The 487,587-nt window shown below is 36.9% G+C and overlaps 2 protein-coding genes across 4 annotated transcripts; both read right to left on the reverse strand.

The window, feature by feature from the left end:
• Positions 1-53,230: 53,230 nt before the first annotated feature.
• On the reverse strand, positions 53,231-158,776 carry LOC111558675. The gene is made up of 6 exons (XM_045050383.1): positions 158,598-158,776; positions 148,334-148,385; positions 98,475-98,596; positions 96,558-98,068; positions 83,868-83,957; positions 53,231-54,633 (listed from the first exon to the last, which is right to left on the reverse strand). Exons 1-6 carry the CDS (start codon positions 158,774-158,776, stop codon positions 54,608-54,610), a joined length of 1,980 nt encoding a protein of 659 aa, XP_044906318.1. The 3' UTR covers positions 53,231-54,607.
• Positions 158,777-221,639: 62,863 nt separating this feature from the next.
• Positions 221,640-487,369, reverse strand: CHM (CHM Rab escort protein). 3 transcript variants are annotated; one of them, XM_019824049.2, is made up of 16 exons: positions 487,274-487,369; positions 452,794-452,860; positions 428,406-428,478; positions 425,224-425,348; positions 397,738-398,125; positions 391,648-391,764; positions 391,017-391,137; positions 389,617-389,842; positions 388,666-388,698; positions 336,522-336,599; positions 320,234-320,338; positions 319,775-319,838; positions 301,685-301,781; positions 252,026-252,124; positions 246,128-246,288; positions 221,640-227,502 (listed from the first exon to the last, which is right to left on the reverse strand). In XM_019824049.2, the coding sequence occupies exons 1-16, from the start codon at positions 487,320-487,322 to the stop codon at positions 227,311-227,313; spliced, it is 1,995 nt and encodes a 664-aa protein (XP_019679608.1). In that variant the 5' UTR covers positions 487,323-487,369; the 3' UTR covers positions 221,640-227,310. The 3 variants fall into 3 exon arrangements, with proteins under 3 accessions (XP_019679608.1, XP_004000735.1, XP_044907226.1); XM_004000686.5 differs by lacking the exon at positions 388,666-388,698; XM_045051291.1 differs by lacking the exons at positions 336,522-336,599; positions 388,666-388,698.
• Positions 487,370-487,587: the final 218 nt, after the last annotated feature.

The following is a 487,587-nucleotide window of genomic DNA, read 5'->3' on the forward strand; positions in this document are numbered from 1 at the left end:
TCCACCCCCCTCCCCAAGCTAGACCAGCTCAGACCCTCCAGGATCTTATGTGCTTTATTTTAACAATGTGTTTGGAAATCCAGTTTCCAAGAATGTGATTAAAAATGAAATGAGAGAGTAACATTAGTTGCAAGTTATGTAATATATCTCAACCAAAAATACTTTCAGAAACACAATCCTCAAATGGTAACTTTATTGCCATTATCACACTATCTCACAAATCAAGTACATTATAAATCCTGAAGGAATGTCTATCTCATGTGGTGCATTTCCATGGGAATCTCTGTTTTTAAAAAGGTTGTTCAGTATAACAAATAAAAGTTTTACATTTTGTTAGTTACTTCACATGGGAAAAAAGTAACTTCCTTATTCCTCAATAGCCACTCTAAATTGCAAATGCTCATAACTCATAGGTATCATTTGTTCTACTCAGAGCAATGCTAATTTTTTTGAATATACCCTTTCCAACATGCCACAAAAGGCCTTTTTTAGAGTTACATTGACAATACTCTAAGATCTCCTTTCTCTATAAAAATATTCAGGACTTTACAGTTAGATCCATGTTTTATCTCAAAAATTTCATGGCATTTTCAGGTATTATATGGCACTATAATCGGAGAAAAGAGATTTGATATGGCACTTTTTCTTGCACTCCAACTAATAAATGCTGATGTTTTGACTAATTGATTTATTATTTTAACCTTAACTCTTTTTAAAAATCCTCAAACTTTGGACATTTGTTCAAGTTGTGACTCATCCATTTTACCCATTTTATACTAAATTTAAGGGTGAAACAATTTTGTTAGAAAGTCATTAGCACCATCTACTGTTTGTATATGGAACTATTTTTAAATATTTATAATTATTGTTCCAAAAATATTTTAAACAACTGTTGTACAATAATTGCTAAAGATTTGGAATTTACAATGATTGAGAGTGATTTTTAATTTTAATAAAACAGAATAGAAAAATTTAAATGGTAAATGAAACATAAAGTTTAGAGTCTGGGTTCATCAAAACACACACACACACACACACACACACACAGAAAACATTAATCTTCATGTAAAGGATTACATACAAATAAATTGCTAATAAAATGTAATTCTTTTCAGGGGTCCAAAAGAAAACAAAATAATCATATTAATCGAAACCACGTGTATGTAGTTTTCCGAAATGGTTTTAATATTCTAGGATTTCATGGCCCAGTAATTTTTTTTCCCTAAATTATACTAACAAATATAAGGTTGACAACTTTTAATATTACTAATTAAAACTTATTACTTATTATATTGTAAATATAATTGACTTTTATTATCATATTAAAGCATAAAAAGTGACACAATTTTAAAATTAAAAAACAGCCTATTTAGAGGAGGAGTTAAGACAGAGTAGTAGGAGGACCTTATGCTTGCTTCATCACTGGAACACAGTGAGATAATTATCAAATTATTCTTAACACCAAGGAAATAGATCTGAAGATTGAGAGAACAAACTGCATAATTAGAGAAAAAAGGCCAACCCATGGAAGTTAGGAGGTGCAGAGATGTGACTTGGTGGAGAAAAGGTGTTGCAGAAGGGAAGTAGCACTGATCACGGAGAGAAAGATAGAGAGGGATAAAACAGCACAAGGGATTGCACACACACACACACACACACACACACACACACACACACACACATGACAACACTTCACCAAAACCATTGACTGGAAAAACAAGAAGGGCTTTTTATTGCGAGATTTTACAAGAAGTGGAGTTGAAAGTCTAAAGTTTCAGAAGTCTGCTGCATTGCCAAGATTGAGCCTGGCAGGCATAGTAGTTGTCCCATGGAGAAGGAGGGTAGAGGCCCAGGAGTGGACAGTGTGCTCTGAAGATCCCCTGGGTTGTGCTGAGAAAGACAGTTCCTTTTCTTGGAGTGCATTTGGGAGAGGTAGAACTGCCTCTTGGGGAACAAAAGAGCCAGCAAATGCCATGGAGCTGGCCCATTCATTAGCATACAACCAGGAGTGTCTGCTGAGGGCAGATAACCTTGATGCCATCTTTTTGGTATGCTTTACCGTAAAATCTGAGTCCATGCATGGTTGTGTGACTGCTTTTCTGGGACAAATGCATACTAGCCACAGCATGGCATAACTCTTCCCTAGTGGAACAGCATGAGTCTGCATGGCACTGGGTCCCTAAAATTTGGAGTTTTGAAACCCAGCTGCACTGTTGAGATAAAACACAGGAACACTGCACCACCAGACCTACAGATGGCTCAGACAAAGACAGGGTGAAGGCAAGGGTATAACAGAAGCCTGGGTCACAAGAAGGGAGATTTTTCACTGTTTTGTGAGGGCTTCCTGAGCAGCAGTATGCTTGAACTCCACTCATTAGGGAAGAGAGCAGGCCTCGCCATTTTTCATCCCTCCCATCAGCACCAGCAGACTACAACGAGCAACACAGTGCACACAGTGGAGGCGTGAGTCTCGTTCACCAAGCCCCAACACCCTGAGCTGTGTAGGTGCCTTTTGTTTTTACTAGGGTGTGATTGAGAGCCAGAACAGCAGCAGGCCCCTTCCCCAGATTACTAGCACACACCCTTATGTCTACTGATAATACAGTGCTGCAAAGCTTCAGTTCTAGTGGAAATAGGTCAGGTATAGGTTTCCTAACACAAAAAACACAAAGACCTAGATTAATGCCAAGATGGAGGAATTCATCCCAAAAGAAAGAATAAGAAGAGGTCATGGCCAGGGAACACATAAAAATAGATATAAGTAATATGCCTGAACCAGAATTTAGAGCAATATTCATAAGAGTACTATCTGGGCTTGAGGGAAACATAGAAGAAAACAGTCACCCCCTTACTGAAGAGACAAAAGACCTAAAAATAAGCCAGGCTGAACTAAAATATGCTCTGGCCAAAATACAAACTGAAAAGGAGGTAATGGCCATAAGGATGAAGGAAACAGAGGAAAGAATCAGTGATATAGAAGATAAAATTGTGGAAAATAACGAGGGTGAAAAGAAGAGGGAAAGGAAAATATTGGATCACAAATGTAGAATTAGGAAACTCAGCAGCTACACAAAGCATAATAACAATCCAATCTTAGCAGTCTCAGATGAAAAGAGGGAGAGGGAGAAGGTTTATTTGAGCAAATTATAACTGGAAATTAAACCCATAATCTGGGTAAAGAAACAGACATCCAAATCCAGGACACACAGAAAACTCCCATGAAAATCAACAAAAGCCAGCTAACACCAAGACATACTGTAGTAAAATTTGCAAAATACAAAGATAAGGAAAGAATCCTGCAAACAGAAAGGAAAAAAAAAATTCCTAGCATACAAGAAAGATAAATCAATTAGGCAGCAGATCTATCCACAGAAACCTGGCAGGCCAGAAGAGAGTGGCATGATATATTCAATGTACTGAATGGGAAAACGATGCAGCCAAGATAACTTTATCCAGCAAGGCTGCCATTCAGAATAGAAGGAGAGTTAAAGAGGTAACACCTTGGTGGCTCAGTCAGTTGAGTGACCAATCCTTGGTTTTAGCTCAGGTCATGATCTTAGGGTTCATGGGTACAAGGCTTGCATCAAGCTCCACACTCTAAGTGTGGAACCTGCTTGTGATTGTTTCTTTCTGTCTCTGTGTCTTTTGCTCTAAAATAAATAAATAAACTTTAAAAAAATATATTTTAAAAAGTAGAGATAGAGTTTCCCAGACAAATGAAAACTAAAGAAGTTTGTGACCACTAAACCAGCCCTGCAAGAAATATTGAAAGGGACTCTGAGTAGGAATGAAAGACCAAAAGCAACAAAGACAAAAAGAAACAGGGAAAATCTCCAAAAACTTTGACCTTACAAGTAATACAATGGCACTAAATTACTATCTATCAATAATCACTTTTAAGATAAATGGACTAAATGCTCCTATCAAAAGACATAACATCCAAATCTATAATAGAATAAGACCCATCTATATGCTGCCTACAAAAGACTCATTTTACACTTAACGATATCTCTAGATTAAAACTGAGGGAGTGGAGAATCACCTGTCACACTAATGGATGCAAAAGATAGCCCACATAGCTATACTTACATCGGACAAACTAGATTTTAAACCAAAGACTGTAACAAGAGGTGAAAAAGTGCACTATATCTTGTTAAAATAACTTATCCAAGAAGAAGATCTAACAACTGTAAATATTTATGCCCCCAAGATGAGAGCACACAAATATTTGCATCAATTAATAACAAACATAAATAAACTCATTCATAATAATAAAATAATAGTAGGGGACTTTAACATCCCATTTATGGCAAAGGATAGATCATACAAGCAGAAAATCAAGGAAACAATGGCTTTGAATGACACACTGGACCAGACAGACATAAAACATATATTCAGAATGTTTTATACCAAAGTACCAGAATACCCACTCTTTCTGAGTGCACATGGAATGTTATCCAGGATAGATCACATACCAGGTTCACAAATCAAGCCTCAGCAAGTGCAAAAAGATTGACATCATCTCATGCATGTTTTCAGACCACAATGCTATGTAACTTGGAGTCAGTCACAAGAAAAAAATTGGAAAGATCACAAATACATGGAGATTAAAGAACATCCAAAGAATGAATGGGTTAACCAGGAAATTATATATGTATATATGCAAATGAAAACACAACAGTCCAGAAAATTTGGGGTACAGCAAAGTAGATCATAAGAGGGACATATACAGAAATTCAGGTCTATCTCAAGAAGCAAGAAAAGTCTCAAATACACAAACTAACCTTATACCTAAAGGAGTTAGTAAAGGAATAGCAAATGAAGCCTAAAGCTATCAGAAGGGAAATAATAAAGATTAGAGTACAAATAAATGGTATAGAAACAAAAATGTAGAACAAATCAAAGAAAGTAAAAGCTGGTTCTTTGAAAGAATTAATAAAATTGATTCAAAGAAACTAAAATCTGGTTCTTTGAAAGAATTAATAAATTGATAAGCCCCTTGCCAGCCTTATTAAAAATAAAAGGAAAAGGATCCAAAGAAATAAAAGCATGAATGAAAGAGGAGAGATACAAACAACACCACAGAAATACAAACAGTTATAAGAGAATATCATGAAAAAGTAGACGCCAAAAAAATGGGCAATCTGGAAAAATGGATAAATTCTTAGAAATATCCAACCACCAATACAGAAGCAGGAAGAAATAGAAAATTAGAACACACACCTAACCAGAAAAGAAATTGAATCAGTTATCAAAAATCTTCCCACCAAAAAAAAAAAAAAAAAAGCCCAGGGCCAGATGACTTCCCAAGGGAATTCTACCAAATATGTAAAGAAGAATTAATACCTATTGTCTTTAAACTGTTCAAAAAAATATAAATGGAAGGAAAACTTCCTAACACCTATGAAGTCAGCATTAGCTTGATTCCAAAATCCAGCAAAGAAGCCACTAAAAAGGAGAATTATAGGCAATATCCCTGATGAAATTCTCAACAAAATACTAACAGATTGAATCCACCTGTAATGGAAAGAATTATCATCATCAAGTCAGATTTATTCCTGGGCTACAAATGCAGTTCAATATTCACAAATCAATCATTGTGATACATAAATTAATAAAATAATGCTTGAGAACGATATGATCCTCTCAATAGATGAAAAAAAAGCATTTCACAAAATACAGCACCCATTCTTGATAAAAATCCTCAAAAAAGTAGGGATAGAGGAAGACTACTTCAACATCATAAAGGCCATATAAGAAAGAACCACAGCTAACGTCATCCTCAATGGACAAAAAAAGAGAGGTTTTCTTCTACAATCAACAACAAGACAGAAATTTCCACTCTCACAATTGTTATTTAACATACTACTGGAAGTCTTAGCCTCAGCAATCAGAAAACAAAAAGAAATAAAAGGCATACAAATTGGCAAGAAAGAATTCAACCTTTCACTATTCCCAAACAACATGATACTCTAGGTAAAAAACAAAAACAAAAACAAAAACAAAACAAAAACAAAAACATAAATGATTCCACCAAACAATTGCTAGAAGTTGTACACAAAATTCAGAAAAGTCTCAGGATATAAAGTCAATGTACAGAATTATGTTGCATTTCTATACATCAGTAATGAAGCAGCAGACACAGAAAGCAAGGAATCATTTTGATTTATAATTATGCCAAAAACCATAAGATACCCAGGGATAAATGTAACCAAAGAGGTAAAAGATCTGTACTCTGAACCTGTAGAACACTTATGAAGGAAACTGAACATGAAAGATAGAGATGGAAAAACATTCCATGCTCAAGGATTGGAAGACCAAATATTTTTCAAGTGTCTATACTACCCAATGCAATCTGCACATTAAAAAAAAAACGTTTTTAATGTTTATTTATTTTTGAGAGAGAGAGAGACAGAACACAAGCAGGGGAGGTGCAGAGAGCGAAGGAGACACAAAATCCTAAGCAGGGTCCAGACTCCAAGTTGTCAGCACAGAGTCCAACATGTGGCTCAAACCCATGAGCCATGAGATCATGACCTGAGCCAAAGTTGGATGCTTAACCAACTGAGTCACCCAGGTGTCCCAGAAATCTGCACATTTAATGCAATCCCTATCAAAATATCACCAACATTTTTCACAAAGCAAGAACAAACAACCCTAAAATTTGTATGGAACCACAAAAGACCCAAAATAGCCAAAGCAATCTTGAAAAAGAAAAACAATGTTGAAGGCATCAAAATTTTGGACTTCAAGCTACATTACAAGGCTGTTGTCATGAAAACAGGATGCTATTGGCACAAAAACAAACACATAGATCAATGAAACAGAATAGAACACCCAGAAATGAACCTACAACTATATGGTCAAACAAACAGGAAAGAATATCCAATGGAAAAAAGACAGTCTCTTCAACAAATGGAGCTGTGAAAAGTGGACAGCAATATGGAAGACAATGAAACCGGAGCACTTTATTCCTACACAATACAAAAAAATAAATTCAAATTGGATGAAAGACCTACATGTGAGAGAGGAACCATAACATTTCTAGAAAGAATACAGGTAGTAATCTCTTTGACCATGGCCATAGCAAACTTCTTACTAGATATGTCTCCTGAGGCAAGGGAAACAAAAGCAAAAGTCACCTATTGGAACTTCATCAAAGTAAAAACTTCTGCACAGAAAAGGAAACAGTCAACAAAATGAAAAGGCAGTCTATGGAATGGCAGAAGATATTTGCAAATGATACATCTGATAAAGGGTAGCATCCAAAATCTATAAAGAACTTATCAAACTGAACACCCAAAAACCAAATAATCCAGTTAAGAAATTAACAGAAGACATGAATAGACATTTTTCCAAAGAAGACATCCAGATGGATAACAAACACATGAAAAGAGGCTCAACATCACTTATCATCAGGGGAATATAAATCAAAATTAAGATGAGATACAACCTCACATTTCTCAGAATGGCTAAAAATTAACAACACAAGAAGCAACAGGTGTTGGTGAGGATTCAGAGAAAGAGGAACACTCTTACACTGTTGATGGAATGCAAACTGGTGCAGGCACTTTGGAAAACAGTATGGAGGTTCCTCAAAAGTTTAAAAATAGAATTACCCTAAAACCCAGCAATTGCACTATGAGGTATTTTCCCTACAGGATACAAAAATACTGATTTGAAAAAGCACATACAACCCGATGTTTATAGCAACATTATCAACAACAGCCAATCATGAAAAGCACTCAAAGTCCATCAGCTGATGAATGGATAAAGAAAATATATGATATATATATATATGAAAAAATATTATATTATAATATATATATATAATCTTGTCCATGATGGATGAATGGGTTAAGAAAATGTGCATGTATATAAAACGGAACATTATTCAGGCACAAAAAAAAATGACATCTTGTCATTTGCAACAACATAGATGTACCTTGAGGGAATTATGCTAAATGAAATAAGTCAGAGAAAGACAAATACCATATAATCTCACTAAAACGAAGAATCTAAAAATTAAAACACACACACACACACACACACACACACACACACACACACAAGCTCATAGATACAGAGAACAGTTGAATGACGACTGCCAGAGGTAGGAAGTGGGGGATGGGACAAATGGTGAAGGGAATACAAAGGTACAAACTTACGGTTATAAAATAAGTTCTGTGATTTAATACACAGCATATCAACTATAGATTTTAAATATAATTTATTGTCGAATTGGCTTACATACAACAGCCAGTGCTCATCCAAAGTGCCCACCTCAATGCCCATCACCCATTTTCGCCTTTCCCCCAAACCCCCAATCCACTCTCAGTTTGTTCTCTGTATTTAAGAGTCTCTTTCTTTTGCCTCCTTCCCTCTGTTTGTAATTATTTTCCCCCTCCCCTACCCCATCGTCTTCTGTTAAGTTTTTCAAGATCCACATATAAGTGAAAACATATGATATCTGTCCATTTCTGAGTGACTTATTTCATTCTGCATAATACTTTCCAGTTCCATCCACATTGCAGCAGATGGCATGATTTCATTCTTTCTCATTGCCAAGTAGTATTCTATTGTGTATATAAACTACATATTCCTTACCCATTCATCAGTTCATGGACATTTAGCCTCTTTTTGTAATTTGGCTATTGTTGAATGTACTGCTATAAACATTGGCGTACATGTGCCCCTATGCATCAGCACTCCTGTATCCCTTGGGTAAATTCCCAGTAGTGCTATTGTTGGGTCATAGAGTAGTTCTGTTTTTTATTTTTTGAGGAAACTCCACACAGTTTCTCAGAGCGGCTATACCAGTTTGCATTCCCACCAATAGTGCAAGAAGGCTCCCATTTTTCCACATTCTCACCAACATCTATAGTTTCCTGATTTATTCACTTTAGCCATTCTGACCTGTGTGAGGTGATATCTTGGTGTGGCTTTGATTTGTATTTGCCTGATGATGAGTGACTTTGAGCATCTTTTCATGTGTCTGTTGGCCATCTGGATGTCTTCTTTGGTAAAGTGTATATTCATGTCTTCTGCCCAGTTCTTCACTGGATTATTGGTTTCTTTGGGTGTTGAGTTTGGTAAGTGCTTTATAGATTTTGGATACTAGTCCTTTATGCGATATGTCATTTGCAAATATATTTTCCCATTCTGTCAGTTGTCTTTCAGTTTTGTTGATTGTTTCTTTTGCAGTGCAGAAGCTTTTTATCTTGATGAGGTCCCAATAGTTCATTTTTGCTTTTAATTCCCTTGCCTTTGGAGATGTGTTGAGGAAGAAATTGCTGTGGCTGAGGTCAAAGAGATTATTGTCTGCCTTCTCCTCTATGGATTTGAAGCTTTCGGGTCTCACATTTAGGTCTTTCATCCATTTTGAGTTTATTCTTGGGTATGGTGTAAGAAAGTGGTCTAGTTTCTTTCTTCTGCAGGTTGCTGCGCAGTTCTCCCAGCACCATTTGCTAAAGAGATTGTCTTTTTTTTCCATCGGATACTTTCTTGCTTTGTCAAAGATTAGCTGGCCATACATTTGTGGGTCCAGTTCTGGGTTCTCTATTCTATTCCATTGGTCTGTCTGTTTTTGTGTCAATACCATACTGTCTTGATGATTATAGCTTTGTAGTAGAGGCTAAGGTCTGGGAATGTGCTGCCTCCCACTTTGGTTTTCTTCATTAATATTACCTTGGCTCTTTGGGGTCTTTTGTGGTCCCATACAAATTTTAGGATCGCTTGTTCTAGCATTGAGAAGAATGCTGGTGCAATTTTCATTGGAATTGCATTGAATGTGTATATTGCTTTGGGTAGTATTGACATTTTAACAATATTTATTCTTCCAATCCATGATCATGGAATGTTTTTGCATTTCTTTATATCTTCTTCAATTTCCTTCATAGTATTTCTATAGTTTTCAGCATACAGATCTTTTACATTTTTGGTTAAGTTTTTTCTTAGGAATTTTATGGTTTTTGGTGCAATTGTAAATTGGATCAGCTTCTTTATTTCTCTTTCTTTTGTTTCATTATTGGTGTATAAAAATGCAACCAATTTCTCTACATTGATTTTGTACCCAGCGACTTTGCTGAATTCATATATCAGTTCTAAGAGTCTTTTGTTGGAGTCTGTCAGGTTTTCCATGTAGAGTATCAAGTCATCTACAAAAAGTGAAAGTTCGACTTCTTCTTTGCCAATTTTGATGCCTTTTATTTCATTTTGTTTTCTTATTGCTGATGCTAGGACTTACTATATTAAACAACAGTGGTGAGAGTGGACATCCCTGTAATGTTCCTGATCTCAGAGGAAAAGCTCTCAGTTTTTCCCCATTGTGGATGATATCAGCTGTGGGCTTTTAATATATGGCTTTTATGATGTTTAAATATGTTCCTTCTACCCAAAATTTCTTGAGGGTTTTTATTAAGAAAGAATGTTGCATTTTGTCAAATGCTTTTTCTGCATCTATTGAGAGGATCATATGGTTCTTATCCTGTCTTTTATTAATGTGATGTATCACATACACTGATTTGTGAATATTGAACCAGGCCTGAAGCCTGGGAATGAATCACATTTGATTACAGTGTATAATTCTTTTTATATGCTGTTGAATTCAGTTTGCTTGTATCTTGTTGAGAAATTTTGCTTCCGTGTTCATCAGGGATATTAGCCTGTAGTTCTCTTTTTTTTGTTGGGTTTCTATCTGGTTTGGGAATGAAGGTAATGCTGGATTCATAGAAGGAGTCTGGAAGCTTTCCTTCCATTTCTATTTTTGTAACAGCTTGGGAAGGATAGGTATTAATTATGCTTTAAATCTGGTAGAATTCCCCCAGGAAGACATCTGGTCCAGGACTCTTATTTGCTGGGAAATTGAACTGACTGAATTTCTTCACTAGTTATGGGTGTGTACACGTTTTCCATTTCTTCCTGTTTGAGTTTTGGTAGTGTGTGGGTGTTTAGGGGTTTGTCCATTTCTTCCAGGTTGTCCAGTTTGTTGGCATATAAGTTTTCATAGTATTCTCTTACAATTGCTTGTATTTCTGAGGGATTGGTTGTAATAAATCCATCTTCATTCATGATTTTATCTATTTGGGTCTTCTTTCTTTTCTTTTTGAGCAGTCTGGCTAGGGGTTTATCAATTTTGTTTATTTTTTCAAAAAACCAACTCTTAGTTTCATTGATCTGTTCTACTGTGTCTTTGGATTCTATATTGTTTATTTATGCTCTAATCTTTATTATTTCTCTTCTCTGCTGGCCTTGGGCTTTCTTTGCTGTTTGCTTCTAGTTCCTTTAGGTGTGCTGTTATATTTTGTATTGGGGATTTTTCTTGTTTCTTACATAGACCTGGACTGCAATGTATTTTCGTCTTAGGACTGCCTTTGCTGAATCCCAAAGGTTTTGAATTGTATTTTCATTTTCATTTGTTTCCATATATTTTTTAAATTTTTTAATGTTTATTTTTGACAGAGAGACAGAGCACGAGCAGGGGAGGGGCAGAGAAAGAGGGAGACACAGAATCCGAAGCAGGCTCCAGGCTCTGAGCTGTCAGCACAGAGCCCGATGCGGGGCTCGAACTCACAGATGGTGAGATCATGACCTCAGCTGAAGTCGGACGCTACACTGACTGAGCCACCCAGGCAACCCATGTTTCCATATATATTTTAATTTCTTCTTTAATTGCCTGGTTGACTCATTGAATCTTTAGTAGTATGTTCCTTAGCCTCCATGTTTTTGGAGGTTTTCCATACTTTCTCCTGTGGTTGATTTCAAGTTTCATTGCACTGTGATTTGAAAGTGTGCATGGTATGATCACAATTCTTTTATATTTGTTGAGGGCTTTTTTGTGACCCAGTATGTCATTTATCTTGGAGAATGTTCCATGTGCACTCAAGAAGAATTTGCATTCTGTTGTTTTAGGATGAAACTTCTAAATATATCTGTCAAGTCCATCTGATCCAGTGTATCATTCAGGGCCATTGTTTATTTATTGATTTTAGATGACCTGTCCATTGCTATTAGTGGGGTATTCAGGTCCCCTGCAATTACCACATTCTTTTGAATAAGATTGCTTATGTTTTGATTAATTGTTTTATATATTTGGGTGCTCCAAATTTGGTACATAAACATTTATAATTGTTAGCTCCTCTTGATGGATACACTCCATAATTGTTATATAATGCCCTTCTTCATCCTTGTTACAACCTTTAGTTTAAAATCTAGTTTGTCTGATATAGGTATGGCTACTCCAGCTTTATTTTGACCTCCAGTAGCATGATATATTGCTCTCCATCCCCTCACTTTCAACCTGAAGGTGTCCTGAGGTCTAAATGAGTCTTTTGTAGACAGCAAATAGATGAGTCCTGTTTTTTATCCATCTTTATATCCTATGTCTTTTCATTGTAGCATTTAGTCCATTTACGTTCAGTGTTATTATTGAAAGATATGGGTGTAGGGTCATTGTGTTATCTGTAGGTTTCGTGCTTGTAGTGATGTCTCTGGTCCTTTTTGGTCTTTGCAACCTTCCACTCACAGAGTCTTCATTAGGACCTCTTGTAGGGCTGGTTTAGTGGTGATAAATTCCTTCAGTTTTTGTTTGGGAAAATCTTAATCTCTCCTTCTATTCTGAATGACAGGATTGCCTGATAAAGGATTCTTGACTGCAAGTGGTTCCTATTTAGCATATTGAAAATTTCCTGCCACTCCTTTCTGGCCTGATAAGTTTCAGTAGATAGGTCTGCTACTACCCTTATGTGTCTACCCTTGTAGGTTAAGTCCTGTTTATCACTAGCTGCTTTCAGAATTCTCCATCTTTGTATTTTGCCAGTTTTACTATGATATATCATGAAGAAGATTATTTCAAGTTACATCTGAAGGGAGTTCTCTGTGTCTCCTGGATTTCAATGCCTGTTTCCTTCCCCAGTTGGGGAATTTTTCAGCTGTTATTTGTTCAAGTATACCTTCAAACCCTTTCTCTCTCTCTTCTTCTTCTGGAACTCCTATGATACAGATATTGTTCCTTTTCATTGAATCACTTAGTTCTATAATACTCCCCCGCATGATCCAGAATTTTTGTATCTCTCTTTTTCTCAGCTTTTCATAATTTTATCTTCTATTTCACCTATTCTCCTCTCTGCCTCCTCAATCCGTGCTGTCACTACCTCTACCACCTTATTTACAGAATTTTTTAATTCAACATGACTATTTTTAGTTCCTTGATCTCTGCTGCAATAGATTCTCTGCTGTCTTCTGTGTTTTTTTTCAAGTCCAGTGATTAATCTTATGACTATTATTCTAAATTCTTATTCAGTTATATTGTGTATATCTGTTTTGAGCAATTCTTTTGCTATCATTTCTCCCTGGAAATTCTTTTGTGGAGAATTCTTCCATTTCATCATTTTGGCTAGTTTTCTGTCCTTTATGTGTTTTAAAAGCTTATTATGTGCCCTGAATCTGTGAGCACTGCTATATTAAAGAAGGGTCCTACATTGTCCAGGGCCTGGACATTCAGGGCATGTTTTTTGGGCAGTGTTACTTGCTCTGTTGTTGTGGCTTGTTACTTTATCTCCCTACTGTAGTGACATTTTGGAAACTCCACCAAGTGTGCTTTGATTTGTTTGTTGATGTAGCCCTGGAAAGGTAAACAAACAAACAAAAAACAAACAGAAAACAAAAACATTCAAGGACACAAACAAAAACAAAAACAAAACAGAATCACCAGCTACAAGTACACAACAGGGTGGAGGCTTTTCGGATGGAAGAGGCCTTATCCCATACAAAGAGAGAAATGACAGGGGTGGGGAAAAAGAAAAAAAGATAAAAATTGACCAGGTGGAGAAACTATATGGCTTAATCCAGAGTGACAGTAAGGACAATAAAGAGGGAGGCAGAGAAAAAGAAAAGAAAAGAAAATTGACTAGACAGAGAAACTATATGGCTTAATACAGAGAGAGAGAAAGTAAAATAAAGAAGGAGGTATAGAACATGTATCAAGAGAATGTATTAAATATGTCTGCTTAAACAAACCAACAGCGAGAGTAACTGAGGAGAGGAGGGAAGAGATAAGAAGGAGATAAGGGAGGAATAATGTATCTATATAATAAGAATTGTCCAATAATTAAACCAGACAATGCAAAAGTGCTGGTCTGGAAGAGGGGCTGTCTGGTTCATCAGTGTCATTCCTGCTTTAGTAGATACACAGTTACCAGGTGTGGAGAGGTGTGGTTTGGTGTAGGTGGGTTCCACCTCCACTGTGGGCCGGCTATCCATTCCCTGAAGCCCCACCTTGTTGGTGATAGTGTAAGGGTTAAATTGTAGTGTAGGGCTAACGCTTAGCTTGAAAAATAACAGCTTTGTTCTGACACTGAAGGTCAAAAGATAACAGCCTTGCTTTTACTCTTGTAAATTAGGCTTTACCAATGAAGGAAACAAAAGTTCAAAGAAAAGAGCATCAAAGGCAAGGTCAAGGAGATCCACTGGTTGCAACTTAGAGGCAGAAAGTCTAAAATAAACACCTCATTAGGCAACTGTTTCTAACTCATCTGGCAACTGTTTCTAACTCATCTGGGAACTGTTTCTCTGTTCTGTTCCCAGGTAATGATTAAACGATGTGATTGGCTTTAAAAACTGTACCCCAGCTGTTCGAGGCCGCACTCTTATCAAGAGTGTTGGTCCCAATCGGTCGGCCTTGCCTCTCATTGTAACAAACTTTGTTGTGACTGCCACTGGTGCCCGTAGCATTCTGTTTCAGGAGTTGTGTGGATGCAACAATAGAGAGAAAAATGGCGACCACCCCCCACCCCCACAGCGTCCCTCCTCCACGGACCAGTATCCGAAACCACTCTGTTCAAGTTATCCTCACTGTGCTGTGGACACAAACAAGGTTGTTTGTCCCACTCCATGGGCTCCTGTGTCCTGCACTTGGCTGAGATTCAAACTCCCCCTCTCTGCACTCTGGTATTGGGGGAGTGCCACTCCTCACCTTCCAATATATGGTCTCTGGCTGGTGGGCACAGGCAGTCTTTGTCTTTTTGAGTGGATATAACCCCTCTTCTCATGGCCCTCCAAGGAAGGGATAACTTTCTCCTACTGCAGACTGCGCCCCTAACCTAGCCACCGAGTCCAGGCCTGGCTCCCCTCCCCAGTTGTGTGATCAGGGCAGGCAGCCCCAGTCCAGAGAAAGTCCCTCAGTTAGAAATTGAATCTTTCTCTATCTCAGTGTTTTTTCTCTTGTCCAGATACAGTCCTATGCTTCCCCAGCCTCTCTTTCTCTTCCCTTTGTTTCTCCCAAGAAGAGGATACCTCCCCTCCATTCGTTTTATCTCTCCCAATTCACAATCATGCATCTATGGCCTGTCAGTTTGTCCTGGTTGGCCCCTGGAATTAACTCTGTCTCTTTGCCTCCCAGACTCTTAGACTTTAAAGTCTTTTGGCTTCAACACTGCTTTGTTTGAGAGATGAGGGAACTTCAGAAACCCCTACTTCTCTACCATGTTGGCCCCTCCTCCTCCAAAAAATGAAGACCTTAAAGAAAAATGCTGTGAGACTCTTGCAGGAAAGGGAAGTACAAAGGACTAGCTTTGGGCAGGCCTTCTGCTTCAGAAAGGGTCTGGCAGCCTTAAAGGGTCCAGAAGGAAGTTAACTCAGGAAGAGCAGGCAGAGGAGTGGGTGGAGGTGGGAAAACACCATATAGATGAGCAGTTAGAGAGGAGCCAGTGAGCAGACTCAGTGTTGGTTTCTTAGCACAGACACACAAAGAGGGCCTCCTAAAGCTGAGCCCAAGCTCGCTCAACTATAGTTAATAATACTCTATTACATGCTTGAAAGTTGCTAAGAGAGTAGATCTTAAAAGTTATCATCACAGAAAAAAATATATATAACTATGTATGGTGATGGATGTTAGCTAGGCTTATTGTGGTCATTTTGCAATATATAAAAATAAAAAATTATTAGTTTGTACCAATCATTATTATAGGATGTTGTATGTCAATTATGGGTCAAGAAAAAGTTACATAAAAAGTAACAAGTAAACAAACCAATAAAAAATAACTGGTATCAGAGTCTCTTTAGCTATCAGAGATATTAATATTACAAAATAGAAAGTATATTAATAAAGTGGTTTATTAGAAAAGTGTTAGGTGATCTACCAGCAGTTAAATATATATTCAGTGATTAAAATATTCTGAGGTAAACAAGTTCATCCTTTCTTTTCATTTACCCAACTGAATTTTTTTGTTAAAAAAATGACCATATTTATGCAGTTCAAATGTGTTCCCTAAGTTGATTTTTACTAAATCATCTGACATCCCTTTTATCATATTTTCATCAGGTTCTACAATGCTATAAATTAAACTTGTAGTTTTTAGTGTCCTAGAAAAATGTGATAATATTCCAATAAGAAAGATAAACTGAATAAAGAAGAAAAACGGTTTTTATTTTTTATTTTATTTTTTTTTAGCATTTAACTGGAAACGTTTATTTTATTTTATTTTATTTTTTTATTTTTTATATATGAAATTTATTGTCAAATTGGTTTCCATACAACACCCAGTGCTCATCCCAAAAGGCGCCTTCCTCAATACCCATCACCCACCCTCTCCTCCCTCCCACCCCCCATCAACCCTCAGTTTGTTCTCAGTTTTTAACAGTCTCTTATGCTTTGGCTCTCTCCCACTCTAACCTCTTTTTTTTTCCTTCCCCTCCCCCATGGGTTCCTGTTAAGTTTCTCAGGATCCACATAAGAGTGAAACCATATGGTATCTGTCTTTCTCTGTATGGCTTATTTCACTTAGCATCACACTCTCCAGTTCCATCCACCTTGCTACAAAAGGCCCTATTTCATTTTTTCTCATTGCCACGTAGTATTCCATTGTGTATATAAACCACAATTTCTTTATCCATTCATCAGTTGATGGACATTTAGGCTCTTTCCAAAATTTGGCTATTGTTGAGAGTGCTGCTATGAACATTGGGGTACAAGTGGCCCTATGCATCAGTACTCCTGTATCCCTTGGATAAATTCCTAGCAGTGCTATTGCTGGGTCATAGGGTAGGTCTATTTTTAATTTTCTGAGGAACCTCCACACTGCTTTCCAGAGCGGCTGCACCAATTTGCATTCCCACCAACAGTGCAAGAGGGTTCCCGGAAAAACGGTTTTTAAAAAGGCATAGAATGAAAATATTTGCCAACAAGTTTAACTACCTAAATTATCTGTAAAAGATATTTTCAAATGGACTAACCTGCTTCCTATAATATACAAATATAAGTTCTAATAGTAAATAGTCTGAGCTTTGGCTTTGGTACAATTAATTATTTCTCTCTATACCATGATTAATAATCACTATGTGCAAATTTTACTTTCCGTGGACCAAATAGCAACAACATTTTAAATTATGGCGGGGGCGGGTAAGGAGTGCCTGGCTGTTTCAGTCAGTTAAGCGTTTGATTCTTGATTTTGTCCCAGATCATGATTTCACAGTTCATGATATGGAGTCCCATATTAGACTCTGTGCTGACAGTAGGAAGCCTGCTTGGTATTCTCTCTCTCTCTCTCTCTCTCTCTCTCTCTCTGCCTCCCCAACACTTGCACTCTCTCTCTTTCTCAAAAATAAATAAAAACTTAAAAAAATAAATTATGGGGGGCACCTATGTGGCTCAGTTGGTTGAGCATCTGACTTCAGCTCAGATCATGATCTCATGGTTTGTGAGTTCAAGCCCCATATGAAGCCTGATAGTGCAGAGCCTTCTTTGGATTCTCTGTCTCCCTCTCACTGTACCTCTACCCCACTAGTGCATGCTATCTCTCAAAAATAAATAAACATTAAAATTTTTGTAAATAAATAAATAAATAGAGTAGAAGAACTTGAGAGAAAGAGATCCAATGGTTTGGGAAATATAATACAGTTCCACTTGAATAACCAATTCTTTTTACTGTTCAGAGTAAATCTTAGGACAATGTTGATAGATATAAAGTTGTTGTCTAAATGATAAAGGAATACCAATTATATAAATAATCATTATTATTTAAATGTTCCTTGATTTTGGAAGAAACTTTCAGAACAAAGCCTTAAAAAGAAAACAAAAAGAATATTTTTTAAGATTAACAATCCCACAAAGATACCATTATATTTAGATAAAAATTTGCAAATGAGCACCGATTTTTAAAAATTTGTCCCCAATTTTAAATACTGGGGTTTTCAGTAGTATGGTGACACATAGAGTTTGGATGAGATTCAAAGACTCCTTGAGGCACTATCTGCCTCTTAGGAACCTTGAAAAAGAATAGAATGTTTTCTTCCTAGAAAATGAGATTTAAAAGAATAAATGGGAGTGGAGATAAAAGCATGTTTCTTTTCCCCTATGACACAACCAGACTGGCATTAAAAGAAATTCTTGATATCTTTTTGGCTAATAAATACTTCTAAAAACAAAACATATAAGAACTTGATTGAGGAATTGCTCAGCTGAAATGAGTGCAAGATAGTAAAATTATGGTCAAAGAAAGTGATAGTGGGGTCATCTTTATGGTTAGACTACTTGGGTGTATAGTATGACTTGTGAAATACTTGAAAATGATTTCTCATCCCTTAACTCTCTCCCTTCCTGGATACTTCTTGTGGTACTTAAACTTCAACCTTTAGTAAATCATTCCTTTCAATTAATTAAACTGTCCAGAAAGTCTTCTTTTTAAATACTAGTTTTATATATATACTGATCCTGAGTAAGTGATAACACCAAGTAGTTTTGCCCATAGTGAAAATACATGGCATTCTAATTAGGTACTAATGAAACAGATGGAATTAGAGCACTCAAAAATAAGAAGATAAAAACAGAAAAAAAAGATGAGGTGAAATTATGACTACAGTTTTGCCTAGGGATTGTTCTTGGTGCTAGGTAAATTTGTTTGTTGATGGATTTTTTTTTAATTAGAATGTTCTAGGCAGTGATTAAAAAAAAACTAATTTTGTCTTCACAGTGTTTCACCTTGCATTAGGTCTTTGCCAACTTATTTGGTGCAAAATTTTCCGATTAGAGTTAAAAGTTTTTCTAATTTATGTAAGTCAGAAGTAATTCAAATAGAAGGGCATTTAACATTAGTGAAAATACTTTGCAATTGACAGAGAAATCATCATTTGGCTTTCAAAGTGGGTAGTAGACAATTTTGGACCCAAGCTATACACTGTTTTCAGAGAATGCTTCAGGCCAAAACCAGGAGCCATAGAGTTGGAAAGAGCAAATGGCATTCATAAGAAAATCCAAAATGACATCTGTCAGATATGACCAGTGCTACAAAACATAAAATGTCAATTTTCATTCTAGCTGAGATAGGTTCTTTGCCAATGACTTTTAGAACACCACATGGCTCTGACAGAAGGCATTTATTTGAGTCTCGGTGGCAAAAGAGGTCTTCTTTCACATCCCACTGCTAACCCTCTCCCTCCTGCTACTTTCAAGGATCTTTTAAGTTTCCCAGCTGAAGGGATTTAAGAGGGATAACTTTATAATTTTTTATAGTTTTTATTTATTTATTTTGAGACAATGTGTGTGTGCATGGAGACAGGGCAGAGAGAGAGGGAGAGAGAGAATTCCAAGCAGGCTCTGCACCCTCATCAGCATAGAGCCTGACGTGGGACACAAAGTCATGAAATGTGAGATCATGACCTGAGGCTAAATCCAGAGTTGGATGCTTAATCAACTAAGCCACCCAGGCACCCCTATGAGGGTTAACTTTAGAACAGTGATTCCTAAACATCTACTTATTTCAAAATCATCAAGGGAGTGTCTTGTTCAGTGGCATTAAATATATTGTTGTGCAGCCATCACTACAATCAATCCCAGAAAATTTTCATCTCTCTATACTGAAATTCTATACCCATTAAACAATAACCCCCATTTCCCCTTACCTCTATTCTCTGGAAAACACTATTTTACTTTCTGTCTCTATGAATTTGACTACTCTAAGTACAGGCATATGTTGTTTTATTGTGTTTCACTTTGTTGCACTTTGAAGATATTGCATTTACAAATTGGATGCTTCTGCAACCTTGTTTTGAGCAAGTCTATCAGCACAATTTTTCCAATCACATTTGCTCATTTCATGTCTCTGTGTCACATTTTAGTAATTCTCACAATATTTCAAACATTTTCATTACTGTATGTGTTATGGTGATTTGTGATCTTTGATATTAACATTGTAATTGTTTTGGGCTCCATGAACTGCACCTATATAACACAACAAACTTAATAGATATTGTCTGTGTTCTCATGAAACGGTGCCCAATGTCACTAATCTTCAGGAAAATGTAAAAATCACAATGAAGTATCACCTGATACCTGTAAAAGTGGCTAAAATAAAAAGGACAAGAAATAACAAGTGTTAGCAAAAATGTGGAGAGAAAGGAACACTCATACACTGTAAGTGCCAATGTATACTTACACAGTCACTGTGTAAAATAGTAGGGAGATTCTTCCAAAAATTATAAGTATAAATACTATATAATCCAGTGATTCCACTATTGGGTATTTAAACAAAGAAAATAAAAACACTAATTAAAAAAGATGTATAGACCCCTGCTTTATTGCAACATTATTTACAAGAGTAAGATATGGAAGTAACCCAAGTGTTCAACAATGAACAAATGTATGAAGAAGGAATTATATATATATATATATATATATATATATATATACACGAAAATACTACACAGCCATAAAAAAGAGCAGGATTGTGCCACTAGAGACAACATAGATGGACCTCAAGGATATTATGTTAAGTGACTAAGTCAGAGTAGAAAAATTCTATATATTTCACTCATAAGTGGAATCTAAAATTTGAAAAATAAAATGAACAAAAAGAAAAAGAAAAGGCAGAATCAGACCTATAAATAGAACAAACTGATAGTTGTCAGAGGGGAGGGGATTGAGAGTAAAGGGAAAATAGGTGAAGGGGAGTGGGAGATACAGGTTTCCAGGTATGGAATAAATAAATCATGTGAATAAAAGGCACAGCATGGGGAATATGGTAAGTGATATTGTAGTAGCAATGTATGGGGACAGATAGTAGCTACACTTGTGGTGAACATAACATAAAATATAAACTTGTCAAATCACTATGTTGCACACCTGAAATTAATGTAATATTGTGTGTCAAACGTACTCAAAACAAAACAAAACAAAAATGTTGTGTATGTGCTGACTGCTCCACTGACTGGATGTTCCATCATCTTTCTTCCTCTCCTCAGACCTCCCTATTCACTGAGACACAACAATATTGAAACTAAGCCAACAAATAAACCTACATTGGCCTCTATGTTCAAGTTGAAAGGAAGAGTCACATGTCTCTCAAATTAATCTTTTATGACTTTTTTATTATTTAAAATTTTAAAGTTGTTTTTTCTTCATTTGCTTTGTTTTTGGTTTCAGGAGTAGAATATAGTAATTCATCATTTACATATAACATCCACTGGTCATCACAACAACTGCCCTCCTTAATAGACATCACCCATTTGGCCCATCACCACCCTACTCCACTCCAGAAACCTTGTTTGTTCTCAATAGTTAACAGTATCTTATGGTACACCTCCCTCTCTTTTTTTCCCTTCCTACACCTACGTTCATCTGTTTAGTTTCTAAAATTCCACATATGAGGGGCACCTGGGTAGCACAGTCAATTGAGCATCCAACTGTGCTGACAGCTCAGAGCCTGGAGTCTGCTTCTGATTCTGTGTTTCCCTCCTTCTTTGCCCCTCCCCTGCTTGTGCTTTGTCTCTGTCTCTCAAAAATGAATAAATGCAAAAAAATATTTATTTTTTAATATGAAATTTATTGTCAAATTGGTATCCATACAACACCCAGTGATCATCCCAACAGACGCCCACCTCAATACCCACCTGCCCCTCTCTCCCACCCCCCATTCAACCCTCAGTTTGTACTCAGTTTTTAACAGTCTCTTATGTTTTGACTCCCTCTCTCTCTAACCTTTTTTTTTCCTTTCCCTCCCCAATGATCTTCTGTTAAGTTTCTCAGGATCAACATAAGAGTGAAAACATATGGAATCTGTCTTTCTCTCTATGACTTATTTCACTTAGCATAACACTCTCCATCTCCATCCACGTTGCTACAAAAGGCCCTATTTCATTCTTTCTCATTGCCAAGTAGTATTCCATTGTGTATATAAACCATCCATCAGTTGATGGACATTAGGCTCTTTCCATTATCTGGCTATTGTTGAAAGTGCTGCTATAAACATTAGGGTACAATTGCTCTATGCATCAGTACTCCTGTATCCCTTGGGTAAATTCTTAGCAGTGTTATTGCTGGGTCATAGGGTAGATCTATTTTTAATTTTTTGAGGAACCTCTACACAGTTTTCCAGAGCGGCTGCACCAGTTTGCATTCCAACCAACAGTGCAAGAAGGTTCCCATTTGTCCACATCCTTGCCAGCATCTATAGTCTCCTGATTTCTCATTTTAGCCACTCTGACTGGTGTGAGGTGGTATCTCAGTGTGGTTTTGATTTGTATTTCCCTGATAAGAAGTGATGTTCAGAATCTTTTCATGTGGCTATTGGCCGTCTGGATGTCTTCTTTAGAGAAGTGTTTATTCGTGTTTTCTGCACATTTCTTCACTGGATTATTTGTTTTTTGGGTGTGGAGTTTGGTGAGTTCTTCATAGATTTTGGATACTAGCCCTTTGTCCGATATGTCATTTGCAAATATCTTTTCCCATTCCGTTGCTTACCTTTTAGTTCTGTTGATTGTTTCCTTTGCAGTGCAGAAGGCTTTTATCTTAATGAGGCCCCAAGAGTTCATGTTTGCTTTTAATTCCCTTGCCTTTGGGGATGTGTCAAGTAAGAGATTGCTACGGCTGAGGTCAGAGAGGTCTTTTCCTGCTTTCTCCTCTAGGGTTTTGATGGTTTCCTGTCTCACATTCAGGTCCTTTATCCATTTTGAGTTTATTTTTGTGAATGGTGTAAGAAAGTTGTCTAGTTTCATTCTTCTGCATGTTGCTGTCCAGTTCTCCCAGCACCATTTGTTAAAGAGACTATCATTTTTCCATTGGATATTCTTTCCTGCTTTGTCAAAGATTAGCTGGCCATACTTTTGTGGGTCTAGTTCTGGGGTTTCTATTCTATTCCATTGGTCTCTGTTTTTGTGCCAATACCATGTTGTCTTGATGATAATAGCTTTGTAGTAGAGGCTAACATCTGTTATTGTGATGTCTCCCGCTTTGTTCTTCTTCTTCAAAATTACTTTGGCTATTTGGGGTCTTTTGTGGTTCCATACAAATTTTAGGATTGCTTGTTCTAGCTTCTAGAAGAATGCTGGTGCAATTTTGATTGGGATTGCATTGAATGTGTAGAATGCTTTAGGTAGTATTGACATTTTAACAATATTTATTCTTCCAATCCATGAGCACAGAATGTTTTTCCATTTCTTTATATCTTCTTCAATTTCCTTCATAAGCTTTCTATACTATTCAGCATACAGATCTTTTACATCTTTGGTTAGGTTTATTCCTAGGTATTTTAAGATTCTTGGTGCAATTGTGAACGGGATCAGTTTCTTTATGTGTCTTTCTGTTGCTTCATTGTTAGTGTATAAGAATGCAACTGATTTCTGTACACTGATTTTGTATCCTGCAATGTTGCTGAATTCGTGTATCAGTTCTATCAGACTTTTGGTGGAGTCTATCAGGTTTTCCATGTATAATATCATGTCATCTGCAAAAAGCGAAAGCTTGACTTCATCTTTGCCAATTTTGATGCCTTGGATTTCCTTTTGTTGTCTGATTGCTGATGCTAGAACTTCCAACGCTATGTTAAGCAACAGCGGTGAGAGTGGACATCCCTGTCGTGTTCCTGATCTCAGGGGAAAGCTCTAAGTTTTTCCCCATTAAGAATGTTATTAGCTGTGGGCTTTTCATAAATGGCTTTTATGATGTTTAAGTATGTTCCTTCCATCCCGACTTTCTTGAGGGTTTTTATTAAGAAAGGGTGCTGAATTTTGTCAAATGCTTTTTTCTGCATCAACTGACAGGATCCTATGGTTCTTTTCTTGTCTTTTATTAATGTGATGTATCACATTGATTGATTTGCGAATGTTGAACCAGCCCTGCATCCCAGGAATGAATCCCACTTGATCATGGTAAATAATTCTTTTTAAATGCTGTTGGATTCGATTTGCTAGTATCTTATTGAGAATTTTTGCATCCATATTCATCGGGAATATTGACCTGTAGTTTTGATTTTTTTTTTTTTTTTTTTTTTTTTTTTTTTTTTTTTTTTTTTTTTTTTTTGCTGGGTCTCTGTCTGGTTTAGGAATCAAAGTAATTCTGAATTCATAGAATGAGTCTGGAAGTTTTTCTTCCCTTTCTGTTGTTTGGAACAGCTTGAGAAGGATAGGTATTATCTCTGCTTTAAATGTCTGGTAGATTCCCCAGGGAAGCCATCTGGTCCTGTACTCTTATTTGTTGGGAGACTTTCGATAACTGATTCAATCCCTTTGATGGTTATAGGTCTGTTCAAGTTTTCTATTTCTTCCTGTTTGAGTTTTGGAAATGTGTGGGTGCTTAGGAATTTGTCCATTTCTTCCAAGTTGTCCAGTTTGTTGGCACATAATTTTTCCTAGTATTCCCTGATAATTGCTTGTATTTCTGAGGGATTGGTTGTCATAATTCCATTTTCTTTCATGATTTTATCTATTTGGGTCATGTCCCTTTTCTTTTTGAGAAGCCTGGCTAGAGGTTTATCAATTTTGTTTTTTTTTTTCCAAAAAACCAACTCTTGGTTTCATTGATCTGCTCTACACCTTTTTTAGATTCTATATTGTTTATTTCTTCTCTGATCTTTATTATTTATCTCCTTCTACTGGGTTTGGGGTGTCTTTACTGTTCTGATTCTCTATCCTTTAGGTGTGCTGTTAGAGTTTGTATTTGGGATTTTTCTTGTTTCTTGAGATACACCTGGATCACGATATATTTTCCTCTCAGGACTGCCTTCGCTGCATCCCAAAGCGTTTAGATTGTTGTATTTTCATTTTCATTTGTTTCCATATATTTTTTTCATTTCTTCTCTAATTGCCTGGTTGACCCATTCCTTCTTTAGTAGGGTGTTCTTTAACCTCCATGCTTTTGGAGGTTTTCCAGATTTTTTCCTGCAGTGGATTTCAAGTTTCATAGCTTTGTGGTCTGAAAGTGTGCATGGTATCATCTCAATTCTTTTATACTTGTGAAGGGCTGTTTTGTGACCCAGTATGTGATCTATCTTGGAGAATGTTCCATGTGCACTCGAGAAGAAAATATATTCTTTTGCTTTGGGATGCAGAGTTTTAATGTATCTGTCAAGTCCATCTGGTCCAATGTATCATTCAGTGCCCTTGTTTCTTTATTGATCCTGTGCCTAGATCTATCCATTGTTGTAAGTGGAGTATTAAAGTCCCTTGCAATTACCACATTCATATCAATAAGGTTGTTTATGTTTGTGATTAATTGTTTTATATATTTGGGTGATCCCATATTTGGCACATAGACATTTATAATTGTTAGCTCTTACTGATGGATAGACCCTGTAATTATTATATAATGCCCTTCTTCATTTCTTGTTACCCCCTTTAGTTTAAAATCTAGTTTGTGTGATATAAGTATGGCTACTCCAGCTTTCTTCTGACTTCAACTAGCATGGTAGATAGTTCTCCATCCCCTCACTTGCAATCTGAAGGTGTCCTCAGGTCTAAAATGAGTGTCTTGTAGACAGCAAATAGTTGGGTCCTGTTTTTTTATCCATTCTGATACCCTATGTCTTTTGGTTGGAACATTTAGTCCATTTACAGTCAGGGTTATTTTTGAAAGATATCGGTTTAGAGTCATTGTGATGTCTGTAGGTTTCATGCTTGTAGTGATGTCTCTGGTACTTTGTGGTCCTTGCAACATTTCACTCACAGAATCCCCCTTAGGATCTCTCGTAGGGCTGCTTTAGTGGCGATGAATTCCTTCAGTGTTTGTTTGGGAAGACCTTTATCTCTCCTTCTATTCTGAATGACAGACTTGCTGGATAAAGGGTTCTTGGCTGCATACTTTTTCTGTTCATTACATTGAAGATTTCATGCCATTCCTTTCTGGCTTGCCAAGTTTCAGTAGATAGGTCTTACCCTACTCTTATGGGTCTCCCTTTATAGGTTAGAGCCTGTTTATCTCTAGCTGCTTTCAGAATTTTCTCTTTATCCTTGTATTTTGCCAGTTTCACTATGATATGTCATATAAAAGATCGATTCAAGTTACGTCTGAAGGGAGTTCTCTTTGCCTCTTTGATTTCAATGCCTTTTTCCTTCCCCAGATCAGAGAAGTTCTCAGCTATGATTTGTTCAAGTATACCTTCAGCCTATTTCTCTCTCTCTCTTCGTCTTCTGGCATTCCTATGGTACGGTTATTGTTCCATTTGGTTCCATCACTTAGTTCTCTAATTCTCCCCTCATATTCCTGGATTTTTTTTATCTCTCTTTTTCTCAGCTTCCTCTTTTTCCATAATTTTATCTTCTATTTCACCTATTCTTTCCTCTGCTTCTTCAATCCGTGCTATGGCTGCCTCCATTTTATTTTGCACATCATTTATAGCATTTTTTAGCTCCTCATGACTATTTTAGTCCCTTGATCTCTGTAGCAAGAGGTTCTCTGCTATCCTCTATGCTTTTTTCAAGCCCAGTGATTAATTTTATGACTATTATTCTAAATTCATGGTCTGTTTTATTGCTTAAATCATTTTTGATAAATTGGTTAGCTGTTGCTCCTTCCTGGAGTTTCTTTTGAGGAGAGTTCTTCCGTTTTGTCATTTTGGGTGGTCCCTGGGGTGGTGTCAAACTGCAGGACACTTCCCCGGTGCTGTCTAGAGTAACTTGTATTGGTGGGCTGGGCCACAGTCAGACTGGTGTGTACCTTACCTTTCCCTTTCCCAGGGTCAGGACTCACTGTGGAGTGGTATGGCCCCTGTTTGGGCTACTTGCACACTGCCATGCTTGTGGTGCTGATTTGATGGGATCTGGTGTATTAGCCAGGGTGGATCCACAAGTTGCACAGGGGTGGGAGGGGCAAGCTTAGCTAGCTTTGCCATCCGTTGTCCGCTGTGGGAGGGGCCCTGCAGCACAGGGAGGGAGGCAGACCCGTCATTTGGATGGATCCACAGAAGCACGGCTCTGGGTGTTTGCATGGGGCAAGCAAGTTTGGTGATGGGAACTGGTTCGCTTTGGGATTTCGGCCTGGGAATGGGAGAGGGAGATAGCGCTTGCCAGCGCCTTTGCTCCCCACCGAGATGAGCCCTGTCTTCCAAGGCCTAACACCTCTCCCTCCCATTTTCCTCTCGCCCTCCTGTTCTCAGAGCAGAGCTGTTGACTTATAACATTCCAGATGTTAAGTCCCGCTGCCTGTCAGAACTCACGGAATCCAGCCCCTCTGCTTTTGCAAGCTAGACTCGGGGATTCCGCCTTGCTGGGCGGGCTGCCCCTCCACCGCCCCAGCTGCCTCAAACCAGTCCATGTAGCTTGCACCGCCTCACCCTTCCTACCCTCTTCCGTGGGCCTCTTGTCTACACTTGGCTCCAGGGAATCCATTATGCTAGTCTTCTGGTGGTTTCCTGGGTTATTTAGACAGCTGTGGGTGGAATCTAAGTGATCAGCAGGTCAAGGTGAGCCCGGCATCCTCCAATGCCATCATCTTCTGGGCCACCAATCTAAAAAATTTTTTTAATTCCACGTGTGATTGAAATCGTATTTGCTTTCTCTGACTTTCTTTGCTTAGCATAATACACTCTAACTCCCTCTACCTCTTGAAAATGGCAAGATTTCATTCTCTTGATGGCTGAGTAATATTCCGTATGATGGAATGAATATATGAATTAATTATAATATATAATTATAATAATTTATAAGTATAGATATATTATATTTATTATATGGTTATTTATTATTGTATAATAAATATATAATGTATAAAGAATTACGTATATAGAATTCTTTATTCATCTGCTAATGGACATTTGGGCTCTTTTCATAATTTGGTTATTTTTGACAATACCAATATAAACATCAGGATGCATTCACTCCTTTGAATCAGCATTTTTGTATCCTGTGTATAAATACCTGGTAGTGCAATTGCTGTATTGCAGGGTAGTTCTATTTTTGACTTTTTGAGGAAATTCCACACTGTACTCCAGATTGGTTGGACCAGTTTGCATTCCCACCAACAGTGCTGGAGGGTTTCCCCTTTCTGTGGATCCTTGCCAAGGTGTGTTGTTTCCTCTGTTATTAATTTTAGCCATTTGACAGATGTGGTGAGGTATCTTATCTTAATTTTGATTTGTATTTCCCTGATTATGAGTGATGTTGAACATCTTCCCATGTGTCTGATAGTGACCTGTTTATCTTCTTTGGAAATGTGTCTATTCATGTCTTCTGGTCATTTCTTAACTGGATCATTTGTTTTATGGGTGTTGAATTTGATAAGTTCTTCATAGATTTTAGATACTGTCTCATTATTAGGTATTTATTTGCAAATATCTTCTCCTATTCCATAGGTTCCCTTTTAATTTTAATGATTGTTTCCTTCACTGTGCAAAAGTTTTTATCCTTAATTTTTTTTAATGTTTTTTTTTTTGAGAGAGAGAGAGAGAGCACAAGCAGGGGAGGGGCAGAGAGACAGGGAGACACAGAATCCTAAGCAGGCCCCAGGCTCTGAGCTGTCAGCACAGAGCCTTACGTGGGGCTGAAACTCATGAGGTGTGAGATCACGACCTGAGTCAAAGTTGGAAGCTTAACTGACTGAGCCACCCAGGAGCTTCCAAAAGCTTTTAAACTTAATGAAGTCCTAATAGTTCATGTTTGCTTTTGTTTCCTTTGCCTTCTGAAAAGTGTCTAGTAAGAAATTGTTATAGCCAAGTTTACTGTCAGTATTCTCCCTTAGGATTTTGATGGATTGCTTTCTCACATTAAAGTCTTTCATACACTTTGAATTTATTTTTGTTTATGTTGTAAGAAAGTGGTCCAGCTTCATTCTGGTGTATGTTGCTGTCTAGTTTCCCCAACACCATTTGTTGAAGAGACTGTCTTTTTTCCATTGGATATTCTTCCCTGCTTTGTCAAAGATTAGTTGATCTCACAGCTGTGCGGAAAACCATTTCCGGGTTTTCTATTATTTCCCATTGATCTATGTGTCAGTTTTTATGCAAGTACCATACTGTCTTCATGATTACAGCTTTGGAATACAACTTGAAGCCCAGAATTGTGAGGCCTCCAGCTTTTCTTTTCTTTTTCAGGATTGCTTGGCTACTCAATGTCCTTTATGGTTCCATACAAATTTTACAATAGTTTATTCTTGCTCTGAAAACTACTGGTGATATTTTCATAGGGATTGCATTGAATGTGTAGATTGCTCTGGGTAGGATAGGCATTTTAACAGTATTTATTCTTCCAATCCATGAGCATGGAATGTTTTCCCATTTCTTTATGTAATCTTCAATTTCCTTCATAAGTGTTCTACAGTTTCCAGAGTAGAAATCTTTTACCTCTTTGCTTAAGTTTATTCCTAGGTATCTTATGGGTTTTGGTGCAATTTTAAATGGGATTGATTCCTTGATTTCTCTTTCTGCTGCTGCACTATTGGTATACAGAAATGAAACAGATTTCTGTATATAAAATTTGCATCCTGCAACTTTACTGAATTCATGTTATCAATTCTAGCAATTTTGGGGGGTCTTTCACGTTTTCTACACAAAGGATCTTATCAGCTGCAAATAGGGACGTTTGATTATTCCTCAGTGACTTTGATGCTTTTTATTTATTTTTGTTGTATGATTGCTGACGCTAGGACATCTAATACTATGGTAAATCACTATAGTGAGAGTGGACATCCCTATCTTGTTTCTGACTGTAGAGGAAAAGCTCTCAGTTTTTGCCCATTGAGAATATTACCTCTGGGTCTTCCATATATGACCTTATAATGTTGTGGTATGATCCCTGTATCTTTGCTTTTTTATCAAAAATGGATGCTGGAGTTTGTCAAATGCTTTTTCTGCATCTATTGAGAGGATAATATCACCCTTTCTTTTATTAATTGGTATATCACCTTGATTTATTTGCAAATATTGAATCACCCTTGTAGCTCAGGAATACATCCCATGTGATTGTGGTGAATAATTCTTTTAATGTGCTGTTGCATTTGATTTGCTAGTACCTTGTTGAGAATATTTGCCTCCATGTTCATCAGTCATATTTGCCTATAATTCTCTTTTTTATTAGGTTCTTTGTCAGGTTTTGGAATCAAGGTAATGTTGGCCTTGAATGAGTTTGGAAGTTTTACTTCCTTTTTTTTTCTTTTGGAAAAGTTTGAGAAGAATAGTTATCACCTCTTCCTGAAATATCTGGTAGAATTCCCCCTGGGAAGCCATTTGGCCCTGGACATCTGTCTTCGGGAGATTTTTTGTTTTTTTTGTTTGTTTGTTTGTTTGTTTTTTATTTTTTTTCAACGTTTATTTATTTTTGGGACAGAGAGAGACAGAGCATGAACGGGGGAGGGGCAGAGAGAGAGGGAGACACAGAATCGGAAACAGGCTCCAGGCTCTGAGCCATCAGCCCAGAGCCCGACGCAGGGCTCGAACTCACGGACCGCGAGATCGTGACCTGGCTGAAGTCGGACCCTTAACCGACTGCGCCACCCAGGCGCCCCATGTCTTCGGGAGATTTTTGATAAGTGATTCAATTTATTTGCTAGTTATGGGCATGTTCAAATTTTCTATTCCTTCCTGTTTAAGTTGTGGTGGTTGGATGTATCTAGGAATTTATCCATTTCTCCATGATTCCCCAATTTTTGGCATAAATTTCTTCATGATATTTTCTTATAATTTTTTGTATTCCTATGGTATTTGCTGTGATCCCAACTCTGTCATTTGTGAGTTTGTTTATTTGAGTCCTTTCTCTTTTTTGATAAGTCTTCATACAGATTTATCAATTTTATTAATTCTTTAAAAGAACTAGCTCCTAGTTTCATTGACCTGTTCTATTTTTTTTCTATATACTTATTTCTATTCTAATCTTTATTATTTCCCATCTTCTTCTGGCTTTGGTCTCTTTACTATTCCTTTTCTAGCTCCTACAGGTGCAAGGTTAGGTTATTTATTTGAGATTTTTCTTGCTTCTTGAGGTAGGCCTGTATTTCTAATATATCCCTCTTAGGAGTGTTTTTGCTGCATCCCAAAGGTTTTGGACCATCGTGTTTTCATTTTCACTTGCTTCCATGTATTTTTTAATTTCTTCTTTAATTTTCTGGTTAACTCATTCATTCTTTAGTAGAATGTTCTTTAATCTCCATGTACTTGTGGTCTTTCCTAATTTTTTCTTATGGCTGCTCTTAGTTGCATAGTGTTGTTGTCAGAAAATATGCATAGTATAATCTCAATACTTTATATTTGTTGAGTCCTGATTTGTGACGTATTCTGGAAAATGTCTCATGTGCATTCAAAAAGAATACTTATTCTGCTGCTTTAGGATGACATGTTCTGAATATATCTGTTAAGTCCACATAGTCCAGTGTGTAGTTAAAGGCCATTGATACCTTGTTGATGTTCTCCTTAGGTGATCTATTACTGTAAGTGGGGTGTCAAAACCCCCTACTATTATTGTATTATTACAAATGACATTCTTTATGTTTATTATTAATTTATTTAAATATTTGGATTCTTCCTTCCAAGACAGGGGCATAAATGTTTACAATTGTTAGATCTTCTTGTTGGATATACCCCTTTATTATGATACAGTGCCCTTCTTCATACCTTGTTACATTCTTTCATATAAAATCTTACCTGTCTGTTATAAGTATGGCTTCTCTGGCTTTCTTTCAACATACATTATTGTGATAACATTTTCTCCATCCCTTCACTTTCAATCTGTAGGTATCTTTAGGTCAAAAATGAGTCTCTTGTAAGCAGAATATAAGTGAGTCTTCTTTTCAATCCATTCTCATACCCTATATCTTTTGATTGGAGCATTTAGTCATTTACCTTCTAAATGATTATTGATAGATATGAATTTACTGCCATTTATTACCTGTAAAGTTGGTGTTTATGCAGATTCTCTCTCTTCATTTCTAGTCATTGTTGTTTTGATATTTCTTTCCCACTCAAAGAGTCCCCTTGAATATTTCATGTGTGGCTGAGTCAGTGTTCACAAAATTCTCTAGTTTTTGTTTCTCTGGGAACATCTTTATCCCTCCTTCTGTTCTGAATGATAACCTTGCTGGATGAAGTATTATTGGTGAATATTTTTCCCATTGAGCACATCAAATATGTTATGCCACTCAATTTTGGCCTGCTAACAATGTGTGGATAGATATGCTGCTAACCTTATTTGTCTTACCTTGTAAGTTAGGGAATTCTTTTCCCTTCCTGCTACTAGAATTTTTTATTTATTTCTGTATTTTGCAAATTTTATTGATAGGTCTTGGTTTTGATATGTTTTTGCTTATTTTGATAGGAGTTCTCTCTTCTTCCTGGATTTGGATGTCTGATTCCTTCCCCAGGTTAGGGAAGGTTTAACTATAACTTGCTGAAACTTTCTTCCCCCTTTTCCCTCTCTTCTTCTGGGATTCCTATAATACAAATGTTATTATGCTTTATGTATTCGCTGAGTACCCTACATCTACCTTCATGATCCCATGTTTTTCTTTCCCTCTTGTTTTTAGCTTCTTTATTTTCCGTAACTTTATCTTCTATGTCACTTATTCTTTCCTCTACTTCTTCCATCCTTGTGATCATTACATTTATTTGATTTCACGTCTCGGTTATTGCATTTTTTATTTTTACCTGACTCATTTTTAGCTCTTTTATCTCTGCATTAAGGGACTCCTGGTGTCTTCTAGGATTTTCTGAAGCCCAGTCAGTACCCTTATGAATGTTGCTTTAAATTATGGTTCAAGCATATTACTTATATCTGTTTCAATTCGAGCCCTAGTTGTGATCTTTTCTTGTTCTTTCTTTTGGGATTAATTATTCCACATTACATTTTTTCTAGGTCTCTGTCTTCTTCTGTGTGTTCAGAAGGCCTTTTATGTTTCCTGTTCCTGAGAGTAATGGGTTTATTAAGAAGAGGTCATATACTGTCCAGGTGCTGATACTTCAGGAATTGTTTCTGCTGTATGTTGTGTGCACTCTCCTGTTGTGTTTTGGCTGCTTGTTCCCTAATATCAGTCCCCACAGAATTTCTCCTTGCTTGCAGTAGAGAATGATTGGGTCTTGTCCAATGTGTGGTGAGTTTTAACAAGGTCTACTTTAGTCAGCTTGTCGAAAGAGGCCAGATCCCATTTCTTTTAGAGCTGAAGCTTTCCAGCACTCTATGGTCAGTAGACTTGTTTGTGTGGGGGATTTGAACTGGTCTTCTGGGAGAAGGTCCCAGGGCATCTCTGGCTCTTAAGCACACTTACCCTAGTAAAAAAGCACCTGCAGAACACAGTAGGGCAGGGTTGGTGTAAGTGGCTCAACCTTCCACTGTGGGCGCTGTGCAGTCATTGAAGTCCCTCCTTGCTGATGGGTGGAGGATAAAAATGGTGTCAGCCAACTCTCTGGTCTCCAAAGAGGGGAGTTCATGCCCACCACTCTTCAGGAAGTCCTCACATAAAAGCAAACAACCTCCCCACCAGTGTCCCAGGAGTTTCACCCTATCTGTGCCTGAGAAGTCTGTTCAATCAGTGACCCAACATTCCAATGTTTCATTCCAGACATTGTGCCTGTTTCAATACCCCAAATTTTAGGGACCTGGCATGGCACAGACCTGCTATGGTCATCTGGGGAAGGGTTTTGTCACACTGCTCCTGGTACTGATTTGCCCCAGAAGAGCAGTTCCACGAGTGTGCAGGGGCTTGGAGTTTATGGTACAGTGCTGCCAAAAAGTGGCTTCCAGGTTAGCTGCTCTCAGCAGATGTCTCTGCCCCTATGCTAATGAATGGGGAAACACAATGGTGTCCACTGCCTATTTTGTCACCTGAGAGGCAGTGACACCTCTTCCAAATGCACTCCAAGAAGGGAACTGCACTCCCAAATGCACTCCAAGAAATGAGACCCAGGGGAACATCAAAGCACACTTTCCACTCCAGACCTCAGCCTTCCTTCTCCACAAGAACATCACTACACCAACCAGACTCCACAGAGACAATATTGTGAACTTACAAAACTTCAGTCTTTGAGTTCTGCTGCTTGTAGAAGCTCTCAATGATCAGCCCCTATTGTTTTCCTAGTCAATGATTTGGGAAAAGTGTTTTTCTTTTGTAATCCCTTGTGGACTGTTGCCTCTCTCTCTCTCATTCTCTCTGTCTTTCTCTCTCCCTCTCCCTCTCTCTTTCTCTCTCCTCTTGCTATGATTAGGGAGGGCTCCCTCCCTCCCAAACACCTGTGATTCTTTTATCTCAGAAATCATGTCTCCACACCTCCTACCTTCCACAGTGTAGCCTCTTCTTTCTCTGTAGTTATGCAGTTTGTTGTCTCAGTCCTCAGATTGATTTATTGGGTGTTCAGAATGACTTGATATTTATCTAGCTGTGTTGAAGGAAGGAGGCAAACATAGAGTTCCTCTACTATGCCATTTTAACTTTTCCTTTTAAGTTTTTATTTTAATTCCATTTAGTTAACATATAGTGTTTTTTAAAAGTCCTTACTTAAATTTATTTAGTTAACATATAGCATAATATTAGTTTCAGATGTACAATAATGTGATTCAACACTTCCATACATCACCTGGTGCTCATCAAAAGTGCACTCCTGAAGCACTATCAGCTATTTAACCCACCCCCCACCTGACTTTCTTCTGGTGACCAACAATTTGTTTTATATAGTTAAGAACCTATCTCTTGGTTTGGCTCTCTCTTTTTTCCTTTTGCTTGTTCGCTTTGTTTCTTAAATTGCATATATGAGTGAAATCATATAGAATCTGACTTTCTCTGATTGACTTATTTTGCCTAGAATAATGCTCTCTGGCTTCATCTTTGTCGTTGTAAATGGCAAGATTTCATTCTTTTTTATGGCTGAATAATATTACATTGAATTTTTCTGCCACATCTATTTGGTCTACTCATTAATCAATGGACATTTGGACTGTTTCCATAACTTGGGTATTGTAGATAATGTTGCTATACACATCGGGGTGCATATATCTTTTAGAATTAGTATTTTTGTATTCTTTGGGTAAATACTTAGTAGTATGATTGATGGATCCTAAGGTACTTCTATTTTTGTTTTTAATTTTTGAGGAATCTCCATAATGTTTTCCAAAGTCATTGCATCAGTTTGCATTCAACCAACACTGCAAGAAGGTTCTCTTTTCTCCACATCCTTGACAACACCTGTTTTTTCTTGTGTTCTTTTTTCTTTGTTTGTTTTTATTTAATTCTAGTTACTTACCATATAGTGTAATATAGAGTAGAATTTAGTGATTTATCAGTTACATATAGCACTCAGTGTCCATCACAAGTTCCCTGCATAATAACCATCACCCATTTAGCCCATCCCCCACCCATCTACCCTCAAGCATCCCTCAGTTTGTTCTCTATAGATAAAAGTCTCTTCTAATTTGCCTCTCTCTGTTTTAATCTTATTTTTTTTTCCTTTCCTCCCCCTATGTGCAACTGTTTTGTTTCTTAAATTCCACACATGAGTGAAGTTATATTTGTCACTGTGACTGACTTATTTCACTTAGCATAATATACTCTAGTTATACCCATGTCAATGCAAATAGTAAAATTTTATTCTTTTTTGATAGCTAATATTCTATTATATATAATATATAAAATATTCCATTGTATATGATATTCCATAATATATCATTTATTATACATATATGTATGCATATGTATGTATGTATACATGTGTGTATATATGTATATATGTTATATATATATGTATATACACATGTATGTATGTATATATATGTATAATATATATATATATCACTTCTTCTATATCCATTCATCTTTCAATAAATATTTGGACTATTTCCATAATTTGGTTATTGTTGATAATGCTGCTGTATATCAGGGTGCATATGTCCCTTCCAATCAGTAATTTTGTATTCTTTAGGTAAACACTTAGTTGTGCAATTGCAGGGATGTAGGATAGTTCTATTTTTAACTTTAAAAAAATTTTAATGTTTATTTACTTTTGAGAGAGAGACAGAGTGCAAGTTGGGGGTGACAGAATGTGAAGCAGGCTCCAGGCTCTGAGTTGTCAGCTCAGAGCCTGATGAGGGGCTCAAACTCAACAACCATGAGATCACGAACTGAGCCAAAGTCAGATGATTAACCAACTGAGCCACCCAGGCGCCCCTGTTTTTAACTTTTTGAGGAACCTCAATACTCTTTAGAGTGGCTGCACCAGTCTTTATTCCCACCAATAGTGAAAGAGGGTTACCCTTTCTCTGAATCCTCGCCAACATCTGTATTTTCCCGTATTGTTAATTTCAGTCATTCTCACAGATGTGAGGTGATATCTCATTGTAGGTCTGATTTGTATCCCCTTGATAATAAGTGATGTTGAGCATTTTTTCATGTGTCTGCTGGCCATCTGAATGTCTTCTTTGGGAAAGTGTCTATTCATGTGTTCTGCCCATCTCTTGACTAGATTATTTGTTTTTTGGGTTTTTTGGGTATTTTGAGTTTGGTCAGTTCTTTATAGATTTTGGATACTAGCCCTTTATCAGATATGTCATTTGCAAATATCTTCTCCAGTTCTGCAGATTACCTTTTAGTTTTGTTGATTATTTCCTTTGTTGTGCAAAGACTTTTTATCTTAGTGAAGTCCCAATAGTTCATTTTTGCTTTTCTTTCCCTTGCCTCCTGAGAAGTGTCTACTAAGTAGTTGCTATGGCTGTTGTCAAAGTGGTTGCTGACTGTGTTATCCTTTAGGATTTTGATGGATTCCTGTCTCACATTAAAGCCTTCCATACATTTTGAATGTATTTTTGTGTATGGTGCAAGAGTGGTTCAGTTTCATTCTAGTGTATGTATGTTGCTGTACTGTTTCCCCAACACCATTTGTTGAAAACACTATCTTTTTTTCCATTGAATATTCTTCCTTGCTTTGTAGAAGATTAGTTGGCCATATAATTGTGGGCCCATTTCTGGGTTTTCTATTCTGTTTCCACTGATTTGTGTGTCTGTTTCTGTGCCAGTACCATACTGTCTTAATGCCTACAGCTTTTAATATAACTTGAAGTCCAGAATTGTGATGCCTCCAGCTTTGTTTTCTTAGTCAAAATTGCTTTGCCTATTTTGGGTCCTTTGTAGTTCTATAAAAATTTTTAAGATTGTTTGTTGTAGGTCCATAAAACATGCTGTTGATATTTTGATAGGGATTGCATTAAATGTGTAGATTGCTTTGTATAGCGTAGAAATTTTAACATTTGTTCTTCCAATCCATGAGCAAGAAATTTTTTTACATTTTTTTTCTGTGATCTTCAATTTCCTTTATAAATGTTCTATAGTTTTCAGAATAGAGATATTTTACCTCTTTCCTTAGGTTTATTCCTAGGTATCTTTTGGGTTTTCTTTGTGCAATTGTAAATGGATCAATTCCTTGTTTTCTCTTTATGTTGCTTCATTATTGATATATAGAAATGCAGTCAATTTCTGTATGTTGACTTTGTATCCTATGAATTTGCTGATTTCATGCAATATTACTAGAAATTTTTGGTGGAATCCTTTGGGTTTCTAAATAGACTATCATGTCATTTGCAAATAATGAATGTTTGAATTCTTCCTTGCAAATGTAAACACATTTTATTATTTTTTCTTGAACAATTACTAAGCTAGGACTTTGAGTACTATGTTAAATAATGATGGTGAGAGTGGACATCCTTGTCTTATTCCTCACCATAGAGGAAAAGCCCTCAGTTTTTCCCCATTGTGGATGATATTAACTCTGGGTCTTTCATATATGGCCTTTGTGATTTTGAAGTATGCTCCCTCTCTCTATACTTTGTTGAGGATTTTTATCAAGAAGAGATGCTATATTTTGTCAAATGCTTTTTCTACATCTACTGAGTGGATCATATGGTTCTTATCCTTTCTTATGTTAATGTGGTATATCATGTTGGTTGAGAATATTGCACCACCCTTGCAGCCCAGGAATAAATCCCTCTGGATTATGGTGAATAATTCTTTTATATACTCATGGATTCAATTCGATATATTGTGTTGAGAAGTTTTTCATCCATGTTCATCAAAGATATTGGCCTGTAAGTGTCCTAATTTTTAGTGAGGTACTTGTCTGGTTTTGGAATATAGATAATATTGGCCTTGAAGAATGAGTTTGGAAGTTTTTCTTCCATTTCTATTTTTTGGAACAATTTGAGAAGAATAATTATTAATACTTCCTTAGTTGTCCATTAGAATTCCTCTGGGTGCCATCTGGCTCTTGACTTTTGTTTCTTGGGAGATTTTTGATTACTGATTTATTCAGTGTCTTGCTGGTGATGGGTCTTTTCAAATTTTTTTCCTGTATCACTTTTGGTAGTTTATGTTTCTAAGAATTAAACCACTTCTTTCAGATTGCCCAATTTGTGGCTTATAATTTTTCATAACATTCTCTTATTATTGTTTGTGTTTTTGTGGTGATAAATGTAATCTCCTGTCTTTCATTCATGGCATTATTCATTTGGGTCCTTTATCTTTTCTTTTCTTTTTTAATTTTTTTTAATGTTTATTTATTTCTGAGGCAGAGAGACAGAGCATGAGCGGGGGAGGTCCAGAGAGGGAGGGAGACACAGAATCAGAAGCAAGGTCCAGGCTCCAAGCTGTCAGCACAGAGCCTGACGCGGGGCTTGAACTCACAAACCATGAGATCATGACCTGAGCTGAAGTTGGTAGCTCAACCGACTGAGCTACCCAGGCGCCCCTATCTTTTTTTTTCAATAAGTATGGCTGGGGGTTTAACAATTTATTAATTCTTTCAAAGAATCAGCTCTTTATTTCATCGTTCAGTTCCACTGTTTTTTTAGTTGTTTCTTTCTGTATCATTATTTCTGCTCTAATCTTTATTATTTCTTCCATTCAGCTGGATTTGGGCTTTATTTGCTGTTCCTTTTCTATCTCCTTTAAGTGCAAGATTAACTTGTGTATTTGAGATTTTTCTTGCTTCTTGATATAGGCCTTTATTGTTTTATACTTATCTTCTAGGACTTCTTTTGCTGCATCCCAAAGGTTTGGACTGTCATGTTTTCATTTTATTTTTTATCCATGTTTTTTTTTAGACTTATTATTTAATTTATTGGTTAAATCATTCATTCTTTAGAATGTCCTTTAATCTCCATATATTTGTGACCTTTCCAAATTTTTTCTTGTGGCTGCCTTCCAGTTTCATAGTGTTGTGGTCAGAAAATATGCATGGTATGTACTCAATCTTTTTGTACTTGTTGAGGCCTGACTTGTGACCAAGTATGTGATCTATATTAGGTAATGTCCCATGTTTACTCAAAAAGAATGTGTATTCTGCTGTTTTAGGATGAAATGTTCTGAATATATCTGTTAAGTCTATCTGGTCCATTGTGTCATTCAAAACCATTGTTTCCTTGTTGGTTTTCTGCTTAAATGATCTGTCCATTGCTGTAAGTGGGATGTTGAAATCCCCCATGATTATTGTATAATTATCAATGAGTTTTTATGTTAGTTGTTAATTTATTTATGAATTTGAGTGCCTCCAAGATGGAGGTATAAATATTTGCAATTCTTAGATCTTCTTCTTGGATAGACCCTTTTATAGTGATATAGCTCCTTTCTTCATCTCTTGTTACAGTCTTTGGTTTAAGATATAGTTTGCCAAATATAAGTAATGCACCTTTGGCTTCCTTTCCACATCCATTGTCATGATAAATATTTCCCTGTCTCCTGACTTCCAATCATCAGGTGTCTTAAGGTCCAAAATCAGTATATTTTAGGCAGCATACAGATAGGTCTTAATTTTTATCCACTTAGATATCCTATGTCTTTTGTGTGGATCCTTTATCCATTTACATTCAGAGTGATTATTGATATATATGAATTTAGAGCCATTGTATTACCTGTAAAGTCAGTGTTTTTGGAGATTTTTTTCTGTTCCTTTCTAGTCTTTGTTGTTTTGGTCTTTCCCACTCAAGGAGTCCCCTTTAATATTTCTTGCAGTGTTGTTTCATGGACTCCTTTATTTTTTTGTTTTGCTGGTAAACTCTTTATCTCTTCTTCTATTCTGAATGACAACCTTGCTGGATAAAAGTGTTCTTGGCTGCATAGTTTTTCCATTCAGCACATTGAATATATCAAGCCTCTCCCTGTGTCCTGCCAAGTTTCTGTGGAGAGGTCTGAGGCAAACCTTGTTTTCCTTCTGGTTTAGGGATTTCTTTACCTTACTGCTTTAAGGATTCTTTCTTTAACTTTGTATTTTGGATATTGTAATGTGATTTGTCTTAATGTTGGCCTGGATTTGTTGATTGTGATGGGAGTTCTCTGTGCCTCTTGGATTTGGATGTCGGATTCCTTCTCCGAATAAGGAAGTTTTCAGCCAGAATTTGTTCAAATAAGCCTTCTGTCTCTTTCCTCCTCTCTTTTTCTTATGGGACTCTTATTGTATGAATGTTATTCTGATTTATGGATCCACTGAATTTCCTAATTCTACATTCTAATCCAATAATGTTCTTTCCCTCTTCTTTTAAGCTTATTTTTCATAATTTTATCTTTCTTTCTTTTGCATGTTGCTGTCTAATATTCTAACCACCATTTGTTGAAGAGACTTTTTGTCCACTGGATATTCTTCCCTGCTTTGTTGAAGATTAATTGACCATATAGGTGTGGGCTCATTTCTGGGTTTTCTATTCTGTTCTGTTGATCTATATACTTATTTGGTTGTCAGTACTATGTTGTTTTGATCAGTACAGCTTTGTAATATAACTTTTAGACCAGAATTGGTATGACTCCACCTTTGCTTTTCTTTTTCAAGATGGTCTAATTGGAGTCTTTTGTGGTTCCATAAAAATTTTAGGATTGTTTTTTGTAGCTCTGTGAAAAATGTCTTTGGTAATTTCATAAGGATTATATTAAATATGTAGATTATTTGGGTATTGTAGAAATTTTAACAATGTTTGTTCTTTCAATCCATCGTCATGGAATGTCTTTCCATTTCTTTGTGTGATCTTCATTTTTTTTTTCATCAGTGTTTTATACTTGTCAGAGTACAGGACTTTTTCCTATTTTGGTTAAGTTTATTACTATGTATTTTGGTCCAATTGTAAATAGTATTGATTAATTAACTTCTTTCTGCTGCTTCATTATTGGTGTATAGAAATGAAACAGATTTGTGTATATTGATTTTGTATCCTGCAACTTTACTGAATTTATTGATCAGTTTCAGCAGTTTTTTGATGGAGTCTCTCAAGTCCTGTATACAAAATATCATGTAATCTGCATATATTGAACATTTGATTTTTTCTTTGCCATTGGATGCCTTTTATTTATTTTTGTTGTCTAATTGCTGTGGCTAGAACTTCCAGTATTATGTTGAATAAAAGTGGTGAAAAGGGACATGCTTGTCTTTTTCCTAACCTTTGAGGAAAAGTTTTCAGATGGAAAGAAGATGTTAACTGTGGGACATTCATATATGGTCTTTGTTATGTCAAGGGATGTTCCCTCTAACTCTATTTTATTGTGAGTTTTATCATAAATGAATGCTGTACTTTGTAAAATACTTTTTCTGCATCTATCAAAAAGATCATATGGTGCTAATCTTTTCTTTTATTAATGGGTGTATCACACTGATTGATTTGCTAATGTGGAACCACCCTTGCAGCCCAGGAATAAATCTCACTTGATCATGATAAGTGATTCATTTAATATATTTTTGGATTTGGGTTGCAAGTATTTTGTTGAGAGGATTTTTCCATCTATGGTCACCAGAGGTATTGGCTTGTAGTACTCTGTTTTTGTGGTGTCTTTATCTTGTTTTAGTATCAGGGTAATGCTGACATAATAAAATGAATGTAAAAATTTCCTTCCTTTTATATATTTTGAAATAGTTTGATTATTGGGTATTAACTCTTCATTAAATATTTGGTAGAATTTTCCTGTAGAGCCATCTGGCACTGGACTTCTGTTTTTTGAGAGAATTTTTTTATTACTGATTCAATTTCTTTGCTGGTAATTTCTTCCTGTTTCAGCTGATAATTTTTACTTCTCTAGGAATTTATCCATTTCTTCCAGGTTCTCCAATTTGTTGGCTAATAGTTTTTCATAATATTTTCTTTTTTCTTTTTTTTAATTTTTCTCTTGTTTTTAGAGAGAGAAATCCTGAGTGGGGGCAAGGGGCAGAGGGGGAGAGAGAAAAAAATCCTAAGCAGTCTACATTCTCAGCAAGGAGCCCAGCATGGGGCTTGATCTCACTACCCTGGGATGATGACCTGAGCTGAAATCGAGTCAGAGTTCAACTAACTGAGCCACTTAGGTGCCCCCATAATATTTTCTTTTTTTTTAAATTTCTTAAATGTTTATTTATTTTTGAGAGAGGGATAGAGTGCAAGTAGGGAAGGGGCAGAGAGAGGGGGAGACTCAGATTCCCAAGCAGGCTCCAGGCTCTGAGCTGTTAGCACAGAGCCCAACGCAAGGCTCAAACTCACAAACTGTGAGATCATGACCTGGGCTGAAGTTGAATGCTTAAGCGACTGAGCCACCCAGGCACCCCCATAATATTTTCTTATAATTGTATTTCTGTGCTGTTGTTTATTATTTCTCCTCTCTCATTTGTGATTTCATTTATTGAGTTCTTTCTCTTTTATTCTTGATATATCTGGCTAGAGGTTTATCAGTTGTATTGATTTTTTCAAAAGACAAGCACCTGCTTTCATTGATCTGTTCTATTGTTTTTTTTTTAGCTTCTATATCATTTATTCCTGTTGTAATATTTATTATTTCTTTCCTTGCACTGGATTTTTGTTTTGCTTTTTGTTCTTTTTTTTTTTAGCTCCTTTAAGTGTAAGGTTAGGTTGTTTATTTCAGATTTTTCTTGCTTCTTGCAGCAAGCCTTTATTGCTATATATTTCCCTGTTAGAACTGTTTTGCTGCATGTCAGAGATTTTGGACCATTCCATTTTATTTTCATTTGTTTCTATGTCCTTTTTAAATTTCTTCTTTAATTTGCTCATTGACCCATCCATTGTTTAGTAGCCTGCTGTTTAACCTCCATATATTTGTAGTCTTTACAGATTTTTTTCTCATAGTTGATTTCTAGTTTCACAGTGTTGTGGTCAGAGAAGTGCATGGTGTGACTTCAATATTTTGTATTTGTTAAGGACTGTTTTATGACCTAATATATGATCTCATCTGGAGAATGTCCAATGCCCACTTGAAAAGAATGTGTATTCTGTGGTTTTAGGATGGAATTCTGAATATATCTGTTAAGTCCTACTGGTACAGTGCATCATTCAAAGCATTGTTTTCTTATTTATTTTCTGTTTAGTTGATGTGTCCATCAATGTAACTGGGGTGTTAAAGTCCCCTAACATTATTGTGTTATTATCAGTTAGTTCCTTTTTGTTTGTTATTAACTGTTTTATATATTTGGATGCTCCATGTTAGGTGCATAAATATTTACAATTTTGATATCTTCTTTTTGGATTGTCCCCTTTGTGATTATATATTATTCTTCTTTGTCCCTTGTTACAGTCTTTGTTTTAAAGTCCACTTTTATATAAGTATTGCTACTTCGACTTTCTTTGAATAACCATTTGCCTGCTAAATATTTCTCCAACCCCTAACTTTCGATCTTCAGATCTCTTTAGATCTAAAATAAGCCTCTTATATGTAGCACATGGGAGTTTTGGAGGTGGTTTTTTTATTGATTCATGGGTGTTCTTTTTTTATCGATTCTGACACTGCGTGTCTTTTGAATGGAGACTTTAGTCCATTTACATTCAAAGTTATTATTGATAGATATGTATTTATTGTCATTTCATAACGTGTTTTGTGCTTGTTTCTGGAGATTTTCTCTGATCATTTCTTGTCTTTCTCTGTTTCATGTTCAGCTAATTTTCTTTAGTGACATATTTAGATTTCTACCTTCTTATTTTTTTTGCAAATTTATTAGTGGGTTTTGATATATAGTTACCATTAAATGCATTTTCTCTTCCTTATGATTTTTTAATAACATTTTATTTTCTCTAGTTTTATTATAAGGATGGAGTATAGAATACATATAACATAAAAATATGTGTTACTCAATGGTTCATGTTATCAGTAAAGCTTCCAGTCAACAGTAGTCTATTAGTTGTTAAGTTTTAGGGAGTCAAAGTTATACATTGAGTTTTGACTATGTGGGGGGTTGATGTTATACCCCCTGTGTTTGTTCAAGGGTCAACTGGATATCCAATGTGAGGCAGACTTGTCTCAAGTCTCTTGTCATGTTTGGTATTTGAGCCTTATGATCAAATGTACTGTCCTTTATTTATATTTCAATTGACTTTCTAATACTTAGAAAGTTTCTTTTATTTTTTTTTAAGATTTTATTTAATTTCCCATTAGTTGGCATACAGTGTTAATACTAGTTTCAGGTGTACAATATGGTGATTCAACACTTCCATACAACACTTGATGCTCACTAGAAATGCATTCATGTAAGACAATTTCTAATTATTGATTCTCCATCCTTCTTATTAGTCTTTTCAGATTTTCTATTACTTCATGAGTTAGTATTGGGAAGTTGCATGTTTCTAGGATTTGTCCGTGTCTTCTAAGTTATCTAATTTGTTGGTATATAATTGTGCACAGTAGTCTGTTACGATTTTTGTATTACTGTGATATCAGTTAAAATGTCTCTTCTTTCATTTGTAATTTTATTAATTTGAATAATATTTTTGTTATTACTTTTGTTAAAGATTTGTAAATTTTATTTATCTTTTGAAAAACCAATTGTTAGTTTCATTTATCTCTTATATTGTCTTTCCAGTGTCTCTTTCATTCATTCCTGCTCTAATATTTATTATTCCTCTCCTGCTGACTTTGTTCTTTTTTTCCTAGTTTCTTGAGGTGGAAAGTTAGGTTATTTTTTTCAGTCCTCCTTTTTTCATAATGTAGGTGTCTGTCACTATAAAACTATCTCTTAAAATTATTCTGACTGAATCCCTTAAGTTTTGGTATGTTGAATTTTCATTTTCATTTGTCTCAATATATTCTTTGATCTGCTTTTTGATTTTTTCTTTGGCTCATTGGTTATTCAGGAGTATGTTGTTTAACTTCCAACTATTTGCGAATTTTTCAGCTTTCCTCTTTTTGCTCATTTCTGGTTTCGTACCATTGTGCTCAGAAAATATCTGGATATAATTTCAATATTAAATTTGTTGACTTGTTTTGTGACCTAAAATATGATTTATCCTTAAGAATGTTCCATGTGCACTTGAGAAGAATGTGTATTCTGCTGTTGCTGTATAGAATGTTCTGTATATATCTCGTAGATCCATGTGTCCTAAAGAGTAGTTCAAGTCCAATATCTCGTTACTACTTTACTGTCTTGATGATCTATCAAGTATTGGAAGTGGTGTATTGAGTTTCTCTTTTATTATTGTATTGCTGTCTATTTTCCCCTTCAGATCTGTTAATATTTGTGTAATATATTTAAGTGCTTTTATAGATATATGCATATTTACAGTTAATATATCCTCTTAATGAAGTGACCCTTTTATTATATAATGATTTCTTTGTCTCTTGTTCCAGCTTTGGAAATAAAGTTTATTTTGCATCATATAAGTATAGCAATAGCTTACCTCTGCTCTCTTAGTATCCATTTTCATGGAATATGTTTTCACATCCCTTCACTTGCAACCTATGAGCATTCCTAAATATTATGTGAATATATTCTATGCAACATAAAGTTGGGTCTTGTTTTTTAGTTTTTTTGAGTTTCATTTAATTGGAGAATTTAAACCATTTACATTTAGAGTAATTATTGATAGGTGAAGAGTTCCTATTGCCATTTTGTTCCTTTTTCTCTCACTGTTTTATAGTTCCATTGTTCCTTTATTTTACTCTTGATGCTTTCTTTTTAAATTGATGAAATGTTTTGCAGTAGCATGTTTTTTATTATTTTTTAAGCTTATTTATTTATGTTTGAGAGAGACAGAGACAAAGAGAGTAAGTAGAAGAGGAGCAGAGAGAGGGAGAGAGAGAATTCCAAGCAGGTTCTGCACTGTCAGCACAGATCCCAATGTGTAGCTAAAACTCATGAACTGTGAGATTATTACCTGATGCAAAACCAAGAGTTGGACACGTAACTGACTGAGCCACCCGGGCACCCCAACAGTGATATGCTTTTATCTTCTTCTCATCATCATTTGTGTATCTATTATTTTTTACCTTTGTGATTACTGTGAGGTTTTCATAGAATATCTTATATTTACAGCAGTCTTTTTTAGGCTGATAACAATTTAACTTCAATTGTATGGCAAAGCTATACACTTTTACATGACTTTCCCCACATTTTTATGTTGCTGATGTCACTATTTACATCTTTTTATACTCTATAACCATTGATAAAATATTGTAGCTATACCAATTTTTAATACTTTTGCCTTTTAACTTATATGATGGCATTCAAAGTAATTTACACATCACCATTGCAGTATTTGAATATTTTTAATTTGACTATATACCTACCTTTATCAGTTAATTTTATACTTTTATGTTTCCATGTTACTAATGAATATCTTTTTTTTTCAAGTTGAAGAACTCTCTTTAGCATTTTTTGTTAGGTAGGTATAATGGTGATAAGTTCCCTTAGTTTTTGGTTGCCTGGGAGTTTTTATCATTCCTTCATTTCTGAAAAACAACTTTGCTGGGTAAAGTATCCTATTTTTTTTTCCTTTGAGCACTTTGAATGTATCTTTTTTGGCCTGCCAGGTTTCTGCTGAGAAATTTTCCAATAGCTTTATTGTGTTTCTCTTGTATGTGATAAGTCCTTTTCTTTCGCTGCTTTCAAAATTTTCTTCATCTTTGATTTTTGAGATTATAATATGTATATTTTAAAATGTTTATTTATTTATTTTTAGAGTGAAAGATAGCACACATGCACAGGGGAGGGGCAGAGAGAGAGAATCCCAAGCAGGTTCCACACTGTCAGCACAGAGCCCGATGCAGGGCTTGATCCCATGAATGGTGAGATCATGACCTGATGCTGAAATCAAAAGTTGGACATTCAACCAACTGAGCCACTTGGGTGCCCCAATTATCATGTATCTTGAACACCTCTTTGGGTTGATCTGTTTAAGGATCTTTAAGCTTCTTGCACCTAGATGGTCAAATCTTCCCCTCAGATTTAGAAAGTTTCTTTAAATAGATTTTATGCCCCTTTCTCTCATTATTCTCCTTCTGAGACTTCCATAATGTTAATATTATTTTACTTAACATTATTTAGCCCCATAATTCATGTAGGCTTTCTTCACTCTGTTTATTTGTTTGTTCTTCTGTTCAGATTGGATAATATCAAGAGATCTGTCTTCACACACACAGATTCTATTTTCTTCTTGGTTGAGCTTGCTGTTGAAGCTCTTTAATTCATTAATTATTCATTTCATTCATTGTATTCTGCAACTCCAGAAATTAAATTTAATTAAAAATTAAATTTTTATTTATTTTTATGGAAATATAATTAACATATATCTTATATTAGTTTAAGGTGTACAAGACATTGTTTCAATAATTCTATGCATTACTCAATGCTAACTATGTTAAGTTTAGTCACAATCTGTCACCATATGTTATTACAATATTATTGACTTGTGTTGTAGTTTTTATCTATGACTAATTTATTTTGTAACTAGAAGTTTGTGCCTTTTAATGCCCTTTATTTCACCCATTTCCCAACACTTGCCCCCTGGAAACCACGCGGTTTCCACCCCCTGGGAAGTCCCCACGACTTTCTTACACCATACAATACACAAAAATAAGTTGAAAATGGATTAAAAGCCTAAACCTGTGGCCCGAAACCACAGAACTCTTATAAGAAAACATAAGCAGTAATCTCTTTGATATTGACCTTAACATTTCTTAGATACGTCTCCTCAGGCAAGGGAAACAAATGAAAAAAAAAATAAGTTATTGGAGATGCACCAAAATATAAAGCTTTTTCACAGTGAAGGAAACCATCAACAAAGTGAAAAGGCAGCTTACTAAAGGGGAGAAGATATTCATAAATGGTATATCTGATAAAAAGTTAATATCCAAAATATATAAAGAGCTTATACAAACCAACACGAAAAAAAAAATGGATAATCTGATTAAAATGGGCAGAGGACCTGAATAGACATTTTTCCAAAAAAAGCATAGAAATGCCCAACAGACACATGAAAAGATGCTTGACGTGACTAATCATCAGGGAAATGCAAATCAAAACCACAATGAGATATAATGTGACTCCTATCAGAATGGTTAGAATCAAAAAGACAAGAAATAGCAAGTGTTGGCAAGCATGTGGAGAAGAAGGAATCCTAGTGCACTGTTGGTAGGGCTGTAAATTGGTACAGCCACTATGAAAAACAGTATGGAGTTTCCTTTATCTGTTTTCTCTTGAATCTCACTGAACGTCCTTAAAATAATTATTTTAATTTTTTTTCAGGTAAGTCTCAGGTTTCCATTTCTTTGGGGTCAATAACTGGTAAATTATTGTGTCCCTTTGGTGGTGTCACATTTCCTTGCTTTTTTGTGTTTCTAATGGCTTTGCACTGATGTCTGAACATTTGAGTGAGCAGATACCTCTTTCAGCCTTTCAAACTCATTTTGGAAAAAGACCTCCATTTGAACATGGCTGCAGGACACTATGTAATGCACAGCCTCTGGTTCCTGAGAGGACATGGTTGTGTAGTCTTTGTGAATCTCCATCAGTTGAGGTCAACTCAATGAAGATTGCAGAGATCCTGGAGGTAGCAGTGGTGGCTAGGCCTACTGGGTCCTCAGAAGAAAAGACTACTGAGGTCGTCCTGTTTTCCTTTTTGGTCTGTGGGTTGAAGTTCTAGCTAGGAGATCCCTTTTGGCACCAGGTCTTGTGTGCTTGCATTATGAATGACTGTGGACCTGGGGTCTTGGGAATCAGGCACACGTATAACTACCACAACCCCTTGGTCCTGGAGCACAGGTACACTTGCTACATTAATGGTACCAGCATCCGATATGCAAACATGTACATATCTCCCATGGAACTGGGGCCTTGGTCTCTGGGTCTCACCAAAGTAGCTCAGTCTCAGGGGTGGGGTGTTAGGATGCAGCAATAGCAGAAACCCTGTGATGATAAGGTGAAGTGAGAACTTGGGCTCAGCGTGCAATAAGAGTATTCCCTGGGGAAAGTGGGTCAAAGTCTGACTCTAGCCCCAGGGGCCAGTCATAGAAGAGTAGCAGCTATGCCCTGGTGATGACAGATAAAAGGTGGGACTTAGAACCCCAGAGCAGCAGTAGTCCAGTCCATTGATGGTAAGTCAAAGCTATGATTTAGGACCCAGGCAGCAGTCACAGAACAACAACAGCTTAACCCAATGATGACTCATTAAAGCTGCATGTTGACAGCACTCGGGTGATGGGGTGCAAAGCAATAGCAGCGTGGTTTCAGTAATGGCAGGTTATAACCTTGACTTCATACTTAGGGTCAGGGTGCAATGCAGCAGCAGAGCAGCCTTGTTATAGTGGATCAAAGCTACAACTTGGGGCTGAAGAGCGGGACAGAATGGATGAAGGCTTTTACAAATGACATATGTGATAAAGGGTTAGTATCTAAAATATATAAAGAACTTAGCAAATTGAATACTCCCCCCAAAAAACAAATAATCCATTTAAGAAATGAGCAGAAGACATGAATAGACACCTTTCCAGAGAAGACATCCAGATAGCTAACGGACACATGAAACAATGGTCAACATCACTCATCAGCAGGGGAATACAAATCAAAACCACAATAAGATACAATTTCATACCTGTAAGAATGGTTAAAATGAGCAACTCAGGAAACAACAGATATTGGCGAGGATTGGAGAAAGGGGAAACCTCTTGCACTGTTGGCAGGAATGGAAACTGGTGCAGCCATTCTGGAAAACAGTATGGACATTCTTAAAAAAAAACTAAAAATAGAACTAGTCTACAATCCAGAAGTTGCACTACTAGGTATTTATCCAAAGAAAAAATCATTTTTCCTATCTGCAAAAATTAATGTAAAAATAAACTCTTCTTCTTTTCATCTGATTAAATGAAAATAAGTATGTTTGTGGTTTTAAATATATTTATTGATGTGATTTGGGAAAAAAGTATTTTTCCTTGATAGAATTTATCAAAGCAGGGGCACCTGGGTTGTTCAGTTGGTTAGGCATCCAACTTCAGCTCAGGTCATGATCTCATGGTTCATGAGTTTGAGCCCCGTGTCAGGCTCTGTGCTGACAGCTCTGAGCCTGGAGCCTGCTTTGGAATCTGTGACTCCTCCTCTCTCTCTGTCCCCTTTCAGGCTCATGCTGGGTCTCAGTCTCTCAAAAAATAAATAAACGTTAAAAATTTTAAGAAAAGAATTTACCAAAGCAACTTTGTGTGGTTCACAGGTTAAAGAGGATGTTGTTTTGATGTGGGGTTTTTGTTTGCATCCTGTGAACACACACTTCACTGTGTAAAGAGTGAATGGTCTGTGCTCCCTCTACTGTTGCTGGTTTTTTAAAGGAAAGTGAGTGGCTTCAAAGAAAGTTAGAATTCATTCTTAATGCTGAGGGTTTTTTTTTTAATATCAATTTGCTCTTTCATTATTAGGTTCCATGAGATTGGCATCTACTCCAAGGTGAATGCTTAGGGTGACTTTAACCACTTAAAGCTAATGGCAATTTTCTTGCTATCTTGAACCTCATTTTAAAATGCAAACAGTACATGTAGACTTTTTTTATAAATAAATGCCAATTTCAACCTAAAAAAGTGCTGATTCAAAAAGACACATGCATCCCAATGTTTATAACAGCACTATCAACAATAACCAAATTATGGAAAGAGCCAAAATGGCCATCGACTGATGAATGGATAAAGAAAATGTAGTGTATTATCCGTATACACTATGGATCCACACACACTATGGAATATCCACACACACTATGGAATATGTATATGTGTGTGTGTGTGTGTGTGTGTGTGTGTGTATACATATATATATACGGAATACTACTTGGTGATAAAAAAAAGAATGAAATATTGCCATGTTCAACAATGTAGATTGATCTACAGGGTATTAAGCTAAGTAAAATAGGTCAGTCAGAGAAAGACAAATATCACATATTTTCACTCATATGTAGAATTTGAGATAAACAACAGATGAACATAGGGGAAGGAAAAGAAAAGTAAGATAAAAACAGAGAAGGAGGCAAACTACAAGAGACTTTTAAATACAGAGAACAAACTAAGGGTTGCTGGAGGGGAGGTGGGTATGGGGGTGGGTTAAATTGGTGATGGGCATTAAGGAGGGCACTTGTTGAGATGAGTACTGGGTGTCATATGTAAGAGATGAATCACTGTGTTCTACTCCTGAAGCAAGACTATACTGTATGTTAACTAACTTGAATTAAAAAAATATTTTGAGGAAAAAGCATGTAAATTAATACTATATGAGAGCACTTAATTTTTTTAATTTATATTTGGCTATGTCTAAAGATCTTACTATGCACTTTGCACACTGGTATTTGTCCATGTTATGCTATTCTTCAAATTTATTTGAATCAATTTTTTTCTTTTCTTTGCTTATCTAATCGTTCAATGATGTTCTCTGTATATGTTTCCTCAACTGGAAAATTGGGATGATTTAATTAGACTATCTCACAGAGCACAATGAGATAGGCACCCAAAATTTGTTCCCACAGTTATAGGAAATTAATTCCAGTGCTTCTTGGTCCTTATCTGGTGCTTACTTAGCATGGTATGAAAGCCATAGAGTAAGGGCTCAGTTTCTAACCTAGAAAATAGGAACAATTACACTTAAAAACATTATTTTGAGGATTATGTAAAATAAGGCATGTAAAGTGCCTGGCATATGCTTAATCAATGTTAGTTATCATTATTGAAAGATACCGTTCAAACCTGAAAAAATCTTTCTTTTCCCAGAATCAATGCCACTCCTTTACTTCAAAATTCTAAACAGAACCATTCTTCTAGAGACAAAGCTCTCAAATTATTGCATCAACCTATCCTGTTAAGCAAAGCAAGAGTCTGTTTTTAAAAAAATCCCATATGTAAGGCAACTAGGATGGGGAGAGTAATCCATTTCATTGGCTAAAAAGTTAGAGCAGGTCTTCAGTGAATATTTTTCAAATGAACAACAAAATTTATTTTTTTTAATTGGGAAAGGAGCCAAGAGTTTGGCAAATGTGGTCCTCTGTCAAAAAAGATATGCAAATCTTATAGAAAAACATTCATAAATTTTGTGGCAAAACCCAGAATCCAAGATGGGAAGTGAATTTGAATAACTAAATTTCTTTATTTAAAAATATGATTACTATTCAATTATTATATACATAATCCATGCTCGTTATTGAAAATATAGAAAATGCAAATAACAAAAAAAAATCTCCAATAATTACTTAACCAAGAGATTACCCATGTCAGCAATTTGGTGTATGTATTTCCAGATGTTTTGTGTGTATGTGTGTGTGTATGCATGTGTGTATATGTTGCACAAATAAATAGATATTTTTGAACAAAATGGAATTATATTTTTCATGGTTCTCTGGTATTTTTCCACTTATATCTTAAAGATATTTACATGATAAAAGTTCTTTAAAGTTTATTTTTATAGAGTTCCTTTCCAGTGCAACTTTTATTTTCATGCAATGCTTCAGTCTGGAGGAGTTCTTTCATAATGCCTGCTGGGAACTTCATTCTTGTGTCAGCTACAATATCTGCAATCAGCCAATTATACTTAATAAGGGGGTCACTATAGAACTGATTTTGATCAAATGAAAAATCTAAGTATTGAAGAAATATGAGCTTCCCAAGTGCAAGCGGTCTTTCTGCTGCTCTCAGCAGTCCTGAAATAAATTTCAAAAGTAAGCATAAAGAAATAGAATTTGATTCACCCCTTCGGGGGTTATGACTTTGTTAGGAAACATCACTCTTATCAGTAGTTATGTTGAAGATGCTCATCATAATTTTCTGCTCTGTAATAAAACTTCACTTAGGAATAGCTAAAAGGATTTCCACTTCTGTGGAGCTGGGGATGGGGAGAAAGCAGAACCTTTGAAATGGTGGATGTGTTGAATGACGTCCATGTTAACTGCCCAAAGAGGACCGATGCTCTTATGAAACACTCAATTACCATACTATTTTGGGGGGTTCTGGGCATACTGACTGTGATTCTCTGAGGCCTTGGTAAAGAAACATTTTTCAAATCTGGGACTATCCTTGTTCATGAGATACTGCACATGGGTTCTCATTCAAAAGAAATCTTAAGAAGACCTGAGGCTTCTGGAATATGTTATTAACTTCCTCTGTATGTGGTGCTTTCATGGTTGCTGCACTTGAATCTGAATGTATATGATTAATTAATATTATTTTTCAAGATATTTCATGCTCTTTCAAATTAGAAAAAAGTACACTCATACTTCTTCCCTGTGTATAGAGCTGTGCTATTGAAAAAAGAAAATTCCTAGAGAATTTCTCAGTGGCAGGGCTTACCTTTATGGCTTTTGAATGATTTCTAAATTGGGGTTTACAACTACCATGTCAAAAGGAAAAGTATCTTTTTTCTTCTGCTAGTTTCCATAAAATCTACAAAATGTTTATGCTGGTTTTTTTTGGAGTCCCTGTGTCTTACTATTTTTATGGATAATGTTTCATTTTCTTTCTGAACACTAGAGTATTAATGACTTTACAAAGTATTAGACTGAATATTAATCCATGCATAACTTATTGAAAAGTTTGTTTTATTTCAACTCATAGACACAACTACCTGTCCTCATTAGTAGTGATAAGAAGAAGGAGAAAATAAACCACAATTTTCTGGGTGGTTATTAAACTGTAGACACTATACTGGGAAATTTGCATATGCTACCCAGATGTCAGTTGATATCTGTGCTTTGAGATTTCCATAATTTTGGCACAAGTCTTCTAGCACATATTGTGAGGAAGCCCAATGCTTTCCCTGTAATTTCCATGAATCTTCAGGGAATTATGGTCTAATAATCACATCTGATTTTGAGTTCCTGTTTTCACTAATCTCTCTAACAGTTTTTCTCTTTATTTCTGTTTGATACCCAGCCACTGAAGAAACTCTATTTTTTTCCCTTGATTTTATCCCAAAGTGCTTACATGAGCAATGTATAGAAGAGTATCTTTTATTAGTAATTTGGAGCAAAAGAGAGACTTTACACTGATGCAAAATGAGCAACTTGGAACTGAACTTTAGACATTATTCCTGCTCCTGCTTCCATAAGAAAATATCACAACCTGGATAGCTGAAACAACAGAAACTTATTTTCTCACAGTTCTGAAGGTTGGAAGTCCAAGATCAAGGTATGAGCAGGGTTGGTCTCTCTCTTCGGCTTCCAGATGGCTACCTTCTTTTTGTGTCCTCACATGGCCTTTTCTCTGTGTTCACATGATCCTGGCATCTCTTCCATCTTTAATAAGGACACGAGTCATATTATATTATGGTCCAACCTTATGACCTAGCTTACCTTATTTACCTCATTAAAAACCCTATCTCTACGTAGAGTGACATCGAGAGTTACAGCTTTAACATATAAATTTTGGGGAGGCACAATTCAGACTATAACATTTATAAGGCTTACTATTTTGTATCCCCAAACACATTAACATAATCTGCAAAGTGTAGGTCTACACATGCTGGAGGCTCACCCTTCAGAAGCACCTGCAGATTAGTAGATATTCTGAGCTTTTGATTTCTTTCTCCTTCTCTCTCCCCAATTTAGAAATGGATGACATAGTGGAATGAATAATGGGCACCCAAAAGTACCAGGTCCTAATTCTTGGAGCTTGTAAATCTTACCTTACTTAGAAAACTACACTTTGCAGATGTGGCTGTTTATAATTTTGAGATGGTGAAATTATCCTGGATTATCCAGGTGGGCCGTTAATGCAATTACATGTATACTTATAAGAGGGAGGCAGAGAGTTGACACACATAAAAGAAAAGGTAATATGAAGATGGAACACAGAGATTTTAAGGTTAGAGTGATACAGCCACAAGGCAAAAATACCAGCCGCTATCAGAAAATTAAAGGGGCAGGAAATTGATTCTCCTCTAGAGCTTACACAAGGAGCAAGGCCCTGCTGTCACCTTGATTTCAGTCCAATGATACTGATTTTGGACTTCAGATATTCAGAACTGCAAGAGAATAAATGTGTATTGTTTTAATCCATCAAGTTTGTGGTGATTTGTTACAAGGGTCACAAAAAACCAATACAGATGGGATAGAAATAAAGATGAATTTTCTTATGGAAATTTATTCCACCACCAGCTTCCCTTTCCCACCACATACACCTTGGGAGGCAAGAGAAGCTATATTAAGGGTGAAGTTTAATTTTTTTAACCCAGATATACATGCATTATCTTATTCAATTTTTATAAAAATCCTTTGAAGTAAGAAATATGATCCCACTTCTACTGATAATTAAGCAGACTTGGAAAGCTTAAGTAATTTCCCAGAGGGCACACAACTAATAAGTGGTAGAACCAGGATTTAAATTTAGAGGAAGAAAAAATAAATACACTTAGAATAAGAAATTTCAAGATATTAAATTAATTCACAAGGATATACAATGATAGCACCATGAACTGAAATAGAAACTGTCCTAAAGCTTAAAAAAAGAAAATCCTGGACTTTTTAGTGATTTGATGAGAGGATTGTAGACATTGCCACTAATACAGATGATATATATGAGTAGTGAATCTTCCAAACTGAAAATTGCACCAGGACGCAACAAAGGCGGTCATAAGAGGAAAGTATACATAAATCCAGACCTTCCTAAAGAAGGAAGAAAGATCTCAGATACACAACCTAACCTTAAGCCTTAAGGACCTGGAAAAAGAACAGCAAATGAAACCCAAAACCAGCAGAAGACAGGAAATAACAAAGATTAGAGCAGAAATTAATGCTATTGAAACCAAAAATAACAAAAACAAAAACAAAAACAAAACAGTAAAACAGATCAATGAAACCAGAAGCTGGTTCTTTGAAAGAATTAACAAAACTGATAAACCACTAGCCAGTTTGATTAAAAAAAAAGAAGGAAAGGACCCAAACAAATAAAATCAAGAATGAAAGAGGAGATGTCACAACCAACACAGCAGAAATAAAAACAATAATAAGAGAATATTATGAGAAATTACATGCCAATAAAATGGGTAATCTTGAAGAAATGGACAAATTTCTAGAAACATATACACTACCAAAACTGAAACAGGAAGAAATAGAACATTTGAACAGACCCATAACCAGTAAGGAAATAGAATTAGTAATAAAAAATCTTCCAAAAAACCAGAGTCCAGGGCCAGATGGCTTTCCAAGGGAATTCTACCAAACATTTAAGGAAGAGTTAATACCTATTCTCATGAAACTGCTCCAAAAAATAGAAATGGAAGGAAAACTTCCAAACACTTTTTATGAAGTCAGCATTACCTTGATTCCAAAACCAGACAGAGACCCCACTAAAAGGGAGAACTATAGACCAATTTCCTTCATGAACACGGATGCAAAAATCGTCAACAACATATTAGCCAACCGGCTCCAGCAATACAGTAAAAAAATCATTCACCACGACCAAGTAGGATTTATACCTGGGATGCAGGGCTGGTTCAATATCTGCAAAACAACGTGATTCATCACATCAATAAAAGAAAGGACAAGAACCATATGATCCTCTCAATAGATGCAGAGAAAGCCTTTGGTAAAATACAGCATCGTTTCTTGATAAAAACCCTCAAGAAACTAGGGATACCTCGAGCATACCTCGAGATCATAAAAGCCATATATGACCCAACGCTAATATCATCCTCAATGGGGAAAAACTGACAGTTTTCCCCCTAAGGTCAGGAGCAAGAAGGGATGTCCACTCTCACCACTGTTATTCAACATAGTGTTGGAAGTCTTAGCCTCTGCAATCATACAACACAAAGAAATAAAAGGCATCCCAATCAGCCAGGGGGAGGTCAAACTTTCACTCTTTGCAGATGACATGATATTCTATATGGAAAACCCAAAAGATTCCACCAAAAAAACTGATAGAATTGATTCATGAATTCAGCAAAGTGGCAGGATATAAAATCAACACACAAACATTGGTTGCATTCCTATACACCAACAATGAAGTGATAGAAAGAGAAATCAAGGAAGCGATCCCATTTACAGTTCCACCAAAAACCATAAAATACCTAGGAATAAATCTAACCAAATAGGGGAAAAATCTATACACTGACAACTATAGAAAGCTTATGAAAGAAATTAAAGAAGACACCAAAAATGGAAAAACATTCCATGCTCCTGGATAGGAAGAACAAATATTGTTAAAATGTCAATACTACCCAAAGCATATATATTCAATGCAATCCCTATCAAATTAACACCAGCATTCTTCACAGAGCTAGAACAAATAATCCTAAAATTTATATGGAACCAGAAAAGGCCCTGAATAGCCAAACCGATCTTGACAAAGAAAACCAAAGCAGGAGGCATCACAATCCCAGGTTTCAAACTATACTACAAAGCTATAATCATCAAGACAGTATGGTACTGGCACAAGAACATTCAGATCAATGGAACAGAATAGAGAATCCAGAAATGGACCCACAAACATATGGCCAACTAATCTTTGACAAAGCAGGAAAGAATATCCAATGGAATAGACAGTCTCTTCAGCAAGTGGTGCTGGGAAAACTGGGCAGCAACATGCAGAAGAATAAACTTAGACCACTTTCTTACACCATACACAAAAATAAACTCAAAATGGGTGAAAGATCTCAATGCAAGCAGGAAGCCATCAAAATCCTCGAGGAGAAAGCAGGCAAAAACCTCTTTGATCTTGGCTGCAGCAAAATCTTACTCAACACGTCTCTGAAGGCAAGGGAAACAAAAGCAAAAGTGAACTACTGGGACCTTATCAAAATAAAATGCTTCTGCACAGTCAAGGAAACAATCAGCAAAACTAAAAGGCCACCAATGGAATAGGAGAAGATATTTGCAAATGACATATCAGATAAAGGGTTAGTATCCAAAATCTATAAAGAACTTATCAAACTCAACACCCAAAAAACAAAGAATCCAGTGAAGAAATGGGCAAAAGACATGAATAGACACTTCTCCAGAGAAGGTATCCATATGGCCAACCGACACATGAAAAAATGCTCAATATACTCATCATCAGAGAAATACAAATCAAAACCACAATGAGATACCACGTCACACCTGTCAGAGTGGCTAACATTAACAACTCAGGGAACAACAGATGTTGGCAAGGATGCAGAGAAAGAGGATCTCTTTCGCATTGTTGGTGGGATTGCAAGCTGGTGCAGCCACACTGGAAAACATTATGGAGGGTCCTCAAAAACCTAAAAATAGAACTACCCTACGACCCAGAAATTGCACTACTAGGCATTTATCCAAGGGATACAGGTGTGCTGTTTTGAAGGGACACATGAACCCCATGTTTATAGCAACACTATCAACAATAGCCAAAGTGTGGAAAGAGCCCAAATGTCCATCGATGGATGAATGGATAAAGAATATGTGGCACATGCACACAATGGAGTATTACTCAGCAATCAAAAAGAATGAAATCTTGCCATTTGCAACTACGTGGATGGAACTGGAGGGTATTATGCTAAGTGAAATTACTCAGAGAAAAATCATATGACTTCACTCATATGAGGACTTTACAAGACAAAACAGATTAACATAAGGGAAGGGAAACAAAAATAATACAAAACAGGGAGGGGGACAAAACAGAAGAGACTCATAAATATGGAGAACAAACTGAGGGTTACTGGAGGGGTTGTGGGAGGGGAGATGAGCTAAATGGGTAATGGGCACTAAGGAATCTACTCCTTAAATCGTTGTTGCACTATATGCTAACTAATTGGGATGTAAATTCTAAAAAATAAAAAATAAAATTAAAAAAATAAAATAAAATAAAACTTTAAAAAAAAGAAACAAAAAACTAAAAACAAAACAAAAAATCCCCAAACATTTAGAGCATAAGTCAGGTACCTATGGACCCTATTTAATCTTAACCTTATGAGATAGCTTATTATTCTCATTTCAAATATAAGGAATCTGAGCTGCAGAAAAGTAAAATAAATGAGATTTAGAATTGAGCATGTAAGAAAAATAAAAAATAAAATATCATTTGTGCTAGTTTTTTATGCTATACAACAAATCACCACAAACGAAGTGGCTTAAAACAAGAGGCATGTATTTTATCACTGTTTCTTGAGTCAGGAATCTGGGCATAGCTTATTCTCTCAAAGCTGCAAACAAGATGTTGTCTAGGCTATGTTCTCATCAGAAAGTTTGACTGGGGAAGAATCCACTTCCAAACCCATTCATGTTTTTGGCAGAATTCATTTTCCTTAGAGCTGTGTGACTGAGATTCTTATTTTCTTAGTAGCTGAAAGAGACTGCTCTCAGCTCTTAGGGGCTGCCCTCAGGTCGTTGTCATGTGTTTCCTTCCATTTTCAGTTCACAACATGGCTGCTTGCTTCTTCAAAGCTAGCAAGAGAATTTCTCTCTTGTGGAGAGATGTGGAGTGAAGTTCCTCCTTTAAGGGCTTTTACCCTATTCAGTCAAGCACATCTTGGATAATGTCCCTTCTGATTAGCTCAGAATCAGCTGATTTGGGAACTTAATTGCACTCTCAAAATCTCCCTACCTTTGCCATATAACATCACCTAATCATAATACTGCTCACTGCCATTTTTCTGGCAACTACAACAGTGTCTGGCTCAAAGCTCAAAAAATATTTCTTGGATGAACAAATGAATGAATTAATTTAAACATAAATATCTTTGACCCTTTATCATCCCAGGAATTCTGGGATGTGCATTATTCCTCTAACAGAGCCTGGTCACATGCAAGTCAGCTTCAGTGAATATTTATTCAGCACTTACTCTTTACCAGCCACTTTAACACACTGTAGGTAATCCTCATAATACTCCTCTTTAAATCACACAATCTCTTCTGAGTCTGGTTGGTAGAAAACTGAATTTCAGGCATACTTTTGGGAGTCCTATATTCCTATAGTAGCTACTAAGAATTTATTCTTTCTCCTGTTTAATAGTAAAAGTACCTAATTTTAGCCAGGCACAGAGCCAGCCCACAGACAGTTTCTCTTGAAACACAGTTTCTCTTGAAACCATAAGACCAAGTTCAAGTCAATGGACTATGAGAAGTGATGGGCACACTTTCATCTCCATAAAGACAAGATTGCTGTCTATTAACTTTTCTTTTTCCCTTTTATTAGTGCTAGAGAATAGACATGCAAGTGAGCCAGCTTCAACACTCCATGACAAGACCCTCAGCCTGGGGTTGACAGGATAGAAAGGGTCCATGGATAGAAATCAAGGGATCCAGAAATTTGGATGGGAAATTACATCTTTGTTTGTAGAAACCTCTAACTGAAATTCAGTTTTTTCTCCCGTTACAAACATTAAGCAATAAACCACAGTAGTGTTCACAGTGTCTGTGACCCTGTCACCCATAGAAACCAAAGATATGTTCATATCACACTACATTTATACAGATATAATGAAATAACAATTTTTTCATCACTGTTCCAAAACTAAAACATTGGATACACTGATACATCTTGTTAATGATCAATAAAGGAGCATATGCATTATTATATCACACAAAAAAGAATCACTTAGAAATTAGGCTCTGACTGAAGCATTCCTTAATAGGAATGAAAAAAAATTCACAATGGTGATAATGACACAGTCTTGGAACTCAAGCAGCACATATTCTAGTGTATTGTAAGGTGGTGGGGTATGTAATTAACAACTTAATGCAAAACAGCTTATATGTTATATGATATATTATAATACATGGATAGACTTCTTTATTCTCCTTCCATCTGCATTAGTTTCCTGTGACTATTGTAACAATTCACCACAAACTTGATGGCATAAAACACATTCACTCTCTTACAGTTCTGAATATCTGAAGTCCAAAATCAGTATCACTGGGCTGAAGTCAAAGGGTCAGCAGGGGGGCGCCTGGGTGGCGCAGTTGGTTAAGCGTCCGACTTCAGCCAGGTCACGATCTCGCGGTCCGTGAGTTCGAGCCCCGCGTCAGGCTCTGGGCTGATGGCTCAGAGCCTGGAGCCTGTTTCCGATTCTGTGTCTCCCTCTCTCTCTGCCCCTCCCCCGTTCATGCTCTGTCTCTCTCTGTCCCAAAAATAAATAAACGTTGAAAAAAAAAAAGGGTCAGCAGGGCTTTGCTACCTGTGCAAGCTCTAGAGCAGAATCAAATTCCTTCTCCTTTAATTTTATGATAGCAGGTACTATTCTTTGTTTTATGGCCATATCACTCTAATCTTCAGATCCATGTGATATATACCTTTTCTGTCTCTCAGAATTTCTCTTTAGTTATCTTCTGTGTATATGTGTAAGGGTAGGCATAGGGTTACAAGTATGTTCTCTCCTAATATATTTAACATAAATAATTTCTGACACCTTAAAGTGAATCTTCTTCCCCCAAGCCCTATATAGCTTATATGACAAACTTGAATGCTTTAAATATACATAATGTAAACTATTAACTCTGACTTTATTATACTAAGAGATCTTTGTCCTACACTCTGCTCTGTAATTAATTGTGAAGGACACCACAATTAATTTCACACACAATTTTCAATCCCTCATTTTCCTCCCAGACTTTTATTAAAAAAAATAGCAAAGACAATCCCATTTCACTGCATCATACAAGGTACAATGAGGGGTAAGATTCTTAGAAGAGTTCTAAGAAGTTGAATTTCAACATTAACAAATAGAGAAAGGGAAAAATAATTTCAGACAGAGGGGACAGTGTGAGAATAGACATGCATGTGAGACATTATTGAGAAAACATAATTTTCCATGTGTTTAGAAATAGAAGAGAGGTATGGATTGGGAGTGGAGTGTGGAGGGCAACAGAGGCTTAGGAAGAACAACCAATTTAGAGGTCAGTTTAGCCTCATTTCCTTTTGTTTTTGTTTTTGTTTTTTTAATAAGGCCACTTGACAGAATAGATGATAAGAATGCTACAGATTTTTTTTTTAATCTGGATTTCAGCAAGGTATTTGATAAGGTGCTGGAAGAATCTGATCTGGGTAATAGCATTGCCCAAGAGGTTAATAACTGGAAGGACTTTACCAAAGTTTGGTGATTAATGGATTGATGTTAAACTTAGAGAATGTGTCTTGTAGTGACACACTACTAAAAGGAATGTAGATCAGATTTGCAGGTTATACAAAACTTGGAAAGGAAGCTAAAATGTATGAAAGAAGTAGGATTCATAAAGCTTTTCACAGGGTAAAAGTTTAATGAGATTAAGCAAAGTATGAGAAACTTTTCTTAATTCATTCATGTTGTAAAATATTTATTGAGTACCTACTATATATAGGACACTAAGCTAGATAGTGGGTGTTCAAAGACAAACAAGACTGTTCCTCAAAGAACTCACTGTCTCACTGGGGAAGGCAGATAAATAAATTTTGTCAGTACAGTGTGATAAGTAATATGATAGGGGTAAGATCAGAGTGCTATGGGAAGACAGAAAAGGAATTTAAATAAGAAAAGTATTCATGAGGATGTGATGTTTAGGTTGAATTTTAAAGGAGCCAAGCAGAATCTGAAGAAACAAGGATGATATTTTAGGTAGAAAAAGTCAAAGGACATTGAAGCAGTAAGACATATTTCAAGAACCCTAAGTTTAAAGAGATGACTATGGGGTGCCTGGGTGGCTCAGTCGGTTGAGTGGCTGACTTCCGCTCAGATCATGATCTCATGGTCTGTGAGTTTGAGCCCTGAGTGGGGCTGTGTGCTGACAGCTCAGAGCTTGGAGCCCACTTCAGATTCTGTCTCCCTGTCTCTCTGCCCTTCCCCTACTCGTGCTCTGTCTCTTTCTTTCTGTGAAAAATAAATAAACATTAAAAAAATTTTAAAGAGATGACTATAAGTAATGATAGTTATTAAAGAGTGGTATAGAAATAAAATTAGACTGGGAACTCACTGAAACTGAGATCACGATGTATCCATTTTGGTGTTACCAGCAAATAACATGGAGTTTGGAACACAATAGGCCCCCAAGAAATATTTTTTGAAAGACTAAATGAACGAACAATATAAGTCATATCTTGAAGGACCTTAGATGTTAAACTTGAGAGTTAGATTTTACCTTATTGGTGATAGGGAGCCAATGAGGTCCTTTAAACAGAATTATGTGCTCACATTTTTGGTTTAGAAAGTCCAATCTTGTAGCAGTGGGATCAATGTATTATAGAGGAGATAGTCTAAAGGCAGGTGGGCTACTGTTATAATCCAGAAGATAAATTAGAGGGAACTAAATCATTACAGAGGTGACAGTGAAGCCGTACTGGTAGAACCAACAATATTTTGGTAACTGATTACTTGTACAGATTCAGTGGAGAGTGGGGAGTATGGATTGGGGGAGTTTGAGGAAAGATGTAAAATTGAATAATGAGAGTAAGGATGTATGAAAAGATGCCTTGAAGTGTTCGGGGTCCAGCTCAAGTTGAAGGCCATGAAAACTGGTGGTATCAATCAGCATGATTGTTTTTTTTTTCTACAAGGTCTAACAGCTCAGTTATAGAAACAGTGTTAAAATACTTGATTACCCTAAGATTTTAGTTTGTGGGTGGCGTCAATGGAAAGGGCTGCAAGTAGAAAGGAATTAATCTCTTTTCTCCGGTCCCTTTTATAGTACAAGTCTTTGAATAAATTTTCTATACTGACTGTCTTCATTTCCTCTCTTTTAATTTTCTCTTAAACCCTCTCCAATAAAGCTTTGTACCTACTTACAGATTGAAATTGTTCTTGTCAAGGTCTTCATATTGTTAAACCCAAACCAATTTTCAGTCCTCATTTTGCCTAAAAATTAGCAGCATTTGAGTCATTTGTTTCCTCCTTCCTCCTTGAAATAGTTTCTTCACTTGACTTCCAGGGTAATGCAGTCTCCTGGTTTTCCACTGACTTCTCTACCCACTGTTATTTATTATGATGACCTCTAAATGTTGCAGATTACCAATTATTTGGATATCTTCTCTTTTCTCTATGTATTTCTTCTCTTTTCTCTATGTATTTATTTCCTTGAAGAGGCATCCAGTTAGTTGCATGGCTTTAAATATAATCTAAATCCTTATGATTCTCAAATTTATATCTGTAGTATAGACCTCTTCCTTGAACTCCAGACTTAAACATCCAGCTTATTTATTACTAAACATTTCCACTTGGATATATTATAGGGATCTTAAAATTAACATCTTAAAACAGCTCCAGATCCACCCAATACTTTACTTTTACATTTTCTCAAATTCTTGTTACTTTTAAGCAAGTCTTTCTCGTCTCAATGGTAATTCTATTCTTCCTGTTAAAGAACAAAACTTTAGTATCATTTTTGACCACTTTCTTTCACTCTCCAATTTCAAGTGTATTCTCTCTGTATCTGCCTCTCACAATCAGAGAGTATAATGGTGGTTTTCAGGAGCTGGAGGTTTGGAAAAATGAGGAGATGTTGTTCAACGAATACAAACTTTCAGTTATAAGATGAATAAGTTCTGGGGATCTATTATACAACATAGTGACTACAGCTAATAATAATGCATACTTGAAATTTGCTAAGAGAGTAATTAAGGGTTCCTACCACACACACCAAAAAAAGTAACCATATGAGTTAATGAATGTGTCAATTAACTTGATTGTGGTAATCATTTCACAATTGTATACATATATTAAATCATCACATTGTACACCTTTAAAAACACCATGTTGTGCTACCTAAATATACATAATTTTTCATCAATCATACTATAATAAAGCTGGAAAAAGTGCAATATATTTATTTAAATTTTATTTTAATAATGTTATCTTATCTTTGAAATACAAAATATTTGTGGCATTATCTTTCAAGTTTTCAAATGATTTCTATTTGGCATTTTTGTGCTAATGTTACTTTCTTTTAATATTTTCTGTTATCAGTCATCTATATCAGGTAGACATAATTTTTACATGTAATTGAAATATATAATCTTTTTATTATATGTCATTTATAATAATAATAAACCATACATATATTATTATACTGGATTTTATTTTATAGGTGTCAGATAAAAACAGTCTACTATTTATTATTATAAAAAATCATAATTAGAAAAATTCAAGTAAATTTTATGAAAAATACTGAGTGTCTTATGACTTTAGAAATTTCTGAGAATGCCCAAGAATTCCAATTTATTGACTGTGGATTGCAAATATTAATATCTGTCAGGAATTTGGAAACACTACTCCCTCATTTCCTTTAAGATATCCTCAAATGTCACCTTGCCACATTCCATATTGAACATTTCTGTTTTATTTTCTCCATAGCATTTATTTCCTGACATAATACATTATCATTTGTTTTTTGTTTGTTTCCTTTCTCTCACTAGAATGCAAGCTCTATGAGGCTGTGGATTTTATTGCTATATGCAAAGTTCTTACAGAAGAGCTTACCACACTGTAGGCACCTTTAAAATATTTACTTAATAAATTAATCAATGACAGATTATGGGATTTATACTGGAGAGAGATGGAAGTGCATCTGGAAGTGAGCTGATCAGCAGGGGCCAAGCCCAGGGAAAGTAAAGTCAGGTAGAAGCTTAGATGAGATGGCAACAAAGGAATGAGACGACTGGAAGAATAAAAGATTATGGTCAGAACATGGGATACTGGAGTTTAAAATTTCAGAGATGAAGCAATATCAGGTTACAAGATTTAAGTTATAGTTATGGAAATGGATGAATGATGAGGAGTGGTGATAAAAGTCTTTGGTGTTGAAGTTATCAAGGCTAGAGTAAGGCTGATTGGAATAATCTACCTAGGTGTTGACTTGCCCTGGATGACACCAAAAAAAGATGTGGAAAGAAGGTTGATGTCTTCAATGAATGTTAGGATTGGATTAGAAATCTGAGGATGACAGTAAGAAAAACTCTCATGTTCATTGCAGCTATGTTTACAAAATCCAAGATAGGGTAACAACCTAAATGTCTATCAATGGATGAATGGATAAAGAAAATGTGGTAGAGAAGGGGAACTAAGATGGTGCCATTGTAGGAGGATCCTGGGCTCATATTGTCCCTTAAAAACAACTAGATAACTATCAAATCACTCTGAATACCCAAGAGATCAACCTGAAGACTGACAGAACAAACTCCACAACTAGAGGAAGAGAAGGGGCCACACTGAGGAAGGTAAGAAGTGAAGAGACATAGTTTTGGGGTGAAATGGATCACCCCATTTGGAGTGGAGGGTAGGAAGCCATGGTCATGGAGACAGAAAAAGAAAATCACACATGGGGATGCACAAGCATAACACTTCCCCAAAGTCATTCACTGGGAAAATGAGTGGGGGCTGATTTTCATTCGTTTTTTACAACCAGTAGGGCTTGAAGACTGGAGTTTTAAGGGTCCACAGGTTTGGCCTGGATAGAGCCCTGGAGAGAAGGCAGGCAAACAACCTGGGGGCAGACAGCATGGAGGCACAGATCTGAGGAATACCTGGGACAAACAAGGGGGAGATTGTTCACTCTTCTTGGAGCATACCACTAACATGTGGCATTCATAGAGACACCTCTCTAGAGACAAAGGAGCTGGAAGGAGCCACTTACTTCACCTGTTCCTCAGCATAAATACAGAGGCACCTAGGAAGGGCAGCTCACCCTGACACTGGCTGCCTAGCCTGCTTGCTCCAACAAGGCTATCACTTATAATAAAAGGAGACATGGAGAATTCCCCAAACAAAAACTAAAGAAGTTTGTGACCACTGAATCAGCTCTTCAAGAAATATTAAAGGGGGCTCTTTGAGTAGAAAGGAAAGTCCAAAAGTGACAAAGACAAGAAAGGAACAAAAAAGTCTCCAGAAACAATGAAAAACAAGTAACAAAATTCCACTAAATACATACCTATCAATAATTAATCTGAATGTCAATGGACTACATGCTCCAATCAAAAAAACATAAGGTATGAGAATAGATTTTAAAAAGATCCATCTATATGCTCCCTACAAGAGACTCATTTTAGACCTTAAGACACCTGCAGACTGAAAGTCAGGGGATGGAGAAACATACATCAGGCAAATGAACAACAACAACAAAAAGCCAGAGTGGCAATACTTATATCAGACAAACTAGATTTTAAAACGAAGACTGTAACAAGAGATGAAGAAGGACACATAATAATAAAATGCAGTATCCAACAAAGAAGATTTAACAATTGTAAATATGTATGCATCCAATATGGGAGTACCCAAACATATAGAATAATAAATAACAAACATAAAGGAATTGATTGATAATAATACAAAATAGTAGGGGACTTTAGCACCCTACTTATAACAATGGACAGATTATCTAGGGAAAATCAACAAGGAAACAATGGTTGTGAATGATACACTGGACCAGATGAACTTAACAGTTATATTCAAAACATTTCACCCTAAGGTAGCAGAATACACATTCTTTTCAAGTGCACATGGGACAGATTACATACTAAGTCACAAATCAGGCCTCAAAAATACAAAAGGATTGAGATCATGCCATACATCTTTTCTGACCACAACTCTATGAAATTTGAAGTCAACCACAAGAAAAACTTTGGAAAGACCACAAATACATGAGGATTAAACATTCTACTAAAAAATGAATGAGCCAACCATGAAATCAAATAAAACATTAAAAAAATACATGGAAACAAATGAAAATGAAAACACAGTGATCCAAAACTTTTGGGATGCAGCAAAGCAGTTCTAAAAGGGATGTATATAGCAATCCAGGCCTACATCAAGAAGCAAGAAAAGTATCAAATATGCAACCTAACCTTCTACATAAAGGAGCTAGAAAATGAACAACAAACAAAGCCTAAAGCTAGCAGGAGGGAAATAATAAAGATTAGAGCAGAAATAAATGATATACAAGCTAAAAAAAAAACAATAGACAGATCAATGAAACCAAGAGTTGATTCTTTGAAAACATAAAATTGATAAACCCTTAATCAGTCTTATCAAAAAGAGAAAGTACACAAATAAATAAAATCACAAATGATAGAGGATAAATAACAACCAACATCACGGAAATACAATTATAAAAGAATATTATGAAAAGTTAAAGATCAACAAATTGAGCAATCTGGAAGAAATGGTTAAATTCTATGTACCAACATAGAAACTACAAAAACTGAAACAGGAAGAGAATTAAAACTTGATCAGACTGATACAGAAAAGAAATCGAATCACTATTCAAAAACATTCCCACACAAAGAAAGTCCAGGGCCAAATAGATTCACAGGAGAATTCTACCAAACATTGAAGGAAGAGTTAATACCTGCTCTTCTAAAACAGTTCTAAAATATAGGAATGGAAGGAAAACTTCCAAATTCTTTCTATGAGAACAACATTACCCTGCTTCCAAATACAAAGCCTTCACTAAAAAAGAGAACTACAGGCCAATATTATTGACAGACATGGATGCAAAAATTCTCAACAAAATACTAGCAAATTGAATCCAACAGTACATTAAAAGATTCATTCATCATGATCAGAGGGAGGAGTTAAGATTACAGGGAAGTATGGAGACCCTGGCTTTCCTTGTCCCTCAAACACAGCTGTATTGAAGTCAAATCACTTGGGACACCCAGGAAATCAATCTGTGGAGTGGCAGAAAGATCTCCAAAGTTGGAGGGAGACAGCTTGGCAGGTGCGAGGTGCATGGAAGTGAATTAGGGGAGAAAAAAATGGTGGTGCCATGGAAGAAAGGGAACCTTTCTGTGAAGAGACAAAAGGGAGAGAAAGAGACAGGGGTTGAGAAAGTACAGCATTGAGTTCACACAAGAGGAAATCCTCTCTGAACCATGGACTGGGGAGTGAGAAGTACAGAGTATTCCAATTTTGTGTTTGTTTGTTTGTTTGTTTGTTTTTGCAAACAGTGTTTGGAGCTCAAACTCTGAGGTTTTGAAAGTGCGTGACCTTCTCAGGAGTGAAGCTGTGGTATGAGCTTCTGGGGAGAAGGGAGCTGGCCTCAGAATGCATAGTGTGGTGTAGGGATCTCTGGGGCACACTAGGAGAGAATATTCCCCTTCCTGAAGTACTTTTGGAAGAGGGTTTATTGCCTCTCAAGGACAAAAGTCCCTCAGGTCCCAGACAAAGGCTTTTCATCAGCAGGGGATTGGGAGGGGCCAGAGGGAAAAGAACCTTTGCTGCTTTTAGAGGTGCTACACCATAGATTCCACACACTGTGCAGACATGGAATTGTTTCTCATGGACAGAGGACTTCACAAGTGTGGAAAGGCTCTACTTCATAGGAAGGGAGTGGATATTCGAGATGCCAAGGTACTTTAAGATTTTGGGTTTTCAGGACCCACATAAGAGTGAAAACATATGGTATCTACCTTTTTTGTATGACATTTCACTTAGCATAACACTCTCCAGTTCCATCCATGTTGGATCCTGAGAAACTTAACAGAAGACCATGGGGGAGAAGAAGGGAAAAAAAAAAGTTAGAGAGGGAGGGAGCCAAACATAAGATACTCTTAAAGACTGAGAATAAACTTAGAGTTGATGAGGGGTGGGAGGGAGGGGAAAGTGAGTGATGAGCATTGAGGAGGGCACCTGTTGGGTTGAGCACTGGGTGTTGTATGAAAATCAATTTGACCATAAGTTTAATATTAAAAATAAGTAAATAAATAAATAAATAAATATTTAAAAAATAAATAAATAAAGGTATTCTCCTGCCCCCCCCCCAAAAAAAAGAAAAAAAAAGACCTTGGGTTTTGAATCCAGCTATATGCCAAAGAAATAACAGAAGAGCTGTGGCATAGGGTGAACTGACTCCCCTTGTTATACTGTGAGGGCTGCCTGAACAGCAAGGGGTGTGAGATACCTGGTCTGGGTAGGAGAAATTGGGGTGGTGCCATTTTCACCCCAAAAGCAAGGTTGGGCTTCAGAGAGCAACACAGTGGCCCCAGTGGAGGTGAAACTTGCTTACACCAAAACCCACCCCTGTGTGCCTGACAGCTGCTTATTTACTGGGGTAAGACTGACTCTGAGCCAAAGCAGCATCCTCTCCTCTAAAAGACCAGCACAGCCAGCACAAGCCATGCACCAAGTGCCCTGAAAATCTTTTTTCATTGTTTCTTTCTTCTTATTTTTCTTTTTCTTTTGGAATCAGACTCATAGTATCTTGTTTGCTTTTTTTTTTTAATTTCCTTTTCTCTTTTTTTGATCAGGCTTTTTCATTCCTTTCCTTTTCTTTTATCCTTCTTTTGTTTTTTTCTTTTTTTTTTCCTTTCTTCTTCTTTTAAATCAACCTTATAGTTTTTTGATTCTCTTTGTTTTTGTTTTTGTTTTTTTTTTTGGTTGTTGTTGTTGTTCCCTTACTTTTTCTCTTTTTCTTGGTTTCAGGTCCCCCCCCCTTTTTTCCAGGTTTACTTCAACAAAAAAATCAAAACACACCTAGATAAAGGTCCAAACACTCCACCACAACAAACAAGAAGGAGGTCTGCAGAGGACGGGCCAGAGGGAAAGAGCAGCCAAAATGCAACAGCAGAGTGCACATAATATACACCAGAAAAACTTCCTGAAGTGCCAGGCCCTGGACGATGTATAACCACTTTTTAATATAGGATTACTCTCAGGTGCAGGAAACATAACAAGCTTTTAAAACACACAAAAGACAGAAACTTAGCAAAAATGACAAGATGGAAGAATTCTCCCCAAAAGAAAGTTCAAGAAGAAATCACAGCCAGGGACTTGCTCAAAACATATATAAGCAATATATCTTGAACAATAATTTAGAACAGCATTCAGAATAATAATAGCTGGATTTGAAAAAAGTATAGAATACACAGATTCCTGGAAGATGGCGGCTTAGGAGGATGCTGGGCTCACCGCGCGTCCTGCTGATCACTTAGATTCCACCTACACCTGCCTAAATAACCCAGAAACCCGCCAGAGGATTAGCAGAACGGAGTCTCCGGAACCAAGCGCAGACGAGAGGCCCACGGAAGAGGGTAGGAAGGGCGGCGAGGCGGTGCACACTCCACGGACTGGCGGGAGGGAGCCGAGGCGGAGGGGCGGCTCGCCGGCCAAGAAGAGCCCCCAAGTCTGGCTTGCAAAAGCGGAGGGGCCTGACAGACTGAGTTCCCACAAGAAGCGCCACTTAGCGTCTGGGAGGTCATAAGTTAACAGCTCTGCTCAGAAAGCGGGAAGGCTGGAGGACAAAGGGAGGGAGAGCTGCTGAGCCCCCTGACGACAAAACTCAGTTTGGTGGGGAACAAAGGCGCTCGCCAGCGCCATCTCCCCCGCCCATCCCCCAGCCAAAATCCCAAAGAGAACCAGTTCCTGCCAGGGAACTTGCTGGCTCCGCCCAAACACCCAACTCTGCACTTCTGCGGAGCCAAACCTCCGGCAGCGGATCTGACTCCCTCCTGCTGCCACAGGGCCCCTCCTGAAGTGGATCACCTAAGGAGAAGGGAGCAAAGCCTGCCCCTCCTGCCCCCGTGCACCTTGCCTACCCACCCCAGCTAATACGCCAGATCCCCAGCACCACAAGCCTGGCAGTGTGCAAGTAGCCCAGATGGGCCATGCCACCCCACAGTGAATCCTGCCCCTAGGAGAGGGGAAGAGAAGGCACACACCAGTCTGAATGTGGCCACAGCGGTGGGCTGGGAGCAGACATCAGGTCTGACTGCGGCTCCACCCACCACCTCCAGTTATACACCACAGCACAGGGGAAGTGCCCTGCAGGTCCTCACCACGCCAGGGACTATCCAAAATGAATAGAAGGAAATTTCCACAATATTATCTACAGCCACTAGAAAAAACAAAAACTAACATAATACTTAATGATGAAAGGCTGAGTTTTCTTCATCTAGAAGGAGGAACAAGACAAGGATTTCAGTTTTTTCTCTCTTCTCTTCAACATTGTACTGGAGGTTTTAGCTAGAGAAATTAGGGGGGAAAGAGAAAAGCATCCAGATTGGAAAAGAAGAGGTAAATTATCTCTATTCACAGATAATATACTTGTATACCCAGAAAATTCTGAGTAATCTATTAAAAACGATTAGTACTTATGAAGGACTTCACCAAGTTTCAAGATACAAGATCAATATTCAAAAATCAATTGTATTAGAAGGGGAGCTAAGATAGTGGCATAGTAGAAGGACTTGATGCTTGTATCATCCTTTGAACACAACTAGATAACTATCAAATCATTATGAATACCAAAAGAAATCAACCAGAGGACTGACAGAACAAACTGCGCAACTAGAGGGAGAAAAGAAGCCACTTTGAGGAAGGCAGAAAGTGTGGAGATGTGGTTTGGGGAGGAAAAGGATCACGTGTCCTGTGGAGGGGAGGGAGCCCTGGTTGTAAAGAGAGGTGAGAGAGAGTGGAGCATACAGCAATATGCACAAGGCTAACACTTCCCTAAAGCCATTGGCTTGGAAAATGAGAAGGGCTGATTTTCATGAGTTTTTCTAACCAGCAGAGATCAAAGACTGGAGCTTTAGTGGTCCTCAGGCTTGGCTAGGATAGAGACATAAGGACACTGCCCTACTCCTGAAGAAGAGGAAGGCTAGAAACTCCAGGATAGACTGCATGCTATGAGGATTCCCTAAGTTGCACAGGGAGAGTCTACTCCAGACTTTTTGGAGTGTATCTGTGAGAGGTAGCATAGCTTCTCTGGAGACAAAAAACTAGAGGGTAGGCTTTCCCTCTCTATCTTGTAGCATTGGTGCAGAGACAGTGTTTGAGGGTGGTTGACTGGGAAACTGGCACTTTAGCCTGCTTTACTCCAAATACCATGGCCCTGTGCTCTGTAAAAATTGCCCTTTTGGATCAAACATGCATCAGTTCCAGTGTGGCAAGACCTTTTCCTAGAGGACAAGCATAAGTCCCTGCCACACCAAGCCCCTGTAGGTTGGAATTTTAAAAATAAACAGACATGGCTGAGATAGAGCCCAAGATACCCTGGGCTGTTCCAAGCAGGCAAGTAACCAAGAGACAGACAGTGTAAGATGAGCGATCTGAAAAAAAGCCTGTGATACTTGAGGGAAAATTATTTGCTCCTCTGAAAGTGCTTCTCTGAGAGCACCTAGCACAAACCCTTCTCTCTAGGGACAAAGGTGCTTGCTGGTGCCATTTCCCTACCCTACACCTAAGCAGAAACCAACTTCCATAAACAGCATTGTGCCAACACTGGCTGCCCAACCTGCTTACACCAGGTCACAACCCTGAGTTTGCTGGTACTGCTTTTCTCAAGCAAGTGTGCCTTTGGCTCAGTGTAGCAGGACCTTTCCCCAGAAGACCAGCACAAGTCACCACAAGCACCACCTCTCCTGACTGTAGGGTTCTGCAAAGCTTAAGTTCTAGTAGAAGTAACATCAGGTCTCTTTGAACAAGCAGACCAGAGCATATCTAGTTAAATTTTGCCACACTCTGGCCAAAGTCAAAACACTCCTAATTTCAGGCAAGAATAAACTGCAGATTAATGACCACAGAAATAGAGCAGTCAAAACAGCAGCAGAGTGCATGCAGCACACACCAGAGACACTTCAGGGCACATTAGACCTAGGACATTATATGACCTCTTCTTCATAAAGTCATTTCTCTCAGGATCAGGAAACATAACAGGCTTTCCTAACAGAAAAAGACAGAGACCTAGACAAAACGGCAAGGCAGAGGAATCCATCCCAAAAGAAAGAACAAGATAAGGTCATGGCCAGGGATCTAACTGAAACAAATAGAAGTAATATGCCTGATCCAGTATTTAAAGCAACAACCATAAGAATACTAGCTGGGCCTGAGAAAAGCATGGAAGACATCAGGAAGACCCTTATTGCAGAGATAAAGGAACTAAAAAAAAAGATCAGACCTAAATGAAAAATTCAATAACCAACATTTGAAACCAACTGATTGTAATGACCACAAGGATGGAGGAAGAAGACGAACAGGTAAATGATATAGAGGATAGAATTATGGAAAATAGTGACACTGAACAAAAGTGGAAAGAAAAATTTTGGATCATGAGAGTAGAATTAGGAAAGTCAGTGACTGTATCAAATGTAATAACATTCGTATCATAGGAGTCCTAGAAGATGAGAAGGAAAAGAAGGCAGAAGGTCTGTTTGAGGAAATAATAGCTGAAAATTTGGGATAGGATACAGACATCCAAATGTAGGTGGCACAGAGAACTCCCATCAAAATAAATAAAAGCAGGTCAACACCAAGACATACTGTAGTTAAATTTGCAAAATATAGTGATAAAGAAAAAATCTTAAAACAGGAAGACAAAGGGGCGCCTGAGTGGCTCAGTCAGTTGAGCGTCTGACTTCAGCTCAGGTATGATCTCATGGTTCGTGAGTTCGAGCCCCATGTCAGGCTCTGGGCTGATAGCTCAGAGCCTGGAGCCTGATTCAGATTCTGTGTCTCCCTCTCTCTCTGCCCCTCTCCCGCTCACTCTCTCTCTCTCTCTCAAAAATAAACATTAAAAACATTAAAAAAAACAGGAAGACAAAGAAAGTCCCTAACTTACAAGAGAATACCCATAAGGTTAGCAGCAGGTCTTTCCACAGAAACTTGATAGGCAAGAAGGGAGTGGCACGAGTGGCAATGTGATGACTGTGAAAAAACTGCAGCCAAAAATACTCTATTCAGCAAGGCTATCACTCACAATAGAAGGAGACATAAATAATTTCCCAAACAGAAACTAAAGGAGTTCATGACTAGTTAACCAGCCCTGTAAGCATTATTAAAGGGGACTCTTTAAGTGGGAAAGAAAGACCAAAAGTGACAAAGACTAAAAAGGAACAGAGAAAAACTCCAGAAACAATGACAAAATGAGTAATAAAATAGCACTAAACAACATATCAATCAATAAGCACTTTTAATGTAAGTGGACTAAATGCTCCAATCAAAAGACATAAGATGTCAGAATGGATAAAAAAAAGACAAGACCCATGTATATGCTGCCTACAAGAGATTCATTTTAGACCTCTGCAGATTGAAAGTGAGGGGATGGAAAAACAATTATCATGCAAAAGAAAGGTGGAGTAGCAATACTTAAGTCAGACAAACTATATTTTAAACCAAAGACTGTAACAAGACATGAAGAAGAGCAGTATATCATAATAAAGGTGAGTATCAAAGATCTAACGATTGTAAATATCAATGCTCTTAACTTGGAACAACTAAAATATATGAAACAATTAATAAAAAACCTGAAGGAACTCATTGATAATAAAAATATCATAATAGGGGACTTTAACACCCCACTTACATCAATGGACAGATCATCTAAGCAGAAAATCAACAAGGAACCATGACTTTGAATGACACACTGGAACAGATGGACTTAACATATATTCAGAATATTTCATCCTAAAACAGCAGAATACACTTTCTTTTCAAGTGCACATAGGACATTCTCCAGAATAGATCACATGCTAGGTCACAAATCGGCCCCCAAAAAGTACAAAAAGTACCATGCATATTTTTCTGATCACAGTGTTGTGAAACTTGAAGTCAATCACAAGAAATATTTGGAAAGACCACAAATATATAGAAGTTAAGAAACATCTTACTAAGGAATGCATGGTTCAACAAGGAAATTAAACAAGAAATAAAAAGAAAATGGAAACAAATGAAAATGAAGACACAATGTCCCAATGCCTTTCAGATGCAGCACAAATGGTCATGAGAGTGAAATATATAGAAATAGAGGCCTACTTCAAGAAGTCAGAAAAATCTCAAATACACAACCTATCCTTACACCTAAAACAGATATAAGAAGAAAAACAAATAAAGCTTAAAGCCAGTTGAAGAAGGGAAATAAAGATTAGAGCAGAAATAAAGGATGTGGTAAAAAATCAGTAGAACAGATCACTGAAACCAGAATCTGTTATTGAAAATTTAATAAAATTGATGATCCCCTAGTCAGACTGATCAAAAAGAAAAGATAAAGGACTCAACTAGATAAAATCTCAAATGAAAGAGGAGAGAGGAGAGATCACAACCCAAATAACAGAAATATAAACAACTATAAGAGAATATTATGAAAAATTAACGCCACCAAATCAGTCTGGAATAAATGGATAAATTCCTAGAAACATTAACTACCCAAACTGAAACAGGTATAAATAGAAAACTTGAATAGACCAATAACCAGTAATTGAATCAGTATGAAAAATCTCCCAAGAAACAAAAGTCCAGGGTCAGATGGCATCACTAGTAAATTCTACCAATTATTTAAAAAAATAATATCTATTTTCAAACTATTCCAAAAATAGAAATGGAAGGAAAACTTCAAATTCTATGAGGTCTGCATTACCGTGATTCCAAAACCAAAGACTCCACTGAAAAAGAGAATTGCAAGCCAATATCCCTGATGGACATGTATGCAAAAACTCTCAAGAAAAAATTAGCAAACCAAATTCAACAATAAATTAAAAGAACCATTCACCAAGATCAAGTGGGATTTATCCCTGGGCTGCAAGGATGGTTCAATATTCACAAAACAATTAATGTGACACATCACAATAATATAACAAAGGACAAGAACCATATGATCCTTTCAATAGATGAAGAAAAATCAATTGACAAAATATAATTTCCATTCATGATAAAAGCACTCAGCAAATTAAGGATAGAGGGAACATACCTCAGGATATTTAGGCCATATATGAAAAACAAACAGCTAATATCATCCATAATGGAAAACAATTGAGAGCATTTCCTCTATGGTCAAGGACAAAACAGTGATGAGCACTCTCACCATTACTATTTAACATAGTACTGGGAAGTCCTAGCCTCAGCAATCTTATATCAAAAAGAAATAAAAGGCACCCAAATTGTCAAGGAAGAATTCAAACTTTCAGTATTTGTATATGATATGATATTCTGTATAGAAAACTAAAGATACCTCCAAAAAATTTCTAGAATTGATACATTAATTCAGTAAAGTTGCAGGATAAAAATCAATATACAGAAATCTGGTGCATTTTTATACGCCAAAAATGTAGCAGCAGAAAGAGAAATCAAGGAAACAATCCCATTAACAATTGCATGTAAAACTAAACATACCTAGGTAAACCTAACAAAAGAGTTAAAATCTGTACTGTGAAAAATATAAAACACTTCTGAAAGACATTGACAATGACAGAAAAAAAATAGGAAAACATTCCACGCTCGTGGATTGGAAGAACACATATTGTTAAAATGTCTATTATACCCAAAGCAATCTACATATTTAATGCAATCCCTATCAGAACACCAAAAACATTTTTTAACAGAGCTAGAACAAACAATCTTAAACTTTGTATGGAACCACAAAAGACCCTGACCAGCCAAAGCAATCTTGTAAAAGAAAAGCAAGGATGCCTGGATGGCTCAGTTGGTTGAGCGTCTGACTGCGGCTCAGGTCATGTTCTCACCATTTATGAGTTCAAGCCCCACATTGGGCTCTGTTCTGACAGCTCAGAGCCTGGAGCTTGCTTCAGATTCTGTGTCTCCGTCTCTCTCTGCCCCTCCCCTGTTTGTGTTCTCTCTCTCTCCCAGAAGTAAATAAACATTTAAAAAAATTAAAAAAAAAAAAAAGAAAAAGCAAAGCTGGAGGCATCACAATTTTGGACTTTAAGTTATATTAAAAAGCTGTAGTGATGAACATAGTATTGTACTGGCACAAAAATAGACACATCATCAATAGATCACAACAGAAAATCCAGAAAAAACCCCACTACTATATGGTAAACTAATCTTTGACAAAACAAGAAAGAATATCCAATGGAAAAGAGACAGCCTCTTCAAGAAATGGTGTTTGCAAAACTCAAAAGCAACATGCAAAATAATGAAACTTGACCACTTTCTTACACCATACACAAACATAAATTAAAAATGGATGAAAGACATAAATGTGAGACAGGAAACCATTAAAATCCTAGAGGAGAACATATGTAGTAACCTATTTGACATAGGCTGTAAGAACTTCTTACGAGGTATGTAAACAACTATTGGGACTTCATCAAGATTAAAAGCTTCTGCACAGCAAAGGAAGAAATCAACAAAATTAAAAGCCTTCAGGATAGGAGAATATATTTGCAAATGACATATCTGATAAAGGATTAGTATCCACAATATATAAAGAGCTTATAAAACCCAACACCCAAAAATGAATAATCCAAGTAAAAATGGTAGAAGATATCAATAGACATTTTCCCAAAGGAGACATCCAGATGGCTAACAGTCATATGAAAATATCCTCGACATCACGTATCATCGGGAAAGTACAAATCAAAACCATGATGAGATAACACCTCACACCTGTCAGAATGGCTAAAATTAATGACACAGGAAACAACAGGTGTTGGCGAGGATGCAGAGAAAGGGAAACACTCTATAACTGTTGGTGGGAATGCAAACTGGTGCAGCCACTTTGGAGAACAGTATAGAGGTTCCTCAAAAATTAAAAACAGAACTACCCTATGATCTAGCAATTGTGCTAATGGGTATTTACCCAAAGGATACAAAAATAGTGATTCAAAGGGATACATGCACCCTGATGTTTATATCAGCATTATTAATAATAACCAATTATAGAAAGAGCCTCAATGTCCATCAGCTGATCAATGCATAAAGAAGCTGTAGTATATATACACAGTGGAATAATACTTAGCCATCAAAAAGAATGAAATCTTGCCATTTTCAATGATGTGGAATGAGTTAAAGAGTATTATGCTAGGTGAAATAAGTCAGTCAGAGAAAGACAAATACCACCTGATTTCACTCATATGTGGAAGGTAAGAAATAAACAAAAAATGAACATAGGGAAAAAAAAGATAGAAAGCAAGGCAAACCATAAAACATAGTGTTACCTAAGGAGAATAAACTGAGTGCTACTAGAGGGGAGGTGGTCAGGTGGAAGGGTGAAATGGGTGATGGGTATTAAGGAGGGCACTTGTGATGTGTACTGTGAAAGTGATGAATCTCTAAATTCTACGCCTGAAACCAATAGTACACTGTATGTTAACTCACTGGAATTTAAGTAATAACATGAAAAAAATCAATTTTATTTCTGTATACTTGAAATGAAGAATGAAAGAATATAATTAAAAACTCAATTTATAATAGCATCAGAAAGAATAAAAATTTGCAATAAACTTAATAGAATATGTTAAAAAAATTACACTTTAAAAACTACAAAACATAGAAGAAAAAATTTTTAATATAATTTACTGTCAAGTTGGTTTCCATACAACACCCAGTGCTCATCCCAACAAGTGCCCTCCTCCCTGCCCATCACCCATGTTCTCCTTTCCCCCACCCCCCCATCAACCCTCAGCTTGTTCTCAGTATTTAAGAGTCTCTTATGGCTTGTCTTCCTCCCTCTCTGTAACTTTTTTTCCCCTTCCCCTCCACCATGGTCTTCTGTTAAGTTTCTCAAGATCCACATATGAGTGAAAACATATGGTATATTTCTATGACTGACTTATTTCACCTAGCATAATACCCTCCAGTTCCATCCATGTTGCTGCAAATGGCCAGATTTCATTCTTCTAATTGCCAAGTAGTATTCCATTTTATATATAAACCACATCTTCTTTATCCATTCGTCAGTTGATGGACATTTAGGCTCTTTCCACAGTTTGGCTATTGTTGAAAGTGCTGCTATAAGCATTGGGGTACATGTGCTCCTATGCATCAGCACTCCTGAATCCCTTGGGCAAATTCCTAGCAGTGTTATTGCTGGGTCATAGGGTAGTTCTATTTTTAACTTTTTGAGGAACCTCCACACTGTTTTCCAGAGTGGCTGCACCAGTTTGCATTCCCACGAGCAGTGCCAGAGGGCTCCCGTTTCTCCACATCCTTGCTAGCATCTATAGTCTCCTGATTTGTTCATTTTAGCCACTTTGACGTGAGGTGGTATCTAAGTGTGATTTTGATTTGTATTTCCCTGATGAGGAGTGATGTTGAGCATCTTTTCATGTGTCTGTGTCTGACACATGATGTCTCCTTTAGAGAAGTGTCTATTCATGTCTTCTGCCCATTTCTTCACTGGATTATTTGTTTTTCAGGTGTGGAGTTTTTTGAGCTCTTTATAGATTTTGGATACTAGCCCTTTGTCTGATATATCATTTGGAAATATCTTTTCTCATTTCGCTGGTTGCCTTTTAGTTTTTTTGATTGTTTCCTTTGCAGTGCAGAAGCTTTTTATTTTCATGAGGTCCCAAGAGTTCATTTTTGCTTTTAATTCTCTTGCCTTTGGAGATGTGTTGAGTAAGAAATTGCTGCAGCTGAGGTCAAAGAGTTTTTTCCTCCTTTCTCCTCTAGGGTTTTGATGGTTTCCTGTCTCACATTCAGGTCCTTCATCCATTTTGAGTTTATTTTTGTGTATGGTATAAGACAGTGGTCTATTTTCATTCTTCTGCATGTTATGGACTCATTCTATGAAGCTAGCATTACTTTGATTTCCAAAAAAGACAGAGACCCACCAAAAAAAGAGAACTACAGGCCAATATCCCTGATTAATATGGAAGAAAAAATTCTCAACAAGATCCTAGAGAATTAAATTCAACAGCACATGGAAAGAATTATTCACCATGATCGAGTGGGATTCATTCCTGGGCAGGGATGGTTCAATATTTACAAATCAATGTGATACATGACATTAATAAAATAAAATATAGGAACCATATGATCATGTCAATAGATGCAGAAAAATACATTTGACAAAATACAGCATCTTTTCTTGATGAAAATCCTCAAGAAAGTCAGGATAGAAGGAATATACTTAAACATCATAGAATCCATTTAAGAAAAGCCCACAGCTAATATCATCCTCAATGGGGAAAAAGTGAGAGTTTCCCCCCTAAGATCAGGAACACGACATGGATGTCCACTCTCACTGCTGTTGTTTCACACAGTGTTGGAAGTCCTAGTATCAGCAATCAGACAACAAAATGAAATGAAAAGCATCAAAATCGGCAAAGATGATGTCAAACTTTCACTTTTCACAGATGACATGATATTTTACATTGAAAAAAACCACAGACTCCACAGACTCCATCAGTCTGCTAGGACTGATACATGAATTCTGAAAAGTCGCAGGATACAAAATTAATGTACAGAAATCAGTTGCATTTTTATATGAAGCAATAGAAAGAGAAATAAAAAAAACTGATCCCATTCACAATCGCACCAAAAACCATAAAATACTTAGGAATAAACCTAACCAAAGATGTAAAAGATCTGTATGCTGAAAACTATAGAAAGTTTATAAAGGAAATTGAAGAAGATACAAAGAAATGGAAAATCATTCTGTGCTCATGGATTGGAAGAATAAATATTGTTAAAATGTCAATACTACCCAAAGCAACCTACACATTTGATGCAATCCCAATCAAAATTGCACCAGCATTCTTCTCAAAGTTAGAAAAAACCTAAAATTTCTATAGAGCCACAAATGACGCCAAATAGCCAAAGTTATATTGAAGTAGAAAACCAAAGCGGGAGGCATCACAATCCCAAACTTTAGCCCCTACTACAAAGTTGTAATCATCAACACAGTATGGTATTGGTACCAAAACAGACACATAGACCAATGGAATAGAATAGAGACCCCAGAATTAGACCCACAAATGTATGGCCGACTAATCTTTGAGAAATCAGGAAAGAGTATTCAATGGAAAAAAGACAGTCTCTTTAACAAATGGTACTGGGAGAACTGGAAAACACTGAAGAAATTTTAAAAGATCTAAATTAATGGAAATATTCTATATTTATGTATCAGAAGACATAATATTGTTGGGATGGCAATAATTCACAAATTAATCTACAGATCAACACAATCACTATCAGAATAGAAGTTGACTTATTTTAATGAATTGACAAGTTGATCCTAAAATTTTACGTGTAATTTTAATGGACCTAAAATAGGCAAAACAGTCTTTAAAAAGAACAAAGTAGGAGTACTCATGCTTCCATTTTAAAAATGTATTACAAAGCAACAGTAATTAAGACAATGTGGTAAAGCACAAGATAGGCTTATAGATCAGTGGAATAAGACTGAGATACAGAAATAAAACTACAGATCTCTGGTCAACTGATTTTTGACAAGGAGCAAATACCATTACATGGAGAAAAATAGTCTTTTCTTCACGTGGTATTGAGTCAACTGGACTGTCACATTCAAAGGATTAAATTGTTCCCTCACATCACACTATACAGAAAAAAATAACTCAAAATGCATCAAGAAATTAAATGTACGAACTTAAACTATAACATTATTAGGAAGTAACATAGTTATAAATCTTCACAATCTTGGATTTGGCAAATAATTATTAGATATGACACCCAAATTATGAACAATAATAGGAAAAGAATAAATAATCTTAACTGTAATAAAGTTAAAAAGTTTTGTATTTCAAAGGACACCATCCGAAAATAAAAAGACAATACAGAATGGTATAATATGTTTGCAAATTGTATATCTGATAAAAAACATGTATTCAGAATATATAAAGAACTTACAACTCACTAACAAAAAAATAATAAAAATATAGACTATAAAAGATATTTGTATGGATAGATATCTATCCAAGGAAGATCTACAATGGTCAAAAGCACATAAAAATATGTTCAACATTATTAGTTATTGGGGACTTACAAATAAAAATCATAAATTAATAACATTTCATACCACAAGGAAGGTTAAAATAAAAAGGTCAGATAATGAAAAGTGTTTACAAGAATGTGGATAAATAGGAATCCTCATACAATGATGGTGGGAGTGTAAAATTATGTAGTCACTTTGGAAAACAGCATGACAATTAAACATGGAGTAACCATGTTATTTAGCAATTTTTCTCCTATGCATATAATTAAGAGAAATGAAAACATGCAATGGACTAACCTTGAAAGCATTATACTAATTGAACGAATGCAGTCGCAAAGGGCCCTGTATTATATTATTGTACTCATAAAAAATGTCCAAGATAGGGAAATCTATATAGACACAAAGCACATTAGTGGTGTCTTAGGGATAAAGGAAATGGGAGAGGTAGGCAGATGATAAATATAGAGTATAGGATTACCTTTTATGGTGGTAACATTTTTCCAAAAGGGATTTTTGTGATGATTGCACATATCTGTGAGTATACTTAAAACCACTGAACCATGTTGAATGAGTGAGTTATAGCACAATAAATCTGTTTTTTTTTTAATTTTCTGGAAACTGAGAATTTAATGAGCTTCCCTGGTAGACAACATCTCACAGATGTTGTCATAACTTGCTAGATGAATTAAATGAATTTCGTATGACTCCGTTGGAAGTGTGGACTCTTGAAACCTTGTACCTGCTTCCTGATAGTCTTCATTCTATGCGCCTTTTCTCATTACTGATTTTATCGTGTGATCTTTTGCTGTAGTAAATTTTAGCTTTGAGTACTACTGTATGTTGAGTCCAGTGTATACTCCTAGAGAATGACTGTATTCAGATATTGCCTTGGGGATCCCTGATACAACAAATCCTGGCTTAAAATTTTCCAAATATTGATAGAAAATATCTAAAACCATTTGGCAATTTCTATCGAATATACTCACCTCTGTTATCAATTTGTTGTACAGACTTTTGTTCTTCAGTTCTCTTTCTTTGGCTAAATGGAGATGACAAGAAAACAGGCCTCCAAAAACCTGTAAACATTAAATAGACATAACTATTTTCCAATTCCTAATAAGATTGTAGAAAGGAAACATTATATGATTCTGCAGTGAATTAAGGTTTATGATAGTACTATTTTTATTCAAATTAATGGAGATCCTCTTCCCAATTTTCATGGAGCTTATTAAAGCAATATTGAAGATGAAGTTAAAAATATTCCACCATATGCTATTGATATAGTTACCTCACATAAAAATTCAGAATATTCTCAGTTAAGTTTTTCTAAAAACTTTTATAGCCAGTTCATGTCCTAATAAATGAAATATTGGCATAAAATTTCCTAAAAAGCACCCATTAGGATGACTACTGCACAAAAAACAGAGGCACCTGGGTGGCTCAGTCAGTTGAGTGTCCAACTCTTGATTTCAGCTGAGGTCATGATCCCAGGGTCATGGGATCAAGCTCTGTGTTGGGCTCCATGCTAAGCATGAAGTCAGCTCAAGGTTTTTTCTCTCTCTCCCTCTGCCCCTCTCACTCACTAATGCACTCTCTCTCTCTAAAACTAAATAAAATTTAAAAATTGAAAAAAAAATAAAACAATTATTGGTGAGGATGTGAAATGGTACAGATATTGGAACCTTTGTGCACTGTTAGTGGGAATGTAAAATGGTACAGCCATTATAGAAAACAGTATGACAAATCCTCAAAAAAAAATGAAAAAAATATATAATTAACATACGATCCAACAATTGTCCTTTGATTATATACCCCCCAAAATGAAAGCAGGATCTCAAAGAGATATTTACCACTCATATTTATAGTGACATTATTCACAATAGCCAAAAGATGAAAGCTACCCAACACCAACATCTATCCAGGGAGACATGAATGGATAAACAAATTCAGGTATATCCATACAATAGAATACTATTTATCCTTAAAAAGGAAGGAAATTTTGACACATGCAACAACATGGATGAATTTCAAGGACATTATGCTGACTTCAAGAAGGCAAGCAGATATACACAAATACTATATATGAAATAAATACTTATATGAGATCCTTTGTCAAAATCATAAAGAAAATAAACATATGCTTAACTACAGAGAACAAACTGATGGTTATAAGAGGTGAGGTGGGTAGGGGAATGGGCTAAATAGGTGATGGGGATTAAGAAGTGCACTTGTGATGAGCACAGGGTGTTATATGGAAGGTTGAATCACTAAATTGCACACTTCAAACTAATATTACACTATGTTAACTAACTGGAACACAAATAGAAACTTAAAAATATCATAGAGAAAGGAAGTAGAATTGTGGTTGCCAGGGACTGAGGAAAAGGGGAAGTGGTAAGTTATTGTTTAATGGGTATAAGGTTTGTTTTGCAAGATGAAAAGAGTTCTGCAGACTGGTTGCACAACAATCTGAACTTACCACTAAACTGTACATTTAAAAATGATCAAGATACTAAATTTTATTTTATGCATATTTTACCACAATTTTTTTTAAATTTTTTTAATGTTTATTTATTTTTGAGACAGAGAGAGACAGAGCATGAATGGGGGAAGGTCAGAGAGAGGGAGACACAGAATCTGAAACAGGCTCCAAGCTCTGAGCTGTCAGCACAGAGCCTGACGCGGGGCTCGAACTCACGGACCGCGAGATCATGACCTGAGCTGAAGTCGGCCGCTCAACCGACTGAGCCACCCAGGCGCCCCTTTACCACAAATTTTTAATGAGACAAAAATGGCTAACAACAGGTTATGTAGGATATGGAAATATTCTCATGTCAAATGGAATGGAGAATTCAATTCAATAATCCCAAAGTGATAGTACTTGGTGTAAAATTTTAAGGTGCAAGATAAATTCTAAATATAATTATAACAGACATAGAAGTTGAGTAAACTAGTTAATATTATTAATGAGATTTATACTGTTCCCAGGAAAAGCAGTGTGTAAAAAAGATAAAAAACTGTTTTATAAACAACTATTCATTTAAAAATATTATTTAGAATCCATAGTCAGAGGAGCAAAACGACTTAATTTTTGGCCTAGGAAATGCAGCAAAGTCATTTCTTCTGTCTCTTTACCATAGAAAGCATAGATAAGGGGAAGACACAATGCAAGCTCTGACTTTAAGAAGAGTGTATTGCTGCGGCGCCTGGGTGGCTCAGTCAGTTGGGCGTCCGACTTCGGCTCAGGCCATGATCTCACGGTCTGTGAGTTCGAGCCCCGTGTCGGGCTCTGTGCTGACAGCTCAGAGCCTGGAGCCCGTTTCAGATTCTGTGTCTCCCTCTCCCTCTGACCCTCCCCCATTCATGCTCTGTCTCTGTCTCAAAAATAAATGAACATTAGAAAAAAATTTAAAAAAAGAAGAGTGTATTGCTAATCAATATCACAGAAATATAAATAGTCATGAGAATATTATGAAGCATTGTATGCCAACAAACTGGGTAATCTCAAAGACATGGATAAATTCCTAGAAACATACAAACTACTAAAACTTAAACAGGAAGAAACAGAAAATTTGAACAGACCTGTAGGGAGCAAAGAAATGAATCAGTAATAAAAAATGTCCCAAAAAACAAAAGTCCAGGACCAGATGACTTCCAAGGGGAATTCTACCAAACATTTAGAGAAGAGTTAACATGTATTATTCTCAAACTGTTCCAAAAAATAGAAATGGAAGGTAAACTTCCAAACTCCTTCTATGAGGCCAGCATTACCTTGATCCAAATACAAAGACCTCACTTAAAAAGGCCAACATCCCTGCTGAACATGGATGCAAAAATTATCAAAAAGATACTAGCAAATTGAATCCAACCGTACATTGAAAGAATTATTCACCAGTACATTGAAAGAATTATTCACCATGATCAAGTGCAATTTATTTCTGGGCTATAGGGCTGGTTCAATATTTGCAAATCAATCAATATGACGAACCACATTAATAAAAGAAAAGATAAGAACCATATGATCCTCTCAATAGATGCAGAAAAAGCATTTGACAAAATACAGCATCCATTCTTGGGTCTTTCATATATGGCTTTTATGATGTTCAGGTATGTTCTTTCTATCAGTTTATGTTTTCCATATAGAACATCTGAAGATGGGTGAAAACAGCTAGCAAACTTTTGATTTATATATGAAAGGGCTTCACCTATGGATTGACTATACCCAAGCGCATGCTTTACATTAATAATAATCCACATATTAAATACAGTCTAAATGCAAATATTTAAAGTGTGCCAAAGACTTTTATAAAAAAAAATTAGGCTCAGGTAAAGTGTTGTTAATTGACTGGTTTCATGTGGAATATTTCCTCAGTTAGATTATAAACTTCATGAAGTCACAGATGTAGTTGAGATAACAGTAGACTAGGAGTTTCTATACTCTAGCCTAACCACTAATTACCTATGCGACATTTAGGAACGTAGTCTGCTTGCATCTCATTTTTCTCATTTTTTAAAGCAGAAATAATTCTTTACTGTAGTAGCTCTTTCTAAATAAGAAGAATGTGACATTAGGGGAGGAGTTAAGATGGTGCATAAGTAGGAGGACCCTGGTCTTTCCTTGTCCCTCAAACACAGCTGTTTTGAGGTAAGATTACTTGGAATATTGAGGAAATAGAGTTGCAGAGTGGCAGAAGGATCTCCAAAGTTACAAGGAGACAGCATGGCAGATGAGAGGTGCGTGAATGTGAATTGGGGGAGAGAAAATGGTGGAGCCGCAGAAGGGAGGAACCCTTTATGTGGAAAGACAAAAAATAGAAAAAGAGAGGGGTTGAGAAAGTGTCTCATTGAGTTAGCACAGGAGGAAAACCTCTCTGGACCATGGAATGGGGAACAAGAAGTACCGAGTATCTCAGTTCTTTTTTGCAAACAGCTTTTGGAGCTCAAACTCTGAGGTTTTGGAAGTTTGTGACTTTGTTAGGAGCAGAGCTGTTGCACATGCTCCTGGAGAGGGGAGCTGGCCCGGGACTGTATAGTGTCGTGAAGTGATCTCCAGGGTGCCCTGGGAAAGAACAGTCTCTTTCCTGAAGTACTTTTGGAATAAGGTTTATTGCCTCCCCAAAGACAAAAGACCCTGATGTTGCCATCTAAAGGTCTTTCATCAGCAGGATGGAGAGGCTCTACTCCCGAGGAGGGGAGGAGATGCACACTGTGTTGGGTCCTTTAAGACTTTGGATTTTGAATCCCAGCCTGCACCAATGAAAAAGTGCAAGAGAGTTTTGGCGAAGGGAGAGCTGATTTCTCTCACTATACTGTGAGGGCTGCCTGAATAGCAGAGGTGGAGATCTCTGGTCTGGTGATGAGAGATTGGGGTGGTGCCATTTTCCCCCTAACACCAACATGGTGGGACTTCAGAAAGGAACACATCAGCCCCCAGTGGAGGCAAGACACATGTACACCAAACCCTGCCACCTCTGTGACTGGCACCTGATTATTTACTGGGTCAAGACTGACTCTGAGATGACACAGTCTCTCCTCCAGACCAGCACAACCACCACCCCTCAGGCACCAACAGACAACTGTGTATTTTCTTTTTTACCTCCTTCTCCTTTCTTTTTTTTTTGGAAATTAAGCTCATGATTTCTGATTTGTTTTCTCTCATTCCTTTTATCTTTTCTTTTTATTTTGGATCAGGCTTTTTTACTCTTTTCTTTACCCTTCTTTTCTCCTTTCTTTTTTTTTTTTTTTTTTTTTTTTTGCTTTATTTCTCCTTGGAGTAAGCCTTATAGATTTTTTATTTTTTATTCACATTTTCTTGTTCCTTTTCCTTTTCTCTTTTTAGTATAAGGCTCCCCTCCCTTTTTGCCCCCAGGGTTACTTCAACAAGCAAATCAAAGCACACCTAGTTAAAGGTCCAAACACTCCACCAGTGCAAGCAAGGAGAAGCTCTGCAGAAGACTGACCAGTGGGAAAAAGTAGCCAAAACACAACAGCAGAGTTCACACAGCATACACCTGAAACACTTCCTGGAGTGCCAGGCCCTGGACAGTGTATGACTCCTTTTAAATATAGCAGTACTTTCAGGTGTAGGGAATATAGCAAACTTGTAAAACACTCAAAAGACAGAAACTGAGCCAAAATGACAAGAATGAAGAATTCTCCCCAAAAGAAAGGTCAAGAAGAAATTAGTCATGGTCTTGCTCAAAACAGATATAAACAATGTATCTGAACAGGAATTTAGAACATTCATAAGACTACTATCTGGGCTTCAAAAAATCATAGAAAACACCAGAAAAACCCTTGCTGCAAATATCAAAGACCTAAGAACTAGTCAGGATGAATTTAAAAATGCTATAACTGAAATGCAAAATAAACTAGATACAGTGACAGCAAGCATGGGAGAAACAGAGGAGGGAATAGGTGAAATAGAAGATAAAATTATGGAAAATAATTAATCTGAAAAAATAAGGAAAAGAAATTACTAGATAATAAAGGGTGACTTAGAGAACTAAGTTATTCTGTGACTCAAAACAATATCCATAACACAGAAGGCACAAAAGAAGAGCAAGAAACAGGGACGGGTTTATTTGAATAAATTATAGTTGAGAACTTCCCTAATTTGGGGAAGGAAACAAGCATTCGATTCGTAGAGACACAGAGAACTCCCTTCAAAATCAACTAAAACAGGTTAACACCACAACATATCTTGGTGAAACTGGCAAAATACAAAGATAAAGAGAGAATTCTGAAAGCAGCTGGGGACAAAAGGTCCTTAACCTATAAAGGTAGACACATAAATTTAGAAGCAGACCTGTCCAATGAAACTTGGCAGGCTAGAAGGGAGTGGTAGGAAATATTAAATGTGCTGAATAGGAAAAAATATGTAGCCAAGATTCCTTTATCAAGCAAGGCTGTCACTCAGAATAGAAGGAGAAATAAAGACTTTCCCAGACAAACAACAAGGAAAGGAGTTCATGACCACTAAACCAGCCCCGTAAGAAATTTTAAAGGGCACTCTCTGCATGAGAAAAAAAAAAAAAAAGGCCAAAGCAGAAAAGACTACAAAGGAGCAGAGAACATCACCAAAAACACTAACTCTACAGATAACACAATGGCGCTAAATTCATATCCTTCAATAATCACACTAATGTAAATGGACTAAGTGCTCCAATCTAAAGACACAGGGTATCACAATGGATTTAAAAAAAAAAATCCATTCATATGCTGCCTAGGAAAGACTCATTTTAGTCCTAAGGACCCTGCATATTGAAAATAAGGGGATGGAGAACCATATATCATGCTAATGGAGGTCAAAAGAAAGCTGAAGTAGCCATACTTATATCAGACAAACTAGATTTTAAACCAAAGACTGTAACAAGAAATGAAGAAGGGCATTATATCATAATTAATGGGTCTATCCATTAAGAAGATCTAACAATTATAAATATTTATGTCCCCAACTTGAAAGAACCCAAATATATAAATCAATTAATAACAAACATCAAGAAACTAATTGAGAATGATACCATAATAGTAGGAGACTTTAATACAACACTTACAACAATGGACAGATCATCTAAGCAGAAAACTAACAAGGAAGCAATGGATTTGAATGACACAATGGACCAGATGGACTTAACAGATATCTTAAGAACATTTCATCCTAAAGCAATAGAATACACATTCTTCTTGAGTGCACATGGAACATTCTCCAGAACAGATCACATATTGGGTCACAAATCAGCCCTCAACAAGTACAAAAAGATAGAGATAATAACATGCATATTTTCAGATTATAATGCTATGAAACTTGAAGTCAAGCACAAGAAAAAATTTGGAATGCCTTTAAATACATGGAGGTTAAAGAACATCCTTCTAAAGAATTAATGGGTTAACCAGGAATTTAAAGAAGAAATAAAAAAAATACATGGATGGAGATTAAAATGAAAACATGACAGCTTAAACCCTTTGGGATAGAGCAAACACAGTCCTAAGAAAAAAGTACATTGCAATTCAGGACTATCTCATGAGGCAAGAAAGGTCTCAAATGCATAACCTAGCCTTATACCTGAAGGAGCTAGAAAAGGAGCAGCAAAGAAAGCCTAAAGTCAGCATAAGAAGGGAAATAATAGGATTAAAGAAGAAATAAACAATATAGAAACAAAGAAACAAAGAAAACAATGGTAGAACAGATCAATGAAATTTCAGGATAATTTTTTTAAAGAATAAGCAAAATTGATAACCCCCTAATGAGACTTATGAAAAAGAAATGAAAGAGGACCCTAGTAGATAAAATCTGGAATGAAAGAGGAGAGTCATAACCAACACCACAGAAATACAATTATAAGAGAATACTATGAAAAATTATATGCTAGCAAACTATACAATCTGGAGGAAATGGACAAATTCCTAGACAATCACATACTACCAAAACTCAATCAAGAAGAAATTGAAAATTTGAACAGGCCCATAACCAACAAAGAAATTGAATCAGTTATCAAAAATGTCCCAGCAAATAAGAGTCTTGGGCCAAAGGCTCCCCAGGACAATTCCACCAGACATTTAAGGACAGTTAATACTTATTCTTCTGAAACTGTTCCAAAAATTGGAATGGAAAGAAACTTTCCAAACTCATTCTATGAAGCCAGCATTATTACATTGATTCCAAAACCAGACAAAGACACCATTAAAAATGAGAATTACAGGCCAATATCCCTGATGAACTTCGATACAAAAATTCTCAATAAGATACTAACAAACCAAATTCAAAAATTATTCACCATGATCAATTGGGATTTATTCCTAGGCTTCAGGGCTGGTTCAGTATTCACAAATCAATCTATGTGATACATTACACTAATAAAATAAGGCATAAGAACCATACAATCCTTTCAATAGATGCAGAAAAAGCATTTGATGAAACACAGCATCCTTTCTTGATAAAAACCCTCATGAAAGTAGGGGTAGAAAGAACATGTGTTAACATAATAAAAGGCATATATGAAAGGCCCATAGTTAATATCATCCTCAATGGGGGAAAATGAGAGCCTCCCCCCTAAGGTCAGGAACACAACAGATATGTCCACTCTCACCACTGTTGTTCAACATAGTACTAGAAATCCTAGCCTCAGCAGTCAGACAACAAAAAGAAATAAAAGGCATACAAAATGGCAAAGAAGTAGTCCAACTTATACTCTTCAAAGATGACTTGATACTCTACATGGAAAACCAAAAAGACTCCATCAAAAAGCTACTAGAACTGATACGTGAATTCAGAATAATCACAATATATAAAATAAACATACAGAAATCTATTGCATTTCTATACACCGATAGTGAAACAGTAGAAAGAGAAATGAAGGAATCGATCCCATTTACAATTGCATACAAAACCATAAGATACCTAGGAATTAACCTAACCAAATAGGTTAGGTCTGTATGCTGAAAACTACAGAAAGCTAATAAAAGGAATTGAGGAAGACAGAAAGAAATGGAAAAACATTCTGCACTCATGGATTTTAAGAACAAGTACTGTTAAGTCTATACTACCCCAAATAATCTACACATTCAGTGCAATCCTTACAAAATAACACCATCATTATTCACAGAGCTAGAACAAACAATCCTAAAATTTGTATGGAACCACAAAAGACCCCAAATAGCCAAAGTAATGTTAAAAAAGGAAACCATAGCTGGAGGCAGCATAATTCTGGACTTTAAGCCGTATTACAAAGTTGTAATCTGTAATCATCAGGACAGTATGGTACTGGCACAAAAACAGACACATAAATCAATGGAACAGAATACAGAACCCAGTAATGGACCCACAAATGTATGGCCAACTTCTTCAAAAGTCTTCAACAAAGCAGGAAAGAGTATCCAATGGAAAAAAGAGAGTCTCTTCAGCAAATGGTGCTGGGAAAACTGAACAGCAGCAACATGCAGAAGAGTGAAACTGAACCACTTTTTACACCATACACAAAAATAAACTCAAAATGGATGAAATACCTCAATGTGAGACAAGAAACCATCAAAATCCTACAGAAGAAAACAGGCAGCAACCTCTTTGACTTTGGCCACAGCACCTTCTTACTAGACATGCATCCAGAGGCAAGGGAAATAAAAACAAAATGAACTATTGGGACTTCACCAAGATAAAAAGTTTCTGCACAGCTAAGGAAACAATGAACAAAACTGAAAGGCAACCAACAGAATGGGAGAAAATATTTGTAAATGACATATCAGATAAAGAGTTAGTATCCAAAATCTATAAAGAACTTACCAAACTCAACACCAAAATAATAATAATAATAATAATAATACAATGAATTAATGGGAAGAAGACATGAATAGACACGTTTCCAAAGAAGACATCCAGATAGCTAACAGACACATGAAAAGATGCTCAACATTGCACATCATCAGGGAAATACAAATCAAAACCACACTGAGATACCACCTCACACCTGTCAGAATGGCTAAAATGTACAACTCAGAAAATAATAGATGTTAGCGAGGATGTGGAGAAAGGGGAACTCTTTTGCACTGTTGGTAGGAATGAATACTGGTGCAGCTACTCTGGAAAACAGTATGGAGGCTCCTCAAAAACTAAAAATAGAACTACCCTACGACCCAGCAATTGCACTGCTAGGTATTTATCCAAAGGATACAAAAAATGCTGATTTGAAGGGGCACATACACCCCAATGTTTATAGAAGCACTATCAATAATAGCCAAATTATGGAAAGACCCTAAATGTATATCCACTGATAAATGGATAAAGAAAATGTGTCATATATTTACAATGGAATACTACCAGTGATAAAAAAGAACAAAATCTACAATTTGTAACAATGTGGATAGAACGAGATTGTATTATGCTAAGTGAAATAAGTCAGGCAGAGAAAGGCAAATATATGATTTCACTCATATGTGGAATTTAAGAAACACAACAGATGAACATAAGGGAAAGGATGGAAAAATAAGATAAAAACAGAGTGGAGGCAAACCATAAGAGACTCTCAAATATAGAGAACACACTGTTGTTGGAGGGAGGTGTGTGGGGGGATGGGCGAAATGGGAGATGGATATTATGGAGGAAGTTTATTGGGATGATCACTGGGTGTTATATGTAAGTGATGAATCACTGTGTTTTACCCGAAATAAATACTACACTGTATGTTAGCTAACTTGAATCTAAATAAATTAAAAGTAAACAAATAAAAATTACAAAAAAGAATATGAGGTTAAACAAGAGTTGGGATATAAGTATAAGCAACATACTTAAAAACTCAGGCTCTGGAGGCAGATAAATCCAGTTTCAAAGTCCAGCACAACTCTTTTGAGCATTATAGCCTCATTTTTCTCAGTATAAAATTGGAATAATTCATGTTCTTCTAAATTATTTTAATGTTCATTTATTTTTGAGAGAGAGAGAGAGAGAGAGAGCAGAGGAGGGGCAGAGATAGAGGGAGACACAGAATCCGAAGCAGGCGCCAGGCTCTGAGCTGTCAGCACAGAGCCCAACACAAGGTTCAAACCCACAAACTGTGAGATCATGACCTGAGACGAAGTCGGACGCTTAACTGAATGAGCCACCCAGGCACCCTGGGATAGTATATATTCTTCTTAGCTGAAAGATGTCTTCATGTTTAATAGCACAGACTTTGGAGCATGGGTTCATATCTTGACTACCATGTATTATGTTACCTTGGTTAATTATATAATTTCTTTGTGCCTCAGTTTCTTCATTGGTCAACTAGAAATGATAAACGTGCCTATGTCCTAGATTGCTGTAAGGGTTTAATGAATTCACACATGTAAAACTTGTGAACTAGTATTCATTAATTGGTTCTGGTGAATTGGTACTAACAGATTAGTATGCATACAATGCTTAGAGTTTTTCCTAGCAGTGTTGTATAAAGCTTAGGTATTATGTAAAGGATGGGTTTAGATGTAATAATGCATGTGACTTGTGTAGCACAGTGCTTGACAATATTAGATGGTTGTTATTTTCATATTAATGGACTTTGGAAGGCTGAAAGGTGTTATAGAAATTTAAGGTATTGTACATTTATGTTTTTATTGTATGCTGAGCATATGGTAAGCACTTGATTGGCAAAATTTTACAAAGCACATCAATAACAGTGCAGTTGAGTTCTTTAGAAGTACTTATGCTATTTCACTGGACATTTATTAGATATTGTTTGAAAATATCAAAAGTGAAGCTGAATGTGAAATGTTAATCTTTATACCCTCCATGCTGATTTATACAACTCTTAAAGAATCACTAATATTGCCTTGTTAGAAGAGAATGATATTTGGTTAGGAGATAATTCAACTTAGTGTTACCAAATTCAAATCCAATAAAAACATTGTTTTAAGGGTTTTCCCCCTCTTCATGAAAAGTAGCATACTTCTTTCACCACCCTACCAATATGTTGCATTGTAAGAGGATCTCAGAAATTCATTTCTTACACTCCTTAATCTTTTCCAATAGAATTTCATTTCTAATTGAAACCAGATTATTTTTGTTAGGGAATATAAAGAATGAGATGAATATTTTCCTCTGACTGTTCAAATAAAATATCGCACAGTTAATCCAACTGAATTAATGGCTTGAGGATAAATGTACCTGTCTGACAATCAAGGAAACCCCTGGATAACACTTTGTGTTAGTAAATGCCCAAAAATATATAGTATATTTTTATTGGATTCAATAACCTGTTCTACTTAAAAGAATATAACATGTAAAAGTCAGTATTATATAGGATAAATTTCAAAGACTCCTGTATAAATAGCATATTAAAATAGGAAAACTTTATCATACATTAAATATATACTATTTCAAATGATCTATTTTTGAAGAGTCACTGGAATTTATTGAAGCACAAAATTTCTTGTTATATTTTCAGAGGTAAAATCTCTTTTGAATGTTTAGGGGTCAAGTTCTTAGTTTTTTTTCTCCTTTGAATTGTAGCTAAAGGACTCTGTGGAAAATGAATAATACGAAGAAAAACATTTTATGAAATGATAATAGTTCCTTTGTTTTAAGCATACCTTAATGCAATGGTTTAGGAAATGGAGAATTATAATGATGTAGTGTGAAGTAAAAGTAAATGTGACTAACAAGGTAAATGCCAACTATCTATTGAGAATTATGCAGCTTTTATAATAATTTTGAGAGAAGCAAGTTAAGCTGGATGTCTGTATAGTTAGGCTTGGATACTACTTTTCACACCAACTAATAATGGGGAAAAGTTTACGAGCAATTTCTACTGACCCATTCCAGAACAATCGGAGCAAAATTTAGCATGCTGTTTTCTAGGCACAAATAACCATATTTGCTAATAATTCTCTAATTTTTATTCTTTTATGAAGTAGATAAAGAGAGATGATTTGTCTAATTTTATTGAATATTTTAAGTAACCTCTACACCCAACATGGGGCTTCAATTTACAACCCCAAGATCAAGAGTCACATGCTCTACAGACTGAGCGAGCCAGGTGCTCCTATTTGCCTAATTTTCAAAAGTGAATGGAAATCTAGAATGAAGATGCCTTTTCTCTGAGCTTCTGATGAAATGATCTCAGGCCCAAACCCGTTAAAGCTACTGACATTTTGTAATTGTCACCATGTTATTAATTATACTTTCAAAAGTCACACATATTTAGGCTTACCCTGAGGACGATTATCCTTCTTGCGAGCACCAAGCCTTTGTGCTTCATTTTCTGAGTAAACGGGGTGTCTTTCATTGTGAAATACAATCTTGTGCTCTTGTTCACTGTCAGATGTTATGAGATACCTTTTCTTGTCTTCATCTGTTTGAAGTCTCTTATTTTCAAATATCAGACACTGTTCCTTCGCCATATCCATCATAAGTCTTTCACTTTCAAACTCATTTTTATGTCTTTTATTTTCAGAATCTGCTAGATATTTTCCAGAATTGGGGTCTATTTGATGTCTTTCAAAGCTATCCCAACGTTTTTGAGGGTCATCCCTACATTTTCCAGAGCTATGCTGAATTCTTTCAGACCTGAATTGATATCTTCCAGAGCTATCCCAACATCTACCATAGTCAAAGTTCAATTTTTGTCTTTCAGAGTCAGTCCAGCATCTTTTAGATTCAAACCTGAGGCCCATCCATAAACTTTCCAAGTCAGAGGCCCTCTGGCAATTTTCAGCCTTAATTGTGTGTTTCACTGAATCAGAGACCATCTCTGGGCTTTCAGAATCTAAGTCATTCGTATGTCTTTCTGACCAAGAATCCATCCTGCATCCCTCAGTATCAGTGCTGAACTGGAATGTTTTAGCATCCATGACACATTTCACAGCTGTTGAGGCTAGCCCATATCTTTCTGAGTCTGAGTCCATCTCACATGGTTCAGAATCAGATTCCATTATATATCTCTTAGATCTTATCTTTTCCTGGTGTTTTTCTTCCCCCATCAGACATACTGACGATGCAGAAGCTGAGTCCATTTCATCTCTATCCATGTCTGAGTCTATCACATACCTCTCAGAAGCAGAGAGCATCCAGTGTTGTTTGGTCTCCATCAACATTTTCGGAGATTCCATCAGGCTTTTTACAGAATCTGAAGCTATTTGACATTTTTCTGCCTTTAGCGGGTGTTTCACAGATGCAGAAGCCATAGGGGATTTTTCTAAGTCTGAATCCATCTCAGGTCTTTCACTGTCTGAGTTCAACCCATATTTTTCAGAGTCAGAGTCTGCCAAACATTTTTCTGAATCTGAGTCCATCCAGTGTTCAAAAGAGTCAGAGTCCATCTGGCATTGTTCAACTCCCACTAGCTGTTGCTCTGACTCCATCAGGTCTTTCATAGAACTTGAAGCCACCTGGTATTTTTCTGCTTCTTGTAGTTGTTTCACAGAGTTTGAGTCCATGAGACGTTTTTCTGAGTCTGAGTCCATTTCCCATATTATTGAATCAGAGTCTTTTGAGTGCTGTTCCAAGTCAGAGTCCAAACCAATGCCTCTATCAGAGTCAGAATCAATCACACATCTTTCAGAGCCAGATTCCAGCAAGGGGGTGTCACTTTCAATTATTTTTAGGTCTTGGAGACTTTTATAGTCCAAAGAACCCGTTGAAATTTCAGAAATTTTTGTATCAGAAGCTTCTGTTTCAGACTTTCTTCCTTCATCATGTGATATCACAATTGCTCCTTCATTACTTAAAGAAAGACAAACATGAACACCTTAAAAATATTCATCAAATGTTAAATGTTTTCTCTGTTGAAAACCTTTCTGTGTGAAAATACTATAGAGTACACATTTCTATCAGGTTGTAGAAAGTAAGAAACACCACCAACATTCTTGTGAACAAATTGGAATAGTATCAGTGTAAGCAGATTTTACACTTGCATTTACCCTTACATTAACTGTTTTCCATTACAGCTGAAAGTAATAGCCTGCCTAGGACACTCTCTTGAAATGTACTATTTTCTTGTTCCTTTCTAATCAATGAATCATTATTTTGGGACTTGAATATCATGTTAAGAATGTAGTGGAAAATAAAACAAACTTTCTATATTCTACACCAAGTTAAGGTTGTAGATCTGGTTTTTAGTGAGGCTTACCTTGGAGTGTTGAGCCTTTCTGGGGAAAAATATTCAAATTTTTCTGGTACTATTTCAATTGGAAGGGACACATCTTGAAGTGAGAATATAAGTTCACTTGATGAATTAGTTGTAGTTATTGGCTGTAAAAGCAAAATAAATCATAAACCAAGTTATAAATTCTCGGTTGCATTTACCATGAAAAATAGCACACTTAGTAATTTTGATTGAGGGGAGTATATCACTTCATTAGCTTCACTTGTGCTTGAGGGAAAGTCATAGTGAGAACCTCTTCCAAAGTAAAACTTCAGAATTAATATTTAAGTATAAGGGCAGACATGATAGATATGTTGTAAGGTGTGTTCCTAGCCTCTACCTTTCCAAGAACTAATGGCCATTCCCAAAGCTGCATTGGTACTGTTACCCAGTCCCTTGGTTGTAGGTAGCTGGAATTTTACCCAAATTGGAGTAGATTCTCTTTACTTGGGATTTAGAGTTAGAATTCGGGTGTTTTTCTGCTGTGTTTGAAGTGTGGACAGGCATTCTCAGGCACTACGAGAAAACAGTCTGTCATATTCCTAGAGAAGTAGAAAAAAGTCAAGAAGCAGAGAATGTGAAGAATAAAACAGCCATACATAAAGGAAGTTGAAACCACATATCATATGCCTCTAGACAGACGAAAACATTTTTACATGGGTTCCTGATTCCAGTTCCTCCTAAATATTTACTTTCTGTCCTTGAGTTCTCTATGGTAATGATGATTCTTGACTTAAGTTCTTATCACCCTCCTTTTGTTTTTTCTCAAGGTAGTATGAATGGGGTTCTGTTTCTCTCAACCAAAAGGAGCCTTCAGGGACATCATAGTTGCTGTTAATATTTTATTGTTAGCCTTCACATATAACATACCTTAAAAATGTGTCTTTTAGACAAATAAGGAGTCCAAGCACAGGAGAAGAGAAAGTTAAAAAAATGAACAAAATGAATTTTATCTACACAAAAGATTTACTCCATTTTCAATAAAACCCGTGCAAAAAATAGACTTATAATGTGACATTTAGGTATGATATAAGAAAAAAAAATTCCACGAGGTTTAATATACTCTATAATTGATTATAACAAAAGATTTAGAATGTCCTGTCTTAGCAGACAACTGTGAGGCTCACATGAAGTAGCGATTAAGAGAAAACACTCACTATGAAAACTGGTAAGACATAACGTGTAAAGGAAATAAAATGTTGATTTATATGGCAAACAAACATGAACAATACTGAAATTTTCACACCCTAGGAGAGGTAGATAAGAAATAAATTTCATGTGCTTCTAAACATTCGTCTAAAACATGCCAGTACTCAGAATTTCTTTTACTCCTAGTCTCAAATCATAGTAATAGCTTTTCTATTATGACTCCAATTCACTAGTTTTCATTAGTTTGAAAGTCAAGACAAAAAATTAAAGGGTGAGGAAAAATATAAGCAAACTTTATTCAACTAAACATAATATATGCTTAATAAAATAATATTTGCCTTTATGAATTTGCAACTAATATCCTTTCATGTATTGGATTTATCAGGATACCTGGCCTCCTCAGGAACTATATAGATAATGTTTCTATTCTTTCCAAAAGAACCAAAGGCAGCTACATATTCTACTACATGATAAACAAATCTAACAGAAAACACAATAAATATGGAAGTCACAGTGGTTATTTAGGATTGTCATACTTCCTGACGTTTGGGGACTTTGACTATAACAAACATTTATGTCTGCTTTTTGGAAAACTAAACCAAATATCTTCTTTAGTAAGAATACTTTCAAAGATGGTGTAGAGTATCAGAAGGGTTAAGTGTTCTTCCTGGTAATACCACTTTCCAGAGGTGACACTTTTGAAATAAATATTTTCTGCTAGCTGATTAAACTTCAACTAACATCAAAAGAGGGTAAAAGATATTTATAAATTAATTAGAACTTTGTAAAAGCTAATCTATCTTTATCTCTAAGGCTATGCTTTCCTGAGAACTGTAATTCTGAACAGTACTGATTTCTAATTGAGAGAAAAAAATGCTATGAAAACTAAACTCAATTAGATTGTTAAATAAATGTCTCCAACTAATGAATCTGTAAAAATTTCCCCCTCTTTCTAGAAAGTTGCTTCTTTCCTCTAAAGCATTAATGTACAGTTTTGGGGTGCCTAGGTGGCTCAGTCGGTTGAGCGTCTGACTTTGGCTCAGGTCATGATCTTGCGGCTTGTGGGTTCAGGCCCCACATTGGGCTCTGTGCGGACAGCTAAGAGCCTGGAGCCTGCTTCTGATTCTGTGTCTCCCTCTCTCTCTCTACCCTTCCCCCACTCACACTCTCTCTCTCAAAATAAATAAACATTAAAAAAAAGAATTAATGTACACTTTTATACTGTACACTAAACTGATTTTTAGTTAAGTCCGTAAAACTCTGTCCAAAGGTTTATATCCACATTTTCCTTTATTTATATCTATTTTTACTGCATCTTATATAGAACAAAGTTGTAATTTTATCGAATAATCTTAACAGATTACTTTAGCCATTAAGAAGAATAAATTTATTAGACCATTTCCTGATCTGATGACATCAGTGCCATGGCCACACACCTATAATATATAATTGTATTCTAGTTAGCCACTGTTCTAAAAGAAATAGACTCACTGTTATCTAGGCCTCAGAGTCTAACAGCTGACTCCCAGGCAAACTTCTAGGTGCATGGGGAATGTGAAGATAACAAAAAGGTTCGGTTAATAAGCTATATAGAAAGGTTTTGCTCCATAATGTTTTTTTTTTTAGTAAAAAGTATTTTTGTGTAATTAATGTTAATCTTAATGCAATTATATGATAAGGAAGTCATAGCATGTGATTTGAAAAATTTTGAGGATGCCAAGTCTTCAATAGGGAGTTTTAGAGCACAGTAAGAATCCCCTTTACTTTCTAAAAGAAGTAAGATCCAGGGGCACCCGAGTAGCTCATCTGACTTTGTCCCCAGCGATCTAGCAGTTCATGAGTTCAAGCTCCACACCTGGCTCACTGCTGTCAGTGCAAAGCCACTTCAGATCCTCTGTCTCCCTCTCTCTGACGCTCCCCTGCTTGCACTCTCTCAAAAATAAATGAAATATTCATTGTTAGGGCACTTGTTGGGATGAGTACTGGGTGTTGTATGTAAGCGAATTTGACAATAAATTGTATTCATAAATAAATAAATATAAAAAATTTTTAAAAATCTAAAAAAGAAATAAACGAACTAAGGTCTGTACTTATGAAACTTAACTCTTAAATGGTCCTCCTTGTGGTAAACTATCCCCATCATTGTACATGGTACATTTCCCTAGAGGTTTACTTTGGGAAAGCATCACTTGTAAGAATTCCCATTTGCTATTCAATTTCAAGGAAAGAAACCAGAATATTCAAGTATTTTAATAAGCACCCAAAGTAGAGCCCAGTTTAAGAAAACACGAGCTAGGAGGGAGGGAAGATGGCGGCGTAGGAGGACTCTGGGCTCACCGCGCGTCCTGCTGATCACTTAGATTCCACCAACACCTGACTGAATAACGCAGAAAACCGCCAGAGGATTAGCAGAACGGAGTCTCCGGAGCCAAGCGCAGACAAGAGGCCCACGGAAGAGGGTAGGAAGGGCGGCGAGGTGGTGCGCGCTCCACGGACGGGCGGGAGGGAGCCGGGGCGGAGGGGCTGCTCGCTGGCCAAGCAGAGCCCCCGAGTCTGGCTTGCAAAAGCGGAGGGGCCTGACAGACTGAGTTCCCACAAGAAGCGCCACTTAGCGTCTGGGAGGTCATAAGTTAACAGCTCTGCTCAGAAAGCGGGAAGGCTGGAGGACAAAGGGAGGGAGAGCTGCTGAGCCCCCTGACGACAGAGCTCAGTTTGGTGGGGAACAAAGGTGCTTGCCAGCGCCATCTCCCCCGCCCATCCCCCAGCCAAAATCCCAAAGAGAACCAGTTCCTGCCAGGGAACTTGCTGGCTCCGCGCAAACACCCAACTCTGCGCTTCTGCGGAGCCAAACCTCCTGCAGCGGATCTGACTCCCTCCTGCTGCCACAGGGCCCCTCCTGAAGTGGATCACCTAAGGAGAAGTGAGCTAAGCCTGCCCCTCCTGCCCCCGTGCACCTTGCCTACCCACCCCAGCTAATACGCCAGATCCCCAGCATCACAAGCCTGGCAGTGTGCAAGTAGCCCAGATGGGCCACGCCACCCCACAGTGAATCCTGCCCCTAGGAGAGGGAAAGAGAAGGCACACACCAGTCTGACTGTGGCCCCAGCGGTGGGCTGGAGGCAGACATCAGGTCTGACTGCGGCTCCGCCTACCACCTCCAGTTATACACCACAGCACAGGGGAAGTGCCCTGCAGGTCCTCACCACGCCAGGGACTATCCAAAATGACCAAGTGGAAGAATTCCCCTCAGAAGAATCTCCAGGAAATAACAACAGCTAATGAACTGATCAAAAAGGATTTAAATAATATAACAGAAAGTGAATTTAGAATAATAGTCATAAAATTAATCGCTGGGCTTGAAAACAGTATACAGGACAGCAGAGAATCTCTTGCTACACAGATCAAGGGACTAAGGAGCAGTCACGAGGAGCTGAAAAACACTTTAAACGAAATGCATAACAAAATGGAAACCACCACGGTTCAGATTGAAGAGGCAGAGGAGAGAATAGGTGAACTAGAAGATAAAGTTATGGAAAAAGAGGAAGCTGAGAGAAAGAGAGATAAAAAAATCCAGGAGTATGAGGGGAAAATTAGAGAACTAAGTGATACACTAAAAAGAAATAATATACGCATAATTGGTATCCCAGAGGAGGAAGAGAGAGGGAAAGGTGCTGAAGGGGTACTTGAAGAAATTATAGCTGAGAACTTCCGTGAACTGGGGAAGGAAAAAGGCATTGAAATCCAAGTGGCACAGAGAACTCCCTTCAGACGTAACTTGAATCGATCTTCTGCACGACATATCATAGTGAAACTGGCAAAATACAAGGATAAAGAGAAAATTCTGAAAGCAGCAAGGGGTAAAGGTGCCCTCACATATAAAGGGAGACCTATAAGACTCCTGACTGATCTCTCTTTTGAAACTTGGCAGGCCAGAAAGAATTGGCACGAGATTTTCAGGGTGCTAGACAGAAAAAATATGCAGCCGAGAATCCTTTACCCAGCAAGTCTGTCATTTAGAATAGAAGGAGAGATAAAGGTTTTCCCAAACAAACAAAAACTGAAGGAATTTGTCACCACTAAACCAGCCCTACAAGAGATCCTAAGGGGGACCCTGTGAGACAAAGTCCCAGAGACATCACTACAAGCATAAAACATACAGACATCACAATGACTCTAAACCCGTATCTTTCTATAATAACATACAGTCATCACATACATACAAAACATACAGTATCTCTAAACCTGTATCTTTCTATAATAACATACAGTCATCACATACATACAAAACATACAGTCATCACAATGACTCTAAACCCGTATCTTTCTATAATAACACTGAATGTAAATGGATTAAATGCACCAACCAAAAGACATAAGGTATCAGAATGGATAAAAAAACAAGACCCATCTATTTGCTGTCTACAAGAGACTCATTTTAGACCTGAGGACACCTTTAGATTGAGAGTGAGGGGATGGAGAACTATTTATCATGCTACTGGAAGCAAAAAGAAAGCTGGAGTAGCCATACTTATATCAGACAAACTGGACTTTAAATTAAAGACTGTAACAAGAGATGAAGAAGGACATTATATAATAGTTACAGGGTCTATTCATCAGGAAGAGCTAACAATTATAAATGTCTATGCGCCAAATACCGCCCAAATATATAAAACAATTACTCATAAACATAAGCAACCTTATTGATAAGAATGTGGTAATTGCAGGGGACTTTAACACCCCACTTACAGAAATGAATAGATCATCTAGACACATGGTCAATAAAGAAACAGGGGCCCTGAATGAGACATTGGATCAGATGGACTTGACAGATATATTTAGAACTCTGCATCCCAAAGCAACAGAATAGACTTTCTTCTCGAGTGCATATGGAACATTCTCCACGATAGATCATATACTGGGTCACAAAACAGCCCTTCATAAGTTTACAAGAATTGAAATCATACCATGCATACTTTCAGACCACAATGCTATGAAGCTTGAAATCAACCACAGAAAAAAGTCTGGAAAACCTCCAAAAGCATGGAGGTTAAAGAACACCCTACTAACGAATGAGTGGGTCAACCAGGCAATTAGAGAAGAAATTAAAAAATACATGGAAACAAACGAAAATGAAAATACAACAATCCAAACGCTTTGGGACGCAGCGAAGGCAGTCCTGAGAGGAAAATACATTGCAATCCAGGCCTATCTCAAGAAACAAGAAAAATCCCAAATACAAAACCTAACAGCACACCTAAAGGAACTAGAAGCAGAACAGCAAAGGCAGCCTAAACCCAGCAGAAGAAGAGAAATCATAAAGATCAGAGCAGAAATAAACAATATAGAATCTAAAAAAACTGTAGAGCAGATCAACGAAACCAAGAGTTGGTTTTTTGAAAAAATAAACAAAACTGACAAACCTCTAGCCAGGCTTCTCAAAAAGAAAAGGGAGATGACCCAAATAGATAAAATCATGAATGAAAATGGAATTATTACAACCAATCCCTCAGAGATACAAACAATTATCAGGGAATACTATGAAAAATTATATGCCAACAAATTGGACAACCTGGAAGAAATGGACCAATTCCTGAACACCCACCCTCTTCCAAAACTCAATCAGGAGGAAATAGAAAGCTTGAACAGACCCATAACCAGCGAAGAAATTGAATCGGTTATCAAAAATCTCCCAACAAATAAGAGTCCGGGACCAGATGCCTTCCCAGGGGAGTTCTACCAGACATTTAAAGCAGAGATAATACCTATCCTTCTCAAGCTATTCCAAGAAATTGAAAGGGAAGAAAAACTTCCAGACTCATTCTATGAAGCCAGTATTACTTTGATTCCTAAAGCAGACAGAGACACAGTAAAAAAAGAGAACTACAGGCCAATATCCTTGATGAATATGGATGCAAAAATTCTCAATAAGATACTAGCAAATCGAATTCAACGGCATACAAAAAGAATGATTCACCATGATCAAGTGGGATTCATTCCTGGGATGCACGGCTGGTTCAACATTCGCAAATCAATCAACGTGATACATCACATTAACAAAAAAAAGAGAAGAACCATATGATCCTGTCAATCGATGCAGAAAAGGCCTTTGACAAAATCCAGCACCCTTTCTTAATAAAAACCCTTGAGAAAGTCGGGATAGAAGGAACATACTTAAAGATCATCAAAGCCTTTTATGAAAAGCCCACAGCTAACATCATCCTCAACGGGGAAAAACTGAGAGCTTTTTCCCTGAGATCAGGAACACGACAGGGATGCCCACTCTCACCGCTGCTGTTTAACATAGTGCTGGAAGTTCTAGCATCAGCAATCAGACAACAAAAGGAAATCAAAGGCATCAAAATTGGCAAAGATGAAGTCAAGCTTTCGCTTTTTGCAGATGACATGATATTATACGTGGAAAATCCGATAGACTCCACCAAAAGTCTGCTAGAACTGATGCAAGAATTCAGCAAAGTTGCAGGATACAAAATCAATGTACAGAAATCAGTTGCATTCTTATACACTAACAATGACGCAACAGAAAGACAAATAAAGAAACTGATCCCATTCACAATTGCACCAAGAAGCATAAAATACCTAGGAGTAAATCTAACCAAAGATGTAAAGGATCTGTATGCTGAAAACTATAGAAAGCTTATGAAGGTAATTGAAAAAGATTTAAAGAAATGGAAAGACATTCCCTGCTCGTGGATTGGAAAAATAAATATTGTCAAAATGTCAATACTACCCAAAGCTATCTACACATTCAATGCAATCCCAATCAAAATTGCACCAGCATTCTTCTCGAAACTAGAACAAGCAATCCTAAAATTCATATGGAAACACAAAAGGCCCCGAATAGCCAAAGGAATTTTGAAGAAGAAGACCAAAGCAGGAGGCATCACAATCCCAGACTTTAGCCTCTACTACAAAGCTGTCATCATCAAGACAGCATGGTATTGGCACAAAAACAGACACATAGACCAATGGAATAGAATAGAAACCCCAGAACTAGACCCACAAACGTATGGCCAACTCATCTTTGACAAAGCAGGAAAGAACATCCAATGGAAAAAAGACAGCCTCTTTAACAAATGGTGCTGGGAGAACTGGACAGCAACATGCAGAAGGTTGAAACTAGACCACTTTCTCACACCATTCACAAAAATAAACTCAAAATGGATAAAGGACCTGAATGTGAGACAGGAAACCATCAAAACCTTAGAGGAGAAAGAAGGAAAAGACCTCTCTGACCTCAGCCGTAGCAATCTCTTACTCGACACATCCCCAAAGCAAGGGAATTAAAAGCAAAAGTGAATTACTGGGACCTTATGAAGATAAAAAGCTTCTGCATAGCAAAGGAAACAACCAACAAAACGAAAAGGCAACCAACGGAATGGGAAAAGATATTTGCAAATGACATATCGGACAAAGGGCTAGTATCCAAAATCTATAAAGAGCTCACCAAACTCCACACCCGAAAAACAAATAACCCAGTGAAGAAATGGGAAGAAAACATGAATAGACACTTCTCTAAAGAAGACATCTGGATGGCCAATAGGCACATGAAAAGATGTTCAGCGTCGCTCCTTATCAGGGAAATACAAATCAAAACCACACTCAGGTATCACCTCACGCCAGTCAGAGTGGCCAAAATGAACAAATCAGGAGACTATAGATGCTGGAGAGGATGTGGAGAAACGGGAACCCTCTTGCACTGTTGGTGGGAATGCAAATTGGTGCAGCCGCTCTGGAAAGCAGTGTGGAGGTTCCTCAGAAAATTAAAAATAGTCCTACCCTATGACCCAGCAATAGCACTGCTAGGAATTTATCCAAGGGATACAGGAGTACTGATGCATAGGGGCACTTGTACCCCAATGTTCATAGCAGCACTCTCAACAATAAACAAATTATGGAAAGAGCCTAAATGTCCATCAACTGATGAATGGATAAAGAAATTGTGGTTTATATACACAATGGAATACTACGTGGCAATGAGAAAAAATGAAATATGGCCTTTTGTAGCAACATGGATGGAACTGGAGAGTGTCCTGCTAAGTGAAATAAGCCATACAGAGAAAGACAGATACATATGGTTTCACTCTTATGTGGATCCTGAGAAACTTAACAGAAACCCATGGGGGAGGGGAAGGAAAAAAAAAGAGGTTAGAGTGGGAGAGAGCCAAAGCATAAGAGACTGTTAAAAACTGAGAACAAACTGAGGGTTGATGGGAGGTGGGAGGGAGGAGAGGGTGGGTGATGGGTATTGAAGAGGGCACCTTTTGGGATGAGCACTGGGTGTTGTATGGAAACCAATTTGACAATAAATTTCATATATAAAATAAAAAAATAAAATAAAATAAAATCACAAGGCAATGAAAAAGAAAAGAAAAAAGTATAGAAGACACCAAAGAAACCCTTGTTTCAGAGATTAAAGAATAAAGCTTGCTGAAAAAAGGCAATCACCAAAAGTTATACATTTCATGATTCCATTTATATAACATCTTTGAAATGACAAAAATATAGAAGTGCATAACACGTTGGTGGTTGTCAAGATTAAAGAGGGGGTGGAGGAAGGAGGGAAGTGGGTGTGGCTGCAGAAGGACAACATGAATGATTCTTGCCTTAATAGAAATGTTTTGAATCTTGACTGTATCAATGTCAATATCCTGCCTGTGATATTGTACTATAGTTTTGCCATATAGAGAAAGGGTAAGGATATATGGGATCTCTCTGTATGTGGATCTACAATCATCTTAAAATAAAAAGTTAATTAAAAAAAGACCTAAAATCTAGTCAGAATGAAATAAAAAATTATATAACTGAGATGCCAAACAACTGGATACAGTCACCATGAGGATTGAAGAAGCAGAGGAGAGAATAGATGACAAAGAAGATAAAATTATGGAAAATAATGAAGCTGAAAAAAAGAGGGAAAGAAAATTATTAGATAATAATAGGAGACTTAGAGAACTAATTGATTCAATGAAATGAAACAATATCCATATCATGGGAGTCCAAGAAGAATAAGAGTGGTAAAAGGGGCAGAAGGTTTATTTGAATATATATAGCTAAGAACTTCCCTAATCTGGGGAAGGAAACAGTCATCCAAGTCCAAGAGGCACAGACAAATGTCTTCAAAATAAACAAAAACAGGTCAAAACCACGACATATCATAGTGAAACTTGCAAAATAAAAGTTAAAGAGAGAATTCTGAAAAAAGCTAGGGACAAAAGTTCTTAAACTACAAGGGTAGACACATAAAGGTAGCAGCAGACCTGTCCTCTGAAACTTTGCAGGCCAGAAGGGAATGGCAGGAAATTTTCAATGTGCTTAATGGGAAAAATACTCTTCCAAGAATTCTTTATTCAGCAAAAATATCTGTATGCTGAAAACTATAGAAAGCTTATGAAAGAAATTGAAGAGGACACAAATAAATGGAAAAACATTCCATATGCATGGATTGGAAGAATAAATATTGTTTAAATGTCTATACTACCCAAAGCAATCTACATTCAATGCAATTCCTATCAAAACAACACCAGAATTCTTCACAGAGCTAGAAGAAACATTTCTAAAATTTGCATATAACCAGAAAAGACCCTGAATAGCTGAAGTAATGTTAAAAAGAAAACCAAAGCTGGAGGCATCCCAATTCCAGACTTGCATTAAAATAAATGAATAATGTACTTTAAAAATATAAAATAAAATAATCATTTACTATGATCAAGGGCGATTTATTCCTAGGCTGATCTGCAAATCAATCAATGTGATACACGTGACACACCACATTAATAAAAGAAAGAATAAGAACCATATTATTCTCTCAATACATTATTCCCAATGCAGAAAAAGCATTTGAGAAAGTGTAACATCCATTCATGATAAAAACTCTCAACAAAGGAGGCTTACAGGGAATACACCTCAACATAATAAAATCCATATATGACAAACCCACAGGTAACATCACCCTTAATGGGGGAAAACTGAGAGTATTTCTTCTACAGTCAGGAAGAAGACAGGGATATCCATTCTCACCACTGTTATTTAACATAATTCTGGAAGTCCTAGCCACAGTCATCAGACAACAAAAAGAAATAAGATATATTCAAATTTGCACAGAAGTTTCACTATTTGCAGATGACATGCTAATCTATATAGAAAACCTAAAAGACTCCACCAAAAAATTGCTAGAACTGATACACGAATTCAGTGAAGTCACAGAACAATATCAATGCACAGAAATCTGTTGCATTTCTATACACGAATAATGAAGCAGCAGAAAGAGAAATCAAGGAGTCGATCCCAGGCATAATTTCACCAAAAAAAAAAAAAAACCACAAAACATAAAATACCAAGGAATAAACCTAGACATAGAGGTAAAAGATATGTACTCCAAAAACTATAAAACACTGATGAAAGCAATTGAAGATGACACAAAAAAATGGAAAAACATTCCATGCTCATGGATATGAAGAACAAATATTGTTAAAATGTCTATAATGCCCAAATCAATCTACACATTTAATGCAATCCCTATTAAATACCAACAGCACTGTTCACAGAGCTAGAACAAATAATTATAAAATTTATATGGAACCACAAAAAAAAACCCAAATAGCCAAAGCAATCGAAAAGAAAAGCAATGTTGGAGGCATTACAATACCAGACTTCAAGTTATATTACATATGTGTATTCAAGAAGACAGTATGGTAGTGGCACAAAAATAGACACATAGATCAAAGGAACAGAATAGAAAACCTATGAATGAATGCCCAACTATATGGTCAATTAATCATCAACAAACAAAGAATGAATATCTAATGGGAAAAAGTGTTTTCAACAAAGGTTGAGAAAACTGGACAACAACATGCAAAAGGATGGAACTGTACCACTTTCTTACACCATACACAAAAATAAATTCAAAATGGATTAAAGTCCTAAATGTGAGTCGGGACACCATTACAATTCTGGAGTAGAATATAGTAAGTAACCTGTTGGACATCAACCATAGCAACTTCTTACTAGATATGTCTCCTGAGGCAAGAGAAAGAAAAGCAAAAATAATATTCCAGTGTATATATGTTTTTATTCCATATATACATACATATATATTGGGACTTCATCAAAATAAAAACTTCTAAGGGATAATAAAAATGTAGCAAAATAATAATAAAATAATAGTCAAATAAAAACAGCAAAGGAAACAATTAACAAAACTAAAAGGCAACCTTCAGAATGAGAAAAGATATTTGCAAATGCTTTATCTAATAAGGGCTAGTATCCAAAATATACAAGTAACTTATAAAACTGAACACCCAAAACAAGTAATCCTGTTTTTAAAAAAATGGGCAAAAGATATGAATAGACCTTTTTCCAGAGAAGACATATAGATGGTCACAGACACATAAAAAGATGTTCAATATTATTTATCATCAAGGAAATGCAAATCAAAGGCACAATGAGATATCATCTCATACCTGTTCAGAATAGCTAAAATTAATAACACAGGAAACAATAGATGTTGGTGAGCATGCAGAGAAAGGGAAATCCTCTTACACTAATGGTGGGAATGCAAAATGGTTCAGCCACTCTGGAAAAACAGTATGGAGTTTCCTGAAAAAGTTAAAAATATAACTATCCTACAATCCAGAAATTATGCCATAAGTATTTACCAAAGGATGGAAAAATGCTACTTCAAAGGGATACATATGCCTTGATGCTTATAGCAGCATTATTAAAATTATTCAAATTATGGAAGGAGCTCAAATGTCCAATGACTGATGAATGTATAAAGATGTATATATGTAGACACACACATATTTATTTATTTACTTATTTATTTATATTTATATTTATATTTATATTTATATTTATATTATATATATGTATGTATGTATGGAATAAAAACATACATACACTGGAATATTACTCAGCCTCGTAAAAGGATGAAGTCTTGCCATTTGCAATGATGTGGTTGGAGCTAGAGAGTATTATACTAAATAAAATAATTCAGTCAGATAAAGTCAAATGCCATATGATTTCAGTCATATGTTGCATTTAAGAAACAAACATAGAAAGAAAGAGAAGCAAACCAAGAAACAGACTCTTAACTATAAAGAGCAAACTGATGGTTACCAGAAGAGAATTGGGTGGCAGAATGGGTTAAATAGGTGATGGGGATTAAGGAGGGCAGGTAGAGATATACAGACAATTGTTGTCAATGCCTTTTTCTGTAGTTACAGGCCCCAGGAGTTTTTTGAGCAGGAGATGACACATAAGGAGTATTTCTCATGTATCAGCTTGTTACACTGTGTTTGGGCATGGGTCCATGTATAATGAAGTGGACTTTATGTGGACTTGGACTTTAGAAACTTGAACAGCACCCCCCAGAACTAGGATACAAATTAGAAATTATTGTCAGATATTAAGTAGTTGTCAATGGTATTAATGAAAAAGATAGTGATGGCTAATGTAGACCATGAGGCAGTGTAGGGGATGAAGTCTCTCATTTGGGTAAGATTATCCACCAGCCTTAGAGGAGGGTTTTAGGGAAGGTATGTATGTGTGTGTGTGAAGGCAGGGAATGGATTTCACTCCATCCATGTGTGTATGTGAAGGGAGGGAGAGTGAGAAAGTAAGGGATAAAATATAGACCCAGAATATGTCCTAAGACCACTGAGAGTCTGGGAGATGAAGAAGTCAACCGTCTGGAATATGAAATCATATTGTAAACTTTTTGATGGTGATTAAGGAGTGCACTTGTGATGAGCACCAGGAGTTGCATGAAAGTGTTGAATGACTATATTGTACGCCTGAATCTAATTTTACACTGTATGTTAACTAACTGGAATTTAGATAAAAAATTTTGAAAAATTAAGTTGTACACCTTAAATATATTTTTAATTGTCAATTATATCTCAATAAAGCTGGGAGGGTGGGGAATAAGCCAAGCTTCTCCTGCAAGTGGTCTCCTATTGAAGGTGTCTTGTTTGATGTAGGGTGTTATAGGTTCAATTGTGTCCCCAAAATATATGCTGAAGTCCCAACCCTTAGTACCTCAGAGTATGACCTTATTTGAAAATAGGGTTGTTGCAGATGAAATTAGTTAAGATGTGGTCATACTGTAATATGGCAGACCTTTAATCCAATATAAATGGTATCCTTATTAAAAAGAAGAAGAAGACAAGGGTGGGGGATAGAATCTCCTGGGATTACAAAGGTGGAGATTGAAGTAATCAGCTGCAAGCCAAGGAGCACAAAGGATGATGCCACTGCCTGAAGCTAGGAAGAGGCAAGAATGAATTCTACCTAGAGTCTCAGAGGAAGCATGGCTCTGCTGATACCTTAATTTTACACTTCTAGCCTCTAGAACTGAGAAAATAAATTTATGTTTTTTTAAGCCACCCACTTTTTGGTACTTTGTTATGGCAGCTCTAGGAAACTAATAGGTAGAGCCATCAAAGTCCCTGTGAATTGAGTTCAATTTAAAAAAAAATTAATGTTTATTTATTTTTGAGAGAGAGAGACAGAGAGACACACAGAGAAACAGAGCACGAGCAGGGGAGGGGCAGAGAGAGGGGGACACAGAATCCGAAGCAGGCTCCAGGCTCTGAGTTGTCAGCACAGTCTTATGCAGGGCCCTGAACTCACGAACCACAATATTATGACCTGAGCCAAGGTCAGATGCTTAACTGAAATGAGCCACCCAGGCGCCGCAACTGAGTTCAACTTTTTGAATGAGGTGTAGTGTCCAACAAGAGAGGCTGTGCATTAGTGGATGCTGTCAACGACAAACCTGGCTTGGACATAGCAGCCCTTAACATGTAACACACATCTTCTCAGTGCTGCCCCTTGGTGGCTATGAAGTTCAGCTACATAGTCTTACATAGATTTATTGGTCTCCTGCCCATGTTAGATAGTAGGGTTGGATAGTTGTAATGGTTTAGGACATGATGACTTTAAAAAATAAGGTATTCTTCATTGTTCCTGGCATTCTAGTGTCTCTTTCCTTTCACATTCAAACTTCATTAAATGATAATTATTTGTACTCACAATCTTGACTACTCTAACCTCTTCCACTATATGACTATGGTCATCCCCCTCCCCTCCACTCTCAGACCTCATAGTCCAATGTCCCAATTCCATTAGAACCCTGCTTTGTTAAAGAAATGATAAATAGGGGCGCCTGGGTGGCGTAGTCGGTTAAGCGTCCGACTTTAGCCAGGTCACGATCTGGCGGTCCGTGAGTTCGAGCCCTGCGTCGGGCTCTGGGCTGATGGCTCAGAGCCTGGAGCCTGTTTCCGATTCTGTGTCTCCCTCTCTCTCTGCCCCTCCCCCGTTCATGCTCTGTCTCTCTCTGTCCCAAAAATAAATAAACGTTGAAAAAAAATTAAAAAAAAAAGAAATGATAAATAATCTCAAAATAAGGCTTCAGTTAATGATAAAGTCTTCATGTCCATGTTAGCAAGCATGTTTCATCAGGGTCTAACAAGGTTTCAACCCACAGGTCTCGTAGATCTGTGACTCCCATATTTTGCCTCCTAGTTGGCTATTAATGTATAAACTGACCCGTGTTTAAATACCAGCACTGGGGCTTCTGATATTAGAATGCAACAAAAAAAGGTAGGAACATCTAAAAAGAATCAGAAAACTTGTATTTGACATAAGATGTAATCACAATAAAATTTCATACATACAACCATTTTTATCAATAACTTTTCTTTCAATAGAAGTTAGGGGCAAACCTACATATGTCACTTTCCCATCTCACTAAGACTGCTGCAACACCATTTGCATAACTCAGTCTGCTTCCATTTGGATATGATTAATCACAATGCCATCTTGATCTTTCATAAAATTACGGAATGTGAGATCCTGTAATGAATTTATATATCACCTAGTTCCACTCTTATTTCACAATGTGTAAAAATTGAGGCCCAGAAAGAGGAATTGGCTTATACAGGACCATTAGCTATTAAGATAAGACCTAGAATTGCAGTCTCCTGACTCCCAGTCTTAACAATCTTCTACTTTGTCATACTGCTAATAAGGATCATTATGAAAAACAAGTCCCAATGGGGTGAACATTTAGTTTCCCATTTCTTTTTTTTTTTTGTTTGTTTGGTTTGTTTTTTTTTAATATATGAAATTTATTGTCAGATTGGTTTCAATACAACACCCAGGGCTCATCCCAAAGGTGCCCTCCACAATACCCATCACCCACCCTCCCCTCCCTCCCACCCCCCATCAACCCTCAGTTTGTTCTCAGTTTTTAACAGTCTCTTATGCTTTGGCTCTCTCCCACTCTAACCTCTTTTTTTTTTTCCTTCCCCTCCCCCATGGGATCCTGTTAAGTTTCTCAGGATCCACATAAGAGTGAAACCATATGTATCTTTCTCTGTATGGCTTATTTCACTTAGCAGGACACTCTCCAGTTCCATCCATGTTGCTACAAAAGGCCATATTTCATTTTTTCTCATTGCCACGTAGTATTCCATTGTGTATATAAACCACAATTTCTTTATCCATTCATCAGTTGATGGACATTTAGGCTCTTTCCATAATTTGGCTATTGTTGACAGTGCTGCTATGAACATTGGGGTACAAGTGCCCCTATGCATCAGTACTCCTGTATCCCTTGGGTAAATTCCTAGCAGTGCTATTGCTGGGTCATAGGGTAGGTCTATTTTTAATTTTCTGAGGAACCTCCACACTACTTTCCAGAGCGGCTGCACCAATTTGCATTCCCACCAACAGTGCAAGAGGGTTCCCGTTTCTCCACCTCCTCTCCAGCATCTATAGTCTCCTGATTTGTTCACTTTGGCCACTCTGACTGGCGTGAGGTGATATCTGAGTGTGGTTTTGATTTGTATTTCCCTGATAAGGAGCGACGCTGAACATCTTTTCATGTGCCTATTGGCCATCCGGATGTCTTCTTTAGAGAAGTGTCTATTCATGTTTTCTGCCCATTTCTTCACTGGGTTATTTGTTTTCCGGGTGTGGAGATTGGTGAGCTCTTTATAGGTTTTGGATACTAGCCCTTTGTCCAATATGTCATTTGCAAACATCTTTTCCCATTCCGTTGGTTGCCTTTTCGTTTTGTTGGTTGTTTCCTTTGCTGTGCAGAAGCTTTTTATCTTCATAAGGTCCCAGTAATTCACTTTTGCTTTTAATTCCCTTGCCTTTGGGGATGTGTCAAGTAAGAGATTGCTACGGCTGAGGTCAGAGAGGTCTTCTCCTGCTTTCTCCTCTAAGGTTTTGATGGTTTCCTGTCTCACATTTAGGTCCTTTATCCATTTTGAGTTTATTTTTGTGAATGGTGTGAGAAAGTGGTCTAGTTTCAACCTTCTGCATGTTGCTGTCCAGTTCTCCCAGCACCATTTGTTAAAGAGGCTGTCTTTTTTCCATTGGATGTTCTTTCCTGCTTTGTCAAAGATGAGTTGGCCATACGTTTGTGGGTCTAGTTCTGGGGTTTCTATTCTATTCCAGTGGACTATGTGTCTGTTTTTGTGCCAATACCATGCTGTCTTGATGATGACAGCTTTGTAGTAGAGGCTAAAGTCTGGGATTGTGATGCCTCCTGCTTTGGTCTTCTTCTTCAAAATTACTTTGGCTATTTGGGGCCTTTTGTGGTTCCATATGAATTTCAGGATTGCTTGTTCTAGTTTCGAGAAGAATGCTGGTGCAATTTTGATTGGGATTGCATTGAATGTGTAGATAGCTTTGGGTAGTATTGACATTTTAACAATATTTATTCTTCCAATCCATGAGCACAGAATGTTTTTCCATTTCTTTAAATCTTCTTCAATTACCTTCATAAGCTTTCTATAGTTTTCAGCATACAGATCTTTTACATCTTTGGTTAGATTTATTCCTAGGTATTTTATGCTTCTTGGTGCAATTGTGAATGGGATCAGTTTCTTTATTTGTCTTTCTGTTGCTTCATTGTTAGTGTATAAGAATGCAACTGATTTCTGTACATTGATTTTGTATCCTGCAACTTTGCTGAATTCTTGTATCAGTTCTAGCAGACTTTTGGTGGAGTCTATCGGATTTTCCATGTATAATATCATGTCATCTGCAAAAAGTGAAAGCTTGAATTCATCTTTGCCAATTTGGATGCCTTTGATTTCCTTTTGTTGTCTGATTGCTGATGCTAGAACTTCCAGCACTATGTTCAACAACAGCGGTGAGAGTGGGCATCCCTGTCGTGTTCCTGATCTCAGGGAAAAAGCTCTCAGTTTTTCCCCGTTGAGGATGATGTTAGCTGTGGGCTTTTCATAAATGGCTTTGATGATGTTTAAGTATGTTCCCTCTGTTCCGACTATCTCAAGGGTTTTTATTAAGAAAGGGTGCTGGATTTTGTCAAAGGCCTTTTCTGCATCCATTGACAGGATCATATGGTTCTTCTCTTTTTTTTGTTAATGTGATGTATCACGTTGATTGATTTGCGAATGTTGAACCAGCCGTGCATCCCAGGAATGAATCCCACTTGATCATGGTGAATCATTCTTTTTATATGCCGTTGAATTCGGTTTGCTAGTATCTTATTGAGAATTTTTGCATCCATATTAATCAGGGATATTGGCCTGTAGTTCTCTTTTTTTACTGGGTCTCTGTCTGGTATAGGAATCAAAGTAATACTGGCTTCATAGAATGTGTCTGGAAATTTTCCTTCCCTTTCAATTTCTTGGAATACCTTCAGAAGGATAGGTATTATCTCTGCTTTAAACGTCTGGTAGAACTCCGCTGGGAAGCCATCTGGTCCTGGACTCTTATTTGTTGGGAGATTTTTGATAACCGATTCAATTTCTTCGCTGGTTATGGGTCTGTTCACGCTTTCTATTTCCTCCTGATTGAGTTTTGAAAGAGTGTGGGTGTTTAGGAATTTGTCCATTTCTTCCAGGTTTTCCAATTTGTTGGCATATAATTTTTCATAGCATTCCCTGAAAATTATTTGTATCTCTGAGGGATTGGTTGTAATAATTCCATTTTCATTCATGATTTTATCTATTTGGGTCATCTCCCTTTTCTTTTTGAGAAGCCTGGCTAGAGGTTTGTCAGTTTTGTTTATTTTTTCAAAAAACCAACTCCTGGTTTCGTTGATCTGCTCTACAGTTTTTTTAGATTCTATATTGTTTATTTCTGCTCTGATCTTTATGATTTCTCTTCTTCTGCTGAGTTTAGGCTGCCTTTGCTGTTCTGCTTCTAGTTCCTTTAGGTGTGCTGTTAGATTTTGTATTTGGGATTTTTCTTGTTTCTTGAGATAGGCCTGGATTGCAATGTATTTTCCTCTCAGGACTGCCTTCGCTGTGTCCCAAAGCGTTTGGATTGTTGTATTTTCATTTTCGTTTGTTTCCATATATTTTTTAATTTCTTCTCTAATTGGCTGGTTTACCCACTCATTCGTTAGTAGGGTGTTCTTTAACCTCCAGACTTTTTCCTGTGGTTGATTTCAAGCTTCATAGCATTGTGGTCTGAAAGTATGCATGGTATAATTTCAATTCTTGTAAACTTATGAAGGGCTGTTTTGTGACACAGTATATGATCTATCTTGGAGAATGTGCCATGTGCACTCGAGAAGAAAGTCTATTCTGTTGCTTTGGGATGCAGAGTTCTAAATATATCTGTCAAGTCCATCTGATCCAATGTCTCATTCAGGGACCTTGTTTCTTTATTGACCATGTGTCTGGATGATCTATCCATTTCTGTAAGTGGAGTGTTAAAGTCCCCTGCAATTACCACATTCTTATCCATAAGGTTGCTTATGTTTATGAGTAATTGTTTTATATATTTGGGGGCTCCGGTATTCGGTGCATAGACATTTATAATTGTTAGCTCTTCCTGATGGATAGACCCTGTAATGATTATATAATGCCCTTCTTCATCTCTTGTTACAGCCTCTAATTTAAAGTCTAGTTTGTCTGATATAAGTATGGCTACTCCAGCTTTCTTTTTGCTTCCAGTCGCATGATAAATAGTTCTCCATCCCCTCACTCTCAATCTAAAGGTGTCCTCAGGTCTAAAATGAGTCTCTTGTAGACAGCAAATAGATGGGTCTTGTTTTAATCCATTCTGATACCCTATGTCTTTTGGTTGGCGCATTTAATCCATTTACATTCAGTGTTATTATAGAAAGATATGGGATTAGAGTCATTGTGATGTCTATGTTTTATGGTTGTAGTGATGTCTCTGGTACTTTGTCTCACAGGGTCCCCCTTAGGATCTCTTGTAGGGCTGGTTTAGTGGTGACAAATTCTTTCAGTTTTTCTTTGTTTGGGAAAACCTTTATCTCTCCTTCTATTCTAAATGACAGACTTGCTAGATAAAGGATTCTCGGCTGCATATTTTTTCTGTTTAGCACACTGAAGATCTCGTGCCAATTCTTTCTGGCCTGCCAAGTTTCAAAAGAGAGATCAGTCACGAGTCTTATAGGTCTCCCTTTATATGTGAGGGCACGTTTATCCCTTGCTGCTTTCAGAATTTTCTCTTTATCCTTGTATTATGCCAGTTTCACTATGATATGTCGTGCAGAAGAACGATTCGAGTTATGTCTGAAGGGAGTTCTCTGTGCCTCTTGGATTTCAATGCCTTTTTCCTTCCCCAGTTCAGGGAAGTTCTCAGCCATAATTTCTTCAAGTACCCCTTCAGCACCTTTCCCTCTCTCTTCCTCCTCTGGGATACCAATTATGCGTATATTATTTCTTTTTAGTGTATCACTTAGTTCTCTAATTTTCCCCTCATACTCCTGGATTTTTTTTTATCTCTCTTTCTCTCAGCTTCCTCTTTTTCCATAATTTTATCTTCTAGTTCACCTATTCTCTCCTCTGCCTCTTCAATCTGAGCTGTCTTCGTTTCCATATTGTTTTGCATTTCGTTTAAAGCGCTTTTCAGCTCCTCGTGACTGTTCCTTAGTCCCTTGATCTCTGTAGCAAGAGATTCTCTGCTGTCCTCTGTACTGTTTTCAAGCCCAGCGATTAATTTTATGACTATTTTTCTAAATTCACTTTCTGTTATATTATTTAAATCCTTTTTGATCAGTTCATTAGCTGTTATTTCCTGGAGATTCTTCTGAGGGGAATTCTTCCACTTGGGCATTTTGCATGGTCCCTGGCATGGTGAGGACCTGCAGGGCACTTCCCCTGTGCTGTGGTGTATAACTGGAGTTGGTGGGTGGGGCCGCAGTCAGACCTGATGTCTGCCCCCAGCCCACCGCTGGGGCCACAGTCAGACTGGTGTGTGCCTTCTCTTCCCCTCTCCTAGGGGCGGGATTCACTGTGGGGTGGCGTGACCCATCTGAGCTACTTGTACACTGCCAGGCTTGTGATGCTGGGGATCTGGCATATTAGCTGGGGTGGGTAGGCAAGGTGCACGGGGGCAGGAGGGGCAGGCTTAGCTCGCTTCTCCTTAGGTGATCCACTTCAGGAGGGGCCCTGTGGCAGCGGGAGGGAGTCAGATCCACTGCCGGAGGTTTGGCTCCGCAGAAGCACAGAGTTGGGTGTTTGCACGGAGCGAGCAAGTTCCCTGGCAGGAACTGGTTCCCTTTGGGATTTTGGCTGGGGGATGGGCGGGGGAGATGGCGCTGGCGAGCCCCTTTGTTCCCCACCAAACTGAGCTCTGTTGTCAGGGGGCTCAGCAGCTCTCCTTCCCTTTGTCCTCCAGTCTTCCCGCTTTCCGAGCAGAGCTGTTAACTTATGACCTCCTAGACGCTAAGTTGCGCTTGCTGTCGGAACACAGTCCGTCAGGCCCCTCCGCTTTTGCCAGCCAGACTCGGGGAGTCTGCTTGGGTGGCGAGCCACCCCTCCGCCCCGGCTCCCTCCCGCCAGTCCGTGGAGTGTGCACCGCTTCGCCGCCCTTCCTACCCTCTTCCGTGGGCCTCTCATTGCCCTTGGCTTCGGAGACTCCGTTCTGCTAATCTTCTGGCGGTTTTCTGGGTTATTTAGGCAGGTGTAGGTGGAATCTAAGTGATCAGCAGGACGCGGGTGAGCCCAGCATCCTCCTAGGTCGCCATCTTCCCTCTCTCCTCAGTTTCCCATTTCAGTAAGAGTGTTCTTCCTCCAATGATCTTTGAAGGAAATGATCTACCATAGTTTAGCTGCATTAAGTTTGATAATATATAAAATTACATTTGTCTTACTAGGCTTATAACCAGCTGAAATTGCTATGGAAAAAAAACAAGCTCAATCTTTATTGACCATTTTCTTTTGCAACACCCCTGTTGATTTTACTGCCCAAAGATGAAGTCATGAAGCACTCTAGAAAATCCGCATGTTTATAGTTCAGTGTTTAGTCAGAGTACAGTCTAAAAGAAAAAAAAAACTAGGGAGATCAAAACCAACACGTAGACCCTGATATCTAATAACAAGCAAGCCACAGACCAGCAAAATATCCTTATATACATTGAGAAATTGTTCAAGACCAGACACTTCCAGGAGATGGCAGTATAAGGCAGGTCTGGGTTCACAGGAAAGAGAAAATTGAAAAAAGGAAACAAAAAGTAAGTTTTCATTGCCTAAGAATAATTTTAATAGGGGATCATGCCACCAACTGAAACCTGCATACAAACAAGAGGCACTGAAGTGACAAGGTCATGTAGGTCACCAGTCTGAAATCTATTAGGCAATGGCTACACTGCATTTTAAAGGAGATACTGAGAGAGCACTGGGTGTTATATGTAAGTGATGAATCATTAAATTCTAAACTTGAAACCAATACTACATTACATGTGAAGAACTTGAATATAATTTTAAAAAAAGAAATACTGAGATTAAATACACCCCAAAAACTTTGTTCAAAATACTTCTAAGAAGTCAACACTCTCTGTGGTTAGCAGTGAGATGACTTACATTTTCAAAGGACGGCTCTAATCATTATGTGTAAGAAGACTTGCATGAAGCTTGTAATAGTCACCTTTTATTGATTTTCTGACATATATCAAGCACTGTGATCTAGACATCATTACAAATTATTTTATTCAGGGGCGCCTGGGTGGCGCAGTCGGTTAAGCGTCCGACTTCAGCCAGGTCACGATCTCACAGTCCGTGAGTTCGAGCCCCACATCGGGCTCTGGGCTGATGGCTCAGAACCTGGAGCCTGTTTCCGATTCTGTGTCTCCCTCTCTCTCTGCCCCTCCCCCGTTCATGCTCTGTCTCTCTCTGTCCCAAAAATAAACATTGAAAAAAAATTTAAAAAAAAATTATTTTATTCAGTCTCCATCCTAAGAATTAGCTACCATTATCCAAATTTTATATATGAGGAAACTCAGATTTGGAGAGCTTAAGTAACTTGCTTAGCAGACAGTATTTATACATAAGATACAAAATCTTATGTAACATTTATTTATTTTTTAATAATTTTTGAACTTTTCCCTTTGTCCTTTTCTCCTTGATTCTTGATTACTTCAAAATATATTTACTTAAGAAAGTGTACAGAGACAGCATAGAGTTTTGCAGCCTTGCCAAGAGAAAGATACTCTCTTCATTCTAAGGTGAAGGGAAAAACAATTCTGAGCTCCCCAAACTCACCAATTAACAATATTATTTTTTTCTGAGTTTCAATCCAATTGTGATTTAAATTTCTCTGGCCTGGGCTCCTGACCTTTCAATTTGACTGGAGACCTCATAGGCAGATGTTAAAAAGCAAACATAAACTACATGTATGAACATACTGGGTTTACTCCTTGTCACCCACACATAATTGGCTCTAAATGCAGTATTTCTAGTATTAATCTGTGTCAAGCTATTTGCTGTATTTATTGAATTGAAGTTGGGTTCCTCCTCACTTTGTGTACATCCTGGTGAGCAGAATCACTGCCTTTAGCTGGTTCCACATATAGAAAGCAGCACTCATATCTCTTTCATTCAGTTTGCCTTACCCCCACCCCTTTTTCCAGCTTCTATAGTTTAAAGTGCAAAGAAAATTATGTCAGGCCTTACCAGAAGTCTTTTGACTGCCTAGAAATATTTTGTGCTGATAGTGATCAGAGTATAGGGTCTGTCAATCTGTTTTTCAAGGTCAAACTTTCAGTCCTGTCTGTATTTCTAAAGCTGGTTAGTTTCCAAAGACCTTACAAACTTACCAAGTTCACCAAAGACTGGCATCTAAACCAGAACATTGGCCCATTATGTTATGATAGTTATATTTGCCAAAGAGATCAAATTACTCATCTTCTGATCAGTCCATTCTCTCTCAGTAGCTTACATAGGAAATCAAAACATACTCAGAAGCTTGCTTGTTGAGCACAGATACAGAACAAGTACAGTGAGATACATGATTTAACTGGTTAATAGCATCAATCCCTGGATCTTCGAGTTCCTAGCTATGGGACTTTGGGTAAATTATTTAACATCTCAGTACTTTAGTTCTCTCCTCTGTCAAATGGGGATAGAAAATAATGCTTACTATTTTGTGGGATTGCTGTTAGAATTAATTAATAAATGTGAGGAGAGAAGAGAAGATGGCGGCGTAGGAGGACGCTGGGCTCACCACGCGTCCTGCGGATCACTTAGATTCCACCTACACCTGCCTAAATAACCCAGAAAACCGCCAGAGGATTAGCAGAATGGAGTTGCCAGAGCCAAGCGCAGACAAGAGGCCCACGGAAGAGGGTAGGAAGGGCGGTGAGGCGGTGCGCGCTCCACGGACTGCCAGGAGGGAGCCGGGGCGAAGGGGCGGCTCACCGGCCAATCAGAGCCCCCGAGTCTGGCTTGCAAAAGTGGAGGGGCCTGACGGACTGTTCCCACAGCAAGCGCGACTTAGCGACTGGGAGGTCATAAGTTAACAGCTCTGCTCGGAAAGCGGGAAGGCTGGAGGACAAAGGGAAGGAGAGCTGCTGAGCCCCCTGACAACAGAGCTCAGTTTGGTGGGGAACAAAGGCGCTCGCCAGCGCCATCTCCCCCGCCCATCCCCCAGCCAAAATCCCAAAGAGAACCAGTTCCTGCCAGGGAACTTGCTCACTCCGTGCAAACACCCAACTCTGTGCTTCTGCTGAGCCAAACCTCCGGCAGTGGATCTGACTCCCTCCCGCTGCCACAGGGCCCCTCCTGAAGTGGATCACCTAAGGAGAAGCGAGCTAAGCCTGCCCCTCCTGCCCCCGTGCACCTTGCCTACCCACCCCAGCTAATATGCCAGATCCCCAGCATCACAAGCCTGGCAGTGTGCAAGTAGCCCAGATGGGCCAGGCCACCCCACACTGAATCCGACCCCTAAGAGAGGGGAAGAGAAGGCACACACCAGTCTGACTGTGGCCCCAGCGGTGGGCTGGGGGCAGACATCAGGTCTGACTGCGGCCCCGCCCACCAACTCCAGTTATACACCACAGCACAGGGGAAGTGCCCTGCAGGTCCTCACCACTCCAGGGACTATCCAAAATGACCAAGCGGAAGAGTTCCCCTCAGAGGAATCTCCAGGAAATAACAACAGCTAATGAGCTGATTAAAAAGGATTTAAATAATATAACAGAAAGTGAATTTAGAAAAATAGTCATAAAATTAATCGCTGGGCTTGAAAACAGTATAGAGGACAGCAGAGAATCTCTTGCTACAGAGATCAAGGGACTAAGGAACAGTCACAAGGAGCTGAAAAATGCTTTAAACGAAATGCATAACAAAATGGAAACCACCACGGCACAGATTGAAGAGGCAGAGGAGAGAATAGGTGAACTAGAAGATAAAGTTATGGAAAAAGAGGAAGCTGAGAAAAAGAGAGATAAAAAAAATCCAGGAGTATGACGGGAAAATTAGAGGACTAAGTGATACACTAAAAAGAAATAATATACGCATAATTGGTATGCCACAGGAGGAAGAGAGAAGGAAAGGTGCTGAAGGGGTACTTGAAGAAATAATAGCTGAGAACTTCCCTGAACTGGGGAAGGAAAAAGGCATTGAAATCCAAGAGGCACAGAGAACTCCCTTCAGACATAACTTGAATCGATCTTCTGCACGACATATCATAGTGAAACTGGCAAAATACAAGGACAAAGAGAAAATTCTGAAAGCAGCAAGGGGTAAACATGCCCTCACATATAAAGGGATACCTATAAGACTTGTGACTGATCTCTCTTTTGAAACTTGGCAGGCCAGAAAGAATTGGCACGAGATTTTCAGGGTGCTAGACAAAAAAAATATGCAGCCGAGAATCCTTTATCCAGCAAGTCTGTCATTTAGAATAGAAGGAGAGATAAAGGTTTTCCCAAACAAACAAAAACTGAAGGAATTTGTCACCACTAAACCAGCCCTACAAGAGATCCTAAGGGGGACCCTGTGAGACAAAGTACCAGAGACATCACTACAAGCATAAAACATACAGACATCACAACGACTCTAATCCCGTATCTTTCTATAATAACACTGAATGTAAATGGATTAAATGCGCCAACCAAAAGACATAGGGTATCAGAATTATAAAAAAACAAGACCCATCTATTTGCTTTCTACAAGAGACTCATTTTAGACCTGAGGACACCTTTAGATTGAGAGTGAGGGGATGGAGAACTATTTATCATGCGACTGGAAGCAAAAAGAAAGCTGGAGTAGCCATACTTATATCAGACAAACTAGACTTTAAATTAGAGGCTGTAACAAGAGATGAAGAAGGACATTATATAATAGTTACAGGGTCTATCCATCAGGAAGAGCTAACAATTATAAATGTCTATGCGCCGAATACCGGAGCCCCCAAATATGTAAAACAATTACTCATAAACATAAGCAACCTTATTGTTAAGAATGTGGTAATTGCAGGGGACTTTAACACCCCACTTACAGAAATGGATAGATCATCTAGACACATGGTCAATAAAGAAACAAGGGCCCTGAAGGAGACATTGGATTAGATGGACTTGACAGATATATTTAGAACTCTACATCCCAAAGCAACAGAATATGCTTTCTTCTCGAGTGCACATGGAACATTCTCCACGATAGATCATATACTGGGTCACAACAGCCCTTCATAAGTTTACAAGAATTGAAATTATACCATGCATACTTTCAGACCACAATGCTATGAAGCTTGAAATCAACCACAGAAAAAAGTCTGGAAAACCTCCAAAAGCATGGAGGTTAAAGAACACCCTACTAACGAATGAGTGGGTCAACCAGGCAATTAGAGAAGAAATTTAAAAATATATGGAAACGAAAATGAAAATACAACAATCCAAACGCTTTGGGACACAGCGAAGGCAGTCCTGAGAGGAAAATACATTGCAATCCAGGCCTATCTCAAGAAACAAGAAAAATCCCAAATACAAAATCTAACAGCACACCTAAAGGAACTAGAAGCAGAACAGCAAAGGCAGCCTAAACCCAGCAGAAGAAGAGAAATCATAAAGATCAGAGCAGAAATAAACAATATAGAATCTAAAAAAACTGTAGAGCAGATCAACGAAACCAAGAGTTGGTTTTTTGAAAAAATAAACAAAATTGACAAACCTCTAGCCAGGCTTCTCAAAAAGAAAAGGGAGATGACTCAAATAGATAAATCATGAATGAAAATGGAAGTATTACAACCAATCCCTCAGAGATACAAACAATTTTCAGGGAATACTATGAAAAATTATATGCCAACAAATTGGACAACCTGGAAGAAATGGACAAATTCCTGAACACCCACCCTCTTCCAAAACTCAATCAGGAGGAAATAGAAAGCTTGAACAGACCCATAACCAGCGAAGAAATTGAATCGGTTATCAAAAATCTCCCAACAAATAAGAGTCCAGGACCAGATGGCTTCCCAGGGGAGTTCTACCAGACGTTTAAAGCAGAGATAATACCTATCCTTCTGAAGGTATTCCAAAAAATAGAAAGGGAAGCAAAACACCAGACTCATTCTATGAAGCCAGTATTACTTTGATTCCTAAACCAGACAGAGACCCAGGAAATAAAGAGAACTACAGGCCAATATCCCTGATGAATATGGATGCAAAAATTCTCAATAAGATACTAGCAAATCGAATTCAACAGCATATAAAAAGAATGATTCACCATGATCAAGTGGGATTCATTCCTTGGATGCAGGGCTGGTTCAACATTCGCAAATCAATCAACATGATACATCACATTAACAAAAAAAAAAAAAAAAAGAGAAGAACCATATGATCCTGTCAATCGATGCAGAAAAGGCCTTTGACAAAATCCAGCACCCTTTCTTAAAAAAAACCCTTGAGAAAGTCGGGATAGAAGGATCATACTTAAAGATCATAAAAGCCATTTATGAAAAGCCCACAGCTAACATCATCCTCAACGGGGAAAAACTGAGAGCTTTTTCCCTGAGATCAGGAACACGACAGGGATGCCCACTCTCACCGCTGTTGTTTAACATACTGTTGGAAGTTCTAGCATCAGCAGACAACAAAAGGAAATCAAAGGCATCCAAATTGACAAAGATGAAGTCAAGCTTTCGCTTTTTGCAGATGACATGGTATTATACATGGAAAATCCGATAGACTCCACCAAAAGTCTGCTACAACTGATACAGGAATTCAGCAAAGTTGCAGGATAGAAAATCAATGTACAGAAATCAGTTGCATTCTTATACACTAACAATGACGCAACAGAAAGACAAAGAAAGAAACTGATCCCATTCACAATTGCACCAAGAAGCATAAAATACCTAGGAATAAATCTAACCAAAGATGTAAAGGATCTGTATGCTGAAAACTATAGAAAGCTTATGAAGGTAATTGAAGAAGATTTAAACAAATGGAAAGACATTCCCTGCTCATGGATTGGAAGAATAAATATTGTCAAAATGTCAATACTACCCAAAGCTATCTACACATTCAATGCAATCCCAATCAAAATTGCACCAGCATTCTTCTCGAAACTAGAACAAGCAATCCTAAAATTCATATGGAACCACAAAAGGCCCCGAATAGCCAAAGGAATTTTGAAGAAGAAGACCAAAGCAGGAGGCATCACAATCCCAGACTTTAGCCTCTACTACAAAGCTGTCATCATCAAGACAGCATGGTATTGGCACAAAAACAGACACATAGACCAATGGAATAGAATAGAAACCCCAGAACTAGACCCACAAACGTATGGCCAACTCATCTTTGACAAAGCAGGAAAGAACATCCAATGGAAAAAAGACAGCCTCTTTAACAAATGGTGCTGGGAGAACTGGACAGCAACATGCAGAAGGTTGAAACTAGACCACTTTCTCACACCATTCACAAAAATAAACTCAAAATGGCTAAAGGACCTGAATCTGAGAAGGGAAACCATCAAAATCCTAGAGGAGAAAGCAGGAGAAGACCTCTCTGACCTCAGCCGTAGCAATCTCTTACTCGACACATCCCCAAAGGCAAGGGAATTAAAAGCAAAAGTGAATTACTGGGACCTTATGAAGATAAAAAGCTTCTGCACAGCAAAGGAAACAACCAACAAAACTAAAAGGCAACCAACGGAATGGGAAAAGATATTCGCAAATGACATATTGGACAAAGGGCTAGTATCCAAAATCTATAAAGAGCTCACCAAACTCCATACCCGAAAAACAAATAACCCAGTGAAGAAATGGGCAGAAAACATGAATAGATACTTCTCTAAAGAAGACATCCGGATGGCCAACAGGCACATGAAAAGATGTTCAGCGTCGCTCCTTATCAGGGAAATACAAATCAAAACCACACTCAGGTATCACCTCACGCCAGTCAGAGTGGCCAAAATGAACAAATCAGGAGACTATAGATGCTGGAGAGGATGTGGAGAAACGGGAACCCTCTTGCACCGTTGGTGGGAATGCAAATTGGTGCAGCCGCTCTGGAAAGCAGTGTGGAGGTTCCTCAGAAAATTAAAAATAGACCTACCCTATGACCCAGCAATAGCACTGCTAGGAATTTATCCAAGGGATACAGGAGTACTGTTGCATAGGGCCACTTGTACCCCAATGTTCATAGCAGCACTCTCAACAATAGCCAAATTATGGAAAGAGCCTAAATGTCCATCAACTGATGAATGGATAAAGAAATTGTGGTTTATATACACAATGGAATACTACGTGGCACTGAGAAAAAATGAAATAGGGCCTTTTGTAGCAACGTGGATGGAACTGGAGAGTGTGATGATAAGTGAAATAAGCCATACAGAGAAAGACAGATACCATATGGTTTCACTCTTATGTGAATCCTGAGAAACTTAACAGGATCCCATGGGGAAGGGGAAGGAAAAAAAAAAAAGGTTAGAGTGGGAGAGAGCCAAATCATAAGAGACTGTTAAAAACTGAGAACAAACTGAGGGTTGATGGGGGGTGGGAGGGAGGAGAGGGTGGGTGATGGGTATTGAGGAGGGCACCTTTTGGGATGAGCACTGGGTGTTGTATGGAAACCGATTTGTCAATAAATTTCATATATATATATATAAAAAGAATTAATTAATAAATGTAAAGTGCTCAAAACAATGCCTGTCACATATTAAGTGCTCAAAAATGTTCACTGTTGTTATTTTTATTATTTAATGTACTATTAACCAGCAGAAATACCTAGAATTAACTCCATTGGACCTCTCTGGTCATTTGTAGACTATTTCCTGTGTATCTCTTCATCTTAGCACTTCCCTGGTTTTAATTAGCCTCTGTGTGTGGATTATACCCAAATCTATATCTTAATCCTTGATAACTCTACTGAGTTTCATAATTTTGTATTCAACAGCCAACTGGCACCATCATCTAAACTGTTGCTTCCAATTTTTTTTTATGACATGACACATATAGAAAACAGAAATAATTATGCAACACATTGGGTTTAACGCATGAGGTAGTACACATGAGTTACACATGTAGTACACATGAGGTAGTGCAGTCTTACCACTGGGGACTCTAGTTGCTCTGAAAATATACAACCATGCTGAAAGCTGAAAGGAACAACATCTCCATATCTTATAACCTATGTGGGTCATACAAAGCTTCAACCTTCAAGTCTTGCCAGGCATCTCCCACTCATTACATTCAACATAAAGAGGTTATCTTTTCCTAAAGCCAGATCTTCCACCTATGAACTCTATCTACCCCAATATTCAAGACAGAAATTGGAGTATTTTCTAAATACTCCCTCTTCCTAACTTCCAATATTTCATTAAATTCTTCCAATTTTACCTATAAAATCATTCTTATCTCTGTACCCTCTTTTCAATCCACCATGACCCCTCCCTGATCTCAACTGTTGTAATAGACCTCTAAGCTATCCTCCTGCCTTGCTCTCCTATCCCTGGGCAAATCCACCCTTCACACAACTGTCATGGCAATCTAAAACATAGGTTTCACCTTGCCATTCCTCACCTTGCACAAAATCCTTCAATCCTTGCCTGCCCATAGTTTAGAGCTGTAAATCTAAAACTTCTGAAATATCATGCAAGAAAGAAAAACCTTTACACAAACCCTAAAATAAAGGTAGGGTGGAAGGTGATGACAAGGACTAGAAGTTTGAAAATTCTTTGAAGTCTTGTGTTTTATCTTTAACTTGTTCACTGGTAATTTTGAACTAAAAAATGATAATATATGTTTATTTTAATATAGAAATAATGTTTCAAATTATTTACCTTCAAATAAAATGGATGCCTCATAAACACACATTATGTTTGCCCTGTGCCTTTTTTCTAAATATAATTTATTGTCAAATTGGTTTTCATACAACATCCAGTGCTCATCCCAACAAGTGCCCTGTGCATTGGCATATGTGTTAACTAGTCTTGAAAAACCCCAGTGTAACAAATTGCCAGAGGATAAAATCCAAGCTTCATAACCTGGCCTCCAAGGCCTTCATGATCTAGTCTCTGCTCATCTCTCTTTCCCCTTCTTTCTGTTCCAATAGAACCGATCTGAGTGTACTTCTGTGCCCATACCATACTATTTCTGAACTCTCTACCAGGAAACTTTTTGTCTACTTCTTTCATCACACCTTACAATTAATTCCTAGATAGTGCTAACTCTTCCTTTGAGAGCCAGTGTACGTGCCTCATCCTAACATTTATCAAGATATCTCCCATGCTATGTCCCAGCCTGGGTTAGGTACTATTCCTCTGTATTCTCTTAGGACTGTGGGATTGTTTTAATCATAACACTTAACCCACTGCATCAACATTCTTTGTTTTTAATTTTACATCTTTTGATTCCTCACTAAAACATAAGCTCCTTAAGAACAGACTCTGTATGAAAATCACTTTCTAGGTGCTTCATAAAATTTTTTTTTTACTTACTGAAATATCATTGACCTACAATGTTATATTAGTTTCAAGTTCTTAAAATTGTAACTGAATTCTGGTAATCTCAGGCTTCCATTTTGGACCAATTCCCTCTTTGACTTATGAATCCTTTCCTTAGAATTGTAATATCATCAATGACTTTATAAGCAATACTAACTTTAAAACACAGTTGTGTCTATCTGATCCATAACGTATTTCATACTGGACTTGTTAGAGAAAACCCTGAATTATTTGTAGACACTGGATATAGTCCAAAAATATCATCCCATTTTTGTTCTATACTGATTTTTTTTAATCAAAGCCACTTATTGACTATCTGGGTAGAAATATTAAGAAATAGAAATATCACAAACAACTAAGAGAAATACTAAAAGAAATATCAGACAATGGCAGAGGAGAAAAGTAAAGCTATAAATTTAAGACTGTCAGACTAAAGCTAGTTCTGGCACTAAATGGGCTCCTTGCTTGTAAACTAGACATCATCTATTCATAATTTATCTTACTTGAACATCATTTCAGAAAGAAATGCTTCTACACACATAACAAACTGTAAGGATGTTTCTGTACAAACAGTAGATTATTGTATTTGGCCACTTGTCACACTGTTAAGACTGGATTCATCTAAACTCAATATGTAAAGCATGATGATGGTAATGATACTTATACATCAGGAACTCCAGAGCTATCTGTTTCTTTGTAACTTTAAACTTCTCTCCTATATTTGTTTATTTCATCTTTTAGATGTTTGACATTTTTGTGCTATAGAATGAATTAAAACTAGAATCTCTGGTCTTTTCTATCTTTGAAACCTAATGTACCTCCAATGTAATTTATATGAAAGATTCTCTGAAAATAAATCTACATTGTGGTCTATACTGGAATATTAATCTGTTAATTTTAGGCTATTGAAAGCTAGAATTTTATCTAGAAGAGCAGGATTTTTCTTCCCCATTGTTAGTGGCATGTTGCAGAATGTCATTAAATTTATTCTCCTGTCCCTGTAGGTGATAGTTGGGAGAAATGGTCCCAGTTCAGCAGGGCTTCTCAGTTTTTGAAGTATGTCACAGGCTACATTTTCAAAGAAGAGTGGGTAATAAGATTTGCTGGCATATTTGTTGAATTATAAATGCAGATCTGTGTACTATGTAATTAACATATTCCTGAAACAATAAATTATCTCTGTGAGTTGAAAATGAAAACATTAGGTAAATCATGGGTATTTTTATTTGAGAAAGTATTTGGAGGATATTTTGAGGGCCCAATTTCAGAAGAAATAACATAAAATTGCAAATACTTTTACTTTTTAAAAACATAGTCCATCGCAGACTAACATGATGGCTTTCCAAATTTCCTCAAAAAATTTATAATGAATATCCATGGCTATTTTGAGGGAAGTACAGACCATCATTTTCTCCCCAGATACTCAGAATTTCCTTTAGAAGAGGAGGGATGGGGAAAGTGGGTGATCTACACATGTCCCACAAATTAGAACATTTGGCCCCTCAGTGACAGCTGCCACTTGCCTCCATGTTATTTAAAAAACATATTCAGATGCAAGTTACAAACTAACCAATTGGAGTTTAAGGAAATGAATGACCTATTTTTCCACATAAAAGCAAATCTTAAAAGCAAGTCTAGATGTAGGTCATTGCTGGTGTTTATTTAGTTGTTCAACAATGGGCCCAAGGTTGTTCCCAATGGACCCAAGGAAATTCTATTTTTTTTCTGACCCACTATTCATACCATATAGACTTTCATCTTCATGCTTGTCATCCTATTGTTATAAGATGGCTGCTGAAGCTCCAGATATGTTTACATTTAAGGCAGAGAGAAGAAAGAGTCAGTGTCAGACTTCTGCTTGTCTCACTACTAGAACAGAGTCACATTGCCCCTCCTATCTGCAAATGAGTGTAGGAAATTGAGTTTTCTACTTTCTAGTTTCTATAAGTAGCAAGGGAGAAGGGGGTTAGAAATGGAATAAGGATACCTAATTAATGAGATGCCTCTCCTTCTTAGGCCTGATATGGTATGTCTCTTGTCACCACGAATGACAGTGCTATTAATCTACTCAAATAGATTGGTGCTCACTAATGTTTGCACTGAGAGTAGTCCCCTCACCCAGGGATTCAGGAGGAGTCCAAGGTTACCAGTCTAGAAGATATTTGATATTCCCATCCAGTGCCTTCCTCTGACCTTACTTCATTGCCTTTGGGTGAACTTGGTAAATCTTAATGGTCTCTCTTAGGATTAATTCTTATGTAAATACCACATTTAATCAGTTCTAAGACACACTATTTTGCATATTTTCTCCATAACAAATCTCTGAAATTAAGATTGACTTCCAACAAATTATATATTTCTGACATCAGGATTTACTTTCAACAATTGTGTCTTATAGCTAATATTGGCCAGGTAGCTATTATGATACAGTTGTCATTGCATGTACATGTGGAAACCTGGTCATAGTTGTTCATGATATAAACACTTCAATTGAATTATATGCACTGTTGGTACTACATGTGTTAATTGCCATTTAAAATATCTTCAAAAAGATTACACTGCCTGTAATCATCAGAACAAAATGTTATTGTGTAAGCAGAAAGGTATGAAAATGGAACAGTGGGGTGTAATTTGACATTAGTGAAACAAATATGTACCACTGGAAGAGTAAATGCCAACATTAAGACTTGCAGAATGTCAGTGAGTTAGAGGAAAACCTCAGAGACAACAGTGGACCACTTCCCCTTGGTTTTTGTTGTTTTTAAATGATTCATCATCAATGTTCTTAATTATATAGAGAACTATTCTTTGTAAAAATACAAAGACATCAATAACTGAGTCAAACTATGACTGAAAAAAAGCTAGGCTGAATGTGAAGAAGTTTTAGGAATCCCTCACTTATGTGTTTTGCTTATATTTCCACTTTTATGCATTTATAAGAGTGATATATACTAAAAACCTATCTAAATGGTTCTAATCGAGTTCTTAAAATAAGTGTAAAATAAAGCCTCTAGTTGATTTTTAAAAACCATTTTATCACAGATTAATTGGCAGCATTTTTTCTTTCTTAGTGGAACCTAAAATAACAGTATGTCTTATAGTCAGTGACATATTAGAGTAATGAAGCATGTTATATTCCTAAAAGGACAGCTTTTCCATTTCTCTACACTTGCCAAATTATAGGAAGGAGAAAGCTTAGGAAAGGATAAGCTGGAAACTGCTACACGGACAGTAAAGAAGACTATCATTGAGCAAATTTTAGAAAAAAAATATAAAAAATTAGAAGGAAAATTGATTCATTTCAATTAAGATGATTGTGAAATAATGTTTTAGTATTGTAAATAGGAGGTGTTGGCAGCAAGAGAGTTTATTGGATAACAGGGTTTTCTCTGACCTGGTGAATACTCATCCCTAACAATCCATGCTGCATTCATTTCAACTCTTTTTGGGCCTAAAAAAATAATTCCTCTCAAACTTTTGGTTTGGTCACTGAGGAAATGCTACAGACTGATGTCTAAGTCACGGCCAAATAGACTCATTAGTCCTCTGATACCAGATGGCTCTCAGATTATACTTGTCAGGAACTTAACCCAAAATACCTCTTAGTAATTATATTTGACCAGTGATCCAGATACAAGCCCTCTAAAGGCATTTCCCTTCTACCTATCCTCTTTTCTTGCTCTTCTCCTTGACTCATCCTCCCCACTGCTGTCCTCCCTCCCAATGCTTCTATTGTGCTCTGGAATCCTCTTTCATTATAAACCAAATTCCCTTGTCTTTTCTTCCTCTTCTCCAAACTCCCTCTCTGCCTCCTCATCTTGACTGAAGCCTGGCTATTACTAGAGGACATCACTCTCACTTCCACCCTTTTGCATTAAAGCTGTTTATTCTCATAGGGTACACATATCGCATAGCTGCAGACTGGGTTAGCATTCTTCCTGTTGCCACCTCTACATGACTATTCTTCCACATTTCTGGAAAAGCCGTTCTTTCTACCTTTGAAACTACTGCCATCTAGCTATAGTATCCTGCCCCACCTTGTTTCTGTCCCTTTATCAACTGCCTGATTAATTTCTCACATTCACTGGAGACTGTGGCACCTGGTTCACATTCTTTCTCTCTGCCCTCATTATTGTGATCATCATGGACACACTGAAGGCAACTTATCCAATACTTTAACTCAGATATTTTTTTAACTGCATGACTCAAACCATCCACATCTTCACTTAATTTTAATAACCCATTACCATGACCACACCCTGAAATTTGTTGCCTAGGACTATGTTCATCTTGAACGATAAATTCCTAAGTCTTATGCTCTACCCACAGTGACCTTTTAAAATCCTGGACTGGAAAAACTAGAGGGACTACTATATCAGCTCCTGATCCCCAAACATCCATGGTATGATGTTACGATGGATTTAATTAATTCATTCAATACATGTTTATTAATCACCTCCTATGTTCTAAGCACTGTTCATGGCACTGTGTATACATAAATAAACTAAAAACACATTGCTTCTGATCTCATGGAATTACAATCCACTGGGAGAAGTGATTACTTAATGAAATAATTACACAAATGTAAAATTGCAAACAAATAAATGTTATGAAGTAAAAAATAAAAGTACTATGAAACCATATAATGGGAGATATATGATCCCCACTACCCCCTTAGGTAGTGACCTTTAATCTGAGATCTAAAAGGAAAATAAGGGTTGGCTAAAGGAAGTAGCTAGAGGGAAAAGCATCCAAAGCAGAGAGAACTGCATGGGCAAAGGTTGTGAGGCAAAAGATTCCATAGCATGGTTGTAAAACTTAAATACAGAGTGGCTTGAGTGCACAAAGCAAGATGAAAAGAGGGATAGAAGAATCTAGAAAAGAAGTGATATCAAGGCAATGTAGGGTTTTTGACACCATGATGCACCATGTGTAAGGAAATGGGTGAATTTAATATGTGTTTCAGAAAATGCTTTGGTTGCAGTTTGAAGGAAGCAAAAGTACATGCAAAAGGATGAGAATGACTGCTGGTTGTCTACCTCATCATTTCTTCCCCACCTTTTTTCTTTAGTAACAAAACCATATTTTTAAGGTGGGCATAACACCTCTCTGAAGAGAGGATATTTTGCAGCCTCTTTACATCTCTGAGTAGTTATGTAACTAAATTCTGGCCAATGAGACAAAGGAAAATGTATAGGTTTTCCAAGAAGCATCCTTAAACAGCAGAAGATCTCATACTTCTTGTCCTTTTTCACCTTCTTGCTGTCTAAAATGCAGACAGAATACATGCCATCGGGAGATGTGGAACGAAATCACCCTGTTGGTAAGAACGGAGTTGGTGCTGTTATTTGGAACCATTCATGCAGCATATCATAGCATGTAGAAATGTGCTACATATGGCAAAGCAATGCGGCAAACAACAATAACAACAACAACAACAACAACAACAACAAACTTGGGCTTTGATGATGATGGAGTAAATATACCAGCACCAGAGGGTAAACCTCTGTATTTCATTTATGAAATAAAAAAATAAATGTCATGATGTGCCATTCCATATAGTTCATTGTTACCAAGTACAATAGCTCCAAACTGCTCTCTGATAACTCACCAATACAGTTAAAATATATAATGTAAGAAAAGATTCATTTTATTTAAAAATTTTTAATATTTGTTTATTTTTAAGAAGAAGAGAGAGGCAGAGCATGAGGGAGGGAGGGGCAGAGAAGGAAACACAGAATCCAAAGCAGGCTCCAGTCTCTGAGCTACCAGCACAGAGCCTGATGCAGAGTTGGAACCCACAAGCCGTGAGATCATGACCTGAGCTGAAGTTGGTCGCTTGTGGTGACCAACCCACCCAGGTGCACCAAAAAGATTCAATTTACAAAGCATTTGCCATTTGCAACAATATGGATTGACCTATAGAGTATAATGCTAAGTGAAATAAGTCAGAGAAAGACAAATACAAAATTATTTCACTCATATGTGGAATTTAAGAAAAGAAAAACAATGAGCAAAGTAAAAAAAGAAGGGGAGACAAAGAAACAGATTCTTAATGATAGAGAACAAATAAATTTATAAAGTAACCAAAAAGATAAAATACCCAGGCAGTAACTAAACAAGTAATGTGAATGAACCATATGAAGAAATCTTAAAACTCTATTAACATATAAAAGGAAATATAAATGGGTGAAAAAGGATCACATGGTTAACACTAAAAGCGGTAATCATCCAACATCGCAGAGAAGTAAGAGGATCTGTACTTTCCAGGTCTCTCAAACAAAGAAAGGTTGAAGTCAAAGGATTTGAACCACAGGAGTCTGGGAGGAAGAGACTGAGTCTACCAGGGAGACACCAGGACAATCTGATGGGCCATAGGTGGGTGATTGCGAACGAGGAGAGATGAAATGGGCCAAGTAGGCACGGAAGGGAGGGATCCCCTTCTGGGGAGAGACAAAGGGAAGAGAAGGAGTGGCTGGAGAAGCATAAGACTGTATCTGGACAAGAGAAAAGCCTCAGATCAGGACGGAGAGGGATCCTGTCTCTAACAGAAGGGCTGTCTCCTGACTGGGGCTGGCTGCCCTGTTCACACACCTGGGGAGGAGGGGAGCAACCCCTGGGTTTGGTGGTAGGTCAGAGGCACAGTCTGCAGTAGGAGAAAGCAGCTCCCTCCCTGAAGTGTGGTGGGACAGGACAAAACAAGCCAGGACCACATATCAGGCAGCATAGAGAGGCGCTTCCCCAGTGCCAGGGCAAACGGTGTGGGAGTTTAAATCCCAAGAAACTACCAGGGCACGGGGGTCAGCAGAGTGAGACAAACCACCTCATCTGTGCTCTTGGCACAGTGAGGATGGCTCAAATGGAGTGATTTGGGACACGGGGTCCATGGAAAAGAGTCTGGGGGGGGGGTCGCATTTTTCTTCCCACCACCACCAAGGCAGGATCTTCTGTGGGGCCCAACATGGAGGCAGACCCGCCTACCCCAAACCACACCCTTCCTCACCAGGTAACTTCAAATCTACTGGAGCTGGATAGACGCTAAGGAACAGATAGCCCACTCCTCCAAATCAGCTCTGCTGCATTGCTTGGATTAATTCTAGGACAATTCTTGTTTTTTAGATATGTTCTTCCTTCCTTTTCTCCTTCTTATCTCTTCCCTCTTCTAGGCTGGTTATTCTGGTTGTTGGTTTGTTTAAGCAGACCTATTTAACCCATTCTCTTGATACATGTTCTACACCTCCTTCCATTTCCTTTCTCTCTCTTTGGAATAATCAAGCCATATAGTGGGTACTCCATCTTCATTTCTTTTTCCCTGCTTCCTTCTTTATTTTCCTTTCTCTCTCTCTGGATTGTGCCATTTAGTCTCTCTGCCTGGTCAATGTTTATTTTTTTTCTTTTCCCCCTGCCCCTGTCATTTCTCTCTTTTTATGTGTTCTTCCATCAGCACTGCCTCTACCTTATTTTTTACTTGTAGCTGGTATTTCTGCTTTGTTTTTACTTTTGGATTTTTGTTGTTGCTTTTGTTCGTTTGTTTGTTTTTTGTTTTATTTCTTTGTGTGTTTGCATGGTTTTGTTTCCTGTTTGTCTGTTTGTTTTCCTTTCGAGGGTTACTTCAAGGAACAAATCAAAGCACACCAGGTGGAGGGTCCAAAACGTCACTATGAGTAGGGAGATAAAATAATCAAAATCACAACAACAGAGAGCAAGTAAAACTTTCCAAAAAACACCTCCTGAAGGATCAGGCCATGGACATTGTAAGATCTCCCTCCCCCTTTATTATAGCAGTGATTGCAGGTGCAGAGCACATAACAAACTTAAAACTCATGAGGGACAGAAATCTAGCCAAAATGATGAAAAGAAAGAATTGTCCTCAAAAGAAATTCCATGAAGAAGAGACAGCTAAAGAATTGATCAAACAGATATAAGCAATGTAACTGAACAAGAATTGAGAATAATAGTCATAAGATTAATCACTGGGCTTGAAAAAGGCATAGAAGACAGTAGAGAATCTTGCTGCAGAGATTAATGAATTAAAAAACAGTCATGATGAATTAAAAAATGCTACAAATGAGGTGCAAAATAAAATGGAGGCGGCCACAATGCAGATTGAAGAGGCAGAGGGGAGAATAGGTGAATTAGAATATAAAATTATGGAAAAAGAGGAATCTGAGAAAAAGAGACATAAAAAAATACAAGAGTATGAGAGGAGAATTAGAGAGCTAAGTGATGCAATCAAAGGGAACAATATCTGTATCATAGGAATTCCAGAAGAAGAGAGAGAGAAAGAGGTGTACTTGAACAAATCATAGCTGAGAACTTCCCCAATCTGGGGAAGGAAACAGGCATTGAAATCTGAGAGGCACAGAGAACTCCCTTCATATGTAACTTGATCTTCTGCATGACATATCATAGTGAAGCTGGAAAAATATAAGGATAAAGAGATAATTCTGAAAGCAGCTAGGGATAAATGGGCCTTAACATACAAAGGTAGACACATAAAGGCAGTAGCAGACCTATCTACTGAAATTTGGCAGGCCAGAAAGGAATGGCAGGAAATCTTCAATGTGATGAACAGGAAAAATATGCAGCCAAGAATCCTTTATCCAGCAAGCCTGTCATTCAGAATAGAAGGAGAGATAAAGGTTTTCCCAAACAAAAACTGAAGGAATTCATTACCACTAAACCTACAAGAGATCCTAATGGGGACTCTGAGTGAAATGTTGCAAGGACCACAAAATACCAGAGACATCACTACAAGCACGAAACCTACAGATAACACAATGAATCTAAACGGATATCTTTCAATAACAACACTGAATGTACATGGACTAAATGTTCCAACCAAAAGACATAGGATATCAGAATGGATAAAAAAAAAAAAAACAAGACCCATCTATTTGCTGTCTACAAGAGACCCATTTTATACCTGAGGACACCTTCAGATTGAAAGTGAGGGAATGGAGAAATATCTACCATGCTACTGGAAGTCAAGGAAAGCTGGAGTAGTCATACTTATATCAGACAAACTAGACTTTAAATTAAAGGCTGTAACAAGAGATGAAGAAGGGCATTATATATTTACAGGGTCTATCCATCAGGAAGAGCTAACAATTATAAATGTCTATGCGCCAAATTCGAAAGCACCCAAATACATAAAATAATTAATCACAAACATAAGCTATTTTATTGGCAAGAATGTGGTAATAGCATGGGACTTTAATACTCCAGTTACAACAATGGACAGATCATCTAGAAGAAAATCAATAAACAATGGCCCTGAATGATGCACTGGATCAGATGGACTTGACTGGTATATTTAGAACTCTACATCCTAAAGCAGCAGAATATAATTTCTTCTTGAGTGCACATGGAACATTCTCCAAGATAGATCATATACTGGGTAACAAAAAAACTCTCAATAAATATAAAAGAATGGAGATCATACCATGCACACTTTCAAATCATAATGCTATAAAACTTGAAATCAACCACAGGAAAAAGTCTGGAAAACATCCCAAAGCATGGGGGTTAAAGAACATCCTACTAAAGAATGAATGTGTCAACTAGGCAATTAGAGAAGAAATGTAAAAATATATGGAAACAAATGAAAATGGAAACACAAAAATACAAACCCTTTGGGATGCAGCGAATGCAGTCCTAAGAGGAAAATACATTGCAACCCAGGCCCATCTCAAGAACAAGGAAAATCCAAAACACAAAATCTAACAGCACACCTAAAGTAACTAGAAGTAGAACAGCAAAGACATCCCAAACAAAGCAGAAAAAGAGAAATAATAAAGGTTAGAGTAGAAATAACCAATATAAAAACAAACAAACAAACAGTATAAGAGGGCAATGAAACTAGAGCTAGGTTTTTTGAAAAAATAAACAAAATTTATAAACCTCTAGCCAGGCTTCTCAAAAAGAAAAGAGAGAGGACCCAAATAGATAAAATCAGGAATGAAAATGTATTTATACAACCAATCTCCCAGAAAGACAAGCAATTATCAGGGATTACTAGGAAAAATTATATGCCAACAAACTGGACAACCTGGAAGAAATGGACAAATTCCTAAATACTTACACACTTCCAAAACTCAAACGGGAAGAAATAGAAAATTTGAACATACCCATATCTAGTGAAGAAACTGAATCAGTTATCAAAAATCTCCCAACAAATAAGATTCCTGGACCATATGGCTTCCCAGGGGAATTCTAATGGACATTTAAAGCAGAGTTAATATCAATTCTTCTCAAGATGCTCCAAAAAATAGAAATGGAAGGAAAACTTCCAGACTTATTCTATGAAGCCAGCATTACCTTGATTCCCAAATGAGACAGAGACCCAACAACAAAAAGAACTACAGACCAATATCCCTAATGAACATGGATGCAAAAATTCTCAACAAATTACTAGCAAATCGAATTCAAGAGCATATAAAAAGAAGTATTCACCATGATCAAATGGTATTCATTCCTAGGCTGGAGGGCTGGTTCAATATTTTCAAATCAATCAATGAGATACATCACATCAATAAAAGACAGAATAAGAACCATATGATCCTGTCAATAGATGCAGAAAAAGCATTTGACAAAACAAAGCATCCTTTCTTAATAAAACCCTCAAGAAAATTGGGATAGAAGGAACATACTGAAACATCAAAAGCCATTTATGAAAAGCCCAGAGCTAATATCATCCTCAATGGGGAAAAACTGAGAGCTTCCCACCTGAGATCAGGAAAACGACAGCAATGTTCATTCTCACCACTAACGTTTACATAGTGTTGGAAGTCCTAGCATCAGCAATCAGACATCAAAATGAAATAAAAAGCATCAAAATCGGCAAAGTAGAAGTCAAACTTTCACTTTTCACAGACAGCATAATACTCCACATGGAAAACCTGACAGACTCCACAAAAAGGCTGCTAGAACTGACATAGGAATTCAGCAAAGTTGCATGGTACAAAATCAATGTACAGAAATCAGCTGTATTATTATACACCAATAATGAAGCAGCAGAAAGAGAAATCAAGAAACTGATCCCATTTACGATTGCACCAAGAATCATAAAATACCTAGGAATAAGCCCAACCAATGAGGTAAAAGATATGTATGCTGAAAACTATAGAAAGCGTATGAAGGAAATTGAAAAAGACACAAAGAAATGGAAAAACATTCCATGCTTATGGATTGGAAGAATAAATATTGTTAAAATGTCAATACTACCCAAAGCAATCTACACATTCAATGCAATCGCAATCAAAATTGCATTAGCATTCTTCTCAAAGCTAGAACAAACAGTCCCAAAATTTGTATGTTACCACCCAAGATCCCGAATAGCCAAAGTAATATTGAAGAAGAAAACCAAAGGGGGAGGCATCAAAATCCCAGACTTTAGCCTCTATTACAAAGCTGTAATCATCAAGACAGTATGGTATTGCTACAAAACAGACACATAGACCAATGTAATAGAATAGACAGCCCAGTATTGGACCCACAAATGTATGGCCAACTAATCTTTGACAAAGCAGGAATGAGTATCCAATGTTAAAAAGACAGCCTGTTTAACTAATGGTTCTGGGAGAACTGGACAGCAACATGCAGAAGAATGAAACTAGACCACTTCCTTACACCATACACAAAAAAAACTGAAAATGGATGAAAGACCTAAATGTGAGATAGGAAACCATCAAAATTCTAGAGAAGAAAGCAGGCAACAACCTCTTTGACCTCAGCCGCAGCAATTTCTTACTCGACACATCTCCAAAGGCAAGAGAACTAAAAGCAAAAATGAACTATGGAGACCTTGTCAAGATAAAAAGTTTCTGCACTGCAAAAGAAACAATCAACAAAACTAAAAGGCAATTGACAGAATGGGAAAAGATATTTGCAAATGACATATCAGATAAAGGGCTAGTTTCCAAAATCTATATAGAACTCAACAAACTCCACATCTGAAAACAAATAATACAGTGAAGAAATGAGCAGAAGACATAAATAGACACATTTCCAAAGAAGACATCCAGATGGCCAACGGACACATGAAAAGATGCTCAACGTCACTCATCATCAGGGAAATAATAATCAAAGGCTCATTGAGATACCACTTCACGCTGGTCAGAATGGCTAAAATGAACAAATCAGGAGACAATAGATATAACTACCCATGTGTCACAATAGATGCTAGCAAGGATGTGGAGAAATGGGAACCCTCTTGCACTATTGGTGGGAATGCAAACTGGTGCAGCCACTCTGGAAAACAGTGTGGAGGTTCATCAAAAAATTAAAAATAGAGCTACCCTATGACCCAGGAATAACACTGCTAGGAATTTATCCAAAGGATACAGGAATACTGATGCATAGGGGCACATGTACCCCAATGTTTATAGCTGCACTTTCAATAATAGGCAAATTATGGAAAGAGCCCAATGTCCATCAACTGGTGAATGAATAAAGAAGATGTAGTTTATATATACAATGAAATACTCCTTGTCAATGAGAAAGAATGAAATCTGGCCATTTGCAGCAATGTGGATGGAACTGGAGAGTATTATGCTAAGTGAAATAAGTCAGTCAGAGAAAGACAGATGCCATATGTTTTCACTCATATGTGGATTTTGAGAAACTTAACAGAAGACCATGGGGGAGGGTAAGGGGGAAAACAGTTACAAGCAGAGAGGGAGGGAGGCACATCATAAGAGGCTCTTAAATATTGAGAACAAACTGAGGGTTGATGGGGGTAAGGGGAAGGGGAAAGTGGGTGATGGGCATTGAGGAGGGCACCTGTTGGGATGATCACTGGGTGTTGTATGGAAACCAATTTAACAATAAATAATTTGGCTACTGTTGAGAGTGCTGCTATAAACATTGGGGTACAAGTGCCCCTATGCATCAGTACTCCTGTATCCCTTGGGTAAATCCCAGGCAGTGCTATTGCTGGGTCATAGGGTAGGTCTCTTTTTAATTGTCTAAGGGACCTCCACACTGTTTTCCAGAGTGGCTGCACCCATTTGCATTCCCACCAACAGTGCAAGAGGGTTCCCGTTTCTCCACATCCTCTCCAGCATCTAGAGTCTCCTGATTTGTTCATTTTGGCCACTCTGACTGGCGTGAGGTGATACCTGAGTGTGGTTTTGATTTGTATTTCCCTGATAAGGAGCGATGCTGAACATCTTTTCATGTGCCTGTTGGCCATCCGGATGTCTTCTTTAGAGAAGTGTCTATTGATGTTTTCTGCCCATTTCTTCACTGGGTTATTTGTTTTTCGGGTGTGGAGTTTGGTGAGCTCTTTATAGATTTTGGATACTAGCCCTTTGTCCGATATGTCATTTGCAAATATCTTTTCCCATTCCGTTGGTTGCCTTTTAGTTTTGTTGGTTGTTTCCTTTGCTGTGCAGAAGCTTTTTATCTTCATAAGGTCCCAGTAATTCATTTTTGCTTTTAATTCCCTTGTCTTTGGGGATGTGTCGAGTAAGAGATTGCTATGGCTGAGGTCAGAGAGGTCTTCTCCTGCTTTCTCCTCTAGGATTTTGATGGTTTCCCTTCTCAGATTCAGGTTCTTTAGCCATTTTGAGTTTATTTTTGTGAATGGTGTGAGAAAGTGGTCTAGTTTCAACCTTCTGCATGTTGCTGTCCAGTTCTCCCAGCACCATTTGTTAAAGAGGCTGTCTTTTTTCCATTGGATGTTCTTTCCTGCTTTGTCAAAGATGAGTTGGCCATACGTTTGTGGGTCTAGTTCTGGGGTTTCTATTCTATTCCATTGGTCTATGTGTATGTTTTTGTGCCAATACCATGCTGTCTTGATGATCACAGCTTTGTAGTAGAGGCTAAAGTCTGGGATTGTGATGCCTCCTGCTTTGGTCTTCTTCAAAATTACTTTGGCTATGCAGGGCCTTTTGTGGTTCCATATGAATTTTAGGATTGCTTGTTCTAATTTCGAGAAGAATGCTGGTGCAATCTTGATTTGGATTGCATTGAATGTGTAGATAGCTTTGGGTAGTATTGACATTTGACAATATTTATTTTTCCAATCCATGAGCAGGGAATGTCTTTCCATTTGTTTAAATCTTCTTCAATTACCTTCATAAGCTTTCTATAGTTTTCAGCATACAGATCTTTTATATCTTTGGTTAGATTTATTCCTAGGCATTTTATGCTTCTTGGTGCAATTGTGAATGGGATCAGTTTCTTTATTTGTCTTTCTGTTGCTTCATTGTTAGTGTATAAGAATGCAACTGATTTCTGTACATTGATTTTGTATCCTGCAACTTTGCTGAATTCATGTATCGGTTCTAGCAGACTTTTGGTGGAGTCTATCAGATTTTCCATGTATAATATCATGTCATCTGCAAAAAGCGAAAGCTTGACTTCAGCTTTGCCAATTTGGATGCCTTTGATTTCCTTTTGTTGTCTGATTGCTGATGCTAGAACTTCCAACAGTATGTTAAACAACAGCGGTGAGAGTGCGCATCCCTGTCGTGTTCCTGATCTCAGGGAAAAAGCTCTCAGTTTTTCCCCGTTGAGGATGATGTTAGCTGTGGGCTTTTCATAAAAGGCTTTGATGATCTTTAAGTATGTTCCTTCTATCCCGACTTTCTCAAGGGTTTTTATTAAGAAAGGGTGCTGGATTTTGTCAAAGGCCTTTTCTGCATCGATTGACAGGATCATATGGTTCTTGTCTTTTCTTTTATTAATGTGATGTATCACATTGAGTGATTTGCGAATGTTGAACCAGGCCTGCATCCCAGGAATGAATCCCACTTGATCACGGTGAATCATTGTTTTTATATGCTTTTGAATTCGATTTGCTAGTATCTTATTGAGAATTTTTGCATCCATATTCATCAGGGATATTGGCCTGTAGTTCTCTTTATTTCCTGGGTCTCTGTCTGGTTTAGGAATCAAAGTAATACTGGCTTCATAGAATGAGTCTGGAAGTTTTCCTTCCCTTTCTATTTCTTGGAATAGCTTGAGAAGGATAGGTATTATCTCTGCTTTAAACGTCTGGTAGAACTCCCCTAGGAAGCCATCTGGTCCTGGACTCTTATTTGTTGGGAGATTTTTGATAACTGATTCAATTTCTTCGCTGGTTATGGGTCTGTTCAAGCTTTCTATTTCCTCCTGATTGAGTTTTGGAAGAATGTGTGTGTTTAGGAATTTGTCCATTTCTTCCAGGTTGTCCAATTTGTTGGCATATAATTTTTCATAGTATTCCCTGAAAATTGTTTGTATCTCTGAGGGATTGGTTGTAATAATTCCATTTTCATTCATGATTTTATCTATTTGGGTCATCTCCCTTTTCTTTTTGAGAAGCCTGGCTAGAGGTTTGTCAGTTTTGTTTATTTTTTCAAAAAACCAACTCTTGGTTTCGTTGATCTGCTCTACAGTTTTTTTTTAGATTCTATATTGTTTATTTCTGCTCTGATCTTTATTATTTCTCTTCTTCTGCTGGGTTTAGGCTGCCTTTGCTGTTCTGCTTCTAGTTTCTTTAGGTGTGCTGTTAGATTTTGTATTTGGGATTTTTCTTGTTTCTTGAGATAGGCCTGGATTGCAATGTATTTTCCTCTCAGGACTGCCCTCGCTGCATCCCAAAGCGTTTGGATTGTTGTATTATCATTTTCATTTGTTTCCATATATTTTTTAATTTCTTCTCTAATTTCCTGGATGACCCACTCATTCGTTAGTAGGGTGTTCTTTAACCTCCATGCTTTTGGAGGTTTTCCAGACTTTCTCCTGTGGTTGATTTCAAGCTTCATAACATTGTGGTCTGAAAGTATGCATGGTATAATTTCAATTCTTGTAAACTTATGAAGGGCTGTTTTGTGACCCAGTACATGATCTATCTTGGAAGTGCTTTAAATTTTCTATCTGGCATATAACTTACATCTATGTCACTTGGAATCTAGCTGTGGACTTATTTTGTTGTTCAATTTGGGATGAATTCATTCCAAATTGGCATTCTGTCTGTCTGCTTTCTTCTCTGTGTGAGAAAAGCTATTTATATTTCCTGCTCCTGAGAATAATGGCTTTAGGAAGAAGAGTTCATGTAGTGTACAGGTCCTGTTGATTCAGGGAGTGTCTCCAGTGAGTGCTGCATGTGTTCTGGGTGCTCTATCTTTCAGGCCAGTTGTCAAAAGAGTCTCTTTGCCTGCCATGGTCAGTGTTTGGTCCTTGCACAGACTATGGTAAGTTTTAACAAGGTGTGCTCTTGTCTGCTCATTAAATATGACCTGATACTACTTCTACTAGAACTGAAGCCCTGCAGAACTCTCTGGTTGGGAGACATGGTGTGGGAAGGGCTTTCTGCTGGTCTTCTAGGGAAGGGGTCTACTGCACTGGGACTGAGGCAGGCTTGACTGAGAAGGAAAATTCCACCCAAGAACAGGAATGTAGGACTTGGTGTAAGCAAGTTCATTAGCCAGTGTCAGCACTGCGGTGCTTCCTGAATGTTGCTCTGTGTTTATGCTGAGGGGCAAGGTAGGGAAGTGGTACTGACCAACTCCTTTGCCCTCAGATAGGCATCTCCATGAATGCTGATTCTTAGGGACATGCTCAAATAAGAGCAAGTAACCTCGCCCCTGTGTGTCCCCAGGTGTTGCTCAAATTTCTGTTTCCATGCCATCAGCCTCCTGGGCTGTTTGCATGCCTTCTTTCTATTAGCAGGGCAGTGTCCTCAGGACTCTAAACTCTATCCTAGACAAGCCCACTGACCTTGAAAACTATAGGCTTTAAGTCCTCCCAAGCCCTCCTGCCACTGGTTTCAAGAGTTCACAAACATCTGCCTCTCTCATTTTCCCAGCAAATGGCTTTCAGGAAATGTTCTCCTTTTGCGTTCCCTTGTGTTCTCATTCTCTCTCACCCTTCACAACCACAGCTGCCTCCCATGCAAAGCGCCTGTGATTCATTTCTCCACTAAACCATGTCTCCACACTTACTACCTTCTTTGGTGTGGTCCCTTCACTCCCTTTAGTTGTGGAGTTTGTTCTTTCAGTCTTCAAATTGATTTCTGAGGTATTTAGAATGATTTCAATGTTATCTTTTTTAATGTTTATTTTTGAGAGAGTGAGAGAGAGAGAGACAGAGACAGAGCAAGAGCAGGGTAGGGGCAGAGAGAGAAGGAGACACAGGATCTGAAGCAGGCTCCAGGCTTTGAGCTGTTAACACAGATCCCAACGTGGGGCTTGAACCCACCAGCCATGAGATCATGACCTGAGCAGAAGTCAGATGCTTAACTGACTGAGCCACTCAGGTGCCCCGGATTTGAATGTTATCTTAATGGGAAAGATGAGCCTAGGGTCCTCCTACTCTGCCAATATATTCTACAAAGTCGTTCAAATCTATCTCTATATTTAAAAAATCCTACTAATGTTATATAATTGTTTTTAATGTTCAAGAATATATCAGGGATTTCCACCAAGTGAGTACAGCACTGCCCTAATTTCTGTTCATCCAGGAAAGATGTTAAAAATATTAAAATAAGTGTGTTGCTCTTACATCTGACCCTTCAAACCAGGCTGATGCAACCACTGATCTTGACCTCACTGGACTGCAAAAAAAAGTAGCAAATACATTAGGTAATTATTCAGTACTTTCCCAGTTTGAACTGGACCTGACTATACTTCTGATTTCTCTCTTGCCAGACTCTTGGCTTTGTCTTTACTTTGCATTCAAAACCACTTCTGACCACACTGGAATGTGATACACTAGTTTATGCTCTTTCTGACTTTTTGGAATGCAGTCTGGTTTTAGACTTAGCTTGTCCTCTGACCCTGGCATCACCCACTATTTTGGTTTTGTCCTTCCATCCCAGGGCTTCTTTCAACTCCAACCACTGACTCCATCCTAACAAGATGTCCGAAGGGCTGGCTCCAGACTATCTGCAAAGGATATAGAACACCAGATTTTTAAAGTTAAGTGGCCATTCAGATGTTTCTGAGTTTATTTGGTGAAATAAGGGGATTGCCTGACAGAAGAGCATTTGCAGAGGAACCTAGGTATCTTTTGGGTAATTCTGCATAGAAAAAAAGAAAAAGGGCAAAAATTTTTAATCCAGAATGAATCCTTAATCCTTGAAAGAGGATAACAATTCTGAGTATAATATTGTGCTTCTAATTCTGATTTGTCTTTTCTCTTGGCCCTTAAAAATACTTATGTATGGGATCTATGGAGAACAAGAGGGATATATACAAAACTGAAAAGTCTATTTCACTAAAAACACCCGCAAGACAACTGGGGCAAAACAGCACTGTCTTCCTTTTGAAATTATTACAGGAAAGAAGAAAAGTATTCTTTACCTCATAACCAACTTTTGTAGAACTTTGGCACTGTGAGTATTGTATTTTTTTTAGCAATGGTGTCTAGGGGAAGCTGTGGTGCCTGGCAGAATTAGCACTAACACCTAGCAGGGACCACATGGCCAAGTCAAGACTACAGTCTCCAGCATCAGCCCAGTGGACTGGCTGAGTGGTGATGGTGCGAGGAGGGAGCATATGTATTTATGAGCACCAGGTGAAACATACCTAGACACTTCTATAAATGGTTTGGAGAGTAATTGGTGGTAGCACTTTAGAGAGGATTGAGGCCATGCATCAGTATATGGGGAAAAAGCCAGTAGATTTCAAGTATTATGGTTAATATGCATCATTTATACACATAATTGGTGGAATCTTGTATAAATTCAGGTTGAATTGGAAATTTCTTTTTTTGTGACTTTAATTCCTAGGTTGTCTAATTCTTCTTTTCACTCACTCCTGAATCTGATATTTGTTCTCATCATGAATTTTGTTCCAACAACACCTTCTTGGTCTAAAAATAATTCTAACTTTACAGGCTTGGAAAAGAAGGACAAAAATGGAGGTATAACAATCTCAGATTTCAGTATATATTACGAAGCTGTAGTAATGAAAACAACATGATACTGGCACAAAAATAGACACATATATCAATACAACAGAATAGGGAGCCCAGGAATAAACCCACACTTATATGGTCAATTAATCTTCAACAACAAAAGAGAATATACAATGGGAAAAAGCTTGCCTCTTTAACAGATGGTTCTGGGAAAACTGGACAGCTACATGCAAAAGAATGAAACTGGACCACTTTCTTACATCATACATAAAAATAAACTCAAAATGGATTAAAGATGTAAATGTGAGACCTGCAACCATAAAATTCCTAGAAGAAAACATGGGAAGTAATTTCTCTGACATCAGCCACAGAAACATTTTTCTAACTATGTCTTCTTTAGCAAGGTAAGAAAAGCAAAAGTGAACTATTGGGACTACACCAAAATAAAAAGCTTTAGCAGAGTTGAGGAAACCATGAACAAAACAAAAAACAACCTGCTGAATGGAGAAGATATTTGTAAGTAATATATCCAGTAAGGAGTTAATATGCAAATATATAATGAACTTATACAACTCAACACCAAAAATCAAATAATCCAATTAAAAAATATGCAGAAAACATGAATAGACATTTTTCCAAAGAAAGCATAAAGATGGTCAACAGACACATGAAAAGATGCTCCACATCTGTAATCATCATGGAAATGAATGTCAAAACCACAATGAGATATCACCTCACATCTGTCAGAATGGCTAAAACCAAAACACAAGAAACAAATGTTGACAAGGGTGGAGAAAAAGAAACTTTTGTGCACTGTCGGTAGGAATGCAGACTGGTGCAACCACTGTTGAAAACAGCATGGGGGGGTCATCAAAAAATTTAAAAAAAAAGAATTACTGTATAATCTAGTAATTCCACTACTGGGTATATACCCAAAGAAAACGAAAACACTAAATCCAAAAGATATATGCATCCCTACGTGTATTTCCCCCCTATTTACACTAGCTTAGATTTGGAAGAAACTCAAGTGTCCATCCATAGATGAATGGATAAAGAAGATGTATTTATATGTAATGGAATATTACCCAGTCATAAAAAATGTAATCTTATCATTTGCAGCAACATGGATAGATCTAGAGGGTATAATGATAAATAAGTCATTCAGAAAAGATAAATACCATATGGTTCAACTCATATGTGGAATTTAAGAAACACAACAAATGAACAAAGAAAAAAGAGACAAACAAAAATACAGACTCAAATACAGAAAACAAACTAGTGGTTGCCAAATGGCACTTGGTTGGGGGCTGGGTAATATAGGTGAAGGAGATTAAGGGTACACTTATGATGAGCACTGAGTAATGTATGAAATTGCTGAATCATTATATCATACACCTGGAAGTAAAGTAACATTGTATGTTAATTATACTTGAATTTTTTAAATAAATAATAATTAAAATAATAATAATTCTGGATTTAATTGCTTTCCTATTCAATATGAATCCACCATCATCAATAACTATAATAATGACAATAATAATAGTAATAATAAATACATCAAAAATAAAAGATACCACTTATCATTTATTTACAATATGCCAAACATATTTCATATTTATCTCATTTAATCTTCACTATTCCAACAATGATAAGAGAAACTACCTTTTACTGAGTACCCATTATGTGTAAATCACAGTGTTAGGTATTTTATATGCATTGTTTAATTTAATTATCTAAACACTATGAGGTATGTACTAATATTACTTTTATTTTAAAGATTAAGGAATTTACATTCAAAACAATAAAATAACTCTATATTGCCTCACTCTCATAATTGCTATCACATCCCCTTTAAATTCTGGTTCACCAACTTTCTAATATATAAATGTATTTGTTGCCACAGAAAGCCAAAATAACAGCAACTTAAAAATTATAGAAGTTTATTTCACCTTTATTTTAAAATGTAACGTTGTATGTTCTTTTTTCCAAGTTTTATTGAGAAACATATATATATATATATCACTGTGTATATCACTGCATATAAGAGGTTGATTTACATATATTGTGAAATGATTACCACAATAAGTTTAGCTAACACCCATAATGTAAAGATACAATAAAAAGAACGAAGAAAGGAATACAGAAAAAAATTCACATTGTGATGTAAACTTTTTGAATTTACTTTCTTAAAAACATTCTGTATATCATACAGCAGTGTTACCTATATTCATCATATCATACATTAAATCCCTAGTACTTTATAACTTTTACTATTTACTTTACAACTTTTGACCACCTTCTTCCAATAGAACCTCTCCTCACTTTCCATTTCTGGTAACTAAAAGTCTAATCTCTTCTTCCATAAGTGTGTATTTTTAAAAAGTTTTTAAGGTTTTTTTAAAAGTTTTTTAAGTGAAATCATACAATATTTATCTTTCTTTTTCTGACTTAATTCACTTAGCATGATGCCTTTAAGTTACATCCATAAATGGCATGATTTCCTCATTTTTATGGCTGAATAATATTCCATTGTGTATATGTACCACAATTTCCCCCCATTTATCTATTGATAGAAACTTGGGTTGTTTCAGTGTCTTGGTTATTGTAAATAATGTTGCTATGGACATGGAGGTGCATATATCTCATTGAGTTAGTATTTTTATTTCCTGTGTATATATTCCCAGAAGAGAAATTGATTGATTACATAGTACCAATTTTTTTTATTTTCTGAAGAACTTCTGAAACGTTTTCCATAGTGGGTGTACCAATTTACACTCCCATCAACAGTGCAGAAATGTTCCCTTTCTTGCTTCCATCTTTTTAAGATTTTATTTTAATTCCAGTTAACACACAGTGTTGTATTAGCTTCAGTTATAAAATATAGTGATTCAACACTTTCATACAATAGCCAGTGCTCATCACAAGTGCACTCCTCAATAAACATCACCTATTTAGCCTATCCCCCACCCACAACCCCTCTAGTAAACATCAGTTTGTTCTCTATAGTTAAGTGTATGTTTCTGGCCTTCTCTCTCTCTCTTATTTTCCTTCTTTTTGTTTGTTTCGTTAATTTTTTAAATTCCACATGTGAGTGAAATCATATGGTATTTGTCTTTCTATGAATGACTTATTTCACGTAGTATTATAATCTGTAGTTCCATCCATGTCATTGCAAATGGCAAGATTTCACTTTTTATGACTGAATAATATTTCATCTTCCTTATCCATTCCTCTATCAATGTAGACTTGGGCTGCTTCCATATCTTGGCTACTGTAAATAACTGTGCTATAAACATAGGGATGGATGTATTTCTTTGAATTTGTGTTCTTGCATTCTTTGATAAATAACTAGTAGTGAAATTTCTGGATCACAAGGTAGTTCTATTTTTAAGTTTTTGAGGCAGCTACATATTGTTTCCAACACTGGCTGCACTACTTTGAATTTTTTTTTAATATGAAATTTATTGTCAACTTGGTTTCCATACAACACCAGTGCTCATCCCAACAGGTGACCTCCTCAATACCCATTACCCACCCTCCCCTCCCTCCCACCCCCCATCAACCCTCAGTTTGTTCTCAGCATTTAAGAGTCTCTTCTGTTTTGGCTCCATCCCTCTCGAACCTTTTTTTTTTTCCTTCCCCTCCCCCAGGGTCTTCTGTTAAGTTTCTCAGGATCCACATAAAAGTGAAAACATATGGTATCTGTCTTTCTCTGTATGACTTATTTCACTTAACATAACACTCTCCAGTTCCATCCATGTTGCTACAAAAGGCCATATTTTATTCTTTCTCATTGCCACATAGTATTCCATTGTGTATATACACCACAATTTCTTTATCCATTTGTCAATTGACGGACATTTAGGCTCTTTCCATAATTTGGCTATTGTTGAAACTGCTGCTATAAAAATTGGGGTACAAGTGCCCCTATGCATCAGGATTCCGGTATCCCTTACGTAAATTCCTAGCAGTGCTATTGCTGGGTCATAGGTTAGATCTATTTTTAATTTTTTTGAGGAACCTCCACACTGTTTTCCAGAGTGGCTGCACCAGTTTGCATTCCCACCAACAGTGCAGGAGGGTCCCCGTGTCTCCACATCCTCACCAGCATCTATAGCTCCTTGAATTGTTCATTTTAGCCACTCTGACTGGCGTGAGGTAATATCTGAGTGTGGTTTTGATTTGTATTTTCCCTGATGAGGAGCAACGTTGACCGTCTTTTCATGTGCCTGTTGACTATCCGGATGTCTTCTTTAGAGAAGTGTGTATTCATGTTTTCTGCCAATTTATTCCCTGGATTATTTTTTTTTCGGGTGTGGAGTTTGGTGAGCTCTTTATAGACTTTGAACACTAATAATGAAGCAACAGAGAGACAAATAAAGAAACTGATCCCATTCACAATTGCACCAAGAAGCATAAAATACCTAGGAATAAACCTAACCAAAGATGTAAAAGATCTGTATGCTGAAAACTATAGAAAACTTACGAAAGAAATTGAAGACGACATAAAGAAATGGAAAAACATTCTGTGCTCAGGGATTGCCAGAATAAATATTGTTAAAATATCAATAGTACCCAAAGCTATCTACACATTCAATGCAATCCCAATCAAAATTGCACCAGCATTCTTCTCAAAGCTAGAACAAGCAATCGCAAAATTTGTATGGAACCACAAAAGGCCCCGAATATCCAAAGTAATTTTGAAGAAGACCAAAGCTGGAGGCATCACAATCCCAGACTTTAGACTCTACTACAAAGCTGTCATCATCAAGACAGCATGGTATTGGCACAAAAACAGACACAGAGACCAATGGAATAGAATCGAGACTCCAGAATTGGACCCACAAAAGTATGGCCAACTACTCTTTGACGAAGCAGGAAAGAATACCCAATGGAAAAAAGACAGCTTCTTTAACAAATGTGCTGGGATAACTGGACAGCAACATGCAGAAGAATGAAACTGGACCACTTTCTTACACCATTTACAAAAATAAACTCAAAATGGCTAAAGGACCTGAATGTGAGAAGGGAAACCATCAAAACCCTAGAGGAGAAAGCAGGGAAATCCTCTCTGACCTCAGCCACAGCAATTTCTTACTTGACACATCTCCAAAGGCAAGGGAATGAAAAGCAAAAATGAACTATTGGGACCTCATGAAGATAAAAATCTTCTGCACTGCAAAGGAAATAATCAACAAAACTAAAAGGCAATGCATGGAATGGGAAGAGATATTTGCAAATGCCATATAGGACAAAGGTCTAATATCCAAAATCTATAAAGAACTCACCAAACTCCACACATAAAAAGCAAATAATCCAGTGAAGAAATGGGCAGAAGACATGAATAGAAACTTTTCTAAAGAAGATAACCAGATGGCCAACAGGTACATGAAAAGATGCTCAACGACACTCATCATCAAGGAAATACAAATCAAAACCACACTGAGCTATCATGTCACGTCATTCAGAGTGGCTAAAATGAACAAATCAGGGGACTATAGATGCTTGTGAGGATGTGGAGAAACGGGAACCCTCTTGCACTGTTGGTGGGAATGCAAACTGGTGCAGCCGCTCTGGAAAACAGTATGGAGGTTCCTAAAAAAATTAAAAATAGATCTACTCTATGACCCAGCAATAGCACTGCTAGGAATTTACCCAAGGGATATAGGAGTGCTGATATATAGGGACACTTGTAACCCAAAGTTTATAGCAGTACTTTCAACAATAGCCAAATTATGGAAAGAGCTTAAATGTCCATCAATTGATGAATGGATAAAGAAATTGTGGTTTATATACACAATGGAATACTACGTGGCAATGAGAAAGAATGAAATATGGCCCTTTGTAGCAACGTGGATGGAACTGGAGAGTGTTACGTTAAGTGAAATAAGTCATACAGAGAAAGACAGATACCATATGTTTTCACTTTTATGTGGATCCTGAGAAACTTAATAGAAGTCTATGGGGGAGGGGAAGAAAAAAAAAGAGGTTACAGAGGGAGAGAGCCAAAGCATAAGAGACTCTTAAATACTGAGAACAGAGGGTTGATGGGGGGTGGGAGGGAGGGGAGGGTGGGTAATGGGTTCTGAGGAGGGCACCTTTTGAGATGATCACTGGGTGTTGTATGGAAACCAATTTGACAATAAATTTCATATTTAAATTTTAAAAAAAGAAATAAGGCATACAGACAAAGACAGATACCAAATGTTTCCACTCTTGTGTGGATCCTGAGAAACTTAACAGAAGACCATGGGGGAGGGGAAGGGAAAAAGTTAGAGAGGGAGGGAGCCAAATCATAAGAGAGTCTTAAAAACTGAGAATAAACTGAGGGTTGATGGGTGCTGGGAGTGAGGGGAAAGTGGGAGATGGGCATCGAGAGGGCACCCGTTGGGATGAGCACTGGGTGTTGTATGGAAACCAATTTGACAATAAATTTCATATTAAAATAAATAAATGAAATATAATATAATAAGCCTCTTGTACGCAGCATTGCTGGGTCTTGTTTTTTCTTTTTTTTCTTTTTATGTAGGCTCCATGCCCAATGTGAGGCTTGAAATTAATACCCTGAGATTGAGTCACATGATCTATACTCATTGAGCCAGACAGGTGCCCCTTATTGGTCTTTTTTTTTTTAATCCATTTCCTCTACCCTTTGTCTTTTGATTATAGTGTTTAGTCCATTTATGTTCAAAGTAGTTATTCTTAGATATGTATTTAGTATCATTATTACTTGTTTTGTCATTGATTCTGGAGATTTTCTCTGTTCCTTTCTAGTCTTTTGCACTTTGGCCTTTTCTTCCCACTCAGAGTCCCCTTTAATATTTCTTGCAGGGCTGCTTTATTGGTGACGGCATTCTTTGTTTTTGATTGTCTAGGGACTCTTTATCTCTCCTTCTAGTGTGAATCATAGCTTTGCTGGGTAGAATATTTTAGTTTGCAGATTTTTTTCCCATTCAGCACATTGAATACATCATGCCACTCCTTTCTGGCTTGCCAAGTGTCTGTGGAGAGATCTGCTGCTAAACGTACGGGCTTTCTCTTGTAAGTTAGAGACTTCCTTTGTCTTGCTGCGTTTTGGATTTTTTTCTTCATCACTATATTTTGCGAATTTAACTACAATATCTTTTGATGTTGATCTGCTTTTCTTTATTTTTGATGGGAGTTCTCTGTACCTCCTGGATTTGGATGTCTATTTCCTTCTCCAGGTTAGGGAAGTTTTCAGCTATTATTTCCTCAAATCAACTTTTGCCCCCTTTTTCTCTCTTTTCTTCTTGGACTTATAAGATATGAATGTTACCACATTTGATGGAGTCACTGAGTTACCTAAGTCTATTCTTCTGATCCATAATTCTTCATTCTCTCCTTTGCTCAGTTTCATTATTTTCCATTATTCTATATTCTATATCATTTATTTATTCCTCCACTTCTTTCATCCTTGGGTCATTACACCATTCAGTTTCCCATCTCAATTATAACTTTTTTTATTTCAGCTTGATTTTTTTAACTATTTTAATTGTGGTAAGTGCCTTCCCGAAGTCTTAGATTCTTTTTCAAGCCCAGTGAGTATTCTCATGATTGTTGCTTTAAATTTTCCACCAGCCATATTACCTGTATATGTTTCAATTAGATCTCTGGCCATGACATTTTCTTGTTCCTTCTTTTGGGATGAATTCCTCCACCTTTGCATTTTGTCTAGATCTATGTTTTCTTCTCTGTGTTAGAAAAGCCTGTTATGTTTCTTGCTCCTGAGAGTAATCCTTTATGAATAAGAGGTCATATGATTTCCAGGACCTGGCACTTCATGGAGTGTCTCTGGTGTGTGCTGTGTGCACTCTGCTACTATGTTTTGGCAGCTTTGTCCTTCAGGTCAGTTGTCTGCAGAGGCTCTCCTTGCCTTCAATGGGCAGTGTTTGGTCCTTAACGAGAATGTGGTGAGTTTCAACTAGGCATGCTCTGTTCTACTTGTTAAATGAGACCTGATGCTACTTCCACTAGAACTGAAGCCTTGCAGAACTCTATGGTTTATAGATGTGTTGCATGTGCAGGTGTCTGCTGGCCTTCCTGGGATGAGACCCACTGCACTGATTCTTAGGCATATTTACCCAATAAAAGCAGTACCATCTGAGTGCCAGGGGCAGGACTTGGTGTAAGCCGGTGAGGCAGCCAGTGTTGGCACTTAGTTGCTTACTGCAGTTGTTTTATGCTGAGGGAGAGGAGAGGGAAATGACACCAACCAGCTCCTTTGTCCCTTGAGAGGGGTTTCCCTGCTTTCTGCTCTCCGGGATGCCCTTCCAAAAGTGCGATTAATTTCCCCTCATGCATTCCAGGTATTTTTCAGATTGCTGTTTTTAAATTGTCTGTCTCTGGGTACCCTGCCTGCCTGGAGCAGTGCAGTGCCCTTTAGGATCTATCCCAGCAACGCTTGCTGACTTTTAAAATCCCATACTTTTGGTATGTGGTGTTGTGGGGACTTGCACTAGTCTTCTTGAGGAGGTACTTACTGCACTTTGTCAGATGCAGGATTGACTGAGAAGGGCAGTACCGCCAGAGTGCAGGGGCATGGGATTTGGAGCAAAGGAGGCTAAATAGATAGTGTCCGGGTTAGCCACCCTCAGCAGGTGTCTTTGCACATATACTGAGGGGCAGGAGAGGGAAATGACATCCACAGGCTTTTTTGTCCCCAGAGAGGTGTCTCTATGAATGCCATATCTCACAGATAATCTCCAAGAAGAGCAGACAATCACTTAAGTGATCGTGAGATCGCACTCTGCCCTGGGGTTGCTTGCTCCATGTTTGTTTACCTGCCTTCTCTCCAGGAGTAGGGCAGCACCCTCAGGGTTCCATTGCAGCCAAACCTGCCAACCTCTAAAACTCAAGTCTTTAAGCCCCACTAATTGTAAAAACCCACCAAAACCAGCCCTTCTCATTTTCCCAGCCAATAGCTTTGGGGAAATATTCTCTTTGTGCATATCCCTGCATGCTCCGCTCACTGTCACTTTTCTCTGAGACCAGAGCTCCCTTCCCCTCCTCTACATTCATGATCCATTTCTCCCCAAACCACATTTCTGCACTTCCTACTTTCCTCATTGTGGCCTCTTTTCTTCCTACTTTCCTTATTGTGGCCCCTTTTCTCACTCTAGTTGTGCAATTTGTTCTGTCAGTCCTCAGGTCGATTTCTTGGGGATTCAGAATGATTATGATAGTTATCTAGATGTGTTCCAGGAACTAGGTAGCCTTGAATCCTCCTACTATATCTTAGCTCCCCCTCCCCAAAAAGTGCATTTTTTATTTCCTTTGTTGTGTTCTTCATCTCTTTTTTTTTTTTTTGCCCTTTTTTAAGGGTCTTACTGATGACCTCCACTCTTTTTTTAATGTTTATTTTTGAGAGAGAGAGAGACAGAGCATGAGCAGGGGAGGGGCAGAGAGAGAGGGAGACACATAATCTGAAGCAGGATCCAGGTTCAGAGCTGTCAGCACAAGCCCAAAGCATGGCTTGAATTCACGAACCGTGAGATCATGACATGAGCTGAAGTTGGACGCTTAACTAACTGAGCTAGCCAGGCACCTGTGATGACCTCCACTCTTTTCTCAAGTCCTGGGATTATATTTATGATCATTACTTTAAATTCTCTATCAGGCATATTATTTATATCCATTTCACTCTGGTGTCTTGCTGTGGTTTTATCCTGATCATTCAGTTGGGACATATTCCTGTGTTTCCTCATTTTGCTTAGCTCTGCCTCTGTTTCTCTGTTAGAAAAGTCAGTTATATCTTGTGCTTTGGATGCAAATGGCTTTATGAAGAAGTCCTTTCATGCCCTGAAGTGCAGTATCCTTTACTCTCCAGGACCTGGTGCTTCAGGGAGTATCTCCTGTGTGTGTGTGTTGTGTGCCCTGATGTTGATTCCTGGCTGTTTTTCTCTTAATTCCAGTCATCTACAGAGGCTTTCTTTGGTTGTTGATGCCTTGTTTGGTCCCTAACTGAGTGGGGTGAATTTTAAGAAGGTGTGCCCTGCTCTGCTTTTGAAATGAGACCTGCTATCGCTACCACTAGAACTCAGGCCCTACAAAATACAGAGGTCAGGAGATACAATGATGGCGCATTTTGCACCAACATCTTCTGGGGTCGGGGACACATAGCCTTGGGACTGAGCCAAACTTAACTGTAAGGCCAGATGTGCTTAAACATGGGGTTCAGGGCTTGATGTAATCAAATTGGGGAGTGTGTGTCCATGCTGGTCTTGCAAATGGTCGTGTTTTTATGTGGAAGGGTGGGAGAGGGAAGTGGAATGTGTCAGCTACTTTGTACCTAGAGGGGTCTTCCTTTCATCCCTGCCTGTTCAGGATATTCTCTGATATGAGTAAATAACTCTTTCTCCCTTATGCCCAGGGGTTTTTTTTTAATTTTTTTCTTTAAAGTCAAGAATACAATTCAGAAATAATTTGATCTTTTTTTTTTGAAAAATATTATTTATTGTCAATTTGGGTTCCATACAACATCTAGTGCTCATCCCAACAAGTGTCCTTCTCAATGCCCATCACCCACTTTCTCCTCTCCCCCACCCCCATCAACCTTCAGTTTGTTCTCAGTATTTAAGAATCTTTTATGGTTTGCCTCTCTCTCTCTCTCTCTCTCTCTCTCTCTCTCTGTATCTGTAACTTTTTCCCCCTTCCCCTCCCCCATGGTCTTTTGTTAAGTTTCTCAGGATCCACATATGACTGAAAACATGATCTGACCATTTGCACCAACATGGATGGAACTGAAGTGTGTTATGCTAAATGAAATCAGTCAGAGAATGCCCATGTATTTTTTAATCTGCTGCTTCTAAGCTGTATTTCTGTGGCCTATTTGTTGTCTGTCTTTTTAAGAGTGTGAACTCAGGTTTCTAATGTACTCCAGACTACCCCAGAGATGAGCCCATTGATTTTTAAAATTCCAGAAGTTAAGTCATGCTGGTTGTAAGACTTCATGAAATCAGCCTGTCGCTTTCAAAGGCAAATGTTATGGGAATTCATATTCCCCACGAGGGCTTTCCAGTGTTACTGTACATTTCTTGCTTTTCACCATGCTCCTAGCTCTCTCCTAATCATGGAAAACCATGGTACATTTTCTCCCAAACTGCATCTCCACCTTTCTTATATTCTTCTGTGTGGCCTCTTCTCTATCTTTAGTTGTGGTGTTTGTTCTGCCACTCTTCAGGTTGTTTTCGGGTTATTTATGCTGATGTGGGTGTTATATAGTTTTATCCATGGGAGGAGGTGAACTTGGGGTCCTCCTATTCCACCATCTTCCCAACCTCTTCCTCCCACTTAGAGCACATCTTAATTAAGTACATTTCAAGAGTATAGTAGCCTTAAGTGGAAACAATACTGTTCTGTTAAGGTATAGAACATTATGGTAATGTCTTATTCATGACCTCGCTTTATCCTAGCAATTCTATGAAAACAGGTAAGGCAGATATCATTTTACCAATAGTAAATCTAAGGACCAAAAAGTGCTAATGATTTTTCAAGGTCATATAATTAGCAAGTGCTAAATAAAGATATGTGAAATAATCATCTATTATTTATCTGTGAATTATGCAGTACTAAGTATTATTAAGATGTTGCAGCCACATAAACATGCCACTCAGATCTCCTGCTATAAGAATCATAATTGACTTATGGTTCAAACTATACCTATCTGGGTTCACCACTACATTTATGATGACTCATTATTTTTTGTGAGTTGCTCCAAACCAATAACTAAGCACCAATAACTTGTGAGTTGCTCCCAAGCAATAACTAATATTTAGTGGGAATACTAAAGCAAGACAATTCTTGAGAGATACAGGACTCCTTCAATGGAAGTTTTGGCTTAAGGACTCCTCACTGGACTGGCTGAACCACACTCGGAACTGTGATACAGTTGAAGACTCTTCTTACCCAATCTCCCTTCCTTCTCTTCTTTCACAAGTATCAAGCCTAGATTGTGGTTTGAAGTCTTTCCTCTCCTTCTCCTGTTCCCAATAAATCTACTGTACATATAATCCCTTCTTGATATCAGCTTGTCAGCATATCTGAACTAATGAATCAGATAATGATACCAACATATTTGTTCACACCTTGAAGGAACTGTCAGATAAATTGCTTTTTGGAAGTGAGAGACTTTTTTAAGTGAAAAATTAATAGAATAAATAAAAAGAAAGATAAAGTCATATAACCAAATAGTCAAACTATAAACACATAGATACACATCTATAATTTGACTTTGAGGGGAAAATGATAATTATACCAGATTTCAAGTGATCTTTGGAATATTTAACTAAAGACAATGTTTCTTTTCTGCTTTGTGTAGTATTACTTTAAGACAATGTTATAATAAAAGAGTATGCAATTATATAATTGAGTGGTATTTGAGACACACTTTTTAACCACTTTGTTAGTGTACAAGTTCTGCCCTGGGACCTTTCCCTTCCTCTATGTACTAAGTGATTTCATGCACAACTATAGTTTTGTTTGTTTTATTTCAACGAATTAAACATGAAGGTATTCCCACATGCTTCTTTTTTTCCTCCAAGTTTTTTTTTTTTAATTCCAGTTAGTTAACATACAGTGTAATATTGGTTTCAGGTGTAGAATTTAATGATTCAGCACTTACATACAACACTGCTGCTTATCACAAGTGCCCTTCTTAATACCTATCACCTATTCCTCCCGCCCACTTCCCCTTCAGTAACTCTCAGTTTGTTCTCTATAATTAAGAGTCTGTTTCATAGTTTGCCTCTTTTTCCTTCACCTATGTTCATTTATTTTGTTTCTTAAATTCCACATATGAGTGACATCATATGGTATTTGTATCTGACTTATTTCGCTTAGCAAAATACTCTTTAGCTCCATCCACATCATTGCAAATTGCAAGATTTCATTATTCTTTATGGCTGAGTAATATTCCAGTGTGTATATATATATATACATATATATATATGTATATATATATATACCACATATTTCTTATCCATTCATCAGCCAATGGATATTTCAGCTTTTTCCAAAATTTGATTATTGTTGATAATACTGCTACAAACATCAGGGTGCAGATGTCCCTTCAAATTAGTATCATTGTATCCTTTAGGTAAATAACTAGTAGTGCAATTGCTAGACTGTAAGGTAGTTCTATTTTTAACTTTTTAAGGAACCTCCATACTGTTTTCCACAGTGGCTGCACCAATCTGCATTCCCACCAACAGAATCCCTTTCTATTTTTTTTTCATGATAACACTTTTCACCACTTGATACTTCATTATTTATTTTTACATATATTTACTTCAATGTAAGTTTCACAAAAGTAGGTACATTGTCTAATCTTTAACACTTTTCCTCAACAAATAAAACTATCTGGCACATGTAATATACTTAATTTTTCTTGTTGATAAAAGGACTGAGTAGCAAGTAAATGTATAAATGAATACTTCACACAGCAAAAATAGTGTTTTGCTTTCAGAGTAATCTTATTCTTACCAACTGCAGTTTTCTTCAGCTACATACTTCTGACTGTGTTTCCAAATTCTGGAAAATATCCACTTAACATTTATTTTAGTAGAGGTATTCTAGAAAAGATTCATATGTCTTATATTGTGTCAGTATATGTTAGAGTGTTGGGGGAAGAGACAACAAAAAAAAAACTAGCACTTTTATTTCTCACAGGTGTTCTAAATCTATTGAGACATAAGTCCGAAGATGGGAATCTAAAATATTGCTGCACTACTGATAAAGTTGATATTTAAGCATGTTATTTATACCTATGGACAAGTGGGCTTCTTAATACTCACCCTAGAAATAAAATTAGCATCCCATTCACAAACAGCAAGATTTAGGAAGACTTCCTCTAACAGAGGAACCTATAAATTTTAGAGAATGAATTTGCAGGACAAGACACAGGTATTTGTTATTTGGACAGTGGTTCTCAAAGTGTACCTTCCTACCCCTCCACATGAGCACAAATATAATCAGAATCACTTGAGAATTTGTTACAAACGTTAATTCTCTGACCCCACTCCAAAACTAATCAATCAGAAACTCGGGCTGGGGTCCAGCAATATATTTCAACAAACCCTTCAGTGATTCTAACGCAAACACAAGTTGAGAATCACTAGCCTAGGACTTACAGAAAAGAAAGGCTTCCTTTTATCTTTTAGAGGTAAGCTTACCTCATAGCCAAGACCAGAGTCAGTACTAGGATGAGGCAAGCATGGTACCGAGAGCACAAAATTTAAAGAAGCAGTTATTCTCATGGTGTTCAAGTACTCCAATACTTTTGCTTATTGAATGAGTAGACTACATTGTTTCATTTAATAAAGTGATAGGTAATTTCAATTAAATTATTAATGTAGTGATAATATAGAATTTTTAATGTATTTTATTTAAATATGTTTAAAATGGCACAAAATTGGCAAAAATCAAACAACTAGGATTGTGATTGGCTTAATCTTTTATGTTAAAATCTTGTTTACAAATGTGGTTTCTCTATAATAGAATTAGGAATCAAGACAAAGTTAGAACTGGATGGTACCTTAGAGGTTATCTAATCAACAGCCAGCCTTTGAAGGCAAAGAGTTACCAATACCTTTAGGGTACTTCTATCTATCCCACATTACCTGATTTATTTACATTAATTTGTCATTTAAATCCCTAGAGTTTTGTCTCTGAATTTTTAAAGTCTTCTTTTAAAATGCAACACATTTAGTGGATTACAAGACAATGTATTATTGATCATTTACTCAAGTGTGATTTGGTTCATCAGTTTTCCTTCTGAAATACAGTAACTAATGTAATCAACCTGAGGAAATAAACCAATATTTGTGGAGCACATAGTGACAGATGCTATATTATGAATGGTAATTGTGAAATCAGTAGAAAACTCTATTGATGATGGAGCAGTTTGGGGAAGGAAATGCAGACTTTAGAGAGCATCCAGAGAGCAGTAAAAAGGCATTGAATGCCTTAGATGCCAGGAAGAGGGAGGCAGAAAAGTAAAGTATCAATGGTACAATATGACTTCTTTGAATGAAGCTTAGCCATTTATCATTAGAGGGACTGGTTAAATAAATTGCAATAGATAACTACAATGAAATATCATGCAACCACCAAAAACTGAGGCAACTCTATGCCAATATTCAACAATTCTCAGGGTAGTTTAAACAAGTGAGATGTTCTGTTATCTTGTAATTTGTATGAAAAAATTAAATACGTATAGATCATGTTTAGGAAATATATTCAGGAAATTGCTAAAAACTCTTAACCTCTGAAGAGAGAAATTGGGTGTGTGGGTGAAAGAGAGACTTAATTTTCACTGCATACCCATTTGTTTATTTTGGAATTAAAACCATGCATATGTTTTACTTATTTCAATAAACTAATGGAATTTAGATTTTAGAAATGTATCCTAGTTAATAATACTGTATTGTATACCTGAAATTTGTTGAGAGTATATCTCAACCATTTTTATTTTTGAAAAAAGTAACTATATGAGGTGAAGGATGTGTTAATAACTTAATTGTAAGAATTATTTCACAATGTATACATGTATCAAATAAGCACATTGTACACTTTAAATATATTGCAAATTTATTTGTCATTTAGACATCAATGAAGCTGGAAAAAATGTCTCACAGAATGGGCCTTGTTGTTTTGAGTAGAAAGAAGATAGTATTGACTGTCTACGAATGGGTCTTCGTCTCAACTTACCTTTCTTTTCCATTAACGAAGTTGTACTTAAATAGAAGGATGAGCATGTTGTCACATTTGTCATCCCATTGATCGGTAGGATCAATGTAGCAAACCCGTCTCACTCAACCTTTTCTTTGCCCAAATTTGCTTTCAGTCGAAGAGGATGGTTTTTTCAGACAGGATAACTATCACACATATCAAAATCATTGACCTAGCTTTACACAAAGTTAACACGTGTTGGCAGCTGTGTTGTGTTTCCTACACAAATCTTTTAAAATGGATCATGAGCTTCCTTTGTAGGCACACCTGTTGTGAAAATAGTCTAAGCTAAATTGTACATTCATTTACCCTGTGGCTATGCTTCTAAAAATGTCAGCAAAGGTGTCAGTCCATGCCAACTGCTGCTAGAGCATCTGTTGGTTAGTTAGGAATGGGATAATAATTTTTATATTGGCTTATTCATTTGGAGCAAGCAAAGGAAAATGTAGATTTCCACAGTCACATCCTTGCTTCATTAAGGCAGATGTGTACGTGTTGTTTGTATGTCATATAATCCCAAAACAGTACTTGAAAATGAAATTGTCCTTTGTTTAAAAATCTCATCACAAAGGCCAAAAGAGAAAATTGTCCAGCAATAAGAAACTTCACAAGGTTGTGAACAAATATCTCCTAAATATTCAAGGTACACAACATTTTAAGAAGCAAAAAAAGCAGTCAATGAAAAAAAAGTCATACTTTTATTGAAAAGGGAACCTTGAAAGAAATGTTAAAAGTTCGGTTTGTAGAATAAGTATCATAAAGTGAAAAGAAAGTAAGGAATTGATGCCAATACCTTGCTAAGTTATCAACATTGAATGTCTAAATAACATCTAAAACAGTGCTCAAACAAGCATTGGATTACTTGTAGATCTTGAAAAATCTAACGATATGATAGACATGGTACACTTTCAGATATTATGTATTGAAGTTCAATGGCAAACTCTAGAGTTAAGATTATGAATTTGCACTGAAGAGAACCTTCTGAAATGACCATCGTAAAAAGTGGAAAGTCTAGACTGAAGATGTTGTTGCATGATTTCAAAGAATACTGGGAGAACTTACAAACAACAGAGACAAATTTAGGATCATTAAAATAAGAGCAATAATCAAGTAACTAAGAATCTGTAAAGAGGAATTGTAATAAAAATTACTATCATTTCAATTATCAGTCATGTAGAATAAACCAAATCACAAAAGTAATAAATACTAGGTGGTATTTATTTTAGGTTATAGCCACCTAACTGTTTCTCCAAGTGTACTCTGTGACAAGCTGTTCCCAACATCCATAATTATATGCCTATAAGTGTTAATAGCTTTTTATAAAAAAGAAAACATAATTTTTAATATACTAAATGTATTTTATGATAAAGAGGAATGCATCTTCACACTATAGTAGTTTTCAAGTCAATAGAAAAGACAAGTAATGTACCTATGATGAATCAGTGGGATAAACAGGTCCCTCCCCATTAGGGAAAATAGTATGAGAGCAAAATAATAAATTATACAATACAGGGTATGACATAAATGAAATGATGTATCAAATATGGACATAAATTGCTAAAAGCATTGATGATTGATGATCCAGGTTTCTTGTTTGGATAATATTTAAATTTCTGGTATTCTGAGTTATTTCCTACTAAGAAAAAAAGGAAACTCTGATTTTTCAGGAATGTAAATTATTAAATGCTTATTCAAAAAAGTGTTCAAAACAATGTTTCTAAGAATTACTCATAAAATGCATACTAACATTTATTTCACCTATAAAGCTCAAATTGATTTGAAAAATTCATAGAAAATAGGCATTTCAGATTTTTCTTAATAGAAAAGCTGTTCGTGACAAAAAGAGAATTGAGTTGTTTCTTCCTTAAATCTATCTCCCACTTGTCCACCCTCACCAATAAGCAGCTCACTACATTGAGATACATTACATTTTAAGATTAAATATTATTGCATTATAAGATTATCACTAAATTTGCAGAAGCAACAACAAGAGGTGTAACATAAAATTTCTTCTTTACAATATATCTGATAAAATCTAACCAAACTGCTTTGGGAAAAAAATCTACATGTAGACATTTGCACTAAGAAGCAATTTTGACATAAAAGGGAAAGCAAAATGTGTTACATTTTTAGCAGAAATGGGATAATGATTTTAATGCCTACTCAGTTTTCTTGATTATTTATGCTTTTTTAAACTCTGTAAAGATAATTGTGTTCTGATATATAAGGAGTTGTTATACAGATGGTACCATGGAGACCCATAAGCCACCTCCAGCCTATGTTGTTTGGCCAACACAGTGTTTTTAAAATGAATTTATTGCCAAAAGTTAATCAAGAGATATTATATTACACCTTGGATATCTAGGTACTCTTGCAAAGTCAGAGGTCTGGCAACTGTGGTCTCTATCCCTGCATGGGAAAAACCACATTGCCACAGGTGGCAGTTGTTGAATAGATGATGCTTAGTTTAGGAAAGATCTGTGTTCTCTAGTTGGCCAAAGTCCACACCAGAGCCTCTTTATTCATTTAGATCATCTGCCTGACCCCTATAGGTTTTGTGACCTCTGTTTAAGAGGTCTTGGATTGTTGGTAACTATACTGTATCTCACTGCCATAAAGATTACAGTTGTCTTTGGGGCGCCTGGGTGGCTTAGTCAGTTAAGCAGCCGACTTCTGCTCAGGTCATGATCTCATGGTCCATGAGTTCGAGCCCCGCGTCGGGCTCTGTGCTGACAGCTCAGAGCCTGGAGCCTGTTTCAGATTCTGTATCTCCCTCTCTCTCTCTGCCCCTCCCCTGTTCATGCTCTGTCTCTCTCTGTCTCAAAAATAAATAAATGTTAAAAAAAATTTTAAATAAATAAACATTTAAAAAAATATTACACTTGTCTTTGAATTAAATGCATTGTGCTACTTGAGTAACTCATATTATTTTGCCAATATAATAAGTAGAAGCACATTATAATTCTGTTGGAGTGATAATGGCAAGCTGGACATATATTATACACCTTAATCATTTTCACATGTTTTCATACAATAACAAACCAATTGTGTGACACCACAAAAATGCTATAAAATAGGCATTCATGTCCATTTTCTAATTGAAAAGACTGAGGCAACAAGTCAATTACATAACTTGCTAGTAGGTCGTGGATCTAGGATTCTAAGCCAGATCTGTCTGACTCCATGGTTTCCTGTGCTTAATACATTATCATACAATACCCTAGTGAGTTGTGTGGCTCTAGACACATAACAAAGTGAATTTCACTAATATTATGTCCCATTCTTTGGTAACATGAGACCCTTAAAATGGGAGGGACTGTTACTTGGAATATGAAGATGTGAATATTGTGTCCTGAAAAATTCAAAGCCGCCAAAAATGATTTTGGAATCTAGTTAAAAGAATGTTAGCAGAACTTGGCTAGGTGCAAAATAAATAAAGAACCATAAATTAAATTTTCCCTGAAAGTGTTCAATGTCTTTTGATAATTTTTTACCATAGTAAAAATATTTTAATTATGATCTCAATATTCCTAAAAGTTATAAATATTTGTTTTCTTGTCAAATCAGAAAAAGATTATTCACACTTCCCTTTTCTCACACATGCAAGACTAAAGACTCCACAACTTTCTTAAAATCTTGATTGTAAAAAAGTATCTTGGGCTTTTTATTTCACTTAAAATTAACAATATTAATATTACTCTATTGGGAAGTTATATGGAAGTTAGGTCTGGGGATGATATAAGTGAACTGTAGCTTCATCCAGAATAACAGAAAGCTAATAAAACACTATATAGAGGTGTAAGCATATAATTTAGACTTATGGAGGTAAATACTGAAGAACTAAAAACAAAATTGGTTAATTGTGTTGGCATCTGGGGAACAAGAGGTGGGGAGGGGCCTCTCTGGAGGCTCCTGATTTTAATTGTAGACTTTTCTATACTATCTGGTTATTTGACTATGTGTTTCTATACTTATTAGATATATTAAAATGTCATCAGAAGCATTGGCAGAAATGACACTTCATCAATATCTACTTTGACAAAAAGGAATAACTTTCAAAATTTGCATACAAAATGTCAGCTTTGAGGTTTATTTTTATTTTTTTTATTATGAAATTTATTGTCAAATTGAATTCCATACAACACCCAGTGCTCATCCCAACAGGTGCCCTCCTCAATACCCATCACCCACCAACCTCTCCCTCCCACCCCCCATAAACCCTCAGTTTCTTCTCAGTTTTTAGCAGTCTCTTATGTTTTGGCTCCCTCCCTCTCTAAACATTTTTTTTCCTTCCCCTCCCCCATGGTCTTCTGTTGAATCTCAGGATCCACATAGGAGTGAAAACATATGGAATCTGTCCTTCTCTGTATGACTTATTTCACTTAGCATAACACTCTCCAGTTCCATCCACGTTGCTACAAAAGGCCATATTTCATTCTTTCTCATTGCCACGTAGTATTTCATTATGTATATAAACCACAATTTCTTTATCCGTTCTTCACTTGATGGACATTTAGGCTCTTTCCATAGTTTGGCTATTGTTGAGAGTGCTGCTATAAAAATTGGGGTACAAGTGCCCCTATGCATCGGTACTCCTGTATCCCTTGGGTAAATTCCTAGCAGTGCTATTGCTGAGTCATAGGGTAGATTTATTTTTAATTTTTTTGAGGAACCTCCACACTGTTTTCCAGAGTGGTTGCACCAGTTTCATTCCCACCAACAGAGCAAGAGGCTTTCCATTTCTCCACATTCTCACCAGCATCTATAGTCTCCTGATTTGTTCATTTTAGCCACTCTGACTGGTGTGAGGTAATATCTGAGTGTGGTTTTGATTTGAATTTCCCTGATGAGGAGCAACGTTGACCATCTTTTCATGTGCCTGTTGGCCATCCAGATGTCTTCTTTAGAGAAGTGTCTATTCATGTTTCCTGCCCATTTCTTCACTGGATTATTTGTTTTTCGCGTGTGGAATTTGGTGAGCTCTTTATAGATTTTGGATACTAGCTCTTTGTCCAATATGTCATTTGCAAGTATCTTTTCCCATTCCGTTGGTTGCCTTTTAGTTTTATTGGTTGTTTCCTATGCTTTGCAGAAGGGTTTTATCTTCATGAGGTCCCAATACTTCATTTTTGCTTTGAATTCCCTTGCCTTTGGGGATGTGTCAAGTAAGAAATTGCTGCAGCTGAGGTCAGAGAGGTTTTTCCCTGCTTTCTCCTCTAGGGTTTTGATGGTTTCCTGTCTCACATTTAGGTCCTTTATCCATTTTGAATTTACTTTTGTGAATGGTGTGAGAAAGTGGTCTAGTTTCAACCTTCTGCATGTTGCTGTCCAGTTCTCCCAGCACCATTTGTTAAAGAGGCTGTCTTTTTTCCATTGGATGTTCTTTCCTGCTTTGTCAAAGATGAGTTGGCCATACATTTGTGGGTCTAGTTCTGGGGTTTCTATTCTATTCCATTGGTCTATGTGTCTGTTTTTGTGCCAATACCATGCTGTGTTGATGATGACAGCTTTGTAGTAGAGGCTAAAGTCTGGGATTGTGATGCCTCCTGCTTTGGTCTTCTTCTTCAAAATTCCTTTGGCTTTTTGGGGACTTTTGAGGTTCCATACAAATTTCATGATTGCTTATTCTAGCTTTGAGAAGAATGCTGGTGCAATCTTGATTGGGATTGCATTCAATGTGTAGATAGCTTTGGGTAGTATTGACATTTTAACAATATTTATTCTTCCAATCCATGAGCACGGAATGTTTTTCCATTTCTTTATATCTTCCTCAATTTCCTTCATAAGCTTTCTATAGTTTTCAGCATACAGATCTTTTACATCTTTGGTCAGTTTTATTCCTAGGTATTTTATGCTTCTTGGTGCAATTGTGAATGGGATCGGTTTCTTTATTTGTCTTCTGTTGCTTCATTGTTAGTGTATAAGAATGCAACTGATTTCTGTACATTGATTTTATATCCTGCAACTTTGCTGAATTCATGTATCAGTTCTAGCAGACTTTTGGTGGAGTCTATTGGGTTTTCCATATATAATATCATGTCGTCTGCAAAAAGTGAAAGCTTAATTTCATCTTTGCCAATTTTGATGCCTTTGATTTCCTTTTGTTGTCTGATTGCTGATGCTACCACTTCCAACACTATGTTAAACAACAGCCGTGAGAGTGGACATCCCTGTCGCGTTCCTGATCTCAGGGAGAAAGCTCTCAGTTTTTCCCATTGAGGATGATATTAGCTGTGGGCTTTTCATAAAGGGCCTTTATGATCTTTAAGTATGTTCCTTCCATCCCGACTTTTAGGAGGGTTTTTATTAAGAAAAGATGCTGAATTTTGTCAAATGCCTTTTCTGCATCGATTGACAGGATCATATGTTTCTTCTCTTTTCTTTTATTAATGTGATGTATCACATGATTGATTTGTGAATATTGAACCAGCCCTGTATCCCAGGAATGAATCCCACTTGATCATGGTGAATAATTCTTTTTATATGCTGTTAAATTCGATTTGCTAGTATCTTATTGAGAATTTTTGCACCCATATTCATCAGGGATATTGGCCTGTAGTTCTGTTTTTTTAACTGGGTCTCTGTCTGGTTTAGGAATCAAAGTAATCCTGGCTTTATAGAATGAGTCTGGAAGTTTTCCTTCCCTTTCTATTTTTTGGAATAGCTTGAGAAGGATAGGTATTATCTCTGCTTTAAATATCTAGTAGAATTCCCCTAGGAAGCCATCTGATCCTGGACTCTTATTTGTTGGGAGATTTTTGATAACTGAATCAATTTCTTCGCTGGTTATGGATCTGTTCAAGCTTTCTATTTCCTCCTGATTGAGTTTTGGAAGAGTGTGGGTGTTTACGAATTTGTCCATTTCTTCCAGGTTGTCCAGTTTGTTAGCATATAATTTTTCATAGTATTCCCTGATAATTGCTTGTATTTCTGAGAGATAGGTTGTCATAATTCCATTTTCATTCATGATTTTATCTATTTGGGTCATCTCCCTTTTCTTTTTGAGAAGCTTGGCTAAAGGTTTATCAATTTTGTTTATTTTTTCAAAAAAAAACAACTCTTAGTTTCATTGATCTGCTCTACAGTTTTTTTAGATTCTATATTGTTTATTTCTGCTCTGATCTTCATTATTTCTCTTCTTCTGCTGGGTTTGGGGTCTCTTTTCTGTTCTGCTTCTATTTCCTTTAGGTGTGCTGTTAGATTTGGTATTTGGGATTTTTCTTGTTTCTTGAGATAGGCCCGCATTGCAATGTATTTTCCTCTCAGGACTGCCTTTGCTGCATCCCAAAGCATTTGCATTGTTGTATTTACATTTTCACTTGTTTCTGTATATTTTTAAATTTCTTCTCTAATTGCCTGGTTGACCCATTCATTCTTTAGTAGAGTGTTCTTTAACCTCCATGCTTTTGGAAGTTTTCCAGACTTTTTCTTGTGGTTGATTTTAAGCTTCATCACATTGTGGTCTGAAAGTATGCATGGTATGATTTCAATTCTTGTAAACTTATGAAGGGCTGTTTTGTGACCCAGTATGTGACCTATCTTGGAGAACGTTCCATGTGCACTCGAGAAGAAAGTATATTCTGTTGGTTTGGGATACAGGGTTCTAAATATATCTGTCAAGTCCATCTGATCCAATGTATCGTTCAGGGCCCTTGTTTCTTTATTGATCCCGTGTCAGATGATATCCAATGTTGTAAGTTAAAGTCCCCTGAAATACCACATTCCTCTCAATAGGTTGCTTGTGTTTGTGATGACTTATTTTATATATTTGGGGGCTCCCATCATCAGCGCATAGACATTTATAATTGTTAGCTCTTCCTGATGGATAGACACTGTAATTATTATATAATTCCCTTCTTCATCTCTTGTTACAGCCTTTAATTTAAAGTCTAGTTTGGGGTGCCTGGGTGGCGCAGTCGGTTAAGCGTCCGACTTCAGCCAGGTCACGATCTCACAGTCCGTGAGTTCGAGCCCCGCATCAGGCTCTGGGCTGATGACTCAGAGCCTGGAGCCTGTTTCCGATTCTGTGTCTCCCTCTCTCTCTGCCCCTCCCCCGTTCATGCTCTGTCTCTCTCTGTCCCAAAAATAAATAAACATTGAAAAAAAATTTTTTTTAAATAAAAAAAAATAATGTCTAGTTTGTCTGATATAAGTATGGTTACTCCAGCTTTCTTTTGGCTTCCAGTAGCATGATAAATAGTTCTCCATCCCCTCACTCTCAATCTGAAGGTGTCCTTAGATCTAAAATGAGTCTCTTGTAGACAGCAAATAGATGGGTCTTGTTTTTTTATCCATTCTGATACCCAAGTCTTTTGGTTGGAGCATTTAATCCATTTACATTCAGTGTTATTATTGAAAGATATGGGTTTAGAGTTATTGTGATGTCTGTAGCTTTCATGCTTGCAGTAATGGCTCTGGTACTTTGTCTCACAAGATCCCCCTTAGGATCTCTCGTAGGGCTGGTTTAGTGGCAATGAATTCCATCAGTTTTTGTTTCTATGGGAAGACCTTTATCTCTCCTTCTATTCTAAATGACAGAACTGCTGGATAAAGGTTTTATCCAGCAAAATTTTTCTGTTCATCACTTTGAAGATTTCCTGTCATTCCTTTCTGGCCTGCCAAATTTCAGTAGACAGATCCATCACGAGTCTTATCAGTCTCCCTTTATATGTTAGACCATGTTTATCCCTAGCTGCTTTCAGAATTCACTCTTTATCCTTGTATTTTGTCAGTTTCATTATGAAATGTCATGCAGAAGATCGATTCAAGTTACATTTGAAGGGAGTTCTCTGTGCCTCTTGAATTTCAATATCTTTTTCCTTCCCCAGATCTGGGAAGTTCTCAGCTATGATTTCTTCAAGTGCACCTTCAGCACCTTTCCCTGTCTCTTCCTCCTCTGGAATCCCAATTATGCATACATTATGTCTCTTAATTATGTCACTTAGTTCTCTAAGTCTCCTCTCATACTCCTGGATTTTTTTTTATATCTCTTTTTCTCAGCTTCTTCTTTTTCTGTAATTTTATCTTCTAATTCACCTATTCTCTCCTCTGCCTCTTCAATCCTAGCTGTGGTTGCCTCCATTTTATTTTGCAGCTCATTTATAGCATTTTTTAGCTCCTCCTGACTGTTTCTTAGTCCCTTGATCTCTGTAGTAATAGATTCTCTGCTGTCCTCTATACTTTTTTCAAGCCCAGCGATTAATTTTATGACTATTATTTTAAATTCATTTTCTGCTATATTGCTTAAATCGTTTTTGATCATTTTGTTAGCTGTCGCTAATTCCTGGAGTTTCTTTTGAGAAAAATTCCTCCATTTTGTCATTTTGGATAGTGCCTGGCATGGTGGGGAACTGCAGGGCTCTTCCTCTGTGCTGTCTGGAGTAACTTGTGTTGGTGGGCGGGGCTGCAATCAGAACTGATGTCTGCCCTCAGCCCACCACTGGGCCACAGTCAGACCGGTGTGTACCTTATCTTCCCCTCTCCCAGGGGCAGGACTCACTGTGTAGTGGTGTGGCCCCTCTCTGGGATATTTGCACACTGCCAGTCTTGTGGTACTGCTTGGATGGGATCTGGCATATTAGCTGGGGTGGATGCGCAAGGTTCACAGGGGTGGGAGGGGCAGGCTCAGCTCGCTTTGCCTGCAGTGGTCTGCTTCAGGAGGGGCTCTGTGGCACCAGAAAGGAGGCAGACCCATCGGAGGGATGGATCCGCAGAAGCACAGTGTTGGGTGTTTGCACAGTGCATGCAAGTTCCGTGATGGGAACTGGTTCCCTTTGGGATTTTGGCTGGGGGATGGGCAAGGGAGAAGGCGCTTCCCAGTGCCTTTGTTCCCTGCCAAGCTGATCTCTGTCCTCTGGGGCTCAACAACACTCCCTCCCACTCTCCGTGCAGAGCTGTTGACTTATAACATTCCAGATGTTAAGTCCCACTGGCTGTCAGAACACACTCCGTCCAGTCCCTCCACTTTTGCAAGCCAGAGTCAGGGGCTCTGCCTTGCTGGGCTGGCAGGCTGCACCTCCACCGCCCTGGCTCCATCCTGCCAGTCCGTGCAGCACGCACCGCCTCTCCGCCCTTCCTACGCTCTTCCGTGGACCTCTCGTCTATGCTTGGCTCCGGAGAGTCCATTCCGCTAGTCTTCTTGTGGTTATCGGGGTAAATTAGGCAGATGTGGGTGGAATCTAAGTGATCAGCAGGACACGGTGAGCCCAGCATCATCCTATGCCGCCATCTTCCTCTCACCAGCTTTGAGGTTTATTACATATATTTTTAAATAATTCTACATGTTTCTGATAAACTTGTAAATATTAGCAAAAGTCTATTTCAGGCATACAATACAATGTTTCAAAAATTCTATACATTATTTAGTGCTCATAATTATACTTTTAATCTCCTTCACCTATTTTACCCATCCTCCTACCTTCCTCCCTTCCTGCAATCACAAGGTTGTTTTCTATATTTGAGTCTATTTTTTGGCACTTTTTTATTTCTTCATTTTTGTTATTGTTGTTTTGTTTTGTTTGAGAGAGAGAGAGAGAATGTGATCTGGGGAGGGGGCAGGAGGAGAGGAGAGAGACAATCTTAAGCAGGATCCATGCCCAGCACTGAGTACAATGCAGGGCTCAATCTCATGACAATGAGACCATGACCTGAGCTGAAATCAAAAGTCAGAGGCTTAACAGACTTAGCCACCCAGGCACCCCTGTTTCTTAAATTCCATATGAGTGAAATTATATGATATTTGGCTTTCTCTGGCTGACTTATTCACATTATATTGTATTGTACACCTGAAATGAATGTAACAATGTATGTTAATAATGCTTGAATTCTTAAAAATAAATAAATAAATAAATAATAAATAAATAAATAAATAAATAATTTAAAAATAAGACAATTTAAAAATTAAAAACAAAATGCTTCAGATAAGGTCTGACTTTTATTTTGAGCATTCTCAGGACTGATGAGGAGGAAGCAGAATATGCCAGGGAAAGCAATATTTTATGAAAATCATACCCCAAGAACTAGTCGGGGTATGCAGTTACAGATAGTTGTAATATTTGCTAAGTGTGAGGAGATAAAAAGAGCAGTAACATATTTACATCAAATCATCCATGGAAATAGACAAAAGTTTACATGAATGAATAGAGAATTCAGTAAATATGTAAATAAACAAGCAAACCAATAGACACATAAATGTAATGTGATTGAGCAATTCTTAAAAATTATGTTTAAAAATACAGGCTATATGCCTAATAATAAGGTATTTTCCCTTTCTTTTCTCCATTTTATTTTTTTAACATTTACTTATTTATTTTTAACTTTAATGTTTTTAATTTACATCCAAATTAGTTAGCATATAGTGCAACAATGATTTCAGGAGTACATTCCTTAGTGCCCTTACCCATTTAGCCCATTCCCTTCCCACAACCCCTCCAGCAACCCTCTGTTTGTTCTCCATATTTATGAGTCTCTTCTGTTTTGTCCCCCTCCCTGTTTTTATATTATTTTTGCTTCCCTTCCCTTATGTTCATCTGTTCTTTGTCTTAAAGTCCTCATATAAGTGAAATCGTATATTTGTCTTTTTCTGATTGACTAATTTTGCTTAGCATAATACCCTCTAGTTCCATCCACGTAGTTGCAAATGGCAAGATTTCATTCTTTTGATTGCTGAGTAATACTCCATTGTATATATATATATGCCACATCTTCTTTATCCATTCATTCATTGATGGACATTTGGGCCCTTTCCATACTTTGGCTATTGTTGATAGTGCTGCCATGAACATTGGGGTGCATGTGCCCCTTCAAAACAGTATACCTGTATCCCTTGGATAAATGCTTAGTAGTGCAATTGCTGGGTTGTTGGGTATTTCTATTTTTAACTTTTTGAGGAACCTCCATACTGTTTTCCAGAGTGGCTGCATCAGTTTGCATTCCCACCAGCAATGCAAAAGAGATTTTCTTTCTCCACATCCTCGCCAATATCTGTTGTTGCCTGAGTTGTTAATGTTAGCCATTCTGACAGGTGTGAGGCAGTATCTCATTGTGGTTTTGATTTGTAATTCCCTGAATATGAGTGATGTTGAGCATTTTTTCATGTGTCAGTTGATCATCTGGATGTCTTCCTTGGAGAAGTGTCTATTCATATCTTTTTCCCATTTCTTCACTGGATTATTTGGTTTTTGGGTGTTGGGTTTGATAAGTTCTTTATAGATTTTGGATGCTACGCCTTTATCTCATATGTCATTTGCAAATATCTTCTCCCATTCTGTTGATTGCACTTTAGATTTGCTGATTGTTTCCTTCACTGTGCAGAAGATTTTTATTTTTATGAGGTCCCAATAGTTCATTTTTCTTTTGTTTCCCTTGCCACTGGAGACATGTTGAGTAAGAAGTTACTGTGGCCAAGATCAAAAAGGTTTTGCCTGCTTTCTCCTCTAGGATTTTGATGGTTTCCTGTCTCACATTCAAGTCCTTCATCCATTTTGAGTTCATTTTTTTTTGAATGGTGTAATAAAGTGGTCTAGTTTCATCGTTCTGCATGTTGCTGTCCAGTACTCCCAGCACAATTTGTAAAAGAGACTGTCTTTTTTCCATTGGATATTCTTTCCTGCTTTGTCAAAGATTAGTTGGCCGTACTTTTTGTGGGTCTAGTTCTGGGGTTTCTACTTTATTCCATTGGTCTATGTGCCTGTTTTTGTGCCAATACCATGCTGTCTTGATAATTACAGCTTTGTAGTAGAGGCTAAAGTCTGAGATTGTGATGTCTCCTGCTTTGGTCTTCTTCTTCAAAATTACTTTGGCTATTCGGGGCCTTTTGTGGTTCCATACAAATTTTAGGATTGCTTATTCTATCTTCAAGAAGCATTCTGGTGCAATTTTGATTGGGATTGCCTTGAATGTGTAGATAGCTTTGGGTAGTATTGACATTTTAACAATATTTATTCTTCCAATCCATGATCATGGAATGTTTTTGCATTTCTTTATATCTTCTTCAATTTCCTTCATAAGCTTTCTATAGTTTTCAGCATACAGATCTTTTACATCTTTGGTTAGGTTTATTCCTAGGCATTTTATGCTTCTTGGTGCAATTGTGAATGGGATCAGTTTCTTTATTTGTCTTTCTGTTGCTTCATTGTTAGTGTATAAGAATGCAACTGATTTCTGTACATTGATTTTGTATCCTGCAACTTTGCTGAATTCCTGTATCAGTTCTAGCAGACTTTTGGTGGAGTCTATCGGATTTTCCATGTATAATATCATGTCATCTGCAAAAAGTGAAAGCTTGACTTCATCTTTGCCAATTTTGATGCCTTTGGTTTCCTTTTGTTGTCTGATTGCTGATGCTAAAAATTCCAACACTATGTTAAACAACAGTGGTGAGAGTGGACATCCCTGCCATGTTCCTGATCTCAGGGAGAAAGCTCTCAGTTTTTCCCCATTGAGGATGATATTAGCTGTGGGCTTTTCATATATGGCTTTTATGATATTAAGATATGTTCCTTCTATCCTGAGTTTCTAGAGGATTTTTTTAAGACAGTATGCTGTATTTTGTCAAATGCTTTTTCTGCATCTAATGGCAGGATCGTATGGTTCTTACCCTTATTTTATTAATGTGATGTATCACATTGATTGATTTGCAAATATTGAACCAGCCCTGCAGCTCAGGAATGAATCCCACTTGATCATGGTGAATGATTCTTTTAATGTACTGTTGAATTCAATTTGATATTATCTTGTTGAGAATTTTTGCATCCATATTCATCAGGGATATTGGCCTGTAAGTCTCCTTTTTAGTGAGGCTTCTGGTTTGGGAATGAAGGTAATACTGGCTTCATAGAATGAGTCCAGAAGCTTTCCTTCTGTTTCTATTTTTTTGGAACAGCTTGAGAATGATAAGTATTAACTCTAAACATCTGGTAGAATTCCCCTGGGAAGCTATCTGGCCTGCCAGAACTTTTATTTGTTGGGAGATTTTTGATAATTGATTCAATTTCTTCTCTGGGTATGGGTCCGTTCAGGGTTTCTATTTCTTCCCGTTTGAGTTTTGATAGTGTGTGGGTGTCTTGGAATTTGTCCGTTGCTTCCAGATTGTCCAGTTTGCTAGGATATAATTTTCACATTATTTTCTAATAATTGTTTGTATTTCTGTGGTGTTGGTTGTGACCTCTCCTTTTTCATTTGTGATATTATTGATTTGGTTTCTCTCTCTTTTCTTTTTGAGAAGCCTGGCTTGGGGTTATCAGTTTTGTTTATTCTTCCAAAAAACCAGCTCTTAGATTCATTGATCTGCTCTACTGTATTTTTTCTTTTTTTTTTTTTTTGATATTATATTTTTTGTTTCTGCTCCAATCTTTATTGTTTCTCTTGTTCTGCTGGCTTTGGGCTTTCTTTGCTGTTCTGCTTCTAGTTCCTTTAGGTGTGCTGTTAGATTCTCTATTTGGGATTTTTCTTGTTTCTTGAGATAAGCCTGGATTGCAATGTATTTTCCTCTTAGAGCTGCCTTTGCTGCATCCCAAAGGGTTTGGACTGTTGTGCTTTCATTTTCACTTGCGTCCATGTATTTTTTAATTTCTTCAATTGCCTGGTTGACCTATTCATTCTTTAGTAGGATGTTCTTTAACCTCCATGCATTTGGAGGCTTTCCAAATATTTTCTTGTGGCTGATTTCAAGTTTCATAGCATTGTGATATAAAAATATGCATGGTATGATCTCAATTCTTTTATATTTATTGAGGGCTGTTTTATAACCCAGTATGCAATTTATCTTGGATAATGTTCCATGCACACTCGAGAATAATGTGTATTCTGCTGCTTTGGGATGAAAAGTTCTGAATATAACCTTCAAGTGCATCCAGCCCACTGTATCATTCAAGGCAGTTTCTTTATTGATTTTCTGCCTAGATGATCTGTCCATTGCTGTAAGTGGAGTGCGATTACTGTATTGTTATCATTAAGATTGCTTATGTTTGTGATTTATGTTTATGTTTGTGATTTATGTTTATGTTTGTGATTTTGCTTACGTTGTGATTTATATATTTTGGCCCTTCCAAGTTGGGAGAATAAACATTTACAATTGTTAGCTCTTTTTGATGGATAAGCCCCATAATTATTATATAATTCCCTTTTCATCTCTTGTTACAATCTTTAGTTTAAAATCTAGTTTGTGTGATATAAGTATGGCTATTCCAGCTTTCTTTTGACTTCCAGTAGCATGATAGATGGTTCTCCATTCCCTCACTTTCAATCTGAAGGTGTCCTCAGGTCTAAAAATGGGTTTCTTGCAGACAGAATATATATGGAATTTTTTTTATCCATTCTGATACCCTATGTCTTTTTATTGGACCATTTAGTCCATTTACATTCAGTGTTGTTATTGAAAGATATGGATTTAGTGTCATCTGTAGGTTTTGTGCTTGTGGTGATGTCTCGTGTCCTTTGTAGTCTTTACAGCATTCCACTCACAGAGTTCCCCCATAAGATTTCTTACAGGGCTGTTTAGTGGTCATGAACTCCGTAAACATTTTATGTCTGGGAAAGTCTTTATCTCTCTTTCTATTCTGAATGACAACCTTGCTGGATACTTGTATGCATATTTTTCCTATTCAGCATATTGAATATTTCCTGCCACTCCCTTCTGGCTTGTCAAGTGTCAGTGGACAGGCCTGCTACTACCCTTATGTGTCCACCCTTGTAGGTTAAGGTCTGTTTGCCCCTGGCTGCTTTCAGAATTCTCTCTTTTGTATTTTTCCAGTTTCACTATGACATGACATGGAGAAGACCTATTCTTGCTAAATCTTAAGGGAGTTCTCTGTGCCTCCTAGATTTGTATGTCTGCTTTTTCCCCCAGATTAGGGAAGTTCTCAGCTATGATTTGTTCAAGTAAATCATCTGTCCCTTTCTCTCTCTCTTCTTTTTCTGGAACTCCTATGATACAGATATTATTACACTTCATTGAATCACTTATTTCTCTGATTCTCCTTTCATAATCTAGCATTTTCTTATCTCTTTTTCTTGGCTTCATCATTTTCTGTAATTTTATCTTCTATTTCACTTATTCTCCCCTCTGCTTCCTCCGTCCTTGCTGTCACTGTATCTAGTTTATTTGCATCTCATTTACAACCTTTCTTAATTTTTTGTGACTATTTCTTAGTTCCTTGATCTCCACAGCAATAGATTCTTTGCTGTCTTCTATGCTTTTTTCAAGATGAGCTATTAATCTTATGACTATTATTCTGAATTATTGCTCAGATATATTGTTTGTATCTGTTTTGAGCAATTCTCTAGCTCTCATTTCTTCCTGGAATTTCTTTTGAAAATTCTTCTGTTCCATCATTTGGGCTAGTTTTCTGTCCCTTATGTGTTTTAATAGCTTATGTTTCCTGCACCTGCAAGCACTTCTATATTGAAAAAGGGTCATACATTATCCAGGGTCTGGCCCTTCAGGAGGTGTTTTTGGAGTGTGCTGCATGCTCTCTGTTGTGACTCCAGTACTTTATATCCCTACTCATAGTGGTAGTTTCAACTTTCCACCAGGAGTGCTTTATTTGTTTGTTGAAGTAACTGTGGAAAAAAATTAAAAGGGGGGGGGAATGGGGTACCTGTGTGGCTCAGTCAGTTAAGCATCCGACTTCAGCTCAGGTCATGATCTCATGGTTCATGGCTTTGAATCTCACATAAGGCCCTGTACTGACAGCTCAGAGCCTGGAGTCTGCTTCAGATTCTGTGTGTCTCTCTCTACCCCTTCCCCACTCTCATTCTGTCTCTGTCTCTGTCTCTCTCTCACCAAGAAAAATAAACATTAAAAAATAAAATTAAAATTAAAAAGGGGGTATTGGAGGAAGCTTTATCCCACACAAAGAGAGAAATGACAGGGGTGGGGAAAAAAAAGAAAAAAAATTGACCAGGCAGAATATCAGAGAAACTATATGGCTTAACACACACACACAGAGAGAGAGAGAGAGAGAGAGAGAGAGAGGGGAAAATAAAGGAGACACAGAAGCAGTGTAAAAAAAATAGATTAAAAATGTATTCTTAGCAAACCAACAACCAAAATAACCAGACTAGAGAAGGGAAGAAATAAGAGGAAGAAAAAGAAGAATATATATATATATATATATACACACTGTATAGAGTATATACATATGTATACTGTATAATATAATGTATTAATATATATATGTATTAAAAAGAAGGAAGAATATATATAATAAATTTATAAATATATACAATATACATAATAAAATTGACTAAGAATCAAATCAGTAAATGAAAAACTGCTTTATATATAATAAATATATATATATATATAATAAAAATTGACTAAGAATCAAATCATAAAAAGCAAAACTGATAGACCAATATCTGATGGTGCCTTGGAACTGGTGGCTGCTCTGGTCTGGAGGAAGGTCTATTTTGGTTGGTGTCAATCTTCCTCTGTTAGCAGTTACCAAGCTCAGAGGGTTGTTGTTTCATGTAGGTGGGTTCTGCCTCCACTATAGGCCCACTGTCCATCCTCTGAAGCCCCACCTTGTTGGTGATGGGGAGAAAAGGTGACACCCCAGTCTCTCCTCCCTGGACCAGGTGTCCCAAACCACTCTGTTCAGCCTATCCACACAGTGCCCTGCTGGCACAAGCAGGCCAGTTTGTTCCACTCGTCAGCCTCCTATGCCTCTCAGGCAGTTAGCTGGGATTCAAACCCTGATGTCTTAAAGAATCCCACTCTGCATGGCCCAGTTCTGGGGTAGTTCCACTCCACCAGCCAGCTGACGGCCTCTGGCTGACAGGCACCTGCAGAGTCTTTTGTTCTTGGAGCAGCTATTTGCCTTCTTCCCACGGCACTCAAGGGAGGGAATTGGTCTCTCCTACTTACTGTACCTCTGAGCTTGCTACCAAGCCGAGGGCTGGTTTTCCTCCTTCCCAGGTGCACAAACTGGGTGGCCAGCCCCAGTTTGCAGAAAGCCTCACAGAAATTGGTTCTTTCTCTGTTTTTTTTTTTACTGTTCCCTGATCCATGTTTTTTTTTTCTTGTCCAAATGCAACCCTACATTTCCACAGCCTCTCTCTCTCTTCTTTCTGTCTCTCTACAAAAGAGGATACCTCTCCTCCATTCCTATGCCACCCATTTTATCTCTCCCAGTTTGTAATCGTGCACATATGGCCTTCCAAGTTGTCCCCGTGGAACCCTGGAGATGTTTTTGTCACTCTGTAGCCTCAATTCCTGGAATTCCAAGTCTTCTAAGCCTCAATACTGCTGTGTTTGAGGAATTAGGGAAATTCGGATCCCCCTACTTCTCCATCATGTTGACTCCTCCACCCTCTAAAATGAGGTTTTTAAAATTATATTTATTTATTTTGAGAGACAGAACATGCACAACCATAAGTTGGGGAGGGGCAGAGAGAGAAAGAGACGGGGAGAGAGATAATCTCAAGCAAGTTCCATGGTGTCAGCACTGAGCCCCATGAGGGGCTTGATCCCACAAACCACACTGAGCCAAAATCAAGAGTTGGACATTCAACCAACTGAGTCAACCAGGCACTCCAATAAAATGAATATTTTTTGAAAAAACTTAAAAATGTATTTTATAGTCAGAACTATTAATATAAAAATAATATGACATTTTTTATCACTTGACCATAAACAAGAAAGTTCACAACCTTATCAAGCAAGAAATATAACGACATAATGGACATAAACAACAGTTTTCCTTTTGCTAGTAAATCATGTACAGAAGTAAAATAAAATGTCATTTTGTGTTACACTTTAATTACTTCTGTTTTTATTAAACCCCAAACAAAACAGTGTTTCTATGGGTTAATGAAAGTGGCTTGAAAAAGTAAGGAAAGCATTAGTGATGGAAGTAATACTTGCTCTGGGAAACATTTGCTGTTCTATCAATTATCATTACATCTATATTTGATTCTCCATACAGAAAATTGTTTGCACCTGTCTTCAGCATTTTTTTCCAGCACACATTTATAGCATATCATTAACACTCTTTCTTCTGCTAAACAACATTTCACACTGTTGAATCAGTGTTGTTATTCATGTCAGAAGAAGGTTATCTAGCCATTTATCACTGTTCTGGCACCGTTTAGGTACCTGGACTTAATCTCTGCAGAAGGCATTAGAATGGACTGTTTGCATTGACTGTTGTCAACCAAGCTGTGTAATTAAATCAGGCAGAATAGTTTTAGTTGCATACCAAGATTATATACTTTCAAAGATACACTGGCAACATTGATTGCATTTGATTGCCACATTATATCAAAGTTTAGAGCCTTTGGAAAATATGATCTTTATATACTTGTTTTGACACCACCAATTAAGCTTGAATAGTTCCACTTAGCTCAAATTTCAATCTTATGCTCACTCACCAGTATCTTTTAAGAATTGAATAAAGACATATCTTTCACATTAGGTGAAAAAGGATGTGATCTCTCACTTCCAGGATATAATAATCCAAACTCTTTAGCAAAAATCTGGGCCTAATTGATCCAGTTTATCTGTCAGGGCCCAGTTTTCATGGGCAAGATGGCTCACTTAAGAGGGGACTCATTTAATTTTGTTGAAATATTTGGCTAGGCATTAATTTATCTGATGGTGTAGCATACTCCTCACTGTTCTGTGATAGTGAAAGCTATACCTATAAACCTTTTTTTCAGCAGTCTACATTATTAGAGTACAAGATTCTAAATATGAAATATATTACTTTCTTTTAATGGAAGTCAGATAAAACTCTGCCACATGAGGTTGTAGATGGTTATCATAGCATTTCTACTCTAAAGTTGTTGATTAAAAAAATATACAGGGCCACCTGGGTGGCTCAGTGAGTTGAGTGCTGACTCTTGATTTTGGCTTAGGTCATGGTCCCTGGGTCACGGGATCAAACCCCACTTTGAGCTCTGCACTGAGCATGGAGCTTGCTTAAGGTTCTCTCTCTCCCTCTGCCCATCTCCCCTACTTGCTCCCTCTCCCTCTAAAAAAAATTGTTTTTTTAATTTAAAAAATTGTGGGCACCTGGGTGACTCGGTTAAGTGTCTGACTCTTCATTTTGGCTAAGGTCAAGATCTCAAGGTTCGTTGGTTTGAGGCACGCCTCAGGCTCTATGCTGACAGTGCAGAATCTACATGAGATTCTCTCTCTCTCCCTGTCTCTCTGCCCCCCCAGTTACACACTCCCTCAAAATAAATAAGCTTTTTAAAAAATTAAAAAATTTTAAAAATTATACAGAAATTGAAGAATTAAAATTGTTCAACATTGTTTTAAATAATTGTGAGAGATTTGCATCAAAATCAAGCATTTGACTTCTTCTATTTTTAGTTTAACTCCCTAAAAGAAGAAGATAGTGCAAGGGTAGTAGGGAAAGGGGGCAGGAAGGGGGGGATATGCACTTAGATTTAGTTACTGCTTTTATAAAATCCAAATGACCAAACCTTTATATGTTTTAATTGGTTTGGAACCAGATTGGTTTGGAATTTGGGTTCAAGTCTTGATTTGTCTCTTGGATGTGTGATATTGGCCAAGTTATTTAACCTCTTTGTGCTGCAGTTTCCTCATCTGTAAAAACAGGGATAAAAATAGTGCCTCCTTCCCTGACTTTATGTATATGAAGTACCTGAAAAATGTTTGTTATGTGTTAGTTACCAGCTAATTATCAGTCTTAGTAAATCATAAAATTGAATTAATAAAAGTTAAATCTGGTTTAAAAAAGCACATTTCTCATTCTAAAGAGAAGATTGCTTGTGTTTTTCCTATTAACCTCATTTGTTTAATTGTTAGATATTTTCTCAACCTCCCTTCTGCTTTCAGAATGAGATTGTCTACAAAGCAAACCTCCTATTTCAGCAAATATATCATACCTGCCACTCAGCATGTTCAAGTTGAATGAATGCAGCATTTGTTTCCTTTTTAAAATTTGTATTTATTTAAATTCAAGTTAGTTAACATATAGTATACTATTGGTTTCAGGAGTAGAACCCAGTGATTCATCACTTACATGTAACACCCAGTGTTCATCCCAGCAAGTTCCCTCCTAAACGCACAACACCCATTCAGCCCATCTCCCACACAACACCCTTCCACCAACCTTCAGTTTACTTTTTGTATTTGAGTCTCTTATGAAGTTTGACTCTCTCTCTGATTTTATCTTATTTTTCCTTCCCTTCCCCTATGTTCATCTGCTGTGTTTCTCAAATTCCACATATGAGTGAAATCATACTATATCTGTCTTTCTCTGATTTATTTAGCTTAGTGCCATCCAAATTGTTGCAAATAGCAAGATTTCATTCTTTTTGATCTCCAAGTAGTATTCCATTATGTATAAATACCACATCTTCTTTATCCATTCATCAGTAATTGCACATTTGGGCCCTTTCCACAATTTGGCTATTGTGGATAGTGCTGCTATAAAAATTGGGGTGCGTGTGCCCCTTTGAATCTGCAATTTTTTATCCTTTGAATAAATGCTTAGTTGTGCAATTGCTGGGTCATAGGGTAGCTTTATTTTTAATATTTTTTAAATTTTTTATTAATGTTTATTTATTTTTGAGACAGAGAGAAACAGAGCATGAACAGGGGAAGGGCAGAGAGAGAGGGGGACACAAAACCAGAAGCAGACTCCAGGCTCTGAGCCATCAGCCCAGAGCCCAACACAGGCCCCGAACTCACAGACCGCGAGATCGTGACCTGAGCTGAAGTCGGACGTTCAACCGACTGAGCCACCCAGGCGCCCCACTATTTTTAATTTTTTGAAGACCCTCCATAGTGCTCTCCAGAGTGGCCGCACCAGTTTGCATTCCCACCAACAGCGCAAAAGGGTTTCCCTTTCTCCACATCCTTGCCAACATCTGTTTCCTGAGTTAATTTTAGGCATTCTGACAGGTGTGAGGTAGTATCTTATTCTGGCTTTGACTTGTATTTCCCTGATGAGGAGTGGTGTTGAACATCTTTTCATGTGTCTGTTAGCCGTCTCAATGTCTTCTTTGCAAAAATATCTCTTCATGTATATTGTTCATTTCTTCACTGGATTATCTGTTTTTTTTGGGTGTTGAGTTTGATAAGTTTTTTATAGATTTTGGATACTGTTTATCTGATATGTCATTTGCAAATATCTTCTCCAATTACATGAGTTGACTTTTAGTTTTGTCAATTGTTTCCTTTACTGTGCAGAAGCTTTTTATTTTGATGTTGTCTCACTAGTTTTTGTTTTTGTTTCCTTTGCCTCAAGAGACTTATCTGGAAAGAAGTTGCATTGGTCAATGTCAAAGAGGCTACTGTCTGTGATCTCCTCTAGGATTTATATGGCTTCAAGTCTCACACTTAGGTATTTATTCCATTTTGAATTTATTTTTGTGTATGGTGTAAGAAAGTGGTCCCATTTCATTCTTTTGCATGTCAATGTCCAGTTTTCCCAACATCATTTGTTGAAGAGATTTTTTTTCCATTGGATATTCTTTCCTGTTTTGTTGAATACTTATTGATCATATAGTGAGTGCCATTTCTTAATGACTAGAGAATAATAAGAGAAGATGAAAATTTGTGAGTAGAAACTATCAGATAATGAACAGGTTGAGCGCAAGGGCTCTTTGGAGGTATTTAAGTAAAGATGTATAAGAAGTAGTGATAAATATGGGTTTAGATCTCAGGACTGTGTGTGTGTGTGTGCGTGTGTGTGTATTTGTCATCAGCAGAGGGCAATTAAAGTCATGGGAGGGGATGTGACTAGCCTGGGACAGTGTTCAGACTGAAAAGTGAGCCAGGAAAGAAGCAGGTAGATTAAATGATCTAGTATTATATGTGATTGTCATTTCTCAATTCCTTCTTATTTGTAAAGGTGGGATGATTTCTGGGATTTGTAGTTTAGTCATGACTTTTTAAATCTTTTTTTTTTTTTTTAGTTTTTGTTTATTTTGAGAGAAAGAGAACCAGAGTAAAATCAGGGGAGGGGCAGAGAGAGAATCCCAAGCATGCCCCAGGCTGTCAGCACAGAGCTGGCTGTGGGGCTGGATCTTACAAACCTTGAAATATGAACTGAGCTGAAATCAAGAATGGGATGCTTCACCAACTGAGCCATCCAAGTGGCCCCATAACCATGACTTTTAAAATACTCTTTGTCAAAGAGGTTGTTGCTTGTTTTCTCCTCTAGCATTTTGATGGTTTCCTGTCTTTTATTTAGGTCTTTTATCCATTTTGAGTTTATTTTTGTGTATGGTGTAAGAAAGTTGTCCAGATTCATTCTTCTGAATGTGGCTGTTCAGTTTTCCCAACACCATAAGTTGAAGAGACTTTTTTCCATTGTACATTCTTTTCTTCTTTGTTGAAGATTAGTTGGCCATACATTTGGTGGTCCATTTCCAGGTTATCTATTCGGTTCCATTATTCTGTAAGTCAGTTTAACCTAGGCTTCAGCATCTTCTTACTAGACATATCTCTGGAAATAAGAGAAACAAAAGCAAAAATGAACTATTTGGACTTCTTTAAGATAAAAATTTCTGCACAGTGAAGGAAACCACAAAACTAAAAGACAACCAATGGAATGGAAAAAGATATTTGCAAATGACATATCAGATAAAGGATTAGTATTCAAAATTTATAAAGAACTTCTCAAACTCAACACCCCCCCAAAAAACAAATAATCCAGTGAAGATTACTTAAATCTCATCACTGTTGATGTGGTTCTTTTGTGTTAAAAAAAAAAAGTGCAACTATCAAAACTAAAAAATTATAGAGTAACATTGCCGTTCTGCTGATTTTAAATATGCAGTACATCACACTTACTTTACAAGCAAGTTAAATGGAGATAAAGTTGAAATCATAGAAAACGCAAATGACCTTTCAAAATCAACACAATGTCCTCTGAAACTTTTCATGACTTAATACCATGCATCTGTGATCAATGAACTATGTGGTTTTGAATCGGACGTAGACATTAGAGCTATTACTTGAGCTAACCTTCGGCATGGTTCATAATTTTTAAAGTGTGTAGTTAGGGGCGCCTGGGTGGCGCAGTCGGTTAAGCCTCCGACTTCAGCCAGGTCACGATCTCGCGGTCCGGGAGTTCGAGCCCCGCGTCAGGCTCTGGGCTGATGGCTCGGAGCCTGGAGCCTGTTTCCGATTCTGTGTCTCCCTCTCTCTCTGCCCCTCCCCCGTTCGTGCTCTGTCTCTCTCTGTCCCAAAAATAAATAAACGTTGAAAAAAAAAATTTAAAGTGTGTAGTTAATATTATGCATATTATTGGGGCGCCTGGGTGGCGCAGTCGGTTAAGCGTCCGACTTCAGCCAGGTCACGATCTCGCGGTCCGTGAGTTCGAGCCCCGCGTCAGGCTCTGGGCTGATGGCTCGGAGCCTGGAGCATGTTTCTGATTCTGTGTTTCCCTCTCTCTCTGCCCCTCTCCCATTCATGCTGTCTCTCTCTGTCCCAAAAATAAATAAAAAAACGTTGAAAAAATTTAAAAAAAAATAAAATAAAATAAAATAAAAATATTATGCATATTATTGTCCTTCCATTCTTACCAGTATGTGCCCATTTGCAAAACAAATGCTAATAATCGGTAATAGTCCTATAAAAGATGTTAACTCTGTTTAGTCATTGACTGATCTTGCTCTAACCTTAAAATTTTGTGATTATTGACCTCTGTTGCATCTATTCTAAAACCCCCCCAAAATTATCTAGCTGTTTCAAATATCAACATTATCCTGGTTTATTCACTGTTGTATGCATTATTGTTCATTGTTGCTGTTTTATGCCTTCATATTAGCAAAATATGAAATTTTGTGAAAAACAAAAATAAAATCCCTTTGATCTTAAAAAAAAAAAACCCCTTCTGTAGCAGGAAACAAATTGCTTGTTCTTGAGAACTTTACCATCAAGAATTTAGTAGAAGTAGGTAAACTTATATCATTTTGATGTTTTTGTTAATGTTTCCAAATAATGTACTTTGAAATCAGAATCACTTCTTACTCGTTTTCATATAATTCTCCTGATGCTCTTCATCACACATTAGTGATCAGAAATGAGATGTAATTCCCCAGTCCCTGCCCTCAAGACCTGAGTAGGATCTTACTGTAAGTTGAAGGGAGTTCTGCCCTAACTCATGGATTGTGCAAGAATGAACTGCTGTTGGGTATGACTGATTGTAGGTGGCTGTGGCATAGTGTATCAAAGCCTATTGAATGCAACTTACAATGCTTAATAAAAATCTTTATTCTTTTAGTATAAAAAAAAAAACAAAAGACATTTTTCCAAAAAAGACATCCATATAGCTAGCAGACACATGAAATTATGCTCAATATCATTGATCATTAGTAAAATACAAGTCAAAGCCACAGTGAGATACCACCTCACACCTGTCAGAATGCCTAAAATTAACAACATCCTACAACCCAGCAATTGCACTACTAGGTATTTATCCAAGGGGTACAGGTATGCTGTTTCGAAGGGGCACATGCACTCCAATGTTTATAGCAGCACAATCAAGAATAGCCAAAGTATGGAAAGAGCCCAAGTGTCCACCAATGGATGGATGGATGGGGGGGGGCAAAACATAAGAGACTCTTAAATATGGAAACAAGCAGAGGGTTACAAGAAGGGTTGTGGAAAGAGGGATAAGCTAAATGGGTAAGGGGAATTGAGGAATCTACCCCTGAAATCATTGTTGCACTATATGCTAGATAACTTGGACGTAAATTTTTAAAAAATAAAATAAAATAAATAAATAAAAATAAATTAAATAAATAAAAACAACTCAGGAAACAACATATGTTGGTGAGGATGTGGAGAAAGGGGAACCCTTTTGCGCTGTTGGTGGGAATGCAAACTGGTGCAGCCACTCTGGAGAACACTATGGAGATTCCTCAAAAAATTAAAAATAGACCTACCCTATGACCCAGCAATAGCACTGCTGAGAATTTACCTAAGGGATACAGGAGTACTGATGCATAGGGGCACTTGTACCCCAAGGTTTATAGCAGCACTCTCAACAATAGCCAAATTATGGAAAGAGCCTAAATGTCCATCAACTGATGAATGGATAAAAAAAAATTGTGGTTTATATACACAGTGGAGTACTATGTGGCAATGAGAAAGAATGAAATATGGCCCTTTGTAGCAACATGGATGGAACTGGAGAGTGTTATGCTAAGTAAAATAAACCATACAGAGAAAGACAGATACCATATGGTTTCACTCTTATGTGGATCCTGAGAAACTGAACAGAAACCCTTGGGGGAGGGGAAGGAAAAAAAAAAGGAGGTTAGAGTGGAAGAGAGCCAAAGCATGAGAGACTCTTAAAAACTGAGAACAAACTGAGGGTTGATGGGGAGTGGGAGGGAGGGGAGAGTGGGTGATGGGTATTGAGGAGGGCACCTTTTGGGATAAGCACTGGGTGTTGTATGGAAACCAATTTGACAATAAGCTTCATATATTGAAAATAAATAAATAAATAAATAAATAAATAAATCAAACACTTCATAGTCTGACTTCTAGGGGAAAACAGTAATTTCAGTCGTATTTCAACGTGTTAGCAGGTCCATTTATTCAATTTTCTTTCTTTCTTTTTCTCTTTTTCACTATTCTTTTTCTTGAATACAGAATGAGAAAAAATTCAGTTTTACTCTTAATTTTGTAAAATATTTTTCTTTTTTCTACTATATTCTTTACTTTTGTGTAAATTTTTTCAAATTCTTACTCCCATCATTTCATTTTAGACTACTTCAGTGTATTAATTTTTTCAAATTCTCAAATGATTTCCTTTTTTTTCCACCTTTTTTCTCTAATCTATTGAACCACTTTCAACACCTAGGCAAAAACACACCTAGGATCTAGCATCATTTATTCAATTATTTGTGTGTGTGTGTGTGTGTGCGTGTTTTTAATTTTTAAATTTTGATATTTTTTAAATTTTAATTTATTTTTAATTTTAATTTTTCTACCTAATTAATTCATTTTCTCCCTTCAAAATGACCAAATGAAGGAATTCACTCCCAAAAAAAGAGCACAAAGAAACGACAGCCAGGGATTTAACCAACACAGATACAAGCAAGATGTCTGAACCAGAATTTTGAATCACAATAATAAGAATACTAGCTGGATTCGAAAATAGATTAGAATCCTTTTCTGTGGAGATAAAAGAAGCAAAAACTAGTCAGGATGAAATAAGAAATGTTATAACTGAGCTTCAATCATGGACAGATGCCATGGCCGCAAAGATGGATAAGGCAGAACAGAGAATTAGCAATATAGAGGACAAATTTATGGAGAATAATGAAGCAGAAAAAAAGAGGGAGATTAAGGCAAAAGAGCACGATTTAAGAATTAGAGAAATGAGTGACTCATTAGAAAGGAACAACATCAGAATTATAGACGTCCCAGATGAGGAACAATATCAGAATCATAGGGTTCACAGAAGAGGAAGAGAGAGATATAAGGATAGAAAGGTTATGTGAGAAAATCATAGCATAAAACTTTCCTAACCTGGGGAATGACACAAACATCAAAATCCAGGAAGCACAGGGGACCCCCATTAAATTCAACAAAAACCAGCCATCAACAAGGCATATCATAGTCACAAAATACTCAGCCAAGGAGAGAATCATGAAAGCAGCAAGGGAAAAAAGTCCTTAACCTACAAAGGAAGACATATCAGGTTTGCAGCAGACCTATCCACAAAAACTTAGCAAGTCAGGAAGTAGTGGCAGAATATATTCAATGAGCTAAACCAGAAAACTAAGCAGCCAAGAATTCTTTATCCAGCAAGTCTGTCACTCAAAAAAGGAGAGATAAAAAGTTTCCCAGACAAACAAAAATTAAAGGAGTTTGTGACCACTAATCCAGCCCTGCAAGAAATTTTAAGGGGGACTTGCTGAGGGGAGAAAAGATGAAAATATAAATACATACATACATACCAAAAGCAAAAAATATTAGAAAGGACCAGAGAACACCACCAGAAACTCCAACTCTACAAGCATCATAATGGCAATATTCATATCTTTCAGTACTCACTCTAAACGTCAATGGATTCAATGCTCCAATCAAAAGACATAAGGTAACAGAATGGATAAGAAAACAAGATCCATCTATATGCTGTTTACAAGAGACCCACTTTAGACCTAAAGACACCTTCATATTGAAAATAAGGGGATGGAGAACAATCTATCATGCTAATGGTCCACAAAAGAAAGCCAGAAAAGCCATACTTATATCAGACAATTGGGACTTTAAAATAAAGACTGTATCAAGAGAAGCAGAAGGTCATTATACCATAATCAAGGGGTCTATCCACCAAGAAGACCTAACAATTGTAAACATTTGCGCGCTAAATGTGAAAGAACCCAAATATATAAATCAATTATTCAGAAACATAATGAAACTCATCGATATTAATACCATGATAGTAGGAGACTACAACACCTCACTCACAGCAATGGACAGATCATCTAATCAAAAAATCAACAAGAAAACAATGGCTTTGAATGACCTACTGGACCAGATGGACTTAAATGATATATTCAGAACATTTCATCATAAAGCAGCAGAATATACATTCTTCTCCAGTGCACATGGAATGTTCTCCAGAATAGACCATATACTGGGACACAAAAAAGCCCTAAGCAAGTACAAAAATATTGAGATCATACCATGAATACTTTCAGACCACAACGCTATGAAACTTGAAATCAACCACAAGAAAAAATTTGGAAAGGTACCAAATACTTGGAGACTAAATAACATCCTCCTAAAAAATGAATGGGCTGACCAAGAAGTTAAAGAGGAACTTAAAAAGTTCATGGAAGGGGCGCCTGGGTGGCTCCGTTGGTTGAGTGTCCGACTTCGGCTCAGGTCATGATCTCTCGGTCTGTGGGTTCGAGCCTCACGTTGGGCTCTGTGCTGACAGCTCGGAGTCTGGAGTCTGCTTAGGATTCTGTGTCTCCCTCTCTCTCCCTCTCTGCCCCTCCCCCGCTCATGCTCTGTCTCTCTCTCTGTCAAAAATAAATAAGCATTAAAAAAAATAAATAAATAAAGTTCATGGAAGCCCATGAAAATGATAACACCACAACCCAAAACCTCTGGGACACAGCAAAGGCAGTTGTAGAGGAAAGTATATAGCAATCCAGGCCTTCCTAAAGAAGGAAGAAATATCTCAGATACACAACCAAAGCTTACACCTTAAAGACCTGGAAAAAGAACAGCAAATAAAACCCCAAACCAGCAGAAGACAGGAAATAATAATGATTAGAGTGGAAACCAATGGTATAGAAACAAAACAAACAAACAAAAAGAAGCAAACAAACAGTAGAACAGACCAATGAAACCAGAAGCTGGTTCTTTGAAAGAATTAACAAAATTGATGAACCATTAGCCAGTTTGATCAAAAAGAAAAAGGAAAGGACCCGAATAAATAAAATCCAGAATGAAAGAAGAGAGATCACCAACACAGCAGAAATAAAAACAATAATAAGAGAATGTTATGAGCAATTATATGCCAAAAAAATGGGCAATCTGAAAGAAATGGACAAATTCCTAGAAACATATACACTACCAAAACTGAAACAGGGAGAAATAGAACATTTGAACAGACCCATAACCAGTAAGGAAATCGAATTAGTAATCAAAAATCTCCCAAAAAAAAACAAGAGTTCGGGGCCATATCACTTTCCAGGGGAATTCTACCAAACATTTAAGGAAGAGCTAACACCTATTCTCTTGAAGCTGTTCCAGAAAATAGAAATGGAAGGAAAACTTCCAAACTCTTTGTATGAAGCCAGCATTACCTTGATTCCAAAACCAGACAGAGACCCCACTAAAAAGGAGAAATATAGACCAATTTCCCTGATAAACATGGATGCAAAAATCCTCAACAAGATATTAGCGAACTGGCTCCAACAATACATTAAAAAAATTATTCACCACGACCAAGAGGGATTTATAGCTGGGATGCAATGCTGGTTCAATATCCGCAAAACAATCAATGTGATTCACAACAATAAAAAAAGGACAAGAACCATCTGATCCTCACAATAGATGCAGAGAAAACATTTGACAAAATACAACATCCTTTCTTGATAAAAACCTTCAAGAAACTAGGGATAGAAGGAGCATAACTTGAGATCATAAAAGCCATATATGAATGACCCAACACTAATATCATCCTCATTGGGGGAAAACTGAGGGCTTTCCCCCTAAGGTCAGGAACAAGAGAGGGATGTCCACTCTCACCACTGTTATTCAACATAGTATTGGAAGTCTTAGCCTCTGCAATCAGAAAACACAAAGAAATAAAAGGCATCCAAATCGGCCAGGAGGAGGTCAAATTTTCACTCTTCACAGATAACATGATACTCTATATGGAAACCCTAAAGATTCCACCAAAAAACTGCTAGAACTGATCATGAATTCAGCAAAGTTGCAGGATATAAAACCAATGCACAGAAAACGGTTGCATTCTTATACACGAACAATGAAGCAAAAGAAAGATAAATCAAGGAATCGATCCCATTTACAATTGCACCAAAAACCATAAAATACCTAGGAATAAATCTAACCAATACACCTATACACTGAAAACTAGAGAAGCTTATGAAAGAAATTGAAGAAGACACACAAAAAAAATAGAAAAAGATTCTATGCTCCTGGAGAGGAAGAACAAATATTGTTAAAATGTCAACACTACCCAAAGCAACCTACATATTCAATGCAATCCTTATCAAAATAACACCAGCATTCTTCACAGAGTGAGGACAAATAATCCTAAAATTTGTATGGAACCAGAAAAGACCCCAAATAGCCAAAGCAATCTTGGAAAAGAAAACCAAAGCAGGAGGCATCACAATCCCAGACTTCAAGCTGTACTACAAAGATGTAATCACCAAGACAATATGGTAGTGGCATAAATACAGACACTCAGATCAATGGAACAGTATAGAGAACCGATTAATGGACCCCCAAACGTATGGCCAACTAATCTTTGACAAAGCAGGAAAGAATATCCAGTGGAATAAAGACAGTCTCTTCAGCAAGTGTTGCTGGGAAAACTGAATAGCGACATGCAAAATAATGAACCTGGACACTTTCTTACCCCTTACACAAAAATAAACTCAAAATGGATGAAAGACCTCAATGTATCACAGGAAGCCATCAAAATCCTCGAGCAGAAAGCAGACAAAAACCTCTTCGATCTTGGCCGCAGCAACTTCTTACTCAACATGTCTCTGGAGGCAAGGGAAACAAAAGCAAAAGCGAACTACTGGTGAACTACTGGGACCTCATCAAAATTAAAAGCTTCTGCACAGAGAAGGAAACAATGAGCAAAACTAAAAGGCAACTGACAGAATGGGAGAAGATATTTGCAAATGACATATCAGATAAAGGGTTAGTATTCAAAATCTATAAAGAACTTATCAAACTCAACACCCAAAAAACAAAGAATCCAGTGAAGAAATGGGAAAAAGTCATGAATAGACACTTCTCCAAAGAAGACATCCAGATGGCCAACTGATACATGAAAAAATGCTCAGCTTCACTCATCATCGGGGACATACAAATCAAAACCACAGTGAGATACCACGTCACACCTGTCAGAATGGCTAACATTAACAACTCAGGCAACAACAGATGTTGGCGAGGATGCAGAGAAGGAGGATCTCTTTTGCATTGTTGGTGGGAATGCAAGCTGGTGCAGCCCCTCTGGAAAACAGTATGGAGGTTCCTCAAAAAACTAAAAATAGAACTACCCTATAACCCAGCAGTTTCACTACTAGGTATTTATCCAAGGGCTACAGGTGTGTTGTTTCAAAGGGACACTTGCACCCCCATGTTTATAGCAGCACTATCAACAATAGCTAAAGTATGGAAAAATGAACATAAGGGAAGGGAAACAAAAAATAATATAAAAATAGGGAGGGGGACAAAACATAAAAGACTCATAAATAATGAGAACAAACTGGGGGTTACAGGAGGTGTGGGAAGGGGGATGGGCTAAATGGGTAAGGGGCACCAAGGAATCTACTCCTGAAATTATTGTTGCACTTTATGCTAAGTAATTTGGATGTAAATTAAAAATAAATAAATAAATAAATAAAATTAAATTATAAAAATAATAATAATAAAGGGGACAGTCCAAAAGAAGATATAACAATTTTAATAATGTGCACCCATTATGGAAGCACCCAAATACATAAAACAGTTAATACCAAACATAAAGTAACTAATCAATATCAATGCAATAATGGAAGAATACTTTAACCCTCCACTTACACCAAAGGACAGATTATCTAAACAAGAAAATCAACAGGGAACCAGTGGCTTTGAATGGCACACTGGACCAGATGGACTTACAAATATTCAGAACATTCCATCCTAAAATAGCAGAATACACATTCTTTTCAAGTGGGCATGGAACATCCTCCAGAATAGATCACATATTAGGCCACAAAACAAGCCTCAATAAATTCAAAAAGAATTCAAAATCATACCATGCATTTTTTTCTGACCACAGTACTCTGAAACTAGATGTCAACCACAGGAAAAAATCTGGAAAGACCACAAATACATGGGATTAAATAACATGCTACTAAACAATGAATGGGTTGAGCAGCAAATCAAAGAAGAATAAAAAATTACGTGGAAACAAATGAAGATGAAAGAGTGGTGTTCCAAAATCTTTGGGATGCAGCAAAAGCTGTCATAAGATGACTTTATAGGAATAGAGGTTTACCTCAAGAAACAAGAAAAATCTCAAATAAACAACTTAACCTTACACCTAAAAGAGCTAGAAAAAGAAGAACAAACAAAACCCAAAACCAGAAGAAAGAAGGTAATAAAAAGATTAGAGCAGAAATAAATTATATAGAAACTAAAAAAAAAATTCAACACATTAATGAAACAAGGAGCTGGTTCTTTGAAAAGATCAACAAAATTAATAAACCTCTAGCCATGCTCATCAGAAAAAAAAGAGAGAGAGAGGACTCAAAATCACTAATGAAAGAGGAGAAATAGCAACCAACACCATAGAAGTACAAACACTTGTAAGGGAATATTATGAAAAATTATATGTCAACACACTGATCAAGTTAGAAGAAATGGACAAGTCTCTGAAACATATTATATGTTATACTACCAAAACTGACATGGAAAGAAACAGAAAATTTGAACAGACCAATAACCAGCAAAGTACTTTAATCAATAACCAAAAAATTCTCAATAAGCAAAAGTCCAGGACCAGAGACGGCTTCATGGGCAAATTCTACCAGACATTTAAAGAAGAGTTATTACCTAATCTTTTCACATTATTCCAAAAAATAGAAGAGGAAGGAATACCTCCAAATTAATTCTATGAGGCCAAAATTATTCTGATATCAAAACCAGATAAAGTCACCACACACACACACACACAAAGAGAACTATAGGCCAATATCTTTGAGGAACATAGTTGCAGAAATCCTCAACAAAATATTAAGCAGCCAAATCCAATATATTAAAAAATCATTCACAATGATCAAGTGGGATTCATTCCCAGAATGCAAAAGTGTTCAATATTCACAAATCAATCCATGTGATACATCACATCAATAGGAGACGATAAAAATCATATGATCATTTCAATAGATGCAGAAAAAGCATTTGACAGTGTACTACATCCATTCATGAAAACACTCTCAACAAAGTACGTTCGAAGGAACATACCTCCACAGAACAAAGGCCACACATGAAAATCCCATACCACACATCATACTCAATGGGAGAAACCAAGAGCTTTTCCCCTAAGATCAGGAACAAGATGTGGACTCTCATAACGTTTATTCAACAGAATACCGGAAGTCCTAACCAGAGCAATCAGACAACAAAAAGAAAAAAAAAGGCATACAAATTGGTAAGGAAGAAATAAAACTTTTACTATTTGCACATGACATAATACTGTATACATAAAACCTGAAAAACTGCACCAAATAATTAGTATAAGTGATAAATGAATTCAGTAAAGTCAGAGGATACAAAATCAATGTACAGAAATCTGTTGTATTTCTGTACACCAATAATGAAATAGCAGAAAGGCATATTAAGAATCACATTTACAATTGCACCAAAATTAATAAAATACCTAATAATAAACTTAACCAAAGAGGTGAAAGGCTTGTACTCTGAAAACTATAAAACATTCATGAAAGAAATTGAAGACAACACCAATGGAAAGATATCCCATTCTCATGGATTAGAAAAGTCTTTAGTACTCAAAGAAATCTACATATTTAATATAATCTTTTATCAAAATACCAACAGTCTTTTTCACAGAACTAGAAGAAACAACCCTAAAATTTGTATGGAACCACAAAAGACCCCGAATAGCCAAAGTAATCCTAAAAAAGGAAACAAGAAACTGGAGGTGTCACAATTCCAGACCTCAGCTTATATTATAAAGCTGTAATAATCAAAACAGTATGGTACCTCCCCCCACCCCCGCCCCCAAAGACACAAAGATCAACAGAAGAGAATAGAAAACCCAGAAATAAATCCACAATTATATGGTCAAATTATCTGCAACAAAGGAGGAAAGAATATGCAATGGGAAAATGTCTCTTTAAAAAATGGTATTGGGAATACTAGACAGCTACATGCAAAACAATGAAACTGGTCCACTTTATTACACCATATGCAAAAATAAACTCACTATGAATTAAACACCTAAATGTGCAACTTAAAACAATACATATCCTAGAAGAGAGTGCAGGCAGTAATTTTTCTGACATTGGCCATAACATTTTTCCTGCCCTCCTCAGGCAAGGGAAATAAAAGCAAAAATCAACTATTGGGACTACATCAAAATAGAAAGCTTCTGCACAGCAAAGCAAATAATCAACAAAACTAAAAGGAAACCTATGTAATGGGAGAAGATATTTGCAAATGACATATCCAATAAATGGTTAGCATCCAAAATATATAAAGAACTTATACAACTCCACAACTCCCTAAAAATAATCCAACTTAAAAATGGGCAGAAGACGTGAACAGACATTTCTCCAAAGAAGACATACAGATGGACAACAGACACAAGAAAATATGTTAATCATCACTTACTACCAGGGATATGCAAATCAAAACTACAATGAGATATCACTTCACAAAAGTCAGAATGACTAAAATCAACAGCACAAGAAACAGCAGGTGCTGGTGAGGACTTGAGAAAGGGGAACCCTCTAGCACTGTTGGTGGGAATGCAAACTGGTGCAGCCAGCGTGGAAAACAGTATGGAGGCTTCTTAAAATGTTAAAAATAGAACTGCCCTACAATCTGGTAATCATGCTACTTGGTATTTATTCCCAAAATACAAAAACACTAATTCAAAGGCATTCATGCACCTCTATGTTTATTGCAGTACTATTTACAATGGCCAAGTTATGAAGTAGCCCAGGTGACCATTGATAGATGGGTAGATAAAGAAGTTGTGGTATAAATATACAATGGAATATTATTCAGCCATATAAAAGAATTAAAATCTTGCCATTTGTAACAAGATGGATGGATCTAGAGGGCATAACACTCAGTGAAAGACATATACCATATGATTTCACCCATATGTAGAATTTAAGAAACAAAACAAACAAGCAAAGGAAAACAAAGAGAGAGAGAAACATATCAGGAAACAGACTCTTAACTGTAGAGAACAAACTGATAGTTACCAGAAGGGAGGCAGGTTGGGGGGGGGATGGGTGAAATAGGTGATGGGAATTAAAGCATACACTTATGATAAGCACTGAGTAATGTATAGTATTGTTGAATCACTATATTGTACCCATGAAACTAATATAACACTGTATGTTAACTAGACTGGAATCAAAATAAAAAAAAACTTAAAAAGTGATAATGATTGGTTAAATAGATTTTATACCATGGAGCACTAAGCAGCAATTAAAAAGATGGAAGAAAATTTTTGTGTATTGGTGTTCTATGTCTCAGATATATCATTTTTTAAAAACTCCAGTTACAAGAAAGAGGATCTCTTTTGCACTGCTGGTGGGAATGCAAACTGGTGCAGCCACTCTGGAAAACAGTATGGAGGTGCCTCAAAAAGTTAAAAATAGAACTACCCTACGACCCAGGAATTGCACTACTAGGTATTTATCCAAAGGATACATGTGTGCTGTTCTGAGGGGGCACATGCATCCGAATGTTTATAGCAGTGACATTGACAATAGCCAAAGTATGGAAAGAGGCCAAATGTCCATCAACAGATGAATGGATAAAGAAGATGTGGTATATATATATATATACAGTGGAGTACTATTTGGCAATCAAAAAGAATTAAATCTTGCCATTTGCAACTACGTGGATGGAATTAGAGGGTATTATGCTAAGCGAAATTAGTCAGAGAAAGACAAATATCTTATGACTTCACTCATATGTGGAATTTAAGACATAGAACAGATGAACATAAGGGAAGGGAAGCAAAAATAATATAAACACAAGGAGGAGGACAAAACATAAAAGACTTAAATACAGAGAACCAACTGAGGGTTGCTGGAGGGGTTGTGGGTTGGGGGATGGGCTAAATGGATAAGGGGCATTAAAGAAGACACATGTTGGGATGAGAACTGGGTGTTGTACATAGGGGATGAATCATTGGAAACTACTCCTGAAATCATTATTGCACTATATGCTAACTTGGATGTAAATTTAAAAATAAATTAATGAAATTTAAAAAAATTAATAATATAAAAACTCCACTTATAGAACTATGATATAAGCCAATTAAGGTTTTTAAATACTTAAAAAAAATATATACTCATTGTGTATAAAACAACAGTTTTACATCTGAAGAGGAGTGATATTAAGTGGTGAATGAATATCTCAAAAGTAGAAAATTCAAAAAAGTATAAAGAAAAATATTCATAAAATCACACAATTCAAAAATATATTACTACCATTTATCTACACTCCTCTAGAATTTGTACATACATACACATATGCACACAGACTTATTTTTATTTTTTTCACGAAGTGGGACAATGCTATATATATGCTCTTTTTGTAACTTCCTTCTTTTGTTCGACTATATATTGTGGATTTTTTTTTAATTTTTTTTAATGTTTATTTATTTTTGAGACAGAGAGAGACAGAGCATGAACGGGGGAGGGTCAGAGAGAGAGGGAGACACAGAATCTGAAACAGGCTCCAGGCTCTGAGCAGTCAGCACAGAGCCCGATGTGGGGCTCGAACTCACGGACCGTGAGATCATGACCTGAGCTGAAGTCGGCTGCTTAACCGACTGAGCCACCCAGGCGCCCCTGTGGATTTTTTACCATGACATTAATTCCCCACCTTTTTTATTTAACAAACATTTATAGTGCTTAATATATTTCAGGATTTTCCAAATACCGTGCTTATAAACATCTGAATTCTTTAATGTTCTCTTAAGACATTATTTTTATTGCTGTAGAAATATGTTTTGTATATGTAACATCAACACTGCTCATTCAGATTAGGTATTTTGATATATGAAGGAGCATTAGGGGAAGCGTGTCCATCACTGTGATTGAAGTGAGATACTTTTCAAAGAAATTTCTATAGAGAGGTTGAGGTTTTTATAGAAAATACCTGGAAAATGTTCTTTTGGTCTGGAGTGCAACATTAACAGGAAAACAAGTCAATTACTCTTTTTACAAAACTTGATTTAAACATACAGTACATTTTTTATATACATCCAAGTAGATTTCCTTACCACAAATACAATTGTTAGTCAAGTCTTTATTGTCTGTTCAAGTTATGGCACAAATAGTGTTTTCAATTCAAGTTCTCTTTGATCATACCTCCTATGTAGGCAGACACTGCATCTGTTTGGATCTCTGTCAAGTCATGAATCCCAATTCCCACAGAGATTTACAGTATTTCCATGAAGTTCCCACTTCAGCCTGTGATGTACCAATCACTATTAGAATATGGGCCAAAAGTCTATAAATAAAGTTAGTGGGATGTAGGGCATAGGAGGATGCTGGGCTCACCACGCATCTTGCTGATCACTTAGATTCCACCTATACCTGCCTAAACAACCCAGAAAACCGCCAGAAGACTAGCAGATGGAGTCTCCGGAGCCAAGCGCATACGAGAGGCCCACGGAAGAGGGTAGGAAGGGCAGCAAGGTGGTGTGCACTTCATGGACTGGCGGGAGGGAGCCGGGGCAGAGGGGCAGCCTGCCAGCCAAGCAGAGCCCCCGAGTCTGGCTTGCAAAAGCGGAGGGGCCAGACAGAGTGTGTTCCGACAGCAAGTGTAACTTAGCATCTGGGAGGTCATAAGTTAACAGCTGTGCTCAGAAAGCGGGAAGGCTGGAGGACTAAAGGAGGGAGAGTTGCTGAGCCCTGGGACGATAGAGCTCAGTTTGACAGCGAACAAAGGCGCTAGCCAGCCCCATCTCCCTTGCCCATCCCCAGCCAAAATCCCAAAGGGAACCAGTTCCGGCCAGGGAACTTGCTTGCTCCGTGCAAACACCCAACACTGTGCTTTTGTGGAGCCACCCTTCCGACAGCGGGTCTCACTCCCTCCCGCTGCCACAGGGCCCCTCCTGAAGTGGATCACCTAAGGAGAAGCGAGCTAAGCCTGCCCCTCCTGCCCCCGTGCACATTGCCTACCCACCCCAGCTAATATGCCAGATCCCCAGAACCACAAGCCTAGCAGTGTGCAAGTAGCACACACGGGCCACACCACCCCACAGTGAATCCTGCCCCTAGGAGAGGGGAAGAGAAGGCACACACCAGTCTGACTGTGGCCCCAGCGGTGGGCTGAGGGCAGACATCAGGCCTGACTGCGGCTCCACCCACCAACTCCAGTTATACACCACAGCACAGGGGAAGTGCCCTGCAGGTCCTCACCACTCCAGGGACTATCCAAAATGACCAAGCGGAAGAATTCCCCTCAAAACAATCTCCAGGAAATAACAACAGCTAATGAACTGATAAAAAAGGATTTAAATAATATAAAAGAGAGTGAATTTAGAATAATAGTCATAAAATTAATCGCAGGGCTTGAAAAAAGTATAGAGGACAGCAGAGAATCTATTGCTACAGAGATCAAGGGACTAAGGAACAGTCACGAGGAGCTGAAAAACGCTTTAAACGAGATGCAAAATGAAATGGAAATGACCACGGCTCGGCTTGAAGAGGCAGAGGAGAGAATAGGTGAACTAGAAGATAAAATTATGGAAAAAGAAGAAGCTGAGAGAAAGAGAGATAAAAAAATCCAGGAGTATGAGGGGAAAATTAGAGAACTAAGATACACTAAAATGAAATAATATACGCATAATTGGTATCCCAGGGGGAAGAGAGAGGGAAAGGTGCTGAAGGTGTACTTAAAGAAATAATAGCTGAGAATTTTCCTTAACTGGGGAAGGAAAAAGGCATTGAAATCCAAGAGGCACAGAGAATTCCCTTCAGACGTAACTTGAATCGATCTTCTGCACGACATATCATAGTGAAACTGGCAAAATACAAGGATAAAGAGAAAATTCTGAAAGCAGCAAGGGATAAACGTGCCCTCACATATAAAGGGAGACCCATAAGACTCGTGACTGATCTCTCTTTTGAAACTTGGCAGGCCAGAAAGGATTGGCAGGAGATCTTCAATGTGTTGAAGAGAAAAACTATGCAGCCGAGAATCCTTTATCCAGCAAGTCTGTCATTTAGAATAGAAGGAGAGATAAAGGTCTTCCCAAACAAACAAAAACTGAAGGAATTCGTCACCACTAAACCAGCCCTACAAGAGATCCTAAGGGGGATCCTGTGAGACAAAGTCCCAGAGACATCACTACAAGCATAAAACATACAGACATCACAATGACTCTAAACCCGTATCTTTCTATAATAACACTGAATGTAAATGGATTAAATGCGCCAACCAAAAGACATAGGGTATCAGAATGGATAAAAAAACAAGACCCATCTATTTGCTGTCTACAAGAGACTCATTTTAGACCTGAGGACCCTTCAGATTGAGAGTGAGAGGATGGAGAACTATTTGTCATGCTACTGGAAGCCAAAAGAAAGCTGGAGTAGCCATACTTATATCAGACAAACCAGACATTAAATTAAAGGCTGGAACAAGAGATGAAGAAGGGCATTTTATAATAATTACAGGGTCTATACATCAGGAAGAGCTAACAATTATAAATGTCTATGCGCCGAATACCGGAGCCCCCAAATATATAAAACAATTACTCATAAACATAAGCAACCTTATTGATAAGAATGTGGTAATTGCAGGGGACTTTAACACTCCACTTACAGAAATGGATAGATCATCTAGACACAGAATCAATAAAGAAACAAGTGCCCTGAATCATACATTGGATCAGATGGACTTGACAGATATATTTAGAACTCTGCATCCCAAAGCAACAGAATATACTTTCTTCTCGAGTGCACATGGAACATTCTCCAAGATAGATCATATACTGGGTCACAAAACAGCCCTTCATAAGTATACAAGAATTGAAATCATACCATGCATACTTTCAGACCACAATGCTATGAAGCTTGAAATCAACCACAGGAAAAACCTGGAAAAACTCCAAAAGCATGGAGGTTAAAGAACACCCTACTAAAGAATGAATGGGTCAACCAGGCAATTAGAGAAGAAATTTAAAAATATATGGAAACAAACGAAAATGAAAATACAACAATCCAAACACTTTGGGATGCAGCGAAGGCAGTCCTGAGAAGAAAATACACTGCAACCCAGGCCTATCTCAAGAAACAAGAAAAATCCCAAACACAAAATCTAACAGCACACCTAAAGGAAATAGAAGCAGAACAACAAAGACACCCCAAACCCAGCAGAAGAAGAGAAATAATAAAGATCAGAGCAGAAATAAACAATATAGAATCTAAAAAAACTGTAGAGCAGATCAACGGAACCAAGAGTTGGTTTTTTGAAAAAATTAACAAAATTGACAAACCTCTAGCCAGGCTTCTCAAAAGAAAAGGGAGATGACCCAAATACATGAAATCATGAATGAAAATGGAATTATTACAACCAATCCCTCAGAGATACGAACAATTATCAGGGAATACTATGAAAAATTATATGCCATCAAATTGGACAACCTGGAAGAAATGGACAAATTCCTAAACACCCACATTCTTCCAAAACTCAATCAGGAGGAAATAGAAAGCTTGAACAGATCCATAACCAGCAAAGAAATTGAATCGGTTATCAAAAATCTCCCAACAAATAAGAGTCCAGGACCGGATGGCTTCCCAGGGGAGTTCTACCAGACGTTTAAAGCAGAGATAATACCTATCCTTCTCAAGCTATTCCAAGAAATAGAAAGGGAAGGAAAACTTCCAGACTCATTCTATGAAGCCAGTATTACTTTGATTCCTAAAGCAGACAGAGACCCAGTAAAAAAAGAGAACTACAGGCCAATATCCCTGATGAATATGGATGCAAAAATTCTCAAAAAGATACTAGCAAATCGAATTCAACAGCATATAAAAAGAATTATTCACCGTGATCAAGTGGGATTCATTCCTCGGATGCAGGGCTGGTTCAACATTCGCAAATAAATCAACACGATACATCACATTAATAAAAGAAAAGACAAGAACCATATGATCCTGTCAATGGATGCAGAAAAGGCCTTTGACAAAATCCAGCACCGTTTCTTAATAAAAACCCTCAAGAAAGTCGGGATAGAGGGAACACACTTAAAGATCATAAAAGCCATTTATGAAAAGCCCACAGCTAACATCATCCTCAACGGGGAAAAACTGAGAGCTTTTTCCCTGAGATCAGGAACACGACAGGGATGCCCACTCTCACCGCTGCTGTTTAACATAGTGTTGGAAGTTCTAGCATCAGCAATCAGACAACACAAGGAAATCAAAAGCATCAAAATTGGCAAAGATGAAGTCAAGCTTTCACTTTTTGCAGATGACATGATAATATACATGGAAAACCTGATAGAGTCCACCAAAAGTCTGCTAGAACTGATACATGAATTCAGCAAAGTTGCAGGATACAAAATCCATGTACAGAAATCAGTTGCATTCTTATACACTAACAATGAAGCAACAGAAAGACAATAAAGAAACTGATCCCATTCACAATTGCACCAAGAAGCATAAAATACCAAGGAATAAATCTAACCAAAGATGTAAAAGATCTGTATGCTGAAAACTATAGAAAGCTTATGAGGGTAATTGAAGAAGATATAAAGAAATGGAAAGACATTCCCTGCTCATGGATTGGAAGAATAAATATTGTCAAAATGTCAATACTACCCAAAGCTATCTACACATTCAATGCAATCCCAATCAAAATTGCACCAGTGTGCTCCTTGAAACTATAACAAGAAATCCTAAAATTCATATGGAACCACAAAAGGCCCCTAATAGCCAAAGCAATTTTGAAGAAGAAGACCAAAGCAGGAGGCATCACAATCCCAGACTTTAGCATCTACTACAAAGCTGTCATCATCAAGACAGCATGGTATTGGCACAAAAACAGACACATAGACCAATGGAATAGAATAGAAACCCCAGAACTAGACCCACAAACATATGGCCAACTAATCTTTGGCAAAAAAGGAAAGCACATCCAATGGAAAAAAGACAGTCTCTTTAATAAATGGTACCGGGGGAACTGAACAGCGACATGCAGAAGGTTGAAACTAGACCACTTTCTCACACCATTCACAAAAATAAACTCAAAATGGCTAAAGGACCTGAATGTGAGACAGGAAACCATCAAAACACTAGAGGAGAAAGCAGGAAAAGACCTCTCTGACCTCAGCTGTAGCAGTCTCTACTCGACACATCCCCAAAGGCAAGGGAATTAAAAGCAAAAATGAATTACTGGGACCTTATGAAGATAAAAAGCTTCTGCACAGCAAAGGAAACAACCAACAAAACTAAAAGGCAACCAACGGAATGGGAAAAGATATTTGCAAATGACATATTGGACAATGGGCTAGTATCCAAAATCTATAAAGATTTCAACAAACTCCACACCCGAACAACAAATAACCCAGTGAAGAAATGGGCAGAAAACATGAATAGACACTTCTCTAAAGAAGACACCCGGATGGCCAACAGGCACATGAAAAGATGCTCAACGTCGCTCCTTATCAGCAAAATACAAATCAAAACCACACTCAGATATCACCTCACGCCAGTCAGAGTGGCCAAAATGAACAAATCAGGAGACTATAGATGCTGGTGAGGATGTGGAGAAACGGGAACCCTCTTGCACTGTTGGTGGGAATGCAAATTGGTGCAGCCACTCTGGCAAGCAGTGTGGAGGTTCCTCAGAAAGTTAAAAATAGACCTACCCTATGACCAAGCAATAGCACTGCTAGGAATTTACCCAAGGAATACAGGAGTACTGATGCATAGGGGCACTTGTACCCCAAGGTTTATAGCAGCACTCTCAACAATAGCCAAATTATGGAAAGAGTTTAAATGTCCATCAACTGATGAATGGATAAAGAAATTGTGGTTTATATACACAATGGAGTACTATGTGGCAATGAGAAAGAATGAAATATGGCCCTTTGTAGCAACGTGGATGGAAGTGGAGAGTGTGATGCTAAGTGAAATAAGCCATACAGAGAAAGACAGATACCATATGTTTTCACTCTTATGTGGATCCTGAGAAACTTAACAGATACCCATGGGAGAGGGGAAGGAAAAAAAGAAAAAGAGGTTAGAGTGGGAGAGAGCCAAAGCATAAGAGACTCTTAAAAACTGAGAAGAAACTGGCAGTTGATGGGGGGTGGGAGGGAGGGGAGGGTGGGTGATGGGTATTGAGGAGTGCACCTTTTGGGATGAGCACTGGGTGTTGTATGGAAACCAATTGGACAATAAATAACAGGAATAAATAAATAAATAAATAAATAAATAAATAAATAAAGTTAGTTGTGGAATTCAATAACAAATTCTCTTCCAATAACAAAAGCTTGAATATTACATGTCTCCTAAATTTTCTGTCTTATGACTAAATTTCAGGTATTTAGAAAGTTTACTTGATAAAGTATAACTTGGAAAGTATGCTGTTCTGTTTCTCTTGGGATTGAATCTGAATGTTCAGATTTAATTATCTCTTGATGGAATTGTAGATGTCACTATTCAATGTGTAGGTTAACATAGCTAAAACCACTAACACCCGGTAAAGAGAGGGACTGTGGTCTGATTAATTGAGTACAACTAGAAAGTATATGTTAAAATATTCTCTAGCACACTTTCTGTCGCAGTAATAGTGGAGAGAACAGTAACATGGCAATTAAGAAACCTAGGTCCTAAAACAATTATTTAAGGAAAAAAAAGAAAAAAGAAAGAAACCTGGGTCCTAATCTTGTCTCTGTCCTTAATTATGCAACAGTAATTCTGCTTTTTAATGAGTGCTTTTCTATGTCTCAGGCACTTTGTTGAGTGTTTCATGTGAAGTTTTCTCATATTCATTCTTACAAAAATCCTGTAGAGTAGGTACTATTATCATTTCCATGTAACAAACAATGAAATGGATGACTAGAGAGGCTGAAATAACTTGCCAAGAGTTATAGCTAACAAGAGGAGAAACAAGAATTCAAATCCAGGTCTCTCTGACTCCAAAATGCTAAATTGTCCCGTGTTTCTAGCATTAAAGCTTTTGGACAAGTTAATTCCTGTCTCTCGGCCTCCAGAGATTGAACTAAAAGTAAATGGTCTCAAGCTTTCCTCCAACTCATTCATTTTAGCCATTGTTTCTTCTTTCCACTATAATATAGTCAGGCTTTATTCCATATCTTTGGTCTTGTATATTAGTGATGTTCAGAAATCATTTTTCTGAATAAATATTTTGTAGTTGTTTCTTGTAAGGTTTCCTTTCCATATACATACTTAATTTTAAAAAGTGTAATTTCCCTTAGGAGTATAATGCTAAATAGAACTGAAATAGGATTATGGGTGGACTGGAGGGCTCTTGATCTTGGCATTGATATATCCTGCCAAGGTGCTCCTGCTGCTACACCCACATACTACTGACCACTTAGAGAGTGAAGGAGACAAAGGAAGGGATGTGGTGAGGCAGCAGAAGGCACCCCAACACCCCATCAGGAGAGGCAATTTGGGTCCTATGGCACAAGCCATAAATTTGAGATCCTACTCCTGGGTTTACTTAGCCCCTTCAAATTTAATTATAAGTAAATTTAACATATTCATGATATTTCACATTTCCAGGGGGTGTTATTACCTTTTCTATTTCTGAGATATGTTTACACAGTCTTCCCAGCTTTATTAAAGATCAATATTTTCTCATTTATAAGGCCCATGCCACATTGTCAATTCCATGGTTTCAATACTTACCCTTAGACATATAAGAAAAAAAGACTATCCTCCATATAATCTTTTGGTCAAGAAGATCATGGCCATGTAGGATTAGTGTAAAATATGAATCAAGAATAAATGGATATTTTTGAATGGCATTTTCACATAGACTTATTGAAGGCAATCTAATAGATGGATGGGACCTACTATTGGGAGATCACTGTCCTCTTTATATAATATTAATTTTCAGTGCAACACACTTTATGCCACAGATGTATTCCTGAAAATTTGTGCTCAAACTGGGCTTCTATCAATCCATATCTTCTACTTCCACAATCATTTTAGAATTGCTATATTGTCAATTTAGTCTTCATTTGTCAGTGGTTCTACAGTAGCACACCTACCTTTCTCTGCCTATAAGTTAATAGTGTATGTAGTGCTGATATGTACTACCTAGGAACTCCTAGGAACTCCTACTTAAAAAAAACAAAACCTGAATTCATTGGTAAAGCAAAGAACCATTTTGTAACAGGCTCCAAAGTGTTGTGCTTATAAATATAGACATTATGATAGTGTTAAGAGAGGATGTGCCTGAAAATAGATTACCATCTCACATCTAGCAGCCAAATATTATTTTTCAAGAGATCTGAAAGACAAATGATGTTCAAGATTTAGCTTACCTTTCCACACAATTTTCAAATCCAGATTTAGAAAATGAATGGCATTTCCTGTAGGTAACTTTTTATAGTCATAATAAAGAGTAATAAAGTTTTAAGTTTTGTACAAATTTTTTTTTTTGTTATTACATAAGCTCAACCAAAGGAAATCACTTTCTGGTACATTGCCTATTTCCGGTTTTTAAAATTCTAAGCTCCTTAGTGTATATCACTGAGATTATATCTCATGCTTTGTACACATACTTACCTGTAAAACTATTTTAAATGTTCACATATTATGTTAATATCTTCCATAGTAAACAAAGGTGGATTTCTGCAAAACCTTAGAGCATATTTGAACGTTAGAGCCAGCATTTTAAGTCTTATTCCAGAGTATTATTTTGCAAACCTACTTCTAAAATAAATTTAAAAAAAAAAGAACAATTTAAGATCACATGGCCAAAGGCACTAGGTTTGAGGTACCCTATTTTGATTGATTTCCATTATAACAGTTACATTTTACATTAAAAATCAAAATTTCACATTGGACACATGCATTTATATACGTACATACACATATATACACAGATAAAGTTGGTTTTGGAGGTTCTAACAATGAAATTTCCAAGATGTGTTCATTATTTTTTTCTTTTCTTTAAGTTTATTTATTGATTTTTGAGAGAGAGAGAGAGAACATGAGCAGGGGAGGGGCAGAGAGAGGGAGAGAGAGAATCCCAAGCAGGCTCTGCACTGTAGGCATGGGGCCTGAAGCAGGGCTCAGTCCCAGGAACCTTGAGATCATGACCTGAAATGAAATCAAGAGTCAGATGCTAAACTGACTGAGCCACCCAGGCATCCCTTTTTTCCTTCTTTAAAAGTTTTTATTTAAATTACAGTTATTTAACATGCACTGAAACATCAGTTTTAGGAGAATTTAGTGATTCATCACTTACAACACCCAGTGCTCTTCACAAGTGCCCTCCTTAATACCCATCACCCATTTAACCTATCCACCCACCCACCTCTCTTCCAGCAACCCTCATATTTGTCTCCATGGTTAAGAGTGTGTTATATGGTTTGTTTCTCTCTATTTTTCCCTCTGTGTTCATCTGTTTTGTTTCTTTTTTTTTTAATTTTTTAATGTTTATTTATTTTTGAGAAAGAGACAGAGAATGAGCAGGGGATGGGCAGAGAGAGGGAGACACAGATCCTAAGCAGGCTCCAGGCTCTGAGATGTCAGCACAAAGCCTGAGGTGGGGCTTGAACTCATGAACTGTGAGATCATGACTTGAGCTGAAGTTGGATGCTTAACTGACTGAGCCACCCAGGTGCCTCTCATCTGTTTTGTTTCTTAAATTCCACATATCAGTTAAATAATATGGTATTTGTCTTTCTCTGACTGCGTTATTTCACTTAGCATAATACATACTAGCTCCATCCACATCTTTGCAAATGGCAAGATGTCATTCTTTTTGATGATTAATATTCCATTGTGTATATATACCACATCATCTTTTTCCATTCAAAATTTGATGGACATTTGGACTCTTTCCATAGTTTCTCTATTGTTGATAAAGCTGCTATAAACATCAGGGTGCAAGAATCACTTCAAATCAGTATTTTTGTATCTTTTGGGTAAATATCTAGTAGTGAAATTGCTGGATCATAGGTAGTTCTATTTGTACCTTTTTGGAGAAACTCTATACTGTTTTCCAGAGTGGCTCCACCAGTTTGGATTCCCACCAATGGTGTAAGAGGGCTCCTATTTCTCCACATCCTCGTGAACATCAGTGTTTCCTGTGTTGTTAATTTTAGCATTCTGACAGGTGTAAGGTAACATCTCATTGTAGTTTTGTTTTTCTCTGGTGATGAGTGACATTGAGCATTTTTTCATGTGTCTGTTAGCCATCTATACATCTTTGGAAAACCATCTATTCATGTCTTCTGCCCATTTATTAACTAGATTATTTGTTTTCTGGGTGCTGAGTTTGATAAGTTCTTTATATATTTTGGATATTGACTCTATCAAATATATCATTTACAAATATCTTCTCTCATTCTGAAGGTTGCCTTTTAGTTTTGTTAATTGTTTCCTTCACTGTGCAGAAACTTTTTATCTTGATGAAGTCCCAATAGTTTGCATTTGTTTCTCTTGCCTACAGAGACGTGTCTAGTAATAAGTTGCTATGGCTGATGTCAAAGAGATTGCTGCCTGTGTTCTCCTTTAGGATTTTGATGGTTTCATGTCTCACATTTAGGTTTTTTATCCATTTTGAATTTATATTTTTGTATACTGTAAGGAAGTGGTCCAGTTTCATTCTTTTGCATATTGTCATCCAGCTTTCTCTACACCATTTGTTGAAGAGACTGTCCTTTTTTCAATGGACATTTATTCCTGCTTTATCAAAGATTGGTTGATCAATATAGTTGTGCATCCACTTCTGGGTTTTCTATTTTGTCCCATTGATCTATATATCTGTTTTTTTGTCAGTTCCATACTGTCTTGATCACTACAGCTTTGTAATATAACTTGAAGTCGAGAATTATGATGCCTCCAGCTTTGCTTTTCTTTTTCGGGATTGCTTTGGCTATTCAGGGTCTTTTGTGATTCTATACAAATTTTATGATTGTTTATTATAGCTCAGTGAGAAATGCTTTTGGTATTTTGATAATGATTGCATTAAATGTGTAGATTGCTTTGGGTAGTATAGACATTTCAACAATATTTGTTTTTCGAATTCATGAGCATGGAGAATTTTTCCATTTCTTTGTGTCATCTTCAACTTCTTTCATAAGTGTTCTGTAGTTTTCAGGGTACAGATATTTTACCTTTTTGATTAGGTTTATTCCCAGATATCATATGGTTTTTGGTGAAAGTGTAAATGGGATTGATCCCTTGATTTCTCTTTCTGGTACTTCATTATATCTGTATAGAAATACAACAGATTTCTGTAATTGAACTTGTATCCTGCAACTTTACTGAATTCTTATATTAGTTATAGAAATATTTTTGGTAGAGTCATTTGGGTTTTGTACATAGAATGTCATGTCATCAGTAAATAGTGAAAGTTTGACTTCTTCCTTGCCAATTTGGATGCCTTTTATTTCTGTTTGCTGATTGCTGAGGCTAGGACATCCAGTACTATGTTAAATAACAATGGTGTGAGTGGACATCCTTCTCTTGTTCCTGACTGTAGAGGAAAAACTCTCAGATATTCCCCGTTGAGGATTATATTAGCCATGGGTCTTTCATATATGGCCTTTATGACATTGACGTATGTTTCCTCTATCCTTACTTTGCTGATGGTTTTTATCAAGAAAGGGTGCTGTGCTTTGTCAAATGCTTTCTCTGCATCTATTGAGAGTATCATATACTTTTTTTTCTTTCAGCATCATATGGTTCTTATCCTTTCGTTCATTAATGTGGTGTATCACACTGATTGATTTGTGAATATTGAGCCAACTCTGTAGCCCAGGAATAAATCCCTCTTGATCATGGTGAATGCTTCTTTTAATGTACTGTTGCATTTGATTTGTTAATATATTGTTAAGAATTTATGCATCCATTTATCAATAGGAATATTGGCCTATAATTCTCCATTATAGAGGGATCTTTGGTTTTGAAATCAAGGTAATGCTGGCCTCATAAAATGAGTTTGGAAGTTGTCCTTCCATTTCCATTTTTTGGAAAAGTTTGAAAATAGGTTTTAACTCTTTGAATGGTTGGTAGAATTCTCCTTGAAGCCATATGGCCCTGGACTCTTATTTGTTGGGAAATTTTTGATTACTGATTCCATTTCTTTGCTGATTATGGGTTTCCTCAAAATTTCTATTTATTCATATTTCAGTTTTGTGGTTTATATGTTTTTATGAATTTATCCATTTCTTTCACATTGCTAAATTTGTTGGCATATAATTTTTCAAAATATTCTTTTACAATTGTTTGTATTTCTGTTGTATTAGTTGTGATCTCTCCTCTCTCATTTGTGATTTTAAATATTTGAGTCTTTTTTCTTTTTGAAAGTCTTGTTAGGATTTTACAATTTTTATCAATTCTTTCAAAGAACCAGCTCCTGGATTTATTGATCTACTCCACTGTGGGTTTTTTTGTTTGTTTGTTTCTATATCATATATTTGTGCTCTAATCTTTATTGTTTCCCATTTTTGCTGAATTTAGGCTTCTTTTGTTGTTCTCTTTCTACCTCCTTTAAGTGTAAGGTTAGGCTAAGCATTTAAGATTTCTCTTGATTCTTGAGGTAGGCCTCTATTGTTATATACTTCTCTCTTATGACTGTTTTTGTTGCATCCCCAAGGTTTTGGACTGTTTTCATTTTCATTTGCTTCCAATATTTATTTCTTTTTCAATTTTCTGGCTAACCCCTTCATTCTTTAGTAAGATGTCCTTTAACCTCCATGTATTTGTGGTCTTTCCAAATGTTTTCTTGTGGTTGACTTCAAGTTTCATAGCATTGTGGTCTAAAAATATGCATGGTATAATCTCAGTGTCTCTGTACTTTTTGAGGGCTGATGTGTGACCTAGTATGTGTTATATGATGGAGAATGTCCCATGTGCCCTCTAAAATAATGTGTATTCTGCTGCTCTAGGATGCAATGTTCTGACTATATCTGTGAAGTCCATCCTGTCCAGTGTGTCATTCAAAGCCATTGTTTCCTTATTGATTTTCTGCTTAGATGATCTGTCCATTGCTTTAAGCAGGGTGTTTAAATCCCCTATTATTATATTATTATCAATGAGTTTCTTTATGTTTGTTATTAATTGTTTATATATTTGAGTGTTCCATGTTGCAGGCAAAATGTTTACAATTATTAGATCTTATTGGGTAGACTCCTTTATTATGATATAGTGCCCTTCTTCATCTCTTGTTAACAGTCTTCAGTTTAAAATCTGTATCTATGTCTAAATCTATATCATATCTATATCTATATCTATATCTATCATCTATATCTATATATCTATAGCTATATCTATAAACATTTTGATGTAAGTGTTGCTACTCTGGCTTTGTCTTGATTCCATTTGCATGAGAAATATTTCTCCACCACCACCCCCCCACTTTCAATGTGTAAGGGTTTTTAGGTCTATAATGAGTCTCTTGTGGCAGCATATAGATGGGACTTGTTTTATTAACCATTCTCATACCATATGTCTTTTATTTTAGCATTTAGTCCATTTACATTAAGAGTAATCATTGATAGATATTAATTTAGTGATGTTTTATTACTTATTTTGTTATTGTTTCTGGAGATTTTCTTTTCCTTTCTAGTCCTTGTCACTTTTCTTTCTTTCCCACTCAAAGAGTCCCCATTAATATTTCTTGCAGGGCTGGTTTAGTGGTCATGAACTCCTTTATTATGAATAACAGCCTTGCTGGTTAGAGTATTGCTGGATGCATATTTTTCCCATTCAGCATGTTGAATATATCATGCCACTCCCTTCAGGTCTGTCAAATTTCTGTGGAGAGATGTGCTGTTAAATTTATTTGTCTTCCCTTATAAATTATAGACTTCTTCTGTCTTTTTGGTTTTAGGATTTTTTCTCTATATTTTGCAAATTTAACTATGATATATCTTGGTGTTGGCCTGCTTTTGGTGATGGGAATTCTCTCTTCTTCCTGGATCTGGATGTCTCTTTCCTTTCCCAGATTAGGAAATTTTTAGCTAAAGCCTCCTGCAATAAACCTTCTGCTCATTTCCTCTCTCTTCTTCTTTTTGACCACTATGATATGAAAATTTTATTGCTTTATGAAATTGCTGAATTCCCTAAGTCTACATTTGTGATCCAATATTTTTCTTTCCCTCTTCTTTTCAGCTTCAGTATTTTCCATAATTTTATCTTCTTATTCATTTCCCTGCTTCTTCCATTCTTGTTGTCATTACATCCAGTTTCAGATCTCACTTATAGCCGTTTTTATTTTGGCCTCTTTTTTAGGTCTTTTATCTCTGTGGTAAGGGAGTCCCTGGTGTTTTCTATGCTTTTCTCAAGACCAGCTAGTATCCTTATGATCATTGCTTTAAATTATGGATCAGGCAGGGGTGCCTGGATGCCTAGTTCAGCTCAGGTCATGAACTCATGGCTTGTGAGTTCAAGCCCTGATTCAGGCTCTTACTGACAGCTTGGAGCCTGGGGCCTGCTTTGGATTCTGTGTCTCCCTCTTTCTCTGCCCCTCCCCTACTTGTGTTCTGTCTCTCTCAAAAGTAAATAAACATTAAAAAATAAAAAAAAATTATGGATCGGGCATATTACTTATACGTGTTTCAGTTAGATCCCTGGATGTGACCTTTTTCTATTCTTTCTTTTGGGATGAATTCCTCAATCTTGGCATTTTGTGTAAGTCTCTGTCCTCTGTGTGTTTGGAAAGCCTGTTATATTTCATGCTCCTGAGAGTAATGGCTTTTTGAAGAAGTGGTCATAGGGATGCCTGGGTGGCTCAGTCAGTTAAGTGTCTGACTCTAGATTTTGGTTCAGGCCATGATCTCATGGTTCATGTGATTGAGTCCTGCATCAGACTCTGCATTGAAAGAACAGAGCCTGCTTGTGATTCTCTATCTCCCTCTCCCTCTGCTCCTCACTCACTTGTGCTCTCTCTCTCTCAAAATAAATAAATAAACTTAAAAAAAGTGGTCATTTACTATCCAGGGCCTGGAGCTTTAGGAAGCATCTCTGATGTATGCTGTATGCACTCTGCTGCTGCGCTTTGGCAGCTCTTTCCCTCAGATCAGCCCTCTGCAGAGATTCTCATTGCCAGTAGTGGGGAGTGTTTGGATCTTGGCCGCAGAGTGGCAAGTTTTAAGTAGGTGTGCGTTAGTCAGCTTGTTAAAAGAGGCATGATCCTATTTCCACTAGAGCTGAAGCTTTGCAGAACTCTATGGTCAGTAGACCTGATGCTTGTGAGGGATCTGTGTTGATGGTCTGGAGGAGGCATCTGCTGCCTTGGTTCTCAGGCATGCTTTCCCTAGAAAAGTAGCACCTGCAGAGTGCAGGAGGGATGGGCTTGGTGTAAGCAGCTTAGGCTGCCACTGTTAACACTGTGCTGCTCACTGAAGTTAGTTTACACTGAGGATTGTGGAAAAGAAATGGTACCTGACCCTCTCATCTCAGGAGGGGGAATTTGCACCTGCCTCTGTTCTGGAAGCTCTTCCAGAAAGAGTGAACAATCTCATGTGTCCCAGGCATCCCTCGGATCCCTGCCTTCACCCTGTGTCTAGGCCATCTGCTCACTGGGCAGCTCCATGCACCTCTGTTATATCCCATGGAGGCCTGTTGAGTTTTAAAACTCCAAGTTTAGGGACCTGGTGTGGCTGGGTCCCACATTGGTCCTCTGGGGGAGGGTCTCACCATGCTGGAACTGATGCAGGTTTGTCCCAGAAGGGCAGTCACACCAAAGTGCAAGGGGGTGGATTTGGAATAAAGTGCAGGAAATAACCAGTATCCAGGTTAGCCACCCTCAGCAGGTATCTCTGCATCTATGTTGGTGGAAAGGGGAGGGTAATGATGCCTGCTGGCTCTTTTGTCCCTGATGAGGCAATGCACCTCTCCCAGATGTTCTCCATGAAGGGGGAACCATCTCTCCTGGTGTGTCCCAAGTGATCCTCAGATTGTGCCATCCACTACCAGGCTATCCACTCTCCTTCTCCACAGGAGCACTGCAGTGCCAGCTGGGCTCCATATGAACCACACTGTGGACTTCTAAAACTCTTGTCTTTGAGCCCCGTTGCTTGTAAAAACTCATGAAAACCAACCCCTTTCATTTTCTCAATGTCTTTAGGGAAGCATTTTCCTTGTGCAATCCCCTGTGCATTCCTCTCTCTCTCACCTCTCCCCATGACCAGGGCTCCCTCCTCTCCATAATATCCGTAATCCTTTTCTCTCCAAAATCACATCTCCACACCTCCTTCCTTCCACAATGTGGCATTTTCTCTCCCTCGGGTTGTGTGTTTTGTTGGTCCTCTGATTGATTTCTTGAGTGTTCATAATGATTTGATATTTATCTAGCTGTGTTTGATGGACGAGGGAAGTCTAAGGTACTCCTACTACTCTGTCATCTTCCCAGATGTGTCTATTTAGTTAAAGATTTGTGTTTGCAAGTATCAAATCAATACACATTTCCTGAAGACCAAAAGAAATCTTATGAGACAGGAGTTTCTCAAAAAAACTGAAGAGCAGGAATGATACTGAGCCTCAGGGAGGACTGGATCATGAAATTAGGAACTTCTCAGAAACCAATGCTAGCTAGGTCCACCTGGCAATTCTGTCTCATCACTGTTTCTTTCTTTGCAAACTGACTTTGCTCCCCTGGCCACATGGTAGAAAATATAGCTGCTCATAGCTAAAGAGATTTTGCAATATGGCTCAGCTACTCAGAAAGTCAAACACTTAATGGGTACCAATTCCAAAATGCATTAGGGGCCTGATTCCACTCGATTGAAGCTACTATGGCCAGAGGAGCAGTGTTATGCAGGAGATGCATGGTCATGTGGTGTTTTGTTTAGGTACAGTAGATATAAGGATGAATAGCAGCATACCTACCCTCAAGTTGTTCACTATCTAGGATACAGGAATAAAATCAGAAAACTTTAAATTCAATGAGATAAGGGCTTTATGAACAGTACTGTGGGGAGCTCAGAGGGAAAAATATCTTTGCCAAATGAGGTTGCCGAAGTGTTAGTAGTTAAATTAACATTAAATTTGGGTTTTAAACGCAGAATAGAAAGTTTATTAGAGGAAAAAGGGTGTAGTGGTAGCAGAGAGGTGAGGGAATTCCAGAAAAGAAATGATATATGCAATGAGCCAAAGAGTGAAGATCCTGAGGAGTTCATTGTGACTGAAAATTAGAGTGTGAGGAGGAGAGAGAGGTAGAGTGATAGGAGATGAAGGCAAAGGGAAACAATGTTTTTGGGGGATGGTAGTCTCATATGCAATGCTAAAGAAGTCAGATTTTACTTAGTATGTAAAGGTTTTTAAGGAGAGAAGTGACATGATTAGGGCTATTTGTATTTAAGTGAAACTCTGCCACTACTAGGGCAGGTAGATACAGCTCATTATTATGAGAAAGAATATAATCTTATTACTAGTAGATCATAAACATGTTTCAGTGCATGAAGAATTCAGAGGAGAGGAGCAACCCAAATCTAACTATGTGACCTTGGACAAGTCATTTTATCTCTGTGATTCAGTTTCATCATCAAGACCCTAATCTGTAAAATAGAGAATGATAATAGTACTTACATGTTGTTTTGAGATTAAAAGTGTTAATAGTTCCTGGTACATAGTAGGCACTGCAAGTGTTACCCTTCATTTCTTTTCCTACCCTTTGCTGGTCCTCAGAGTCCCAAGCCACACACTCTCACAACCATATTTGGTGCAGGCTAGGGATGTGCCCTCAAGGGCTTCATTTTCACTTAACTTTGGTGTGTTATTATGCTAAATAACTCCTCACCTTGTGTCAGCATGAGAAGGAATTCATGCAGTGGCTTCTTCCTCAATAGGTAATTGGAATAGAATGGGGAGCCTTGTGTCAAGACCAATGAGAACAATGGGTTGTGGGAATAGAGAGGAGGGAGCCATTATCAGGAAAATATTTCTGAGATAGAAAATATTTCTGAGATAGAACCAAAAAGATTTTGTGTCCAACTAAATATGGGAACTGAGGAGTGAGAAGTTGTGATTTTACATGTATGTAAGCAAGATAAATAGATCTTTTTCTACTACTTTATCAACTTCTTTGATTTTTAAAAACACAATAGTAGATGGTAGCTACACTTGTGGTGAGCATAGGATAATCTATAGGGATGTTGCTTACGTTGTACACCTGAAACTAATGTAACGAGTTAACTGTACTTAAAAAATTAAAATAAAAACACTGTGCACATTTCAATTGACTTTTCATTTGTTCCATTGGTAGCTCTAATTGGAGAAAAACAACTGAAGTGATCTCCACTCAGTAGTAGCCTGAATGGGGGATCTACTGTGCCATTAGCAACAATTGTTAGAACAACAGTTGCTTACAGCTAAACTATATTGTTAATATAGGAAATAAGACTGAAATTTGATATGGATAATTGGGGCATGTTATGTTTTACAATATATGTGTTCAGCTTAGTTTCCCCAAAATATGATTATGTTCAACAGATTCCCATAGAGTAGTGGTCACAAGCCCAAATGTGTATAGGCACCAGAGAGGTTTCATGTTGGAAATTAGTAGCAGTCTCCATGTTGCAACATCTGAAAACATGAGTAAAAAGAAACATTTTAGAGGTTAAAAAGCATTAAAATTTTATCATTGATATTTATCAACAAAGTACAAAATAAAGGTTTTCAGAGTTGCATGAATATCAATTTCCCCACTCCATCTGACTCAATAATGCTATTTTCATTTTCAATTTGAGAGACAGAGGCTGTAAACATGTTTATTTTTTCCAAACTTGCCCTTGTGCCAAAGAGGTTGCTCAGCAAGATTCTTTCTCTCTGACCCTAGAAGCCACTGACCTAAGGTAATAAATTCAAATATGTGATTTTTGTAGCCCATGGTTTCAAAACATTATAAAACAAAATATATAGGATAGGACTGAACATATTAAGGCCTCATTTTCAGAAACACAATAGTCATCTTGTAAAGTAACATACTATCTATAGGTTATTATTATTACTATTAATCAATGGACTTTTATCTGTCGTTTAAAAAATTTGCTATGAAAAGTTTTAAACACAAAAATACAAAATAGAAACACTCATATAGCATAACCTAGATTTAACCATTGTTAACATTTTATTATATGTATTTGCTTCACCTGCCTTTAAAAAATCTCTAACAGATAATGGTTTTTAAAAAAATTACCATTACGACACCCAGTAGTTAAAATTATCCTTGATATCAACTAACACCCAGGCAATGTTCATCCCTATGATTGTCTCAAAATGGATTTTTTGTTTTTTTAAAACAAAGGTTTTATTTATTCAAAGCAAGGTCCAAACAAGGTTAGCATGTTGCACTTGGTTGATACATCTCTAAAGTCTCCTTTATTCTGTAGTGGTGCTCCCTTCATTTTATTTGTGTCAGTTAATTGTTGATAGAATCAGGTTATCTGTCCTGTAGAATTTTATACATTGCATCTCCATGATGTCATTAAATATGCTTCTATCCCCCTAATGTCTATAAATTGGTAGTGGAATGCTTCCCAGTTAGTGCTGGGTACTTAAACATCTTATTTTCTACTTGTACTGTTTTTAAGATTGATCACTAGGTTCAGGTGATGTCTGCATCAAACTATTATCACTAAAGGTTTTAATAATAATAACCATTACCTAGGTCCATTACTACATTGAGTTTACAAAATGGTGATTTTTTTCCCTAATTCTATCATTCCTCATGTAATTACAAATGGTGATTCTTCTATAACAATTTTCCTTCAACAACTATTTGAATACCCTGAAAATACAGTTTTTACAGGAAAGACATAATAATTGCTTCTTTCTTTTTATTAGTTTCTAGAATAAAAAGGTTGGTGACATAGCAATGAAAGCAACGATAGATGAAAAAGAATAGTATATAATAGATGCTAATATATTAGATACTATTAGAAATGGGAATAGAGAATTAAGAGCTAGTATTTTATCTTTTTAATCTCTACAAACAAATCCTCTGCTAAATTGATAGTCTATTTTTTTTTTACCCCACATGAAAATCCTGAATAAAACAACTCACTAATGCTTCTAGATCAGCAAGTATCCATGTCTAAAGAATATTTCTTTTAGGGGTCAGCTGTATCATTGAGAGGAAAAGGATTTACACATGCAAGTCCCATTAATATTAATAGGAGTTACCAGCATAAATCACATTGCAGTGATAGGTGAAAAGACTCTCCAGCCTACTAGAATTCCAGTTCTAATGATTATCTGTCAAATGCCCCTAAAAGTCATCATAGCCAGGAAGAGCGGACATGGCAACTTGTATGGGAAGGGCATGTCATTGCAGCTCCACAGCTAAACTATATTAATGGAAAGAAAACTTGTCTTCAAAATGTGATGTGGGATGCTAAGTGTTAAACCACTTAACGAATGTTTTAAAAATTCCACCATTAAAGAGGTGAATTCAAACATCAAATCACTTGTTTAAAAAAAAAGTGTGAATATTGTATGAGCTCCAAGATGCTTGAAGGATAATATGGCTACTTGTTTAAAAATTAAATTAACCTTATTTTTCTTAAATTTATGAATCATCTCACAGATAAATTGTCAGCTTTGAAAGACTCCTGTTATCTTTTGAATGCATTCTATCTAACACGCTTTAGGAAAATACCTGGAGTTGACAGAAAATGTCACTTTGCTTTAATTATTTGATTCAAGAGCAAATCATAGTTCACTGAATGATTTCTGTAAGAACATCATCAGCAGTCTCTTATCTATTTCAAGTAAGTTGTTAGGGATTCAGCCACCACAGAGAAAAACATTTCATGTTCTCATTCACCAAGTAAATATAAAAAACAATTCATATTATTACATACTAAGTGAGATGTGAAAACAGTTTGTAGGCAATCAATGTACTATAAAACCTTAGTTCATGCCTCACAGCACTGATTTCAAACAGAATGAGGTCTGATGCTGGCATCTAGAACAATTTGCTAAGTAAATCAACCCATGTATCATTTGATTGCCTTTCTCAAGTGCTTAGAAACAAAACCAAGTATACAGCTGGATAATTAATTGCTTAAATAGTAGACTGATACCAAGAAATCAGTTCCAAGACAATCTTTAATTTCTTGGCATACATGCAAAATTTTAATGTTCAAAACTAGGAAACCATGCCTGAAAGGCATCAAAACAGATTTTACTTCCTCTGAAAACTTACTGTTACTGTGTGAAAATTATGAATAATCATATTTATGCTTTTGAAGTGCATATAAGAAAATTACCCAGGAGTAGAGATAGATCACTCAATACCAATAGCAGTAAATAACTTACTTGTAAGAAAATTAATTATTGCTTTGAAGGATCAATACTACTTAGCAATCAAATTTCAACAAAATTTTTTGAGATCTTTAGGACTTTAGACAAAGGGCTGCCTTCTTGGGAAGTACAGCTGTGACAGAAGTTAATCATTAGCATGGTCATTATTTTAGATAAAAGGCTGCCAATCTCAGAAACTACCATTCTAGAAGTTAACTATTAACGTGGCCATTTTACTACAGGCACCTTAAGTATCACTGGAGATGGGAAAAATTGTAATTCAGTTTTCCTATAGAAAATACCTAAATTTATAGTATCTATCTACCTATCTACCTACCTACCTACCTATCTGCTTTTCTGGATAGGCATACCAACTAGACAAAGACACAGTAGCAACACAGGGTAATTGGCTTTCATATAGAACACTAAACTGAGTGGTATTATCATGTTTGGTTAAAAAAGCATGCATAACTAAACATTTTAAACATATGAATCAAAATTCTTTGACAATAATGTTCAACATTTTAAATTAGCTACTGAAACTTCTGTATTGCATATAACATGTTAACTTTATTTATATAACTTCAGGCTTATGATTTTACAACAAAACCAAAAAGTTTTTTGTTTTAAAACTATAAAAAAATTTATTTGCAGTACTTAAGACAGCTGAAAAGAAAGCTCTTAGAATAATTTCTATTACATTCTGAGGCAACAGGAAATATTTAAGATTCTCTATCAAAATGTTTTAAACGGTTGTGTAATATTTTAGTCACCACTAATCATATTTAGGAACTTTTAAATATTTCAATAGTATTTAATAAATAACCTGGAAGAGATTATGCGGATGGCTAATGGATAAAATAGGGTACAATACGGGTTGGGCCATGAGACCACAAAATATCTCCTTGTCTACATATAGATAGCTGCAGTAAAGCTATTGTAATTTTCTAGTTATTATTCTGAGCCTACTCTGATTGTTTACATAAATATGTATGCTGTATTCAAGAGGCCTTAACTCTTAGACTGTAACAAAGTACAGTATTTTAATTGGTGCCATTGTATTTAGACTCAATACTTTTATACAGTGGGACCTTTCATATTGCTGGTATTGAGGGGCAGGGCCAATACCTGGTGCTTCTAGGTATGTATTGTGCATTTAGACCATGGCATAAGTTGGGTTTTGGGAAACATGATTTAAGATCTGAATCTATTAACAGAATATATTATAATGTGATTCCACTATCCCTGATTTGTATGATAATATAAAAGGGGAAGAGAGACACAGAAGGGTCCAAAGAGAGAGGAGATGGGCTGTACAATGGGCAGAGCAGTTAAGAGCAGCCTGAAAGGCTGGGAAGGTTTTCCTTTCACCTGGATTCCATTGTATCTATAGGGGATTGGAAAGGTGAGGCAAGGGCTACATTCCTTGGTTCTTTCCATTTCTTAGGAGTCTGTGACCTGAAGAGCTCATAGCCCCACTGCAACTGAAGTAAGAACTACATGATTTCTACTATAGCTTTGGCTCTCTGATTGGCAATATAGGCCAGAATGCACAATAAACATTTTATGTATTTAATTATTGAAACAAATTAAGTCTAAACTATTGCTCAAATAAAGCAAATCATCAGAGCTTGGCACCTGGAAAAATTTTAAATTGTCATGGTCACTGTAACTAGGTTTGCTGGCTATGTACAACCCTAACATTTTTATGTTAAGTGTATATTAGGGTTTACCAATTGTCATATTGTATTGAGAGTCTTTAGTGGTTTTAGGTTTACCTACCAGAAAAGGAATATGAATAATTTATACAGTGCTTTCCTTATTAAGATTCAAAACCAAAATTCCATGTTACTATGTTTTATGGCCTATAGACTATAAAATACTAATTTAGGAAATAGTTTTATTTTAAAAGCTTAATGCAATAAAAACACTGTGAACTACTGTGTTGGGGGAGTTGACAGCAAACAATTTGCTGCATGAGATTTTTGATATTCACCTTCAAGTCAAGGGGAAAACAACATTCCCCCCAACCCCCCAAAAATCATTTTAAGGTTTGCACTGCATTTATCTTCAAAATCATCCTCCTAAGGTAGGGAGAGTGTTACTATTTCTATCTTACATATGGAGAAAGTGAGCCCTATTTTTAGACAAAATAAACAATTTGTCTAATCTCATCAGTAGTACAGCTAGGACTAAACTGGGTCCATATACAATTAGGTTCTAATTACTTGACTAGACAGAATTTCCACATACTGATGAGCATATCCAAATCTTTCCTTCCATTCCTTCAGTCCTATAAGCTTTCCTAGTATGCAAATGATTCACATACAAATAGCACTACTAACATTAAAAAATGTTGAGTACATGGACTCATGATTTGTTTGTAAAAATGTATACCTTAATATTGGCGTTTTCAGTAATTCTCAAGATAGAAAACAAGCCAAACCTCTATTCCGAACATAGGCTCCTGCCTAGATCAGGATATTTTAGCTCTCCTCAATTACATTTACATGTGCTTTTATCATTGGTGCCATCATGCTTATATCCATAAAGAAAATAGAATTAAAATAATCACAGGAAATACATGACTGGATTCTGAAGATGTGGATTTCAATCAAAGACCCAAAGTGATAAGCAAAAGCTTTCCTAATACCACAGAATTACTAACAATGCATAGGATCACTTTCATATCCACAGCTATATTCCTGGGAATCAATCCATTTATATTCATCTGCTAATTCCACAGGTGTATTATCTTTAAGTAGGCAAGCCAATGTGGTTTACAAGTATTTTGTGCTCTTGCAATGTCCTCTTTCAGGAAAATCCCCTTTTGGATTTCTATGCCCTGTTCTCTTGGTAATAATGTATGTCAACTGGCTGCTGTTTTCTAACATTTTTCAAACATTTCTTCCATGAAGAAGACTCTGAGGCCAGGAGGAATTTTCAAAGTGCGTGTATAGTTTGGTGTATACCCATTATTGAGAGGACAGCTCTGGGTTTCCCAGACTTCTGCTTTCCTTGGGAGTCTCTGAGTTCGCTTCTGGTATGAAACTAGATTCCGAAGCCTCTGATTGTAAACTGTCCCCATCAATGACAATGTCTTCAGGATTTGGTGGGGGTGGACAGAAGTCTTCGTTGGGGCAGATTTGCTGGAAAAGTGTTTCAGCCTGGACAAGGAAGAAAGGACATGATAGTTTTTGGTCATCAGCTTAAAATGTATATGACTTTCTGAAATTATTTTAAAAATGAAGGTATCACCCTTGAAAATTACTTTGTTACAAAACGTTATCAAGTATACACTATTTTTTAAAAATCCACTGTCAGAATTTCATGACTTTTCTCCAATTCTATGCAAGCATTCAGGACCACCCTTCATGTATTATCAGTACTTGACCAGATTATCAAGTGTTCATCCCCCCAGCCAAAATTCCAAAGGGAACCAGTTCCCATCACCGAACTTGCTTGCACCTCACAAATATCCAACACTGTGCTTCAGTGGATCCAACCCTCCCAGGGGCCTGCCTCCCTCCCAGTGCTGCAGGGCCCCTCCAACAGGAGACCACCACAGGCAAAGTGAGCTAACCTACCCCTCCCTCCCCTGTGCACCTTGCAGATCCACCCCAGCTAATATGCCAGATCCCATCAAAGCAGCACCACAAGCCTGGCAGTGTGCAAGTAGCCCAGAAAGGGGCCACACCATTCCACAGTGAGTCCTGCTCCTGGGAGAGGGGAAGATAAGGTACACACCAGTCTGACTGTGGCCCCAGTGGTGGGCTGGGGACAGACATCAGGTATGACTGTGGCCTCGCCCACCAACACAAGTTACTCTGGACAGCACAGGGAAAGTTCCCTGCAGTTTGGAGCCACCTCAGAGACTACCCAAAATGACAAAGCAGAAGAACACTCCTCAAAAGAAACTCCAGGAAGTAGCAACAGCTAATGAATTGATCAAAAACGATTTAAGCAATACAATGGAGCAAGAAGTTAGAATAATAGTCATAGAATTAATGGCTGGGCTTGAAAAAAGCATAGAGGACAGCAGAGAATCTATTGCTACAGAGATCAAGGGACTAAGAAATAGTCATAAGGAGCTAAAAAATGCTATAAGTGAGGTGCAAAATAAAATGGAGGTGACCACAGCACGGATTGAAGAGGCAGAGGAGAGAATAGGTGAATTAGAAGATAAAATTATGGACAAAGAGGAAGCTGAGAAAGAGAGAAAAAAAATCCAGGAGTATGAGGGGAGAATTAGAGAACTAAGTGATGTAATCAAGCGCAAAAATATCCATATAATAGGAATTCCAGAAGAGGAAGAGAGAGAGAAAGGGGCTGAAGGTGTACTTGAACAAATCAGAGCTGAGACCTTCCCTTATCTGGGGAAGGAAAAAGACATTGAAATCCAAGAGGCACAGAGAACTCCCTTCAGACATAACTTGAATCGATCTTCTGCGTGACATATCATAGTTAAACTGGCAAAATACAAGGATAAAGAGAAAACTCTGAAAGCAGCTAGGGAGAAACACGCTCTAACTTACAAAAGTAAACCCATAAGAGTAGTGGCAGATCTATCTACTGAAACTTGGCAGGCTAGAAAGGAATGTCAGGAAACCTTCAATGTGATGAACAGAAAAAAAATATGCAGCCAAGAACCCTTTCCAGCAAGTATGTCATTCAGAATATAAGGAGAGATAAAGGTCTTCCCAAACAAACAAAAACCAAAGGAATTCGTCACCATTAAACCAGCCCCACAAGGGATCCTCAGGGGGATTCTGTGAGTTAAATGTTGCAAGGACCACAAAGTACCAAAGACATCACTACAAGCATGAAAGCTACAGACATCACAATGACTCTAAACCCATATCTTTCAGTAATAACACTGAATATAAATGGACTAAATGCTCCAAACAAAAGACATAGGGTATCAGAATGGAAAAACAAACAAACAAACAAACAAACAAAAACAAGACCCATCTATTTGCTGTCTACAAGAGACTCATTTTAGACCTGAGGACACCTTCAGATTGAAAGTCAGGGGATGGAGAACTATCTATCATGCTACTGGAAGTCAAAAGAAAGCTGGAGCAGCCATATTTATATCAGACAAACTAGACTTTAAATTAAAGGCTGCAACAAGAGATGAAAAAAGGCATTACAAAATAATTACAGAGTCTATCCATCAGAAAGAGCTAACAATTATGAATGTCTAGGCGCCGAATATGGGAGCCCCCAAATATATAAAATAATTAATTACGAACATAAGCAACGTTATTGATAAGACTGTGGTAATTGTAGGAGACTTTAATACCCCACTTGCAGCAATGGATAGATGATCTAGACACAGGGTCAATAAAGAAACAAGGGCCCCGAATGATACACTGGATCAGATGGACTTAACAGATATATTTAGAACTCTGCATCTCAAAGCAACAGAATATACTTTCTTCTCGAGTACATATTGGAACGTTCTCCAAGATAGATCACATACTGGGTCACAAAACAGCCCTTCATAAGTATACAAGAATTGAGATCATACCGTGCACACTTTCAGACCACAATGCTATGAAACTTGAAATCAACCACAGGAAAAAGTCTGGAAAACCTCCAAAAACATGGAGATTAAAGAACACCCTACTAAAGAAGGAATGGGTCAACCAGGCAATTAGAGAAGATATTAAAAAAATACATGCAAAAAAATGAAAATGAAAATACAACAATCCAAAAGCTTTGGGATGCAGTGAAGGCAGTCCTGAGAGGAAAATACATTGCAATCCAGGCCTATCTCAAGAATCAAGAAAGAACTCAAATAAAAACTTTACAGCACACCTAAAGGAAATAGAAGCAGAACAGCAAAGACACACCAAACCCAGCAAAAGAAGAGAAATAATGTAGAGCAGATCAATGAAACCAAGAGTTGTTTTTTTGAAAAAATAAACAAAATTGATAAACCTCTAGCCAGGCTTCACAAAAAGAAAAGGGAGATGACCCAAATGGATAAAATCATGAATGAAAATGGAATTATGACAACCAATCCCTCAGAAATACAAGCAATTATCAGGAAATACTAGGAAAAATTATATACCAAAAAACTGGACAACCTGGAAGAAATGGACAAATTCCTAGGCACCCACAAACTTCCAAAACTCAAGCAGGAAGAAATACAAAACTTGAACAGACCCATAACCAGCGAAGAAATTGAATCAGTTATCGAAAATCTCCCAACAAGTAAGACTCCAGGATCAGATGGCTTCCCAGGGGAATTCTACCAGACATTTAAAGCAGAGATAATACCTATCCTTCTGAAGCTGTTCCAAACAACAGAAAGGGAAGGAAAACTTCCAGACTCATTCTATGAAGCCAGCATTACTTTGATTCCTAAACCAGACAGAGACCCAGCAAAAAAAATCAGAACTACAGGCCAATATCCCTGATGAATATGGATGCGAAAATTCTCAATAAGATACTAGTATATAGAATGCAACAGCATATAAAAAGAATTATTCACCATGAACAATGGGATTCATTCCTGGGCTGCAGGGATGGTTCAAAATTCACAAATCAATCAATGTGATACATCACGTTAATAAAAGAAAAGAACCATATGGTCCTGTCAATTGATGCAGAAAAAGCATTTGACAAAATTCAGCATCCTTTAATAAAATCCCTCAAGAAAGTCGGGATGGAAGGAACATACTTAAACATCATAAAAGCCATTTATGAAAAGCCCACAGCTAATATCGTACTCAATGGGTAGAAACTGAGAGCTTTCACCCTGAGATCAGGAACATGACAGGGATGTCCACTCTCACCGCTGTTGTTTAACATAGTGTTGGAAGTTCTAGCATCAGCAATCGCACAACAAAAGTAAATCAAAGCCATCAAAATTGGCAAAGGTGAAGTCAAGTTTTCACTTTTTGCAGATGACATGATATTTTACATGGAAAACCCGACAGACTGCACCAAAAGTCTGCTAGAACTGATACGAATTCAGCAAAGTCATAGGATACAAAATCAATGTACAGAAATCAGCTGCATTACACTAATAATGAAGCAACGGAAAGACAAATAAAGAAACTGATCCCATTCACAATTGCACCAAGAAGCATAAAATACCTAGGAATAAACCTAACCAAAGTTGTAAAAGGTCTGTATGCTGAAAACTATAGAAAGTTTATGAAGGAAATTGAAGAAGATATAAAGAAATGGAGAGACTTTCCCTGCTCATGGATTAGAAGAATAAATATTGTGAAAATGTCAATACTACCCAAAGTTATCTACACATTCAGTGCAATCCCAATCAAAATTGCACCAGCATTCTTCTTTTTAAAAAAATTTTTTTTTCAACGTTTATTTATTTTTGGGACAGAGAGAGACAGAGCATGAACGGGGGAGGGGCAGAGAGAGAGGGAGACACAGAATCGGAAACAGGCTCCAGGCTCTGAGCCATCAGCCCAGAGCCCGACGCGGGGCTCGAACTCACGGACAGCGAGATCGTGACCTGGCTGAAGTCGGACACTTAACCGACTGCGCCACCCAGGCGCCCCTTGCACCAGCATTCTTCTTGAAGCTAGAATAAGCAATCCTAAAATTTGTATGGAGCCACAAAAGACCCCGAATAGCCAAAGTAATATTGAAGAAGAAGACCAAAGCCGGAGACATCACAATCCCAGACTTTAGCCTCTACTACAAAGCTGTAATAATCAAGGCAGAATGGTATTGTCACAAAAACAGACACATTGGCCAATGGAATAGAATAGAGACTCCAAAATTGGGCCCACAAAAATATGGCCAACAAATCTTTCACAAAGCAGGAAAGAATATCCACTGGAATAAAGACAGTCTCTTCAACAATTGGTGCTGGGAGAATTGGACAGCAACATGCAGAAGGATGAAACTAGACCACTTTCTTACACCATTCACAAAAATAAACTCAAAATGGATGAAGCACCTGAATGTGAGACAGGAAACCATCAAAACCCTAGAGAATAAAGAAGGAAAAAACCTCTCTGACCTCAGCTGCAGCAATTTCTTACTTGACACATCCCCAAAGCAAGGGAATTAAAAGCAAAAATGAACTCTTGGGACCTCATGAAGATAAAAAGCTTCTGCACTGCAAAGGAAACAATCAACAAAACTAAAAGCTAACCAACAGAATGGGAAAAGATATTTGCAAATGACATATCGGACAAAGGGCTAGTATCCAAAATCTATAAAGAACTCACCAAACTCCACACCCGAAAAACAAATAATCCAGTGAAGAAATGGGCAGAAAACATGAATAGACACTTCTCTAAAGAAGACATCCAGATGGCCAACAGGCACATGAAAAGATGCTCAATGTCCATTACTCCTCATCAAGGAAATACAAATCAAAACCAGAATCAGATACCACCTCACGCCAGTCAGAGTGGCTAAAATGAACAAATCAGGAGACTATAGATGCTGGAGAGGATGTGGAGAAACAGGAACCCTGTTACACTGTTGGTGGGAATGCAAACTGGTGCAGCCACTCTAGAAAACAGTGTGGGGGCTCCTCAAAAAATTAAAAATAGATGTACCCTATGGCCCAGCAATAGCACTTCTAGGAATTTACCCAAGGGATACAGGAGTGCTGATGCATAGGGGCACTGGTACCCCAATGTTTATAGCAGCTCTTTCAACAATAGCCAAACTATGGAAAGAGCTTAAATGTCCATCAACTGATGAATGGATAAAGAAATTGTGGTTTATATACACAATGGAATACTACTTGGCAATGAGAAAGCATGAAATATGGCCTTTTGTAGCAACATGGATGGAACTGGAGAGTGTGATGCTAACTGAAATAAGTCATACAGAGAAAGACAGATACCATATGTTTTCACTCTTATGTGGATCCTGAGAAACTTAACAGAAGACCATGGGGGAGGGGATGGAAAAAAAAAAAGGCTAGAGAGGGAGGGAGCCAAACCATAAGAGACTCTTAAAAAGTGAGAATAAACTGAGGGTTGATGGGGGGTGGGAGGGAGGGGAGGGTGGGTAGTGGGCATTGAGGAGGTCACCTGTTGGGATGAGTACTCGGTGTTGTATGGAAACCAATTTGACCATAAATTTCAAAAAATTTAAAAAAAATAAAAAAATTTAGAAAAAAGATTATCAAGTGTTAGATAGCTGAGAATTTAAGGACATTCATTCTTCATGTCAGTACAAATTCAATTTCCCTTAATATTCTTTATGTAATTTCCCAATAAAGCCTATTTTTGATAGCTGTACAAATTTAGCATATAATTTTAATGAATCACTTTTAAAATCAAGAAAAATCTTCATTATTTGCTCAAGTATTTGCTTTTCTGGAATAATTGACCTTCCCCCGGGCTTTAAGGAGTATAACACAGTGTTCAAGATCATGGTCTCTGAATAGATAGCCATGTGCAAATGCTGTCTCTGCCACTTAGCAGCAATGCAATTTGGGGGAATGCTTAGTTAACTCCTGAGCCTTGTGTTCCTTGTCTGTAAAATGGCCGAGACTAACTAAGCCTCTACATATGGTAGCTGTTATCACTGTTATTAATAATAACTAAGTTAAAATGTCAAGATTTAAGCTGAGCTTAGTCTGGCAGGCTAAGAGAATAAGAAAGTGAATGTGATCTTAATTAACGACAAATACACACACACGTGAAAGTAAATGTGACAAGAAACACTGCTATTCTATTCTAAACATATCCCTACTTTTATTTAGATGAATACACCTTTTTTTAAACATGAAATTTACTGTCAAGTTGGTTTCCATACAACATCCAGTGCTCCTCCCAACGGGTGCCCTCCTCAATGCCCACTACCCACCCGCCCCTCCCTCCCACCCCCCATCAACCCTCAGTTTATTCTCAGTTTTTAAGAGTCTCTTATGGTTTGGCTCCCTCCCTCTCTAACTTTTTTTTTCTTCCCCTTCCCCATGGTCTTCTGTTAAGTTTCTCAGGATCCACATAAGAGTGAAAACATATGGTATCTGTCTTTCTCTGTATGACCTATTTCACTTAGCATAAAGAATGAACTATTGGGACCTCACGAAGATAAAAAGCTTCTGCACTGCAAAGGACACAATCAACAAAACTAAAAGGCAACCAACAGAATCGGAAAAGATATTTGCAAATGACATATCGAACAAAGGGCTAGTATCCAAAATCTATAAAGAACTCGCCAAACTCCACACCCGAAAAACAAATAATCCAGTGAAGAAATGGGCAGAAAACATGAATAGCTCTTTTGTTTAGATGAATACAGCTCATTGGTAGATCAGGGTCCCTGCGATACTAGGGAGATTGCACTCTATCCTATTGGTAAACAAAGCCATTAAATGGTTTTAAGATATATGCTTGTTTTAAAGGCCACAATGTCTTTCTGAACTGCTTCAATCCTTCTTCCTGACATGCACACAAAGTCATTCATTAGGCCAGAAGTTGACAACTATGGCCCACAGGTGAAATCCAGCCTGTTTTTTTTTTTTTTTGTAAATAAAGTTTTATTGGAACACAGCCACTCTCATTCATTTATCTATTTTCTATAGCTGTTTTTGCACTGCAATGGCAGGGTTGAGTAGATGCCAAAGGGATGACAGGGGTTGCAAAATCTAAACTATTTACCATCTGGCTATCTACAGTTGGTAGACTCCTGCATTAGGTAATTAAAATTGACATTCCTTGCGAATGGGTGGAAGGACAGTAAATAAAAACTTTTGAGCTTTGACCTGAGATTTGCAAGATGGCGGCTTAGGAGGACGCTGGGCTCACTGCACGTCCTGCTGATCACTTAGATTCCACCTACACCTGCCTAAATAACCCAGAAAACCGCCAGAGGATTAGCAGAACGGAGTTGCCAGAGCCAAGCGCAGACGAGAGGCCCACGGAAGAGGGTAGGAAGGGCAGCGAGGCGGTGCGCGCTCCACAGACTGGCGGGAGGGAGCCGGGGCGGAGGGGCGGCTCGCCGGCCAAGCAGAGCCCCCGAGTCTGGCTTGCAAAAGCGGAGGGGCCTGACGGACTGTGTTCCCACAACAAGCACGACTTAGCGTCTGGGAGGTCATAAGTTAACAGCTCTGCTCAGAAAGCGGGAAGGCGGAGGACAAAGGGAGGGAGAGCTGCTGAGCCCCCGGACAACAGAGCTCAGTTTGGTGGGGAACAAAGGTGCTAGCCAGCGCCATCTCCCCTGCCCATCCCCCAGCCAAAATCCCAAAGGGAACCAGTTCCTGCCAGGGAACTTGCTGGCTCCTCGCAAACACCCAACTCTGTGCTTCTGCAGAGCCAAACCTCCGGCAGCGGATCTGACTCCCTCCCGCTGCCACAGGGCCCCTCCTGAAGTGAATCACCTAAGGAGAAGCGAGCTAAGCCTGCCCCTCCTGCCCCTGTGCACCTTGCCTACCCACCCCAGCTAATACGCCAGATCCCCAGCATCACAAGCCTGGCAGTGTGCAAGTAGCCCAGACGGGCCACGCCACCCCACAGTGAATCCCGCCCCTAGGAGAGGGGAAGAGAAGGCACACACCAGTCTGACTGTGGCCCCAGCGGTGGGCTGGGGGCAGACATCAGGTCTGACTGTGGCCCCGCCCACCAACTCCAGTTATACACCACAGCACAGGGGAACTGCCCTGCAGGTCCTCACCACTCCAGGGACTATCCAAAATGACCAAGCGGAAGAATTCCCCTCAGAAGAATCTCCAGGAAATAACAACAGCTAATGAGCTGATCAAAAAGGATTTAAATAATATAACAGAAAGTGAATTTAGAATAATAGTCATAAAATTAATCGCTGGGCTTGAAAACAGTATACAGGACAGCAGAGAATCTCTTGCTACAGAGATCAAGGGACTAAGGAGCAGTCACGAGGAGCTGAAAAACGCTTTAAACGAAATGCATAACAAAATGGAAACCACCAGAGCTCGGCTTGAAGAGGCAGAGGAGAGAATAGGTGAACTAGAAGATAAAGTTATGGAAAAAGAGGAAGCTGAGAAAAAGAGAGATAAAAAAATCCAGGAGTATGAGGGGAAAATTAGAGAACTAAGTGATACACTAAAAAGAAATAATATACGCATAATTGGTATCCCAGAGGAGGAAGAGAGAAGGAAAGGTGCTGAAGGGGTACTTGAAGAAATAATAGCTGAGAACTTCCCTGAACTGGGGAAGGAAAAAGGCATTAGAATCCAAGAGGCACAGAGAACTCCCTTCAGACGTAACTTGAATCGATCTTCTGCACGACATATCATAGTGAAACTGGCAAAATACAAGGATAAAGAGAAAATTCTGAAAGCAGCAAGGGGTACACGTGCCCTCACATATAAAGGGAGACCTATAAGACTCGTGACTGATCTCTCTTTTGAAACTTGGCAGGCCAGAAAGAATTGGCACGAGATTTTCAGGGTGCTAGACAGAAAAAATATGCAGCCGAGAATCCTTTATCCAGCAAGTCTGTCATTTAGAATAGAAGGAGAGATAAAGGTCTTCCCAAACAAACAAAAACTGAAGGAATTTGTCACCACTAAACCAGCCCTACAAGAGATCCCAAGGGGGACCCTGTGAGACAAAGTCCCAGAGACATCACTACAAGCATAAAACATACAGACATCACAATGACTCTAAACCCGTATCTTTCTATAATAACACTGAATGTAAATGGATTAAATGCGCCAACCAAAAGACATAGGGTATCAGAATGGATAAAAAAACAAGACCCATCTATTTGCTGTCTACAAGAGACTCATTTTAGACCTGAGGACACCTTTAGATTGAGAGTGAGGGGATGGAGAACTATTTGTCATGCTACTGGAAGCCAAAAGAAAGCTGGAGTAGCCATACTTATATCAGATAAACTAGACTTTAAATTAAAGGCTGTAACAAGAGATGAAGAAGGACATTATATAATAGTTACAGGGTCTATCCATCAGGAAGAGCTAACAATTATAAATGTCTATGCGCCGAATACCGGAGCCCCCAAATATATAAAATAATTACTCATAAACATAAGCAACCTTATTGATAAGAATGTGGTAATTGCAGGGGACTTTAACACCCCACTTACAGAATTGGATAGATCATCTAGACACACTGTCAATAAAGAAACAAGGGCCCTGAATGAGACATTGGATCAGATGGACTTGACAGATATATTTAGAACTCTACATCCCAAAGCAACAGAATATACTTTCTTCTCGAGTGCACATGGAACATTCTCCAAGATAGACCATATACTGGGTCACAAAACAGCCCTTCATTGGTTTACAAGAATTGAAATTATACCATGCATACTTTCAGACCACAATGCTATGAAGCTTGAAATCAACCACAGAAAAAAGTCTGGAAAACCTCCAAAAGCATGGAGGTTAAAGAACACCCTACTAACGAATGAGTGGGTCAACCAGGCAATTTGAGAAGAAATTAAAAAATATATGGAAACAAACGAAAATGATAATACAACAATCCAAACGGTTTGGGACGCAGCGAAGGCAGTCCTGAGAGGAAAATACATTGCAATCCAGGCCTATCTCAAGAAACAAGAAAAATCCCAAATACAAAATCTAACAGCACACCTAAAGGAACTAGAAGCAGAACAGCAAAGGCAGCCTAAACCCAGCAGAAGAAGAGAAATAATAAAGATCAGAGCAGAAATAAACAATATAGAATCTAAAAAAACTGTAGAGCAGATCAACGAAACCAAGAGTTGGTTTTTTGAAAAAATAAACAAAATTGACAAACCTCTAGCCAGGCTTCTCAAAAAGAAAAGGGAGATGACCCCAAGAGATAAAATCATGAATGAAAGTGGAATTATTACAACCAATCCCTCAGAGATACGAACAATTATCAGGGAATACTATGAAAAATTATATGCCAACAAATTGGACAACCTGGAAGAAATGGACAAATTCCTAAACACCCACACTCTTCTAAAACTCAATCAGGAGGAAATAGAAAGCTTGAACAGACCCATAACCAGCGAAGAAATGGAACCGGTTATCAAAAATCTCCCAACAAATAAGAGTCCAGGACCAGATGGCTTCCCAGGGGAGTTCTACCAGACGTTTAAAGCAGAGATAATACCTATCCTTCTCAAGCTATTCCAAGAAATAGAAAGGGAAGGAAAACTTCCAGACTCATTCTATGAAGCCAGTATTACTTTGATTCCTCAACCAGACAGAGACCCAGTAAAAAAAGAGAACTACAGGCCAATATCCCTGATGAATATGGATGTAAAAATTCTCAATAAGATACTAGCAAATCGAATTCAATGGCGTATAAAAAGAATTATTCACCATGATCAAGTGGGATTCACTCCTGGGATGCAGGACTAGTTCAACATTCGCAAATCAATCAACGTGATACATCACATTAACAAAAAAAAAGAGAAGAACCATATGATCCTGTCAATCGATGCAGAAAAGGCCTTTGACAAAGTCCAGCACCCTTTCTTAATAAAAACCCTTGAGAAAGTCGGGATAGAAGGAACATACTTAAAGATCATAAAAGCCATTTATGAAAAGCCCACAGCTAACATCATCCTCAACGGGGAAAAACTGAGAGCTTTTTCCCTGAGATCAGGAACACGACAAGGATGCCCACTCTCACCACTGCTGTTTAACATAGTGCTGGAAGTTCTAGCATCAGCAATCAGACAACAAAAGGAAATCAAAGGCATCAAAATTGGCAAAGATGAAGTCAAGCTTTCGCTTTTTGCAGATGACATGATATTATACATGGAAAATCCGATAGACTCCACCAAAAGTCTGCTAGAACTGATACAGGAATTCAGCAAAGTTGCAGGATACAAAATCAATGTACAGAAATCAGTTGCATTCTTATACACTAACAATGAAGCAACAGAAAGACAAATAAAGAAACTGATCCCATTCACAATTGCACCAAGAAGCATAAAATACCTAGGAATAAATCTAACCAAAGATGTAAAGGATTTGTATGCTGAAAACTATAGAAAGCTTATGAAGGCAATTGAAGAAGATTTAAAGAAATGGAAAGACATTCCCTGCTCATGGATTGGAAAAATAAATATTGTCAAAATGTCAATACTACCCAAAGCGATCTACACATTCAATGCAATCCGTATCAAAATTGCACCAGCATTCTTCTCGAAACTAGAACAAGCAATCCTAAAATTCATATGGAACCACAAAAGGCCCCGAATAGCCAAAGGAATTTTGAAGAAGAAGACCAAAGCAGGAAGCATCACAATCCCAGACTTTAGCCTCTACTACAACGCTGTCATCATCAACACAGCATGGTATTGGCACAAAAACAGACACATAGACCAATGGAATAGAATAGAAACCCCAGAACTAGACCCACAAACGTACGGCCAACTCATCTTTGACAAAGCAGGAAAGAACATCCAATGGAAAAAAGACAGTCTCTTTAACAAATGGTGCTGGGAGAACTGGACAGCAACATGCAGAAGGTTGAAACTAGACCACTTTCTCACACCATTCACAAAAATAAACTCAAAATGGATAAAGGACCTGAATGGGAGACAGGAAACCATCAAAACCTTAGAGGAGAAAGCAGGAAAAGACCTCTCTGACCTCAGCCGTAGCAATCTCTTACTCGACACTTCCCCAAAGCAAGGGAATTAAAAGCAAAAGTGAATTACTGGGACCTTATGAAGATAAAAAGCTTCTGCACAGCAAAGGAAACAACCAACAAAACTAAAAGGCACCCAACGGAATGGGAAAAGATATTTGCAAATGACATATCGGACAAAGGGCTAGTATCCAAAATCTATAAAGAACTCACCAAACTCCACACCCGAAAAACAAATAACCCAGTGAAGAAATGGGCAGAAAACATGAATAGACACTTCTCTAAAGAAGACACCCGGATGGCCAACAGGCACATGAAAAGATGTTCAGCGTCGCTCCTTATCAGGGAAATACAAATCAAAACCACACTCAGGTATCACCTCACGCCAGTCAGAGTGGCCAAAATGAACAAATCAGGAGACTCTAGATGCTGGAGAGGATGTGGAGAAACGGGAACCCTCTTGCACTGTTGGTGGGAATGCAAATTGGTGCAGCCGCTCTGGAAAGCAGTGTGGAGGTTCCTCAGAAAATTAAAAATAGTCCTACCCTATGACCCAGCAATAGCACTGCTAGGTATTTATCCAAGGGATACAGGAGTACTGATGCATAGGGCCACTTGTACCCCAATGTTCACAGCAGCACTCTCAACAATAGCCAAATTATGGAAAGAGCCTAAATGTCCATCAACTGATGAATGGATAAAGAAATTGTGGTTTATATACACAATGGAATACTACGTGGCAATGAGAAAAAATGAAATAGGGCCTTTTGTAGCAACGTGGATGGAACTGGAGAGTGTGATGCTAAGGGAAATAAGCCATACAGAGAAAGACAGATACCATATGGTTTCACTCTTATGTGGATCCCAAGAAACTTAACAGGAACCCATGGGGAGGGGAAGGAAAAAAAAAAAAAGAGGTTAGAGTGGGAGAGAGCCAAAGCATAAGAGACTGTTAAAAACTGAGAACAAACTGAGGGTTGATGGGGGTGGGAGGGAGGAGAGGGTGGGTGATGGGTATTGAGGAGGGCACCTTTTGGGATGAGCACTGGGTGTTGTATGGAAACCAATGTGTCAATAAATTTCATATATTAAAAAAACATTAATAAATTAAAAAAATTAAAAAAATAATAGAAAAATCTGAAAGATTAGGTTTACTAACTGACAGAGTTGCTGTTCTTTATTTTGTCAGGTAGGGACAAATGGATGTGTTTCAAACCTTTTATTATGACTCCAGAAGCTTTTAAAATCCAGTCCCACGTGTCATATTCATCAAGAACCTAAGAAAATTGTTTAGCTCATTTTACTGTTAAGTACACAGCTGGCTCAAATTGAAAGTATTTGTCAACGGGTCATTGTGACTTGAAGGGAAGAGAGGACACACTCTGAGAGAAGTTGTCTTGTGGTATCTAGACATTTAATCAAAGTTTTGGATAGTGGGATGAGTATTCTTAATAAATATCCCACTGACAGCAAGTTGGATGTGTTGGCTAAGGACTTGGAAACAGGATTGAAATGGAAAGTGACCTTAACAATTGGGAAAAGCGGGAAGATAGAAAAAGGGTGAAATTCAATAGCTAGGAGAATTGATGGTGAAGAGCAATGTCAATATTCTCCACTGTTTCATTCAGTTTATCAAATGGATGTCAAGGCTGTTGACCCATGGTGGTCTACTGATGATGCTAATTATTATTAAAAGTCACATCCTGAGTTCAGAAAAAAAAAAAAACAACTTTTGAGCTTTGATGTGAAGTTGAAAGAAGAGATGGAGAGAAAAACAGTTTCTTTCTTTCTTGAGTATAGTTCAAGGGTATTATTTTTGGGTATGCCATTTTACTATGACTATTTTGAAATGAAATATTTGAGATGCCTGCTTCATTCCCTACTCCAGGAACTTACCATAATGTTTGCTGGAGACACTTAGTACCTGGAAGTAGGAGGACTGAGGTCAGTCAGAGCTTACATTTCACAATTCAGTTCCTCTAATCGTCTTTTTGTCTTTTATCTCAACCTTGTCTTTCTATAGAACTTCTCTCTCCCCCTCACTTCCTTTCACTCTCTGCATGCAATCAATGACCAAGTCATGACAATCTTCTCTCCTACTTCTTGACTCCATTTTTTCCTTCCCTCTAGCCATAGCCCAGGCATACATTATCTTTCCATTAGACAATAGCAATATCTCAGAACCGGACTGGTCACCTTGCCTTGAGGGTTCCCTCAGGTAATCCATCTCTATGCTGCCTTCAGAAGGGTCTATGGAAATGAAATTCTGTTTATGCCATTTTCTGGCTTAAAACATTTCAATGACTCCACATTTCTAACAAGATAAAAATCCAAGATCCTTGTTATGGCATACAAAACTCTATAGGTCTACTTCTCTGGCCTAATCATTTATTTCATCTCATTTTCACCTTTCAGACCTTTTGCTTCACTAATACCTATCTATGGGTGCTGTCTTAAACACACCATGATGTTTATATCCTGGATTGGTGTAGATGTTGGAATGTTTCAATTATCTTCCATTTGTATGGGGAATTGCTACTCATCTTTTATATCTCTCTATGTAAAGTTCTTTGACTCCTAAATAGAGCTCATGGCTCCTCTGTTTTATTTTTGAACTTTGACATTATTCTATTATTGCATATACTGCACTGCACTGTCATTTGTTTACATGTTCTTCTCCTTAGTAGACAGTGATTCCTCCAGGGATGAGAAGGACTGGGTTTCATTCAACTATTCCTGGTGTGGAATAGAATCCCAATATACATTTTTTAACAAACTGAAAAATTTTAAAAACTGTATATTGTAGAAATGTTGAATATAATAATACTTAATACTACTACTTTACTTCTACTCCAGTTCCTCTGTATCTCTCTCACACCTTGTCTCCCTTTTGTTACCTCCCTATAGGATACATTTTCCCCTGGATCTCAGGCCCTGTGGCTGGATCCCACCCTCTCTTTCCATATATCCTTGTCACATTCTGTCTCCTAGAATCGCCAACCAATCGCAGGCACCACCCTTATTTGTTTTCTACCTGCTGGTGCAACTCTCACCATCAGCCCATCTGCCACTGGCCCTCACTAATGCCAATTTCCTATGACCAGCCTCCAGCCCTTACAGTCTTTCCTCTAATTGCTGGAACCTCTTAGGGTCAACTGCCATGTTCTGGAAGGTGTATCTAATGCTTCTTGGTCTGCTGCATTTTATTTGCTAACTAAGCCTCGATTGTGAGAGTTGTCATAAAGAGGCTAATTCATAGTGAATTGTTAGCTTTTAAATTCTTCTTGCCCTTTTTAAGCCAATAGTTAGCTTAAAGGGTAGTTTCAGGTGGCTAAAGACATTAAAAAGGCATTATGTGATGACTTGGCTTCTTTATACTGGGAAGTATAGAAAGGACACATTGAGTTATTGAAGACATTCCTATGTTTATTTAACACACATCTACACAAAACATAAAAAAATGTCAATCTAGCAGTTTAATGTATTTAGAATAATGTATCCACATTAACAAGATGAAAGTAGCACAGCACACTAGATGAATGTACAAGCACTGGGGTCCAACAGACTTGAGTTTAAGTTTTGGCTCAAATTAACCAGCTATGTGATCTTTGGACAAGTTATTTAGCCCCTGTTGGGTCTTAGTTTCCTCATCTGTAAAATGGCATGTTACAGATACTCATATGATTGTGAGGACCAAATGAAATAATATATATATAATGGTACACAGAAAATGCTCAATGAATGGTGGCTTTACAAAATGTGACACCTAAAATCGCCCTCTCCCTCAATGGCATGAGAAAGTGAGGGATAATGCAATATGTGAGCAACTTGATAGGCCATATGATCTATAAAACTATAAACTTCAACTTACAAATTCTGTACCAAAAGTCATAAACAAATTGCTAATATGCCATAAAGACAACATTCTAAATGGTTGTTTTAGGCTGCCCACATCAGCTAATTTAAACCATTTTACACTTGAAATATAATACAAAGTATACAGTACTATATAATTATTGTTGTTCTCATGGTAGTGGCACTTCCTAGGGGATGGGGGTTCCTGAAGGAGGAGAGCTATCAATGATCTTGGGAGTAGAGTACAATAGACCAGTCTGCTCATCAGTATGTGTGGATAAATGAGATACTACTTGTATTAAGAAAAGAGATATCATATGTCATTTTCAGAAAAAAAAACCTGAAGTAACAAACTATAAGAAAAACCAGATTCTTTCTTTCACATAAAGAATCACAATTATCACTTGGGCTAGCATCATTGTGGTGATAATAGAGAATGTCTTGGTGTGCTCTTGCACACTTTAACTTGTATTAAACAGAGATCACTTTATATTTTTAGTATGTTTCCAAATCATAAATAGTTCCATATGAACACAAGGGAGATAAGACTATGCTATTCAACATCTATACATTTACAAATAAGAAAAGCAGATGCAAACTTGCTAACAGGTAAAATAAAGCATTTTACTTGTAAAAAAGGGAATCTGCCGGTGCTTATGTTTGCTATATAGCCTAAAGCCTTAGGTGATATTCTAAGAGCTTTTATAGATAATTTAGAAAACAAAAGTAATCAATTAGTGAGTGGTTAAACATATGATGAAATACTGGAATTAGAAAAGTTTATCTGAACACACTAGCTATTTATAAATATTATTACTGATGCCCTTTAAAGTAGGTATTATTTCTCCCCAAAGTGATGTGAGGTTAAAGCTATATAACAATTAAAACTATTCATATTTAATAGCATATAATTAGTACCAGAAGTAGCATTATTATTGTTTTTTATTATAACATTGAAGTGTATCTTCTGAGGAAGCAAGTTACTTCATAACAAAATTATTCTTTAATTATAATCTTTTAGCTGATAGTTCAGATCACATTAGCACTGGTATAATAAGCCCTTATGTAAAATGCCTTCCATTTTGGCTAAAAAAACATTAAAGTTCACTCAGTAATAAAAATGACCTAAGCTATCTGGCTGAAAACATGTTGGCAATTTCTGCTCAGAAAAAATTGGAACATCAAAGCAAAAATGCCTTGGTCATTTTAGGCCATAAATGCAGAACTGGAACCATCTTGGATTCCTATTAAACTAATAGAATGAATGATAGAGAACTTCCCACTTTTGATATCACTGGCTGAATAGGAATATCCAGGATCACCATTTGACTCTGAAGATGAGAAACAAAGAATGTGGCAAAAACTACAGATGCATGGGGTCATGGCCTTGCCATTGTGACTAAAAATTAAAGGGACAATGAAGCCATTTGCTCCTACGAGATCCCTGCCACTAGTAGGATTGAAACTTCTATCTGTGGTCTTAAAACAATGTTAAATTATCCATTTATTGATTCAATAGATATGCCAACTATATCTGTGAAAAGTTTAGACTTGTGCCTCAAAAAATATATTTTCTGTTCTTTTCCTGTCAAGTGCAGAGAATTACATTTATATATAAAATGTATATATATATATATATATATATATATATATATATGCGCAAAGATCTATATGCACATAGATCTTCATCTGAATGGAATCATAGTTCATTTTTCTTTTCTCAGCCTGCGCTATACCAGTTCATAGCCTTGCCCAGAAGTGCTGTCACAAAATTCCACCTTGATTTAGCATATTCCTCAGCAGCTATGACAGTAGCTTTTGGAACACCAGCTTGTGTCAAAACATTAAAGGAATCATGTTAACTGTGAGAAACTAAGTTACATGATCTTTTCCAAAATTAAAAAAAATGGGTTAAGACCATTTAAAAATTACATTTTGTATGCAATTACTTACTGACTTAGTTATACTCCTTTTGAAATGACTCAGAAGTTAATAAAGAAAAACGGTTCATGTATTTCAAAATAATAAGAGGCCAACAGTTTAAATTAGAAGCAAAGTTTCTTTGGAAAACTGGCATTATAAATTCATTTTTCAGAATCTGTATTTCTAACATCTTCCATCCATATTCCCACAATGGAACTCCTAAATTCTTTCTTGCAATTCATTATTGTAGTCAAGAATGTGAAAATATTGGATACTATATTTCAAGTATATTTAAAGAAACTTTGTCATTCATAGGAAAAAGTTTAGGGGCAAATTACAGAGGTAGTATTAAATGACAGAGATGCTTTTATAGTCTTTTTTCCCACATCCCAGAGGAAAAAAACAACTTACTGTCCCTACCACACCAAGTTTTTAACACAAAACTGAGAAACACCAACAGCCTTACCTGTTTGACCGCATTATCATTTCCTAAACCACAGTCTGGGCCAGAGCAGACATAAATGTTGGATGGTAAATCATTATAAGAGTTCCTGCTGACATCTGAAGAATCTCTCATATTGAAGTAAAGAGCCCACAAAAGTCTTGGTTTCTCATCTTCTTCATTTTCTAAATGTAGACATAAATTTTAGTCACATCTAAAGCACAATAAGCCTGTCATTTAATACAGTGTAGCCAATTACTAACAAAGCCATGACTGTATAGTGTAGTAAATCAGAGCTCTGTATGTAAAAAAAATAGTAAATCTGTATCCACATACTCTAATACATGTGTATATTTCAAGCAATGATGGCTTTTCAACCTCAAATAAGATTACTAGTATGTTACTTAGATATAACACCAACTGTATTCTCTTCAATTTCTATTATTTCTTCTCAGCAGTATCATAGTGCTTCTGATCACATTCATCCTTAAATTATGTCAATGAAGAAGATAACATATTTTTTTATGTTTCTCATAAACAAACCAACTTGAAAATTATATACAGTAAATCAATGATATATACAGGATTATGAGATATCCAGAAGAGACAAGTCTATAAAGACAGAAAGTAGATTAGTGGTTACTTAGGGCTGGGGGAATTCGAATAAGTGAGGGATTACTGCTAATGGGTGTGAGGTTCTATTTTAGGTGATGGAAATATTCTGAAATTGTGGTGATGTGTGAACAATTTGATGATGAACATATTAAACACCATTGAATTTTACACTTTACGTGTGTGAACTGTATAGTATGAAGATTATATCTCAATAAATTCATAATTATATCTTAATAAAGCCACTATTAAAAAATAGTGTATATGGGATTAAAACATTGATATCCTAAAACACTGATGCTTTGTCCTACTGGATTATAAAAGCAATGGCAACTGGCAAAAAATAAAAATAAGGTTGCGAGTGCTTGCTTCAGCAGCATATATATTAAATTGGAACAAAGATAAAGATGTGAGACTTCAAGTTGTTTTTAGCACACATTCTCTCATTTAACAGCAAGCATCTATTATGTGTGTTAGGCATTAGGCTAGCAGCTAGAAATACACAGGTAAAGTAGACTTAGTCCTTAGGCTTCTGATTTTTTATATTCCCTAATACAGAGCCTAGCACATAACAGACACTCAATGAACAATTGTTAAATTGATTTTAATCCTGCTTTCAGGTATAATCAAAATACGATGTGCTTATTAAAAGGTTCAACCTTAGGTGTATATAAAGATTACCCAAGACCATGGGGCACCTTGTGAATCATAAAGAAAATATTAAAGGTATAACTAGTTAATTACCTCTTATTGTTAAACTGGAAATCAATGTAGAGAAATTCACAGCTAATTGTAGTATTCAGTTAACAAGAATATCCAATTCCCCAATTCAGGATAAACAGGATTTTGTTATATTTAATTTAAAATATCTCTACTACAGGGGCGCCTGGGTGGCTCAGTTGGTTGAGCGGCCGACTTCGGCTCAGGTCATGATCTCAGTTTGTGAGTTCAAGCCCTGCAGTGGGCTCTGTGCTGACAGCTTGGAGCCTGGAGCCTGCTTCAGATACTGTGTCTCCTTCTCTCTCTGCCCATCCCCTGTTTGTGCTATCTCTGTCTCTCAAAAATAAATAGATAAATGTAAAAAAAATTAAAATACCTCTACTACAAAAATACCAGTTATAAGGGGTGCCTGAGTGGCTCAGTCAGTTGAGCATCTGACTTCAGCTCAGGTCATGATCTCATGGTTTGTGGGTTCACGCCCCATGTCAGGCTCTGTGCTGACAGCTCAGAGCCTGGAGCCTGCTTCGGATTCTGTGCCTCCCTCTCTCTGCCCCTCCCCCACTCACACTGTGTCTCTCTCTCAAAAATGAATAAATGTTAAAAAAATTTAAAAAATACTATGTTATTTTTCTAGTTCATTTTGAATAATCCATTATTATTAGTGTGATAGGATGAAGAAACTTTGAATGGAAGAAGTGATCCTTTACAATGCCCCTTCCTAATGCTAAGATCTATGAGTCAAAGGTATCGCTAACTTCATGTAAACATATGATAGGTGGTGAAACCTATTTACTGACAAAATAAAGGAATATAAGGAATTCATATTTCACAGCTAAAACCATATGGCTCTTAATAAATTTATTGGTTAAGTTTAGTTTCACTAAATCTTACAGGAAGATAATTAAACGTACTGCCCGTGATCTGTGACACCAGACTCCATGAGCATTGCAGAAAAGTGGGCTAAAGTCTGGAATTCCTTTAATATTGCCTAGTCCATTTCTAAGCATAAAGAGAATTTATCTTGTATTCTGTGAAAGTTCCAGCTCAAAGGAGGGCTTTCACCCAATAGAAGCTGGGAAAAATGAATACTCCAATAGATTATAGAAAAAAAATTCACAGGGATTGAAGCACTGAGAAGGAACCATGAAGAAGATGAAAAGTTGACATAGGCTGAAGATAAATGCTCTAGATAGAAGGGAGTTATCAGGCTTTGACCTTAAAACCCTCAAAAAGACATATAATTGCTTCATCTTTCTTTGAGGTCAGCTAGAAGGCAGAGAGATAGCTGGAAAAATAACATGCAGCTGTGAAGTACACAGTTGTCAAAAATAAATAGTAAAGCTGCTGAGGTTTGCCTGAGAATATATCACCTAACCAGGAGTAGAACTGGTTTTCTGTAATATCTCATTTCATCAATTAGATAGTGTAAAGGACTAAACATGTAGTAGGTAATTTAGAATAAGACCTTGGGCAAATTAAACTGGGTTAAGTACAGAACAAAGTAGACAGAAAAAAAAATCAACAATGGCATACCAAATAAAGGCAATACATGACCTATAGGTACATGCCATATTTAGGAAGAGACTATTTTAGTAACATAGCAGACTAGCATAAGGCCAAAAGACTGGGAGACTGTTACAGCTGTGATCTGGTCTGGACACAACAAATACAAAAAGGAATTAAGACAAGGTATTTGATTTCTGAGTCCAACAATTACTTAATATCTTTATCAGCCATGGGCCTCAAAATAACACTGTGAGGGGAATTTTACTTTTTTGAGGTAGGAAATGAATGAGATGGGATGAGATAATTCCACATGCCATATACAATCAAATGAAAAACAGAAAGAACATGGGGCAGCAATGATACTACATTGTACACATTTCAAGATATAGTACTAATGAAATTCTTGCTTCAATTCATGAAGAAATCTCAATTTCCTGAGTAAAATAAGAAAACATTTAGGATAGTTATACTACTGCTCACTCAGTGCTTTGAAGAATATTCTGGAGTCTGGAAGAATTAATCCAGATGGGTATGAATGGTGAGTGATCACCTAATTTCCTCACGTGTACAATCAGGTTCATTAAGCATAAAACATCTGAAATTTCTTTGGACTTGGAAGGAGGGAAGGGTTTAGAGATCTTTGATGTTCTCTTTTTAATTTTTTTAATGTTTATTTATTTTTGAGAGACAGAGTGCAAGTGGGGGGGGGGCAAAGAGGGGGAGACACAGAATCGAAGCAGGCTCCAGGCTCTGAGCTGTCAGCACAGAGCCCTATGTGGGGCTTGAACTCATGAACTGGTAAATCATGGCCTGAGCCGAAATGAGATGCTTAACTGACTGAGCCACCCAGGTGCCCTGAGATCTTTAATGTTATTAAAGGAGCCTGGGAGGTTAGGGCTCTTGGAAGTATTGGTACAACTGTTTCTTAAGACAGAACATATGTCAAGAGCTCCAGGTGATATCTTAAATGTAAAAAGTAAGAGAAGGAAAGAGGGAATACCATTCACAACCCTACTGGAATTTTTCAGATACACCAGCAAAGAAGTTCTATATCTGAGAAGAGAACATTATCTTTTACAATAAATAAACTTCCTTGCAGGGTAACTAGGCTGACTTTCAGAAAGATTTATGAAGTATAGCACTAAATAGAAAGTAGAACTCAAATAAAAAGAAAAAATTAGCTCAAGTAATATTATTCCTTTGGCACACATTTTAAAACAAAATAATTACAATGCTCCAAAGTATAAAGCTTCATATCACCATCAAGTAATTAAAACTTAATAATAATGGTCATTAATCTGTGAAAATAGGTGCTTTTGCTGTAAAGAAGAACGTGCTTTTAATGTACTAAAAGTTGATATTGCTCATAAAGTTTCTTCTCATTTAGGCAGGAAAATGAATTGAGTTCTCTTCTCCAGGTGACTTTGCCTCTTTGACCTGCCATGGCCCAGTGCTCACTTTATCTGGTGATTCATTTTCAATAACTCCAACAGTATTTGTTCTGACATTTTAATTAAAATATGACCACTACCTCATCCTGATGATAAAAAGGGCTATGTGTCAGTGAAAACTAGCTTTTCAGTGCCTCAGTGCACCTGAGGACTCCTCTGAGCATATAGTTCTTTCTAAAGAATTTCAGTCAGGTTCTAAACAATACATCATTTCAAAATGGGATCACTTTAACCATTAAGATTAATGTTTAAAAATCTAAAATGGCTAGAGAGTGCTAAGTAATGAATGTGTAATTTGCCCAGCTTGTTGTTTTTAAAAGAAAATTAAATGCATTTTAAAAAGTGAGAAGCAATGATACAAGATTCAAATTTAGTGTATTATTTGAGACTACCACACAATGAAATTAAAACAAAAAATTATGAAAAATTTCAGAAAGAGGGAAGAAATTCAGAGTTTTTAATAAGCAAAGTAATTAAAGCCAAGGATTAGTCCATGATTCCATATTAGGTTTAGAAATATCATCATGTATCATAAGTTTGCAATCAAATTTTTAACAATAATGAAAACATTTATGAGACTTTCCAGTATATAAAATGTAAATATGAAACAAACTAAATTCCAAACTAAAGTGAAATAAAGTTTCAGATTTCAGGATTTTATTCAGGCAGCTAAAAAAGAAATTAATTATACTGATATTAGTTCCTGAAAATGGAGTTTACTGATGTAAATATAAATGCCCCTCTATGTACTATCTCTGCATTAAGAAAACAAGTAAGACACATAGATGAACGTAAAGAAAATACAACAGGTGGGAGTAAATAAATGGTTGCCTGAACAAACATAAAATCCAAAGGAAATAAAGATATATGACTCAGCAAGGAAACTGGTCATGATTCAAGTAGACATGCAAATCCTATATAATAAAAATCACCCTCACTTCATATAAATGAATAATATCCATCAGACTACTTTTTGATCATTTACATACAAAATACAGCAAAATTTGCTCCATTCATAGCTATAAGAGCTACCCTATGAGGAGAAAAGTTAAAAAATTTGTGGTTGAAAAACATTTTCCACCATGAATAAATAGCATAGTGGCATATATATTTTGAGAGTTAAATATTTATCGCATCAGTAGCAAGCTACACATTAAAAGACAATTATTAGGAAGGATTTCTACATTTGTCAATTAATATTTTAATATTATATTAGCTTTTTAAAAATGATAACTTTTTCTGATAAAGGAATATATACTCTTAGGTGTAATATCTATAAAATTAAGAAAATTAAAAGGAAAAAAATAAAAGTTGTCCATAATTCCGTCGAAACTGAGAGATTTACAGGCAGTCTTTTTTTCTATGCATGTGAGTATGTACACATATAAATGTGTATTTTTGCACATAATTATACATGTTGTGTGTGAAACGTGTATTTTTCCTTTACCATTATAGAGTGGAATATTTTCCCAGTTTTAGGGAGAGAATGTTTGTTCATGCTACTACAATATGTAAGGACTGTTGCTGAATACATCATATTTCAGTCCAGGTTGCAGAAACCTTCATGAGATATCTAAGAGGGTAAAGTGGTTACGTTACCTTTCTATCATAAATCGTTGATTATTACTCTTACCTATCTCCGTTTCGGTATATGGAGTAAACAATTTCTGCACAACTGGTTCTAAATCTTCTCTTGCTGTTTTAGAAGATGTACAAGTCAAATGAACCAAATCTGTTTTTAAAAAAAAAATAATATTTTGAGTTCCTGCCTACACACATTTCACTGTGTAATACTCATTTTCAAAGCACTAAGCTGGTGCCACAGGAAATGGAGAGCTGAGCAAGTCATGCCTCCTGCCTTTAAGGAGTTTATAATCTAGTGATGGGAAATATGTAACATAACAATATGCTATATGTGTTAATACCTAATAATGTGGTAACTAATAACTAAGAGCACACTAAGACCCAAGAAGAAGTAACAGTTGATGGTCCAGTTTGTAAAACTAGCAGAGTAGAAAAGCCTAGGAAACCATTTATTCATAGAAAGAGCTTAACTTATCCTTATAACATTCCCAAAGAAGCTGGATAAAGGATTGCTAAGCAAAATAACTATGTAAATAAGACTGAAAATGGAGTATTTATTTACTTACAGAACACAGTTCATATTTTTCGACAGAAAAATTCATTTATACAAACTTTACTGATAAGTTCACATATCATCTATTCATTATAGGGTTCTCTAAGAAACCTTTTGGGGGAACACTATTGACTTAGAGTGATACATATAGCTGAAAGTCCATAAAATGGCACAAGTTAAAGCAGTATATAGTATTTTCAGAAATTCCAAATCACTTTACTTTTGCATTTACAGATTCATGGGGCCTGGGCCTCAGAGAAAGTTTGCATTAGAGAATATCATGCACAAAAAAGGCCCTTCATAGAAGTAAAGCACTGTAGCCTAATACATTTAGAATCGCTAAAGGCCAACAACAAACATAAAGGAGGGATAAAAAGTTCTGTATACTGAAAGAAAGGACTAAGGGGATCCCTAAATGGAAGAAATTCTTATGGTCAAGGAAAGAGCTTGGGACAGGATAGAATAGCAGGAAGACTATATTAGATAATGGTATAAGTACTAAGAAATTTTTTCCCCTAAAACACCATAGACAAATACACCCACTTCTTTTCTGAAAGTTTAGACTAGTAGACTTTTTTTTTTAAACCCCAGGAAGACAGTTCAAAGCTCATCATTGAAGTCAACATCAAAAGTGGGTTCTCATGATTAAAATTCATTCCACATTCAACTATTAAAAAATATATCTAAGCATAAATTGAGGACTCTTAATAACCATGTGAGGTAAAATCCAATGTTTTTTTTTTTTTTTTAGGTCCACCAAAAAAAGTGATATTCTAAGGTTTCTGTTTTATGTAGGTAATGTTTTTACATGACTGTAACAATGGTTCCCATTAATTCTGGGGTATTCCAGGATGTATGGTACTAATAATATCAAAAGGTATAATAATCTTTACAACAAAATTATTCCTAATTAACTAAAATTTTTCAAATGCCATATAACTTTGGTGGGAAGGGAATTTAAACTCCCTACGTAATTACTGAATTAAATGGGGTGTAGAACTACAAAGGTAGAAATCCATGATAAAACTCAAGAGAAACTGTCCTGTCTCATAAAATACCAATATCCAGGCCAAAGTTCTCAATTTTCCAGTTCTTTCCTATTCAATAAATGTGTACTAGGGAGAAAGCAGATGAACATAAATATAAACAAAAAATATATTTGAATATCTTAATGGTAAACTACTGGTTCTGTTAAACAGGATATCTAAAGGAAATATATACTGGAATAATTACATCCTTACATTTCCTAACAATTATCAGAGTTCAGGAAGTGCTAGCAAAAATTTCTAATAGTCAAGTCAGATTATCATCTTGCACTTAATGAGTTTTATAGCAATTCTTAGAAATACTAAAGACATTATGACCTGGGTTATAATATCTGAAATTGATTCTGATTAGATGCTAATTATTAACTGAGCTACAAATTTAAGGTATAAACAATGATTTCTTTCTCCCTACAACTTCCTACTTTTTGTTATCTACATTACTTCCTTGTATAGGTTACTCTGAATTTACTGTGCCTTTTCAAATCTGAGAGATTGTTGGTTGTGTTTTTTAAAATACAGATTATTTTCAAAAATGGTTTATTAATCTTCATAACTTTCATAAGTCCTTTGCAAGGACAAGTTTGAGAGCCAGCTTTTCTTTTCTGTATCTGTCAAATTTAGCTTTCACTTACACGGGTATTCAACAAATACTTGTGGCAAAAGATAATTTGCTTCCCTGTCATAGGCAGACTAAGTATTCATAGGCTTAAATAGACATATATGTGCATAAAAATGTATGTAGACATATACATGCATCGGGAAAATTTTTACTAGTTTATTACATAAAATGGAGGAAATTATCTGATCAACCAGGATAGACAAAAGGAAAGTATCAATAGATAATCCTCCAATTATTTAAATATGCCTGATAAATGCTTTTAGACATATCTATAATATTCTCAATAGAAGTCAAGATTATCTAGAATTGACTATACAGCTAAACTGCATAAGTCAGACACTATTCTATGCATGTTAGAAATATTATTTCATTTTACCTGTGCAACAGCCAACTGTTATCCTCATTTTACAGGTGAGAAAACAGGAATAGTGAAGTTAAGCAGATTTCCTAAAGTCATGTCATTAGTAAAAGAAACAGCTGGGACTCAGAGATGGAATTCAAGCCCATGTGGTATGCCTCTAGAGTGCCCACTCTTAGTCCCTAAATGATGGTGGGTAATTGTAATAATTTCCTGTAGAAGGCACAATCACTTAAAGTAGCAGTCTTCTAACTAGAGTGTGTACAAAAATACAAGAGACCTTTTCACAAGTTACAATAATTCTAAGGAACTCAACATTCAGTTGCTCAACCCTGCTTCCTTCCACTTTTATTAAGCAATGCATTTCAATAAATTTATTTTGTGTTTAATAATTCCTTATCAAAATTGTAATATATGTATGATAGTTTAATTTTACACAAATAATATTAATTACTCAATCCAGAAGATATTTAAAAAATACTTAGAACCTTATTGTCCTAGGAAATTTTTTAAAAAAAATTTACTTCCATTTATTTTTTTAAATGACACCATGCTTTCAGTTCTCTAAAACTGAAATCAGAACAATGATGTCTCTTATAATAAGCTGCTGCCCTTTAGTAAGCTTTGGTTTTCGTTCTGAAACACAAAACAACTGGGATTTCTATTCAGTTTGCATGACAATAATAACAAGCACATTTGAAACTAACAAAGTGACCTAGAACACAACTAGATAACTATCAAAATATTCTGGATATACAAGAAATTGACGTGATTGACAGAACTGCACTACTAGAGGGAGAGAAGAGACCACATCTAGGAAGGTAGGAAGTGCAGACAAATGGATGGCTGGTGCTGTGGAGGGGAGACTCAGTTGTGAAAAAAAAAGGGAGAGAGAGAGGAGTGGACACAGAAACTCACAAGGAGAATACTGCTCCAAGGCCACTGGCTGGGAAAACAAAAGGGGCTGATTTTCATGAGGTTTTGCAAACAGCAGAGCTCAAAGACTGGAGTTTTAGAGGTTAGCAGGCTTGGCTGGGATAGAGCCCTGAAGGCATTGCCCTACTCCTGGAGAAAAGGCAGGCAAACAACCCCAGGGTAGACAGTGCCAGCTGAGGATCACCTACGGCACATGGGGGAGACACTGTTTGCTTATTTTGGGAGTATATCTGTGAGAGGTAACATTCACAGAGACACCTCTCTGGGAACAAAAAGGCCAGTGGATGCCATTTCCCTCCCCTCCCCTTCATCATAGGCACAGAGACACCTGCTGAGAATGGCTAACTCAGATAGTCTCCGTTTAGCCTGCTTGCTCCAAATGCCACTCACCTGAGCTCTAGCACAGAGTGACTGCATTTCTCAGTCAAACCTGCATCCCTCCTAGCATGGCAAGACACTGCGTCAGAAGACCAGCACTGGCCCCTGCCACAGCACTTCCCTAAAGTCTGGGGTTTTAAAAGTCAGTAGACTTGGCTGGGAAAGAGCTTAATGTGCACTGCACTGCTCCAGCCAGGCAAGTGACCCAGAGAGAGACAGCATGAAAATGGCACTCTGAAAAATGACATGGACACACAGGAGGAAATTATTTGCTTTTCTGGGAGTGCTTCCCCGAGAGCAGGAGCACAGAGAACCCTCTCTGGGCACAAAGGAGCTGGCTGGTTTCATTTCCCTTCCCTGTCCCTCAGCATAAGCACAGAAACACTTGCAGTAAACAGCACAGCTCTAACCCTGGCTGCCTAATCTGCTTACAAGTCCCACCCCTCCCCCTGTGTTCTGCTGGTACTAGTTTTCCTGGGAGAGTGTGTCTAAGTCCCAGTGCAATGGGTCCCATGCCCAGAAAACCAGCAGATATCCCTACACATACCACGTCTACTGACCAGAGAGTTCAGCAAGGCTTCAGTTCTGGTGGAAGTAGCATCAGGTGTCATTTAAGAAGAAAACCAGATCACACTCGTTAAAACTCGATACACTATGGCCAAAGTCCAAACATTCCCCACTGCAAGCATGGAGAGCCTCTGCAGATGACTGACTTGAAAGGTATAGCAGTTGAAACACAGCATCAGAGTGAATGCAGCACACACCAGAGACACTCCTTGAAGGGCCAGGCCTTGGACACTATATGACCTCTTCTTCATGAAGCCATTACTCTCAGATGCAGGAAACATAATAGGGTTTTCTAACACACAGAGGACAGAGACAAAATGCTAAGACAGAGGAATTCATCCCCACCAAAAATAACATGAAAAGGTCATAGTCAGGGTTATAATTGAAACAGATATGAGTAAAATACCTGATGAAGACTTTTAAAGCAATAATCATAAGGATATTTTCCAGGCTTGAGAAAAGAATGGAAACTTCAGGGAGGTCATTACCACAGAGATTAAAGAGTTAAAAATCAGTAAGAAGTGAAAAATGCAGTATCTGATACTCAAACAGATTGGATGTAATGACAACAAGGACAGAAGAGGCAACTACATGATAGAATAATGGAAAATAATGAAGCTGAAAAAAAGAAAGAAAGAGGAATTATGGATCATGAGAATAGACTAAGGGAACTCAGTGACTCCATCAAATGTAATAACATTTGTATCATAGGAGTCCAAGAAAAAGAAGAGAGAGAAAAGGGGGCAGAAGGTTTATTTGAGGAAATAATGCTAAAAATTTCCCTAATCTGGGAAGGAAACAGAGATACAAATCCAACAGACACAGAGAACTCCCACTAAAATCAAAAAAAGCAGGTGAACACAAACACATATTGTAGTTAAATTTTCAAAATATGGGGATGAAGAAATCCTAAAAGCAGAAAGGGAAAAGGAATCCCCAACTTAAGAGGAAACAAATAAAGTTAGCAATAGACTCTCCACAGAAACTTGTTAGGTCATAAGGGAGTGGCATGACATATTCAACATACTGAACGGGAAAAATAGGGAGCCAAGAATACTCTATCCAGCAAGACTATGATTCACAGTAGAAGGAAAGAAAAGGAGTTTACCAGACAAATAAGAACTAAAGTGCTGGCCACTAAACCAACACTATAAAAAATATTGAAGGGGACTCTTTGAGTGGAAAGGAAAGACCAAAAGTGACAAAGAACAGAAAGGAACAGAGAAAATCTCCAGAATACAACAAGTAATAAAATAGCAATAAAGTCATATCTATAAATAATTACTCCAAATATAAATGGACAAAACATTTAAATCAAAAGACACAGTGTTAAAATGGATAAAGAACCATAACCCATATATATGCTGCCTATAAGAGACCCATTTTAGACCTAAAGACACCTGAAGATTGAGAGAGAGGACGGAGAAGCATTTCTCATGCAAATGGAGGTCAAAAGAAAGCCAGAGTAGCCATACTTATATCAGACAAACTAGATTTTAAGCCAAAAACTCTAACAACAGATGAAGAAGGGCGCTATTAGTATAATAAAAGGGACTACCCAATAAGAAGATCTAACAACTATAAATACTTATGCCCCCAACATGAAAGCACCCAAATATATAAACAACTAATAACAAACATAAAATAACTCATTTAAAATAATACAATAATAGTAGGGGACAGTAATACTTCACTTATATCAATGGGCAGATCATCTAAGCAGAAAATCAAAAAGGAAACAATGGCATTGAATGACACACTGGATCAGATGGACTTACCAGATATATTCAAAACATTCCATCCTAAAGCAGCAGACTTTTTTCAAGTGAACATAGGCCATTATCCAGAATAGATCACATACTAGGTCACAAATCAGGCCTCAAAAAGTACAAGATTGAGATCGTACCATGCATATTTTCCAACCGCAATGCTATGAAACTTGAAGTCGACCCCAAGAAAAAATTTGTAAAGACCACAAGTACATGGAGGCTAAACAACATGCTAATAAAGAATGGGTCAACCAGGAAATCAAAGAATAAATTAAAACAAACAAACAAACATGGAAATGGAAACAAATAAAAATGAAAACATTTTGGTTCAAATCTTTGGGATAAAACAAACTGTAAACAGAGGGAAGTATATAGCAACACAGGTCTACCTCAACAAGGAAGAAAAGTCTCAAATACACAAGCTAATATTACACCTAAAGGAGCTACAAAAAGAACAACAAAATGAGCCTAAAGCCAGCAGAAGGAAGGAAATAATAAAGTTTAGAGCAGAAATAAATGATACAGAAATTAAGAAAACAGGGTGCTTGGGTAGCTTATTTGGTTGTGTCTGTCTTTAGCTCAGGTCATGATCTCACTATTTGTGAGTTTGAGCTCTGTGTCGGGCTCTGTGCTGACAGCTCGGAGCCTGGAGCCTGCTTTGGATTCTGTTGTCCCCCTCTCTCTCTGCCCCTCCCTCACTCATGCTCACTCTCTCTCTCTCAAAAATAAATACACATTAAAAAATTAAGAAAAAGAAAACTGATGAATCCCTAGCCAGACTTATCAAAGAGAAAATAAAAAGGACCAAGATAAGTAAAATCACAAATGAGAGGAAAAATCACAACTGACACTACAGAAATACAATTGTAAGAAAAAATTGTGAAAAATTATATGCCAACAAATTGACAATCTGGGAGAAATGGAGGAGTTCTTAGAAACATATAAACTACCAAAATTGAAACAGGAAATAGAAAACTTGAACAGACCCATAACCAGCAAAGAAATTGAATCAGTAATCAAAAATCTCCCAACAAACAGAAGTCCAAAGCCAGATGACTTTCTAGGGGAATTCTACTAGCCATTTAAAGAAGAATTAATACCTACTCTAATCAAACTATTCCAAAAAAAATAGAGAAGGAAGGAAAACTTGCAAATTCTATGATGCCAGCATTACCCTATTCCAAAATGAAAGACTCCACTGAAAAAGATAACTATAGGCCAAAATCCCTGATGAACATGGATGCAAAAATTCTCAACGAAATACTAGCAAATCAAATCCAACAGTACTTAAAATTTTTAAAATATTTATTTTTTGAGAGAGAGAGAGAGAGAGACAGAGAGAGTGAGCGAGCATGAGTGGGGTAGGGACAGAGAGACACACACACAGAATTTGAAGCAAGCTCCAGGCTCTGAGCTGTCAGCACAAAACCTGACATGGGGCTCGAACTCATGAGCCCTGAGATCATGACCTGAGCCGAAGTTGGACATGTAACCAACTGAGCCACCCAGGCACCCCAAATCCAACAGTACTTTAAAAGAAATGCTCATCATGATCAGGTGGGATTTATTCCTGGGCTGCAAGGATGGTTCAATATTCGCAAATTAATCAATGTGATACACCACGTTAATAAAAGAAAGAATAAGAACTATATGATTGGGATGCCTAGGTGGCTCAGTTGGTTAAGCATCTGACTTCAGCTCAGGTCATGATTTCACAGTTTGTGAGTTCAAGCTCCATGTCGGGCTCTGTGCTGATAGCCTGGAGCCTGCTTCAGATTCTATGTCTCTCTCTCTCTCTCTCTCTCTCTCTCTCTCTCTGCCTATCCCCTTCTTGCACTCTGTCTCTGTCTCTCTCTCAAAAATAAAAAAAAAAAAACATAAAAAAAGAACTATATGATCTTTTCAATGCATGCAGAAAAATCATTTGACAAAGTACAAACATCTATTCATGATAAAAACCATCAACAAAGTAGGGACAGAAGGAACACACCTCAGCATCATAAAGGCCATATTGGAAAACCCCACAGCTAATATCATCCTCAATGGGGAAAACTGAGAGCTTTTCCTCTACAGTCAGGGATAAGAGAGGGATGTTCACTCTCACCACTGTTATTTAACACAGTCAGCAATCAGACAGTAGAAAGAAATAAAAGGCATTGAAATCTGTAAGGAAGAAGTCAAACTTTCACTATTTGCAGATGACATGATACTCTATATAGAAAACCCAAAATACTTCACCAAATAATTGCTAAAACTGATACACAAATTCAGTAAAGTTGCAGCATACAAAATCAATGTACAGAAATCTGTTGCATTTCTATACACTAATAATGAAACAGCAGAAAGAGAAATGAAGGAATTTATCCCATTTATAATTACACCAAAACCCATAACATATCTAGGAATAAACCTAACCAAAGAAGGAAATGATCTATATTCTGAAAACTATAAAACACAGATGAAAGAAATTGAAGAGGATACAAAGAAATGGGAAAACATGCCATACTTATGGTTGGGAAGAATCAATATTGATAAAATGCTATACTACCCAAAGCACTCTACACATTCAATGCAATCCCTATCAAAATATCACCAGCATTTTACTCAGAGCTAAAACAAACAATCCTAAAATTTGTCTGGACCATAAAAGATCCTGAATAGCCAAAGCAAAATTGAAAAAGCAAAGCAAAGCTGGAAGCATCACAATTCCAGACTTTAAATTATATTACAAAGTTGTTGTGATCAAGACAGTGTAGTAGTGGCATAAACATAGATACATAGATCAATGGAACAGAATAGAAAACAGAGGTGAACCCACAACTAAATGTTCCATTCATCTTTGACAAAGCAGGAAAGAATATCCAATGGAAAAAAGACAGTCACTTCAATAAATGGTGTTGCGAAAACTGGACAGCAATATGCAAACAAATGAAAAAGGACCACTTTCTTAGGGCATACACAAAAATAAATTCAAAATGGATGAAAGACCTAAATGTGAGACAGGAAATCATCAAACTCCTGGAGGAGAACACAGGCAGTTACCTTTTTTTTTTTTTTTTTTACATCAGCCATAGCGACTTCTTACTATAAGTCTCCTGAGGCAAGGGAAACAAAAGCAAAAATAAACTGTTGGGACTTCATAAAAATAAAAGAGATTCTCCACAGTGAGGGAAACAATCCACAAAACTAAAAGGCAACCTATGTAAAAATGGGAGAATATATTTACAAATAACATATCTGATAAAGGGTTAGTATCCAAAATCTATAAATAACTTAACCAAACTCAACACCCAAACCACAAATAATCTAGTTAAAAAATGGGCAAAAGACATGAATAAACATTTTTTACAAGGAAGACATTTAGATGGCCAACACACATATAAAAAAGATGCTCAACGTCATTTATCATCAGGGAAATACAAATCAAAACTAAAATGAGATATCACCTCACACTAGTTAGAATGGCTAAAATTACTGACATGGGAAACAGCAGGTGTTAGTGAGACTGTGGAGAAAGGGAACTCTTTTACTCAGTTGGTGGGAATGCAAACTGGTGCAGCCAGTGTGGAGTTTCCTCAAAAAGTTAAAAATAGAACTACCCTAAGATCCAGCAAATGTACTATTAGGTTATTTACCCAAAGGATACAAAAACACTAATTTGAAGGGACACATGTACCACAAAATTTATAGCGGCATTATCCATGATAGCCAAATTATGGAAATATGTATATGTATATGTATATGTATATGTATATGTATACATGTATACACATAAAACAATGAAATCTTGCCATTTGCCACAATGTGGATGGAGCTAGGGAGTAATATACTAAGCAAAATCCGTCAGAGAAAGACAAATAACATACAATTTCACTCATGTGGAATTTAAGAAACAAAATAAATGAACATGGGAAAAAAATAGAGGCAAACCAAGCAACAGACTGTTAAGTATAAAGAAAAAATTGATGGTTACTGGAGGCAAGGTTCAGGGACAGATGGGTTAAGTAGGTGATGGATTAAGGAGGGAACTTGTGATGAGCACTGGGTGTTGTATGTTAAGTTATAAATCACTAAATTCTACACTAGAAACCAATATTGCACTGCAAGTAAGCTAGAATTTAAATAAAAATTTAGTGGAGAAAAAATAAAAGTGACAAAAGTGACAAATATAATGTACAGTAGCTGGGTGATATAGTAGATGATGATTGTGTGGGTCTGGTATTCTCTCTGTATCTACTTGGCCAAGTCAGTTTATATATTCAGAAATATATAATCATATCACAAATAAATAACATTCTGTAACATCAGGGGCACCTGGGTGGCTCAGTTAAGCATCCAACATCCTATAGCACCAAATCCCAAAATAACACAGCTGCTACTGATAAAGTATTATATACCAAAAATAGATTTCAAAATGCCTAGGGTATGAATACGTACTATAAAGAGTGGTAAAACTGGATATATTCAAATGGAAGGGCTATAGAAATTTTATTTTGCTCATTTATAAATGATTTTAAAGAAAAATAAACTCCATATTAGATTCATTTAGAATATAAGATGAGTGGAAAATAAAGATGTATGTTCTGAAAGGTGAAGTATATGCGTAAAAAATATGACTTGTTGAGCTTTAGAAAATACAATAGATAAATTTGAAATATTTAACAATCTCAAAAATTCAAATTAGCTGAGGGGAGGGGAATTTTATAGATTTAAAAAAATGTAATATCACTACCTTAAAAAAGATAAAATAACTCAGCTAACCTAAGTTTGCTTAGAAAAGCCCTACATTATTTATTGATAAAATAATTTCCTATCACTGTATTAAAATACCAACTTAAGCAATTTTGACTTCTGTTTATATTGCAATTACAGTAACATATCACTTAATTAGAAGTCTTTTACATACAACCTAGAATCCGGAAGTATACCTGCCGCCCCAAAAAGGGCTTTTCAGCACTCAAGTAGATGTTAAAATGCTCATAGACTAACACAACCGCTTACTCAGAACTTGGTTATATTAATATTACATGCAATTTCAACAACCTTGGCTATCTTGTTTTCTGGCCCTCTGAAAGATTATAAGCCATAAAGAAGGGGGAAGGGAGGGCAGTGGAAAGTACTGTTAGAAAGGACATCCTGACAGCTGTGTGAAAACAGCCCAAAGAAGAGATATAAAATGTAGATGTAAGAAATGATAAAACATGACTGTGTAGGGTCATGTAGCACAGGTGAAAATAGGCCCAAACAGCTCGATAGTCCTCAAGGGCCTAGTGAATAGATAGATAGATAGATAGATAAATAAATAAATAAATAAATAGAATAAATAATGCTCATAATATCCCTAAGTGATAAGAAAAAGGTTAAAATGTTTCATAGATTCAGTACGGAATGCCAAACAAATGTATGAAACACTAGAAGGATAATTGTTTAAAAAAAAAAACATGGTAAAAATTTCAATCTTAAAAGGATACATTTCTGCCATCTGAAGAATGTATTTGGGGCAACTACAGCACACTAGAGGGTGCTTAATAAATGATGTATAACTGACCAGTGTTTACATGCTAATGCATATTTCTAACTGGCTTTCAAATATTTCCTATATAACATCAATTCCACTCTAATGAAAATCCATTTAACAAATTATCTACAGTTTTTTTATTTTTAACAAAAGGTATTTTTGGTGTCCTTGATAGCATCTCTGCTGGGCATTTCTGGTCTATATGAGCATCAGAAATCTGCTTTTGAAATAGTAAATTATTCTGAAATGAGGGACAGTCACTAGCTTAGCTCACCAAGATATGTTTCCAGGGATATCCATTCATATTTTAGAACATGCCTCTATGGCTTCTAGAGTTCTAACTAACACTGGTGATTAATTTTAAAGTAAAAACTAGTAAGGGTTCTGGTGCAAGATGGCAACACAGGAAGACCCTGAACTTACCGCCTTTATGGAACACACCAAATTACAGCTATTTATAGAGTAATTCCTCCTGAAGAACTGAGGGAGGACTGAACAGCCTCTGCACAACAAAAGGTAGAGAACAGCAAGAGAGAAGGAGACACACAAGGAAGGGTACCCTACTCCCATCCCTGGGGCTGTGAACTGTAGTAGGGAGGGAGAATACTTAAAGACTGGAGCAGATTCCTTTCTTTGGGCACAGGAAAAACAAACAATCAAACAAACAAACAAAACATGGAGTGTTTAGTAGCTAGCATATAAAAGAGCCAGCCCCAGAACTCCACCAAAAGGCAAAGGAGCTTCTGGAACTCTCTGGGTCAGGGGGGCTGGAAGATGCCATGGTTTGTGCTTCCTCTCCACCTTAATAAAGAGAATGGGGGTGAAGCCCACATGCCCTAGTCAGCCTCCTGCCCCAGTGAGCATCAGGTCTCCTAGCACACACTAGCCCTGGATGTCCTGGGGCACAGGAAAAAAGCCTCATTTTAAAAATCCAACTAGCATATAAAAAAGCTAGCCCTAGAACTCCCCGAAATGACAAGGGAACTGTTGAAACTCTCTCTGGGTGGGAGGGGGTGATGAACATGGTCTAAACACCCCTTCCATTTTGAAAGCACAGAGCAATGCATGGTCTAGGTGCCCTAACCAGTATGCTGCCTCATAAGCCCTGGGACCTGAGTCCACACCAGTCCCAACTGTCACACCAAGGCAGCCAACGGGCTGTGCACACTGAGACACCCCTGGTTAGCACTCACTACAGCTCCAGCCTTCACGCCAAGGTGACACAGATACAAAGTACCCTGGAATACTCCAGGCCCACATCATGTCAGCTTTAGATGGCTTGCTAAGGCACCCAAGCATAGAGTGACCCAGAACCTCCTGGTTGACATCTGCTTCAGATCCAGCCATACTGCCAAGGTACCCACAGTGAGGAGTACCTTGGAACTCCCAGCTGGTGCCTACATGAGTTCCAGCCACCCTGACAGGGTACTCCTTGTGTGGAGTGCCCCAGAACATACCCACCTGTACCAGCCTCAGGTTCAGTTGCCTGGGTAGGCACTGAGCACACTGGAATACACCAGCCTGTACCGACTTTAGCTTCACCTGTTCTGTCAGGGTGCACTCAGCTAATGAGTCCTGGGACACCACAGTTTGCAACCACTTCAGCTTCAGCTGTTCTGCCAGAGCACACTTTGTATGGAGAGCCCAGGGCACTGGACTGTGCCCCCTTTACCTTTAGCTGTCCTGCCAGGGTGCCTTCACCACAGAGAATCTCAAGATACCTAGGAATGTACCCATTTCAGCTTTAGCAGTCCTGCATGGAAAGCCCCAGGACCTCCCAGCCTGCACTCTGCTTCAGCTACAGTTGCACTGCCAGGGCACACACTGTAGAAAGAGCCCAGGGACACCCTGGATAACACCCACATCAGCTTCAGCTATCCTACCAAGACATCCTCTGCATATAGAAACTCAGGACATGCTGGCTTGCACCCATTCTAGCTTAACCTGTCCTGCCAGGCCACTTGCTGCATGGAGGTCTGAGTCTGCACTGACCTATGCCTACTTCACTTTAGCTGCCCTACCAGAACAGGCATCAATCCCACTGAGAGACCCAGGACCCCAAGTCCGTGCAGCTACAGCTACAGCCAGCCAGCAAAAGTAACTAAGAATGCACAGACTACAAAGAGGATGACCATACACAAGACCATTCCTTCAAGTTTAGAAGCAGCTGTTCCACCTAATCCATAGAAACAAAAACAGAAAATAAACATAATGCAGAGACAAAGGAACATGCTCCAAAAGAAAGAACAAGACAAAACCTAAGAAAAAAAGCAAGATGAAACAGAAATAAGCAATATGCCTCAAAAAGAATTTAAAGTAATGATCATAAAGATGTTCACCGGGCTGAAAAAAATAGTGCAAGAACTCAGTGAGACCTTTGACAAAGAGAAAGAAAATATAAAAAAGAGCCAATCAGAGTTGAGGAATACAATAAATGAAAAAAAAAACACTACAGGATGTCAATAATAGATTAGTGGATACAGAAGAATATACCAATAATCTGGAAGATAACAGAAAGCAGCAAAGCTAATATCAAATGAAAAAATAACATTTTAAAATGGGATAAATTAAGGATCACTTGGACAACATCAAGTGAACATTCACCTAACAGGGATTTCAGAAGTACATGGCTACCTGCTAGAGGACAAGGAGCTAGAATTCTAGCTGGAGAAAATCAAAGTCTGGAAAGACAAATAAATCTTCCTCCCTCCAATCTTGTAATTGTCATGTAATAAAGATGCTTATTGCTCAAGAAAAAATAAAAACAAAAGAAAAATGTCAAAGGTTAAAAATAAAGGAAAAATTTTAAAGGCACCAAGAGAGAAGTTACATACAAATGAAGTCCTATAAGACTATCAACTGATTTTTCAGCAGAAACTTTGCAAGCCAGAAGGGAGTGGTATGATATATTCAAAGTGCTGAAAAGAAAAAAAAAGAAAACCTACAACCAGTAATACTCTACCTAACAAGATTAACATTCAAATTAAAAGGAGAGGTAAAGAGGTTACCCAGAAACAAAAGACAAAGAAGTTTAGCATGGCTCAACCAGCCTTACAAGAAACATTAAAGTGGAAGCACCTGACTGAATCAGTCGGTAGGGTATATGACTCATAATCTCAGAGTTGAGTTAGAGCCCCAAGTTGGGAGTAGAGATTACAAGAAGAAAGAGAAAGAATGAAAAGAAAGAAAAGAAAAGAAAAGAAAAGAAAAGAAAAGAAAAGAAAATGAAAAAAGAAATGCTAAAGTGATTTAAGTGGAAATAAGATGACCACAATTAGATGCAAGAAAATGATGAATAAAATGATATAAAATACGACAGCTGATACATAATATCTGTAGTAAAAAAGTTTTCTTAAAATGTGTTTGAACTTAAATGACTATTAACTTACTATATACTACTATATACTTAGGATGTTATATAGGAATCCCAGGGTAACAACACTCAAAACCTATAACAGACACAAAAATAAACACAAAGAAAGCCAAACATAACACTATAGAAACACATTAATCACAAAGACCATGAGAACAAAAGGAACAGAGAAGAACTAAAACAACAATCACAAAACAATGAACAAAATGGCAATGAGTACATACCTATCAATAATTACCTTAAATGTAAATAGTCTAAATGCTCCAAGCAAAACACACAGGGTGGTGACACGGATAAAAAAAAAAAAAAAAAAAAAAAAAAAAACAAGACCCATCTATATGCTGCCTACAAGAGATTCACCTTAGACCTAAAGAAAAATACAGACAGACTGAAAGTGAAGTGATGGAAAAAAAATTACCATGCAAATGGAAGTGAAAGAAAAGCTGGGGTAGGAATAATTATATCAGAGTAAATACACTTTAATACAAAGACTAACAAGAGACAAAGAAGGGCATTATATAATAATAAAGGGATCAATTGAACAAGAGGATATAACAATTGTAAGTGTCTATGCACCCAACATAAAGGCACTTAATACATAAAACAAATATTAATGGATATAAAAAGAGAAATAACAGCAGAAGAATTTACCACTCCACTTACATCAATGGATACATTATTTGGGCAGAAAAATTAAAAAAAAGAGAGTGCCTTTGAATGACACACTTAGACCAGATGGCCATATATAAGAACATTCCTTCCAAAAATAAGAGAAAACATGGGGCACCTGGGTGGCTCAGTTGGTTAAGCTTTTGATTCTTGATATCAGCTCAGGTCATGATATCACTGTTCATGAGTTTGAGCCCCACATCAGGCTCTGTGCTGATAGTGCGGAGCCTGCTTGCTTTCTTTCTCTCTGTCTCTCTTAAAATAAGTAAAAAACAAAAGGAAACAAAACAAAACAAAACAAAAAAAAAACTTTAAAAGAAAATCTCTCTCTCTCTCAAAACAAAACAAAACAAAAAAAACTTTAAAAGAAAATAACAGAATACACATTCTTTTCAAGTGCACTGGGAACTTCTCCAGAGCAGATCATGTTAGGTCACAAAAGAAGCTTCAATACACAAGAAGACTGAGATCATACCATGCATCTTTTCTGACCACAATGGTATCAAGCTAAAAATCAATCACAAGAAAAAAAAAAAAAAAAAAAAAAAGACAAAACTGGAAAAAAACCCCAGAAACACATGAAAGCTAAACAACAAGATACTAAAAAACCAATGGGTCAACGGAGAAGTCAAAAATGAAATTAAAAACTACATGGAGACAAATGAAAATGAAAACAGGTCCAAAATCTTTGGGACACAGCAAAAGCAGTTTTAAGAGGAGATATATAGCAATAGAAGTCTCCATCAAAAACAAGAAAAAGCTGAAATAAACAATCTAACCTTAAACCTAAAGTAACTAGAAAAGGAATAACAAACAAAGCTCAAGGTGAGCAGAAGGAAGGAAACAATAAAGATTAAAGCAAAATAAATGACATAATAGCAAAAAAAAAAAAAAAAAAAATGGGAGGGAGGGGAATCAATGAAGCCTAGAGCTGGTTTTTGAAAAGATAAACCCTTACCCAAATTCATCAAGAAAGAAAGAGAAAGGACCCAAATAAATAGATCAGAAAAAAAGACAAGTAACAACTTACACCACAGAAATACAAAAAATGGTAAGAGAATACTATGCAAAATTATATGCTAACAAATTGGACAATCTGGAAAAAATGAAAAAATTCCTGAAAACATACAATTTTCCAAAACTGAATCAGCAAGAAATAGGAAATCTGAACAAAATACTAGTAATGAAACTAAAAACATAATAAAAAAAGGTCCAGGACCAGATGGATTCACAGGTGAATTCTATGAAACAATTAAGAAACAGTTAATACCTATTTTCCTTAAAATACTACAAAACATAGAACAGAAAGAAAGCTTCTATGAGGCCAGCATGACCCTAATACCAAAACCAACCAAAGATACCACAAAAAATAGAAAATTACCGGCTAAGAACCCACATGAACATATATGCAAAAGTCGTTAACAAATATTAGAAACTGCATTCAATAATACATTAAAAGAATCGTGATGATTAGTGGGATTTAATCTGGGGATGCAAGGATGTTTCAATATTCCAAAATCAATGAATGTGATATACTATATCAACAAAACAAAGGATAATAGTCATGATTATCTCAATAGATGAAGAAAAAGTATATGACAAAAATATGATATCCATTCATGATGAAAACTCTCAAAAGAGTGGGTTTGGAGGGATCATACTACAACATATTAAAGGTCATATACAAAAAAAAAACCAGAGCAAACATATTCAATGGTGAAAAACAGAGCTTTCCCCTAAGATCAGGAACAAGACAAGAATGTCTACTCTCACCACTTTTGTTCAGTAACACGGTACTGGAAGTCCTAGTTACAGCAATCAAACAAAAAGAAATAAGAGGCATCCATACTGGTAAGGAAGAAATTAAACTGTCACTATTTGCAGATGACATGATACTATGTATAGAAAACCCTAAAGACTCCACCAAAAAAACTATCAGAAATAATAAGTGAATTCAGTAAAGTTGGAGGATATAAAATTAATACACAGAAATTAGCAGTGTTTCTATACAAGTAATAACAATGTAGCAGAAGAGAAATTAAGAAAAAATCCCTGGGGTGCCTGGGTGGCTCAGTCGGTTAAGCGTCTGACTTCAGCTCAGGTCATGATCTCACAGTTCGTGAGTTCAAGCCCCACATCGGGCTCCTCTGCTGACAGCTCAGAGCCTGGAGCCTGCTTTGGATTCTGTGTCTCCCTCTCTCTCTCTGCCCCTCCCCCACTCATACTCTGTCTCTCTGTCTCTCTCTCTCTCTCTCAAAAATAAAGATTAAAAAAAATTAAAAAAAAAGGAACAATCCCATTAACAATTGCACCAAAACAATAAAATACTTATGAATAAAATTAACCAAGGAGGTAAAAGACCTGCACTCTGAAAACACTGATGAAAGAAATTGAAGATGACACAAATGGAAAGATTGGGAGAACCAATATTGTTAAAATGTCTATACTACCCAAAGCAATCTGCAGATTCAATTCAATCCCTATCAAAACACCAAGAGCATTTTTTACAGAACAAGAATAATCATCCTAAAATTTTCATGGAACCGCAAAAGACCCCAAATATCCAAAGCAATCTTGAGAAGGAACAAAGCTAGAGATACTACAATCCCAGATCTCAAGATGCACTGCAAAACTATAACAACCAAAACGGTATGGTACGGGCACAAAAAATAGACACATTGAACAATGGAACAGAATAGAGGGCTCAGAAATAAACCTACATTTATATGGTTAATTAATCCATGGAAGGAGGCAAGACTATTGAATGGAGAAAAGACAGTCTCTTCAATAAATGGTGTTGGGAAAACTGGACAGCTACATGCAGAAGAATTAAACTGGACCCTTTTCTAACACTGTGTACAAAAATAAACTCAAAATGGATTAAATGCCTAAATGTGAGACCTGAAACCATAGAACTCTTAGAACACAGGCAGTAATTTCTGTGACATCAACAGTTACAACCATTTTTTAGATATCTCTCTTAGGACAAGGTAAACAAAAGCAAAATAACTATTGGGACTACATGAAAATAAAAAGCTTTCATACAGAGAAGGAAACCATCAGCAAAACTGAAAAGCAACATACTAAATGGGAGAAAATATTTGTAAATAACATATCTGATAAAGGGTTAGTATCCAAAATCTATAAAGAACTTCTCAAACTCAGGACCCCAAACAGAAATAATCCAGTTAAAAAATGGGCAGAAGACATGAATAGACGTTTTCCAAAGAAAGACACAGAGACAACCAAGACACATGAAAGATGCTCAACATCACTAATCATCAGAAATTGTAAGAAATCTAAATTGTTAGTGAAATGAGAAGAAAAAGGAACCTTGTGGACTTTTTAGGGAATGTAAACTGATACGATCACTGTGGAAAACAGTATGGAGGTTCCTCAGAAAATTAAACTAGAAATACCATATGATCCAATAATATCTACTAGTGGGTATTTATCCAAAAAACCAAAATAATAATTTGAAAAGATATAAACATTTCTATGTTTCTTTCAGCATTATTTACAATAACCAAGGTATGAGAACAATCCAAGTATCCACTGATAGATCAAGGGATAAAAAAGATGTTGTATGTTATATATACATAGATATATATAATACTTATCAATTTTATTAATATATACTATGTATTATATATTGTTATATATTAGTAATTGTTAATGTATTACTAATATATTTAATATTAATGTATAGTATATAACAATATATTATACTATACATTATATATAATTATATAATATATACTTTGCATATTTATGTATAATGAAATATTATGCAGCCATAAAAAAGGATGAGATTTTTTTTCCCCTCATTTGCAATAACATGGATAGACCTAGAAAGTACTATTCTATGTGAAATAAGTCAGACTGAGAAAGACAAATACCATATGATTTCACTCATGTGGAATCTAAAAACAAAACAAAACAAAATGAATAAACAAGCAAAAGCAGAGTCAGATCTATAAATAGAGATCAAACTGATGTTTGCTGGTGGGAAGGGGGGTGTAAGGGGATGGACAAAACGGGTGAAGGGGAGTGGGAGATACAGGTTTCCAGTTATGGGATGAACAAGACATGGGAATAAAAGGCATAAATAGCATAGTGGATATGGTCAGTGATTTTGTAGTAGCATTGTATGGGAAAAGATTATAGCTACACTTGTGAGGAACTCTATAATGTATAGAGAAGTTCAATTGATATGTTGTACACCCAAAACTAATGTAACATTATGTCAACTATATTGTAAAATATTTTAAGTAAAAACCTATTTCTTGAGTTTTACAAGTGTCATACACTGTTTACACGAATCTGATCCTGATAAGAGTCCTGAAGTAGATACCATCACTATCTCTTTTTATAGATGGGGAAGCTGAGGCACAGAGAGATTAAGCAAACTTTCCTAAGGTCAATCAGCTATTACGCAAAAGAGCATGGATTTGAACCCACCCTATGTTCTCAACTACCACCCAGGAGTGTATTGTTAGAATGCATCTTCCTGGTTAACTGAACTGTTTCGGTGCCTTGGAAGTATCTTTCATATATATATTTTCATATCATATGAAGGTAAACTTCAGTTGTACACTTAAAGTTTTACAAATTCAAAATCAAGTCAAATATAAGGCAATGTAACATCCATGAAAAGTCATTAAAGGGACTAAAAATTGAAAGTAAACTAGTTTAGAATATGTGATCTGTAAAAAGAAAAATCAAAATCACTTAAAAATTGATCACTTGCTTTGTTAATGACTAAAGATTAAGTCAATTTTAGTATTACACTTGAATACATGAGTTTTACAAAATTATTTTCCACTTTGAATAAGAACTTTGTATATAGGTTGGTATATTTTTGTCAAATAAGTAAATGTCTTTATGCAATAAAATTCTGATTAATCATAATTCAAAAAATTGTTAAAAACTTGAAAACACTGGGAGAATTATATATTCTATCTTATTACACAATGCCTATAATCTCCATAATTAATAACATCTTCTCTTTAACATGGACTACAAAATGAATTTTATATATTATACCTTACTGAATGCAACCCAGTAACTGAATAATATTTAATGTAAAGTACCATAGTAGTTATCAACCCTGAATTACACTATAAAAGGTCACAAATTTCTACCTTGTTCTTAATGGAAAGAAAGGAAAAGCTGGTGCTGATTTAAGAATGAGCGAAGTTGATCAACAGAGACTGAAAAGAGGTAAAGATAAATTGAGTATGAGAATTAGTCAAGAAGTGGGTACTCAAGATATTCTCAGAAAGAATAACATAAAACCTTCATTAGCTAAAAGAGTACCTGAAACAAGTTTAAATTCCTTTATCTTCTCATTTTATTTAAGTGGGAAAAAATGCCTTTGAAATCAATAACATCTTTAAAAGGAAAACAAATCCTTATATATAGATTGCTATGGCTAATGGAGTATACTAGATTTAGACATTAATAAAATTCAGTATTTGAAAATAGACAGACTTAAATTTTACTAAAGAATTTCCATCTTGTCTCTAAAGCCATAATTTTGTAATAAGTATGTCTTACAAACAAGCTAATTTGTTCACAAATATCTTTAAAATGCCTTTCTTTGTTAAAAAAACTACACTGTAAATCACCAGACTTCACATCACTTACTTTCTATAAATTTCACTCTATTACCTTTGAAGAATGGGTGCAACACACAAAGTCTCACTGGTATGTATTTTGAGTATGTTTGATTTACTCAGGTATAACTGCATTAGTTACAGTGGTTACCAACATTTGTCTTCAAGTGATTCTTACAACAGGAAGAGCAATGAGTTTAGTTAATAATTTCATCATTAGTCTCAAATTTTAAGGCAAGTGAAGGCATTTTGTTCCACCCAGCTGGACATCCTAATTACATGCCTGTCATTTATATAATGAGACCATACCCTAGATGTATTCATCTACTTATCCTAAGTAATTGCATTAAGGGAAACGAGTCACAATAAAACCTACTTAATGATTAAAGAAATACGAAATTTATACAGTATTTATAGAACTTATTCTTCCTAAATACTATTTTATTTTTTTGATTTCTACAATCAGCACATAGAAGATCATTAACAGCTCAACACTCTTAGTATAAATATGAGAAATCTACAACATAGCTAAGCTAACCCAGATATATAAAATCAAGAGCATTCAAACATAAGAATGAAAAATGTTCTCTTAAGAATCCTAATTGAGACATTCTTCTTACGATACTTTTTTTTTCAAGGATGAGTGATACCAAATTCCATACAATCCTCCCTCAAAAGGTGGATTCTTAGACCACTTGAGAGTATTCACCATTTTCAGTTTTTGGTGCTTGACCTAGGAAATAATGAAATTTTTTGGTGAAGAAACAATTCTATAAGTTTTTAAAGCCTGTTTTATTGTGTTCAAGACAAAATTTATTCAAAATGTTCAAGAAAAAAGACAATGGCACAAAAACAGACACATAGACCAATGGAATAGAATAGAAACCCCAGAACTAAACCCACAAACATATGGCCAACTCATCTTTGACAAAGCAGGAAAGAACGTCCAATGGAAAAAAGACAGTCTCTTTAACAAATGGTGCTGGGAGAACAGGACAGCAACATGCAGAAGATTGAAACTAGACCACTTTCTCACACCATTCACAAAAATAAACTCAAAATGGCTAAAGGACCTGAATGTGAGACAGGAAACCATCAAAACCCTAGAGAAGAAAGCAGGAAAAGACCTCTCTGACCTCAGCCGCAGCAATTTCTTACTTGACACATCCCCAAAGGCAAGGGAATTCAAAGCAAAAATGAATTACTGGGACCTTATGAAGATAAAAAGCTTCTGCACAGCAAAGGAAACAACCAACAAAACTAAAAGGCAACCAATGGAATGGGAAAAGATATTTGCAAATGACATATCGGACAAAGGGCTAGTATCCAAAATCTACAAAGAGCTCACCAAACTCCACACCCGAAAAACAAATAACCCAGTGAAGAAATGGGCAGAAAACATGAATGGACACTTCTCTAAAGAAGACATCCGGATGGCCAACAGGCACATGAAAAGATGCTCAACGTCGCTCCTCATCATGGAAATACAAATCAAAACCACACTCAGATATGACCTCACGCCAGTCAGAGTGGCCAAAATGAACAAATCAGGAGACTCTAGATGCTGGAGAGGATGTGGAGAAACGGGAACCCTCTTGCACTGTTGGTGGGAATGCAAATTGGTGCAGCCACTCTGGAAAACAGTGTGGAGGTTCCTCAAAAAATTAAAAATAGACCTACCCTATGACCCAGCAATGGCACTGCTAGGAATTTATCCAAGGGATACAGGAGTACTGATGCATAGGGCCACTTGTACCCCAATGTTCATAGCAGCACTCTCAACAATAGCCAAATTATGGAAAGAGCCTAAATGTCCATCAACTGATGAATGGATAAAGAAATTGTGGTTTATATACATAATGGAGTACTATGTGGCAATGAGAAAGAATGAAGTATGGCCCTTTGTAGCAACATGGATGGAACTGGAGAGTGTGATGCTAAGTGAAATAAGCCATACAGAGAAAGACAGATACCATATGGTTTCACTCTTATGTGGATCCTGAGAAACTTAACAGAAACCCATGGGGGAGGGGAAGAAAAAAAAAGAGGTTAGAGTGGAAGAGAGCCAAAGCATAAGAGACTCTTAAAAACTGAGAACAAACTGAGGGTTGATGGAGGGTGGGAGGGAGGGGAGGGTGGGTGATGGGTACTGAGGAGGGCACCTTTTGGGATGAGCACTGGGTGTTGCATGGAAACCAATTTGACAATAAACTTCATATATTGAAAAAAAAAGAAATCAAGAGCTGGATGCTCAATAGACTCACCCAGGTGCCCCAACTTAAGTCTATTTTTAATTCATATTGTAGAAAAGCCAGAAAATTAAAGAAACAGAAAAATGTGTTAGTTAGCTGTATTCCCATCATTAAGGGATAACCACTACTGTGACTATTTTGGCATATACTCCTTAGAATTTATTTCCTATAATATGCTGATGTACCAATACATGCTTGTATGTATGTGTGAGCATAAATACACATGAATATATTCATTCCACATAATAAAAATTAGTCAGAAAATTCTACTGATAACAGAAATATTATATAAGCAAATCTTACATCATTATAACATGAAACAGCAAAAGTCTCTTACATACTATTTTTTGTCATAAAAAAGGAAAAGTTTATTAGCAAACACAAATGGCCCATGACAACCCCCTCCACTGCCAACATCATCTGGTACTTTGCCACTAGCTCACCCTAGCCTTGAAAAACTCTCCTACCTTCTGCTTCAGGGGAGTTGAATTCAGACTGAGTTGTTCTGCCATCTCTCCTTTTTGCAATACTCTTCAATAAAGTTTTCTTCACCTTTTTAACTTTGATGAAATCTTTGCCTTGACACTACCTCTTCACTCTACCAAAGGAATCTCATTCCTTTGTAGCAGTAGCTTTTAATGTTAATGTGTTTCTGAATCACCTACAGAGCTCAGAACTGTTTCTGAAGCAGTAGGCCAGAAACAATGGTCCAATAGGTCTCCAGATAAGACATGGCTATATTTTGGCCTAAATTTTCAACTGTCCTAACCTTCTGAGGTCCCTGGAGACTCCAGTACATTTGCTGTAAGAGATCATTTCTGAAGCTGATGGAGATGTTTTCTTCCTCACAATCTTCTCACTTTCTCCCTTAAAAAATTTGTTATCTTAATTCCAGTATAGTTACCAAAAAGTGTTATATTTGTTTCAGGTAAAAAATATAGGGATTCAACAATTCTGTACATCACTCAGTGTTCATCATGATAAGTGTACTCCTTAACCCTCATCACATATTTCAGCAATCTTCCCAGCTACCACCCCTCTGATAACCATCAGTTTGTTCTGTATAGAGAAGAGTCTGTTCCTTGGCTTATCTCTTGTTCTGTATAGTGAAGAGTCTGTTCCTTGCCTTCTCTCTCTTTAATTTTTTCTTTGATCATTTGTTTTGCCTCTTAAATTCCACATATGAGGGAAATCAGATGGTATTTGCCATTCTCTGACTTATTTTCCTTAGCACTATACTCTCTAGCTGCATCCATGTTGTTGCAAATGGCAAGATTTCATTCTTTTTATGGCTGAATAATATTCTGTTGCACATACATACCACATCTTCTTTATGGACATATGGGCTGTTTCCACAAATTGGCTAGTGTAAATAATACTCCAATAAATACAGGGGTGTGTGTATTCCTTCAATTTAGTGTTTTTGTAATTCTTGGGTAAACAGCTAGTAGTACCATTACTGGGTTGTAGAGTTGTTCTATATTTAACTTTCTGAGGAAAGTCCATATTGTTTTCCACAGTGCCTACAATAGTTTGCATTGGAACCAACAGTGCACAAGGGTTCCTTTTTGTCCACATCTCCACAAACACCTGTTGTTTTCTTGTTTGTTGATTTTAGCCATTCTGACAGGTTTGAGGTGATACCTCATTGTAGTTTTGATTTGCATTTCCCTGATAAGTGATGCTGAGAATCTTTTCATGAGTCCATTGCCATTTGTATGTCTTCTTTGGAGAAATGTCTTTTCATGTATTCCGCCCATTTTAAAATTGGATTATTTGGGGGGTTTTTTGGTGTTGAGTTGTGTAAGTTCTTTATATATTTTAGATAGGAAACCTTTATCGAGTATGCCATTTTCAAAAATCTTTCCTCATTCCATAGGCTGTAATATAGTTTTGATTGTTTACTTTGCTGGCAAAAGCTTTTTATGTTGATATAGTCCCAGTATTTATTTTGCTTTTGTTTCCCTTGCCTCAGGAGACATATGTTACAGCTGATGTAAGGAAAATCACCACCTGTGGTCTCCAGATTTTTATGGTTACAGGTCTCACATTTAGGTCTTTAATCCATTCTAAATTTATGCTTGTCTGTAGTGAAAGAAAGAGGTCCAGTTTCATTATTTTACATTTTGCTGTCCAGTTTTACCAACTCCATTTATTGAAGAGACTATCTTTTTCCAATTGTATACTCATTCCTCCTTTGTCAGATTAATTTACCATATAATTGTGGACTTATTTCTGGGTTTTCTATTCTGTTCCATTGATCTACCTGTCTTTTGGGGGTCAGTTTGATTACTACAGCTTCATAGTATAAACTGAAGCCTGGAATTGTGGTACCTCCAGTTTTCTTTTTCTTTTCAAGATTACTTTCAATGAGAGAAATGCAAATCAAAACTACAATGAGATATCATGTTAAACCTGTCAGAATGGCTAAAATAAAAAGAAGAAACAACAGATGTTGGTGAGAATGTGGAGAAAAAGGAACCCTTGTGCACTGTTGGTGGGAATGCAAACTGGTGAGGCCACTCTGGAAAACAGTCTGGAGGTTCCTCAAAAAGTTAAAATAGGGGCGCCTGGGTGGCGCAGTCGGTTAAGCGTCCGACTTCAGCCAGGTCATGATCTCGCGGTCCGTGAGTTCGAGCCCCGCGTCAGGCTCTGAGCGGATGGCTCGGAGCCTGGAGCCTGTTTCCGATTCTGTGTCTCCCTCTCTCTCTGTCCCTCCCCCGTTCATGCTCTGTCTCTCTCTGTCCCAAAAATAAATAAAAACGTTGAAAAAAAAAAGTTAAAATAGAACTACCCTACAATCTAGTAATGGCACTACTGGCTGTTTACCCAAGAAATACAAAAACACTAATTCCAGGGAATACATGCACCCCTGTATTTATTGGAGCTTTATTTACAATATCCAATTTATGGAAACAACTGAAGTGTCCATTGATAGATGAATGGATAAAGGGGATGTGGTGTGTGTGTGTATGTATATATATATAGGCACTATATATATACATACAACGGAAAAAATAATGAAAAAAATAATGAAATCTTGCCATTTGCAACAATATGGATTGAGCTAGACAGCATAACGCTAAGTAAAATAAGTCAGCCAAGGAAAGACAGAAAACATGATTTCATTTGTATGTGGAACATAAACAAGACAAATGAGCAAATAAAAAAAGAGAGAGACAAACCAAGAAACAGACTCTTAATTACTGAGAACTTATGGATACCAGGGGGAAAGAGTGTGGGGCAATGGCTGAAATAGATAATGGGGATTAAGGAGTGCACTTGTCACAGTGAGCACTGGGTGATGTATGGAATTGTTCAATTACTATATTGTACACCTGAAAATAATATAACACTGTATGTTATCTACACTGAAACAAAACAAAACAAAACAAAACAAAACAACAAGATTCCTTTCACTGTATGGGGTCTTTTGTGGTAACATACACATTTTAGGATTGTTGCTTGTAGATCTTTGAAAAATGCTACTGGAATTTTAATGGGGATTGCATTAAATATGTAGATTACTTTGGGTAGTAGAGAAACTAAATTTTTAAAAATGTTTCTATTTATTTTTGAGACAGAGAGAGACAGAGCATGAGCAGGGGAGGGGCAGAGAGAGAGGGAGACACAGAATCTGAAGCAGGCTGCAGGCTCTGAGTTGTCAGGATAGAGCCCAACGTGGGGCTTGAACTCAGACTATGTATATCATGACCTGAGCTGAAGTCAGATGCTTAACTGACAGAGCCACCCAGGCGTCCCAAGGGTTGTATAGAAACTTTAAACAGTATTTGTTCGTCCAACTCATGAGCATGGAATGCCTTTCCATTTTCTTGTGTTGTCTTGAATTTATTTTATCACTGTTTTATAGTTTCCAGAGTACTGACTTTTTACCTCCTTAAGTTTATTTCTAGATATTTTATTGTTTTTGATGCAACTGTAAATAGGATTTTATTAATTTCCATTTGTGCTGCTTCATTACTCATGTATAGGTATACAACAGACTTCTGTACATTGATTTTGTATCCTATGACTATTGAATTCATTTACCAGTTCTAGTATTGTTTTGGTAGAGTCTCTTAGGTTTTCCATATATAACATCATGTCATCTACATATAGTGAAAGTTTTACTTCTTCATTACTGATTTGGGTGGCCTTCATTTCTTTTTGTTGTCTGCTTGCTGTGGCAAGATTTCCAGTACTATGTTGAATACAAGTGGTGAGAGCAGACATCCTTGTGTTGTTCCTGATCTTTGGGGAAGAAGTTCTCAGTTTTTCTCCATTGAGTAAGATGTTTGCTGTGGGTTTTCATATAAGGATTTTATTATTTTCAGGTATGTCCCCTCTAGACCTACTTTGTTGAGGGGTTTTTACCATGAATGGATACTGTACTTTGTCAAATGATTTTTCTGCTCTACTTAAATGATTATATGGTTTGTACCCTTTCTCTCATTGATGTGAGGTATCATGTTGACTGATTTGCAGAGAATGAACCATTCTTTTTGTACTGAAAATAAATCCCACTTTATCCTGGTGAATTTTTTTTAAGGTATTACTGGATTTGGTTAGTATTTTGCTGGGGATTTTTGCATCTATGTTCATCAGAGATATTAGCCTCTAGTTTTGTTTTATTGTGGTGACTTTATCTAGTTTTGTTAGCAGGGTGATAAAGGCCTCATAGAACAAATTTTAAAGTTTCCCTTTCTGTTCTACTTTTTATTTATTTAAAATTTTTAAATGTTTTTATTTATTTTTGAGAGAGACTGAGAGAGAGAGAGAGAGAGAGAGAGAATGGGGGAAGGGCAGAGAGGGAGACACAGAATCTGAAGTAGGTTCCAGGCTCTGAGCTGTAAATACAGAGCCCAATGTGGGGCTCGAACCCATGGATTGTGAGATCATGAAGTCAGTTGCCTGACTGAGCCACCCAGGTGCTCCAAAACTGTTTAGAATACTTACAGAAAAAAAGGAATTAACTCTTCTTTAAATGTTTGGTAGAATTTCTTCCTGCTTCAGTTTTGGTAAGTTATATGCTTCTAGGAATTTATCCATTTCTCCTAGGTTGTCCAATTTGTTGGCATATAGTTTTTTTAGAATATTCTCTTATAATTGTTTTTATTTCTGTGGTGGTGTTTCAGTTGTGATCTTGTTTATTTGAGGCATATTTTTTCATTTTGATAAGTCTGGCTAGAGATTTATTGATTTTATCTTTTAATTTTTTTCAAAGAACCAGGTCCTGGTTTCATTGATTTGTTTATATTTCTATGTTATATCTTTCTGCCCTAATCTTTATATCCTTCCTTCTGCCAGTTTTGGGTTTTGTTTGTTTTTCTTTTGGAGTCTCCCCTAGGTGTAGGTTAGGTTCTTTATTTGAGATTGTTCTTGCTGCTTGAGGTAGGAATGTATTGCTATAAAGTTTCCTCCTAGAACCACTTTTGCTGCATACCAAAAAGTTTGGACTGATATGTTTTCATTTTTATTTGTTACCCTGTATTTTTTTTATTTCTTCCTTGAATCCTTTGTTAACCCATTCATTGTTTAGTAGCATGTTATTTAACCTCCATGTATTTGTGCTCTTTTCAGAAATTGACCTGAAGACTGACAGAACAAACTCCACAACTAAAGGTAGAGAAGAGGCCACATAAAAGAAGGTAGGAAGTGCAAAGGCATGTTTTGGGAGAGAAACAGATCATGGCTGCTGAGGTGAAGAGGCAGCCATGGTTGCAGAAGGTTGAGAGATGGACTAACATACAGGGGAGCCCAAGGGGAAAACAAATCCACACAGTAATTGGCTTGAAAAGTGAGTTGGGTTGAATTTTCTTAGTTCTTGCAACCAGTGGGGCATAATTCTGTATTTTTAAAGGTAAGTGGGCTTGTCTGGGGGAGAATTAGAGGACACTGCACTGCTGTTAAAGAGAAGGGAGGGCAAATGACCTGCAAACATACAGCATGGAAACACTGATCTGAAGAGTCCCAGGGCAACAGAATGGGCAGGTTTTCTGCATATCTCAAAGCATGACCCAGAGAGGCAGTGTTCACAGACTCCCCTCTGGGAGCAAAGGAATTGATAGGTGCCATTTTCCTCCCCAACCCCTCAGCATAAGCACAGAGCCAACTGCTAGAACCAGTGCAGCACCAACACTACCTGACTTGCTTACATCAAGCCCTACCCCCCCACCATGCTCCAGTGGAATTAACGTTCCAAGACACCCTAGTGTCAGTCCCAGAGAGGCAGGGACCCTACCACAAAAGACTGGCCCAAATCCCTGCCTACACTGCAACTCCTCACCCAGGAGTTCTGAAGGGGCTTGGTTTCAGCAGTATTGTTGAAAGGTCTCATTTCACAAGCAGACCAGAGCACATGTAGTTATAACTCATCATATTCAGAACAAGGACCAAACATTATCCACAACAGGTAAAGAAAGCCTCTGCTGACACAACATTAAGGATAAAGCAGGCAGGACATAAGAGCAGAACACACAGATGTTGGAGATACTCCCTGAAGTGCCAGGCCCTAGGTAATAGAAGACACTGCATTGAGGGCACTACAGGACCTCTTCTTCATAAGGCCATTACCCTTAAGAACAGGAGAGACAGGCTGACTATCCTAACACACACAAGAAGGGATAGACACAAAAAATGAGAAAACAGAGGAATTTGTGCCAAACGAAAGACAAGACCATGGCCAGAGAGCGAAAGCAAAACAGATATAACTAACATGACTGAAAGAGAATTTAAAATAATGACCATAAAGATACTCACTGGACTTGAGAAAAGAAGACACGAGTGAGACCATGAAAACATATAAGAAATAACATACTCGGGATCAAGGGCTCAATAAAATGAGCAACATGCTTGATGGAATGAATAGCAGGCTGGAAGAAGCAGAGGAATGAATTAATGACCTAGAAAACAGAGTAATGGAAAGTAATCAAGCTGAGAAAAAAGAAAACAAATATGCAAAACAAGAATTGACTTAGGGAACTCAGGGGCTCCATCATATACAACAATATTTGCATACAGGAGTCAGAAAAAAGAAGAAAGAATAAAGGGGGCAGAAAATTTATTTGAAGAAATAATAGCTAAAACGCCTCTAATCTGGGGAAGGAAATAAATATCCCTATGAAGGAGGCACAGACACTCCCAACAAAAATCAACAAAAGAAGATCTATACCAAACATATTGTAAATGAATTGTCAAAATACAGAAATACAAAAAAAAAATAAAGCAGCAAGAAGAAAGAAGACAGTTAAATACAAGGGAAATCCCATAAACTACCAGGGGATTATTTAGCACAAACTCTGCAGGCCAGAAGGGAGTGGCATGATACACTGAAAGTGCTAAATGGGAAAAAAATTCAGCCAAGAATACTCTATCCAATAAAGCTATCATTCAGAATAGAAGGAGAGAGAGAGTTTCCATGATAAACAAAAAGTAAAGGAGTTCATGACCACTAAACTACCCCTGCAAATTTTAAAGCGGACTCTTTAAGTGGAAAGGAAAAGACCAAAGTGACAGTATAAAGGCAGAAAACACAAAAGATGTAAAAATGAATATTTCTGTAAAAAAATCAGTCAAGGAAGACAACAACGAAAGGATATATGACACCACATACCTGTAACGTAGGAAGGAGAGGAGTAAAGAACAAATTCAGCTAAAACAACCATCAACTTAATATACACTACTACATGGAAAAGATGTTATATACAAACCTAATGGTCACCACAAATAAAAAACCCATAACAGACATACGAAGACTAAAGAGAAAGAAATCCCAATATATCACTAAAGAAAACCATCAAACCATGAAAGAGAGAAAGACAAAGTATCAGAGAATATACTCAGAAACAACCACAAAAGAAGTAACAAAATGGCAATAAATATATATCTATGAATAGTTACTCTGAATGTAAATGGACTAAACACTCAAGTGAGAGGACATAGGGTGACAAATGGATAATAATAAAAGACTCATCTATATACTGCCTTACAAGAGACCCATTTTAGACCTAAAGACACCTGCAGACTGAAAGTGAGAGGACAGAGAAGACTCTATCATGCAAATGGATATCAAAAGAAAGCCAGATTAGCAATATGTATAATCGACAAAGTAGACTGTAAAACAAGAAGTGTAATGAGAGACAAAGAACACTGTATAAACAAAAAAGGGGACGATCCAACAAGAAGATATAACAATTGTAAATATTTACAAACCAAATAGGAAAGCGCCCAAATTACATAAAAGAGTTAATAAAATATAAAGGAATTAATCAATAATATAGTAATAGCAAGGGAATTTAACACTTATAAAAACAAAAGATCATCTAAATAGAAAACAACAAGGGCATAATGGCTTTGAATGAATCACTGGACCAGATGGACTTAACAGATATATTCAGAATGTTCCATCATAAAACAGCAGAATACACATTCTATTCAAGTACACACAGAACATTCTCAGGAATAGATCACATATCAGACCACAAAACAAGCCTCAAGAAATGTGAAAAGATGGAAGGTATACCAAGCATCTCTTCTAAATACAACATCATAAAACTATACATCAACTACAGGAAAAAAAAAATCTTAAAAGACCACAAATACAGGGAGGTTAAATAACATGCTACTAAACAATGAATAGATCAACTAAGAAATAAAATAAGAAAATAAAAAATACATGGAAACAAGTGTAAGTGAAAACACAATGGTTCAAAACTTTTGGGATGCAGCAGAAGTTATTCTAAAAGGGCAGTTTATTATTATTATTTTCTTTTATGTTTATTTTTATTTTTGAGAGAGAGAGAAACAAACAGAACACAAGTGGGGGGGGGGGGGAAGAGAGAGAGGGAGACAGAAGCTGAAGCAGGTTCCAGGCTCTGGACGGTCAGCACAGAGCCTGACACGGGGCTGAAACTCACAGACCCCAAGGTCACAACCTGAGCCAAAGTCAGGTGCTTAACTGACTGAGCCACCCAGGCACCCCTAAAAGGGAAGTTTAAAGCAATACAGGCCTACCTTAAGAGGCAAGAAAAATCTCAAATAGACAACATAACCTCATACATAAACAATACAGAAAAGGAACAACAACAAAAAATAAAACCAGCAGATGGAAAGAAATGAGTATTAAAGCAAAAATAAATGATGTAGAAAACTAAAAAAAACAACTATAAAACAGATGAATGAAATGAACAATTTCCGTGAAAATTAATAAAATCGATAAACCACTAGCCAGACATATCAAGAAAAAAGAAAAGGGCTCCAATAACTAAAATCACAAATGAGAGAAGAGAAATACCAATAACCAGAAATATAAACAATTACAAAAGTATACTATGAAAAACTATATGCCAACAAACTGGAGAAACGGGAAAATATGGCTAAATTCTTGGAAACATAGAACGAACCAAAATTTAAATAGGAAGAAAGATACCATTGGAACAAAGTGATTTCCAGCAAAGAAATTGAACAGTAATCTAAAAATTCCCAACAAACCAAAGTCTAGGACCAGATGGCTTCACAGTCAATTTCTAACATTTAAAGAAGAGTTAATAACTATTTTTTCTCAAACTACTTCAAAAAATAGAAAAGGAAGGAAAATGTTCAACTCATTCTATGAGACCAAAACCAGATAAAGACATCACAAAAAAGAAAACTACATGCCAGTATTTCTGATGAACATAGATGAAAAAATACTCAAGAAAATACTAGCAAACTGAATCCAAAAACACGTTAAAAAACTCATTCACCATGACCAAGTGTGGAATTTATTCCCAGGATGCAAGTGTGGCTCAATATCCACAAATCAATCAAACTGATATATCACATCAGTAAGAGAAATGATATAAACCATATTATCATTTCAATAAATGAAGAAAAAGCATTTGGCATAGTACGATATCCATTCATGATAAAAACCCTCAATAAAGTAGGTCTACAGGGGATGTACCTCAACATAATAAAATCCTTATATGAAAAACCCACAGCAAACATCATACTCAATGGTGAAAAACTGAGAGCTTCTTCCCCAAAGATCAGGAACAACACAAGGATGTCTGCTCTCACCACTTGTATTCAACATAGTACTGGAAGTCTTGCCACAGCAAGCAGACAACAAAAAGAAATAAAGGCCATCCAAATCAGTAACAAAGTAGTAAAATTTTCACTATATGCAGATGATATGATACTATATATGGAAAACCTGAAACACTTTACCAAAAACTATCAGAATTAATAAATGAATTCAAGAAAATTTCAGGGTACCAAATCAATGTACAGAAGTATGTTGCATTTATATACACCAATAATGAAATAGCTGAAAGAGAAATAAAGCAATCCTATTTACAACTGCAACAAAAATAATAAGATACCTAGGAATAAACTTAACCAAAGAGGTGAAAAATATGTATTCTGAAAACTATAAAACAGTGATAAAATAAATCCAAGAATGGTGTAATGAAATGGAAAGACATTCCATGCTCATGGGTTAGAAGAATATTGTTAAAATGTGAATACTACCTAAAGCAATCTATGCAAAGACTCAATGCAATACTAATTAAAATATCAACAGCATTTTTCACAGAACTAGAACAAACAATCTTAAAATTTGCATGGAACCACAAATGATCCCGAAGAGCCAAAGAAATCTTTAAAAAGAAAAGACTTCAAGAAGTATTACAAATCAAAACAGTATGGTGTGCTGCAAAAATAGACACATAGCTCAATGAAACAGAAAGGCAAACCCAGAAATAATCTCATGATTATATGGTGAAATAATCTTTGACAAAGCAGAAAAGAATATCCAGTGGCAAAAAGTCTGTTCAACAAGTTGGGTTGGGAAAAGTGGAATAGCAATATGCAAAACAATGAAACTGGACCACTTTGTTACACCATACACAAAATAAGCTCAAAATGGATTAAAGACCTACATTTGAGACCTGAAACCATAAACATTCTCAAAGAGAACACAGGCAGTAAGTAGAAACATTTTTCTAGATATGTCTCCTGAGGTAACAAAATGAATTATGGAGAAACAAACAAGAATGAATTATTGGGCCTACATAAAAAAAAAAAAGAAAAAAAAAAAAAAGAAAAAAAAAAAAAAAAGCTTTTGCCCAGCAAAGGAAACAACCAACAAAACTAAAAGGCAATCTATCAAATGGGAGAAGATAATTGCAAATGCTTTATTTGATCAAGGGTTAGTATCCAAAATGTATAAAGAATATCCAAAATGTATAAAGAACTTAGAAAACTCAACAGCCAAAAAACAAATAGTCCATTAAAGTTGACAGAAAACATAAAGACATTTCTCCAAAAAAGACAAATAGATGGCCAACAGACATGTGAAAAGATGCTTATTATCACTGACAATTAGGGAAATGCAAATCAAAACTACAATGAGATTATCACCTCACACCAGTCAGAATGGCTAAAATTAACAATACAAGAAACAACAGTTGTTGGTGAGGATGTGGAGTAAAAAACCTTCATGAACTGTTGGTGGAAATGCAAATTGGTACAACCACTGTGGACAACTGTATGGAGGCTCCTTAAAGTTAAAAATAGAACTTCCCTAAGACCCAACTATTGCACTACTGGCTATTTACAAAAAGAATACAAAAATGCTAATTCAAAGGAATACATGCACCCCAATGTTTATCGCCCCAATATACACAATAGCTGAGATATGGAAGCAGCACAAGTGTCCACTATTGATGAATGGATAAAGAAGATGTGAGATATAATGGAATATTATTCAGTGACAATTGCAACAACATGGATGGAGTTAGAAACTATAATGCCAGGTCAGAGAAAGGCATATATACGTATATATATATATACGTATGAGTGATTTCACTCATATATGGAATTTTAGAAACAGAACAAATGAACAAAAGGAAAAAGAGACAAGGCAAGAAACAGACTGTTAACTATAAAGACCAAACTGATGGTTACCAGAAGGCAGGTGGGAGGGGCGATGGGTGAAATAGGTGAAAGGGATGAAGGAGTGCACTTGTGATGAGCACTGGGTGATGTATGGAATTGATGAATCACTATATCATATATCTGAAACAAATATTAACACTGTATGTTAATCTGAAATTAGAATAAAAAATAAAAGATGAATGGTGTGGCTTAGACCTTGTTGAATTTGTGGAGACTTCTTTTGTGACCTAATATTTGATATGTCGTGGAGAATGTTGCATATACAATTGAAAAGAATGTATATTCTGCTGTTGTAGGATGGAATGTTCTGAATATATGTTACACCCATCTGGTCCAGGGTGTCATTCAAAGCTACTGTTTCCATGTTGATTTTCTGTTTGGATGATCTGTACATTGATATAAGTGAGGTGTTAAAATCCTCTGTCATTATTATACTATTATCAATTATTACCAATAATATCAATGTACCATTATGTTTGTTATTAACTATTTTATGTATTTGGGTGCTTTAATGTTGGGTGCATAAATATTTACAATTGTTATATCTTCTTCTTGGATTGTTCCCTGTATTATTATATAACGTTCTTCTTTGTCTCTTGTTACAGTCTAGTTTGTCTAACACAAGTATTGCTACTCTGGCTTTCTTTTGACATTTGTTTGCTGGATAAATGTCTCTACATCCCCTCACTTTTATTTTTATATTAAAGTTTATTTATTTTGGAGAGTGAGAGTGAGAGAAAAAAACGCATGTGTGGGAGGGGCAGATAGAGAAGGAGAGAATCCCAATCAGGCTCCATGCTGTCACCTCAGAGCCTGACACACGGCTTGATATCACAACCTTGAGATCATCACCTAAGCCAATATCAAGAGTCAGATGCTCAACCAACTGAACCACCCAGGTGCCCCCATCCCTTCAGTTTTAATCTTCAGGTGTCTTTAGGTCTAAAATGAGTGTCTTGTAGGCAGCATATAGATGGGTCTTCCTTTTTAATGCATTCTGTCATGCTATGTCTTTAGACTGTAGCATTTAATCCATTTACAGTTAAAATAATTATTGATAGGTATGTATTTATTGCCATTTGTTACTTCTTTATGGTTGTTTTTGTAGTTCCTTTCCCTCCCTTTCTTCTCCTGCGCTCTTCCCTTGTGAGTTTATGACTTTCTTTAGTGATATGCTTGCATTTCTTTGTCTTTATTTTTTGTGTAACTGCAATAAATTTTGATATGTGGTTATCTTTAGGCTCATACATAACATCTTATGCATACAGCACCCTATATGGTGTCATATTTTATATCCTTTTATTTTGTGAGCCCCTTGACTGATTTTTAGAGATATACTTATTTTTATTGCTTTTGTGCTTCCTAGTTTTCTTACTGTTACTTATGATCTTTCTTTCCCATTCAAAGAGTCCCCTTTAACATTGCTTGTAGGGCTGGTTTAGTGGCCATGAGCTCTTTTAGTTTTTGTTTGCCTCAGAAACTCTTTATTTCTCCTTTTCTGGATGATAGCCTTGCTGGAAAAAGTATTCTTGGTTTCAGGTTTTTCCTTTTCAGCACTTTGAATATATCATGCCACTCCCTTCTGGTCTGGAAAGTTTCTGCTAAAATATCCCTTGATAGCCTTATGTGGTTTCCCTTGTTATGTAATGGTCTTCTTTTCTCTTGCATTTCTTACAAATGTTCATTTATTTTGAAAAAGAGGGAAAGGGAGAGGGAAAGGGAGAGGGAAAGGGAGAAGAAAAGGGAGAGCGAGAGGGGAAGGGAGAGGGAAAGGGAGAGGAGGGAGGGAGGGGGAGAGAGAGACAGAGAAAGAACTGACTGAGCCACTCAGGTGCTCCTTTTGCTGCTTTTTAATAAAAACTGTTTATTTATTTAAGAGAGAGAGAGGGAGAGAAAGAGTGTGTGAGCAGGGGAGGGGAAGAGAGAGAGGTGGAGAGAGAATCCCAAGCAGACTCTGTGCTGTCAAATGCAGTGCCTGATGTGGGGTTCCATCTCAGGAATCATGAGATCATGATCTGAGCCAAAATCAAGAGTTGGGCAATTAGCCGACTGAGCCATGCAGGCACCCCACTCTTGCTGATTTTTAATTTTTTTTTAAGTTTTTTTTGAGAGGGGGGAGGGGCAGAGGGAGACGGGCATCAAGAGTCAGATGCTTAACTGATGGCGCCACCCAGGCGCCCCTACTATTTTCCATTTTAATTACTATATGTGTTGGTGTGGACCTGCTTGCATTGAATTTGTTGGGGGATCTCTGAGCCTTCTGGATCTGGATGTTTCCTACCTCAGATTATGGAAGTTTTCAGCTATTCTTTTGTCAAACACATTTTATGCTCCTTTTTCTCTCTCTCCTTCTTCTGGGATCCCTGTAATGTAAATGTTATTTTGCCTGATGGAGTCACTGAGTTACCTCAATTTCCATAATTTTTTTTTACTCTCATTTATTTAGGTTGATTCCTTTCCCTTACTCTGTCTTACAGGTCATTAATTCCTTCCTCTGTTTCCTCTAGCCTGCTATTTATCCCATGAAGTATATTTTTAATTTCACTTATTGTGTTGATTCTTCTCTGATTGGTTCTTTTTCATCTGTTAAGGGTCTCACTGATGTCCTCCACTTTTACCTCAAGTCCAGTGAGTACCTTTATGATCATTACTTTAAGTTCTCAATCAGATATATTCCTTATATCCATTTTGCATAGGTGTCTTGCTATGGTTTGGCCATGTTCTTTCATTTGGGACATATTTCTGTCTCCTCATTTTGTCTAACTGTGTCTGTTTCTCTGTGTTAGTAACGGCAGCTATGTCTCTTGCTCTTGAAGGCAACGGCCTTATGAAGAAGAGGTTCTATAGTGTTCTGCAGTGCAATGTTCCTTGTTGCCCAGTGCCTGGCACTTCAGGGAGGGGCTCCTATGTGTGTTGCCTATCCCCTTGTTGAGTCCTGGCCTCCCTTTCCTTCAGTCCAGTTGTCTGCAGAGGCTCTCTTTGCATGTTGTATGGTGTTTGGTCCCAGGTGGGTGGGGTGCATTTTCAGAAGGTGTGTGGTCTTCTTGTAAAATGAGACTTGCTGTTGCCATCACTGAAACTGAGTTCCCACAAAACGTGTGGGTCAGAAGACAACGTGTTGGGTTTGCACAGGTCTTCTGGCAGAGGGGTCCTGCAGCACCCGGACTGAAGGCAAGCCTGACTGGGAAGGGGAGATCCATTGAAATCTGGGTGGTGAGGTGAGGGAGGCTTGGTGTAAGCAAGTTAGGTAGCAAGTGTCATTGCTGTGCTGGTTCTGGTAGGTGGTGGTGTGTTTATGCTGTGGGTGGGGGAGGGAAATGGCGCCTGCCAGGTCCTTTGTTCTTGGAATGCTCTCCCAGTGATCCCTGCTTCTCTGAGCCAAGCTCTGAGATGAGTAATTCTCTCCCTCCCATCTGCCTCAGACATTTTTCTTTCTTTTTTTTTTTTATTTTTATGGATTTTTTTTTAGCATTTATTTATTATTGAGAGACACAGCATAAGCATGGAAGGGGCAGAGAGAGAGGGAGACACAGAATCCGAAGCAGGCTCCAGGCTCCAAGCTGTCAGCACAGCGCCCAATGCGGGGCTTGAACTCACGAACTGTGAGATCATGACCTGAACCGAAGTCAGATGCCTAACCAACTGAGCCACCCAGGCGCCCCTGCCTCAGGCCCCTGCCTCAGACATTTTTCAAGCTGCCATTTCCATACTTTATCTCTGCAGGGTGTTTTTTGTGCTGTCTCCTTAAGAGCAAGGATTCCACTTCCTAATGCTCTCTGGGCTCTCCCAGAATTGAGCACAGTGATTTTTAAAATTCAAAGCTTTAAATCCCACTTGTTGTAAGAACTCACAAAATTCATCCCTTCTTGCTTTTGAAGCCAAATGTTATGGCTATTTGTCTTCCCTGTGCAGGTCCCCTGGTGTGATACTCTGTTTCTCCCCCTTCTCTGCACCACAGTCTCTGTCCCCACCTAGGATGGCCATAGTCTGTTTTATTCTCACACTGTATCTTTGCTTTTCCTACCTTCTTCAATATGGCCTCTTTTCTACCTTTAGTTTGTTCTTCCAGTCTTCAGATTGTTCTCTGGGTTATATATGCTGATGTGAGTGTTATCTAGTTGTATTCATTGGATGAGGCAAGCTTAAGATCCTCCTACTCTGTCATCTTCCCAGCCTCCTCTCCTCTTCTTATACATCATTTTTAAGGACAAGATCATGCCCCTTATTTTTCTTGAAGGATTCTTTAGATTTTAGAGCACAGTATTTCCTGCATTCAACATTTGTTGCTTGTATTCTTTGTTAATGTTTATTTATTTATTTAAAGAAAGGGAGGTGAGAGCATGGAAGGAGAAGAGAGAGAGAAAGAGAGAGAATCCCAAGCAGGCTCCACACTGTCAGCACAGAGCCTAACATGGGGCTCGATCTCATGAACCATGAGATCATGACCTGAGCCAAAATCAAGAATCAGACACCCAACTGACTGAGCCATCCAGGTGCCCCTTGTTGCTTGTATTCGTAAGTTACATTGCTTTGCTGCTGTATTTTTTTTTAAGTTATTGCTGTTGATTTTCCCTTCCCCACTAAATTTAAAGCTTCCTGAGATCAGAAAGCTTTCTTCATCACTTTCTCACTTACAAGACCTAAAATAATGTCCTCTACTTATCCCACACTTTTGAAAGAATACTGAATGAACCAAGAAATATACTTGCAACACTTAAAATCAAGGGCTGATATCTGTAATGTTTATATTGCTCTTGTAAGTTGGTAAGAAAAGAATAAGCAGTATAATAAGTGGAAAGAATAAGGAATTCACAAAAGTATAAATATCCAATGTTCAAAAACTTCAACTTCATGAGTTTTTAAAAACAAGTTTAAACAAAATATCATTTCCAAGTTTCAATTTGGCAAAGGAGTTTTGCTAATAACCAGTACTCTTGAGGGTTTGGAGAAACAGACATGCTTGCTTATAAACTACCACTGAATATGTAAATTGATACAACTCTGGGAGGGATACAATTTGACACTATATATGAAAAGCCTTAAAACTCTAGACACTCTAGGACTTCTACTTCCAGAACGACTGATTAAAAGGTACTTTTTCCTCTTCCTCCTGCTAAGGCATAGATAAAAATCTTGGACATAATACATAAAACAAACATAAGATGACTCTGAGAGGTATACAGAAGAAAGGAGGCTAGCTAGGGACCTTTGGATGAAAGAAACAAAATAGCAGAGTTCCCTGGGTTTTCTTCTTGCTTCATATAGCCCAGACTGGTTACTAGTGAAACTAGCAACCCAGAAACATCAATGGGTTCAGATAAAAAAAAAAAAAATCCCAGTAAAAGTGTTCTCTCTAGTCAAGGATCAATAAAGAAGCCACCTAGTAAAAGAGAAAACTTTTAGACAGCTATTACTCTACTCCACTCAATCACCACACACACACACACACCTTAACCCTCTACACTCACCATTAAAGGCTGAAGAAAGAGTCTAGACTTCCACCCCACACCAGCTTGTAATGAAGTTGTCTCAACCGCCCCATTGGGGGAGGATAACAAAAAAGGCCAAGTAAGGAGCCAAAACCTTCATTCTCACCAAGAGTAACAACAGTCTTCATCCTCTGCAGTGTCAGTAGAGACCATGGCAGGATGCTGGACTTCAACCCTTCCCCAGCAGTAATGAGGCACCACTGACACCACCAATGGTGTGGTGTCAGTGGAAGTCTAATGGAGAGTGTGGTCTCCCACCACTCCCTGAATAATGAGGTCATACCCCTCTCCTGATTGTGTCAATGAAGACCATGTGGGGAACAATAAATTCCTGTGTTCTTTCTAGCCAGGGTGAAATCAGTTAGAGGCCTAGTGGAGAGCCTACAATATAATCACTCTGCAGTAATGAGGAAATTCTCCAACCTCCAGGTTCCAGCAGAGGGCAAGTGAGGAACTGGGACTTACATTTCCCTGACAGTAAAAAGATGGCACTCCCTTTTTCCGCCAGAGCAATGTCAGAGGGCTCCTACTAAAACAGAATAAGATCCAAGTCCCATTACAGAATAATAAAAATGCCCAGGTATCAATCCAAAACTACTCATTATACCAAAAAACAGGAAAACCTGAACTTGACTGCAAAAAGACAATCAATGACAGATGCCAACATGACACAGCTAATGGAGTTAAACAAGATTCAATGCAGCCATCATAAAAATGCATTAGTGAGCAATTACAAACCTGCTGGAAAAAAATGAAACAACAGAAAGTCCCTGCAAAGAAATAGAAAGCCTCAGCAAATAGGAGATTTAAAGGAGAACTGGAAATTTTTAATCTGAAAAATACACAAATTAAATTAAGAAACCATCAATGGATGGCTCAACAGAATGGAATGGACAAAGGAAAAAATTAGTGAACTTGAAATGATGCAATGCAAAATGAAAGAAAATAGCCTACATAAAAATGAACAGAAAAACACATACTTTGGGCTCTTCTTGCTCTTTGTACTATCTTATTATTATTACTACTTTGGCTATATTCCTTTGTATAATCCACTGTCCCTAGCATGATAAATTCCTCTTAACAGGTATAATAAATATTTTTGAATAAAGAAATAGAGCCTCAGAGACATGTGGAACTATAGTGAAAGATCTAATAGTCATGTTACATGAGGAAAAAGAGGGTAAGACTGGAAAATATTTGGAGAAGTAAAGGATGAACACTTCCTGAATTTGGCAAAAGAAACCTGCAAATTCAGGAAGCTGTACAAATCTCAAATAGAATAATTCCAAAGAAATCTATGCCAAGACACATTATATTAAAACTTACAACAATTAAAGACTAAGAAGAAAATCTTGAAAGCAGCCTGAGGGGAAAAAGAACCACATTATCTATATGGGAAAAACCATTCAAATAATAGCAGATTTTTCATTAGAAACCATGGAGGCCAGAAAGAAGTACAGCTTACCATGGACTACTACTAAGTAATAAACAGGAATGTACTATTGATACATGCAACAATTTAGATGAATCTTAAAATTACAATGAGTAAAAAAAAAAAAAAAACAGTCTCAAAAGATTAACTTATTGTATGACTCATTCTAAATGACACCATCAAAATGACAAAGTTACTAAGATAGAAAACACATTAGTGGTTTCCAGGGATTAGGTGCCCAGTGTGGGGAGGGAGAGATACAGCTATGGATACAAAAGGGTAATGTTAGGAATCATTGTGGGATGGTCACAAGCATCTACACAGGTGATAAAATTGCATACACACATTATAACAATGTCAATTTCCTGGTTTTGATATTGTACTATAATTTGATAAAATATAACTATTGGAAGAAACTGAGTGAAGGGTACATGGGACTTCTCTGTAATATCTTTGCAAATACCTATGAGTCTATAACTTCAAAATAAAAAAAGCCTACATACTTTGACCCAATAATTCCACTCAAAAGTTTTTAAAAATTAATGTAATTTCACAAATATTTATTAGGCCAGCTGTTTTTTTTCTAGGACTATGATGTAAAAATTTTCACTTAATCTCAATAGCATGATATTAAAGATGGCATACCCACAATCACTGAAAATATCAAAGACATACAAAAAAATTCTGTTGTATTAAGTGTTTTTGAAAAGTAGATTATAAAATATATAAAATAGTACTGGATACTTATGGAATATATATATGTATATACATATAAAAAAACAAGGTAAACACATACCAAGTGTTTGTCATCTATAGGATTATAGTAATTTTACTTTCCTTTTTTAAACTGTCAATAATGAATATTGTTAGACTGGAGATACAAAAGTACTTCACATAGAGAAATAATTTATAAAAATAAATTTATAAAAGATATTCAAAACATAAAATAAATGTAATTCAGAAAATCAAAGATGAATGTAGTTTTATATTTAAGATACTAATAAAGATAAAAAAGACATGACAAAAAACTGGTAAAAGTAATAGGGAAAAATAATAAGGGTAACTGTCATGGTAAAGATTTACTTATATCACAAATCACTCTAAAAGGGGGAAAACCATGAGTAAGCTACTCCTCAAATGGAAATTTAAGATTACAAGAAGGGCAAAGTTTTCTTCACTCTGCCTACTAGCAACAAGCTCCCACTCCTCTCTGTTTAACCACATTTTGACATTTTTTAGTAAGCAGTAGTTCTACAACTGAAGACATTGTCATGTTTTCATTAACTATGCCAAACCAGATTAGTCTTCTGCTTCTCATAATTCATGTAATAGTTTGAAGAAAAATTAATATAAGTTTACAAAATTTTTAAGATACTGTTTCTTCCCTCCTATGAATCTCTCCAGTCTGCTGTTTGTTGGTACCACTCTTTTGGTACTTTCATATTCTGCCTCTTACAGAGACTTTTGTGTTTGTCTTATCTGTCCCACTAGATTGTAAGTACCCTAAGGTCAGACCTATGTTGTACTCAACTACACCTATCCTGAAATGTCTATTAGAGTACACTGCACACAGTTAATAGTGTCTTGCTCTATTAGGTGTCTAATAAGATTATGAACATTTCAAATTAGGGATGCCACTGTGTGCTTCTTTGTAATCACTACAGTACACAATTTAGATCTAGGCATAATGACATCTAATGTATCCTTGCTGGTTTCTACTTACTGAAACATCTTTACAAAATATGTGGTAGAAGGCATGATATCTGAACAGTGTTAGAGACAAAAATTTTGATACATATTAGTAAAAGAAATGAAAGTACTATGTAACTTTAGACTCATAAAAACGTTAAGTTGATCATTTACATATGGTAGAAGATAAGAAACTGGATTAAGAATTCTAAGGAAAATCAAACAAGAAAACCAGTAGAGTAAAAAAAAATTTTTTGAAAGTATGTTTGTAATAAGCATAAGTAAAATTACAAAACGAACTGGAATGTCACAGAAATTCACTGGAGAACTTAAAAATGGGGCCTATGAAGATTTAGGTAAAAAACTAACTAGAGGCAAGGGGAAGGTATAGAATGACTTATTGTATGAACATAAAGTATGTGAACAAAAAGGTGTGTGAATAAAAAAAAAATATGGTCAATAGCTAGACCAAAACACACCTAGGATCTAGCTTACTTTATTTGAATTTGTTTTGGTGTCGTTTTTAATCTCCCAAAATTTATTTTTGTATTTAATTAATACTTTTCTTCCTCCAAAATGAAGATAGGAAGGAATCCACCTCAAAAGAAAGAACAAGAAAAAATGACAGCCAGGGACTTAATCAACATAGATATAAGCAAGATGTCTGAGCCAGAATTTAGAATCTCGATGATAAGAATACTGGCTAGGGTTGAAAAAAATGCATTGAAATAAATCTGGTCAGGACAAAAGTAAAAATGCAATAAATGAGATGCAATCTAGAATGGATGCCACGACAGGAAGGATGGATGAATCAGAGCAGCGAATCAACAATATACAAGAGACACTTATAGAGAATAATGAAGCAGAAAAAAGGTGGGGGGGATAGGCAAAAGAGCATGATATAAGAATTAGAGAACTCAGTGACTCATTAAAAAGGAATAACATCAGAATCATAGGGGTCCAAGAAGATGAATAGAGAGTAAAAGGGGTAGAAGCTGTATATGAGCAAATCATACTGGAAAACTTTCCTAACCTGTGGAAAGACACAGATAAAAAAAATCCAGGAAGCACAGAGAACTCCCATTACATTAAACAAAAACCAACCATTAACAAGGGAAATCATAGTCAAATTCACAAAATACACAGACAAGGAGAGAATTATGAAAGCAAAAATGGAAGAATGTCCTTAACCTATAAGGGAAGAGAGAACAGATTTGCAGAACATGTATCCACAAAGTGTGGCAGACTGGAATGGAGTGGCAGGATATATTTAACATGCTGAATCAGAAAAATATGCAACCAAGAATTCTTTATCCAGCAAGACTGTCATTCAAAGTGGAAGGAGAGATAAAAAGTTTCCCAAACAAAAATTAGAGTTCATAATCACTAAACCAGCCCTGCAAGAAATTTTAAGGGGGACTCGCTGAGAGGAGAAAAGCAAAACCAAAACAAGAAAAAAAGTCACAAAGACTAGAAAGGACCAAAGAACACTAGCAGAAACACCAACTCTACAAGCAACACAATGGCAATAAGTCTATATATTTCAGTACTCTAAATGTCAATGGACTAAATGCTTCAATCAAAAGACATAGGGTAACATTATGGATAAGAAAACAAGATCCATCTATATGCTGTTTACAAGAAGATCATCTAAACAGAAAATCTACAAGGAAACAATGGCTTTAATGACACATGGGACTGGGTGGACTTAACAGATATATTCAGAACATTTCATCCTAAAGCAGCAGAATATACATTCTTCTTGAGTGCACATGGAACATTTTCCAGAATAGATCACATAGTGGGAAACCAGCCCTCAACAAGTACAAAAACATCAAGATCATACTATGCATATTTTCAAACCACAGTGGTATAAAACTCAAAATCAACCACAAGAAACAATTTCGAGAGACAACAAATACTGGAAGACTAAAGAACATCTTACCAAAAATGAATGCGCAAACCAAGAAGTTAAAGAGGAAATTAAAAAGTACATGGAAGCCAATGAAAATGAAAATACCATAGCCCAAAACCTCTGGGATGCAGGAAAGGTGGTCATAAGAGGAAAGTATATACGAATCCAGGCCTTCTAAAGAAGGAAGAAAGGTCTCAGATACAGAATCTAATCCACAACCTTAAAGAGCTGCAAAAGAACAGCATATAAAACCCCAAACCAACAAAAGACAGGAAAATACAGATTAGAGCAGAAATCAATGCTATTGAAACCCAAAGCAAATAAACAAATAAATAAACAAAACCAGTAGAACAGCTCAATGAAACCAGAAACTGGTTCTTTGAAAGAATTAACAAAATTGATAAACACCTAGGCAGATTAATCAAAAAGAAAAAGGACTCAAATAAATAAAATCAAGAATTAAAGATGAGAGATCACAAACACTGCATAAATACAAACAATAATAAGAGAATATTATGAGCAATTATATGCCAATAAATTGGGCAATCTAGAAGAAAAGGACAAAATCCTGGAAACATAAACTACCAGAGCTGAAACAAGAAGAAATAGATAATTTGAACAGAAATTTAATTAGTAATCAAAAATCTCCCAAAAAACAAGAGCCCATGGCTGGATAGCTTTCCAGGAGAATTCTACAAAACATTTAAAGAAGAGTTAACACCTATGTTTTTGAAGCTGTTCCAAAAAATAGAAACAGAAGGAAAATATCCAAATGCATTCTATGGCACCAGCATTACCTTGATTCCAAAACCAGAGAAAGACCCCACTCAAAAAGGAGAACTAGAGATCAATTTCCCTGATGAACATGGATGCAAAAATTTTCAACAAGATATCAGCCAACCGGATCCAACAATACATTAAATGAATTATTTGCCACGATCAAGTGGGATTTATAATGGGATGAAAGGCTGGTTCAGTATCTGCAAATCAATCAATGTGATACATCACAGCAATAAAAGAAAGGACAAGAACCACATGATCCTTTCAATAGATGCAGAGAAAGCATTTGACAAAATACAGCATCCTTTCTTGATAAAAACCCTCAAGAAAGTAGGGATAGAAGGACCATAACTCAAGATCACAAAAGCCACATACAAGAGACCCATTGTTACTATCATCCTCAATGGGGAAAAGCAGAGCTTTTCCCCCAAGGTCAGGAATATGACAGGGATGTCCACTCTTGCCAGTGTTATTCAACATAGTATTGGAAGTCCTAACCTCAGTAATCAGAGAATACAAAGAAATAAAAGGCATCCAAATTGGCAAGGAGGAAGTCAAACTTTCACTCTTCACAGATAACATGATACTCTATATGGAAAACCCACAAGATTCCACCAAAAAAATGCTAGAAATGATTCATGAATTCAGCAAAGTCACAGGATATAAAATCAATGCACAGAAACCAGTTGCATTTCTATACACCAATAACGAAGCAATAGAAAGAGAAATCAAGGAATCTATCCCATTGACAATTGCACCAAAAACCATAAAATACCAAGGAATAAATCTAAGCAAAGAGGTGAAAAATCTATACCATGAAAAATATAGAAAGCTTATGAAAGAAAATGAAGAAGACACAAAAAAATGGAAAATTATTCAATGCTCCTGGGTAGGAAGAACAAATATTGTTAAAATGTCGATACTACCCAAAGCAATCTACATATTTAATGCAATCCCTATCAAAATAACCCCAACATTCTTCACAGAGCTAGAATAAATAATCCGAAAATTTTATGGAACCAGAAAAGACCCCACATAGCCAAAGCAATCCTGAAAAAAGAAAACCAAAGCAGGAGGAATCACAATTCCAGACTTCAAGCTGTATTACAAAGGTGTAATCACCAGGACAGTATGGTAGTGGCACAACAGACACTCAGATCAATGGAACATAATAGAGAACCCAGAAATGGACCCACAAACGTATGGCCAACTAATCTTTGACAAAGCAGGAAACAATATTCAATGGAATAAAGACAGTCTCTTCAGCAAGTGGTGCTGGGAAAAGTGGACAGCGACATGCAAAAGAATGAACCTGAACTACTTTCTTACACCAAACACAAAAATAAACTGAAAATGAATAAAACGCCTAAACGTAAGACAGGAAGCCATCAAAATCCTAGAGGAGAAAGCAGGCAAAAATCTATTTGACCTCAGTCATAGCAATTCTTACTTGACACGTTTCTGGAGGCAAGGGAAACAAAAGCAAAAATGAACTACTGGGACCTCATCAAGATAAAAAGCTTTTTCACAATGAAGGAAACAGTCAGCAAAACTAAAAGGCAACTGCAACGGAATGGAAGAAGATAATTTGCAAATGACATATCAGATAAAATGTAAGTATGCAAAATCTGTAAACAACTTATCAAACTTGACACCCAAAAAACAAATAATCCAGTTAATAAATGTACAGAAGGCATGAATAGACACTTCCAAAGAAGACATCCAGATGGCTAACAGACACATGAAAAAATGCTCAACATCACTCATCATGAGGGAAATACAAATCAAAACCAAAATGAGTTACCACCTCACACCAGTCAGAATAGCTAAAATTAACAACTCAGGCAACAACAGATGTTGGTGAGGATGTGAAGAAAGGGGAACTCTTTTGCACTGGTGGGAATGCAAACTGGTGCAGCCACTCTGGAAAGCAGCATGGAGATTCCTCAAAAAGTTAAAAAATACAATTACCCTACGACCGTGCAATGGCACCACTAGGTTTTTATCCAAAGGATAAAGGAGTGGTGCTTCGAAGGGACACATGCACCCCAATGTTTATAGCAGGGCTATTGACAATAGCCAAAGTATGGAAAGAGCCCAAATGTCCATCCACAGATGAAAGGATAAAGAAGATGTGGTACATATATACAATGGAACATTACTCAGCAATCAAAAAGAATGAAATCTTGTCATTTCCAACAATGTGGATGGAAGTGGAGGGTATTATGCTAAGTGAAATTAGAGAAATACAAATATCATATGACTTTACTCGTGTGGGATTTAAGACACAAAACAGATGAACATAGGGGAAGGGAAGCAAAAATAATATAAAAACAGGGGGGTGGAAAACATAAGAGACTCTTAAATATAGAGAACAAACAGGGTTGCTGGAGGGGTTGTGGGTGGGGGATGGTTAGATGGGTAAGGGGCATCAGGAAGACACTTGTTGGGATAAGCACTGGGTGTTATATGTAGGGGATGAATCGCTGGATTCTACTCCTGAAATCATTATTGCACTATATGCTAACTAACTTGGATATATATTTATATATACATGTGTGTATATATATATGTGTGTGTGTCTGTATATATACGTGTGTGTGTATGTATATATATATACATATATATATACATTGCCTATATACATATATATACATTGCCTATATACATACATATATATATATATATATATATATATATATATATATAAGCAAAACTATAATCAGAACCCAGACAACTTTATCAATGGTTGTCCCCCTTTACTCCCAAAACAAACACATAAGACAACCAGATTCTACTGTGCTCACATGTGCCTTTCATGCATGTCATTGTTGAGGAACATAATTCAATGACCCGAACAGCAAAAGTTCCTGTCTCCACTGCTGGCACTGTCAAAATGGAAATCTGAAAAGTAGAAATAAAATATTAGACATAAGGGGTAGATCTCATTTTCATTCTTCTATCATTAGAGTTTAGTTAACTCTCAAATTATCTTTTTTTCAAACTCCATGATGTTTGAAAAAATTTAGCTTGTAAAGATTTTAGAACAGAATTTGAAACATGTAACATATACATGTGCCTGAATGTCCAATTTCTGCATTATTTATATACTTATATATCACATATGTTACATTCGTATAATTAATTCATGGACAAGAAATGTTTCAAATATCTTTAATATTTGTTAAATTCTTCACTTATTATTTTCAAAGGATTAAATTATGACTCATTACTTCTGAATTATATGCACTTCAGTATTTGAAAACAGATCATATTAATTTTGATTATTCATAATGGCTAAAAGCAGTAGGTATAGAGTGTTAAAATTTAAAAATGTTACAAATCTGAAAGATTGAAATAAGCAAAGTAATATGTCAACAGTGTAGCCAAACATATACCAAAATGTTTCCAAATGAATGTCTTTAATTTAAGGATTCCAGCACTAAAACTAGAAACCCAGAATTTAAAGTAAAATGGAAAATTATTTTAAAATAATGTTTATTGGGGTACCTCAGTTGGTTGAGCACCCGACTATTGATTTTGGCTCAGGTCATGATGTCACGGTTTGTGAGATTGACTGACTACATCTGGCTCTGTGCTGATAGAGGGGAGCCTGCTTAGGATACGCTCTCTCTCCCTCTGTCTCTGCCCTTCCCTTGCTAGGGCTCTCTCTCTCTCAAAATAAATAAATAAATATTTAAAGTATTAATTAATTAATGTTTATTGATATGCAGTATGCTGATATGCTATAGGCACTACTAATATATTGCATGGCCTTATAATTAAAATGACAATCAGGTCAATGTTTCTCTATAAAACCAAAAGTTTCAATATTAATTCTCAATTTAATCTTCAATCTGAGAAAACTATATTCTCTCATATATAAAACACTTGTCAAAATGTGAAGCCCAATTTACACTTTTACCTGTGAGCACTATGCTTAGATTTTGACTCGTGATGTCACATTGATAGCCAATACAGGAAATGCCTACAAGTTCTCAAAACAGATATTCTTTTGATAACCATGAATATTCTACTATCACATTACTTAGAAGTACATTTTTGGGCTTAAGATGTCCCCAAAACTGTGTTCTCCATATTCCTCTTAACGCCCTTTTGCTGCTGGATGTCCATGACACAAAATGTACTTTAAAGAGAGAGGAACCAGTAAAACATGTATCTAATGTATAATAATTATCAAATGATTATGAGTAAAAACGTTTAAAGCCAGAAAGGTATTGTAGGAACTGCACCAACATTCAGGCATAGCACATTTTATTGTGCTTTGCTTTATTACACTTTGCAAATACTGCATTTTTTTTTTTACAAATATGAAGGTCTGTGGCAACCATGCATTGAGCAAATCTACTGGTACCATTTTTCCAACAGCATTTTACTTACTTAATATCTCTAATTCACATTTTGGTAATTCTCACAATATTTCAAACTTTTTTATTATATTTTTTATGGTTACATATGATCAGTGATCTTTGATGTCACTATTGTAATTGTTTAGGGGTTCCATGAATTGAGCCCATACATATAGAACTGCAAATTTCATTGATAAATGCTTTGTGTACTCCAACTGCTTCACCAGCCAATGTTCCCCAGTCTCTACCCTCTCCTCAAGCCTCCCTATTCCCTAAGACACAATAATACTGAAATTAGGCAAATTATTAACTCTATAATGGCCTCTAAGTATTCTAGTGAAAGAAAGAGTTGCACATCTCATACTTTAAATCAAAAGCTAGAAATAATTAAGCTTATTTCTAAGTGAAAAAGGGATGTTGAAAGCCAAGACAGACCAAAAGCTAGGCCTCTTGTACTGAACAGCCAAGTTGCAAATGCAGAGGAAAAGTTCTTGAAGGAAGTAAAAGGTGTTACTCAACATAAGAATGTAAGAAAGGTAAAGAGATAGATTGTTGATATGGAGAAAGTTTCAGTGGTCTGGATCAAAATGGCTACCACATTCCCTTAAGCCAAAGTCTAATTCAGAGCAAGGCCCTAACTCTCTTTAATTCTATGAAGGCTGAGAGAAGTGAGAAAGTTACAGAAAAGTGTGAAGCTAGCCAAGGTTGGTTCAGAAGGCTTAAGGAAGGAAGCCATCTCCATAACATAAAAGTGCAAGGTGAAGATGATGGAGAAGTAGGAGGACCGGGATTTTCTTTGTCCATTAAACATAGCTGTTTTGAGGTCAGATCACTTGGAAAACCCAGGAAATTGATCTGTGGAGTAGCAGAAGGATCTCCACAGTTGGACGGTGGACAGCTTAGCAGGAGTGAGGTGCGTGGATATGAAATGAGGGAAATAAACCAGCATAGCCACAGAGGGGAGGGAACCCTTTCTGTGGAGAGACAAAAGGGAGAGAAAGAAAGAGGGGTTGTGAAATTATGGCATCGAGTTAGCACAAGAGGAAAACCTCTACGGACTATGGAGGGGGGAATGAGAAGTATGGAGAGTGTCAGTTCTTTTTTGTACATAACCTTAGGAGCTGAAACTCAAAGGTTTTGGAAGTGCATGACTTTCTCAAGAGTAGAGCAATGGCACACACTCCTGGGGAGTGGGTAGCTGGCCCTGGAGTGCACAGCATGGTGTAACGATCTCCAGGGTGTACTGGGAAAGAATAGTACCCTTCCTGGATTATTTGGAAACAGGTTTTATTGCCTCCCCAAGGACAAAATACTCTGCAGGTGCCAGCCAAAGGCCTTTCAGCAGTAGGATCCCTGGAGGAGGGGAGTGGATCTGGATTTGCACCATTCGGGGTCTATTAAGACTTCAGGATTTGAATCCCATCAGAGTGCCAAGGGGAAGCCACAGGAGAATAATGGTGCAGGGCAAGCTGACTGCCCTCGCTATTCAGTGAGGGCTGCCTGAACAGCAGGGGGTGAGAGCCCAGTCGGGAGGAGAGATTGGGGTGACGGAAATTTTCCTAACACCAACACAGTGGGACTTAAGAGAATAGCACAGCGGTCACCAGTGGAGGCAGTACACGCTTAGAACAAACCCTACCCCTCCATGCCTAGCAAATGCTCACTTACTAGAGCAAGACTAACTTACTCAATGTAGACAGACTCCCTCCAGACCAACACAGCCACCAGCCTCAGGCACCAATAGACAACCTTTTATTTTTTTCTTTTTTCTTTCTTGCTTTCCTCCCTCTCTGTTTTCTTTTCAAATCAGGTTTATAGTTTCTGATTTGTTGTCATATCTATCTATCTACACATATATACACCATCTAGCTATCTATCTACACATACATACACACACACAGACATATATATTTTTTGATCAGGCTTTTTAATTCTACTCGGTTTCCATCTTTTTTCTTTTGCTTTTTTTCTTCTTTCTTTTCCTTTCTCTCTCTTTGGAATCAACCTTATAGGTTTTAATTCTCTATTTGTTTTCTTTTCTCCCCTTTCATTGTTCTCTTTTTATAGCATCAGGCTCCCCCCACCTCCTTTTTTTTCCAGGGTTACTTCAACAAAGAAATCAAAGCACACCTAGTTAAAGGTCCAAACACTCCATCATTGCAAGCAAGGAGGAGCTCTGCAGAGGACTGATCAGTGGGACTGGGCATCCAGAACCCAACAGCAAAGTACATGCAACACACAACAGAAGTACTTCCTGGAGTGCCAGGCCTGGACATTGTACGGTCCCTTTTTAATATAGCAGTAGTCTCAGGTGAAGGACACATAAAAAGTTTTTAAAACACATAAAAGACAGACGGCCAGAATGACAAGATAGAGGAATTCTCCCCAAAAGGAAGGTCAAGAAGAAATCACAGCCAGAGAATTGCTCAAAACAGATATACACAATACATCTGAACAAGAATTTAGAACAACAGTCATAATACTAATAGCTGGGCTTCAAAAAGGCTTAGAAGACAGCAGAGAAACCCCTGCTACAGAGATCAAAGACCTAATAACTTGTTAGGATGTATTTTTAAAATGCTGTATCTAGAACCTAACCAAAAAGGTAAAAGATCTGTATGCGGAATACTATAGAAAGGCTATGAAAGACATTGACGAAGACACAAAGAAATAGAAAAATATTCCATGCTCATTGGAAGAACAAAAATTGTTAAATACTACCCAAAGCAATCTATACACATTCAATACAATCCCTATGAAAATAACACCAGCATCTTCACAGAGCTAGAACAAACAATCCTAAAATTTGTATGGAACCACAAAAGACCCCAAATAGCCAAAGTAATGTTGAAAACGAAAACCACAGCTGGAGGTATCACAACTCCAGACTTTAAGATGTATTACAAAGGTATAATCATCAAGACAGTATGGTATTGCCACAAAAACAGATACCTAGACCAATGGAATAGAGAACCTAAAAATGGACCCACAAATATATGGCCAACTAATCTTTGACAAAGCAGGAAAGAGTATCCAATGAAAAAAAAAAGATAGTCTCTTTAGCAAATGGTGCTGGGAGAATTGGACAGCAACATGCAGAAGAATGAAACTGGACCACTTTCTTACACCACACAAAAAGTAAATTCAAAATGGATGAAAGACCTAAAATGTGAGACAGAAAACCATCAAAATCCTACAGGAGAAAACAGGCAGCAACCTCTTTGACCTCGACCTCAGGTCATGTCTCCAAAATCAAGGGAAATAAAAAAAATGAACTATTGGGACCTCATCAATATAAAAAGCTTCTGCACAGCTAAGGAAACAATCAATAAAACTAAAAGGCATCTTATGGAATGGGAGAAGATATTTGAAAATGATGTAATGGATAAAGGGTTAGTGTCAAAAATAACTTATCAAATTCAACACCCATAAAACAAATAATCCAGTGAAGAAATGGGTAGAAGACATTAATAGACATTTTCCAAAGAATACATACAGACGGCCAACAGACACATGAAAAGATGTCCAAATCACTCATCATCAGGGAAATACAAATCAAAACTGCAATGAGATACCACCTCACACGTGTCAGAAACGATAAAATTAACACAGGGAACAACAAATGTTGGTGAGGATGTGGAGATAGGGGAACCCTTTTGCATAAGAGACTCTTAAATACAGAGAACAAACTGAGGGTTCCTGTAGGGGAGGTGGGTGGGGGGGATGGATTACATGGGTGATGGGTATTAAGGAAGGCACTTGTTGGGATGAATACTGGGTGTCCTATATAAGAGATGAATCACTGGGCTCTACTCCTGAAGCCAAAAGTACACTGTATGTTAACTAACTTGAATTTAAACTTTTTAAAAAAGTGCAAGGTGAAACAGCAAGTACTGATAAAGAAGCTGCAGCAAGTTATCCAGAAGATGTAACTAAGATAATTCATGAAGGTGACTACACTACAGTACCGATTTTCCAGATATTGAATAGCATTCTACTGGAAGAAGATGTCATCTAGGACTTTCATTGCTACAGAAGAGAAGTCAACATCTGGCTTTAAAGCTTCAAAGGACAGGCTGACTCTCTTGTTAAAGGCTAATGTAGCTGGTGACTTTAAGTTGAAGCCAATGCTCATTTATCATTCTAGTAATCCTAGGGCCTTTAAGAATTATTTTAAATCTATTCTCCCTCTGCTCTGTAAATGGAACAAGAAAGCCTGGATGATACAACATAGTTTACTGAGTATTTTATGCCCACTGTTGAGACCTACTACTCAGAAAAAAGATTCCTTTCAAAACATGACTGCTCATTGACAAAGAACCTGGTCACCCAAGAGCTCTGATGGAGATGTACAACAAGATTAATGTTGTTTTCATGGTTGCTAACACATTTTGCAGAATAAATACCTCAATGCCAGGGCTCGTTGTTTAGCCAATTCAAAGAATGAGGAGGTGGACACAGAATAAAATGAGCAGCAGGCAAAAGTTTATCAGAGTGTAAGATCAGAAGGTAAGAATAGTATGAAAGATCTCTCTACAGAGAGGGGGCATCTGAAAGTGAATACCCCTGAGTATAAGCAAGCAACTTTATTTTATAGGGTTTTGGTCTGTTCCTCCTCTTCTTTTTGGTTTCTTTTTAGGAAAAAAAAAAGATACCTGTTGGTGATGAGTTGTTTATTCCTGAGGGAAACATGAAGGGGGAGTAGGTGGTATTTGTTACATTCTTAAGAAAAACTTTACGCCTGAGGGAGTTTTTCTCATGGATGTTTCCAGCATTGTTTTAAAAGATGTGGCTTTGCTCCCTGGGATCTTCCAGTCCTAGCATCTCCCTTTCTACATACTCAATCCTATCTTTACCTATCAAACATCTTTTCTGCAGTACATGGATCCACAAGGAATTTTGACTTTCAAGTCTTATTATGTAAGAAATGCATTTTGTCAAACTATACCTGCCATAGACAGTGATTCTCTTGATGGATGCGGGCAAAGTAATTTGAAAACCTTCGGGAAAGGATTCACCATTTAAGATGCCATTGAGAACACTCATGATTCACAGGAAGAGTTCAAAATATCAACATTAACAGGAGTTTGGAGAAAGTTGATTCCAGCCCTCATGAATGAATTTCAGGGTTCAAGTCTTCAGTGGAGGAGTCTGCAGTGGAACTGCAGATGTGGTGGACACAGCAAGAGAACTAGAATTAGAGGTGGAGTCTGAAGAAGTAACTAAATGGCTACAATCTCATGATAAAGCTTTAACAACAGAGGAGTTGCTTCTTATGGATGAGCAAAGAAAGTAGTTCTTGAGATGGAATCTACTTCTGACAAAGATGCTGTGAAGATTGTTGAAATGACAACAAAGGGTTTACATACTACATAAACTTAGTTGATAAAGCAGCAACAAATTTTGATAGGATTGACTCCAATTTTCAAAGAACGTCTATGGTGGGTAAAATGCTATCAAACAGCATTGTATGCTACAGAGAAACCATTCATAAAAGAAGAGTCAATTGATGCAGCAAGGTTTATTGTTGTCTCATTTTAAGAAATTGTCACTGCCACCCAAACCTTTAGTAACCACCACCCTGATCAGTCAGTAGCCATCAACATCAAGGCAAAACCCTCCACCAGCAAAAGGATTAGAACTCACTGAAAGCTCAGATGATAGTTGAGATTGTTTAGAAATAAAGTATTTTTAAGGTAAGTACTTTTTTTATACATAATGCTATACTGAACACTTAATAGGCCACAGTATAGTGTAAACATAATTTTATATGAACTGAGAAACTAAAAAAAAAATCATTTGACTTGCTTTATTGTGACATTCACTTTACTGTGGTGGTCTAGAACTGGACTCACAAAACCTTTGAGGTATGCCTATATTTCTTTTGTTTCCTACAACCATAATGTCTAATTTTTAAAAAATTTAAATACAATCAGTAACCCCAACCACAGTACCTTCTGTGTCTTGAACTCTGAGAAGGTAACTGTCTTAAAACTCAGAGATTAGGAAAAGCCATCAAAAGGGAATACCCTCAACTCTCTAGTACCACTTTCATAAAATTTACCTAGACTTACACCTACCCTTTCCTCTCCTTAAGGTTCATCACATATGCTTCAAAATTTACAAAGAGGAAAGAAGCCAATATAGGAAACAAAGAGAAGTATAAATGTACACTTTTAGACTGATCACTCTGATAGCTCTTTAGAGGACGGATCTGAAGGAGACAAGATGAGAGGAGGAACAACCAGTTAGAAGGCAGAGATGAGTTCTGAAACTAGAGGAGTGAGAATAAGAACTGAGAGGAAAAACATATTGGAGCCAATTCAAGGAAGTACAATGAGAGGACCTGGAGGCTTAGGGGATACCAGAGATGGGAGGAAGAAATTGTTAGTTGGAAGGACATCAGTGCTTCTCATGAAGGCAGGGAACACTGGATAAGTAGTTTTGAGAGGGAAAATGGTGAGTTAAGTTCTGAGTATGTTCAATTTGAGGGGACTTTGGGATAGATGTCCAGCAAGAAGTTTGACCAACATTCCTGGGAGATAAAGAAGTAGCTGTCACCAACATTTATGCAGAGTTGGAACTATGTAAGTACATGGAGTCCAGCAGCAAGTGTGCATAGAGCAAGAGATAATGTGGGTTGAAGTGAGAACCTGGGGGAGCCCCAATATTTAAGAGGATAGAGCCCATAAAAGAAGCAGAGATGGACTATTCAGAGAGTTATGAGAACCAAGAGAGCACAGTATCATGGAAGCCAAGGAGTATAGAGTTTCAAGAAAAAGGTAATAATCAACATTGTCAAATGTACCAGAAAAGACCTAATAGAAAAAAAAAAAAAAAAAAACTGTCCTATGCTCCTGACCATTATAAAGTCATTAATAAACTTAGCAAGAAAAATTGTGGTAGAAATGTGGAGGTAAAAGCCAGGCTGGTCTAGAAATGGATGAGAGGTAAGGAGCTGGAGGGAGCAAGTATAGACACTGTCTTGAAAATGTTGATGAGATCAGGGGAGAGATGGGATACAATTAGAGATGGGGGCAAAAGGAGATTTTTTTTAATATTAATTTTGGAACAAAATACTAGTACATGTATATAGGTTGAAGGCAAGGTACCAGTAGCAGGGAAAGGCAGAAGACAGGACACAGATGCAGGGTGGTGTGTGTGCGTGCACATGTGTGTATATCAAGAGCACTTATGAATGGGGTTGGCCTTGGACAAGGAGGGGAGCCCTGTCATTACTCTCTGTACTTGTATATCAGTTGTGGGTGGTGGGGCAGGAGGTCAAGGGCCATTGTGCTTAGTAGGGCCTTACTTTTCTCAGTGAAGTGAGGGGTGAGGTGAAAGAGCTAAGACAGAGGAGGGTGGGTAAAACAGTAAAGATTTGGACTAGGCACTGAGAGGAATGGGAGAGGGAGCTATCTGAGACCAGTGGATAAACTGGTGGTAGCAACGGTCTAGCTGAATGAGATTGGCAACCCTGACTCTGTGGGAGTGCCAGTCTGTGTGGATGTGTGGTTTTCTCAAGTATCCTTCTGTGATCCAGATGTAAATTATAGACTCATCCAGAGACAAAATTTTCCTCTGTGGGTACAGTGGAAGAACATGGCTACATAGGAATTGAAGGTGTTGGCGGAAGGGCAGTTCAGAAAATCCACCACGGGGACCAGGACATGAAAAAGGAAGAGGGAAGAATGGTAAACTAGGAGGAAAAGGAGAGGACAAGGAATTGTAGGTCTCTTAACAGATCATTGAGAAGATTAAGTGGGGTAAGAGAATGGAAGAGCTGAAAGGATAGGGGCAGATTAATGCCACCATACACCCATAACCACCAGGCTCAATTCAGCAATCAACACTGTGCAGCCATCTGACAATGAGAGAGGCCATAATCCAACTCCCCACAGTTATTACTGTATATCTTTCCTTGAGCTTTGACCTGTTCCCGACACTTACACCTCAATTCTCAGGAGATGACCTCACTTCGTAATTTAAAGAGTAAATGGATTCCATTAGATGGAAACTCCCAGACCTACAAACATCCTCCATTCATCCTCTTATTGCAAGTGTCTCACATCCCCTCTAAGGTCAACGGTTTTACCTGTTCTCTGAATCTCATACTCTCCACCTTTACCTGGACCTTGCTGCATCAGTTATCTTCCTTTTCTCCTGGATATCTTCAAACTCTCCCTCCCTTTTTACTACCTCCACAGCATCAGTTGAAATATCCACTTCTTCTTTAAAGAAATACATACTTTTCTTCTTTAAAGAAAAGAAAAGCCTGATAGGGAAGAGCCAAGATAGCGGAACAGCATGGAAATTTTTTTTGTGTCTCACGTCCATGAAATACAGCCAGATCAACACTAAACCATCCTGCACGCCTAGAAAACTGATTTGAGGATTAACATGACAATCTGCACAACGTGAACCACACAACTCAGCAGGTACGCAGCGCAGAGAGGTGGACTGGGGGAGAGACAAGCCGCAGAGAGCAGGGAGCTGTTTTTGTTTGCAGAGAGAGGACAGAGATGGGGGGGGGAGGAAAGGGGGGAGTACAGGAAAAAGGACCCCCCCCCCCGCCAAAAGTGGCTGGAGAGAAAGCGGAATAGTACAAAAGCCGCAGGGACTGAACGAAAAGGGAGAAAGGAGAAAGGAGAAAGGAGAAAGGAGAGGGCTTAAATTCCATTAAGACCCTATAAACAGGGGGAGCACAGAGTCTGAAACTCCACAACTCGATACCTGGCAGTGATCTGGTGGGAAGGGCAAATCCCTGGGAGCAGAGTGAAGTCCAGGGGGCTTTAGGCCACATGGGGAGAGGTGGTTCCCAAGCTGGGAGGACATCTGGTTGAGGCTGTATGGCTCCCCCACAGGCAAAGGCCCCAGTAGACCCGGGAGAATAACCACATATGCTGGTTCTGGAACAAGGTTGTTGGGGGTGAAGCCTGGTGCCAGATACATGTTGCGATTTGCCATAATCCCTGAAACGCTGCTGCCACACGATCACGTGAACTTTTTCTGGGGAAGACTGGCACCCAGCCACATTCTCTGGGCATCAGCAGCAGCAGCAGGGTCCCGTGAACATTACTTGGTGTGGCTGGCACTTGGCCATTTGCTAGGTGAGACCCTTCTGCACAGGGGCAGAACGGATCAAAGCTGCAGTGCCTCAGAAGTAAGGGGTTGGGAAAAACAGCCGCATCTGAGATAAAACTCAACAGGGAGGTGCTGCCTGGGGCTTGGTCACGGACAATGTAAAAGCGGAGAGTGGATGGAAGATGAATACAAAGGATAGGTGCACGATTGCTGCTCAATGAGAACAGAGTTCCGATACTACAGACTGGGTAGCTGGGAGACACCATTTTCACTGCTCCCACACATGCACATACAGACCTACAAGCACCACAACAATAAACCCAAGTAAGCTAAGCAGCGCCATCTAGTGGAGAACGGAACCATTACACCAAGCTCCACCAACTGGGCCAACCTCCCCTTTCAGGAACACAAGTCTCTTGGCCTGCTTAGTTTACAGCCTATCAGTCACATCATAGTATGACTTCTAGGGGAAAAAGAAGTAATTTCAATTGTATTTCAGTCTGATTCCTGGTCGATCTATTCAATTTTTTTTTCTCTTTTTCGTTTCTTTTTTCTTGAATTCAGAAAGAGAAAAATATTTTTATTTTCAATCTTTATTAAAAATATTTTTCTTTAAATTTTTTCTACTATATTTTTTATCTTGTGTAAATTTTTTCAAACTCTATTTTACTTATACCATTTCATTTTATTCTATTTCAGTGTATATGTTTTTCCAAATTTTCAAACGATTTCCATTTTTTTCTTCCACTTTATCTCTAATCTGTCAAGCCCCTTTCAACACCTACACCAAAGCACACCTAGGATATAGCATCATTTATTTCATTTTGTGTGTGTGTTTCTTGTTTTTAATTTTTTAATTTTAATTTTTTTAATTTTAAAATTTTGTTACCTCATTAATTCCTTTTCTCTCTTCAAAATGACAAAACGAAGAAATTCACCCCAAAAGAAAAAGCAGGAAGAAACCACAGCCAGGAACTTATCTAACACAGATAAAAGCAAGATGTCTGAACCAGAATTTAGAATCACAATAAGAAGAATACTAGATGGGATTGAAAATAGATTAGAACCCGAATCTACAGAGGTAAAAGTAGTAAAATCTAGTCAGGATGAAGTAAAAAATGTTGTAACTGAGCTGCAATCTCGAATGGTTGCCATGGCAGCAAGGATGTATGAGGCAGAGCAGATAATCAGTGATATAGAGGATAAACTCATGGAGAATAATTAAGCAGAAAAAAAGATGGAGACTAAGGCAAAAGAGCACGATTTAAGAATTAGATAAATCAGTGACTCATTAAAAAGGAACAACATCAGAATCATAGGGGTCCCAGAAGATGAAGAGAGAGAAAAAAGGGGTAGAAGAGTTATGTGAGCAAATCATAGCAAAAAACTTTCCTAACCTGGGGAAAGAAGACATCAAATCCAGGAAATACAGAGGACTCCCATTAGATTCAACAAAAAAGGACCATCAACAAGGCAGATCATAGTCAAATTCACAAAATACTCAAGCAAGGGAAGAATCATGAAAGCAGCAAGGGAAAAAAGTCCTTAACTTACAAGGGAAGACAGATCAGGTTTGCAGCAGACCTATCCACAGAAACTTGGCAGGCCAGAAGGGAGTGGCAGGACATATTCAATGTGTTGAATCAGAAAAACATGCAACCAAGAATTCTTTATACAGCAAGGCTGTCATTCAAAATAGAAGGAGAGATTAAAAGTTTCCCAAACAAAAATTAAAAGAGTTCTTGAGCACTAAACCAGCCCTGCAAGAAATTTTAATGGGGACCCTCTGAGGGGAGAAAAGATGAAATATATAAGTAAGTAAGTAAGTAAGTAAGTAAGTAAGTAAATAAGTAAGTAAATAAATAAATACCAAAAGCAACAAAGAGTAGAAAGGACCAGAGGACACCACCAGAAACTCCAACACTACAAGTAACATAATGGCAATAAATTCATAGCCTTCAGTACTCACTCAAATGTTAATGGACTCAAGGCTCCAATCAAAAGGCACAGGGTAACAGAATGGATAAGAAAACAAGATCCATCTATATGCTGTTTACAAGAGACCCACTTTAGACCTAAAGACGCCTTCAGATTGAAAGCAAGGGGATAGAGAACCAGCTCATGCTAATGGTCAACAAAAGAAAGCCAAAGCAGTTAAGCTTATATCAGATAATCTAGACTTCAAAATAAAGACTGTAACAAGAGATGAAGAAGGGCATTATAAAATAATAAAGGGGTCTACCCACCAAGAAGACCTAACAATTGTAAACATTTAGGTTCCAAATGTGGAAACACTCAAAGATACAAATCAATTAATCACAAACATAAAGAAACTCATTGATAATAATACCATAAGAGTACGGGACTTCAACACCCCACTTACAATGGACAGATCATCTAATCAGAAAATGAACAGGGAAACAATGGCTTTGAATGACACACTGGAGAAGATGAACTTAACAGATAAATTGAAAATATTTTATCCTAAAGCAGTGGAATATACAGTCTTCTCCAATGCACATGGAACGTTCTCCAGAATGGACTATATACTGGGACACAAATCAGCCCTCAACAAGTACAAAAAGATCAAGAATATATGGTGCGTATTTTTAGACCACAACACTATGAAACTTGTAATCAACCACAAGAAAAAATTTGGAAAGGTAACAAATACTTGGAGACTAAAGAACATCCTACTGAAGAATGAATGGGCTAACCAAGAAGTTAAAGAGAAAATTAAAAGTACATGGAAGCCAAGGAAAATGACAACAGTACAACCCAAAACCTCTGGGACGCAGCAAAGGCGGTTATAAGAGGAAAGTATATAGCAATCCACGTCTTCGTAAAGAAGGAAGAAAGGTCTCAGATATACAACCAAACCTTACACCTTAAAGAGCTGGAAAAAGAACAGCAAATAAAACCCCAAACCAGCAGAAGACAGGAAATAATAAAGATCAGAACAGCAGTCAATGCTATTGAAACCAAAAAAACAAAACAGATCAATGAAACCAGAAGCTGGTTCTTTGAAAGAATTAACAAAACTGATAAACCACTAGCCAGTTTCATCAAGAAGAAAAAGGAAAGGACCCAAATAAATAAAATCAAGATGAAAGAGGAGAGATCATAACCAACACAGCAGAAATAAAAACAATAATGAGAATATTATGAGCAATTATATGCCAATAAAATGGGCAATCTGAAAGAAATGAACAAATTCCTAGAAACATATACACTACCAAAACTGAAACAGGAAGAAACAGAAAATTTGAACAGACCCATAATCAGTAAGGAAATCGAATTAGTAATCAAAAATCTCCAAAAAAAAAAAAAAAACAAAAAAAACAAAAAAACAAGAGTCCAGGGCCAGATGGCTTTCCAGGGGGATTCTACCAAACATTTAAGGAAAAGTTAACACCTATTCTCTTGAAGATGTTTCAAAAAATAGAAATGGAAGGAAAACTTCCAAACGCTTTCTATGAAACCAGCATTACCATGATTCTAAAACCAAAGACCACACTAAAAAAGAGAACTAGAGACCAATTTCCCTGATGAACATGGATGTAAAAATCCTCAAGATGATATCAGCCAACTGGATACAGCAATACATTAAAGAAATTATTCACCACGTCCAAGTGGGATTTATACCTGGGATGCAGGGCTGGTTCAATATCTGCAAAACAATCAATGTGATTCATCACATGAATAAAAAAAGGACAAGAACCATATGATCCTCTCAATAGATGCAGACAAAGCATTTGACTAAATACAGCATCCTTTCTTGATAAAAACCCTTAAGAAAGTAGGGACAGAAGGACCATAACTCAAGACCATAAAAAGCCATATATGAATGACCCAACGCTAATATCATCCTCAATGGGGAAAAACTGAGCACTTCCCCACTAAGGTCAGGAACAAGACAGGGATGTCCACTCTCACCACTGTTATTCAACATAGCACTGGAAGTCTTAACCTCTGCAATCAGAAAACACAAAGAAATAAAAGGCATCCAAATCGACCAGGAGGAGGTCAAACTCTCACTCTTCGCAGATAACATGATACTCTATATGGAAAACCCTAAATATTCCACGAAAAAACTGATAGAACTGATCCATGAATACAGAAAAGTCGCAGGATATAAAATCAGTGTACAGAAATCAGTTGCATTCCTATACACCAACGATGAAACAACAGAAAGAGAAATCAAGGAATTGATCCCATTGACAATTGCACCAAAAACCATAAAATACCTAGGAATAAATCTAACCAAAGAGGTGAAAAATCTATACACTGAAAACTATAGAAAGCTTATGAAGGAAATTGAAGAAGACACAAAATAATGGAAAAAAATTCCCTGCTCCTGGATAGAAGAATATCGTTAAAATGTCGATACTACCTAAAGCAATCTACATATTCAATGTAATCCCAATCAAAATAACACCAGTCTTCTTCACAGAGCTAGAAAAAAATAATCCTAAAATTTTTATGGAACCCAAAAACACCCCGAATAGCCAAAGCAATCTTGAAAAAGAAAACCAAAGCAGGAGACATCACAATCCCGGACTTCAAGTTGTATTAGAAAGCTGAAATCATCAAGACAGTAGGGTACTGGTATAAAAACAGACACTCAGATCAATAGAACAGAATAGAGGACCCAAAAATGGACCCACAAACATAAGGCCAACTAATCTTTGACAAAGTAGGAAAGAATATCCTATGGAATAAAGACAGTCTCTTCAGCAAGAAGTGCTGGGAAAACTGGACAGCAACATGCAGAAGAATGAACCCGGACCACTTTCTTACACCATACACAAAAACAAACTCAAAATGTAAGACAGGAAGCCATCAGAATCCTCAAGGAGAAAGCAGGCAAAAACCTCTTTGATCTTGGCCACAGCCACTTCTAATGCAACAGGTTTCCAGAGTCAAGAGAAACAAAAGCAAAAATCAACCATTGGGACCTCATCAAAATAAAAAGCTTCTGCACAGCAAAGGAAACAATCAGAAAAACTAAAAGGCAACTGACAGAATGGGAGAAGATATTTGCAAACAACATATTAGATAAAGTGTTAGTATCCAAAATCTATAAAGAACTTAACAAACTCAATACCCCAAAAACAAGTAATCCAGTGAAGAAATGGGCAAAAGACATGAATAGATACTTCCTCAAGGAAGACATCCAAATGGCTAACCGACTCATGAAAAAACGCTCCACATTACTCATCATGAGGGAAAAAAAATCAAAACCACAATGAGATACCACCTCACACCTGCCAGAGTGGCTAACATTAACAACTCAAGGAATAACAGATGTTGGTGAGGATGTGGAGAAAGAGGATCTCTTTTGCACTGCTGGTGGGAATGCAAACTGGTGCAACCACTCTGGAAAACAGTATGGAGGTTCATCAAAAAACTAAAAATAGAACTACCCTATGACCCAGCAATTGCACTACTAGGTATTTATCCAACGGATGCAGGTATGCTGTTTGAATGGCACACATGCACCCCAATGTCCATAGCAGCACTATGAACAATAGCCAAAGTATGGAAAGAGCCCAAATGTCCATCAATGGATGAATGGATAAAGAAGATGTGGTATATATATACAATGGAGTATTACTTCGCAATCAAAAAGAATGAAATCTTTCCATTTGCAACTATGCAGATAGAACTAGAGGGTATTATGCCAAGCAAATTCATCAGAGAAAGACAAATATCATATGACTTCCCTCATATGAGGACTTTAAGACACAGAACAGATGAACACAAGGGAAGGGAAGCAAAAATAATATAAAAACAGGGAGGGGGACAAAACATAAGAGAGTCTTAAATATGGAGAACAAACAGAGGGTTACTGGAGGGGTTGTGGGAGGTGGGATGGGCTAAATGGGTAAGGGGCATTAAGGAATCTACCCCTTAAATCATTGTTGCACTATATGCTAACTAACTTGGACATAAATTAAAAAAAAATAAATAAATCTATACACAGATTTTATATCCTTCCAAAATTTACACAGTATGCATCACAGACATAATTTTTTTAACACTTATTTATTTTTGAGAGGGAAAGACAGAGTGTGAGTGGGGTTGGGCAGAGAGAGAGGGAGACACAGAATTCGAAGCAGGATCCAGGCTCTGAGCTGTCAGCACAGTGCCCGACACGGGGCTCGAACTCATGAACTGTAAGATCATGACCTGAGCCAATATTGGGCTGTTAACTGATTGAGCTACCCAGGATCCCCCTGACTTACATGTAAAACACAAAAGTATAAAACTCCTTGAAGATAATATAGATAAAAATCTACATAAAAAGAAAAGAAAAGAAAAGAAAAGCCCTCTTCACTTCCACATCTCTCTTCAGGAATCACTTCCTGTTTCCTACTCTTCTCAGTTCAGCTTCTACAGAACTGTCTCTATTTTCTCTCTTCATTTTTCTGCCTCTCTGTCACTCTTCAACACATTCACAAGGCTTATAGTTTACTGGAAGATACACAAGTCAACTGGCAATTACAGAAGAGTGTGATGAGCACTAAAATAGCTGCTGTACCATTCTTTGTTCACACTTGTCATGTTGAACTATAGCTGCTATTCATCTGTCTATACGTGTATCTTTCAGACTGCAAGTTATGAGGGAAGAGATCCTATCTTGGTTAGCACTGTCTCTTCAGATCTCAGAGCACTGGATGGCATGTAAAAGAAATTCATTGTTTACACAATCATTAATAGAAAATATTTATGCTCATATGCAAAACAGATGTGTTTTAAATCAGAAAACTTCTAAGTTAAGGAATTTTTGGAACCTATGTTTAGCAGTAACATGTAGAAAAGGTCTGAGAGTTACACGAAACTAATAAATAAGTTGATTTTATCAGTCACTGCATGATATGATCAGAAGAAGGGGGCATACTTCTGGAATTTAAGAATACAGACTGAGGAAAAATCATATGCATAAAGATGTTCCTAGAGAACAGGCAGTGAGGAGAAGGAAAAAGGTACTGAAAGGAACAATGGTGATGAGGAAGTATCAGAACCAGATGTGTGCTGGTACTCATTCACACCAGGCCTAATGGTGAGATTGCCACCATTGCTCTCGGGTTGGTTACCATAAGCATTTTCCTCCAAGAGTTTTAAATGTATTGTCTGGGGTTTCTCTTCTTCTTCCCATAACTATATATTTTCAATTTCAGAGACTAGCTGTCAAAACTAGGATTTAGTCTGCATAGATTAAATCTGTTACCTTATGTAATGGATGCAATTATTTGTTCTGCTAGAAGGAAATCTTAAAAAACCAAGATTATTACAGAATTGCCATTAGGTATTTTAAAAAGTGCATTAAATACATCAGTTTATGGCTTAATACATTTTATTTCACCAATATTAATTTATACATATTACTGTATAAATTAATGTAGCAATATTTATTAAAAAGTACAGAACTAAAATTACCTGTTGATCTGAATCCGCTTTTAGTACAGATCTATCTGTAATCAGGACTGACCTGGAGATTTGCCTGTAATGCACAAAACAGTTCATCAGTTATTCAGATTCCACAGATAAGTTTCATTTATAGTTACATAACTACCAGAAGGCATGTTTCAAAGATTTAAGTCGTGATAAAAGTGTCACCTCCCCAAACCAAGTCAAGCTCTGCTTTAATCTTTCCTTGGCCTGTGAAAGGAGCTGCAGACAAACCCCAGCTGATGCAAAGGAGTCAAAATTAGACTGTACTCCTCTACAACCAGACTCTATAAGAGAACAGCAGACATATTGGATATATTATTGGTTTGGTATACATTTGCATCTAACTTGAAGGACACAGACATACAGAAGTGTCAATATAATCACCACAGCTAAATTTTCCTATGTTTCACCATCCCTTGGACGGAGGATGGAGGGGTGCCTTACCGGTATTGTACATGTGAGCATGTGTTCTCAGAAAAGTAACTGTCCTCCACAAGGAAATGCTTAGAAATTATTCTCTGACCAAACTGATCTATGACTGCTTTACATCTACAAAGAAGATAAACATAGCAAAAAAGTTCTCATTAATGATTACACAACTAAAAAAATAAATATCAGCTATAATTTTGAATCTAATAAACCCTTTAATACAGTATACAATTTCACATTTTGACATAAAATCGACACTAAATTACAGAATATATATTCTTGTTGCTATTTTGAAGTGTTTAAACCATAAGCATGGAATACAATTTAAATATTTATTTTGAATTCCATTAAGAATAATGTTAGTACAAGTATTACACTATAAGTATAAGCTTTCTAATGTTTAGAAACATAGAAGCTTTTCCTTTGTTTAGAAAACAGACTTTTTTTTTCCTTAATGAATCTAAGAAAAAGGAGGAAAGAAAAATTGGTCAAATATCTTGTTATATCATTCAGTCTGTAAAAGCCACTAAAGGTTTTTAATTTTTCTGTTAAGTGTTGCTTTATCTTTTGTTCAACAATAGCTATCTGGTCACACATGTGAAAATGTTTTAAACAAACAAAAAAAAGAGGGATAAAGCTTCTTTTAATGTTTCCACTTTACCTCAAAGGATAATCACAGAAAGATTCCTTTCTGGTGCTATTTCTAAACAAGGAAAACAGTTATGCATGGAGATTATCAGGTCTCTGTCATCTGATATGCGTTGGGACAATGAATCATATAGAACCCTCTATTGACCTTCTTTCAATGTGTCTAGATAAAAGGATGAAAATTAGAATCCTTCCCCTTGCAGTGCCACAAGTTATAAATGTACTTTATAGGGCTCATTATCCAAACTAATGGACTAAGGGAAACATCCTTGAAATGGACTTACCAGCACTGACGAACCCAGTATGCAATATTTCAGGAAAGATATGCAAATGCCTGCATGTTTGCCATATCTTTTTATTATGAAAATATCACAATTTACTTTTGTCAAAGCTTCTCCTTTTGGAACCAGAATTATTAGAAATACATTTATCAGTTACTCTTCATAAAATGCAAGCAAATGATTTAAAACTTATACCATATTTGAAATGTACTGATATACATTAAAGTATGTTACATTACTCTAAAAATAAGCCAAATAAGAGATATTTACCAGATATAAAGGCATTAAAAATAAAATGAAAATCACCAAAGACCAACAGTGAGAGGAATTTAATGTGTATTTCCTAAAGGCAGATTATTATGTGTTGATATTCTTGAATAAATGGCATACCACTGTTTTCAGGATAGACAAATCATGATGTTAGATATACATAATATATAATCAATTAGCCACACATTAATACATAGTGTAAATTATATTACGTTATTATTTATGTGATTTTTCCCCATCTCACCTCTTACTCCTTTCTCTTCCCCACTTATGTTTCTAAGCATATTTCTTCACATTTCATTAAATTAGAGCTTTTGACTTATAAAATACTTAACTAAATAGATATAAGGTATTTATATTTAGATACAGTATTTCCCAAAATAATTATTTAAAAACTGAAAACATAAGTTATTTACTCAGTATCCTACTTTAAAACATGCATATACAATTTAAAACACAAGGTACTTTAGGCAATGGAAAAGAGAAATGTACTGATCCATCCTTAAACACTGATCCCTGTTTGTCCTACAAGCACTGACAGGCCTTTTTCTTACCTTTAAGTCAGAAACTATAGAAGTCAAGAGGGAATAATCTGGGCGGAAAAAAAGAGGGTGTTATAATCTTCTAGATCTTGATAAGGCTTTGGGTTACTCACATATGTCATTTATCCAAACTCTGCTAATGAGTACTTAAGATTTGGGCACTTCACTGTATGTAAATTTTACATCAAAAAGAAAAAGCTATAAATAAATATTCAACTCTTATTAATGATAGACATGCCATGGTGTTTAGGGGAAATTGTACTGATACCTATAATTTACCATGAAATGCTTAAAAAGGTGAACAGATGGACAGAGGGATGAATATTTCGGTACAATTAACATTTTAATCTACTTGCTTAATCATGTTATACCTAGATTAACAATCTAGATTGTGGCTATGCAAGTATTCATCCTGAAATTCTATCAACGTTGGTGTAGATTTGAAAATATTCATCGTAAAATACTGGAATGAAATTGATGGGGGTGGGAGAATGGTATTAATATAAATCCTGGACTCTAGTAAGCCTTTGCAAAAGGCTCCCGTTTAAATAAACCACACAATTAAACCTGGCCCTCAAGCTAGTAGAGGCTCCCTTGTTTTGCAGGCTTCCAAACACTAAAAGGGCTGCTTCGGTGGTAGCTAAACCTTGGTAACAGGTAGACACTAGTTTCATAAGTCATGATATTAGAAAGAACTACTGGGGACCACTCAAAGGGGAGGTGTAGGGGATTAGGGAGTTCATCTATGCAAGGATAATATACCACTAAATGTGCCTATTTATGCTGAAGCTTCTAGATGAAACAGCGATTCTCAGAGGAGGAGGAGGAGGAGGAGGAAGAGGGAGCAAATCAGAATCACACCTGGGGGACTTTTTCAAATTATAAGTACCCCTGGAGATTCTGATAAACTCCCAAATCCCAACGGAGAATCACTATCAAGCATGCCACCATTACTGTTGTAGTTTTAGGCTGTGCTAGGTGGAGAAAAGTCAAGAGCTACTGCTAAAGTAAAAATAATAATAGAGGTGCCTAGGTGGCTCAGTCAGTTGAGAGTCTAACTTCAGCTCAGGTCATGATCTCACAGTTCACGGTTTGAGCCCCACATCGGGTTCACTGCTGTCAGCACAGAGCCTGCTTCGGATCCTCTGTCCCCCACTCTATCTCTGCCCCTCCCCTATTTGCATGCTCTCTTTCTCTCTCAAAAATAAACATTTAAAATAATAGTGACAGGGGCACCGGGGTGGTTTAGTCGGTTAAGTGTCTGACTTCGGCTCAGGTCATGGTATCGTGGTTTGTGAGTTCAAGCCCTGCGTCAGTCTGTGTGCTAACAGCTCAGAGCCTAAAGCCTGAAGCCTGCTTAGGATTCTGTGTCTCCTTCTCTCTCTGCCCCTCCCCCACTTGTGCTCTGTCTCTATCAAAAGTAAATAAATGTAAAAAAAAAATAATAATAGTAATGTGATTTCTGCAGAAACTGATGTGATGGTCATATATGCCCAGTCTGGTAGATGATGGTAACACAACTCACCTGATAGTCTCACTATGAAGTACTAAGGCCTGAACAAGGCTGTTCAAACCAAAGAATGTTTAACTAAGGAATAAAATTTGTTTTCCCCTCAGATACTTGACTTATTATAAGGTAGTAGGCCTAATTAGGGGAACAACGAAGAAAGAAATATTAATTTGGGACCTATACTTAGACTTCGTGTTATAAAGATAAATATAAAAAAATTAGATGACACTTAAGTAATGGAAAACAGTAACATGAAACAGTGCTGCCAGAGACATTAAAACTCTTCCCACATAAACCTGAGGAAGCCATTAAAGATTAACAGCATTCTGGATTTACTTGAGGGCTTTGCTGAGCCTCAGAAATAGTACACTGAGAAGGGACATGATAGGAGTGCTCAATTACATAGACATAAGGACCAAGCTTGTCATAAGAATCATCATAAGAATGATCACCATAAAAATCACTTAAGCCAGACAGAACATTTCTAGAGGTGAGTTTTCTAAATCAACAAATCACAACAGTTATTCAATTTCTGGTTCAATGACATGAGAACATATAGAGAAAAATGATAAGGAAAAATCCTCAGCGAGATGAAAACTTTATGTAGAATTTGGCCCAGAAGAGAAATATACCACAACAGGTATCCAATCTCTATGATCTTCAGAATTAATATCCTAATTACAGGGGCACCTAGGTGGCTCAGTCGGTTAGGTGTCCGACTTCTGCTCAGGTCTTGATCTTGCAGTCTGTGAGTTCAAGCCCTGCATCGGGCCATGTGCTGACAGCTCAGAGCCTGGAGCCTGCTTCGGATTCTGTGTCTCCCTCTCTCTCTGCCCCTTCCCTGCTCATGCTCTGTCTCTATTACTCTCAAAAATGAATAAATGTCAAAAAAAATTTTAATATCCTAATTATAGGATAAAATGCAGAAATCACATGAAATAATAAAGAGAAAAATACATTAATTAATGATATCAGAAGATCCCAATCAGTGATGGAAGTAAAATAATTCTCTGCTCACTATGCCCTTCCATGCTTTCTAAAACACATTAGTTCAAATGTTACCTCTTCAAGAAAACTATTCCAAAATGCTTATCTTTCATCTTTCTTGGGTAAAAATTCATTCCAATTGTCTCAGACACCATTAACAGGTAACTCCAAAATCTATGGCTCTTTGCTCTGACCAATCCCAAGCTCTGTATCCATATTTTTAAATGTCTAATATCTATTTCTTTCTAGACAGACTCCAAACCCTTTTTAAACCTAGCATACCCCAAACTGAGTTCATCATGACTCCTTACCTTTTCCCCCCCTTGGAATACCAATCTCATGTAATGACACGACCAGTGGTTAGCTTCCCTAGCTTAGAAACTCTCTTCCTATATCTAATCTGCTACTTAATTTTGATTCCAACTTACAAAGATTTTTTGAAACCAGTCTCTTCTCTCCATCTCTACTACACTGCCTTAAGATGCATGTTAAGTCTAATAGGATAATGAACTACTAAGAGTCAGTAGTTCATTTGTTTGATGTAAATGATGGCATAACAATCATGTGCTAAGCACTGTTCTAAGAGATAAGAATAAAAATATCTTATCTTTGGGGCACCTGGATGGCTCAGTCGGTTAAGCATCCGGCTTCAGCTCAGGTCATGATCTCGCGGTTCGTGGGTTCGAGCCCTGAGTCAGGCTCTGTGCTGACAGCTCAGAGCCTGGAGCCTGTTTTGGATTCTGTGTCTCCCTCTCTCTCTGACCCTTCCCTGTTTATGCTCTGTCTCTGTCTCTGTCTCTCTCTCTCAAAAATAAATAAACGTTAAAAAAAATTAAACAAAAAATCTTATCTTTAAGGTGCTCCCAATATAATGAAGGCAATTATAAGACAAATCCCAAGTCCAGGGATAAGAAATGAGAAGAGGACATCATTAGAGTACTAAGGGAAGGTATCTAACTCAGCTTGGGGGGGTGGGGGGGAAAGGTGGAGTATAAGGAATGCTCTTCAGAGAAAGTGATAACATCAGCTGCTTTTACTTATTTTTTTAGATTTTTTAAATGCTTGTTTATTTTTTGAGAGAGAGAGAGAGAGAGAAATAGAGTACAAGTGGGGGAGGGGCAGAGAGAGGGAGACACAGAATCTGAAGGACAGAGCCCGATACAAGGCTTGAACCCACAAACCATGAGATCATGACCTGAGCCAAAGTCAGACATTTAACCAACTGAGCCACCCAGGCACCCCAACATTAGCTGCTTTTAAAGGATGATATCTAGTTAAGTAAGCAAATAGGAATATTTCAAGTAGAAGGGCAGCATTTGCAGGGATACAGAGGCAAGTAAGAAAAGTATAGGGAACCACAAACATTTCAGTGTTAAATGACAGTAAAATGGAAGCAGGGAGGAAAGAGAGATGAGCAGGCACAGGCCAGATCCCAAAGCCTCCCATGTCATGTTGAAGGGTCTTATACTTTACTCTGAAGTGATATAAAGCCACGGAAGCTTTTCACAGGGAGGAACAGAGCTAGATCTGCAGAGTAAAAATATCTCAATGTGTAATTATTTCATAAATTTATTTTTTCTTTAATGTCCTCCTGTAGACTCTAACCTCCATAATAACAAAGACCATAATTGTCTTGTTCTCGGCTATATTCCTAATGCATGGGACACAGAAAACAACTAATACTTGTTGCATAGATGGCTGAACAATGGAAGCATTTTGTGCATGTGAACACTGTGGAGACAAAAACAAAGAATCAGAACCTCTGATTTAGGAGGCAAAACAATCTCCTACCATCAAGGTGCTTCTTCCAAATCAATGCCAGAATTAATAAAGTAGCAAACCTAATCTTGTTATTTACCCACTAATTATAGTCCAAACTCCTTAGCGTGGGCACAAAAGGATCTTCAGGATATACATTCTCCATGGGATTCCAAAGTATCCAATTAAAGTAATAACTGCAACTAGTTAACATGTATTGAACTCTTACTGTGTATAACAAATGGTTCTACCTGCTTTATCTGTTAATGATCATAATAACCCAATAAGGTATTACTGTCATGTCCCACTTTATACAGAAACTGGAGCACAGCGAGGTTAAATAACTTTTAAAGCTCATTCAGCTAGTAAGGGGGGGAAGCCACAATATAGATCCAGGTCTATCTGACTTTAGAGTCTGCACTGTTTACCTCTCTCTTTGTTCACAAAGGCAAAGTCCATGTTTTACTCATTTCATTATTCCCATAGCAACTAGCATGGAGGTTGGAGGTTAAATGTATAGAATATTATCGCTACCATTTGCAAATGAGAAATGCTAAAATCAAGAAATTCAGCAATTTTCCTACAATGACCAATGGTAGTTAAGATAAGTACCTCACACTTGCTCTAATATATTATTTATTACTAACTTCTGAGTATCTGGGACAGATATAACACGTATAGTTATTCCTGACATCAGGAAAAAGATAACTCTAAGAAATAGTCACAGCAGGAATTCTAGTAAGTGAGACAGCTGAAGTACAAAAGAACACTGCTGAAGTAATTAGATTCAGACTACTGGTTACAGACATATCTGGTCCAAGGTCATCCATACCTTACCCTAGTATCAAATATTGTACTGCTAAATGGCCAAATCCACTTTATAGGAGTTTTACACAGCACAGCTGCAAAGAAAAATAAAGCTACTCAACAAGAGCATTCGGTAGTCACAGAAACAGTTAACACAGGGGTTCAGTATTAAAGTGACAGGGTATAGAAAAGACTACTGAGACCTACGTCCTCTGAAAATGAAAAAGCAGAGCCAATGGATAATATAGCAAAAAGAGCACAGTCAATGTGGCTCTCAGGAAAAGCAAATTAAACAAAAAAGAAAAATAAGATCTAGCTGAAAGTAAGTATGGTTACATATTTTAGATTTCTTCTCTTAAAGTTTGTACATTACTTTGACATGTAATCACCATACTGAACTCAATGCTATGATCATTTATGTTTCTATAGCTTTCCTTCATGAATGGTGAACAAAAGCACCAAAAAGACTATCAGTTTTTAATATTCATTCATTCATTTAACAGATAGCTACGAGTGTAATGGGTGATAAGAACCTGCTTAGCTTCTGGACATATAGTAGAAAGATTGTGCCTTTTCTTACACAGAACTTACAAACAATCATATAAAGGGACCTGACTCAGGGGGCTAGCAAAGGGTTCTTATGTAGTCTGTGGGATCAGAAAATAAACTTATACCTTAGACCTCAAGCATGAGTAGTTCTTAACTACATGAAAGGGGATGACAAATATACCAAATAGAAAAAGAGGGAGAGGGAGGTAATCTAATACCATAACGAGACAAACGTAAATTCTTGCTGATTTCTTTATTGATATTCTAATTATACTTAGAATAAACAATTGTTTAGTCAACCGTGATTCCTAAAAAGAAATATATGCTGGGGGCACAGGTCATGATCTGGTTTCGTGAGTTCAAGCCCCACATCAGGCTCTCTGCTGTCAGTGCAGAGTCTGCCTCAGATCCTCTGCCTCCCTCTCTCTCTGCCCCCTTCTCCACTCTCACATGCACTCTCTCTCTCAAAAATGAATATTAAAAGAAAGAAATTTAAGCTGGATATATCTAAATATAACTTCAAGATTGTTCCCTCAAAAAATTATCCCTCTCTTTAAATTTAAGTCCTGACAAACTACCTCCTGCTACTCTGAGTATTTGATTTTGAACATCAAGGTAGAGTTTGGAAAAGAAAAATTAGCTAGAGTCAACTTTAATCAATGCTAGCTTTAGTTATTTATAGAGACTATAAGACTTGACAGAATGGGATTTTTATTAAAAATGCAAAAAATTACTATAAATTTGGTAATTATTAGTGAAGGTATGAATTTACAATTTTTAAGTATTGGCTATCTCTTGAATAAAACTTTTAAAGATCATTTAAACAATACACTATAGTGAGAATATTGTAGATATCAAGAATACTATAAATGCAGGTCAAATTTAAAAACTGTTCTACTACTAAGGAAGTAAATAATTATGGCTTGGAATAAATTTTGAAGAGAATCACAAACAGAATCCAAAATGGCTGTGTCTTAAACAACCAAGAGGGACAACAAAAAAACATTCCTTGGAGAATTGGAGGTCTAATATAATAATAAAATGAGTAGTGTAAGTAGACACTTTGCTATTCCATTCATATCCATAAAAGTAAACACATTCAAGTTGTTCAAAAGTTTTTTGATTTCTCACTGGGACTGAAGTTTAACCAATATATAAGAATGGTCTATATTTGAACATATAAAACAATTTAGGATAATTTATTTATAAATATTAAGGAAAAAGTACTAAGTACCTTTTTTTAAACGTTTTTCTTTAATGTTTATTTTTGAGAGAGAGAGAGAGAGAGAGAGAGAGAGAGAGAGAGAGAGAGAGAGAGAGAAAGGGGCAGAGAGGGAGACACAGAATCTGAAACAGGCTCCAGGCTCTGCGTTGTCAGAGCCTGATGTGGGGCTTGAACTCACGAACAGTAAGATCATGACCTGAGCTGAAGTCGGACACTCAACCAACTGAACCACCCAGGCACTCCTCTAAGTACTTTTATTAACTCAGTCAAAGCATGTTATATACAGGGGAGGAGACTGGGTGATTACTACAGAGCCCATCTAACTCATTTTACAGATAAAGGGACTGGTCCAGAGAAAAGTGACTTGCTCATTGTCATTCATGGCAGGGATAGAGTTCCAGGTCATCTCTCATTCGAGAGCTACCTGACCATGCATCCTTAAGGAGTTATTAGGCAATAATTATTATACTTGAGGTCTTTCCATTAAGACATAAAAGAAAATGTTAAATAAGTAGCAGTCCGCTGTTTAAAATTCAAGAGAGGAAGGGCCTAGGTGGTGGCTCAGTTGGTTAAGCATCCAATTCTGGGTCTCAGCTCAGATCTTGATCTCAAGGTTGTGAGTTCAAGACCCGTGTTGGGCTCCATGCTGGATGTGAAGCCTACTTAAATAAATAAACAAATAACTAATTGAAATAAATTAAAATAAACTAAACTAAATTCAGGAGAGGATTTTGATGGCTGTGTAGTAGGAGGACCCGAGGCTTCTCTCATTCCCTGAACACAAATAGGGAACTATCATATCATTCTGAATACCTAAGAAATTGAACAGAGGAGTGACAGAACAAATTCCACAACTAGAGGGGAAGAGGCCACATCGAGGAAGAAAGGAAGTACAAAGACATGGTTTGGGGAAGAAGCAGATCGCAAGTGCTGTGGAGGGGAGGAAGCTGTGATCATGGAGAAAGGCAAGAGAAAAAGAAGAGTACGCAGGAGAACACATAAGCAGGACACTTTCCCAAAGTCAATGGCTGGGAAAATGAAAGGGGTTGATTTTCATGAGTTTTGCAGCCAGCCAGGCTTAAAGACTGGAGTTTTAGAGGTCTACAGGATTAACTGGGATAGAGCCCTGAGAGTACTGGCTTATTCCTGGAGAGAAGGCAGGCATCCAATCCAGGGGCAGACAGCTCAATGTGAGGATCTCTTAAGGCACACAGGAGACTGTTCTCTCCTCTTGGAGCGCATCTGTGAGAGGTGGCAAAAAAGGACCCACTGGTAGCCATTGCCCTCCCCTGCCGTCAGCATAGGCACAGAGACACCTCCTAAAGGGCTTTTCATCCTGACACTAGCTGTTTAGCTAGATTGCTCAAAATCCCACACCACTGTCTCTGTGTGACTGCCCTTCTTCCAGAGACCAGCTCAAGTTCCTGCCACAGCACTTCCCATAGGTTTGGAGTTTTAAAACTCAGCAGGCTTGGCTGGGATGAAGCCCAAAGTGCACTGTGCTCCTCCAGGCAGTGAAGCAATCCAGAGACAGTATGAAAATGATGATCTGAAAAATGCCTGGGACATATGAACAGAGATTATTTGATCTTCTGGGAGTGCTTCCCTGAGAGCAGCAAGCACTGAGACCCTTCTCTGAGGACAAAGGAGCTGGCTGGTGCCATTTCCTTCACCTGCCCCTCAGTATAAGTAAGTTTCAATAAAAAGCACAGCTCCAGGGGCGCCTGGGTGGCGCAGTCAGTTAAGCGTCCGACTTCAGCCAGGTCACGATCTCGCGGTCCATGAGTTCGAGCCCCGCGTCGGGCTCTGGGCTGATGGCTCAGAGCCTGGAGCCTGTTTCCGATTCTGTGTCTCCCTCTCTCTCTGCCCCTCCCCCGTTCATGCTCTGTCTCTCTCTGTCCCAAAAATAAATAAACACTGAAAAAAAAAATTAAAAAAAAAAAAAAAAAAAAGCACAGCTCCAACAGTGTCTGCCTAACCTTCTTACACCAAGTGCTACCCCGCTGCTCTCTGCTCACTGCTGCTACAGCTTTCTTGGCAAGTGTGCCAAAGTCCCAGCACAGCAGGCCCCTTACCCAGAAGACTCACAGGAACCCTTGCAAATACCACATTTCCTGAACAGAGAATTCTATAAGGTGTCAGTTTATAGTAGAAGCAGCAACAGGTCTCATTTAACAAGCAGACCACAGCATATCTACTTAAAACTCACCACAAGCTGGCCACCACAGGTAAGTAGAGCCTCTGTAGACCACTGGCCTGAAGGACAGAGCAGCCAAAACACAGCATCAGAGTGCACCCAGCATACACCAGAAACGCTCCTGAAGCACCAGGTGTTGGACACTATATGACCTCTTCTTCATAAAGCCACTGCTCTCAGAAGAAGGAAACATAACAGGCTTTTCTAACACAGAGAAGAAAACAGAGACCTGGACAAAATGCCAAGATGGAAAAATCCATCCCAAAGGAAACAATAAAAGGTCATGGCCAGAGATCTATGCAAAATAGAAAAACTAATATACCTGAATAAAGAATTTAAAGCAACAATCATAAGGATGCTGACTGGGCTTGATGAAAGAATGGAAGATTTCAGGGAGATCCTTACCACAGAAATAAAAGAGTTAAAAAACAATCAGAAATGAAAAACGCAGTACTGAGATAGATTCTAAACAGACTGGATGTAATGACAACAATGATAAAAGAAGCAGAGGAACAAATAAGTAATATAGAAGACAGAATAATGGAAAACAGTGAAGCTGAACAAAAGGGACAAAAGGACTATGGATCACAAAAAAAGATTTAGGGACCTCTGTGACTCTATCAAATAATATCCAGATCATAGGAGTCCTGGAATAAAATGAGAAAGTGGAGTAGAAAATTTATTTGCAGAAATAATGGCTGAAAACTTCCTTAATCTGGAGAAGGAAACAGACATCCAGATCCAGGAGGCACAAAGAACTCCTATCAAAATCAACAAAAGCAGACAAACACCAAGACATATTGTAATTAAATTTGTAAAACATAGCTAGAAAGAAAAAAACTCATCAAAGCAGCAAGAAAAAAGAAGTCCCCAACTTTCCAAGGAAGACCCATAAGGCTAGCTGTATATCTCTCTAGAGATTTGGCAAAGTAGAAGGGAGTGAAATGATACATTCAAAATGCAGAATGGGAAAAACTGCAGCAAAGAATACTCTATCCAGCAATGCTATCATTCACAATAGAAGAAGAGATAGTTTCCAAGACAAACAAAAACTAAAGGAGTTCGTGATCAGAACACCAGCCTGTCAAAAATATTAAAGGAGACTCTTTGAGTGGTAAGGACAAACCTAAAGTAACAAAGACTAAAAAGGAACAGAGAAAATCTTGAGAAACAATGATAAAACAAGTAATAAAATGGCACTGAATAGATATCGCTAAATAATTACTCTCAATGTAAATGGACTAAATGCTCCAATCTAAAGATATAGAGTGTCAGAATGGATAAAAAACCAAGACTCATCTACATGCTTCCTACAAGAAATTTATATTATATCTAAAGTTACCTGGATATTTAGAGTGAGGGGATGCAGAAATATTTGCCATGCAAAAGGAAGTCAAATGAAAGCCAAAGTAGCAATACTTGTATCAGACAAAATAGATTTAAACCAAAGACTATAACAAGAGATGAAGGGCACTATATCATAAAAAAGGGACAATCTAACAAAAAGATCTACCAATTTTAAATATTTATGCTCCCAACTTGGAACACCCAAATATATAAAACAATATAAAGAAACTCATTGATAATAATACAATAATAGTAGGGGACTTTAACACCCCACTTATATCAATGGACAGATCACCTCAGCAGAACATCAACAAAGAAACAGTGGCTTTGAATGACACACTGGACCAGATGGACTTAACAGATATATTCAAATCATTTCATCCTAAAGCAGCAGAATACACATTCTTTTCAAGTGCACAAGGGACACTCTCCAGAACAGATCACATACTAGGTTACAAATCAGGCCTCAACAAACCCCAAAGTATCAAGATCATATACCATACATATTTTCAGATCACAACACTATAAAATTGTTGTCAATCACAAAAAAAAAAAAAAAACCCACACAAACACATGGAGGAGGCTAAACAACACACTGCTAAACAATGAATGGGTCAACCAGGAAATCAAAGAAGAAATTGATGAAACAAATTAAAATAAAAACATGACAGTCCAAACCTTTAGGATGCGGCAAAAGTGGTCACAAGAGGGAAATATATTACAATACAGGCCTACTGCAAGAAGCAAGAAAAATCTCAAATAAACAACCTAACCTTACACCCAAAGGAGCTACAAGAACAACAAAGCATAAAGTCAGCAAAAGAGAAATAAAAAAGAATAGAGCAGAAATAAATGATATAAAAACTAAAAACAAAAACAAAACAAAACAAAACAAACAAACAAAAAAGCATTAGAACAGATCAATGAAGCCAGGAACTGCTTCTTTGAAAAAATTAACAAAATTGATAAACCTCTACCCAGACTTATCAAAAAGAAAGGAGAAAACACCCTATAAAGAAAGTCACAAATGAGGAGAAATAACAACAGACATGACAAAAATACAATTATAAGAGAGTGTTATGAAAAACTGTGTGCCAACAAATTAGGCAATCTTTTTTTTAAGTGTATTTATTTATTTTGAGAGAGGGAGAGAGAGAGAGAGAAAGAGCAGGGGAAGGGCAGAGAGGGAGGAAGAGAGAGAATCCCAAGCAGGCTCCACACTGTCAGCACAGAGATCGATATGGGGCTCAAACTCACAAACCATGAGTTCATGACTTGAACCAAAATCCAGAGTCAGCCACTTAACCAACTGAGCCACCCAGGTGGCCCACAAATTAGACAATCTTTAAAAAAAAAAAACAAATAACCCAGGTAAAAAATGGGCAAAAGACATGAATAGACATTTTTCCAAAGAAGACACACAGATGGCCAACAGACACATGAAAAGATGCTCAACATCATACATCATCAGGGAAATAGAAATTAAAACTACAAGGAGATATCACCTCACACCAATCAGAATGGCTAAAATTAACAACAGAGGAAACAAGAAGTGTTGGTGAGGATGTGGAGAAAGGGGAACCCTCTTGCACTGTTGGTGGGAATGCAAACTGGTGCAGCCACTCTGGAAAACAGTATGGAGGTTTTTCAAAAAGTTACAAACAGAACTACCTTATGATCCAGCAACTGTTTTACTAGGTATTTATCCAAAGAATAAAAAATACTGATTTGAAGTGACACATGCACCCCAATGTTTATAGCAGCATTACCAACAATAGCCAAATTATGGAAAGAGCCCAAATGTCCATCAACTGATGAATGGATAAAGAACAGATAAAGAATATGTGTATATACACACATGCACACACACACACACAATGGAATACTACCCAGCCATAAAAAAGAACAAAATCTTGCTGTTTTCAATGACATGTATGTAGCTCAGTCAGATAAAGACAAACACCATTTGATTTCACTCATATGTGGAATTTAAGAAACAACATATGAACATAGCAGGGAAATAAAAGAGACAGGCAAACCAAGAAACAGACTCAAGTATATGGTTACTAGAAGGGAGGTTGGAGGATTTAAACAGGTGATGGGCATTAGGAGGGGATTTGGTACACTGGGTGCTGCATGGTTAGTGATGAATCACTAAATTCTACACCTGACACTAATATTGCACTTTATGTTAACTATCTGGAATTTAAATGAAACCTTGGGGGAAATAAAAACATTTATAGCTTAATGAAAATAACAGAAAACAGAAAACAATAAAATTTATATTGACTCCAGTAGATCTGGAAGGTTCACCTTGACAGGGGCTTAGAATGAATTAAGATCTAGAGCCCTCAGTCTATCTTGGAACACTGGCTAACTCCTGAACTTTACATTTACAGATCAGTGTTTCTTAGTGTCATCTAAGGAGCACCTATATTAGATTCTTTTGGGGTGTTCCTCAAAACTGCAAATTCCACGGCTCCATTCTAAGCACAGTATCCAATTTCACTCTGTGAGGGTGAGGCACAGAAATCTCCTTTAAATAAACAAAACCAAAACATGTTCACCTGGTGATTCTCAGGCACATTAAAATTTGAAAATTACCGAAGTTTGGTCTTTAGACCCTTAGTCCTCAGCTCTCTGTTGCAACTGAAATCTGTAGCAGATCATAAAGATTTCCTCTGTTCAAAGTCTATAATAAAAACTAAGTCAATGTTAAGGTAAATTAATGCTATTATTGTACTAAGGTATCCATTAAAAAGAAACAAATAATATGAGCCATGTAACTTTTTCATGTCACTAAGAGCAACAGGTACACCTGGAAGGGACCCCAAAAAGGTAACAGGATCTGAGTAAATAAGTACGATATAAACAATTCATTATCAGGCTTTCCATCATGGGAACACATTCATGCTTCAATATGAATGTATAAGGAAAAATGACTCTAAGAGGATTAAAAATTCCTTCATCATCCTCCACAAAGTAATTCATGACCCAGAATATGAATATCCTGGGTCTTCAAAGATAGATTTTTCAGGACAGATTATCATTTTTCATTTATGTAGTACCTTTGCATTAAGGTGCTAAAAGTACTTTACAAGCCTTTAAGCTGTGTGTCTATATCTTATACTAGAGAATTATTTTCTAAAGCAAAGTCACTGCTTAAATATTACATGTTTTAGACTTGAATTTCTCTCTATGATATCTCAAAATACACTGGTGTTATTAACTAGTCTATAAGAAATTATGCCACTTAGACTATACAAAATTACTGTAAAATTAAACAGCTTAAATTTTATAGTTTTAAGCTTCCTGATGAAAATATTAAAGTATTTTATGGCCTGAACAATACTATTTCTTTATATACCCCTAAAAAAGTCATACAAGAGATATAGGTTTGTAGATGCTTAACACGTAACTAGAAATAAAAATACATAGCAATTTAAACAGCTCCTAAAACTTCATCCCGTTTTAATGTAAAACCTAGAAATCAAAGACTACTACTTAGTGTAATTCAGACAAGAGTGTATCTTAGTAACTAAATAATAAATCCTAGAAAAATATAATTGAAATGTAAAAACATAGAGATAAATACACATTCTCAGCATTTTTTAAAAGCACGTAAATTCTTATTTCAATCCTAAGCCAGTCTGCAGGCCTAAAATGATTATAAAAGAATTTATCCTCAGGTAACAGGTCAGCATAGTTTAATGACAACAATCTACCTAAAAAAAAATCATTAAAGTGTCTTCTCTTGGGAGTGACATGCATTATCAGCAGAGATTAATTTGATGAGTCTTTAGGTGAGCTCCATTTTTAAAAATGCAATAGCAGAGGGCTTTGTTGTCATCTGATAAAAATCAATTAGAGGAGGTAAGGCCACAAGGAAAACTAACATCACTCACCACCCACCCCGGGAGGCTGAAATGATTTGTCTTCCAAGCTTGGATGATCAGGAGCTGTAGTTACATTGCAGGGAAATTAATTTAGTTTCTCTATATTCTGAACTTTCTTTGTTCTCGAGGGTCTAAACACAAATTACTTTTAATCAAGGTTGATATGTTATTAATGCCAAGGACGATCTTTGAAGAATCATGTTTTTTTTTTTTTTTTAATTGACTTTAGCATTTTTCACCTGTGCTTGGGGTGTGGCTATAGGAATGTAACTTATATCATCCTTACTTTCTGGATTCTTTGTCCACAACAAGGCACTGGACTGAATGGCGAAGACAATAGATTCCACCAAACACAGCACACATCCTGGGAATAGAATAGGAAAGTGTGAATTAGGATTCTTGAATTGAACATAAAGGCAGCATTATTTTCTTTTAAATATCTTACATTTAAAACCTGATCTTACAGAAAAAGGATTTTGATAACTTGTTATTTTCTCTGCCATGGAATTAAGAATCCCTCAGAAGATTAGTAATTTTGATGCATCAAGAGGTACTACTGTTAATAACACAATGTGCAAGCCTAGAGTTATGACCAAGCCAAAAGCGTCCCTAAGCGAAGCGAAGCTATTCCCTCAAGCCACCTACTAACTTCCTAAGATACAAAGGCTACAAATAGCATCAAGGGGTAATGTATGAAACCCCCAACAGAAGTGACCACAGAGAAGTGTTAAGAAGGAAATAAGCAGGGAAGACTGTGGGAGACCCCTGGAGATTTTGCTTACCATAAACATAAGGAAAACTACATTGGAAAATGAAAACTAGAGCAGTAAGCACATGAGTTAATGTTGCAGAAGTTCTAAGGAGTTTGCTGATCTCATGAATCTAAGGGCTTGGATTCTGATGTCCACGTAGGTACAGGAGACGCCTTAGGATCCAAATAAGGCAGGGAGTAGAAAATGAGATATTCTCTCATAATGTCTTCATCCTTAAAGGACTACATTTCAGTGAAAAGGTGATGGGGGGAAAATCCACTTACTATAAGAGGGAGAACACAAAACCTGTTTTATCTAAAGCCTTGAGTAGAGGAAAATTATACCTCTGTATTTATAACCAATGGTCTGTCCTCACACAGGTGGGGGATTTGAAATCGTACCACATGATCCAAGAAACCCTTAATAAAATACCATGAAAAGTGGCTCTGAATCACTAGTACCTCTAGAGACTTGGTGGAAGCAATTGCTATAACTTTCTGGAGTGATACGAGGCCACATGAAATTACCACAGATAGAGTCCCCTTTTGTTGAGTTTATAATCTAGTATTATACAACAGATGAAGAAAAATGCCTTACCCTTAGTGAGAATTAACTGACTCAACAAATGGTTTGGGGTAGCTGAAATATGGGCAGTCTTATGGGGACCGCACCCTCTAACTGCACAGTTGCCTTAACCTTTCACATTGTACAATGGGATACTATAAGCAAATTAAATGAACTCCATCCTTATCTATGAACATAGATAAATGGCAAAAACATAAAAATTGAGTGATAATAGCAAGTTGGGGAAGAATACGTCCAGAGTGATATCATTTATAACAAGTTTCAAAACTTCATCTGCAAAATACTACTATATATAATTTATGGATACGTATATATGTACTAAAAGTGCAGATACATTTAAGGGAATTACAAACACCAAATTCAAGATAGTAGTTATCTCTGGGAAGAGAGGGAGTAAAAGTTACCCCAGAAGTTTCAAATGTTCAAGTTTCTTAAAAAAATATATTGAGAGCAAATATGACAAAATGTTAAGATCTTACAAAACTGTGAACGGTGATATGGGTGATCTTTGTGTTATTCTCTGTACTTTCTGAAGTGTTCTTGAAATATTTCATAATCAGATTATAATGAAAAATATAAATGAATGATAGAGATAAGTGGCATTCACTATATGGCATAATACTTCTATTATCTTTCTAAATTCAATTCATTTTAGTGAACATGACCAAGCTAGTTAGGTCAGGTAACAATTTATTCTGCTATAAGACAACATAGAATTTTTTTTTCCATTGAGAAATTTAGAATACAAGAAAATGCACATTAGAGCAAGCAAGAAGAATTTCATGTGCTTAAAAACCCTTTAGAATGCAAATTTTACCCAGGACACTTGCTGCAAGATAGTCTCCTTTCTTGCTAATCTTGTTCACCAGTCACATACCAAATTATAGAATGATATTTATTAATTGTTCAGGTATACCTGGTACTATTTGAGACACTGTACTCAACAGACCCTACAGTGGGTTAGAAAAAAATCATCTATTAGACTGTTTAGCTATATTTCCCAGGCAGTATTCTACCTCCTATTGTTGGTAGGGGAATAGTGATACAGGGATATTGACGTGATTAAGATAATCAGCCCAACCTTCACCATTAATTTCCTGCTGATACTAAAAAAGGCCACATGCACATGACATATTACTGGCACACTAAAAATAAATAGGCTAAATTAGGCTAAGGTCCCAAAATGGAAAATCAAGTTAAAAACTACACAATCAGCATTCTCATTTGCCTGGGGATATCTTTTTGTTATGTATGTAGCAGCATCAGAGTTTCCAAGTTCCTGATAAGCAGCTACAGTTGAGTTGTTACCAACTGACCTATAGTTTTTCATTTCAGTCATACTGGTCCATGTTTTTACACACACACACACACACACACACACACACACATCAATTACCCCCCTCAGGGAAAAACAATTTTTAAATATCTTCCCACATTCCAAGAAAAGCAGGGGATCGAGTTCAGAATCAGTAAGAAGTTGTATAATGTTAAAAAATCAAAATATTAGGGGCATCTGCGTGGCTCAGTCGGTTAAGCAACCGACTCCTGATTTTGGCTCAAGTCATGATTATCACCATTCGTGAGTTCAAGCCCCGCATTGGGCTCTGCACTGACAGTGCAGAGCCTGCTTGTGATTCTCTCTCTCCCTCTCTCTCTGTCTCCTCCACTGCTCATTCTCTCTCTCTCTCAAAAAATAAATTTAAAAATTTTTTAAAGATTCAAAATATTATGTCACAGACTATTATGGCATTATCAAAAGCATGAGAAATCCTCTTAACTAAAATTAAGGGTAATTTTTTACAAAGACCTGCTTTCATTATATATTATACTATGAAATACATTTCTACTTTAGTATATATTATCAAGTATCCCTTTGTTTGAAAATTAATTTCTATTAAGTTTTAGGGTAAAAGAAAGAGGCCTCTGAAAAATACAGTTAAATATAAAATGAAATAGAGGCAGCTATAAATTTATTTTAGTAAGCAATCAACAAATTGCCTGGTTTTCAACATGATTTAATTAATAGTGGACATATATAGAAGGAACACAAGAATGTAAAAGAATGTTAAGAATTGGTTTGTGTAGATGATGGTGAATATTACAAAGGAAGAAGTCCAATAATCAGATACAGTCAGAATCCAACCAATTTCCTCTTAGTTTTAAACAAGAACATAGGAAGTATTTTGTGCTCTTGGAAAGAATTACTTGATATCTACCATAAATTTATGCAACTGCAAAGTGTATAATTGCATATATATATATATATATATATATATATATATTTTTTTTTTTTTTTTTTTTTTTTTTCCATGCTGCTTCTCATTGGTTTTCCATTCCAGTCATGCCTGTTAGGGAAAAATATGTGTGGTTCACAATGATGGCATTTGTTTTCTCTCACATCTGTGTTTTCCTCACATACCTTTATGTCCAAGTGACAAAAACCAGTGGCTTTGTCACCAACTAGACCTCAAGACCTAACCTTTACTGCCCACATGCTTGTATTCACTGACCTTTGTCCCACATTTTTCCTTAAGCTCTTCTTTCCATCTTATGTCTTAACTCAAGCAAAGGGAAACCAAAACTACCCCTCATGCCATAGCGACTGCCCTGAGAACACCTCTAGCCAGCCCAGATCAGTTTGAGTGCAACCCCTGACTTACACCTGCACAGGTGGACTATGGAGTGACCTCTAGAATGACTGACAACTAACTACCTTTACCTCTTTATAATACTAAAGTCTCTGCCCAAGTAGAAGCATAAGCCTCATTTCCATTCCATACAATGTATGTATAGGCATGTTTCTTTAAGGCCCGTTTGCGACCTATGTCTGCCTCTACAGAGGATGACAAGTCTTCTCTAAATATTCAACCTTTTTTTTTTTAATTTAATGTTTATTTATTTTTGTGAGAGAGAGAGAGAGAGAGAGAGAGCGCGCGCGCGCAGGGAGACACAGAATCTGAAGCAGGCTCCAGGCTTTGAGCTGTTAGCACAGAGCCTGAGGAAGGACTCAAACTCACATGAGAGATCATGACCTGAGAATATTCTAAATATTCATCCTAACCATAAATAAAAGGAAACCATTCACATTTGCTCCAGGAGTCCTCAGGGCTTTGGAAGTTTCCCACGATCTTATTTGCTCCTCCCTTTGTATGACAACTTGCCTGGTCTGTGACTCACCAACGAGCAACCTTGTATTTGGTTAGTTTGAAAAAAAAATGCAGGGGAAAATGAGAAAATTGAAGAAAACAAATTTTGGCTGAGAGCTATTTGCTGGCAATGAGTCACTGAGGAAATACTGGTGGCAATCAGTCTCAGAAAAAACATGTGTGAGAGGCACAATACCAAGCAGTATTTTGAGAGCTGCATTTAAATCTCAAATTACAGGAGCACCTGGGTGGCTCAGTTGGTGGAGCATTCAATTCTTGATCTCAGGGTCAGGAGATCAAGCTCCATACTAGGTATGGAGCCTACTTAAACAAAAAAACAAAACAAAACAAAAAAACACACACTCAAATAGACATTTACATAGAAGTTAGGAAATAACAATTGGCTACACACAGGTCTTTGGGGCAAAAAGCCAATGACAACAATACAAATAATCGTCACAGCATTGAGTACTCACTATATGCCAAAAGCTTTAACATGTATTAACACATTGCATCCTATAGGCAGAGTTGTACAGACTTGGAAACTGAGGCAAAGAGAGGTTAAGTGACTTGCTCAAGGTCATTTAGTAAATGGTATTGCTGAATGAAAACTCAGGCAGTATGGTTCCAGTGGCTTTCCTGTTAAGGATCATACAAACTGCCTCACTGTCAGTATCATTTTTTTTTTTTTTTTTGGCATTATGAAAGAAAGCAACATGGAGTCAGATGGTCAAAGTTACTCTCTAATTCTTCACAAATTGCAAAGATTATTACAAAGAATAACAATTTCTCAATTTCTACACATTTTAACTCACAAGTACATGTTTATTCTCTATCTGTACATATTAAATGGATTATGAGTGCTTCATTTTGCATAGAACATAAGTTCACACTAGGAATAACCATGGAAATACTCACCTATAGAATATTTAGAGCAAATTATGAATACTTTTCAATCCATGTTTTAAGAGGTAATTTATAAAGTATATTGGCAAACTAGAGATTTGCAAATAGAAAAAGGCAAACACTGGGGCGCCTGGGTGGCGCAGTCGGTTAAGCGTCCGACTTCAGCCAGGTCATGATCTCGCGGTCCGTGAGTTCGAGCCCCGTGTCGGGCTCTGGGCTGATGGCTCAGAGCCTGGAGCCTGTTTCCGATTCTGTGTCTCCCTCTCTCTCTGCCCCTCCCCCATTCATGCTCTGTCTCTCTCTCTGTCCCAAAAATAAATAAACGTTGAAAAAAAAAATTTAAAAAAAAAAAAAGAAAAAGGCAAACACTTTACCATGAATTAATTATTTGGAGGTAATAAGGTTCCACAAGACATGTTTTTTTCCAGTGCATTAAATGGCAGCCTAGTGACCTAAGAGTTAACACAGCTTTAATGATGGACAATTAAGCCACCAACAACAGTGAATAATACTGAGATGCTAGTTATGCCCCAGCTTTGGTGTAATTCATACTACCCGTCCTGGGGTCTAACATAATGCCTAGTAAGGTAGCTCTGTACACCTACCTTAGGGTACTATGGGGCCCAGAGGCAAGCAAGTATACATTTTATGGGATTTGCCTAAAAAAAAAAAAAAAAAAAACAAAAAGAAAAACAAAACAAAAAAACTACAAATATACTATTTAGTATATTTGTAGTTTTTATAAAAAGTCACTACAAAAATACCTTTGAAATACTTTACCAAATGCTATTAAAGGTCTGTTAAAAGAGAATTCCAAGTGACCTATCACTGTACTTTAGTGACAACCCAGATTAAGTTGTACTGGGAAAGCAGAAGTTCATTTAGTAGTAATTAAGACAACTGAGCTTCAGTGATTGCATCTATGTATATAAAGTTCAACTGTTTTATTTACTTGTAACTATACTGAGACATATACATTTATCAGAGTACTATATTTAAAACAACATTGAGTTTTCTATCATGTTTATCCAGTGTCTGCTGGCCAGAAAGATGTATGTGGGGAAGCCTTCTTGTATGTATATGTTTATTTTTATATACTTAAATACACAAGCATAGTTGTAAGATATATTATGCAGCATATAGCATGTTTATGGGTTACAAACTTATATTGCATATTTATATTACATCATGTTTACTGGTTACATATTTATATTTCTCAGTCATGTGTTTACTTATACTACAATCCCCTTTTTTCCCCCTTCTTGGTATTTGGTATCTTTCCTCTAGCAGGAAGTAGGGGGAAGGGAAGTATTATTGTTGCTGCAGTTGGTCTGTCTCCTGGGAATGTGAAATTGGACAGCTTCATTCCTATTCCCCTACTCAAGATCCCCTCTGCAACTCAAGTGGTTGTCATCCAACTCAGCACAGACTTCCTATTGGCCCAGAACTAAGTGCTTTCTTAAGAGCAAGAGCTAAACAATAGGTAATGACTCCTGTAGCCTCAGGAAACAGTTATGTTCATAACACTCCCAAGCCACACCTCATTCCTTGGTATAAGTTCTTAGGATTCATTACCTATGAAGTTTTAGACTATTCAGCAAGACCATCAAAAACAAAAATTAAAAAAAAAATCTCAAATGAGTGGTCCATTACAACATGGCCTCAATGACAGTGATCCGGTATGTTCAAATTGGCAAGCCCTACCTGATATTGGTCATGGTGATAGAACCCAAAGGAACTTGTTTGGCAAGCAGCAATCACAAAAACTATATGGTCAATAGAAGTTAAGTGTATAATCTCAGTCATGATGTACAAATTATATAGAGATCATCTCTTGAAGATGGTTGTGAAATTAATGTGATAATCTATAGACTGAGATTGCCTAGGTGCCTATGTTGATTCCCCTTACTACCTGTATGACTTAATACTCTGAGTAGGAATATCTAGATAGGAGGGCACTAGTTTCTGACCTTAAAAAAGTTAACATGGACCTGGAAAGACACAGCACTGCTGATAACTCAAGAAATTATATGTCACAAGTATCTGAGTTCAATGGGGCATTTGATGCAAATTTCACACTCTTGGAAAAAGTTGTGGACAGATAGATCACCCTTTAGGCATTGCTGTCATTCCTGAAAGGCATAATCATCATGCTTATCTTAGAAAAAAAAACTGTCAAAAAGCAATACATAGCCTTCAGAAAACTCACTCTCAGAAATTGCCTCTATTTTATAGATCTAAGCCATATATCTAGCTTCCTCTGTTCTTGGTGACATTCTGTAGATGATATATTTTTTTTTCAGCTTTTCCAGCTCTCCTTAAATTTAACCTTCTATAGGAAAAGTCACAATAAAACTATGTATTGTATGACAGAAACAGATCTTCATTAATAACTGTACCAGGGACCCTAAATTAATTAGTATAAATTATAGAATACAAGTCATCATTCAATCTTTTTATTTTCACTCTTTAGTTCCCTTTATTTCTTTTGGGGGTGGGTGGGTGAAATGAGTGAAGGGAATTAACAGTATACCTAGTGTGATAAGCACTGAGTAATGTATAGAATTGGTGAATCACTATATTGTACACTTGAAACTAATATAACACTGTAGTTGATTATACTGGATTTTTTTAAAAAAATAAAAAATCATCATTCAATCTTAAAAAAAAAAAATAAAGCCTTCCAAAAATACTGGAAGTCAATTGATATGCCTGGGTCACAACCTAGGCTCTGTATCTACACTTCACATGTAGAATGGCTCCCCTGTATGGATGTATACCAGAAACCCTATGTTAACTCAATGATTCTCCAATATAGCCTATTGCAATCAATGGAGCTTTTGATGGAAAAGCACTGTTTCTGGACTATTCTTTAAATATACTATAAGCTCTTAATGAAACTGAACATTTTGGTCTGAACACACAGGCTAACACCTTCATGTTTTGTTTTTTTTTGTTTTTTTTTTTAAATCTGTCACATATCTACTTAACCAAATTAATTAATTTATTTATAGTTATAGGTTATTTATTTTGAGAGAGAGAGAGAGAAAGAGAGAGGGCACACACACAAGTGGGAGAGGGGCAGAGAGAGAGGGAGAGAGAAAATGCCAAGTGGGATCCGTGCTCCACGCTGAGCCTGACACAGAGCTTGATCTTATGACTGTGAGATCATGACCTAAGCTGATCAAGAGTCAAAGGTTAACCAACAGAGCTACCAAGGACCTCCAGGCAAATTTATTTAAAAAGAGATCTTTCAAACTCAAAAGAAAGCCCTAGGTTCAAACTTTTAAGATATAGCAAAGAAGTCTATAGTAAATCTACTTAGGCTCTCTGTGACATTTCTTTTGGTTAATTTCTTTTTTCTAACTCTTTCTCTGATTTGACATTCTGTACATGATCTATTCATTTCTTATATTAATAATTCTTATTTAAGTCATTGATCCACTTGCTGTCTAGTCTTCAAAACTCAAATTGTACAATACCACAGGTAAGTAGGCATCAATTCTAAATCAGGACAATAATATACTTTTATTTGTAATGCCCTTCATGACATATATCCAGTATAGAGTGGGTCTTTCTGAATGCAGACACAAGAATACCCAAAGCTAATGTTTTCCAAGGTCCACATAATAACCCACTTCATAGGTTGAAAAATATGTGCAGATCCATCTACTTAGAGATATGGTCACTTATGCCATTTTCCTGCCTTCTCACATTGTCTTATGAAATAATCCTCCAACTAATAATCTTCAGCTCAGTATTTTACTATCCAGAAGTCCTCAGTGTCAACTATAAATTGGGAAGCAGCTCAGTGTTACAATGCAGACTTTCCACAATCATTTTAAATATGTTAAAAAAAAAAACAACTGTAAACATTTCTTGGGAGAGCCTACTGTAAAAATCTCCCCATGCAAATAAGAGTTCATTTAAACCAGATCTTTTTCCCTGTGTTTAAACTAGATCTCTATGCATGACTAAATATTATCCCCAATCCCATTGGTGAGAGGACATTCTTTAAGTGGTCTTTGGTATAAAATCTTATCAAAGGCTTTCTGAAAATCTAAATGTTCACTGACTCCTTCTTCACTACTTATTTACCCCCTCAAAGAACCCTGTCAGATGGCTGATGTATAATTATCTTACAAAAACCAGGTTCTTTCTTCTTGTAGGTTACATGTTCAACAATTTCACCCTTTAGCCATTTATTAAAAAATTAACTGTCAGGTCAAATAGCCTTATTCTTCTATGGTTCCTGGGCTCCTTTTTTAAACTGTATACCCTCTATACCTTCTCCATACCCCCCAATCAACTGATTAACTGCCCCTCCTAGGGAAGGGCAGAAAGAGAGGGAGACACAAAGTTTGAAGCAGGCTCCAGGCTATAAGCCGTCAGCACAGAGCCCAATGTGGGGCTCCAACCTATGAAATGCGAGCTCATGACCTGATCCAAAGTCGGAGGCTTAACAGACTTAACCACCGTAGCACCCCAGACTATCTTATTTTAAAGGCAATTGGTTTGGGGCGCCTGGGTGGCTCAGGCGATCATGTGTCCACCTCTTGATTTCAGCTCAGGTAATGATCTCATGGTTCGTGAGTTCAAGCCCCACATCAGGCTCTGTGCTGACATTTAGTCACCAATACTTTCATTTTCCCCCTCCTTGGTTGGCATGTATCAATTTATACAGTGAAGTAATATGAAGGACAGTCATTTGTGTTAGGCAAATCCTAGGAAAGACCTGCAAGCATTCTCAATTCAAAGGTTAATGGTACTAACCTGGAACGTGATTCACCTAGGGCTATGTATAAAACTGGAATTGTTGAATCAACCAACTAGCCACCCGCTCTACACTAGCTGCATAGTAGATGCAAAAGTAAAAGATGCACAGACTTAGCCCTCTGTTAAGTACATGAGAAAAATGATATTAAGTGTAACAACTGAAGAAAAATTAAAGACTATATACTTTGTGGTAGAGACTAGAAGTATTACAAGGGAAATGAAAGAAAAGAGAGATCAACATGTGTTGGAAGAGTAGTTACAGCATGTCAAAAGTAGAGGAAACCTTAAAACAGCTAGACCAAGTTCCTGAGAAGTTAAACTGCTTGTCTAAAAACATACAGCTTCTAGCAGCCAGAGGTAGTGGAAGATCTGATGGCTGGGCCTGTGTCAAGCCTCGAAGACGAACAGGTCAGACCGTTGGGGTTGGTTACAGCTCCTAAAAGGTGGGAAAATATGAGAAAGTGCAGAAAGGTAACAGTGTGCACAGATACCAAAATAACTGAGTAGGTGTACAAATGGGAATGACAGGAAGGAGCTAAAGGATAAAATTATTACAGAATAGGCTAAAAGGCAGGTGTTTGTATCTGATGTGACAAATAAGAGAATGCGACTGGAAGTGCCATGTTGACGCAGATAGTGGGAACAGGAGAGCAGCTAGAGATTATAGTCCTGACCATGGCAGAGGAGTAGAAACTCAGGAAAGCAGAACTCTAAGAAGGTGAAAAGAAATAACACAGCAATTAGGACAAAGTCAAAAGTTAACCACAGATTTAGTAGGCTGTTGATTTATGAGAAGAAAAATACCACTGGAATGCTTGTTTCCTTAAGGGGTACTCAATTTATAGAGTAACAAAATCCAAATCTAGACTTCTGATGTGATATATACATGGCTACATATCATGGTTGCTAACTATGAGTAATATAATGAAGATGCATTTTGGAATGGCTATAAGTTTTTTAAAACATCAGTTTGGCGAAAGATATCATTCTCTGACATGTACAAATGAAAATTGTCATTTACCTATTATAGCAAGGAGTTACCAACTGGATATCCATGCAATAAATCTACTTGTAGATAAGTTTTTTATTACCTCACAGTTTAAAAGAAAAAAGTTACTTTAGCATAAATAATCTGGATCTCTGGCTTCTTTGAAGAAGAGAAAATCTGGCAACACTAGGCCTTCAATTAAGACTTAGGGTCACATAGCATCTTCTCTCTTTAGATGTGTCCTGTGCTCAATGTTATCCATGGTTTCTACTGCTGCAACCATCTCCTTCCAGCCCACTTCACTTCCTATGACCTGCCTGATCCCTGTAGACATCTGTCATTGCAATACCTATGACTCATTTGTTCAGTAAGTTTTCTTTTATATTTTCATTTACTTTGTCACAAATGTTCTGTGTTGAACAACTATTATTCAGGATGTTGTACATAAAAATATTAAATATAGATTTTCTAGAAGAAATCAAAGACAATAAAATGCAAATGTTAATTGAACTGGTAAAATTCTGAGCATCCACTCATTTTATTAGCTCTAGAACATGTGGGAAAAGAAAAAGGAATTTGATGTTCTGAGGTGGCCACAATTTATTTTTTTGAAAACAAGCAGGGTGTTTCCATTACAAACTGACTATAACAAGTAACAGTGGTATCTTGGGAAAGCCTGTGAATCTAGATTTATCTCAGCTTCGTTTTTAGATTAAAAAAAAAATCTACCTATGAAATGAGAGCCTGTGATAAATAAAAATTTAAAACTTATTGTGAATTCCTCTTATTTGAATACTAACACATTTATAGTTCAGTTAATAACTATTTACACAGAATTACTCTTCATACTTTTCAGACATTTGGTAGAGTTAAGAAATTAACAAATACAAATTTGAAAAATAAGCAATGGTCATTAATGTGAAATTAATATCTAGGTCTGCCTAATGACTACGAGTAAAGACAGTTTTCCTCACTTGTGAACATGTCTTGCTTTTGTTAAATTAGAGGGGAAAAAAGGCACCTTAAAATATATAAAATAATTAAATTGCACATTAATTTAAAAAAAACTTGTTTTTTAACTTCACAAAGTCTTAGATATTTTTTCAAAATTCACTTTATTGTAATAGGCTCTGAGAGAGTATAATGCTTGACTGCACAAAGCTATGGTTAGAGCTTGTTTTTAAGTATTATCAACTATACAACATGAATGCTGGAGACCTACCATTTCCATACACGCAACCATAAAAGAATACAAAGCTCAGCAGCAAGGAAATTTACCATTTGTCCAACTGTAATTAAAGTTAAAAAGAATATGGGAATCTATCTAAATTCTTCCTGAGAAACATGCAACACTAAGTCTATCATGAGATATGACTTTTTTCCGTAAGTTCCAAATATTAAACTGCCATTTCAATTACTTGTTGATAACAAGATCAAGTAAATTTACAAAAGCAACCTAATACCCATCTAACACATTACTGAGATAATTGTGTATTTTGGAGTATAATCTAACTGATGCCATTAACCCCAAAAAACATTTAAACAAATAGAATTTTAATTAATCGAGTAGTGCTTCCAGTGAGTCAGATTTTACTGAAAGAGCAAATCAACATTGAACTCAATTTCAACTTTGCCCTGGTACAGCAAATTGTATCAGAGATAAATTAACAGTTATGAAAAATTTTGGCTGGTAAAAGGCCAAAAAAAGGCTATCCTACATAGCCTTTAAAAAAGCAATTTCAGTGCCTATCAAGGTAGAAATCCGCAGTTGTAATTTTTTTAATACAGGTACAAAACAATGGGATCCATTAATAGCTGAACTTTTGACAACACTATGCATGATGATTTATTAGTATATAATTTGATTATTCTATTAATTCTGATTACTGCTTTGGCTAATAAAGTGAAGGTCACTTCCAAAATAAATCTTCATTACATTTCACACAAAGTAATTGCCTTCAACTAGCTGTTTTCTTTAATTAAAAACTAATGTAACAAGAAAACAGACTTCAGGGTTATCACGTCTGTTGTTCCCACAAGAGAAATAATGTGTGGATGTAATTGTCCCAAGACAAATCCAACAAAACAGAGTGTCCCTTCATCTAATCTCTGTATTTTCAAAATGGAAGAACAATTTTATATGTATTCATTTGTAGTAATTTTGGAATTATAAGAATAAAAAGCCAACTGTATTAAAGTTTTAGAATTTGAAAACATAAAGAATCTCTGAAAATATTCTTCAAATTCATGAATGTAAAATGTAAGGTGATATTTTCATTTCTAAAATTATGCATGTGGGATCCTATATATGAAAAAATAACAGTAGGTCTGTCTTAACCAAAGTTTCTCCTAAGGGTAGCAAGAGACTTTCTCTGCCTCTTAAGATAAATACTAGGCACAGGGCCCTGACAGCTTTGGAGGGAGATCACAAGAAAAATGAAAAAGGCTCATGTTAATATGTTATTATCACTTAATCTATTTTTACACACAGAACATTCTGTGTCCTAGATTTAATGCTACATTTCATTTTATTTTTTAAAAATTCCTCTAGACCTTCAGCTAAGTTCCTATTATCAAAACTGTTGAATTATACAACCATTATCAAACCAATAAAGGAAATTAAGGATGATGCATATTTTCCCACAGAAGTAAAATACTAATCCACAAGTATGAATCATATTTTGAAAGCTAGAATGCTTGAATGTAAAAAATTACTGGGGTTTAGCAATGCTGTAAAGAAGCAGGTAGCAATGATTTCTATGCTCACCAATGGCCAAGATTGATATACCGTCACAACTTCCACTCCTGATGAACTTGCTCCCTCTGTCCTGGTCATATTAATCTTTCTATATCTCAAAAGACCCTACCTTGGACCTCTATCACAGTTCCTGCTGCCTAGGAAGCTCTTTCCTCAAAACTCCAAAGGCTTATGCCTTATCATCATATTTTAGTTTCACTACACTCAAATACCACCCTCCTACATGGCCTTCCCTGACAATCACAGCATCTAAAGGGATAACTCCCTACTCAAGCCAAGTCACTTCCTGCAATATCACTCTATATCCCTCACTTCCCTCCCCACCCCTCCCCTCCCCTTCCCTTCACAATACATATCACTCTTGTAAATATTATCTTTTGACTTTCTGAGAGGAGCTAAGATGGTAGAGTTGGTAGAGGACCCTAGGCATGCCTGGTCCTACCAGCTCATCTAGATAAATTACAAATCATTCTGAATACCCAAAAAATGGATCTGAGGACTGACAGAACAAGATGCACAATGAGAGGGAGAGAAGAGGCCACAATGAGGAAGGTAGAAGGTGTGAAAATGTGATTTGGGGGAAGAAAGAGATCTCTGGTGCTGTGGAGGGGAGGGAAGGACGGAGGGAGAGAGAGAAGAGCACATAGGGGATCACACTAGGAAAACACTTCCCTAAAGCCATGGACTGAGAAAATGAGAAGGGCTAATTATTGTGAGTTTTTTTGTTTTTTTTGTTTTTTTGTTTACAATCCCAGGGCTCAAAGACTGGAGTTTTAGAGGTCCACGACGTGGCCAGGTGTAAAGTCTGGTGGGTGTTGTAGTGCTCCTGTGGAGAAGGAGGGCAGATAGCCTGCAGGCATACTGCATGATCTGAGGATCCCTTGGGACACTGGGACAGGTGGTTCCCCCTTCCTGGAGTACATCAGAGAGAGGTCACATTGCCTCTCTAGGGACAAAGGGGCTGGCAGGTGTCATTTCTCTCCCCTGCCCCTCATTATAAACTAACTTTAATAATTAGCAAAGACATTGAATCAGTAATCAAAAATTTCCCAACAACCAAAGTCCAGGCCCAGACAGGTTCCCAGGGGAATTCTACCAAACATTTAAAGGAGAGTTAATACCTATTTTTCTCAAACTGTTCCAAAAAGTAGAAATGTAAGGAAAACTCAAACTCATTCTACGAGACAAGCAATAACTTGATTCCAAAATACCTTGATTCTGTGCCAACAGCTCAGAGCCTGGAGCCTGCTTTGGATTCTGTCTCCCTCTCTCTGCCCCACTGCCACTCGCACTCAGTCTCTCTCTCAAAAATAAAATAAAAACATAAAAAAAAAATCCTCAACAAAGCAGAGATAGAGGGAACATACCTCAACATCATAAAGGCCATATACAAAATACCCACAGCTAATAAGCTAATAACATCCTCAGTGGGGAAAAACTTAAGAGCTTTATGGTCAGGAACAAGAGAGGGAAGTCCATTCTTACCATTGTTATTTTACATAATACTGGAAGTCTAACCCTCTGCAATCAGAAAACAAAAGGAAATAAAAGGCATCCAAATTGGCAAAAATAAAGTCAAACTTTCACTATTTGCAGACAACATTACACTCTATGTAGAGAACCCAAAGATTCCACCATAAAATTGCTAGAACTCACACACAAATCAGCAAAGTCACAGGATACAAACTCAGCGTACAGAAATCTGTGGCATTTCTATACCTAACAATGAAGCAGCAGAATGAAATCAAGGAATTGATACCATCTACAATTGCACCAAAAGCCATAAGACACCTAGGAATAAAACTAACCAAACAGGTAATACATCTGTACTCTGAAAACTATAAAACACTGATAACAGAAATTGAAGAAGACACACAATAAATGGAAAAAAAAAAATCTCATGCTCATGGATTGGAAAACAAATACTGTTAAAATGTCTCTATTATCCAAAGCAATAGACACATTTAATGCAATCCCCATCAAAATACCATCAAATTTTTTCACAGAGCTTGAAAAAACAGTCCTAAGATTTGTATGGTACCAAAGACCCAAATAACCAAAGCAATATTGAAAAAGGAAACCAAAGCTGGAGGTATCACAACTCTGGACTTCAAGCTATATTACAATGATGTAGTCATCAAGACAGTATTGTATTGGCAGAAAAACCAACACATACATCCATGGAATAGAACAGGAAACCCAGAAATGAACCCACAACTATATGGTCAACTAATCTTCAACAAAGCAGAAAAGAGTATCCAATGGAAAAAAGACATTCACTTCAAAATGGTGTTAGGAAAATTGGACAGCAACATGGAAAAGAATGAAAGTCAACCACATTCTTATACCATACATAAAAAAAAAAATTCAACATGGATGAAAGACCTAATGTGAGACAGAAAACCATCAAAATCCTGGAGGAGAACACAGGCAGCAACCTGTTTGATATCAGCCATAGCAACTTCTTAGTAGACACTTAGTCTCCAGAGGTAAGGGAAAGAAAAGCAAAAATGAACTTTTAAGACTTCATCAAAATAAAAAGCTTCTGCACAAGGAAGGAAACAATCAACAAAACTAAAAGGCAAACTTCAGAATGGGAGGAGGTATTTCCAAATGACATATCTGATAAAGGATTAGTAGCCTAAATATATAAAGAACTCCAACTCAATACCCCCCAAAAAACAAATTATCGAGTTAAAACATGTGCAGAACACCTGAATAGACATTTTTCCAAAGAAAATATACAGATGGCCAAAAGATACATGAAAAGGTGCTCAACATCACTCATCATCAGGGAAATACAAATCAAAACTACATAACACCTCACACCAGCCAGAATGGCTAAAAGCAACACAAGAAACAACAGGTGTTGGCAAAGATGTGGAAAAAGGGGAAACCTCTTATACTGTTGGTGGAAAAGCAAACTGATGCAGCCACTCTGGAAAACAGTATAGAGATTCCTCAAAAAGTTAAAACTAAAAGCAGCCTATGATCCAGCAATTGAACTACTAGGTATGTACTCAAAGGATACAAAAGTACTAACTCAAAGGGATACATCTGCCCCAATGTTTACAGCAGCATTATCAACAATAGTCAAATTATGGAAAGAGCCCAAATATCCATCAACTGATGAATGGATAAAGACGTTGTGGTATATGTGTATGTATGTGTGTGTGTGTGTGTGTGTGTGTGTACACACATGCATGTATATATATATATATAATATATATACATGCATGTGTGTACACACACACACACATGTATGTATATATATATATATATATATATATATATATATATATATATACATGCATGTATGTATACACACACACACACATACATACGATGGAATATTACAAAGCCATCTAAAAGAATGAAATGTTGCCATTTGCAAAGACATGGCTGGAGCTAAAGTGTATTATGCTAAGTGAAATAACACAGTCAGAGAAAGACAAATACCATGTGATTTCACTCATTATGTGGAATTTAATAAAGAAGATAGATGAACATGGGGGGAAAAAGAGGCAGGAAAACCATAAAACAGACTATTACCTATAGAGAACAAACTGAGGGTTACCGGAGGGAAGGTAGGCAGGGAGATGGGTTAAATGGGTGATGGGTATTAAGGTGATGGGTACTTGTGATGAGTGCTGGGTGCTGTATGTAAACAATGAATCACAATTCTACTACTGAAATTAATATTACACTATATGTTATCTAACTAGAATTTAAATAAATCTTTAAAAATAAAAAAATAATTAAAAAAAGAATGGATGTTTATGAAATGGATTTATCTATGAAGATAACCATAGTATTTTTCTTTTGGGGGGGGGTGGAATTGCTTATATATTGAATATTTTTATTGAACTATTCCTGCACTTGCAAAACCAACTTCACATGGTTGAAAGATTTAAAAAGAAATGGTATCTTTCTACTCTGTGTCCATCACTCTTCAACAACTCCTCCCAACCAGAGAATTTCTCTGTTTTCAACAATGAATGTCTGGCACCTACAGAAGAGCATTTTATGTGTAACGCTCTCCATATTTTTTTAAACAAATTCTAATTTTTATTCTAAATTTGCATATGATAAAACAGAAAGTCCAAGTTTATAGCCAATGCTCCCTGAACATTTCTTGTAAAACAACAGTATTAGTTTTAAGTCTTTGGCCAAAAACTCAGTGACTGCTACCCATACCTAACATGCCCTGAGTGAGTATATATGTGTGTGAGTGCATGTATGCTTAGATAAAATACATATGGTTGCCACATAATGTACCAAAGTTGGAAATGTATTGGTAGTAAAAAAAAAACACAATGAACACTCTCCTAGGTTCCCCTTGTGATTGTGAACAAGAGTACATATTTGCTGACAGGTTTAGGGGCTCTTTGGCTAAGGAAGAAATTTGTTTCAAAGGGAACGTATTTAGTACATAGGAAAATGTGAGATCAGAACCAGTGTTAAGTCCTCAAAGTCTCAGAAACTTTGTGTATTTTCATGCAGTTTTTAAACCCTCTAATGTAGAAAAGGTGGATTTCAGTGAAACTTCTAGTTTCTAATTCAATAATCATAATAGTTTTCTTTATTTTTGTAAAAAGTAGTATATAAACCTATAAACACTGAACTGTTCTCTACGTTATTCCTACATCTGGGGAAAAAAATCCTTAATTTGATGGCTTGACCTCTTACAGTACTCACAGTCCTCATAGAAACCTTGTGATAACACTTAAAACATAAAGATGATGTATATAACCCTTTCCCATAACTTACTTTCCCTCATAAATGAGTTACATATAAGAGTTTATTAACGGTGCGCCTCAGTTGCTTGGTCAGTTGAGTGTCCAACTTCGGCTCAGGTCATGATCTTGCGGTCCATGAGTTCAAGTCCCACCTCGGGCTCTGTGCTGACATCTCAGAGCCTGGAGGCTGCTTCAGATTTTGTGTCTCCCTCTCTCTCTGACCCTTCCCTGCTCATGCTCTGTCTCTCTCTGTCTCAAAAATAAATAAATGTTAAAAAATAAAAATAAAAAAAAAAGTTTATTAACTCTTGTTACTCTTCTTCTCATGGGAAATTAAAGTTTTTACCAAGTTATTTGTAGAAGGACAAGTTTCTTCATTTGTCAATAAACTATGTAAATATTGAAACAGTAAAAACATGCTTACGACACTAGAAGCCATGATAGGGAAAAAGAAAGCTTTAAAATTTTCAAACTTAAAAAACAACAAATTTGTTTATAAAATGATTCTTACCATATTGAGCAATCTGAAGGAATTTAGTTTTCCAGAGTATGTTGACAGTATACACAAATTAAGGTTGGGATGTATGTAAGTAACATGATGGTCAAAGTAAAGACAAAGAAGCTTACGAAAGCAATTTTTTAAACTTTATTTATTTATTTTGAAAGAGACAGCGTGCGCGCGCACACACACGCGAGTAGAGAGGGGTAGAGAGAGAAGAGGGAGAGAGACTCCCAAGAGGGCTCTGTACTAACTCACAAACTGTGAGATCATGACCTGAGCTGAGGTAGGATGCTTAACCAACTGAGCCACCCATGTGTCCCTATAAAAGCCATTTTAAAACCAAACCAAAAGGAAAGTAATTCTGGTAAAAATCATCTCATCAATTTAATTTTTATGTTCTTCATATCTTCCTTATTGCCTAAATTTCTTATCAGAAGCATGGATTATTTTGGTAAGCAGAACAAGAAAAAAATATTTCCTTTCAAGGGAAAAAAAAATTAAGGTCAACTTGCTGCATCCTATAACCAGAGAGTAAAAAGTACCAAGTTAGTTAAGAAAATATCAAGAGTAAACAGAATCCTGTGCTAATTAATATATGCATTGCTCAAAATACATCTTTTCAATCAGCTTTAGGAAACTAAAAATAGATAAAAACCTAGAACCATATAGAGCTAAAGCTCATATATCTTAGATACTATTGTTATCTTCCAAACAAGACACCTAAAATAATGTTTCCTTTTGCTTTAAATCACAAGGAAACAAACAATAAGCCAACTTCCATTAACAAGGCTGATAAAAGTCATCACTCTTAGGTGAATTCCAGATCTAGTATGAATTTCATGCTTAGTTTAATAACATAGTGGTTCTCAACCTTCGTATTCTGTATTCTTAGTACTCCCTAAGTCTGTGAGAGAAAAACAAAGGCAGTGTTACAGTGGGACCTATACAGAGCCTGCAGCCTCTCTAATCTATGGCAAAGCCTCTACAAATGCTGGGAATATCCCTGGGAATGGGTCAAACATGCAAATGCATCCATCATGTATGCTGTCAAAGAAAAGGGTTGTGAACTACTGACTGTCTAAATATTCTGTTCTTAACAAAAAACAAGACAGCATCCTGCAACACAGAGAACCTCACAGCTACTCAACTACCTTTCACTATAATTTTGTGCTTTGCTGTCTTCAGTATCCTTTTTGCTACCTTGCTTTTATTTCTCATAGACAAGTAGGGTGTTTTTCTCATACCATTGCAACATATAACTATATAATCCAAACTGACATTAAGGAAATCAACTCACACAAGTTTACAAAACTTAGCTTCATATCCCTAGAGAAAACATGAGAGATTTTACCCAAGCTTTCAGGAGGGGGCTCCTGGATGGCTCAGTTGGCTAAGTTTCCAACTCTTAATCTTGGCTCAGGTCATGATCTCATGGTTCATGGGATGGAGCACCATGTTAGGCTCTGCACGGACAGCACTAAGCCTGCTTGGGATTCTCTCTCTCCCTCTCTTTCTCCCCCTCTCCCACTCGCACACTCTCTGGTTCTCTCAAAAATAAATAAATAAATACATAAGTAAATCTTTAAAAAAATCTTTCAGGAGGAACAAAATGCATAGAAGTTCGAGTTTAACCTGCAAGGTCGACAGACTAATTTTCTTAATCACACTAATTACAGATCATATAAGAGGGTATTTTAAAAACCTTTCTGCATTGGTTAAGGCAATTTTATTAGTATATTTCTGTAGCTAAGATGATCTCCACAGGAATGTTAACAGCAGAAATATTTAGTCTGAATGTTCGACTGAACATAAATAAGCATCATGGTGTTTACCGAGGCCTTAAAAATACCAGTTCCAAAGTTTACATTCTGAAGAAAATTATTTTCTCCCCAGCAACTATTCAGAAATAAAGCAATATTTATTTTCTCATGTAAGTTTTAACATTGTTAGATTTCCAATATAAAACAGAAACTGTATTGGAGATAAGTAGAACAGTCTCATGTGGCCAGAGTATTTAAAATGTAGAAACAGAAAACCAAGATCTTCTGACTCATACTTGATTTATCTGTACCATCCAGACAGTGCCTTAGCTTGCTGGTCTTAAGAGCCTATTTTCACACATTAAAATATTCATATCCTAAAAAGACACTCCATAATGGTTTTTATTTCTACTTTAGGAGTACAGTGAAAATTAATGTTGGTTTTCATATGTATTTGCTTGTTAAAATACATCTAACCTCACAAAAGAAGGGAGAAACGAGAAAATTCCAGGGAGGGGAATAAGGTACTGCACTAGATTTCACACAATAGCAGCTCTAATCTTCATACATCCAACTCTGTGAGAAAACTACTACAGGTTGACAGTAAAGTTCTGATATTGAAAACATCATAGAGGGTGGGAACTTTAGTCAGAAGTTTGGCTGTCAATTCATTAGGCATTTGGGACCACTCCACTATACCAAAGAATGTGAATTCATATATGCACAGGAAATTAGCATGGTTTGGAAATGATTTTTCTTTATATAACAAAGGCTCATGCTGTGCTTATTTGTGCTTATCTGTTCTAAGAGCTTAGCAAATAATAATTTCCTTAAACTCATAACAACCTTATGAGGTAGATACTATTTTTATTCCTTTTTTGTAAAGGAGGAAAGTGAAAGAATGTAACCAGTAGATATATGGCAGTATTTAACCAGTAGATAAATGGAAGAACCAGGATTCAAACAGAAAGTCTGGAGTAAGGGTCTCTACCCTTAACAACTACACTGTGCTACATCTCAGAATATAATATGTTAAAACATAAAATTAAGATCAAGATTAATTGCTCATTCAATAAATGTTTATTATTCAAAAGCTTATTTTAGGGTTAATTGCTTCCATTTTTAAATGCACCTGAAGAATATGGATCAATGCATATAGGACCATGATTAAGGGCTGTAGATTCAAGAATGAGTATTTTCAGGGGCTCCTGGGTGGCTTAGTCAGTTAAGCATCTGACTTCAGCTCAGGTCATGATCTCATGTTCTGTGAGTTCAAGCCCCTTGTTGGGCTCTGTGCTGATAGCTCAGAGCTTGGAGCCTGCTTCGGATTCTGTGTCTCCCCCTTTCTCTGCCCCTCCCCTGCTCATACTCTGTCTCTCTTGCTCTTAAAAATAAATAAACATAAAAAATTTTTCAAAAAAAATGAGTATTTTCAAATTCTAACATAGTCAAGAGAAATTTACTTAAGAAAAATACCCACACTGTGCATCCCATTTTTCTTTTATTTTTTTAATGTTTCTTTATTTTGAGAGAGAGAGCAAGACAACATGCGTAAGCAGGGGAGGGGCAGAGAGAGAGAGAGAGAGAGAGTGAGAGAGAGAGAGAGAGAGAGAGAGAGAGAGAGAGAGAGAGAATCCCAAGCAGGCTCCATGCTGTCAGTGTAGAGCCCAATGCAGGGCTCCGTCTCATGGACTGTGAGAATGTGACCTGAGCTGAAATCAAGAAATCAGATGCTTAACTGACTGAACCACCCAGGCATCCCCCATTTTTCTTTTAAAAATCCAGATGGGAAAGCAAAAGATTTGAAAGATAGGGCTGTTTACAGATACATGTGCATTTGTATGAAATAATGTAAGGATACCAGTGTAACTGTAAATTATATATGACAGGTTTATGACTTTCAAGTGTACATGAATTAAAGACTACAAGAGTCATTTAAAAAACAGTTGAAATTATTTTGGTATCTTGAATAGGCTACATATACTTTCTTGTTCATGCTATTCATTTATTTAACAAACTGTTTACATACAAAGTAAAAACATTCAAATTATTATGAACCCTAACTTGAAATTAAAATCAGTGAAGTTTTACCATATGGAAGTGGCATTTTTGGGATAAAACTCCTATTTCATTATAATGAGCAAGTGAGAACCTACTGCCTAATTTGGGGAGAGGGGGGAAGGAAAGGGGGAGGGATAAGGCATGAAGGAACAGAGAAATAAGGAAGAGGAATTGCTAAAAGCTATTATCAGTTATTTCAGCTCCAACAGAATTCTTTTTAATAAATCATTTCTCAGTACATGAAAAAAATAGTGTCTGGCATGCCATATTTAATTTCTTTCCATGGTAAATTCTAATCCAATTTTTAAATTGGATTTAAACACCTACTATATGCCAAAGTTCTAAGCAGTTATATCAAAGCAGTTAACTGCATGAGTAAAATATACCAAATTAAGTAGTAAGGAGATATTTATGGTATACCCATTTTGTAAAAGGCTATGTACTAGAAACCATAGGAGACATAGAGAGGACAATATTTTCTACTGCAAATATATCCATAAACAGACATAGGTAATTTAATTACATAATTAAATTCTAAATACCAAATCTAGCTTGTATAAACTGAATGAACAGTCTATAATATATGATTCAGTAATTACAAAAACATTCATTCTAAATACCAACACCGTGAAGTCATACAACTTTTATGTTATAATACTCTATTTGGACAATCTTCCAAATATTGTTGTTGGACAATCCTCAATACATTTTCCCTAAAATCGTTACATATGAGTCTCACAGTGGCACATAGCAGGAGTTAGGATTAGATTTAATTACCATTACCATTATACAGGTAAAATAACTGAGGCTCTAAGAATTTAAATGACATGTTCAAGTTCATGCAAATAACATGACAGAGCTAGAACCAGAATCTAATTGAGACGGTTATTTTTGTAACTTGTGGAAAACCTTATAACTTTCATGAAACAAGACAAGGAATTAAAAAAAAACAAACAGTTTTTGAACAGTCCCTACCAAAGTAGAAGGCAAATTGATGAAAACATTGGAAATGAACAGCTTCATTACAATTCTATGCACTTATGCTAACTGGATCACTTTGGAACAAAAAACAACTTAAACAAGGGAATAGTAGAGAAAACACGGAAACCCAGGTATCTAACATAGACTTACACTTGCTAACAAGTAAATCCTTAGATCTTTGTAATTTGGCTGCCTTTAGGGTTCTTGTTTGTTTCTTGAATTGGCATGAAAATAGACACACTCCACATTGCTTCTATTAGACTTTACACAATAGCACATTGGTTCCAAAGAGATAATTCAAGAATTGTTTTTGATTGATCCTTAAAACATTATTCTATGCAATAACACAGTGTTAACTTTCAATTTAATCAAACTAAAATCACAGCTCCAAACACTGGACTTAATTCAGATATCACTCTTGCTTTAGATGAAGCCAGTCACCTTTCACTCCAACACAACCTATTAGAATTATTTTAAGATCTGGAGTAGTATACATTACGTAACCTGGGGAAAAAACAATTCGGTGAGTTTTTGTACCTACCTATGAAGATAATCTAGTATTTGGAATTTTAGCATTGAAGGGGGCTATTATTAAAATAGAAACAAACTATGTAATTTGTGTAGCCAACATAATTCTAATATATTTATGAGAGCCACAATAAATGCTCTAGCACCACACATTTATATATAAGTTTTAATAAGAAGTTATTCCCATTTAAAAGTCTTTTCCTGTCACAATCTGAGGAATAATGCAGGCAAGGACGCAAAGGCATTCTATTGCTTTATTAATGACAATGCTCAATGAACTGTGAATAACCTGGAAAAAAATGAAGATTATTGAGTTACTTTACCAATCTATCCATCCATCACCAGAGAACAGGTTTCAAAATGATGGATTATCTTACCACCCTGCTGTTTAGCTCATACAATATTCTCTCCTCAAGGGAAAAACAAACAAATGATCATACAAACATAATCATGCTTACCCTCTATGCCTTATGTATCATTTCTATGCCAACATCAACTATTAACTAGAAGGAAAACTGTCTTTAAAATCATACACAAAAGGTTCAGAAAATAAGGTATGTTGCTCTGCTTATTTTACCTTCCAGAATTCTACAATTTATAAAAACTATCCAAACAACAGCACTCCAACCTTTGGGAAACAAACTTTTGGTTAACCTATTCAACACTGCTCTTCTAATTTAATGAGGGCAATTCTCAACTAAGATAGTACAGCTCAGTGGTTCCTAATCTTCTTGGGAGGTGAGAGATTCCCTTGATATATTGATAAAACTATGAACCCCCTTCCTAGAAAAACACACACAAAATTTGACATGCAATTTCTGAGCATTTACCCAAAAACAAGATGACTGATTCCAGGTATTGGATGCCAGATTAAAGACTCTGAATTTGAAGAACCTCTTACCCAGCCTTCTAATGCTGTCTCTTTTATTAAACTATCAGATATGTGTTTTTAAAAGGATGACTGTAAATCTGCTTATAACTGAAAATGGCCAAATAAAAAAAAATATCTGCATATGAAATTATATTTCTTATATAATAAAGACATAATTTTAATTTTAGTATGGTGACACCAACAATAGGAAAATGGTTAAGTAGACTATGTTATATACATCCATATACCAGAGAACTATCCAGTCATTAAAATTTTATAAGGATGCATGCATATACACACATGCATAGATGCCTATATAAGCATGGAAAAAATGGGAAGATATACAACTGAACAATGGTTAACTCTAAGGGTGAGATTTGAGGGTCAGGAACAAGGCTTGTATTTCTTAATAAAAGTGAGTGTGCTTGTTTTCTTTTTTTCACTATTTTTATTTTTTCTCTAACTACTAAGACAATATGTTACCCAAGAATTTGCTTTTTAATCCCAGACTTTAGCCTCTACTACAAAGCTGTCATCATCAAGACAGCATGGTATTGGCACAAAAACAGACACATAGACAAATGGAATAGAATAGAAACCCCAGAACTAGACCCACAAACATATGGCCAACTCATCTTTGACAAAGCAGGAAAGAACATCCAATGGAAAAAAGACAGCCTCTTTAACAAATGGGGCTGGGAGAACTGGACAGCAACATGCAGAAGGTTGAAACTAGACCACTTTCTCACACCATTCACAAAAATAAACTCAAAATGGATAAAGGACCTGAATGTGAGACAGGAAACCATCACAACCTTAGACGAGAAAGCAGGAAAAGACCTCTCTGACCTCAGCCGTAGCAATCTCTTACTCGACACTTCCCCAAAGGCAAGGGAATTAAAAGCAAAAGTGAATTACTGGGACCTTATGAAGATAAAAAACTTCTGCACAGCAAAGGCAACAAACAACAAAACTAAAAGGCAACCAACGGAATGGAAAAAGATATTCGCAAATGACATATCGGACAAAGGGCTAGTATCCAAAATCTATAAAGAGCTCACCAAACTCCACACCCGAAAAACAAATAACCCAGTGAAGAAATGGGCAGAAAGCATGAATAGACACTTCTCTAAAGAAGACATCCGGATGGCCAACAGGCACATGAAAAGATGCTCAACGTCGCTCCTTATCAGGGAAATACAAATCAAAACCACACTCAGGTATCACCTCACGCCAGTCAGAGTGGCCAAAATGAACAAATCAGGAGACTATAGATGCTGGAGAGGATGTGGAGAAACGGGAACCCTCTTGCACCGTTGGTGGGAATGCAAATTGGTGCAGCCGCTCTGGAAAGCAGTGTGGAGGTTCTCAGAAAATTAAAAATAGACCTACCCTATGACCCAGCAATAGCACTGCTAGGAATTTATCCAAGGGATACAGGAGTACTGATGCATAGGGCCACTTGTACCCCAATGTTCATAGCAGCACTCTCAACAATAGCCAAATTATGGAAAGAGCCTAAATGTCCATCAACTGATGAATGGATAAAGAAATTGTGGTTTATATACACAATGGAATACTACGTGGCAATGAGAAAAAATGAAATATGGCCTTTTGTCGCAACGTGGATGGAACTGGAGAGTGTGATGCTAAGTGAAATAAGCCATACAGAGAAAGACAGATACCATATGGTTTCACTCTTATGTGGATCCTGAGAAACTTAACAGGAACCCATGGGGGAGGGGAAGGAAAAAAAAAAAAAAAGAGGTTAGAGTGGGACAGAGCCAAAGCATAAGAGACTGTTAAAAACTGAGAACAAACTGAGGGTTGATGGGGGGTGGGAGGGAGGAGAGGGTGGGTGATGGGTATTGAGGAGGGCACCTTTTGGGATGAGCACTGGGTGTTGTGTGGAAACCAATTTGTCAATAAATTTCATATAAAAAAATAAAAAAAAATAAACACAAAATAAAAAAAAATTTGCTTTTTAATGGCTATTTAGCATCTTCTATAAGAACTCTGCTAAATTACCTGAGTAAATTATTCTGCTGATTCAAATGTCAAATTTCTCTTAAAATGTCTGGTGGTTAAATTTTTTTTTACATAGCTCCAGATTATAGAACCAAAACCTGAGTAATAAGATGGTAAGAAAGAACTGCAAGAGTATTTTATTCTCCCTGCCTTTCAACATTTTAGCTAGAGTCAACTATACCAATTCGATATATACTGAACTGGACTAAACCATTATTTCTCAAACAGGGATTGCTTTGTCCATAGGGGATATTTGGCAATGTCTGGAGACATTTCTGTCACAAGTAGATGGGTGAAGTGGCATCTAGTGGGCAGAGGCCATGGATGCTGCTGAACATTTTATTATGTATAGGACAGCCCATTCCCTCAACACAGCAAAGAATTACCCTGCCAAAAATGTCAAATATCCTGTCAAAGATAAGAAAGAGAAATTCTTGCCTAAACCAAAAGCCTCAAAACAATTCTTTATCTCACATAATTGGGCCATGTTCAATGACAGGAGGGTCAGACTGATGATGGTACTTGGCTCAGAGTAGAACCAAATCTTCTTGCTCTTTTCTGGAAATGGATAGGTTAACTGAGCACTCTGAGATTCCAGACTCCATCAAACCATCATCTTATTTGCCTTGATTAAAGTAATTTCATATCATATCTCTTTACACTCTTTCTGATCATTTTTGAGTACAGATGTCATTCATACCTACATGACACACTCTGGAACGTGATGAAATATATTTTCTTATTCTGTAATTGGCCCATAAATGCACATTTTCTTTCCTCAACTGGAGTAAACACTCCTGACATTGACATCAAAGTCTGTTTATGTCATATTCTTTTTCATATATATTTACATACCTAGAAGAGTACTAGGCAGAGAATGTATGCTTTAAAAATTTGCTGTTGAGGGGCGCCTGGGTGGCGCAGTCGGTTAAGCGTCCGACTTCAGCCAGGTCACGATCTCGCGGTCCGTGAGTTCGAGCCCCGCGTAGGGCTCTGGGCTGATGGCTCAGAGCCTGGAGCCTGTTTCCGATTCTGTGTCTCCCTCTCTCCCTGCCCCTTGCCCGTTCATGCTCTGTCTCTCTCTGTCCCAAAAATAAATAAACGTTGAAAAAAAAATTTAAAAAAATTAAAAAAATAAAAAAATAAAAATTTGCTGTTGAATTAAATAGGAAGAAATGGAAATAAACAAATTTACAAGAAATGACATAGATGCTTCTTCACAAGCTTTCTGTCACTGACTGAATCCTTTTCATCTTGTCGATCAGAATTCTGCCTAGAGAGCAATTTCCCTGGTCACTCACTCTTTAGCAACATTTGGAAACTTATTAGAAATGCACATTTTCAGGCCTCACACCATATCTAAAAGTCAGAAACTCTGGGAATGGGGCGAGTAATGGTGTTAAATTCTGACACAGGTGAAAGTTTGAGAAACACTGCTCTATCATTTCTTTGACACAATTTTTTTGCAGCAATTCATAAATACATACTATTCATTAATTTATCTATCAATATTTAATGAATGACTAATATACACCAGGCATTGCATTGAGGCAATCTTGTAATATCTCCTAATATCATGTTTTTTTTTAAGTATTATTATTACATTTGGTAGACAAAAGGCTATTCGGCTGATTAAACTGGGGTCAGAAAACCCACCACCTATTTTGTAAATAAAGTTTTTGGAACACAGCCAAGTCCATTCTTTTGCATATTATCTCTGACTGTGAACAGTTTCCATGGAGACCACATGTCTTGCAAAGCCAAAACTATTTACTATCTGACCCTTTACCAAAAAAAAAAAAACTTGTTGACCCACTATATTAGAACACCGATTCTGGCTCAGTCCCTAATTCAGCTTCATACTTACCCTGATGGCATTCTGCAATAATAGCAGCAGCAATAATTGTAATAATCATACTAACAGTGATAGTAATTACAGCTAACACTTATGTAGTAAGGCAATCAATGTTTTAAGCACTTTCTAGATATAATTCATTTTAATCCTTACTACCTATGAAGTAGACGCTATTATCATCCCCATGAAAAAAGAAGAGACTGGAGGACAGAGGTTATATAACTGGCCCCAGGATACACAGCAAGTAAATGGCAGAACCAGGATTTGACTCCCATTGATCTGGCTCTAAAATGCATGCTCTTGTTCATTATAATATACTTAACTACTTCTTCACAATACTAGAGCATAAATATTCGCTTGCATCTATCCCAAGTAGTGCCTGTAAGTTACAGTTCCAATAGCAACATTTTCCAACTTTTCCCATCTCTCTCCAGGCTTTACACCCCAGAAGCACCTTTGTTATCAACTCTTTAGGACCTCTTCTTTTTACAAGATCTTAAGGAATGATTATCTGAGTAAAAATAAAGAATGGGGGTTTTTTATTGAAAATTCATAACATTAGTTCTCAATCCTTGTTATTGTTCAATTTTTTTTAATTTTTATTTTAAATTTAATTTTATTATTATTGTAAAATTTCATACAAGTTAGATAGCATACAGTGCACCAACGACTTAAGGAGTAGATTCCTTAATGCCCCTTACCCATTTAGCCCATATCCCCTCCCAAAACCCCTCCAGCAACCCTGTGTTTGTTCTCTATATTTGAGTCTCTTATGTTTTGTCCCCCTCCCTGTTTTTATATTATTTTTGTTTCCCTTCATGTTCATCTGTTTTGTATCTTAAAGTTCTCATATGAGTGAAGTAATATATTTGTCTTTGTCAGACTAATTTCACTTAGTATAATACCCTCTAGTTCCATACACATAGTTGCAAATGGCAAGATTTCATTTTTTGATTGCCGAGTAATACTCCAGTGAGTGTGCACATGCACACACACACACACACACGCGCGCGCACACACATCTTCTGTATCCATTCATTTGTCAATGGACATTTGGGCTCTTTCCATACTTTGAATATTATCAATAGAAACATTGGGGTGTATGTGGCCCTCAATCCTTGTTTTTAGGTCCTGAATGACTAAGAAAATCCGATGAAACTATGAATTCTTTTACACATATAATATTTTGTATGTAAGTTCTAAGGACCCTTGAACCCTAGATTAAGAACTTTTGGCGTATCTCAATGCAGATCTAGTCAGCTGCAGTGTTGCAAAACAACAGTGTGTAGTGAGCCACAATGAAAATATTTCGTAACCTATGTACTCAATGTTCTCTCAATGTACCTATGTACTCAACTTATGTACTCAATGTTCATTTAATTAATGTTTCTACTGAATTCACTTAGGCAAACTGTTAACATCCAATTTCAAAAGATTTAAGGCTCAATTCAAAAATCAAGCTTTACACATACATACAATTTGGACTGGTCAAATATACCAATTAGATATAGGTCCAGTTCCTACACCTATAATTTAGGTGTATCATGGAGTTCTATCTATGACACTATGGGAGGAAACCAATGGTGTTGGGGGCATGAAAGAGAAATGCTAACTAGCCTCCAAAACATATAAAATCTAACTGCTACTGGGCTCATCTACATTAATGTTTATCAAATGCACACATACAAGTTATAGGGGTAGAGGGGAAATTTATTGCTTCATGATGTTTTTCCTTTTACCTTTGTCTATTAGGTAAAATATGGGAAGTTGAAAGAATTTCTTTATTCATCTAAACTGCTATTTCCTGCTGGGCACAGAACAGGAAGATGTTTCTAAAACAGTTAAGAATAGCCCTTATTCTAGTCTGTTTTTATTTATTTATTTATTTTTGCAAAGTGACTATTAAGAAGTCATAGCAAATTATAAGTTGTTAAAAGCTGACAAATACCACAAATATTTTAACCCCCCCAAATAAGAGTATTTTTATTAATTGTCTCCTTTTAATTTTTTCAGAAAATGTTTACAAATCATATAAGAGGTAAGTCATGAAGAATGCATACCAGGATATCTGGTTTCTAGACTCAGTCTTTTTTATCTTTCCCCATTAATAAAATTAGACAACCAGTCAAAACAATATAAAAGCATTCTTTAATTTCTAAATTTTTCTTGTTATATTACTACCAGAATAGGAGATTTTTATAAGAAAAGAAATTAAGAAAAATGCTGCTAAAGGGAAAATAATAATGTACTGTTAAACTATCTAGACCTATAATCTAACCCATACTTATGGGAGTGGAAGGGTATCTCTAGAGTTGATATTTTGATTAATGTTCTCCGGTCCTTTCTACTCTTTGCTACTTTTGGACTTTGCCCCCAACCCCCAACTCAAAGAGTCCCATTTAAAACTTATTTCAGGGCTGGTTTAGTGGTCACAAATTCCTTTAATTTTTGTTTGGGAAACTCCTGATCTTTCCTTCTATTTTGAATGACAGCCTTGCTGGATAGAGTATTCTTGGCTATGTATTTTTTTCCATCCAGTATGTTGACTATTGACTATATCCTGCCACTCCTTTCTGGCCTGTCAAATTTCTACAGACAGATCTGTCTAACCTTGTATGTATGTAAAGGGCTGTTTTTTACCTTGCTGCTTTCAGGATTCTTTCCTTGTCTGTGTATTTTGTGAATTTTACTATGATCTGCCTTGTTGATGGTCAGTTTTTGTTGAATCTAATTGTAGTTCTCTGCACTTCTTGGATTTTAATGATTGTTGTCCTTCCCCAGATTAAGGAAGTTTTCGACTACAATTTACTCACATAAACCTTCTGCCCCCCTTTCTCTTCATCTTCTGGGAGACCTATGATACGAATGTTTTTCCATTCTAATAAGTTGCTGAATTCTCTAAGTTTACTTCTGGGATCCATTTTGTTTCCCTCTGGTTTTCAGCTTCATATTTTCAATAATTTTATTTACTAATTTGCTCCTCTGCCTTGTCCAACCTTATTTTTATGGCCTCCATTTGGGTTCGCATCTTGGTTATAACATTTTTAACCTCAACCTGACTTACAAAGCAACAGAAAAAGAAATCAAGGAATTGATCCCATTTGCAGTTGCACCAGAAAGCATAAGATATCTAAGAATAAACCTAACCAAACAGGGTAAAAGATCTGTGCTCTGAAAACTATAAATCACTTATGAAAAAAATTGAAGAAATGGAACAGCATGACATGCTCATGAGTTGGAAGAACACACATTGTTAACATGTCTATACTACTCGAAGCAATCTACACATTTAATGTAATCCTATCAAAATACCACCAGCATTTTTCAGAGTTAGAACAATCCCAACATTTGTATGAAACTATGAAAGATCCCCAATGGCCAAGGTAATCCTGAAAAAGAAAAAAAAAAAAAAAAAAAAAAACTGGAGGCATCACGATTTCAGATTGCAAACTATATTACAAATCTATAGTCATCAAGACAGTACGGTAGTGGCATAAAGATAGACACAAAGATCCAAGGAACAGAATAGAAAACCCAGAAATGGACCCACAGCTATATGTCAATTAATCTTTGACAAACCAGAAAAGAATATCCAACGGAAAAAAGTTTCTTCAACAAATGCTACTGGGAAAACTGGACGGCAACATGCAGAAAAATAAAACTGGACCACATTCTTACACCATAAACAAATGGATGGAAAACCTAAATGTAAGATAAGAAACCATCAAAATCGTAGAGAAAATACAGGCAGCAACCTTTTTGACCTCAGGCAGAGCAACTTCTTACTAGACACATCACTGAAGTCATGAGAAACAAAAGCAAACATGAACTATTCAGACTTCATTAAGATAAAAAGCTCTGTACAGCAAAGGAAACAATCAACAAAATTAAAAGGCAACCTATGGAATGGAAGAAGATATTTGCAAACAACACATCTGATATCTGATAAATCATTAGTATCCAAAATCTATAAGGAACTAATCAAACTCAACACCCAAAAATCAAATACCCAGTTAAGGAATGGGCAGAAGACATGAATAGACACTATTCTAAAGAAGAAATCCAGCTAGCTAACACACACGTGAAAAGAGCTTAACATTACTTATTATCGGGGAAATACAAATCAAAAGCACAATGAGATACCGCCTGACACCTTTCAGAATGGCTAAAATGAAGAACACAAGAAACAACAGGTGCTGGAAAGGATACTGAGAAAAGAGAACTCTCTTGCAATGTTGATGGGAATGCAAACTGGAGTAATCACTCTGGAGAAGAGTATGGAGGTTCCTCAAAAAAACTAAAAATAGAACTATCCTACAATCCAGCCATTGCACTATTAGGTATGTACCGAAAGGATACAAAAATACAGATTCAAAGGGGTACAAGCACTCCAATGTTTAAAGCAGCATTATCAACATTAGCAAAACTATGGAGAGAGCCCAAATGCCCACTGACCAATGAATGGATAAAGAAGATGTGGTATACATATACAATGGAACATTACTCAACCATCTAAAAGAAAGAAATCATGCCATTTGCGACGATGTGGATGGAGAGTGCATTATGCTAAATGAGATAGGTCAAAGAAAGACAAATGCCATACGATTTCACTAATTTGTGGAAATTAAGAAACAAAATAGATTAACATGTGGAAAGGGGGGTATAAGAGGAGAGAGGAAAACAAACCAAAGGACACTCCTAAAGACTAAGAACAAACTGAGGATTGATGGAGGGAGGTGAGTGGTAGTTGGGCTAGTAAGTGATGGCTACTAAGGAGGGAACTTGTGATGAGCAGTGGGTGTTGTATGCTAGTGTTGAATCACCGAATTCTACTCCTGAAACCAATATTGGAGTATATGTTAACTAAAATTTAAATTATAAAACAAAAAAGAAGCCTTCTCAATTTTGCTCTGACTTCACATGCAAAGGAATAGATAAATTCATAAAATTTTCCACTGGGATAATCTTTGGCCAATTTTAATAATTCTCTTGGTTTTCTAATATGTTGATATGTTTAACAAATGTCTCACAGATTTTTTTAATATGAAATTTATTGTCAAATTGGTTACCATACAACACCAAGTGCTCATCCCAACAGGTGCCCTCCTCAATACCCATCACCCACCCTCCACTCCATCCCACCCCCCATCAACCCTCAGTTTGTTCTCAGTTTTTAAGAGTCTCTTATATATTGGGTCCCTCCCTCTCTAACCTTTTTTTTTCCCCTTCCCCTCCCACATGGTCTTCTGTTAAGTTTCTCAGGATCCACATAAGAGTGAAAACATATACTGTCATTCTCTGTATGACTTATTTCACTTAGCAGAACACTCTTCAGTCCCATCCACGTTGCGACAAAAGGCCATATTTCATGTTTTCTCATTGCCACGTAGTATTCCCTTGTGTATATAAACCACAATTTGTTTATCTGTTCATCACTTGATGGACATTTAGGATCTTTCCATAATTTGACTATTGTTCAAAGTGCTGCTATAAACATTGGGGAAAAAGTGCCCCTATGCATCAGCACTCCTGTATGCCTTGAGTAAATTCCTAGCAGTGCTATTGCTGGGTCATAGGATAGATCTATTTTTAATTTCTTCAGGAACCTCCACATTGTTTTCCAGAGCAGGTGCACCAGTTTGCATTCCCGTCAACAGTGCAAGAGGGTTCCCGTTTCTCCAAATCCTTGCCAGCATCTACAGTCTCCTGACTTGGTCATTTTAGCCACTCTGACTGGCAGAAGGTGATATCTCAATGTGGTTTTGATTTGTATTTCCCTGATAAGAAGTGATGGTGAGAATCTTTTCATGTGCCTGTTGGCCATCTGCATGTCTTCCTTAGAAAAGTGTCTATTCATGTTTTCTGCCATTTTCTTTACTAGATTATTTGTTTTTCGGGTGTGGAGTTTGGAGAGCTCTTTATAGATACTGGATACTAGCCATTTGTTCCATATGTCATTTGCAAATATCTTCTCCCATTCCTTTGGTGCCTTTTAGATTTGTTGATTGTTTCCTTGGCAGTGCAGTGGCTTTTCATCTTCATGAGGTCGCAATAGTTCACTTTTGCTTTTAATTCCCTTGCCTTTGGGGATGTGTCAAGTAAGAAATTGCTGTGGCTCACATTCAGGTCCTTTATCCATTTTGAGTTTATTTTTGTGAATGGTGTAAAAAAGTGGTCTAGTTTCATCATTCTGCATGTTGCTGTCCAGTTCTCCCAGCCCCATTTGTTAAAGAGAATGTCTTTTTTCCATTGGATATTCTTTCCTGCTTTGTGAAAGATTTGTTGGCCATACTTTTGTGGGTCTAATTCTGGGGTTTCTATTCTATTCCACTGGTCTATATGTCTGTTTTTGTGCCACTACCATGCAGTCTTGGTGATTACAGCTTTGTGGTAGAGGCTAAAGTCTGGGATTGTGATGCCTCCCGCTTTGGTCTTCTTCAATATTACTTTGGCTATTCGGGGTCTTTTGTGGTTCCATACAAATTTTGGGATTGCTTGTTCTAGCTTCGATAAGAATGTGGGTCAATTTTGATTGGGACTGCATTGAAAGTGTAGAGAGCTTTGGGTAGTGTTGACATTTTAATATTTATTCTTCCAATCCATGAGCACAGAATGTTTTTCCATTTCTTTGTATCTTCTTCAATTTCCTTCATAAACTTCCTATAGTTTTCAGCATACAGATCTTTTACATCTTTGATAAGGTTTATTACTAGGTATCTTATGCTTCTTGGTGCAACTGTGAATGGGATCAGTTTATTTCTCTTTCTGTTGCTTCATTATTAGTGTGTAAGAATGCAACTGATTTCTGTACATTGATTTTGTATCCTGTGACTTTGCTGAATTCATGTATCGGTTCTAACAGACTTTTGGTGAAGTCTGTTGGGTTTTCCATGTATGTCATCTGCAAAACGCGAAAGCTTGACTTCATCTTTACCAATTTTGATGCCTTTGATTTCCTTTTGTTGTCTGATTGCTGATGATAGCACTTACAACACTATGTTAAACAACAGTGGTGAGAATGGACATCCCTGTTGTATTCCTTGATGTCAGGGGAAAAGTTCTCAGTTTTTCCCCATTGAGTATGATATTAGCTGTGGGCCTTTCATAAGTGGTTTTTATGATGTTTATGTATGTTCCTTCTATCCCAACTTCTTTGAGGGTTTCTATTAAGAAAAGATGCTGAATTTGGTCAAATGCTTTTTTTGCATCAATTGACAGGATCATATGGTTCTTTTCTTTTATTAATGTGATGTATCACAATGATTAACTTGAGAATGTTGAACCAGCACTACAGCCCAGGAATGAATCCCACTTGGTCATAGTGAATAATTCTTTTTATATGCTGTTGAATTCGATGTGCTAGTATATTATTGAGAATTTTTGCATCCATATTCATCAGGGATATTGGCCTGTAGTTCTGATTTTTTTTTTTTTTTTTTTGCTGGGTCTCTGTCTGGTTTAGGAATCAAAGTAATGCTGGCTTCATAGGATGAGTCTAGAAGTTTTCCTTCCCTTTCTATTTTTTAGAACAGATTGAGAAGGATAGGTATCTCTGCTTTAAATGTCTGGTGGAACTCCCCTGAGAAGCCATCTGGTCCGGGACTCTTATTTGTTGGGAGATTTTTGATGACTGATTCAATTTCTTCGCTGGTTATGGGTCTGTTCAAATTTTCTATTTCTTCCTGCTTGAGTTTTGGAAGTGTGTGGGTGCTTAGGAATTTGTCCATTTCTTCCAGGTTGTCCAGTTTGTTGGCATATAATTTTTCCTAGTATTCCCTGATAATTGCTTGTATTTCTGAGGGATTGGTTGTCATAATTCCATTTTCATTCATGATTTTATGCATTTGGGTCATCTCCCATTTCTTTTTGAGAAGCCTGGCTAGAGGTTTATCAACTTGGTTTATTTTTCAAAAAACCAACTCTTGGTTTCATTGATCTCCTCTACACATATTTTTAGATTCTATATTGTTTATTTCTGCTCTGATCTTTATTGTTTCTCTTCTTCTGCTGGGATTGAGGTGTCTTTGCTGTTCTACTTCTACTTCCTTTAGGTGTGCTGTTAGATTTTGTATTTGGCATTTTCTTGATTCTTTAGATAGGCCTGGATTGCAATGTATTATCCTCTCAGGACTGCCTTCACTGCATCCCAAAGTGTTTGGATTGTTGTATTTTCATTTTCATTTGTTTCCTTGTATTTTTAAATTTCTTCTCTAATTGCCTGGTTACCCATTCCTTCTTTAGTAGGGTGTTTTTTAACCTCCATGTTTTTGGAGGTTTTCCAGACTTTTTCTTGTGCTTGATTTCAAGCTTCATAGCATTGTGGTCTGAAAGTATGCATGGTATGATCTCAATTCTTGTATACCTATGAAGGGCTGTTTTGTGACCCAGAATGTGATCTATCTTGGAGAACGTTCCATGTGCACTCGAGAAGAAAGTATATTCTGTTGCTTTGGGATGCAGAGTTCTAAATATATCTATCAAGTCCATCTGATCCAGTGTATCATTCAGGGCCCTTGTTTCTTTATTGATCCTGTGTCTAGATGATCTATCGAATTTTGTAAGTGGAGTATTAAAGTCCCCTGCAATTACCACATTCTTATCAATAAGGTTGCTTATGTTTGTGATTGTTTTATATATTTGGGGGCTCTCATATTCGGTGCATAGACATATATAATTGTTAGCTCTTCCTGATGGATAGACCCTGTAATTATTATATGATGTCCTTCTTCATCTCTTGTTACAGCCTTTAATTTAAAGGCTAGTTTGTCTAAGCATGGCTACTCCAACGTTCTTTTGACTTCCAGTAGCATGATAGATAGTTCTCCATCCCCTCACTTTCAATCTGAAGGTGTCTTCAGGTCTAACATGAGTCTCTTGTAGACAGAAAATAGATGGGTCTTGTTTTTTTTATCCATTCTGATACCCTATGTCTTCTGGTTGGAGCATTTAGTCCATTTACATTCAGTGTTATTATAGAAAGATATGGGTTTAGAGTCATTGTGATGTCTGTAGCTTTCATGCTTGTAGTGATGACTCTGGTACTCTGTGGTCCTTGCAACATTTAATTCACAGAATCCCACTTAGGATCTCTTGTAGGGCTGGTTTCATGGTGATGAATTCCTTCAGTTTTTGTTTGTTTGGTAAGACCTTTATCTCTCCTTCTATTCTGAATGACAGACTTGCTGGATAAAGCATTCTTGGCTGCCTATTTTTTGTGTTCATCACATTGAATATTTCCTGCCATTCCTTTCTGGACTGCCAAGTTCAGTAGATAGGTCTGCCACTAGTCTTATCGGTCTCCTTTTATATTTAGGGCATGTTTATCCCTAGCTGCTTTCAGAATTTTTTCTTTATCCTTGTATTTTGCCAATTTCACTATGATATGTCATGGAGAAGATCGATTCAAGTTACGTCTGAAGGGCGTTCTCTGTGCCTCTTGGATTTCAATGCGTTTTTCCTTCCCCAGATCAGGAAAGTTCTCAGCTCTGATTTGTTCAAGTACCCCTCCAGCCCCTTTCTTTCTCTCTTCCTCTTCTGGAATTCCTATTATATGGATACTGTTCCATTTGATTGCATCACTTAGTTCTCTAATTCTCCCCTCATAATCCTGGATTTTTTTTATCTCTTTTTCTCAGCTTCCTCTTTTTCAATAATTTTATCTTCTAATTCACCTATTCACTCCTCTGGCTCTTCAATCCGAGCTGTGGTCACCTCCATTTTATTTTGAACCTCATTTATAGGATATTTTTTTTTTAGCTCATCATGACTATTTCTTAGTCCCTTGATCTCTGTAGCAATAGATTCTCTGCTGTCCTCTTTTTTTCAAGCCTAGAGATTAATTTTATGACTATTATTCTAAATTCTTGTTCCGTTATATTGCCTAAAACGTTTTTGATCAATTCATTAGCTGTCGCTAATTCCTGGAGTTTCTTTTGAGAATTTTTCCGTTTCATCATTTTGGATAGTCCCTGCGGTGGGACGGAACTGCAGGGCACTTCCCCTGTGCTGTCTGGAGTAACTTGTTTTGGTGGGTGGGGAACAAATGTTTCTTAGATTTCTGAAAATTCCCTGAATAAAAAATGTTGGTTATTAGAGAATAAAATAGGCAGGTTACTTTGGTCTGAAAGATGTTTGCTAATGTGTTCTCCAACTATAACAATAAATACTTGGTAATGTGTATGTTTTGTTCTTGGACTTTGGACTAAAGCTGAGGAAAAACATAAAACAGTATAAAATGCTTTACAATTTATATTAAAAACCAAAGTCCTGGATTATAACAAAATCACCATAGCATCTTTGTGGCCCCTTGTAGGCATCATTCTTCAAGCCACTACTGAATGAATGTATCAAATGGGAGATTCCCTTTCCTGTCTTTCCACACTGTTCCTATAATCTTGAGGAAGTTACATATTTTGGACTTTGGTGTTCTCTCATTCTCTCTTTTTAAAAACTTAAGTTAGAGATCAATTTGTGTTCCACAATTTCTTGAGGTAGATCTTGATCTATTTGATTTTCCACATTCAATACTCAAAAAATGTCACTTGAGTATGAACACCTAGTAAAAAGTATTTGGTGGTGTTCATATGTGCATGTGTATGCACAATATTTATATTACATGTTAAAAGTTAAAAAAATTCATCCTTTATGTTTCAAGAATCTTACTACATTAAAGGGAAAAAAAGAAATAAAATTTAGGCCATGGAAAGAATGGAAGATTGAATTACCCAGCAAATTATCAGTTAAATACATTCTTTTTACAAAAAACAAGTAACAATCTCTGGGCAGTCTAAGTCTACTTATTAAAAAAGTGAATGGGGTGCCTGGCTGGCTCAGTTGGTTTAGTGTCTGACTCTTGATCTCATCTCGGGTCATTATCTCACAGTTCGTGAGTGTGAGCCTGGCATTGGTCTCTGCCCTGATGGTGTGAAGCATTCTTGGGATTCTGTCTCTCCCTCTGTCCCTTCCCTGCTTGTGTGCACATACTATCTCAAAATAAATAAATAAACTTTATATATAAATAAAGAAAATATAAAAAAAAATGTAATGTTTGTTTGATCCCGCTGGTACTGCTCAATTTTACAGGTTATCACACAGTATATGAAACCTATTCTGAACTAGAAAATATTTCTAAAGGCTGCTATGTTACCAACCACAGATAACAGAAATAAATTAGAGCTTAAAAAGGACTTCTCTTTGGAAGATATATTGTGAGAGTCTAAAAACATATATACTGCATACATAACCTGTACAGTGTGCCAGAAAAAAATATTAACCAACTAATATATGGTAGGGAAAATTCTATGGCTTCCTATACTAGAAAAATAGATAGATTTCAATGACTTTTCTTCCAAAGTGGTTCAATTTTTGACATATTAATTAGTAGGCTAGTACAATAAATAAGCTTCATATTCTTTACTCAAAATAATCTACCTATTTAAATTGATAAAAAACTCAAAGAGCATTTATTCATGAAAGTGAACTCTAATAGTTAAAATGTTATTCACTTAGAATGCAAGGATAGGACTTGCAAATGTCTTTGAATCCTCACATAAATATGCATGCCAGTCATAATAGTAGCCTTGATGAGAACCCACTGTAATTGGCTGAGAAATTCTTAAGGGGCTTATATTAAACCAGAATATAGAATCGTGGTTAGAAATCACAGAACAGGTGACACTTCATTCTAGTAACCGGGTGATAAAAAGTGCGGGCTATGATGTATAGATGGTAGCAATGTTACTACTTTAGGATATAAACAAAACAATATTTATATGAAATTATAAAGTGTGTGTAGAGAATCAAATATAAAATTAAGTTAATACACCTAGGCTAAGTAAATGCATTTTTATTACAATTCATACATATATATGTGTATGTGTATTAGTGTGTATATATTTTATATATACTTTTACATAGGAAGACCTCAGAGTTACTTTAATTAACAAAGAATCACCCAGAAGTTTAATATGCTACTTCAAACATAGGAGTTTTTGTTTTGTTTTTAATCAATTATCTATCTACACATATATACATTTAATTACATAATCTCCTGAAAGAATCACTTCAAATTGGAGGGTGAGGTATACTTTTTATAATAAACATTAAATCTGAACTGTACACAGAATTCTGAGATAGGCTCTGCAGAGGATAAAAAGATATGGAAGACTGGCAACAATTCACTCTGAAAGAGGTTGCAATCATTTTATGGCAAAAATGTCTTCTTTGCTTTTAGGATTCAACACATATAGGTCTCATTATGAGGTTTATAACAGTACAAGACAATCAAAACTTTTCAATGTCTTTTTCTTTAAAAACAACAAATGGGGGGCATCTGGGTGGCTCAGTCGGTTAAGCATCCGACTTCGGCTCAGGTCATGATCTAGCGGTCTATGAGTTAGAGCCCCGCATTGGGCTCTGTGCTGACAGCTCAGAGCCTGGAGCCTGTTTCAGATTCTGTGTCTCCCTCTCTCTCTGACCCTCCCCTGTTCATGCTGTCTCTGTCTCAAAAATAAGTAAACGTTAAAAAACAATAACAACAACAACAACAAATAGAGGAGCTGGGTGGCTCAGTCAGTTAAGCATCTGACTTCAGCTTAGGTCATGATCTCAGGGTTCATGTGTTCAAGCCCTGCATCAAGCTCTGCGCTGACAGGGAGAGCCTGCTTGGGATTCTCTCTTTCTCTCTGCTCCTCCCACTCTCTCAAAATAAATAAACTTCAAATTAAAAACAAAAAACAAACAAAAATTACAAATAAACAAACACCAGATACTAGTTACAAGATATGATCTGAGTTAGGAAAGGAAATATAGGGATTTAGTGGAAAAATAGGAATGAGGCTAAATATTTCATTTTCAAAAAAGGCTAGTAAGTAAACAAGTGAGCTTCTACTCACTGCCCAGTGATCTGTTCCTTCTGTCTGTATTCCTTACCTAAAGCTCTGTAGGAGTGAGTAGTTAGTAGCAACACAAGAGAAAACAGTGTGACTTCTTCTGAATCAGGCAATGCCACAGGAAGAGGAAAAGAACGATTAATAAAACCATACGGGCACCTGGGTGCCTCCAGTTCAGCAGTCAGTTCAGCATCGGTCCTACTCTTGGTTTTGGCTCAGGTCAAGATCTCACAATTCTTGAGATTGAGCCCCGCATGGGGCTCTGTGCTGGTGGGCTTGGGAATCCTCACTCCTTCTCTCTGTTCGTCCCCAACAATGCTCTCTCTCAAAATAAATAAAGTTAAAAAAAAAAAAAAAAAACATAGAACCTCCCTCTTCCTTTTTAATTTAAATTGATAGGAGGACCTCTGGTCCTGTGGGAAATGACACTCCATATTCATGTCTACATTGGCAAGTAATTGGAGGAGGAAGAGCTCTTCTGGAAACATAGAGACCTATCATATTCAGAAGTAAATTACTTTCAAATTTGTAACATTCTCACCTCCATTTGTCAACCACATGGTTAAGAAACATGGATATCTACTTCCAGCAATATACTGGACTGCACACCTTGAAGGGGTCTCTTGTTTCTAACCAAAAATGACTTTTTGTATTAAACTAATTTTTACTTCATTGCTGAGATTGAAGGCAATAAGCAAAATGTCTGCAAGAAACTCCCTAACCCCAAACCCAAACACACACACACACACACACACACACACACACACACACACACACACAGTAAAAACCCTGAGCTGAATTCAAAGTTTTAAGAAAAAAACACTGCTATTTAAAAACAAAAGCCTTCATTCTAGCCATAACTAACTTTCTTCCCAAGAAACATGAACCACATTTTTAAAAAGTCATGTCACTAAGAGATGTATTTTCTTTTTTTTTTTTAAGTTTTTATTTACATTACAGTTAGTTAACACACAGTGTAATTAAATTTTCAGGTGTACAAGAGTGATTCAACACTTTCATATAATACCCAGTGTTCATTCACAAGTTCACTCCTTAATCACCATCACCTATATAACCCATTTTCCCAGCCACTTCCCATCTAGTAACTATCAGTTTGTTCTAAGAAATGCCTTTTTAATAAAGCTTTACCTTTATGTTAAAAAAAAAAAGTCTTCTTGCTTGTATTCATCAGTGTGGGAGCTGTATCTGGGGCTCCTTTATCAAGCAACTTCTCCCTGAAAGAGCTGAAATGGTCCCAAATTTTATTGCCTTCTGGCTGAAGTGAACACAAATAATCCTTGAAGAAAAGCATCCTTAATCTGGGTCCCCAGATTTCCAAAGATTAAAACTAACCAAATATAAACTATCAAAGATAAGCATGGCACAAGAAACTAAACTAATAACATGAATCAACAGAAACAATACATGGCAGAATGTCAAATATATGAAAAAAATGAACAAGCAAGAGAGAATATCAATCGATGACAAGAAAGATTTGAGTACAGGAGGAGCAGAGCTTCTATAAATGAAAAATTAAATGAGGTAAAAAAAAAATGCAAGGGTTAAACTACAGATTTTACAGAAGTACAGACAATTACTAAACTGGAAAAGAGATCTCAATAAAGCACCCAGAATATAGCCAGAATAACAAGGAGATATAAAGTATGAAATAGAGACTAAGAAGTAGGGATGAGAGAATGCTAAATTCTAAAACATTTCTATTTAGGATTCCAAAAAGATGAGAAGAGAGACAATGAAGGAAAATGTTATTTGCTAAGATATGGGCTGATAATTTTCCAAAATGATACATGACAATTCACAGAGGAAATACATTGCAGTTGTTTGAACCATATGGAATCATAGGCCAAAAAGGTTTAATATTGTTAATTATATATGGTTCAACCCATACCAAGCTATATAAATACAAAGAAATTAACATCTAAATTCACTGTAGAGAAAATGCAGAACACCAAAAGCAGACACTCTTAAAAACAACTTAAGAGAAAAGAAGTATCATTTATAAAGAAATGACAATTAGGCTGACATCAACTTTTAAACAGCAAAAAGGAATCCAAATGACAATGGAATAGAATTTTAAAGTACTGAGAAAAAAGAAATGCCAACCTAGAAATGTTTACCTCACAAATCTTCACTCAAGACAAAAAGGCAAAAAAATACTTATGTTCATATACACACAAACTAGGCATTTACTGCCAATAGATGTAAACTAGAGGAACTTTAGGTATTTCAGAAGGAAGGAATAGACTCCTATTAACAAGACTCATCCTGCGTGGTAAAAACCTGAGATTGCCATACAGGATGAAAAATATGTAATAATCTGCCATTTATAGTCCCAAATATAGACTTAGGTTGAAAAACAGAGATGAAGAAAGACATAACAGGCATAGTAATAAACTGGAGTAACTATTTGCATATCAGGCAAAGTAGACTTTAAGTTAAAAAATGCATTATTATGGGTACAGAAAGCCAGAAAATCATGTGAAATATTAAATTCATCAGGAAGGCTCTCCCTGGTATCTCACCGCTGCGTCAGTGCAGTTAGGCATCAGCAAATTAATGAGAGGAGAGAGGAGGCCCCTGCTCTTGGGCACCCGCAGGAACTTACTCCAGCTCCAGACACACCGTACACTTTCATCTAACGGAAGATAAGCTGTGAAATCGGATTTCTGAACCACAAGACACTTGTGTAAAAACTGCATTCCATGCCAGACCTGAAATGTTCCAAAGCTCACTTCGTATTTTCTTTTAGAAATTATTTTCGCGAGGAGAGAGGGAAGATGGCAGCGTAGGAGGAAGATGGGCTCACCGCACGTCCTGCTGATCACTTAGATTCCACCTACACCTGCCGAAATAACCCAGAAAACCGCCAGAGGATTAGCAGAACGGAGTCTCCGGAGCCAAGCGCAGACGAGAGGCCCATGGAAGAGGGTAGGAAGGACGACGAGGTGGTGCGCGCTCCACGGACTGGCGGGAGGGAGCCTGGGCGGAGGGGCAGCTCGCAGGCCAAGCAGAGCCCCTGAGTGTGGCTGCCAAAAGCGGAGGGGCCTGACGGACTGTGTTCCCACAGCAAGCGCGACTTAGCGTCTGGGAGGTCATAAGTTAACAGCTCTGCTCGGAAAGTGGGAAGGCTGGAGGACAAAGGGAGGGAGAGCTGCTAAACCCCAGAAGACAGAGCTCAGTTTGGTGGGGAACAAAGGCGCTTGCCAGCGACATCTCCCCCGCCCATCCCCCAGCCAAAATCCTAAAGGGAACCAGTTCCTGCCAGGGAACTTGCTCACTCCGCGCAAACACCCAACTCTGTGCTTCTGCGGAGCCAAACCTCCGGCAGTGTATCTGTCTCCCTCCCACTGCCACACGGCCCCTCTGAAGTGGATCAGCTAAGGAGAAGCCAGCTAAGCCTGCCCCTCCTGCCCCCCCCGTGCACCTTGCCTACCCACTCCAGCTAATAGCCACATCCCCAGCACCACAAGCCTGGCAGTGTGCAAGTAGCCCAGACGGGCCACACCACACCACAGTGAATCCCGCCCCTAGGAGAGGGGAAGAGAAGGCACACACCAGTCTGACTGTGGCCCCAGCAGTGGGCTGGGGGCAGACATCACGTCGGACTGCGGCCCCACCCACCAACTCCAGTTATACACCACAGCACAGGGGAAGTGCCCTGCAGGTCCTCACCACTCCAGGGACTATCCAAAATGACCAAGCGGAAGAATTCCCCTCAGAAGAACCTCCAGGAAATAACAACAGCTAATGAACTGATCAAAAAGGATTTAAATAATATAACAGAATGTGAATTTAGAATAATAGTCATAAAATTAATCGCTGGGCTTGAAAACAGTATACAGGACAGCAGAGAATCTCTTGCTACAGAGATCAAGGGACTAAGGAACAGTCACCAGGAGCTGAAAAACTCTTTTAAACGAAATGCAAAACAAAATGGAAACCACCACGGCTCGGCTTGAAGAGGCAGAGGAGAGAATAGATGAACTAGAAGATAAAGTTATGGAAAAAGAGGGAGCTGAGAGAAAGAGAGATGAAAATTCCAGGAGTATGAGGGGAAAATTAGAGAACTAAGTGATACACTAAAAAGAAATAATATACGCATAATTGGTATCCCAGAGGAGGAAGAGAGAGGGAAAGGTGCTGAAGGGGTACTTGAAGAAATTATAGCTGAGAACTTCCCCGAACTGGGGAAGGAAAAAGGCATTGAAATCCAAGAGGCACAGAGAACTCCCTTCAGACATAACTTGAATCGTTCTTCTGCACGACATATCATAGTGAAACTGGCAAAATACAAGGATAAAGAGAAAATTCTGAAAGCAGCAAGGGGTAAACGTGCCCTCACATATAAAGGGAGACCTATAAGACTTGTGACTGATCTCTCTTTTGAAACTTGGCAGGCCAGAAAGAATTGGCACGAGATCTTCAGGGTGCCAAACAGAAAAAATATGCAGCCGAGAATCCTTTATCCAGCAAGTCTGTCATTTAGAATAGAAGGAGAGATAAAGGTCTTCCCAAACAAACAAAAACTGAAGGAATTTGTCACCACTAAACCAGCCCTACAAGAGATCCTAAGGGGGACCCTGTGAGACAAAGTCCCAGAGACATCAATACAAGCATAAAACATACAAACATCACAATGACTCTAAACCCGTATCTTTCTATAATAACATTGAATGTAAATGGATTAAATGCGCCAACCAAAAGACATAGGGTATCAGAATGGATAAAAAAACAAGACCCATCTATTTGCTGTCTACAAGACACTCATTTTAGACCTGAGGACACCTTTAGATTGAGAGTAAGGGGATGGAGAACTATTTATCATGCTACTGGAAGCCAAAAGAAAGCTGGAGTAGCCATACTTATATCAGACAAACTAGACTTCAAATTAAAGGCTGTAAGAAGAGATGAAGAAGGGCATTATATAATAATTACAGGGTCTATCCATCAGGAAGAGCTAACAATTATAAATGTCTATTCGCCGAATACCGGAGCCCCCAAATATATAAAACAATTACTCATAAACATAAGCAAACTTATGGATAAGAATGTGGTAATTGCAGGGGATTTTAACACCCCACTTACAGAAATGGATAGATCATCTAGACACACGGTCAACAAAGAAACAAGGGCCCTGAATGAGACATTGGATCAGATGGACTTGACAGATTTATTTGGAACTCTGCATCCCAAAGCAACAGAATATACTTTCTTCTCGAGTGCACATGGAACATTCTCCAAGATAGATCATATACTGGGTCACCAAACAGCCCTTCATAAGTTTACAAGAATTGAAATTATACCATGCATACTTTCAGACCACAATGCTATGAAGCTTGAAATCAACCACAGGAAAAAGTCTGGAAAACCTCCAAAAGCATGGAGGTTAAAGAACACCCTACTAGGGGCGCCTGGGTGGCGCAGTCGGTTAAGCGTCCGACTTCAGCCAGGTCACGATCTCACAGTCCGTGAGTTCGAGCCCCGCGTCAGGCTCTGGGCTTATGGCTCAGAGTCTGGAGCCTGTTTCCGATTCTGTGTCTCCCTCTCTCTCTGCCCCTCCCCCATTCATGCTCTGTCTCTCTCTGTTCCAAAAATAAATAAACGTTGAAAAAAAAAAAAAAAAACACTGTACTAACGAATGAGTAGGTCAACCAGACAATTAGAGAAGAAATTAAAAAATATATGGAAACAAACGAAAATGAAAATACAACAATCCAAACGCTTTGGGATGCAGCGAAGGCAGTCCTGAGAGGAAAAAACATTGCAATCCAGGCCTATCTCAAGAAACAAGAAAAATCCCAAATACAAAATCTAACAGCAAACCTAAAGGAACTAGAAGCAGAACAGCAAAGGCAGCCTAAACCCAGCAGAAGAAGAGAAATAATAAAGATCAGAGCAGAAATAAACATATAGCATCTAAAAAAACTGTAGAGCAGATCAACGAAACCAAGAGTTGGTTTTTTGAAAAAATTAACAAAATTGACAAACCTCTAGCCAGGCTTCTCAAAAAGAAAAGGGAGATGACCCAAATAGATAAAATCATGAATGAAAATGGAATTATTACAACCAATCCCTCAGAGATACAAACAATTATCAGGGAATACTAGGAAAAATTATATGCCAACAAATTGGACAACCTGGAAGAAATGGACAAATTCCTGAACACCCACACTCTTCCAAAACTCAATCAGGAGGAAATAGAAAGCTTGAACAGACCCATAACCAGCGAAGAAATGGAATCGACTATCAAAAATCTCCCAACAAATAAGAGTCCAGGACCAGATGGCTTCCCAGGGGAGTTCTACCAGACGATTAAAGCAGAGATAATACCTATCCTTCTCAAGCTATTGCAAGAAATAGAAGGGGAAGGAAAACTTCCAGACTCATTCTATGAAGCCAGTATTACTTTGATTCCTAAACCAGACAGAGACCCAGTAAAAAAAGAGAATTACAGGCCAATATCCCTGATGAATATGGATGCAAAAATTTTCAATAAGATACTAGCAAATCGAATTCAACGGCAATAAAAGAATTATTCGCCATGACCAAGTGGGATTCACTCCTGGGATGCAGGACTAGTTCAACATTCGCAAATCAATCAACGTGATACATCACATTAACAAAAAAAAAGAGAAGAACCACATGATTCTGTCAATGGATGCAGAAAAGGCCTTTGACAAAATCCAGCACCCTTTCTTAATAAAAACCCTTGAGAAAGTCGGGATAGAAGGAACATACTTAAAGATCATCAAAGCCATTTATGAAAAGCCCACAGCTAACATCATCCTCAACGGGGAAAAACTGAGAGCTTTTTCCCTGAGATCAGGAACACGACAGGGATGCCCACTCTCACCGCTGTTGTTTAACATAGTGCTGGAAGTGCTAGCATCAGCAATCAGACAACAAAAGGAAATCAAAGGCATCAAAATTGGCAAAGATGAAGTCAAGCTTTCGCTTTTTGCAGATGACATGATATTATACATGGAAAATCCGATAGACTCCACCAAAAGTCTGCTAGAACTGATACAGGAATTCAGCAAAGTTGCAGGATACAAAATCAATGTACAGAAATCAGTTGCATTCTTATACACTAACAATGAAGCAACAGAAAGACAAATAAAGAAACTGATCCCTTTCACAATTGCACCAAGAAGCATAAAATACCAAGGAATAAAACTAACCAAAGATGTAAAAGATCTGTGTGCTGAAAACTATAGAAAACTTATGAAGGTAATTGAAGAAGATTTAAAGAAATGGAAAAACATTCCATGCTCATGGATTGGAAGAATAAATATTGTCAAAATGTCAATACTACCCAAAGCTATCTACACATTCAATGCAATCCCAATCAAAATTGCACCAGCATTCTTCTCGAAACTAGAACAAGCAATCCTAAAATTCATATGGAACCACAAAAGGCCCCGAATAGCCAAAGGAATTTTGAAGAAGAAGACCAAAGCAGGAGGCATCACACTCCCGGACTTTAGCCTCTGCTACAAAGCTGTCATCATCAAGACAGCATGGTATTGGCACAAAAACAGACACATAGACAAATGGAATAGAATAGAAACCCCAGAACTAGACCCACAAACGTATGGCCAACTCATCTTTGACAAAGCAGGAAAGAACGTCCAATGGAAAAAAGACAGTCTCTTTAACAAATGGTGCTGGGAGAACTGGACAGCAACATGCAGAAGGTTGAAAGTAGACCACTTTCTCACACCATTCACAAAAATAAACTCAAAATGGATAAAGGACCTGAATGTGAGACAGGAAACCATCAAAACCTTAGAGGAGAAAGCAGGAAAAGACCTCTCTGACCTCAGCCGTAGCAATCTCTTACTCGACACATCCCCAAAGGCAAGGGAATTAAAAGCAAAAGTGAATTACTGGGACCTTATGAAGATAAAGAGCTTCTGCACAGCAAAGGAAACAACCAACAAAACGAAAAGGCACCCAACGGAATGGGAAAAGATATTCGCAAATGACATATCGGACAAAGGGCTAGTATCCAAAATCTATAAAGAGCTCACCAAACTCCACACCTGAAAAACAAATAACCCAGTGAAGAAACGGGCAGAAAACATGAATAGACACTTCTCTAAAGGAGACATCCGGATGGCCAACAGGCACATGAAAAGATGCTCAACGTCGCTCCTTATCAGGGAAATACAAATCAAAACTACACTCAGATATGACCTCACGCCAGTCAGAGTGGCCAAAATGAACAAATCAGGAGACTATAGATGCTGGAGAGGATGTGGAGAAATGGGAACCCTCTTGCACTGTTGGTGGGAATGCAAATTGGTGCAGCCACTCTGGAAAGCAGTGTGGAGGTTCCTCAGAAAATTAAAAATAGACCTACCCTATGACCCCGCAATAGCACTGCTAGGAATTTATCCAAGGGATACAGGAGTACTGATGCATAGGGCCACTTGTACCCCAATGTTCATAGCAGCACTCTCAACAATAGCCAAATTATGGAAAGAGCCTAAATGTCCATCAACTGATGAATGGATAAAGAAATTGTGGTTTATATACACAATGGAATACTACGTGGCAATGAGAAAAAATGAAATATGGCCTTTTGTCACAACGTGGATGGAACTGGAGAGTGTGATGCTAAGTGAAATAAGCCATACAGAGAAAGACAGATACCCTATGGTTTCACTCTTATGTGGATCCTGAGAAACTTAACGGGAACCCATGGGGGAGGGGAAGGAAAAAAAAAAAAGAGGTTAGAGTGGGAGAGAGTCAAAGCATAAGAGACTGTTAAAAACTGAGAACAAACTGAGGGTTGATGGGGGGTGGGAGGGAGGGGAGGGTGAGTGATAGTTATTGAGGAGGGCAGCTTTTGGGATGAGCACTGGGTGTTGTATGGAAACCAATTTGACAATAAATTTCATATATTAAAAAAAATTAAATTAAATTAAAATAAATAAATAAATAAATTCATCAGGAAGATTAAAGTTATAATTTTTTATGATTTTAATAAATTGCCTCAAAATAAATATAAGGTAAAAGCTGATAGAATTATAGGGAGAAACTGACAAATCACACATCATATTGGGAGATTTCAAAACACTTTATTACTGGTAGACCAAAGGAAAAAAAAACCTCAATAAAATTTGAAAATTACAACTCAAAGTCTGACTTACTAAACTCTAAGACCAGTAATTAGAGAACCCTGAGCCCTAGAACTAAACACATTCTTCTTGAGCACAAATGGAAAAATTATAAAAACTGATGACATACTAAATATAAAGTTTAAAGTATTAATACCATAAAAACATATTTTCTAGACACAACTTAATTTTCTACAATAAAATTAGATGGTTAGAGAAAAAGGATCCACCTAATCGGCTATTTTAAAACCTCTCCTAACAACTTATGTGTAAATGAAGAAATCATAATAGAAATTAAGGTACTTAGGACTAAAAAATAATGAAAATAATACATAATAACTGTGAACAGCCAAAACAATAGTTAGAATTTTATCACTTTAAATGTTTATATTAGAAAATAAGGAATAAAAATGTTTAACTCATGGGTTTCAGCCTAAGAACTGGGAAGGCAGAAAAGAGGAGGGATGAGCTGAACAAAATCCAAAGAAAACAAAATAAAGGAGATAATAAAGAATGGAAACTAATGAACTAGGAACCCAAAGCTGTAACAGAAAGAATCAAAAATCCCAAAAGTTGATTCTCTGGAAACATACTAGAGAAAATGTGAAACTTGCTCAAAGTTACATGGCTAATAAATGGAGGAGCCAGAACTTAAATCCAGGTAGTCTGTCTCCACAGCCCAGGTTTTATTTTTTTTTTTTAATTTTTTTAAATGTTTATTTATTTCTGAGACAGAGAGAGACAGAGTATGAGTGGGGGAGGGGCAGAGAGAGACACACACAGAATCAGAAGCAGGCTCAAGGCTCTCAGCTGTCAGCACAGAGCCCGACATGGGGCTCCAACTCACAAACCGTTGAGATCATGACCTGAGCCGAGGTCGGTCACTCAACCGACTGAGCCACCCAGGCGCCCCTCCACAGTCCAGGTTTTAAACTACATGCTTCACTACCCTAAAAGTGCTAAGTATAAAAAAGATTGTTATGTTTGACTACATTAATCTCAATGACCTCCATGCAACACATATAACTAAGAAAAGATTAGTATTCAGAATAAAAACTCCTACAAATCAATCAGAAAAACACAGTAACCAAATAGACAAAAGGGCAAAACATATGAACATGCATTTCCCCCAAAGAGAAAACATGAATATCCAATAACCTTATGAGGAGACGTTCCACCTCATTAAGTGATCTGGGAAATGCAAAATAAAGGTATAATGAGAAGATATTTTATGTGAGTTAGATTGACAAAAACTTAAAAATCTAATAACAAATGTTGGCAAAATGTAAAGCTATGGGAATTCTTATATACTGCTGGGGGAAATAAATTGATACAATACTCTGGAGAAAAAGCTGGGTACTATCTTGTATGAACATTCCTATATCCCATGACTTAGGAATTCCACTCCTAGATATGCGTGCTAGAGAAATTCTTGAGCATGTATATCCTGAAACACACACAAGGATGTTAATAAAAGCAAAAACAAAAACTGGAAACATCCTGTATCCATCAAAAGAAAAACAGAAAAATAAATTATGAAATATTCACAACGGAATACTACATAGCAATGAAAATAACTATAATTATACACAACAAAAATGATGCTTTGAAACATAATATTGAGTGAAATAAGGTATTTACAGTAGAATTCTATTTTATGAAGTTCAAAAACAGGCAAACTGAATATATCGTTTAGACAGGTAGGTAGACCAATATATGGATTTATAAAAGAATAAAACAACAAGTATGTTTGCATATACTAAATATTGAATAAATGTCATTTTTGTTTTTAAATTTCCATCTGTGGGGCGCCTGGGTGGCTCACAGTAGGTTAAGCGTCTGACTCTTGATTTTGGCTCACATCATGACCTCACGGTTCATGAGATAGAGCCCTGCATCAGGCTCTGTGCTGACAATGCAGAGCCTGCTTGGGATTTTCTCTCTCTCTCTCTCTCTCTCTCTCTCTCTCTCTCTGTCCCTCCCTTCTGGTATGTGCTCACTAGCTTGCACTCTCTCTCAAAAATAAATACGCTTTAAAAATAAATAAATCTTCATCTGTTATTGAAGTATTAACTTAAAAAGAAACAAGAGAACCAATGCCAGTCTTACCTGCAGAAACACTGAGGAAGTTCTCCTTGACCATATAAAGGAAATAAAAATGGAGTGTTGCCATACCGCCCAAGACAGTGAAGAAAGTTTTTGGCAGCTTTGAGACCATCTATGGTATTGCTGGCTGTCTCTGATGTCATTGCAATTGAATGCAGGAGAAAGTACTGGAGGTTGGGGGTTAATTTTTGAGTTTTTAAATACTCAGAAAATGTAATCTCCTCATAGGCTATGAAAAGATGAAAATTTATAAGTTAAAATCAGAACAAAACTTCAATTTAAAACGACTGCACAAAAGAGATCAAGCCTGTTTAAGACACTTGGCAAAGGACCCAGGTGGTAATATTACATTTTGAACAGAGATCACAGATTTTAGGCCCAGGGCAGGGGGACAGGCTAGAAACAATCTCTCTATCCTGACTGGAATGACAACACAATATTTAAGCTTTAAATGGCGAATCTTTGTTTAGTATTTTACAGATTTAAAACTAGAAAAACATTCAATCATTCATTAACCATCAAAATAGGGTTCCATAGTTGGCAATGTTACTTTATTATCATTAAAACTGCAGAATAATGTCAATAATTATACTTTGAAATATTAAATATGACAAATGATACATATGACAAATGATATTGGCCAATTTTTTGGTGAAAACAATGAGAGTTGTACTTGATTTTTTGAAAGGTGTATTTTTTACTAAAACTAAGAACAATGAACTATGACTAAAAAGTAATGAAGCTAATTTCTGTGTGGCTAATGGAATCAGTTTTAATGTCTTATACCTCAAAAGATATGAGACCCCTAAAAACTACTCACTTAAAGCAAGAACAGAAAAAAAAATGTAATTAATTGGACTGTTAATGGTAGGAAACACAATTCCATGACAAAAGAAAAAAAAAATTATAAAATTTTACTGATATGGTTCACACTCCCCATACCATCTAGCCTCTTTTTCTTAATCAGTCAAAATGAATAATTCAATATACCAAGCAAAAGTAATCCTGGGAAAATGAAAAAATACACATTTCTTAACTGATAAAAAAATAATGGAACAATTAAAAGAGAATATCCTGTATGAAGAACCAGTTGACAGCAGTATTTAATTAGCAAGAATAAAAATTAACACCCAGCACAGCATTTCCACAATGATTAAAATGTTCTATGGCTATTGAGCACTTCAAATATGGCCAGTCCAACTGAGGAACTGAATTTTAAATTTTATTTAATTTTAATTAATTTCAATTTAAATAGCTACATGTTGGTAATGGCTAACCTAGTGGATAGTGGAGAATAAGAATGTACTTTAAAAGAGTAATGAGTGGCTCACTATATCAGAGCAAGCATATTAAAATAAGAAAGTTCAAATAATTAGAGAACACAATTTAATGGAAAATAATACCTTTATATTCATCAGGATGTTTTTCATACTCCATACAAAATGTAAGAAACTTCATTAGCATTCGCTTTTCTACCATAGTAAGTTGTTTGCTATTAAAGACATCTGCTCTAGAACAAGGAACCTAAAAAACATGATTTTAAGTTAGGAAACTGCTTCCTAGTGATAGAAGTATTCCAAATTACATTTTTTTCCCTTTAACTATAACAAGATCATTATTACCATTCTAGTCAGGCTGTTTCACGTTACTTTCCATCAGTTCTACCGACATCTCTGTTGACCTCAGAGCTAATTAACTTGTGAGCTCTCTTACTTAGTTCTGCCAAGTTCCTCCTTATGCCATTACAAAGCCAATGGCATGTCACCTCTACCTGGGAACAAAGGACAGCTCAAATCTAGCAATAATGCCTGAAATTAACATTTTCTTAACAGAAACATCAGGCTGCAGAATAACTTATGAAAAAATTAACACAAGAAGTTTTAATTGAGTAATTTCTTACTATTTACATTTACCATGCAGGATTGGAATTTGCTACTTTGCCAGGAAAATAATAATCTTATTTGTTTATCCTTCCAAAACAAACCATAATAACTTAAGCTCATACCCAATTACAATACTTGATCAGCAAAGTACCTGTTCCACTCTTCCTTCTCGAAATGCAAGAATCCTGGTAATATTTTTGAACTCTGCATATCGACTTACATTAGATTTGATTAAAAGATCAATTAGTAATCCTCGAGAATACAGCAGCTGTACAAAGAAAATATTTTACAGTATGAAATAAAAGGTAAAATTGTGGAAAAATTGATAAACACTAAATAGAAATACGTAATTTTGTTATATTTTAAAATATTGTTAAAAAGCATTATACTTATTAATATTGGAGTACAGAACACAAATTACAACAGGTTTACAATTGGTTGATTATCTAAAATTCAAAATCCCCAAAAACTCTGGATTATCTGAAATTCAAAACCCAAAAAACTCTGGAAAACAATGTTTTTCATAACTAGTTTGGCAACAAAATGACCCAAACTGATATAAGGCTCTTCTCTATTTGCCCCACTTACTGTGAATATTCATATATTTGACTGCAAAAATATTGATAGGTTTAATTATAAAGTGCCTCCTCAGACCCTAAGAATGTCACATCATATATAGCATATCAACATATGTACTGTATTACTTTCTAAAATAATTTTTTTAATCTAAATAACAGAACATACCATGCCCAAGGGTTTTAAATAAGGGACTGTATCCTTACATAAGGCCAGGTGGTTATTAAAAAGAAACCAGGAGGCCTCCTGGTGGCTCCATTGGTTGAGCATTAGGGTTCATGAGTTGGAGCCCCATATCGGACTTGCTGCTGTTAGTACAGAGCCTGCTCAGATCCTCTGTCCCCCCTTTCTCTGCCCCTCCCCTGCTCACACCCTCTCTCTCAAAAATTATTAATAATAATAAATTTTAAAAATTAAAAGAAACCAGCTCCCTGGACCTCTTCATCGACCAAAAAGAAAAAGACTGGCTATGTATTGCCACCAAAAGAACTGAATTATAAGGTCCCCCTATAATCCTAGTAGTCTAGATTCATATGAGGTATGTCTTTTTCAAGAAGTGAGAATGATGGTTATTGCCAGCATGCACGTGAAGAATTGATTTAATCTTTCACATGTCTTATAACTAATATCAGAAAGACAAAAACAACTTCAACAGTATTATCTAGCATGTTATAAATTTAACTACATGGTTAATTGCAACAGATTTGGCTATGCCCTACACTGATATACCTTTAAGTGTCTATAATTCAATAAATGTTAAAAATGTAAATGTTACATCTGTAATGGGGGGGGGGGGACAATTAGCTTTACTACAAAAAAAAAAAAAAAAGGAATTTTGGAAATTAATCCAAACCATTAGTCTTGAGTATCCAAAAGGTCAGTAAAGACTATGTATAACAGTATCACTTAGTGAATTTTTATAAACTATTAGTCCAGCATTGTGCAGAACAAAAGTGACATTGCTTTTTTTTTTTTTAAGTAATCCAATTACTCTGAGTAAATACACCATGTTATTTCACTACCTTCAGCCTAATATCCTACACAGCTGATATAGCCCAAGTTTTTAGGAATATATTGCCAAGTCTTAATTCTGTAATTATAATAAAAAAAACCAGGTAATTCAAATACCTAATTTGTTTAAAAACAAATACTTGAAATTCAATGATCCCTCAGTAGTCATAATATTTCAGAAATATTAATACATCAAACAAAAGATGTATTTTCACTTAATAAGATCCAATGAAGCTTAAGATTTAATGCCGGGTTTAAAATAATGCATTTACGATTACACTGAAGAGTGAAAACACGTTTTAATTAGTAGTAACAAGTAAGTATGGTATTTAAACCTAAGCCTCTTTTTCACCACTCTTTAAGTGATCTAAAAGAAATTAGTGATGAGAGGTCAAAGAATACCAAGTATCCATCAATCGAAGAATGGATATGGGGTGCCTGGGTGGCTCAGTTGGTTGAGCAACCGACTTCGGCTCAGGTCCTATCTCGCGGTTTGTGAGTTTGAGCCCTGCGTTGGGCTCTGTGCTGACAGCTCAGAGCCTGGAGCCTCCTTCAGATTCTGTGTCTCCCCTCTCTCTGCCCCTCCCCTGCTCATGCTCTGTGTTTCTCTCTCTCTGGATAATAAACGTTAAAAAAAAAAAAACTTAAAAAAATAGAAGAATTGATAAAGATGTGGTATACATACACACACACATATAAACAATATACATGTATGTATGTATGTATGTATGTATGTACGTATGTATATATACTTATACACAATGGAATATTACTCAGCCATAAATGAAATCTTGCCATTTGCAACAGCATGGATGGACCTAGAGGGTAGTATACTAAGTGAAATAAGTCAGAGAAAGACAAATACCATATAATTTCAATCCTGTGTACTCTAAAAAACACAACAAATGAAGAACCAAAAAACAGACTCTAAACTACAAAGAACAAACTGGTAGTTGCCAGAAGGGAGGGAGGTGGGTGGAGTTGGGTGAAATAAAGGGAATTAAGAGGTACAAACTTCCAGTTATAAAATAAACAACTCATGGAGATGAGAAGTACAGCACAGGGAATATAGTCAATAATATTATAATAATGTGGTATGGTGACAGATGGTGAGTAATCATGGTGACCAATGAGGAAATGTATAGAATTATTCAATCAATATGTTCTACACCTGAAACTAATACAGCATTGTATGTTATACTTCAATAAAAATAAATAAAAAAGAATAATTCAATTTGATTAAACTATGGAGAATGAGATTTAATAATTAATCATTTTTTGCTTCACTTGGCATGTGGTTCCATAATTATTAAGGGTACAGAGTTTCTTAGAAATGAGTTTTAATTGTAAGAACTTCAACTTTGATTTCTCCCTATTAGTCTAAACCGTATAATACTATAAAGTATTTTATTAAATAACCTCCCCTAAGCTATAAGACTACTCTTTAACTTTTTCTTTAATGTTTATTTATTTTTGAGAGAGACAGAGTGCGGGCCAGGGAGAGAAGGAGACACAAAATCTAAAGCAGGCTCCAGGCTCTGAGCTGTTGCAGGGCTCAAACTCGCAGACTGTGAGATCATGAGCTGAGCCGAAGTCGCATGCTTAACCTACTGAACCACCCAGGCACCCTTATAAGACTACTTTTTAAAAGGCTATATATGTGGGTGTGTTTTGTAAACTGTAAAGCACTACAGTTACGTGTCAGTTTTACCACCATGACCTTGAGATAAAAACATGCAGAAATGTCGGGTAGTTTGGAGACATCAAACTGGAAAGAAGTAGGGCTTGAAACAGATATTTGGCAGGGCACCTGGGTGGCTCAGTCAATTAAGTATCGGACTCTTGATTTCAGTTCAGGTCATGATTTTGCGGTTCATGGGGTCTAGCCCCATTTCAGACTCTGCATTGACAGCATGGAGCCTGCTTAGGATTCTCTCTCCCGCTCTCTCTCTGCCCCTCCCCTGCTTGTGCATGCTCTTGCAGTCGCTTGCTCTCTCTCTCCCTCAAAATAAATAAATTTATAAAAATAGGTGTTTGGCAATCCTAAATTTAGATGCAATAACTGAAATTTGAATAGAATTTCCAAAGAGAAACTGATTGTCCCAATATCATGGAATACACTGCTTTCCTACCACACAGCAGGTACTCAATAAATGTTAATTAAATAACTAACATTAAAAAATAATAATAAACCTCTTATATTGCTATGGTTAAACGTTCTTTTTAATTTTTTAACATTTATTTAGTTTTGAGAGACAGAGGAAGACAGCGCATGAGTAGAGGGGCAGAGAGAGAAGGAGACACAGAATCCGAAACAGGCTCCAGGCCCTGAGCTGCCAACACAGAGCCCGACGTGGGGCCCAAACACACAAACTGTGAGATGATGACCTGAGCTGAAGTCGGATGCTCACTCAACTGAGCCACCCAGGCTCCCCATGATGGTTAAACATTCTTTAGTCACTTCTACTTTTGTAAAATGAGTTTATTATTTTTTAAATATATAATACCATGGAAACTATGCAGGGCAAAGTACAACTGCCTTGATTCCTCTAGACACATCGGTGTTTAATTTACCCTAAAAGAACGTTTATTTATTTTTGGGACAGAGAGAGACAGAGCATGAACGGGCAAGGGGCAGAGAGAGAGGGAGACACAGAATCGGAAACAGGCTCCAGGCTCTGAGCCATCAGCCCAGAGCCCGACGCGGGGCTGGAACTCACGGACCACGAGATCGTGACCTGGCTAAAGTCGGACGCTTAACCGACTGTGCCACCCAGGCGCCCCAAAGAACCACTGTTATGAACCATTCAGAGTCATGAAAATACCCAGAAATCTCCTTTAAAGTCTCCTCAAATGTCTCAGCATCTAATCAAATAATCTCTGCCTCTACTACAATCAACATTCACTTTCTTTTATACAAGTGAATAATTTCCTACACTAATTCCAAAAATTGATACAGCACCATCTTCTACCATTTTCCTTTGTAATACTTATACTCTATTTCAGCTACCATAAGGGTTAGACTATTATAAACTAGCATTGGTTCTTAACCAATACTTATATCATCATTTATGTTAGGCATTCCAAATCCTAAGTAACTAATTAAAAATGAAATTCTCAGAACAAAGCCCATTTGTTACATGACTACTTCAGGTTTTTGTTGTTGTTTTTGGTTTGGTAAAACTTATTTTCTAATCATGAAAACAGGAAGACTATTAACAAAATATGATTAAACTGCTACTTAGAAATCAATGCCAAGGTAACATGGAAAAAAATTCTAGATTTCAAAGTGTGGCAGGATCATCGTAGCTGGAGAAGGTGGAATAGATGGTCCAGAAATATGAATTCAGACCAGGACAGACCAGGACAATTCAGACCAGGACAGAATCAGACACAGAGAGCTATGTGATAGAAAGAAGCAAAGAGTAATAAAAATATATTCATAATTTTAGGCATCAGGTTCAAATAGAGCAGCAGTATGGGGCACCTGGGTGGCTCAGTGGGTTAAGCGTCCGACTTCGGCTCAGGTCATGTTCCCGCGGTTCATGAATTGAAGCCCTGAGTCGGGCTCTGGGCTGACAGCTCAGAGGCTGGAGCCTGCTTCAGATTCTGTGTCTCCCTCTCTTTTTGCCCCTCCCCCACTCCTGCTTTGCCTCTTTCTGTCTCTCAAAAATAAATAAAAACATTTTTTTAAAAAGTTAAAAAAAAGAGCAGTAATATGAGTACTGGGATTGTATCAGCAAAATGTGGGGAATATGCAATTGATTAGTCTCTCTATTCTGTAACTTGAAACTTTAAGAGAGCACATTAAATTGAAAAACCTAGTCTGAGACAACTCTAATGTTACCTACTACCCTCCCATACTTCTTTTTAATTTCTTATTGCTTACTCCCAATTTCTGGGATTTGGTCTGTTTCTTTCTACTTTCTCCAAGCCCTATATCTAACTTTTAAAGACCATTATCCTTTATCTTACCAGTTTTCTATTCTTTTTGCACTTATATTAACCTTGCTTCCTATAAACCCAATACAACATTATACCCTCCAAAGACTCAGGTACCTCCTCTGAAGTCACAATGGCCTAACATTAGAGTTAAGGATTGAAACATAACCAGATATTGCATTCTTCCCACCCTCCCTGTCCCCCACAATTAAATTATCCTCCAAAGCCCTCATATCTAAATAGATGATTTTCAAAAATGCATTGGTTTATTTAGAATGTTTATCATCACTGTTAAAATAGTTGTTGTTAACAGTTGTTAATAGTTGTTAAAATAGTTACTATATAGACGAGCTGAAAACAAGTTCATTTAATAAACTGACTATAAATAACATGAATTTTTAATTAGGTTTGTTAGAATTTTTCTCTTGACAGAATTCATAGTGTCTATGCAGAAGAATATTAGAGTGGACTCTGCTCCAGTATAAAAGTATCATTGTGATATAGTACTGAGCATTTTTTAATGCATTTTAACCATATTTAAAGAATATTTTAACTGAATTATTAATTTCTGGATACTATCTCTTTATAAAATATATGTTTTACACTTCAGAAAATAAAATTATGAAAATTGGGAATATGGTCCCAGATGCTATTTTCAATCAACTAAAAATTAGTATTGTTTTATTATAAGATGATGAAAACTGGTACTTACCTTTGATACTAAATCGATATTAAATCTCCTGCCTTCTTTAATAATTTGTGAGTAAGTAATCCTATTTTTCCTTGGTTGCAGTGTGGTGTCTTCTGTTGTAAGCACATTTTCACTTGTTTCTTCTTCTGAAGCTGACTTCACACAAGTTTTATCATCACAACGCTTTTCTTCTTCCCCTGTTGCTTCAACATCATTTATTTCTAGGGAACTCTCTAGATCACTGTTTGGAGTTTGTTCTGTGGGCATTTGACAACTCACAGTGCTGGACGACTCATCTTCCGAAGGCAGATAGGCAGAATGTTCCCCTTCTGTGGGGTTCACAGATGTCACAGAAGCATGATTTTTCTGCAGTGCACCAGTTTCTTCAACATCTTCATGCAAATCCTGACTAATGAGAAATTATAACAATACACTTTTGCTAACTGTACCGACTCCATTTTTATATTATTTTAATGGCAATTTTTTATTTCTTTGCCCCATTTATATTATATAATATTATTCTATTATCAAGTTTAGTATACATTTTGCCTATGTAAACCACACACTAAACACTCATCTGTTAAGGTACCAATACAACATGAAATATAATTGATACTTGAAAAATAGACATAAAGATTTCAGAGTTTAACAGGGCATGTCTCATGTACACTTTTGAGAATTTAAGGCAGACAGGGCAATTATATTTTAGAAACAAATCAAAAGTGCTTATGAGCACAGGCTTCAGAATAAACAGCACAAGGTTCAAACCCTGACCCTGTGATTAGATAACTCTGTGAATTCAGAAAAGTTATTTATCTTCTCTGACCTTAATTATCCATCTATAATATGGATGTTAGATATGATTGTTTTGAAGATTAATAAATTAATCATCATGGTATCACAAGCAAAAAGCCTGTCACAGTAATAAGATTAATAATAAGATTATTATTTGTTTAATGTTTATTTATTTTAGAGAGAGAGAGAGCAAGCATGAGAGGGGCAGAGAGAGAGGGAGACAAAGAATCTGAAGCAGGCTCCAGGCTCTGAGCTGTCAGCACAGAGCCTGATGCGGGGTTCGAACCCATGAACCATGAGATCATGACGTGAGCCAAAGTCGGACACTTAACCAACTGAGCCACCCAGGCACCCCCAAAGATTATTATTTTTATTATTGATGGTGTGACAGAGCTAGAAAAAGTCTGTCATAAAGTTTAAGTTGGTTTATCACAATGTGATATCTAAGAGGATCTTTCTGTATTCTTTCCTGCTATATTTTTTGTATTAGTGTCTATTACTCTAGTGGAAGTCCCACTTTCAAAGTTACACTACTACTAACATTCTAAATCCATATTGCCTTCACTGATAAAACTGGCTCCTGTTCAGTCCATCTACACCATGCATTTCACCTAGAGGGTTTACCTGCCACAGAACCTATACTTCATTGAGTTCCCTGCTACTCAACAATATATAATAGGTCTTGGGAAGTAAACATCTGCTAACCAATTGCTCAAGAACATATATCAGCTCTTCCTTATATGATCTCTAAACCCTACCCCATAAAATCTTCTTCCTGCCTCTAACCCAAATCACCCTCTTTATACACAATTTTCTGGTCTCATCTTTTCTGCTTTGACATACCATCTCTAACTCTTAATCTATCAAGTCTAATCTCCATGTTTTGGCTCATATTTTTTGTTTCTCCTGGGCTATTCATCTTACTCCCCATAACATGATAATTCTCCCATTCTCAAAAATAATCACATATTTTAACAATCTGTTATAAAAAATTTAAATATTTCCAAAAAATCTTCCTTAAACCAACCATATATATCATTCTAATTACTCCATGCCCCCACAATACATACAATGCAGTTTACCTTGCATTTATTTATCAGTTCTTTTTACCAGTCCTTTGGTTGTCCAGTATATGCTTTACCTTCTGAAGTAGACTTTAACTCCCCTGAGGGAAAACCCTAATATGTCTTCTTATGTGTCCCTCACAACACCTACTGACTGCTCTATAGACGTGCTATCTAATAAATGCTTGATGAATAAATGGTTTCTCATTGCCTATACACACACACACACACACACACACACACTTAAATATGAAACTAACTGAATTTGTCGAAAATAAAAGATATGAGGCCAGGAAAAGCAATAAATTATAACTCAAAAGTCTAAGTACACTTAATAAAATGTCTTATTAAAATTAATACAATACACACTATACTAAAAAAGGTACAATGAAAGAACATTAACTTAAATATTAAGAAATAAAATGTTGAGGAGAAGAGCTAATATGGCAGCATAGTAGGACCCCAGGCTGATCTTATCAAACACAACTAGATAACTATCAAATCATTCTGAATACCCAAGAAATCAACCTGAGGACTGACACAACTAGAAGGGGAGAAGAGGCCACATAGAGGAAGGTAGGAAGTACAGAGCCATGGTTTGGGGAGTAAAAGATCTCTGGTGCTATGGTGTGTGATGTGCGGGGGGGGAGGGGGGCAGGGAGGAAGCCCTGGTCTCAGAAAAAGGCAAAGAGAGATAGGAGCATACAGGGGAACACACGAGGAGAACACTTCCCTAAAGCCACTGGCTGGGGCCTTAAATGTCTACTGTTAGGCTGGGATAGAGCCCTTAGAGAGTACTGCCCTACTCCTGGAGAGAAGGCAGGCAAACAAACCCAGTGGTGGTGGGGCAGATGGCATGGAAACAGACATTTGAAGAACTGAGACATATAGGGGAGAGATTATTCGCTCTGCTTGGAAAACATCCCTGAGATCTGAGACGTAGCATTCACAGAGACACCTCTCCAGGGACAAAGGAACCTGCCTTGTCATTTCCCTCCCCAACTCCACAGCATAAAAGTCTCGCCACCTGTCTAGGGCACCTCTGCCCCACACTGTTTGCCTAAGCAGCTTGCTCCAAGTCCCATACCCCTTGGCTCCAGCACTACTACCCTTCTCTCCCTCAGTCCCAGTGCAATGGGACCCTTCCCAAGAAGACCAGCATAGGCCCCTACATACACCACTTCCCTAAAGACTGGAGTTTTTAAAGTCAGCAGGCTTGGCTGGGACAGACCCAGAAGGGCACTGTGTTGCTACTGGAGAGAAGACAGGCAAACAACCTGGGAGCAGGCAGCTTGAAAACAACTATCCAAAAGAATCCAATATGGCGGGGAAGTAGGCGGTCCCGAAGTTACATCATCCCTCAAACACAGCAGTGTTGAGGCCAGAGGACTTGGAATTCCAAGAGCCAGGGCTGCAGAGTGACAGGGATGTCTCCAGGGGCCCACAGGGACAACCTGGCAGGCCATAGGTGTGTGATTGCAAACTGGGAGAGATAAAACGGGTGGCATAGGCACGGAGGGGATGGATACCCTTCTGTGAAGAAACAAAAGTAAAAGAAAGAGGCTGTAGAAGTGTAGGATTGTATTTGGAAAACAAAAAAACCACATACTGCGAATCGGATAAAAAACGGAGAAAGATCCAATCTCTAACTGCGGGGCTTTCTCCGGACTGGGGCCAGCTCCCCTGTTCGACCACCTGGGAAGGAGGAGAGCCAGCCCCGGGCTCAGTAACTAGCTCAGAGACGCAGTCCAAATGGGAGAAAACAACCCCCTCCCTTGAGTGCTGTGGGAAGAAGGTATATAGCCTCTCCAAGGACAAAGATCCCTATACCTGCACCCGCCATCTAGAGACCTTTTATTGGCAGGGCGGAGCGGCACTTCCCTTGTACCAGGGAGAGCGGAGTGGGACTGTTTAAGATGTCAGGGTTTAAATCCCAGATGAGCACCAGGGAGGCAAAAGAAACTGTGGAGAAGGGGCGGGGAGAACAGCCTGCTGTTCTGAGAAGTTTCTCCCTGAGACCAGAAACATGACAGGGATGTCTACTTTCCCCACTGTTGCTTAACATAGTGTTGGAAGTCCTAGCGTCACAAATCAGACAACAAAATGAAATAAAAGGCATCCAAATTGGCAAATAATAAGTCAAACTTTCACTTTTTGCAGATGACATGATACTCTACATGGAAAACCCAACAGACTCCACCAAAAAGCTGCTAGAACTCATACATGAATTCAACAAAGTTGGAGGATACAAAAACAATGTAGAGACATCAATTGCATTTCTATATACCAATAATGAAACAACAGAAAGAGAAATCAAGAAATCAATCCCATTTACAATTGCACCAAGAACCATAAAATACCTAGGAATAAACCTAACCAAAGATGTAAAAGATGCATATGCTGAAAACTAAAGAAAACTTACGAAAGAAATTGAAGAAGACACAAAGAAATGGAAACACATTCCATGTTCATAGATTAGAAGAATAAATATTGTTAAAATGTCAATACTACCCAAAGCAATCTACACATTCAATGCAATCCCAATCAAAATTGCACCAGCATTCTTCTCACAGCTAGAACAAACAATCCTAAAATTTGTACAGAACCACAAAAGACCTTGAATAGCCAGGGTAATGTTGAAAAAGAAAACAAAAGCCAGAGGGATCACAATCCCAGACTTAGCATCTACTACAAAGCTGTAATCATCAAGACAGCATGGTATTGGCACAAAAACAGACACACAGACCAATGGAATAGAATAGAGAACCCAGAATTGGCACTACAAATGTATGGCCAACTAATTTTCGACAAACCAGGAAAGAGTATCCAATGCAAAAAAGATAAGTCTCTTTAGCATATGGTGCTGGGAGAACTGGACAGCAACATGCAGAAGAATGAAACTAGACATTTTCTTACACCATAAATAATAATAAAGTCAAAATGGATGAAAGACCTAAATGTGAGACAGGAAACTATCAAAACCCTAGAGGAGAAAACAGGCAACAACTTCTTTGACCTCAACCGCAGCCATTTCTTGCTCGACACATCTCCAAAGGCAAGGGAATCAAAAGTAAAAATGAACTATTGGGACCTCATCAAGATAAAAATCTTCTGCACTGCAAAGGAAAACAATCAACAAAACTAAAAAGCAACTGATGGAATGGGAAAAGATATTTGCAAATGACGTATTGGATAAAGGGTTAGCATCAAAAATCTATAAAGAACTTACCAAACTCAACACCTGAAAAACAAATAATGCAGTAAAGAAATGAGCAGAAGACATAAATGGACACTTTTCCAAAGAAGGCATCCAGATAGCCAACAGACATATGAAAAGTTGCTCAACATCACTCATCATCAGGGAAATACAAATCAAAACCACACTGAGATACCAGCTAACGCCAGTCAGAGTGGCTAAAATTAACAACTCAGGAAACAACAGATGCTGGCAAGGATGTTGAGAAATGGGAACCCTGTTGCACTGTTAGTAGGAATGCAAACTGGTGCAGCCCCTCTGGAAAACAGTGTGGAGATTCCTCAAAAAATTAACAATAGAACTACCCTACGACCCAGCAATAGCACTGCTAGGAATTTATCCAAAGGATACAGGAGTGCCGATACATAGGGGCACATGTACCCCAATGTTTATAACAGCACTTTCAATAATACCCAAATTATATAAAGAGCTTAAATGTCCATTAACTGATGAATGGATAAAGAAGATGAGGTTTATATATACAATGAAATGAGAAAGAATGAATTCTTGCCATTTGCAGCAACGTGGATGGAACTGGAGGGTATTATGCTAAGTGAAATAAGTCAGTCAGAGAAAGACAGATATCATATGTTTTCACTCATATGTGGAACTTGAGAAACTTAACAGAACCATGGGTAAAGAGAAGGGGGAAAAATAGTTACAAACAGAGAGGGAGGGAGGCAAACCATAAGAAACTCTTAAATACAGAGAACAAACTGAGGGTTGATGAGGGGGTGGAGGAGAGGGGAAAATGGGTGATTGGCATTGAGGAGGGCACTTGTTGGATGAGCTCTGGGTGTTGTATGTAAGTGATGAATCACAGGAATCTACCCCCAAAACCAAGAACACAGTGTATACATTGTGTGTTAGCCAACTTGACAATAATTAAAAAAAAAAAAAAAAGAAAGAAAGAAAAGAAAACAACTATCCAAAGAATTCCTGGGACACACAGGAGGGAGACTATTCTCTCTTCTCAAACTCCTTCCCTAAGGACAGCAAGCACTGAGACCCCTCTCCAGGGACAGAGGAGCTGCATGGTGCCATTTTCCTCCTCGACTCCTGAGCATAAACATAGAAATGCCTGATGTAAACACCACAATGTAAACCACCTACAATGGCTGCCTAACTTGCTTACACCAGGTCCAACACCTCTGAACTGTGTACCTACTGCTCTTCTAGGTCATGTTTGACTCAGACCCAGGGTGGCGGGGCCCTTCCCCAGAAGACCAGCAGAAACCAGTCCACATCAAGAGTTCTACAAAGCTTCACTTCTACTGGAAGTAGTATCAGGTCTCATTGAACAAGCAGACCACAGAGCACATTTAGTTGAAACTTGCCACACACAGGCCAAGGAATAAATACTGCCCAATGCAGGCAAGGAGAGCCTCTGCAGACTACCGGTCTGAAGGATAGAGCAGCCAAAACAAGCAGTAGAGTGCACACAGCACACACCAGAGATACTCCCTAAAGCACCAGTCCCGGGACACTATATGACTTCTTCATAAAGCCATTACTCTCAGGAGCAGCGAACATAACAGGTTTTCTAACAAAGAGAAGACGACAGAGCCTTAGACAAAAAATCATCCCAAATGAAACAAGGTCACAGAGATCTAAGTGAAAAAAAAAAAAAAAAACATAGTAATATGCATGATATAGTATTAAAGCAACAATCATCACTGAGCTTGAGAAAAGAATGGAAGACTTCAGGGGGACCCTTACCACAGAAATAAAGGACTTCAAAAACAATCAGAAGGAAATGTAAAATGTAATAACAGAGATTCAAAACAGACTGAATGCAATGACACACAGATAGAAGCAGCACAGGAACAAATCAGCGATATAGAAGATTAAATAATGGACAGATATGAACAAAAGAGAGAAAGAAGAATTCTGGATCACAAGAATAGACTTAGGGAACTCAGTGACTACATCAAACACAATACAGTAACATTTGTATTATATAAATTTCAGAAAAAAAAAAGGGGGGCAGAAAATTTATTTGAGGAAACAATAGCTGAAAACTCCCCTAATCTGGGGAAGGAAACAGACATCTATATCCAGAAGGTAGTACAGAGAACTCTAATCAAAATCAACTAAAGCAATCCAACACCAAGCCATATGGTAATTAAGTTTGCAAAATATAAACAAACAAACAAACAGAACAGAAAGTGGCAAGACAAAAAAGAAGTAGCTAATTTACAAGGGAGGACCCATAAGACTACCTGCAGATCTGTCCACAGAAACTTGGCAAGCCAGAAGGGGCTGACATGATAAATTAAACATGATTAATGGGGAAAATATACAGCCAAGAATACTCTATCCAGTAAGGCTAGCATTCAGAATAGGAGAAATAAACACTTGCCCAGACAAACAAAACCAGAAGCAATCTGTGACCACTAAACCATCCCGACAAAAATAATAAAGGAAACTCTTTGACTGGAAAGGAAAACCAAAAGTGACAAAGACAAGCAAGATACAGAGAAAATCTCCAGAAATAACAAAACAAGTAATAAAATGGCAATAAATACACATCTATCAATAATTCCTCTGAATGTAAATGGACAAAATGCTCCAATCAAGCGACATATAGTGTCAGAATGGATAAGAAGAGACATATAGTGTCAGAATAGATAAGAAAACAAGACCCATCTAAATGCTGCCTATAAGAGACTCATTGTAGACCTAAAGACACCTGCAGATTGAAAGGGAGGGGATGGAGAAATCTTTATCATGCAAATGTTATCAAAACAAAGCCATGATGGCAATACTTAGGCAAACTAGACTTTAAAGACTGTAACAAGAAATGAAGGTCACTGTATCATAATAAAAGATCTAACAATTGTAAATATTTATGCTTCCCACATGAAGGAACCCAAAGGTAGAAAACAATTAATAACAAACATAAATAGAACTAATGAATAATACTACAATGATAGTAGGGTACTTTAACATCCCATTTCATCCTAAAGCAGAATACACATTTTTTTGAAGTACACATGGAACACTCTCCAGAATAGATCAAATACTAGGTCACAAATCAGGCCTCAACAAGTACAAAATGATTGAGATCCTACCATGCATTTCTTCTGACCACAAGGCTGATATTTGAAGTCAATCACAGGAAAAAACTTCCAAAGACCACAAATACATGGAAGTTAAACAACATGCTACTGAAGAATGAATGGGTCAACCAGGAAGTAAAACAAGGAATTAAAACAAAATAAAACAAAACACTGAATCAAATAAAACCAAGACAGTCCATAACCTTTGGAATGCAACAAAAGTGGTCCTACAGGGGAAGTATATAGCAATATAGGCTTACCTCAAGAAGCAAGACAAATCTCAAATAAATCACCTAACCCTACACCTAAAGGAGCTACAAAAAGAACAGGCAAAGCCTCATGCCAGCAGAAGAAAGGAAATAATAGAAGAGCAGAAAGAAATGATAAGAAAACTAAAAAAATTCAGAACAGATCAAGAAACCAGGAGCTGGTTCTTTGAAAAACATTAATAAAATTGATAACCCCCTAGCCAGACTTATCAAAAAGAGAAAGGACCCAAATAAAATCACAAATGGGAAAAGAGGTTTAACAACCAACACCACAGAAATACAAACAATTATTTCAGAACATTATGAAAAAGTATATGCCAACAAATTGGGAAAACTGGAAGAAAATTTATGAATTCCTAGAAATATATAAATGTCAAAAACTGAAACAGGAACAAATAGAAAACTTGAACGAAATGATAACCAGCAAAGAAATTCATTTAGTAATCAAAAATCTCCCAATAAACAAAAGTCCAGGACCAAATGGCTTCACCGGGAATTTTATAAAACATTTTAAGAGGAGTTAAGACCTGTTCTCAAACTATTCCAAGAAGTAAAAATGGAAGGAAAACTTCCAAATTGATTCTATGAGGCCAGCATTAACTTGATTCCAAAACCAGACCAAGAGACAAAACAGAGAAGTACAAGACAATATCCCTGATGAACATGGATGGAAAAATTATCAACAAAATACTACCATATTGAATCCAACAGTACCTCAAAAGAATCACTTACCATGATCAAGTGGGATTTATCTGGGACGCAAGGATGGTTCAATATTCAAAAATCAATCAATGTGATACACTACATTAATAAAAGAAAGGATAAGAACCATATGATCCTTTGAAAAGATGCAGAAAAAGCATTTGACAGAGTACAACATATATTCATGATAAAAAGCCTTCAACAAGGTAGAGTTAGATGGGATATACATCAACATAATGAAGGCCATATTTGAAAAAACCCACACCTAATATCATCCTCAATGGGGAAAAACTGAGAACTTTACCTCTATTGTCAGGGACAAGACAGGGAGGTCCACTCTCACCACTGTTATTTAACACAGTCCTGGAATTTCAGGCCTGAGCAATCAGGCAACAAAAAGAAATAAAAGGCATCCAAATCGGTAAGGAAGAAATCAAACTTTCACTATTTGCAGATGACACCTTACTCTACACAGAAAATGTAAAAGACGACCAAAAAATTGATAGAACTGATACTTGAATTCAGTCAAGTCACAGGATACAAAATTAATGTACAGAAATTTATTGTATTTCTATACACCAATGATGAAGAAACAGAAAGAGAAATTAAGGAATCAATCCCATTTACAATTGCACCAAAAAACCATAAGATACCAAGGAATAAACCTAACCAAAGAGGTTAAAGATCTGCAATCTGAAACCTATAAAACACTAATGAAAGAAATTGAAGATGACACAAAGAAATGGAAAAAAACATTCCATGTTCATGGATTGGACAAAAAAATATTGTTAAAATGTCTACACAACCCAATGCAATCTACACATTTAATGCACTCTCTATTAAAATACTATTAATATTTTTTACAGAGCTAGAACAAACAGTCCTAAAATTTGTACTGAACTACACAAAGACCCTGAATAATCAAAGCATTTGAAAAACAAAAGCAAAGCAGAAGGCATCATAATTCTGGACATCAAGTTGTATTACAAAGCTGTAGTCATCAAGACAGTATAGTACTGGCACAAACACAGATACATGAATAGAATAGGGGTTCCTGGGTGGCTCAGCTGGATAGGCGTCTGACTTCGGCTCAGGTCATGATCTCGCAGTTTGTGGGTTTGAGCCCCACGTCAGGCTCTGTGCTGACGGCTTGGAGCCTGGATATTGCTTCGGATTCTGTGTTTCCCTCTCTCTCTCTCTCTCTCTCTCTCTCTCTCTCTCTCTGTCCCTCTACTGTTCGTACTCTGTCTCTCTCAAAAATAAATAAGCATTTAAAAATTTTTTTTAAAAATCAATAGAACAGAATAGAAAATCCATATATGACCCCACAACTATATGGTCACTTAATCTTCAACAAAGCAAGAAAGAATATCCAGTGTATAAAAGACAGTCTCTTCAACAAATGGTGTTGGGAAAACTGGACAGCAACATGTGGAAAAAAGGAAACTGGACAAATTTCTTACACTATACACAAAAATAAAGTCAAAATGGAGGAAAGACCTAAATGTGAGACAGGAAACCATTAAAATCCTAGAGGAGAACACAGGCAACAATCTCTTTGACATCAACCATAGCAACTTCTTACTAGATATGTCTCCTGACACGAGGGAAACAAAATAAACTTGGGACTTCATCAAAATCAAGACCTGCTGCACAATGAAGAGTACAATCAAAAAAACTGAAAGGCAACCTACAGAATGGGAGGTGATATTTGCAAATTACATATCTGAAGAAGGATTAGTATCCTAAATCTATGAATATCTTATAAAACTCAACACCCAAGAAATAATCCATTTAAGAAATGGGAAGAAATGAACATTTTTTTCCAAAGACACACAGATGGCCCAACATGGAAAGATACTCAACAACACACATCATTAGGGAAATACAAATCAAAACCACAATGAGATACCACCTCACACCTGTCAGAAAGGATAATTTTTTTTTTTATTATATGAAATTTATTGTCAACTTAGTTTCCATACAACACCCAGTGCTCATCCCAAAAGATGCCCTCTTCAATGCCCATCACCTACCCTCCCCCCCACCCCCCATCAACCCTCAGTTTGTTCTGTTTTTAAGAGTCTCTTATGCTTTGGCTCTCTCTCCCACTCTAACCTCTTTTTTATCTTTTTTTTTCCTTCCCCTCCCCCATGGGTTTCTGTTAAGTTTCTAAGGATCCACATAAGAGTGAAACCATATGGTATCTGTCTTTCTCTGTATGACTTATTTCACTTAGCATAACACTCTCCAGTTCCATCCACGTTGCTACAAAGGGCCATATTTCCTTCTTTCTCATTGCCACGTAGTACTCCATTGTGTATATAAACCACAATTTCTTTATCCATTCATCAGTTGATGGACATTTAGGCTTTTTCCACAATTTGGCTATTGTTGAGAGTGCTGCTATAAACATTGGGGTAAAAGTGCCCCTATGCATCAGTATTCCTGTATCCCTTGGGTAAATTCCTAGCAGTGCTACTGCTGGGTCATAGGGTAGGTCTATTTTTAACTTTTTGAGGAACCTCCACACTGTTTTCCAGAGTGGCTGCACCAGTTTGCATTCCCACCAACAGTGCAAGAGGGTTCCCGTTTCTCCACATCCTCACCAGCATCTATAGTCTCCTGATTTGTTCATTTTGGCCACTCTGACTGGTGTGAGGTGATATCTGAGTGTGGTTTTGATTTGTATTTCCCTGATGAGGAGCAATGTTGAGCATCTTTTCATGTGCCTGTTGGCCATCTGGATGTCCAGAAAGGATAAAATTAAGAACACAAGAAACAACAGGTACTGGTGAAGATGCGGAGAAAGGGGAATCATCTTACATTGTTTATGGAATGGAAACTGGTGAAGCCACTCTGGAACAGTATGGAGGTTCCTCAAAATGTTAAAAATAGAACTACAATATGATCCACCTATTGTACTACTAGCTATTTACCCAAAGAATACAAAAATATTATTTTGAGGGGATACATGCCCCTTGACATATATAGCAGTATTATCAAGAATAGCAAATTTTGTATAGAGCCCCAAAGTCCATTGACAAATGAATCGGAAAAGATGTGGTATCTATCCACACACACACACACACACACACACACACACACACACAGGAATACTACTCAGTCATAAAAAAAGAATGAAATCTTGCCCTTTGCAATAATGTGAATAGAACTCGAGGGTGTTATATTAAGCAAAATAAGTTAGACAAAACCAAATACCGTATGATTTTGCTCATATGTGAAATTTAAGAAAGAAAACAAACGGACCTAGAAAGGGAAAAAAGAGGAGAAAACCAGGAAACAGACTCTTAACTATAGAAAACAAACTGATGGTGACCAGAAGGGAGGTGGGTGAGAAGGATGGGTTAAATAGATGATGGAGATTAAGAGAGCACTTGTTGTATGTAAGTGTTGAATCACTAAATTCTACACCTGAAACTAATATTACACTCTATATTAAGTAACTGGAGTTAAATAAAAGCTTGGGGAAAAAATAGAGTATTTATAGTCCCCTCCCCAAAAGAAATAAAATGCCAGGATCTTAACGATTATAATACAACAATTTTAATTTATATAATGAAATAAACCTTGATATTATTCATGTTCTAATCATACCTTTTAGATCTAGGAAAGTTTAGTGAGAAAAGTTCTAGACCTAGATGCATGAATTAGCAGATATTAGGCAACTCACTTAATCTCTCAGATTGCTCATCTGTAAAATGGGAGTCAGTCTACCTTTCTTACCTTTCATGAGGCTGCTGTAACATAAATGAGCTAACATATATGGAAAATATTTTATAAAATCTAAAAGACTAATCAAACATGAAATACTTATCAAATATAAGATACTGCTACACTTCACGCAGGTCAAGAGACAACTCAAAATACACATACCTAGGTTTTTGAGATCACACATTGAAAGCTCTGTGGCCATAACCCCACAATATCATTGCCATTAGTGACATTAAAATTGAAGAACAATAATACGACATGTGATTTGTGTATTTTCTATAGAATTGTTCATGCTCTACATTCAATCTATTTTAAACCAAATAAACCAAAGTGTATTTCATGAGGGAACTAACGTGACAACCTTCAGTAAAAGTTCCACACCTACAGATTAAACTATGAAATAACATGACAATCAATTATACAGATAAGACAAAATAAGGCAACTTCTGATTACAGACCTTGATGATGACACTGTGGAAACAGCATAGCAAATTGATCTTGTCAATGGCTCTCTATTACATTTTGAATAAAGGGGTTTTCTACAGTGAATGAAATGTATTAATGCTTAACAATCTGGAAGATATGACAAAATACTTAAAGGTGTAAGTAGAAAGAAAGAAATTCTTTGTGAATTTATCCTACATCCATAAATTTGTAAGTTTTAGTGTTCTCAACATCATTTTGTGAAATCCCTAGCACTATGGAAATCATATGCAATAAAAACACAATAGTGTCCTTACTCTCAATTAACAGTATTTTTGGACTTCTGCTAAAGTTGAATTTAATTCCTAACTAGAAGTTACAAAGACACCAGAAAATTTCCAAAATTCCACTTAATGCACCAATAAGCAAAATTCTGTTAATCAAAAAGAACTTATCGTTCCTCAAATTTAAAGCTTTATATTGTGGTTTGAAAAAAAAAAAACAAACATTAAAAAGGACAATTCAACCTTTTGAAGAAAACTCCAGAATAAATTAATAACTCAAATTTATAAGTATTTAAAAGTTATAAGAACACCTTTGCCAGTTGTAAATGAATGTGGCTGGATTATAAACTCTCAATGCAAACTATGAGTGCAAAATGCTATTATGATTTTAACATATAGAGGAGAAAAAATCTGCCTTAGTTCTTATAAAACTGTTCAACATCAAAAAAGACTGCAGAAATGAAATCCAATGTCATTTATAAAATGTACAGCTTGTTGCAAAACTTTTAATTCTTCTACTTAGTTGTATGCGCTTTGTTCTAAGACCAATCATTTCTGATTTGCACAGTATATGTTAAACTGCTACTACCCAGCTGGTTATTCCTACAAATAATTGTTTAACAGTTACTAATAAAACTTACAAAAATCACACTATCCAAAAGTCATTGTTCCAGAAACTAGCACTTTAAAAAGCCACTATATTCAATTTTGAATTGCTACAATCAAATATATTGGTAGATACATTCCCCTACTCTTACCAACTTCAAATGTTAACACATATTGTAGAATATAGCTGAAATATCTACTTCTTGCAACATTTCTTCAGGAATAAAATTTCATAAAATGATGATGTATAGCAAGTACTACTGGTTGTATCCTCAGCAACCAATTAGTCTCTTCCTCCCTGTCAAAAGAGCCATAATTCTGTTCCAATATCAGGCAGAAGGTGCCCAGAACTAGGGAAAGGATCATGGCTGATTAAAGACTATACCAATTTACAGCCCTATGCTGGTGATTGAATTAGAAATGAGCTGGTTATCTAGTTTTAGCCAATGAAACAAAGCAGAGTGTACTGGGGGCTCTTGATGAAGACTCTCTAGTGTAATAATAATAATACTTTTGTCAGAAAAACTCTCCTCCTTCCCACAATGATTAGATCTTTTTACTGCATGAAAACCTGTTTAGAATTGTGGCAACCATTTTGTAACTCTATACAGAAAGCTAAGAGAAGGGCAGAGCAGCTACGCCAAAGCTATGATGTGATTAAGATGCTCAATTAGTGAGAAAACCTTCAAAAACAACCACAAAACAAGTAACAAAATAGCGATAAATACATATCTATCAATAATCACTTTGGAGGTAAATGAAATAAATGCTCCAATCAAAAGACATCGGGTAACATATTACATAAAAAAACAAGACCCATCCATATGCTGCCTACAAGACTCGTTTACATGCACATTGAAAGTGAGGGGATGGAGAAACATTTAACATGCAAATGAATGTCAAAAGAAAGACAGGATAGCAATACTTATATTGGACAAGACAGACATTAAAACAAAGACTACAACAAGAGACAAAGGACACCATATAATTATAAAAAAGATAATCTAACAAAGGGATAATAACAATTTTAAATGTTTCTGCACCCAACAAAAAGCACCCAAATACAATAAAACAGTTAATAACAACCGTAAAGAAACTAATTGATGATAATACAATACTAGCAGGGGATTTTAACAAGCCACTTACATTGATGGACAGATTATCTAAACAGAAAGTCAACAAAGAAATGATGGCTTTGAATGACACACTAGACCAAATGGATTATACAGATATATTCATAACATTCCATCTTAAAACAGCAGAATACACATTCATTCATTTAATCTTAGAGAGAGAGCACCATCAGGGAGAGGGGCAGAGGGAGAGAGAGAATCTCAAGCAGCCTCCACACTCAGCACATAGCCCAATGCAGGGTTTGATCCCATGACACAGGGCATGACCTGAGCTGAAAATCAAGAGTCGGACACTCAACTGACTGAGCCACCCAGGTGTCCCTACACATTATTTTAAAGTGCACATGAAACATTCTCGAAAACAGATCACATATTAGGCCACAAAACAAATCTTAACAAATTCAAAAAGACTGAAGTACCCCTTCATGTACCCCTTCTGACCACAACACTATGAAACTAGAAATTAACCAAAAGACAAAAAATTGAAACACCACAAATATCTGGAGGTTAAACAACATGCTCCTAAACAATAAATGGGTCAACCAGGAAATTAAAGAAGTAAAAATAAATAAATAAATAAATGGAAACAAATGAAAATGAAGCCACAATGGTCCAAAACCTTTGTGATGCAGCAAAAGCAATTCTAAGAGGGAAGTATATAGCAATACAGGTCTACCTCCAGATGAAAGAAAACTCTCAAATAAGAACCAGTAGAAGATACTTTGAAAAAAATAATAAAATTTATAAACCTCTAGCCAGACTTATCAAAAAGAAAAGAGAAAGGACCCAAATTAGTAAAAATTGCAAATGAGAGAGGAGATATAACAACCAATACCACAGAAATACAAACCGTAAGAGAATATTCTAAATCATGACATGCCAACAAATTGAAAAATCTACAGTGGAAAAATTCCTACAAACATATAACCTACCAAAACTGAAGACGAAATAAAATATATGACCAGACCAATTACCACAATGAAATTCAATCAATAATCAAAAAACTCACAACAAATAAAAGTACATGGCCAGATGGCTTCACAGGTGAATTCTACCAAACATTTAAAGAAGAGTTAACACCTATTCTTCTGAAAGTATTCTAAAAAACAGAAGAGGACGTAAAACTTCCAAATTCATTCTTTGAGGACAGTATCACCCTGATACCAAAACCAGATAAAAACACCACAAAAAAAGAGAACTTCAGGTCAACATCTCTGATAAACATAGTTGCAAAAATCCTTGATAGCAAACCATATCCAACAATACATTTAAAAAATCATACACTACAATCAAGTGGGGTTTTTTCCTGTGATGCAAGGGTAGTTTAATATTTGCAAAACAATTAACATGACACATCATCACATCAATAGGAGGAAGAAAAAAAACATATGATAATTTTCAGAGATGATGAAAAACACATTTGACAAAGTACAACATCCATTCGTAATAAAAACTCTGAACAAAGTAAGTCTAGAGGGAACATACCTCAACAGGATAAAGGTATTATATGAAAAACCCAGAGCTAGGATCATCATACTCAATGGTGAAAAATTAAGAGCTTTTCCTGTAAGATCAGGAACAAGACAAGGAAGTCCATTCTCACCACTTTTATTCAGCATGGTACTGGAAGCTCTAGCCACAGCAATAAGAAAATAAAAAGAAAAGGCATTCAAATTGATAAGACAGAAGTAAAACTTTCACTAATTGCAAATGACATAGTAGTATACATAGAAAATACTAAAGACTTCACCAAATTATTGCTAGAATTGACAAATGAATTAAGTTGCACGATACAAAATCAATGCACAGAAATCTATCGCATTCCATTACAATAATAATAAAGCAAAAATAATAATAACGAAGCAGTAGAAAGTGAAATTGAGAAAACTTACAATTGCACCAAGAACAATAAAATATCTAGGAACTTAATCAATAAGGTGAAAGAACTGTACTCTGAAAACTATAAAACAATGATGAAAGAAATTTGAGATGATGCAAAGAAATGCAAAGACATTCCATGCTCATGGTCTGGAAGAACAAATATTATTAAAAATTCTGTACTACCCAAATCAATCTATAGATCTAATGCAATCCCCATAAAGAGCAACAGCATTTTTCACAGAACTAGAACAAACAGTCCTAAAATCTGTATGGAAGCACAAAAGAGCTCAAATAGCCAAAGCAATCTTGAAAAAGAAAAACAAAACTAGAAGTATCACAATTCCAAACTTCAAGTTATATTACAATGCTGTAGTATTCAAAATAGTATGGTACCGGCAAAAAAAATAGACACATAGGTCAATGGAACAGAATAGAAAGTCCAGAAACAAACCCACGATTATATGGTCAATTAATCTTCAACTAAGGATGAATGAATTTACAGTGGAGAAAAAAAACAATCTCTTTAACAAATGGTGCTGGGAAAACTAGATAGCAACATGCAAAAGAATAAAACTGAACCACTTTTTCCATCATACACAAAAATAAATTCAAAATGGATGAAAGACCTAACTGCATGACTAGAAACCATAAAAATCCTTAGAAGAGAGCATAGGCAGTAACTTCTCCAATATTGGCCAAAGCAACATTTTTCTAGGTCTCCTAGAGGCAAGGGAAACAAAAGCAAAAATAAACTTAGGTACTACATCAAAATAAAAAGCTTCTGACAGAGAAAGAAACAACAAAACTAAAAGTCAACCTACAGAATGGGAGAAGATATTTGCAAATGGCATATCCAATAAATGGTCAGTATCCAAAATATACAAAGAACTTATAAAACTCAACACCCCAAAAACCAATAATCCAATTAAAAAATGGGTAGAAGACATGAACAGACATTTCTCCAAAGACATACAGATGGCTAACAGACACATGAAAACATACTCAACATCACTCATAATCAGGGAAATGCAAATCAAAACTACAATGAGATACCACCTCACGCCTTTCAGAATGGCTGAAACCAAAAACAAATGCTGGCAAGGACATGCAGAAAAAGAAACCCTCCTGCACTGTTGGTGGGAATGCAAACTGGTGCAGCCACTGTGGCAAACAGGATGGAGACTCATCAAAATGTTAAAAATAGAACTACATTACACTCCAAGAATGGTACTGCTGAGTATTTACCCAAAAATACAAAAACACTAAATCAAAAGGATACATGCACCTCTATGTTTATACCAGCATTATTTTTTTTTCAATATATGAAATTTATTGTCAAATTGGTTTCCATACAACACCCAGTGCTCATCCCAAAAGGTGCCCTCCTCAATGCCCATCACCCACCTTCCCCTCCCTCCCACCCCCCATCAATCCTCAGTTTGTTACCAGCATTATTTATAATAGCCAAATTATGGAAGCCCATGGGTCCATGGATAGATGAATGGATAAAGAAGATGTGATGTAGATCTATAATGGAATATTATTCAGCCTCAAAAAAAGAATGATATCTTGCCATTTGCAACAACATGGATGGAGATAGAGACCAAAATGCTAAGCGAAATAAGTAAGTCAGAGAAAGAGAAATACTTTATGATTTAACTCATATGGGGAATTTAAAAAAACAAAATAAATGAGCAAGTGAAAAGAAAAAAGAGAGACAAACCAATAAACAGTTTTAACTATAGAGAACAAATGGATGGTTACCAAGCTGGGAGGTGGGTGGCAGGACAGGTCAAATAGGTGATAGGGAGCAATGAACACACTTATCATGACAGCACTGAATATTGTATAGAATTGTTGAATCACTCTACTGTACACCTGAAACCAATATTACACTGTATATCAACTGGAATTTTTTTTTTTTTTTTGAGACAGAGCGTGAGTGCACAAGAGCAGGGGAGGGAGGCAGAGAGGAAGACAGGGAGGGAGGGAGGGAGAGAGGAAGGAAGAGGGAGGGAGGGAGGGAGGGAGGGAGGAGGAGAGAGAGGGAAAGAGAGAGAAAGAGAGAGAGAGAATCCAAAGCAGGCTCCACGCTCAGCACAGAGTCCGACACAGGGCTCTATCCCACGATGGTGAGGTCATGACCTGAGCTGAAATCAAGAGTGCAATGCTCAAACAACTGAGCCACCCAGGTACTCCTAACTGGAACGTATTTTAAAGTTTTTATTTAAATTCCAGTTAACAGAGTATAATATTAGTTTCAGGGGTACAATATAGTACTTCATCACTTCCATACACCACCTGGTGCTCATCACAAGTGCATTCCTCAATCCCCATCACCTATTTAACAACTCCCCCCCACTCACACCCCCACCCCCACCCCCACCCTGTCACCCACCACCTCTGCCACTCACCTTCCCTCAGGTAACCATCCCTTTGTTTTCTCTAGTTAAGTAATTGGAATTTAAATAAAAACTTTAAAAAATGCTCAACAAATTCTGCAATTTCTGCAATGACCAACCCTACTGACCAACCCACCTCCTCACCTCCCCACTTACTTATTCTTCTACATGTTTAAACCACTTTTAGTTGGGCACTGTGTCACTTGCAGCCTTAAATCAACATACACAGTAATAAAAAACAGCTTCCTCTAAATTGTATTACAGGTGATTTTTCATTTTTAAAATTTATTCTTTTTCCTTATTGAGATTACTCAATTTTTGCCAGGAAACTCATGTTACTTATATAATTTTTAAGTTAAAATTTTAGAATCCAAACTAATAAAAGGAGAATTTTAGATTAATGTTAAAGTAGTATCTTTATTTTGTTACCAACTTGAGAGCTGGTTCATTTGAAAATCTAAGAGGAATGTTTTCATCCTGCTTTAACATTATCATGCCAGAAAAGGAGAAAAAATGTTCAATATTTGAAAACAAAAACAAACAAGCAAAATAAAACAAAAACCAGGGCAGAAAAATACAAGTTGCTGTCAATACCTCAGAATGATAAAATCTCTTCTTGCTAAAGAAATTACATGGCATTATGCAATTAACAGGCAACAATCCTTTAAGAATTCTTTGGATTTGTGTAACTAAGGTGGGGATTCCTGTCTTGTGCCTTTTCATCCTGTTGAATATTTAAAATAAGAAACAGTAGCTGCTTTTACTCCCTCATGTAAACTACAAAAACAACCCATGGTGTATAAACTACAGTCACAACTAAAGGGTACTGGATTCACCCCTTACTTTGTAACACTGGGAGTTAGGCATTTTTAATTCCTCATTACAGATTTACTACTTTACTAAATAGTATTCTGGTAAAGTAAGGAAGTAAATGCACCTCTTTAGGTACTAGTCTTCACAAAGGAAATACTTTATTCACGTGATGCAATGGTTCTCTTGTTGTGTGTAAAATACGACATGAAAAAATGGAAACAAAACAAGCTTCTGAGTTAGACAGACATGGCTTCAAACCTTGGCTCTGCTATCTCTAGCTCTCCCAGAGCTTCAGTTTATTCATCTGTGATATACACCAACATCTCATGCACATGGCTACACTATAGACTGAATGAAATGAAATAAGATATGTAAAGCACCAAGTTATAGCAGTTGCCACATAGACAATGTCCAATAAATGCTAGTTCTTTTTCAGTTCTTTTCCATAAACCAATTACATAATTACAAAATTTGCTTCAGTGAAAAAAAAATCTATGTATAGCAAAAGTATTTTTGGCTCAAACTGGATATTATCATACTTATTTCAAGCAGCATTCAGGATAATAAATCTCTGATGTAACAAAACAATCTGGATAGTTCTTGATGGACTGTGATATGTGGGCAAACGTTATGATAATACGTTTATCAGTACAATTTCTATTTTAGTATTTAGACCAATTTTTCAATAACCAAAAGTACTAAATTTAAATGTTCAAAAAATCACTAAAACCTTTAAGGTTGAACACTTCAGAATTACTTCTGAAAACAAGTAAACTCAACAACAACAAAAAATAATGCAGTATTCTATATGTTTATATCAGAGGCTGGGGTTACTGACTTTCCATGTACTTTGAGGTATTTTCCAAGCAGTGGTGATGAGTTTGCACTGATTTATTTGCATCCTTGTCCTGGTCTTTTTGTAATCAAAAATTAAAAATCAAGAGACAACTGGTTATGGCTACAATACTGTTTATAGCCATGAGATATATACTCTATTCTCCCTTGACGAAATAACAAGCGGCATATGTGAGGATCTAATCATAGATTTTGGACTAATAACATCATCTCTATAAATTAGCTAACACATCTGGTCTAAAATCAGAAAACAAGTCATATGTAATTATTCATATTATTAAAAAGCTGTAGTTACATGATATTTTGGAAATTTAGCAAAATACTGAAAACAGTATTCTATATTATGTAGTGTATCAAGGACTGAAGTTTGACTTCTATTTGTTTGAAGCAACAAGCTATAATAAAATCTTGGTATGAATGACCAATAAAGTGTAGGAATTCTGATAAGCTGTCATTTGATCAGATTGTGGATTTGATGTGCACATCTAGTGTACAAAACCAAGAAAATTAGCAAGTGAGAGATCCTAATGATTGACCACCATTAGGATAAAATTACAAAGCCATCAGGAAGTTATAACCTCCTTTCTGAAAAAAAAAATGCTCACTTAAGTGAGGCTAAGGATAAGTAGAAAACACAATTAACCTGAGGTATGTGGCTCTGTACAGAAAAACACATGACTCCCAATAGGAAATAGACTCTTTAAAAAAAGCCAATGAAGAGGAAGACATAAAACTGTTCCTTTTTGTAGAAGACATGACTGTGTATATAAAAATCCCAAGGGATCTCTAAAAAAAATCCCCAGAACTACTAAGTGAATTCAGCAAGATTTCAGGATTCAAATCAATGCATAAAAACCAACTGCATTTCTAAATACCAATAATGAACATATGAAAGCCAACATTAAAAAGACAATTCCACTTATAATTGCCCCACAGACAAGTAAACACTTAGGTATACAAGTAACAAAACATACAGAATTGAGACTGTGACAATTACACAATTCTGTAGAAAGAAATCAAAGTTGACCTACATAACTGGAGAGACAAAACTTGTCAATGAAACAGAAAACTCAAAATAAAAAGGTATCAATGCCCCAAGCTGATTTAGCATTAATGCTATGCAATTCCAAAAAAATTCCAACAACATTTTCTAGACTTAGAAAAGCTTCTCAAATCATTTACATGGAAAGGCTCTAACTCTGGAATAGCTAAAACCATCTTGACAAAAAAGAATAAAATTTGGAGGAATTATTCTACCTGATTTTAAGTCCTAATATGTAGCTGCAGTAATCAAGACAATGGGGTACTGGTGTGAGAAAAGACCTACAAGTCAATGGAACAGAACATAAAATCCACAAATAGACTCATCCAAGTACAGCCCACTGATTTTTGACAAATATGCACATTAATTCACTGGAGGAAAAACAGCCTTTACAACAAATGGCACAACTGGATAACCATATGTAAAACAAAAAAATTAACATTGACCTAAACCTCAAACCTATACAAAAATTAACTCAAAGTATATCCAAGTATATTATGGACTTAAATGTAAAACATAAAACTATAAATTAAAAAAAAATATAAGAGAAAATCTTCGGGATCTATACCAAAGAAAAAAGTGATAAACTGAACCTCATCAAAATTTAAAACATTTCACCTGCAAAATACCCTGCTTAAAGAGAATGAAAGGCTAAGATATGGGAGAAATATTTGCAAACTACATACCTAACAAAGGACACATATATAAAACATATAGAGAACTCTCAAAAACCCACAAGAAAAAGCCAATCAAATTACAAAATGAGTAAAAGAGCAATCCTTATCAAAATAACACCATCATTCTTCACAGAGCTAGAACAAACAATCCTAAAATTTATATGGAACCAAAAAAAGACCCCAAATAGCCAAAGCAATCCTGAAAAAAGAAAACCGAAGCTGGAGGCATCACAATCCTGGACTTCAAGATGTATTAAATACAAAGCTGTAATCATCGGAAAGAGTGCAAATGTCCATCGATGGATGAATGGATAAAGAAAACGAGGTGTGTATATATATATACACACCTCGTTTTCTTTATCCATATATATATGTATATATATATGCATATATATATGTGTGTGTATGTGTATATACGTATATATGTATACATGTATGTATACATATATACATATACATATATATGTATACATACATGTATACATATATACGTATATACACATACACACACACACAATGGAGTATTACTCAGCAATCAAAAAGAATGAAATGTTGCCATTTGCAACTACGTGGAGGGAACTGGAGGCTATTATGCTAAGTGAAATTAGAGAAAGACAAAAATCATATGACTTCACTCATAGGAGGACTTTAGGAGACAAAAAAGATGAACATAAGTGAAGGGAAACAAAAATAATATAAAAACAGGCAGGGGGACAAAACAAAAGAGACTCATAAATATGGAGAACAAACTGAGGGTTGCTGGAGGGACTGTGGGAGAGGGGATGGGCTAAATGGATAAGGGGCATTAAGGCATCTACTGAAATCATTGCTTCACTATATACTAATTTGGATGTAAATTTTAAAAAATAAAAAATAAAGTTAAATCAAAAACAAGCAAAAAAAATCAACCAAAAAAAAAAAAAGCTGTAGTCATCAAGACAGTATGGTAATTCACCTCACACCAGTCAGAGTGGCTACAATGAACAAATCAGGAGACTATAGATACTGGAGAGGAGGTGGAGAAACGGGAACCCTCTTGCACTGTTGGTGGGAATGCAAATTGGTGCAGCCGCGCTGGAAAACAGTGTGGAGGTTCCTCAAAAAATTAAAAATAGATCTATCCTATGACCCAGCAATAGCACTGCGAGGAATTTACCCAAGGGATACAGGAGTGCTGATGCATAGGGGCACTGGTACCCCAATGTTTACAGCAGCTCTTTCAGCAATAGCCAAATTATGGAAAGAGCCTAAATGTCCATCAACTGATGAATGGATAAAGAAGTTGTGGTTTACATACACAATGGAATACTACGTGGCAATGAGAAAGAATGCAATCTGGCCTTTTGTAGCAACATGGATGGAACTGGAGAGTGTTATGCTGAGTGAAATAAGTCATACAGAGAAAGAGACACCATATGTTTTCATTCTTATGTGGATCCTGAGAAACTTAACAGAAGACCATGGGGGGAGGGGATGAAAAAAAAAAAAAAAAGGCTAGAGAGGGAGGAAGCCAAAACATAAGAGACTCTTAAAACTGAGAATAAAGTGAGGGTTGATGGGGGGTGGGAGGGAGGGGAAAGTGGGTGATGGGCATTGAGGGGGCACCTATTGGGATGAGCACTGGGTGTTGTGTGGAAACCAATTTGACAATAAATTTCATATTAAAAAAAAAGACAGTATGGTACTGGCACAAAAATACGCAATCAGATTAGTGGAACAGAATAGAGAACCCAGAAATAGACCCACAAACGTATGGCCAGCTAATCTTTGACAAAGCAGGAATGAATATTCAGTGGAATAAAGAGAGTCTCTTCAGCAAATGGTGCTGGGAAAACTGGACAGTGACATGCAGAAGAATGAACCTGGACCACTTTCTTACACCATACACAAAAATAAACTCAAAATGGATGAAAGACCTAAACGTAAGACAGGAAGCCATTAAATTCCTCAAGGAGAAAGCAGGCAAAAAACTCTTTGACCTAGGCCACAGCAACTTTTTACTCAACACGTCTCCAGAGGCAAAGGAAACAAATACAAAAATGAACTACTGGGACCTCATCAAAATAAAAAGCTTCTGCCCAGTGAAGGAAACCATCAGCAAAACTAAAAGGCAACCGATGGAATGAGAGAAGATATTTGCAAATGACATATCAGATAAAGGGTTAGTATCCAAAATCTATAAACTTATCAAACTCAACACCCAAAAACCAAATCCAGTGAAGAAATAGGCAAAAGACATGAATAGACACTTCTCCAACGAAGACATCCAGGTGGCCAACAAACACATGAAAAAATGCTCAACATCACTCATCAGGGAAATACAAATTAAAACCACAATGAAATACCACCTTACTCCAGTCAGAATGGCTAACATTAACAACTCAGGCAACAACAGATGTTGGCGATGATGCGGAGAAAGAGGATCTCTTTTGCACTGATGGTGGGAATGCAAACTGGTGCAGCCACTCTGGAAAACAGTATGAAGGTACCTCAAAAAATTAAAATAGAACCACCCTATAACCCAGCAATTGCACTACTAGGTATTTATCCAAGGGATACAGGTATGCTGTTTCAGAAGGGCACATGTATCCCAATGTTTATAGCAGCACTATCAACAATGGCCAAAGTATGGAAAGAGCCCAAATGTCCATCAATGGATGAGTGGATAAAGAAAATGTGGATAAATAAAATGTACACACACACACACACACACACACACACACACACACACAATGGAGTATTACTCAGCAATCAAAAAGAATGAAATCTTGACATTTGTAACTACGTGGATGGAACTAGAGGGTATTATGCTAAGCGAAATTAGAGAGACAGATATCATATGACTTCACTCATATGAGGACTTTAAGATATGAAACAGATGAACATAAGGGAAAGGAAGCAAAAAAATATAAAAATGGGGACAAAACATAAGAGACTCTTAAATACAGAGAACAAACAGAGGGTTGCTGGAGAGGTTGAGGGAGGAGGGGTGGGTTAAATGGGTAAGGGGCATTAAGGAATCTACTCCTGAAATTATTGTTGCACTATATGCTAACTTGGATATAAATTAAAAAATAAATTATTTTTAAAAACTTAATAGAAAAAGAAAAAAAAAAAGACCTACCCTATGATCCAGCAATAGTACTATTGGTATTTACCCAAAGAACACAAAAACCATAATTCAAATAAATACATACACCCCTATGGTTATAGCAGCATCATTTACCATAGTCAATACATGGAAATGGCCCAAGTGTCCATCAACTGATATATACAAGGAATATTATTCAGACATAAAAAAAATATGAAATCTTGCCCTCTCCAATGACATGGATGGAGCTAAAGAGTAAAATGTTAAGCAAAATAAGTCAGTGAGAGATAGACAAAATACCATCATGATTTCACTCATATGTGGAATTTAAGAAAAAAAAAAGCAAATGAGCAAAGGGAAAAAAATTAGACAAACCAAGAAACAGAGTCTTACCTATAGAGAACTGATGGTTGGTTACCAGAAGAGAGGTGTGTGCAAGGATGGGTTAAATAGGTGATAGGGATTAAGGAGTGCCCTTGTCATGATGAGCACCCAGTGATGTACATATAGAATTGCTGAATCACTATATTTTACACTTGAAACTCATATAATAGTGTATATTAACAAACTGGAAAATAAAAACTTAAAAAAAAATAATGAATTCTCACTTAGAAAGAGACGCTTAAAATATGACTTCCCAATATTCTCTCCTGATTTTCAAAAATGTCTCCAAATGTCATGACCAGTCATTCTGATTTTTTTAATTCAAAATTATAATTGTCCATTTTGCTACACTAAGTATTATCTAAGAATAGTGCTGTGTATTTCCCATTTTGCTATGATAAATATTACCTTTTATTTTAGTTTATTTATTTTGAAAGAGAGACAGAGAAAGTACATGCATATGAGCAGGGGAGGGGCAGAGAGAAGAGAGAAAGAATCCCAAGCAGGCTCCATGCTTTCGGCACAGAGCCCAACATGGGGCTCAATCTCACAAATCGTGATAGCATGACCTGAGCTGAAATCAGAGTCAGATGCTTAACTGACTGAGCCACCCAGGCGCCCTACGCTGAATATTATCTAAGAAGAGTTAGAAGAACACTGGAGTAGAATTAAATTATCCTGGGTTTTAAACTTGAGCTCTACCACTATCTAGCCTATGTGTGGCCTTTTTCAAGCCATGTGACCTTAAATGAATCTCTTTTAGCTACACTGGGGATTCTGTAAAAGCTGCAACTAGTACTATGTGCTCTATCCCAGCACAGGACTGTTGTAAGACACAAGTCATTAATGTAGGATGTTATTATCATAATCATCATCTAAGCAGAGAAAACTGAAAGTTCTATTTTAAAAAAGGGAAACCATCATATCAATTCGACTTTTAGCAACCAATGTCAGTCATATGTTGGCTTCTTTTGAATACATGTGAATTAAGAAGTCATTAACTCGGTTTACCCTAAATTAATACTTTTCATACCTGGCATAACAAAATACTTCCACATGTTGAATGGTTTTGTCCTTCCTGCTAAGAGCAATAGCTTCTTCATTTTCAAGAATGTGCTCTTGCCATGCTGGATTTTCATTCACAATGTCACTGTTTTCCTAAACAAAATACAGATGAGAAATTTTAATTAAATTGAGCAATGTGATCCTCTACTTTTCTTTAAAACTGTGTATCTTTCTAAATTAATGCTTTCCCTTTGATCCCATCAAAATTCTGAAGTGACTCTAGCATAGTGTACCATGTCAAAGGAAGGAGAAGAAAATTGTGTAAAAACCTATCCTATCAAAACCTAGCTCTTGTTTACAGATTTCTATCAGGATATCTGACATTTTGATGCAGTCATTGGACATTGGATGTGCCTGTTTTGACATTGTTTAAGAACTAGAACAACTAACCCTCTATCTGCTGAAAATCAAGTGTGTCTGTTGTACATTTTACTTGTTAATAATAAAGTTTTTGCATTTTGTTGTCCAAACAGCAGGCTCACAATTACTTCATTCTACTTACTTTTAGGTCTTTGAAGGTTAGTCACTAGTCATGTCAAATTTTGATTATATGCAAAAGTATTTTTGAAAAGTATTCAGCTCACTATACCTAAGATCTGTATAATAAGTGACTCTAAATACATTTTTAACTTTTTTTAAATTTTTATTCATTTTTTTGAGAGAGAGAGAGAGAGAGAAAGAGACAGAGAGACTGAGCATGAATGGGGGAGGGGCAGAGAGAGAGAGACACAAAATCTGAAGCAAGCTCCAGGCTCTGAGCTAATATCTCACAGAGGCTCAAACCCACGAAATGTGAGATTGGGACCTGAGCAGGAGTCGGATGCTTAACCAACTGGGCCACCCAGGCCCCCCTCTAAATATTTTATATTCATAAAGACAATAGAAACAATAATGTATAATAATGTATGTAAATTGTAATGGTTGGAAGTGGCCCTACAAATTTTCAATAATTCCTAACTACATTTTATGGACCTAAATTGTATGTACAGCAATATTTGAATACAGGAGATTTTTGGAAATGTCAAGATATGCCTTTTCCAAATGTCAAGAATCAATTTTTAACCTGTTTAAAATTTTAAACTATTTGGCACATATCTTGTCAGAGAAATTTTTTTATATATTTTAATATATTTATATATATATAAATTATATATATATATTTATATATATAAATTATATATATATTTATATATATATAAATATATATATTTATATATAAATTATATATAAATTATATATATATATTATATATAAATTATATATATATTATATTATATATTATATATATATATAAATATATATAAATATATATATAAATATATATATATAAATTATATATTATATATAAATTATATATATATTTATATATATAAATATATATATTTATATATATATAATTTATATATATAAAATTTTTTATATATTCTCAAAGAACTAGTAGTGAAATATAACTATAATATCCTTGAAGTAAATTCAACTCAGAAAATTTCTAAACTTAACAGATTTCATAAAGTAGGATAATAATTATCTTAAAAGATATTTCTGTCCTGAATTTAACATTTTAAACTGAAGAAAAGTAGGGTAGACATTTTTTATTATAACTGTTATTATTAGTGTTAAAATCCCAATATAGGTAGAGAGGAGGTAAAACATAGAACTCTGAATGTGTAGACATAGGGGTTACCAGTCTGAAGAAAAGACAGTGGAGCAGGAGACAAAGAGCAAAGAAGGAAAGGATATGGTGAGAGAGTCAAGATGCTGAGCACCAAAATAAAAGAAATGTCTACAAAAATATTTTTATTTTAATAAATCTAACCTATTAGCAAAACTCATTTTATAAAATTCCCTTCACTCACTAGATATTTTCCATTCAGACAACTGAGGTACTTTTGTTGTCTTTGTTGTGAGCATCTAGACTAAATTTTTTTCATGGAAGTACTATTATTGCTAAATATACTAAATAAGATGACCCACATTTGTACATACTTCCTAATAAGAATAAGGTTCAAAATAGGGTTTCTGATCAACACAAATATATGAATATTTAAGGCACAAAAATAAAACAGTTAAATGTCTACTTGTAACATTTACTTTCTTGATTTATACAGTTTGTATTACATGCAATATTACTTTAAAAATATCGGTTGTTTCTCCAAACTCTTATTTCATGCAATGATATTATTCAAACTGAATCTTCACTGCATCTTCAACATCAGTGTCTTTGTCATCACCAGAAGCACTTTTTAAGTGTTGTATCATAAATTAATCAGTACAACTACAATGCGTAGTGCGGTGCTTGGCACATGTTAAGTGCTTAATAAGTCTTAGCTATATGATTTTTAGCTAACCGAACACAACTTTCTAGGATATATCTTCCACCTTTCCCAACTGTCTAAATTCTTTTGAGATACAGCAGTTTCTGATTCCATGTATGATGGAATTACTCTCAGTAGGAAATTCATTTCAAGCCACATGTACTGTTCACATAAAATTAGGATAGCTTTTTAAATCTGTCATACAATTCAGTAAACTCCATGACATAACCAACTCCCATATTACTATGCTGTAAATGTCCTCTACAAAAACTTCTTTACAATGATATCCAACATTTGTAGTAGCAAGATCCTACCTTAGAATAAAAACTACTAAATATACATTAAACTTCTTTCCTTGCTTTTTGTTTTTACTGATTCTGTCAGATGACTTCTATAAATATGTAAAACCACCAATGACACAGATCATTTAAAATTAATGCATCTTCCCCAAATAGTTGGTTTTTTTTTCAACATATACTGACTGAAAGAACAACTAGTAATATGTGAGACTTTATGAACAACTGGAATATTTTTCTGAAAGACTATTTTAGAGAAAAAAATCTTGTCTTATATTTGGGCATATAATGAGAAAAATGGTATCACATATATATGATGTACTCTTCTGCCAACTTATCTATGTACTGTATATTTAAAAAGTGATAACTATATTTTGAAGGCATTGGAAGAATATTAGCTAAAAAGACTGCATAATTTTTGTTAAATAAATAAAAATGTGGCATCAGTCTATTGTACAGAAGCTTAGGGTTTTCTTCAATGTAGGGTTATTGTGTGATACAAAATACAACATAGTAGATTAAAAATCAACTAAGTTTACCTGGTATTCCTTTAGCCAGGACAATAGTCCTGAAAAGCTAAAACTGGCCCAGTTTCCTCCATAGTAGCTTCTTCTGTAACAAGAAAAAATAAGAGTAAAGAAAAGGGTATAAAAAATCAAGTCATTGAATTCCATCAGCAAACCACCCTGAACCCTTCAAATCATTTCAATATTGCTACCTCAGAGTTCAAAACCTAATTGGGATGTTTGAAATACCAGGCTGAAATACAAGTGGGCCTCTCAGATCCCAAAGGTAACTTTTCATTGTATAAGGAGTTAAAAAATCTCTTTGGCCTCCTCAGAGATTTCTCCACTGATCAAATGCCACTGATCAGGGATTGTGAACAGCTTAATATGGGCATTGAGCAGGGAACATGAACAAATTTGACTCCTTGGTTTTAAAAAACTGGCTAGGGAGAAAAACCTTGGTAGATCTCAAGGAAAGCCAGTGGAAAAAACTGCTAAGTTTTCTATAAACAATTAAATGTCCACTGTCACCACCACTACCAAACCCATAACCCATGCCAACACACACACACACACACACACACACACACACACACACACACACACACACAATTGGCTACTCTAGATCTAGTGGTCCTGTGTTATTCTCAGCCTTCAGGGCCAAAAATAAAAGTAGATCCTGGACACAGTTATTCACATCAAGACTTCTGTGATAAGTAAAGTAAGAACAGTATTCCCATTGATAACTGGGTGAACTATTAATTCTTCATTCCACAGTCCTTTGAAGATTGTCATTCTGTTTTAGAGAACCCAGAAGTCTTCTAATTAAGATCAGGTAAACCTTGCAGACATTGGACATTTGATTAACTTCCTTAAGTAGGAAGGAACCAATAGGAAGGAAGGTTACCAGTGTAGCAACCAGAAAGAACTCTTTAATTCTGAACTACATACTAGGCTTCCCAGTTCTTGAAAAACTCTTCGTGTTTACTGATTCTTTGTATGATGAGACCCAAAGTACACTTAGTCCCACCTACAATATCCACTCTGGTTGTGGGGTGGGACACATTCTTGGTTTTGTTTTGTCTTTTATTTCAATTTTGCTTCTCTGAATCTTTCTCTAACAAAATAAAAATCTATAAAAGCTCTTTTTAATATGAAACAACAACTAAAACCTTTAATGTAATATCCAAAATTACTCATCCATAATGCTACTGGAGATTTCCTCAATATTCTGATGTATTTTCTCCTCAACTAAATGTTGACATAGGCCTTCAGAACAGTCAGACTTTAGGTTCAAGTATTTTACCACTAATCACTTTTTTGCTCTAACACAGAAAATGGTTAAATCAAACATCTATGAAAGCGTATCTAGTAATACAGATCAGTACTTTACTTATAATACGATAGTTCTTTCAGAGATAATGCAAATTCATACACCATCCAGAATCTCTAGTGGGCTTTGGGACACCTGGGTGGCTCAGTCAGTTAAGCATCCAACTTCTGCTCAGTTCATGATCTCATGGTCCCTGAGTTTGAGCCCCACGTCAGGCTGTGTGCTGACAGCTAGGAGCCTGGAGCCTGCCTCAGATTCTGTGTCTCCCTCTCTCTGTCCCTCCCCTACTCACACTCTGTATCTCTCAAAAATAAATAAACATTAAAAAAAAAAGAATCTTTAGTGGGCTTTAAAATTTAGATAGAATTTCAGCTATAGTAACAATTCTAGATGGCCACCCTTATTAACATACTGGAATCAGGAAACCTGGAAACTGTAATCCGTTGGGTCAGAGAGAACGGCAGAAGGAGAAGGTGGGCAACAGCCAGTATAGAGAAGAGGGAAGAGTAAAGAGAGAGGGGGTATTAGAATTAGTGGTCTTTCCAAAAGAAATGTATACTCTCTTTCCCCTTGTCTGAGAATAATATACTTCCACCATCCCTTCCCATCCTCTAAATATAACATTCAACAAAACTAGAAAATATCCTGGGTGTTTAAAAAAAAACCACAACTGTCTTTATTTCTTGTTGAGATATTTAGATTTCTTTTAAATCACCACAAGGTCATAAATAAGATGCTCCGGGATGCTAGAGTGGCTCAGCTGGCTGAGTGTCTGACTCTTGATTCCGGCTCAGGTCATGATCTCATGGTTCATGAGATTGAGCCCCAAATCCAGCTCTGCACTGACATTGTGGAGCCTGCTTGGGATTCTCTCCCTCCCTCTCTCTCTCTCTCTGCCCCTCCCTGGCTAAATAAATAAACAAATGAATGAAAAAATAAACAAATAAATTAATTAAAAAAACATTTTTAAAAACTGAATGGGTTAGGCACAAACTAGTTGAAAATATTCCTAAAACACATCTGACAAAGGACTGGTAATCTAGGATATGTAAAGATTTCCTTCAACTTAATAATATGACAAATATTCAAATTTTAAAATGGGCAAAGGGTTTGAACAGACATTTCACAAAGGACGATAGATGTGGCTCATGAGCACATAAAAAGGTACTCAACATCATTAGTCATTAAACAAGTACACATTAGTCTATGGCCATACTACCCTGAATGTGCCTGATTTCATGTGATCTCAGAAGCTGAGCAGGGTCAGGCCAGGTTAGTACTTGGATGGGAGAGAAGTACACATTAAAACAAGCATTAAAAATGAACATAATGGGATACCACTACACATCCACCAGAACAGTTAAAATTAAAAAGGCTGACGATACCAGATATTGGTGTATTCACCAATGAGCCAGAATGCTCATACATTTTGGTGGGAATGTAAAATGGTACAAACACTGCAAAACTGCTTGGCAGTCTCTGAAAAAACTAAACACATATCTACACTATGACCCAGTAATTACATTCCTAGGTATTTACAAACCAGAAAAGTGTGTGTTCACAAAATACTTGTACAAGCTTTTTTCATAGTAGCTTTATTACTCAAGAGCTCCAAACTGGTGGGAATTCAAATACCCACCAGTAGGAGAATGGATAAGTAAGCTGAGGTGTATCTACAGGATTGATACTATTCATCAATGAAAATGAATAAACTACTGGTAACAACACAGATGAATTTCAAAAGGTATGCTAACTGAAAAAAAGCTTTTACCCAAAAAGAGTACATTCTTCATGATTCCAATGATATGACATCCTAGAACACATTAATCTATAGTAAAAAATATCCCAAGAGAGATTGCCTTTCAGAGTGGGAGTAAGGGCAGGACTTGACTTGGATAGGACATGAGAGAACTTTCTAGAGTAATGACATTATTTATCTCAATTAGGATGGTAGTTATTACACAAATGTATGCATTTCCCATTATTAAATGGTACACGTAAGATCTGTGCATTTCATTGCATGTAATTTTATCCTGAAAAAAGAACCATAAATAAATACTGAACTCTAGTTAATAATATGCATGCTGATGTGTTCCAGAGTGAAGGTACTAGATTGTGTACAACATACAAAGAATAAGATGAAATAATAGAGAGAAAAATGAATACATGGGTGGTTATGTAATAAAGCAAATACAGCAAAAAATTTAATGGCAGAATCTAGGTAGTAACAATATGCTCACGGTACAATTTTTCAACCTTTCCACATCTCAAAACTGTAATAAATTATTAGAGCCTATTAAATCCTAAGAATCTTCTTTTCCATTGTGCATGATAATTATAACTCAGTATTGAATATTCAGTAACACCCATAGTGACATGATGCTAAACTACATCCCATAGTGGGAAATGCCTTCTGTAAGCAAGTACAAGACATTGACAATAGACAGAGCTACAGACATTCAGGCACATTCACCTACAAATTGTTTTAATTATTAAAAATACAGGAGTTGAAAAGGGAAGCAGCACAGATCAACCTCTAGGTCTCCCCTATTCTATATTCACTGTTCCTATAATTCCATTTCCTTGTTAGTAATACCACCCCTTCCACAGACAGCATTTTTAATTTTCAAAATTATTTTCACAACTATTTTTTCATGGGTTTTTCCAACAATCTTGTGAGGCAGATAAGGTATCATTTTACAGATAAGGATACTAAGACTTGTCTATGTAGACATTCAGTCACTAGCTTAGGGCTACACAGCTACCATTGGCAGAAATGTAATTAAAACTCATTTCTCCTAGGGGTGCCTGGGTGACTCAGTCGGTTAAGCCTCCAACTTTCGCTTAGGTCATGATCTCATAGTTAATGAGTTCGAGCCCCGCGTTGGACTCTGTGGAGCCTGCTTCGGATTCTGCGTCTCCCTCTCTCTCTGCCCCTTCCCTGCTCGTGCTCTCTTTCTCTCTTTCTTTCTCTCTCTCTCTCTCTCTCTCTCTCTCTCTCTCTCTCTCTCTCTCTCAAAAAGAAATAAATATTACAAAAAAATTAAAAAAAAAAAAAAAACTCAGTTCTCCTAAAGCCTAATCCTATCCATTGCAACATAATCCCAAAATTCTAAACTGGGTAGCATTATTTACTCCACAGGATATTATAATGTACCTGTGGTTCAATGAAGCCAAATACTTAGATATCACATACTTGGGAAATACATAGCATAATGTATAAACTTGTCAAATCACTAAGTTGTATACCTGAAACTAATGTAACATTGTGTGTCAACTATACTCAAACATAAAAAAAAATAGCACCTGGACCTGATTACTAAATTCACCTTTTCCAAAATGTACCCCATTAATAACATAATCTATTAATAGGTGTTCCAAGAAAATAAAATGATACAATGACAAAATAAAGTTGGAAAATGCTGGGTTCTAAAAAATTAAACTACAAAAAAAAAAAAAAATGATTTAAGATAGAGCTTCTTGGTACTGTTAAATGGTTGGTAAATTGGTTAATGTCTGTTCTCACCAAGAGGGAAAAAATTAGTTGATATATGAGTTTTTTTTTTTTTTTTTTGAAAAATCATTTAGAGGGATTAGGGTTCAACAAACATATTTTGAGAAATGCTGCCTTAATTCATGTTAAGGGAAAGGAGAAAAATAGAATAATATGTATTATGGAGCTTGTCATTTTCTAGTCACTATCACTTAATGTTCACAAGAATCCTGAGAGATTGGTGCTATAATTATCACTATCGTAAAATTAGAAAAAAACAACCAAGAAGTTGAGTATCTTGTTTAACTCACTCAGCTAAGAAATGGCCTGGATTTAAGCCCAGGGCATATCAGGCCCCCAAATCTATACTCTTTCCACTATAAATATTGTCTTCTATAATCTACAAAATTGGAATATTTAAAATTATAAACATAAGCATATAATACAAATCCTGGGATCTGACTTACTGTAAGTAAAGGCAATGAGATCTGTTTACAGACATTACATGGAATTAAGTCTAATTTTTGCTTCTCTAATTCATCTGGATAACAAAAATGGGAAAATAATTTCATGACTACATCTACTCTAGTGCCAGAGCTGGAGGGACTATTCATTTCCAGGACCTAAAATACAACCAATTTTATTGCATTTCTCAACTTTAATGTGTGCAAATATCTTTCTGTATAAGATAAGAGTAGAAAAATAACAGTGTGTTATGTCTACTAGTATTGATTTGCCAGCTATAAAGACTACAAAATACAATGCATATTAAAAGGGAATTTATCCCATTTAAATTTGATTGTAATAGTATAAAAAATCATGACATGTTTCTACCTTCCTGGTTGACAAATAATAGAATAGACTAGAGAATATACTGAATTTACTCTCTACATAAATTCTCATTTACTAAAAGCTCCACATACCTGACACACAAGAAAACAAGCTCCTTTCACCATATGTTCATTCCAAGATCAAGGAAGGTGGGCCTCCTTGGTAGTTTATGCAAATCTAATGTTAGAGAGTAAGACCAGGCCCTTATTTGGTTTTAAAAGCGTCTCATGAGGCTACATTAAGTTGCTTTGGCAGTCACATCAGTCTCCTAGAATGAAATACCAGGCTGAGTCCCCAGTAATGAGAGCTGGACGGAGACCTTCCTATGTTGAGAATTATTAGTCATTGACACTAGTCCACCCATTCAAATCCACTTGTAGACAACCGAAGCAGATAGATGAGTAGGTAAATGTAAAAAGGTTGCCCTCAATTCCTGTTTTCCTCTGTGATCTCATGTATTCCTACTGACTCAATTATCACTTCTCCGCTGATGACTTACAAATTGGTATCTGCAATCTGAACAGATTGGTGGGCTCCAGACTCACAGCTATTTTGGAGCTGAAAATACAGATGAGTCATCAGCTTATTGGACAAGTCCATTCATTAAATATCTCTGATTAATCTCTACAAGTCAAAAAATTTTATTATTGTTTACCCATCCCCAATTTGGTTTCACCTCTCAGTTTCCCCATTTCATTAAATACCAATACCATTCTTACAACTGCCTATGCTAAAAAATCTTGAATTCACTCATCATTCCTTCCTCACTGTGTCAATTCTAATTCATTTCTCAAAACCCTTCTATCTTTGCCATCCCTACCACTGCTGACTTATTTCAGACCCTATCTTTTATCTTATATATTCATTAGTGGCCTCAAAGTTTTCCTTGTTTTTAGTGTCTTCTCCTTCCAATCTAACCTCTACATTACAGCCATATGATCAGGTCTTGGCAGATTACATTTCCACACTCCCTGGCTTAAAGATGTTTAATGGCTCACTAATGCCTCTAGAGTCAAATCTGAAATCCTTAGCATCACTACAGGACCCTTCAAAACTTCCAACTTCACTCTCCACCCATATCTCTGGAAATCGCCCTTCTCTGCCACGCATCCAATACATCACCCCCAACCACTCAGCATTGCCTGAGTGAGTCAAGTGCCTGCAAGTCTCTGCTTTTATTAATGCCACTCCCTATGCACAAAATACTACAGCATCACAAAACTAATGATGAAATTAGTCAAACCAGTCAGAACTACTCAAATCCAATATCATCTTCTGTGAGGCTTGCAGGTCTATAGCCAGAAAAAAACAATCTCTGTGCTTCCATAGCTCTGCATATACTTCTTTTTTTTTTTTTTAATTTTTTTTTCAACGTTTATTTATTTTTGGGACAGAGAGAGACAGAGCATGAACGGCGAGGGGCAGAGAGAGAGGGAGACACAGAATCGGAAACAGGCTCCAGGCTCTGAGCCATCAGCCCAGAGCCCGACGCGGGGCTCGAACTCACGGACCGCGAGATCGTGACCTGGCTGAAGTCGGACGCTTAACCGACTGCGCCACCCAGGCGCCCCCAGCTCTGCATATACTTCTATGTAAGACCTCTGTTATACTGTCCTGTAATTAGAACTACATGAATGTTTCCTCTGACTTCACTAGGAGCAACTTTAGAGCTAGACATTAGTTTGGTCATCTTGGAACCCTTAATACATGGTAATAACTGTTAACTAAGAGAACTGATGCAGTGCTATTAATCAAGGCTTTCGGATCAGACGAAGCTTGGTTCAAATCCCACTGTGCGTGTTACTAGCTGCATGACCTCAGCCAATAACCTTAACTTTAAAGCCTCAGTTTCTTTATCTGTAAAATAGGAACGAAAGCACTTAAAGCAGTGCCTAGCACATAGGTTTGTATGTAATCCTCCTCCTCCTCTCCTTGCAAAGTGTGGATACAGGAAAACACATTGACAGGAGTCTCCAATGTCCTTTCACTAGCAACTACCAGAGTTTAGTGCCAGCGAGGCATAGCTAGGTTTACAGACAAATCTAAGAAGGAAGAGAGATAGACAAGAATGAGGACACAACTGACAAGGACTGAGGACTGCTAATTTCCTCTCCACTACTTGAGACTAATCACAGATCCTAAAATTTAACCCTTCTTATGTCATGGAAAAGCTAATCAAACTGTTTCATTAATGGGGAAAAAAGGAAATTATAGGACGAATCTGTGATTATTCTTCTTCTAGCTGTAAAGCTGATTGATATTCTTCAAACCCCCAAGGAGGTAGGGATAGTTGTCATTTCAAAGTTAAAAACAAACAAAAATGAGAATAGAAAATATAAGAGAAAACTATTTTTCTTATGTTTTCTTTTCAAAAGAGGGTGAATATTAAAGAAATTGCTCAAGTGGAGGAGGCTGAAGGGAGGGAGGGAGACAGGCAATGAAAAAATGTGTATGTACAATCAATTACCTTTGCATGTAGATTTCTAATTTGTGTGAAATGTATCCTAATCCAAACCCACTGAATAAAACAAGTTAAAATTAGTAATATCTAGAAAGGGGCTGGTTTATCAAAATTTCTGCAAATAACTGTCTCAATCAACCTAGCATCTTTTGGAACTCTATGGGAAAAAAAATTCTCCCTATTTAAGAATTGTCATTTACAAATTAAGCTTCTGTTATTAGGATTTTAGTAACCTAGGGACAACTGGGTGGCTTAGTCGGTTAAGCATCCAACTTCGGCTCAGGTCATGATCTCACAGTTCATGAGTTCCAACCCCGTGTTGGGCTCTGTGCTGACAGCTCGAAACCTGGAGCCTGCTTCAGATTCTGTGTCTCCCTCTCTGTCTCTCTCCCACTCACACTCTGTCTCTCTCTCTCTCTCTCAAAAATAAGTAAACATTTTTTTTTAATTTTTAAAAAAGGACATCAGTGATCTGAAGATAAAATGGCATTTGTTTCAAATCCATAAAAATTTGTGAATTCATTCCAAGGATTTTTTCCTACACTTCCCTCCAAAATCAAGGCTGAACATATTCACAATGATTCCAAAGGAAAAGCCTTTTAGGAAACCTGCTGCATTTTATTGTCACACCTCACCAGCCATACTTCAACTGTTTACATGTATCCTACTGGACCCTTGCAGTGACTCTTGTGTGAACTAGCCACATTTTACAGTTGAGGAAAACAACTTAAATCACATAACTAATCAGTGACAGTCATGACTTGAATCAGGTCTCTTGACCATGAAGTCTAGTATTTGTGTCTGTTTTCCAACCCTACAGCTTCTCTTAGTAAAAGAGCACAGGCTTTGCTATCAAATGGACCTGGGTTTGAATCCTGGTTCTTCCCCTAACAGATATGTGACACTGGACAAGTTATTTCAATTCTCTTAATTTGCTTCCTCATCTGCAAAAGAGGAAAAAAATATACTACTTTTACAGAAATGTAATAAGACATAACTTGGGATACCTGGGTGGCTCAGTCGGTTAAGCATCCAACTTCAGCTCAGGTCATGATCTCATGATCTATGAGTTCGAGCCCTATGACGGGCTCTGTGCTGACAGCTCAGAGCCTGGAGACTGTTTCAGATTCTGTGTCTCCCTCTCTCCCTGCCCCTCCCCCATTCACGCTCTGCCTCTCTCTTTCTCTCTCTCTCAAAACTAAACATTTTTAAAAAAGAATTAAATAACTTAGTATTTGCAAACTATTTAACACAGTACTAAGCAAACATTTCATAAATAATAGCTATTATATCATGTTATCTTTAATAACATAAAATATGTTGAACACTAGATTGGGTTAAGCAAATTAAAATTACTTTCACTCATAAATTAGTGCCATGGATATCATGAAATCTCTTTAATGTTGGACAATATTGAAAGGAGAAAACTAGGGCAACACTTGATTCTTTGATGCTTCATATACATTTTCTCACCCCTATAGGAGACCACTCTTTTCTTTATCTAAATAATAGAAGGTAGAGGATTTCTGCAAGGCAGTAACATGAGATCCTTCATTAATCTCTTCCCAAGGACACACCAAACCTACATATGGATCATTTCCCTCTGAAATATATGTGAAAACTAGATGAGGTGCTTCTCCACAATGAAGAATAAAAAAACCACACCCAGATGGTAGGAGAAGCAAAGACACAATCTTGCCAAAAACCCTACCCTGGTGCTAGGGCACACAATAGAGAGGAGTCTCACAAGTCCAGTCCTTCTCAATATGTACCTACTAGTATGCAATAACTGCATACTAATCAATAATTACTTTAAAGGCAAATGGACTAAATTCTCCTAACAAAAGATACAGAGTAGCTGAATGGATAAAAACATAAGACCATCTATACGCTGCCTACAAGAGATTCACTTTACAAGGAAGGACACACAAAGACTGATAGTGAAGTGATAAAGTATATTCCATGCAAATGGAAACAAAAAGCTGCTATAGCTATACTTAAATCACACAAAATAGACTTTAAAACAAAGAACATAATAATAAAAGACAGAGGGATACTACATAATGATAAAAGTGTCAATCCAGCAAGAAGATATAACATTTGTAATTATATATGTACCCAACATACAAGCACCAAAATATATAAAGCAAATATTAGCAGACCAAAAGGGAAAAAAAGACAGCAACACAATAATAATGAGGGACTAACACCCCACATACATCAATGAATTCACAAAGAAAATCAAGAAGGAAACACTGACCTTGACTGACATGTTAGACCAGGTGGACTTAGTTGACATATACAGACATTCATTCCCAAACCAGCAGAATATGCATTCTTCACAACTGCATGTGGAACGTTCTCCAAAACAGTTCACATGTTAAGCCACAAAACAAGCCTCAATAAATTCCAGAAGACTGAAATTATATCAAACTTCTTTTCTGGCTACAGTGATATGAAACTAGAAATCAATTACAATAAGAAAACTGAGAAAAAAATCATGAATGTGAGGATATTAAACAACATACCACTGAACAAATAATGGGTCAATGAGGAAGTCAAAAATACATTCAGACATGGGATGCCTGGTTGGCGCAATTGGTGGAGCATGTGACTCTTGATCTCAGGGTTGTAGGTTCGAGCCCCACAATGGGTGCAAAGTTTACTTAAAAAATAAAATCCTTAAAAAAGAATACGTTGAGACAAATGAAAATGGAAATACAATGTAGGAAGATCTAGGAGATGCAGCAAAAGTGGTTTTAAGAAAAAATTTACAGTGACACAGGCCAACATCAAGGAAAAAGAAAAATTTCAAATTAACAATTTAATGTTGCAAATAAAGGAACTAGGAAAAAAAGAACAAAGCCCCAAAGCTGGTAGAAGGAAGGAAATAATAAAGATCAGAGCAGATATAAATGAAATAGAGACTAAAAAAAGAGAAAAGATCAATGACACTAAGAGCAGGTTCTTCAAAAAGATATATAAAATTGACAAACTTTTATCAAGATTAAGAAAAAATAGAGGGCTCAAATAAAATCAGGAATGAAAGAAGTTAAAACTAGATAACGTAGAAATAAAAAGGATAATAAGAAACTACTATTAAAAATTATATGCCACTACATATATGAAACTACTATAAAAATTAACATATTGGATAACCTAGAAGAAATGGATAAATTCCTAGAAAATTAGTCTTCCAAAACTGAATCATAAAGAAATAGAAAATCTGAATACACCAATTACTAATAAAGAGACTGAATCAAAAAAAAACTCCCAATAAACAAAAGCCCAAGACCAAATGACTTCACAGATGAATCATACCAACATTCAAAAAAGATTTAATACCTATCCTTCTCAAATTCTCTGAAAAAATTGAATAGGAGGAAAGCTTCCAAATTCATTTTAGAGTTACACTTATGCTTACACCAAAACCAGTCAAGTATATTACAAAAGTAAAAAAATATATATATATGTCCCAATATTCCTGATGAACATAGATACAAAAATCCTCAACTAAATATCAGCAAACCAAATTCAACAATATGTTAAAAGGGTAATACACCATGATCAAGTGGGACTTATTCTAGAAATGGAAGGATGGTTCAACTCCACAAATCAAAGTGATACACAGTATTAACAGTATGAACCATAAAAGTATGATCATCTCAATAGATGTAGAAAAATTATTTGATGAAATTCAATATCCATTTATGATTACAAAACTTCCAACACACTGGATATATACCGAGTGTACCTCAAAACAACAAAGGCCTTATTTGACAAGCTCACAGTGAAAATCATACTCAAGAATGAAAACCTAAAAGCTTTTCCTTTAACATCAAGAACAAGACAGGGATGTTCACTATTGCATCTTTTATTCTACACAGTACTGAAGTCCTAGACAGAGGAATTAGGCAAGAAAAATATAGCATATAAATTGGAAAGGAAGAAGGAAAACTGTCACTATTTACACATGACATGATATTATATAAAGAAAATCCTAAAGACTCCACAAAAGAACTTTTAATGCTAATAAAAGAAGTCAGTAAGGTGCAGAATACAAAATAAACAAAAATATGTTGCACTTTTATATACTAACAAACTATCAAAACAACCTCAAGAAAACAATCCCATTGACAATCACATCAAAAAAGAATAAATTAAACCAAGGAGGTGAAAAATCTGTACACAGAAAACCAGAAGACATTGATTAAAGAAACTGAAGAAGACACAAAGATATTCCATGCTCATGAATTGGAAGAATTAACTCAAAGCCATCTACAAATTCAGTGAAATCTCTATCAAAATTCAAATGGCATTTTCACAGAACCAGAACAAACAATCCTAAAACTTGTATGGAACCACAAAAGACCCTGAATAGCTAAAGCAAGCTTGAGGGAAAAAAAACAAAGCTGGAGGGATCACACTCCCCAATTTTGAACAATATGAAAAAGCTACTGTAATCAAAACAGTATCATATTGGCATAAAAACAGGCACACAATCAATGGAACAGAAGAGAAAGCCCAGAAATAAACCCATTCATACATGGTCAGTTCACTTACAATAAAGGAGGCAAGAATACACAATGGGGAAAGGACAGCCTGTTCAAAAAATGGTGCTGGGAAAACTGGACAGCCACATGAAAAATAATGACACCAGAACACTATCTTACACCATACACAAAAATTAACTCAAAGTCGATTAAAGACTTGAATGTAAGACCATAAACAATAAACCTAGAAAAAAATGTAGATGGTAATTTCTTTGATTTCAGTCTTGGCAATATTTTTTTAGATCAGACTCCAAAGGTGTTGGCAACAAAAGCAAAAATAAACAGTTGCTCCTATGTGGCTCAGTCAGTCCAGCGTTTGACTTTGGCTCAGGTCTTGATCTCACCATCCTTGAGTTTGAGCCCTGCATCAGGCTCTGTGCTGACAGCTCAGAGCCTGGAGTCTGTTTCCGTGTCTTCCTCTCTCTGCCCCTCCCCAACTCGCGCATGCGTGTGCACGTGCATGCGTGTGCATGTGCATGCGCTCTCTTTCTCTCTCTCTCTTCCAAAAATAAACATTAAAAAAAAATTTTAACTAAAATAAATAAACAAATGGGTCTACATTAAATGAAAAAGCTTACACACAGTGAAGTAAATCATCAACAAAATAAAAAGTAATCTATTGAAAGAGAAGATATTTACAAATGATAATAAGGGGAGAAGACCCAAAATATAAAAAGAACAACTTGGGGCGCCAGGGTGGCTCAGTCAGTTGGGCCTCAGACTTCAACTCAGATCATGATCTCACAGTCCGTGAGTTCGAGCCCCGCGTCGGACTCTATGCTGACAGCTTGGAGCCTGGAGCCTGCTTTGGATTCTGTTGTCTCCCTCTCTCTCTGCCCCTCCCCTGCTCATGCTCTGTCTCTCTCTGTCTCAAAAATAAATAAAAACATTTAATTTTTTTTTTAAATAAAAAGAACTCAACACAAAAATAACAAATAACCCAATTAAAACTGAGCAGAATACCTAAATAGACATTTTCCCAAAGACACACAGATGACCAACAGGCACATGAAAAGAAGCTCAATATCATTAATCATTAGGGAAATGCAAATCACAACCACTATGAGATACCACCTCATACCTGTCAGAATGGCTATTATCAAAAATCCAAGAGGAACTTTTGGAGAAAATGGCAAAGCAGGAAGATCCTAGGCTACCTCATCCCACAGATAACACCCACATTGTTGTAAAACCCAGAAAATGACTTGAAGACCTGACAGAACAAGACTTTCTTCAGAAAAATGTAGAGAAGAATAGTCCACATTGGAATGGGTAAGAAGGGCAGAGAAGTGGTCCAGAGCTAAAGGAACCCCTGGACTGTCCTAGGGAGGAAGGAGAAGGAGAGGGTAAAAGGGGGAGAGAAACAGACCCTCACACCAGGGCTCCCCAGGCATGGGGAACTGTGGGAGGCCGGACCCCAGTGCCAGGCTGAGACCGGGTCGAGCAACGGCTCCCTGTTGACTCAGCCAACCCGGTGGTTCCCCCTCCCATTCCCCCACTTGCAAAGGCATACCAAAAGCCTTCTCAAGGCTGAGAAATCTAATTCCTGAAGCCTGTGGTCTGTGGGTGTTGGCAGTAATGTTACCCCCCTTTCTACCCTGGGTCAAATAGGAACAAACATGGGAACTGTGTTTTGCTAGCAATCTATCAACAAGGTCTTGTTGTGACCCGTTTAGAAAGTTCACAAGGTACACAGAACTAAATGTTTTGGCTGGCAGCAATCACGTGAAACCTGTTTATTCTTAGAATGACCTGATCCATAAGAGTCTTGATATAAAAGATTGTGTACAGCAACAATAAAGCCGTCACTTGGGCCATCAGCCCAGGGGACCCTCCTGTTCCCAAACTGGCTTCTCTTCTCTTCTTTTCTTTCTTACATTCCCCTACCCTCAGGACCCTGATCTCGCTGTTTGTTGCGCCGGTGGCAACAGGGAGCTCCCATGGGGAAGATGAATCCCCATAACACTTGGCTTTGAAAACCAGAAGGGCATAATTTTGCAATCAGCATGGCTTCACATCAGGAACTTTAAAAATCAGCAGGCTTGGTTCTAGGAGAGCCATGAGGGCTATAGGAAACTAGGTCCCTGCCCTTAAAGAGACAGCACAACAAGTAGCCCTGTGAAGATACAGTGCAGAAACAGCAGTTTGAAAAACACCTAGGGTATATGGGAAGGAGATTTATTTACTAATTTCAGAGCCTGTGCTGAATGGGCAAGGATTGCTGGGAGACTTCTCCAGGAACAAAGGAGCTGGCAGGCACCCTTTCCCTCCGCTACCTCCCAGCCTAGACACATGAACAATTATAGGAACAAGCACAGTCCCTACACCTGCTAACCAGCAAACAGCAAGCCCCGCCCCTGTGTTCTCCTGCAGACATTCCCCCTGCAATATGTCCTTGAACAGAGCCCATCCAAAGCAGGGCCACAAGCATGGAGAAGGTGTGAGCATCCCCTACAGGGACCAGCACAACTCTAAAGTGACTTGTATCCTGGGAAGAGGGGAAAATAATCACACACAACACTCTGAGGACAGCCCCCATGGTGGGCAGGGGGCAGAAAACTGGTCTGACTGCAGGGTCTGACTGCAGGCCCTGACCACCAATGAAAGCTTCTCAGGGGACAACACAAGGAATCTACCCAGCATTTTGGTACTACTACTGGATCTCTGGCAAATGCCTGGTCTGACTCAACTCAAGCCCAAGGGGGCCCAAGACTGGCCAACTAACAACACAAGGAGCAAACCAACACAATAGGCAAAGAGACCCATCAGAGATGACTGGACTGAATGGAAAAGCAACTCAGCCACAACAGTATGGCACATGCAACACACATAGCAGATACTCCTGAAGTGTCAGGTTCTGTTAAACAGGGAACATTATACTGCAGAGCACTACAGGACCTCTTCTAGATAAGGCCACTACTTTCAAGAGAAGGAGTCATAGCTGACTTTCCTAACACACAGAAATAGACACAGAGAATTATACAAAATGAGGAGAGAGAGAACAGGACAAAATCCCAGCAAAGAAAGCTAAACAAAACAGAGATAATACGTTTGGTAAAGAATTTAACATAATGGTCATAAAGATATGGACTAGACTTGAGAAAACACTGGAGGATCTCAGTGAGACCCTTAACAAAGGGATAGAAAACATAAAACAGAACCCATCAGAGATAAAGAACTCAATAACTAAAATTAAAAATGCACTAGAGGGAATAAATAGCAGACAAGAGAAACCAGAACAAGGGATCAGCTACCTGGAGAACAGAGTAATGGAAAGTATTTGAAGTGAACAGGAGAGACAAAAAAATAATAATTATAAATGAAAATACATTTTGGAACTCAGCAATATCATCAAATATAATAACATTTACATTATAGGGATCTGAGAAGGAGAAGAGAGAAACAGGCGGCAGAAAATTTATTTGAAAAAAACAATAGCTGAAAACTTCCTGAATCTGGAGAAATGGAAATCCAGATCAAGAAGGCATAAAGGTTCCCCAAGAAAATCAACTCAGGGAGGTCCACACCAAGACATACAGTAATTAAACTGGCAAAAAGTAGTGATAATTTTCAAAGCAACAAAAGAAACCAGTTACACATAAGGGAAATTCCATAACACTATCTGATGATTTTCTTCAGCAGAAACGTGGCAAGCCTTAAAAGAGTGGCATGATACGTTCAAGGTATTGAAAGAAAAAACCCACAGCCAAGATATACTCTATCCAGCAAGGCTATCACTCATAATAGAAACAGAGATAGTTTCCCAGACAAGCAAAAGTCAAAGGAATTTATGACTGCTAAACCAGTCCAAAAGGAAATATTACAGGAGACTCTGAGTGGAAAAGACCAACCATAAGCAGGAGTAAGAAAATAGGAAGAAGAAAAGCAATAAAATTAAGTATCCCTAGAAAAATCAGTCAAGAAATGCACATACACACACACACACAAAAAAAAAAGGATGTAAAGTATGACATCATATACCTAAAACATTAGGGGGTAAAGGAGTAAAGACTGAGCTCAACCTTAAGCAATCATTAACTTAATACAGACTGCTATATGCATAAGATGTTACATACAAACAGAATGGTAACCTCAAAACACCAGCAATAGATATGTAAAAATAAAAAGGAATCCAAGTATATTACTAAAGAAAGCCAACTAACCATGACAGAAGACAGCAAAGGAAGAATGGAACAGAGAAGAACTACAAAAACGACCATAAAATGAGTAAGAAAATAGCAATAAACACTTATCTATCAATAATTATATTGAATGTAAAAGGACCAAACACCCCAATCAAAAGCCACAGGTTACCAAAATGGATTAAAAAAAATAATAAAACCCATCTTTATGCTCCCTACAAGAGACTCATTTCAGATCAAGTGACACATTCAGATAGACAGTGAAGGGATAGAGATGCATTTATCATGCAAATAGATGTGGAAAAACAGCTGGGCTAGCAGTAGTTCTCTCAGACAAAACAGAACAAGAGACAAAAAAGGACACTATATATATGACACTATATATATAATCACAAAGGAAACAATCCACCAAGAAAATATAAAAATCACATGCAAATATTCATGCACCCAACATGATAGCACCCAAATATGTAAATCAGCTAACAACAAACATAAAGGAATTAATTAATTAATAGTAGGGTACTTTAACACTCCATTTACATCAATGGACAGATAATCCAAATAAAAAATCAAAAGGGAAAGAGTAGCTTTGAATAACACACTGTACCAGATGGATCTAACAGATATATTCAGAACAATCCTAAAACACCAGAACACATTCTTTGCAAGTTCACATGAAAGATTCTCTAGAACAGACCATGTATTTTCAACAAATTCGGAAACAAAAATCAATCATACCATGCATCTTTTCTGACTACAATATAATAACAGAAATCAGCCACAAGAAAAAAATCTTGGAATGGATAAAGATGTATACACTCACACTCACACACACACACACACACACACACACACACACACACACACACAATGGAATATTACTCAGCAATCAAAAAGAATGAAATCTCGCCATTTGCAACAATGTGAATGGAATGAGAGTGTATTATGTTGAGTGAAATAAGTCAGAGAAAGACAAATATCATATAATTTCACTCATAAGTGGAAATGAAGAAACAAAACAGATGAACATAGATGAAAGGAAGCAAAAATAAGAGAAAAACAGGGAGGGAGACAAACAATGAGACTCTTAAATACAGAAAACAAACTGAGGGTAGCTGGAGGGGTGCTGGGTCTGGGGATGGGCTAAATGGGCGATGGGCACTAAGGAGAGCACTTGTTGGGATGAGCACCAGCTATTATATGCAAGTGATGAATCACTAAACTCTACTCCTGAAATAATTATTGCACTGTATCTCAACTAACTTGGACTTAAATTTAAAAAAGTAAATAAATAAATGAAAGCACAGGTGACCCCAAAAAAATAAATACTGATGTCAAATTCTGTAGTTGCCATAATAAATTACAATAAACTCAGTGGCTAAAACAACATTTAAAAAAATCTGGAAAGAGCACAAATACATGGAGGTTAAATAACATACTACTACACAATGAATGCATCAACCAAGAAACCAAAGAAGAAATAAAAAAAATAGAGACAAATGAAAACATAACAATCTAAACTCATTGGGAAGCAGCAAAAGTTGTTCTAGAGGGAAGTTTATAGCAGTACAAGCCTCCCTCAGGAAGCAAGCAAAATCTCAAATAACAACCTAACTTTACACTTAAAGGAGCTGGAAAAAGAACAAACAAAACCCAAAACCAGAAGAAGGAAGGAAATAAGAAACATCAGAGCAGAAATAAATAAAACATAAACTAAAAATACAATAGAACACATCAATGAAAGCAGGAGCTAGTTCTGTGCAAAGCTCACAAAATTGATAAACATTTACCTAGATTCATCAAAAAAAGGGAAGACTAAAATAAACAAAATCAGAAATGAAAGAACAGAAATAAACAACACCAGAGAAATACTAAGAGAATTATAAGAGAATATTATGAAAAATTATATGCCAACACATTGGTCAACCTAGAAGAAGGATAAATATGTAGAAACATGTAATCTTCCAAAACTGAATCAGGAAGAAATAGAAAATTTGAACAGATTACCAGCAAAGAAATTGAATCAGTTATCAAAAAAACTCCTATACCCAACAAAAGTCCAAGATTAGACGGCTTCACAGGCAAATTCTACCAAACATTTAAAGATTTAATACCTACTCTTCTCAAACTATCCCAAACATACAAGAAGGAAAGTTTCCAAATTCATTTTATGAGGCCAGCATTATCCTGAAGCCAAAACCAGATAAAAACACCACAAAAAAAGGTAACTATAGGCTAATAACTCTGAGGAATATAGATGCCAATATCATCAAGAAAATATTACTAAAACAAATACAACAATACATTAAAAAAATCATTCAGTTACCAGAGGGAGGGTGAGATGGGGGATGGATGAAACAGGTGAAGGGGATTAAGAGTACACTTATCATGTGATGAGCACTGAATAAGGTATAGAATTATTGAATCATTATATTGTATACCGGAAACCAATATAACACTATATGTTGAATATACTGGAATTAAAAAAATGGTACTTTTTTCACTTAATCTAGAAAAGGAGACTTAGTATGAATGTCAATGTTTATTTATCACTGGACAAAGAAAGGAGAGAATTGGGTCTGCCAGAAATGAGCAATTTGATCAATAAAAATCTGAGGTAGAGCAGGTTTCATTGCAGTCTAGATGAACTCTGAGTCAACATTCCTGACTCTTTTCCAAGTAATCTCTAGTCTGGCAGTATTTCTGATCCAAAGTAGAGAATAATTTACATACAGAACAAGAGTAGTCAGTCACTGATATTTTTCTCATTTTAAATAAATTCACTGACAAATATACAAATAAGTTTTGAAGAATAAGAACAAGTTTATAGGATCTGAACATTATTGGGATAAAATAAATTTGTTCAATTCATGCATTATCATCTAAGCAAAATTAATAGATACAATTCCACAAATAATCCATTTTATATATAAAATAAAATTACTTATACTAGAAATTACCATTGTTAACATTTTAGGTCCAAGTAGAAGATCACTTAATTGACTTCTTAACTGAAGATCCATTGAAGAAGATTACTGGCACTTCCTACTCCTTCTATACAGTATTTGCCTGCCACGATGTGCTAGACAATGGGGGCTAGCAGACTTCTGACAACTCCTTTGTCTCCAAATGACTTCTGTCCTATGAATCATCAGTTTTGTTTGTACCTAATTCTTAATTATGTAATTATGTTATGTGAATTATGAGCAGAAATAATGTTAATTCTATGAAAACTAGGTTGAACACTTTGAGACAACTTAATAGTGCTACACATAAATTGACTAATTTGGTATTGAGCAAGATAGCTACAAAAGATTAATAAAAGAGGGGCGCCTGGATGTCTCAGTTGGTTAAGCATCTGACTTCGGCTTGGGTCATGATCTTGTGGTTCATGAGTTCGAGCCCCACATGAGGCTCTGTGCTATCAGCTCAGAGCCTGGAGCCTGCTTCAGATTCTGTGTCTCCCTCTCTGTCTGCCACTCCCCTGCTCACACTCTCTCTTGGTCTCTCAAAAATAAATAAACAAACATTGAAAAAATAAAAAATAAAAGTTTTAAAAGATGAATAAAATAAAAATCTCAAAAGAAAAAAATAATTACAAAACAATCAACATGATACAACACATCAACAAGAGCAGCAATAAAAACCATACATACAATCATTTCAACAGATGCAGAAAAAGCATCTGACAAAGTACAACTTACATTCACAATGAAAACCCTCATCAAAGTAGGTTTAGAAGGAACATACCTCAACATAATAAAAGCCTTATGTGAAAAGGCCCACAGCTGACATTATCCTCAGTGGGGAAAAAACAGAGCTTTCCCCCTAAGATCAGGAACAAGACAAGGATGTACACGCTCACCACATTTATTTAACGTAGTACTGGAAGTCCTAGCCACAGCAATTAGACAACAAAAATAAATACAAGGCATCCAAATTGATAAGGAAGAAGTAAAACTTTCACTCTTTGTCAATGACGTAATACTATACTCCACCAAAAAACTACTAGAATAAATGAATCCAGTAAGATCACAAGATACAAAGATCCAATTGATATTGTACACTAATAATGAAAAAGCAGAAAGAGAAATTAAAAAACAATCCCATTTACACTTTCACCAAAAATAATAAAATACTGGGGCGCCTGGGTAGCTCAGTTGGTTGAGCATCCGACTTCGGCTCATGTCATGATCTTGCGGTCTGTGAGTTCCAGCCCCACGACGGGCTCTGTGCTGACAGCTCAGAGCCTGGAGCCTGCTTCGGATTCTGTGTCTCCCTCTCTCTCTGCCCCTCCCCCACTCATGTTCTGTGTCTCTCTCTGTCAAAAATAAATAAACATTTAAAAAAAATTTTTTAAATAATAAAATATCTAGGAATAAACTTAACCAAGGAGGTAAAAGACCTGTACTCTAAAAACCATAAAACATTGAGGAAAGAAACAAATGGGAAGATATTCCATGAGCATGGACTAGAAGAACAAATAATCATTAAAATGTCCATACTAGGGGCGCCTGGGTGGCGCAGTCGGTTAAGCGTCCGACTTCAGCCAGGTCACGATCTCACGGTCCGTGAGTTCAAGCCCCGCGTCAGGCTCTGGGCTGATGGCTCGGAGCCTGGAGCCTGTTTCCGATTCTGTGTCTCCCTCTCTCTCTGCCCCTCCCCCGTTCATGCTCTGTCTCTCTCTGTCCCAAAAATAAATAAACATTGAAAAAAAAAATTAAAATGTCCATACTACCCAAAGCAATCTACACATTTAATGCAATCCCTATCAAAACACCAACAGCTTCTTTCACAGAACTAGACCAAGCAATCCTAAAATTTATATGGAATCACAAAAGACTCTGAATAGCGAAAGCAATCTTCAAAAAGAACAAAACTGGTGGTATCACAATCCCAGTTTCAAGACACACTGAAAGCTGTAGTGATCAAAATGGTATGGTACTGGCACAATAATAGACACATAGATCAATGGAAGAAAATAGAGCCCAGAAATAAACTCATGATTATATGGTTAATTATCTTCAACAAAGCAGGAAAGAATATTGAATGGGAAAAAGACAGTCTCTTCAACAAATGGTGTTGGGAAAACAGGATAGCTACATGCAAAAAATGAAACTGGACCATTTTCTTACATTATACACAAAAATAAATTCAAAATGGATTAAAGACATAAATGGGAAGCCAGAAACCATAAAAATCCTATGAAAGAGCTCAGGCAGTAATTTCTCTGACATCAGTTGTAGCAACATCTTTCTAGATATGTCTTCTCAGGCAAAGGAAACAAAAGCAAAAATAAACTATTAGGACTACATCAAAACAAAAAGCTTATGCACAGCAAAGGAAAAAAATCAATAAAACTAAAAGGAATCTATGGACTGGCAGAAGATATTTGCAAATAACATATCTGATAAAGGGTTAGTATCCAAAATATAGAAAGAACTTATGCAATTCAACTCCAAAAAAACACAATTAACCCAATTAAAAAATGGTCAGAAAACATGAGCAGACATCTCTCCAAAGAGGACATTCAGATGACCAACAGACATATGAAAAGATGCTCAACATCATTCATCATCAGTGAATTGCAAATCAAAACTACAATGATTTATCACCTCCCATCTGTCAGAATCACTAAAATCAAAAACACAAGAAACAAGTATGACAAGGATGTAGAGACAAAGGAACCCTTGTGCACTGCTGGTTTGAATGGAAACAGTGCAACCACTGTGGAAAATAGTATGGAAGTTTCACAAAAAATTAAAAGAGAATTACCATATAATCAGGAATTCCACTAGTGGATATTTGCCCAAATAATATGAAAACACCAATTCAAAAAGATATATGCACCCTTATGTTTACTGCAGCATTATTTACAATAGCTAAATTATGGAAGCAGCCCAAGTGACCATAGATATACAAATGGATAAAGAATACACACCCACACACGCACACACACATACACACACACACATACACGCAGAAATATTAGCCACCAAAAAAAGAATGAAATCTTGCCATTTGCAACAACATGGATGGATCTAGAGAATATAATGCTATATGAAATCAGACAGAGAAAGAAAAATACCATGTTTTCACTTATATGTGTAATTTAAGAAACAAAACAAATGAACAAAGGAAAGAGAGACAAATAAAAAAACAGACTATTAAATATAAAGAATAAACACCAGAGGGGAGGTGAGTGGGGTGTTGGGTGAAATAGGTGAAGGGGATGAAGAATACAATTATCTTAATGAGAACTGAGTGATACAGAGAATTGTTGAATCACTATACTGTACACTTGAAACTAATAACATTGTTAGCTATATCAGAATTAAAATTTTTTAATTAAAAAAAAATTTTTAAATCAAGAAATAAGTGTTGGTAAAGATGAGAATAGGGAATCCTCATGCACTGTTGGGGGGAATGTAAATTGGTACAGCCTCTAGGGGGAACAGTATGGAGTTTCCTCAAAATATTAAAAACAGAACCACTATATGATCCAGTAATTCTACTTATGGGTATTTATCCAAAGAAAACACTAATTCAAAAATTTATATGCACCCCTATGTTCACTGTAGCATTATTTACAATAGCCAAGATATGGAGAAAAAAAAACCTAAGTATAAACTGATAGATGAATGGATAAAGGATTATACATACATACACACACACACACACACACACACACACACACACACACACAGGAATACTACTCAGCCATAAAAAAAAAAATGAAATCTTGCCATTTGAGACAACATCGATAGAACCTTAGGGTATTATGCTAAGTGAAGTAAGTCAGAGAAAGGCAAACACCATATGATTTCACTTAAATGTGGATTGAATCTATAAAAGAAAAACAAAACAAAACCAATGTTATAGATACAGAGAACAGATTATTGGTTGCTGAGGGGTGCAGGTTGGGGGGGGTATATACAAAATAAGTTAAGGGGACCAAGAGGCACAAACTTCCAATTACAAAGTAAGTCATGAGGATGTAACGTACAGCATGGTGACTATACTGAATAATGCCATATTGCAAATTTGAAAGACTAAGAAAATAAATCTTAAAAATTCCTATCACAAAAAAATACAATGTTTTAACTTTGGTCACAGATGGTAACTAGGCTTATTGTGGTGATATTTTCCAATGTATGAAAGTGGTCCAATCATTATGTCATACACTGGAAACTAAGATGATGTTGTATGTGAAATATACTTCAAAAACAAAGAAAATATGAAACCCAAAATAAATAGAACATACAGGTTGTATACAGCCTCACGCTTATATATGAAAAAAAGCAAGTGTGAGATTTCCCAGTCTCTTGGATTAATTATTTATCATTTAAAAAACAAAATCACTCGTGAAAAAAATTATGCTACATTTGGTTAATTCTCAAAGAAAACATCACTACTTTGAAGAGTAAACTGTAAACCTTGTATTTTATATATTTCACATATTTTGGGTGAAACAAACAATTGCAATCATTTTTCTAACTTAAATAGTTTATACATAATATAGACACATATGAACACACACGTGTGTATTTATTGTGATTCTGTATAGAGATATTTAGGAAGTATTAATGCTACCATTGATAAACTTACGAATCAACATGCAGAACCCTCTGGCCACTTCTTGAACATGCAGCTGCAGTGATGGATTCAGGCAAACCTATGAAAACACACACCTATATCACTTATAATGTAAAAATACATACATATATATATTCACTTATAATATAGCTTATAATACATGCTACATATTATACAAATAGTTCAATGCATGCCATCACTGCATAAAAGGAGTTTAACAAAAGAGGCTCATCCTTATATTCAAAATGATAAAGTTTATACTATTATACCATTGGATATTTGCTAAATGTATACTGCTTATACTAAGAATTTTATTATGTGGAAGAGATTTTTTTTTTTTTCAACATTTATTTATTTTTGGGACAGAGAGAGACAGAGCATGAACGGGGAAGGGGCAGAGAGAGAGGGAGACACAGAATCGGAAACAGGCTCCAGGCTCTGAGCCATCAGCCCAGAGCCCGACGCGGGGCTCGAACTCACGGACCGCGAGATCGTGACCTGGCTGAAGTTGGACGCTTAACCGACTGCGCCACCCAGGCGCCCCAGAAGAGATTTTTTTTTAAATCAAGTACTATACTGAAATTCTTTTTGTATGCAAATTTCCATAAATGAGCAATTGTCAAAATATTATTAATATAGCACTTTGTTATTAAAGGAGCTACGTTCCCACACTAGCTCCTCTCATTTTCTCAACCATACCGAGAAAGAAGCACCACTGGCATACACATTTTAGAAAGTAAATACTGAGGTACAAATATGTTAACTTGTTACCTAATGCTTTAACATTTTTTTCTATTGTTGAAGTTTGAAACCAAATCTAACTCCAAAGCCACAGTGCCTATGAGGGGGAATGGGATACATTTTTCAGTTTAAGTAATAGGTTAACTAGTTTAAAAGGAGGCCATTTATTGAGACCTGAAACCATAAAACTCCTAGAAGAAAATACATGCAGTAATTTCTTTGACATTGGCATACCAGCATTTTTCTACATCTCCTAAATCAAGGGAAACTACCAAAACTACCAAAACTACATAAAACTAAAAAGCTCGTGCTCCGCAAAGGAAACTATCAACAAAACTAAAGTAACCTACTGAATGGGAAATGTTTGCAAATGACATATCCAATAAAGGGTTAATATCCAAAATATATAAATAATTTATACAATTAAACACCTATATAAATAAGTAATCCAGTTTAAAATGGACAAAGGACCTGAATAGATATTTTTCCAAATACATACAGATGGCCCAAAAACACATGAAAAGATGCTCAACATCACTGATCATCAGGGAAATGCAAATCAAAACCACAATGAGATATCATCATATACTTGCCAGAATGGCCAAATACAAAAAGACAAGTAGTGAGGTGTTGAGGGTATGGAGATAAAAGAACCATTGTGAACTGTTGGTGGGGATGCAAACTGGTGTGGCCAGTGCAAAACAGTATGGAGGTTCCTCAAAAAATTAAAATTAGAAATACCATATGATCCAGTAATTCCGGTATCAAGTATTTACCCAAAGAAAATGAAAACACTATTTCCAAAAGATATATGCACCACTATGTTTATTGCTGCATTGATTACAATAACCAAGATATGGAAGCAATCCAAGTGCTCACAGACAGATGAGGAAAAAGAATTTGTGTTGTTGTGTGTGTGCATGTGTGTGTGTGTGTGTGTGTGTGTGTGTGTGTGTGTGTGTAATGGAATGTTAGCCATAAAAAAGGATGAGATCATGCCATTTGCGACAACACAGATGAACCTAGAGGGTATTATACTAAATTAAATCCATGAGACAGAGAAAGAAATACAATATGATCTAATTTATATGCAGAATCTAAAAAACAAATGAATAAACAAACAAAAGCAGAAACAGACTTATAAATACAAAGAACAAAGTGATGGTTGCCAGAGGGGAGATGAGTGGGGGCACGGGCAAAATGTGTGAAAGGGAACAGAAGATACAGACTTCCAGTTATGAAATAAGTCACAGGAATAAAAGTACAGTGTAAAGAATGTAATCAATGGTATTTTAATAGCAATGCATGATGACAGATGGTAGTTGCATTTGTGGTAAGCATGGCATAATGTATAGAGAAGTTGAATCACTACATTGTACAAATGGAAATAATAAAACACTGCATGTCAACTGTTGTCTAAATGAATGAATGATGAATAAGAAAATACTATTTTTTAATTTTTTAACGTTTATATTTATTTTTGAGAGAGAGACAGAATGTGAGCAGGGGAGGGTCAGACAGAGAGGGAGAAACAGAATCGGAAGCAGGCTCCAGGCTCCCAGCTGTCAGTATAGAGCCCGATGCAGGGCTCAAACCCACGAGCCATGAGATCATGACTTGAGCCAAAGTCGGACTCTCCACCGACTGAACCACCTAGGCACCCCCAGAAAATACTATTTTTGAAAAGAGACCATTTACAAGATACATTATCTCACTTTCTGGTTAATACAGCAGTTTGAAAACACCACTAGTGTTTTAGAATCAGAGTAAGCCACAATATAAAATTGGTTATCATGTAAGGAAATATATATTACTACCACAAGTACTAACAAAAAAAAAAAATCACAAATTACCAAAGAATGATTTCATCACAAAACAATTTCAGATGTTCAGCTGAATAGACTACTTAATACCCTACACTGTACATTCAAGACTGTTCCCCAGAAAACACCCAAATACCCAAAGTGATCTCGAAAAAGAAAATCAAAGCGGGAGGCACCACAATCCCAGACTTCAAACTATACTACAAAGCTATAACCATCAAGACAGTATGGTACTGGCACAAGAACAGACACTCAGATCAATGCAACAGAATAGAGAACCCAGAAATGGACCCACAAACGTATGACCAACTAATCTTTGACAAAGCAGGAAAGAGTATCCAATGGAATAGACAGTCTCTTCAGCAAGTGGTGCTGGGAAAACTGGACAGCAACATGCAGAAGAACCAACCTGGACCACTTTCTTACACCATACACGAAAATAAACTCAAAATGGATGAAAGACCTCAATGTAAGGCAGGAAGCCATCAAAATCCTCGAGCAGAAAGCAGGCAAAAACGTCTTTGATCTTGCCGGCAGCAACTTCTTACTCAACACGTCTCCGGAGGCAAGGGAAACAAAAGCAAAAATGAGCTACTGGGACCTCATCAAAATAAAAAGCTTCTACACAGCCAAGGAAACAATCAGCAAAATTAAAAGGCAAACGATGGAATGGGAGAAGATATTTGCAAATGACACATCAGATAAAGGGTTAGTATCCAAAATCTATAAAGAACTTATCAAGCTCAATACCCAAAAATCAAATAATCCAGTGAAGACATGAGCAAAAGACATGAATTGACATTTCCCTGAAGAAGACATCCAGATGGCCAACCGACACATGAAAAAATGCTCAACATCACTCATCATCAGGGAAATACAAATCAAAACCACCATGAGATACCACCTTACACCTGTCAGAATGGCTAACATTAACAACTGAGGCAACAACAGATGTTGGCGAGGATGCGGAGAAAGAGGATCTCTTTTGCATTGTTGGTGGGAATTCAAGCTGGTACAGCCACTCTGGAAAACAGTATGGATATTCCTCAAAAAACTAAAAATAGAACTACCCTATAACCCAGCAATTGCACGACTAGGAATTTACCCACAGGATACAGGTGTGCTGTTTCGAAGGGACACATGCACCCCAATGTTTATAGCAGCACTATCAACAATAGCCAAAGTATGGAAAGAGCCCAAATGTCCTTCGATGGATCAATGGATAAAGAAGATGTGGTACATATATACAATGGAGTATTACTCGGCAATCAAAAAGAATGAAATCTTGCCATTTGCAACTACGTGGATGGAACTAGAGGGTATTATGCTAAGTGAAATTAGTCAGAGAGAGACAAAAATCATATGACTTCACTCATATGAGTACTTTAAGAGACAAAACAGATGAACATAAGGGAAGGGAAATAAAAATAATATAAAAACAGGGAGGGGGACAAAACAGAAGAGACTCATAAATATGGAGAACAAACTGAGGATTACAGGAGGGGTTGTGGAAGGGGGGGATGGACTACATGGGTAAGGGGCACTAAGGAATCTACTCTTGAAATCATTGTTGCACTATATGCTAACTAATTTGGATGTAAATTAAAAAAAATAAAAAAATAAAAGCATTTAAATTAAAAAAAAGACTGTTCCATAACTTTTTATCGTAAGATCTACCATTTCAGAAGCTATTAAGAATCATTTATATCAGTTAGACAAAGCATGTTTTGAAAGTTTAATGGAATTCTGTAAATACTACCACTGACTCACTACAATGAAGCACATATATATTTTTTTTTTGGCAAGGGTTTAAACTACACACTAAGCACCAAGGATTTCAAGAAAAGAGAACAGTTATCCTTTTTATGTAAAAAGCAATATGCATATGGAAGAAATTGACACAATCTAGTTAAAAACCACATTAAACACAAGCTCCAGCTGCATTCACAGAAGAACTAAAGTTTTCCACTGGCGACTACTGTGGGCATATAGTGTTTGGTTCAAAAACAAAGTTCTAACCAAAAGTACTGAAGGTAGCCATTAAATATAAATTACTGGAAATAAGCCCAACATAAACTTTCAACCTTAACTTTGGATAATAATTCAAAGAAAAAGATGGGGCGCCTGGGTGGCTCAATCAGTTAAGCGTCCAACTTTGGCCCAGGTCATGATCTCACAGTTAGTGGGTTTGAGCTCCATGTTGGGCTCTGTGCTGACAGCTCAGAGCCTGGAGCCTGCTTCGGATTCTGTGACTCCCTCTCTTTCTGCCCCTCCCCTGCTCATGCTCTGTCTCTCTCTGTCTCTCAAAAAATAAATAAACATTAAAAAAAAATTCAAAGAGAAAACATAGTAAAAATGTGTGGTATAGAAGGAACTAAGAAAAAGAAGTTTAAATAATTAAGCACCCTTAGTTCTTCAGTTAAAACTGCAATTTTTCTGTCTTTTATCTTAAAACTACCTGAACTTTTTACACCTAACGAAATAAGTTTTCTTACTAATGAAATGCAGTCACTATTGTGCTTTAAAAGTTGCTGCCAAGCATCTTAGTTAAAAAGGACAACAGGAAATATTTGGAAAGGAAAATCAGTATGTTAAAGCATGTAAAAAGACAGCATTAATAATATACCACCAAGCATTAGTATAGGGCTTTATGGTTCACAATATCTTTTCACATACATCACCTCACATATTCCTCATTATAGTCCTGGGAGGCAGGCATTATTATCCATGTGACAAAATGGGATGAGAAACATTAAATAACTTGCCAAAAATCAAGTAATTTGGTAATTTGATATCTCAAATTCCAATTACCATGGTAAATTCACTCTCTTCAACTTGGACATGAGTCTGAGAATGAGGATTCAAGAGAAGGACAGCAGCATAAAGAAATGGGCATGGTCTCAATCAGACAGACCTATGCTTGAATCTTAACTTTGCTGCTTTGTTAGCTGTGTGACCTCAGACAAGTCACTTGCCATCTCTGAGCTTTTGTTTCTTCATCCATCAATGGGAATGCCACCATTTACCTCATAGGATCGTTAAATTGTTAGCAGAGGGTACTTGTTCTATAAAAACGATCTACTTTTGTTATTCTTCAGTAAGGTATTTTAGGAGCAATAAATTTTCATCGAAGTACTACTCTGAGATCAAGCAAAATTACTCTCCTCTATTTGGCCCAAAGCAGCATAGGCAAAAAAGCATGTGGTTAATCCATGGCTACAATCAACAGTCAGAAGTCATGCCTCTGGCAGACAAAGGAAAGCCAAGGACAGATTTAAATATTGAACATGATCTGAGTTCAAATTATACATAACCAAAAGAATTATCATTTATGTTTCCCGTTAATACTTCTATCCAGACATCTCCCACTAGTTTGTGAAATTGATAGGCTGGCTCTACATTAAAGGCAAGGACCTATTATCTTCATGCTTCAAATGATTAAAATAACAGACTAATACAGTTAGTAATATCTTCCTAGATTTCATATTTTTTCCCACCCATTCAATAAACAGAGTTCCTTGAACAGAGGAAGTATGTAGCAGGTTCGCTGTATTTGTTAAAGGAAAGAAAAGGAGAAAGACAAAATGGGGAAAGGGAAAATAGAGGGATGAAACAGACTTTGACAAGTGATGAGGAAAAAAGGTAAGATAAATACAATTCTGAGCCTAGAAGAGCTCAGTCTAAAGACTAAGAATTTAGGGGGGCCAGGTGGCTCAATCAGTTAAGCGTCCGACTTCAGCTCAAGTCATGATGTCAGTTAAGTGTCTGACTTTGGCTCAAGTCATGATGTCACGGTTTGTGAGTTCAAGATCTGCATTGGGCTCTACGCTAAAAGTGCAGAGGCTGCTTGGGATTCTCTCTCCCCCTCTCTTTCTGGCCCTCCCCCAAAAAAATAAACTTAAAAAAGAGTTCTGGATCTTAAAAAAAGAATAAGGATTTAAAGGGATTAAAATAATAAATATAATTAAAACTATTACAGGAACACAATGGAAAGATGCATTTCCTCTGTAGAAGAGGGTCACTGAAAGCTCCAAAGAGCAGGGGACACTAGCTGTCTTTCAGGATCTGGAATCCCACTGAAGAGTAAAGAAGGAAAAAGTGAAAGAAAAAAAGAAAGTAGGAGGGAGTATTCCTGGTAAAGGGTAAAGAAAGAGAGAATCAAAAGGTGATATCCAAAAAAGAGTGATTGGAGCCAAACTGTGGAGTCTGAACTTGAAACCTGTAAGCAGCAGGGAATCTTGAAAGGATTTTAGTCAGAAGAACAGCATGGTCAAATCAGTAGTTCAGAAAAACAAAAAAACAAAAAAACAAACAACAAAAAAAACCACCTCTGGTAATAGCACGAAGGATAAACGTGTATAAAATTGGAGCTTGGGGCACCTGGGTGGTTGAGTATCGTACTTCTGATTTCAGCTCAGGTCATGATCTCAAGGTTCATGGGATTGAGCCCTGCATCGGGATCTGAGCTAACAGTGGAAGCCTGCCTGGGATTCTCTCTCTCCCTCTCTCTCTCTCTTTCTCTGCCACACCCTCCTTCAAAATAAATAAATAAACATTTTTAAAATTTGGACTTTTAAGTTTCAGGTTTTCTTAATTACTGTTTAGGAAAAGATAATACATTTAAACTTTTTGGTCTTATTGATACTTTAACAAAATAAGTAAAATAACTGCTTGTTTTGTTTAAATTCATATTTATAAGTTCAATTTTAATAGCATTTAAAACCTTAGCCAATTTAAAAATAAAGCCTTTTTTAACAATTGGCACCATAAAAAGTGAACTACTTTTTAATCATTACTCAAATTCACATAAGATTTTGTGAGGCCTTTTTACAAAACCTATATAAACTTATAATGAATTATATAGTCTCTCCCATAAGGAAAAGCCAGACATGAGTTAGAAACAGATAACCTAAATCAGGGTCAAATCACAAAGCATTACACGACAAACACTGTAAAATATATCAGTACAAAGATACAACCACAATGTTTTCAATTACAGTATGGGGCTAATAATATATCTCATAGGAATTTAGGGAGGAATCGGTACAAAGTAATATAAAACATCTTAAACAGTGCCTGCTAGCATGTCACTGACATTCAGTAAATACTGGTTCTGTTCCCATCTCTTCCTACCCCTTCAATAAGATTAGTTATTTGAAGGGGGAGAAAAATCAGTTCTTTACTATTTACTTAAGTTATCTTTAAAGATCCAACAACTTGGGGCACCTGGGTGGCACAGCTGGTTAAGCGTCCAATTTTGGCTCAGGTCACGATCTCATGGTTCCTGAGTTTGAGCAGCACATAGGGGCACAGCTGTCAGCTGTGCTGACAGCCCAGAGCCTGGAGCCTGCTTCAGATTCTGTGTCTCCCTCTATCTCTGACCCTCCCCTGCTTGCAATCTATCTCTCTCTCTCTAAAAATAAACATTAACTTTTTAAATAATAAAATAAAGATCCAAAAACTTAAAAGTTTTTTAAAAAGAAGTCCCAATACCAGATGGCTTCCCAGGGGAGGTCTACCAGACGCTTAAAGCAGAGATAATACCTATCCTTCTCAAGCTATTCCAAGAAATAGAAGGGCAAGGAAAACTTCCAGATTCATTCTATTAAGCCAGTATTACTTTGATTCCTAAACCAGACAGAGACCCAGTAAAAAAAGAGAGCTACAGGCCAATATCCCTGATGAATATGGATGCAAAAATTCTCAATAAGATACTAGCAAATCGAGTTCAACAGCATATAAAAAGAATTATTCACCATGATCAAGTGGGATTCATTCGTGGGATGCAGGGCTGGTTCAACATTCGCAAATCAATCAATGTGATACATCATATTAATAAAAGAAAAGAACCATATGATCCTGTCAATCGATGCAGAAAAGGCCTTTGACAAAATCCAGCACCCTTTCTTAATAAAAACCCTTGAGAAAGTCGGGATAGAAGGAACATACTTAAAGATCAGAAAAGCCATTTATGAGAAGCCCACAGCTAACATCATCCTCAACAGGGAAAAACTGAGAGCTTTTTCCCTGAGATCAGGAACACGACAGGGATGCCCACTCTCACCGCTGTTGTTTAACATAGTGTTGGAAGTTCTAGCATCAGCAATCAGACAACAAAAGGAAATCAAAGGCATCCAAATTGGCAAAGATGAAGTCAAGCTTTCGCTTTTTGCAGATGACATGATATTATACATGGAAAATCTGATAGACTCCACCAAAAGTCTGCTAGAACTGATACAGGAATTCAGCAAAGTTGCAGGATACAAAATCAATGTACAGAAATCAGTTGCATTCTTATACACTAACAATGAAGCAACAGAAAGACAAATAAAGAAACTGATCCCATTCACAATTGCACCAAGAAGCATAAAATACCTAGGAATAAATCTAACCAAAGATGTAAAAGATCTGTATGCTGAAAACTATAGAAAGCTTATGAAGGCAATTGAAGAAGATTTAAGGAAATGGAAAGACATTCCCTGCTCATGGATTGGAAAAATAAATATTGTCAAAATGTCAATACTACCCAAAGCTATCTACACATTCAATGCAATCCCAATCAAAATTGCACCAGCATTCTTCTCGAAACTAGAACAAGCAATCCTAAAATTCATATGGAACCACAAAAGGCCCCGAATAGCCACAGGAATTTTGAAGAAGAAGACCAAAGTAGGAGGCATCACAATCCCAGACTTTAGCCTCTACTACAAAGCTGTCATCATCAAGACAGCATGGTATTGGCACAAAAACAGACACATAGACCAATGGAATAGAATAGAAACCCCAGAACTAGACCCACAAACATATGGCCAACTCATCTTTGACAAAGCAGGAAAGAACATCCAATGGAAAAAAGACAGTCTCTTTAACAAATGGTGCTGGGAGAACTGGACAGCAACATGCAGAAGGTTGAAACTAGACCACTTTTTCACACCATTCACAAAAATAAACTCAAAATGGCTAAAGGACCTGAATGTGAGACAGGAAACCATCACAACCCTAGAGGAGAAAGCAGGAAAAGACCTCTCTGACCTCAGCCGTAGCAATCTCTTACTCGACACATCCCCAAAGGCAAGGGAATTCAAAGCAAAAATGAATTACTGGGACCTTATGAAGATAAAAAGCTTCTGCACAGCAAAGGAAACAACCAACAAAACGAAAAGGCAACCAACGGAATGGGAAAAGATATTTGCAAATGACATATCAGACAAAGGGCTAGTATCCAAAATCTATGAAGAGCTCACCAAACTCCACACCCGAAAAACAAATAACCCAGTGAAGAAATGGGCAGAAAGCATGAATAGAACCTTCTCTAAAGAAGACATCCGGATGGCCAACAGGCACATGAAAAGATGCTCAACGTCCCTCCTCACCAGGGAAATACAAATCAAAACCACACTCAGATATGACCTCACGCCAGTCAGAGTGGCCAAAATGAACAAATCAGGAGACTATAGATGCTGGTGAGGATGTGGAGAAACGGGAACCCTCTTGCACTGTTGGTGGGAATGCAAATTGGTGCAGCCACTCTGGAAAACAGTGTGGAGGTTCCTCAGAAGATTAAAAATAGACCTACCCTATGACCCAGCTAGCACTGCTAGGAATTTACCCAAGGGATACAGGAGTACTGATGCATAGGGCCACTTGTACCCCAATGTTCATAGCAGCAGTCTCAACAATAGCCAAATTATGGAAAGAGCCTAAATGTCCATCAACTGATGAATGGATAAAGAAATTGTGGTTTATATACACAATAGAGTACTACATGGTAATGAGAAAGAACGAAATATGGCCTTTTGTAGCAACGTGGATGGAACTGGAGAGTGTGATGCTAAGTGAAATAAGCCATACAGAGAAAGACCGATACCATATGTTTTCACTCTTATGTGGATCCTGAGAAACTTAACAGAAACCCATGGGAGAGGGGAAGGAAAAAAAAAAAAAAAGAGGTTAGAGCGGGAGAGACCCAAAGCATAAGAAACTCTAAAAAACTGAGAACAAACTGAGGGTAGATGGGGGGTGGGAGGGAGGGGAGGGTGGGTGATGGGTATTGAGGAGGGCACCTTTTGGGATGAGCACTGGTTGTTGTATGGAAACCAATTTGACAATAAATTTCATATACTGAAAAAAAAAGTCTCAATAGGTTTTTCCACATGCACATTATAGGCCTTTTCTATACATTCACAATAGAAGGTCATCATGTAGTATCATTTAAACATTTCACAATAAATGTGATTATTAAATTCATTTGTGAGGCCCTATCAAAAACTCTGCCAAAGTATCGTAAGAAAAATCTATAATTCTGATTCAAGACCAACAACTTTTGCTTGCAAGTCATTTTTATCAAACAACACAGATAGTAAATATTAGGTATTAAATTAGCATTTCACAACAGTTCGTAATGGGAGAAACTAAGATTTGTTACATCATGTCCTTTTCAGTTTAGATTTTGTATAAAGTTGACAACTAGAAAAAATATATTAGAAGCTTAGGGAATGTTATATGATCATATAACAAACATATAGAGTCCCACATTTCTTCAATTTTGCAAAATCTGTCTAGATAAGATAGAGATGTATCATTCTCAACTGAAGTAGCTAGACTAAAATAGAGACCAAAAAGATAAGAAATTAATATTTTCAAGAATCTTATCTAAAATATTTTATGAGAATGAAACCATTATTCATTCATTTTTCAAAATCTCCTTTTAATCCAAATCCTTAATGCTGAACTTTGCTGTTTACAACTATAATATTAACGTTAGCTCTGTATGAGCTATTCTTAAAACTGTATTAGTATCTGGAATTGATTTTTCCTGACGCTAACCTTACATAAGATAAATATAAAATACTTACACCACTCCCAGCATACTGAACAATAAATAATAGATTCCCCTGACAGAATGTTGATGACCCGGCAAAGCCCAAGTGCTTTCAGCCCAAATCATACAAAGCCATAAATCACTCTTTATGTAACATTTCAAAATGGATCCCTGTTTTCCACCTTGAAAGTTATTTCATGTGTTATTTATTACTAGTAAGGACGAGAATGGAAAGAAAATTACATAGAACTAGAAAATTTACTGTGACTGCTTTTTATAAAGAATAACATTTTTTAGGAAAAAAATAGTTCTACTGGCAAAGAAATATTTGTGGGTACAGAAGCTTTTAGAGAGCCACATTCTTTACTACTTAGCACTATGTACAGACCTTCTGCACCATTGTAAAAAGCATAAATAACATTAGGTACAGAACTGACCAGACTGAGCAATGCAAGAAGTACAGATAAAAATAGTTTTCTTAAATTGTCAATTATTTTAATTAACATTGATTCACACAAAATACTGAATATATTAGTAAGTGTGCTAATTTAATATCTATGGATTTCCTTCTCATGGGAAAAAGTTATTAATATCTATGTAACTTTTAGAACTTTACAAAAATATACCCATTAAAACATTAACTCACAAAATTTAAGTTCACTTTTTTAAATTCAATATAGTGTGAGCTTTGAGTATTAAATAACAAGAATACTGTTTTAATATTCAGAGTCCTGAACTAAACATCCAGAAAACTAGATTCATGTTTTCAGAATTATACTAAATATCTGGAAAGTCATTTAACCTCTTTGAAATTCAGCTTGCTTATAGATATCCTGATAGATAAAATGAAGGGCTTGAAATAAATGACCCATAGGTTCAAGGGTGAATATTAATGGTGGATCAACAACTTGGCCTGTGTTTATAGGTAAATGACTTGAACTTAAAAAATAAAAACAGGGGCGCCTGGGTGGCGCAGTCGGTTAAGCGTCCGACTTCAGCCAGGTCACGATCTCGCGGTCCGTGAGTTCGAGCCCCGCGTCGGGCTCTGGGCTGATGGCTCAGAGCCTGGAGCCTGTTTCCGATTCTGTGTCTCCCTCTCTCTCTGCCCCTCCCCCGTTCATGCTCTGTCTCTCTCTGTCCCAAAAATAACTAAATGTTGAAAAAAAAAATAAAAAAAATAAATAAAAAAAAATAAAAACAGAATTCTGGGAAGATGGTATTAGCAGCAATGTTTTTGAAAAACAGAATTCTGGGAAGATGGTATTTATTAGCAGCAAAGTTGTTGAATCTCCCCCAAGACTACCCTAAAACAGAGAGTGTAACAGTGTAACCAACATGTAAAACCAAACAAATACCAAGCGGGAACATCTATAGCAAAGACAGGTGAGGAAGTATGATGAACTCCAAAATACACGTGGGTCATTACAAATCATCAATAGCTATTAGATCCACATATTATCAGAGAGTGTCCATGAGAAAACAAAGGTAACACAAATAAATCTGTGACAGTCCTGAAAGCCAAAGAACCCCTAAACTAGGCACTCACTGGAAACTTGGCAGGCCATTTGAGTACAACAGTGGAAATTGGGAGGAATTTTGCAGGCTCCAACCTATGCATGAGTACAAAAGAACCCCTGGGAGCGCTAGGGTAGTTGGGGGAGTGGGAGGTTGAGTTGGGCCTTAGAAACATAGGAAACCAATTATGCAAACTCTCCCTCTAGATAAACCCCTGCACTGAGAAGCAACTATTGGAAATCTAATCCAAAATCATAAGAACAGGAAAAATAGGGGGAAAGGAAAGAGAAGCTCCATACAAAACTAGGGGAAGGTAACACAGCCAGCAGGATCTCAGGCTGTTTCTATTACTTTGGGAAACAAAGAAAAGAGAGATCTAGAACAGTGGTTTTAGAAAAGCTTTCCTGGTTCACACTCCCAAGTAAAAGAACATAAAGAAGTTTGATGTAAAAATGAGCAAAGCAAAAAGGATCTTAGTTGAGAATCCTATTAATTGTAAATACACACACACACACACACACACACACACACACAGATTAAGGAGTAAAAAAATAACCTATTCAATGTAAAATCCTATAATACAATGAGTAATCTTATTGAATGTAAAAAAATTACAGAATAAGGACTGAAATAATATCCGAGACAATGAAATAATGGCATGCCAGAAAGAGATGCTCACAAAATAAATGAAAACCACAAACCATGGTAATATAAGCTAAAACAATGAAACAAATATAAGAAAATGATAGATCTGGAGGTTTTGGTGAGGAAGATGGCGGCGTAGGAGGACGCTGGGCTCACCGCGTCCTGCTGATCACTTAGATTCCACCCACACCTGCCTAAATAACCCAGAAAACCGCCAGAAGACTACCAGAATGGATTCTCCGGAGCCAAGCGTAGACGAGAGGCCCACGGAAGAGGGTAGGAAGGGCAGAGAGGCAGTGCGCTACAGGCACTGGCAGGAGGGAGCCTGGGCGGTGGAGGGGCAGCCCGCCCTGCAAGGCAGAGCCCTACAGTCTGGCTTACAAAAGTGGAGGGGCTGGACTGCGTGAGCTCTGACAGCCAGCGGGGCTTCACTCATATGACAACTTTAAGAAACAAAACAGATGAACTTAAGGGAAAGGAAACAAAAATAATATAAAAACAGGGAGGGGGACAAAACATAAGAGACTCCTATGGAGAACATAAAGAGGGTTACTGCAGGGGTTGTGGAGTGGAGATGGGCTAAATTGGTAAGGGGTATTAAGGAATATACCCCTGAAATCATTGTTGCACTACATGCTAACTTGGATGTAAATTAAAAAAATAAATTAACTAAAAATAAATTTAAAAAATTTTTTTAAAAAGAAATAAAAAACAAGAACAGAGCATTACAGCAAAGAAACAGAATGGTAAATGTCTTAGGAAAAACTGAAGAGGTAAACAAGGGCATGAAGGTACTGTAGTTATGGTTAAAAAGGAGAGGCCTTACATTTTAGATATATATTAAAAAAATTACAGAGAATATAATATCTTGAATTTACTTAAAAATAATTTAAGGCTGGATACTGTAATGAGAAAATGGAAGGGAAAAATGGAATGGAATAGGGAACATTAAATCACCCATAAATTGATAAATGTTAGAACTGGGAGATTGGTACATGGGGGTTATTTTAGTCTACTTTTTCATGTTTGAAGTTTTCCATAATAAAAAGATTTAAAAATAAAATTTAGTACCAAATTTTTGACAGCTAATGAAAGCTGGGGCCTATCAAATAATCTCTTGGAAAGCTGACATTTAGTATTCAGTTTTTACTAACATGGAGAAAAACAGATCAACTCAAATTCTCTTAATGATAAAAGTTTTACTAAGTAATGTAAATACTTACTAAAACCTTACAGGAAATGAAATAAGCAGATTCCACCAGAATTAAATTTTACTTGATTTTCTTTATACTAATATTTCTGTTGTATCAATTTAAGTAACCAAAATTATCTTTTTCTAAAATTTATTTATTTATTGAGAGAGAGAGTACATGCATGCAAGTGAGCAGGGGAGGGGGAGGGAGAGAGGGGGAGAGAAAGAATCCCAAGCAGGCTCCATGCTGTCAGCACAGAGCCCCACTCGGGACTCAATCCCAGAACCCATGAGCCAAAATTAAGAGTCAGACGCTTAACTGACTGAGCCACCCCAGTGCTCCCCAGAATGATTTTTTCACAGCAAAGAATATCCCAGGTAAGCTCCCTTCAACCTTAATATTTAACTTGTGATGAAGAAAATAAACTTTCTGTGTTCAGAACATATTGTATGACAAGAAGAAAAGTGAACTTAATTGCATTACTTGGTAAGCTATGAAACTAAATGATGTAAGAGACTGTGTACTCATTCCAAGAGTGCTATAATCATGAAACAAATAATCTTCTTCCCTTATTTAAAATCCTATCATGAAATCTAGTTTTTAAAAAGTAGAGAAAAACAAACTATAAGCCTTATAAACTAAATTTGAAAGGACTTCTGAATTTGTTTGTTCAAGCCATATAACATTCTATAAAGTAAAAACACTTCAAATTTCAAATGTACTCTCATTATGTATTGAAGAGAAAACTGGCTACATATCATTTAGAAAACATTAAGAATAATTATTTTATCCTTATTAAAAGCTGAACAGTGATTGCATTGAGTTTACTAAAACAGTTGAAGGATAAAGTTTTATTTAATGAAAATTACCACTTTATTTCATTAAGAATTTAATTAGGGCTGGGGCGCCTGGGTTGGGCATCCGACTTTGGCTCAGGTCATGATCTCGCGGTTTGTGAGTTCAGGCCCCGCGTGGGGCTCTGTGCTGACAGCTCAGAGCCTGGAGCCTGTTTCGGATTCTGTGTCTCCCTCTCTCTCTCTGACCCTCCCCCGTTCATACTCTGTCTCTCTCTGTCTCAAAAATAAATAAACGTTAAAAAAAAAATTTAAAAAAAAAAAGAATTTAATTAGGGCTGCTCAAGAGAAGGAAGAGCAAACAGTCCATGGACATATAGTCTGGAAACAGCCATCTGAGGAGCGCCTGGAACACACAGTAGGGAGGTTATTTGTTCATCTCAGAGTAAGTCCCTAAGAGGCAGCATTTACAGAGAGAATGGCAGGTGCCATTTCCCTCTGGGCCAGATGGACTTAACAGATACATTTAGAACATTCCATCCTAAAACAGCAGAATGCACACTGATTTCAACTGCACATGGAACATTCTCCAAAACAGATCACATACTAGCCCATAAGACAAACCTCAACAAATCCAAGGCCAAAGTCATACCATGCATCTTGTCTGACCTCAGACTATGACACTAAAAGACAACCACAAGAAAAAAATCTTGAAAAACTACAAATAAATGGACATTAAACAACATGCTACTAAATAATAAATGGGTCAACCAGAAAATCAAAAAAGAATTTAAAAAGTACATGGAAACAAATGAAAATGAAAACACAATGGTCCAAAACATTTATGATGCACCAAAAGTGGTTCTAAGAGGAAAGTTTACCATAATAAAGGTCTACCTCAAAAGCTGGAATAATCTTAAATACACAACCTAACCTTACACCTAAAAGAGCTAGAAAAAGAACAATCAAAACCTAAAATCAGCAGAGGTAGGGAAATAATGAAGATTAGAGCAGAAATAAATAATATAGAAACAAATAATATAGAAACAAAACAAAATAAACAACAACAAAAAACAGATCAAATGAAACCAGAGGATGGTTCTTTGAAAAATATCCTTAAAATTGATAAACCTCTAGCCAGACTTATCAAGAAAAAAAGAGAAAGGACTCAAATACACAAAATCACAAATGATAGAGGAGAAATAAAAACCAACACTACAGAAATACAAACAATTCTAAGAGAATATTAAAAAATTACATGCCAACAAACTGAGCAATCTGGAAGAAATGGGTGAATTCCTAGAAACATACAAATTCCAAAACTGAAACAAGATAAAATACAAAATTTGAACAGACTGATAACCTGCAAAGAATGAGTCCATACTAAAAACCTCCTACCAAAAGTCCAGACCAGATGGCTTCACAGGTACATTCTACCAAACATTTGAAGGAAAGTTAACACCTATTCCTCTCAAACCACTCCAAAAAATTGAAAAAAGAAAACTTTGAAATTCATTTTATGAGGCCAACATTACCCTGATACTAAAACCAGATAAAGACACAACAAAAAAAGCAAACTATAGGCCAATATCTCTGATAAACATAGATTTGCATCTAACAGAGTATCACTAAACCAAACCCAACAATAGAATAAACATCATTAATCATGATCAAGTGAGATTTATTCCTGGGTTGCAAGAGTGGTTCAATAACCACAAATCAATCAATGTGATGTATCACATCAATAAGAGGAAGGATAAAACCATATGATCATTTTTTTAAGTTTATTTGAGAGAAAGCAAGCACACACAAATGCAGAGAAGGGGCAGAGACAGAGGGAAAGACAAAGTTTCAAGGAAGCATCACACTGTAAGCATGGAGACTGACACAGGGCTCCATGTGGGGCTCAAACCCAGGAACTGTGAGATCATAACCTGAGCCAAAACCAAGAGCCTGACACTTAACTGACTGAGCCACTCAGGCACCCCCATAGGATAATTTCAATAGAGACAGAAGAAGCATCTGACACAGAACATCCATTCATGATAAAATCCCTAAAGTAGGTCTAGAGGCAACATACCTCAACATAATAAAGGCCATAAATATGAGAAACTCACAGCTAACATCATCCTTAATGGGGAAAAACTGAGAGCTTTTTCCCAAGGTCAGTAACAAGACCAGGATGTCCACTCTCACCCCTTGTATTCACCATAGAACTAAAATCCTAGCCATAGCAATCAGACAACAAAAAGAAATAAAAGCCATCAAAATGGGTAAGAAACAAGTAAAACCTTGACTACTTGCGGATGACATGATACTATATATACAAGGGTGGCTCAGTCAGTTGAGCTTCTGACTTCAGCTCAGGTCATGGTCTCGCACTTCGTGAGTTCGAGCCCTGCGTCGTCGGGCTCTGTGCTGACAGCTCAGAGCCTGGAGCCTGCTTCAGATTCTGTATCTCTCTCTCTCTCTCTCTCTCTCTCTCTCTCTCTCTCTCTCTCCCCCCCCCCTCCCCTGCTCATGCTCTGCCTCTGTCTCTCAAAAATAAAAAAAAATGTTAAAAATTTTTAAAAAAATAATAAATAAAAACTCCACCAAAAACCTGCTAGAACTAATGAGAAAATTCAGTAAAGTCACACAATATAAAATTAATGTACAGAAATCTGTTGCATTTCTATACATCAATAATCTAGAAAGAGAAATTAATAATTCCATTTCCAATTACACCAAAATAAAAAAGACACCTAGAAATAAACTTAACCACAGAGGTGAAAGACCTGTACTCTGAAAACTATAAAACATTGATGAAAGAAATTCAATATGACACAGAGAAATGGAAAGACATTCCATGCTCATGGACTAAAAGAAATATCGTTTAAATGTCTATAATACACAAAGCAATCTACACGTTTAATGCAACCCTTGCCAAAATACCACCAAAATTTTTCACAGAGCCAGAACAATCCTAAAATTTGTGTGAAACCACAAAAGACCCCGAATAACCAAAGCAACCTGGAAAAAGAAAAGCAAAGCTGAGTCATCAAATTCCAGGCTTCAAATTATATTACAAATTTATAGTAATCAAAACAGTATAGTACTAGCACAAAAATAGACACATAGATCAATGGAATAGAATAGAAAAACCATGGGGCACCTGGGTGGCTCAGTCAGTTAAGTGTCCAACTTCAGCTCAGGTCATAATCTCACAGTTCATGAGTTCAAGCCCCGCATTCAGCTCTGTGCTGACAGCTCAGAGTCTGGAGCCTGCTTCAGATTCTGTATCTCCCTCTCTCTCTGCCCTTCCCCCACTCTTGCTCTGTCTCTGTCTCTCTCTCAAAAATAACCATTAAAAAAATCAAAAAAAAAAAAAAATAGAAAACCCAGAAAGGAACCCATAACCCTATGGTTAACTAATATTTGACAAAGCAGGAAAGACTATCCAATGGGAAAAAGACAGCATCTTCAACAAATGGTGTTGGGAAAACTGGACAGCAACATGCAAAGTAATCAAACTGGACCACTTTCTTAAACTATACACAAAAGTAAATTCAGAATGGATCAAAGACCTAAATGTAAGACCTGAAACCACAAAAACCTGAGAGTAGAACACAGGTAGTAACCTCTTTGACACCAGCCATAGCAAGTTTTTTTCTGGATATGTCTCCTGAAGCATGGGAAACAAAAGCAAAAATAAGCTTTTGGAACTACATCAAAATAAAAAGCTTCTGCACAGTGAAGGAAAACAATCAACAAAACCAAAAGGCAACCTACAGAATGGAAGAAGATATCTGCAAATAATATATCTGATAAAGGGTTAGTATCCAAAATCTATAAAGAATTTATAAAACTCAACACCTGGAAAACAAATAATCTAATTAGAAAATGGCCAGAAGACATAAACAGTCATTTCTCTAAAGAAGATATCCAGATGGCCAACAGACACATGATAAGCTGCTTACCGCCACTAATAAGTGGAAAATGCAAATCAAAACCACAATGTGGTGTCACTTCACACTTGACAGAATGGCTAAAAACAACAACACAAGAAACAACAGGTGTTGGTAAGGATGTAGAGAAAGGGAAACCTTCCTGCACTGTTGGTGGGAATGCAAACTGGTGCAGCCACTGTGGAATACAACATGGAGGTTCCTCAAGAAGTTAAAAATAGAACTAAAATGGGGCCACTGGGTGGCTCAATTAAGCGCCCAACTCTTTATTTTGGCTCAGGTCATAGATCTCACAGTTTATGGGATCAAGCCCCATGTCGGGCTCTGCACTGGCACCGTGGAGCCTTCTTGGCACTCTCTCTCCCTCTCTCTATGCCCCTCCACCCCACTCACTCGCTCTCGCTCTCTCTCAAGTAAAAAATAAATAAATAAATAAACTTAAAAAAAATACAACTACCCTATGATCCATCATTCTACTAGTATTTATCAAAAAAATACAAAAACACTAATTCAAAGGGATACATGTACCCCTCTGTTTATTGCAGTATTATTTACAATAGCCAAGTTATGGAAGCGTCCCAAGTGTCCATCAACTGATAAATGGATAAAAAATATGTAGTATATATATACAATGGAATATTACTTAGTCATAAATAAGAATGAAACTTTGCCATTTGCAAGGATGTGGATAGAGCTACGAAGTATAATGTAAGGCAGATAACTCAGAGAAAGAGAAATACCATATTATTTCACTCATTTGTGAAATTAAAAAAACAAACAATACAAATGAGCAAAAGGAAATACATAGAAAGAAACCAAGAAACAGACTCCTAACTATAGAGAACAAAGAGATGGTTACCAAAGGGGTGGTGGTTGAGGGATGGGTTAAATAGGTGATGGAGATTGAGGAATGCACTTGTAGTGATGAGCACCGGGTGATGTATGGAGTTGTTGAACCTGAAACTAATATAACCATGTATGTTAACTAACTGGAATTAAAATAAAAACTTAAAACACTTTTAGTTTAAAAATAATAACAGTAACAAAATGCCTAAAAAGCAGCATGACAGCTACATTTCTTTTTCATTTTCTCTTACATTGCAAATATGATACAGCACTAAAGAAAATATTTTAATCATACATAACCTGACCTCTAACAATTTTTCATTTTTCCCTTACTTTTCAGTCTTTGTCCACATGTATACATAGGGCCAAAATTGAAACACAGAGGGGTTAAGTAATTTGTCCAAAGTCGTATACCCAAAAAATGTCAAGTTAATATTGGAACCTAGCCATGCTGCCTCGAGTCTGTACTCTTTTTTTAAGTTTATTTATTTATTTTGAGAGACAGAGAGAGAGAGTGAGAGTGGGGGAGGGGCAGAAAGAGAAAGGGAGAGAGAGAATCCCAAGCAGGTTCCATGCTGTCAGCACAGAGCGTGATGTAGGGCTCAGACTCACCAACTGTGAGATCATAACCTGAGCCAAAATCAAGATTCTGATGCTTAACCGACTGAGCCACCCAGGCACCCCTCAAGTCTGTACACATTTTTTAAAACTTTTTTTAATGTTTATTTTTGAGAGAAACCGAGTGTGAGTGGGGGAGGGGCAGCGTGAGAGGGAGACATAGAATCCAAAGCAGGCTCCAGGCTCTGAGCTGTCAGCAGAGCCCAACGCGGGGCTCTAAGTCATGAACCGTGAGATCATGACCTGAACTGAAGTCGGATGCTTAACCAACTGAGCAACCCAGGCATCCCGAGTCTATACCCTTAAGTAGTAGTATATGACATCTAAATCTCTTTGCCCATCCCCACCAGGCAAGCTTACAATTAATTCAATTTCCTGAATGACTTGATTATCAGAAATGAGTAGTCTAACCGGTAGACACCAATAATGCTAGAAAGGTGTGTTTCCTTTTATGAATTATTAAATTGGCATTCAGTGGCAGCTACTCAGTGTAGAAGAAATCAAAGAACTAAGAATCAAAGATAAAAACTTTTGCAAGGCCTAATGAAAACACTTATTTATATAAAACTTACTGATGGTAAAATAATTATGTGAATAGTTGGTATCAAATCAAATATTTGTACAGTGCTAAATTACCAATACACAGATTATTTTCAATACACAGTGAAAAACATACCCATACAAATCGAAGAATCAGATTGTCATCATCCTAATCCAGGGTTAATCTTAGCAACACTCATGGTGGATCAACCAGATATGATGTGTGTTCTGGTATGATCCAACATAATATCCAATCACTAAGAATAAATTCTAGCCAAAAATGTTAACCTGAATCCATCAAGCCTTTAGGTATAATTCTCAGTTTACAGGAAAAACATAGGCTAGAGGAATAAGGTAACTGATACCACAAGGAAGAAAGCAGCCAAATCCAAAAGGCAGAACACTCTGTACGATCACTGGCCCAGTCTCAACATTCCAGTCATCGTTAAAAATTAAAAAAAGGAACAACAACAACAACTATGCTAAGATAAAACAGACTTACAGGACACTAAAAACCAGAAGCAAAGTATAATACTGAATTGGACACATATTTATAAATATCAGCTATGAAGGGTATTTGGGGATGGATGTTTGTAGAAAGTTAAATATAGTCTGTGTACTGTAGATAAAAATGTACTATAATGGATAGAAACGTGAGGATTATTGACTGAAAAAGTTGCACAATGATATGTACAGATGATCTTATTTTATCATGGATATATTTTTAACATTACATATTTCCTGGGTTGGGGGAGGCTTGAAAAACTGTAAACCAAAGGGCAAATATATAATTACTTTGGGAAATAGGCATAACCTACTGAAGTTGGAAGATCTGTAAACCTAGTACTACACAGTAGTAGTCAGCATGTGTGTATGTACGTGTGTGTGGTGTGTGTATGCGAGTACATGTGAGTGGGGGGGGGATTACATCTGCATGCATCTGTACAGATGAATCTCACAAGCATAACACTGGTCAATAAAAGCAACTCACAAAAAGAATACATACAATAGAATTCCAAAAGTTAGACAAGGGTCAAAAACAGGTAAGGCAATATATTTCTTAGAGATACATACCCATGTAATAAAAACACCTTAAAAAATACAAGGGAACAATACAACTTATCATAATGGTTACATCTGTGGGAAAGGAAGAGAATATAAATTATGGTGGTACACACAGGGAGCTTCTAAAGTCTGGTAATGTTCTGGTTATGGTCTTTTTACTTGGGTCATACATACGCACCATTCATTTTATTATTGTTCACTGAAATACATATACACACACATATACACATATTTCACTTGTATGTATGATGTTTTATAATAAAAATGAAAGCTGTGCACCAGATCTTGGGCCACGTTGTAAGACTGCCCATTCCACCAGTTAGCTGGCCTCCTGGGAGATTTCAGAGCTCTTTAATATAGAATTTTTATATTATTTTCAAATTTCACTATGATAAGCAGCTTTAAAATAGATGTCACTTTGGTAGCTTTTAACTCTACTGAATGATTTTCTCAAATTCTCAGATCTGGAGTTACTGAGTCTAAGGGAATAAACACACTTACAATTCTCAGTACAAACTGTCAAATTACTTTTCCCAAATATTGTCCCAATTTATAATATCATCATATTAATTGAATACAACTTCACTGACAACTCATTGTTACTTTAAATTTAGTGTTTTTAATTTTTAAATTATTTTGAATTCAACTATTAGGAAACAATATTTTCCCAGCAGTTTGCTGACTATTTCTATCTTCTCTTTATATTTTCTGCCCATTTGTCTAAAGAGATCTTGATATTTTTCATAAAACTTGAAGGTACTCATTATCTGTAATTAGTCCTGTTAGGAGTTGCAAATATTCCTATTCTGTTTTTCTTCTTTGGTTTTCTATTTTTCAAAGTAGATCCTATAATTTTAAATATATTAAATATTATCTTTTGTTTTTTCAGATTTCAAAGAGGAAAAGTTATCCTTTCCCTACAGATCAGATGACTCAATCTATTCCTACTTTATAGTTCCCACTTTGAAAGAGACTATATGCTGAAAGAAACACTCAGATTATTGTCAGAAAGCCCCAAAATTGATCATATGGTAAAAAAAAAAAAATTTAAGTTTACTTATTTAAGAGACAGAGAGAGTGAGCGAGTGAACACATGCACAAGAGCAGGGGAGGGGCTAAGAAAGAGGGAGAGAGAATCCCAAGCAGGATCTGTGCTGGAAGAGCACAACACAGAGCTGATCTCACAAACCGCGAGATCATGACCTGAGCTGACTGAACTGAAAGCAGTAGTCAGAGGCTTAACTGACTGAGTCACCCAGGCGTGCCACTCCCCCACAAAAAAAAAAAAAAGAAAATTGTAATTTCAGTTCAATGGTGTAAGAACAGATAATTAGATCAATGGTGTTAGAATAACTGGCTGGTGATTTAGAGGGGGGAAAAACACTCGTACTCTACAACAAAGTAAATTTCAAGTGAATTTAAATTTAAATGTAAAAAATAAAATATTGAAAAATAAACTGTTAATATTTACTTAATCTTGGAGGGGAAGGCTTTTTATGCATATCTCCAAAGGCAGTTAACAAAAGTAACACAAGTTATATGTAAAACTAGTGAAATCTGCATGAGGTCATTGGGTAAGGTCAATTTCCTGGTTGTGAAATCTGAATAAGGTCAGTGGGTAAGGTCAATTTCCTGTTTATGATTTATCCAAAATTTTACTTGCCACATACATACTGTGAAGTATATGCAGGATCTTCTCATTAATAAAGTGAGAACTTACCACTGCATGTGAGTCTATAATTATCTCTAAATAAAAACTTGTAACAAGGACACTGGGAAGGCCATTTGGTTGACATGGAATGATGTTCAAGACACACTGTGAGGTGAAAAATAAATTTCAAAACAGTGTCTGATACACTTTTATAAACACAGGAAAATATACATACATCTATACACACAAACCGAGAAAACGTTTGGAAGTAAATATATAAAAGTGCTATTATTATGTTAATAACACAGCCCTTGGAGGAAAAAGATATTACCATATTCATTCTGCCAATTAAGATGCATCCATTGTAAATTCTGACAAACACTGAAAATTGTAGGAACCAAAAGAATAGTCAACCAAAAAAAGACAAGCTTCAAAAATAGGACGAGTCCAATACTTGATCTTGAAAATTTAATTTGCAAGTGAAGAAAACTAAAAAAGAAAGACATAAAATGGCAAGCTCCAGCACAGGCACAAGCAGCCTATATGTCATTTTTAACAATGATTTTATTTCAGTAGTTAATTATGTATCTTGAAATCAATGAAAACAGATTATTGCTTGAAATTTGACTGTATTCTCAAATCCCATTTTTTTTTTTTTACCATTACTTTAGTGGCTGTGATTTTTTTCCCTCAGTTTTAAGGAATAATACAACCATGTCATGCAATTCACCTTCATCAAAATGTTGGCAGGCCGATAGAGATTTCATTATGCTGTCAATGATGAGTTAATACCACAAGACTTTGTTGGCATCAGGATTTTAATGTCAACAATGGTGACTCCTAGAAAATGAAGCAACTGCCACCCACAAAGCTAGGGCATACTAATATAACATTTATAATATTATTTGCAAATGACATATCAGATAAAGGTTACTATCCAAAATCTATAAAGAAGTGATCAAACTCAACACCCAAAAAACAATCCAGTGAAGAAATGGGCAAAAGACATGAATAGACACTTCTCCAAAGAAGACATCCAGATGGACAACTGACACATGAAAAAATGCTCAACATCACTCATCATCAGGGAAATACAAATCAAAACCACGGGGTACCACCTCACACCTGTCAGAATGGCTAACATTAACAACTCAGGCAACAGATGTTGGCGAGGATGTGGAGAAAGAGGATCTCTTTTGCATTGTTGGTGGGAATGCAAGCTGGTGCAGCCACTCTGGAAAACAGTATGGAGGTTCCTAAAAAATTAAAAATACAACTACCCTATGACCCAGCAATTGCACTACTAGGTATTTATCCAAGGGATACAGGTGTGCTGTTTCAAAAGGGCACGTGCACCCCCATGTTTAAAGCAGCACTATCAACAACAGCTAACGTATGGAAAGAGCCCAAGTGTCCATCGATGGATGAATGGATAAAGATGTGGTATATATACAATGGAGTATTACTCGGCAATCAAAAAGAATGAAATCTTGCCATTTGCAACTACATGGATAGAACTGGAGGGGATTATGCTAAGTGAAATTAGTCAGAGAGACAAAAATCTTATGACTTCACTCATATGAGGACTTTAAGAGACCAAACAGATAAACATAAGGGAAGGGAAACAAAAATAATATAAAAACAGGGAGGGGGACAAAACATAAGAGACTCTTCAATATGGAGAACAAACAGAGGATTACTGGAGGGGTTGTTGGGGGGGGAGGGGAATGGGCTAAATGGGTAAGAGGCATTAAGGAATCTACTCCTGAAATCACTGTTGCACTATATGCTAACTAACTTGGATGTAAATTAACAAAATAAATAAAATACTAAAAAAATATATATTGGTAGTATAAGGTATTTTTCTACTTGGAAGAATCCTACAAGCTCAATGTAATAAGAGAGTTTTAGCTACAGTAACTCCAGTCTTAATAGTTTGACCTAGGTTAAACTTAACTAAGACTTAGGTTACATATTTGTAAAATGGAGATTAACTGTATTCACTACAGACAGGGTTATTGTGAGAATCAGAGGAAATGATGCGTTTTAAGATAGGGCGCCCTGGGTGGTTCAGTCAGTTAAGCATCGGACTTCAGCTCAGGTCATGATCTCATGGTTCATGGGTTCAAGCCCCACATCAGGCTCTGTGCTGACAGCTCAGAGCCTGGAGCCTGCTTCAGATTCTGTGTCCTCCTCTCTCTTTGCCCCTCCCCCACTTATGACAGCATGCATTCTATTTCTCTCAAAAATAAACATTAAAAAAAAATTTTTAAAGAGCTTAGAACAGTACTTGCATGTTTCATATATTTAACAGTATGTTGTATGTGCTGAAATTCTCTGTCATCTATTTGGCTTATATACCTCATGCCAAAGTAATACAGTTCATAGAAAAATAAGGGTTAGAACTCACAATTCAGTAAGTCATGGGAATGAAAGGCAGAGAACATAAGGAACACAGTCGATGATACTGTAATAGCAATGCAATGAGACAGATGGTAACTACACTTATGGTGAACATAATGTAATATATAAACTTGTCAAATCATTAAATTGTAAATCTGAAACTAATGTAATTGTGTCGACTATACTCAAATAAATTTTTTTATTTAAAAAAGAACTCACAACTCAGCATCTTCCTAATATGTCCTATATCTGTAAATAAAGCCCTATTTCTCTATATTTTAGCTTGTGTAAACTTTTCTATAATAATTATTTTAAACTCATATATAGAAAAGTAGTTTGTGCACCTGGGTGGCTCAGTTGGTTGAGCATCTGACCCTTGATTTTGGCTTGGGATATAATCCCAGGGTTCCGAGATCGAGCCCCACTTCTGGCTCTGTGCTGAGTGTGGAGCATGCTTGGGGTTCTATCTCTCCCTTTGTCCCCCTCCCCCGCTTGCACTCAAAAAAAAAAAAAAAAAAGGAGGAAGAAGACAAGAAAAAAGAAAAAAAGCAGTTTTAACAAATGTGCAAATGTGGATCACAGATATATGATCCAAACATTTCAAAGCAATATAAATGATTAAAACTCCATTAACCAATAGCCATTGTAACTCAATGTGAACACTAGGCTGGAAAAAAAGATATGTTAGAACATTACATAGGGAAAAAAGTAGATGTTGGTACTATTCTAAAAGTGATATAAACCAAATTGGTCAAGTAGTATGACTTAAATTCTTGGTAAAATCCAATGAGATGAAATACCCTAATAAGTATTAATAACACTAATGCTAATAATATTTGCATACTGGCCAAGCTGTCCTTGATCTCTTATTGGCAAACTATTTTTTAAATAGCCTCAATATGATAATATGATGGCTCTCATAATCCTGCTTTGGAAAATCACTGTGTGATAAGTTATCATCTCTTTTTACACTGCCCTTTAATAAAATTATTAGAAAAGCAAAAACACAGTAAGTCAATGTTTCAAAGTATGCCTATTATTTTGGCCATGACTAAATAACCCCAAAATGTTTCCAATCTCTCTAGCATATTACACACACACACACACACACACACACACACACACACAGTGTTTTAATATATATGTTAATAAAAACTGATAGCGACTTTCGGTTGATTTTACTTTTAAAACCATTCATATACATAGCACGCACAACCTAACATTTTAGTTAAAAGACTCTGCATTGAAACTGAATAGCAGGTGATTTAGCATGAGTAACAGGTCAATTATACAGAATTGTAATTGTTTCTGTGCATTGGGATTTTATGTTAAACATGGGAATGTGATGGTGAGCAGCTATATTTGATTTTAATTGCTGCAGCTTGAGTTCTCTAAAACATCAGGAGAACACTAGAGAAAATGACATGAGGCAAGGGAGATGAAAATGATGCTGCAGAGGGAACTCTGGTAACAAATGCAGCTCTCTCTGAGGAATTGGCTATGATTTACAGGGAAGGATAAGCCTCTTCCAAAGAGTCTCCTCCAGCATTAGACAACTTCCTTTACTTTCCTCAGTACTGAAAGCAGAAAAGACATACTTTTCCATCAATAAATGCCTGAAGAATTGCAAACCATTTTTCAGAACAGCAAAATCTTTAGGCTTTCTTTAGCTCCTTCAACATTCTTACACTGACAAAGAAGCATTTCATACTATGCCCCAAAGAAGATAAATCTGTTCAAAATCTTTAAACAAAACAGGGGTGCCTGGGTGGCTCAGCTGGTTAAGTGTCTGGCTCTTGATTTCAGCTCAGGTCAGTAGTCTTATGGTTCGTAGGATCAAGCCCTGCATCGGGCTGACTGGCAGTGTGGAGCTGGCTTGGGATTCTCTCTGCCCCTCCCTGTGTACTCTCTCTCTCTTTCTCTCTTAAAATTAATATATTAATTTAAAAAAAAAACTTTAGACAAAATAAAATGACAAATAAAGCTGATAAATGAAAAAGAATAAAATAAAAATATAGAAAACCTGTAAACCCAGATAAGAAATCTGTTAGAAACAGTAGTAATAGATGCACAATGAAAGGTCTTTCCTACCAATGAGCCAATGGGGAAGAGGACAATGACTCAGACACCTGAATCTTCCTTCTGCTTTCCATGAAGAGCCCTTCCTGAAAGCATTCAGGTAGCAATAGTGACAATAAAAGCACCTTAGGATAGAATTATGGGCCATAAAAATCAACTACATTTTCTGAGTATTTACTAAACATTTTATAGGAATTATTTCATCGAATCCTTAACAGAGCTCTGTGAAGTTTGTTCTCATGTAGAGATAAGAATATTGAAACAGGCTTTAAGGAACATGTATGAGGTAGCACAAGAGGCACAGCTGATTCAAACCCAGTCTGTCTCACTTCAGAACTACATTGTCAATTACATTGCTCAAATGAGACACATACATGTCAAAGTCAATAAAATATAAGGATGGTATGGCATTTGTAAAACTAAAGGACTTTTGAAGTACAATTACCATTACTATTCATTGTTACTCAGTTAATATCCTCTAGACTTTAACACTTTTTGCTCCTGACCACCCCCCAAAAATGTGTATATAGTATATATGCTTGAATTTTATAGTGATTTATTATACATATATGAAATATTTGTTTCATAAAACTATACTCATCCTTACTACATGTAACATATTCTAATATATTCTATTATTTTCTCTTAATGCTGGAATTAATTTCATGACCCACAAATAGGTGGCATCTTGCAATTACCAAAAAAAATAAACAAAAACAAACTCAGCTCTGGACCATAAGTGCATGTATGTTTGGAAATACAAAGAGAAGTATGAACATCCTGTCATGTTAGAACTTCATACAGCCATCCTGAGAGAAGATTAAATAAAATACGTATGTGGGAAATCACTTAGCACAGAGTCTGGCACAAAGGCATATTTGGTAAATATGTTTCCACGAAACCTCTTGCAGCACTACTATCCCCAAACATTTAGAGAAGTGAAGCTACACCACCACCATCATAAGCATTATAGTCACTGAGCTGCCAGCCAAGGTTGACTTTTTGATTCTTAACCAACATCAAAGAATGGAAGTGTGCTACCTACATGCCCTTCCTGATAAAAGCAACTTCTTGTTTCCAAAAAAATTTTTATGAGCCATTTTGATACAAAAAATTTTAAAGTATATTAAACACTGACTTGACTTCTTGAAAGGACTAGACAGAATTTAGCCTTTTCAAGGACACAGGGTCACACTTCTGCATGCACAATGGTGCAGAACACTCAACTTTACAACTAGTAGATAGGTCACCTAATTCAAATCTCCCACTTTACAGATGAACAAACTGGTATCCCAAGAGGAGATGCAACTTGTCCAAAGTCACCCAACAGAAAGGTCAAGTGATTCCCATCACACCATGCTGCCACATCTATTATTGTACTATGTCGAGCACTATCTAGCAAGGTAGTCACAATATAAGAACAATACTTTTGTAATTTCTCTTATATTTGTTATTTTGGTTATCTCATTTCTTTCCCCATAATCTTTAGCAATAAAACTCTTAAGTCAAAAAAGATCTAGAGGCACCTAGGTGGCTCAGTTGGTTAAGCGTCCGACTTCAGCTCAGGTCATGATCTCATGGTTCGTGGGTTTGACCCAATTCAGGCTCTGTGATGACAGCTCAGAGCCTGGAGCCTGCTTTGGATTCTATGTCTCCCTCTCTCTCTCTGCCTCTCTCTCAAAAATAAACTTTAAAACAAAAAAGGATCTATGTTAGGGCACCGGGGTGGCTCAGTCAGTTAAGCGTCCAACTCTGGCTCAGGTCATGATCTCCTGGTTTGTGAGTTTTAGTCCCACATAGGGCTCTCTGCTGTCAAAGCAGGACCTGCTTTGGATCCTCTGTCTCCCTCTCTTTCTGCCCCACCTTGGCCTGCACGAGTGTGTTCTCTCTCTCTCTCTCTCGCTCTCTCTCTCTCTCTCTCTCAAAAATTAAAATTAAAATAAAAGGGATCTATGTGTTTATCCTCTGCAGGAAAAATTTTAAGCTAGCCCGTCTTAGGGAAAGAACTCCCAAAATATAATGTCTGTGGTGTACTTCAGAAAGAAAAGGGATGCAGACTGAATCACTATGTGGTCTTCAGAAAGCAAAAAGGATGCAATGAAAAGCCCACATTGGTTTAAGAACAAACAGTTCTGTGGATGTGACTGTCAGAAACCTCAACCAGTCTCTGAAAATAGGCAATATCGTAAACTTCACAAGGGCAGAGACTAAGTTCTCAGTAAATGTGAGTTGAATACTCTGAAAAATGAGTGTCTGTCACTACATAAACTGGTCCCAGGCCATTGTACTGTTGGATGTAGGCTTGCACTTTAGGTGTCTGTCTCTTCCCTTTCCTATTAAGACATGAACTGTCACTTATGTCTAATGACACCACCCAAATACAGCTTTTGTAGAAGTTGATAACACTGTATCTTCTAAATAGGATGTTTCTAATATGCTCTGAGAACACAAGAATTATTTCTAAAATTAGAATAAATATGCTCTAATTAAGGGCCTGAAGGATTCCACTATGTAAGAAGCACGTCAATATTACCACAGCTCTCCTAACTTCCATCTTGCCTGCTCTTCTGTTGAATTGTTGGCTCTGAAGCAGACTGCAGTACAGAGGTTGCCTGATGTCACCTCCATTGAGGTGTTATGTTACTGGGACTATTTTTAACCTGAAACCAAGGATACTTCTCTGTAACCTACAAAATTATCATTCCAATGTCTTTTTAAACGGCAAAATGCCTTGAAAATGACGACTGTGTACCCCAACTGAAAGCCACTTTCTAGACACATCATTTATTTCCAGTTTTGTCCTCTCCTTTGAGACTCCAGTCAGCCTTCCTTCCTTTTTTCCTTTTTCTACTTTATTTTTCACAGTTCAAACACTTTATTTTATTCATCTGCCTTTGGGTGTCTGAGAGATATTTCCTGTATTTTGTAATCAAAAGGATATGGACATAACTAAGAAAATACATACAAAACTTTATCTTCCCATAATCTCTTCAAAACATGATCTTAAGGGAAATCTTATGATATGTAAAGTAAAAAACAAAAAACAGAAAAACACTAATCAAAGACAAAGGGATTTAAGTATTATCCACATGATTTTACTTGAAGCAATGGTCTCTTGATGACATAAACTAGAACTAAATTTACTAAAATAAAAATTACATTTCATAGCCTACTTCTTCATGTTTGTGATACATGCATGATTAACTCTGCTTTTTTCAGTAAAACTGAATCTAAGAAACGCTGCTTTTTCTAAGATTTACTCAAGCTAGTATTTAGTAATGCAAACATTTTTAAGGCTACTTTCAGCAAACTATTTCAAAAAAGAAATATTCCAAACACATTAAAAATAATTCCAATTAAAGATGAACATAAAGGAAGGGAAGCAAAAATAAGATAAAAACAGAGAGGGACACAAACCTTAAGAGACTCTTAAATACAGAGAAATGAGGGTTGCTGAATGGGTGTTGGGTGGGGGATGGGCTAAATGGGTGATGGGCATTAAGAAGGGCACTTGTTGGGATGAGCACTGGGTGTTGTATCTAGTGAGGAATTACTAAATTATATTCCTGAAATCATTATTACACTAGATGTTAACTAAATTGGATTTAAATAAATAAACTAAATAATTCCGATTAAATGATTGGAATTATTGAAGTCATTTGGGAAACAACTTTTAACTAATTTTTCCATCTTGACATGCCTAAAAACAAAGCTTCATAACATGAATTTATGCAATGTGCTTGATAAACTCAGAATATGTTCACCAGTAAGTGATATGAAAAACAACTTTTAAGATTAAATTCAAGTAAGTTTTTCCCATACTTTGAGAAATATTATTCTCACTGGAACAAGTCTAAAATGAATCTTTTTTTAAATACACCAGATGCCACCTAATTCAATTTTCTGGATCACACACAGCATCTTCCTACCTCTACCATAACAGACTCTAACAGAATGAAAATAGTTCATATTATGAACTGAACTAGAAAGCAAACTATTTATTATAAGAATTAGTAGCATTTAATAGGAATTAGCACTCTTATCAATTAAAATTTGAATCCAGATAGGAAAAAAATCTCTTAATGTTTCAAAAAATTTTAAAAACACCCCAACTTTCTAGGTAAAAAAAAGGAAGGCAATAATATAGAATCCAAGTATGGTATTAACAACTATTCAAAAATGGATGTTCTTCTCAGTTTCAAAATAGAGTGGAGAGAACAAATGAATAGTCTATAGGCTCCTTCCAGCTCTCATCCAACATTTGTTCACAGCAGCTACAGACAAGTTATCTGCAGCCATGCAGTTTTCAGGATGGGAATAAACATGTCTTTGCTGTCCTGAGAACAATTACCCAAGTGCCACTACAATAAGAATTTTTGATTAGACAACACCTGAAAGGATATCTAGTGTACCCTCTCTGTATTTAAAAACAAGGAAACTGAGGCTCAGAGAGATTAAATGCCCTAGTAATTCAAACAGGTATATTTAAATACCTGCAAGATCTAGTAACTTTTCCCAATTATTAGAGTATATGAGAGTTATATGGGTTAACTCTAAGGATCTGAACCACTGATTCTCCTTCTGAGATGGAATGGGCCTTTGGAAATTTACCATCTGTGTGATCTTGAGCACACTGAAACCTTTCTAAGCCCCAGTTTCCTCTTCTGTAAAGTGTAGAGAATACCTACTCTAACGAGGTGGTTGTGAGAATTGCATACGGCTTGTAAAGTGCTTAGCACATCGATTAGCAAATAATAAGCATTCAAAACCAGGTAGCTATAATTTTTACTCGGCCCTGGCAACATGGCTGCCCCTACTGTTTGAGAAAACAGCGAACTCCATTCATTAACACAATGGACAGGTATTCATCCACCAGAGCTTTTCCGGCCTACCACATTCTGCAAACAGCAAAAAACCCCACTCAACAACCTATTTCACTACATTTCAAATCCACCCTTTACACTGTTAAAAAACAAAATACTAACTGCTGCCAAATGTCTTCTACCACAAGTGGCACGTTGAATTTGTCAACTAGATATTGAAGGGGATTTTCTGGCTCCACCCAAAACATGGAGAATAAATGATGGGAAAACAAGGGGAAGATAAGGTCACACACCTGAAATGGAATTCACAGAAGCTTCTTCTCAGCTCATTTAGTTGTGAGTAGATAGGTGGGTGTCAGAAAGCAAAACGCTACCTTTCAGCATCATAAAGCAGGAATAATGGCTACCTCAACAAAATACAATTCCCCAGGCCTCTCAACATAAAAGAATCCGTTTCCTGGTCCTAGTAATTAATACGCACACGAACAACACCTGAGCATCCTTCTCAAAAACTGAAGGCTAAGCTGTATCCGAGCTGCAATACACCCTAGGACTACATAAATATATGAAAAACTCCTACTAAAGGGCGAGACAAAATTACGGAGAATATCGCCTTGAAATCAACAAGGTGGGGATCATGTTATGCCAAAAGGCGTCTCCATGGATAAAGTCCCGATCCTCCATTCTCATGACACTGCAAAACCCACCACCCTCTAAGGAAATTACAGGAACCACCCGCAGCAACCAACCTCAGCAATCGGCATCGATCAGATCGACCCCTACTCAAACGGCGCTAAGTACCGTGGGTCCAAGCCCCTCCCTGGAGCTGCTAACTCCCGCGCTGACTCCACACTACCTCACTTCCTTCCAGTCCTCCCTGCTATGCTCAACCCCTGGCATTTCTCACCAACCTTCGCCACTGACAGAAAAGGTAGGAACGAGATAGACTTCCTACACTTTGTTCGGGGAGTACCAGAGCCACACATACCCGTCCCTATTACGATCACGTCAAACTCCGAAGGGAGATTATCCGCCATCTTGAGAGAAAACGTGTCATGTGACTATCGCTTGTGGAAATGAGATCAAGTCAGGCATTGCCCTGGTAGAAGGCGGAAGGGAAAACAGTGCATTCTGGATATTGTAGTTCTTGGGTGGCCGGTCCAGGTAGGCGGCTACAACATTTTATTTGAAATGTTTACGCGAATGTTAAAAGTTCAATTTATTTTCCAGGCAGAATGCAGTGGCTCATTTAGCCTGGAGGTTTGAGGTAGTAATGAGGTGGAGATTTTCACTCTAGCTAGC

The sequence above is a fragment of the Felis catus genome, chromosome X, assembly GCF_018350175.1.
Source record: "Felis catus isolate Fca126 chromosome X, F.catus_Fca126_mat1.0, whole genome shotgun sequence".
Classification (NCBI taxonomy): domain Eukaryota; kingdom Metazoa; phylum Chordata; class Mammalia; order Carnivora; family Felidae; genus Felis; species Felis catus.

Bases quoted from the DNA above. Each gene is read 5' to 3' on its own strand.
- LOC111558675 (XM_045050383.1), bottom strand. From the start codon at position 158,776: ATGAGGAAAGTAGGAAGTGCAGAAATGTGGTTTGGGGAGAAATGGATC. The intron at 148,386-158,597 runs GTGGGTTTTTAC...TTTTTTTTGCAG, and splicing joins AATGAGAAGGGCTGGTTTTG to TCCAGTGAGGTCAAGATCAG. The intron at 54,634-83,867 runs GTGAGTATATTC...TCCTTATTAAAG, and splicing joins ACAACAAATTGATAACAGAG to ATGGAAGAGATGCCAGGATC.
- CHM (XM_019824049.2), bottom strand. From the start codon at position 487,322: ATGGCGGATAATCTCCCTTCGGAGTTTGACGTGATCGTAATAGGGACG. The intron at 336,600-388,665 runs GTTATTGGATAT...TTCTATTCCCAG, and splicing joins GTGGAACGTCTCCTCATAAG to GATGTGTGCTGTGTTTGGTG. The intron at 252,125-301,684 runs GTGAGCACAGTA...TTTTAAAAACAG, and splicing joins GACATGCATGAAAGGCACAT to ATTTGGTTCATTTGACTTGT.